The sequence below is a fragment of the Sinohyriopsis cumingii genome, chromosome 18 (assembly GCF_028554795.1).
Source record: "Sinohyriopsis cumingii isolate HCF-2022 chromosome 18, ASM2855479v2, whole genome shotgun sequence".
In the NCBI taxonomy this organism is placed as follows: Eukaryota; Metazoa; Mollusca; class Bivalvia; order Unionida; family Unionidae; genus Sinohyriopsis; species Sinohyriopsis cumingii.
In genome coordinates, this window is record NC_142978.1 from 37,836,686 (window position 1) to 38,413,401 (window position 576,716).

At 35.5% G+C, this 576,716-nt stretch overlaps 7 protein-coding genes, 3 long non-coding RNA genes and 1 other non-coding gene across 21 annotated transcripts; 9 read left to right on the plus strand and 2 right to left on the minus strand.

The window, feature by feature from the left end:
• Positions 1 to 68,690: 68,690 nt before the first annotated feature.
• Positions 68,691 to 416,859, plus strand: LOC149776422 (histone deacetylase 5-like). Of its 9 annotated transcripts, XM_089940835.1 has the most exons (28): positions 68,707 to 68,811; positions 100,027 to 100,197; positions 102,642 to 102,704; positions 157,714 to 157,773; positions 228,610 to 228,824; positions 238,459 to 238,512; positions 242,768 to 242,903; positions 251,447 to 251,552; positions 268,126 to 268,226; positions 275,533 to 275,664; positions 283,498 to 283,598; positions 328,978 to 329,091; positions 333,951 to 334,083; positions 355,287 to 355,461; positions 358,279 to 358,507; positions 360,872 to 361,139; positions 366,025 to 366,158; positions 369,727 to 369,844; positions 370,508 to 370,608; positions 379,392 to 379,445; positions 381,867 to 381,922; positions 383,753 to 383,840; positions 387,048 to 387,265; positions 390,344 to 390,462; positions 397,718 to 397,851; positions 400,729 to 400,813; positions 403,400 to 403,535; positions 405,849 to 416,859. In XM_089940835.1, the coding sequence occupies exons 2-28, from the start codon at positions 100,176 to 100,178 to the stop codon at positions 405,892 to 405,894; spliced, it is 3,198 nt and encodes a 1,065-aa protein (XP_089796961.1). In that variant the 5' UTR covers positions 68,707 to 68,811; positions 100,027 to 100,175; the 3' UTR covers positions 405,895 to 416,859. The 9 variants fall into 9 exon arrangements, with proteins under 9 accessions (XP_089796964.1, XP_089796961.1, XP_089796968.1 ...); XM_089940838.1 differs by lacking the exon at positions 100,027 to 100,197 and having other exon boundaries at positions 68,691 to 68,811; XM_089940842.1 differs by lacking the exon at positions 275,533 to 275,664.
• Trnav-cac (transfer RNA valine (anticodon CAC)) lies at positions 102,098 to 102,170 on the plus strand. The gene has a single exon. It is a non-coding gene; the product is annotated as a tRNA-Val (tRNA).
• Positions 139,082 to 146,545, minus strand: LOC149776424 (uncharacterized). Its single transcript, XR_016416042.1, has 2 exons — positions 146,390 to 146,545; positions 139,082 to 139,725 (listed from the first exon to the last, which is right to left on the minus strand). It is a non-coding gene; the product is annotated as an uncharacterized LOC149776424 (long non-coding RNA).
• LOC149776425 (uncharacterized) lies at positions 216,102 to 229,723 on the minus strand. The gene is made up of 3 exons (XR_016416043.1): positions 229,478 to 229,723; positions 217,996 to 218,097; positions 216,102 to 216,659 (listed from the first exon to the last, which is right to left on the minus strand). It is a non-coding gene; the product is annotated as an uncharacterized LOC149776425 (long non-coding RNA).
• LOC149776426 (uncharacterized) lies at positions 220,144 to 222,139 on the plus strand. Its single transcript, XR_016416213.1, has 2 exons — positions 220,144 to 220,297; positions 221,152 to 222,139. It is a non-coding gene; the product is annotated as an uncharacterized LOC149776426 (long non-coding RNA).
• A 39,753-nt stretch (positions 416,860 to 456,612) lies between the features above and the next one.
• Positions 456,613 to 469,233, plus strand: LOC149776427 (cobalamin binding intrinsic factor-like). Its single transcript, XM_089942384.1, has 4 exons — positions 456,613 to 456,747; positions 461,425 to 461,640; positions 461,924 to 462,048; positions 468,949 to 469,233. The coding sequence occupies exons 1-4, from the start codon at positions 456,674 to 456,676 to the stop codon at positions 469,071 to 469,073; spliced, it is 540 nt and encodes a 179-aa protein (XP_089798510.1). The 5' UTR covers positions 456,613 to 456,673; the 3' UTR covers positions 469,074 to 469,233.
• A 7,521-nt stretch (positions 469,234 to 476,754) lies between these two features.
• Positions 476,755 to 484,879, plus strand: LOC149776428 (cobalamin binding intrinsic factor-like). Of its 2 annotated transcripts, XM_089942382.1 has the most exons (4): positions 476,755 to 476,910; positions 481,063 to 481,278; positions 481,495 to 481,619; positions 484,594 to 484,879. In XM_089942382.1, exons 1-4 carry the CDS (start codon positions 476,837 to 476,839, stop codon positions 484,716 to 484,718), a joined length of 540 nt encoding a protein of 179 aa, XP_089798508.1. In that variant the 5' UTR covers positions 476,755 to 476,836; the 3' UTR covers positions 484,719 to 484,879. The 2 variants fall into 2 exon arrangements, with proteins under 2 accessions (XP_089798508.1, XP_089798509.1); XM_089942383.1 differs by lacking the exon at positions 481,063 to 481,278 and having other exon boundaries at positions 476,764 to 476,910.
• Positions 484,880 to 492,045: 7,166 nt separating this feature from the next.
• LOC149776429 (cobalamin binding intrinsic factor-like) lies at positions 492,046 to 500,386 on the plus strand. The gene is made up of 4 exons (XM_089942386.1): positions 492,046 to 492,201; positions 496,558 to 496,773; positions 496,990 to 497,114; positions 500,101 to 500,386. The coding sequence occupies exons 1-4, from the start codon at positions 492,128 to 492,130 to the stop codon at positions 500,223 to 500,225; spliced, it is 540 nt and encodes a 179-aa protein (XP_089798512.1). The 5' UTR covers positions 492,046 to 492,127; the 3' UTR covers positions 500,226 to 500,386.
• Positions 500,387 to 507,555: 7,169 nt separating this feature from the next.
• On the plus strand, positions 507,556 to 515,974 carry LOC149776430 (cobalamin binding intrinsic factor-like). Its single transcript, XM_089942387.1, has 4 exons — positions 507,556 to 507,704; positions 512,061 to 512,276; positions 512,494 to 512,618; positions 515,690 to 515,974. The coding sequence occupies exons 1-4, from the start codon at positions 507,631 to 507,633 to the stop codon at positions 515,812 to 515,814; spliced, it is 540 nt and encodes a 179-aa protein (XP_089798513.1). The 5' UTR covers positions 507,556 to 507,630; the 3' UTR covers positions 515,815 to 515,974.
• A 14,892-nt stretch (positions 515,975 to 530,866) lies between these two features.
• LOC149776431 (cobalamin binding intrinsic factor-like) lies at positions 530,867 to 539,704 on the plus strand. The gene is made up of 4 exons (XM_089942388.1): positions 530,867 to 531,003; positions 535,818 to 536,033; positions 536,245 to 536,369; positions 539,419 to 539,704. Exons 1-4 carry the CDS (start codon positions 530,930 to 530,932, stop codon positions 539,541 to 539,543), a joined length of 540 nt encoding a protein of 179 aa, XP_089798514.1. The 5' UTR covers positions 530,867 to 530,929; the 3' UTR covers positions 539,544 to 539,704.
• A 7,539-nt stretch (positions 539,705 to 547,243) lies between these two features.
• LOC149776432 (cobalamin binding intrinsic factor-like) lies at positions 547,244 to 555,704 on the plus strand. 2 transcript variants are annotated; one of them, XM_089942389.1, is made up of 4 exons: positions 547,248 to 547,396; positions 551,744 to 551,959; positions 552,171 to 552,295; positions 555,420 to 555,704. In XM_089942389.1, the coding sequence occupies exons 1-4, from the start codon at positions 547,323 to 547,325 to the stop codon at positions 555,542 to 555,544; spliced, it is 540 nt and encodes a 179-aa protein (XP_089798515.1). In that variant the 5' UTR covers positions 547,248 to 547,322; the 3' UTR covers positions 555,545 to 555,704. The 2 variants fall into 2 exon arrangements, with proteins under 2 accessions (XP_089798516.1, XP_089798515.1); XM_089942390.1 differs by lacking the exon at positions 551,744 to 551,959 and having other exon boundaries at positions 547,244 to 547,396.
• The last annotated feature ends 21,012 nt before the right edge of the window (positions 555,705 to 576,716 follow it).

Consider the following 576,716-nt stretch of genomic DNA (forward strand, 5'->3'; position numbering starts at 1 on the left):
TGGGAATAATTGGAGAGGTATCACTCATCATGAAATGAATGGCGCTGGTGTTTGGCTTTTACACCTTTGGGAATAATTGGAGAGGTATCACTCATGAAATGAATGGCACTGGTGTTTGGCTTTTGCTCCTTGGGAATAATTGGGCAAACCATTTACCATATTCATTCACCTGTAAGTTGAGTCCAACTGCAAACATAAGCATGATGTGCCTGGGTCTATGTTATTTATTCTGCTGATTACTCCTAAAAAACGGCACAGACCCAGATCTGCCAGGGCATAATGTCCCAGCAGATTTAGGTCAGTACAGTTTGCAGTTTGTCTTGTCTTATAAGCTAGTATAATATGATTATTATTAGACCAGTAAGGGGAATATTAAAGTTATATTTTGTACATCTTTGGTTCAGTATCCATTCAGTTGTTCTATTCACAGTGATAACATCTGTTTATATGCTACATACAATGGGTAATTGGTAATAGTGTGTCTTTTTAGGTACAGATGCTGGTTTGCTTTTTTCTCTCCAATTACACCTGCAGCATCCTTAATGGCAACAACATGTACGTTCAGTATGAATTGGGAAGTATGTCACTATTCTTCATAAGACCAGAATGTTATTCCAGTATGTAATTACTGTGGAAGCTCATATCTTTTTGTCTAAAATATGTATCACCTTTTGTTGATTCTTCATCATAAAAACTAAATAAAAAGTACAGAAATTGCCCTTTTAACATAGTTCTATAAAATGACAAAAATGTTTTAGTCCAGCCATGTCAAGTTTAAGGGAATGTTTGTATAATACAAAACTAACTGTATATAAAAAGTTACAAGAGTGAGTGCAGTCCAGATTTGTTAAACATTTCAATGTCATTTTATTCAATACACTCAATGATTTTCATCATTTGACGAACAAAATCTTACATTGGTGCCTGTTTAAGAAGTTTTTGATACTTTTTGAATAATTTAAATATTTTGCTCTCCAGGAAATTATTACCTTGCTTCACAAATTTAATTTGAAACCAGAACTTCTGTAGTAACCTTTGCTCCATATATCTGCCATAATAATAGAAATGGCAATATACATTAGTTTTCAAAAGATGTATGTAGGTAATAAATGCGGGCAGTAAAATACATGCTTCATCGGCACAGTTACCATCTTAAATTGATGCATAAGTTTGGTACTGACTTCCTTTGAAGAAAGGTTCTTTATTTTTTATTAAAAATTGTAGTCAGCTTTCTTTGATGAAGGGTGCATGCATTATTGAAGTCACCATTAAAGGACAGCTTTAGAGAACCACACAAATCCCCATTTCTTACTGTGGCGGCAACATCAAAAAACTGTATTGCATGATTGAGACTGATTTTTTTCCCATTTGCTTGGTACGTTTCTTTTATTTAAAAAAAACTACTTTTTCATGTACGAGAAAAATACATTTAAAAATTCAGGATCCATGCCATGATTGTCTTGTATTATTCGTATGTGATCTCTTCCCCAAAATGATAATAAAAGTTTAACTTTTTTTTTGTACCTTTAAGAAAGAACTTTTTTTTGTGTACGAGAAAAATATATGAATATGAAAGCTTGGGAACCAAACCAAAACCCTGTTATATCTGAATTTGTGTTCTAATGGAGTATGCTATAGCAGGGTCATGCTGTGTGTGTGTGTATATATATATATATATTATTTACATATGGAGGAATACACTGTATAGTTATTACAAAGATGTTTTCAAAAATATGTTTTTTTTGATAATAATGTTTTTTCCCGCCTATAAGTTTGGAATGGTTTATAAGCAAATTTTGCTTTTGATAATGTTGATTTTTTTTGTTCACAATTTTGTTTCCTTTATTGCACTATTTGTTATCTTTTAAAGTGGTTGCTTTTTGCTTCCATGTATTTTTTCACTGCTATTTTTTCATATAATAACTTATTTTTTCCATAAAATATTTTGAAGAGATGTGTATCAATGATTTGAGACTACAGGTGCTCATTAATAATATTGTATCCATCCATTATTCAATTCAAGTACTGTAACACAAATTTTCATGGGCTATCAATTTTTTTGGATTTTGTTATTGCACTGAACCACATATTTAAAGACCCAATGAACAGTTAGCCATATATGATAATTAAGCCATCGCCACTCCCTACTTCACACCCCTTCATGTTTTACTGTTTCATTGATATCAATCAACAAAGCAGTTTGTGAAATGAAGCTCACATCTGTAATCTGGTAAAATAAAAATAAACTTTCCTTTACACACATTTGTATTTTTTTCACCCTTTAATTATCAGGAAATTTGATTTTGCAAAATGCACACATGATGCTTGTATGTACAACTTTTAGCAGCTGTAAAGTTAGAGAGAAAAGACAAAAAGTATAAGATATTCAAACTCTGTCATTACTTAAAATGAAAGAGTAAGAAATGATACTATAAATAGATTTAATACTTATTTAACCAATTCTTTATTAAAGTTGTGCAAATATTATGTAAAAGCATGTCGTATTGTATCCTCGCATGCTTAATCCCAGTCAATAACATGACTGTAAAACCTGTTGCGTGAAGATTACTAATGAAACGCTATATGCACTTATAGTTCACACTTGACTGATTTTCAGACAAAACCATTGAATTGATATGGCATCCAGCTATTGGCTGGCACACACAAATGTTAGGTATTCTGAAATTGTTAAATAAAACAAGTCCAGCATTTTCAAAGCCATGGATAATTAGGTCCAATCTTTCACAACGTTTAGTGTGAGCCACAGTTTAGCATATATTAGCTAGATTCATGATGGTTTAAGTCAAGTCTAGTGGTTGAAGTTGGTTTGTACATGAGGCAGGCTGAACCAAATGGATTATTCCATTTTAAATTTATTTTGCATCTTCACACGTTGATGGGCTTTGAACACATTAAATGTTGACACTGCTTGCTAACTGCATTAAGCAAGGGGCAGCTAGCCATGTGTTTTGCTCCCATTTGGAATGAAGACATTATCCAAACTATCACATACCCAAGTTGAATTTTACCACTCTTGAGCCACTGTGTTAAATGCCATGTTGTTGGAAAGTAATTGGTGCAACTTTATAGACCGTTTTAAAGGTAGAGATCATACACACATACTTTAATAACCAATTAGCTTAGTGTTGTTGGTTGCATTGTCTCCCTTTAGTGCTGAGTGCAATTGATACAGCTTAACATATCATTAGTAATTTCCCATACTCGGGGTTAATATTTAGTCGGCAATGCCCCACAGCCATCTTCAGAATCTAATGTTGATCACATGACCTGTATTGCACATGATACAATCATAGGTCATGTGATACAAGGAGACTGGTGTAGATGGATGGTAATTTAAGCCCCTCATCCAAGTTTAGTGTTGACCACCGCTGTTGTATTTCAGTCACCTCCTTCATTCTTTGTTTTCCATATATTGTCCTATGATGTGATCACCTTGATTTGGTTAGGGAAAATGGAATGTCCCATATTGCTACATGTTCATGTAGAACTAATGACTCTCTAGTGGTGTGTTCCTTAATTTGATTTCTAATACCACTGGTCAACAGTGAAATCATTACTGACTTGAAAAGGCCCTAATCTGTAGTATTTTGGTGTGCCGAACACGAATATAACCGTGAAAAATTTGTATTGGCTCTCGTTTTGAAGATATTCATATACCTCATTTTCTATGTTTCACTGTGTAAATTTCTCCAGTAGGACTGCAGCAACATCCGGAATAATGATGTAACATTGCATAATACCATCATGCTCACATCATCCACAGTTGATTGCATCATTTTCTGATGCAATGCAATACTAATGCCATGCGGCTGCTGAAGTAAGTTGACGTCAGCAGTGTACTATACATGTGTAGGCCTATTATACTAATGCCAGGCGGCTGCTGAAGCTGACGTAAGCAGTGTACTATATAAAGCCCAATCAGATAGGTTCAGCATTTAAAATATTTTAGACGTTGTGCGAGACAGTTCAAGCTACTGTTACATAAAACTTATTATTTTATCCATTTACGTACAATAAAGAACAGTAATGCCTCGAAAGTGTGTTAATACCGCGGACAATTTTTGCTATATTTGTGGGGAAGTGACATTTGCCAACCAGAAGAAAAGTATCAATTCTCAAGTGAAGAAGGCATATCATCTTTACTTCGGATGCAAGGTTGGTGACCAAGACAAGCCTTGGGCTCCGCATATATGCTGTGCTACATGTACAACACAGCTTTCACAGTGGTTGAATTGCAAAAGGTCATCAATGCCGTTTGCAGTCCCAATGGTGTGGAGAGAGCCAAGCAACCACCTAAATGACTGTTACTTCTGCTTGGTTCCTCCTCTTTCCGGCGGAATAACGAAGCGAAAGAAGTCGAGAATAGTCTACCCAAACATTCCGTCTGCATTGAGACCAGTTCCACATGGTGAGGGACTTCCTATTCCAGAACCTCCAGCAGAATATTCTCTTGATTCATCTGACGAAGACAAAGGTGAGTCGACCTGTTCTTCTCCTGGTCCATCAGCATGCAGTGATCCAGATTTTCACTGTGGTGCATCATCAACCCCACACAGAATAACACAGGAAGAACTAAATGACCTGATTCGTGATTTGGACTTATCAAAGAACAAGGCAGAATTGCTAGGATCAAGACTCCAACAATGGAATCTTCTAGAAGAAGATGTCACAATTACTGCATATCGAAAGCGCCACCAGCAATTGGAGCCTTTCTTCAGAAAGGAAAGTAATCTGATATTCTGTTCCGATATTGAGGGCCTCATGAATGCTTTAAAAATCACTCATGACCCACAAGAATGGAGACTATTTGTGGACTCTTCGTGTTTGTATTTGTAATCATATCATTATATGTTTTTTTATCTTATAGGTGTTGTCTATTGTTGTAAAGCATTTAGAGCTTCTAAAGATTAGGTGGTATACAAAGTTCTCATTATTATTATTATTATTATTATTATTATGCAAATGTTGGTTCTGTTTTGGCTACTCCTGTTCTTTTGCGGGTTTTTTCCTGCTTTTCTGGAAGTTTGAAAAAGCACTCCGGATAGCCATTTACCCATACTGCTGATTTCACATTCTCTACTTCCTTCAGTCTATCTCTCTCATCAGTGACTAGTTAATGGCTGATCATACTGACATGGCGTTTCACTAAAAGATTTCTTATGGTGTCAAGTTGGTCCTGAACTAAAATAGTGCACCACAAAAATCCAATATGGCAACCATGGTGACCATTTTGAAATCTCTCCTTTCTCCTCCTGAGTGGATAGTCATGCCAGTTTTGGTTTTCAGTATGATCAAGTTTTTCAAGAATATCAAAATCGATTTCAGTACCCAGTAGTTTTTAAAAACACTAAGGACTGAACAAATGGACTTACCCATTGTCTTGGATTCCAGTCACACAATATTTACATTACTTACTTATTTTACTTCCAATAATGAACAGGTTGCTATAGAAAATATTTTTAGCCATAAATATATATGATAACAATTAAGAAAAGCAAATATGAAAAGACACATAACTAGTGTACTAATTTATACATACTTAAAAATATTTTCATTTATTTATTTGTTAAATTATTTATTTATTTGATAGAAAGATACATAATGTTGCATACATGAATGACTGTGATCAGATAATATAATCCTTATACAAAAAGTATTCCCAGGAACACTATTCTTGTAATTTATCATAAAACACATTTAAAAACAACCAGTTAATTCACTATAGTGACCTTAAAATCATCCAGTTAATTCAGTCATGTGACTTTAAAACCATCCAGTTAATTCAGTCTGGTGACCTTAAAACCATCCAGGTAATTCAGTCATGTGACTTTAAAACCATCCAGTTAATTCAGTCATGCGACTTTTAAACCATCCAGTTAATTCAGTCTGGTGACCTTAAAACCACCCAGTTAATTCAGTCAGGTGACCTTAAAATCATCCAGTTAATTCAATCATGTGACCTTAAAACCATCCAGTTAATTCAGTCTGGTGACCTTTAAACCATCCAGGTAATTCAGTCATGTGACTTTAAAACCATCCAGTTAATTCAGTCTGGTGACCTGAAAACCATCCATTTAATTCAGTCTGGTGACCTTAAAGCCATCCAGGTAATTCAATCAAATGACTTTAAAACAATCCAGTTAATTCAGTCTGGTGACCTTAAAACTATCCAGTTAATTCAGTCTGGTGATCTTAAAACCATCCAGTTAATTCAGTCTGGTGACCTTAAAACCATCCAGTTAATTCAGTCTGGTGACCTTAAAGCCATCCAGGTAATTCAGTCTGGTGACCTTAAAACCATCCACGTAATTCAGTCATGTGACTTTAAAGCCATCCAGTTAATTCAGTCTGGTGACCTTAAAGCCATCCAGGTAATTCAATCAAATGACCTTAAAACCATCCAGTTAATTCAGTCTGGTGACCTTAAAACCATCCAGGCAATTAAGTCTGGTGACCTTAAAACCATCCAGTTAATTCAGTCTGGTGACCTTAAAACCATCCACTTAATTCAGTCATGTGACTTTAAAACGATCCAGTTAATTCAGTCAAATGAGTTTAAAACCATCCAGGTAATTCAGTCATGTGACTTTAAAACCATCCAGTTAATTCAATCTGGTGACCTTAAAACCATCCAGTTAATTCAGTCAGGTGACCTTAAAACCATCCGGTTTATTCAATCATGTGACTTTAAAACCATCCAGTTAATTCAATCAGGTGACCTTAGAACCATCCAGTTTATTCAGTCTGGTGGCCTTAAAACCATCCAGTTAATTCAGTTACATGACTTTAAAACCATCCAGTTAATTCAGTCTGGTGACCTTAAAACCATCCAGTTTATTCAGTCTGGTGACTTTAAAACCATCCAGGTAATTCAGTCTGGTGACCTTAAAACCATCCAGTTATTTCAATCAAATGACTTTAAAGCCATCCAGTTAATTCAATCAGGTGACCTTAAAACCATCCAGTTAATTCAGTCAGGTGACCTTAAAACCATTCAGTTAATTTAGTTGTTGTTGTTGTTGGAGTGTTTAATGCCATTTTTCAGCACACGATAGGCTATACATGGCAGCCAGTATTAATGATGGAGGAAGAACCCTGAAAAACCCAGGGAAGAACCACGGACCCACAAGAAGCTACTGGCAGGCTTTCCCACGTACCCACGCTAGCCGAGCCTTGGACTCGAACCCACGCAGACAGAGAGTTAATTTAGTCATATGACTTTAAAACCATCCAGTTAATTCAGTCATATGACTTTAAAACCATCCAGTTAATTCAGTCTGGTGACCTTAAAACCATCCAGTTAATTCAGTCTGGTGACCTTAAAACCATCCAGTTAATTTAGACATATGACTTTAAAACCATCCAGTTAATTCAGTCTGGTGACTTTAAAACCATCCAGTTAATTCAGTCTGGTGACCTTAAAGCCATCCAGTTAATTCAGTCTGGTAACCTTAAAACCATCCAGTTAATTTAGTCATATGACTTTAAAACCATCCAGTTAATTCAGTCTGGTGACCTTAAAACCATCCAGTTAATTCAGTCTGGTGACCTTAAAACCATCCAGGTAATTCAGTCATGTGACTTTAAAACCATCCAGTTAATTGAGTCTGGTGACTTTAAAGCCATCCAGTTAATTCAGTCTGGTGACCTTAAAGCCGTCCAGGTAATTCAATCAAATGACCTTAAAACCATCCAGTTAATTCAGTCTGGTGACCTTAAAACCATCCAGGCAATTAAGTCTGGTGACCTTAAAACCATCCAGTTAATTCAGTCTGGTGACCTTAAAACCATCCACTTAATTCAGTCATGTGACTTTAAAACCATCCAGTTAATTCAGTCAAATGACTTTAAAACCATCCAGGTAATTCAGTCATGTGACTTTAAAACCATCCAGTTAATTCAATCTGGTGACCTTAAAACCATCCAGTTAATTCAGTCAGGTGACCTTAAAACCATCCGGTTAATTCAATCATGTGACTTTAAAACCATCCAGTTAATTCAATCAGGTGACCTTAGAACCATCCAGTTTATTCAGTCTGGTGGCCTTAAAACCATCCAGTTAATTTAGTTACATGACTTTAAAACCATCCAGTTAATTCAGTCTGGTGACCTTAAAACCATCCAGTTTATTCAGTCTGGTGACTTTAAAACCATCCAGGTAATTCAGTCTGGTGACCTTAAAACCATCCAGTTATTTCAATCAAATGACTTTAAAGCCATCCAGTTAATTCAATCAGGTGACCTTAAAACCATCCAGTTAATTCAGTCAGGTGACCTTAAAACCATTCAGTTAATTTAGTTGTTGTTGTTGTTGGAGTGTTTAATGCCATTTTTCAGCACACGATAGGCTATACATGGCGGCCAGTATTAATGGTGGAGGAAGAACCCTGAAAAACCCAGGGAAGAACCACGGACCCACAAGAAGCTACTGGCAGGCTTTCCCACGTACCCACGCTAGCCGAGCCTTGGACTCGAACCCACGCAGACAGAGAGTTAATTTAGTCATATGACTTTAAAACCATCCAGTTAATTCAGTCATATGACTTTAAAACCATCCAGTTAATTCAGTCTGGTGACCTTAAAACCATCCAGTTAATTCAGTCTGGTGACCTTAAAACCATCCAGTTAATTTAGACATATGACTTTAAAACCATCCAGTTAATTCAGTCTGGTGACTTTAAAACCATCCAGTTAATTCAGTCTGGTGACCTTAAAGCCATCCAGTTAATTCAGTCTGGTAACCTTAAAACCATCCAGTTAATTTAGTCATATGACTTTAAAACCATCCAGTTAATTCAGTCTGGTGACCTTAAAACCATCCAGTTAATTCAGTCTGGTGACCTTAAAACCATCCAGGTAATTCAGTCATGTGACTTTAAAACCATCCAGTTAATTGAATCTGGTGACCTTAAAACCATCCAGGTAATTCAGTCTGGTGACCTTATAAATTCAGTCTGGTGACCTTAAAACCATCCAGGTAAATTCAGTCATGTGACTTTAAAACCATCCAGGTAATTCAGTCTGGTGACCTTAAAACCATCCAGTTAATTCAATCAAATGACTTTAAAACCATCCAGTTAATTCAGTCTGGATTACCCTAAAACTGTCTAGTTAATTCAGTCAGGTTGGCACTAAAATCATCCAGGTATAGTAATCCAGTCAAGAGGACCCCCCCCCCCATTCCTCATTTCTGCCTCAAGTAATAAACAGCTAAAGTCACATTATAAAAATAAATGCAAATGGTTAATGTGTAAACATTACAGGTTGTCCTTGTGAAAGGGAACATCACAGCAGTATGACTTGTATGTGTAGTATTTCTGAGCAATGAATGAATGAATGAATGAATGAATGAATGAAATAGATGTTTACAAGTAGTGTGAGCTAGCACATTTATAACTTTAAATTAGTATGATCATTTTTGTCATGGGTGAAGTCCAACACTATAAATACAAAACCAAAATGACCCACTAATAAATTGAAATTTAATCTCTATTTGTTGTTGTTGTTGATGTAGGGTTTAACGCCATTTTTCAGCACATGATAGGCTATACATGGCGCCAGTAATAATAGTGGAGGAAATACCCGGGGAAACCCTGGAAAGAATCACCGACCCACGAGAAGCTACTGGCAAGCTTTCTCACATGGAATCAGGTCACAATTAATGCTTCCAGTTCAGTACCCATGAATGTAGTTCTAGTCTATTTTTAGAACAATTTTACTTCTCTCATTTTGGTGGTGATAGAAGAGTTTTATTTATGCATTTTTGGTAGGGATTTAAAGGTAACTGTTTATTCTTGATAATATGAGCTCAGGGTGTTGTTGTCTGTGTGTATTTTGGCGACAGTGCACAGTGAGTAATAAGGCCTTGGTGATGATCCGGAAGTTGTTGTTGTTGTTCTAGGGTTTAATGCCATTTTTCAGCACATGATAGACTACACATGGTGCCAGTAATAATGGTGGAGGAAATACACGGGGAAACCCTGGAAAGAATCACCAACCCACGAGAAGCTACTGGCAAGCTTTCTCACATGGAATCGGGTCACAATTAATACTTCCAGTTCAGTACACACGAATGTAGTTCTAGTCTATTTTTAGAACATTTTTTCCTCTCTCATTTTGGTGGTGATAGAAGAGTATTATTTATGCATTTTTGGTAGGGATTTAAAGGTAACTGTTTATTCTTGATAATATGAGCTCAGGGTGTCGTTGTCTGTGTGTATTTTGGCGACAGTGCACAGTGAGTAATAAGGCCTTGGTGATGATTTGGAAGTTGTTGTTGTTGTTCTAGGGTTGAATGCCATTTTTCAGCACAAGATAGGCTATGCATGGCAGCCAATCGACCGACGAGAAGCTACTGACAGGCTTTCCCACATACCCACGCTAGCTGATCCTTGGACTCGAACACACGCAGACAGAGGTGAGATGGCAGTGATCCGGAACAGTGAGCACATTAGACCACTTGGCCACTCGGGGCCCCGTGATCCAGAAGTGAAATCTTTGTTCTGTTTACATGCTGCTCTGTTGACAGTCCAGCATCTCAAAATAGAGCAGGTCGTCCTTTGACAAGAACTTCACCGTGAAGTCATCTTTGAAGGTATTTTAAATTAATATATGATTTGCATTGATTGTCACACAGTGGAAAGGTCAGTACTGAAAAACAAATGTAGAGAACATATAGTAAAATTAATTGTTCTACGTCCTGTCAGTGCAGTATTGGAGTAAAGTTTAAATTGGTATAAAATCTTTATTATTAACGATAGACACATGAAATTTTAATATGTTATGTATATTGTCTTTGAAAATATTAGAATGAAATTAAAAGTAAAAAATTAATTTTAATTTTAAAAAATTTAATGAAACTTTTAAAAAAATTAAAAAAATAAAAAATCCCCCCAAAATGCACATATATAATATTTTTGTTAATGATATTAAATGCTATCAGCATGTATATATTCCTACACCATATACAAGCTCCAATGTTGGATTTTTGTCACATTTTGTCAGAGAAAATATCTTTGTAAGTCAAAATGAGACCTTCATTTAAAATACACGAAGACAAAATTATAATTTGTATTGGCCATTCAGACTATTTATTAGGGGTCCAAGCAGTTAATTTATGTGTTTATGATGGGGTCACTTCCTGAGTAACACATATATGCTTGTATAGTCTTCAGTAATTGTTTATAAACATAGTTATAAGGCATTCAGTGAGAGGACAGCGATGAAAATTTATACTAGAACCTACTCAAGTTCTCTACTAAATCATTTTAAACTGTCTGAGAATGAAATACAGGTCAAAGGGATAAAATATGCTTTTCCCAGGTATATTTACCCTTGGATCTAAGAAAACAGCAAATGATGTAAGTTGAACACAAAATGCATTCCATTTTATTGTTCAGTTTGGTTAAGATATTGATTGGTGTAGTGCAGCATTGTGGCCTATATGATGTTATGGGAATTCTAATGATCCATCTTGCTTTATGCATTATTTATTACTAATAATATTCGTTTACTGACACTCTAAAGATTACATAAGAAATATTCAAACAGATTATTTGAATTTAACTTTGTACAACTGATCTTAACATGTTTACATATCCCACATGAACAAATATCCATATATTTTAGAATGTTTGGGATCAAAAGTTCACATACAGTACATCATATAGGCTGACATTGTACCTATAGTGAATCTGTAAGGCACATTTCTGGCTGTGTGCACTGAAAATATCCCAAAATGTTATTTTCATCATGAATATGCCTATGTATGGTAACATATTTCAATTTAGTACTTTGATAGAGTGCAGTATTGAAGCATCAGCTGATATCTGATTCCACTGAATCAATGAGCTTAATAATTGGTAACCAACACTCTTAAAAATACACTATAAATGTTCATACAGATCATTTGAATTATGTTTGCACATTTGATCTTAACAAGTACATTGTAAATGTCCCACACATGCAAATTTCCAGCCTTGTTTACAAGTTTTGGGGATCAGAATTTCACATTTAGTTGATGATATAGGATTTATTGGTACCTATAGTTGATCTGTGTGACCACATTTGGCTGTATTCACTTGCAATATCCAAAATTGTTATTTCCCTCATGAGTAAGATTGCTTGTAGTAATATATTCTAATTTAGTACATTGTCACTTGACTTTCCTGTATACTGGTATGTACTAATGTTTGCACCAATGATCAAACCTCACTGCCCCAACATTGCCTTAAACTTTATGATACATAGTCTACCTGATTAGTTATTTAACTTGTAAATGGTTAAGTATGCTTCTAGAAACCTCATCTATTTTTAGGATGAATTTATCACTTTAATACATAGCCATTACTTCACATTTCTGAGTGTCACTCTGTCAAGTTTAATATTTTCCCCCATGCTTGCAACCTTAATGTTATTTTGAAATCACCATATCTAACACATTATAACTTCATTTACCTAAATCTTACTGTTTTCTAAAATTAAGTGAAACATATTATATCTTTTCAGGTCTAGTCTGGTATCTGGAACAAAGTGTTAGAGTTGGATCAGCTTGGAAGCTCTCCAGTAGTCTGGTGGTGATAGCAAGGTTTCATAAGGGCAAATGTAGTGTACTGCCATAAGTGACCAAGATTAGTTCATATCACCACACTGATATATAGCACCTCAAAGACATGGCTTAGGTCTTCATGAGAGAGAATCAGCACCATTTTTCAGTAAGGTAGAGCCTCCCTAGAAACTATTTTACTATCCCATTGTCACCTTTTGTAGTTATCAACATTGAAATGGAATGCATTTTTGCTATAAAACATGGTAGTGGTTCCATCAGAACTTTAAATCTGAATGTGCTATTAGTTATGCAAACAACTGCCTAAGTACCCGACACAATAAATGTGAAACATAGCACGCACCTGTCATTGTTTCTTTAGTGTGTACACCTATATGTATCTGGACAAGCATATTGCGGTTTGCTGCCAAAATCACTATGAGCTATGTTGCTTCACTACCCCTGGGAAAAATGTTATCCGTTGTACAGACCCAAACTACCATTTGTTTTAAATGCCATTCATCAGTCAACTTTTCTGTCTAAAATTTGTCAAACTGTGTTTTAAAACTTGTATGAAAATTTAAGTTTTCAATAAAATTTAGTTTTTAAAATTTAAATGTTTATTTAAATTGCCATTAAAATTTAGTTGATCAATATTTATAAATTTCAAACATATTTTCAGACAGGGCTTATCTTTTATTACAATTAGGTTTTTACTGCATTGACAAATTCCTATAATTGAGGAAGATATAGCAAATTTAGTTTTGGTTTCTCAAGAACACTTTGACCAAAACTTGCATCCTGTAGAACACCAGCACTACATACTTTCTGACAGGTGTTATATGTTTTATTTGCAAGGAAATTCAAAAAGACTTCATGTATAAAGTTGAGATAGGTGTAGCATGCAAATATAAAAGTTTGACTAAAATTGGTGTAAACAATGGGGCCTGTCAGGAATCGGGTCACAATTAATACTTCAAGTTCAGTACCCACAAATGTAGTTCTAGTCTATTTTTAGAACATTTTTTCCTCTCTCATTTTGGTGGTGATAGAAGAGTTTAATTTATGCATTTTTGGTAGGGATTTAAAGGTAACTATTTATTCTTGACAATATGAGCTCAGGGTGTTGTTGTCTGTGTGTATTTCGTCGACGATGCACAGTGAGTAATAAGGCCTTGGTGATGATCCAGAAGTGAAATCTTTGTTCTGTTTACATGCTGCTATGTTGACAGTCCAGTATCTCAAAAAAGAGCAGGTCAACTTTTAACAAGAACTTCACCATGAAGTCATCTTTGAAGGTATTGTAAATTATTATATGATTTGCACTGATTGTCACACAGTGGAAATGTCCATACTGAGAAACAAATGTAGAGAACATATGGTAAAATTAATTGTGTTCTATGTCCACATACCCACATTTGCCGAATCCGAGACTCGAACTCACGCAGAGGTGAGATGGCAGTGATCCATAATGGAAAGCGCTTTAGACAACTCAGCCACTCGGGGACCCATCTCTATTTGTAACCTATTCTATTATAGTTGCTATGCCAGCACACTTGTAGATTTCTGCAGAAACAATAAATGATCTACTTGACGAATTCCAATTTCACCTCCATGTCTATCTACTATAGGTAGTACAAAGAGACTAAGATTTATGGTTAGGACAGTAAAAGCAAAGTTCAATAAATGATGCATCACTAGAACACTTGTGTGTTCAGGTCATGTGAGCATTGTAGTAAATTGGACACTTTCCTGTGCCTAGTCTATAACTAGGGTATAAATGTATAAAACCTAGATCCACAGTAACTTTTCTTTATGACTTTACAAATTATATTTAACCATAATGAAAAATGACCAATAAAATATTACAGAATTTCTCAATTTCAGCATGTCTTACACATAATCATGACCTTGCTATGGATTTGACAAAGTACAGCAATGCTGCAATGAAAATGTCACTCAATAATAAATGCTAGTATATTAGTTGGTAGGCAGGTTTTAAAGTGTTAATGAATGGTGTTGATGGTGGTTAGGTAGAAGCCAGAACTTTCTGATTGAACTCTAGTGTGCCTGGTGAAAATGTTTTCAATATAATTAACAACCAACTCACTATCAACAGATTGGCAAGTAAAAGGTCAGATCAAATATATATTCTGTGACTGAAATAAGTTAAGCCCAAATTTTGAAAGTGTTTTAAGTGAGACAAATTTGCATTGTGCACTTAACACACAAGAGCATGACAAAGTATATCATGTATGCAAAACATGTAAAAATGGAAAAAAGGCATGCAAACAATAACAAATATTCATTGAGTGGCTAACATACCATTCTCATATTGTATAAGGGGAACAAGTCTCTTGTGTATGCAGTATACAGAATACAAATACAATCCCTGAGCAAAAGTGGCTTCTTCCAGGCGGTGATAATAGATACTTTTTACATAAATAATAAAAACTGCTATGATCAGTTACCCTGTTCCAAAGCTACTAAAAAAATTAAGAATTAAGGATAATAGACAAAATTTTAAATAGAATTTTCTCTTAAAAATACTTTGAGATTCATTTTAAATAATAAAAACTGCTATGATCAGTTACCCTGTTCCAAAGCTACTAAAAAAATTAAGAATTAAGGATAATAAATAGACAAAATTTTAAATAGAATTTTCTCTTAAAAATACTTTGAGATTCATTTTAAATAATAAAAACTGCTATGATTAGTTACCCTGTTCCAGAGCTACTAAAAAAATTAAGAATTAAGGATAATAAATAGACAAAATTTTAAAAAGAATTTTCTCTTAAAAATACTTTGAGATTCATTTTAAAAAATTGTAAATGAGTATAGATTTTAGAATGGCAACAATTAAGGTGTGCGTCAGTTTTTCATTATGACCGATCTATATTTGAATATCATTATTCTAAAAATTCAGCAGTTTGGTTCCATAAAAGTAAAGCTTAACTTAATGATGAGACTAATGCCTATACAACAAGCAGAAAACAATTGAATGCATAAATTTGTACCACATAACAAGACCTATAAACATAGATGAAATGGACAATACCATTAAACATTTATTCAATATTTTACATATATAATAATACCATTAAACATTTATTCAATATTTTACATATATAATAATACCATTAAACATTTATTCAATATTTCACATATATAATAATACCATTAAACATTTATTCAATGTTTCACATCTATAATAATACCATTAAACATTTATTCAATGTTTCACATATATAATAATACCATTAAACATTTATTCAATGTTTTACATATATAATCTGCACATGAATAAGCAAAGATGGCTTTTTGATTATTTAATGCTGTTCATATGTATTGGCCACTCAGAGGAAACTTGGGTATCAGTTTGCCTGAATGGCTAAGTACAATAAGACTTGTATAAAGTTCCAAGTAAAAACTAGGATAATATTTTCTCTGTATCATGGAATAATTTTGGAACACTTCCCAAGAAATTGTATAGATAATAAAAATAAGATTTGAATAGATACGGTAATTGGTTTAATATGTGTAATGTCAAAATAGAGAACATAAAAAAAATAGGAAAAAATATGGCTATGTTTGTAAATGTGAATGAAATATTTGAAGTGGAGATGGTGGGAAAGAAAGTAAACTAACTCAAGCCAATTAAGGTAATTGAAATGGATCAATACACGTTGAAATGTTGATCTTATGCAGTTTCATTGTGGTGGTACTCATGCTGCACTCATCTTCATCGTCATTTTCAGAAGACAACTATTAAGACTGAAGATACCAATGTTATGTGGAAATAAAAGAATAATACCAAATACTTGGAGTCATCACATACAGAAATATATCGGTAAAAATGCATTAGATTTTTTAATGCATTTTAAATATAATCAGAGATATAAAGCCAGAAGATGGCTCATTGTAAAATTTTAAAACATCACCATCAGTTACGTTTTTTGTTGTTGTCTATTGTGCTTTTGACATTGTCATTATACCACAGACAAAGAACTCTAATAATGCAATGCATTAATCAGATATAACATGGGCAATGAAAACATTTAACATATTCAATCATTTACAAAAGTTATGATTGCATTCAGGTGTTTTACAACTTGTTATATATGATTACATCAATATTATACGATGACTAAATGGCTTTAGCACTGACAGAAATGTTTCACTCATCATTTAACCAGAAATGATGCAGAGCACACTGAATTCACACACCTGGAACTTGCACAAGAACTATCAGCAATTAGTTTAATGTTGCGCCTATTAAAATGTACTCTGCGCAGTATACACATTTTATTTAACCGTTCACACATAAAGTGCTTTTGCGACTTATGTCATGCCAGTAGAGGTGTTACAGGACACACGGTACTAATTATACGGAAGAACTGTGAACCAGTCTAGAAATGGGTGAAGAAATAATAGAGTATTTATGGGTTTGGTGGTCCGTAATTGGTTAATAATGAAAATTAAAATTTTAGGAAAAATATCTTTTGAGAGCTTATCCTATATGTAATGTAAAACAAATACAGACAAATTTCTACTGATGCAATTTTAGCATTTTTACAGGTTTGACTAAGGAGTACTCGATAATGAAAGTAGCACCTGATTCATTTGGTGCAGAATCAATAACACGTGTTTCATGCACATGTATGTAAACAAAATGCTGCGGGTCATATGGTGTTCTCCACACATAAGCTTGCACCAAGGTTAGATGTGCATGGAGAATTATATATCTCATCATCAGTACCCAGAAATGTTAAATTATTGAATTTTGAATATGATGGTGTTTCCATATGTTTACTATTGGAGTTAAATTAGTACCGTGTGTCCTACAGCGCTTTTTGCAATATGTCTTGTTTCAGTTTGGCAACTGTTTACATATCTGATTCTTCAGGGCTACACAAATGACTGTTAAAAATAAATTTGATTGGCGACAGGTTGCTGGAACAAGCGTTCGTAATTTGAACTTGTATTAAGGAGTTTTCAACTGCATGTTTAAAACACAGGCTGCATAGAAAACCCCAAAATGGCTGATTCACAGCGTGTTTCATCCTCAGATGACAATTTCATTTGACAAATACTAGCTAATCTAGTGATGTTTAAAGCTATGAAATATAGCAGATTAGTGTAGCTGAGAAGTGTTAATGGAGATACCAGTGATTTTTTTTTTTATCGCATCCTTGTATATTACTGGCCACCATACTTGAGGTCACTTTATACCAATGATTACAGAATGCCTCACATGTGTTAGAAGTATTATCTGGTTACTAAATTTACTTAAAAAGGTAGCACTCCAATACTTGTTCCAAGTACCGCACGTGTTCCAATCGCACACACTGGAACGTGTTCTTTAAATTGTATTTGGTGCCATTTTCCATTCAACAAACAGGCTATAATGTATTTGAACTCTGGACCTTATTCAAAACTCTTTTAATTTCCTTTGTTGCTTGAGCAACCATGTAGACTCTTGTGCGGCAAAATTCACATATTTATCAGACGCATCCTTTGTATACGACTGCTGGTCCAGAGTTTAATCCAACAGAGAATGCGTACATAACGCTTATTCTTGTTATATACTTCACCAGAAATTTGTGGCTTATGGAGCATCCGTCACTCAGTTTGTGCGCGTGCTTTTTACTTTGGTGAGTATATGGACTAGAGTGGTTTGTGATCAGTCATTAACTTGAATTCAGTTCCAATCAAGTATGTATAAAATCTTTCACATGCTCACATAATGGTTATTGCCTCAGTCTCTGTCAGAGAGTAATGTCTCCCTGTATTATTATGGCTACAATTGGAGTAACAAATTGTTCGCATTTCGTCACCTTGCTTGTGGACTAACGTGGCTCCTAATCCAACAATACTAGCATCAGAGATCACTCTTGCGGCATCGAATTAATCCAGTGTCTTGCACTCGCCAGTCTTTTCTTGAGCTCACTGAATGCTATACATTTTAATCCCCAAACAAAATAACTTGATCATTCTTTGTTAACTTCGATAGATGTTTTGACATTGTTGCAAGCTCTGTTATAAATCGTGCATTGTGGTTCACATGTCTCAAGAAGCTTCTTGCTTCAGCAGGGATTTTCTTTTTACTGAGTGGCTGCAACCATGGGAATTTACCTTACCACAACTTCTAGAACTTTATGTTACTATTACTATAAAAATTCTGGCGGCCATTCTTTTAATCGATTGCTCAAGGGGATTTGGAGAAAAGGTCATGTCTATCGAAATATGACCAGTTTACCGCCTCCCTTACACACACAGTGGCTCTTTACAAATAAAATTAATGGTATCATTCTATGGACTGAGGGGTCGGGGTGGATGGGCTGTAACGATGACCCAGCCTATGACAAGCATGATTTAAATTTTAACTTATAGAAGAAAACTAATTCGTCTCTGCTTAGAGAAGAATGTGGACATATGTCGGTCTTCCAAGTGACAGAAAGTGCTCCAACCACAGCATTTATTTCGCTTCAATGAGCTAATGTTTCTTCTTATGTGATGCGGTTATGACTCTCAGTACAATTTGTCAACGGCCATGTTCCAAATCATTGAATACTGCAATAACGGATCACAAATACAATAAATCTGGAATGTATGCATCCAGTGATTATCCCTTCACATGAATATCCAACAACTGCAATTATTAGTAGTGTAACTGACACATTTTAGGTGGAGACACTGTAAACATTCTAATCGATGTATACTGCACAGCTCGTCTAACTTAACACCAGTGAACGTTTTGACATGTTTCAGTACACCAGTTTCCATCAAAGATACAGTGTTGAAAATGGCGATATGTTTAAAATACTCCATTGAATAGGAAAGACAGATGTTCTTTGAACTATAATTTTTAAACAAAATTCTAAGGATAAATCATTTTTGTTTGTCAAGGCTCCAATATGATAACCCTGAGTTCACACATCAGAACCCAGGCTAGCGAAGACGAGGATAACTATTATAAGAGTAATTTGTGGTCCATACTCAGATCAAAATGAAATTTATATCGAGAAAATATGTCCTTATTTCTTCCTTAAATATATTTTTATTTTTTATCCAGGATCACTTATAATAAAGAAGAATAACTTTTAAATCACCAATGGTTTTCTTCTCCGTTGTGGAACATATATTTGTGGATTATAGAGATGTAGATTAAAAAGCATCAATCAAAGCATATTGGGCAAAATACACATTCTAAATTGTACATTTGAATGCAATCTATATAACAATCAGTGATAAGATTTATAAAATTTGGTTTTTGTTTTGAAATTTTGTATAAATTATGTATACATTTACATTAGGTCCGGTTGATTATTCCGACACCTATTCTCTAATTCATTTAAACGCTTCTGACATGTATATGTTTTGCACTGACCTGTCATATTCTTGCCAGAAAAGACAATTTATCTATCTATCTGTTGATAATTTTTTCACACACTAAATTTTGTGAATACCCTTTGTACATTGACAATAGACAAATGTTAATACTATGTATAGAGAAGAATGAAAAATGTTCAAAATGAATGCAATGAAAGCTGTTTTGATTATGAATCGTTCTTGAAAACAGCTTAGCTTATATTATTAATAATTCAAGCAAAAATATTCCTTTCCTTATGATGATGATTTATCCTAAATTTTAACATATTTCTATCAATTTTATGAGAGAGAGAGAGAGAGAGAACATTAGCTAAGCTAAGTATACAGCGCGTGAGGCACTCGTTCAACATATATGACACAGTTTTATTACTTCAACAAAACTGAGGATATCAGTTTTGTTACATCTATTGTAAAGACTATGAGTAAACTAGCATTGTTTTGTAACATATATAATTTCTAGAATTTTCCAGCAAGTAATGCATGAATTAGGCAACCAATAATTTAAGTGTTTTGCATATCCCCCTGAAAGTCAAGGGGCTTTGGAAAGTTTCCATCAGACTTTGGAGAATATGATTCGGCCATATTGTTTTGATACAGGAAAAGAGTAGGACGAAAGTGCTCTTGTACTGTTGTTTGCTGTAAGAAAATCAGTTCAAGAACCATTAGGATTTATTCCTTTTGAGGTAATTTTGGGACATGCTGTCCATGGATCATTGAAATTATTAAAAGAAAAACTTCATTCAACCGATGATTCAGAGATTAATCTTCTTCATTATGTCTCTGATTTCAAATATAAGAATTGTCAATGCTTGTGAAGTAGCAAGAACTAATCTTCACTATACTCAGTCTGAAATGAATTTAAGGTATGACACAAATACAAAAGAAAGGAGTTTTCAGCTTGGTGATAAAATTCTGACTCTCTTCCCCATACATTAAATTCTTCTATACTAAGTATTATGGTCCTTATAGAGTTAAAAAGAAAGTAAGTGACTTACATTACATCATTAACACTCCTGGGAGGCAAAAACAGAAACAACTTTGCCATATAATATGCCAAAGGAGTATGTTGACTGAGATAGCACTATTAATCACTCCTCGATTTAGTTGTACCTGTCCCATACAGTGAGGATTTTAATGATGGTGTGCAATCTAACTGTATTGACTTGATTTAACCAGTTTTTGGAATTCGGAAATATTAACGAATCTGGAATAATAAACTTTGTCATCAAATGCCTCAAGAGAAGAGTAAATTAAACAGCAGTTATGTGAATATGATCATCTGTTTCCAGATTTTCCAACACAATTTATCATGATGTTGAAATTGTAGATTCTACACCCGTGAAACAGCATTCATACAAGATGAATTCTCTCAAGCAGAAATATTTGAAAAAAGGAGATTTAATATTTGATGGAGAATGAATGCATTTAACCAAGTAAGATTAATTTGATTTTGCCGTGTATTCTTGTGATAAAAACCGAATAATTTCCATATGTGCACTGACTATAGAAAAATGAATGGTGTCACTAAAGCAGATTTATTTCCAATGCCAAGAATCGATGACTGCATTGAATAAATTGAAAATGCAAAATATGCCATCATGTTCGACGTTGTGAAATGATTTTGGCAAATTCCACTCACTAAAATAGCAAAATAACTTTCGGCATTTGCATTCCCAGATTGTCTTTATCTATATAATGTGATGCCATTTGGTATGAAAATTCTCCCTCAACATTTCAGATTCTAATGAAAATGGTAACATCTGGTATTAATAACTGATATGCGTACATCAATGACGTTATCATATAAAAAGATACCTGGGAAGATCATTTTGAAACCATTCTGAAATTCTTTAATCGACTCTGTCATGCGAATTTGACAATTTAAGTAAAAGCGGGTTTCGCTATGCTTGCGTTACATTTTTGTGGGACACGGCCAAGAAGTTAAGAGTAAGACTATATCTGATTTCCCTGTGCTTATCAGTAACAATCAACTGATGCTATTCTTTGTTACAGCTTGATATTATCGGAAAAGTTTGCGAAAATGTATAAATAATTGCTGGACCCTTGACCAGCATGTTGACTAAGAAAACCAAGTTTTGACACGATAATAAAACTCGCACATGTGCAGCTTCAATAAGTCCAGCAAGGATGAGGCAACATATATTAGCTCTATAAATTTCTCTCACTAACTCTACCACAGAGAAAATAATATCTTCCAAAATTTTGAAGAGTCCAGTGGCGATTGGTAATCTTTATCCCGCAGTGGTATAGTTAAAACCAATAATATAGACCTGACTTCGGCATCTACATTATAGTAACTTCACTTGCTAGCGCACACGGGGGAAAAGACTCACCAGGAGATAGTACACACTAGCTCGATTCATACATTCGCGTATGATTTGATAGTAAAATCATGACCTGAGGGTCTAGCCGATCTGAAGTACCTAATCCTGTGATACCCATTAAAACACTACTTCAGGGTAAGCACAAGGTAAGCACAAATTCCGATTTGGGGCTACATTTTTAACCGACATTTCGTAAACAAGGACTTCAACTGTTAACTAATTTGATATTTTATCATGGACAGCACAATTTCTATAACTCTAACATATTCCAAGATCCCTCTAATTTCACATTTAATGCGATGACAAAAGACGAAAAGGAAAGAACAAAATATGTTTTTGCTTCCCGTAATATTCTGTTCATGCATGAAAGGATAAACATTTATATATGGTCCGTTTGCAACCCCTTGATCCACAATAATATTCAGTTTTCTTCAAACTTTTAATGTCCAAAACGAGTAAGAGTCAGGAGAATTTTAAGTTACTCTTTGACTAACCATTATACAAATATCGCAAAACTATTTGTTGTGACATTTTGTTTCTCATTTTGTTCACTATTCTTTAATGGTTTGAAACCAATTGCTTAAGGGAACTTAATACACATGTGTTACTCGGAAAATGTAACATAAAAAGAGAAATATGTGACTGGGTGCAACTGAGGAAAACCGATACGACATACCTGGGATTCGGGGCCGATTTAACCAAATAGGCGAACTTGTGGGCCGCCATGGGCGCCAAGATTTGGGTGACCAAAAAACACTGTCAGATTATTCATTTATTATCATTAAATAATGAAATTCATAAATTATGAAAATGAATGTGTATTAATACTAATGAGCAGTTTATAATAAGCAATGCCTCGCAGGGGGAAGGGTGCGCAAGGCGGAAGGTTCGCCTAGGGTGCAAAATACCATTGACCCGGCCCTGTTGGGATTGTTATGATAGCTTTATCCTTTAGTACAATGGTTAAAGCTAGTACAAGATCACATGTTCGGTAAACACATGGTTAGAATTATGGATGGGATAATCCGTTATAGTAGATGTACCTTCCGCATGGGCAATTCTGTTAGATACAAACATGAATGATGAATTTTTTGGAGGTTTTGTGGGCTTAATGCTGTTTATCAGTACATGGTAGGCTATACGAGGCGGACAGTATATTTTGGAGGATTACCCGGGAACCACCGACCCACGAGAAGATACTGGCAAACATTCTCCCATACGCAGGTGGGTCGGGCCGAGACTCGAACTCACCGAGACAGAGGCGGCATGTGAGTGATTTGATAAGGCGAACGCCTTAGACCACTCGCTCACACGGTTATCCTACATCAATGATAGTTGCAATGAATAAGATTTTTGGAAAATAGCTCAAGTCTACTCAGTTACCAGGAATTACAGTACCGAGATATGTTCCCTGTATCGCGCAGAAGTTCAGCGTAGATCGATGTAATAAGAACATTTAGTTCGTTGTTACGAGGTAAATAATTTAAGCACTCTAACAAAGCTAGAAGACATTTTCTTTAAAATAAGACTTCGACGATAAGGTTTCAGGAAAACAGACGACTCTGAAAAAGTTATGTTTCTCAATACATTACAATACTGACTACGAAATGTATCTCTTACAAAATAAATACGGCACTGGTTCAAGTTGCACACTTTATTTGTTATTGTATCTTCGAAATACAAACATTTTCGTGAAATAGAATCACAATATCTAGTGAACGTCAAAGAGCGCATTTACTAAACAGAGCAGACGACACAAGCGAGTTCCCGCCCATTGACGTACGGTGGACAAGGCAGCGTGCCACAAATGACATACACTGAATGCAGCAAGTGCTGATTTGAATTGGCATTATCATAAAACATAAATTCCGCGTTGCCGTCCAAACATACGTATTCTGCCGGCGTACAATTAATGTAATAGCCTGAGACCAGGTAAACTGAATATTTCAGGGTCCATCTGGAATAACACGTTGTTCTCCCTGTAATGAAGAGCAACGAGTGGTTCGGCAAACATCACACAGAGCACAGTGGTCCAAAAGAGAATGCGAGAAAAGAATGTATTCATTGAAGACACCCATCTCACAGTCTGCACCATATACATGTGCTCTGTATTCAGGATCGTGAATTTCGTCTTGAAAGTTACCCCATGTTGGATCTTCTGGTAGGCAAAGGTGGTTTGTTCTGTCTCCCGTCTGATCTTATGCGGAGCCAGCCATGAATCCTGAAAATAAATTCCATACATTACACTGGTCTACAGCCAAAATGCTTCCTAAATAAATGTGGTCAAACGTTACTACTTCTGTGTCACTGAGAACGAAAATGATGCTTAAAATTGTTGATTGGCTCTAGTTTAAAAGCTATGAACTGATTCATTATATAAGACCCTTGACTTGGGAATGGCGAATGATAACTTAGTTATAAAGGGAAGGGATGTCAATTTAAACCAGAAATGACTCAAATACATCTTTGACTGGATCTTTGAATAAATCTATCACTGGGTTTGGACAGTACTTGACTTTTAGGCAAAACAATGAATGATGCGATCTGAAGCTGGTATTGCGTCATACATGATATGAATTGCATCATGTTATTCCTAGACGTCATGGATGATGCAATCATAACTAAGCTTACATCACACTGCTGAACAAATTGCCCTATAACAGCTCTAGAAATCACACAGTCTTGTCCCATCTTATTTGTCAGTGTTTGATTCTGCAGAGGGACACATTTGTGTTAGGCCAAAATGAGCAGAAATGCCTCGTACGTGTGTGAACAATGCAGATGACTTCTGCTATGAATGTGGTGAAGTGACATTTGCATCACAAAAGCGCAGTAAAACTTATATTGTGTTACCACCCTTGCATATCAATCTGGGTCTGAAGAAGAACTTTATCAAGGCCATGGACAAAACACAATCAACTTTCAAGTACCTCCGTGGAAAATTTCCATGTTAAGTGAAGCTAAGATAAAGGAAGGTATCCTTGTTGGTCCTCAGATTCGTGAACTTCTTCGAGATGTTGCATTTGACCGTGCACTGCGTGGCAAGGAAAAGACGGCATGAAAAGCCTTCCAAATAGTGGCAACAAAGTTTTTCGGAAACAACAATGCAGACAACTACAGAGAGTTGGTGGAAAACCTCCTCAAGGCAAACAAAAGCCTTTCTTGCAACATGTCACTAAAGTTAAAATTTTTTGCACTCTCATCTAGATTTTTTCTCCACCGAACTTTGGAGGAGTGAGTGACGAGCACGGGAAGAGATTTCACCAGGACATTGCAACAATGGAGAAACGCTATCTTGGCAAATGGAGTCCATCACTGCTTGCAGACTATTGCTGGACAGTGACAAGAGATGCTCCATTTAACGAATACTATAGACAAGCCAAGAAGCGCCGAGTAGACACTGAATAAGGACTAAACTATGTACCTATATATACACACTAGTATTTTGCCTTTTGTTTCATAATTTTATTTTATTTATATAACCCTTTTGCTGTTTTGTAAAGTGTTATATAAACAGGACGGGTGAAATATTATCATGTAAAGCAACCATAAAGACATGAAAAGATATAGGTCTACAATTTATGATTAACACTCTAATATCTACCCAATAAAAATAGAAGTAAAATGTAAAAACTAAAATATCTTGGAAACAGTAGCCAATCAGTTGTTTTAATTGTCATATTTGAATTCAGCACATCAAAATACATAATATATAGTACATTATTTCTCTGAAGCAGACGACTTCTAAAAAAATGTAGACTACATGACAATGGAACTCGAATATCAATATTGTTGTTGGATACAGTGTACAATGTACTTTGTAGAGTGGTTTTCAGTGTAAGAAGGCTTGTTCGTATGCATAATGTCTAAAAGAGGGTTCAAGTATGGTCAAGGGGGCGTTCACCAGCTAATATGTACTAACGTGAAGTTGTTTGCATTTAAAACATGCACAGTGAGGAGAATGTTACTTTGATCTACTGTGGCTGACATTTCTTTGGATATGGTTCTTTTGGAAATTGTATATCATCTAAGCACACTGCTAACTGAAATGACTGCTCTATTGTGCTAAACAAAAATCAGCCTGAATTAGTCTTAAGTACACTATCCTTAGCAGCTATTAAAAAAGGAAAAAGGAATTATGCCAGACTAGACAATACCAGGTTCTGAAAGTGCAATGGATGAATCGCTAAATATATAAAATGCATTTGAAAAAAAAAAAAAGTTATCGGCTCTTTTTTATATTTTCCCTCTGAAATTCAAGAAGTGAAAATGACCAATGGTGCTTGCACATTTTTGAAAGATGCACATCTGGAGTAAGGCCAGGCTGTATACTCTGCAACCCATATTACACCCGTCAGTCATACACCTAACTAAGGGAATTAAGGGTTCTTTGAACAATACCTAAAATATACAAGGTCTATTTTAAATAGCCAATATAACCAGTGAGGAAACCGGGGGAATTTCTTTTTCAAAAAAATTCTAACCCTAAAATACGAAACTGTAGAGCGCCACCCAATTGTCCACAGACGCCATCTGGATCTCAAGTATGTGATTAGGTTCTATTCATAGAACTCAGTAAACTACCTACTCAAATCTTTATATCAACAGAGTTCATCTGCCCTTTACCACTGGGTCCTGCCTCACAACGGGTACTGTTATATACTGTCGTGCCTTTTATGAGTAGTCACACATACACGCCGTCGTAATGCTAGAATTTCGGATCACTTAAGTCCTTAAATGAGCGAAACGTCTGGGACAATTGACGACAGAAACCTCAAAAACCTAAATTTTGAAGAAGAAAAAAAAAGGAGATAAATATCTAAATAGCTTATCCTACATTCTCTACTATATTATGTAATGACCTGGCAACCTGTCAAGTTTGTCACTTCTTATTTATGTTCTGTAAAACAGGTACATTCTATGTAAAAGTTAGGGTACACCGATGTAGCGAAAAATTAACAGTTTATATTTCTTGTATATAATCAATTATTATTTGCCATGCTGTATAAAACTGGCACCTGTTTTCTAATATTAGGAAATCATTATCAAAAATAATTATGCAATATTTGAAAATAATTTCCTAATATCAGGAAAATTAATTATAGTGTTACAACTCATTTTCCAATTCCAAACGAATCGATTGCTAAATTATTTCTTAATAGTAGAAATACTTTTTATTGTCTTAGATTATAACAAAGCTTCCAATGTTGAGAACTGAAATCATTTTTTTAATATTAACCAATACCAAGTTTAATACGAAAATAATTTGGTAATATTAGATTATATTTTCGTTCACAAAGGCCCACCATACATTTTACCTTTATATACCAAATCTATGCCATTTCCAGGACAAACAGTTCCACCCTATCTGATATAAGTCATTCCACCGCCGGAAACGAAAAAAGAAACAGAAAAATAAATTAAACTTTTCTTAAGTTATTTTTCAGCCTGCATGTCCTCGTTTTAAACTTATTTTATCTTTCTACAATATAAACCGACTCCTCTGCCATGCGATAATGTTTGTATTTATTTTTCTTCCTGCCGACAGCTAGAAGTAAATTAGATTCACAAAAGTAACCAAAACAATATTCAGTAGCCTTAAGACTTGATGGCGTAGTGGTAAATCCGGCTGAAAAGGTAGTCATCTTCGCTAGCCAAGGTTCCGATGTGATAACCCATCTACACATTGGCGAATCGAGCAGATATTTCTGTGTTTCGGATCTGTGAATTTCAAAACAACCGCATCCAATCAAAATTAAGCTGATCAAATTTGAACTCTGCTCCTACCTGATCGAGACAAGGGTAGCATAAAACTTTAATAGACTAATAAATAATTCATTATCCACAAATATATTTCACTCAAATAGCCCTGTAATGGCTTCCCTCTGGTACATAGTCAAAGTTGTAATGGTGGCGCTCACCAGATAATATGTACTTTTGAGAGAGTGACGTATGTAAGGTGAAGTAGTTTGCATTTAAAACATGCACAGTGGAGAGAATGTTTGCATGCCTCTATGCTACATTAATGTAATGTGGATGATATTTCTTTTGGATATTGTACTTTTGGAAATTTTACATGATTTAAGCACACTGCTAACTAAAATGACTGCTCCCTTGTGTTAAAAAATCAGTCTGAATTAGTCTAAAGTACACTATGCATAACAGCTATTAAAATAGGGAAAATGAATTTTGCCAGACTAGACAATACCAGCTTCTGAAAGTGCAATGAATGAATTACCAAATATATAAAATGTAAAAAAAGTTATCGGCTCTTTTTTATACAATTGACCTCTGAAGTTCAGGAAGTGAAAATGACCAAGTAGAGCTAGCACTTTTTTGAAAGGTGCACATTTAAAGTAAGGCCAAGCTGTATACTCTATAACCCAAAGTACACCCATCAATCATACACCAAAATAAAGGGAATTAAAGGTTCTTTGCATTATACCTAAGATATACAAGGTCTTTTTTAAATAGCCAGTATAACCAGTGAGGAAAGCCGGGGACATTCTTTTTCTTTAAATTCCTAACCCTATGCAAAATGCGAAACTGTATAGCGCCACCAATGTTACACTTGCAAAGTATCCTTTTTAAGGCAATTGCCTCCACCATTTTCGACCGATGTACAATGCACCATGCTATTGGTTAGTTGGCATTACATACTAAGGGAGACAACTCATGTAATCCAACAGATGTCGCTAGGACAAAACACCAATATATATGTTCGAGCCGCCAAGGTGCAGATAGGGTTGTCATATCGGAACCTTGGCTAGTGAAGATGAGGTGCAGCCATAGAGACAAATATTATCTCATGAAACCACACGTGATCGATTCCATTACCAATCCACAAGCTGCGTGGTAAGAAAGTATAAAGTTTTTTTTTAAAAAAACGTGGGCTTCCCACAATGAAGAAAACAATATCAGCAAGAGGAAACAATAATGAATATGGACTTCATAAGAAATGGCTTATTAAACAATTTGATCCACACACTACTTGACATACTCCACATAAATTAATTTTGATCCAGACACTAATACTCCACGCAATTATATTGGATACACAAACTTACTTAATACCCTATATAAATCAATTTTAATCTACAACCTCTTTTTCTATATATATTTAACACAAATATATTTGATTCCCACACTACTTGATATACTTCACATAAGACACACCTGGCATACTCTTCATAAATGAATTTCATCGACAAATTTCTTGAATTCTACTTATAGATTAATTTGTTCACACACTACATTACATATACCGTAATAATTAATCCCTTCCACACACATACACCACATAAATAAAGTTGATCGACACAGTGCTTACGTATTCGATATAAATAAATTTAATCTACAAACAATTTGACATTATATATTTTATCCAAATTTGATCCAAACACACTGCTTGCCAAACTCTACATCAATCAGTTTGATCCGTATAGAGCTTGACGTCATCTAAATGAATTCAATCGACAATTATTTACCGCTAGATCTTAGAAGTTTGATTTCAACTCTGCGTGAGGTTCTTTAAGGTCCTTGATTCTCTGCTCAAGCTGTTGGAATTCAGCGATCACGTCAACGTCAGTGTTCAGGACTAAACGTTTGTTTTATGCAGTCCCCATGAAGAAGAAAAGCGATACAAAAAAGTGCCAACACGTATCTGCAATAAAACGAAGAAACATAAAATACCATGAGGTTGTGGGAATTGTAGATAATACTGTAATAAATTTAGAGTATGCGCATTTGGTTATAGCGCCCCGTTTTAAGGAATTCTTAGATTTGTGTGATTATTGGAATTCGGCGCCATGGAAATATTCCTAGCCCGAAATAATCAGCCAATTATTAGGAGCAAACGTCACGGAGTGAAGTGCTAGTGAGTTTCCATGATGCCATGGTTCACTAGTAGTGAATTCCGGCCAAAACCGAATGAATGTCCCTGTCGTAAGATAGTCCATATTAAAATCTAGTGGTGTACATTGGTGGTGTGGCTGCAAGGGCAGCATTTACGGTAGGAAACCAGTAAATTACACAACGGAATAAATAAGAAGGGACTTGGCAGATACCGTTTATGTCACCATGTGGGCAAATATGGTGCAGTTATATTGGCGAAATGTGCCTGGAAAGCATACATTGACTGGCCTAAGGGGAAGTTATTAGGGAAAAGATTATGAAAGGAAACCATCGAATACGTTTCAACTTACTCAGACAAAAATAAGCTGTGATTAAGAGTTGAGAAACTTAAAGAAAAGAATGTGGGAATAATTAACTGAGAATGGGTTGACGTTTGACGAAAGCTACTGCGAGAGACAATAACACTCATCAAATATCAATAGATGCGACTCCAGCTGAAGCAAGCAAGGGAGAAAACAGACCAAGAGCATGAAAAAATCTATTTATTTATCAGGCAACTGATACATTTGGAACAACTACATTTAAAATAGGTAAAAACATTCAGAATTTCGAAATACACAGCACAAAAAAAAATGAAATGGGACGCCGTTCTAACTTTTCCAAGGAAATATTTTAAAATGAGGCAAGTAATTTTTGTTGCTTCAGTCATTTACAAACATGAAGACTTGAAGAAGAGACTACATATGATGCTTTGCGAACAAATGTTATAATTATACGATAATAAAGGTAATATGATTGTGATAAAGATTTTGAATGAAAATGTGTGTGTGTGTGTGTGTGTGTGTGATTTAGATTTTTAACGTAGCTTTAACAATTTTTAAGTCATATCGCCACGATGTCTGCAGTGTGACAGTTTATGCCACAGACGTATCATGATGTCCCACCCCGTCACATTATCCTGACACCAGGCCGACCAGTCCTAACACTAACCTCTTAATGCTGAGCGCCACGCGAGGCAACTGTTAGTACCATTTTGTAAGTCTTTGGCATGACTCGGCCGGGGTTCGAACCCGCGACGCCCTAACCACTAGGCCATCGGAGCGGTCTTTAATGAAAATGAAAACTTTGTATTTGTAAAATGCAACATATATGATGAATCGTTTAACATTTGTGAACCAGCTGAAAACATGAGATTAAAATAAATGAATTCTGAGGAACAAAAGACATAGGCTGAAGTATTATAAGACATTAAGATAATGGCTTATATGGTTTCTATAGAGGTAGAAATAACAGTGTATTTTTGAATGAAGAAGCTAAATTATGTATGATACGCACATTTCTGCCAATAACGAAACCGGATCTTAAAAAGAAAGGAAATTAACAAAAAACACCAGTAAATAGTAAAATGGTACAGTTTCAGAAAAAGACTAATTAATAAACGGGAGAATTAAGATGGGAGAAAAGATTGAAAATATGAAGTTGATTCCATATCTTAAAAAACAAATGAAAAGCAATTACAATGCTAAAGACGAAAATCTAGTTTTCGATATTTTATTGGAGATAGGAAGTAACGAGAATCACATCAATGCTGATACAATCATAAAGACATTCAAATTACTTTAGAATTTCATTCAAGAAAGATATAGAAATGACACTGTCGAATATAAATTTTTCACGCAGAGTAGTTTTGCTATGTACAATTTCAACGCATCCAGAAAACTTCATTCGCAATGAACAACATCTAAATTAACCAAGATCAATTGATATATGCGTCGTTTTTACACCAAAATTGTCAAGTTAACTACGGGACACTTTTAACAGTGTGTACCTATAGGGCATTTTAGATGCAGTTTCTCTGAATTTTCATTTAACATCTACTAATAATTGGAATCATTCTACACAAATAAACGGTACAATCATTATCTGAGATAAAAAGTTGTAAAATGTTCCAAAAAATGCTAGAAATTGAAATCAGCGAAATATTTAATGTAAAATTGGAAACAGCAAATAGAGACTACCGGTAAGTGTATTTGCACATAAAATTGAATTCCACGTTAATTTCAATATCTTTTCTTAAGTTTTAAAAAGTTAGCAAAACCTGACACCTTATCGTAGATGTATAAACTTTTTTCTTATCTCAATTTAGTGCTAATATTAATTCTGATATTTAAAAACTTCTATCCTGAAAAGCAATTTTTACATTCTAACCCTTCCACCTTTTCGATAACTACCATTTATACATTTTATACACTTGGACACTACATTGCTTGTCTCATTTGGTTTAATACTATCCTTTATTTAGTTCACAAGTATAAAAGCTACATTGGCTTACGCTTCCTTTATGGACGTTACTCTTAATCGAAATACAAGTGATTTAGTATATAGTATAGTATTGCTAATATTAAGATTTCAGTTATGATTTTCAGGTGAGGTTTTCTAATTTCTTGATTAAAAGAAAACGGAATTTGAGTTAACTAAATGTATTCTCTTCCATTAAAAGTATAGTCTCGTGTTGTATTCTTAGTGTTAATGATCTTGTTTGCTGTTTGTTTAAATTTTTTGAGCCCATTATTATACTTTCATTTTTTTTAGTAATCGTACAATGGCATTTGCCTGACTCTTGCTAAAGACTATATATATATATATATAATGAGCGTTAGCCATACCTTTATAGAATTTGTGGATACAGTAAAATAAGTGTCAGGTTGCTTTGATGCAATCATGATCATGAACGTGGATACTTTTATATTTTGTACGATTTTGTTCCTTGCATTATTTCAGGAAGGACTTTCTCTTTTTTTTTCCCAGCAGATTAAGAATATCATGTAGTCTGCTTCCATTAAGTCTTTATGTTGAAACTATTCATCAAATGTTATGGGTGTTATTGAAAAGTTGAAACTCAATGTACCCTGTAATCCAAGTAAGTTTCAATATCTTTACTTTTCCCGAATACCGTTATTAGCCGACAAATGTTGCCAGACCACGCTTTATTTTTTTATTTATTATTTAAAAGCCCCCACCATGAGCTAAAAAAAAAACTCACTTCAATTCGGACATCATTGTTATTAGTTTCACATTGGCGCTTTCCATCATGGTAAACACAAGGACGGAGATTTCGTGCTTTCATTGAGTTGGAGGATAATTATTATAGCGGTCTTACGAGAACCGGAAGTGTGACGTGGTTGTGGACGAAATTTTTTTCTTTGGCGTACAAATTGCGACGAATCATTTCCAAGGTTTCGTTCTTAACATGACGGAAAAGGCCAAACATATTTCGATTATGCTCGTCTTGGCAAGATTCACTCTCAGCCATAGTCGCTAAATACGTGACTCTTATCAGGCGATTTACTATTCAATATTGAATATTATCCCTGCCAATTCTGAGGTCACGTCTATATGTTAAGAGCAACAAACTAGTTCCAAATATGTGGCCCGATTATTTTGTTAATTTTCACGACTTACTGAAGTCAGTCTAATATATATCTTGAAGTTATTTTAAAGTAAGCACAATTCTTTTTAAGAAAACGTGTGTTAATATGTGTTTTTGTAAAGCGTAAAATTGGCGATGCTTTTTGGAGTACTTCTGTTGTCAAATCTTCTTTTTTTCGGATGTGCGTAGTGTACGATGTAAAGTGATCAGTTTGCAAAAGAAACCAGAATTTGTTAAGTTTGGACAAGGTTAAAGAAAGCAAGGTAAGGTGTCGGGCATTCAAGGTTGAAAGGTGACTCATTTGTATTGTTATATATGTTTATATATATATATATATATATATATATATATATATATATATATATATATATATATATATATATATATATATATATATATATATATATATATATATATATATATATATATATATATATTTGGTTGTAACCTATACTGGGAAACTTTTGTAACCTCAATAGACTTTAAATGTGCAACTTCTACCGTTTCTATATTTATTTATTAAAATATCCCTACGTGATCAGTGCGCAGTATTTAACAAGATAAAACAAAATTCTCGATCTAGGTGTCTTGGATGTTTATGAACGTTTATTATTAAAGTCTTGCAAGCATAACGGTAAGGAACCCCTGCTCAATATCAACATATCGGCACTGTAACAGATAAAAAAAATATACTTGCTCACAAATTAACACAAATCTTTTGAAGTGCCAAAAGAACAAAATTCCATATTTTTAGTATAAGAAAATATCCACACATGAGAAGAGACGAAAAAAAATCGCTAAAATTTTTGTGTGTGAATCTTTCATTATTATTTTTAATGATCTACTGAATAAGTTCCCTTATTGTTTTCTTTATATAAAAAAATTAATACTCTTTATACCGAACATAAAGGGAACCCGACGAGCAGCAGCATAAAATTTAAAAAACTATTACGGTTAGGTAAATAGCTAGCTTTACAGTCTAAAAGTAATTGCGGATGACATTGGCTTAAAAATTGTATTTGTCTGAGAAACTCTTAACCAGAATGGTCAAATTGTAAAGATTAATAAACAAAACTACTTTTTTTTCGATTCGTTGGAAAGAACGAGTTTGATATGCAATAGTAACTTGTCAGGCTGTTAAGCCAAGGCTACTAGTTCTTTCAACCAACTCAGAACAAAAAAAAAAAAAAAAAAAAAAAAAAAAAAACACGTGGTTTTGTAGTTATTGCATATCCTCTCTTTTACACTATTTAAATATATTTAGCATTACAGTATGAACTAAATTTAACACGAATTTGAATTTATGTAAGTTTGTTGTGTCGCATTTAAAAGTTGTGACGAGAAGATGTTAGAGACCACATCAAATTAGTTTCAGTCTGGTTGTGTGATAACATCTGTATCGAATGTTATATCAACTGTGCAATATTTATATGAGTATGTAATAAATTGGATTTATCGCTCATTCATGGAGTTGTATCTCACGTCGAATTGATCAGAATATGGGTCTTTTGTGTGTCGGCCCCCAATTTTGATGAAAGAGTGGAAATGGACGATTTGGGTGGGGTTAAGGTTTATGCTAATTTTAATTTAGTTTATGAAGTTAAATGTTATAAAGAAGTAATGAAATTTGTGATGCAATGACAATGTCCTGGTCAAAGGCGGGCGCTAAGTTTGTTAAATTGAAAAAGACATTATTTGAATTTAATGAAGATGATCGGAACATATTTGCTTTCAGTCTATGAATTAAATTTTGTAGTATTAAAATAATGTGTTTGCCAGTCAGGACCTTAAAGGTCACCGCTATGGTATTGATTAACTGTCTATTCATGGTCTATACATGGGGACGGTTATAGTAAATAAAGTATACTAAAATATCTTATGTATTCCAGATGTTACTGTAAACACCTTATTATTAACAAGAAACATTTATCTCACCATCTAGTAGTAATATATAAATTATTTTACATTGTAGGAAAGTCAATATTACATACGAAACCAATATTTTCATGTGTGTAAATAATATTTACACACACACACACACACACACACACACACACACTCGTGCACGCGACTTTTTCAGTTTGTACAGAATTTTCATTTTTAATGGTCTTCAAATAATGTCCCGAAAAGAAGTGATATAAGGGAGGTAAATTTCACACCTTAAGGCGACCAAATTATAGAGTAAACTCCCTCGCTAAACAGTCTAAACTGAAAAGTCATTTTGTTATTACCACATCATCAACAAATTACAAATGGAGGTCTTTCATTTATTTGAATTCGAAAACGAAAACATGCAAAACTATGTATTTCATAAATGAATGATAGTTTCATTTATTACAAAACGAGTCATCATCATTATTATCTTCATCATCAAAGAAATGGTGGACGAGATAGATGGATTTTGTCCCTCCTCCTCCACAACAAATATCAATATATTAGCAGTAATCATAAAGTATTAGTATTATTATTAGTTGTTGTAGTAGTAGCAGAAGTAGCGTAGTCATCATCGTTGTCATGATGTTCATCTTTCCGACATTAACCTTACAAATTTAACACAATCTTTCTTCCTAACAAATATTTTCATATCTTCCTGCGTTATCTCTGATTGGCAAGTTCCCCACTCGAAGCACAGTGACTATATAACAAAACTCGCTATCTCCGAACAATTTAGATGTCTTCGACAAGTAAATTCTACTCCCAATGACTTAAGGAGCGCAGTTTTTCCATCGACTTAATCTCATCGTGCAGATTTTGCCTAAAATTATCTTCACACCTCTGAATGAATGAGCTGAGAAATGTATTTTCATTATTCACGCCCTGAGTACACCAAACATTGCAAAATCCAAATTTAACTAAAAACATTTTAACATTATTAGCCTAGCACTCACGATTTTCTCCCCATCGTAACTGTAAATTGTATCTTTGTTTGGAATCTGTTGTCTTCTGGCATTGTTAAAATTCTAAGCCAATATTTCAAAATACGTTTATATCTTATTCTCAGCATACTGATTCTTCCTGATTCATTACATACGAATGCATTTTTAATAGACTTAGATGTACCAAGAATATATTTACAAAATGACAAATGAACTCTTTGATTATCATTGGTATCGTAAAAGCCCCAAACCTCAGCCCAATATTTAAGGATGGGAGCTATATTTGAGCCAAAGAGACTCAGCAATCCAGTTACGGGCAATTCGCCAAATTTTGAAAGTCTTTGTTTCAGTATATGCATAGTCTTCTGAACTTGTAAGGATAGGGTTTCTGGTGCATTTAGCAGGCGTTTATTGAAGAAAATATTCATCCTAGATACGCACAATGTAATCAAAATGTTCATCAATAATATTCCTGGACAGTAAAATTAATTTGAAATTATAGTGCATTCAGAAAAGAATATTTTTGGATTATATTATTGTGATATATCAAAAGACTATTAGCATATCATCACATTTCAGGTCATTGGCACATTACCACGATCGAGATTATAGACACATGAACACATTCAATATTGGAATTTACTTGGAATATCACTGGAATTCAGTTGGAACTTTATACACTTGGATTTGTGATAAAATCGTTTGGGCTATTTGGGATTTAATTCACAATACTGTAGGTGTAGGTTCTTTTAAATGTTCGCTTTGTATTCTAAGGAAATAAATTACTTTTTTGAATTTTACAAAGCTTGAACTAATAAGAAACTCATAAGATTGGTAATAACTCTCGGTAAAAATATTAAGTGTAAACGGGGAAGATAAGAAGAAATACAATGTAAATTGTATCAATATATCTCAACGGAGCAAGCAAGAGAAAAAACATTCTGGAAAAATAGAGTGATGGGAAAAGTCAGAAAGGCACCCTAGCTGTTGCTTTTATTTGCACATGATAGTTGACTTTGGTAAAGCCTTTCCATGCATCGGGAGCAGCTTCTATGCCTAACACTACTCTCCAGCGTTCTCCTTTGTATACAGGGTCGAAGGTGGCTTGCACACTTGCTGGGCCTTTCTCCTTTGGAATACCCAAAACATAAACTAGATTCCAGGCATTGTACGAGGTGGGTACTGGCTCTTCCTTGCAATGCAAACAGCAACCAATGTCGTATTCTACGAGATACGAAAAAGGGTCTACTACAATTGCGGACCTCTTCTACAAAACATTTCTTGCATTAATCTAGGATTGCCTCTTACTCCTTTGTTACTCACGTTGTTTCTATTTAGCATTACTCTACGGGTGTGGTGTCTAGAACAAAGGGTACCAAAATGCGGCTTCACGATTTCTTTTCTTTCTGTGGAGGGCGTCGAAAGGAAAGCACATGTACATCCCTTTCCCTCGAGGCCCGAAATAGTTATACCATCTTCTTTGTATCGCCTTCACCCACGGCATCCATACTTTTTTTTGGCTACCTCTACACCCCATTTGTATTTTCTTTTGTACAACAAGTATTTGTTAAAAGTGAACAAGCTCTACCTGCTTTTATTTTTGTATCGCTTGCACACCATGTAGTGTCTACCGTTGCCATGTCTCTTCAATCTGGATTTCCTTCAGCGCCAGCAACCGCATTTTCCTATCGTGGGCCGACACTATGTATAATCTGCTATCTGTACCTACTTACTCCAACGGCCACTTGGTAAGTTCTATGCCACTGGCTTGTTCCTTTTTTCCCTCTGTGTCCTGGTTGCATGATTGCGGTCAAGAAGCAGTATGAATGGCGGAGGTGCTGTGTGCATTTGCGTGAGGCGATTACTGGCAACAAGAAGTCTTTGCATCTGGGTATATTTTGTAACAACGTATTGGTGTTATGTCTTTGTCATCTTCGTCCGATCGAAGAATGTCAACTGGAATATATATGATACCCACGGAAGCCAAACTTCGATACTGCGCACTGCATGGCCCATTCCCATCTTTTCGCTATGTCAGTATTTGTTGAAACTATTTGTATAATAGCAATCCTCTTTGCTTTTGTGTGGGCATATCATCCAATTTATAATGTGTTATTTAAAGATGTTTGAATAGTCAGCTAGAACCAAACACGTGTCCAGCTCCTTGGTCATGTTATCCCATTGTCTGTATGGAGGTTGCACAAGAAACAGGCACTCTTCTTCTGGTGAAACGGTATCTAACACATCCTGCACAGCAGTATTTACTGCACTTGCGTCCAGCTTTACACACCCTCGACATACATAGAAAGAAACTTCTATTCTATTATAGCAACGTTCTTGCACATCTGGATACAATAATGGTTCTCGCAGGTGCTTGTTGGGGTAGTCGACATAGTCTGTCAGGTGCCCCCACCTCCCCCAAAGGGATCGCCACAACTTTGTTGTACAGTTTGCAACGCAGACCGTGGTCTTGTTCTGTTGAGTGAATGTATGTGTAGACATGGTCGTTCACGCTATATGTATTGTCTAGAGTGTTAAGCAGTCAGCTGCACAATGTGTTAGCTAGATCGCCCTGCTCTTATTTGCCATCGTTGTCAGCAAGTACTTCACAAGCTCCTTTCAATATAGCACATTAGAGAAGTCTCGATAGTAGTCGATATAGTATATTCCATAGTCAATGGCTAGTAGTCTTCATTCGAAGGCTGGAATAAATGATTGTAGATCTTCCATAGACATTTTGGACACATCTATCTAGGCTACAATGAGTATACATGCCGAACGCTTGCTATCTTGGTTGCGGAACTCGTTCCAGCCATACAGCGCATTTCAGCTGTGTGTCGAGCTCTATGCGGATCACCGTTGCACGATTGATACCGGACTTACATGTTTCCACTAAGTGCACAATAAGTGTCTGTAGAAAGTCGTTTTGTGTGACATTTGGTTATTTCACTCAGGTGTGCCGTAGAGATGTGGCTATGCGACTTACTACAGCTTTGGCATACCCTACATACCCTACAGTGCAAAGCACAGATCCGCCGTTAGAAACAACATCCTCGCGGACCAAATAGCTAAATTCAAATAGGTCTTCGACAATGGTTGGTCGTCTTCGTCTTTCTAGTGTGCTAAGATGTGTTCGACATTGATGTCCCTCTAGGTTGTCTACTTTTGATAAGTCCGGAACTAGGTTGCTCTTGTATGTGTATTCGCGAAGGATGTGTAGGTGTCAGGCCTTATTGGCTCTAATGACCATGTCTCCTGAAGTAACGAGTACTATCTTTCTATAATTAGATCTACTTCAGCTATCTTTGTAGCAGAATACCCTGTATTACCTTTCTCCAGTTGAATTTTACCTCCAGTAATCCTAGTAGCAGAGTACTCCTATGTTGCCTTTCTCCAGCTGGGAGTTTCTAAATATCATCCACGAGACTAAACCAAAACTCGTGGATGGAAATGAGGCTGATGATAGACCAGGGGAATAAGGCAAAACGGTCTCCTACTGGACACAAGAGCAATACGTTATAGCCAACTCAAAGCAAAGCGGCCTCAATCACTGAAAGCAAAACGGTCCCTGGTCCGATCCCAGAAAACCTGTCAGCAATTGGAATAGTTCGGTGATTGAAATAATGTCCCTTTGCACCTTGCAGACTATAATCTCAGCTTGAATGGTTGCACATGGGTTTTCGATCTACAAACCGCGGCTGAAGTAGTTGTATTTGCGCTTTTCGATCTAAATACGTGGAGTTTATATGCATCTTTCTGCAAAATAGCTGCAACTGTAGAACGGTATAGCGATGGTGATGTACTGCTATGGGGAGTCGTATAAAAAAATACGGACATGAAAAGAGTATGAAAAACCACTGGTGGCTGTATGAGAGCAAAAATTGAAGAGAATTGCTTTTGCTACGGCTCCAAATGCAGATAGCAGCTCCTGTGGTATTGTATGCGTTATCTTCCTATTGGAAAGAAAACTCTACAGGTACAAATCGTCTACAGGTATGTCGGCGACAGCTCGATATAAAGATTGTCGGTTCGGCCAGCTGGCATATAGTCGACGTGTGCGACATCCGACGCGAGGCTGCCGTGGTATATGTTTTGTAACAGTACGTGCATTTCGGTACACTCTTCCACAGACCAGATACACATTCCATTGGCGTTCGAGTCAGACAACATTAAAATGTCTCCGGTTGGGAATGGAGCCCAGTAGTTCCATCTAAATGTAGAGGTTTTGTTTGGCTGTGTCTTTGACTGTGTCATATACATGATAGAATCCATTTTTTACCATTGAATGATGGTGAAGGATTCAGTCTTTATTTTCAGATGCCTTTTGTTGTTGTTTTGAAAGCAGTGTGGGAATGTTGCTGTATCCAAGTATGTACTTATTACATCAACGGACGTGGGCAGTAGTCTTGTATGTACTTGTGTATTGTACTTGTACTGAGTAGTACGATAAAAAAGGTTTTGTCGATAACTGACTAGTCGAAGCCTTCTACCCTTCAAGACTTTGCTCTTGCATACGCGCCTGTTGTTAACTTTAACGCGTGGGCACGTGCGCATCATGTGAAAATAAAGTCATAAGGAGTAAAAGGCTCTTTCTCTCTCTCTCTCTCTCTCTCTCTCTCTCTCTTCGTCGGTTTTTATTTTATTTCAATTTATCCTACTCTGCATTCTTCCTTTCTTCTACTTAAGACCGTGGCAGGTTGCGTTGCATACGTTGTATACGTTGTATATGTTACGTTCTGTGAGATGAATTCCGTACAGATAAAGTACGAGGCAAAGTCCGTCTACCATTCGTGTTATATCGTACTTTACATTATCTCCTGCTCTAATAGGATAACCGTCGGATTTTTCCCCAGCAGAACTAGAACTGTACAAAGTAAGACAAGGTTAAACTGTAACTGTAATATCTTCGACGGGTCAAGTTAAAGACGATGTTACAATAATGTTCAGCTGGCTTCTTTTATTGTTCATTAGTTGCAATGTTGAGTTATACGATTTTGTTTACGTATCAGTAGTACTAACATATGCGATAAACTTAATCTAAGGCGTATTACTTTTGCAACTTTAATGTACCTAAATATGTTTATTTGTATATTATGGATATTTCTAATTCTTATACTATCTTGCGATATTGAGCTGAATCCGTGCCCAGTATTGATTGGTATTCGTCTGATTTCTACAGATACAATACTTCAATTACGTCATCAACGGATAATCTGTTATCTTTTGTACGGAATATCCGCAATTTCATTTTTCAATTAATTATGGCTAATTTTATTTTTAATCAAGAAAGACAATTTTTTTAAGTTTAGCTACTGAATCATTTTGAATGAATCGTATATCTTTGGAGATGAAATTTGTTTAATTCAGTGCCACTATATAATTTATGAATAAATAGAGACAAACAGTTATCTTAATATTTTTATGTATAATGCACGTTTAAACATAAATAAATAAATAAATAAATAAATAAATAAAATGGTTTTAAAAAATAGTAAAAAAAGATTATAATTATATTATTTTATGCTAAGCAGTGAATTACTTGATTTTCTAATTAAAATAATATTGATATTTCACTGTAGTGAACAAATAACAATATTTTTTCACTACAGGAACTACTATTTGGGGTCAGAACATACTTACCTCCCTTTGATTTTCTGTCGGTGAACTACTTTTTTTTATGTACGTGTCATTGTCTTATTAATAATCCCTGTCTACTATCCTTGAAACTTGAAGTTTGTTATTCTGGAAATATAAGTTAATTTTTTATCAATCTGATGTGGAACTCATTTTGTGCGCAGGTACACATAGCACAACAGAACATGTACGGTAAACAGCTGACATTACCGTAAGAAATCTGCTAAATCACTGTCACAAACTTTAGGTAGCCAACGTATAAGAGCATAAAATAAAACGAATATTTGCTTGAAACGAGTGAATAACGGATACATTTCATCTCGTGGGTGAAAAACTCTAGTATTTTCACTCGTGGTTTAGCCACTCGTGACAATACTGAGTTTTTCATCCACTCGATGAAATACATCCGTTATTCACTCGTTTCAAGCAAATATCCTCTATTTATATCTTGATATATTATTGAATAATATTCAGTATTTCATCAGAACTCAATTTATATAATAAAAAATTATAGTGTGCATACTACTTATAATCAAGTATTTTATAAATAATTAATCATAATATAGTGAAAATTAATTTTAAAATACCCTTTCATTTTTAAAGAATTAGTAAACTTATTTTTATGATATTAGTTTATACTTTCACTAGATAAGTTATTCTGTAAATTAGAGTAATATAAAAATATTCTTAATTAATTGTAAACAGGGGACACAATTTTGTTAAAAAAGATGTGATTACTGAATATCGTATAGTGTTTTGGAATTAAGACCTTTTGGATATAATATTATAAATATGTGCTGTATATGCATATTTCCATGTCAATTATTCGTTAAAGAATCAGACAATTAGTTAAAATTGGAAGCTATGACGTCATCTTGTTTGTCATATTGTTTGTAACATTGGTCACTTACAAACAGAATATATTCAGTGACGTAAGTAATGTTTGAATTCAGCCTGATGAAGCAATAAAGCGAAACCGGTCACACATTCTACGTGTTGGTGTCGTTTGTTATATAATGTGTGTGTGTGTGTGTGTGTGTGATTCAAATATGCGAAACTTATGTTAGATGTACACCAAAATGAAAGTCATTCTAACGACGTAAGCTAGTTATCAAACACAATTATGAGGCACGCATAACTCGTTGAGACATAATTTAGTTTGAAACAATACTAATTTGAAGTTTGCGCCTTCTAGTCTGTTGTTTGGCGCAGTAGCGGTTCCGGTGTGATTGCAAATTCAGACCGATGTAATTGACACTGTCTACAGACGTCTGCTAAGAAAATCAAGTGTAACAGTTTAATATAAGCAACGTGCTTATAAACTCAAATAAATACTGATTTACAAGCATAACCCGAGCGGAGACTGTTGCTGCGGTGTGTGTATATGTACATTTTATAAAAGCTTGCCCCAGGGCAAGATGACTGGAAAATTTAACTTGCCCTTGCAAAAGCTGAGCTTGCCCAAAACATAATATCCAACATGAGTAACATGATACACACATGTACATGTACATAAACAGATAAAGGGATAGGTAGAAACGATATTTGGGAATAGCTAAAATTGAGAGAGAGAGAGAGAGAGAGAGAGAGAGAGAGAGAGAGACTGTTTGCAATGTTTTATTTCTTCTCACAAATGAAGGATTTGTCAATACCTTTTATCCGACTATTTAACAGTTATCCTGTACTCACCTTCATATTGGCGACATACTTCAAATTATTTGAGAATCTGTGTTATGTATATCTATATTTTTTTTAATTCCCGGTACATGATTTTATCTAATGTATATAATTCTTATTCATGCTGTAAATTTTACAGAATATTTTTAGTTTTGCTACGTGACCTGAGTCAATTAAGAGCATAATATTAAAAAGGATATATATTGGGACCCCGAGTGGCCGAGTGGTCTAAAGCGCTCACCGTTCCGGATCACTGCCATCTCACCTCTGTCTGCGTGGGTTCGAGTCTAAGGCTCGGCTAGCGTAGGTACGTGGGAAAGCATGCCAGTAGCTTCTCGTGGGTCGGTGGTTCTTCCCTGGATTTTCCAGGGTTCTTCCTCCACCAGTTATACTGGCCGCCAAGTATAGCATATCTTTTGCTGAAAAATGGCGTTAAACCCTAGAACAACAAAAAGGCTCTATTAGAAAGGATGCTTATGTATGTGTTCACCGTTATTAATAATAATCTTAAAGAAGAATCTTAATGGCGCCTTTGGATTAATTTCTCACTGGGTGATGGGGTTTCCACGTTTCTAGAAGAATTCAGTAACTTCCCATTGTTCGGGCCAGGTCAGTTGGATAGGCGAGTTCGACGCGAAATGAGTAGTGTGGTCTGTCACGTGGGGTATTTTGTGAACTATGAGTTTTAATTTTAAGTGGAGAGAGAGAGAGAGAGAGAGAGAACTAAGCAGTCAGCTTCATTCCTACTTTGGAGTCATTCTCATTTCTTGTGTTCTGTTGTATAAATTTGCAGACGTATTGTCTACTTAGATATTATTCAAGAGGAAACACATTTGTTTTGGACTGTTCCATGGAAAAAGAAAGTGTTCCTTATTTGGACTTTAACATTATTTTGGAACTTTTGTAATTTATTATAAGGAGTTCTGGATTACTCCATCTTGACAACGTCACGATACTTGGCGGACAAGTACATTTTCGGTTTTTAATTTTATTATACAGAACTTTACATTCATTTAGGACTTACATAGAACTCTATCAGGATTATTGTCGATTCACATCGTAATACTGTAAGTTCCTCTCACATTTTCATTTATGACTAAATTAATATATCAAATTCTTTAAAGTTTTAGAAAACTTCGAGTTGCTTCTTTCTGTTACTTAGTTTTGACCATAGAGTCGTATCAATCCGACTTTTGAGAATAATTAGTCATTTTAATTGATTACCAAGCAGTTTTTATCCTGTCAATATTACGTAAACAATAAATCATAAACGCTACCTGTGGATGCTCCATTTTCATAACATCAATCATATTTTGAACAAAATCCTCCCAATAGTTAATCGTTACGGACGAGCGCCTTTTACTTCCAAACAAACACCTGTCCAGGAAATATCACGAGTTGCATTTTAAAAATTCACACCTAGTTGACATTGACTCGGCTACATGCATCAAAACGATCTTTGAAAAGCAGTTTCTTTAGATTCGGCATTGCCCGAGCTAACTTAGGACCGAAAAGTAGGCGAATTCCTGCTAGGTACAAATTACAATGTACACTAAGTTAAAACATAAATATTTATTCCTTATTTGTCAAAACTTTATTTCAATAGTAAATATTCGTATCATTTATGCACGAGAAAATGCGAGACAGAACGTGATGGAAATGACATAAAATGAAAGAAAATGTAGCCAGGTATGTAACGTGTAAATTAGTCGTAAAACTCGTTGAACGTCTTGCTGTATTTAACGTCTGATCTGTACCCAAAACATTATGTTACCTGTCCATTTAACCGTACAGATACTGATGGACCTGTACATGGATTTCATTGACGTATACATTTCACCGCCTAATACTCCACCCCACCCCTACCCCCAAAGCAACATATAACTGTCCACCAAATCAAAACTTTTTTTTTGTAAATTAATAAGTGTTGCAAACAGTCTGGTTCTTATATATAATCGATAGCAGTCTGTATGATTTATCTGGTCTAAAACCATTCTGTTCGTTTACTAGAATGAAATATAGGTTGTACTAGGTGTTTTATCATTGTAATATATTTGGATTTTTAAACACTTCATTGGGAATTGCGTCGATTCAAGATTTTGTGTTCTTTGATGTTCCCACATTTTTTTAAAATTATTATTATTATTATTATTATTATTATTATTATTATTATTGAATTGATGGGTGGGTGGATACATTTAGGAATTAATATTAAATATCTGCAGAATAACTCAAGATATTTTGAATTTTTCTTAAAATAGCAATAAGACGTATTGTTCTAGACTGTTTTCCATTTAAATTACTCGTTGGCGAATCATGGTTAAATTATCTATAACTTGACAAAAGTGATCCTTGCTTTATAAAGCGAAAAGATAAACTACAGTAAATGTCTCCCAAAGTGTATTACTTTTTGTGACCTTCTGTTCGAATTTGTAAATGTGCAATAAGACCCTTAAAGAGAATGAAAATAAAAGAAAAGAAGAACCCGTAAACGTAAGATACTAAAGAATGTGTGCTGAAAGTAGGACATTACTAGTGTGATGTGTGAATGAAATTTGATTACTGAAAAGAAAATATGTAGAGAGAATTTAAAATAGTTCTCTGAATATGATGTATAGCATACTAACACCTGTGTCAGATTGAAGTGTAAAACTATTTTAGGTATAAGCGCCCTGAGGTCAATAATATCAATTATAATTTAATATTCCTTTTCCTCATGCCGACAAGGATGATGTCGCTCAACAACAAAAAAATTCTCACTCTGGCCTACTGAAATTGGTCGTACATTTCTCTGCTGCCAATCGTTTTCAGCTATATAATTTTTTACTTAAAAAATACATAAAAAATAAATAACAAGGACGACAATTTCATCAGCGATAGAGAGACAGACAGACAGACTGAGACTGAGAGAGAAAGCGAGAGAAATAGAGAGATATCCAACAGCGTGACACACCATGAAGGAAGATCGTATCTGTTTTAAGAGGGAAACTTATATTTGACTGTAGAATAACTCACTTTACATATTTATCTCAAGAACTAACTCCAATTATCAGTTCCCGATATTCTCGTACTTTAACCATTTTCTGATCTTCACTGATTTAGCTTAGCTATTAATTAAATCAGTCTTTTATTACAATAAAATTTTATTTTAACTGTTAAGTTAAGAACGCCATTTAGACCCATGTTTACAAACACAAACGAGTCAGAGGTCATGAAGACAATGGACACGAATTTTGGCAAAGGTTAATCCCTCGCCCAATCCCCATACTATTTATTTCGTCAAAACACCATATTAGCAGTCAATAAGGTGCATTAAGCTTTATTGTGTTTGTTTGTTTTAAACTCCGTTTTTCATCGATTAGACCATACCATTCGGGGTGACAAACATGTCAAGTATATAGTCCCTGTAGTTATAATTAGGGCCAAATGGGGGGGGGGGAGGGTATATGGACACCCTCCCCCCTTTCAGGTAAAAAAAACCCCAACAACAGCGTACACACAAAAGTAAGTTTTATTTTTACACACGTGTTGTGTATTATGTACACTTTGAGTAAATAGACACAAAGGCTTTTGCTTCGGTGCCAGTTCGAGGAAAGTCAGGGCCCTTTCGAAACTTTGTCCCTGTCCCCAACACTTGACCTGATTATTCCCCGTAATTTCATGTAAAACTATGCTGATAACACCACTGCCCTTATCCTCACCGGATTTTGACACTCTGATTGATACACTTCATGTGTCCAACGTTCGGCTCGACTGGGTTCACTAGTTCCCTGCGAGCAAAATACAAGCCAAGCCTGAAAAGTTTCAAGCAATAGCTGTGGGTAAAAAGACATTCTGTACCAAGGCTACACTTAACATAAGCAGTGCTGACATACACCGTGTAGAAACTAAACCGCGAAGAAACTAAACCGTGAAGAAACTAAACCGCGAAGAAACTATCAGACTGCTTTGGATGTATATTGATTACCAACTGCAATTGGAGTCACTTGTATAATAAATTAAAAAAATTATAATAAAAACCCACAAAAAATCGAATCTTAGTTGGAAAGCTTTAAGACAACTGTTAAAAACTGACAAGACTCCACAACTGAAAATCTTACATATCTTTCTGTCCAAGGTCAACGCTTGTCCCGTAACCTGGCACCACTGCAGTGATAATATATATATATATATATATATATATATATATATATATATATATATATATATATATATATATATATATATATATCAAACAAATACAACAAACACAAAAACTATTTTTTTATAAAAAAACAAATACTAAGCTTGCAAACAAATCAAAGGGCGTGCTCTGAGATTAGTATATGATTGTTAAACCAACAGTTACCATAAACACGTAGTTATGGCAAAAATGCTGAAGGTGCGCAGGCTTAGGTCACAGGCACTTGGTTCTGGGGGTAAATTAATGTATACACTGATACATAGTGAGTGTACACTGTTACGTAGTGAGTGTACACTGATACATAGTGAGTGTACACATTAGTTTACCCCAGAATCAAGGTAAATGGTTCTAGAAACTTGTACAGTTCTGGTAAAGGGTGTCCTCATTGTTGAGATTATTTCCTGTTTTAAACGCAATCAATGCAATTATAGATTTTTAAATATTTTAGATGTCCCTATATTTAAAACCTCAACATATGACAAAAACGTCTTTTAGATATTCTGCTTGTATTCTATGTAAAGAGTAAAGTTTTAGTTTATTTAGATCATTAATTGCTACCTTGGGATGGTAAAGACAGTTGGAACTGTGTAAATTATGCGTGGTAAATTACATTTTCTGTTTGTTTATGTTTTAACTTAATATTTAATTAGATAAAATTTACATGATTTTGATATTGTAATAGTTGTTAAGTTGTTAAAGGTTGTGCCATTGATTTCGTTTGTAAACTCTGACGGTGGACTATGACGTGACATAGGCACTCAAGCTTCGCTCAGTCTAGGCCCAGTTGTTGTTGCTGTTGTTGTAGGGTTTAACGCCATTTTTCAGCACATGATAGGCTATACATGGCGGCCAGTATTAATGGTGGAGGAAGAACCCGGAGAAACCCGGAAAGAACCACCGACCCACGAGAAGCTACCGGCAAGCTTTCTCACATATCCACATTAGCCGAATCCGAGACTCGAACTCACGCAGACAGAGGTGTAGGCCCAGTCGTTTTGTGTTTGTGCTGTTGGTTGGTTTTGGGCATGTGTCCGATTGTTCAACGACAGCCGATACCAATGAGCAACAGAAAGATGGATATAGAAAATATATTTTGTTGCTATTATTATTCTTATTCTTCTTCTTCTTATTATTATTATTAGTAGTAGTAGTAGTAGTAATGTTGATATTATTATTATTGTTATTGTTATTCACTAATAGTAGTTGTGGTAGTCTAATTCAAAACTTTATGATTTTAGATGAACATATCGGAGTAGTAGTAACTGCAGTATAGCTGAAACAGAATACTTGTATGCAATCATATTTCATATTACATGGAAAACGATTGTTGTTGTTGGAGTGTTTAGCGCCATTATTCAGCACAAGATAGGCTCTACATGGCGGCCAGTATAAATGGTGGAGGAAGAAACCATGACAACCATGGAAAGAACCACCGACCCACGCCAGTGGCTAGCTTTCTCACACACCTACATTGGCCGAACCCGAAACTCCAGACAGATGAGATGGCAGTGATCCATAACGGTGAGTGCTTTAGACCAATCAGCCACTCGGGGCCCCACATGGAAAAAGGAATAACAATATATGTTGTATAATACTGTTACACGCACACGGGTATTTACTTTACCGAGCGGTTGTCAAACCCTGGCGCGAATCTCGCTAGAAGTCATAAGTTTACCCCGACTTTCCAAAGATTTCCATACAACCTCAGTTGTAAATTAGAAAGCCCGACGTGTCCATTCTATACCTAAATGTTCCTCTAATTAATGCAAGACCACAGATAAACCAAACTGCCAACTATCTATCAACCGTACATCTGCGTTTTTTGGCTTCATTATATTTCCGTACCACCAACCGTTCACGCCTTAGAACATATATGAGTACTCCCTAACAATAGGAAATATTTTAACTCCGCCACCTTAGGCCAGTCAATGTATGCTTTCCAGGCACATTTCGCCGATATAACTGCACCATATTCGCCCACATGGCGACATAAACGGTGTCTGCCAAGTCCCTTTTTATTTATTCCCTTGTGTCATTTACCGGTTTAATACCGTAAGTACTGTCCTTGCAGTCACGCTACCAATGTATACCACTAGATTTTAATATGTACTATTTTACGACAGGGACATTCATTCGGTTTTGGTCGGAATTCACTACTAGTGAACAGGACATCATGGAAACACACTAACACTTCACTCCGTGACGTTTGCTCCTATTAATTAGCTCATTAGTTCGGGCCAAGAATATTTCCATGGCGCCGAATTCCAATAATCAAACAAGTAATCACACAAATCTAAGAATTGCTTAAAACGGGGCGCTATAACCAAGTGCACATACTCTAAATTTACTACAATACATTCTTTGCGTTTTATTTATTACAGTGAAGTTAGTTTTATATTGTTTAGTTTTATATTTTAATGTCATGCCCAAATGGTCTCTTAGTTTCTGGGCGAAATTTCTTTTATCTAAAACAAAAATCATAAGATACCAAACGTGCAAAAGCTGTTGTGCCTAAGAAGTTACAAAGTACAGATTTTATTCAAACATGGTTCTGTAATGTCTCATCCCAGTCATTATGGCACACAACCGTTCTGCAATCAGTGAGACGACGGATAATACGTTCCAACACGTTGCTGATCATCAAATATATGTTTTCCATATATCCCTCTTTAAGCCTCTTAGTTTTTATACGCATTGCGGACCATGGAACACAACAACTCTTAGACGTAAGTCATTTAACTGTTATGAAAACAGTGGGTCTTGCTTGATACACTTATTTCGACGCAAGGGCGCCCGCATACATTTTTTTTCGGGGGGGGGGGGGGCGGGTTGCAAACATGTAGTGTTTAGTGGTCAGCTATAAAGTTTTACAAATGTAGACCAAAACATGCTTAGAGGTGAAATCGGGAGGTGTGTGTGTGTGTGTGTGTGTGCCCAACTCCCTTATGCTCCTATGTAACTTAGTTGATTAGTGATGAGACAATTGGAGGAATGTGCTTTGCCTGAAACACACAACACGGTATCTGGCTGACTCAGGCTGATGTGATGGTAAGATTCAAACACGCACCATTTTGCACGTGAGTCCCGCAGCACAGAACTATTATTATTATTATTATTATTATTATCTATGTTAAATATATACATGTTTATTATCTTTCTGAAAAAATTGTAATGTTCACATTTTTGGACCGGTATTTTATACGGTAAATTAACATTAGGTAACTATGGAGAAATGTCAACACGCTCTGGATTTGATGCAAGAAGCGGCAAACACAGATTGTTGAGAGGTTATGAAATTCTTACTCCGATTAAACATGACTTTAGATGGATTTGTATTTGAGAATACCTGGTTTTTGTATGGATCAGCAGGCAAATCTTACCTGCATATGCTCGATCCAATACACACTTAGGAACAGAGACTTCGTCAGTACTTAGAAGGTCAGAATGTCTCTTTGTTGAAGCAAAAGAACCACCATTTCGTCTAAGACGAACAAAATCGGTTCTGCAGCACCTTACTAAATTATTTTATAAGCCATCTAATACCGTAGATGATGTCGTCTTTAGGATCAAATACCAGACCTTTTATGATTGGATTGGAAACCATATTGTATTCCATCTTTTAGCATACGACACCTTTCTGATCTAAAAACAGTAAAACTCAATCTGTCGATACCGCAACGTTCTATATTTCCGTAATTCCATCTTGGTTAACAACCCCACCCCCACCCCACCCCATAACATTGGCTCTTTGCCATTGCAAAATGTCATCAACAAATCCTATCGTTTAAGAGTAAGTTCAGTTAAATAGGAGCCTTTTATCGTGGCCATGCGTTTCTGTTTACATAAAGTTTTGAACGATGGAGACAAGGTTGCAGCTGTCGTTGCAACAAACCACACCACCAAAAAATAAAACCCGTTTCCGGAAAAGACCGTTTTGTCTACATCAGAAATTACAGCCATGTTCAGACCTCTGAACTACACTGAAACCTCTCAAAAAACAATCTTTCATAATCGTCTCAGATTGCCGTATCACTCTGAAGGCCTTGCAAAACCTGAAATTTGACAACCGGTTAATATCCATTTTTTAAAAATAGAAATATGATTTGTTCATACAATCTGGATAAAGTATTCTGTACCGTTGGTTGCCTAGTTACATTGCAATTCGGGGTGATGGCAGGGATGAAAACGTATCCAAAGATACCTTGTATTCACCCGTTTCTGAAAGACAGATTTCATATAATAACTTCAAACATTATACAAGTCGATACATTCCATATTTTAGCCAAAATTATATGGCATGCCAATCACAAAAGCAACCACCGAAACATCAAAGTACATTATTCAAGAGTGCTATTCCTCACACAGGACAAATCGACAGCAGTATTCATATCACGTATAAAAAATTCGATTACATTAATACTGACTCAGACGGAGAGTGAATTTTTAAAACAAAATTAAATTTATTTTTATTTACAGTAGATTCAACTCGCCTTTCACTGTTTCATCAAGTTCCTCAAGTACTAAAGTTACCTCTCCTCTCCCCCATCCCGTATTCCAATATCGATGATATTTCTTCTGTGTTAAATATTTAGAATGTGTTCAAGAGGGTTGTCTACCATTTGATGATTAGTTGTGAACTTTATATCTGTCACTCCGTCTGATTGTTGCAAAAATTATTATCAATCTTCAGAGAACTTTTTATTGTATTGTGTGTTTTCTTTCATGCAAAGTGGCTTTCGGTCCGTATTTGTTTCCTCTTTATATAACAAAATAAATAAAATTATTTATCTTGTGTTGTGCCTCTTTTGTGTTCTCTTTGCTGGAGTTATTACTCCTGTTGCCTGCCCACCCTCTACCCCCTTATTTGTAACAGGAATTCTTGATTCATCCTTTTATTTTGCATGAATGTGCTCATAAGTCTGTCAAAGGATGTAGAACAACTCATACAAATAGTTGTTGGTCAACAACAAATGTTTCAGATGAGTTTACCTATGATTTTGAACGATTCAGTCTGCCTACGAATGCCAAGAAAACCATGTACAATCGTTGTTTGTTCGCATTCCAGCGAACTGGTCGAAAGTGTCATCCAGTTAATTTTCGAAACTTTAACACTATCGTTAGTAAAGGGCAACAAAACATTAAAGAAACAGGCAACACTATCTTTATATTTTCATCATCGAAACATTCAGCTATTGGGGTTTATTTTCAGAAACGTTATCTTAAGTATGGAATTCGAGAGAAATTCTTGCATACCTCAAACAACTTGTGTAGAATTGTAAAGACCACAATGAATTTTATCCAACTGATTTTTCCGGGATCAGATTTTAATTAGTATTCCGTGGGCTACAGTTTTAATTACAAAGTTTAAAGCTTAGTGGAGAAAAAAAAAAAACAACGACTGACCTTACTGTCTGACGGGCATTTAGCCATGTTTAATTTGAGCGTATACCGTGCATCGTGATAGTTATGTTATCCGCGAGGTCGACGGTTGTTCTCTGTGTGATCATAGAAGTAATATAACCATTTATCAATATACTAATCATATTCGCCTCTGACCAAACGCTACCCGTGGTGCATTTTTATGCATCTGGATGTTTGAGGCCATAACAATGTATATAATGCAACAAATAAATGTGTATTTCCTGCAGTTAATTTCAGCGATTGTCTTCAGACACTAATCAGAATATAAATTGCACGGGCCAGGAGAACGCGGGTCACAATAATTAGTGTTTAGTGTTTTCCCACCTTTCGTTGTTGTTGTTGTTGTTGATGATGATGAAATGTTTTCCTTGGCTTAGATTTAAGCAGTCATGGTAACGATTTAAGGGAAATTGCTGTTCTTTAGAATTTCAGTATTACATGATTGTCTCTGTGTACTTTTGGGCGGCAGTGCGTATTGAGTAATCTGGTATTCAAGCATGCCCGGAATTGAAATTATTTACTCAATGTACGCTGAATTATTTACTCAATGTACGCTGAATTATTTACAGATCAGCCCCCCCCCCCCCTTTGTGCTGGTTAACATATAACAAGAACTTCACCTTGAGTTTATGTTTGAAAATGCTTTAGATCAACATATGATTCATTAGCATTTTGACATACTGGAATGTTCAATACTGACAAACAAGTTTAGGTACTATATCAGGAAAATAATTGTGATTTGAGGCCGAAAAGCTGAAGGCGATACTTGATTTAGAGTTCTATCCCGAGGAATAGTTGTTCCCTTGAATGAGTGGCAAGTAAACATGCCATTTTGTTTTGGAAGTGTGTTCTCCTTTAAAATATAATTCTGTAGATATGTACCTTATTCGGACTCAGCATTTCAAATTACTGTACAAACTCCCTCATAGTTAGGGTGTGTGTGTGTGTTTGTGTGTGTGTGTGTGTGTGTGTGTGTGTGTGTGGTTCTTCTTCGTTTATGTTATCAACAAATACACATACATTAAATAAAGTTTACTCGAACTTGGAAGTTGGAGTTGTATGTAATACATAAATTCCTCGAATTTATTTATTGGAAACGTGTTTTTATTTTCATTCTCCACCATTGGTAACGTCAACCTTAGCGAACTTACCACTTCTTTGACGGAACTCAATAAAACATGTCCTATCTTGAATTTTTTTATGACTTGAGTTTAACATTACTTCGTGCTGAACACTGGGTGCGTTAAACCAAGTGCCTCCAATATAAACACACTGTGAAACAATACAGGATCCAGCACTGTGCAATCAAATGAAAAAATCAGAGGTGATAATTCTGTTGGTTCAACTACAATGTGTGGGAGAATGTTCAAGAGATAAATAAGTTTTAAGCTGTTTGCGTCGGGAAGGGGATAACGACTTGTGAAGTTACACACACACACACACACACACACACACACACAAGTCATTATAGTTTTAAGAATTGGCACTAATTGACTCTTAACTTTGATACTATTTTTTGGAGGTCAACACGTGTTTCCAGAAACAATATGTGATTCTCTAAAACTGATGCTTACACCACACCTATTGTTCTGACATTTTGACATAAAACATAAACTTTCTGTGTGTGTATGGGCCCAATTAAAGCTGCAAACCACGTCTGTTTGCCGTAAAAAAAAAACCAAAAAACAACGAACAGTTGTAGTACTACCAACATTATGTAAGATTTCTTTATAGTCGGCGTGATTTATAGCAACAATTCAACAACTATTACCGAACAAATACGAAACCTCTCCCTAAATTTCCCTTTTAGCCCCATCCCCGCTTTGCACGATGACGCACACATGCGATATTAAAGAAGTTTAAACTGTCAGAATTGTCATAAATCTTTTTCTGTTATATCTTATCTGCATTTTATATAAAATAATGTTAATTTGGCAGCAGTAGTCCAGAACATACTTTATCACAACAACAACAAAAAATCCATACCATAGAATAACATCCCAATCCACATCACCTAATAACATCGCAATCTACACCAATTAATAACATTATGCAAATTTTAAAAATGTCATTACGATGAACTGGCCATTCAGATATGGAAAGCATAGTCTAGTCCTGCTATAAAAGTGGAAAATGCCGAAATCTTTACGTTCGTTACCTTATGTAAACACGAATTAGGATTCTGTATCCGAACGAGATGACCAATGAACTCGAACGCGTGGCCACTCGAATGCTACACGGTTCGGTCTAATGCGAAAATTGTACACGGGGCTGTAAATAATATCTGTTATATATAAAACATAAGTCATTCAAAATTTCCTGCTGCGACGATTAAATTGTGCCAATATACGCTTTAGACTGTCTAGGTTGTAATTTTTGGTTTGTGATCGGACAGAAAAAGTCTGGGGTGAAAAAAAATACATTCTTGCTCTGAAAACATTAGATCCATTATATTATTTGAAAAAATTAACTACAGAGAAGTAAAAATAAATAAAACCTGGTTCAAAACAAAATCCCATACCATCCCCTACCCCAAGAAAAAAAAAATAAAATAAAAGAAAGTAAATAAATAAAAAGACGCAAAAAACCATGTCCGCCAACAATATGCAAACGTATTCAAACGTACATGTGCAAACCATCATTATAAATTTAACATGCATTCAAATTGTCTATCAATGATTATCAATCAGTTTAGTTTGAATTAAAACATAGCTGAGTGGTTCCTTCGCAAATCCTTTAAAGGAAAAGAAACATTGTAGCAAATGAGTGACTATTGACAAGAACACACCAGCAAATAAGTGAATATTGACAAGAATACATAGCAAATGAATGACTATTGACAGGACTGAAATTGATGAAAACATTAGTTTAAACATATTTTATGTCACTATAGGATACAATGGGAACCTTAAGAATATTATTGCAGATCGTTTGACCTTTAAATTCAAAGATACCCTGAGAGAGAGAGAGAGAGAGAGAGAGAGAGCAGTAAACGGACACGACAAAATCGTCTTTTAGACAGGTGTACTTATATATAGGGTCGGTACTCTCAGAGTGCTTTACAGCTTGTATAAATGTTGCATAAACTGCGATCAAAATCGAGGTTTTTATGGACAATAGGATTCCTTCTACAAGAAATAGATTTACAGCAATTTCACAATAATCCGAATGTAAAGTTTGGTTTTGTGGATTTAAAGTCGTTATTCAGCACATGATGGGTTATGGCGGTCAATATATTAGGTGGAGGAAGATCCTGGGAGAAGCACCAACCACAGGAAGCCACTGGCATGCTTTCTCACATACCCGAGCCAAGACTCGAATCCACGCTGACGGAGTGAGACGTGAGTGATCTTTAGAGGCGATAGTCCTTAATCACTCGTCCCAACCCCTAATTCCGAAAAGAATCAAAATCCCGTACTGAAAATGACAGTACCGTTTTAGGTCCCTTTGTCCATTATACGCAACTTCGTTGCTCAAAAACAACTAGCTGTCCGCATTAGACGGGTATTTGCTATGCAAAGGAGTCCTAAAGTAAGATATTTTTTTAAGATACTCAGAAATGTAGTTGTGAATAGGGGTCCATTATCTGGGAGGTGTATGCAAAGGTATGCAGTAAAACAACATCAGTCCACTTGACTGTTGAGGTCAATACGTGTGATGTGTTATGCCATTTTATCAACATTTTAAGAAAAGAAAAAAAAAACAACAAAAACAACAACAACAACAACAAAAACAACAACAACAACAAGCCAAAAAAGCAAAATATAAAATTGTGATGTTATGTGATTTGGATTTTTAACGTAACTAACAATTTTTCAGTCATATTGCTACGATGTCTGCAATGTGACAGTTTATAGTGATGTCTAGCACTGGGGCATCATGCCACAGACATGTAGCATGATGTCCCACCCAATCACATTATCCTGACACAAGGCCGACCAGTCCTAACACTAACCTCTTAATGCTGAGCGCCAAGCGAGGCAGTTGCAAAACATAAATTAAGGAATGATCTGCAGAATGGAACACTTTTCGAATCCTGCTGAGCCGGCAAGGGTAAATAAAACACGATACCATTCAAGCGTGATGCACTATATGGCTTAGAGAGCTTTGAATAAACGCAATGAACTCTTCTTTCATTTTTTTTATCAGGCATGACGTTATGAACATGCATGGGGGCGTAAGTAATATAAATATACATATTCCGGGATGACAGCAATTTCTAATGTTTAGAAACAGGTCAAGTAGTATTAACTCTGTGAGTTCCAGAGCAACGGGTTTTCCATCCCGTTTTTTTAATATACATAACACAAAACTCCTCAGCAATTTCAATCCAATGGGCGGATGGGATAACAACACTTTTTTCCTGCACTTGTTTTTAAAATATGTAACGTGGGAAACATAAAAAAGAAAACAAATCTCAAATTGGGAGATGAAAGGCCAGGAGAGTATACTAAAATAAATTCAACTAGGAACACGTAGTAACAAATTGAACTAGGAACACGTAGTAATAAATTGAACTAGGAACACGTAGTCATAAATTCAACTAGGAACAAGGAACACTTAGCAATAAATTCAAGTAGGAACACGTAGAACCAGTTACATTTTAAGCATCTTGAAATATTAATTCAGTGTAATAAAATAAAATAAAATTTGCACTGATATTTTAATATTATAAACAAATCTAGATCTATCTTTCATTTATGTTAACACATCAATTGAAATTTTAACTAAAAACTTGATATTCAAGATTATCAATAATACTCTTAGACATAATTTAACTTTTAAGCTGATTTTTAAAACTATTTAAATAACTGCTGTAACTTATTATGACGTTTCGTTTCATCCTAAAGATGTCGCCACCTATCCTTTCAACCTAACCGTATTCTCTGCCGCCACATATTTGGTGACATGGTACTTACTTGGCATATGTGGTGGTGGTATGAACTTGTAAATCCATGGCGTTAAAATTGAAATAATGCTTTTGAAAATGCGTGGAAGCGTCATTACATCTAACGCACAACATGATCTTCGTTACAGACAAACCATTGAATAAAGCCATCAAGGTCGAGGGTAGAAAATGTCACAAGTACAAACTTTCTAAAAATGAAAAACGAAATGTTATGTGAATAACGAGCAAACAATTAAATCGAAAATATCACATAAATACGATGAAATCAAAATTGTAAACTTACGAAAATGCTGTGAAAACGTTTAAGAAAAATGAACCACGAATGGAAAAATCAACCTAAAATAGTGTTCACGAACTGTTTATTACAGTACCCAATATCCATCCTTTCTCACACTAAACTGACAGTGAGGACTAGATATATGAAGGCGAATGAGGTTATTTTTCCCCAACCACAAACTAAATGTGGTACATTCACAACCTTAAAAGAGATAATCTGGGGTCAACGCGATTTAAAAAAAAAATTATTCATTGCTCCAAGCGTTTGCTATTTAAATCGTTGTGCCCAAAACAGAAGGTCTAGGAAAAGAACAATGCACAAAAAAAAACAAAAAAAAAAACAAAAAAAAAAACAAAAAAAAAACAGGAAGCACCGAATGAATACTAAATATGGTTAAATCCGTCAAAATCAAAACAGATACTTGAAACAGGATAATAAAGCTATGGTTTGATAAATGTCCAATGAAAAATTAAAGACTGGATGCAACGAAGATGAATAATGCATCTTCATTAACGTGCAATAACTTTTGGATGAGAAAACGAAAGGGTACACCAAAAGCCGCACAGAGGAACCAAGCTCAGGAAAGGCAAACACGTTGATATACAAATCATTTTAAATGCTAATTAGACCAGCCAAGGTATAGTTTTCATTGTCAATGTTAAACAAATATATTAGATCAAACTTTGTTTGCAAATAAATCTTAAATTGGTTTTGAACCACTGAAAATCATTAGAGTCGCGAAAGTTTATGCTATGGCTTAAATAACGCGATACATACAGAAAGCCTTATGTAAGTTTATTTGGTCAAATAAAAAATCATCACTATGGATTTAAAGTTCCCTTTGTTGTCTACGCAAATTGTGAATATCCGTTGGTTCGGCAAATCAAAGCTGGTCTCATTACTAAGGACAGTTCTTGAAGAATTCAAGGTTTTAGAACATAACCCATTTAGATTGCGTTATGTATCTGCAGTCTGCACAATAAAGCTATCAACCCGTAGTGTACAGGGAAACAAAATTTGATCGAAAGATTTTATGTGTGGTTGTCTAACATAACAAAATATTTTTTTTCCCTGAAATTAAAAATGAAAAGTCGTTGACAATTTTACAGATATTTAAATAAAATTATAACTATTACATCTTCAACGAGACCATTGCTGACTTATCTGAGAGACCATTGTCATCTAACAGTAAAGTGTAGAGGCCCAATGCACAACAACTGCAACTTGAAATTGCTGACTCTTATAATAATAATAATAATAATAACGAGGACTTTGTATAGTGCCTACTCTTTAGAAGCTCTAAGCGCTTTACAACATTAGACAACACCTATAACATAAAGAAACATATATAATGATATGATTACGAAAAACAAACACCATGAAATTAGAAAACATAAAAAACATGCTGAAATATTTAAGGTAGGAAACATTATTAGGTCTTTAAGATTGTTCTTGCAGTCTGAGAGACCAGTGTCATCTAACAGGAAAGTGTAGAGGCCCAATGCACAACAACTGCAACTTGCAATACCTATATGCAGAATTCAAGGAATGTCCGTAAGATGATATATGCAAATCATACCGAACAGTGATGACAGCTACACATCATTCAGTAAGGATTTCATTTTGACACCTTCAAAACAAAAAATGGTGAAGGATAAATGTCAAATGCACTTGATTTGTTGACAGTTGGTTCATCCCTGGCTGGAGCAACTGGGGAAAAAAAAGAATTAAGCGATGACAAGTTTACACAAACAAATACACATAAAAAATCACCCCCAAAAAATTCACCTCAAGGATAACTGCCCCTGTAGATTCCATCATTCATCTCCAGGATATGAAGAGGTACCAATTCCATCCAACGAATTATTTCAATTAACGCGCGCGCTCGTGTGTGTTGAATTTTTAACGTAGCTTAACAATTTTTCAGTCGCATCGCTAAGATGTTTGCAGTGTTGCAGTTCACAGCGATGTCTAGCACTGAGGCATCATGTCCCACTCAGTCACAGGGCCAATGAGAGGGGCGGCAACAAGTGACATATCCCTGGGGCCAGGGCGCGTAAAGGGGCCAGGGCCGAACAACACTTTTAATTTTATTAAAGAAACATTTCGTTTGAAAAAGAACTAGGAGAGGCTCGGGTGTTTCTTACCCCAGGACCCGTGATCGCTCTCTTCGGCCCTGCCCAGTCACATTATCCTGACGTCAGGCCGACCAATCCTAACACCTCTTAATGCTGAGCGCCAAACGAGGAAGCTGCTATTACGATTTAAAGAAAAAAAAGTCTTTGATATTCCTTTAACGTTGTTACAGATGAAAACTAAAAGTGATCAGATGAAGTGTTAGATTTTAAACCAGAACTCTTTGGTCAATTTCATGATCACAACGTTGGAAAGGACACTTTAACTTTATAGTACATTGTCGAGGAGGTCGACATGTTTGCCTGCCGTAGTATATCTTGACCCTTCTCACCACTATGGTTCTCATGGGCTGACACAGGGGTTGGCAACCTACGGCATGTGTGCCATAAGTTGGTACGTCAAGAGGTTTTGTGTGGCACGCAAAGGACAGCCAAAAATCTCCATTTTAACAGTATTACTCTCTTACTGGTGGCACGTGCTCGTTCATTTTAAAATTAATCCGGAAACAAAGTGGCACATTATGTCAAATAGGTTTCAAACCCTGGTCTGGCTCATGAATGATACAAGTTCAAAACTAGCCTGGGTCGAATTGCCCCTTCTCACAAATGATGACATATTTCTCAGTGTCAAAGGTTGAATAGGGGGAGGTAATAATATGGAATCGAAGAGATATTCGATCACCAGAAACGAGTACTAGAAACATGAGGACTGTGCCTTGAATATTAATGGAGAGTATGATCAAACAAGACCAAAGTCTTGCAACACATACCTAAACAGGTAAGCTAATTATATGACTGTGCTGTGAAAGTAAGATGTCATTTCATGGATCAGGGACATTTTTACGTCTATTGCAGATGACAAAAAGAACGTAGATTTGGATTTGCATAGCTTCAACGATCATCCTATTGACCCAGACAAAATAATTCCATGTCATCTATGCAAAAAACACTTAAATTAAAGTGGGTCCGTGACAAAGCCAACTGTTCCCAAGTTGTTCTGCTACTGCAGGGCAAGACAAGATGCCATAAGAATCGTAAAAATGTCATATTTGACATTGAACTGGGTCTGAAATTGAGAAACGTGCAAAGGCTGATCATATTCATTCATCACGTGTCGTTGAAGCGAATGCCACCCATGATTTCGATAAGGACTTTTTAAGGTGATGAAAATTGAAGTGATTAGCAAGCAATGAAAAACTTGAGAATACTTATCAATATCAAGATTTATAGCACAAGTGAAAATTATATGAAGTAACAACAAACCTATAATTTTCTAACAGGAATATAATTCGAGAAGGAATTTATGTCAGTAAAAGCTGGAAATGAAAAGATTAGGCTTTCAGTGAAGAGTTTACTGGTCTTTCATTTGGGAATTTTTTTGATTGATGTCAATGTTTATAGGCTTAAGGTACTGACTTAGGTGAAAACAAAACTTTCAACGGCATGAAAAGTATTTAGCAGAAACCTGAAAACGATCATGTACAAGCATTGTTTGTTTAATAATTATTAGGAGAATTATCAGAAAATGCCACAATAATTAGAAGAATTATCAACAAATACCATTCATACGTTCATTAAACCATTAGCTCTACAACAAAGGACGAGAAATGTTGACCTTTTTTGCGCTGACCACAAGCGATACTTTGTTGAGTGTAAGGACTCTGCCACAGGGGTCTGTTCTTGGAGCTGTTCTCTTCATTCTGTACATTTAGCCGCTCTCGAGTGTCATAGATCATCATCCAGTGTCTCACCAACTGTACGCTGATGAAACCCAAATATACAAATCTAGCCACCCAACTGAAGTTGATGCTACCATCCAAGGTGTAGAGAGGTGCATTTCTGATGTGAAATCATGGATGACATGTAACAAGCTGAAGATGAATGATGATAAAACTGAGGTCATTCTGATCAGAACATAAATACTTTCTCATTCATATCCTTTTCTCAAACAATGAATATCAGCAACACCATCATTAAATTCACACAGTCAGTACGGAACCTAGGTGTTACTCTGGACAGTACTCTCACATTGCACCAACATGTCACGAACATATGCAAGGCTGCATATCTTGAGCTGAGACGCATCAGCTCCATTCGCAAATATCTTTCAGTTAATGCCATTAAAACACTTGTGTGTTCATTAGTACTTTCAGGACTGGACTGGACTATTGTAACTCAATTCTGTCTGGTTCATCTCAATATTTACTCCAGAAACTTCAAAATGTTCAAAACACAGCTGCTCAGATCATATTTAGAGTACCACGATCAGAGCACACCTCCCCTGTATAACTGATGGAGGAAGAACCCTGGAAAATCCCATTAAAAACAACCGACCCACTGACAGCTTTCTCAAATACCTACATTGGCCTAGCGCGAGACTCGAACTCGAGCGGATAGAGGTGAGATGGCAGAAATCGGTAAAGGCAGAGCGATTTAGATCGCTCGGCAATCCGGGGCCCCTAATTGGTTTGGTAAGCAGATAACGGGTTAAAACACAATAAAGAAAACGTGATTTCAGGAGTACAATTTCTGCACAAGGAGTATCATTAATAAACAGGCAATGTATGCACAAACCAGAGTGTGTAAACAAAATGAAAGAACCCATGCATAACACTGTGCATAATTAATACGGCAAAAATAAAGGGACTCATATAATGTCATTTAATCAGTATTTAAAAAAAAATGTACAGTGAAGTAGCTCTCCTTCAGAGTGATGTGAAATGAACAAAATAAATTTTAAAATACATAATTTTACCTATGTGTATATAATAAATTGCCCAAAATTTAAAACAAAAAGTAACCTTATATGAGAGTTATATAAAATTAGTCTTACATTGCTTTAAAAAAAATGACGCTGTTCCACAAGAAAGAAGCAAGAAAATTCCTTACTGAGCACGCTAAAAATCAACATGAAATACAAGATTTTCTAAAAGACAAGATTGATATATGATTTTCCCTTTACTTCGTTTGGATCATGTCTTTCCACCTATTTCTGAAGATACTGCTGATTAATTGTCGCACTTCATTTAGAGGGTAGGTGTATTGTTGTTCCACAGGAAGTTTTATACACCGTTGAGTGCTGAAAAATTTACTACAACTGTAAATTTCTTTTATCATGCAGCTTCATATCCTTGCTGAAACTGTTTGAAGCGGATTAATACACATTGTACGTGTATTTTTCCAAGCCTGTATGAACTAGGTGATGATCTTGAAGCTTCAAGTTACGTAGCATTTGTCAGAATGTAACTACAGACACCGCGTATACGGCCTGTTGCAATTCCAAAGGGTCATTTCACTTGTATAAACCTTTACTGCAAACGACAGCACATGTGCTATTTGTATCCTGTTGTTGTAAGGTCTAACACCATTTTCAGTACATGATACATGGCGGACAGTATAACTGGTGGAGGAAGAACCCTGGAAAACCCCAAGAAGAACCACCGACCTACGAGAAACTACTGGCAAGCTTTCTCACGTACCCACGTTAGCCGAGCCTGAGACTCGAACCCACGCAGACAGAGGTTAGATGGCAGTGATCCGGAACGGTGAGCGCTTTAGACCACTCGGCCACTCGGGGCCGGACCCTCTCTTTGTATCCTGTACGTTCTTTCTGATTTCTTTCATTATTAAGATAGTCCAATATACCTATCCGACCTCACCCATGTGTACACACCAACAAGATACTTACGCTCATCTTCTGACAATCGTATACTCATTATTACCACTATGAAAACAAAGTCATATTGACAACGTTCTTTTGCATAGCAGGGCCCAGCAACGTGGAATGAATTGCCCACTGAACTTAAACACAAAGACACAGTGATCCAATTCAAGAGTGCACTTAAAACCCACTAATTTCGACTGCAAGAACAAACTTACGACCTAATAATGTTTCCTACCTTAAACATTTTCAGCATGTTGTTTATGTTGTCTAATTTCATGGTGTTTGTTTTTGGTAATCATATCATTATATATGTTTTGTATGCTATAGGCGTTGTCTAATGTTGTAAAGCGCTTAGAGCTTCTAAAGATTAGGCGCTATACAAAGTCCTCATTATTATTATTATTATTATTATTATTATTATTATAAGGATACAACAGGAAAAATAAGTACAGGTGAAATCAAATAATGCAAAATTTGTATGTACTTCGTTGATAGAACAAACAATGAATCTTTGTATAGATTACTTTATGAATTACATAACCAGTTGATAATGCAAAAGCTTAAACAAGAATGAAACTACTCCAATCACACGTCAGGCGATATATTACTAATATTAGTACTAATACTCCTACCTCTTGGATGGGGTACTAACATGAGCATATACGTGTCAAGGGAGCAAGCCGGGTGTAATTCACACCCGGTGCTGTTTTAGCTCAATGTCAACAATTTGAACATATTCATTGCATATAACGCAATAAACTGAGTAGTCCTCTTATTTAATACCGGAAGTATCGCAAATCATTGTAGAAATAGTTAAAATCTCGTTTATCTTTTTTATCCGATATTTTCGTTTAGATCGTTAGCCATATTAGTTCAAATAATTTTTACTTCCGTTCTCAGCCTCGTCTGTTTGTGTGCCATATAAGGATATTGAGGCCTTATTTGGAAACTTAAACAAATCCTAGTAAAAATATGGCTCGGTTTGAGTCAGAAATTCTGTGCATTAAAAGTAAATACGGTTTATCGGCAACTTTGAAATTCCACCAAGAAGCAATTATTCGCCGCTTGATTGATAATAACATAACGTAGAATATCAAAATATGGTCTTGCAAGCCTTAAATAGAAAAGGGGTTACAGCGAGAGTCCGCGTCATGGCGGATACGGTGAGGTTGGTGTAACCATGCCAATTTATTTTATCGTGTAAGGACTTAATGAATTCAAAATAATCCAAACTTCTTTCACAACATGATTATACTTATGTAGTAGATTATTACACTATTTGCTTTTCTGACTTTAGTGATAATTTTGTTTGGCTTCATTACATGATATGGGATCAGTTCGTAGCCTCAACCACAACACATCATCTCGAGGCTACGACATCTTAGCTACAGGCGATATTGCTGGGTTTTGCAAACATTCTGATGCTGGTTATCAACATGAATTCGGTTCAATGAGAAATTGTTTTGCAGCAAGTAAATAGAAAGGACCCAAAAGAGGCAACTTTACAACGCCGACCATCCTCCATCTAACAGATTAAATGACCATTTTTCTTCTCTACAGTGTAAAAAAATCGATTTAAAAATAGCCATCTCGCGCAGCGATTCGCGTATGAGGCGCCGTATGCGTAGCGGACAATAGCTGGTTCGATCAGAATGTTGCCGTTGTTATGTATATTTGATTTAATTATATCTGATCTAATATATACACACACACACAGTGTATCACCTAGGGGTGCAATACTGAGAGTCAAAAATCTCCTTGGTGTCAAAAATGGGGGTCAGACTGAGTAAAAAAACAAACTTTGGTATCAAAACTGGGGGTCAAATTAAAAATTTGGGGGTCTCTCAAGCGCAGCTGAGGGTAAAGGGAAACACTGATATATATATATATATATATATATATATATATATATATATATATATATATATATATATATATATATTTCAATTTCATTGTTTGTTTGTCACTTTTAATTTTTTTATTTTCATTAGCTCATATTGTAATGTAAATTTATTCACTAGAGATGATACCTATTTCAGAAAATAGTATGACCTTCACTGTTCGTTTTGTAAACACCAGGTGTTGGTCTAGATCCTGACCTTGATTCAAAATCAGTAGCAACCACGTACATAAGTTATATTTTTATTTTAAAATGATTGGTTGTTGTCGAGGTCATGATGGGACTACGTGTTTAAGATGTAAACAATTTTTACTTCATTTTTTTATTTTTTAGAGTAAACTGATTGGTTTTCGTCAGGGTCACACTGGGTTTACGTGATCTTTAATAAAGTACATAATTTCGACGAAGTTCGGGAACATGATCACGTGACCCTCTTTTGTGTTTTAGAATACGATATAACTTTTGTTTTGGAGATATATTCTCAGTGTTAGTTGGACTCTTACACTGGAAGTTGTATGTTGTGCTGTTTGGAGTTATTTTAAATTACTTGGATTCAAAAGGATTATTATTTTTTTCTCTAGAAAATATGTGTGCTCGTCTGAAATTGTTGAACAAGGACAGCTTTTATAAAATTTATTCAGATTTCCAGAACCGGAATGATATTTCTTGTTTCTACAAGGAACTGTAGACTTCAACACTACATATTGCAGCATACGTCATCGTCTTCCATCTTGGATTCTTCGTCGGGACTCGAACTTGAAATCATTAAAACATTTTATTATTAGGACTCCTATGATCTTATTCGTGGATTATTCTTGGATTATTTTTGGTTTTGATTTTTAAAACCGTAAGTTCATATTTTTTTATTTTTACAGAATTTTTCCAGGAGAATAAATTATTATATTTTTCAAAGCCTGTTGTTTTCACTGTCTTGTGTTACTGATTATTCGAGCCTAAACAAGTAACATAAGACCGTTGAGATTTTAATGTCACATGTCCAGCATTCCAATGTCACGTGTTTAATCAAAAAGGCTTGTCCTTAAAGTTCCATTTTCTAGGTCGAGATTTTAGATTGTATCTGTTGAATTAAACAGTAGTGGTTGAAAGTTATAATTTCTTTGTCGAGGTTTATTTAGATTGTTTCGTTTGAATTACAGGGCGGTGGTCATTCGTCCAGAATTCCTAATTTACGGACTGGTTCAAAGAGTTTATGTTGAAAGTATGTTGAATGACCCAGGATTTGTGTCGAGTGAGTGATTGATCGCGGTGCATGATTCCCGTGCTTCACGAGTATTAAAATCAATTCCCCGACATACTAACAAACGCTTCTGGCATTCACACTCTAGTTTTTGAGACGGACAACATATCGAGCAGTGTGCGTGTGTGATCTGGATTTGTAACGTAGCTTTAACAATTTTTCAAATCGTCTGCAATGTGACAGTTTATAGTGATGTCTAGCACTGGGGCATCATGCCACAGACATGATGTCCCACCCACTCACATTATCTTGACATCAGGTCGACCAGTCTGTTTTAATGCTGAACGTCAAGCGAGGCAGCTGTTAGTACCATGTTTGCAAGTCTTTGGTATGACTCGGCCGGGGATCGAACCCACGACCTTCCGCATCCGAAGCTGACGCTTTAACCACTAGGCTACCGGAGCGGTCGATCAAATAGTACGAATTGTGAAGATGAAGACCTGATGAGATCCGATTTTAACCAAACTGGTCCGTACAACTAACTACACGTGGGCGCATTGTTGCTTACTATTTACCTTTTTAACAAAAAGTATTAAGTGCATATATTATTTATACGTAGCTTGAAAGAAGTAGGTTATTGCATTTTGTCGGCAACTTGGTATTATTGAAGGTGTCTGACGTAAACAAATAATTGACGTAATTATTTTTCTGTGCACAAAGTCTAACGTCAGGCTATAATGTTTAAAATATTAAAGTTTCAACACTTAACATGCTCGTTAGGCGGCAAAATGATTTCATAAAACACTACGTTATTTTTGTTCCTTTGCGTCACTATCTGCATTAATTTAGGAGCAAAATAATGTATATTTAAGTTTATAGTGATGAATTTGCGCGTTCTTGTAAACACTATTTGGCCCTCATCCATGGTCATATTACCACACATTATATGCTTGGGACAGGTATAGATAGATATTGAGATGTACTCTTATCGTATATAGATATGATAGATAATTGTATGAGTTTAAATTAAGTGTGACTCGAAAGAAACGCAAAGCCACACAAGTTCTCACTCAAACGCAGTCCCTTGAGGATCGATTAACTTTACCGCTTAGTCACACATGTTTTCCATACTGTAAGGTAAGCAAGCCACGGCGTATGAGGTACTAAATATAAACTTGTTTGCGTCAATGAAATCTATTTTTGGACTGGAGCCTCACTATGTGATTGGTTTATCGGGTCACATGAGCAAAGAAATGGCGAAGGGTTTCCTGAAAGCCTCGCAGCAGAGTTGAAAAAATAACGTGTTTCACAAAGTTGCGTTCTTGTTACGGGAAATTTAAATAAAGAACAGGTAAGATAGCTTTTATTGATGAAACATTCGTTATTGCACTTCTTGTAAAGTCAGTAGCTTTTTTGATGTCTTAAGTACGCGTTTCAAATGGACGGGAGTATATGTGCCATATTTTGTAAACACAGACTAAAGGTGTTATATATTCGAAAAGTTTAAATAAAATCACGAGTATGAACATTTTATTATAGTCGAACATAACGCTTTTCTGCCACTATATGACCTTGATTGACAACAAATGTATTAAGTTTGCATCTGTGTCTTAAACGGTGTCGAGGCAAAGTGTTGTGCATGGAAATGGCTTGGCTGTTTACCATCACCACCCACGGGTCCACCTTACACGTCAGTTTCTGTATTGTTTTGGGTAGAGCTGTATTTGTAATTTCTACAGCTGTAATGGATCATAAATATTAAGTAAATACTGTCTAGTCATCATTAGTTTTTGTACACTTAAGCAAACAACTGTCAGTTTTATAGGATTTCCCATGGTTTTGAACATTTAAGGACTACACTCCAAAATGTATCTAGGATGACCATTATGTGGAGTCCCAGCCCCCATTGTGAGCATTAAATCTTTCAAGTTTTACATTATGTAATGCAATAATTCAGTAAGATTGTGTTTCAGTTTTTATTAAAAATCAGAACATGTTAATGTATTGCATGAGAGGGGAGAGGAATATTTTCTATATTGACACTAGAGAAGTTGAGAAAGAAGGAAAGAAGACCGATTGTATTTGTGGTGTACGTGAATAGAACCATCTTGTTGTGACATATCAGTCTTTTGATTAAATGTGCATGTATGCTGTGCAGAGAAAATAAATTGGAGAGGAGCAGACTGTTTTTTTTTAGTGGTGCAAGATTCAGAGTCAGACGTAATTTTTTGTTTCAGAACTGGGGTCAGATTGAGTTATAAAAATAAACCTTGGTGTCAGACCTGGGGTCATATAAAATTTTTGGGAGTTCTCTGAGGCACAAATCAAGGGAAAGGGAAACACTGCACAGATATAAACGGGCTAAGGACATGTTGGTATTGTAAATGTAATGGTTGTGATATACATGTATAAATGAAAATTCATTTGAAAGATATTTAGCGCAAAGATAAAAACAGACTGACATATGGCAAACAATGGTTAAAACTGAAAATATATTTTATGGAAGGCTACCAGCATTAGAATTTAAAGCAAAAGATCCTTATTTGTGTTGCAATATCATGGTCCTTTTCTGCTTCATTGACATTTTTCAAGCAGAATTGGTAATGTTGCGTTTTAACAAGATCAAGTCTCCCAATCTTGCTAAGTACATTATTTGGGTTCATCTTGAGGCCGGTAAATGCTAAAAAGTGCAAATTAGTACTTCCATTAATAAGAGTTCATCTCTTCTTTCTTTGAACACTCTGCATACCAAGAACAAACAGCATCTCAGATTTTGTTTTCTTTTAACTTAACCAAAGGAATTTCTCAACCCAATTTGACCACCATTGTCTTTTACCTCTGCCATTTACCTCATCAGCTTCATTCTTTATCATATCCATTACTTTTTCGCATCTCAGGCAAACTAGTACCAGACATTTTAAAAAAGAAAAATTTGCTGACAAATTGGTCATATCACCAGTCTGGATATTCTAAAGATAACTGAAAATAATCCTTGTACAGTATTTACTACTGTTTAACTGAACTAAATTAATGAAGCAGCTTGTTCGATTACCAGCACTAAATTTAATTAGGCCTAATGCCATCACATTTAATTTTTACAATCAAAACAAAGGTTATAGGATAATAACAGTGCAAATTTTCAGCTCACTCAACCAAAGACACAAGAAAGAGCTCAATAAAGTCAGTGGTTGTTGTTGTTGTTGTTGTTGTAGGGTTTAAGGCCATTTTTCAGCACAAGATAGGCTATACATGACAGCCAGTATAACTGGTGGAGGAAGAACCCTGGAAAACCCAGGCAAGAACCACCAACCCATGGGAAGCTACTGGCAGGCTTTCCCACATACCCACGCTAGCCGAGCCTTGGACTCGAGCCTACGCAGACAAAGATGAGATGGTAGTGATCTGGAACTATAATAGTATATTTTCTAAAGTGGGAAATTCTGCATCATTTTTGTTGAGTCCATGTAAGTGTGAAGTGAGACGGTGTGGTTACTTTTTGTCAGTTGTTTTTGTCATCAGTTTGTTAATGTTTTGACACACTAAGTTGTGACCAGAATGTTCACATTTGCAACTAAACATTCTGATTTTTTTAATATATAGTGGGTCCTAAATAAAAAAAACTGTTGCCACTCCGACGTTTGTAAGACTTCTTAAAATGAATAGTCGCCCCTACATGTAAGTAATGTTAATCAGGCCACCACTTTCATGGCCATAGTGGTCAATTTCAGTATCTTGTTTCTCCAGAAATAATAATTGTATTGACATGACATTCTCATGATGCGACTTCTTATGTGGTTGGTCCTAAATGCATCCAATATGACCACCACAGTCACCACCTTGAAAATCTTGTTATTTCTAATACACCTAAATGGATGGTCTTGTCAACACTGGGTTTTCACTAAAAAAAACTTGTGATGTTGAGCTAGTCATAAATGAAAAAGGTTCCCATATGACATATGCTATGGTCCTCAGGGAATCCATCTTGAAAAGCACTGCTTATACCGTCTAGTTGGATCATGGTTGTTGTTTCAGTAGTTGAGTGAAACGATGTACATCAATATGACACATATATTGTTTCACCCCATGCCATTGCATAAATGTTTGTACTAAATTGAGGTTATAACACTCTGACATAGTCAGATATGCATGTGGTTATAACACTCTGCCATAGATATGCATAAGGTTATAACACTCTGCCATTATCAGATATACATGTGGTTATAACACTGACATAGATATGCATGAGGTTATAATACTCTGACATAGTCAGATATGCATGTGAATTATGACCAGATTTTGTACTTATTCTGTGGTACACTGCCAGTGAATTACTTTTTAAAAAAAACAACAGAATTTCAATACATTTTATACAAATCAAATTTCTACTTCAGCATTCATTTGTTTTCTTTGAAGCTTAAAGGTAGATAGTATGGTATGAAAACTGCTTCTTTCATTGTGTTCTTCTACCTCAAAAATTCTGACTGATGTGTGCACTGAAAAAAACTGGTTTAAATGCATATTATATCCTGCCTGTTGCATAGAAATAAATAGCAGACATAACACTAATTAATCTGATTAAAATCAGATCTCCATTGTTCTACATGAAGATCTGACAATGACTGCTTAGGGGTCCTGTTCTGGTGACCTTTGAACTAGCTCATGGAAATGCAGCTTTTAGAAATATGATAGTGAATCATTTGGCTCTTCAGCTATACTGCTCTGTCTCTCACATGTGAAGATACAAGATTTCATCTGATTATCTGATAAAATTAGCAGTTATGGTAGTCAGTTTGACACCATAAGATTTAGCCTCAAAATTTAATTATGTAGGTCAGAAGCATACAAGTCAATGCCATGTTGTGGAATTCAAGAAGCACTGTAAGTTCAAGCTGTATGTCTGACCTTGCTAACTTTTGTGAAAATACAAAAAAAGTAGTGAAGCAAATGAGCTTTAACCAATGCATGATACTACTACAAGTACATAAACAAATAATAAAATCATAAATTTGCAATCCCATCAGTAGATTATTGTAACAAAGCTAGAAAGTGACTGGTTATATATGTATTAATAAAATCCATCTTTATAAAACTAGATGCACTTGCATGTTGGCTGTGTCTATTCAGTTGGAAAGAAGGGTTCATTGATATATTAGCTTTAATGCTTAGGTGTGTTGTTTATGAATAGTTACATCAATGTTTATCAGCAACAACAAAATAAAGGTAGATAGTTTGGTACGAAGACTGGATTTGCTGTCGTGTACATGTTACAAAGAGTTGTTTCAAACTGATTTAGACATCTTTTCAACTTTCATTTTATAGTAAACTTTAAGAAAAAATTATTTTTTTTATGATTGCAAAGCATTTGTACCAACTTTCAATTACATTTCTGAAATCAAAATGCATGACGATTATGCAGTGAGGTATTTTACCACAAGACTTCGAGTGATATCCACTTTGTTGTCATAAATGCAAATGGTGCCAAGCTGACGTCCAATATGTATACCACATTAGTTAATTTGAAAATTTTGTTATTGCTGAAGAATATCAAAGATGGTTTCAACACTTGACAGTTAATAGGAACATAATGCGCTTATCTTGAATTCTTGGAAATTCTTTTCACAGGGACTCTTGTCTGAAGTACTTGGACAAGTGGAATAATACCCATGGGAGATAACTAACCTTTATGCTAATCATTTGCCTAATATTGAGTTGCCTCCCTTATATATATATATATATATATATATATATATATATATATATATATATATTTGAATGGATGGCATGTGTTTACCTTAATATTAATAATTTTTTAGTAACACCATAAAGATTGTTGTTACACTATACTTTATGAGAGAAAGAACACTATACTCTAAGCATGGAGCAATTGAAATTGTTCCAAGATACAAATTGCAACCTCTCTATGTAACTAGTTATCAGCGCACTTATTTGTCTTTGCATATTATATCAATTTGATTTGAATCTGAATAAATAAAGCCCTTCCAATTTCAGTGAATTGAAGAGTAATTTTTATTGCATGTGCCATAAAGTCAAATCTGGACTATGCTGAGCTGAAGATTGTCCAGTTCCATAGGGTCTAAATATTGTCCTGCAGATCATAAACATTAAAGGAAACAGTCCATTTTCTAATTAACATTATAAAACGTAGTATTTGGTTTAAATCAATCAGAAGCCAGTGGAATTTTGTTATGCTTTTAGGAAGAAATGTTTATTTTTCATTTTTGTGGTCTGAATTTATAGTCAAGATTGGTGATTCTCTCTAGTATTTAAGGATAAGGTGAAGAGATATCGCTATTCGATGTACCAGTAATACCATCACTGCCTTTGTAAGTGCACTGCACACCATTTTCTTTGGTAAATACTTTCCCAAAAATATCTAATACAACATACATGTGTTTAAATCCATACTGGATGGAAAGAGTTGCTACATTCTGCCTAGAACATGATTTTCTGAGTTGCATACCATTTGTCTTGTTATGACTTAGCTTTGTGGCATTAGATCAGTCTGAAAACTCTGCTCACGTGTGTTATTGACCGCTTCTGTGGCCTAGTGGTTTGATCGTCTGCCTGAGATGGAGGTCATGGGTTTGAACCCTGTCAGAGTCATACAAAAGATTTTAAAAATGGTACTTGCTTGGCACTTAGCATTAAAATGTTAGTGCTAGGACTGGTTATAAATCCTAATCACACACACACAGGAATTATTAAGCATGGCTAAGTTGAGAGCTACCATCACGCATAAAGAGAGATAACTCTTGCACAATGAAACGCTAAAAACTGAACCCTCGGTATGCTATAATTCCTGTCAAGACTAAGGGTTTTGTTTTGATCCTGAATTTTGCCTTTGGTATCATCTTTCTTTCTCTTTAATCTGAAATCTCTCTACCCTAAAAACTAAAAGAAATTTTCAGTCCTAAATTTCAATTTCACACGTGAAGAAACCAAAATGCACCTCAAAATTGGAAATGTATATTTATTGCTGAATTCCATTACAGGTTGATAGTTATGGTCTCAAAATAAATAGCATGTGGCCATGCATTAATTAAGATACACACCTGACATACATACTGGGCCAGATTGTCTACTGGTGTCAGCTACTTTAGTAGGCTTAATGGTTGGTCAGGCGCCCTGAAATGTCCAAAGGGCTAATAGTTCATACAGACTTTGGGCAGGTAGTAGGTTAATTTGAAATCATTGCAACTTACACATAGGCCAGCTTTTTAGTTGTTAATAAATGCTTGTAGATAAATACTTTTGATGCCTTGTTGACAGAAATAGACAATACAGTATTTGGAAAGCAGGGCCTTCCATTAATTAGATTTAAATTTTGGAGGGTGAGTTGCCAAAGTGGGATGGGGTGGCTGGGGACCTCGCTTAATGGGGATACAGGTTTTTTTTTTTTTAAATAGCATGGTGTAAAGTAAAGGTAGCCAGGTAAATCACCTGGTTCTTGACTGATAAGTAAAGCCCTGAAAGGAATATATGTTGCTCAGGTAATTTTAAATTAAATATTAAAAAGCAACAGGCATTCCTCATGTTTTACACTTCTGGTTTTGCCCATAATTAGATCTTATCTTGAGTCAGGTAAGCAGTTCCCTATTTCATACATGCACACACAAACTTCTGTTTCTGTCTCTTTCAGTCAATTAAAAATGAATTTTTTGTGTTTTAAATAATCTTTTATTACAAAATCTTTTCTTAAAATTTAAGACTGATGCTGATGATGTGGTTGTACATCTAATATAACATTAAATGAACATGGGTAATTATTGATGTGTTAATTTTACCTCACAAAGTAAATGAAGTCCCTATAATTCCATTTTTCCTCCTTTCTGTTGTCACATCGGCAAATTCCATCAGCAGAATATTTTAGTATAGGTACATCGTAGCACATAGTTTATTTCATTTGCCTCTTCGCATATACAACAATATGTATCCCCATCTTTCCCAGAAAATTGTCATTGATTCGTATATTATAGATTGGGCATGGTGTCAGAGTGGGTCGTAGTAGTTGTCAAAGGAAATTGTCACTTAATCTTTGGTAATTTTACTGAGGCTGTTTTTTTACATTAATATTTTGTCTGGGACCTGTTGTGTTGGCTTTTGTCGTTTGTTGTTCTTGCTTTCTATGCATTTAATAAATTATTTTGGTGAGATTACCTGCATTGCTGTTGTAATTATTAAATGTTATCAGAGAGAGAGAGAGAGAGAGAGAGAGAATGTTATCAGAGAGAGAGAGAAGAGAGAGAGAAGTCTCCAGACTTTACTGATGTGTTTCTAGATCAGTATTATGTGACTCTTTATGGTCATTCACACTGTAGAAAACTAACAATTGGAATTATTTATATATAAAACATTTTTTCATCTGCTATACCCTCAATTAGTAGAAAATCTAAAAAAATAAAATAAATTAGGTCCCACGAATGTTACGGTTTGATGGAGTTTACTGTACTACGTATTTTGAGGAGCTTGAACCATAATTTGTAGTTGCACAGTGTAGTTATTACATCAGAGATTTTAGCATCATATTACAACCAGTTGTGAACCTAAAATAGACAACCATATCATTGTGCATTGTCACATACACTTGGTCGTTAATATTTTGTGAGGTCTCGGATTAGCCTAAATATTGAATATTTCCAGTTCCCATCGGAGAAAATGATATGAGCCTAAAAGTGGAATTTTTAAAATACTTGAACATTACATTCTTAGGGGTAAAAAAATTTTGTTGCCTGTTTCAAATTGATTATTTATTAGCCAGAATCATGTTTCGCTTTGATGAACCTTCTCACAACCGCAGGGACTAGTACAAGGTTGAAAACAATATAATATTCAGGCAATACATGGTCCCAAAGGAAGAGAAAAAAGCCTTGATAATCAGCTGAGCAAAAATACACTGTTGTACAATTTATTTACCTTATTAGCTCTTTTAAAATATGCACAGCTGAATATACTGGTGACTGCTGTATGTGGCAAACAGTTTGGAGCATAACGTGGAAATGCTTTATTTCGAGGCGTGATCATGTGAACTTGATAGACTCAGTCAAATTGATAGAGTCAGATTGATAGATTCAGATTGATAGACTCAGTCAGTTTGATAGACTCAGACAAATTGATAGTCAGATTGATAGACTCAGTCAGATTGATAGATTCAGATTGATAGCATATTTGATGCCTGAGTACGTGATGAAGAGGACTAATTGGAAAAGTTGCTTAATTGCATGATTTTGACTGTGTCAGTGCCCATTCTCAGTGTTGAGGCACTCAGTCTTGAGACAGTTCACCAGAAAGTGTTTTCGAATCACATTTTTCTCGCTAGTGTGTGTATTCGAGCCTTGCAAACATAAACCACTGTGTTCACGAGTGAAATTTTTTGATAGAAAATGTTTCTCTGATAGACCATCTTGAGATGGCTTATTCGAACTTTGAGATTTCATGTGATTCAAACAACTTTCCTATTGGTTCTTGTGAGATCATGTATTCAGGTTTCAGATATACACTTTCTGGTTCAAGTATACATGTTTAGGAATGCAAATTCTGTTCAGTGTATGTCTCAATGGCTACCCATGTAGCTTGATGAGATCAGGTAGGTGTTAAGTTTTGTGTAATACATGCATTAAGGAGAGTTCAGTTTAATGCATTATGGAGATCATGGGATTGAAAAGTATCCTCTGATTGACTCGTTTGTGCTCATGTAATTGATCCTTGAGAATGCACAATATTTCTATGTTGTGCCCCTAATGGCTTGTCTTAGATGTCCATTTCTGTGCCTGCCGATCAGGGTCTTCGCATTTCATTGTTATGATTTTATGTGAACAGTAACACTGAACAGATTGTTGTTTAAAGCAGTGGTTCCCAACATGTTGACTGTGGGGCCCCCCCATCCCCCATGTGTGCATGGGTCCACAGGGTTATTCCAAGGAGTATGTATTTTCTCATTTAACAGAGCCTAAAAGTACAACTGTTAGCTTGTGGGGGTCTGCAAAATATTTTGAAGTTAAGATAACAGCACAGGTCCTAATCTGGAGGTGGATGATTAGTGGCAAATCTGGGCCAATGCTATTTGCATTTGGACATGGTTATATATAGGTAAATACGGTTTTCTATGATTCAGTTTTTTGTATCATTGACTCCTGTACTGTTTGGCTCTTGTTGTTGTTGTTGTGGGGTTTAACGCCATTTTTCAGCACACGATAGGCTATACATGGCAGCCAGTATTAATGGTGGAGGAAGAACCCGGAAAACCCCGGAAAGAACCACCGATCCACGAGAAGCTACTGGCAAGCTTTCTCACATGCCCACATTGGCTGAATCTTAGACTTGAACCGCCGCAGACAGAGGTGAGATGGCAGTGATCCGTAACGAAGAGCGCTTTAGACCACTCGGCCACTCGGGGCCCCTTGTTTGGCTCAAGTTGGTTCCTTTCATCTGACTTAAGTTTAAGGAACTGTGTTGGCTTAGGTGTTAGTAAATGAGACTTGTGACTGAAAGGATGTGGAATTGAATCTGGTCCATCAGTGTCAGCTACTGTGGTATGTCTTTGGACATGGCACTTCAGGCTACATGCCTTGTCACTCAACAACATACTTGTATTGCTGTGTTGCCGAACACCAAACTGGACTGGACTTTATTTATCCTGTGGCTTTAAAGTTTGCATTTGAACTCGTATCTGAGTACATACGGAAACTTCAAAACACATAATCAATAATTATATGGTGTAACAAAACATTATCCATGAATTCATTACAATGAGCACTATACTGTTGATGTTTAAATCCCTGAAACAACAACCAGTAGCCTATATGCTTGCTTACTGAGGTGTGCGGTTTACCGTGGTATTTTTTCTGGTGGTACATACCATGGTACTTTTCCTCTGCAACAGTACTTTGATAGATTCCATTAGTAATATATATATATATATATATATATATATATATGGAAATTCTTAAGTATGATTTGTACAGATTTATTGTTATTTTGAATATCTTTTCATTTTTTATTTCCAGAGTAATCTTTTCAAAATAGTTGTATTTGTCATTATTTAATTTGGATAATAACAAATAGTTATACATGTATGTACCTTGAATCACAAGCCTTCTAATGTCAGTATGTTTTACAGGGCATCAGCTGAAGTATAAACTTAATCATCGCACTTTTGTTACAGTTTTTAAGAAGATAACTTGTACAGCAGTTATGATACACATGGCAAAATTGTCGAATATAGGGTACTTTCCATTTAATGTGTGTGTGGGGGTGGCTGCTATTTTCTTTCTAGCTGGAATATTTGATTTTCTTTTATCTCAAGATAATTCTTTTTCTTGTATTAAATAATAAAATGGTTATAACATGGTCTGTGTTGTTATAAATCATATATTTTTCAGCTATGTGAGAGCTGGAAACTAAACAAATGCATAGGCTCCTGCACCAGAAAATTAAATTGTTGGTTCCTAATATATTTGCAATATAACGTGGCATTATCATGGTGTATTCAGAAATATTACGGTATGTAGTTTTTCTTGGTATCCAGCTCTACTTGCTTATAAGCATATTCCAACTGCAAACAAAATAGATCCTGATCTGCTGCCACATAATCCACTGGCAGATTGGGGTCCTTGTGCTTTATTCTGCTGATCACTCCTAACAAAATGCATAGACCCATATCTGCTGGCACATAGTGTGATGGCAGATCTAGGTCTGTGCAGTTTGTAGTTGGGCTCAAGTTTAAAAGCAAGTCTATGTGCCAAACCAAGCCAGATGGCAGAAACCCTATAATGCATTAGTCCCTTTGATACGCTGTTGGTAACTTCACTTTATACTTTTTTCCACACACTCCATCTTCTCTTTCTGTGTCCCCATATGGGTTTGAGGCTGTAGATTTGGCCCGATACATCCATGCTGCAGAGGCTACTAAGGTGACACAACCCATTCGCTGTGTTTTTAGTGAACCATGTTGATGGAGGAGAGGTTCCTGGTAGTTGAGTAGAGGAGAGACCAAAGGTTGTCTCCGATGTAACACACTACGTTGGCCTTAACATCAACTAGACAGCTGGTCAGAAGGGCCTGGTCTAATCAATCAGATCGCCATGCCAAGCTTCAGGGGCTATGCAGATGATATTTATTTTAAGAAAGAATATAACAAAGTTTAAAAGTAACCTTTGTGATTTACCAACATATTGTTGACCAAAGCTTAGAAAGGATGCAATCTGTGAGCAAGGGTCAGTTGAATAAAGTGTATACTTTGCTTGAGTATATTACCTTCTGGTAGCCCTGACATTAAATAGACTGAAATCTTGTTTCCTCATTTGACATCTATGTGGGTGGGGACAAAATATTTATTATGATGCAAACCAAAACAACCACTAGTGTGCGACCTGGTATCAAAAATACCAAGAATAATTGAACCAGTGACTCAGGGGATGAAACAGATCCCAGTCAGTCATGGAAAATGGACACCATTTCTTGACTTGAATCCAGTGATGTAAATCTGAAACTAACAAAGGCCAATAATTGTAAACAAAATACCTTAGTTCGGGTGAAATAGTTGTAGAGTGTACCTGCAAAATTAATTCCAATAATCTATCTCAGATGGAGCAGGTCCTTTTGAGATTTTTCCACACAAATCTCTACATTTGTCGAGAGGTGTCATGAGATATCAAGATGCTCAAAAATCTCAGCTCCAGAATATCTCACAAGAAGTGAATCAAGATAAGTTGATTCCTATGAACACTTGCATACTGACATTAATTTATTGGCTTTGTCTACATCAATCCAACCTGGGTTGTTAAAGATTCCTGTCAACCCTTTTTTGGCCAATTCATTAGGGTGTTTCAACTGCCAGAAATATGGACACCACAAAGCTGGCTGCCATAGGAAAAAGTCTGTCCCAGCTATTTTCAAGGAGAGTCTCAATGGATTGTCCTGAGCTAGAGAAAATCTCTTTTGCAAACTGCTTGGCAGAACATTTCTCACATTCAGATGGAAAGAAGAGAAGGAGATCCTTTCTCATACTCAGATGGAAATGAGAAGATCCAATGAATCAAACAAGAGAAAGGCCTGAGCTTCAGGCCAGGAAATTGTGGAAGCCACAACTCCTCTCAACACAGCAGCTCGTATGCCACATATGATGTAGTGTTTAGGTCCAAATACCAGTTTCACTTGTACACTTGTAAATTTCATTCTACCTTTTGGCATATGAATTCATCCCAACTTCTATACATCAAAAATCAGTGTTGGAAATACTGCAAAATTCTGTATTCCCACATCACGACCAAAACCTCGTAAAATATTTTTGGACCTTGTGTATTCAACGAGGCTTCAATAAATCCTGCTGTTTTTCCAAGTACATTCAATAATATCAAAGCCTCCTATTTTAGCCATACCTCCGTGTATGCAGAAATTCCAAAAGAGAGAGACAAAGTTAGATATATCTAGCTGTCATGGAGACACAACATCATATCATTTCAAACTGACTACTGGGTAAAGTCTAAATGTTTAGTGCAGAAATTGCATACTTGAAGCTTCAAACTACATGTATATTGAAACCTCTCAAAAACAAATATCGTTTTGGATTCCCTTTCTACATTGAAAGCCTTGCAGAATCTTAAATTTGAGAACTCATTAGTACCCCTGATATTAGAAAAACATGACATTCTTGTGCATTCTGGGGAAAAGTTTTCTGTATGGTTGGCTGCCTTAGTCAAACTGAAAGGGTAATGAAAGGGTAGATTAGGCAACCAAAGCTCCCCAATTTCCGAACGGGTGATTACATATACTGACTTGAAATGTTGTATAGATCAGCATAATTGGCATATTTCAAATGAAAACTCCACAAATAAACTTCAAACCCACTTTAGGTGAGGGGTATCCATTTTATTGAACATATCAGAGATTAAATGGTGTTGCGCATACCTCCTAAGGGGTGAACCTCTATTGGAGTATGTACCCTGACAGTGGAACACATTCTTGTTGACTGTGTCAATTTCTGCCCAGTGAACAAGTATTTTGAACTGAATTGCTTGAAGAAACTGAGATGTACCACAGGAGAGAATTTTTACGGGAATGTTTTATACAATAAGTTTAATAGTGTTAGAACTTTATTACGTATTAACTTTATGTTATTCTGTATACATTTTACAGAATATTAACATCTTTACATTTTATTTATTTTTTTTGTACTTAATTATATATTTTTTATTTGAACTGCATCATCTTTCTAAAAAAAATTATGCAATTTAATTTTACATTTTTTGAACTTGACCTTTTGTAGGCGCTAAATAGCCACTTTTGTGCTGAGGTGACATACATATTGTGATGCTTGTTATGGTTGGGGTTGGGTGCTCCCAGTATTTTATTTAAACTATTATAGAAGTCCCACACAGGCTCTAGTTAATTGGAAGTTGTTGTTGTTGTGGTGTTTAACGCCATTTTTCAGCACGATAGGCAATACATGGCAGCCAGTATTATTGGTGGAGGAAGAACCCGGGAAAACCCCGGAAAGAACCACTGACCCACGAGAAGCTACTGGCAAGCTTTCTCACATACCCATATTGGCTGAATCCGAGACTCAAATCGCTGCAGACAGAGGTGAGATGGCAGTGATCCGTAACGGAGAGCACTTTAGACCACTCAGCCACTCTGGGCCCCTAGTTTGAAGTTAAATTTAGTGAAAGATAGATATAAAGCTTCGAGCCCCAGTCAGCAATGCTGACGGTTAGATGGTTAATATTTTTATTCAAAAAATGTTGAAATTCCATGAATAACAATTTAATAACAATTCAGTAATCAAATGACTCAAATTTCTAATTACACTCCTTCCACTCGACTCTTTAATAAGCCTATTGCGTCACTTGATTAGCAGTGTGAGATTGATTTCCACCTGTCCTTGTATTTCTGCTCATCTGTTGTCTTCTTTTTCTGTTCTATTCCTCCCAATTTCTTCTCTTTCTCCCAGAGTTTCTCCAAATTCCTTCTCGTCCTCCACTTTTTTCTCCACAACTGCACTTCTGTTGACTTTGACTGTTTTGGCTAGTCTCAATTCCATCTCCAGCTCTTGAAGACTCAGGACTCAATGGAACCGTGAGTTCTCTCTTCCCATAAAAGCTTCCTGTGAAAACACAAGGACAGTACAGTCTTTTTCCTTAGCCCTCTTATCTTACACTACACACAGCTTACACTAAACAGGCTATTAAATTTATTTGGTCACACATTCGTTCAATTCAAGATACTCATACATTCTTATATAGTGAAAAAATTGTCATAATACAGCGGGGTATCAATTCTTATACTATAACTTAATCGAGCTAACACCCTTTGAAACTGAATGTGATTTAAGAAACAACAAACATGTATGTGGGTGAAAATGAAAAATGTATTATCCTCTGGTACTAATGATTGTAAAATAGAGAAACAGGACACTGAAATAAATACAAAGGTACATAGTATGGATCCAGTGGAAAACTGTGATGAAGAACAAATAGATAATTATTTGGAATATTCAATAACTCTATGACATTGTCTTAGATAGTCAAACACTACCATGCCTCTTGTCTCTAGTCAAACACTATAATGACGTTTCTCATACATATGACCAATGTTTACTTGACATATATGATGCTCTTCACCCACTTTCCCTGCTTGGTCACTGTAACGTCACCCTCTTAGTAAGAAGGGTAGTTAATTGGATTTGGCTGGCATTATCTAGAGGATGACCTCCCTCGATGTCATAGCCTGGTGGGAGTGAAAAAAGAATAGAAATTCAACAGAGAACTGAGCGAGAATACTGGGAAGATATAAAGCAATACGAGCCCCCTTAGACAAGAAAAATAACAAATTTAATCAAAATAAATTAATCGTTGCAGTTCCAATTCAGTCAAAATTGTGTCAACAAAATTTAATAGCAGTGTCCAATTTGGATTTATTTCATCATCATAACGAGTGGTGAAAAGAACTCAATGTCCACAACCAATTTGATCACCTTCCTCCCTTGACTGTGTGTGTATCAACGTCTTCCTATTTCCTTGACTTCCTATTATCTATGCTTCATTGCTTCCTGGACTTCCTAGTCCTTTATTCTGATCTCATCCTTCTTTTCTTTGGACTTCTGTCTTAGGACTGTCCTGTCTCTCTCCCATGAAAGCTGTTCCTTAAAGGACAAAATTACCTCAAAATCTGTTAGAAACACTTTCTACACGGACTTACTTTGTTACTCAGAAGCATACTAGCTATCCACACACTGTGTGTATTCTGAGTACAGTAAGAAAAATACCCTTGCTTCACAGCGACAGGTCATAAATTACTACGCGAGCATCAATCAAACATTACCGTATTCTTTTACCTATGCTACTACATGTTCTATTACTATTGCATGAAATTCACAAATTCTAACTCACAGCAATCTCTAACCTACAGGATTATTTAAACATTACAAAATCAAATATAAATAGGTAATTATTGTTAACTCACGACAATCGGTATTGTCCTAACAAAGAAATTTATTTCATGTAACCCTATGAAATCATACATACATGAAATCAATTCTCCCTGAATGAACTAATAACTGTAAAGTTAAAAGGTAAATTGCATAACAATTCTAGCATCAACACATTTCCATGAAATTGAATTAAAAAAATTGCATAACAACTCTAGCATCAATATTTTTCCATGAAATTGAATAAAATAAATTGCATAACAACTCTAGCATCAACACTTTTCCATGAAATTGAATAAATGATACATAATATGGAACCTAGTCATAGCAAACACATTTGCATAAAACAATAATAAAAAAAATAGAAAATTACGTGGAAAATTGTGTACCTTAATGCTGCATCCTATCACTAAACCCTGTCTTTTCTCACAAAACAGCCACCTGATCCCTTTCTTGCTTTTTCTCTTTAGGCTTCCCCCGGAACCAAATCTACTTTCCTCTCAGGAAATTAAGACTAAAGAATTCCAACTAAGGTCGTCACTTTAAATTCTCATTGCTTTTAAAGTGTACACCTTAATTTATTCTGCCCAATTATAGGCAGCGGTTCCTAAATTTTCCCCAAGATAATAATTTCTTCCGTCAGATTTAGACAGCATAGAATTGGAACTATGGGGTATATCAATTTCCCTTTGAAAATGATAATTTGACATGCGTTCCTATCAAGCAGTTATGGTCAGTAACTCAAATGTTTACATTCTCAGGACAGCCTAGCAATTATGCTCTTGGTTAAATCTCACTCAGTCATAAATTCTAGCTTTTTCAAGTTTGAACACAGGGCAGGGGGTGGGGGGGGGGAGAAAAGAAGAAAGGTTGAAGTGACCCTTCACAAAGACTTAAATGCAATAACATGTTAATGCTGAATGCATTCAAACTTTAAGGTTCAATACAATTCAAAATTCAACACTTTAACCACTGAGGCCTTCCATGCACACACATGTTAGCACTTCTGGCAGTCTTTCATCACTACTACAGTGGCTTCTAGCTACATCTAGTCAGCCCACACCCAGTTATCCACACCTAGTAAGCTGAACATGAGAAAACAACTTTCCAAATAATTAGTTTTCTGATTATCATTCGAGTTACTAACATCTTAGCATTTCAAATGAATCAATATCAACACACCTGACATATTTCCTTATGTACGAGTTTCTGTACTGTACAAATGATGTACCATTGATTGGCTAAATAAAACATATGGTATACTAAAACTCTATATATACAAACATCTTAAGTATTAGTTATCATAGCAACAAAATAACCTACAAACAAGATCACTGCACATATGCTCATATCCCAGTCGATCTGAACCGTAACATCTCTAGCTACCAAATTACATAAGCCATACACCCTTGGTGAATTAAACAAATAATAATAATAATAATAATAATGCTTTGTTTATAGAGGGTTTAGTCAAGGACTATTCTCCCTTGAGGCCCTCTTAAGGAGAGTATAACAATGCACGATATATGAAGATAGCAATAATTAGTGTTTATTTTAACATGTTTAGTATTAAAATAATAAATTCCATTATCTTTTAGAAACACATACATGCTCATTATATCTTTTCTTAAAAAATACTCTAATATTTTCAGCAGATTTTACATGTAGTGGAAGCTTATTCCACAGAACTGTACCAGCATATTGAAAACTCTTTTTAAATTGCTCTGTTCTTGGTTTTGGTGCTAGAAGGTTTCCATGTGATATTGATCTCAACTGGTATTGTGTTGAAAAAGGCCTGAATAAGTCCTGAAGATACTCCGGTGCAGTTCCATGTAGACATTTATATAAAAGAACTGCCTTGTGAAAATCTATCCTGTCATATATTGTGAACCATTTGAGTTCTGTAAATAATGCTTTTGAGGGATGATCAACAGATGCATCTAAAATTACACGTGCTGCTCGTTTCTTAAGTTTATAAATCCTGTCAAGCTCAGATTTAGCACAGTTTCCCCATATATTAGAACAATAATCCATTGTTGGAAGAATATATGATTGCGAGTTTCTATAGGTAAATATTTCTTGATTCTGCCGAGAAGGGCAATTTTGGATGACAGTGTTTTACAAAGCTTATCAATATGGTCATTCCATAATAAATTATTATCTACAGACACACCTACAAGCCTTTCATGTTTGACATTTTCTAAAGGATGATTATTTATTGTAAGAGATAGTTTTGGGTTCCCTGACTTGTGTAGCTTTTGTGATGTCCCCAAAATCATAAAAAATTTTTTTTACCTTCATTAATTACCATCCTATTTTGTTGTGCCCAGTTTTGGACTCTAATTAGGTCTGAGTATAATCTTGTTTGGATAATTTCAGTATCAGAACTAGATGTATACAAAGTTGCATCATCTGCAAACAAATTTGTATTTGTGGATTTATTATTTAATGGTAGATATAGGTAAGGAAGAGGAGAGGGCCCAAAACTGAGCCTTGAGGGACTCCTGAATAAATAGTGCGAGTTTGAGAGCTAATATTGCCAATGCTTACCTGTTGAGACCTTTAGTTTAGGTATGATGTAAACCACTTTAAAGAAGGATTGTCAAACCTGTAACAGTTCAGCTTTTGCAGCAGAATTTCATGATCAACAAGATCAAAGGCTTTCTTGAAGTCAAGGAAAACAATCCCAGTCAAATGTCCATTATCCATTTCCTTCAGCCAAAGATCAATTAATTTGGTAAGTTCTGTTTGGCACAGTGGTACTTTCTAAATCCTGATTGTGCTTTATGAAATAGAGAGTAAGTTTAAACCAATTTACAGACCAGAAAGGCTACTTGCTTTTCATTGTAATTTTGACAATACAGGTAGAATTGGGTCCTCCTTTTCTCCTCTTTTAAAGATAGGTGTAACCTTTGTACATTTCAGCACTTCTGGAAAATTACCACACATTATACTTAAATTTATGATATGCATTAGTGACTTTGTTATTACTAGTGCAGCAATTTTAAGAATTTGTGGACCAATACCATCCAATCCAGAGGATTTATTATTAATATTCACCTTAATTAGCATGTCAAAAATATCAGCTTCACTAACATTAGCTACTGAAAAATAATTATCGTCAGGAATTTTAGCTCTTATAAATAATAGAAGAGCATCAAGTTCAACTAAACTAAGTTAAACTAAAATTAAGATAAAACAATGCAAGCATATAAATTATATACCATTGAATGTATTTTGCAAAATGAACATTAATTTGAACTAAAAAGAATGAAACTCACCCAACTTGTTGGCTCGAACTAGGCAAAATATAATGGTGATCTGACCCGACAGCAAAATGTACAAAGAGCTTTCCTCTAATGGATGTCCCAGTCAAGATCCCTAAGTAACATATATAGTTGCACACGGTAACATGTATTATGCATGTGCAATGTAGGCATCACGCGATGCAAGGAGAAAGTATATTTACAAAATACTAGGGTGCACCAAACACATCACCTTAATAATACTGGAATCTATTGTAGTCTAGCCAAGCCATATCAGGTATTTTGTAACATATGCATACATCAATATATTGTGCCACACCACTATGTCTTCCTTATCCCGTTATACTAAACAATATCACAATAATCAGATGCATTTCTTTACCTTACAACTGGCATAAAGTTTGCAAATATTCAAATATCCATGCTTTGATATATGCATACGTCCATAGTAACTAGTCTTACATGCTTCAACAATTTTCCACATTCACAATTCAAGCATGTGTAAATTCTAACATAATGCATTAATAAATGCACTTGTTTACCATGAAGGAACCCAACAGCGAATTACACAATTAATTCTGAATTAATTCTGACCACAAGCTAAAAATCTACATAATTCTGCCTTGCATTTAATAATTCTCTACATAAGGCTCAAGACCATTTCTCCAATATGCACGTCAATGAAACACTACAAAGGTAATTCTACAGACAAAACAATTGTAGTAATTAAGTACATATTACATATAATTACAATTATGTTGCCGTAATATTCTGCAAAATCGAGCAAATAGCTTAATGACTTTTTTGAAGCTTTGTCTTTCCTTAGAGTCTACCTTGTATGTTTTGCTGCCAAATTACGAGTTGCTTCTTCTTGAATAACCCTAATGATCAGCAATCCGTCTAGGCGAATACTAAATTTTGTTTTACGAGTTCAGAAGGTATCATTTGGGTCTGATTGGATATTGTTGTGGAATAATCCAGTCAAACTTAGTGGACAATGTCCCTCTCACTGTCTGTCAATGTGGGGATGAACAAGGACACACCTCGTTCACATATAGGTGTAATAAGGGCAAGCCTTTAAACGATGCAACTGTTCGCCTTCACCAACTCAAGTTTCAGGTCTCTGGCTGGTCATGGTAACCGTAATTAAGAGTTCAACACTAACCCTGCGGCAATGTTTAAACATCAAACACAACACCTCGGTAATTACCATGACACATACATACATACATGCATGCATGCATGCATGCATATATGCATGACATTGACTCCTCACTTGTATGCATGACATGTCAACAGTTGTACATAGTTCTTAATGTAAAAAAATTAAGTGGGTTTACTGAAGGTTTGAGAAAGAAAATTTGGAAAATTTGAATCTCTCTGGGATTTTTGGAAATGGAAGTACATGACAACATTTTGCCAAATGCGAAAGTCAGTCATCCACTACATAGAAAACCGTTCACTAGATTCTCAAAATTACAAATGCAGGATCTGAAAATGGAGAACTTTCTCGATAGAGTTCTGTGAGCTACATGTACTTACACTCACCAGGTTTGAATAACAGAGCATAAAATAAAATATTTAGTTTAAAAAGTGTTGTCATAAATACATTTGATGCCTGCTGTCTGTTATAGAAGCATTTATTGGATTGGAATGGATGAAGTTAGACAAGTTAATGGCAGTATAGATTACATTTGGTGTATGCCTTCATTTTGAGTAAATAATGGAATAATTCATCAGTCTTGTACCACATTTGACATAATGCCAACACTCTCCACTTTAAAATTATAACTTGGGACGTTGGGTAAATTTACAGTGGATCATATATGCAGACACAGTGAGGTCTCCTTGACTCTGTTGAGAACTCTTCTCTATTATGGTTAATTCCCTCTCCATTATGGCAATGTTATGAGAATTTTTTACTAAAAGAGCATCGTGTATGTGTGGGTCTTTTGTTCAATATTGTAATTATTTTGTAGAATACAAATGTTGTTGAATATACCTTTACTTTATCGCATCATTTGATTTACAATATATACAGTTTTCATCTTTTTTTCATCAGTAATGCCTGAAATTCACTTGCCTGGTTAGACTCTCACTTGTCCTGATCTTTTTTCACTTGCCTTAGGCAATTGGGAAACTATTAATGTCAAGCCTTGCCATGCCTTCTAACACTGTAGATGATGAATTATTTTTAACCTAGTCGTTTGAATACTCTTCCTGCCAGTGATGGCTGAAAGTTTATGCCTTATTGGAAAATGCATGTACTTGTCCTTTAGGAGGGGGCACAGTTAAAAATAAATGAGGGTCCAAGGTTATTGTAACAATAACATTAGAACAATTGTGACTCAAAGACTAGCATTCAAGGCTTCAAGATTTGTAGGTAGGGCATACAGGTCAATTGAAGTTCCCCCCATATCTACTTAGATTGTTTGATGGCACACAGTCTGGGCCTTTTCATATTTTAAGAGATTAAGCACTCATCTGGACTTTAAAGCTTTCTTAGTCTGTTTGTTGGATTTAACTGCACTTACAGCACATTATAGGCTACCGCTATATTGTCTCTTAGGAAGTGGTTGCTACACTGTAATTGCCTTCCCCCTAAACACCATTGCAGCTGGTCCATATTTGCCTGGATTAGGTATCAAACCTTGCACCTTTGGATAATAACTTCACTGCTCTACCAATTGAGCTAGTGTGGATTCCTCAGCTTGCTAAGTGGTAGCCCAGAAACGAAAATTATTAGTTGTTGTGCCAAAATTAGCAAGAATTTTGTTGAAAATTCAGCTCATGAAACACCATACGACTAAAAAGGAGATTGAGATGGATGCAGTTTTTTGTTGCATCTGTGTAAGCATTATGCAGTACAGGTAGCTCTTTTCTCTGCAGCGATTGAGGCAGTGTTAATTAATCTTTTGTGTTTAAAGATTTTGCTGGTTAAATGGAGGTGAGGGTTGGGGGGCCAATATATCAGTGCACAGATGCTTGTGAGATAATGAATTATGTGGAACACTTCTCTGCTTTGGGGAAAGTTGATAGTGTATTCATACAACAGTGTACTATGATTGCAAAGAAACAATGAATACCGTTTCCTGGCAACATAATGTGAGGTAGCAGTGAAGTGCACAGTATAGAACTTACATGGTTAAATATGGTAAAAAAAATTGCATTCTCTTTTATTCATACATTGTCTATTCAGCGACAGAAGCATTGTGAGCCACATAAAACACTGATCCATTATGCAGAAATGAATGTTTGATATTTTTTGGCTAAGTGAGTTGTTATATTTCCATTTCACATGAAAAGAAGCTGATTTATAATGTCATGCTGTCACTATTCATATACACTTGCACATTATCATGCATATCCTCCATGGGTAACACGTATTCAAGAGAGAGACTTTAAACCTGTGAATATAATTTATTTGTTAGATGTGCAGAATGGTTTTTGAATAGTTAATCGGCCTATTGGGAAGAAGAAACACTTTTGAGGTTGGTAAAACATTTTTGAAGCACTGCAATATATAGTTATATATTCAGAATCCTGGTTTATGTATTTTACGTTTAAATGGCATTTGGAACCATTGATGAAGTTGATAAATCTGAGGGCTGAATTTATGATTTGATTGATTAATAGAGTTACATGTATTTGTAAGCTTGCCTCGTATGCTCGCTTATGAGTCTAACTGCAGATCAGGATCATTGTTGTTTGCAGTGGGACTTGTGATTATAAATATTAATGTTATAGGCAGTTTATAATCAAATTGTATGTTGCTTCATTCCAACAAAGGCTTTGATGAGTTGTATAGTGAGTGATACACTTGCTTGGTATTTAAACTTTTATTAACTTTCATCAACTCAGACTGGACCTTAATTGTTACTAATTATATACAGGTATGTATGCCATATATACTTGCTTATATTTTAAGTCAAACTGCAGACTGCACAGCTCCAGATCTGCCATCTCATAATGTGCCAGCAGATCTGGGTCTGTGCACTTTGTTAGGAGCAGTTAGAACCAACAACATAGACTCCTTCTGCAGGCACATTTTGCAGTGGCAGATCTAGATCTTTGTTCTTTGCAGCTAGACATGACTTGTAAGCCAGTGTATATCTTAATAGGAAGATGCAGTATTGTTACTTTTCATTGAAAGTGTTATCCATTCTATATAGACTGCATGCATTCTCCACAAATAAGGCTAAAACTGTGATAAGGCTGCTCATGGTTTTGCATTTCTGTTGTCCTGTGTTATCCGCTTTTAACCACATGTTACACAGGCATGGTTCTTGCTTGACCAGCACCTGACCACTGTTGCATTTACACTTTTACCATTGTGAAGGAAAGCATGGGACATTGTATCTGCACTTCTGACCATCTGGATGTCTATCACACATATCCTTCTGCTTTATAACTTTTGAATCCATTTGAGATTATGGGATGAAAGTTGTTGTAGGTGTATTACATACCACATTGTGGGTTGAATCTTGAAGTCATGGTCATGGGTCAGTTTCCATCACACTTTCTGTTTCCCTCTATATCTTTAAAGCTGTCTGAGAATTAGGAATAAAATAATTGTTCGTTGTCACTAAAAGATATGTCCCACATTTGGGATCTTGTTTTTAATGGCAAAGTCGCAGCTTAATAATTTGTTTTGTATAATGCTTCATGTCCACTCTGTAATTTTACAGCTGTTTGAGAATGAAACTTGGCAAATGTGAAAATCTCAGATATCAATGAAATTCAGAGTTTAATCCATACAGCTTTCCCTTGTTATAAAGCCCTTCATTATAATTTAATCCCAGATACTACACGGTACTGCTATGAAGCCAGTGATCAAAATGAAACATTTGAATTGGTGTATCAAATGTGAAATAAATTTATTTGAATTTTCCAAAGTAAAATGTCATTACCAACTGTTTGACTGGCATTTTGTTTCACTACATGCAATCGACTGCTCCTGTGGCATATTGGTTAGAGCATCCACCTCAGATGCAGGAGGTCTTGGGTTTGATCCCCAGCCAAGTCATACCAAAGACTTACAAAAATGGTACTAACAGCTGCCTCATTTGGTGCTACCCATTAAGAGGTTAGTGTTAGGACTGGTCGGCCTGGTGTCAGGATAATGTGACTGGGTGGGACATCATGCTACATGTCTCAGCATGATGCCCCAGTGGTAGATATCACTGTAAACTGCCACACTGCAGACATCGTAGTGATATGACTGAAAAATTGTTAAAGCTACGTTAAAAATCCTAATCATATACACACACCACATGTAATCATCCCTCCACACACAAAATACTTTGGTTTTTGATTGGACAGGACAAATTTCAGTCTAACCTCAGTGCCCCTTCACTAGTTATGGGACTCGTAGCTGTACACTTGAGGTAGGTATACATGTATGTGGATTCTGCTTAGCACTTGACACCCGACTGCTTTACAACAGCATCAAACAGTCCAAGCTATTACATGACTTGCTGTTGGTCTGTAGTGACTTGCTTAGGACTTGTGATCAATCTAGAGAAAATCTGATCTCATTCTTTATCTGGATTTTGTGTACCTATGAATGAATTTCCTTACCTTTCTTGGTCAAATTCATGTTCCCTCAGAAAGAATACACAAATCTTAGAACTCTTGATGACTGTACAGACCAACAAAAAAAACAACCTCTCAGCTTGCTTTAATCTCTCCCCTCTGGAAACCTTAAATTCCTAAATTTCTTAAGGAAGACTCTGATTATATCCTCTTCATTTTCTCCTGTTGGTTGTCTGGAAACCACACAAGGGTTCCGTGTCATATAAAGTTTTTCTAGGGTTGACTTTTTAGTACCACCTCTTGAGGAAATGTTTTTGATTGGAGTGGTCTCCTTGGACAACACCTCAGATGTCAAGGAGGTATTCAAGTTCATCTCCATGGAAGTCAGCAACCGTATGTGCTGGACAGAGTCAGATGGGATTACATTCAAGTTAATGACATTCCAGGAAAGAAAAATATGCTTGTGGACATCCTCTACTGGACTTTGCATTAAAGCTCAGTAAAAAGCCTCCACTTCATGTTTCCCCAATCCCAGACTTATGAGCTTGGGCAGTGGATGCTTTCAGCATGGAGAAGAATTGTTTAATTGCTTGTTTGTGCTTTCCTGCTCTTCTGGTTGATGCCACAAATACTTTTCATGATCAGCTTAGATTACCTGATTGCACCTCTGTAGTCTCAAAAGTTTTGGATCATTGACCTCCTTGACATATTGATCAATCAACTCAGGGTATTGCTGCAGTGTAAGAATCATGACACAGAAGTAAGCTCTTTTACACCAATCCTCACATTCTCCACTTTGAGGCTTGGCTCTTCTCAAGCTATATATCCGTATACCAAGCAGAGTTATAGGGCTGACCTTTAAAACACTTAAATTCACAAAAGGTTAATCGATTTGTATTGATCCTCATTTGGTGGATCTTATTAACCCATTTTATCTTCTTTGCCTGATTCAGTCTCTGATTCCCCAGAAACAAAGCATCATCCTTCAGCAGCAGCAGCAGCAGTAATAATTACCAAAAATGTTGCAACATTGTTATTTCTTTATTGAATGGTATACAATCGAATTTTATTATTTGTTTAAACATCAGCTTTTATGCATTTACACATGATATGTTTTCCTTGGAATTCTGTATGTACATGGACATAGCATTCCCTGTAACCAAATTTTGTTACCCCTCTTCTCTCTTCGGTGTACACTCATGAGTCTTTTTATTCTTGCTTTCTTTCATTTGGATGTTGCATTGTTCTTCTAATAAACTCTGGAACAAGTGCTGAAACCTTTCCCTCTCTTGTATCACCACTTAAAGGTGGAACAAAGTCCTCAAGGAAGTTTTGAAATGCTGGTCACATATTTTTTTTTACTATGTCTGGATTTGTTCCCCTACAATTACATATGCATTGTATCCTGAAACTTTCATGTGATAGAAGAAAATTGTATGCCATCATTTTGAAAAAAGTTGGTGATTGAGAAGATAGTATCCAACCATCATGCATGGGTCCTATTGTGATTGTAATCATACTCAGCTGTAATTGATTACAGTGTGAACCGTAATTGTATCGTAATCATAATCAGTTGTAATTGATTACAGTGTGAACTGTAATTGTATCGTAATCATAATCAGTTGTAATTGATTACAGTGTGAACTGTAATTGTATCGTAATCATAATCAGTTGTAATTAATTACAGTGTGAACTGTAATTGTATAGTAATCATAATAATTGATTTCAGAAGCTCTATAATCTCAATCATAATCCTAATTTGCCTTCATTGGCAGTATAATTGAATAGCGTAATCATTATTACAATTAAGAAAACACTATTTATATTCTTGACCACTCCGGTGGCCTAGTGGTTAGAGTGTCTGCCCCAGATGCGAGAGGTTATGGGTACAATCCCCAACCAAGTCATACCAAAGATTTCTAAAAATGGTACTAACAGCTGCCTTGCTAGGTGCTTAGCATTAAGAGGTTAGTGTTAGGATGGGTTGGCTTGGTGTCAGTATAATGTGACTGGGTGGGATATCATATTACATGTCTGCGGCATGATGCCCCAGTGCCAGACGTCACTTTAAACTGCCACACTGCAGACATTGTAGCAGTATGACTAGAAAATTGTTAAAGCTACATTAAAAATCTAAATCACATACACACAATGATTATATTCTTAACAATCGTAAGAAAATGAAAGTTTCCATAGACAAAAGCCCATGAATGTTGACTATTTCAATAAGGAATGGGTAATTTTAGGTGGCTAATATACAAGCTAATTTTTCTGAAAATATACTGTTTTTTATAATTTTGTAATGACCTATTTGCTAATTCAAAATTTCATTTTCAGTTAGCAACTCTTTCTTCAGGTACAAATTAGTAGTGTCTGTGTGTGTGATTTAGATTTCGTGATCACTTGTAGAAAATTAAGGCTTTAGCTTCAGTAATTTTATGTACACAAATTCCAAACCCCTCAATACATTTACTTCATACTTTGGATGAATCACTTATGAAGCTAAGACCATTGACATGCTTGCTGAACATTTTTACCTTAGGGTCATAGTCAGATATTTCACAGGAAAATTCTTTTATTTTGGATTTAACGTGCATCATTAGTCCTTTCATTATTTTTGCTTTATGCGTGTTGAAAACATTAGCCAAGTTATTTAAAGTTATATCCCTTTTCATGTTAAAGAACTTTATTCACAAGAGTTATATCCCTTAGTATGCTGGACATAACAGCACAGCTTGCTTAGAGGAATCTCTATACAGGATTTGCTAGTCAGCAACATGCAGAAAATGATATTTATTGGTACTAAATTTTCATGCATCCCCCCAAAATTAATTTCAATAACACTAAAATTGAGGTAATCAACATTAATAGTTTTTATGATTTTCTGATCTGATAATATTTAACTACAAAGCAATATTATAATTAAAACTTTTAAAGTTAAGATCCAGACTAATGTTTACTCATTTAATATAAGAGTTACATATTGTATATCAGATCTGTAAAAAGAAGGTTAGCCATTTTCTTGTGGAGGGTACTGCATTTGTGACGTTTACATTTCCAAATACTGCTTTGTTCCATGTCTTTGTAACTCACTCAACCCGATTGTTATCTGTATGCAGGAGAAAGAGCATGTGTATTGGAAATTGTAAGTGAACTTGTTGCATTTTGGTTGAAAATTATCAGATATGCGGTTTGGAAAAATAAATAAAAATCAGATTTAGAGAGATACTGTTAGCCATTAATATCGTTTAATTCATGTTTCTTATGATCATTAAAAAATAAAATGTCACATGTTGTGAATGACACACGAGACATCTCAATAGTGTCTGGGGACTTATTCTATGTTTTTTTCAGTGGGTTAATTTGGTTTGTGAAATGTGATTCAATATCTTTCATCAAAGGTATCTTCACACTAATAAAACAAATTTAAAAAAACAACAGGCCATATTATTTTATTTGTATATTTTGTTATGTACTTAATTATGACATATTTTTCTGAAATTTTTTCTTTTCTTTTTTTTTGGGTGCTGACATTTGCAAGATTTCAGTTTAAAACTAATATTAATTTTAATACTTATAGTAAACACATTATTTAGTAAATACAGAATTACAAAAGAACTCTGGGGAGTGTAGACTCAGAAATAAAAGTTTACATCGCAGTTATCACAACCAGCAAGATGTGCTGTTATGAGCCAGAAGAGAAAGGGAGGTAAGTCAGTTCATCTCAGAGTGCCTGGATAGAGCCAGTCTTGTGATAATTAAATTTTGTTCTGATTATCTGTATGACCACATCTTTGAAAATTGGTTGAGGAGTTTAGAATTTAATGTTAATTAATTAATACAGTGAAAGTGAGGCCAGATTTCCAGTTTAACAGAAATAAACTTTGTTTTTTGTGTTAAAGATTAGAATTGCCTATTTAAACTAGATAATATGTTAGAGTATATATGTGCCACGTAAGCAAAAAAAATCTTTGAAGTGGGCATAGCCCAACCAGACTAGACTTTGTTTGTACATTTAGATGCACACCAGAAAGTTGCCTAGCCAAACCAAAACATTGATGCACATCATTAGATAGTTACACCTCACCATTGATACTTTTGTACTAACAGCTGCCTTGTTTGGCGCTCAGTACAATGAGGTTTGTGTTAGGACTGGTCAGCTTGGTGCCAGGATAATGTGACCGGGTGGGACATCATGCTACATGTCTGCGGCATGATGCCCCAGTGCTAGACATCACTATAAACTGTCACACTGCAGACATCGTAGCGATATGACTGAAACATTGTTAAAGCTACGTTAAAAATCCAAATCACACACACACACACACACCATTGGTGCTTTTAAACTGTATCTGGTACATAGTTTGTGAAATTGAATTATTCTTGCATTTTTTATCATTTATGGCTACTATTGATAAAAATGTGAAATTATGTTCTGAAAGCAACCTGATTAAAGTCATGTGGAATTGTACACATGCAGTACAGTGCCGTGCAACATATTTGTGCACAGAAGAGTTCTGTTGTTCTTTGCCAGAGTAATTGTGATTGCTGGAGAAATCTCGCTACAGTACATTTTTTAAGTCCCTCATGCACGCATGTATTGCCTGTAATTGCAGCTGCTACCATTCAGAAGAAATATATTCTCAAATTAGCTTTTGAGTGGACCTCACTTACATTCCTGTAAAACCTATAAGTGGCAGATGTATATGGGCATCTGCAGTAATTTCTTTGGAGGGGGAGGGGAAACTATATTCAAAGGATATATTTATATACGGCACATTGGATTCACCCACACTCCCTGCTGACACCATGCTGTTATATGTGCGCAGACAATCCAAAGGATTTCCATGAAGCTAACATTTAAAGAGGATTATTATCTTTTTCTGATGACACAGTTCAGTTGAAACTGCTTTTTTGCCTGATTTATTTGATAACCTCAACCCTGTTAACTCCAAATGCAGACAAAGCAGAATGGGGACATGATATCATCAATAATGAAAGACTCTTGTTGGGTACATGGTTTTCTTACATTATGCGTATATGATGGGTACACCATTCTTCTATTTTAATCAAGTTTTTTTTCTACAATTAGGCAAGCATAGAGAGTCTAATATTGTCCGGAACACTCATTTCTATTTACATAGTGCATGCTGGGTACACCACTCTAATGGAGCCATGGTGATGCAGTGGTTAGCTTGGCAGACTTTTGACAGAAGGTGTCCTGGTTCAAATTGAACCATGAGATCCTACCATTTTATGTCCATAGGCAGGGCACTTTATTCTTTTTGATTCTGCCAGAGATGGCCTGCTTGTGATTCTGTGCTGTAAATCACCAAAACAAACCAAACAACACTATATACCCATTATTCTCCTATTAGAGTCAGCCTTTCTTGTATGAAGACTAATAAGGAAGTACTTCATTTTCAAGAAATAAAAACAGCCCAAAATTACCCGTGTATGCTAAACCAAATCCCATGATGCTTTGGGATCTCTAGTAATTGCCATGAAAAAAAGAAGGTGGTATCATTAGATTAAGGGACTGAATATTTCATGTTTGGGTAGGATAGGGGAGGGTTTGAGATTTTCCTTTGAGCCAGGTTATTTTTTGGTGGGGTTGGCTCTATAATGAGAGCAAGATCATATTTATTTTTTATTGCATACACTTCATTGGCAAATGCACATGATCAAAAGGGGTATGGTTTGGAGAAATTGAGGCACATCACAGAAAACTTAGCATGCCCTGAAACTTTCATGCTTATTTGAGTCCTGGGAGCCCTGCATCATATTGTCATCTTTACTAACAATAGAAAATCCCTTTAATGACTTCTCATAAAAAACTAGACAGAATTTGATGTCTCATTTTGACAGAAAGCATTCTAACATAAATGGCTTTGTAGGTTATACAAATGATGCTGATCCACTGTCAGATATGGCTGCTGTTACTAATATTAGATTTCTTCTCAAAGATAACTTGACAGGATTCAACTAAATTTGGAAGAATGCATTCTTCTTCAAGGTCTTTACAGTTTATGTTGATTTAAAAAAAAAAAATGAAATTGATTTGTGCCTCTAATTGAGCTTAATAAATTATACCTACTAATCATTCTAATATATATAGTGTTTTAAAAAATCAATTTGAACAGAAATTCCCAAAATTGATTTGTGCACCTAATTCAGTTGGTTTAACCCATTAATTGAAGTGCCTAGCACATAATATATTCAGTACATACTAATCAATATAATGTATATAATATTTATTTTAAAAAAACACACAAAGACCTCCCCCAATCCCTACCTACCAGCCCTAATGTTTTAAAAAATGCAATAAGAAACACTCTTGAGAGACCGTAAGTTTTTGGCAAAACATGTTCTACTGTAACAGCTGCCTCACTTAGCACTAGGCATTAATGTGACTGGTGGGACATCATGCTGCTTGTCTGCAGCATGATGCCTTGGTGCTAAATATTGCTATAAACTGTCACACTGCAGACATTGTAGCAGTATGACTGAAATTTTTTAAAGCTATGCTAAAACTCCAAAACACACAAACACACTAACAGCAAAAAAGGGAAAAACTTTAAAGTACTTTAAAAAGATTTCTCAACCAAATTTGATAGCACACTGATATGTGGGTTGTACAAATGATACAGATCAACTGCACATTTTGTGCACTATTACTAAAATTTAAAAAATCTCATAATTTCATTGCCAAAATCCTTAACAGAATTTGACTAAATTTAACAGAAAGCAATCTGGTATGCAGTTGAATGTACAGCTTTATTTCTTTCCAGTAATTTTCATCATTTCTTTTCTTTTTTCTCCTGAACACCATAGTGATTGTTGGTGCAGCCGTAGTTTTTTTCTTCAAATTTCTTTAATTAATTTGCACTGGACCACTGTTCATTTTCTTTTCTGTCACAAATTCTATAAACTATTATCTCAGCCCTACCAAGGTATTGATTCTAGTGATGCATGTATACACATCATGGGTCGGTTGTAAATGATGTGATACATATTGTAATTTGTAATAATAATGAATATGGAATTTTTATTATGGAAGATTAAAATTAAGTCCAGCAGAAAAGTCAATATTTGATTTTTAATTGTATTTTTTCCTATTTGTATTTTTTTTTCTTCCCAGAACTAGATTTGCATTTTGGTATTCAATATAAACACAAAAAGAATAATAATAGTGATGAGGATTAGAGTAGAGGAAAAAACACTGCATCTATTTTTGTGTTTTACTTGTTTTTCTGCAGCAAACGCCTACAGTAATGTACTGTTCCTTCCAAATCTCATTTGATGTATTGATCCATTTCAGACTTGTCCGAGAAATTGGATCAAGTGACAAAGAGAGTTGGATGGCATAGACCAAAAATAGCTTTTTAACAGTACAAGATTTCAAATCCTAGCTACTCTCAGAATGCATCATGTGTTGTCTTAATACACTGTGATTCTAATGCAAGGAAGATGTCATCACATAATTACCATCGTAAGTTGACTTCTTTTTCTGTCTATTAGTGAGCCAAATTTGGATGCTTCACAAGCTGTAATTTTGCTTCAGTATGAGAACAAAATTACCTTACTGGTCTAATTTTATCTTGCTGTTGCTATATTTGTACTGTAATTGGGCATGTAATGATAATTTGTGCAGAAGATCATATGGCAGTATTGACATCAGGACTAGATATATTTTGTACATTTTGCCCCAAAAAATCAGCTTCTTTATATTTCTGTTTAGGTTTTCCTCAGTGACTAGTTTGGGAAAATAAATGCCATGAGGAGTTGTATTTTATTATTCTAAGAATCGATTTATAAAGGAGCATTTTCGAAGGTAACAAAGCAATATTATTGTACAGATGGTGACATTGCAGTGCACTCAGGTAGGTTGTTTTTTAATTATCGTAATCTACTAGATTGTGTGACCTTACCAAATATTGTTCTGCTGATAGAGCTATCATCCTGGCTGTAGTATACATGTAGAGATATTGCTGAAAGTGAATGGTACATAATACTATTATTATGTGTTTTGAAAGAAATTCTGAAAATATCTAGGTTTTTTATATATCCAGTATTATATAATATATTTTGTCTCTGTGTGCATTTGTACATGTTTATTGACCATGAACTTATACAGTGTTAACACATTAACCCCTTGCGACGACTTTACGGGGCAGGAGGTAGTAGCCTACTGCCAAGCTCTGTAGCGTCATGGTCATGCATGATACACTAAAGTGGGTGGTATTATAGAAAGGTAGACAGACGTAGCTCTACAATGATACCAAATAATCTGGAATATCAAGTTGCACTACGAAATACAGATAGAAAAACCTCATTTTTTTTTGGACCCGACTTTTTTTTTACACAAAATTTGCCCGTGGTCGGAATCTGATTTTTTATCTGGATTTTAGACTTTCTGGTCTCAGCTCTAACGCAAATCGGTATGAACTGCAAACAGACAGCTGAGCCTTTGCAAAAAGTAGGATAAGATGGGCATTTGGAATAAAGAGTGGATTCCATACAAAAATAATGGCTCTGTTTAGCAACAAAAAAAGAAAGAAAGAAAAAAAAGAAGTCCAACTTTTACCCTTCTGCTCATGTGCGAGTCAAATAGCCAACAAAAACGATGTTTCTAACACAACTAGGCAGTATGTTATTGAAAGATGACCGGGGATTTGGTGTTTTCAAGTCTATTCAGAAATAGCTTTCAAACTGTGTTTCCTACTCGATTTTCAGGCAAAAATGACAAAAAGCTCCAGGGGTTAATGTGTTAAAACTGGACAAAAGACTTGGGTCAGCGATATTCCTTTGGGTGTAGATTATGTGAATGCTTCGTAATTTTGATCTCTTCCCTTTGAAAGTAGTTGGTTAGGGCTGGATTTTCTTTACATAAATTTCAAATAATTTTGGAGTTGCATTTCACAGATGTATCAGAATGTGCATGTGTGATCATTGTCAACATACATGGCAGGCCTGGATTCGAGTTGTGCCTTTGGACCTCTCCAACCTCTGGAGACTTGTTTACTGGGTCATGACAGAAATTATTAAGATCAACATGCTGTAGCCATATATGCACTTAATGCATATGAAACAAGAAATTTATACAGGTTTTATCTCTACCCTCTCTCTCCAAGTCCCATAACCAGGCATACACTTATGCTGTACATGAAAAGCAAAATTTTTTATATGTAGTTATTATTTATCACAAGGTCCCATCTTACTCAGGTTGGCTCAGCTCCAGGGTTATAGCTTAGAAATAATTTTGATGCCTTCTCGCTTAGCATTTTTACACTCATTGAGTATGAAGATCTGAATTAAAAAATGATACCAAAATTGGTCTCTAGGTCTGTTCTTTGGAACAGAAACTTAAGGGAGCTACAGTAGCTCAGACTGCTCTGGTGGCCTAGTGGTTAGAGCATCTGCCTCACATGCAGAAGGTTGTGGGTTCGATCCCCAGCTGAGGCATACCAAAGACTTATAAAAATGGTACTAACAGCTGCCTCGCTTGGCACTCAGCATTAAGAGGTTAGTGTTAGGACTGGTCTGCTGCATGATGCCCCAGTGCTAGACATCACTATAAACTACCACATTGCAGACATCGTAGCGATATGACTGAGAAATTATTAAAGCTATGTTAAAAATCCAAATCACACACACACACATTACATAGCTCAGTTGATAGAGCATTGGACTCTTAATCCAGTGGTTGTGGGTTCACTACCTACCCGGACCAGTCTGGTTCAGAACACACTTTGCTCCCATATCCTTGGCATGATATAGCTAATACTGTGTTAAAAATGCAGTTGACCCCCCCCCCCCACAAACAGAAACCTGACTCTAGCAACATAGGTTTTGAGGGAGGGTGAGTGAAATAATATAGTAAGCCTGGGGATATTTTGTTTGTAGAAGTGCTGTAGTTTTTCTTCTTTGTTGTAGCTGGTGTTGGAAAGAAGCTAGATTTTAAAGGTAGTGTTGACTCTGGTTTCCAAGAACCTATTGGTAAGTGACAGATTTTAAAAATACTCTAACAAAATAAGTATAGAACTTATTTTTTAATTTTATGTGGTTAATGAGTTGACGGAAAGTCACATAGACATGGGGTTTTCATAAAAAGACTAATTGTGATAGCTAGTTGGTAATTATTGCCAGTTTGTCCTAAATGTAAATAAATGGTGCTGAGCTTACAGCCAATGTGACTCCCATTAAAGCTGTACTGATGTCACTTTTTGCCGATTATGCCGATATCGCGTATAGCCGATTATTAAAATTGCTGATACCAATTATGAGACCGATTATTTCATTATTATTTGGTTTATAACAATGACTAGTTTAGAAACATAAACCTATTAGTTTAAAGGTATTTTGTCGTGTGAGTTATAACAAGGTTGTTTATGCGGCAAGTGAATTTGAACTTCTATACAAAAACAGAAACCAGATAAGAAGTACATTGCAATCTATAGAAAACAATGATTACACAAACATAAAACTTGAAAAACTTTAAAACTAACACTGATAAAACTGATGGTTTGCCAATTCAAGATATAAATGAATGAAAATGTATTAAGCTAGTCTTTTATCTTACGTTCAGTGATGCAGGTCGCCATTACTAGATTTCAATAAATGACTAAAAAATGTTAATAATAATAGCCCAGTAATAATTAAAATTAATAATATGCATGCTTTAAGACTAAAGATAGATGTCACTGTACGCTGGCTGTAGCTAATAATGAAAGAATAGATGAGGTAGGTTGTATTTAAGCAACAGTAACATTTCTCCCTCCCCACGTAACGATCCCAAAAAATCTGGCCTGTGCCACTAAACAGCTGCTCACTCAGAACGATAGAAGCTGGTGCAGACAAATACCGTCTAGCTAATTTGGCCAAGTAGGGGAACTGAAACCTGTGAGTGATTCACCAGCTGTATATGCTCATGGCAACAGAGGGCTGGCCAGATACAATTCAAGCATCACGTCAATGGCGTCATCCAAGTGGGTTGTTTCATTGACAGTATGGATTGGTTCATCACAGGCCACAGAAAACAAACCCCAGAGATGCGACACTGATGGTCCATTGGCGTTTGTTTCAGTTTCAGTTTTTCTTTTTTTGGGTCTAGGGTTCCTCCTGCTTGTCAGCTAATGCAACTATGATGCATTCAGCTCTAAGCCATTTTCTGGATCTGGTCACAAGTAATTCTTCGCTGAATAGGCAATGTTTGAACCGTGGATCCAAGATGGTGGCCAAGACAAGCTTCTTGTTGCTGGCAACATCAGTAAAGTGTGTTTAGTGACGTCAACATATTATGGTGCATTGTCCGAGTACATTGACTTGCTTCATGCTCTCAGGCCTGCAACATTCGAAGCATTTTCAGCATAGGAAGAATGATGGATACTGATGTTTGGCTACCACTTACTTCCTTGGCAATGTTGGCGAATGGGCCTAACGTGTCCACAATTGTGTTAATCAAGACAAACTGTTGAGCTGTTAGGCTAAGCAGGTCATAGAGAGTAGCGCAAGCCCCCAGGACTTGTTTTTGTTCATGTAAAGAAACCAACATATTGCATGTAGAATTCCAGTGTGTCTGGACATCCAGGATGAGTTTCTTATGGGCAACGCCAAATTTTTCTTGCTGCTCTTTGAGCTTCTGTTGAGTCAGGATGGAGTGCTGAAACTTGCGGACCATGGGTCGCGAAATTGCCAAAACATCTTTGACAGCTCATTGCAACATAATGCTGTCACTGACAACAAGCTGCAGCATGTGTGCAAAACAGCTAATGCTGTCGATTTCAGCCAGATGCATTGCTTTAACCATGTTTGCACATCTGTCATGCAGAAGAACATGGATCAGAGTTTTGGAAAGTTGTATTCCTCGCATAATTTGTCCAGTTTGCTTGTCAAATATTCTCCTCTGTGTGATTCACTGAGATGCATTGCTGCTAAAAATTACATGTTTCCGCTGAAAGTTTTCGCCAGCCAGTGTGCCGTAAGAGTCAGCAAGGCTACGCCGATGGATGGGTCTGACCACGCATCAGAGGTCAAACTAAGGTCAGAATGGGCAGAAACTAAATCACGCACCTTGCTTTGTATCACCTTATGCATGTCAGGTATCAAAGATGTGGAAAAGTACTTCCATCTTTTAATTTTATAGCGTGGTTCTGCCTTGGCAATCAGACGTCAAAATCCAATGTCTTCAACAATGGAACATGGTTGCACATCTACTGCCATGAGCTCTGCAATAGCTTTGTGCCAGTTAATAGCTTTCGGGTCGCCAAATGCAAATGGCTGCTTCCGGTTCAGCATGGCATCAATAGTCAGAGTACGAGGAGTTGCTGCAGCTACTGAGGTTAACTGCTCAGCATCCTTTTCTTTTTTATCTGCCAGAAACGGCCATGTTTGATGATGTGCATGCAGCACAAGTGCTGGACAAGATTTGATTTAAAGATTTTAGAGTCCTTTCCAGCTCTGGAAATGCATGCTTTGCAAAGTGTAGAGTTTGCCTTGGACTCGTAAACTGCATTTACTTTCAATTAATTCCAGACTAAACTTTAGTGTTTCGATTTCGTAATTATGCATAATCTTGGTAGTAAATTTAATAGTGTACAATTGCTAGTTAATATTAATAATCCAATCGATTTGCTCTCTTGAATCAATGCTTTAAATCAAGTAAGATGCTACTTAGTTGTCCACGTGGCTGGATGGATGCATGCACCATGCTGCGAGTTGCGTGCTGAAGCAGCTCAGCAGCTGGGGTATCCAGGGGTAATGTTGCTCGCATAACAATATCAGTGCTGCATAATATTTGTATGTCAGTGTTCAGCTGCTTCAGCGTCTAACCCCTATTCATTGATTAGCAGCATTGCAGTACTGGCTAAAGAACAGATTAACTATAATGAGTCCTAGTTTCGTAGTAGTTGGTAATTTTGCTGGCTATCTAATCTGCTAAGCTATCTGCTAATGTTTATGCTGGAAGTTCAACAGCCACATGAGGCCTCATTGGCTGGTTGGTTGCTGTTGTTGTTGTTGTTGTGGGTTTCAACGCCATTTTTCAGCAAACAATAGGCTATATATGGCGACCAGTATATAATGGTGGAGGAAGAACCTATGAAAAGCCCGGAAAGAACCACCGACCCACAAGTACCCACATTGGCCGAATCCAAGACTTGAACCCAAGCAGACAGAGGTGAGATGGCAGTGATCGATAACAGAGAGCACTTTAGACCACTCGGGGGCTGGTTGGCTTCAGTGATTGGGATGAGTGCATGAATGGTATTGATAATTTGTTGTGTGCATACAAAAAGCGGTAGTTTACAGCAAGTGTATTAAAAAGTACTTACTTTTAAGAACATATTGTCTTTCAGTTAACCCCCAAAACAAATGTTTATTCCTTAATTTCCACTATTTAATTCTGATTTAAAATTCAAGCCATGTCAAGATGAATGTTATGATTGAATTTATATTTTGGAAATTTGTTTACATCGGCACCGATTATTTCTGCCGATACCGATTATACTGATCGTTCTAATAATCGGCCCGATTATAAGTATGGCCAACTAATTGGTACAGCTTTAACTCCCATAGTGACTAATTCTGTTGCTGAAGAATATTAGAGATTGTTTTAAGACTCAGCAGTTAAAAGGAAGACATGGCTTTTCTGGAGTTCCTGGAGATTCTTTTTCGACACTACAGCCTATGTCCCTTTGAAGGACTCTCATCACTATTGTAGTCGTAGCAGTAGTAGTAATAAAATAGCTGTTCATAATGTTGTTGTGATTGTTGTAATTGTTTTTCTGAACGTGTGATGACTAAGATTTAATTGATGAAAAGTGCATTTCATAAGTGCATAAAGTGAAGTCATTTCTCTTTATCTGTCAATCCAGATAAGAAAAGGAACAATGTTTAGCTCTACTGGTCATAGGCCAGGACAGGTTATGGTATGTCATGTTGTTGCTGATCTTTATGTCCAGTAACAAGATGATGTTGTGTTGTCGCTGATCTTTATGTCCAGTAACAAGATGATGTCATGTTGTCACTGATCTTTATGTCCAGTAACACAAGATTGTTGTTGCTAAAATTCCTGATCTGTTTTGGAAGATTGCCATGAAACAGTAAAGAAAGTTGGCCATCTTGAAATGGCACTTTCACTAAAAGACAATTTAATATGTCTAGCTGGTCCTAAATGAAAATGATGCCCAGCTGACATCCAATATGGTGGTTACAGTAGACATCATGCAACTCTTTCTATTCATCCAGATCAAATATACATTGGGTTTTAAGTTAAAGACTTAGGTTTGGTTTGCTTTTATGGGGTTTAATGCTATTTTTAGCAAATGATAGTCTTTACATGATGGCTACTATATTGGTGGGAGAAGAACTCAGGAAAATCCAATTATCCACTGGAAGGTACTGGCAAACTTCCTCACAAACCCATATTGGTTGCTCCGAGACTTGAACTCACATGGAAAGAGGTGAGATGCATGAGTGATCTGTAAAGGCAAGTGCTTCTTGGCCACCTGGAGCCCAAACTAAAAGATCTCTAAATATAAATCTAGTGAATATTGTCCTTGATACCAGGGTCACATCAGACTTTATTGCACTCAATTAAGGCATCCTTCAGCTGTACTCCAAAACCTGATTTGATAAAACATTCATTCTTGCATGATGTGGCTGGATTTAACTTCCTTGCTAAGTGCAATATCATGACATAAACTGCATTTAAACAGGAATTGCAGATGGTGCATAAATAATGAAAATTGTGTTTAAACGTTATTGTTGGAAGTATGTAATTTACACTAATGAGCAACTATAATATATTAACAGACCTTCCAGTATTCTGCTGGAGAATCCATTTACCCAGCTGCGTGTGAATATTTACCTTTAGTTGGGTATTATTTTAGTCGGGTGGTCCGACAGCAACCCTGTACGATGCCTTTATAGTTTGTACTATATAAAATGCAATTTCAACTCGTGATAACTTTAAATAGTCCTCTTCTACATGCTTGTCTTTAAAAGTCCTTTGTCCAACATCATAATTTTTATATGCCTAATGTAGGATGAATTGTTACATCAAATCATGTTTGGACATATCCATCAGTCTATATGCTTTGTCTTTGTTTGCATAGTAACTTTAGTTCAGTATCATAGACCATGACCAAACTTTGTGGACTCTGTGTATTTGGGTAAAGAAGATGCCATTTAATGTTGGGTTTCAGAAGGTAATGTATCATGGTCACTGCAACTGAAAGTAGTTTCCAGATAGAGAAAGAAATCTTTTGATTTAGGGGGTCTAACAAAATGGCGACTGTGGCCATCTTGAAAATCATGTTATTGTTCCTTATCCTGAATGAATGGTCATATCAGTAAAATGACTTCTTATAATATCTGGTTGGTCCTAAATGGAAAGGTACTGTTCGGACATCCAGTATGCCTGCCACAATGAGCATCTGGAAAATCTTGTTATCACTACTTCTTCTAGACAGCTGTTGACATTATGCTTTCACCAAAATACTTTTTTTTTTAATGATGTATGGTTGATCCTATATGGAAATGGTGCCAATCAAATAACCAATATGGCAGCCATTGTAAAAATCTTGTTACAGTTACTCCTTCAAAATGAAAACTCGTAACAGTATTGGGTTTGAACTGTTTCCACCAAAAGACTTATTATAATGTCATTTGTTGGTCCTAAATGAAAAATGTGCCAATCTGAAACCTAGTATGCCCAACAATGCAGCTAATTTGAAAATCTCGCTATTGCCGACAAATATTAGAGATGGTTTCAACACTCAGTAGTTATAAGGAAGAAATGGTATTATCTTGAAATTCCTGGAAATTCTTATCTGGCCATTAGAGCATTCAGTATCTTCATGGAACTACTGTTGTTGAGGTTGGTACCTTTTTCTGGTACAAGTTTCAAAAGATGAAATTACATGTACTGTGACCCATCCATAAAGTTCATTCTGTTGATCATACCTTACTTTGCTAGTGGCTTTATGGACAAGGTGGGCATACAGTGTACTATTCGTGGTGTTCTTATTTGTCAGAGAGCATAATGTCAGAGTTATCAGATTTTACAAGAATTCAACATGAACATTTTTTTAAGATTCAAAGTTTTGTATTTTATCATGTGATGATTACAGCTTCAAATCTTGTGTGCACAGACATCGATTATTTTGCTCCATTGGTTGAAGTTTTTGTAAGTGCCCAGGGCCAAAATTGGGTGCATGGTCAATGTGCACATTCACATAAGTCAAACCCTGTTTATCCACTTGCAAGTAAAAATAATTTTTTCACTTCCTGTGATGCAAGAGTACACTTGACACCATTAGTTCCTTAAATCATATGGACTTTGAAACAACTTTGAACTTAGTCCTAAAGAAAGTCAAGTGCTGTCAAGAAGGTTTTAGTAGGTATTCGCTCAAGAGTAAAAAGATTTTATTTTTTTTAAGTTGTCAGAGGAGTTTGACGTTTTGCATACAGTACCATCAGTACTCGTTTATAAGACAAGTCCAGCTGCAGACTGCATAGACCCAGTGCTTCCGTCGCATAATGCGCTGGCAGATCTGGGTTTGTCCAGTTTGTTGGGAGTAATCAGTTGAACAAACAACATAGACCCAGTGCTTCCGTCGCATAATGCGCTGGCAGATCTGGGTCTGTCCAGTTTGTTAGGAGTAATCAGTTGAACAAACAACATAGACCCAGTGCTTCCGTCGCATAATGAGCCAGCAGATCTGGGTCTGTCCAGTTGGGTCTGTCCAGTTTGTTGTGAATAATCAGTTGAACAAACAGCATAGATCCAGTGCTTCCATTGCATAATGAACCAGCAGATCTGGGTCTGTCCAGTTTGTTGGGAGTAATCAGTTGAACAAACAACATAGACCCAGTGCTTCCGTCGCATAATGAGCCAGCAGATCTGGGTCTGTCCAGTTGGGTCTGTCCAGTTTGTTGTGAATAATCAGTTGAACAAACAGCATAGATCCAGTGCTTCCATTGCATAATGAACCAGCAGATCTGGGTCTGTCCGGTTTGTTGGGAGTAATCAGGAGAACAAACAACATAGACCCATTGCTTCTGTCGCATAATGAGCCAGCAGATCTGGGTCTGTCCAGTTTGTTGGGAGTAATCAGTTGAACAAACACCATAGACCTGATCTGCTGGCACATTATGCTATGTCAGATCAGGATCTTTTATTGTTTGCAGTTTGACTTGACTTACAAGTGAATATATAAGGTACATGTATATGGAAATACACTTTGAAATTTTGTACATTATCTCTGACTTGTGAAGCTGTTTTAATGGCCCAGAGTGGAAGCAGTGTTTTCAGTACAAGGAGCACATGTCTGAATACAGTATTTACAACTGTGCTTTAGTACTGATAATGTGATACTCTCTGTCTGTTCATCTGTTACATTTCCTTCTGGTTAAAATTTAATTAACTTTGTGGTAATGTTGTGTTTGGGGTAACCATCTGGATAGGGTGGGGAGGTTTGGGTTGTGGGGGTCATCCTTGGCTCCTACACCAAGTATCCATAGGAAAAGGTTAAAAAAAAGTTGGGTGTTTAAAAATGTCATATTTAGTGACAGTTTCTAATGATTTCTGATGATTGCTGTTGCTCCAATCCAGGGGTCTCAAACTCAAACCAACTAGAGGGCTGCATGATGGCATTATTTGATGGCCCAAGTGTCACACCACCTTTGTTATCTCTCATGACACCTTGCGACAAATAATTTTGTGGACCACAGGATACGGCTTGTGTTTTGTTGAGGTTACAGATTATGCAAGTTTTTATGGGAAACTTTGTTATGAAATTTAGGACAGAGCTCAGATAAAAGCTGAACTTGTAATAAATCATAGTGCAATTTAAAAAGGCTACTTGAATACACAAAATAATCATATAAAGGCTACTTGAATACACAAAATAATCATATAAAGGCTACTTGAATACACAAAATAATCATATAAAGGCTACTTGAATACACAAAATAATCATATAAAGGCTACTTGAATACACAAAATAATCATATAAAGGCTACTTGAATGCACAAAAGAAACATATAAAGGCTACTTGAATACACAAAAAACATAAAAGCTACTTGAATACACCAAAAGCATATAGAGCAGGGGTCGTCAACCTACAGCCCACATGCCACAAGGTGGCACATCAAGAGGTTTTGTGTGGCACGTGAAGGGCAGCCAAAAATTTCGATTTTAAGTGTTACTGGTGGCACGTCCTCATTCATTTTGTAATGAATCCGGGAAAAAGTGGCATGCTATGTTAAATAGATTGCCAACCCCTGATGTAGAGGCAACTTTGATACTCAAAAACATTGCATACAAGTACCCTGATTTATGGAGGTATGAATAGAATCTTGTGTGTGGGGTTGCTACATAGAACAAGTTACTATACCAGGACAAGCAATTATGGGATTCATATGAATTTCTGAACATTTTGCTGAAAAATCAACCAAAAATGCACAAAATAAGTACACTGTATTTCCTGCCATACCGTTTTCCCTTAGTGAAATCTATCCTGTTCTGATTGAAGGGGTAATTTCCCTTAGAAATGTTTAGTTCCAGAATAGATAATGTAAAATGAATAGTAAAGTACTATAGACAACAACAAAAAACTTTGTGACATCTTTTAGATTCCAAGTGAGAAACAGTCAAGTATGGCATTTAGTATGGAATTTAGTGATACAAAAGCTGTGGACGGTATGCCTTATTTTCAAAGTTGGAAATGCAAAACTTCAGTATTTAACAGGGATTGAAATTAGTGTGTGATGTATGTGATTTGGATTTTTAACATAGGTTTAACAATTTTTCAGTTATATCGCTATGATTTCTGCAGTGTGACAGTTCATAACAACTGGATGTTTGTTCAACTGGATTGGCGATTTCCTCACAGGCCGGAAAATTACCACAAGAACAGGCAACACCCATTCAGAAGAATTTTCACTTGAAAATGGAACACCGCAAGGCAGTTTAATAAGTCCCCTACTATTTAACCTAATGGTAAATGACCTTGACCTCAATGCAGCCTCCGCAAAAAATAACCTTGTCACAATTTGCAGATGATAGTGGCATATGGAGGAATGGAAATCCTGCCAATAACACAGTAGTTAAAGAAATCCAGCAGAGCCTAGACAACATAGGGAGATGGGCGGACAAATGGGGTTTCAAAATATCTCATGAAAAAACTGTGGCAATCATATTCACCCCCAAAACGAAATAACAACCTAGTCTATCCAAACTTCTATATACAAAATCAATTAATCAAATACGTAACAGTACAGTGTAGTAAAATTCCTAGGAATGTTCTTTGACAACCACCTCACATGGAAACAGCACATTGAACAACTCACCCAGAATTGTAACAAAGATCTCAATTTACTCAGGAACATCACAGGGATTGACTGGGGATCCAACCAGGAAACCCTCCTCATGATATATAAAACCCTAATTAGATCAAAACTGGATTACGGTTGCCAAGCATATAACTCGGCTAAGCAACCTGTACTACAAAAACTTGACACTATCCAGAGAAAAGCCTTACTATTATGCACAGGAACACTTCCCTCAAGATCATTAGAAGAACTACAAACACTAACAGGAGAACTACCCTTAAAATTACGGAGGCAAGAACTGCTCCTCCGATACTCCATTCGATTAGATACCCACCCAGACAACCATCCCACCAAAATAGCTATAAATAAGTGTAAAGCTGTCTTCAAACACAAAATCATACCCACCACACCAAGTGGCAAAGTAATCCTAGAACTAAGAGAAAAGATACCTCTACTAAAAAAACAGGTAACAAACAATACAGACCAGAACAAATCACCATGGTTACAAAAAACACCAAGGATTAACATTGAAGCTACCAAATCAGGCAATAAAGAAGGACAAGAAAACTTACTAAAACCTGTACTGGTAAACGAAATCAACCAAAAATACCCGGACTATGTTAAAATATATACCGATGGATCAAAAACAAACAACCCACCAAGAACAGCAGCAGCAATAGTCATCCCTGAATTCAATATACAAACGGGATCCATATTACCTGACTATTGCTCCATTTACACTACAATGGATCAAAGGCAACCAAATACCTAAAGCAGTCATTATAAGCGATTCCCTAAGTGTTATCAAATCGATCCAAAATCACAATACACACTCTAGGGAACAATTCCTCAACAGAGCATGCCAATTAATCGATGATATCACCACAGCACATCATTTAGTCGAGCTCGTGTGGATACCGTCGCACATTGGAATCTCTGGCAACGAAACAGCAGACAAAGTTGCACAAACCAAACTAGGAGATCAAAACTGTACCAAGCTTAACTATAGCTCTACAGAAGCACTAAGCTTTGCACAAACATATATAGACCAACCATGGCAAGATTTTTTGAACTCCTCCACAAAAGGTAAAAAGCACCATGAAACCCCCAAAAACGTAGATAGGAACATACAGCTACCTTAAAGGGTACCTATTTAGAACAGAAAACCATAAACAGGATAATAACTGGAAAAACTAAACTAGCAAGCAGTTTTGGAAGGTTTATAGGACCCAAACCAGCAACCATTAACTGCTTTAACTGCCACACCACCGAAGATCTACACCACGTATTCAATATATGCCCAAAATAGCAACCCGCTCGGAAAATATTTATCAAAAACCAAAAAGAGATTGGATCACCACACACATACCCAGAGTTACTTATGGACTTTAATAAAAATAAACAATCAGCATATAAAAATATAAATAAATTCATAGACTCAGTGGGACTTAGGAACAAAATATAATTACTATCCCCACAAAACCAAAAGACCCAGTAACTAGCTAAATAAATTTAGAAGCCACCACATAAAAACCCATAACACATCATTCAGTTTTATAAAAGTAATAATAAATAATTCACTTACGAAGAACCTACAAAAAACTAAGGAAACCACAAAATCGGATGTCCTAGATGTCCTTAACGCTCCGAGTAATCAGCTAGGACTCAGGTCCTAGATGTCCTTAACGAACCGTGTAATCGGCTAGGACTCCGGTCTCTTACTAAATAAAGTATAAATAACATTCAATCTCTAAAAACATTAATAAATAAATAACTTAAAGAGGCAATATCTAAAAACTTATAAATAATATAACATAGGAAGCACACTAAACACCTCGACTAGTAATACCATAATAACCTTGAAAATCTCTCTTCATACATGATTTCTACTAACAACCTCTATAAACAGCATAGAACACACACACCCTTTTTAGAACATTTTGAAAGGAAAAAAAGAAAAAAAAATAGAAAAAAAAAATTTGAAAAAAAAAATCGCAAGAAACACCAGGCAAATGCAACAAGAAGCCAGCGATGTAAAGCAAGCAGGACCGTTCCTGAGCTCTCCTTCCCACTACTCACAGCCAACCATTCAGCTGTAAGGGACCTTTATGGACCCACAGATTGAGGCCAAACTATCAGGGTTCCTTGAATCCATAAAAGCCTGGGGGAGATGGCACCATTCCCTTCCCCAGGAACAACTATCAGGCTGCGGTGCAGTCAGAAAAAAGTGGCACATGCACAATTGTGCGCATGCCACTATAATTAAACTGAACAACAACAAAAATGTCTAGCACTGGGGCATCATGCAGCAGACATGTAGCATGATGTCCCACCCAGTCACATTATCCTGACACCAGGCCCACAAGTCCTAACACTAACCTCTTAATGCTGAGCACCAAGCGAGGCAGCTGTTAGGACCAGTTTTGTAAGTCTTTGGTATGACTCAACCGGGGATCGAACCCATGACCTCCTGCATCCGAGGCAGATGCTTTAACCACTAGGCCACCGAAGTGGTCAGGCCTGAAATTAGGAAAAATGTTTAGCTGGCAAACAGCACCAGTAGATGTCAAATTAACTGATCCTTCTGTTCATTCAATTGCTCAACAGAAATGATTGTTTCAGTTTTATTTTAAACAGCAAGGAAAACTACTGTGACAGTAGCAAGTCACATACTGATAGTACTGGTATATTGTTGAAATTTAAAATCAGTTGTTTGTTGTGTAGTCATTAATTTCAAGATGAATTGCATATATTTTGCACATTATACATTTTCCAGGACTGAACAATACCCATCAGTTTAAATCAGTACATCATTTTGGGTATAATTTCCTAGCCTTCTTTTTCTTTCATATTTCTGTGAACTTTCAAGTTTTTCTTCATTTGTTGTTCGTTTGTTGCTCCAGGGGAGCATAACCAAACAAAAAAGATTCCATTTTAATAGCATTAATACATAATATGCTACTATTGCTGCCTTTTACCAAGGATGTCAGGTCCCCAGTCAAAGCTAATTATTTACTCCTGAGTTAGTAATTGGAGGGCCAGAAAAAAAATTAAACATGATCCCAGTCTGATTCTTGTGTGGTATCCAAAATTAGGAGAACCTTCCTTACTTGACTTGGACTATTTAAAACTCGGCAAAATTTGCCTTAATTGTTTACATAAGACCTATTGTGTGCCAAATATTTTTTTTAGTGTTTGAGTTACTTTCTTCGCAGTTCTTGGTTTATTTGTTTGTTTCTTTGCCTCTTTTCATTAATTTTTAATGGTTCTCTACCTTGTTTTTGTGAAGTTTTGCTTCAATAATTGTGTACTAATTCTTAGGACAAGTGTTCGGGTAGTATCACCTTACCATTGTTAGTTCCAGTTAGTTTGTTTTGTGATTTTTTTCTGCTTCAGATTATTGTTATGTTGCAAGTTGTGTGTGTAAGCACAGTCATAACATGGCCCCATGAGAGACTCAGCCCCACTTGTTTTTTGTGTACTAAGTATACATAACTCAAATCTAAGTCATCTGAATATTTGCAGATGTTCATCTGTCTGTGTAAAGTTACATCTGGTCTGCTTTAGATCTCGGGCCTAAAAGTCTGGTTCTGAAACCATCATTTTTCAAAGTAAAAATAACTGGGTGTAAAAATTGTTTTTTTCTTCTATTGTATTGTTTAACATGAGTAGAGAGTCTACATTATTTAGTATCATTGCAGAATTACATCTTTCTCCTTTCTGTTGTACCACCTACTTTGGTGTATCATAAGTCATGATGCATAAATATCACATACAGTTTTAGTGAGTTAATTCAATCATTCTTATCTATTTACCAGCTTGACTGGGGACCCCTAGTGGCCGAGTGGTCTAAAGCACTCAACCATTATGTATAGATCACTGCCATCTCACCTCTGTCTGAATGGGTTCAAGTCTCAGGCTCAGCCAGCGTGGGTATGTGAGAAAGCAAGTAGTTTCTTGTGGGTCGGTGGCTCTTTCTGGAGTTTTCACCGGGTTCTTCCTCCACCATTTATACTGGCTGCCATGTATAGCCTATCACGTGCTGAAAAAAGGCATCACACCTAATAACAACAACAACAACTACCACCAGCTTGACAGAGGGCCAAGGGTGGTGTGATACGTGCTCACTTCCAGAGATCACTCAGGGTCTCATTTCTATCAATGTGGGTATGTGAGAAAGTTTGCCAGTAGCATCCCAAGGGTCTGGGTTCTTCCTCCACCAGTATATACTAACCACCAGATCATGTCCTGAAAAAATGGTGTTAAACCCACAAAAGCATAAACAAACATCAGCTTGAATATGTCAGGGAATAAGGGACATCTGTTAGACTACAAAAATTAGGAACCATGATACAACCATGTCGTATCTAATTTCTTTTTATTTAGCAAATTATAGCATTGTAGGTACTACTGAACATGTAGCATCTGATTGTTTTAAAATGCATTTACATCTTTCAGATACATGCAGGGCCGGAGCTACCATATAGGCAAACTAGGCAGCCACCTAGGGCGCTGATTTCAGGGGGCACATTTCTCCAAATCAACAACAGTTATTGTTTATAAATTTTGAAATTGATAGTTTGGGGGGGGGGGCGCCAGAATCTAACCTTGCCTAGGGTGCCAGATAGTCTGGCGCCAGCCCTGGGTACATGATACAGTTTCTTTTTGTCATCTAGGATTAATAAAAATAATTGAAGATTGGTTTGAAAAACCTTTCAGTGAATGACTATAAATACTCTTCTTGGGAAATATATTCTTTTTACATCTGTTATGCATTTTTAATGCATATTTTTTTGTTGGGTTTTCTCCATAATTATGTTTTGTATATATGTATTTTGTGGTTGATCTTTGTCCAGAATCAAGTAAATTAAATATGTATAACACATCTTTGATGATGAAATTTTCACCATGCAACCGAACATGTTTATCAGATCAGTGGATAGACAAGTTCAGACATGTATGATGTACTTGAAATGTCAGTCACTGAATACCACCAGTACCAGAGATCTGGAGTTCAGTTAGAGTGAATGTCCTTTGAATTTAGAGTAAAGTTTCCAAGTACACGAAAATAACATTTTCCATGAAAAATATAAATTATTTCAAGTGGATTAAAATCTTTAATTTATCAGTTCAGACAAACTGATCATCAATCTCTAAACTGAGCCCTAACACAGTTGCTTAGACATCCGGTTTTTTTTTATATATATTGTTGGAATATATCTGAATTTGAATATATGTGTACAAAACAGGCTTAGACCATAATTATACAAACAAAATACAAACTGAGCAACAGAGCATGGTTGTCGTTGCCTAGCAAATTTCTGTGTTGATGCTGAAGATGCAAAGGGAAATTAGTCTGCTTTATAAACTGATTTCATTAATTTTCAGCACAACATGATTGCATGAAGTTTAGAGTAATCTTGCACGGAATTTGCTGTAGCAGTAAGCAACAAATTTTAGGTCAAATTAAAAAGATCCCTGAATATGGACAATAATGGAATTCACAGTTCAGCACTCACTCACTATATTGCCCTTCATTATAATGTTTCAGGTTATAAGGAATGTTCATGGATCCTTTTCTTAAAATGTAATTGTACGTATGATGTGGTGCAGGCAGTGGCCAAGTGGTCTTCAGTGCTCACCTTTACATGTCACCCACATCTCACCTCTGTCTGTATGGGTACGAGTCTCAGCTCAGGTAACATATATGTGCAAGAAATTTTGTCTTCCTGGGTTTTTCCTATACTGGCCACTATGTATAGCCTGTCATATGCTGAGGAAGGCCATTAAACACACCAGACACAAACACGTTCAATGTGCTTAATTATACTATGGTCTTGGCTGTCTATAGACAATATACAGTGAACAACAGTGTGTCCACTATGGGTAAGTGTCTTCTATATAAAGGTAAAAATAATAATAAAATGTGTAGAGCGGCCCATAAACATTGTCTTTTATGAGCATGTTTAATTTATATAGAGCTGTCCATTAAGGCAAGTTATGCTGTTTATGATTCTTTCCACACCAACAAGGAATAGTTGGAACTGTAAAGCCCGGTTGATGATACAGATCCGGATTGTTGGCAGTTGTTGAGAAACTGTTTATGGGCTTGGGGTGTCACTTTCATGATAAAATGTTTTAAGTTTTGGAAAGATGAACTCAATGTATCTTCTTTTTTGTGTCAGGTTTATTTCAGTATATACCAAATCCCATAAGTTTTTGTTATCTGTAGATCATATTTCCCATTCTATAATGAAGAACAAAATATTGCAAATGATTTAATAATAAATACACATTTTAATAATGTTTATTTTAGTGTATAAACAGTTATGTTAAAAAATGAAATCAGTTTTTGAGACATGATTATATTAAAACATCTAAAAGATTGGTGTTTCATTAAATTTACTTAAAAAATACACAGCTGTTTAAATAATTAATGTTGTTGTTGTTGTTGTAGGGTTTAACGCCATTTTTCAGCACACAATAGGCCATACATGGCAGCCAGTATTAATGATGGAGGAAGAACCTGGAAAACCCCCGGAAAGAACCACCGACCCACGAGAAGCTACTGGCAAGCTTTCTCACAAATAATTAATATAGAACATATCACGAAAGACCACCCCCGCCACCAAAAAATTGTGGCCTCTCAAGACAAAAGGTCTGTAGTAACGGATGATTTATAGTCAGTAAATGTCAATAAATCTTTGCATTGAGAAATCCATTTCTCAAGACAGCTGATCTCTCATAGCTGTGGTCTTGCAAGGTAGATATTAATGTATTCATTATTTTTACATAGTGTGCACAAAATTAAATCTTGCATGAACCCAGAATGAAAGACTCCTAAGAACTTTTATTTTATTAAAAATATAATTGTCTTAGTTATCTGTTAAGGATTTCAAGATTTTCAGTTTTGAAGAATTAATGAGAAAGTATGTATTCTCAATGAAGGCAACAATATCTGATTGTAAGAATTATGTCTTGAAATCTCTGGAATTATGACATTTGTTTAAAGTCTCGTATTATAGATACATGCAACAAATTACTCTTTAGATGTTTTCAATAATTTAATTCTTAATGCTGGACACAGTCCATTCCTGTATATGTGTATTTATATTTGTACATAATATATATATATATATATATATATATATATATATATATATATATATATATATATATATATATATATATATATATATGATCTTTTATGTTTATAATACACTTTTATTTATATCTATATTTTAATTTAGATATATGGACTATCTGTAATAGAGAATTCTTATTTCGTCTTGTACAAACATTTTTGAATGTTCCCCATATTGACCCTCTCATAACAACTACTTCCTTTGGGAGCCTGTCAAATTAAGTCACAACACAGTTTCCTCAGCAGCCTATATTTAGAAGATAAATCCCTTGTAGCTTGTGGAAACACTAATGAACTGAACAGAAGAAGCTATATTTAGTAACAATATATCGACTATCTTCTCACGTCCATTTATACTGTCAGGTTAGAAAAGGCAGCTTAGGCAGGTTGTTCAGATCTCCAGTATTATTGATCACTTGATAGTTCACTCGGCTCTGTCTGATGAAATATTTCTAACGGATTTGAATTGGCTTGTTTGCGGTGGGATTAAATGCTTGAAATGAAACAGTATTCTGGCAAATTGAGGGTCTTATTTAGGAGTAAATGCATTTGTTGACATTCTTTTGGTAAGCAACAATTTTTTCAATTTATAGTTTTTTCTTTTCCATCACTGAGATTAATAATTTAATGCAGAATAATAATTATTTCATTTTAGTCATGCATTGATGTGTGTGTGTGTGTGTGTGTGTGTCTGTACTTTCTAATTTGCATTTGTGTTTTTTCTAAATGAAATCTGAATTTTGTAATCAATAGAATTTCATTGATTTGCTTGCAGAATGTGCGTAATACTGTACAGTTTTAGATATCTTCAAATTGAATGAAGGCTAGCAAATGCCAATACAAGATGCATTGCCATTTAACTTTTGTGATTGCCCACATAATAAGTCCAGCAATAATACTCTCAATTACTATTTAATCCTGCAGTCAGAATTGGTAATTTACTATTAGTTGTTGTCTTGAATAATTTCTTTTGTTTTGATAACTAATACAGAATAGATACAATTTATGTCAGCAGTATAAAAATAACCCGTTACGAGTTATTCTTTTTGGAACATAAGGGTCAGGATTGGATAGTGACTTGACTATTGAAAACTAACTATAGTTTAATGTGATACTTTTCGATAAAAACTCACTGTGAACATGAAAGAAATAAAGCTAAAATAGTAAGATTGTTGTTAATAGCCAAATAATGAATTATATATGTTCACTTTGAGGGTTCAGCGTAAAATTAAAAGTCACATTTATAAAATTTTACAGGAGAAAGATAAACACTTTCTAATTTTTCTGTTACACTTATTTATATATCATATGCACACAAATAACATGTAGAATAAGCCAGCAAAAGTCGATTTTGTAAAATAGTTTAATTTGCAAAAATATAAGCATTTAAGTGAATTACAGTAGTATTGCAGCAAAGTTGTCTTTTAATTGTTGTTTATGTAAAACTGTGGCAACTTGATTTTAAACAATATTGTTAATTTGCCTGACAGCAAAATTATGGTAACTTGACTTGTAATAGGACTGTGAAATAGTTTAGTCCATTCAAAGTCATTTTCATATGCTTAACTAATGTAACTCGGTTTCCAAACGGTATTGCTTGAAATATGAAGAACATATACATACTGTATACACCGACTTATAAAAACATATTCAAAATTTGAAAAATGCACAACGTTGTAAGTGCTAAACTGCTGATACTCAGTCTTTAACAATTCTAATGCATTTATAAACTGGCATTTTCTTAAAATTTAATCAAAATTTTTTAATTCAGATTTCCTTTCTGTACAATTTTAACTTAGCTCTGCAACTAATTCACAGTGTATGCCACAATAAGAAAATTTGTCAGGATTTTAAGGATTTAAAAACAAAAAAGTCTGATAATGAGTGAGTTCTGTGAGTTTTATTTTGTATGGGAAAAGACAATATCTGTTTATAATTAACCTACGGACATTGGAGCATTACATAAGAGGCAGTGCACTAGAACAGTGGTTCCCATCCTTTTCAAGTACAAGGACTACTTTGTAACTTCAAAACTGTTGCAGACTCTTACATGCTAATAGTTGTATGTTTAGGCTGTTTTGGATGACAAAATACAAAAAGCTTATCTGAAGTCAGTAACTATTATAAATGAATTAAAAATATTATATGTGTGTGATATATTATTTAGTCAGTCGCTGACCCTTTGGAATAACCCCACAGCCAGATTGGGGGTCATGGCCCACAGGTTGGGAAACACTGCATTGAAGGCTACACTGGAAATGCATGCGGTACTTACATTGATACAAATTTAGAGCTGAAGAAATTAATTTGTCTTTTAGTTGAATTTTTCATATTTCTTATCTAAATGGCACTTGTTCTTTTTACTTCTTTGAAATGTCACATGTAGTGATATCAGTTTTAAAAATAGCCATTCGGACAAGGCAAACCGACATAATGGCGTTCATGTTCTTTTCTGTGTTATTGGTCTTACTGAAAACCATGTACAGGTGTTAAATTTGTTTATCTGAATATATATGTGCATTCCAGTATTTAGTTATAGTGGTGCTTAAGCCTGTATAAATCATATAATAAAATTTGATGAATCTTTCTAGATCAGCATAATACACAAATTGCTTGCATTTCATCACTGATGGATATACCTTGAATATTTTGAGATGAAAATTCCAAGGGAACTGCCAGCCCCCCACCCACTTAAATTATGTTGATGAATTATTCTTATATGTGATTCATGTTTTAACATAGAAATAGAGAGAGATGTATGTAAGATAGTGACTATTTTTTATATTTTGTTTTTTGCATAAAATTACGCTCCACTTATTTGATGTGATATTATGCATATTGAATCTAGAAATGTTGCTTATATATTCCAATAATTTAAAAAACAATGTATCAATGTTTATTTAATTTTATTTTTGTTTCTTTGTGGGTTTTTTTTGTTGGTGTTTTATGCAGTAGTGATTTTATTAACCGCTTCTGATTCTGATGTGCATCACTGGTAACAAAATTCGGAAAAAAGGAGATAAAATTTACATTTATTTCAACGTCTGTTTTGCAAACAAATCATAATTTTGAATGACAGTTTAGAACATAAAAGAATGCTTTATGTTCATTAGAGTTATGGTGTTTAAATTGGTTGATTGTATTTCTACTAAGTGGATAATACATTTAATTAATTAAAAGATATAAACAATTACATTTTGTCGGGAAGTGTAATTGCATGCATGTATTGATGGAAACAGCAATACAGAAACAACTGTCCCTAATGACGACAGCCACCCTTAAAATAGTGTACATTTTACACACACAAACTAACTGAAAGGGAAATAAAATAGATAATAAATAAAAATTATTGGTTTCATCACATTCATTTGGGACACACACACATGCACATGCACACACACACACATATATATATATATATTCCTTTAAAGTGTACGTACAAGAGTTTTATGTTTTACTCAACTTAGATTTAAAACAATACAAAAAGATGACAAAGAAATAAAATGTACAAAATTATTACTGTACACACTCATAGTTGAATATATCAAAACATTACATAGTGAGGGAAGTGCAAATAAAAACTTTATATTTGCATATATGTCATGAATTACTACGTATTACTAAGCATCTCTTGATGCTTTGTCCGAAAACAATATGGCTGCAGTGGGGCACAGTGATGTCATGGTCCATTTTTAGCACAAGATAGATTTTATTACATGCGCTATTGTTCTTTTGTAAATGAACACATTAAACAGACAAGCAACTTGATTTATTTAAAGCAACCAAAAAAATATTGTGTGTTTATTCTGCAAGCTCTTATTCCATTTTATAATTATAATTATGAAGGATAAAACAGTCTTCTTGTTTTGACACTGGAAACAAGTAAGATTTCTTGCACACTTCACTCTCCATAAGAAATGAAGATGATGCATTCCGCAAGAGAACTGAAAGTTAGTCTGTCACTTGCCACTCCATCAATGTTTGACAAATTATCTAAACCTGTTAATTTGTTTTAAAAATGTATTAGATACCATTTAAAAATGTAATATGAAAAAAGAATACCAAAATGAAAATGAAAGCATCAATGCAGATATGGGAAATGCTTTGGGAAAGAAAATTATACTTGATTGTGAAAGAAAATGATATGAAGATGTGAAACCATGATTCATAACAGTTCTTATATTTAAATTCAGACTTAGCTGAAAACTTTAGCATTTAATTGGCCATTGTTGCATAATTAATGAATCGGATTTTGTAAATTATAGCTGAAATTGAAAATCTTGTGAAATAAGAGCCAAGATCTCCAAATACAAGAAACATTATCATTAGTGTGCTTTTAATTTTGATATAATTAAAAAGTGATTAATGCAGTGCTTTGTTGTTTTTGTAATTGATTTTATTTAAATAAACGTATAGTTCACTGCATTTTATTAACAATCTCAGAATTGCATTTTTGCCCTGTAAGATCATGTTGGCCAAAATAGGAATTTGCTGAGACTCTGGTGAACTCAGAGTTGAGTCAGTTTGCCAGAGTTATAAACATTTAATCAAGAAAATGACCTCTCAGACATTCGGCTGATAAATCAGCCCTTCACCATGATGATATTGATTTTTGGGTGATGGGCTGATATCACCTATTCATTAAAAGCTGCTATTATCTGCATCCAAATTTGGCTGCACACATCAATGTATATTTTATTACACTTACTGGTATTTCTTGTGGCTGTGCAGCTACCATTGGCTGAAGGGTTCTATTTGGTGACATGTACATTATATTTCCTAAGTAAATCATATGTTTGGTGACTTGTAAAGCCACATGGAATAGCATAACCATCTGTTCTGTGGCCATTTTGAATTTCGCACTTGAAATGGCTGTTACCAGTTACCTGTATTTTTCTATGTGGCTTTGCCTAGGACATTGAGCATGGTTTATTTCAAAGACATGGCCGTCATATTTATGTTGAAACTAAGGAATGATTGGATTTTATGCTGCAATTTTTTCATCCTTTAATTAATTTATTTACATCCAGATCAAGATTTTGCAATTGTTTTGACACTTCTTTGAAATTATAGAAACCAATGATGTCCAATTCCTTTGCAGTGTAGGGTGTTTGAGGTGTGTGATTTTCCTACTGGCCTTTTCTACTGTTCCTGTATGCTATCATTTTCATTTAAAGGTGTGACCCTTTTTACACACTCATGGTCAGCTGATGCAAGATTGAATTTTTGCAAGGCATAGCATTGAAATGAAAGAAATGCTTTTGATGTGGTCTCCACTATTGCCTGATTACCCATCCCCCTAGTTTTCTTCTTCAGACTTTAAAAAGGTTGTAAATGCATGATGCAATTTCACACAAACCTCCTCCACATATACTCTCTTTCAGTGTCAGGCTGTAAGCATCTAAATTTTTCCAAATTTTGTAAAGTGGGGTGTGTGTTCAAAGTGTTGGGGTTTCTCTGATAGTAGCGGTGTTGGATGGTTCAGAATGTTGGGGTTTCTCTGATAGTAGCGGTTTTGGTTGGTTCAAAGTGTTTGGGGTTCTCTGATAGTAGCAGGCTGACTGAAAACTTTTCAATGTCATAAGGACTACTTGTAAGTCAAAGCAAGCTGAGACAAATTCATTCTGAGATTGTTGCATGTCCTTTGTCTTTACTTTTGATTTCTCTGTTTTATTTAAGTGTTTACTGATGTGATTGTCATGTATTTCCATCATTTCTAATTTTTCTGTATCGCTAGATTTTTAAAAATAGATTATGTGCATATATTGCATTGTTCCTTAATTAACAGTGATGAACTGCCAAGCTGAACTGTAAAAATTTACTCTGTCAATTGAATCAGGCCTAACATCAGTCTCCTTCCTTATATATAATATTTATATATTTTTTTTCATTAGTGTCTGGAGATATATCACTTTTATTGGAATTTCCTATAGACCTTTCTTAATATGTCTTTTTGTCTCCCCATGGTAGGAACTCTTCAGTGCATCATTTGCATGTGCATTAACTGCGCCATCTACTTCTGCAGACCATCCACCCATTCATCAGCTGTTAAAGCATGCCTGTTGCAAAATCCAGCAAGTACTTTCAATGAATATGATAAGAAGACAGAGTAAATGTCTTATTGCAATTGTGTAGAATTAAAATTTAGCACAGTTTAAAAAAAATAAAGAATATTAATATATTTGAAATTGCATTTTGATGATAGCTTATAGGCTAAACTGAAATTTTTACATGAAATGATGTGCATTATTATTGTATACTGTAGTTTGCGATGGAATCTAATAGAGGTTGGTATAATTTTATGGCATAGCCATACATTGTTTAAATATTTTTCAAAGTTATTTTATATGTAAAACTGATGAAGTAGCCAAGCAGATGTTTGACTTTTTTCACAAAAATATCAAAGTTTCTATTTTTCTTAGTAAATTCAGTATTTATTTGTTTGCCAAAGGTGTCCGCTAATTCATAATAACATGAAGTAAAGTTCCTTTGTTCAAACAGCTGTTTTAAATATTTTATTGGGTATCTTAATTTCTTGGAATTTACATAGTTAAATTCTGCAGCACTGAAGTACAGGATATGCAGATTGATATTTTTTAAGCCATCTTGAAGAAATAGAAGAAATTATGGGGATTTTTCTGAAAATTCCAATTTCTTTGTGGTCTCCAGGCTCGATATTAACTTTTATTGAAGCAAATATCACAAGAATATATATATATATATATATATATATATATATATATATATATATATATATATATATATATATATATATATATATATATTAACATCTATGGTGATTTCTGTGTTCCATGAATATAGTTTCCTCAGAATGCTAGTTGAATTAATTGATAAATATTGTTGCTGACTCTCGATCAAATTTCTCCTCATTACTACTGAATGGTCGGATGGTCTAAAGCACTTTCTGTTATGGATCACTGCCATCCCACCTCTGTCTGCATGGATTTGAGTCTCTGGTTTGGCCAATCTGGGTATGTGAGAAAGCTTGCCAGTGACTTCTCATGGGTCAGTGGTTCTTTCCAGGGTTTTCCATGGTTTCCTCCTCCACCATTTATACTGGTTGCCAGGTATAGCCTATCTTGTGCTGAAAAATGGTGTTAAACCCTACAACAACAACAACAACAACAACTAAAATAACTGTCTTGCATTAACCAAGAATTTCTTCAGATAAGGTCAGAGCATTATAGTAAATGATAGTACTCTACAACTAGTACAACTAACAGTATAATGAAATGATAGTACAGTACAACTAGTACAACTGGCAGTATAAAGAAATGATAGTACAGTACAACTAGCAGTATAATGAAATGATAGTACAGTACAACTAGTACAACTGGCAGTATAATGAAATGATAGTACAGTACAACTAGTACAACTGGCAGTATAATGAAATAATAGTACAACTAGTACAACTGGCAGTATAATGAAATGATAGTACAGTACAACTAGTACAACTAGCAGTATAATGAAATGATAGTACAGTACAACTAGTACAACTGGCAGTATAATGAATGATAGTACAGTACAACTAGTACAACTGGCAGTATAATGAAATGATAGTACAGTACAACTAGTACAACTAGCAGTATAATGAAATGATAGTACAGTACAACTAGTACAACTAGCAGTATAATGAAATGATAGTATAGTACAACTAGTACAACTAGCAGTATAATGAAATGATAGTACAGTACAACTAGTACAACTGGCATTATAATGAAATGATAGTACAGTACAACTAGCAGTATAATGAAATGATAGTACAGTACAACTAGCAGTATAATGTAATGATAGTACAGTACAACTAGTACAACTAGCAGTATAATGAAATAATAGTACAACACAACTAGTACAGCTAGCAGTATAATGAAATGATAGTACAATTCAACTAGTACAACTAGCAGTATAATGAAATGATAGTACAGTACAACTAGTACAACTAGCAGTATAATGAAATAATAGTACAGTACAACTAGCAGTATAATGGAATGATAGTACAGTGCAACTAGTTTTAGTGATAGTACAGTACAACTAGTTTTAGTGCAAGATAGTTGAGTTGAAAGATTAAGTAATGCTTTTTATTATATATTTGGAGTAAAATAAGAAAATTCTTTGTCAAATAATTTCCATAGTTTTTCATTCCTATATTTGCACATGTGAAAAATATATCTTTATAATTCATGTGAAAATAGATTTCCCATCATGCCAGGCATTGCTTGATTGTGTGTACAACAGAAGTTGTAACTGCTTAGAAAATAATCACTTTGTAAGTTACAACAAATAAATGGAATATACATTACCTTTCAGAAATGGAAATTACCTTTTGCTTAAGAAATTTGACTTGGTGCCATTTGTATCTCTTTGAAGTTATTTCCACTTACTGACCTAACAAAATGGATAAACCTACTGATGCATTGCTGAATCTGACCAGTTTTGTTTTCAAATAGTTTGAAAAATGTCAGCTACTGACATATAGGGTAACCTCAATCCTACTGCTATCTAAAGTTGATGATAATTATATATTTAGCCCATGAAAGTGAGGTTTACTTACAAAATGGGTGGTGGGGGTGGTGTACGTACTGAAGAACGAGTTTAATCTTGTAAGCGTCAATTCAGGAGCTTTATATATATATATATATATATATATATATATATATATATATATATATATATATATATATATAAGCTAGATGCAAATCATTTTGTGGTACAAAACACTGCATAAGATATACTTGCAGCAAGAAAACAAGCACTTTGTGAGCTAGACCAAATAAATGCAAACCGCATTACCTTTCAGTTTTTGCTGAAGAAAATTGATGCGACATACATTGTACTACCTTGACAACAATGTTAAAAACCCAGAGTAATGCATTTGCTGAAATGGACTTGCTTTTTGTGTTAAGATGGGTAAAATAGTTTACAAAATGTTAAAAGTCATCCAAAAAATCTGTTAACATCAGTGATAGTTTTAAGATCAGTTGATGAATTTAGTGAAAGTGAGGTAAAGTTATAAAAATAGGGGTGAGGGTGATGTGTTTAAGGATGAGTTTTATTTTCTAAGTTGTGATTCAGAAGCAAGTTTGGTATAAAATAAAAAGGAATTTTCTTTTTCTGCATAAATACCAGATATTTTCTTTAATGTTGTACAAACAAATGACATATTTTAACTTGTAGCTCTGCTATTTGTTAATGTATGATCTTTTGTCCCATATGATGAAATGTCTAATATTTTTGTTCACAGAAGGATCAAGGCTGATAGTTTAAGAAACAACTAGTGCAAAATGTTGAAATTTTAATATTGAAGTTCTGTAGATAAGAGATTAATTTGCCTTTATATCTCCTCAATTTTGTTTTGGGGATGTAACATATTTTTTTATTATTTTTTTGTTCATTTATTCATTTACCCGTATTCAGTTATTCTTTACACAGTTCACATCATGGAAGCTACACTCATCCCTTTTGATATGCTCAACACCTTGATATAATCCTGCAATGAATTAAAATTAACCACTGTCACTAGCCTTCATTGACCTGTAAGCTGCCTATGACTTACTTGGTCTACCCAGCTGCCCTCTGGTTCTACTGAAGAGTATAGGACTCCCTGACAAGGTTTTCAACATAATGAAAGCCCATTTTATCATTAGCTCTGTTTGAGTTGATGTTAAATGCTTGCAGCAATTGTTTCAGATCAAGAGCAGTATTTGACAATAATGTCCCATTTGCTCTAGATGTTTTCCTGCAACTTGAATGAACTGGATGCTGAAACTAACAAATGTGGATGGGACAACTGGGTACAAGCATTGGTGGCAAAGTTTACACTGACCTTGACTATGCCAGCAGTCTGGCTATACTCTCCAAGATTCTATGGTTCTTACTGCTCAGTCTGGACATCTTGCAGAAGGTAGTAAAAACATTCAGTCTCAAGATCTTGAGATCTTTTGGAGCAAGACCAAAGTCCACATGAACCATCCAGAAGCCTTCACAACAGCAAAGATGCCCCATGGGCACAAGGTTGAGGTAATGGACACATTTACATCTCTCGGCTGTTTATTCCACAGCATATCAGAGATCAGGGGCTACATTAAAATCAATCCCAACTTCATGAAAACCATTACCAGAAAGTCTGATATTCAAATATCTGCCTTATTACAAATGTCTGACTCACAGTACAGCACACACATCCTACTATCAGTAAATTATGAATGGTGTGGACACTTGTATGATTACAGCAGTGATGGCTGGAAAGCTTTACACCATTGACCATTAGCGCCGCTAGTATCCCCTAAATCACGTGCACCCAAAATGTCATGAATGCAGAGATCGGTGACAGAATGAAGCAAATGCCAGTCAGGTGTAGGTCTGTGCATCCCTTCAGTCACATTGCCAGAGCATTTCTTGATATGGGTCACAATCATGCACTTAAAGCAGCAATTGGCAAACCAGTGCAGGGAAGGAAACAACAGGTGGGAAGACTGAGGAGCATCTGGGATGAAAGGTGGAGCAGGATCTAATGGAGTTCAACCTAATGGACTGGACACTGGAAGGCAAAACACAGGCCAGCTCATATGTAGAGCATTGTAAATTCCTCAGGTGACAATAATAATAATGATGATGATGATGAGATTATTGGGTATCACATTTAGATATGGGTTGGACTTTTGACCACAGTATGTCTGTGACAGTCTGATATAGATAAAAGTTTGTGTTTTGTTAGTTTTGGAATTCCACCCACTTTCATTATAGTGCCTACCAGATAAAATATTAAAGTTTAGGTTAGGGACAGTTACTGTTCATAAGGATTTATTTTGAATGACCTTTTTTCACTCTCATAAATATAACATCTGTAGTTTCAGTTTTGACTCAGAAATTTATTTTGACATATTACATGGACAATAAAATGGACGGAATTGATTTTCCATTGGAAAAAACATCAAAACTGAACAATGTATAGAATATACTGGAAACACAGGAGCATGTTCATGCTGTCAATATGGAAATCATGTCACATAATATGGATGACACAGAAAATAGGTGAATGGTAAATACGTAGTGGAATATAGGTGAATGGTGAATGGACATTGAGTGTAAACTTTTTTAAAGCATTCTTATGACTTTCTCTGAGCCGAAAAAAAGGATGGAACTATACTGTGAAACATTGGTGCCGTTTATGCATTTACCCTATTACAAATCGCAATGCTTCACGTAAAAGAATTGCAAATCATGTGACCTATCACATCCAGTCAGTTCAAGGGAGAGCCAAGACATCTTTCCCATCAGGGCATTTTTCTTTAGAGACAGTTATGACAAAGAACGTAGCTTAATAATTTTGAAAGAAACACATGTAGTAGGTGACAAAATGTAAGGACCTTCTTATGGTGTCAAATTGGTCCCAACATTCATTGTGGCCACCATGGTTGCTATCAATAAAATCTTGAATTCACTACTTCTATACATTAAGCACTGGAGCACCATGCCGCAGACGTACCACCCAGTCACATTATCCTGACACCAGGCCAACCTGTCATAACACTAACCTCTTAATGCAGAGGGCCTAGTGAGGAAGCTGTTAGTACCATTTGTATAAGTCTTTGGCATGACTAAGCCGGGGTTTGAACCTGTGACCTCCTGCATCCAAGGCAGATGCTTTAGCCAATAAAATCCAATATAGATACTAAAACAGTTGAACTGAACATCTTGTGATTGGTTAAAAGTATGAGATGGTTTCACTATTCAGCAGTAAAATGAAGTCTGAATTCCTGGAAATTCTTTTCAGTCAGTAGAACATCAGGCCGTTTGAGGGAGTTCTGCTGATCAGTTGAGTTTATTGTCATCACAGTTTATCACTTTGATTATGAGCAAGTGACTGTTCATATTAATTATGTCTTTATATTTAGAAGAAAAAAATTCTGGTTATAATAAAATGGTAACATCAAAATGATGAAAGTTTCCGATGGTGAATATGAGAATCCTGAATTATTCAGCGTGCATATGCTTGATATGATAGATTTCCTGTAAAGGTGATAATCGCTGTGTGCCAATTTGATCTATGCACTTTCATTTTAATGCCATTTGTAAGGAGGAACTAACATTCAATTTGCACCACTGTACTTGTTTTTATATCATTGCCAGCATTATGTGCTGTGACTCTCATGCAGCTCCCTTACTTAAATGTGCATGCATCATGTTGCTCACCAAGAAAATTATGCAAAAATATTTATTACTTAAAAACTCGTTTGTTTAATTTGCCAGAGAACTTTTATAATTTACAAGTATCATATGGGAAAAATTACTTTAAATTTTTGTCAGTTTTTTATTTATGCCATAATCTAAGGAAGACATCTGAAGTATAAATCAAGCGTTACCTGTATTAAAAGATACGTGTACATGTATTAATAGCTACAAAATATGGAGACACAGAGTCAAGTCAGTAATTAAAAATGCAAGTAAAACTTACTGCTAGTATTCTGCAGAAATAACAGATAGTATTTCTAAAAATCACCTTAGAAACTACGGTAAACCCTCAATGACTTAAAACACAAATTAGTTTTAAAAAATAGTAATGTAACAAGCCATTTTGTGATGTAAAATGGCAACTGTCAGCAAGAACTTTTTGAAACTGCAAATGTCCTGGATAACTACTTTGTGAACATAAATGAAAAACTTGTGGATCATAAAGGATTCGCAAGTGATAAAGTAAAGAGCTTACTTCCTCAAAACTTGGCAAAGAGAAATGAAATATTCATCAAAATCTTATAAGTGTACAATTCATTTTAAATGAATTAGATAAACATGATGTCAGAGTTGCTACATGCCTAGATCATATAAGTGCTGAATTCCTATAACTCTCAGCTCCAGTGACTAAACCTTCACTCATTATATTTTCAGTCTAAGTATTTGTACATGTATTTTTTGTACAAACAATATAAAACTATCACAAGTGTCTCCATTAAATAAAAAGGGAGCTCTTTCCTTCAATATGACTAATGACATACCATCCAATATACTTGCTTTTATGTGGAATCCAAACTTTGAAACAAGATAGACCCTTGTCTTCTGGTGCATTTTGGATTAACATATCTGGGTATATGCAGTTTACAATCTGACTTATAAGCAAGTACATATGGTACATCAGTTTTATCTTTGAAGATATTCAAAAGACATTTGTAATGAAATTAGGATCTGCTTGGAATCCTTGAAACATCAGCACTTAAGACCATCAGGTATTTGTAAAGAACATTCATGTCACACTGTACTTAATGGGAATGATGGCTGATTGGTTAACAGCAATATATACTATTTCTTGACTTAACAAAAACTTGAATATATCAGGTTAACCACAAAAGTTTATCTTGGTTTCAGTTATATCTTGAAGGCAAACAACAAGAAGTTTCTATTTTAAATAAGAAACTTAAAAAGTCAAGTGTTCTACAAGGATCCATTCTTGGACCAATACTTTTTCTGTTGTACAAAAGTGATTTACTGTATCTCATTGTGCTATCTACCACTAACGTGTTTGCAGATGGCACTTTGTATAACATTGGATCAACTGACCAAGAGTCTAGCACATAATTAACTTGGGACTTGGTTAAAGTTAAAAAACTGATGTAACTAAAATTATATATAAACAAATGCAACAAAGTAAAAACCCTTGATGATAAATAATAGATCACATCTAAAAGCTGAGCAATGAAACTTACAAGTAATGCTAAAGGAATAAAATGAAAATGACAAACAAATCTTCTCTGGAAAATGCAAGTTGATAAAACCACTAAAAAAGGAATGAAATTGTATGAATTTGGATCCATGTCAAAGATCAGGTTATATTTACCCAATCAAATTCCAAGTTTTATAACAGATTTTGCTTTATCTGAACCATATTGTGGGATTCATTTTCACTCTAAGCAGCATCATCTGACTTGTACAAGCATTTTTGGAAGCATCTTGGTCAGCATCTAAAAATGGTCATTTGCATGATTTTGTGTATGTGTAGATGATTACTAAATGTACTGTCAGCTCCAGTGGCCTAGTGGTTATAGCATTTGCCTCGGATGCGGGAGGTCATGGGTTCGGTGGTTTCCCTGGCCAAGTCATTCCAAGGACTTATAAAACTGGTACTAACAGCTGCCTTGGTAGGTGCTTAGCATTAAGAGGTTAGTGTTAGGACTGGCCAGCCTGGTGTCGGGATTAAAATGTGACTGGGTGGGACATCATGCTACATGTCTGCAGCATGATGCCCCAGTGCTAGACATCACTATAAACTGCCACACTGCAGACATCGTAGTGATATGACTGAATTATTTTTTAAACTACATTAAAAATCCAAATCACAGACACACACACACACACTAAATGTACTTATATTGAAAACATTGTAATTTCATATAGTATAATACTTAATTGTAACACCTTGAATAGGTTCAATGTTCTTTGTATGAAATGCTGTATGTAATCACCTGAGATTGTTAAAAAATTTAGTATTAATAGCATTGTAGTCTATACATAATACATGTAATCATTGAAGTCCTCATGGAAGATTGGTCAGTTGCCCAAAATTAAACTCTAATGTTGAAAACATGTCATGATTATTATTATTATTATTATTATTATTATTATTTTTTATGACCGCTCTGGTGACCTTGTGGTTAGAGCATCCACCTCAGATGTGTGAGGTCTTGGGTTCGATCCCCGGCTGAGTCATACCAAAGATTTATTAAAGAAATGGTACTAACAGCTGCCTCGCCTGGCGCTCAGCATTAAGAGGTTAGTGTTAGGACTGGTCGGCCTGGTGTAAGGATAATGTGACTGGGTGGGACATCTTTGCTACATGTCTGCGGCATGATGCCCCAGTGCTAGATATAACTATAAACTGCCACACTACAGACATCATAGTGATATGACTGGAAAATTGTTAGAGCTACATTAAAAATCCAAATCACACACACACACACATTATTATTATTCTACTAATGAGCATTTGGGCTGCATAGTTTCTTATATGAACACGAATTATACCTATTGGTACCTACTTGGATGAAGGTATAATGTTCCCACCGAGTCCTAAAAGATTTGTCTCCCTTGGCCTGTGAGTATGTAGATGAAACAGAGACCCACAAACTTTTTTCGTACTTCCTTTCATTTTCGTTGTTCAGCTACAGTTGCTGATAAGAAATGGAAGCAAGCTCCCGATGTTGTGTCGGAACCAAAGTCACAGTGACCCAAAATAAAGACAGTTGGTGTCTACATGGGAACTGTTCCACACTGTCTTATTGAAGAAAGTTCATAAATACCAGTAGTTAGCCTTTTGGACCAGGAAAATTGTATTTTGGGTTTAAAGGTCAATGCAACTGATAAATCATTCCATACTGAGAAGGAGCCATCCCTTGGTAATGCCCACATTTAGAGGTGCGCAGTATTATCAGTATATTCTGGTTTACTGGTTTTTTTTCCTGTGATACATACTGTGATACATACTGTGATACATACGGTGATATATACAGTGATACATACAGTGATACATGCTGTGATACATACTGTGATACATACGGTGATACATTTTCACTGTTTTGGTACAGTGTTGGCACAATGTCTTCTACATTTTCTCAACTGTAGTGTAGGCTTAATCATCTCACTTTAGTTACAGCTTCTTTTTTATAGGGTTGCAATGTTCTTTTGAGCTATTTTCTTTTCTTTTCTCTCTGGAGAGTTTCTTTTTGTGAAATGATAAATGTGATAATTTGGTGTCATTTTGTTATAAATCTGAGCAAGATATTTTTTCCAGCTCTTGACAGAAGAAAATTTGTAAAGAAAGTGCCAGACCCCTACCTCAGGATATCAAATTGTTGGTCCCTAGTATAATTGTCGTATACCATGCTATTGTTGCTTTGTGTTCGGAAATACTGCAGTACAGAATTTTTAGTGGTAACCAGCTCTACTTATATTACAAAAGTGTTAAACATGGAAACAACATATAACGTAATGTCTACAATTAAGTACTTTGATTATTTGTGTGGTAACCATTTTCTGGATTTTGTGTTTGACTGAACCTAAAATAAAATTGCATTAAATCATAAAGATTGTACTTTTTTGAGAAGACATATCACAAAATGAAATGCTAAAAAAAAATTGTGTTTTGCAGTACCATGAAAATGTTATTTGCAAAAATAATTGACTTTCAGAATTGGGGTGGGTGAGGAGTGGGGGACGGATAGGCCTTTGTTTTGATCCAGTAGTGATCAAACTTGGAATATAGATTTATATCAGTGATGTCTCAGACAAGCTCCAGTATGAGCAAAATCTATGCATATTAATGAAGTGATCATGCATCTGATTGATTGAGCTTGTTACCACCCTGAAGGTCAGATTTCTTATCTGATTTTGATTAAACTTGAAACATATGCAAACATCATTACAAGCTTGGTCATGTTCCATAATGAGTGAGATCCAAACATATTTTAGAGGTTATTTTGTAACTGATTAAAAGAAATTGTATTGTTGGAAGCAATCTGATTTTGAAAAAGCATGGTAAAATAGACTTCAAGATGCCCAATGGTTTTAGTGCTAGTAGGATTTGCATTTATAAATGAAATTCAGCACAGTTAGAACTAGTTACTTTCATGTACACTAGTTACTATCATATACAATGTTAGCAATTTTTGTGTACCTTTTAAACACTTCTTTTTCTTCCTGAAAGTTACAGCAAGGGATGTAACCCATCATATTGGCTTTTGAGAATCGAAGGTTTGGGACTTCTTATTGGACAAATATGAAATTATGTTTTTAAAAAAATTTCTTCAGTACAAGACACATAAATTAGATCAGTTTATGGAAGTTAGCAAAATACTGGATTAAATTATTAATTTGTGATTGATAAAGAAGGGAAAATTATAAAATAGAAATATTATGAGAAAATCCAATTGCCAGCAAGTATATACTATGTGCAAGGTGGTAATTACGAATTAGAATTTCACTATATACTTAGAGAATTTGATCTCAAATCATAGTTTTCATTCAATGATTTTGTTCAGATATGAACATGTTTCTTATTAAAAAATGTGCCTGAGTTTAAAAATTTATTTTTAAGAATTTATTTTGAATATTTTAAAACTTGAAATTCTTAAATATTTAGAAGAAACTTTGACATATTTGGCTAAATAATTTATAAAGTTGCATTTTTACCATTCTACAGTGCTTGAAACAAATAATATATTCTGGAACTTTGTTCTGGAATAGTATTCCAGTTTATAGTAGAAATGTGCACTTGATTGCCTTCTTTCAAACCCAGTTTATCCAGTGTCTTCAGAAAGGTAGTTCATATGAGAATAAAACAACTGTATTTATATTCATAAATGCCTCTGGGAATTTTAAATATACTACCCATTTATTTGTCACTAATTGCATACGGCATGTAGATTTATTGTGTAGTTTCAGTATGTATGGCTGAGTATCCATTTGGTTAGAGAAAGGAAAGAAATATTATTGTCTCTACATGTACATGCCACTAAGTATATGTATGCATGTCTGCGTTGAGCCTGAAGTTCTTCAACTGATTGTGTTACCCTCTTTAAATATTATTATTATTATTATTATTATATAGCATGTTTTGTGCGACATTTTATGGTGGAATTTTGTATATTCAGTATCGTTACTGTACATTACTCTTGATTATTTTGAATTTATATTTCTGACTTTTAGCATTTAATGTAAAAATTTACCCAAATGTTTTTTTTTTAAAAAAAAACCTGAAACCCATACAGATTCAAATATAAAAAATAATAAAACCCATGGCCAAGAAAAAGAAACGTGAATACAAATAATGTGAAAGGTATACATCTCTTAACGTCAAGCTTTATCTCTAAGGTAAACTTTGAAAGCCTTTGGATGACGTTTGAGGAAGAGACTAAGAATATTAGTTATCCCTTTAAATTTTCATCCTATAATATAATATAACAGGTAATATAGACATGCTATAAAGTATGGGAGATGCTTTGCATAAGTAAATTGCTATTACACACATGACGAGTTTAATTTTGTGTGACTATACTAATACATGTATGTATACAGAGCCGTCGCAAATTTGCACTGTACGGAAGTGCGCCCAGTGCGAGCCTTGGCGCCCCCATACCCGAAGCTCCGCAAAATGGCGCCCCATCTCCCTGCCCGTAACGCCCGCCCCTTACCACGACCCTGACCGTCGCAAGTTTGCGATGGACGGAACGGTGCCCCGGGCGAACGACACAACAGCCCCGCATATATATATATATATATATTTATGGATTTCAAGAAGTGTGGAAGTAAACTTGTAGTAAAATATTAAATGCATACCACCCGAGATGTCCTGAACGATGTTGTGCAAGGATCTGGGCATGGAAACCATCTTACAGTCTCTGGTGAGGAGGAAGTACAAGCCCAGAACCAAACAAGCAAGGGACAACTCATGCTATGACTGAATGGAACATAGATCAACCCAGATAAAATTGCTTAATTACGCCATATTTGTCATTATTCTTATACTCAGCAGTACCTTTTCGGGAGGGCATGGGAATACACAATGATAAGAAAACATTTCGGAAAACATGGTGTCATCGATCACATCAACCTTTTTGTGCAGGGGCGAGTGTACTAGGCTAGATGTCAACATAACCTGAAAGATGCTGCTAGTGCTGCGAAAAAGTGGGCCCGATGCCACTCGCTATTTCATATTACTTAAGAATTTACCATTTCATTTAGCGGTATGTGTAGTAATGTAAGAACACAACAGGTTAATTTTCGACAGTACAATTTTTTAATTGACATAGTCTCCAAAATCTTATGTAAGCCATTGGAAAGTTCCCTCCCACAAGAATTTTGCATTTCTTTTTGTGTGGAGAATTTTCACCCCAAGATGTTTTTATATAGTATATTTTCCACATCCAGGTTTTAAAAAATGTATACTGTTGCCATTCCGTTCTTGTTTGATCTATAATACAGAAGACTTATTTCTTTTGGAGACACTATTCACCCCGCAGGGTGCCTCTAATGGATTACCCACTGAAGCCCCAATGCAGGCTTTCACATATATTAGTGGCTGAAGTATTATTGAAAGTCAGAAGAGGAAGGAAAAAAACCAAAAAAAAAACAACTTGGTTGTATTGATTACAGAATTACTCTAGGCCGCTCACAAGTAGTGTATTGAAAATCCTAAAGGTCAGTGCTATTAATAGTAGTTGAAGCCAATAATAGTGTTAGGAGTGTTTTCAGTTGGGTCTATTTATCTCGAGGGATGTCTGGGACTCGAGCTCACAGCTTAGGACACATTTTTTTGATTATCTCTTATTACTTGCATTTAAATCCCCTGCATATATTGTTTATTTATGTCTACACAAATTAGCTTTTGTGGAATTAGTAAGACACAGAGTCCATGTAAGAGGTTGTTTCTTTTTTCAAAAGTACATTTTGGCTGAAACCAACCCTGGCTGGAGAAACTGTTTACAAGTCAAGGTATAAGTGTAATAATTAAAGTTGCGGTTGTGTAGGGAGATTATACTGATGTATAGAGATGGTGGGGATAGAGATAAAACATATTGACTATATATATCTGTGTGTGGTAGGATCATAATTCAGTTGAAATTGGGCTTTACTAAGGCTGTTATCCCTCCCCCCCGAATTTGACCTGGTATTCCCTTGGAGTTAACATGCACTATGTAGCTGGCTATGACAGACAGACAGTCGAGCAGCCTGCTGAATAACACAAAGTGGTCTGCTGTATTGTTTTTTGCCATTTAACTAGTCTCAAGTCTGGAGTACAGTGTGTTATTTGTATATGTTGCTGATCTGAATTCTGGAGTTGTGTATTCTAGGGCTTGGATTTTATTCATACATGCACACCAGACCTGTATTAAGTGAGTATAGTTTATTGATGTACTTCACCTTTTTATGTCAGTTTATCCAAGTACATTATACTTAATGCTTAGATTGCTTGACTTTTTAAAAGAAAAAGAATAGACATTTGGAATATGGAATTTATGCAAGTGTGTATATTCACATGTACAATTTATACCTATAGCTTTTACACTGGCAATCTCATTTCTCTTTAATGCATATGTGGGGCTCTATAATTACATTGAATGTACCTCCTTGTATGACATTAGCGCATTGACACACATCTGTACTAAAATCCATCCCGAAAGTGGCACAAAATAAATTAAAATGGCCAGAGTTTCTAATAAAACACTTGCAGTCTGAAGATGTTCGATGTACAGCACCTACATGTGTCATCCATCCCATCCTTAACAGACTCAAATATGCACATTTGAAATGGCCCAAGTGTGTACTTCCTTCCTTCATGTGTGGACTTGCATAAGCATCTTTGATGATGTAATAGTGATGGTCGAAGGGTGGTGGTGATTCACTGTAAAGCTCAATTGGTACAGTGTTTGGCTTGTAGTTAAGGTTGCAGGTTTGATACCTACACAGGCAAGCTGAGGTTGGCAACCTCATTGTATCCTTCCTTCACAAAGACAGGTAGCCTTCATTTCCTCACTGTAATATAGCCAGTTGAGATCTGAAATTACCCTTCTAGAAAAAACTAACCAACCAGCAAATGTGTCCACCAACTTTTTTTTCTCTATATTCTGAAATCCATGGCATCATAGATTTGCATGTAATTTAACAAAGATTCATTTCATATTATAGAATTAGGAGCCATATTTTGAAGTAATGATTAAGTTTAGCCACATGAAGCATGCGATGTTATCCAGGGTTTCATCTTCAGGGTAACATGACATAAACTGTGGGTTGACATTTTCTCATTTAACATCAAAATAATGTGAGCAATTATTTTATTTTATTGAAAAAAAGGTGAAATTAACAAAGTTAAAGCAAAAGAAGGCAGAATTTGAGTTATATTTTATAATCCAGTATGGTAGAACACCTTTTTAACTTCAGTAAGTGCTAATAGTCATATTTGATTGGGCTCTATGCATCTTTGCTAGCCAAGATTCCAGTATCATAATCCTATTAAAACCTTGGTGGATTGAACAGATATTTTAATTCTTTGTCCCAGCGATATATATTGGATTTCATGAGTTGCCTCCCTTAGTATGTAATGCCAGCTAACCAATAGCATCTAACAGCGATACACTATACATCAGTTGAAAATGGTGAAGGCAGTTGTCTTAAGAAGGATACTTTGTAAGTTTAACATGGACCAGAGGGAAGCCATTACAGGAGTATTTGAGTGAAAGGTATTTCTACAGACATGTACCAGAGGTAAGCAGGGCCCCATCTGTCTGAGTGGTCTAAAGCGCTCTCCGTTACTGATCACTGCCATCTCACCTCTGTCTGTGTGGGTTCGAGTCTAGGATTCGGCAAATGTGGGTATGTGAGAAAGCTTGCCAGTAGCTTCTTGTGGGTCGGTGGTTCTTCCCGGGTTCTTCCTCCACCATTAACACTGGCCGCCATGCATAGCCTATCGTGTACTGAAAAATGGCATTAAACCATACAACAACAACAGCAACCAGAGGTAAGCCATTACAGGTGTATTTGAGTGAAAGGTATTTCTACAAACATGGACCAGCAGTCGAAAATTGCATTTTTGTCAGTTCATTCAAGTTTTTTGCTCCCCTTGTCTTGATCATGTAGGAGCAGTGTTCAAATTTGAACTACTTAATTTTGATTAGATGTTTTGGCTTGCTGTCATTTCCAATGAAATTTATAGACTCAAAGCACTGAAATATCTGCTTGATATGCCAAAGTGTAGATAAGGTTAGCATATCGTAACTTTGGCTAGCGAAGATGGGAGATGTGCTCTGTGTTAATGCACACATATTCCCAGAATGCAAGTTAATCGTAAAACATGTGAGTTGAGATTTCAAGCTCTTGCATATCTTGGCTAATGTAGAATTTCCTTGTGATATGCTGTAGATCATTTGTAAAGCTACCTGTAAATAATTCCCCAAAACATAAAATGTAGCTTGCTTTAGCATTGATTCCATTGCTATTAAGGTAAACCATTCAGTATATAACCTAATACATTGTAATGTGGTCATCCACATACCTCCTGATAATGTAAACTGGGCACAGCCAGTACATTTTCAAGAAGAAATAGTCTATACTATTTGCACATACCATGTGAGTCATAAATATGACCACCATTTGATTCATAAATATGACCTTTTCTCTGATTCATCTTGCTAAAATATGGTATTATGTTTCTTCTGATGACTTGCTTTGCTAAGGTTGTATTTGTAGGACAACAGATTGAAGATATCTATGTCGCCTGACATTGCTTTAAAAATGTTGATGATACTGATATTGTTCATTCTGGTAAGGCTGCTATAAACCTCTTGAATGTCTCAGGATCCAATGATAATAAAATTGGGTGCATGGTTGATCCTGTATTAGTGGTGGCAACAATACAGCATGAGCTGGGCAATGACCTTGTTTTACATGTTAATTTATATTATAAAGGTGTGGCCTTAAAATTCTTTTTTCTGGCCCATGCCATGGAGAAAGTTGCCCATGCCTGTTATGTATCATAGCTGCATGAATGCACTGTGTAAAAAATATTGAGACAGAATCTGTTTCTTCAGTAGGTATATTCTTGCTGATATTTACTAGTTCTGTTTTATTTATTCAGATCATAGCAGGGAAATTTGCAGTGTTTTCTTAAAAACCTTTCTAACAGGAAATTGTTCTGTTTTCTAGTCTCTTTTGATTTAATGGATTCCAAGAGAACCTGTTCATTATTGAGGTCATACTTCCTGGTGTGAAGTTGTAATTTTATGTAAAAAATTTTGCTTGCATTTGGATTTGTACAAGTTCTTTCTATTATACTTGGGCATGGGTGTTGTGCAATCACATTTTAAAATGGATTTGAAAATATGATTGGTTAGGGCAGTATAGGCCTGAATTATAATTTATTTTTGTGTACATTTCTTAGACATGACAAGTATGATAATTATTACTATATATACTTGCCGTTATATCAAGGCAAACTAGCATGACGCACTTGTAGATCAGGGTCTGTTTTGTTCTAATGATTACTCCCAACAAACTGCACAGACCCAGATTTGCCAGCACATTACATGATGGCAGATCTGGGTCTGTTCAGTTTTCACTTTAACTCATCTTATAACCTAGTACAGATGGTAATTGTGACACCCAAATATGTTACTAGTTGGTTGAGATTTTCTTAGATATTCCATCGAAGGAATATGACATAATTTTGTGAGCTTTTGTTTTCTGTCAGTTGCAATATGTTACTTTTTCTGTTGGAATCCTATACTGCATTTTTCCTGTAGTTATAAATAACAGCAAAGAAAAAAGTCAGTTATCTGTACATGTAGTTTTATAAAATTCAAAATGATAATAAAAATAGTTATTTAAAATGATTGGAAAGTACTGTAGTTCATCTTACTCCAAAACCCATGGCAAACAGTGTAGGATGTTAATGAAAGTTGGTTTAAAAAAAAAGTTAAGAAACAGTGTAAATCGGATTGTTCAAGTTGATTTTATTCCACTTAGAAAATGCAAATTCAAAAAAACCATTTTAAAAATTTGATATGTGATTTAAGTGAAGAAACAAGAATAATATTTTTAGTCTAAATACTTGGGCAAATGCAGGGTATGTGTGATTTGGATTTTTAACGTAGCTTTAACAATTTTTCAGTCATATCGCTTCAATGTATGAAGTGTGACAGTTTTTCGTGATGTCTGGTACTGGGGCATCATGCTGTGAACATGTAACACTATGTCCCACCCAGTCACATTATCCTGACACCAGGCCGACCAGTCCTAACACTAACCTCTTAATGCTGAGTGCCAAGCGAGGCAAGTGTTAGTACCATTTTTGTAAGTCTTTGGTATGACTTGGCCAAGGATTGAACCCACGACCTCCTGTATCGGAGGAAGATGCTCTAACCACTAGGCCACTGGAGCGATCAGCAGATGCAGGATAATCTGAGAGTTGGGCAAGAGGCAGGATGCAGGGTCTGCTTTTTTGGCATGGGGAAAATTTCCTATCCTACACCATTAAAAGAGGTTCGACGTTATTAAATATAGGAGGGTTTTAATGAAAAGCTTGAAAATATGATGTAGAATTTTGTCATATCCTGTTGATTTTTCATCACCTTTTTCAACAATTAATTGTGGGTCTTAGACTGAAAATGATATAATTGGAACAGGATGGCTTTACCTTGAGGTAAGTGCACTGTGGCATCTATATAAACCAAATTTTGTCAAGAAATATAACATGATAAATGTCGCATGTATGAATTTTAAACTGTGACCAGTAGTATTCTAAAACAAATACTGTATTAACTCACTTGTAAGTGAGTCCAACAGACCCACATCGGTTGTCACAGTGCATGTGCAGATCTGGGTCTGTGCAATTTATTAGGAGTAATCAGTAGAACAAAACATATACCCAGGTCTGCAGGCTAATTATGCTACAGCAGATCAGGATCTTTGTTTGCTGTTTGAATCAGTGTATAAGTGAGTAAATATGGTATGAAAAGTTTAGATGTTGCACACATTACCATTAAGAACTCAAGAGGTAACTAGATTTAATGACTTGATATAGGGCTTGTGCATCATGTCCAATGCTGCTATATGTTATCTAAAGCCATTTCACAACACTAATTTGTTTTCATAGCTTGTTACCACTTGGGAATCCATATTTTTTATCAGATATTTTTATCAGATGGATTTATATCGTCAAAATATTGGATGAGTTTGATAACTAGCAAGATCCATGCATATAATCTTATTGGTTAAGCTTGTTAAGACTCTGATCCAACTTTTATCAGACTTGGCATATAAGCTTATACCATTAAGGTCTTGAATGGGTTCAATGATGACTGAGATTAATGGATATTAATTAGATGTTGATGCATCTGCTTTTTGCCACTCTTGCCGTCTCATTTCTGATCCATATTTGATCAAACTTGAAATTTTTGCTTAACTCAGTAAGATAATTTGTGCAATGAAGATTGGAGATAAAGAAAGGTGGGTGGCCATGGTAGCTCAGTTACTCAGGCTGGACTCGTAAATGCTTAGGATTGCAGGTTTGATACCTGCCAAGGCCAGCTGTCTCATTGTGTCCATGACACCTCCCATTTTCTCAGCATATTATATCCAGCATTGTATTAAAGATACTGTTAAAAGTAGCAAAACATGCAAAAGAAGATAAGGTATGGTCATTAAATAATATGGAGAACAAATCTGGTGTATGTGTGAGTGTGATTTGGATTTTTTAAGTAGCTTTAATAATTTGTCAGCCATATCGCTATGATGTCTGCAGTGTGACAGTTTATCACTGAAGTGTGTCTAGCAGTGGGGCATCATGCCGCAGACATGTAGCATAATGTCCCACCCAACCACATTATCCTGACACCAGCCCGACCAGTCCTAACACTAACTTCATAATGCTGAGCGCCAAGCGAGGCAGCTGATTGTACCATTTTTGTGAGTCTTTGGTATGACTTGGCCAGGTATCGAACCCGTGACCTCCCGCATCCGAGGCAGATGCTCTAACTACTAGGCCATGGTAGTGGTGGTCTGGTCTTGTTGATCCTTCATAAGTAATGCTATGAAAGTCACATTGTGTTTCCTCTATAGATGCATGGTTGAGAGCTACTAATTCCCTGGTGTCACAACTGGGTCTCATTGAAAAAATCCCCAAAACAAACCAAAAACAACATGGGTGTCAGAATGGGGTGGGCATGGGGTTATAATAAAACATTTTAGGGTCTCTGGTACACAAATGAGGATAAAGGGAAACATGTCACTGTATCGGCATGATTGAACAGAATGTTTCTTTAGCTTATTGGGAGGAGGGGCAGCTGTAGATTATATTCTGTATATACTTGTTCATAAGACGAGTCCAAACTAATGTGCAGTTTTTAGGAGTAATCAGTAAAACAAGCAACATTGACCCTGATCTGCAGGCACACTTTGCCATGACAGAACAGGACCTTTGTTGTTTGCAGTTTGATTTGCCTTATAAGCAAGTATATATGGTATCATAGTACATGTATGTACATCATGTATCATTGCAGGTGCAATGCAGCAAGTGATTACACATGTATTGCATGTACAGAAGCATGATATCTTATACTAAGGAGGCGAGGTATTTATTACCATCTACTCCATTATAAGCCAAGTCAAACTGCAAGCAACAAAGATGCTGACCTCCTGTCGCATAGTGTGCCTGCAAATCAGTCTACGTTTGTTCTACTGATTACTTCTGTCAAACTGCACAGACCCAGATCTGATGGCACATAATGCGATGTCTGTTCTGCCTCAGTGCAGTTTGCAGCTGTACTCTTTAAGTGAGCATACATGCCAATGATCTGACCTTCTGATCTTTGATCTTCTGACTTTGTTTGTCCTACTCATTTGCACATCAGTGTCTGTATATTATTATTATGACTCTATGGTCTTAAAGTAAGTACTAGAAAAGAGTGTGAACCAGCAATTTTTTAAAATTCAACAAATAATCCATTTTCCTTAAATACAAAATGAAAAATGTAAAAAGCACTTATGGTATTATAAATTAAATCCCAAATAATCCTAAAATTTCTAACACAGGTTCGAATATTTAGAGATCCAAAATAAATAATTCAGTGCTGGAAGTGTTGATGTGCCTGTAGTAGCCTGTGTCATAGTGATGTACCAACAGTCTTGTTGAATCATGATAATAGAATCCAAGAATATATCCTTATTTGAATTTTACCATGAATCCAAGTCTCATTTTCCAAGAATGTTACTTTTGAGCAGTTTGTGATTCCATAAAAGAATCACTTAAATTAAATAATTTGAATACATAAATTCCAGTCCAAAGGAAATACTGGACACAACTATGATACAACTGACTCTGCTCACATCTTAAAGCATGAATTAACAATTTCTAGACAAACAAGATTATATAGTCCTCTACTTCACTTTAGTTATAATTTTCTATATACCCCCCCCCAACCCAAAATTATTACCGAATGGAATATTTTGTTCTGATGCTTACAAGATAAAATCTTAGTTATAATTAGAAGGTCTGTTTCTAAAATTATAATATAAAATTCGGTAAACAACAGGTAGACCCTGCAATTCATGTGCAGTGTCCAATGTTCTGGACTCTAGATTGAGATAAACATGTTGTTTGCAAAACCAAAATCATTGATTCAGGTCAAGTAGAAAATGAACTTACCGGTTACGACGTTGTTAATTCAAGTCTTTTCTACATAAAATTGTTCAGCATGTCCCCACTCCCCACCTCACCTGATGTTGTCAAGTAGAATAACTGTCTTTCTTCTGAAATAATGTGTCTCCATTTACGTGATGACATGTTAATGTTTGGTAATGATTATTCAGATGTTGCTAACTGTATGAAATTTAATTATGCATACAAAACTTTTGTAGAGTGGATGAAATGCCTTCTTCATAAAAGAAGCAATAAATACATTGTCACATGATTTTTCAGTCTTTGTCTGGTACCATGTTTTGTTTAATTTCTGTGCGTGTGTGTTATTGCACAAAATTTACTTTTAAACTATGCTGACAATTACGTCCGGTTGTAATCATCAATGAGAAGAACTCGACAGATGTGTGAATCCCAAAACTCTTTCATAACATTGTTGAGCCCATTTTCTGTAAACATCGGCTTTTATAGACAATAATATAATATTAATCTAATTGTTACATGTATTTTAGTCAACACTTCTTTCAGCAACGGAAACTTGACATTGGGAGACATGTATCAACGACAGGGATATCTGATTACTTACCTTACATCATGAGATGAATTAATTATTGGTTCTGGATACATTTGAAATAAAAAATGGCCACTTGTAAGGGGACATTTTACATTTTGTACTACTATGCAGGCTGCTGGTTGTGTTAGAGGGGTGTCCATTCTTGAGGGGTACATTTGAACACAAACTCTACAGATTCTGGCCATAAGAGGCCGGTGGCCGTTGGTCAGGGGGCTGTTCAAGAGGGGGACTACTGTATAATGCATACAAATAATTTATAACCATCCAATTTGGAAAGCTTGAGAACAAAAGATGTCTTTCTTTTCTGTTCAGTTAAGAGACATAATTTTTGCAGCAGTCATCAAAGAATTTGTCACTGAATCTAAATTATTTGAGATGAAGAGAAAAAAGTAAATTTGTAACTTTCACACAGGAGCTAAAACGCCTACAATAACTATGTAGCCATTTAAATAGTTTCAGACAGATCATACAAGTTATCAATACACAAAGTGAATTAATTTTATAAAATTATTGTGGTGACTATTTCAGGATATAGCTAAATTTTATATTTATCCACTGATTTTCTAAAATTTGCAACTTGTTTTATTCTGTCAACTTTGAAATATATTTTTTAATTAAATTTAAAAGAAAATAAAATGTATTTGTAACTTACCTGGTCATAAAACCAAATAAGCTTGTGGTATTGTCATTGTGCATTCATCCATCCAACAAGTGTTGCTTGTTACCACACTCGAATCTATATTTCTGATCCAGTTTCACTCAAACTTGGAATATGTGTTGTGTTGTCAGAATCATGGACAAGTTCAGTAATGAACAAGATCTATGCATAATGACGAGGGGATTGTTCATCTCATTGGCTAACTTTGTTACCATTCGGAAGGCCCAGTTTTGGATCCGATTTTTATCAAACTTGGAATATATACTTAGTTCTTTATGATCTCGGATGAGTTTGATTGTGAACAAGATTCATGCATACTAATTAGGTGATCTTGTATCTGATTGGCCAAGCTTGTTTTTTACCCCTCTGAAAGCTGCTTTCAGATTAGAGTTTAACGAGACCTAAAGTTTGGGCTTGTATCATGAAGGTCTTGGATGGGTTCAATAATAGTGAGATGCATACATGTATAATAATGAGGTGATCTTGCATCAGATTGGAAAATCTTACTTTCACTGCAGAGGCCAAAATAGCAGTTTGCATGTTACAGCAGGGTAAGTAACCTATGATCAGGTCTCTTGAGAATCACGTTTGTTTTCTTCTCATACTAAAATTTCAGTTTTTTCAGTTCCGATATGAAATCGATGTTAACCCTGTCCCTAATAGTCCATCTTGCGGTTAAGTAAATGAATGTTTAATTTAAAAATCTCTACCTCTACCAATCAGACGTTAGAAATCATTGCAGTATAGTGATTGAACAAGCGCCTGTCCCCATAAATCTAATTAATTGTTCTCTGGCCCCAAACTAATGTGCTTTTCATAGCTCGACAGAAATTAGCGCCCTCACAAGCAGTTTGTTGAATTTTATATGTTCTTATTGGTAAATTTCAGGAATGCATGTACACCATAAAATATATTTGCCTTCCTTGCTTGAGACAGTTAAACCAATTATTGCATAGAACAACTCCTAGCTTTTTTAAAATCTCATGTCAGATTACATAGAACAACTCCTAACTTTTTTAAAATCTCATGTCAGATTACATAGAACAACTCCTAGCTTTTTTTAAATCTCATGTCAGATTACATAGAACAACTCCTAGCTTTTTTAAAATCTCATGTCAGATTACATAGAACAACTCCTAGCTTTTTTAAAATCTCATGTCAGATTACATAGAACAACTCCTAGCTTTTTAAAATCTCATGTCAGATTACATGGAACAACTCCTAGCTTTTTTAAATCTCATGTCAGATTACATAGAACAACTCCTAACTCTTTTAAAATCTCATGTCAGATTACATAGAACAACTACTAGCTTTTAAAAATCTCATGTCATATTACATAGAACAACTCCTTGCTTTTTTAAATCTCATGTCAGATTACATAGAACAACTCCTAGCTTTTTTTAAATCTCATGTCAGATTACAAAGAAGAACTCCTAGCTTTTAAAAATCTCATGTCAGATTACATAGAACAACTAGCTTTTTTAAAATCTCATGTCAGATTACATAGAACAACTAGCTTTTTTAAAATCTCATGTCAGATTACATAGAACAACTCCTAGCTTTTTTAAAATCTCATGCCAGATTACATATAACAACTCCTAACTTTTTTAAAATCTCATGTCAGATTACATAGAACAACTCCTAGCTTTTTAAAAATCTCATGTCAGATTACATAGAACAACTCCTAGCTTTTTTTTTTAAATCTCATGTCAGATTACATAGAACAACTCCTAACTCTTTTAAAATCTCATATCAGATTACATAGAACAACTCCTAGTTTTTTTTAAATCTCATGTCAGATTACATAGAACAGTTCCTAGCTTTTTTAAAATCTCATGTCAGATTATATAGAACAACTCCTAGCTTTTTTAAAATCTCATGTCAGATTACATAGAACAACTCCTAGCTTTTTTTAAATCTCATGTCAGATTACATAGAACAGCTCCTAGCTTTTTTAAAATCTCATGTCAGATTACATAGAACAACTCCTAGCTTTTTTAAAATCTCATGTCAGATTACATAGAACAACTAGCTTTTTTAAAATCTCATGTCAGATTACATAGAACAACTCCTAGCTTTTAAAAATCTCATGTCAGATTACATAGAACAATTCCTAGCTTTTTTAAAATCTCATGTCAAATTACATAGAACAACTCCTAGCTTTTTTAAAATCTCATGTCAGATTACATAGAACAACTAGCTTTTTTAAAATCTCATGTCAGATTACATAGAACAACTTCTAGCTTTTTTAAATCTCATGTCAGATTACATAGAACAACTCCTAGCTTTTTTAAAATCTCATGTCAGATTACATAGAACAACTTCTAGCTTTTCTAAAATCTCATGTCAGATTACATAGAACAACTCCTAGCTGTTTTAAAATCTCATGTTAGGTTACATAGAACAACTCAGCTTTTTTAAATCTCATGTCAGATTACATAGAACAACTAACTTTTTTAAAATCTCATGTCAGATTACATAGAACAACTCCTAGCTTTTTTAAAATCTCATGTCAGATTACATAGAACAACTCCTAGCTTTTTAAAATCTCATGTCAGATTACATGGAACAACTCATAGCTTTTTTAAATCTCATGTCAGATTACATAGAACAACACCTAACTCTTTTAAAATCTCATGTCAGATTACATAGAACAACTACTAGCTTTTAAAAATCTCATGTCATATTACATAGAACAACTCCTTGCTTTTTTAAATCTCATGTCAGATTACATAGAACAACTCCTAGCTTTTTAAAATCTCATGTCAGATTACATAGAACAACTAGCTTTTTTAAAATCTCATGTCAGATTACATAGAACAACTAGCTTTTTTAAAATCTCATGTCAGATTACATAGAACAACTCCTAGCTTTTTTAAAATCTCATGCCAGATTACATATAACAACTCCTAACTTTTTTAAAATCTCATGTCAGATTACATAGAACAGCTCCTAGCTTTTTTAAAATCTCATGTCAGATTATATAGAACAACTCCTAGCTTTTTTTAAATCTCATGTCAGATTACATAGAACAGCTCCTAGCTTTTTTAAAATCTCATGTCAGATTACATAGAACAACTCCTTTTTTAAAATCTCATGTCAGATTACATAGAACAACTCCTAGCTTTTAAAAATCTCATGTCAGATTACATAGAACAATTCCTAGCTTTTTTAAACTCTCATGTCAGATTACATAGAACAACTCCTAGCTTTTTTAAAATCTCATGTCAGATTACATAGAACAACTAGCTTTTTTAAAATCTCATGTCAGATTACATAGAACAACTTCTAGCTTTTTTAAAATCTCATGTCAGATTACATAGAACAACTCTTAGCTTTTTTTAAATCTCATGTCAGATTACATAGAACAACTCCTAGCTTTTTTAAAATCTCATGTCAGATTACATAGAACAACTCCTAGCTTTTTTAAAATCTCATGTCAGATTACATAGAACAGCTCCTAGCTTTTTTTAAAATCTCATGTCAGATTACATAGAACAACTTCTAGCTTTTCTAAAATCTCATGTCAGATTACATAGAACAACTCCTAGCTTTTTTAAAATCTCATGTCAGATTACATAGAACAGCTCCTATCTTTTTTAAAATCTCATGTCAGATTACATAGAACAACTTCTAGCTTTTCTAAAATCTCATGTCAGATTTCATAGAACAACTCCTAGCTTTTTTTAAATCTCATGTTAGGTTACATAGAACAACTCGTAGCTTTTTTAAATCTCATGTCAGATTACATAGAACAACTCCTAACTTTTTTAAAATCTCATGTCAGATTACATAGAACAACTCCTAGCTTTTTTAAAATCTCATGTCAGATTACATAGAACAACTCCTAGCTTTTTAAAATCTCATGTCAGATTACATGGAACAACTCCTAGCTTTTTTAAATCTCATGTCAGATTACATAGAACAACTCTAACTCTTTTAAAATCTCATGTCAGATTACATAGAACAACTACTAGCTTTTAAAAATCTCATGTCATATTACATAGAACAACTCCTTGCTTTTTTAAATCTCATGTCAGATTACATAGAACAACTCCCAGCTTTTTAAAATCTCATGTCAGATTACATAGAACAACTAGCTTTTTTAAAATCTCATGTCAGATTACATAGAACAACTCCTAGCTTTTTTTAAATCTCATGTCAGATTACATAGAACAACTCCTAGCTTTTAAAAATCTCATGTCAGATTACATAGAACAACTAGCTTTTTTAAAATCTCATGTCAGATTACATAGAACAACTAGCTTTTTTAAAATCTCATGTCAGATTACATAGAACAACTCCTAGCTTTTTTAAAATCTCATGCCAGATTACATATAACAACTCCTAACTTTTTTAAAATCTCATGTCAGATTACATAGAACAACTCCTAGCTTTTTTAAAATCTCATGTCAGATTACATAGAACAACTCCTAGCTTTTTTTTTTAAATCTCATGTCAGATTACATAGAACAACTCCTAACTCTTTTAAAATCTCATATCAGATTACATAGAACAACTCCTAGTTTTTTTTAAATCTCATGTCAGATTACATAGAACAGCTCCTAGCTTTTTTAAATCTCATGTCAGATTATATAGAACAACTCCTAGCTTTTTTAAAATCTCATATCAGATTACATAGAACAACTCCTAGCTTTTTTTAAATCTCATGTCAGATTACATAGAACAGCTCCTAGCTTTTTTAAAATCTCATGTCAGATTACATAGAACAACTTCTAGCTTTTCTAAAATCTCATGTCAGATTACATAGAACAACTCCTAGCTTTTTTAAAATCTCATGTCAGATTACATAGAACAGCTCCTAGCTTTTTTAAAATCATGTCAGATTACATAGAACAACACCTAGCTTTTTTAAAATCTCATGTTAGGTTACATAGAACAACTCATAGCTTTTTTAAATCTCATGTCAGATTACATAGAACAACTCCTAACTTTTTTAAAATCTCATGTCAGATTACATAGAACAACTCCTAGCTTTTTTAAAATCTCATGTCAGCAAGAAAGTCTTCTGATACATTTTAGAACTATTCTCAGTTTCAGTAGATAGAATTATGGTAAGATCTTATGGTCCGAGAGTTTGGTTCATCATCAGTGGTCATCACAGTTTATTCGTACTTGTCTTGATCAAAATAAAACGGGGCCGTAAGTGCATGCATACAGCTGATTATCCTGCGTCTCTGCTGTGTATAAATTTCTAATATTATGAGGTTTTCTTTCAGCTTGAATATTTATTCATAACAATAAGCTCTATATTTTGGGATATAAGTTGTACAGTCAGCTTCTGTGCTGTAACATTGTCGCAACATGTTTAATCTGTTGTCATAGTAACCAAGGTTGGTTTGAAGTTTCAACTGATTGAAAATTTAGACCAAAATACTTCTTCTTTTAAAAACGTGAGATCATTTGAGCGTAGTAAAGAAAAATATGACATTCTGCACTTCTGAATCCAGTGTTTGATCCTCAATATAGGCATTGAAGTCCAGGACCATTCCAATATTGGTTTTCCTGTGTCATTCAGTTTCGTTCACTGGAAAACGTATAGCTGTAAGTAAACCTCTGATTGCTTACTTTGTCATTACATGTACTGTTGACGGGCATATATATATTTTCAGGTGAGGAATTTGAAGTTCAGGTTTACTGCAAAATGCTGTCATAAAATTTCACTCAAAAAATCCATTCCCTAGGGCAAAATTAAATTTGTAAACCAGTATTTACATTTTATGAAAATTTTCCATGTACATACATTTTGTATTTAGTGCACATTATTTACATGGTAACTAGAGACAGTTAGACACAGCATATCTGGGGGAGAGTGAACTGGGGATTTCTGAAAAAGAAATGTCTGGCCACAATAGCTTTGAAACTTTGCTCTAATTTGTGGTCATGTTTGTTTATTCTTTCCAGTAATTTTTTGTTTTAATCTTGTGTGAAAAAATCTCATTGAATAGAGATCCATTGCTCCACCCCCACCCCACCACATAAATAAAATGGTCCCTATCTAAATTAAAGTATGCTTTCGAGTTCTAGATTTACCCTATTTATTCTTATATAATGCATGTTCTATGGCAAACAGAACAGACTCGTAAATATGGTATTTGACCTATTTTTGACTGAAACTCTGAGCTCAGTTTCCACTATCAGCCATTTGGAACATCACTGTCAGGCCAGCCCTGTAAATATTTAAATTATTTTGCAAAATGTTGATAAAGAACTTGTACAATCAAACCTGTATTTAATTGTGGTAGTATTAGTTACTTGGAAATATTATTTTGATCGAGAGTATTTATTTTGTTTTGCATGTTCTCATAGGCAGAAAGTGCCCTCAAATCCTACATAGAGTCCCAAGCCCAGTCTGAACTAATTGATAACCATGTAGAATTCCTGATTTTGAAATTGACTAAGAAAACTTTATTTCCAATTGGTATCATATTTTCCACAACTGAATTTGCCAAAATAAATGTCTATTTCCGGTAATGTTGTGACAAAATAGGGCAGGAAAGGTTTTTGTACAATTTTCTTTTACTGTATTTAATATGAAAGCATGAAAAGATATTTAGATAAACTTGAGGGTTGCACCTTGATGGAGCCCAGGGGATATTCTCTCACTCAAAACTGCCAGGTACACCCACCCACCCCTGCAAATTTAACAAATCCCCAGATCTTCATCATTATAGGGAGACAGAGGTACATAAAATATCCTCCTGACAGCTCAACCAAAGTGTGGCTGTGACCCACCTGTAACAGTTTATTTGTGATAATTGGCTGAAATTAAAGTGACATTATAGTTAATATCGAATTATTAGGTCACAATCATTTTGGGATAGTTGATCTTAATTGCAGGGCATTTTTTAAAATTATGATTCATCAACATTTTGGTTGTCTTTTTACAGGTAGTAGGTACACTATATACACTGTGGGGTTTGGTAGGGTTGGGGAGGTGTGCTTCCAATATATTATTTAAATTACAATAGAAGTCCCATCCCGGCTCGATTTTGAAGGGAGTGAAATTAGTGATAGAAAAAGGTAAGGTCCCCAGTCAGCAATGCTGACAGTTAAATTAATGAGAACACAAAAGGTGAAATTCCCAAGAATAACAATTAAATACAATTCAAAATTCAAATGATAATAATTTCCCAATCTTCTTCCTCCCCAGTCAGCAATGCTGACAGTTAAATTAATGAGAACACAAAAGGTGAAATTCCGAAGAATAACAATTAAATACAATTCAAAATTCAAATGATAATAATTTCCCAATCTTGTTCCTCTTGACCAAGTGATAGCCAAATGCATCCTCTCATTTATAGTGTAAGATCGCTTTTCCACCTGTCCTTGTTTTCTACTCATTTGTATCTCTCCTATCCCTCCAATTTCTTCTCTCCTTCTGACTTCCATCCTAACTCCTTCTCCTAGACTGCTCCATCTCCAATTCCTCCTCCTTGACTCCTTTTCCTCCTTCTCCTTGACTTTGCTCTCTGACTAGCCTTCGATTCACAATCGACTTCTCCACTAGTCTCTATTCCGACTCTCCTAGAGACTCGGGGACTAAACCACACCGGAAGTCTGTCCCCATAAAGCTTCCTTTACAAAGCTTTGTCTTTCCTTAGAATTTCCTAAGTTTTCCTGCCAATTTGGTGAGATGTACAACGCCAATAAGGGTCCTTTGTTCTGGAACAAAGTTTTCAGTGTCCGCATGTGATTTTTGACACCCAACAAAGCTGGCTCTCATAACAATTACAAACAGGACCACTATAGCCATTGGGTCTAACATATATACATGGCTTCTAACCAATTCCTTTGTTCTTGACTTATGTAAACTTGGGCAGGCAACGTGACATACACTCTATCAATTATGTACACTATATACACTCTATCAATTATGTACACTATAACTATATACACTCTGTCAATTATGTACACTATATGCACTGTCAGTTATGTACACTGTATACACTCTATACAGCTGTATATATTATGTTGGATCCATATGGTACAATACTACAGCATTTAGCATTTTGGACATAAATTTAAATTTGCTTGGACATTGAAAAATCAAGCCTTATGCTCTTGTGAAGAAGAAAAAACCTTGAAAAATTAACTGTATTGAAAAAAACTTGGCTTAGCTTATTTGCTTGCAGAATGTTCTGTTTTGTTGTGATTTATATAGTCAGGTTATTAACTGCTTGAAAACAGGTACTAGTAATCCATTGTATTTAAAGCAGTTTGGTTTTGTCAATTAAACTGGCTTATCATGTAACCCTAAACTCTAGTATTTTATTCACTCAAAAGAAAGACAAACAGTTAAGGCACTTTGAGAAAATCCTACAGCCTTATTTGCCATCATACTTTACTGTATATGCTCGCTTAAAAGTCAAGTCAAACTACAAACAACAAAGATCCTGGTCTTCCATGGCATAATGTGCCTGCAGATCAGGGTCTATGCTGTTGTACTTGTTACTCTAACACACTCAGCACAGTCCCAGATCTGCTGGTGTATTATACAGTACTGGGTCTGTGCAGTCTTGTAAATGATTATAAATGATAAATTAAATATTAGCTTAAAAAAACAAGAGTTTCTTGGGTTTTCTCAGCTGTGTAAATTGAACTTGGTTGAGAAGTAGATATAAATTACGGATCATTTTCTGCATAGGCTTTTGTTTGTTTCTCTGGTACTAGCCCCAACACAAGGCAGAATGTACTATATTGTTGTTGTAGTGTTTAACGCCATATTTCATCACAAGATAGGATATACATGGTGGCTAGTATCATTGAGAAGGAAGAACCCGGAAAAACCCAGGAACATCCACCGACCCATGATAAGCTACTGGCAAGCTTTCTCACGTACCCACACTGGCTGAGCCCAAGACTTGAACCCATGCTGACAGAGGTGAGATGGCAGTGATCCATAACAGTGAGCGCTTTAGACCACTTGGCCACTTGGGGTCCCGTACTATACTGTGTTGTCTATTTGCAACAAATTTTCACAAAAAGCTATACATGTCCATCATCCACAGTTGGTATATGGCTTTCTGTTGAGATCAGGAAGAACCCTATCAGTTTCCAGTTAAAAATGTCAAAGATGAAGATAGATGGATTGAGGCCTGTTGATTCTGGTGTCCAAAGTTGAGAGGTTAAGGTCACTGAGACTGTAAGAAGGAAAATGATAACTTTCACTTCCAGACTGTTTACTCTGATCAAGGTTTTGGAGGGCTTACACTTTGTTCATGGAAGAGGCCTTTAGATTTTGGGATCAAAAGGTCAAAGGTCAGGATCATTGTTCTCAAAGGGAAACAAGTTTTGCAGAAGATGTTCTTGTTTTAGAGAAATTTCTTTGACCAGTCTCTGTGAATGGCTTAGCTTGAATTTAGAATAATTCTCTCTAGACTGCTTTATTTATAACAATTCTGGAAAATATCATTTTATGGCACCTGTTTGAAATTAAATACAATTTGCTCCTGGTTTGTTCCTGATTGGGAACAAAACTACTGAGTCGTGACTATACATGGTGGCCAGTATCAATGGTGGAGGAAGTAATATTTGATGTGCATCTAATAAGTGATAACAGAATATAAAAGTGTGTGAGATATTAATAGGAAATTCATGTGGCATAGTATGTATATACTACAGTGTATCCCCTAGGGGTGAAAGACTGAGAGTCAAATATCTGTTGGTCTCAGAATTGGGGGACAGTCTGTAAAAAAACAAACTGGGGATCGAATTAAATTTTGGAGGCCACTGAAGCACAAATGAGGGTAAAGTGAAACACTGATACTAACTTATACGACAAGACCAACTGCAAACTGCACAGACGTCCAGATTTGCTGTCGCATAAGATCAGAGTCTGTGCAGGTTGTTAGCAATTGGCAGGAAAAAAACAGCATAGACCCTAATCTGCAGGTGCAATATGCTATGAAAGATCAGGATCTTTGTTTGTAGTTTGACTTGACTTATAAGTGAGTATAAAAGGTACTTAGAATACTCTTTCAAAAAAATGTTGTACTTTAAAGTGTTACATTAGAATGAGTGAAGTGTACAAGTAATGTTTTATGTGCATCTAATTAGTATAATATTTTTCTTTTGTAGATCCCCTTTGCCCCCATGACCCAAGCATGGAAATAAACAACCATTACCTGAATCGAAAGGGTGAGTTTTTATATATATTTACTGTAATAGTATTTCTGCATAATACAATTTTATTTTCATTAGTTTTCCTTCTGTAAAATTCACAGATGACCTGCAAGGAAAGAACCTGTTGATTATAAAGTTTGATCAGAGGTTGAAGTTTTTGATAGTCATTAGTCTCAACTATCCAGAATTCACCCAAGTGCCACTAGTGTGTACATACATACAGGACTATTAAACACGAGATAAGCGTATATTTACTATTTCTGGTACTCATGTTGCATGATTATATTTTGTAGAATTTTCAATATTTAGACCTAATTCTGATATTGAAATCATACTGCATAGTAATGGGGACATCACTCGAAATACTGACACACTTACATGATATGTACCATAGTTCATTTGTATGGGCACTTTTTAACAGCCATATGAAATTGGAATTGCAATAAAATTTTCGTACCTCAAAATCACTAAAATATTCTACACAATTCAAATGACAGACATGATTCCACTGCATATTATTCTTGTCTATTTTTTACCATGGAGAAACATAAATTAACTTGAACCAAATATTTGAGCCCATAGGCCTTTTTTCACTTTGCATTATTATACATTTACTGTAATTAAATAATCAGTATTGCACTTATGATTCCAAGGCAGGGGACACTGTCTTCCTTTCTCCAAATGCAGGAATAATGGTACTCTAGCGGGATAATAGAAAATGGTAGATTGTATTTGATTTAATACTGTAAGTTAAATGATCTTGTTTGCTTTATCAATTTTGCCAACATAACTTTGATGCGTGCACTGCACTGTCATCTGTACCTAGACACTGACATGTTGTTGTTGTTGATATTAACGCCATTTTTCAGCACACGATAGGCTTTTAATGGCGGCCAGTATTAATGGTGGAGGAAGAACCCGGGAAAACCCCGGAATGAACCACCGACCCACGAGAAGCTACTGGCTTGCTCTCTCATATACCCACATTAACCGAATCCGAGACTTGAACCCATGCAGACAGAGGTGAGATGGCAGTGATCCGTAACAGAGAGCGCTTTATACCACTTGGCCACTCCGGGCCCTTGGACACTGACACTGACATTATCATGATAAATGTTTTATTGGTACTAGAGTAACCCATACTAATGCTGAAATGTTTGAATATCATTTTCACTGAAATGACCTGCACAATGGAATATTTCATTCTGAATCTTTCATTTAGCTTTAGTGATTAGGCCAAATAAAATGTGCATTTCCTATTGAGCTCCAGGGGCCTAGTGGTTAGAGCGTCCGCCTTGGATGCTGGAGGTTTTGGAATCGGTCCCCGGCCAAGTCATACCAAAGACTTACGAAAATGGTACGAACAGCTGCCTCGCTTGTCGCTCAACATTAAGAGATTAGTGTTAGGACTGGTCAGCCTGGTGTCAGGATACTGTGACTGGGTGGGACATTATGCTAAATGTCTGTAGCATGATGCCCCCATGCTAGGCATCACTATAAACTGTCAGACTGTAGACATTGTAGAGATATGACTGAAAATTTTTTAAGGCTATGTTAAAAATCCAAATCACACACACACACACACACACACACTCACACACTTTCCTATTGCACTGGTTTTAAAATTAGGGTAGGTAGGTAGGGATTGTTTTTTGTGCCTTATGTACTATCATTTATTATAACAATCCCCATTTGTTTCAGACAGAATCTTTTTAAATTAATAATACATTGATTAAACGACAAACTGTGTAGGGGCCTACAGGTGGGCAAGTGGTCTTAAGCACATGCTTTTACTGACCACTGAAATATCATCTCAGTCCAGTTGGGTTCAAGTCTCAGTCTCATTATATAATAGCATTTGAGAAAGCTTTCCAGTTTTTTCTGTGGGTTTGTGGTTCTTCTTGGGTTTTCCCAGGTTCTTGCTGCCTTGTAGGGCCAATCATGTACTGAAAAATGGCATTAAGCCCACAACAACAACAACAACAACAACAACAAACTATCTGCATAAATTGGGTCCCATTTGTCATTAATTTGACTTTAAAATATAGAAAATCTTTATCGCCAAAAGTGTGCCTTCCACCTAGAAAATGCATTATGCTAGTGGATGTCAAATATATTACATAACAGCTGAGTGGACTAGAACATACCTTGAATGTTTTGATTGTCAAATATGTTGTTTTAAAATGTGTAATAGTTGCTATCACAGGCTTTATCACCTTTAGCAAATTTGGTGTGGACATTTCTGACTTTGGCCACTGCTAGCATAAACTTAGACAAAGATGGATCTGTACTAAGAAAGTAGTGCCTTTTTTTCTGATGACAGAATGTGCACAGGGAGCACCCAGGGATTAAGATTTGGGGAACCAAAATATTGTGTGTAACTTGTGATCCTGTATGCAATGTACAAAACTGGCTAATTACAGATTATCCATTTGTTTCAAAGACTTGCTGTATGTACTTGAATACAATTGCAGATCAAGGTCTATGATGTTTGCAGATGGACTGCATAGACCTTGATATGCCATTACACAATTGGTCAGCATATGTGCAGACTTATTTACATGTACATTCAGTAATTAGCAACTGTTCCATGACATATCATGGGGATCAGTAATTCTGACCTACTAATTCATAGAAGGATTGCTTTATCCATCTTGCTGAACTTTCCACAGTAAGGTATTGCTCTGTCAGCAAATCTTGAACTTGAGCTTCTTTCCAAAATAATGCATGACCTTGTTTAACACATTAAGTCCTGGAGGTTTTTGTCGTTTTTGCCTGAAATTCGAGGAGAAAACTCATTTTGAAAGCTGGTTCTGAATACATCCTAATACATCAACTTCCAGGTGATTTTCCAATAACCTAATGCCCAGTTGTGCTAGAAACATCGTTTTTCATTGGCTATTTGCCTCGTGCATGAGCAGAAGGGTGCAAGTTGGAGTTCTTTTTTTTTCCTTTCTTTTTTTGCTTAACGGACCCATTATTTTTGTATCGAGACCACTCTTTATTCCAAATGCCCATCTTATCCTACTTTTTGTGAAGGTTTGTCTGTCTGTTTGCAGTTCATACTGGTTTGCCTTAGTTCTGAGACCAAAAAGTCTAAAATCCGAACACAAAATCGGATTCTGACCACGGGCGAACTTTGAGTGAGGAAAAAATCAGGTCCAAAAAATGAGGTTTCTCCCTCTGTATTTTGTAGTGCAACTAGAACTTAAAGATTATTTGGTACCATTGTACAGCTACATCAGTCTACATTTCTATAATACCACCACTTTAGTGTATCATACATGACCTTGATGCTACAGAGCTCGGCAGTAGGCTACTACCTCCTGCCACGTAAACTCGTCACCAGGGTTTAATGTATTGAAAACTTTTCATGGAGGATCATTGAAGTGATCATATTTAGTCTTGAGACTGTAAAAGCCAGGTATATGTAAGCTTATTGTATTACATTTCATCTATCATGCAGCATATCATCTTCCATCTACATTTTGCTTGTTTGCACTCATGGAGTCAACATTTCTGATCCAATTTTAGTCTTGGCATGTGGTCTTGTATCATCAAAATATTGGTCAAGTGCATCTAATTGGCTACCTTGTTACCACACAGGAGGACATATTTCTAATCCAATTTTGATCAAACTTGGAATACTTGCTTTTCACATTAAGATGTCAGATAAGTTTGATAGTGAATAAGATTACTGTGTACTAATAAGGTGATATTTCTGACCCACACTTTGAATACAAGTGTAAACTTATATTTTCAAGATCTTGTTTTTGAGCAAGCTACATGCATATAAATTGAGGTGATCTTGTATCTGATTGGCTGAGCTTGTTTCCACTCTGGAGGCCGTATTTCTGATTCAGATTTGATAAAACCTGGCATATACTAGAATGCTGATATCATGGCATATATTAGTATGCTGATATGGCATATACTAGTATGATGGTTGTTGTTGTGTGGTTTAACGCCATTTTTCAGCACACGATAGGCTATGCATGGCGGCCAGTATTAATGGTGGAGGAAGAACCCGGGAAAATCTGGAAAGAACCACCGACCCACGAGAAGCTACTGGCAGGCTTTCTCACATACCCACACTGGCTGAATCCAAGACTTGAACCAGCGCAGACAGAGGTGAGATGGGAGTGAACCATAATGGCGAGCGCTTTAGACCACTCAGCCACTTGGGGCCCCTCTAGTATAATGATATCAAGGCATATACTAGTATGATGATATCATGGCATATACTAGTATGACGATATGGCATATACTAGTATGATGATATCATGGCATATACTAGTATGATGATATGGCATATACTAGTATGATGATATCCAAATCTTACACAAGTTTGATAGTGAGTTGCACAGATAATAGTGATATGATTTTGCATCTGTTTGGCTAAACTTGTCTGTGTGAAAGCCATTGATCAAACATGAAGACTGGGCTTGCATCATAAAGGTATTGAGTGGGTTCAGGAACAAGTGAGATCAGTGCATAATTAATGGGGTGATCCTGTATGTAGTTGGCTAGCCATGTTACGACTCTCTATGGCATATTTCTGATCTGATTTTGATCAGACATGGAATATATCAGTGTTTCCCTTTACCCTCATTTGTGCTTCAGAGACCACCAAACATTTTATTTGACCCACAGTTTTGAAACCAAAACTTGTGTTTTATTCATTTCGACACCCAATTTTGACACCAAGGAGAATTTTTTACTCTCAGTCTTGCACCCCTAGGGGATACACTGTATATACAAACTAGTATATCACTAAGACCTCGGGTGAGTGTGATAAACAGCAGGATCAGTGCAAATTATTGAGGTGATCATGTATCAAATTGTCTGAGCTTGTTATGACTCTTCAAGCCATATTTTGATCCAAATGTTTAACCCAACTTAGAATGTTTACTTATATCATCAAGATCTTAGACAATTTTTATAATGAGTGAGATGATAGTTCATGATGTACTGGGCTTCTTACCACTAGTGAAGCCATAATTTTGATCCTGATGTGATCAGAATTAGAATATGAGTTTATACTGTAATATCCTTTAGATCCACCCATTCATTGACTTTGCATGTGATTAACTGAGAGCTCGAGTTACCACTCTTTAAACTATGTACATATTTTTGATCAAAAACCTCAAGGATAGGCTTATATGATCAAGATCTCAGATGAGTTCAGTAATGCATGGGAATTGCGCACATAATAACGAGTGATCAGGCATGTGATTGGTCGAGTTGCTTTCACTATATTCCCCATCCAGTTTAGATCATACTTGGCCAGTAGGCTTAAATTATGAAGACCTTGAGTAAGTACAGTTATGAGCAGGATCCATGCATTATAATGAGGTGATTTTGCATCTGATTGGCTGAACTTTAATGAGTCTATATCCTGATAACAACTTTATCAAAGAGCTGATGTTGCATATGATTGGCTGAGCTTCTTTCCTCTTGAGAGATTGTATTCCTGACAGTTTTAATCTGACTTGGTAAATAGGCTGATATGTTCAGTTTGTTGAAAGATTTTTATTGGCGGTGAGACCTATGCCTGTTTAAGAGGTTATCTTGCATCAAATATGGAGATTTTTTATTACCCTAAGTGACTATTTTTGACACCATCTTGATCAAGCTTGATTAAGTGGCTCACATGATCAAGATCTTCATTGAATATAATTATGAGTGAACTTCATCCATATTAATGATGGAACCTTGCATCTGGTTGACTGAGCTTGTCAACAATCTGGCAACTATATTTCCAATCGTATTTGTTTCAACTTGTTATATTGTCTTATATTATTAACATGTTGGATGAGTTTCAGTGCATGTAAGATCTGTACATATTCATGAGGTTTTCTTTCATCTAACTCGCTAAACATGTGACCAATCTGGATACAGGATTCCAGTTGGAGTTTGCTTCATCTTGATAATTAAAGCTTCAAATTTGGATTTTCTTACACAGGATCACCATGTTACAGTTTTACTGATCCTGCCTAAATTTTCCTCTTTTTTGAGAAAAGTGAAGGCAGTTCAGTTTTGAATTCAGCTATTATTTATTAACATCAACTTGAAACAATAACAAGAGCATCGGACAAGACTTGTTGAAAGTTCATGTTCATTTGATTGATCTATTTCATACTCATATGGAGATCCATAAGGCCTTGTCTCTCACTTCTGTTTCTTGGTCAAGCAGCATGCCATAGCTTGATGACATCTCTTGGGTCTGGTGAGTTAATAAGTGCCATTATTACTGTGATTTAAGGGACAATTCATGAAAGTTTTTACACCCGTAAATGAAGTGCAGTGCATACTTTTGTATTTCTCTTAATACTCAGTACAAAAAGTGGACAACATCACATTGTTTCCTGTGCCACACTTCAACCATTTGTATCCATTTGTTCCATCATTTCTGGTGCTTTCTTCTCTTAATTATTTGTACGATCACACTTCATTTGCATGTAATTTTTTACCTTTCCATGGCAGCTGTGCAGCTTAAAATTTAAGCACCGTTTTTCAATCTTACCTTTAATTGGCACCATATGGCTACAGTGTACATACTCGCTTTCTGATTTTTGACACTCACTGAATTTAATATTTATCAACAATTATATAAATATTAAAACATATTATTCTGTATAATAATAAATTATTTGTTCAGGATGTCAACATGACCTTTTCCGAATGGCCATATGGGTACCCTACATCATTTTTTCTTATCAGTATTAAAATCAGTGTCAGGAACCGTATGCACAAAGACTGTTTTAACAATAATCACCCTAATTTACTTGATGCCTGGGATAACACGTGTTCATTTCCAAGTGCAGAGTGTAGGTAGGTAGTCAGTTAACACAGATCAATTAACCATGAAAGGGAATGGTGTCTCGTATTTTATTTTATGCATCCAACACAATATCTGCTATGACAGTGACTTGTAGTTTTTACTGCTCCAATGGGTTAGGTACAGCATGGTTTTTAGTGATTCATCAGCAAAATAACTGACATGGGGTTAGCAGACTAGCATTAGTTTCAAACCCTTCTTACATCTGATTGACTAAACTTTATAGATTTGGAGACTATATTTCTCAACTAGTTTCTTTCCGTCATGCTTTGTGAAAGGATTTATCAAGATCTTGGATGACTTCAGTTATGACCAAGATACTATGCATATTAGATATACTTTTATCTTTATCTTTTTTCTCAGAATGTGGTCAAATAAAGTCAAGTCATCAATATATGAAGTTTGGGAGATTGCGTAATCTTGCTTACCAAGATCATCAAATGTTATCTTAACAAGTTTGCATAATCAGGCCAACTTTAGCCTCTTGTTAAATTTAGCATGACACCTTGTTAGCAGGACCCTTCAGTAACATGACACCCTATTATCAGTTACTACTTTGTTAAAACTGCATTTTATGAGATCCTTTGCCGTAACTTTGTGTTGACACATATTAGGGCATATGAAGTTGGAGCATCTTGCGACACAGTTATGTTCATTTTTATCTCTACTGGTCATAGACCAGACATTATAAGCCTCCAGAATGGCCAGTTGCTGGATATATCAGGCTTTTTAAGATTAAACCACTGTCTATAATCTCAGTAGTAATCTGAAATACAGTTTCTAATGTGGAATGAGTGTGTAGGTGTGTAGGCGGAGACTAAGGAAAAAAAGAGGAAAAAAAACCCCAACAAATTAATCATAGTGAACAAACAGGACATTTTTCCAAAATGTGAACTAATTGTTGAGTGTAAATTTTCATTCATCAATAAATGCATTAAGCTTGTAGGTTCCTGTGACCTGATAGCATCTATCAGAGATTTGTGACAGGGTCGATTTCCTGTTTCAGTGCTGAGAATGATACATTGTGGGATAGGTAGCTCAGCAGGGGGTAGCAAAAAAATCTTGCAAGCAACAGCAATTAAATGTGATAGATAGGTTACCCACTAATTTATTGATTAGTTGAAGTGCTGTAAATTGGGAAAATGATGATCACAAACAAGCTGCTAAGCTAATTCCAGCCCTGTCATTGATTTAAAAAACCAGGTAGACCACCTGGATGTTGTTGATTTTTATTATGGGGGACTGGGTCAGCTAAAAATAACTTGATGAAAGGAAGATTGTGACTATTTCCGAGGTTTGTATGGTATCACGGTTTCCTTGATGAAAGGAAGATTGTGACTATTTCCTAGGTTTGTATGCTATCACGGTACCAAATGTTTTTCCATAGACCTCAATGCTAATGTTTTGTGAAATAAATATACTTTCTGTCCTACCTCAGCATGCATGTCACACACTGTCATAGAGAACAATGTTAGATTGTCAATTTTACAAAGACAAAACCAGATACTCCATTGCATTTAAAAGAGATAGCTCTGCTGGAACTAGACAGTGGTAGGAGTTATCTAGTAACAACAATCATATTTACAGCCATGTGTACCACATTTTAGAAAAATCATAAAAAATACAAAATATGATCTAGATATGAATTAACATAATCTCACATGTTGCCAAGAGGTTTAACTTTTTTTGAAAGCCTAACAGAAAGTACAGTTCTTACATAATGCACCAATCACAGCTAGTGTTGTTCTTTATTTCTGAATACAATGTTCCTACCCCTGAAGCTCCTCCCTCCTGGGTTGGTACATTTGGTACCATTATAATGTATCAATGTATGCATTGCTGTTATTGAATTGCCTGTCATGAAGAGCTTATTAGGCTGTTATCTCCCATAGTCTTCAGTATACAGATTACAAAATTTGCAAAAAATGTTTTGATTTAATTTAGAGATTCTTTACAAAATGGGCAATGGCATAATGACAAATCGACTTGATTCCTTCATAATTGTAAATCAAAAATTAATTATATATTATACCTGTGAATGAAACTTAACTTATATTACTTGAATGTGACTGAAATGTGAGAAATTCACCTGTCCATTTGAAAGAAGGAGAAATGTTCTCAGCATGGATGTGATAAAAAAATAAATATCACTGATGATTTTACACATTTAGTTGCTTTTTCTGCAAAATATTTTCAAAATAAATGTGACTCTCGCAATCACATGTCTAAAAGTTAACTGGAAAGGATGTCTCTCACTTGGTCTTGAAATTGGATCGTCCAGGACTTGGCTTAAAAGTCTATTATTTTTTTTTACCTTTCAAGTTAGAAATAGTATGAAATAAACATGACATCTTGTTCAAAGTCAAATGGTTTAACAAAACTTTTACAGTTGATATTTTCTTCCAAAATATCTTTACATATTTTCTACAAATATGGTTTCCCCCTACCTTCCAGGTCATGGCACTGCCACATAAGAAGCTGTTACCTGTTCCTAATAGGTTTCTTCTTGCAGAATAAATACATGTATATAGAACAACCTTATTTAGAATAAGATAATATATTCATTATTTGTCAAAGAAAACATTGAAGCATTATCATGAAAGTATTCCCAATTGGCAAGCTGTGATACAGTGCAACCTATTTTAGGCCAAGTGATCTAAAGCACTCATCATTACCAATCACCGCCATCCCGCTCGTGTCCATGTGAGTCCGTGTCTTGGTCAGTATAAATATGTGAGAAAGTTTGTCAGTAGCTTCCCGTGGGTTATGATTCTTCTCACGGTTTTCTCAGGTTCTTCCTCCACCAGTTATACTGGCCGCCATATATAGTCTATATTGTGCTGAGCGATGTCATTAAAACCCAAAACAACATTTTACCTACTGAGACCATTTCTGGTCCAGAGGCATCGATACACAATCCTGGCTGTAAAGATGTTGATTGTCTTGACAGAATTTGGGGAAAATTGATAATTTTCATTGGTACATGAATTATCAAGAGAGAAACAATTATTTGTTTATATCAGGATAGTAATTGGGTATGTTGTTTGAAATTGGATGTGATATATGTGTGAATACATATGGCAATCACATCAGTCTGGCACCAGTAAACAACGTTTCATAGCAAAGCCAGATTCAGCTGGTTTGTCATTTACAATTTATATATATATATGTGTGTGTGTGTGTGTGTGAGAGAGAGAGAGAGAGAAAAAAAAGGGGGGGGGGGCAAAAGCATTATCCAGTTTAACCCACAGAAAGATGCATGCCTCAATCTGATTAAAATCAGATCTCCACTGTCCTGTGTGGGCATTGTGAACAGGTGACCTTTTAGTTAAGGTGACCATTCTGACATGTTTCACTAGATACACAAAATAAAAGGTATGATGGAATATGTACTCTCAAAGGAATGATGCAACTGACACTGGCAGTAGTTGGTGTTCAAGCTGTAAATTTGTTTCAGTGGAACATATTTTAATAATTGTTGCTGGTGATAACGTCAGTTAATTTTGTGGGTTGTGTCAGTCGTGTGTGGATTCTTGCAGATATTATTTTCTTACTGGTGCCCATAAGTACAGCTTTCTTAGTAATTCAGCTATTTGTTGCTGAATATTGTAGAAATTTGCACAACTTTCTACATGCTGCATCACTTTCCTTTATAAAACTAGAATAGGTGTTAATTTGTCTTCAGACATTCACAGGTTGTGATTTTCAAATGAGAACTTTGAAAGAAAAACATAGTATATGAAAAGATACCAAATTTGTGGTATTTCTTTTCTTTTTCTCTCTTTTCCTGTGTTTCTCACTACATTATAATGTATGAATAAATTCCTTATAATCAATTATTGCATGGGTGATGTTAAGATTAGTGTTATTTATTTTTCATTAATGTGTTTATGATGTGTTTTCTATGTGAATTACCACTTTAGTGTAAATATGGACTCTTTCATTACTCCCTTTATGTAATTAATGTTGCTGATCTTGACAATGTGAAAGTACAGTACACGTGCACTGTATCTTCTAACTGGTGAAGTATGGTTTCTATGCTTCACTTCCTATGATATACAGTAATTAAGCATTTTAAAGTGTCTCGTAATGAATGGTAAATTTCAGTGGTCCGTAATAGATTATGATGTTAGCAATACTCAACATTGGGATTGCTCACGCTAAAATATGCCATTTAAAATGCCATCTCTTGCATGTGGGTGTGTGGAATGAAATTACTTCAAAATCCGATGATGAAGGTTACATCAATTCATGTTTAATTTAGAGCTTTGATTAGGCACTCTAAAAGTTTATTTTATTTAAATGCACTACAGCATGAAAAATGTTAACAATATAGAGGAAGATTATAAAATGGAATGGCAATGTTAATTTTTGTGTGCACATTTTCAACATTCTGTCATAGGACTGTTCCATACATAATTTTATTTAGCATTGTTTATTATTAACCATCATTCTTGTTTGAAATAAATTGATTTGAGGTTGTGTATTTATTTTCAAAGGTAATGGCAAGAACATGTAGACAGACAAGAAACTTTGGAATGAGCTTCATTATGTAAATTAAACATGTGGTAATGACTTATGTGTATTTAGTAACTGGAAAGAATGTGCCTCCATTCTTCAGTGGTCAAGTAGTTTCTGTAGCTGGAGCGACAAAATATAATTCATAATCCAGCACCGTAGATTGGCAAATTTATTTCTCTCGGAAAACCCGCAAATATGCACCAAGTAGCATACAGCTCTTTATAATAATGTCTTGGGATGTAACAGGAATGCTCTTGATTCAACCCATTTTCTGTGTTGCCATTTTTAATTCTGAAAGACATTTTGTATTATAATACAGAAGTTGCCGTAGGTAATTATTGAAACAGGAGGCCCAACAGGACCTGATATTGCTCACCTGTCTACATAATTGAATGGACACTACTACCTCCCATCATTTATGTCATGTTCACTTTTCTAATGACCTGTGATTTTCAAGTGTTTATAATTAACAAGAAACTTGTTGATCCAACTATTGACTTGATTTAATCTCAGGAGACCAGGATTCCATAACTGTAACTCTGTGCAGAACTTCAAAATAAGTGCACTCACTATCTTGCTGTTTCAGAAATATGATAAGGCATGCGATCAATGATGAATATTTGTTACTGTCTTTTAACGCATACTGTATGTATTTGCTTATACGTTGAGTCAGACTACAAACAACAAAGATCTTGATCTGCCATAGCATAGATCATGGTATATTCTGTTTGTTCTAATGATTACTCCTAATAAACTGTACAGACCTACCTGTGCATTATGCAACACATGAAAAATCCCAAAGGATCTCTGCCCATGGATGCATACATGTCTGGTGTATTGTTTTTGTTTCCATGGATTTTAACAGCACTTTACATACATTGGCTATATCATGGAGAGGAAATGGGCACTAAGTGCCTCTGGTAAGGATAGACTGATACAGGCATTACACAGGTGGGCCTGGGTGGGTTATACACATAGCCCTTATATTGTGAGTCAAAGGCCCATGCATTGTTTACAAGGCTGTGTAATTTACCTTAAAGTACAGTTTCCACAAAACTTAAACAGTACTGTAATTTTGTCAAAATTTAGAGTTTGAAAGGATACATATAAATATGTTGTTTTTCTATTTTTAAAAAATGCTTTCATAAAATCTTTTTGTTCTTTGAAGGACTACCATCATTTTTATTGATTAATACTAATATCTAACTCATTAAATATTTTTATTTTCTTTTGGTTTATTTTTGGAAAAATTTGTTGCAAAAGTTTTATTTTATGTGACAGTGATTGTATAAACTAAGTTGAGATGGGCATGTTTCAGTTTTTTTGTGCCAAATTCAGCTCCATTCAGACATTCTTTCTCACTGAATGGAATATTTTAAATGGCATCTTGTCTACTTACCTGCTAACGAATTTAATTTATTTGATGACTGCTCCAGTGGCCTATTGGTTAATGAGTCTGCCTCGGATGTGGGAGGCTGTGGGTTTGAATTCCGGCCTAGTCATACCAAAGACTTATAAAAATAGTACTAACAGCTGCTTTGCCAGCGGTCAGCATTAAGAGGTTAGTGTTTGGACTGGTCAGCCTGGTGTCAGGATACTGTAACTAGATGGGACATCATGCTACATGTCTGCGGCATGATGCCCCAGTGCAAGTCATCACTATAACTGTCACACTGCAGACATTGCAGCAATATGACAGAAAAATTGTTAATGCTATTAAAGCTACATTAAAAATCCAAATCAAACACACAAAAATTTATTTGACATTTTATTGTGTGCTGATACGAAGTGACCACTTATGGTCATTCGTGTATTAATCATTGCTACTTATTCAGTAGATTGTTCTTATGGATATATCACTTAATTTATATCTGTCTGAAGTGGAACCATTTTTTGTGTGTGCAGGTACATAAAATACAGTATAACAGAAACAGTAAACATAGGACATTTCCGCAAGACATCTTAAAACCGCTGTACTTAAAATGGCCAACATGTCTGCATAAAATACAGAGAAAAGTTGCTTGTTCTGAGTGAATAGCGTATTCTTCTTGTGAGTGAAAAACTCTGGAATGAAATACAAACATAAACTCAGAACAAATGAATATCCTCAATTGAATTAAAATTTAAGAACAAAATCTGGGGGCATGTATCGTATTGTAACTCTTTATATTGTGCAGCTAAATTTATGAACCCATAAAAACCACCATGGAACACCTGACTGCTGCTATTATTATGCAACTTGGAAAAGGGATATTTATGAGACTGTTGAAAGTATTGACTCTTGAAATTATTGTCCATTTCAGCAGTTGTATATAAGACTGGATATGTCATAAAACAGTATTTACAACAAAGTATGACAAACTGTTTAGTATGACAAACTGTTTAGTATGACAAACTGTTTAAACCTAGACCTGCAATCACAAAATGTACCAGTATATGTTTGGTATCTATGGTGTTCATTCCATTTTATTGATTTAAGGATGATCATTGAGCATAAGTTTCGGAACAATTAAAATTCACAAAAATGTTACAGGTTACTTGCAAGGTGTTTAAAAAAAAAATCCCAATCATTTGTCTTTAACCAGCTTTTTGTCCTAATTTTTTTAATGTTTAATTTTTACTTGTGTTCCAGTGTCTAATATCCGAAAAGCTAAGGGCAGTAAATGTAATTATGTGGGTGTGACTAATATTAGGCACTAGAATATATATTGTGGTGTAAATATAAATGTGTCTATTATGTGTGAGGTGGTATATACATGCAGTTTGTTTTCACTAACCTGTTCAGGAGAAGTGACCTAATTTTATGGCCTAATGAAAAGTCTTAAAATAATAATGGACAGTTTAATCAATTGATAGTTACACTGACAGACTGATGTCAATAGAATGAATATAAGCAATATAACAAATGCTTATTGATTAGCTGACTAATGTCTTTATAAAAGAAAAATTACTTTTTTTTGCAAAATCGAATCCTTCATTTGCATATATAGGGCTGTAATTTTCAATACTGTCAAGTGACCACTTGTTGCATTATGAAGCTCATTGTTAGGAATCACCAGGTAGTTGACCATGGAAAGCTGTTGACCATTCCAAAGGTGACTTTTACAGAGGAAATTCAGGTGATCATTAAATAAAGGTAACTGTTGGGACAGGTTTGTTAGCAAATTGTTACTAGGTTCCTCTGTCTAATCTAAGGATAAACAATAGACCAATGTAATGATGTTTCCTCTTGGTAAAGAGGGGTGGTTAATTAGATTGGGCTATCATTATCTAGAGGATGACCTCCCTTGATTTTATTGACCAGTATGATTGGATAGTTTGAACATCAGTGAACTGAGCCTAACTAATGAGAAGAAATAAGACAATACGAGCCCCCTTTAGACAAGAGAATTGCAGTTTAATTAATGACATAAACTTGTAATGTCAGATTCAGTTCACACAAATTTATGTTACAGAATTTTAATAGCAGTGTTCTATCATTGATTCATTTCATCATGATAACAAGTTTGGAGAAATGAGCGCAATGTCCATGCCTGATTTGCATCACCTACCATCCCTTTCTGTCTTCGTCTCCGTGTATCCCACATTTTCCCACCATCACGTCTATATATTTGATCTTTCTTGATCCTTCTATCCTAACCGCTAATGTCTTGGGCAGACATACATACAGAGAGCTGTTTTCCTGAATGAAAAGATTACCACTCATTCTTTATTTGTATCACCTTCTACATGTATATAAAATTCTCTCACTTTCGTTACTCAGAAAACATAAACTAGCTATCCAAACACCGCATAAATTCTGACATAAGGTAATCGTAACTGTTAATGGTCCTTACACTTTTAAACTGTATTTTGAGTAAGGTACAGTCGTTATCTCTAGTTACAAAACAACCCCTGTAATGTACATCTAAGTCTGACCTAATTCGATAGGCCATCACCCCCGCTTCACAGTAACTGACCATAAATTAACATGTGAGCGGTGCATATAAACAAACATTCCGTATCTCTCTGCATATGCTACCACATGACACCTTAGGCATTCAACCTAGTCAGATCCATTCAGTAAGATACATGCTATCGATTATTATTGCATAAGACTCACTAACTTCTAGCTCACAGCAATCCCTAACCTGCAAGATTCTTTAAGCATTAAAAGATCATAAACGATGCATATTATGGACTTTGGCATATCAAACACATTTGCATAAAACAAAACAAACAAAATAGAAAATTGCATAAAAAATTAAAATTGCATACCTTAATGCTGTTCTTTCCATGTAAGTGTGTGTGTGTGTGATTTGGATTTTTAACATAGCTTTAACAATGTTTCAGTCATATCGCTACGATGTCTGCAGTGTGACAGTTTATAGTGATGTCTAGCACTGGGTCATCATGCCGCAGACATGTTGCATGATGTTCCACCTAGTCATATTATCCTGACACCAGGTCAGTCATTCCTAACACCAACCTCTTAATGCTGAGAACCAAGTCAGGCAGCTGTTTGTACCATTTTTGTAAGTCTTTGGTATGACTCAGCCGGGGATCGAACCCACGACCTCCTGCATCCAAGGTGGACGTTCTAACCACTAGGCCACTGGAGCGGTCTTATTTCCAAGTAAATGTGCATCCTAGCATTAAAGGCCTGTCTCTGTCTACAAGACAGCCACCTGGTCCCATTACTTGTCTTAACAAGAGAGAACTGTTCTTTAATTTTCCCTGGAGTCAAACGAGTCTCCCTCCTCTTGTAGGAAAATCTTGGACTGAGGAAATTTGCCCAAAGTCGTTACTTTAAATTCGTCATTTCTTCCAGGGTATACACTGTAAGTTAAACTGACCAATCATAATCAGCCATTCATAATTGTTCCACATGATAATTAATACTTCCATCAGAATTTGACAGCCAATCTGAGAAATATGACACATACCAACTTCCTTTTATTAAATGACTATTCGACATGACATTCTTATTAAGTGGATATGGTCTGGTCGGCATCTTAATATTTACTTTCCCCGAATGGCTTTGCGATGCCCAGGTCAATTCCAAATTAGCCACGTATGCTGGCCTCTCCTTATCCCATGAAATTTAACAACTGACATGAGAAAAGGTTGCAGTGACCCTTCACATAAAACCTTGCTGGCTTGACTGTACTAAACATTTAATGCACAATGTATTCAGTTTTAAGGTTCGATACTTATTCAGAATTTGACACATTACAAACAACATTACAGTCACTACTTATTCTTTTGGTTTAAAATTGTCAGAGCATGTTATGCCAGAGTTTACAAGAACATAGAAGTGAGAACAAAAACTTGCACACATCTGATTGTAAATAGAGGATGAAACCAGTGTTTTCCTGTATAAAAAAACCAAATACAGAATTGACGATGATAATTTGTGTATGTTGAGTAGTAAATAATAGTTGGGGCCATTATTTCCTTGATGCACAACTTGAAATGCAGAACAAGTCTTTGAACAAGGGTTACAACCAGCCAGTAATTTGAGTTGACGTTTTATGCATTTGTCTGTTATTGCTGAGACATCCAACTCCATCTGCAGTATACAAGCAAATGAGCTAACTTAATTTTTACTGTATGCACAAGTAAATATTTATAACACAAAACATAGACAGGGACAAAGCTTGAAAAATAAAATCCAATTCCACCATAATTTATGTATGATAAATTTATACAGTTAATTCTTTGAATAGGACATTATACCAATTGCCTAAAGAAAATCCCAAAAAAGAAATTTAAAAGAGCGCTGAATATTTTAATTAAGTAGATTGAAAATTTAGACAGGCAAATTGATTAAATTAATAGTACCAGCAACAACATTGGCAGCACAACAACAGTAATTAGCAATTATAGTATTTGGTACATAATATTTATTAAGAAACCATGCATGACAGTTGACCTACTTTCAGAGGTCACCTGCACATTTGTTTATTCAAGTAACTTTTTATTTATTTTTCAAGACCAGTGAAAATAGTTCCCACTAAAAAGGAACCCACAGTGTGTCAGGGAACTACAGTGTACACTTGCTTGTAAGTCTGTTCCCTCTGCAGGCAATACTGACCTTGATTTGCTGTTGCATAATGTGCAGGCAGATCAGGGTCTGTGTTGTTGTTTTTTCACTGATTACTTCTAACAATCTGCATAGACCAAGGTCTCCTTGTACATTATGTGATGGTAGATCTGGGTTTCTACAGCTTTTAGTTGCACTCAGCTTGTAAGCAAGTAGAGACAGTGTTTTGAGAATTTTGTCAGGTGACAAGATTTTGGAAGAAATGCAGTGCAGTGTATAGGTAATTCATCCTTGAACAAACAGGAATGCTCGAAGTCTGCCATCTGATATAGGGAGCCATGGTAGTTCAGTTGGTAAAACATGTCAACAGAATTACTGGCTGCCATGTAGAGTCTGTCCTGGTCAAAACAAAACCTTGTTAAATAGTATGCATTGTTAATGAACTAATTGCACCAAGGGAATTACAAAGGCATATTGAAAGAAGTTAAATATAATACAGTAGTTTGGGATCATTGTAATACATGGCTTTTGTTCTGCTTACCTGAGTTTTGCTATCGGTCATTGACCAAAAATTTGCATAGGTACAGTATTTAGATTTTCAAGCGTCAAAAAATACATAATTCAAGTATAAATGAGATTAAAGAAATTATCAATGAGAAAGCTCCTAAACTTGACTCTCAATATAAATCATATCTATACAGACTAATATTTATAAAAATAATAATAATAATAATAATAATAGTAATAATAATATCATCCTGAGTGGTCTAATTAACTATTTAAAATGAATATTCATGTGAGCAGTAAATATCAATAAAGGTAACATCTACAGTACATATACAACATAAGCTAATACAAGACTACTGGAGTGGCCTAAGTGGTTAGAACGTCCGTCTCGGATGCGGGAGGTTATGGGTTCGAACCTCAGACCAAAGACTTCTTAAAAGGATACTAGCAGCTGCCTTGTTTGGTGCTCAGCATTAAGAGGCTATTAATAGGATTGGTCAGTCTGGTGTCAGGATAATGTGACTGGGTGGGACATCATGCTACATGTCTGTGGCATGATGCCCCAATGCTAGAGACTTCACTATAAACTGCAACACTGCAGACATCGTAGTAATAAGACTTAAACATTGTATTGTTAAAGCTACGTTAACAATCCAAATCACACATGTAGAAGTTATTCAAATTATACAAGATTAACATTATATTAGTACATAGATGTATCACATCTATCACATGCAAATGTTACGCAATCGTAAAATCAGGATCACTTATTAAAATATTTGCAGAGAATCCTAAAAAAGCAGAAATATAAGTGCTTGTTCTATAAAAATGTACTGGCATAAGTAAAATATTTTTTTTAAACACTCCAGTATTTCCCTTTACTCTCATTTGTGTGTCTTAGAGACCCACACTTCTGGCACCAGCGTTTGTTTTTTTATTCCCCCACCCCCCCTTTAACAAAATGGGTATTTAGACTCTTAATCTTGTACACCTAGGGGGAATGCTGATACTGTGTCCTAACTTTTGGTAAATATAAATCATTGTTTTCACTTGACAAGCTTGAACAGTACAATACTCTGGTGCTAAACTGATTTAGACTATGACAGTACAAACAACTTTTCTCAAAAGAACATGGTTGTAAATTGGTATCCATTTTAGTCTTGAAAAGATGTGATGTAGATGTTAAATTGTCTTATTTAAAATCACCCTGGCTGGTCATTTCTGAAAGCTGTTTAGTCTCAGGATGTAAGAAGAATTGCAGGGTTCTCTCCATACAGTAAAATAGTAGATAACAGAACATAAAGGATGTTGTTGGTTTGGGTTTAATACCATTTTTCAGCACATGATAGGCTATAAATGGTGGCCAGTTTACCTGGTCGATGAAGAGCAGTCAGAGGTGAAATGGCAGAGATCCATAAGGTGAGTGCATTAGACCACTCAGCCGCCCAGGGCCCCAGTTAAGGATGAACTAAGGCAATGATAATAATGTATGGGCTCAAATATTGTTTTGTTTCATTCCAGTACAGTATTTGTTTTGTTTTTTTAGCTGACGGAAAAGTTAAAGAAAACTAGAGCAACTGCAGTGTTTGAACAGTGCAAATCTCCATGCTTTCTGCTGCATATTCCAAACACTTTTCTCTATTCCCCTAAATACTCAGACCCTTCTTTATTCCCCCAAACACTCATTTTCACTCACACCCATGAAATTGACCCGAAGGTCATAACGCCAAATTTCAGACATGTGTGATGCATCATACTTCTGTGACTGCATGTATAATGTTTGGCTTGAAAATACTTATGTCTGTGGCTGTGTGTGTTTGTGTGTGTGTATGTATGGATGGATGGATGGATTAAATTAGACCACGTTAGACATATTCTTCATCCTCAAGGCTGCAACTTTTTAATGCTGGTCACGTACTTTATAGGGATACTTCTTGGTAAGAACATGCAGACCCTTGCGTTGTTGTTGCTAGTCATGGAAGTTACATTAGACCACAAGGCATTTTAGCCCAATGTTTTGAATTCATTTTATATCAGCAACTGTGTCTTTTAGCAGCATTTAAGATGCTAATGAGTGTAAAATGAACCAGACTGCTTTGTCACATTGTCAAGTTACTGTGAATTAATTCCCTTCCATCCCAGTAAAGTTTGAAACAAGTTTCCTTTTAAAAAGGAAGCGATCATGATATTTTAAGGAAAACATTTATAATTTGTAAGTAATGATTGGTAATGAGAGTTCAGTTTGATTTATGGGTTCCTAATTTTTGTGTTTGCAACAAGTGGTGTTTTTTATCTTGGTAATATTGATTCCTGAAAGTAATGTATGAAAAATGTTTTTGATTTTTGTCCAATTTTCTCATTATGCAAAAAAAAAAATGTTTCCAGTTGCACTGGTTTTATATAGGTATATTTTTTTTTACATTATGTATAATATAATGATTAGTATATATATTGTACTATGTGCATCAAGTACTAGGCAAACTGGCTCAGTTAGATGCACAAATCAATTTCAGGAATATTTTTTAAATTTCTTTTTTTTTAAATTTCTTTTTTCCCTTTGGGTAAGAATGTACTAGGGCTGGCAGTGAAAAACAGGGATGGTTCGTTGACTGAAACACATTTTTGTTTTGGCCTTAGGATCTAGTATCTAATTATTTGGATTTTAAGTTGTAACCTAAAGTGGAATGATTACTTTGAGACCCCCACATATTTTTCGTATTGCTTTTTCTTATTTTCTGCACCTGTCATGTGGTTGAATAGTTTATTGGCCTGTTGGTCTTTTTGATAATTTAAAAATAAGGTAGCATAATTTTCTTTGAGAATAGGGAGGGAGTGAAAAGGGGAGAAAAAGAAACAATTACTTTTGATGTAGAAGAGAATTAAATATTGACATAAACAGTAATACATGTACGCTGCTGCATCTCTTCAGGAATAATCATGTAAAATTTCTATTCCAGTTTCTCTTTTTTCAAGCTGTTTATTTCAATTCCATAGTCTAATAGTTCTTTTACTAGAGAAATTAATTCTGGAAGGGTTTTCATATTTGTGGTCATTGATACCTGTTCTTTTATGATGTTAGTACCAGTATTATAAAAGGGTGTATGCGTTATGTAGAGTGCAAGTAATTGTTCAGTATCGTTATAGAGAGATTACAGCAGCAAGTGTTTTTTTTAAAATACAAATCTATGGTCTTGATGTCTGGTCATTTTTGTTGGTATTAACAGTACTTTGAACACATTGTTGGCTATATCATGCTGACAAAATGGGGTCAAGTGCCTTTCACAAGGGCATAAAAAAATAGCAGGTGATCCAGGGTGGGCTCAGGGTAGGTATTGAACCAGTGACCCTGGGAATAGGAGTCAAATACTTTCCCAACTGAGCTGTTGTGGCTGCCGTTATTGTCTTGAACTGCTAACATTAATACATGATCAAGGCATATTAAGCAAAACAACAGGAACAATAGTAAGATGTTTTGACATGTTGTTTAGTAACAAAACTGTATATTGCTGAAAAAATGAATTCTGTACTCTGAATTAAATTGCACACTTGACAAAATGGTTAACCAAATAATGTGTTTGGACCATGTTAAGAACTTCATAAAGGGCAGAAATAATCTTTGCATAAACTGACACAGGATGTCTGATTGTTATTGTTTGGCTCACAAGGTAGGACAGGTAATTGGCTTGTACATGACAGCTGTGATACACCTTATGATGGATCTCTACATCTCAATGCAGATGCATCATGGTTGGATTGTCAGTTTATAACCCATCACCTAAGTTGTAGTTACTTTTCTTGCACTCTGCTATCTTTGTCAGCCATCTTGACAAATTGTATATACTTACTCATACATTTTGTCAAACTGCATAGACTCAGATCTGCTGTCACACAGTGTTTTGACAGATCTCAGTCTTTGCTGTGTTTTTTTTTATGAGTAGTCAATAGAACAAACAGTGTAGACCCTGATCTGACATCACACTATGTGGCGATAGATCAGAGTCTGTGCTGTTTGCAGCTGGACTTAACATGTAAGGGAGTATATCCAAAGAAATTATCATTTCAGTCCCTGTCTGCCTGATACAGTGTGGACCTTGTGAAAACATGTAAGGGAGTATATCCAAAGAAATTATCATTTCAGTCCCTGTCTGCCTGATACAGTGTGTGCTTTTTGAAAACATGTAGGGGAGTATATATGGTACATCCAAAGAAATTATCATTTCATTCCCTGTCTGCCTGATACAGTGTGGACCTTGTGAAAACATGGACCATGTGGGTATTTTCAACATATTCAAGTGCTCTAAAACAACACAGATTGTTGCAAGTTATTAGCTTAAATGAATAACTTTTTTGGAATGATTTCCGTCTATTGTTAAACTTGTGCATTTAATATTTAATCAGGAATTTGATGTAAATGCGATTCAGCAGGTGTTTACAGCAGCAGGGTTGCTTTCTTTTGGAGATGGGGGAATTTTAACACGTTAACCCCTGGAGGTTTTTGTCATTTTTGCCTGAAAATCAAGTAGGAAACGCATTTTGAAAGATATTTCTGAATAGATCTGAAAACACCAAATCCCAGGTGATCTTTCAATAACATCCTGCCTAGTTGTTTTAGAAACATCGTTTTTCATTGTTTATTTGGCTCACACATGAGCGAAAGGGTAAAAGTTGGATTTATTTATTTATTTTTTTATTATTTTTTTTGCTAAAAGGAGCCATTATTTTAGTATGGAGACCACTCTTTATTCCAAATGCTTATCTTATCCTATTTTTTTTCAAAGGTTCATAAGGTTCATACTGGTTTGCCTTAGATCTGAGACCAAAAAAGTCTAAAATCCTGACACAAACTCGGATTCCGACCACGGGCGAATTTTGGGTAGAAAAATGTGTATTTTGTAGTGCAACTAGATATTCCAGATTATTTGGTATCATTTTAGAGCTACATTTGTCCAACTTTCTATAATACCACCCACTTCAGTGTATCATGTATGACCGTGACACTACAGAGCTCGGCAGTAGGCTACTACCTCCTGCCACGTTAACTCTTCGCTAGGGGTTAATGTGTTAAACGGTCTATTCTGCATTGAATAAGTGGTTTTACATGCTGTCCAATTTAGCTCTTTTCTTGCATCATTGAATTAACCACATACATACCTCTTGTACCTGCTTACTGTCCTATGTTATCATTGAATTAACCATACATACATACCTCTTGTGCCTGCTTACTGTCATATGTTATCATTGAATTAACCATACATACATACATACCTCTTGTGCCTGTTTACTGTCCTATGTTATCATTGAATTTACATACATACCTCTTGTACCTTCTTACTGTCCTATGTTATCATTGAATTAACTATACATATATACCTCTTGTGCCTGCTTACTGTCTTATGTTATCATTGAATTAACCATACATACATACCTCTTGTGCCTGCTTACTGTCCCGTGTTATCATTGAATTAACTATACATACATACCTCTTGTGCCTGCTTACTGTCCTGTGTTATCACTGATTTAACTATACATACATACCTCTTGTGCCTGCTTACTGTCCTATGTTATCATTGAATTAACTATAGATATATACCTCTTGTGCCTGCTTACTGTCCTATGTTATCATTGAATTAACTATAGATATATACCTCTTGTGCCTGCTTACTGTCCTATGTTATCATTGAATTAACCATACATACATACCTCTTGTGCCTGCTTACTGTCCTGTGTTATCATTTAATTAACTATACATATATACATCTTGTGCCTGCTTACTGTCCTGTGTTATTATTGAATTAACCATACATACATACCTCTTGTGCCTGCTTACTGTCCTATGTTATCATTGAATTAACTATACATATATACCTCTTGTGCCTGCTTACTGTCCTATGTTATCATTGAATTAACTGTACATATATACCTCTTGTGCCTGCTTACTGTCCTATGTTATCACCTTCATTGTAGATGTTAAATATCATTCCAGATCTTACCAATTTCATTTAAAAAGTAATTCTCCACTTCCAACATTTGCGATATTTTCATACCAAGTACAGCATTATGTTCTAAGGACAACACTGTCATTAGCTGAACCTATTACTATGAGGAAAATACTCACTAGCCAAAACAGAAATGGTGAGATGATGAAAAAAATACGAAATATGAGTACTAGCAATAAAAAGAATGCTGCATACTGTCAGTTGAGAATTTAGGATTGCTTTCTACCCATAAAGCCTTACATAACAACAGGAGTGTTCTGTTACAGATATATAGTCCTGAAAACCAGAAGATCTTATGGGATGGTCTGTTTGTGTGTCATTCATCAGTCCATTAGCACAAGTTTGTTAATGCTGCTAGTTTGATGATTCAGATAAAACTGCACATGCACACACACACACACTTACACACAAATGGTATTGCATTTATAGACATCCATTATAGACACCAGATTTAAAAGCCATCTTAAAAATCTTACCACCTATCATCATAAAGTGATGACCACATAAACATGGGCTTTATGCTAAAAAGACTTGTCATGTCATGTTGGTCCTAAGTGAAAATGGTACCGATAAATGTCCAATATTACCACTATGGCAGCCATCTTGGAAATCACATAATTACTTGTCCTGAATGGAAAGTAATGTTGACATGTTATTTTATAACAGGAGTTTTTATTATTTCTAGCTGGTCTTAAATGAAAATGGTGCTTAGATCACTTCCACCTGAGCAGCCAATTAAAGAATCTTGTAATAGGTCAGTTAAAACAAAGAAGTTTTAGATGTGTCTTTGTTCTTATGTTTTCACTTTGGTACCTTTGTAATGCTTCCTTTTTTAATTTGTGAGCTTGAGTGGGTAACTTCATAGACTCAATGGTTTCACTGTTGGAACCGTTATTTTAGTTTTCATGGTCATTTCTTTCCACAGGTTGCCTGTCCCTTACTTATCAATAGGGTACACTACAAGCAGGGGTGCAGAAATTATGTCAAATCAAGTTGTCCATGGACAAGTAAATTAAGAAGTTTACTTGTCCATATAAAAGACCCACTTGTCTGTATTCAGTCTGAACAACATTTTTTCAGCTGATGCTGTGTTAACCAGCTTCTTGTAATGCTCCATTTGGCTGACATTGTATTTACTGATAACTCGGTCTAAATCATCCACTTTTTTCACAGATTTGGCCTTTTCATTATCAGTTTTAAACTGACATTATTGTGCTTTGCATTTTTATTAGTGTGTTAACAGTGTGCCTTCATTGTGGTAACCTATCCTGCAAATAATCCATTGGTTTTATCTGCAGTTGAGGTGTATCTCTTACCTATATTACAAGATGGAGTTGTTTGATCTTCATTGGCCCTGAGCCAAGGATGTACTTCTGCAGCCAGGAATCTCTGAACTGTTGTTTTCTTTTTTTTAAAATCATATTCCATGTCATAGTCGGGTTTAGTTTTTAGCCTATTGACTTTTAATTCAACTGTTCACCATTCAGCACCTGATCCATCCAGATGCATTCCTAGGAAAATTCTTCATAGTCTGTATAATGGTTTCAAGGAGTCCAGCGATTGGTTCAGAAGAATAGACTCCTTGTGGAAGCCTCCTCCAGCCTATTAAATTCGTTCTGATGTAACCAGTCACCTGACCAGTATTGCCTAATTCCATTGTTTTTTTATCCAATATGACTGCCACAATGAACATATTCAAAATCTTGTCACTAATTCTCCTGAATGTATTGTCATATTGACATGGGAATTCTCACATAAGTCTTTTAATGGTGTCTAGTTTGTCGTGAATGAAAATCGTGCCAATCTTAGTCAATCTATGACTGTCATGGAGGCTAATTTGAAAATCTTGTCACTAAAAAATGTCACAGATGGTTTAAATACTCGGCAGTTATACAGAAGAAATGGTCTTATCTTGAATTCCTGGAAAAAAAAGTTTGGATAGTAGAGTACCAGTCCTTTCAAAGGACATTTATTTTTGTGTGGGCCTGACAGCTTCCCTAATTCTAACTCACTTTTTAAATTTACCCAAAAAGTTAGTCATGCATATTTAGATAACTTCATATGGAGTCCAAATTTTGTATGTTCTAATGAAATTTTCATATAATAAAATAGGTTTGTTTTCAGTAAACCCAACAAGGCCTTGTGTATTGCATTTTATCTGGACTTGTTTTAAAAGTGTCTATATTGACTTCGATAACTGAACTCTTAGACATATCTTTTCTGACATTCAGAATGAATTAACCCACTTCAGGCTTGTTTTTTCTTAGCACACATGCTACTCAGCACACAGCACACACAACACATGGTACTCATCATATATCACACATTGTATTTAGCATGCAATCACATGGTACTCTGCATGCAGTCACATGGTACTCAGCACGCATTACACATAGTACTCATTATCACATGATACTCGGCATGCAGTCACATGGTACTCATCATACATCAAGTGGTAATAAGCATACAATCACATGATATTCATGAGCATGCAATCACATGGTACTCAGCATGCCATCACATGGTACTTGCCATTCATCACACATAGTACTCAGCATCATGCAGTTACATGGTATTCAGCATGCAATCACATGTTACTTGCCATACATCACACATGGTACTCAGCAGCATGCAGTCACATGGTACTCAGCATGCAATTATGTTACTTGCCATACACCATACATCACACATGATACTCAGCATGCAGTCACATGCTCCTTGCCATACATTACACATGATACTCAGCATGCAGTCACATGCACCTTGCCATACATTACACATGATACTCAGCATGCAGTCACATGCTACTTGCCATACATTACACATGATACTCAGCATGCAGTCACATGGTACTCAGAATGCAATTATGTTACTTGCCATACACCATACATCACACATGATACTCAGCATGCAGTCACATGCTACTTGCCATACATTACACATGATACTCAGCATGCAGTCACATGCTACTTGCCATACATTACACATGATACTCAGCATGCAGTCACATGGTACTCAGGAGCATGCAGTCACATGGTACTCAGGAGCATGCAGTCACATGATACTCAGCATGCAATCACGATACTCAGCATGCAATCACATGGTACTCATACATCACAATGGTACTCAACACTCATGGCGAAAGAGATGAAGGAGATTGTTGATTACATTTTGCCATATCAGTTATCTGACAGTGATAGTATTGTAACAGTGTCTTGGGTGAATATTAACCATACATATTGCAAACATGGCTTTGTGCATTATTAAAAATGTTTAGAAAAACAAAAACTGAAATGACCACAGAGAGTACATGTTATATATATGTGCACACAAAAGTTTCTTGTCAGACAGTCATTGATTTGCTTGGGTAAGTAACTATTTTTTAGAAAAAGCAATGAATAGATTTTTTTACATTTTTTTATGAAATACATATACATGCTTACATTAGAATCATGATTAAATATTGAAGTTTGATGATGGAAGGAATTTCTTTTAAGAACCAGGTTTTTAGCCAAAATGTTACAAAGATTTTCTTTGGTCTGTTTTTTAAGGCACCAAGTCTGGAAAATATCACATGTTCCACTGTTTCCATAAAATGTGATTACTCTTGACCCTGTCAGACTTACATAAACTGAGATGATAATTTGTAGAAGTGCTAGAGTTTTTGAAAATGATAAACTTATTTTGTTTGGACTGAAAGTTTTTGAAATGAAATTTTGTAAGAGCACAGAATTTTATAGTGTAGTGTGGATATCTTACTGTTCATTATCTAGAATTTCACTGTATCAATCATGGATTAACAAAATGTCATTTGAATGCATAATAATTAAGATCCATTGTACATGCTTTCTATTCCTGATCTTATATTATAAATTGCTATATATAAAATTGTATTTATCATATATATATAATTCAAAGTCATATCATGGCCTTTGATGTTACAAGGGACCTAGACCATATATGTTCTTATAATAGCAACTGGAGGCATGCATTCACCTTTGTAGCACACCAGTTGATTGGTTCTGTATGTTTGCTGTATATTTTGGTGAAGCCTTATACCTATTATTGGAAGATCTCTTGGAATTAATTATGTTTTGGACACTGTTATGTTTGTTTTGCCTCCCCCCCCCTTGATACTTTTTCCAACTATTGCTTCTGTTTCTGTGTCAGTGCTAGAAGAAAAAAGATTCATAAAGTTTGAAATTCTTTCAATATGGACAGATTTGACCTCAGATATATTGGATTTTCATTGATACTTTGTATTTATCTTACAACAGTGAAAAGTCCTTCTAGTTGGAATTTATTTCTTCTCAATCAAAAAATGATTTTTAAATGTTTTTACCCGAGATCAATTCCGTGAAATATGGATGTCACAGGAACAGTCAAGTAATCTAAACATTTAGAATCTGTTGTTGTTGTTGTTGTTGTTGTTGTGGGGTTTAACGCCATGATAGGCTATGTATGGCGGCCAGTATTAATGGTGGAGGAAGATTCCGGGAAAACCCCAGGAAGAACCACCAACCCACGAGAAGCTACTGGCAAGCTTTCTCACATACCCACATTGGTCGAATCCTAGACTGGAACCCACGCAGACAGAGGTGAGATGGCAGTGATCCGTAACGGAGAGCGCTTTAGACCACTCGGCCACTTGGGGCCCCCCATTTAGAATCTGGAAAATGAAAGTAATATCATATATTGTTGTGTATTTTCCCTTTTTGTTTTATTTTTTTGACAGCTTGGTTTAATGTTATGTGATATTGTAAATAACAAGGTGACAATTCACAAGTCTGTGACTGAGTATGGTTCTTATTTTTCTTCCATGCTTTTAAATTTGTCTGGATGACACCACCCCATCTCACCCTAATGTTTGAACTGACCTATTTACCCAACAAATTTTTTTTCATTGTAACCAGAACCACGCATATGTTTTTTTATCTGGCCATGGTTACAGTGAAGATGAACTTAATTATTGCGATGAATATACATGTATTATCACTGAAAAGCCCACAGGGCCATATGCATATCTCAATAATAGACTTGATTAAGGTCAAAGGAAACAGCTGGAATGCATGATTATTAGCTCAGTAGGCAAGCATAATGTAAGGGAAGCTATGTACATAAACATGCAGGCTTTCTATTTAGAATAGAGTGAATATTCTTCCATAATTAAATTATTTATGTGACTTATGAATTTAATAAATTACTAGTATTAGTACCTTGAAGTCTTTCTACTGCCTTTCATATGTGGTCTCCTTTCATCTCCTTTCTCTGAGGCCAGAATATTTGGCTGTTTCTTCTAACAGTGAATAGTGACTGAGCGTTTTACAAATAAACATCATACATGTATTATTATTATTATTATTATTATTATTATAAGTTTTATTTTCTTCCAAAAAGTGCTGTACTGGCTCAGAGCTGGGGACAGCACTGATGCACTGTATGAACTGTTAAAACAACTGAAGCAAACCACAGTGAAATGCAGCAATTATCAGTTATCTATGAACAGTTTGGATTAGTACGAAGTGCAAAGTTGATAATAAAAACGGTCAGGGTATGATACTATATTTATTAACTCATTCAGCCCCCATCCCACCTGTAGGCATGATGAGGCTGTACCCTACTTTCGAGCTCTCCAGCATCATGGTCATTTAAAATACACCAAAATGGGTGGTATTACAAAAAAGCAGACAGATTAGCTCTACAATGATACCAAATAATTTGGAAGTTGCACTACAAAATACAGAGGGAAAAACCAAATTTTTTTAAACCGTTTTTTCTCACCCAAAATCCGCTTGTGATCGGAATCAGATTTTGTATCCAGATTTTAGACCTTTTGGCCTCAGATCTAAGGCAGACCAGTCTGAACTGCACACAGACAGGTGAACCTTTGCAAAAACTAGGATAAGGTGGGCATTTGGAATAAGGAGTGGTGACCATACGAAAATTATGGGTCCATTAAGCAAAAAAAAAACCAACAACAAACTCCACTTTTACCCTTTGGCTCATGCGCAAGCAAAATAACCAATGGAAAACAATGTTTCTAATATAACTAGGCATTAGTCTCATGGAAAATCTGTTGAAAGTTGATGCATTATGATGTATTCAGAAATAGCACCCAAAATGTTTTTCTTACTCAGATTTCAGGCAAAAACGACAAAAACCTCCAAATGAGTTAATCAACCTCCCCAAGCTCAGAATGTAGTTCATTTGGCTTGATTGTAATGTTAAAATTAACTTCTTGCACTTACAAAGCTTGCATCATACAAGTAATTTAGTTTTAGACAATTATTATCACCACAAGCTTAGTTTTGTGGCATTTAATGTTGGGTTTTTTTTAGCACATGATATGCTTGCTATTCAAGGCAGCCATAATATTTTGGTGGGGAAAGAACCTGGTAAGACCCCAGGTAAAACCATGGACCCACATTTAGTTATTGGCAAGCTTTCTTGCATACCCAGGTCGGTCGAGCTGCAATTTGAACATGTGTGGACAGAGGTGATATGTGTGAGTGATCTGTAAAGGCGATCACCTTAGACCACTCATGACCTCTGGCCCTTTGTTCTCATAAGGGTCAGCTCAAGTAAAATATTTTTCACAGCAGTGATTTTAATGTGGCGTTGGTTAATTCTAGATGTTGGATTTCATTCATTAATTCTGGATGTGGGATTTCATTGGTTAATTCTGGATGTGGGATTTCATTGGTTAATTCTGGATGTTGGATTTCATTGGTTAATTCTGAATGTGGGATTTCATTGGTTAATTCTGGATGTGGGATTTCATTGGTTAATTCTGGATGTTGGATTTCATTGCTTAATTCTGGATGCTATAGAAGGTTGTTAGGTACTATATATGCTTGTTTAAGTCAAATTGCAAACAACAAATATCCCGATCTGCTGCATCATAATGTGACTGCAGATCAAGGTCTGTTTTGTTTGTTCTACTAAGTACTCCTAACAAACTACACAGAACCAGATATGTTGGCACATCATGCAATGGAAAATCTGGGTCTGTGTGTTTTGCAGTTGGACTCAATAAGCAAGTATGTACAATAGTGCTTGCATTTATTTGTTTAATAGTCTGCATACATGTATGTAAGAACCTGTGTCGAATTCGGTTGTACAGTTCCAATTACTGGTAACAGGCAAGTCTATTTAGATCTTTTGCACAAAACTGATCTATTATTAGATCATTTTCATTTTTGTTCAGATTTAATAGCTAGAGTGTCAGGTTTTTGTACTAACACTTAACCTACCCCCCCCCCACTCTTTCTCTTATGTTTTGATTGACACATACTTGATAACTTTTTATAATAATAATAATAATAATAATGACTTTATTTAAAGAGGGTAAAACAATTAGCTAAGAACTAATCTACCTTGAGGCCCTCATACAAAGGAATTTATTTATTTTAGCTGCTTCTCTGAAGCCACTAGATATATTGGGTTTGAAAGACTGAAATAGTGGGCACTTCTAATCTCAGCTGGAATACTATTCCAGAGCAAAGCTTCAGAGTATTGGAAACTTTTTTTAAATAATTCCTTATTTGGTTTGGGAATTTTATACTGTTTGCTAGACATCACAGTTGGGGAGTATTGAAAGGTAGCCTAAACTGAAATGGTGATTATAAATATTCAGGAGCACTATCATTGCATATCCTGTACACAGGGTTCCCACGCTACCAGGAAATTGGGAAAAAGTTGGTGAAAATGATTTTAAAAATTTCTGATCGTGAAAAGTTCTTGAATTTTGCAAATGTTGATGAAAGTAATTAAAAACCCTGGAATTTTTCTCCACAACATGATGCCCGAAACAATTATGTAATTGAGTCATAACTGAACTGATCATGAGTTTAATTTATCGATTTCTAACCAGAATATTAGGAGGTTGCAGCATGGATCATTTGGGTGCTTGCTTTAAATATATTTGTTGAGACAATCCAAATGTTCAGTGGATTAGATTCATCTAGTAGACTTTTGTTTCGCAGACAGCTAGATATCCATATTTTTTTATATATGGAAGGTATGAAAACCAGTCTAGCATCACAAGAGGCCAACATGGTGGTGTTATACCTGCATGAAATCAATATGAAAATTATTTATTTTCTCAGAAATTGCAAGAGTATTAAAATCATTATGTTTTTAATCTGCTGAAAGACGATGAAACCTAATGCGTTGATGAAATTTGAGTTGGTACTAGTGATTTCGATAGCATGTTGCACAAGTGCACAGAATCTCACAATGTCATTTTCAAATATTGCAGAAAAAAATATTAAATGAAAGTTGTATACTGGTTGTAATAAAAATACAAAAACGAAAGAGCACAAAACTCTATTTATTCTGAGACCAAATTTTTTTGTTGTATCACGTGATTACCACGTTGACATGTGCTCTCTTACGTAGGGAGCATACGAAGCAGGTAACCAGACTACTCTGCTTGTTGAATCAGACTGGCCAAGTTTCTTGTAGTTGTTCTCAAAATATGTTGAGAATTATATGTTCTTTCTGGTTTTTACAAAAGGTATCAGACTTTCATTTAGTATAATTGAAATTTTGTACAACAACATTTAAAAAGAGTTTGCTGTTGATATCACATGCCTATTGGACTTCCAATGTCGTTGTTTGAGATTTGTGAAGTCCTGTGACTATTAACGCAAATGGCAAGTACTGGGTCAGGTTTCATCTATGCTGAGTTTCATCTAGTCTGTCTACGGATTAAAGACATAACGATTATAATACTTGTCATTTTTGAGAAAGTACATAATTTTTCTATGGATTTCATGCAGGTATAAGTTGATATAATCTAGTTTAAATTTGCTAGACCCACTGGTAAGCTATCTTACAGTGACGGCAGATTCCAAATTTGATATGTAATTGCTCTGAACCCACACTCCATCCAGAATGTCCAAATGTGAAAAATGGGGTTGAAATATTCGTTGGAAACCCGGATTATAAAATTTTTGAATCTCTGAGCTGAACTTTGGTGCGGAACTATTACACAGTGACAGGTAGCTTGAAGCATTGGTTTCAGATCTTAAATGGAACACAGGAGAAATTGTCGTCCCTTTTATTATAAGAAACGATAAGAGCCCATGTATCAATACAGGTTTGGGGACTGGTTTATTGAACTACAAGAAGACAAGTTGATTTTACAGAAAATTCAGTTGCTTGTTAAACAATGTATAATATATAATTTTGAAGGTGATTTTGTCAAAATTTAAATCAACCCTTTTGTAAATGTCTTTAAATGATAGAATTTTTAACCAAATCGGCATAAGGTGTTTCGGTTGGTTGAAAAATCTTGTTTGAGATTTTATTGGCACACATAATTTCAGGGTTAAAGTTTTTTCGTAACAAGATAAGATTCTAAAACCTAGCATTTATTGGGATATTTTTCATACTGTGATAGGAAATGTTTACTTTGTATAACATGCACACATATTGCTCTAGAATTATTTGGAATTAAAGGTTTGAAAGGAAACAAAATAATGTATGCTCATTATGTTGTTTCCATGTTGCAACATAATGCACATCAGCAAAGTAACGATAACATCTGTATTCTGTACATTGAAATGGTTTTAAATGCCAATTTATGAAAATATAGTCAAATTTGTTTCATGTGACTCATTTTGTCGTTTTGAACATGATCATCTTTTCTGACATATATGTTTTGGAGAGTCTTGAAAGAGAAACATCTTCAGATTTGGAAAATACATGTTTTATAATCCAAAATGTTCTTTAATTCCATTCAGTAATGGTCATGTGTTAACCTTGAAAAAATTAATTTCCTCCTGGAAAAGACCTGGAAATCTGTATTTAGAAAAGTGTTGGAACCATGTGTACATTAATTTGGCTTTTCTTAAAAGGATTCGGTCTTTAATGGGCAATATGTTTAACCTACCAGCTAAATTTTCCTTGCTTTCTTTCTGGATTGATATTAGCCCAAATGTTCTTTTTGAAAATGTGCCAGCTTTCCTATGTTTTTATCATTTGAATTACCCCTATACTGTATTACAGTGGTCTAAATAGGGTTGTATGTAACTGTTATAAAATAGTTTTCTGTGCCTTTCAGGGAGAAAATGTCTTATCCTGCTGAGAAGCCATTAACTTAAATTGACTTTTTTACTGATATGTTTGATATGTTCAGTCCATGTGGTGGACCTATGTGATCAAGTCCTGTAGCTTTCTTGGCATCAAGTTCACTGAGACATTTTTTAACCAAGTTTTTTGATAGTGGTGGGATAGAGATTTTGCTGGTGCAGAACTTTTTCATGTCATTGAAGTTGTTTTCTGTCACTGGTTCTTTTAATTTTGTGGTAATGTTGGTGAAAAAATCCTTGAAAACATTTGTAATGTCAGTGTCATCAGTGACTATGGTTTCATTTACCAGAAGTGAGTGAATTTTATTTGTCTGATCTTTTTGTGTTTCTCCATTGAGTTCATTGAAGACTTTCCAAATGGAGTTTGTGTTGATCTTTTTGTTTTCAAGTAATGATTGATAATAAGTTTCTTTTAGCTTTTTTAATCATACTTGTTATTTTATTTCTCCATACTTTATATTTTGCATGGTTTCCCATACCCTTGAATTGGTCTGTGTTTTCTTAGTGTCTAGGACACTGCTCCAGTGGCCTAGTGGTTAGAGTGTCCGCCTTGGATGCGGGAGGTCGTGGTTCGATCCATGGCCGAGCCATACCAAAGACTTACAAAAATGGTACCTTACAGCTGCCTCGCTTGGCGCTCAGCATTATGAAGTTAGCGTTAGTACTGGTTGGCCTGGTGTCAGGATAATGTGACTGGGTGGGACATCATGCTACATGTCTGCAGCATGATGCCCCAGTGCTAGACATCACTATAACCTGTCACACTGCAGACATCATAGCGATATGACTGAAAAATCATTAAAGCTATGTTAAAAATCCAAATCACACACACGCATAGTGGCTAGAATTTCAGTAGTAACCCAGTTAGGTTGGATTTCATTCTTTACTTGCTCTATGTACTTTCATTGCTGCCTGCTTAGAGACTACATCCATAAAAAAAGTCAGTCCACACCCTCAGAGCTTCATCTATGTCATCCAAATTTTGGATCATATTCCATTGAACTTTATATAGGTCATTGACAAAGTGTTCTTCATTAACAAATTTGAACAATCTGTGAGTGATAGTTTTGTATTTTTCTTATTTCTCTTGCATTTAACCTTTCTTGTCAAAACGTAGGATAATGGTCACTAAGTCCAACATTTTGGTACATCAACACAAGCCACATTGTCTGGTAGGTTGGTATAAATAAGATCAGTAGGAGTGCTTGATTTTTTTTTTTACCCTTGTAGGCTCATTTACCAGCTGGACTAGGCCTAATGATTCAGTAAATTGCATCCAGTTGTTCCATATTTGAGTATTGAGAAGGTCCTTGTTTATATGGCTGGAGTATATATGTAGCTTGTGTAAATGAATCGTGATTTCCATTTAATTGAGGACCTGTGCAAAGAATGTCTATACAATGTACTTTTATGCAGTCTCTGATTTATATGGTGCAAACCAGTGTTCTCAGAAATGTTGGATTAAACATGATTGTTAGAAAAATGGATTCAGAGTTACCGGTAACTACTCTTTGTGCAGTAAAATCTGAAAAAATATATATATGAATATAAGCATATACAGAAAAAGTGCACATGAGCACTCCAGTATTTTTTAATGGCAAAATTAAGTGCAGGTCTTTGTTCAAAAAGAAAGAAAATCTTGAATATAATATTTGTTTTCTGATGAGTATACTTTGGTAATAACATGATTAGCATGACTGTATTTACAGCACCTACTGCTTCTCATTAATTGCTTTTTATCATTCTTTAATCAGTCATTTTATCAAATGTACTGTAATGCATGATTGAGAAGCTTAAATAGACCATCTGTATTTGCTTACAAGTCAATTCCAACTCCAAACTGCACAGATCCAGATCATGGTCTTTACAGTTCATTAGGTATAATGAGTAGATTCTGAGACATAGATCCTGATCTGCTTGTGCATTATGTAATGGCAGATCAGGTGTTTTGTTTGCAGTTGGATTGAAGTTATAAGCAAAATATATATGGTTGAATTTTACACATAGTTGTATTGTGCATTTCTCTGTTGACAAGTGTGTATGAAAATGAGGGCACATGACCTTGACTTTCTAAAGTAAGGTATTTACTTGTCATGGAGATTTCATCCTACATGTACTTTATACCTTATTCAGTCTAGCTGTAAACAACATAGTATCTGATGTATATAACACAGGCAGATTAAGGTTGCCTTGAAACTTTACACACACACACATTTCATCCCATGCTCAAGTTGATTCAAATAAAAAGTGGTTAAGCTTGGATATCCATGGCCCATTTCATGCAGACTTTGGTGAACTTCGTAATTTGCTCGGAATTTTGACCACGTGTTGGGTGGTCAGCTGACCATAATAGCCACTTGATAGGTGGTGGGCAAAATATGGCTAACGCTTCAGCATCAGCATCAACTTCTGTAACTACTTCAACATCTTTTATTGAGTTGAAAAATGCATATTAAACAGTGATGCTCCTGCAGATATTGACGAAATTTAATATTGGAACCATCCTGTCTTATTTTCTGGAAACCAGGGCGGATTTCTAACCCATATGAGAGAGCAGCTTTGAGCTGTTTACATCTGGACATGTACATGTGAGTAAGGAAATGGTGTCAAAGTAAACAAATTTAATCCTGACAATCAAAGAGCAAGTTGTTCAAACTATTTCTGTGCATCCAAAATGTCACTATAATAAAATGCGTTTCATATGAGTTTATCAGATTTGTTTTTGAAAGTCTGTGGATAATTTACATATAAATTTCAATCATTTAATTAATTTTATTTCTGAAATATTTCTAAACAACAATGGATGCCATTTTGTTATGTACATGTACCCACCAGTGTTTGATTAGCTGGAATAAAAAGTAACTCGGGAGGTTATTCAGATAATTATGGAGCAGATAATTTCGGTATGAAATGGGCTATTATGGCTTGAAAGTCTTACTCCTACTCATGATTGGATGATCATATCAAGACGAGGTTTTCAGTGAAAATCTGATGATGTCTATGCCAATGTGAAATCTAATATGGCTACCATTGGCAGCCATCTTGAAAATTTTGTTACTGCTAACTCCCTCTTCATGGATGGTCATATCACCATAGGGTTTTCAAAGTGGTTCACATGGCAGCTATCTTGAATCTCTGAATTTGGTTTAGGTAAATATATATTGTTGTTTGTTCATATATTTGTATATTTTCCAAAAATTTAAAATTACTGTTAAGATGCATATATAGAAAGAGGCAACACATGTAAATATTTGCAGTCTAATACATCATTGTGAAGTTGAGTTCTCTGTTAAAATGGAAGCCACTTAATGGTCTAAAAAAGATTTGTTGATAGTGTATATGAATGTGAATCAGCATCAAGACTAACCCTAGCAGCTCTTTTTTGAAATTTCAGTAGCCTCCCTTGATTTTCCGTATCATTATTTCCCTAGATGGAACAACAGTAGACGTAGCATGATACATTTATTGTGAAAGATATTTTTCAGTTCTTGAGGGAGATAAGATTTTATTCTGTCTAAGAGATAAAGCAGTCTGCCTACTGGTGTAACTGATAGTGAACTGTTGGTGTCACTTTTAATTGTCAGCAATGCTGATGACATCATGGTAAGGATTCTGTTACCAAGTGTGTTCAGCTTCCATTAGAAACTCGGTTATATCACATGTCTAACATTGTACATGATATACATTAGAAATAGTGTTTTATCCGCACTGACAGTTCATTTTAATGTGTGGGAATGGTTAGGGTTACTATATTTGACCTTTCAGATAGAGAGGACACTGGATATTGTATCAGTATCTGTATCTGTATCGAGATTTTAGGAACAAAAAGGAGAACATATGGGGGTTGGGGAGAGGACATGTAGGTTAAAAAAGAGGACATATGGAAACCCTAGCCATGGCCTAGCATTACAAAAAATTTAAACCTGTTTATAAAGGAGCCTTAGGAATCCAGACAGTTTTGTTCTATCATAACATATGCTCTGTGTGTGTGTGTGTGTGTGTGTGTGTGTGTGTGTGTGTGTGTGTGCGCGTGTGTGTGTGTTGGGTTTAATTAAATGTTGGCCTAGTCAATTTAGGCATCCATCCCAAAAAACATAGAAAGCTAAAGGCAAACAAATTTCAATCCCAAATGTACAACAGAAAGTTTCCACCAAGGCAAGGCTCCCTGAATGCAAATTTAGTGATTGTTATTTGTGCACAGACAATGCACCAGCCACAAGATCTGTGGGAATCAGCATATTTTAATTCCTAAAGTTAAAACTCATTTACAGAGAAAACATGCAACATGTGCCTGTCTAGAACATTGTGTAAAAATCTGGTTTTTTAAAGTATAGTTTTGTCTAAGAGAATGCGCTAAAGCTTAAAATAATGAGTTAGATTCTCAGAATTTCTGCTATCTTTACTTGACAGAGGCTTGTTTTTACAGTTGCGACATCATTCTGAAACAAAACTGACCAGTCACTAAGGTAGAAGTGTATTAATTGCATGGTCATTTCAGGTAAAAATGATGGATTTTGTGCAGGGTCAAGTCACGCATTTTGAAGAAAAATAGAATGAAGGCTATTTTGTTTTTAAAAGTTCAAATTTAAGAAAAGAGTAGAACATAGGGATCTTCCAAGCATACTCTCAAACCAGCAAGTATACTGTATCTATTACCCCTCCTTCCACTATTTTGAGTAGTCCAGTCCCAGATTTAAACTCTCATCTCCTAATTTACTAAGCTAATGCTCAGGTGACGAGTGCTCCATGCAGCACAACAACTGATATTTGAAACATGTTTTGTTTGAACTTAGATTGACATGTACAAACATCTTTGGCCTTTGCTAGGTCAGGTATCTGCCAACTAGGTAGTGACATCAGTCCATAGCATTCAAATAAACACCAATCCTACCACAGTATAGGTTAGAAATACCAAATACTGCTCTTTTTTTTAGAAAATAGAAAATAAAATCTGGTTTCAATATTTTGATTTTTTTCTCTCAGCTGTGATATTTTTTGTATAAACTCAGAAGTCATATTTATTTTTTTAAATTGCTTTCCTTTCCTTCTTTTTTCAAAAACTCTGTTGATTTTTAACTCTACTTTGTGTCAATATTTACACAGACTTTTATTCATAATCAAGACGAGGTATAGACTGTTTTAGAACCGGCTATTGCCAATATCTCATAAACTTCAGACTAATTTTTCTTTTTTTACTACACTGGATTGGTTTGGTGTTTTACGTCAGAACAATACAAGTAGATTACTTACTACAAAGGCAATTGGAGTGAAGTGTCTTGCCCAAGGGTCAACGATTTAAATGTGTTTTTATACCCTTTTGGTCACATGTCCTATTAGCTAATCACTGAGTCATAGTGGCGCCACGGATGTGATAAGGTCCAGAGTTTATATAGTAAATGATTTCAGAGATATATATATATATATATATATATATATATATATATATATATATATATAAATGAAAAATATTTTAAAAAATCGACTATTTTAAATAATTTGCTCATTGATGTTTTTCTGTCAGTTGTGAGATGTTGTACTCCAACAAATCAGTTTTAGCTTCACTATTCAAAGAATAAGGAGAAATTGTGCAATCACCCTGGCATCAGTGACATCATTCACATTCCACCCTGTTTAACGTTTTTGGACAAGTTGTTACGTTTGTATGTCTTCCATTTATCATTCTGGATGGATTGGTATTGGTTGGATTGTTTTTTGGGATTTTTTTTTCAAGAATGGACCATTTTTGCTAAGGTTGAGACTTAATTAGGTACTTGAAATGTATATGCAATACTTAGTGTCAGCTTAAACTTTTAGGGCAAGTGCCTAAATAATTCCCATAAGATTATTACCTTTATCAAATCACCAAGTTATGACTGGTATTCTTTTCAGAGCATTTCTTGATAATAATGGTTACAGGGAATATGTTACAATTTGACTATGACCACTGTATTTGTCTAAGTGGTTAGAGCATCCACCTTGGATGGCAGGGGGCATGAGTTCAAACCCCAGCCAAGTCGTACCAAGACTTGTACAAATGGAACTAGCAGCTACCTTGCTTGGCACTCAGCATTAAGAGGTTAGTGTTTGGACACACATTTTGACTGGGGTTAGGTAGAGGTTAGGTAAAGTTAAAAGAACTTCATTAGAGTTTTGACTTGGCTTATTTACCTACAGATTTCGTTTTAGCTACATCCTAAACAGACTTTTCATCCCTCATGGAATTTTACATGAAACAGTTTGGAGAAATATTACCATTTTACATCGTTTCCCTTGGCTGCTTTTCATGCTTGACTGACTTTCAATAATATCTGTGCTACACTTGTTCTGTGGTCGTAAAATTTATACGGAATATTTATTCTTTGTTGATGCATGTCCTGTAATTTTTCCGTTATGCTTACAGGAAATCTTTTAATAATTTCCCTTTGGATTGTTGTGTGTGCCAGTGTCCAAAACATGGTCAAACTTTTTTAGACAGGCTTCTGTTTACCACTGTATTAATGGGTCTTTATCCTATAGTTGGAAGGATATGGAATTATTTAGGCCAACACTGGGTTACAATGATGTACATATTTATTTTTAATGAATTTATTATATTTTGGTTATGTGAATATATCGTGGCAAGTAGTAATAGAATGATAAAATTATGTCTTCCATGAAATTTGTTATATTGACGTTAGTTTGTGACTGCTTCAGTGGCATAGTGGTTAGAGTGTCTACCTTGGATGTGGGAGGTCGTGTGTTTGAACCCCGGCTGAGTCATACTAAAGACTTTATAAATGGTACCAACGGCTGCCTCGCTAGTGCTCAGCATTAAGAGGTTAGTGTTAGGACTGGTCTGCCTGTTGCTAGGATAATGTGACTAGGTGGGACATGATGCTGCATGTCTGCGGCATGATACCCCAGTGCTAGACATCTATAAATGTAGCAAGAAAACTGAAAAGTTGTTAAAGCTATGTTGAAAATCCATATCTCACACACACACACTATTTTGCTGGGTTTTTTTTATACTGTCATTTTGGAAGTCATGGTATGCTACCCTCCAAAAGGTCTTGTTACCTTACATGTATTTTAAAATTAATTAATGATGTCATATATCTAACATAAGAAATGCTTGGTTCTAAAATTTATTTTATGATATCAAACATTAAGGATTTGTTGAAATAAAACATTTTTATTAATTGTTATTATTGTAAATAAAATCATTTTTCTACAAGTCTCTTTAAACTAGCTTAACTGTGAATGATTCTTTAGAAAACACTGAATAAAATATGCTTTGCACTAATTGATGAAACGTTTGGTTATTTGGTTGATTGTGGATTTTATGACACACCAGCACTTGCAGGCTATAGGCGAGATTTATGCATTCAAAAAGTTGATTACTACTGAACGATAAAAACACAATGGTGAGATGGTGCAGATAATATTTGAAGGTTTCAGATCAATAAAGTGTAAATGGTGTACATAAAGGGTAATTAGACAATAAAAGATAATTTAGGGCAAGGGTCTCAAACACATGGCCTGTATAGGATACATGTGGCCCATTGAGTTGTTTCCTGTGACCCACATCAACCCCTGAAATTTGTAAAATTATTAATAATGCTGTTTCTTTCCTCACAGCAAGCCAGTTCTGATAAAAAATTGTTTCAAACATTTCAGCTGGCTACCTTTTATGAGTTGCTTTCACTTTATTGAAAAGGTTTAATTGATGTGGTCCTTTGATCCTCGTGTGGCTCTTGCTCTTTTGGTGATTCGAGTTTGAACCCTGATTTAGTGTCATACACACATATTGGTTAATTAAACAAACTGTAAGGAAATAGGTTGCATACAAGTTGTATTTTAAAATCAAAAATGATTTCCATCAAGAAATTTAAAATACAGGACATGTAACATATCAAAAAGCAATAAGAATTCAAATTAGTAATTTTTGCATCGTCATTCGTAACAAAAGTGGCAACACACCAGCAAAATCATCATCATATGCTCAAATTTAATTCACAGCTATCGAAAGAACAATAAATATTGTCATATATATATATATATATATACACACACACACACACACACATGTAATTTTCATTCAGTTCATATTAAATATATTTTGTCCCTGGACATCGTGGCAAAATAATTCTCTTGGTAAAGTACACATAACTGAATCAAAGTCAGAGGGGTACTAAAACACAGGATGATTGAATTAATATTATCATTTATACTTGCTTATAAGTTGAGTCAAATTTAAACAACAAATATTCATATCTGTCTTGGCATAATGCACCTGCAGATCAGGGTCTATGTTGTTTGTTGTACTGATTAATTCTAACAAACTATACAGACCTAGATCTGTTGGCACATTATGCGACTTCAAATCTGGATATGTGCTGTTTGCAGTTCTTGTCTTATATGCTGAGTATAAATAATAAATTAAATTCATTCAATTCACTGACAGTACTGGCAGGGGGCAGAAGTAGGTCAGACAGTTTATCTGAAGCAGGAATGTTATTTTATGTTGAGCTAATGTGTGATGACCATAAGAAGGGATATTTTTTGTTTAGTCATTGTTGAGCAGAACTCAATTTCTATGGCTATTTAAATACCTGTATCAATGCATGAATTAGATTACCTGCAAAAAGAAAATTTCAGAAAGTACACCTGTCCTAAATGTAATCATATACATGCACTTTTGGAGTGTCACTGCTAATGCTGTTAGTCCTTTGCCATTTCGCTGAGTATGTTATACTATTATATCTGACTGATCACTGCGATCTCACCTCTGTCTGTGTGGGTTCGAATCTTTGATTCGGCCAATGTGGGTATGTGAGAAAGCTTACCAGTAGCTTCTCGAGGTTCGGTGGTTCTTCCCGAGGATTTCCCAGGTTCTTCCTCCACCATTAATACTGGCCGCCATGTATAGCCTATCATGTGCTGAAAAATGGCGTTAAACCCTACAACAACAACAACAACTACTATTATATCTGTCTGTGTTCATCCGTTTGTCTCTCCCTTGCCAATTTAGTTTCAGCACAATATCTGAAGTTGTCCACCATCAATAGTTACCCAACTTTGTGGATGGTTTGCACTTGGGACTAGGAAGAACCTTATCATTTTTGGGATCTGAAGCTATAATGTCATGGTGACTTTTACTGATAGAAGGAAAATGGCTGCAAACAATGAATCACATCCCCATCATTTACAGATTATAAACTTTGTGGATGATTTAGAGTAATAAATAACCTATCATTTTCAGGGTTGAAAGGTATAAGGTCAGGGTTACTACATGTATAACTAGAAAAGAAAAATGATTATAGCAAAATAATCCGAGTTCTCCACAATGTTCACCACCCACCACCAACAGACTTTGTGGATGAATTTCATTTTGGGGTAGGAAGAACATGGATGTCAACGACCCAGGTCACTGTGACTGATAAAATGATTTCTGTACAAAATTTCAGTTATCTATTGAACATCATGGGTGGGTATATACTCTGTTCACAATACTCTTTTAGTTCTATGATATGCAAATCTCTTGTGCAACCCATCTGTGCATTTTTGTCGAATGAAAAATAAAATAAGCTGCATCAAGTTCTTCTTTAGAGTACATCTGCCCATATCTATGTTGTCTATAGCAATGGCCAAAGTAGTTCAGTGCAATGAAAACTTTAAGTTGTCAGATAATTTCCATTTTGAAACAACTTTTGGTTTTCAAAACATTCAATGTTTGTAATAGTTGCAATGTAAAATTGCTACGACCATTCTTATAGCACTCTTTTGAAGTTAAATTATGGCTGTTCTAAGGACTCACTTAGGGAAGTGACAAACTTTCAGAATACAGTTTGCGTTTAATCATTTCGTCATTAGATTGAAAAGAAATATTTCTGAAAAAATGTGAAATTGTTATTTAAAAAATGAGTGGATAGTAAAAATAAATAAGAGCAAGATCTAGTATGAAAAATTGCCATGGGGAGCTCTTTTCAAGTGAACCATGTAATCAAAACATGTAAATGTTTTTATGGGATATTTGAAATGTTTTTATGGGATATTTGAGTACTTGTTAAAGTGTTCATGACAATAATACATGCATTCAAGGGAAAGTTGATAGTTTAGTGCAGATGACAAAGCTCAGGTGGCAGGTATGTAAAAGCAAATAAATCATCTCTTACTTTTTTAACCACTGCTAGTAAATTGAGTACTGTTGAGTATTTGTCTTTGTCCTTTAAAATTGTATGTTTTTTTTTTTAGTGTGCTACAAAACCTGAAATGATGCTAAGTGCTTTCAGATTTGTTCAGATATTTATATTAATTTATTGTGGCTCTGACAGTTTATTAATAGAATGGATGTTGAATTTATTTTAAAGGTACTTCTGCCATACCTACATGACTTCTGTATGCAGACTTTTTCAAGGGGCTATAACTTCTGTACAACATGTTGTTTTCCCTTTGCCTCATTCTGTCTGATTTTGATCAAACTTTGAATGTTGGTTTATATTTCTCTTTGCTAGGAAAAATCTGCAAACTGAGTTGCATGAAGAGTTTACAAAGATTTGTTTTAGGTCATCTGGTAATACGCCATGGCTATGTGTCTGCCCATAACATTTGCTTGTTACCAGTCCAAAAGCCATGTTTTCTATCTGACTTTGATCAAACTTGGAGTGTAGGTTTATATTGTCAATATCTCTGACAATTTCAGATATGAGTAAGATCTTTGTGTATTAATGAGGTCATCTTGTAGGGGCGAAATGGTATACCTCTGCTGCTTATCAATATGAATCATGATGCATAGCCTACAATATGATACATTATCGATACACATAATAGCTTGATAGTTTTATCATGCGTATAATATGTGTTGATATGTTGTTATATGTCCATTATGTGAATTGCAAGCAGACATAGACCTTGACAAGATATTGAAACAGTTGCTTCAAACAGATTACCTGTTAGTTGTTGGTTTTAATTCAGCTTTTTAGGCCGTTTCAGGTTGCTTCATTTCATCAGATGCAGGACTTGTCTTGACCACTATGCCATTTCTTTTGCACTGCAGGAATACTTTAAAAACATTCTGTTACAGTACTAACTTTACATCATCACTGAATATCTGGGAATGAAAACGCAGTTTGTGGTAGTCAACCAAGTTGTATTTAATAAAGTCTTTTGACAACCTCTAGTGTAATATATTTTTGAGGTTAAAGTTACAATTTCAGAGATGAAGATTTCATTTACTTTTGAGGGTGAATTATGGACAAATGCTAAATTTATGCAAATACACAATTTATCATTTGTGAATTATTTATTAGTTTGGTAGATAATGAGTGAATACAAGTTAAATAAAAGTATGATCTGTAACAGAAAATTCCATGATGCTGCTCATTTCAGGTTAACCAGATATTCAAATATATTAATTTTTTCATGAATTACTTGAGCACATGATAAATAGTTTATAACATTAATTCTCCAAGGAAAATGTAATAATACAGTGCAGACGTCAAAGTTAAGGTGGAAAAACTGTCAAAATTCAGGTGTATTATATACTACTCTTTTCATTTGTCCCATTAAAATGTTGTTTATACCCACATTTGGAAAGCATGGAACAGTGTCCCCTGCCCTTGGGATCCTAGATGCAACACTATCAAGATTCATAGATCCAAGGGCAGCAGGTGTTTATTTTGTTTTTAGCTCTGATAGGATGGCCTGATGTCTATTTACTAGCAGAAGTTTGTTATTGTTGGGGCCCCGAGTGGTCTAAAGCGCTCACTGTTCTGGATTGCTGCCATCTTACCTCTGTCTGTGTGGGTTCGAGTCCAAGGCTAGGCTAGCATGGGTACGTGGGAAAGCCTGCCAGTAGCTTCTCATGGGTCAGTGGTTCTTCCCTGGGTTTTCCAGGGTTCTTCCTCCACCTGTTATACTGGCCGCCATGTATAGCCTATCTTGTGCTGAAAAATGGCGTTAAACCCTACAACAACAACAATTGTTATTGTTACTCTTTCTGAGCTAGTTGGAGGATTGCTCTGATTTTGTCATTTATCCCAAGTTCAAGATGGTCCTAAATGAAAATGGTGTAGCCCAGACATCTAGATATCCAGACAAAGCTCTTATTTGCAAGCTCTCCAAAAGCCTGCTGTATAGCGATACAATTCACGATACACAGCCTATGATACATTATCGATACATACTTTAACTTGATGGTCTTTTAATCTAAGTTGGAAGGTCTCTCAGTAGTAGGATGGGGCAATTTTATGTATGTTGACAGACTGGTTGTATTTCTGTATGAAGATTACAGATAGAAATTATGATTTCTTCATTTTGCCATTCTCGTTCTTGACAAGAAAAAAGAAATAATTCCAAATAGACTACATGTTAGGTGTTGGTGATTTCTTTTCAGCCTTTTAGGCCATTTTAGGCTGTTCCATTTGATCTAAACTGGTCTTGGTCACTATGCCCTTTGTTTTGCACTGCATGAATGCTTTTAAAACATTTTCTTACCAACTTCATGTCTTAAATTTGAAAAGCATTTTGGTGTTATCTTCAAAATAGAAGAAATTGTGCTGCAGACAAAATCTTGTATAGAACAAGTCATAGTATGAGGGTGGAGATTAACAACCAAATCCTTCACATTGCAAAACAACTGCCCCAAAGACACTCATTTCTGTGAGTGAAAACAGGTAATATTGACAACATCCCCCCTCCCCAATTCTGCAACTTAACAGGATGGTTTGGAATCTGCCGCCTTGCCAGTTTTGTGCCAATTTAGTTTTTTTGTCGGTTGGTACATTCATATAGCTGATTACATATATCATTGCCGAAGGAGACATTCTTAACTTGTTACCAATGTACAATTTCACTTAGTGATATGATGAAAAAACTACAGTTAGTTCTGATTGGTGGTTATTGTTTTTCTTTGGGCAAACAATAACCACCAATCAGAATTAAATGTAATTTATTTTGCTTCATGACACTATGGAAGTATAGCCCTCATATTTGATACAAATAGACAAGTTATAAAGCAAAAACAAAATTTCACATAAAAACGGATATTAAATGATTACTAAAGTCCTTAAACATAGGAAATAAGTCTGGAATGTCTTCTTTATGTTAATATATATTAACTTTGACTGAGCATGCTGACAGGATAAAATAATCACCATTTAGGGGTGGGTGGGTGGCAGATTTAAAACTGAGTGAGTTTGACACTTGTGTTTGTTAAATTGCAAATGGCCAGTGAGTGTTGTTAATAGTTTATCATTTTTACTGAAAATATTAAGTGCATATGCCTGCTACAGCTATCTCAGATTAATTCTCAATTTTAAGAATGAAAAGGCAAATGACTTGTAATTATTTATGACTGCAGAAGATGTGAGTAACTTGTACATGTGTATGGTAAATATAACTTTGTATCGATTGATATGGATATCAATATGGAAAAATGATGATACAGACATATATTGATTAATCGTTCCCCCCCCATGTTAATGTTCCGAAATGGAAAATCCTGTCAGCATGAGGTTTTGACCAGAAGACTTGTGGTGTCTTGTTGGGTCTAAATGAAAATGATCCCAATCTCACATGGACAGACAAATGAATAGATGGGGGAATATCACAGTATTCCTGACACTTTCAAAGAATGTGCGCTTTTATCATTAAAATAAAGCCTGCTATCTTTTTTAGAAAGGCTCTGGAGTTCCAGAGGAAACCATTATTGATCAGTTCTATTTTTGGTGAACAAGATTGTCTCAGAACCTGAAATAAAGATAAAGAAATGCTTTTATTCCATTATCTTGGTTATTTTAGGCTTTTCGTACTAATCTGAAAAAACTAATTTCGTCTAGGAAAAGCTATCAAGTTCTGATTTAAATGGAAGCTGGAGGGAGAAAATGGCAGTTGCCATGTGTAATCATAATTCGAGTTCAAATGCAGACATGATAGACTATCTTTGCTGTTGCAGATCAGGGTTTATTTTGTTTGTTTTACTAATAACTCTTAATAAACTGCATTGATTCAGATCTTCTGGAACATTATACAATGGCAGATCTGGGTCTATGGAGTTTAGACTTTCAAATCAGTACAGACTGTAATTGAGTATATGCTTTCTGATTTTTATATGCCATTAATGTATTAGTAATACACTGGCAATGTGAATTCATTTTTTTTTGGGGGGGGACTGCATTGGCACAGTGGTTAGCATATCATACTCCCAGCTGAAAGGGTTTGGGTTTGAATCCTACCATTGGACTAAACCAGGTTGGCTACAGTTGTATGTCAGTGGATAAGGCACTTTACTCCAATTTGCTTGGCACTTAAAAAAAACTACTTGTGTTGCTGTGCTATAAAACACCAAGCAAAAAGAAAAAGTATTACAACTAATTTTCATGGAATATAAAATTTTCTTGGATTTTGTGGTTTTATTGATGGATTTTACTGAATTTGCCAGTAAAAACCTTGGACCATTCAACAGTTTAGGTAGGTGTCAAAAGGTCAAGCTTCCAAAACTGAAATGACTGGCAGCAACAGAATATCATGACAAAAAGTTCTAGTTCATAAATAGTCCATAGAATGCATTTATCAGTTGTGCTAAATTCACCGTTAAAATTTTTTACCATTGTAAATGACATGGTTTATATGAGCATAGAATTTTTTGCAAACTCTGTGAGATAACGAAATTTGCAAAAACTTTTTCACTTAAATAGTGATTTGTTTTTACAAATATAAAATGTTGTACCTTGAGTGTAGGATAATGGGCTTCCTTTAGTTTTGGTAATTTGTCCCCCAAATCCTTTTTAATTAAAAATTGTGGTTACTATATATACTTTACTGTTGTGCACTTCCATCAGTGTCTTTATTTGTGCTAGCAATTGCCAAGTCAGTAAAAACCAAGATGGAAACTAATATCGATGTTAAAGAATATATTTGTTAATCAAAAGATTAAATTTCTTTGGCAGCTTCTAGTGTAACATATTTTTGAGGTTGAAGACACTTTCGGTGAAGATTAAATTTATTTTGCAGTTGAAATAGTAATAAAAAAGAAAAAAATTTATGCATACAATTTATCTATTTATCAATGATTAATGTTTTGAAAAGAAAAATAGTGCAGAAAGAATGCAAATTATTATTATAAAAACTGTTAGATTATGAATGAATTCTCTAACATTAAATGAAGCATAATCTGGAATGGAAAATTCCGTAGTGCAGGTCATTTTCAGGTGAAACATATAGTTAGACATGTTTATGGGTTAGATAGAGGATGGGGTGCACAGTGTTTTGTGCCCTTGGGATCCTTGGTCTAGCGCTGAATATGTATGTATTCGGCATATACTAGATGGTTACCTTGAAAGTAGGTTACTGCTGCAAATATGTGACATATCAAAGTAATAGCCCACTCTTCATCATTTTACGAAACATTTGATTACCTTCAACAGAGTAATAATTTCCACATAATCAGGCAAAGAACACATCTTCAGGCTTTATGTGAATTTATGACTTGTACATTAAATTTAATTGAAGACATAAATAATAATTGATAAAAAACAACATAAATGATTAAATGATTTTGCATAGCACTTTGAACAGAAAAAGTAAAGAATTAACATTTTGTTCTGAATATGAAAGATTTCAGTAGCCAAAGGGGTGGGGGAGGAGGGGAAGTCTGCTCAAGAAAATTTGAACTCGGCTTTGATTTTTGCCATATTTGGTTATAATTATGGGCTCTGGGGCAACTATTTCACAAGAATTTCCCTTCGCTTAAACCATCGTTATGCATGTTACATATAATAAAATGTAGTATGGGTGTATTTACTGGAATTACACAGGAATCATATGATAAATTGGAGTTGTGTCTAGGACCTGCTATAAGTGAAAATGTACACAGAACCATTGAAGCTATTCAGGCAGGATTGTGCAAAACATAAGGACTGACTGCATATTTTCAATAATCATGCATGCTTTGTTTTCCAAAAGTGGTAGAAATTACCCATTTTGCATTGCTCCTGTGCAGTATTGATAGTGTGGATTGCCATTTCTTTTGGTTGGAGAGTTTGGTAGTCAGACAGTTCATTTGAACACTCAATTTAGTTTCTTAATTAATATTAATTAGTATAATCAGCTGGACATTTTCACAGACTACTTACACATAAATATTCCGGTGGTTCTTCCCGGGGTTTTCCTGGGTTCTTCCTCCACCATTAATACTGGCCGCCATGCATAGCCTATCATGTGCTGAAGAATGGTGTTAAACCCCACAACAACAACAACAACATAAATATTCTGTTCAGAATAAATAGTAATTAATTTTTTTTTTTGAACCCTTTCAAGTCTCATTAATTATGTGGTTATAGCAAACTGTTAGGTTTATCCCTATGTTTTGCTATGGATTTCTGCAGAATTTGTTTGTTGTTTTTTTTAAAAACAAAACTTGTTTACACAGTATTCCTGTCACTGATCATAACATTGCCACATTTGCCCTATGGTAGGTAAATCAACTCAGGTTCATCAGTTTGGCAAAAGCATTAGCTTAGTTTTGTTGATACAGATGGCTGTTTTGATTTCCTTTCACTTCTGACTGCAGCAGAGTGTCATCAGATCCTAGTCTTTTATATCATCACCAACATGATTTATCCTTGCAAGTTCTGTCAATAGTGTCAATGCTCAGCCTGCACTGCAGCTTTGAAAAGATAAATTCTGGTGGAAAAATTGGGTGCCTACACTTGACAACTTGACGCTGGAAGGACATGTTAAATGCTATAAATGAATGACATTCATTACTTTGTTGGCAATAATGACTTCATCACTGTTCTCCCATGGTTAACTATAATGAGAACTCACTGTGTCCACATAATCATTACCAAACTGTGGCATGTCACTAATGTGTGCAGCAAAAGTGTTGGACTCGACATAGTGCATTCAAATTTGCATGGTCCAGGAATATATCATGTACATTTGCCTGCATAGTGCTTATGCACTATACTGCAAAGGTTGGGAAGTAATGTGACAAACACTTCAGTTTTCAGTTCTATCCCATTGCAGTGACCACTTTTGCGCATGGCTGTAAGAAACTTACTGCGCAGGAGCCCAAAAAAGGGTTATCTCCAAAATATGCAGCTTCCATTGATGTTAAAAAATACATCAACATTAATCAAACCAAAGACTTGTACAAATGGAACCAGCAGCTGCCTTGCTAGGTGCTCAACATTAAGAGGTTAGTGTTAGGACCTTGTGTGAGGATAATGTGACAGGGTGGGACATCATGCTTCACTTCTCTTGCATCATATGCCCGTAGTGCTACATTACTATAAACTGCCACACTGCATACATTGTAGAACTATGACTGAAACTCCAAAACACACATACACACACCTTTGCAAAAGATGGGAAGATATTTGAGAGAATATAAATGAAATAATGGTAATGCTTAACACAAAGCCATTATCAAGAGTATTAAATAACATTAACAATAAGAAGCCATGATTATTCACATTATATTGGCATTAAGCTGTCATTGCCTGAATGTTATTTTGAGAATAGGAATTACAGAATGACCATTCACTCAGAATTATACAATAATGACACATTCAACAACTCCAGACAAGTTAATTTATGTAGTAATTATACAAATTTATTCATTGCATGAAAATATAAAGAAACCTGTGACAAATATATTATACATGTACTCCTGAAATCACTAGGGTCTGATTCTTATGTTAACATAAAAGAAAAATTGTGAAATTCATCAACAATCTGACTGACAACATCGCCGATATCCAATTATGAACCAGTTAGATTTACATTATACATTTAACACAGTTTTAGTATGATACGAATATATGCTTAAAAGGGAGAAAAAAAATGAGTTGTAACTAAAGGAAGGGTTGGATGGGATGGGATAGGTTTTCAGAATTGCTTCATGAACTGTCAGGCATGACAACTTTCTGAACTGTGCTGAGTGTACAAATATAATTTTGTTTATTGAACTAATATGTAAGTTTTAACTTGTCCACAACAATAAAAATGAAGGTACTAATCAGTGCCACTCATGTATGTGTGTGTGTGTGTGCCCATGGTAATGTATGGCAAATCTCTTGTCAGCAAACACTTGGTAATTTTGCAGTTTTCATCCTTAATATGCTTAAGCTTTGATATGATGGGTAGTATTTTCTAAAGCTTTAAAACGAGGACTTGTACATATTATTTTCTCATCTTGGCATAAAAGCCTACCAATTTTTTCCACAAAAACCGTTTAGAATAACATCATCTTTAGAAAAAATAAGCCGATTTTTGTTAAAAATCCAAATCACACACACTCATCATCTTTGGCTGTCAAACTTATATTTGTGGCTTTGACTTTGGGATAATGGAGAACCATGTTGATTTCAAGATCAAAAGGTCAAAGGTCAAGGTCACTATGACTGAAAGAAGAATAATGGTTTCTGCACAATGACTACATTTCTCCATCATGTGTGGTTGCCAACTTTGTGGATGGCTTACTGAGAGGAGAACTATATTGACTTCAGGGTCAAAGGTCCAGGTCACTGACTGAAAGAAGAAAAATGGTTTCTGCTCATTAACTTGAATTCTGCATCATCTATGGTTACAGAACTCTATTGATGAAATGCAATTTGGATAAGGAAGAACCCTACTGATTTCAGGGTAAAAAAATATGGGTCATAATCGTTTGAACAAACTTTGTGGATGGTTTGTACTTGTGGTAATGAAGAAGCCTGTTGTGTTTGGTACCAAAAGCTCAAAGGATATGGTCACTGTTACTGAAAGAATTAAAATGGTTTCTGCATATTTACTTTAATTCAACATCACAGACCTGGGCCCTACTTAGTTGATGGCATACACTTCGGTTCTCCATTAATACTGGCTGCCATGCATAGCCTATCATGTGCTGAAAAATGGCATTAAACCCCACAACAACAACAACAACAACACTTCAGTTAAAAAAGAACCCTTTTGGAGGTGGGGGGAGGGCAGAAGGTCAAAGGTCATGGTCACTGTGTCTGAAAGAAGAAAAATGGTTTCTGCACAAATGTTTCAGTTACAGACTGGTAATATATTTTATGAGACTTCACAGCAATGTTGTATCTATGACAAACAGTCAACTTGAAAGATCAAATTCCTTATAACAAACATTACAAAGTATTGGTGAAATATGATATTGTAGGTCTATTTCCAAATTGACTGGAAAAAGTACCACAATTCATGTCACATGTCATTGTCTAATTTTGTGCAGACCTTTTATTTAAAAAAATTGGGTTTAAAAAAAACATTAAAATATTGTCATGTTGAGCTTATTCTTGTATATAAAAAAAACTGAAACAAAAAATGTTTTCTGTACAAAAAACAACAAAGTTAAAACAAATAATTAATGATCTTTATTGTCTCACCTATATAAATATCACAGGATATTGGTAGCTAAAATATATCCACACAATTTTAGTCTTGAAATTATTCTTAGTTGTGGGTTTTAAGGTTACATTTAGCCAAATGTTTTGAAATTTCATGATAACATTTGAAACACATTTACCATGCAGAGATGAAATGGCAATGGAAAAAGCCTGCATGTATAAAACCTGTCAGATAATTCAAACAATATTGTATTTGAAGTTAGGTTTTCAGTCTTGAAAATTATACACAAGTATAGGACAAGTAGAATTTATGCAGGAGAAGTTAAAGTTCCGGTCATATACCCTGCAAGGGGGAGAGTACACTACTCTCCCATTACGTTTTTCTGTTCTGGAGAAATCCATTAAAAGAACAGTGAACTACTGCTAACATTACATATTTGGCCCTTTTTAACTGGCATTTGTAATACTGTACAATTAAGTAAGGACAGCGTCTCAGTAATAGTGTTTAAAGAATGTTATGAATTCCTAGTTTGCAGTATCTTTCAGTGAATATAAATTTGTGTATCTTGATTGTTTCTCTCTTTAACTTTTACACACAGGCTTGGCAGAGTTTAACTCTGTTCTCAGTAGATGAAAATACTGGTTTACTGGAGTCTTACTCTTTGTTTTGCCCCCAAATACTTCAATTGTATTATCATGGGATTTCACAAAATCATGATAAATCTTAGAAAAATATTTACAAGTTGCTTACATTAGGGGTTTAGTCATGAACAAAAATAACAGTCCTGGGTGATTTTGCTAACCAAAGGTTGAAAAGGATAAAAAGCCAATCAGTGGTTTCATTGAATGAGCCATTAATGGTGTTTTCTGATGGTTGAATACCATTGATATACTAGTACAAGTAGACCCACTTTGACTTAGGTGACCTTGCCAGTTGAAAAGAAAGATTGTGGACCAGATAATTTTGTAGATGGGTTGTTTTTATTCTGTGTCCAACAACCAGTTCAGATATTACCTTTATACAATCATACAGTGTATATATGCTTGTGTGTGTATTTAAGAGTTTAATGTAGGGATTTATGGGTTTATTATGGTATAAACTGTCAGTAGCTGAATCACACAGCAAATAGCACCCAAAGGGTCAAATTGTTATTATGTTTGTAATTGCACCCAACCCCTCCAATCTCACTACCCATTTACCAACAGTTATAATTTTATTTGTAACCAGCCACATTGAAAGTGATGTAGCCCTAGTGTTTTTGGTTGATTTTGAGTTTCACAGCTCAGAGATATTGGTTACATAAGAGTTCTTACTTTTTTTATTTTAGAGATTTAAATTGTTTTTGTTTATGGTCATCCTTCCTGTTTTTGAGATTTCATTGATATTAATTTGTGATCATCCTGCTGTTTAACTGGGAAATAGTTGGCTCATTGGTTCATTTAGAATGCTTCATAATTCAGCTTGTGAAATATTACCCACTTTCTAAGGCATATCAGATACTGTGTATGTATGAAATTTATGTGATATAGTAAGTTTAGCAAAAATATTAAAAATTCTGCCATTTCAAAGACATCAGTTGCTGGCAGAATAAAGGCAGCACAACAGACCAAGATCTAGCAAACATGCAACATTCCCCCCCCCCCACCAGATTTGGATCTAATCTAGTCTGATAAAGAATGATTTATTTTCAGAAAAAAATGCACGTTATTGGATTATGTCAAAATCAGTTTAGAATAAAATATAAATCCACTAACATTTTCATTTCATTTTTGAGGCAATCAGTGTTCATGCGTTCTGTTTCAGTGTCTACATTAGTTACTTTATTTGTAGAAGTTGGTATAACGTAGTTCTCCATACAGTTTATACAGAAATAAATTTAGCTCAACCTGATCACAATGTTACATGTTGACCAATAGAAATCTACATTTATAATTGTTTGGGCGACCTACCCAACTGAAAAGAAAGAATGTACCTAATCATTATATTTACATGTGATTGGTTTTCACCTGCATTGAACAAGTGCTGAAAGAGCAGGCTTCAATTTCATGATCTTTTTCTTCTTCCGTGTCCAAAACCAGGTTAGTGATTACTTTTATATACCCAGATGTATACATACAATGTTATATTCATTCAGTTAATCAACTTTTATATGGTTATTATTGATTGATGTTTAATGTCATTTACATATTTCAGTTAGTAAATGCAGGTTAGTGCACACCATATATACTTGCTTATAAGTTAGGTTAGTGTATACCATATATACATGCTTATAGGCCAGTTCCAACTGCATGAGCTGGGTCTGTCAAGTTTGTTAGGAGTAACGAGTGGAACAATTAATATAGACCCTGATCTACCAGTATGTTATGTGATGCAGGGTTCGCAATGCTATCCTGAAAAAGTCAGGAGAAATGACTTTTTTTAACTGACCATGAAAAGTTCTTGAAATTTGCAAATATTGACAAAAGTCGGGAAAACCCCCGGGAATTTTCCTTCACAGCGTGACGCCCAAAAGAATTACGTAATTGATTCATAACTAAAGTGATTGTTAGTTAAATTTATCGAGTTCTAACCAGAATATTAGGAGGTTGCAGTATGGATCATTTGGGTGCTTGCCATAAATATATTTGTTGAGATAATCCAAATGCTCAGTGGATCAGATTCATCTAGTAGACTTTTTGTTTCACAGACAGCTCGATATCCATATTTTTTTAATATGGAAGGTATGAAAACCAGTCTAGCATCACAAGAGACCAACATGGTGGTATTAAAGCATAGCCACTTAGTGGATGGGCTAGCAAAATTAAATGTTGTTAAATCAAGTTATACCTGCATGAAATTGATATGAAAAATATTTATTTTCTCAGAAACTGTGAGTATTAAAATTGTTATGTCTTTAATCTGCTGAAAGATGATTAAACTAATGCGTTGATGAAATTTGAGCTGGTACTAGCGATTTCAGTAGCATGTCGCACGAACACACAGAATCTCACATTTTTTTCAAATATTGTAGAAAAAAATATTAATTAAAAGTTGTATACAGTTTGTAATAAAAATACAAAAACGAAAGAGCACAAAATTCTCTATATTTATTCCGAGACCAACTTCAGAGTTTTGTTTTATCAAGTGACTACCATGTTGACATGTGCTCTCTCACTCTCTCACACAGGGAGCATACAAAGCAGGGAACCAGACTACTCTGCTTGATGAATCAGCCTGACTGGCAAAGTTTCTTGTAGTTGTTCTCAAAATTAATATGTTGAGAATTATATGTTCTATCTGATTTTTACAAAATGTATCAGACTTTCATTTAATATAATTTCATTTAATATAATTTAAATTTTGTACAACAACATTAAAAAGAAGTTTATTGTTGATATCACTTGACTATTGGACTTCTGATGTTGTTTGAGATTTGTGAAGTCCTGTGACTATTAACGCAAATGGCGAGTACCGGGTCAGGTTTCATCTATGCTGAGTTTCGTCTAGTCTGTCTACAGATTAAAGACATCACAATTACAATACTTCACATTTTTGAGAAAATAAATAATTTTCCTATGGATTTCATGTAGGTATAAGTCAATATAACATAGCTTAAATTTGCTAGACCCGCTGGTAAGCTACCTTACGGTGGCGGCAGATTCAATTTTTTTTATATGTAATTGCTCTGAATCCACACTCCATCCAAAAGATCTAAATGTGAAAAATGGGGTTGGAGTATTCGGTGGAAATCCGGATTAGAAAATTTTTGACTCTCTGAGCTGAACTTTGGTGCAAAACTATTACCCAGTGACGTAGCTTGAAGCATTGGTTTCAGATCTTAAGTGGAATGCAGGAGAAATGGGAAATTGTTGTCCCTTTTATTATATATTAAGAAACGATAAGAGCCCATGTATCAATACGGGTTTGGGGACTGGTTTATTGAACTACAAGAAAAGAAGTTGATTTTACAGAAAATTCAGTTATTGTTTATACAACAATATATAATTTTGAAGGTCTTGTGTCAAAATTTCAATCAACCCTTTTGTAAAAGTCTTTAAATGATGGAATTTTTAACCAAATCATCATAAGGAGTTTCGGTTGGTTGAAAAATCTTTTTGAGATTTTATTGGCACACATAATTTCAGGGTTAAACATTTTTTGTTACAAAATAAGATTCTAATACTTTGCATTTATTGGAGTTTTTTCATACAGTGATAGGAAATGTTTACTTTGTATAACATGCACATTTATTGCTCTAGATTTCTTTAGAATTAAAGGTTTGCAAGGAAACAAAATAATCTATGCTCATTATGTTATTTCCATGTGGCAACATAATGCAGGTCAGCAAAGTAAAGTTAGAACTTGTATTCTGTACATTGAAATGGCTTTTAAATGCCAATTTATGGGAATATAGTCAAATTTGTTTCATGTGACTCATTCTGTGGTTTTGTACATGATCATCTTTCTGACATATATGTTTTGCATAGTCTTGAAAGAGAAACATCTTCAGATTTGGAAAATGCATGTTTTATAATCCAAAATGTTCTTTAATTCCATTCAGTAATGGTCATATGTTAACCTTAAAAAAAATCATTTCCTCCTGGAAAAGACCTGGAAAATTATATTTAGAAAAGCATGGGAACCATGCCCGGCTGTAGAATGGCCATCATATTCCATGAAAAACAACGGAAAATGCTGGAAAATTCTAGCATGGAAAACGCTGGAGTATTTGGACTAATATTCCAGCCTATGTCCAGGGTAGGCTGGAAAACCCTGGACAATTCTAGCATGGAAAACGCTGGAAAGTTCTAGCATGGAAAACGCTGGAGTATTTGGACTATATTCCAGGCTATGTCCAGGGTAGGCTGGAAAAACCTGGACAATTCTAGCATGGAAAACGCTGGAAAACCCTGGACAATTCTAGCATGGAAAATGCTGGAGCATTTGGACTAATATTCCAGTCTTTATCCAGGGTAGGCTGGAAAACCCTGGACAACACTAAAATTTAGCAGAAAATTGTTGAAATATTTTATGAAAACGAGATTTTTAACAGTGATGCAACTTTTATTTGATGATAATTTCAAGAAGAACATGATCCAAATTACCCCAACCAACTCCTTGTATTGACTGTGATGTTTAGTAACTTTTAAACAAGGAAACAAAAATTAAAAATTATACTTGTCACTGGTAGCTTAATTAGGTTGTGCTCTAGTATTCAGTAGACAACATGGCTTAAGTTGTCATAAAAATGTCGCTACACTTCTACTGGTGTGTCATAAAATCCAGATTACTGGCTCCTTAACATCTTCCGAGTTTTTTAAAAATATGTTCTCTTACTCTAGTTATAGTTTGAATTTATTTTGAAGCAATCTTAACAACAAAATAACAGAAATTCACGTTCATTTCTATCTCAATTTTAATTTAAAAAATTTTAAATATTTTTTTTACACGTGTTGTTTCATAGTTCATTCACCACATTTCTTATTTTTCTGTTGTCACCACTGGAGTCTGTGGAAGTGATGGTACTCTTGATGGTTTAACCAAATCGCAAAGCTTCTGCCTCACCATCACCTCCCCAATGTTATACTTCACCTTGATGATTTCTGAAATACAAATCATTGTATATTAATGAATAGAATCAAGCAAGATTTCAAATTTATTTCAATCCCATGTGTGTGTATATGTATGTATACATATATATATATATATATATATATATATATATATATATATATATATATATATATATATATATATATATATATATATAGAGAGAGAGAGAGAGAGAGAGAGAGAGGGGGGGGGGGGGGAGTGAGAGAATGAGAGTTATGCCTGAAACATTTCATGCAATTACAGTACTTTTACAATCCCTGAGGTTGGTAATTGTAATGATTCACTTGGCTTGATGTCTAACTTAATAGGCTTAAAAACCTGTGGTTTCAATCACAAATTGAACTGGCTACCTAACTGCTCCTGTGGCCTAAGTCTAAGTAGTTAGAGCGCCTGCTATGGGTGTGAGAGGTCACAGGTTTGAACCCTTAACCGAGTCATACCAAAGACTTATTAAAAAAATGGTACTACATGTATTAGCTGCCTCGCCTGGTGCTCGGCATTAACCCTTTACCTCATGCAAACGTCTTTTGATGCCTCTACTCCATTCACGTGTATGAATTAAACATCTGAATCACGCACACACAAACTGGCTACCATATACATGCAGTTGTGATTATACCATTTAAACTGAAAGTAGATTTACATTGTCCATTTGAATATTGCCTGTCTACACTATAATGTTTCAAGTAGTAGTTGTGCATATGTTTAAATTTCACAATAATGTTCCAGCCTTAGTTTATAAAAAAAATTTGTTACAATTTGGCATATATTTTGTCATAGGTTAACAAAGTTTAAAATGCATGGTTAATAATTTAAAATATACCATAAATTATTTGAATTCTGGACTGGTCTTGGAGAGGTGGCCTTGTGTGTACTCATTATTGGCTCTTGCCCCAGCTAGCATCTCCAGCCTTAGTTCATAAAAAAAATTTGTTACAATTTGGCATATATTTTGTCATAGGTTAACAAAGTTTAAAATGCATGGTTAATAATTTAAAATATACCATAAATTATTTGAATTCTGGACTGGTCTTGGAGAGGTGGCCTTGTGTGTACTCATTATTGGCTCTTGCCCCAGTTAGCATCTTGCCAATATATTCACCAGAACTGTACAGCATTCTGAACATTTATTTAGCAGCTTTTGTTAAAATCCAAAATTTCACATATTTCTGCCTCATGCTGCGTGTGAAAAAAAAATTTTATCCAAATTTTCACCATGATGATTCATATGCACTAAGTTTCTGATATATTTTCTTATCTACATACACAACTGCAGGTTACAGCTAATGTTCTAGACATTTGAATTTGAAACAAATGTGGTATTACCTCTCACTTGCTTAATTCAAATTAAAAGATCAAAGAATTTCAATGAAGCTGTCAGCTGTCGCCATCAAGTTGTTTACATAACTGTGCCTTGCAACTTTTTTTCTGAAATTAAAGGACACAAACTAAACAAGCATTTTTGGTGAGGAAAATTGATAATCATTTCAAACAGTTTACAACTGTACATTCTTATTAATTATACAGTAAGTTACTATTAAATATTACTGAAATGGCTGAATATAAATTGGATAGACAGAAACAAGCCATAATCTGAATTGAAGATTAATTGGAAAAGAGATCTACCGGTATATTTCCGAGTCACAGTCTAAAATTAATTAAAACAAATATAACTTATTGCTACAAATAGCACATTGTCTGGAAAATAATAACGAAAATGTAAAAAATACAAATATAAATACCAGTCAGATCATTAATAATATCATGGGTGAATAAACTTTAAAGTGAAATTTACAATTTGGAAATGTATATTTGCAAGGCCGGCATGTACCAACTTTTTGAAAGACAGCCATGAGATGACTGGTCATTGTGCATTAGGATAAGTAAAAAATGTTGCCAATTATGAAGTTTAAAACATAACACATACCTTTCAATATCCTTACAAGTCTGACGTTTAATTTATCAGTCTTCAAACAGCATAAAAAAAAGAGAAATTGTTCCATAGAACATATTTCGTAATAGCTTTCCGTAAATTTATGTCACGCAAAGTCTTTCGCAGCTAAGGTACTTGGCGGCCGTGCAAATAATTTTGTTACATTTGGACTGAGTAATGACTGCAATTTCCGCAATAATACACTCATGGTATCCCTTGAATCCACGATAAACCGCCATCACTTTCTCTCCTGTGCGATATTCCTTCATTTCTTTTCGTGGCGAGTGTACATCAGCCATACAGATTATGCCTCCCTGAACGATGATTCACCCATATAACCAGGGATATTTCTGGTTCAGTGGTCATCTTAAAATCCTGGGATATTTTATATTGTGCAATTTCAATGACACTCCAATCGAAAATTGCGCCCAAATGCTAGACTGGTTATCCAAAGTGTTTTACGGTGGCATATTTGAACCAAAATTTACAGAAACTGTTTTTTTTCTTTTTTTTTTTTTTTTCCTTTTTACAGAAAATTTGGTTCTAACGCATGAAATCGAAATATGCCGGCTTTTTCAATGTAGTAATTGGTTAAAAAAAAATAAGTTCATAATTTTATATCCCATCATAGTCAGCTTCATCAGCCATCATCATACGGAACAACTTCGGCTATTTCTGCCTGACAAAAACGTGACTCCGATACATGAAGGCGAATACTTGACAGAAAAATCAGACATTTTGTTCTCTGTTGATATATGATTTATCTAAAGAGTTAATATGTATACATCGGATACCAATGCCGTGATTTGGATTTGTTGGGGAATGATCGGTTTACAGTAAATTAAAGTGGTTTTAGAAGACAAAGTTTACGACCAAGAGGCAATATCGTGTCGAGGTGTGGACACAAATGGAAAGACAACACAAATTGAACACCCAAATATTATAGGTGAGTATGAAATAAACAGAGTCTCGACTTTATCTCGTTTGCCCAAGAATAACTTACTATATGATTAACCGCCCAACTCTATATATGTATGACTGGTAATTAAATTGTAAGCAAGTATTTCAATAAATGTGAAAAGATATACAAGGTCAAAAACAAGTTTCCTCTTGCACCAGTTTTAAAATTAGGTATTTTTGTTTTTCAATATATATATATATATATATATATATATATATATATATATATATATATATATATATATATATATATATATATATAAAATTTTATTTTAGCAGCCATAACCTTGTAATTGTCAGTCATGGAAATGTTAACTCCAGTGATAACATGTAAGCCCAAACAGGGACTGCTCTGGTATTATGATAAAGTTGTGAATTTCTTGAGTATTTGTAGATCTAGCCAAAAAAGGTCTTTAGGTTACTGCTAAATTTTCAGACTGCTACATATATAACTAAAATCATAACTTAAGTAACTTAAGTCCTGGAAAAAGAAATTTTGAAAAATTTCACATTAATCTTAGCAAGGTCAAAATTTACACAAGTTTTACCATGAAGATGATTTTTGAACGATATGTTAATGTTTTAATCAGTCTGACTGTACAGTCTGTAAACGTTTTAATGCTGTTTGTGTATTACAGGTACTTGCGTTCAGGACAAAATATATAAGCAGTTTGAAGTTAATTCCACTAAGTCCATTCCTAAAAGCACCATGTACTGGAGGAAGAGAAAACAATGGTAATTCCAGGAGTAATAGAGTTTTTTTACATTTTAAATAATGTCTGCAGCTGTCTCCCACAACATTGTTTATTTGTGTTAAGATAAGCATTATTCTTTATACATTTGTTCTTACCTAGTACATTCACAGCTTAACATGGCTCATATCTTAAACACAGTTTCATTACCATATCAATAATTTAAGGAATAAACAAATTTCACTATACAACACTAAGTGGAATTTTCAGAGTTCAACATAATCTGAGTATATGGTGAAATCATTCAGTATTTACAGACAGAATATTCAATGTGTATGTTTGAACAGAACATTCACTCTGTATGGGTTATCCAACACACCATACACAATATATGCACAATGTACACCATATACAACCAAATCAGCCAATTACAGAAATTCCAGGAAATATCTGATCAGTATTGATTCTTGCAGAACAAGATCTAATAATTTATTGTTATGCATCGTCATACTTCAGTTTTTAATTATTTAAAATGTTAAATATAATTTTTACTTTCATTTTTCTTATAATGCCCTAAAACGTTATGAAACTTGAGTTGTTTTTCTGAAAACCACATAAATTTATGAAGTGTATGTTGTATCACATGTACTTTGTATGATTGAATATATTATTGTGTATCAATTACTTGTCATTTACATGCATTCATTGTGTATCATGTTTGCATTACCCATGTTTAAATGATGCATGCATTAACATTGGATTTGTCAAACTAAACTACTGTAACAGTGTAATATTAACTGTACATATTCAATTCCCACAACAAAACAATAATGTTTGAATGTTACGATTTTAATATGAATTATACATGTTCACTAAAATTTGTATTTCTCATTACAGTGTTGTTGATCTAGGTGAATCCAGTTCTGTTGGTCTTGGAGATTATGAAATTGGTGACTGTACATAATACTAACTCTTCAAATATAATGAGAATATCAACAGATGAACCAGCTATATATGGTGACAGTGACATGAGTTTTTCATCTGACTCAGAAGAAAGTATAGAGTTTTAATCAAGTTCAGACGATGAACAGTATCATCAGGTGAATGAAGCAACTCAGTCTTACCCATCCCATGTCACAGATCCCCCACTTCATGTCATAGCCCCATAACAAGATATATATTGTAGTGAAATCATAAAGTCTGAACATGTTATTGTCCTTGGGGCTTTGCCAACAAGACATAATTTGTCAGATGCAAAATATGTGACTTTTTGGACTTAATTCAGTTGCATCTTCCTTCAGCAAACACAGGATTGACAATTGTCAAAGATTTGAAGGAAAAATATGAATTCAGTAAGGAGTATCTCAAATACAATTTTTATTGTGAGATCTGCAAAAAATTGTACTCTGATAAAGAAGAACTGTGCGAAACTGGGGGCTGTACAGGTGTACATAACTAATAATTATGAGCAAACATCTCTTTGGAATGAAGTTGGCTCTGACAAGAAAGAAGACTTCCTTTCGTCATCAAAAATAGGATCAAGTGTCTTCGAGAACCTATTATTGTTGTTGAAATTGGAATGCCATTTATGGTACTGTTCTCCCCAATCATCATGAAAAGGACTAAAATGGCTCTCACCATTGCACAGCAGAATTTCATACTGATACACTGTAGTGTCAAGCTCATGTGGTGAACAGATTTGGACATATTTATGATTTTATATGCACCAGATATTTTCTGGTCAGGATTTAACTAATTTTTCAGGATATCTTTTCATACATGTATAGTTTGTGTTACACCAACATTTTTGTATAGTGATGTTCTTTTGATAATGAACATTTAAATTACATATGTGGTACATACAATAAATGATGTACTACTTCAACACTTGTGGTTTGTCTTTTTAAAGCAGGGGTCAAGTGTGTGTGTGTGTGTGTGTATGGTTTAGTTTGTTTATTGGACTTGTGTCCTCTATTTCTCAGTATATATTTATCATAGGTTTGAAATAATAGTTTAGTTTCAAGTTCAAAAATCTGTGTTACAGCGCAGTTTAGTCATGATTGCTCTTTCTTTAGGTAATTAAAAATAATTCTTAGTACCAATCTTGAAAATTGACTCAGTTTTTTACCAGGGTTTTCCATGCTGAAATTTATCCAAAAAATTCTAAGTCCAAACTGTCCATCCTTTTCCAGGGTTTTCCATGCTGAAATTTATCCAAAAAATTCTAAGTCTAAACTGTGCATGCTTTTCCAGGGTTTTCCATGCTGAAAAAAATTCAGAGTCCAAAATGTCCATCATTTTCCAGGGTTTTCCATGCTGAAAAATTTCAAAGTCCAAAATGTCCAGCATTTTCCATGCACAATTTCCAGGGTTTCCATGCTAAATTCTGCAGAATATTTCATTTTTCCATCGTTTTCCAGGGTTTTCCATGTTTTTCCATCGTATTCCATCCTTTTCCAGAGTATACGATGGAAAAAGTACAGCTGGGTGGTGATGGCAGATTAGGGTCGTTGATGTTTGCCTTTGGACTGGACTATATATATGCTGTATATGCTATAAGTTTGTTAGTATTTGATGTGCTTATCACACTGTGCACTTACAAATATAAATTTTTTGGTTAATTTCCCAAGGTTTATGCTTTATAAGTTGTTGCCTTAATAAATTCAGGAGTTTGCTTTTTTTTACTGAGTCAGTCTTGAAGAAATGGTTTTCGACTGATAGGATGCATCTTCTAATCCTACCATTAAATCAGCCAGGGTTGGCCACCATGATGGGCAAGGCAGTTTGCTTCAGTTGCCTTGGCACCATGTTCCAGTTAAGGTCTTAATTTCTTTAAAAAGTGGACTTGCATACAAAATTTTATATTGCATCAAGGATTTCACGTCTTTTTAGTTTTATCTTTGTTTTGTTCGACTCTTTAGAACACCTAAACTTAATCACTACTACATACAGTATGTGATTCTGCTGTTCTGCCTTTAAACTCCTGTACCTTTGTATGTTGCTGCTGTGTTGACCGCCAGAAGAAACCAAACATATTTAGAATTTTAACAGCTATGACAAAATAATAGATTGAAAATACATGCATAGAATGGAGTAAATTTGTGGTTTTTTTTAAAAAAATAAAGAAAATAAATACCTGTTTCCATTCTAGTATGTATGTAACTTGTGCCTAACATAATATACACACTTATAAGTTGAGTCAAACTGCAAATAACAGATTCTGATCTGCCATAGCATAATGTGTTAGCAGATCAGGGTCAGTGTTGTTTGTTCTACTGATTACTCAACAAAATGCACAGACCTAGGTCTGCTGGCACATTATGCAGCGATAGATCTGAGTCGTTGCAGTTTGCAGTTGGACTCATCTTACAGGTGAGTATATATGGCACCTACTTTAAAATTGGTAAATAAGATGTCTTTATCAGAGTGAAGAGCTTGGGTTTGATGTGATCAGGTATCATATCTATTTGTGTGCAATACATGCACAATTGCAAACAGAATAGACCAGATCTTCCAGAACACAGTGTACCAGCAGACCCTGGTCTACATTATTTGCTGGAAACCTGGAAACAAAATAAAAAAATGGAACAGTATAGACCCAGAATTTATAGAACATCACATGCCAGCAGATCCAGGTTTGTGTTGTTTACAGCTGATTGCATGTGTATAGCACAAATACATTAGCAGGAATTAATTTGAATATCACTCTGTCAAAGCCTGTGACATTATCAGTTACTGCATTTCACAAACCCAGCAAAGGAAATGAATATTATAAAATGTTCGTCTTTAATCTTGAAGTGGCAAGACAGATGACCCATAAAAAGAGTAATTTATTGCCTTCGTGCAAATCATTTATTTGCCGTCTTGTTATAAAACCTGTAAACTCCCTCAGAACACATCAAAATGGTTTTTGGAGAAGTACAGGAAAGAGATTGGAAATAATCCATCAGCCTTGCTTGTATAAATTTGTATCTTCACCCTAACACTTGCCTGAGACATGCTCTTTAAAGGTAAATAAAATCATGTGATACCCGCTATAAAAGAGTCGCTATCCACAGTTCATACCATATTTCACCTTAGCACCAATGAAAGGTGGTAGGTAAAACGTGTACAGACCAAAATTTTCAGCATTGTGGTCAGTATTTTGTGGAGTTTCATTTCAAAATAAATTGATGATAAACTTGCTGTGTATTACGTTGTTGATGCTGTTTATTATATAGCTCCTTTTCTGATGTATTACCGCACTCCACTTGGGGAATTTAGACAAGCAAGAGAGTTTTTCATCCTACGCATTTAATTCAGTATGTAGCCTTCTAGTTCTACATGCAGCTCTCTTCTTGTACTATGGTTGACCATCACTTATGAGAAATTATTCCCTGAGAACTTTCTGGACTGATGCTGAGCAAACTATATTAAATTCAAGCATTACCAAAGTGACATATTACAGTCAAGATTTAATTATGTCAGGTGATATTGTAGGTATCTATGTCTTAGATGAGAAGATACAGTTGTATATAATTCTCAAAGTTCTCTTGAGAAATTTATTTATTTATTGATTATGATAGATCACAGCTATAATTACATTTAAATTTAGATTCCTTTTAAAATAGGGAGTTAACTAGAGCTGTTAGATTTTTCCTAACAATTGGTTACCCAGGTCCTTGATCAAAGGAAAATAATATTAAATGTGTACAAACCTGAAGGTAAATCAGCATTCTCTTTTTAGCCACAGTATCCTATAAATATCACTACCCAGTGTCATCTGGTACAAAGTCCAAGAATTCATCCTCACTGTCTAATAGTTGTGAAGTCCCCCATCACTGTCTAATAAAGTTTTGAAGTCCTCCATCACTAATAAAGTTTTGAAGCCCTCCATCATTGTCTAATAAAGATTTGAAGTCCTCCATCACTGTCTAATAAATCTTTGAAGTCCTCCATCATTGTCTAATAAAGTTTTGAAGTCCTCCATCACTGTCTAATAAAGTTTAAAGTCCTCTATCATTGTCTATAAATAATCAGGTCTAGTCGTCATAAATATTGTCAGACTCCCTTTCCTTGGCCTTGCTGTTATATGCAGATGTTTATTTAGAGACTGAGCTTGAGCTTTCTAAGTAACACTTTGATCATACATTTTGTGAAATCTATTTAATACTTAGGGTACTAATTCAGTTCCCATAGTAAACGTATGCAAACCCCATGATATTAAAAATTCAATAACTTAAAATTTTTGAGTGCTCATGATCAAACCTATATTTAACAGTATAGATGAAACCTAGAAGTCAGCTTCTGTGCAGAGGAATGGATATGAGCCACAGCATTTTCTGGACCTGCATATGTTTGAAACATGTGCTTTCAATTCCGCACCAAAGAGTCAGGTGCTGATTTTAGTAATGAGTGTTCCAAACTCAAGACTGTTAAATTAAACAACTGAAATTTCATCAATAAAACAATGTCTCTAAATTGTTTTCTCACTTACAACTAGGATAAGCTCTTAAAAGGTTCTTTTTCCTACAACATAACTTACATTATTAACCAATACTGGTCAGCCAAACCCATATATACTCAATTTTAGGTTCACCCATTTCCAGGCTGGTTCCCATTTTTCCATACCATTAGTACTGTGTGTCCTTCAGGTTGCAGCTGAACATTTGTCAGTTGTTTGGCAAGATCATATAACCACCTTCTGTTAGTTCCCACTGTACCACACTGGTGGCTCAGTGAGAGAGTTTGTCATGTGGGAAAATTAACCATTGGATTAAGGTCAATTATTTACTGGAAGGGGCTGAACTCTGCTTGGATTGATAAAGTACATATATTTGCAGCTCAATCGAAAGGATTTCAGCTTGAAAACAAAGTGCATGCAGGTATTCAATGGCTTACCATATTTTATTACCCAGGCTATAAACAATGGGTGAACACCCTGATAACCTTTAGCATCTTTAGAGTTAACTGTAGCCACTCTTAGTCTTTATAGCTTAGTGGGGGAGAATATATTCAGGCTGAAAGGCCAGTGAAACAAAGAAACCCATTATTGATCATAAAGTTGTAGATCAGTAAGATTTAATGTGTACTATAATGTTCAAAAATGTTTTATTAAGTAGGAAGTTACTTTTAAAAATATTTCATTATCAGCTAATTGATTCCAAATTAGGATTTAACTTTGTTTTAAGCTCTTAACACCTGCTTATAGAGCTGCAAATTTTGCAAGAAATCTATATGTATGGCTATAAAGGGAAACTTGCTACCAGTGATTTAATGTAAATCTAAAAAATACACCTCTGCATATGATTCTTCCATTTTGTGAACTGCCTGTCAGATAAGCTTTAAACAACTAGGAAAATGTTGGAATGACTGTTTCTTATTGAATTGAATAAATTTAATGCTGGAAATATAACACCATTGCTTTAATGCATTATGTGGTCCCAAAAAATGATGACACATGTGATACTTTTCTAAATTCAGTACTATTGCATTGAGTAATACTTGTGTGGAAACTATATGACAGGACCCACAGTAAGGATTTTATGCAGAAAATTATTGTATTTGGATTTATGGACAGTTACAAGAGGGTGCACTTTATTGTGGCTCAGGCTTTTGACTTTTCAGATATCTCATTGATTACTGTATATACTAGTTTATAAGACTAGTCCATCTCCAAACTGCACAGACCTATATCTGCTGTCGCATAATGTGCCAACAGATCTGGTTCTGTGCAGTTTGTTGGAAGTAATCAGTAGAACAAACAATGTAGACCCTAATCTGCAGGCTCATGATATGGTTTGAGAAAATTAGAAAAAGAAAGAAGATATATATGATGTCTGATGGATAGAAAGTTATTCTTGTCTACCATACATCATCTTTTGTTGTTCTACTTGATTATACTGTACTTTGAACATGCTTTAGAGGGAAGAGATAAGAGTTCTTGTCTTAAATAGTTACAAATTTTATGTGCATATCAACCTGTCTGATAAAGTAAGGCAGAGCCAAAATGGGACCGCTCCGGTGGCCTAGTAGTTAGAGCGTTTGCCTCGGAATGTGGAAGGTCGTGGGTTCGATCCCAGCTGAGTCATACCAAAGACTTTTAAAAAATGGTACTAACAGCTACCTTGCTTGGCGCTATGCATTAAGAGGTTAGTGTTAGAACTGGTCTGCCAGGTGTGAGGATAATGTGACTGGGTGGGACATCATGCTACAGTGCTAGACATTGTTATAAACTGCCACACTGCAGACATGGTAGTGATATGACTGAAAAATTGTTAAAGCTACGTTAAAAATCCAAATCACACACACTCACTGTCTGGTTTGGTTTCTGTGGATACATGAGTGGCTGATAGTCCAATTTGTGCTCTGAACTGCCAAAAATGCAGTATGGGGCAACTGGATCATTTTGGTGTTCTGGTGTGGCAGGGGGAAAATCCTTATATGTCTGAAGAAACAGCTGTGACATATTTTCCTTATTATACTTGGTAACTAATTCAGTGTTGTAAAGTCCAAGTGGATGAAACTGGTGTTCAGAGTTGCTGTTGAGTTCTAGGCTCATGAGTTGGTGTACAGAATTGCTGTTGAGTTCTAGGCTCATGAGTTGGTGTTATTACGACTCTAATTCAAGCAAAGACGTGTCCTAATACTGGAATTAATCATTAGTACGTCCAGATAGTGCTGGATTATATTTTTGGTTCCTTGATATTTTCAAAAATGAGGCAAAAAGATATTTGTATAACTGTTTTGTTATCTGTTTGCAACTGTATTTTAAGTTATAATTCATGTGCAGAATTTAGTGAAATTTTATTTTCAACCTTTATTTTGACACCAAATTCAGTCAGATAACTTTAAAATTATCAAAGTGATGTTATTTTAAAATCTCACAGAAATTTTGTTTTGCAACTCAAAAGTTGTTCTAATATTGAGAACCTTATGCTTAAATTTTAAATAGTGTTGAAAGGGTTAATGCTACTAACCCTGGAGGGAAGATCACATTGATATTGGGGTTTTACCAGAAGACTTGTTTTGATATACGCCTGTAAATAATAAAATTCCACTCGCATGATTATGATTTATTTTTTCAGTTTAACTTACAATTAAGTTCTACATCAGTCCACTGTTGACTTCTGACTTTGAAATATAGAGCCTATCTTGTCAAACATCTTATGAAACAAATTTTGTGATTATTGATGTCAATAATTGATCATCAAAAATGGACATCAGTAACTGATTATCAAGTGGCTAAGAGAAAGTAATGATTAGTCATAAAATTGATTCCATTTCCCAACATCAGTAATGATCATGGCAAAACAGAGTTTTGTGTGAGACCGGTCATATTTTGTAAAGTTGACTTTGTTCTTATTACCTTTTCAGATATTCCACAAGCATCTCCTCTTGGGTCCCCAATTCTGGAGAGGCGTGATTTTACAAGCATGAATGCAGCAGAGCTGTTTGAACAGCACCAATTACAGTTGGCCTCCCTGAAACAGCAGCAAGACCTTCAACAACAGCTGCTTTTTCAGCAGTATCAGCAGCAACAACAGAGGATGATGCAAGACCATGAAAAACAAATACAAGAACACCTTAAGGTATTTTATATCAATCCATACAACTCCCACAGTGTGTATAGTGGACCAATGTCAGACATGACAGTTTACTTCGTATCTTTGGATGTTGCTTTGGCACATTTTAAGAATTTATCAATATGTTCTTAGGCAGATTGGTATGAACATTGACTTGAAAATGCCTTGTTTGGGTTTAGTCTTGTTTGGGATAGTTATAGGTCCTCTTGGCTTTGGTTTCTGCAAGATAACTTCACCAAAATTTTCTTAATTTCAATTAAATGTTGCACGTGACTTACAATCGATGAATTCTTAAGTGTTTGATTTCTGATGTTTCATGACATCATTTGCTGGAGTTGCCTATTCTCTTGACTTTGGTTTTCGCAGCATAAGATTGCTAAGATTTTGTTGTTGTTGTTGTTGTTCTAGGGTTTAACGCCATTTTTCAGCACAAGATAGGCTATACATGGCGGCCAGTATAACTGGTGGAGGAAGAACCCTAGAAAACTAAGGGAAGAACTACTGACCCACGAGAACTAAGCTTTTGTTGGATTTCAACCAAATTCAGTATGCAACTTTATATTATGTGCCCTTGAACAAGTTTAATTTCAAGTAACCCATATTATCATTGAAGAATTATGCCCTTGATTGTCTTGTGAACTTTACTTTTTGTAGCTTACCTTTACTTTAATCCTTTTTGCCAAAGGTATTATGCACCTTTTCTTGCTGAGACGTGAAACGACTTGCATTTCTGGCCTTTTGTATCATCAATTAGAACAGTGCAATCTCTCATAAGCCATCAGCTGTGGAATGGATCTTTATTAATTGTGTAAGGAAGGTATCTGGTTGGGGAAGGTATATATGACTGAATGAAGAAATGGGTGTATCAGAAGTAGGCTACCATGGATATGAGAATGTATTACTTAACGGAGGATGAACTGTATATGTAATCACAAAACTCATAACTTACCATATTTATTCATTGGATTCAACTACAGACTGCATGGACCCAGATCTGCAGTTGCATATCACGCTGGCAGATCTGAGTGTGTGCAATTTGTTTCGAGTAATTAGTACAACAAAACAACATGGCCCCTAATTTGGTTTGGTTTGGTGCTTTACGGCACAGCAAAATGTAGGTTATTTAGTGCCAAGGCAATTGGAGTAGAGTGCATTGCCCAAGGACACACCATGGTAGCTGACTCAAGATGGTTCAGTGGTAGGATTTGAACTATTGCCCTTTCACTTGTAAGTGCAGCATGTTTAACCACTCACCCATCATGGATCCCCTTAACCCAGATGTGCTCATGTATTATGTGACAGCAGCTGAGGGTCTTCACTGTTTGCACATAGACTCAAAACATATGGAAGTATATATAGTACAGTGCATTTGTTACAAGTAATCAGTTCATTTCAAAGTACTAATAAGCCGTCATTAGTATAAAGGTCTTTTTGAATGAAAATATCCACTTTTTGTATTTGATTATTGCAATGTACTGTACAAGAGGGTAAATGATGTATATATGATTTTGAAAGCCATTTTGTCTTTTAATTCCTTGCTTTCATTATTTTTTGTTTGTTACGCACATTTATTTAGAATTAAAATCATGACATAATGTAGATCATACATCAAATCAGATGTGATCCTGATTCTTACGATAGCTTTAATCTTTAAACATTTCAAATTATTGCATGTAAGAGTTTGGTTATTGTACACAACTTTGTTTATGGGCTGCAGACATCAGCTTTATGTCTTGACAATAGTACCGATTGGTTATTGCACACAACATTTTTTATGGGCTAAAGACATCAGCTTTATGTCTTGGCAATAGTACCTATTGGTTATTGCACACAACTTTGTTTATGGGCTAAAGACATCAGCTTTATTTCATGACAATAGTACCTATTGGTTATTGTACACATCTTTGTTTATGGGCTGCAGACATCAGCTTTATGTCTTGACAATAGTACCTATTTGGCTATTGCACACAACTTTGTTTATGGGCTGCAGACATCAGCTTTATGTGTTGACAATAGTACCTATTGGTTATTGCACACAACTTTGTTTATGGGCTTAAGACCTCAGCTTTATGTCTTGACAATAGTATCTATTGGTTACTGCACACAACTTTTTTTATGGGCTAAAGACATCAGCATTATGTCTTGACAATAGTACCTATTGGTTATTGCACACAACTTTTTTTATGGGCTAAAGACATCAGCATTATGTCTTGACAATAGTACCTATTGGTTATTGCACACAACTTTTTTTATGGGCTAAAGACATCAGCATTATGTCTTGACAATAGTACCTATTGGTTATTGCACACAACATTTTTTATGGGCTAAAGACATCAGCATTATGTCTTGACAATAGTACCTATTGGTTATTGCACACAACTTTGTTTATGGGCTAAAGACATCAGCTTTATTTCTTGACAATAGTACCTATTGGTTATTGCACACAACTTTGTTTATGTGCTAAAGACATCAGCTTTATGTCTTGACAATAGTACTGATTGGTTATTGCACACAACTTTTTTTATAGGGCTAAAGACATCAGCTTTTATGCCTTGACAATAGTACCTATTGGTTATTGCACACAACTTTGTTTATGGGCTAAAGACATCAGCTTTATGTCTTGACAATAGTACCTATTGGTTATTGCACACAACTTTGTGTATAGGCTGCAGACATCAGCTTTATGTCTTGACAATAGTACCTATTGGTTATTGCACACAACTTTGTGTATAGGCTGCAGACTCAGCTTTATGTCTTGACAATAGTACTTATTGGTTATTGCACACAACTTTGTTTATGGGCTAAAGACATCATCTTCATGTCTTGACAGTAGTACCTATTGGCTATTGCACACAACTTTGTTTATGGGCTAAAGACATCAGCTTTATGTGTTGACAATGGTACCTATTGGTTATTGCACACAACTTTGTTTATGGGCTAAAAACCTCAGCTTTATGTCTTGACAATAGTATCTGTTGGTTACTGCACACAACTTTGTTTATGGGCTGCAGACATCAGCTTTATGTTTTGACAATAGTACCTATTGGTTATTGCACACAACTTTTTTTATGGGCTAAAGACATCAGCTTTATGTGTTGACAGTAGTACCTATTGGTTATTGCACACAACTTTGTTTATGGGCTAAAGACATCAGCTTTATGTGTTGACAATAGTACCTATTGGTTATTGCACACAACTTTGTTTATGGGTTGCAGACATCATTTTCATGTCTTGACAATAGTACCTACTGGTTATTGTACACAACTTTGTTTATGGGCTAAAGACATTATGTGTTGACAATAGTGCCTGTTGGTTATTGTACACATCTTTGTTTATTGGCTAAAGACATCAGCTTTATGTCTTGACAATAGTACCTATTGGTTATTGTACACATCTTTGTTTATGGGCTGCAGACATCAGCTTTATGTCTTGACAATAGTACCTATTGGTTATTTGCACACAACTTTGTTTATGGGCTGCAGACATCAACTTTATGTTTTGATGGTAGTAGGTGTAGAGATTCATTTATTTTTCAAAGTAACAAATTTACCAGTTACAGAACTGAAGTTGGTGATTGAAATGTTCTGTGTTATTTTGCTTCATATTGCTGCAAGATTTTTTTCAGCCAGCCATTTCATGAGTAAATACAATTCAAGTCAGCTTGCTTCATGATTTTCCAAACTACTTATGTTTTGCTTACTTTTGTATTTAAGCTTTGTTTCTTAGGTTTTGCAGTCATGGATCAGAAGATGTTATGGGATGGCCAGCTGTATGTCATCTGCCATCCAATCTATATCTGTCTGTTAGCAAAAGTTTGTTAATGCTGCTCCAGCTAAACTGCTTGGACAATTACTATTTACACTCACTAATCCAAAGGCAGTTCAAACAAAGAAATGGTTTTATCTTGTATTCCAGGAAATTCTTTTTGATACTTGAGAGCTAGCCCCTTTGAAGGAAATCTTGTTACCTCACATGTCCCTTTTGTCTATCTGTGTTTGGTAGAAACCACAACAATATACGCATTACCTAATGTGTCATTAGATTTTACCAGGCACTTACTAGGTCGTCCGTACCTTGGTTTGTTTTTTTGTGCATTTTTAACTGTTTCAGTGGGTAGTGTCATAATTGGGTTATTACATGATAATATTTGTCCCTGTAATTGCTATATTTTTATGTTTTTTTCAACCTTTTTTTTATGCTGTGCCAACTTTTTGTTTGGTTCCATGTAACCCTGCAAATTTTGAAGGTATCCTACAACTTTACTTTATGCAAAAACTACTATTATAATTGTCAGATATTTAAGCAAGAAATTTGTTTGCCTTTTGTTAAGAACTACTTTTGTCATGTAAAGTTTTTTCCCCTTTATTTTATATAACATTTCATTTCGTTATTTTTTATGATCTAGCCATTGGAGGTATGTAAAACAAATGTAATTGTAGATCTGCATAACCAAAATATATCAAGTAATTGGTTAGAAATAGTATTTGCTGTAATGCCTAACTTGCCTTGATATGTGCACAGCTCTTTTAGGTCATAACTTTGTGACAATATCCATTACTAAATGCACATAAATCATCTTGCCCTCACATCATGATTTCAGCTTGCCCTGTACAAAGGAAAAACATAAATCATCTTGCCCTCACATCATGATTTCAGCTTGCCCTGTACAAAGGAAAAATCTGCTAAAATCCAGAAGATTTAAGATCTTTTGGGAATATGACACTGTGCTGTTGTCACATTACCATGTAACTTTATGTGTTTGATAGCACTAAATAGTTTTCAGTTATGGCTGTGGTCAGTGATGTACCCTCTCACCTTTGAAGCCATCTGCTGTTAAAATAGAATTCCATCACCATCAATGTGTATACATTCTTACTCTCCCTTAGACTAGAGAAACTGAATTATTAATATGATTAGAATGGCAAGGCTTGATTATTCAGCTGTTACCCCACCCCATCACTAATCTCTTCCCACTCCCTCACTGCATACAAATCCATAAAACTCAAACAACCCATACAGAACAAAATTAAAGACATTTGATATACAAGGCAGTAACATTTTCATCCCATATATTACTCTGATGAACAAGAGAGTGGGCTATAAATGGAACAGTGTTCCACAAAATCAGATGCTACATGTATTCAGTATTTGGTAAATGCCTTAAAATCAGAACCAAAATGGTATTCCATATCCAATTATACATACATACATACATACATACATACATACATACATACATACATGCATGCATGCATGCATGCATGCATACATACAGACAGACAGACATGCATGCATGCATGCATGCATGCATACATACATACAGACAGACATGCATGCATGCATGCATGCATGCATGCATGCATGCATACATACATACAGACATACATGCATGCATGCATGCATGCATACATACATACAGACAGACATACATACATACATACATACATACAGACATACATACATAAATACATACATACATACATACATACACTGTACATACATAGATACATACATACAGACAAACAGACATACATACATACATACATACATACATGCATGCATACATACAGACATACAGACAGACAGACAGACAGACATACATACAGACAGACATACATACATACATACATACATACATACATACACTGTACATACATAGATACATACATACAGACAAACAGACATACATACATACATACATACATACATGTGATGGGAACATTCTTTATTTATAACATCATTTATGTATGCTTGATAAAAGATTGTTGTGGGCTGTTTTTACCTCATGAAACTTAATCAGATAATGATCTTTGAGGTGCTAATGCAGGAACTATGTTGAATACGTTATATAAGGACACTGAGAGACATGTGACCACAGTATATTCAGAAATAAAAACAAAATTCAAATTCCAAGTTTTATAAACAAACACTAAGTTATGATGGGTCTTGAGATATTTATTATTTGCTCCTGGACGCTGTGGATCTTTTGGGACATGAACTTTGTTTATTCTTGTGCTTATCATTGATAAATGCCCTGCAAACACTGTGTAAAAAGTAATGGATGCTTCAAGTCTTCATCAAACTTGGGTTCATCAATAGAAAATTTACGATAATGATGTTTATATATTTGAGGAAACAGAAAATAATGCACTTTTCTTAATTGTGTCCATATTTCTCAAGATCCGGGCCAAATGCCATTTCTGCCAGTAATATGCATAAGATGTGATACTTTGAAATTATCTGTTGAAGTGCACATCTGGTTTTGCTTTGTATCAGCCAAAACATAACCTTGATAATGCAGAGATGCCGTTCAGTCTGGATTCTCCAGAAAATTTTATGAATTTTTGCTGAAAAATCTGCATTCTGTATGACAGATAAAATTTAATAAATGAAAATTTGGGGGGATACAAATTTGAATGGAAGTTTTCTATATGGACTGGTAATTGAGCACCATTATGATAGACAGTTATATAGGATATGGTTTTTCAGTGTAAAAACTTGAATACAGATAACTTCAAACACACCAAGTGAACTATTATTAGTTGAAAAATGGCAGGAGAGATGAAGATGAAAGGTAGATGCAGATAATTCATGAAGAACACTGCTTGGGAGAAGCCCTAATCATTACAATTTTTGCCCATTTGTCTTTTCCATATCCTGCATTTGCCTTAAATCATTGATAGTTACCATAATTCCACATTTTTGTTGTAATAGTTTAATTGTGCGAAACTCAAATGATGTCATTAAATCCTGATCTGGTCATTCAGTTTTGTTCTATACTTCATCAACAGCTTTCTTCAGCATTCATTCAATCTTTTTCAAATCCTTCCATAGCCTTTTGAGCCTTTCTCATATGTCCTCATTTTATTGTTGACACATTTGATCTCTTCCTTGGTCTAGGAGATAGATTCATGGAGCATTGCAATCTCAGCATCTGTGTCTATCATATTTTTGTGAAGAATGTCACACTTGCTGTTTCTGGATTATAATGGTCATATGATACTCGTCAATCTCACTCAAACAAGTCAACCCTGAACCCAGCATCATGATAATGACACCGACTGAAGATAAGTCACCCCTGAACCAATCATGATGTAAATGGCTGAGAATGAAGACAAGTCACCCCTGAACCCAGTATCATGTAAATGGCCCAGATTGAATTACTGCCCCGAGATCTATTGATCTATGTCTATCATGTTTTTGTTAAGAATCTCATCCTTGACTGGTTCTGGATCATGATGGTCTTTGGATACTCTTCATTCTCACTCATAAACCAGTCACCCCTGAATCCATCATTGTGTAAATGGGCCAGAATGAAGACTAGTCATCCCTGAACCCAGTATCATGTAAATGGCCCAGACTAAATAACTGCCCCAAGATCCAGCAAGGCTGCCATAGCAGCCATTTTGCCATCACTCGTGCAGAATTGAATGTTATATCAACATGGGGTTTGACCAAAATATTTTTTTAATGTCTACATGGTCCTTAATGAAGATGGTAATGACTTGAAATCCAGTCTGGCCACCATGGCAGCCATTTTGAAAATCTTGTTCTTGTTTTGGGTTTCGATGCCATTTCTCAGCCCAAGATAGGCTAATCATGAAGGACACCATAAAGAACCACAGATCCATGGGATACAGTTGCATGAGTACTGCTTGATTCAATTTGAACAAGGGACAGCTCATTGTGATTCATGCAGGACAAGCAACAGCTAATTATAGGTAACCAATGAAACAGAAAGCAGAAATAATGCTGTTGCTCATTCATTGGTCATGTGTTTTGCTTTGTACTCAAAGTTTATTTGCTTTATACACAAAGTTCATAGATTTTGGTTAAATCAAGCCAATGATCTTTATTGGAGAGACCATCTGATGGAACCTCAGCAGGGGGCTGAATAATTTACCAGAGTCTTTCAAGCACTTCAGAATGAAAGCAACACATTTCTTTCACATGTATGAGAAGTCCATTGAGTAACTAAGAGTATGGGAGGTGATGATCTAGAATAGTTGGGGTCCCAGGTATGAGGCTATCCGATTTTTGTTTTTAGATCAGGTTAGGTTTAAAGTTGATGCTTAATAATGCAATACATACAAACAATACTAATGACAATCCATGGGTCAAACATTTTCCTTTTACTTTTATCTACATAACAAATATTAAATTATGTGATGAACATAAAACAGCACAAATATAACACATTGAAAGTGAGCCTCATTACTAAAGTTCTTTTAAAACCATGTCTGTAATTTATTTGTAAACTTTTCAGCATATATACTGTATTAGGAGAATTGCATCATCATTTGCCAAGGGTTTACTTGCACCAAAATAAATCATTTTCTCCATGTATCATTCAGCAACTTGATTTTCTAATGGCTTTTTAAACACTTTTTTAAAACTAGACTTTATTTTTATCCAGTAAGTAATTAAGAGATATGTTCATTTCGTTCAAAGAACTATGAAAATATTGCATTGGTTCAGGTTTATTATCAATGAACATGAGGTTTGTGCTGACATTTTTTTCCTTCATTTCAGCAGTATAGAACCCATAAACTTGTCAGGAAAAAATCCCTTCCATAACAGGAATTATTGTTTTGATTATAAAATAAATTATCACAAATTGCACATTATTCAGCTAGGTTGACACACAGACACGAAGTCCCCAATCCCTCCAAACAGGGATGTTCCACTCTGATTGCCACAGGGAAGTTTGCTCTCCACTTCATCCCTCCTCCTCTTACTTTTCCAACTCATTGCTCATTTTTGTTCTTATTGAAACCACCTGATTGTAGGGAAGAAAATAAATCTAAATTTTATGATAAAAGTATATCTCTCCTTTTATTAAAAGACAAAATCTCTTTTTCAAAATCTTTATCATTAACCATTGTGGATATACTATATTAAAAACCTACATCCAGTCATGATTTGCAAGTTACATATTTTGGAATTAGGTTCTATGAACTTTACTATAAAAAAAAACCATAACCGGGAACAAAGTGGGTCCCAGTTTTTTTGTTTTTTACATGTGACTTTTACAAGTTTTTGAATGTAGATTTACAGTGAGTACTATCTAAGTTACAGTACCAGACTTCATATGCAGGGATTGGTTCATTCATTTCGTTAGTAATATTTAGAACTGGTCGTCTAATCTCCCACCTGCTACTGAAATTCACTATTGCTATAACTGTCTAGAAAAATTACAGTTATTCAATATATCTACGTTGTTGTTTTTAATCAATTACCAAATTGAAATAAATGGACATTATACTTGTGCAGATTTTCATAGATTGTTGATGGTAGTTGATTAGACATAACAGATTTAGCTTCATGAGTGAAGTTGTTTTCTAACATAATTGCATTTTCTTGTGGACTAAATAAATTGGATGAAAGCAGGCAAGTAATGTCTGTGTTCATTAATTATTGTGTGATTAGTTTGCGTTGTGACTTAACAAGTTGCCTGGTTGTATTGTGTGTGTGGATTTGGTTACATGGGCATGGAGTTTATTTTCTTTGTATAATTTTGGACACTTGATGAAATATTTTTTGTAGATTTTTGGACAGTAAAAAATTATTTTTTGCCATCCGAAAACAAACAGGAAATATGATAGTGTGTTGTTACATAAAATATTACATTTAATTACAGCAAATGCTCTTACATCAAAAGCAACAAGAATATTTGGAACAACAGAATACATACGTAAGTTTGATCTTGTCTTAATTTTCATCTCTATTAATGCCTTGGTATTAGATAATCTCCAACAATGTGCTGATTCAATCCTTACACTGTGTCAGTTCAGTCTTTACAGTGTGCTGATTTAATCTTTACAATATGCTGATTCAGTCCTTACAGTGTGCCGATTCAATGCTTACAATGTGCTGACTCAATCCTTACAATGTAGATTCAATCCTTACAATGTACCGATTCAATCTTTACAGTGTGCCAATTTAATCTTCACAATATGCCGATTCAGTCCTTACAGTGTGCTGACTCAATCCTTACAGTGTACCGATTCAATCTTTACATCTTTGCTAGCCATGGTTCTGATAACCCTATCTACACCTTGGTGGATTGAACAGCTATATTGGTGCTTTGTCCTAGCGGATATCTATTGGATTTCATGTGTTAACTCGCTTAGTATATAATGCCAACTAACCAATAGCATGATTCATTGTAGATCCGTTGAAAATGATGGATGCAATCGACCTAAAATGGATACTTTGTAAGTTTAACATCGAAAGTATGTCTGTGTACCAGAGTGACACCATTACATGTGTATTTGAGTGAAAGGTATTGGTGCAGATATGGACAGACAGTGGAAAATTGCTTATCTATCAGCCCATTCAAGTTGTGTGCTCCGCTTGTCTCGATCACATAGGAGCAGTGTTCAAATTTGAGCACGTTAATTTTGATTTGATGCGGTGGCTTGTGAAGATGTCTTTACAATGTCTGATTCAATCCCTACAATGTGCTGATTCAATCTTTACACTGTGCTGATATAATCTTTTCAATGTGGCGTTTCAATCCTTTCTGTGTGCAGATTCAATCCTTACAATGTTCTGATTCAATCTTTATGGTGTGCTGATTCAATCCTTACAATGTGCTGATTCAATCCTTATGGTGTGCTGATTCAATCCTTACAATATGCTGATTCAGTCTTTATGGTGTGCTGATTCAATCCTTACAATGTGCTGATTCAGTCTTTATGGTGTGCTGATTCAATCCTTACAATGTGCTGATTCAATCTTTATGGTGTACTGATTCAATCCTTACAATGTGCTGATTCAATCTTTATGGTGTGCTGATTCAATCCTTACAATTTGCAGATTCAGTCTTTATGGTGTGCTGATTCAATCGTTACAATTTGCAGATTTAATCCTGCATAGGCACTCAAAAGTGAGCACATACATCCCTTAGGATGGCCAAATTCATTTGACTGAGGATCAGTCTTTCCTCTCCTGCAATACATAGGGATCACATTTCTGATGGCATTGTTATTTGTCATCATACAAATTTTGTGGTTAATTCTGTTACTCTGACACAGATTGTATATTCAGTCATGAAACCTGATGGGTGTACTCACCACTGCCATAATTTGTTGTGTTGGCCTGCTTTTATACTCCAGCGATTACGTAAGTTTTTGCATTTAGCCCAGTTACTCGGACACTGTTATGTGCAGTCGTGAACCTGGATGGGTATATTCATCTTGGAGGATGCTACACACCACATACAAAAGGTCATTGTGACCTTCTATCCATGTCCATCAGTTCCATTAAGTTCTTCCATTTAGCTCAGTTTCTCAGACACTGTTGTATGTACATTCTGGCTGAGCATGTTAATCATGGAAGCTTGAGGTACCACCAGCAAAAGTATGTCATGGTTACCCATTTTTAAAGCTTCAGTCATTACACCAAGTTTTTGCAATTAGCATTGTTTTTCTGATACCATGTAGTCATGAAACCTGATTAATGTATTAATCTTGGAAAGATAGTCACAGTAATATTTGATATGGTCCATTGACTACATTCAGGTTTGCATGTAGCTCATTTATTCTGACAGTCTGATGTTACTCATTAAATTTCATGGGTGTTTATCTTGGAGTATACTGCTCATCATGGGTAAAAGTAGGTCACTGTTTAATGTTTGTATTTATGATAGGAATATTAATCAGCTCAGTAAATTACCATTAAGGTTAGATGGACCTACTTTTCTTGCTTAGTGACAATGTCAATGCAAGGTCTGCCTATTATGATACAGCTAAGCAGGTGTGATCTAGCATTCCATGGATTTCTTGTCTCAAAGGGTTCCTTTGAAAATATGGCTTTCTATGTTTCAGGTTCAAAATCTATTGGGTTGAAATTATTTATCATTATTCAGAATATTTCTTCTAATTAATAAATAACAAGATTATGATGCAGATTGTCTTTATGCTTGTTGTTGTTGTAGGGTTTAAAGCCATTTTTTTCAGCACAAGATAGGCTATACATGGCGGCCAGTCTAAATGATGGAGGAAGAACCCGGGAAAACCCGGAAAGAACCACCAACCCACGAGAAGCAACTGGCATGCTTTCTCACATACTCACTTTGGTCGATTCCGAGACTCGAACCTGCACAGACAGACAGAGGACAGAGGTGAGAGTGCAGTGATCAGTAACGATGAGCGCTTTAGACCACTTGACCACTAAGGGCCCAGACTCTTTATGCTTGTAATGATGACCAGCTGAAGGTCCTTTCTTCCTACTTGTTCAGTAACTGGCTTTCAGTCTTTTCAAAGCACCATTTTATTTATTGTATGCTACTTTTTGGCAATTTAGACCTTTTTAAGTGTATATTTTCAAATCTACGATTTTAGTGGCAAAAATGCTACACCTCCACTCCCCTGACATTAAGATGCGGTCATCTTCTCTTAAATTCCTTGTTTTGTGTCCTGTATACCTTGACAAATATCTTATTTATTTATTGTGCTGATAAATTCAGAGTTGCTGTCACATTTTTAATTATAATTTCTCCATAAATATAAACTTAAAGTTTGATGGGTTTGGAATCCAAGCATAATTTATGAGTGAGTCAGGGTAGTCTGTGGTGTACACCATTATAGTTTACGATGTAAATGACTGTGTTATACCAATAAGATCTTTGAATCATGGCACCCAGGAAGCAAACAGTGTTTATTGCAGTCATTATCATGTCGTTCAGGATGTTGGCAAAGATGTTGAATCAGTGTGGCGCATGGGGATTGTAGAATTAATTATCTAACTTCTCATCCATCATGAGTCTGTCCATTTACACTTCTGTAACCATATTAGCTCAGCAACCCTTACTGGTGTGTACAGTAATTGTCTCATTGCCATAGATCTCCTTTTGGTGAGTTTTATCTCGTTGACTCTTTTGGATGGAGTTATGGCCCTTGGTAATTTAACTTGGTATCTTAATGTGTGTTGTTGCTTGTAACCTGCATAGCTGTGCAACACTTAATGGTGTGTACATTGTGTCTTAGTTAGATATCATTTAATGGGTTTTGTCTTGTTGACTCCATTTGGACAACGTTATAGCCTTTGGTAATTAACTCGATATCTTCATATGTGTACATTGTCTCATAGTTCTAGATGTCCCTTTAATGAGTTTTGTCTCTTTCACTCCATTTTGGAGGGAGTTATGACCTTTGGTAATTAACTTGATATCTTTATGTGTGGTATTGCTTGTAACCTGCATAGCTCTGTATCCCTTAATGGTGTACATTGTCTTATAACCCTAGATGTCCCATTGATGGGTTTTTTCTCATTGACTTCATTTTGGACAAAGTTACAGCCTTTGGTATATAACTCAATATCTTCATTGGTGTGTACATTGTCTGGTAGTTCTATATGTCCCTTTGACGGGTTTTGTCTCATCCACTCCATTTTGGACAGAGTTATGGCCCATGGTAATTTAACTCCATATCATTATGTGAGGTATTGCTTGTAACCTGCATAGCTTTGCAACCCTTACAGATAATTTCATACCATTTGGTAGATAAATTACCTGTAGCATATTGATGTTTTGTAAAGGTTATATATTTTTAGGTCCAATTTTAATGGAGTTGTTTCTTTTTATTCCATCAGTATTTAATCTCAATCAACGCAGATCCGTATAAACAGCGTATCTTAGGAACCATTTAATATATTGTAATGCAGTTTGCCGTGTAAATGGTCTCACATGCCTTGTATAGATTTGTTGCCCATGACAATTTTTTTCATGTGATATATACCATAATAGTAAAAATCTTTATGTTGCCTTTAGATTTTGTCTTTGCAGTTCCTTATGCATTCTTATAATTGGTGATCTTTCTTTCCTTATTTATGAAATATGTTTTGCAATTTAACTAAATATTTTTGGAAGTTTGTCTAGACGTATCAGATGTGTGTGCTAAGTGTGCTTGCTTGACTTTAAACTTTTCTTAAAACTCTTTTTCCAGCAAATGGTATTGCTTCAGAAGCAGCAAGAGTATTTAGAGCAACAACAGAAGTTGGAAGAAAGGCAGCGGATGGAAAAGGAACTTCTTGAAAAGGAGAAACTAACCCAGCTCAAAAACAAAAAAAAAGATGAGGAGAGTAAGTGTGTGTAAAGTAGATAAACACTGAGATTATGTTTATTTTCTTACATTCAATCTCTGTTTTGATATAAATTTTTCTTTAGAAAGTCTATTTTAATCCTTGCAGGTTTTTTCACCTCATGGAAACCCAGTCATGATCTTTTATGAATTTTTATGACATTTGTCTAACTCTGTCCTCATTGCCTGCCCTTATCTTGGATTTTAGAAATTGTTGTAAACTTTATTTAGTAAGCAGCCATGTATTACCAGTAAAAGATCACTTGTGTAATTTTCTCTTGTATTTATTTTATTTCATAGTGGCCTCTCTCATGGGGTCTTCCACATAGCTACAGTCCCATTGTCACCTAGAGTACAATAATTAGAACATATCAGCACTGTTTAGACTATGGGGTCACTAAAGACATTGTATGCCAGCTCCCTTGGACCAGTACTGGATAACCCATCACTAGATGCAGATGCTTTTATAGGATATGGTGATCCTTTCCTTAGTCAAATAGCTTTTACTGGACAGTGTCATTGGATGAAAGTTGGTTGTGGACCATGGGTTCAGTGATATGTTTTCCTATTATACACAGTCCAGAACCTGCAGCATAAATATTGTCCAGCACCCGGTTACACCAATTTCAGCCTCTGGTCTGCCTCCAGAATTCTGTCTTCAGCTAGCTCTATCAATGGCCTCTTACAAAATTCCCAAATCTGTCAATCTCTTGACCAAGAAAACTAACCTTGTTTCAAATAACTCTCACAGTCTGATCAAGTCAGGATGAGACTGTCCAACCTTCTGTAGTGCACATGGACCAGAAATCCTTTCTCTACATGAAGCAACTGGTTCACATTTTGTATTCATTGACTCCATGCTTGTCATAGTCTTGTATTCATTGACTCCATGCTTGTCATAGTCTTGTATTCATTGACTCCATGCTTGTCATAGTCTTGTATTCATTGACTCCATGCTAAAGAACTGTTATGAGGCCAATATGCAGTCTTTTGCACTGCCAGCTAGAGGAGGTCAAAAAAAGTTTTCCAAAGTTGCAAACTACATGTAGCCCCAGTGACTCAGAACACCGCATCATTCCTAAGATAAAAGGACAGAAAAGGTGGAAAAATCTCTCCAAGACATGCCAGTCAGCTAAACCTAATTCTGATTAATCCATTCTCCTCAATGTGAACCTAGTTTCCTAGAGAAAGTGACATTAGGACTTGGGAAGAGAAGGATCGGTTTTGACCCAAAAGCTGCTCCCAACAGCTTTCACTTAGAAAGTGATATTTTGCCCATGCCACCCCTTTCCAGTATGGTATGTGGATTGTGCTGTAAAGCTTTCAACACTTCACTACAAATTGGGGGAGACTCTGCCCAGATGATGAACAGTGTCCTTTTGGATCTTGATGATTGAATTCATTCGAAACAAACCCAATGGAATGTAAGGTAAGACCACATTCTCAGCCAACACTTTCGGGCAGCCAGGTTAGGCATCTGATCTCCAGACTCAGTCCCCTGTAGCTGTTTTGGTAGAGGGCCTTACCAGTAAATGAGGTCTTCAAAAAATCATAGATTTTGCTGTACACTTCAGAATCACTTCCAAACCTGTGAAACTAGAGTGCCTGGATGACATCCTTCATAAGTATATGGTGTGAAGCCCTATGTAGCATGCAATGAAATTCTTTGATATGCTCTTGCTTCATGTTGGAGTACTTCTCAACAACGGCAAATTCTTTGCCTTTCTGTCCCAACATTTCACTCATTTTATCCAGGGATTCAAAACCTCTTAGTTCAGATTTCATCTTCCCATGAATGTTGAGGACCACCTTGGTGGTTTTCCCCAACCTGTTTGTGGTTTCTTACTGCACTTTTCTATGTTGTTCATGAGACCCTTGGGGATCACCTTTCTTTCCCCATGGTGGATGAAACTTTGCCTACTGGACCAGATGATCATAGTTTTTGAATATATAAGGTTCCATCTCAGTAAATAGGAGGACCTCCTTTTTCTTATGGCTGACACTTTGCTATGAGATAAACTGCTGAAAATCACAGGCTGTACATATATCAACATGACTGGCAGGGGCACCCAGTTTTCAGGAGACAGGGTTTTGGTCCTGCAGGAGTGCGCTATGTATGTCAGATTCCTGAAGATGAAGGCCATAACAGATGCCTTTCAATTGCAGAGACAGATGTGATGTGGAATTGGTCTTCTTATTCTTCCCTACAAGGTGTCAGTCAGTTATTTCAGAAGGCAAGGGGGGGGGGTATCAAGTCGTTGGAGCTCATTGTTCTCATTTCGGATTTTCTCAAAGATTCAACATCAACAAAATTTAATTCAGGTTCACTGCATCTCAGAATCTTGCTTGCTCCCTTCAGGCAAGAAAAAAGATCATTGACCTCCTTAATTTAGTTGTAGGGATAGCCAAGCAGGTTTGCAAGTGACTTAGATGTTCAACCTGCATGCCTCAGTCCTTATCAAACAATCCCAATCCAAGCATTTTTCCAAACAAGTGGCAGACAGAATTGTTCAGCCAAAAGCTTTGACTTTATTTAAAAATTGATTGTATCCTTGAAAAGTCCATCAATTTGTTGAATTTTGCCCAAAATGTCTTCTTGAATTTATCTGAAGGGATACACAAAATATCAACTGAATAATAAGTTATATCACTAATCAGAACACTGGTTATTTGTATATTTTCTAAATATAATAATTAAAATAAGTAAAATCATATAAAATTGGATATCAAGATATGACACTAGTAAAGGTAGTTGTCAGATGGATTAGTGTCTGTCTGCATTAGTTTTGCAGTTATGTGTTTTCTTTTACTTTTGTACCAATGTATGCAGTGAAAAACCTAGTAATATATGGAGAAAGTCCTTGAAAACTTCTAAATAGCTTGTCAGAAACCTTTTCTATGACTACATGAACCTTGAAGTAAACCCATCCCTTTAAAAGCCTATCAAAGGAAATGGAGATATTTCTCGCAGTAGTGTGAACAAAGATATACCTCTGGTCTCATAAGTAGCAAACTACTGTTCCATACTTTTGCATGTATTTTGCCATCATCGGACATGGGCCCAAGCAAAGACGTCAACCCTCTTGCTAATTTTGACATGTCTTGACCAAAGCCTTCAGCTCTTCCCCTAGCTGGCTGGTCATTTTGACCTTATGCTTTCATTGAAAGACTTCTTAAAATGTCTGGTTGGTCCAAAATGGAAATTGTGCAAGCATGATAAACAATATGGCAACCATGGGAGCCATCATGAAAGTCTTGTTATGGATACATTTCCACCAGAAGACTCCTTATGAAGTCTTCTTGGTCCTAAATGAAGTCTACTTGGTCCTAAATGAAGTCTTCTTGGCCCTAAATGATGTTTTCTTGGTCCTCAATGAAAATGGTGTCAGATAACAGCTGATTTGAATAGCTTGTTATTGCTGAAATATATTAGACATGGTTTCAGTGCTCAGCAGGAAGAAAGAAATGGTCTTGTCTTGAATTCCTGTTCTTTTCAGCCAGTAGAGCATCATTTCTTTCAGGGGACTCTTGTTTTGATAATACTTACCCAGTCATAATATGGGCGCACCCTATCAAACCCTCCACACAGTTACATTCTGGAAGAGCATGCACATCCATTCCAATAGTGATTATGATTTAATGCCAGCCTTTCTGTTGAAGTAGGGGTCCTGAGTGGCCGAGTGGTCTAAAGCGCTCACCGTTATGGATCACTGCCATCTCACCTCTGTCTGCGTGGGTTTGAGTCTCTGATTCTGCTAATGTGGTTATGTGAGAAAGCTTGCCAGTGGGTCGGTTCTTTCCGGGTTTTTTCCGGGTTCTTCCTCCACCATTAATACTGGCCGTCATGTATAGCCTATCTTGCGCTGAAAAATGGCGTTAAACCCTACAACAACAACAACAACTGTTGAAGTAGAGACCACTCTCATCTGACTTCATCTCAGCAGACCACTTTTTAACAATTTTGTTGCAAATTCATGCCAAAGATTTGAATGTAGCTTGGAGTGGCTGGAGTTGTGAATGTACTCTGAGTTAAGATCAAGCACGTGTTATATATAAAACAATTTTTACCCCCAAAGCAGGTTCAACTAAATAACTTTAGGATAATAACATAATGGGTTTGAAACTAGATTTGATGCCGTTATGGCTTCTTTTACTTTGAACGTTGCACTTCAATTCCATCATATTGTCAAGGGTATACATGGCATGTGGACACATTTCTAGTTTAGGTTATAGTGGTAGAGAATAAATGTTCCTTTTACACATTTCTAGTCAATGTTATCCTAATCAAAACAGTTGCTAAAGATGTATATATCTGTCATTTAATTTTGGTATGACAGTTTTACATTAGACTAAAGCTTCTGTGGTGTCAGTTAGTTTGTTTAGAATTCAGTACCGTATATACTCGCGTATAAGCTGAAAAATTTAGGAAAAAAATAAGGCCTGGAAGAAGGGGGGTTGGCTTATCTGTGGGCCAAGGTCCAAGTCTGAAATTTTTAATGCTTTTTTCCCTCGATTTCCAGTATTTATTGTTTCTGTTGATCGCCGAAGATGAGATCACATGCCTAATGATGCCACATGGCTCATGAGATTTGTGCTGTCGTGAAGTGAAACAAATTTATTTTTTCTAACTTAAGTGGTAGGATAATGAAGGAAAAACGTTTTAACATACTTGACATCTGTTTGACAGATGTCCATCCACCAGAAAATGCAGCCATACGTGTTATTTGAGCCATGGTGGTACATGTATTTTCCAAAAGAACTGCCATATTAGTAATCTCCAGTCAAGTATTTAACCCTCAGCTAATCAGTAATCATTAAACTCTGTGGTATCGTACAAATGCACGCTAGCTTATTTCAGTGTAAATATGAAAAGAATCTACATAAAAAAATAAAAGAATTACGATACTGAAGGTATATACGACAAACATTTTGATAGAGAGTAGAAATACATGTATGATAGTCTTAAAGGAACAATAGCGAGAGGTTCCATAGGGGTTTGTTGCGCGCACGCTTAGGAGGGGTAAATAACGGCAATATACGAGTCAGTGTGAATAATTGTAAAACAATATAATTTGTGGGATTTCTTTGACAGGTGTTTTAGAAGTAATCGGCAGCCACAGTTTATATACTACTGTTGTTTAGTTGTTTGTAAAGCAAAGTGGTTTGTTAGTGGTAGAGTTTTGTACAATAGCTACCATATGCTTAATCGGTGGTAAATGCCTCAGGGATAATAGGTTTGTTTTGTTGCACAATGCCAATGACTTTACTAATACATGCCGACTCTCAGATGTATTGTTTATTGAGATATGGTAGTGGACATGGTTTCTGCTCAAAGTTATAAACTGTCACAATACTTGAATAATGTCCACGCTGAAACCAATCATATTTTGATCAATTGAATCACACTACCGGTAGTTTAAAAAAACCACACAAATAAACAACAATGATAAGTAATTATCAAATACAAATTGATAACCAACCACACATGGACATAATTACAGGATAAGGTATATAAATAGTATACTACCACTATAAGAAATTATTTCAGTTTAATCTGTCTAGAAGTTTATATTCTATTCAATCAGATAAAATGAATAGTCTTGGAAGTAAAAGAAAGCGTTCTGCTTATGATGCAGCATTCAAACTTAAAGTTATTGAATATGCAGAAGCAAATAACATCTGTGCTGCAGCACGCAAATTTTTTGTGAACAAGAAGCAAGTACAGGAATGGCGGAAAAGCAAAGCAGATTAGAAGAAATGCCAAAATCCAAGAAGGCTCGTCAGACTGGGATTGCCTCTTTCCCTGAATTGGAGAAAGAACTCAGTGATTTTGTAAGTGAACGTCGACAAAATGGATACATTGTCACACGAACTGCAATTCGTCTACGTGCTATGCAGATGGCGAAAAATGATAAATGTAAGTTGGCAGATTCAAAATTTGTTGCATCAGCCGGCTGGTGTTCTCGTTTTATGAACTGGAATGGTTTCTGCCTCAGGCAGTGAACGAAGATAGCACAAAAGCTACCAAAAACCTGGAAGAAAAAATTGAATCATTTCAGCAGTTCATCATTAAATGCAGAAAGGAGTGCTCATTTGAACTATCACAAATTGGAAATATGGATGAGATGCCTATGACCTTTGACTTACCAAGCAATAAAACAGTCAATGCTGTTGGTGAGAAAACTATTCTGATAAAAACGACCGGCCATGAAAAAACGCATTTCACAGTTGTATTGGCCTGTTTAGCTGATGGATCAAAGCTGCCACCTGTCATCATTATTAAAAGGAAGACGCTGCCGAAAAGCATGAAATTTCCTGCTGGTGTCATCATTCGTGCACAGCAAAAGGGATGGATGGACGAAAGTGGAACAATTGAATGGTTGGAGAAAGTATGGAACAAGAGACCAGGTGCAATTCTTCGGAAACCTTCAATGCTTGTATGAGATATGTTTCGTGCACACAAGACCGATGAAGTAAAAAAGGCCGCAAAGAAAATGAAAACAACACTGGCTGTGATACCAGGAGGTTTAACGTCAGTGTTACAACCTCTTGATGTCTGCCTTAACAAACCTTTTAAGGACAAGTTACGAAAAATGTGGGCAGAATGGGTTTGTTCAGGGGCTGTGAAAATGACAAAAGGCGGGAATTTAATGAAGCCGGACATCGATTTGGTCACCAAGTGGGTAAAAGAAGCATGGGACTCAATTCCATCAGAAATGATTGCAAAATCATTCAGGAAGTGCTGTATCAGCAATGCCATGGATGGAACAGAGGATGATGCTACATTTCAATCCGACAGTGATGAGGAGAGCGAGAAGGAGAATGACACACTATCAGATGACCATGATGACGTATATGATGAAAGCACGCCCATAACAGAAGCCGAGTTTCATGAACTGTTTGGCGAGTCTGATACAAAGCCAGATTTTGAAGGATTCTAAAAGTGATAGAACTTTTATAATTCATGATTTTAGAATGAGGATTAATTAAATTTCCATTAAGACATAACACTTTAGAATTGTTTTTATTTCAACATATAAATTAGCTTTCTTACTTTCATTTTATATAATAATGTGATTTGCCTAAATAAACGTATTCAGAACTCACTTTGTGCATCTTGTGATGTACTTGTAGTCTAGAAATTATGGGTCGGCTTACACGCGGGTCATGCACTTTATAACAGTTTTACCAATTCAGTTTGGGGGGATCGGCTTATATGCAAACGGGCTTATACGCAAGTATATACAGTATATTTTTGTTTGAGTGATGGTTTCCAAAGGAGATGGTCTTGACACAAGAAAAGAACACTACCTATCTCAAAAACTACACAGCTGGGAAAGATGTGATGAAGATGGATTGTTGGAAACTTTAATCCCTAATGACATCCTGTTAAAGAAGAACTTGTACCAGATTGATGGTGTTTAGTTTCTTTGGCAAAATTGTATTGTTAACACATTAACCCCTAGCGACGACTTTACAAGGCAGGAGGTAGTAGCCTACTGCTGAGCTCTGTAGCATCATGGTCATGCATGATACACTAAAGTGGGTGGTATTATAGAAAGGTAGACAGATGTAGCTCTACAATGATACCAAATAATCTGGAATATCTAGTTGCACTACAAAATACAGATACAAAAACCTCATTTTTTGGACCCGACTTTTTTTAACGCACAATTTGCCCGTGGTCGGAATCCCATTTTGTGTCCAGATTTTAGACTTTTTGGTCTCAGATCTAAGGCAAACCAATATGAACTGCAAACAGACAGATGAGCCTTTGCAAAAAGTAGGATGAGATGGGCATTTGGAATAAAGAGTGGTCTCCATACAAAAATAATGGCTCCGTTTAGCAAAAAAAATAAAAATAATAAAAGTCTAACTTTTACCCTTCTGCTCATGCGCGAGTCAAATAGCCAATGAAAAATGATGTTTCTAACACAACTAGGCAGTATGTTATTGAAAGATGACCGCAGATTTGGTGTTTTCGAGTCTATTCAGAAATAGCTTTCAAAATGTGTTTCCAACTCGATTTTCAGACAAAAATGGCAAAAACCTCCAGGGGTTAATGTGTTGTTGTTGTATGGTTTAACGCCATTTTTTCAGCACACTATAGGCTATACATGGCGGCCAGTATTAATGGTGGAGGAAGAATGCAGGAAATACCCGGAAAGAACCACCAACCCTCGAGAAGCTACTGGCAAGCTTTCTCACATACCCACATTGGTCGAATCTGAGACTCGAACCTACGCAGACAGAGGTGAGATGGCAGTGATCCGTAACGGAGAGCGCTTTAGACCACTTGGCCAGGGGTTAATGTGTTAAAGATGTACTAGATGCATGTGTATTCTGGATACCAGTGTTTAAAGGACGAAATTTATGGACCTTTTTCTTAAGCTCTTATTATCCCAGAGATTTGGGTTCTATATAAAGGACAAAAATGTTTCTTCAGATCAGTGTCTCATATTTTTATATTAAAGGCAAACAAGACTTGTGAACATTTGAATTTATTGTAACTTTTAGTCATTCAATTTCCCCCATCCATTGCAGGTGCAGTTGCTTCTTCAGCTGTAAAACAGAAGTTACAAGAGTTCGTTTTAACAAAGAAACAGCGCGAGGCAATGGCAAGAAATTCTCCCACTCAGTTCAGAAATTGGTATGTATCACTTTTATCTTCTTTGCAACCTCACACTCATCAAAGATTGTTGTTGTTGCCATTCCTGACTTTCAGTGAGAATTAGAACAAGACATTTGATAAACGATGCAATCACGGTTTTGGGTTTGGTCTTAATCAGATTTTCTTCTCTCTTCAAGCACCAAACCCTCAAAGAATTTGCCCTTTTTCAGTCTTTCATGAGTTGTAAAAGATATATATCTTTGCTTCAGAAAATACCATTAATTCATCTTTTTTGTTGTGTAACTTTGTGGCTGTTATAACTTTGCTCTTTTGCCTTCCTTAATGCTTTTTCTTTCAGTTTTAAGTTTTTCATTTACAAAACAAATTTAGTTTTTGTTGAGTTACGTTGATATAGATATCTGTACCAAGAGCTCAGTCTGATTTATTGTGTAACTGAGGAAGCATATGGTGTCATCATGTCCATCCATCATTCAGTTTCTACATGGACTTCTGCTGTTATGCTTCCATCTTAGAATGTGGAAGGAACATATGGAATCACCCATTTCAATCCATTCCTCACTATGTGCATTGATCTAGTTCATGTGTTTAGTATACTTTTTGTTTCGAGTATTAATTGTGTTCTTCCTTATATAGACTTATGATTATTTGTGTACTTGGAGGTAGCAAACAGCTTTTAATTATTAAAAAAAAAAAAAAATTATGGTTGGTATCACTAAAATTAGCAAGTAATTAAAGGGGATATATCATGTTAATGGTCATATATTTTGATTGTGGTTTGATTATGGAAAGTATGGCAAAAACATAAAATTTGTGGATTTAATTATATGCTTTGTATTCAAAAAAGAGAAAACAGGATAGTATGGTGAACATTTTAATATAATATTCTTGCTTTCAGATATATCTTTATGTATTATTTTTCAGTTTATCTATATTTTAATTTTGCTGAGTTTAAGTTAGTGGTGGTTTCTGGCTAAGAATGCTCTAGATTTCAAATTAAAACCAACCTTTATTTTCATGTGCATGGCATATTATGTAAAGATGATGTCCTTCCAGCCTCCAGTTACTTCTGTCTATTATCAATTTCATTTCTGAGTTCACAGCCATCTGCAGTTACAAAACATTGTAGATGGCTTGCACTTATCACATGAGAGGCCTGTTGATTTTGGGGTCAGTAGGTTAAAAGCTATGGTACTGACACTTAAAAAGAAGAAAAAGGGGGCCTGTACAATAATGTGATGTAGTTCTACACCACAAACCTTTTCTAGACTTTATGAAATGTCTTAACTTGTTATAAGTAAAATGGCCATCAATACTAGTGCCAAAAGGTCAAAGGTCAAAGTTACTGAATGAAAGACAAAAGGTTTCTGCACAAAATTATCAGTTCTCAACATAGAGGACTGTTAAGCATGGGGCAGGTGTTTAATCACTGCACATGGTATTTTTGTTTTATCATAATCATGAGGGTTTTTTTTCTCCCTTGTTGCATTTTTTTTTCTTTAAAAGAGCTTTATGACTTTTAATTTGTATTTTTATAAATTAAATTTATTACTGGGTGACAAATAATTAAAACTGACATGGTTCAAATGTGAACACCATTAATTATTCTGTTGGGTTGATGACTCTCATAATTTGCTGACAATAAAAATGCTTGTGACAAAACAACAGTAACTATTGTGACATGTTGATGGCTGTCGTAGATGATGTGCTGATAATAGGATTGCTTGTGATAATAAAATAACAGTAAGGATCCGGGTGGGTTGATTGACTTCATATGTGATGGTGCCAGTGATAAGAATGGTTGTGATTAACCACCAGCATTTATTCTGATATTTTGGTTGACTTTCATGTGTGATGTACTAATGAAAACACAAGTAATTTTTCTTATGGCTTGATTGGCCTTTAGATGTGTGCTAATGATACATGGTTGTGATGTAACACAAGTATTTATTCTGATGGCTTGATTGGCCACAATTGATTCATTGCTGATGAAGATTGGTTGTGTTAAAATACCAGTATTTTTTCTGATGGCTTGATTGGACATAATTGGTTTGCTAATGACAAGAATGGTTGTGACAATATGCCAATATTTGTTTTTTTTGTGTTGATTGGCCATAATTGGCTATGTTCTAATGACAAGAATGGTTGTGATAACATAAGATTGTGTTTGGACTGATTTAATTTATGCCATACCAAGGGAAGCATAGACCACTAGGTACCTCGGTGTATTGTTGTACTGATAATAATTAACATGCCAACTAATTGATTATTGAAATGGTGTTCAAGCCTAGGTAATGCCTGATTTTTTTTATGTATTCTTTAAACACGTACACTAAAAATGGTGTGTTCCATGTCCCCGAGCTTGCATAAACAGACACTGACTATCAGTAATTGACACACAGTATGGTAATTTAGTCAGTTTTGACATGTGGCTAGTGAAGAATTGCATCTCACCATAGAACAAACATTACCATATATGCATGCTTATAGGTTGAGACCAACAGCAAAATATACAGGTTATGTTTTGTCGTTGCTTATGTGCTAGCACATCAGTGTCTGTGTTGTTTGTTCTACTGATTACTCCTAACAAACTTGCATTAACCCAAATCTGCTATTATTTGATGGCAGATCTGAGTCTGTGTTGTTTGCAACTGGACTCCACTTTTAAGGAAGTATATATGGTAGTTGCTCTATTGACTGTTATATGTTCAATATATGAAAACTAATCATTCATTGGTTGGAGATGTAATCATCATTATTTTTTCAATAAAGATTTGAAACACATTAGAGGACTTTTAATTACTAACTTGAAAGAATAAAGTTCACAAATTGTTTTCATCCTAGTTTTGAAGTTTTATTGGGCAAATTTTCTTAGTTTTGAGTAATGTTAATTTTCATATCCTTTTGTTAGATCTGTGACACAGATTATTTTCTTTCTCGTTTGGTCGTTGGAGTCACCCAGTTTCTTATAACATCATCTTTTCAATACAATTCGTGTAAACTGTATTATTTTTGTTTCTAAATTTAATTTTATTCTTACAGATAAGTCATTATCATTCGCTTGTTTTCTATTACTAGTATTAGAAGAAATTTGGTTAAACCCACTTAAAAGTTAAAAGTGCGTATGTACCGAATTTTTATACATGTACATGTATTAGGGAAAGTGCTAATGATCCAGCCAATAGAGAGACAAAAATAGGTAAAGTTATAGACTAGCCAGAAAGCTACTTATGATGACTAAACATGACAGCCATTGTTAAAAGTAGACATGCGTCCTTTTCCTCTGGCAAAATCTGTGTGCTTTGTTTAATGTCTTAAGCTGTTGACCATGCCGACTATTCTGACACCAAACTTATTTTAAAAATTTTGAAAGTTAGAAATTCTATTGGCATTTTCCATTGACTTGTATCATAAATTAGGTTAACAAATGGACTTCTCTCCCTGTACCAAATGTGGTCAGAAATTCTGTTTAGATTGGCTTAAAATGGATCTGATTTTGGGATGTAACACTTCTGACACAAATGTTATGTCCCAGACATGATGAAAAATATTTTGATAATTATTTATTTCAGTCTGAGGATCTCCACATGCTTTTAAATGTAAATAGCTAAGCTTTCTTGGTAACTTTATCATCAGTGACTGCTCTCCTTGTGAAAAACTGGGCATTATGATGGCAGTCAAGCATGAACCCTCACTGCAAAGATGATTAAACTTGCAAATGACCTTGACATTTTTTTTTTAATTTTCTTTTTTTTTTAAATTAAAAAAATCTTTTGGTCAAGGGAAAGGTTGGCAATATTATCTTCTTTCTTGTTAACTGTATCATATAATCTCACTTTTAAGTCAAGTCCAACTGGAAACAAAAAAGACCATTATCTACCATCACATAATGCACCCGCAGATCTGGGTCTGTGCAGTTTGCAGTTGGACTCGTCTTATAAGCGAGTATTACGGTAAGTGACATCAGTACCACTGCCAGTTTTGTTCATTATTTCTTGAAATAATAACATATTGTAAAGACAAAATGCATATTTCATGACATAAAATTCTGTTTCATGCAATGAAATTCATGAGCACATGTAGTACAGTGGACCATCTCAAGGTAATCGATCTCCAAGTAGACGTAGCTACAAATGTATTAGGAGCCAGACTTATATTGAGCCAAAATTGACATAAAAATCATTGACATAAACACTTGCAGAAGGAGCTTCAAATGATTGCGACTGCGTAAATACATTTGTACAAACAACAGAAAAAGGTTTTAAAATAACATTTATATGTTAATTGTTTGTGATGATATGTCATTTTTGTCTTAAAGAATTATGAATAGAGAATTGAGATGAACAAAAAACGTGACCAGATGGGACACAAATTGCTTTCTCATTACATTCCACTTCTGATTCTTTGCATCACACAAATGTAAGGCAGGACTTTTTTGCACCCAGATGAATTAATACATCCAGGATTCCAAATTTGCATTAATGTGAATTCTGTAGGAGATAATTTGCACTGATAAATTATGTATCGCAAAAGATTGCTGTAATATTTGCTTTCTGCAATTCACTTACATATCATTTATTAATTTTATAATATGTTTTGTTCACTATTTCTCTCATGAACAGGTCATGTTATTGGTAAGCGAAATATGAAGCTTCAGCACAAAGATAAATTGCCAATTTTCTATCTATACATAGCTGCTTTACCTGTAACATTTTCTCTCCATTTTACCTTCAAGTATTTTCTTCGCTGTAATGAGTTATTTTGGGGTTCTTGGGATATAGCTCAACACACTTAGCTTTCTTTCTTCCTGTTTAATTGCCTTCTTCCTTATTGACAAGCTGTTTCTTATAACACTTTATAACTTTAAGCAGTCTGTGTGAGCATTTCTTGGCTTCTTGGAATGAAAAATATACACTTCTTTTTAGAATCTTCATTTCTGAAGATACGATTTTACTTTCATATTTTGTAAATTTAAGTGACCATCTGAATTGATCATGTTAGACAGTTGACACACATGACTTCTGATCCTGGGTTACAATTTTGAGATTATAAGCTAATCAATATTTGATGTAAATATTTTAACAGTTAGGCCAACAACAACAAAATGTGTGTTTCCAATTTTGGTCAGTTGGTAAGAAAACAAATGTTATTTAAACATTTCTCCATACATACCCTCTCCAACTGCCCACCTGCATTTTCTGATAGTAAACCATGGCATAGACTAAATTTATTCCTTTGAGAAAAGACCTTGTCAGAGCTAATTAACAACATGATGATATATGATAGTCAGTATGTATCTGCTTAAATAATTCGTGTCCATCTAATATAACTTGTGAATTTGAAGCTGAAAATGAATAGTAAACAGCATGTAAAAGTAGCATTGTTGTATCATTCTTTAATAATAAATACATTATTTTATGCAGGTAACTCAGTTATTGTAAACTATTCTCCTCTGAGGCCCTCATTATGAACAAATTACTGTAAATTAAAAATAAGTAAAGCATGCTTAAATACATTAACTTATGATGAGGGCACAAAGTGCATATGAAATGCATTAGCAGAATATATGGGAGTGCATGTATTTCAGTGTTTACAATGAAAACTACAGTTAGAGATAATAGTCCTACAATTTTATATTGAAAACATAGATTTGTTTCTGATTTAATTCTTTGGGCAGTTCATTCCATAGAATAGCACCAAGGTAACCAAATGATTTGCTAAAAGTACATACATTTGTTATGGAAGTCTTTGTCCAGTAGGTGCTTATGGGAAAAATAATAAAATCTTAATGAGCTTGATCTCTATTTATGTTGGCTCTGAGCAAGATTAAATTCAGACTGGTTACATTCAGAAGACACTGATTTAAAAAAAAAAGAAAAATCTTTATTTCTATTGTTGTGAACATTCCTAGGATAAGCAGGGAAAACATAGTGTCAGTCAGGAAATGGACACAATGCTGTTTTTCATGTAGTCTTAACACTTCTGAAAGTTTCTTCAAATTACATTGGAACCTGCCCATATTCATACAAGACAATATTTCAGAACCCATCTTATTTCAGTTACACTATTGAATCTGTACACACAGTCTTTTTTCTAACTAAATTCAAATCCTGACAGAAGCAAAAAACTTATTTTCAAGAACCAAAAAACTTGTTTTCAAGTTTCATTGACCCTACAAATCATTTTGCTGGAATGAAAATGAAGGCAGCAATGCCAAAATTGGATTAAGTTAAAGTATGTTTCTTTATTGAATGAATAAAAATGTAATTATATTGAATTAAGTGCTTAGATAGTTTCTTTTTGTTGAAGATACTTATTTTCTTTTAACCAATTTCGGCATTACCTGCTTCCATCGCATTCCAGCCACTGTAAGCATAGGTCAATAGAACTTGAAAACATATTTGGGGCTTCTATCAGGATTTGAATTTATTACAAATAAGACATGAGTCAGTAAAATCTGATTAAAACAATATGACTTTAATTTGTAGAAAAGCGTCAATATGGGCTGCTAAGTGAGATATTACTGAAAATTTTACTTATCTTTCCAATGTTAGTTGATCTCAGAGCGAGCACGCTACACAACACTGTTATTTATGCAGCAAGACAGCGATCTATAAAGCACAACTATATCAGTCTTACATTGCAGGACTACACATTGTAGGATATGTTTCCACAAAGAACAAAATGCTATAGTCCTTTCAATATCATGTATAGAAAGGTTTCATTGTAATAAGTTGAATGCATCTGTTCTTCACTCTTAATGGTGTTTGTGTGTGTGTGTGTGTATATACACACACACACACACACACACACACACATATATATATATATATATATATATATATATATATATATATATATATATATGTGTGTGTGTGTGTGTTGTGTGTGCTGGACTTTTGTACAGTGACCCCTCACTATAAAGTGCTTCACAATCACAGTCCCTGATATAATGTAATCTCTGATGTAACACAGTTATGATAATAGATCCCAATATACTGATTGAATTCTATAATGGCAGTGATTTGTCAAAAGTTATTTTTATGTGAATTCCATGAAGAATATGTATAAAGATGTAACAGCCAAGAAAATCTTTACTTTTTTGTATGTAACAAATTTTAAACAGGTTTTAAAGAATTTTTCATGTTACTTTTTTATGTAACATTTACATAATTTTGATCATCTTTACCTTTTATATTTTATCTTCTTGTACTTCGTATTTACATTGCTTTGGAGGAGTTTATCTTCCAAGGGTTTCATACAGTTCCTTAAATTTTACATTCAGTTGACACCAACAACCATTATTGTGTTGATGTGCTAGAAAACACCTACATAGAAGCATACATTTATCTAGTGTTGCATACAGCATGGTTCACTTTGCAGCGTCTGTTAACAGCATTATAGTGGGGGATCTCAGTATATGTATATTGATTTATTGATGCATTCTTGGGCAAACATTGCTGCAGTTTCTGTTTTCATAATTTTTACTTCAGGAATTGCAGTCTTCATTTAAATTTGTGTATTCCTAACCACACATAAAAACATATTTGCCTGTTAACAAAATGTAGAGAATACTTTTGAAATCTAAACAGTCTTTTATAGCATTCCTGACATTGCTTGGGGGATAATGGTAATAATAACAATAATAACTGGGTGATGGTTTATTAGCATTTTTTCTGCTTTTTTCCTCTGCTCTTAACAAGCTGAAGGCTAATTTCTCACTGTTCATATAACATTCATAAAAGTATCACTTGGAGCACTTGCATTATACTTTCTTTCATAGTGTTATGTATTTTTGTTACAGTTTTCAACATGAAGTTTATTTCAGATACATGAGGAAATGTGAAAAAAATGAACAATTATTAGCTCACCTGGTCTTAAGGACAGGTAAGCTTGTAGTATGGCCCTGCATCTGTTTTGCATCATCCGTCATCTGTAATGCATCTGTCAATAATTGCTATTTCGAACTTCTTGTCGTAATCACTAACTTTTTTCAACGAACCATGGTAGATAGCATCCTGTCGTTAAGGTTTTACAGGTTTGTGCAAATGTTGCTGATCTAGTACAAAACAAGACAGTTATAATAAATGTCAGATGCTACTTAATGTTTAATTTTTTTTAAAATTACATCTTTTTAAAAGCAGCAAAGCAGAATTTGACTAAATTTGACAGAAAGCATTCAGGGGTCAGAAGTCTTCAAAACAATTGTTCAGATAATGCTAATCCACTATATATGCTAAAAATAGAAATACCGTGAAATCATTTCTTCTTAAAAACTACTATGCAGAATTTGATACAGTTACAGCATATTTACGGAAGCCCTCTAGTGGCCGAGTGGTCTAAAGCACTCTACATTACAGATCACTGCCATCTCACCTCTGTCTGCGTGGGTTTGAGTCTTGGATTCAGCTAATGTGGGTATGTGAGAAAGCTTGCCAGTAGCTTCTCGTGGGTCGGTGGTTCTTCCCAGGTTTTTCCCTGGTTCTTCCTCCACCATTAATACTGGCCACCATGTATAGCCTATCGTGTGCTGAAAAATGGTGTTAAACCCTACAACAACAACATATTTGCATATAATGATTTCAAATTTGTGCATGCAAAGGATGCCAATACATGATCAGATATGACCACTTTTAAAGCCTTTATACAACTAATTCTCAAAAAGCTAGTTAACCGATTCTGGCCAAATTTGAGAGAAACCATCCCACAGTAGCAGTGCCTGAAAGTTTTGTTTTAGACTCCTTGGTTCAGGATCTTACTCTACCCAGGTCTGCTTAAGCCATGCATTGGTCCAGGAACTAAGTCAAACTTGTGCATATAAGATTTTTTTTAAAAATATACAGGCAAAATTAACAAAATAATGCACACAAAATTTGAGTAATGTACATAATCATTGTTCACTGAATCATAAATTATTTATTAATTTTCTAAAAGTGTCAGAAAATCATATTTTACAATTGCAATGATTTTGTGGGCTTTTTTGTTGTTGGGAGAAATCTGTTTAGCATCAGATTTTCTTAAATTTTTGTTTTTAATTTTATAATGAAAATATTAACTTTTGCAGCAAAATGTTTTGCATAGTCATGCAGTGGATGTTTCCTAAGATTTATAATACCCAGTTATAGGGAAGGAAAGAGGCCCAGCACCCTTTTCACCTCTGTTAACCAGAAGAATCTAAGGCACAGTCCACAGTTTATTTTCATCATGGTTGGTGTACGTTTTGGACATAGAACGTTTGTAGCCCTGCAGTGCAACAGGTTCTGTACTAGTTTTTGCAGACAAATACATATGTGCTTTGTTCTGGCCTGCTGATAAAGGTAACTTCTAAAAAACCACTTAACAGAATTTGACCAAGTTTGACAACATCCTGGCATTTAGGCCTTTTATGTTTATCTGCCATCTAATATTGTTTCTGTTACTAAAAATAGAAAAACCTTAAACACCTTCTTCAAACCTGTGTAACAGGATTTTAGCTAATCTGACAGTAAGCATAAATTTGTGGAATAAAGGCTTCTTACTTTTTGCTGGCTGTGTTTAATCTTGAAGAAGAAAGAAGTTTTTTAAATGCATTCATGAGATACAGGAAATTGGGGGGGGGGATCTTTTAGTAGTTTTTAGAAGTGCTATGGCGATATTTTGTTGGCTGTCATTTTTCCTTTACCACAAATTTATTATCATCACTCCACCTTAGCTAATTGGAGGGGATTGCCCTAAGACTTTACGGACATTATTTCCATAGGCTTGATGGTCCTAAGTGAAAATTGTGCCTCTTGGACATCTAGTATGACCAATGCCTGGTGGCCAGCTTGAAAATGGCCAGATCAACTGACATTATCCACTAAAAGATTAGTTATACTGTCAGGTTGGTCCTAAATAAAAATGGTATCGATCTGACGCTCGTTGAAAATCTTGTCACAGCCTTTCATCCTGAATGATCATATTGACATGATGTTTTCAAGATTACTGATGATGTTTTGCTGGTCATAAATGAAGATAGTGTCTGTCACCCACCTTGGATATCTTGTTCTAGATACTCCTGAATAACATTTGCTACACCTTGAGAATAAATTGTAATATAGTGACTTTCTGAATAGATGGTAACATAGCTACTCCACCTGAATAGATGGCAATGTAGCTACTCCACCTGAATAGATGGCAATGTAGCTACTCCATCTGAATAGATGGTAATACAGCTACTCCACCTGAATGAATGGAAATGTAGCTACTCCACCCAAAGAGATGGTAATATAGCTACTCCACCTGAATAGATGGTAATATAGCTACTCCACCTGAATAGATGTCAATGTAACTACTGCACCTGAATAGATGGTAATATAGCTACTCCACCTGAATAGATGTCAATGTAACTACTCCACTTGAATAAATGGTAATATAGCTACCCCACTCGAAGAGATGGTAATATAGCTACTCCACCAGAGTTGATGGTAATATAGTTACTCCACCTGAATAGATGGTTATATAGCTACTCCACCTGAATGGATGGTTATATGGCTACTCCACCTGAATAGAACATAGTTTAGCTACTCCACCTGAATAGATGGTAATATAGCTACTCCACTTAAGTAGATGGTGATGCAGCTACTCCGCCTAAGTAGATGGTAATATAGCTACTCCACCTGAATAGATGGTAATGTAGCTACTCCACCTAAGTAGATGGTAATGCAGCTACTCTGCCTAAGTAGAAGGGTAATATAGCTACTCCACCTGAATAGATGGTAATGTAGCTACTCCACCTAAGTAAATGGTAATGCAGCTACTCTGCCTAAGTAGATGGTAATATAGCTACTCCACCTAAGTAGGTGGTAATGTAGCTACTCCACCTAAGTAGATGGTAATGTAGCTACTCCACCTGAATAGAACATAGTTGAGCTACTCCACCTGAGTAGATGGTAATATAGCTACTCCACCTGAATAGATGGTAATATAGCTACTCCACCTGAAGATATGGTAATATAGCTACTCTGCCTGAAGAGATGGTAATAAAGTTACTCCACCTGAATAGAACATAGTTTAGCTACTCCACCTGAATTGATGGGAATAAAGCTACTCCACCTGAAGAGATGGTAATATAGCTACTCCACTGAAAGAGATGGTTATATTGCTACTCCACCTGAGTAGATGATAATACTTCTACTCCACTTGAATAGATATTAATGTAGCTACTCCACCATAATAGATGGTAATGACTGTTCTCCACATGAATAGATGGTAATATACCTATTCCACCCAAAGAGATGGTAAAATAGCTACTCCACCTGAGTAGATGGTAATACTTCTACTCCACTTGAGTAGATATTAATGTAGCTACTCCACCAGAATAGATTGTAATGACTCTTCTCCACAGGAATAGATGGTAATATACCTATTTCACCCAAAGAGATGGTAAAATAGCTACTCCACCTGAGTAGATGGTAATACTTCTACTCGATCTGAATAGATGGTAATGTATCTACTCCACCAGAATATATAGTAATGTATCTACTCCACCAAAGTTGATGGTAATATAGTTACTCCACTTGAATAAGATGGTAATGACTCCCAAGGAACAGATGGTAATATACCTACTCCACCCAAAGAGATGTTAATTTAGCTACTTCACCTGAGTAGATGGTAATGTAGCTACTTCACTTGAGTATATGGTAATATAGCTACTCCACCTGAATAGATGGTAATGTACCTACTCCACCTGAAAAGATGGCAATATACTCCACCTAAAGAGATGGTAATATAGCTACTCCACCTGAATAGAAGGCCGTAGCAACATGGGATGTTTGACTAAAAGACATTTTATGAATTCTTGTTGTTCATAAGTGAAAATGGTGCTGATCTAACATCCAAATTTTTTGTCATGGCAGCATTTTAAAAAATCTTGTATTCACTATTCCTTCTGAAGAGATGATCAGATCAATATGCAGTTTTCACTTAAAGACTTAAGTTGTCTGGCTTGGGCCAAAATCATAATTGTGCTAATTAGATATCCAATATGGCTACCATAGTGGCTAGTTTGAACATTTGTTATTGCTACACCTTGAGATAGGGTTGTCATTATGCATCCATATGTAATGAAAGTTCATTATGTTCAACACATAATGGACATACAGCAAAGTCAATCTTGATGTACCTGGTCATTTTTGGACAAGGGGAAACCTGAAGGTGCTTATAAAGTACAAACTGGATTGGATATCACTCACTGATGTCACAATGAAAGTTGCATTGGTTTTAAAAAAAAAATCATACTACTATGTTCAGATTGTTTTTACTTAATTCTTGTTTTTTAATTTTTAAATCAGATTTTTGCAATGAAGTTTATTGAATACAAGAATAGATTTATATTCATTATATCAAAAGTTGTCCATGCCAGGACCTTGCTTAAACCACTTTGGTGATGTTGACTGAACCAGAAATCTCTCATGTTTTCTTGACAAGTAACAGAAATAATTGGTTTCTCAATTACAGGGGTGGCTTCCATGTCTGTGTCTGGCTGCAGACTTTATAGTGCTGTTTCATATGGTGAACTATTCCCAGCAATACTTGATTGCAAGTCTTACAGTACATAAAGAATTTTTCAGGAGTGACAATCTTGTCAAAGTAGTGCCAGACACAATCTTGTTTTTTTTTTCCATGCATTGCAAGACAATAATAGATTCACAGATTCCAATATCTGAGATCAGTGAGTGCTTTTCTTCTTAATGGTACCTTACCAAATGAACCTGCAACTGATACATGTTATGTACTCATTTTAGTTAATACTGGAGTGTTAACAAGCCACAAAATTATTTATTTTAAAAACTAACTTTGAAGAAAAATTATGTGAGACGTTCACACCCACAACTGTCATGTAATTGAAACTGATAGAAGTCACTCGTGCTATATTTAGCATTTAGAAGGCAATTTTAGAATTAAATGTTCAAAATTCAAACACATAATTGACAATTACAATTAGCAGAGCAGATCCTGTCATCATTCATGTGTTTATTTTGGAAGCAGACTTACATTTTGAATGTTTTGATAATTTAATATTTAATCATGATTTTCAGTTATTAATGATTAAAGGTTAGATTTGTATGTTGTCACTGCATCATAACTCAATGGCGTTTGTACTTTTTACCTCTGTGAAACATCACACACAGTGTTATCAGTTTCTAAAAATAGCCATTTGGACAAGGTGAACCGGCGTAACCAGCGTTCAGTGTTCTTTTCCGTGTTATTGTTCTTACTGAAAACCAGGCGTTAAATTTTGTTAATCTGAATATAGCTGTGCATTCCAATATTTAGTTACAGCGGTGCTTAAGCCTGCAGACTGCATAAATCATATAATCAAATTTGATGAACAGTATAGAACAATATAATACACAAATTGCTTGCCTTTCATCACCAATAGATATAACCTGAATATTTTGAGATGAAAATATCAAGTAAACTGCCACCACCACTCCTTAAATAAGGTCGATGAAGTATTCATATGTGTGATTCATATTTTAAATAGAAATGGGTATATGTTGGAAAGTGACTATTTCTTATATTTTGTTTAGTGCATAAAATTACACTCTTTTTAGTTGATGTGATATTATGCATGTATAATCTCAAAATATTGCATAAATATTCCATATATTGAAAAACAACGCATCAGCGTGTGTTTTTGAGTTTTATTTGTTTGTTTGTTTTGCTGGTTTTATGCATTATTGAATTTATTACCCTTTCCTGATTCTGATGTGTTAATCAGTAACAAAGTTATTAACACATTAACCCTGGAGCTTTTTGTCATTTTTGCCTGAAAATCGAGTAGGAAACAGATTTTGAAAGCTATTTCTGAATAGACTAGAAAACACCAAATCCCCGGTCATCTTTCAGTAACATAATAACATACTGCCTAGTTGTGTTAGAAACATCGTTTTTCGTTGGCTATTTGACTCGCACATGAGCAGAAGGGTAAAAGTTGGACTTCTATTTATTATTTTTTAATTTATTTTTTATATTTTGTTTTTGCTAAACGGAGCCATTATTTTTGTATGGAAACCACACTTTATTCCAAAAGCCCATCTTATCCTACTTTTTGCTAAGGCTCATCTGTCAGTTTGCAGTTCTTCATACTGGTTTGCCTTGGTTAAAAAAAAGTCGGGTAAAAAAACGAGGTTTTTCTATCAGTATTTTGTAGTGCAACTAGATATTCCAAATTATTTGGTATCATTGCAGAGTTAATCTGTCTACCTTTCTATAATACCACCCACTTTAGTGCATCATGCATGACCATGATGCTACAGAGCTCGGCAGTAGGCTACTACCTCCTGCCCTGTAAAGTCGTTGCATGGGGTTAATGTGTTAATAGAGGAGAGAAAATTTATGTGTTTATTTCAATGTGAAAAAAGTCGTAATTTTTTTATGACAGTTTACAACATATAAAATTGCATTATGTTCGTTACAGCTATGGTGTTGAAAAGAGTAGCACTGGTTGATTATATTTATACTACGTTAATAATACATTTCCTTAATTAAAAGATATATACAATTACATTTTGTTGAGAGGTATAATTTTATGCATGTATTGATGGAAACAGCCATTTAAAAACTGCTGTCCCTGATGACGACAGCCACCCTTAACATGATACACATTTTATACACAAAAACTGACTGAAAAAGAATCAAGGTAGATATAAATGAATATTATTGATTTCAACACTTCATTTGGAACACACACACGCATTCCTTTAATGTGCACATACAAGAGTTTTACTCAACATATATTTGAAAACATTACTGTACACACTCATATGTTATAGTTGAATATATGAAAACATTTTATAGTGAGGGAAGTGCAAATAAAAACAACTTTATTTTTGCCTATATGTCGTGAATTACTATGTGTTACTAAGCATCTCTCGGTGCTTTGCCCGAAAACAATATGGCAGCAGCCGGGCACAGTGATGTTATGGTCTATTTTTAGCACAAGGTAGATTTAAGTACAAGCATCATGTTTATTAGACCATTTCAGACATGTACTCTATGTCAATTACCAGCATCAACCAATCAAAGATTGTGTTAAGTAACATTGTAACAGTGACAATGACATGAATGCAGCATATATAAAAGGCAAAAGTTATATTTTCCATAAAGAAACTAGAAGTATCTGTAACCAATTGGAATTTATGGCTGATCGTTTCTTTCAGTCTTTTAAGTTTCAACTAAATTTCAACATTCTTCATACATGAATGAACATGCCAAGTGTTCACAGATGCTACAGCAGCCACAAGAAACCCCAAAACAAAAAAAATCATCATGAATTAAGTTGGTAATGCAGTTTCTTAAATGAGCATGCTTTTAGATCTATTCTTGAGAACCTATTTTGTACAGTTATAGCTACGTTAAAATTCCAAATCTCACACACACACACAGTTATAGACTGTTATAGTGCATGAAGCTAGCTATACAATAGTAAAGCTTTCCTAATAAGGCACTATGACCTAATGTGAATAAAAGTACATATCAACCTGGATTGATAATTTAATTCTGTTTTCAGATCTGCTGATTTATATTCATGTTCAAAATGTGTGGCAGCATTGTTGGATGAGGTGTATACATGTGACCATATCCATCTGTCAGCATTAAATTCCACATAGCATTGATGCCCTGGTATATTTTTATACTTTTTTGGGCCACTCCCAAAAACAAATGACTCAGCATTCTGCATTGTAAATATGTGACATTGTAGCAACTAATATATAGCAGCATGTCTGAGAACATATACAGTTATCTTTATTTTAAGAAACCATAAAAAATTGTGACAAAAATGCAAATTGTGCAATTGCAAGCTGCAATATGTGACAGAATTATTTTGTCACAGTTGAACTTTGGATAAATGTTGATTGCTTTGTCCATCTTGGGTGCATATGTATTTTTTGTTTATTCTTTTTAGGGTGAACTTTTGCTTGCATATTTCTAAGTTAAATCCCAACATTGCATAATATTTGGACCAATAACTTACAATATATTGAACTAAAGTTAATATATATTTTAATTAAACACCACAGAGATAATAGTCCCAATCTGTTCTAAGTAAGGGTATTTAGTCTTATTGGTCACTGATCATATTCTGATTCGGTTAATTCAGTATATAGGATTGACAGGAGTGTGTGTGGGGGTCAAAGGTTGGTTTTATCAAAAGCTGTACACTGAATCTTATTTCTTAGAAAATGAGCCAATCATAAAGCATATTACATTTGCAGATGTGTTAGAATTGCATATTATCAGTATATAGGTCTCATTGTCAGACTTAAACAGCAGTTACAATATTATTTAAACCTGATACAGAGTTTTAGTTATTTTGTTATTTTTATTGGTTCGTCCAGTTCTCAGATTGTGCATTAGTAATTTTCTTATAATTTTATACATCTGCAGTAAATGGTTAGTCAACTGCGCAGGCAAGTCTAATTGTATGAATAGGTTTTAAATGGATTCTTGAGTCTCATCCGCCACAAGAATGCTCAGTGTGGGTATCAGAGCCATGAATGAAAACATTTTGTACAATCAGTGTAAAAAAGACAATAAGTTTATATTTTGTAAATTCTTTCGTTTCCAGGCCTGTTAATCAGAATTCCCCTCCGCAACCAGGGTTATCTCCCCCTTACAGGCAGGCTCTTTTGGGAAAATATGATGAGGATTTCCCACTGAGGAAAACAGGTAGGTCTGATGAAATTTCATTTATTTGCATCATGGTCATTGCAACTTCATATGGCAGGAATATTTATTTTGATGTTGTCTTACTTCTGCCTTGAAGTTTTAGTTCTGCTTTAATTGTTTGAAGTTTGTTATCTAATACTAGAAAAGTTGACCTGTTTCTGTGACAGCCTTTAATTATATGTGTGACACTTGTTTGTCTTGCCTACATATCACTTATTTATTGGCAGAGCCATCGTTGCTTACATTTTGGACTAAGTTTTTTTGAAGTAGTGTACAGCATATCATATGATTTGCAGATGAGACATCTTTAACATAACCATTTGAGTGGGTCATTTTTTTTTTTTTAATGCACATTATTCTGATTGATATATGTAGCCGTTACACTTTGGTGAAGTTTAACATTTCAGTCATATTTTGTGTACTATCGTAGTGGCATCCATGCACCAAGAACACATTTAGTTTTAGTTAATTTGTGTTAATAATCCTTAAAAGTTCATGAGAATCTGCATTAGTTCAGTTAGAAATATTTAAAATTTATTACCTGAAAACTTCTTTCTTAGGATCGGAATACTGAATGTCTTCCATATTAATTGCATCAGCAGTGTAATTAAAAGAACCCAGTAAAAGGTTGTCATTCTACATATCATTCGTGTATACATGCAACATTAATAATAGTATTTACCGGATCTGCAACAACATATCTGGATCTCCTCATCACTAGCCATAGTTGGTGGTCCACTTTGTTCCACATCATTCCATGGCAAAAGTAGCGGGACAAACTGTCTTTAGCAAGTGACCTCTAATAGTTGCCAAGGAAATGGAAGTTGGAAGTGCCCAAAGACACACTGAGGCAGCCAACATGGTCCAGTCGTCTCAGGTATTGAGCCTGCAACCTGCAGTTGCCTAATTGACCATTGATGAACTTGTTACATAAGCTTGGTATACAGTGTCATGACTCCCTAACTGACCAGTGAGAAAGCTTGTTACATATGCTTGATATTCAGTACCATGACTTCCTAATTGACCAGTGAGAAAGCTTGTTACATATGCTTGGTATTCAGTGTTATGACTCCCTAATTGACCAGTGAGAAAGCTTGTTACTCATGCTTGATATTCAATGTCATGACTTTGATGAGGTCCACATGTCACAGCATTGATGTAAAGTTTGTATTGATGGTTTAAATGGGAGACACTGTCATGTAACGTGTCTCTGTGTAGACCATGATGATTATTTCCATGTATCTTCCTTGGTGCACCACTCCGTTGGCCTTGTGGTTAGAGCGTCCGCCTCGGATGCAGGTGGGGTCGTGGGTTTGATCCCCGGCTGAATCATGCCAAAGACTTACAAAAATTGTACTAACAGCTGCCTCGCTTGGCACTCAGCGTCGAGAGGTTAGTGTTAGAACTGGTTGGCCTGATGTCAGGATAATGTGACTGGGTGGGACATCATGCTACATGTTTGTAGCATGATGTCCAAGTAATAGACATCACTATAAACTGTTACATTGCAGATATCGTAGCGATATGACTGAAAAATTGTTAAAGCGACGTTAAAAATCCAAATCACACACACACACACACACACACACACTTCCTTGGCAGATAGAGTAAGCAATCTGATTGGATCAGTTTCTTTCAGCTATTCAGTAAGACAGTGGAATATTGTATACTGTTTTGGCTAGCTGCATATCCCAAGGGTCGATGCTAAAGGAAGTGGATTGACTACCCTTGACTTGGCAGTGCTCTCAGCTGACCTTGTATATTTCAGAGGCCAAATGTGCTAGCAGATCTGGGCTTATACTGTTATACTAAAGGCAAATATGGCACCTATTTTTTAAAGGTGCTGACATAAAGCAAGAGTTGTCTTCTCACACATTAACAGGTCTAACTTTTCTAGTGCTGCATGTTCTGTACCTTGTCACTAATTTGCATTGTAAAAAACATTTTTGTGGTGAATTTTGACATTTTATTTTCATACTTTTCACCTTTTATGTTGGTTGTTGCATCAGGTCTACAACTACCTAAGTTATTCCTGAAAAGAATTAAAATATAGTTCGAATTTTGTTTTAAAAACATTCATTCTCCCTTGTATCTATGCAAGATACTGCTTCAAAAGAAATGCTGTAAAACAAATTAAGGTATTATTTCCTATGATAAGTAAAAATTATTTCAAGATACATTAGAACTCTGTGATTTCCCCAAGTTTTGATTGGAGAATACTGTAAAGTCATTAAAAATAACTCCTGAAGCTGCTCATCGCAAAGTTTTGGTTTGAGTTTTCGAGGTTAAGACTTTATGCTTGGATTCATTTATAGCGATAAGAGGATTCTAGAATTTGATTTTCGTAGTTTCACTTATTTACAAAACAAAAATCTTTTAAGCAAATTTTTTGTCCTTCAGATGGTCAAATTTGGATGGATCAGTGGAAAAAGAAGAAAAGGCCATGTTCTTTAATATGTTGGGGGTCATAAAGTTTTGAAATTGTGACTGTAAAAATACTACTATTTATTTTCTTTAAGTTTGCATTTTTTTTTAAAAATCATTATTGAAAATTAAAATACGGTAGTGGAGATCTGCAGATAATTGTATGCAAACTCCATGGATAAAGTATGTTTAAAAGAGAAAATTTTCATTACTGTTACCTTTTGTTGCCTTTTTTATGAAAAATGTAAAATTGGCAATGTGATTTAATGTTTTCTTTTTCAGTCTTGTACTGTAACTCGTCTTTTAAGTTTAATTATTTTGTTTCCCTATTGTCATGTTTAGTTCTGTTAGTCATATAACAGGAGAGCTTATGTGATAGTTTGTAGTGTCATCTATCATCAACCTGTTGTCCATTGTCCATCATATGTTACAAGTTTGTTATTGCTACACATCTTTAGCTACCAGGATTACTGCCATAAAATGTGACACACACATTCATTCCAAGGTCTGGTTGCCCTAAATAAAGATAGTGCCCATGGGATATACAATTTGGCCAAGGGGCCATCTTGAAAATATTGTTACAGCTGCTTCTCCTGAACAAGTACTCATATTGATATGCATTCTTCACTATAGGACTTTATTTAGTGTCTTGTCAGGCCCTGGGTGGCTGAGTTGTCTAAGGTGTACTCATATTGATATGCAGTCTTAACTACAGGACTTTATACAGTGTCTTGTCAGGCCCTGGGTGGCTGAGTTGTCTAAGGTGTACTCATATTGATATGCAGTCTTAACTACAGGACTTTATACAGTGTCTTGTCAGGCCCTGGGTGGCTGTGTTGTCTAAGGTGTACTCATATTGATATGTAGTCTTCACTATAGGACTTTATACAATGTCTTGTCAGGTCCTGGGTGGCTGAGTTGTCTAAGGTGTACTCATATTGATATGCAGTCTTCACCATAGGACTTTATAGAGTATCTTGTCAGGCCCTGGGTGGCGAGTTGTCTAAGGTGCTCGCCTTAACAGATCACTCACACATATCACTAAGTCTGTGCAAGTACACATCTTGACTTGACCAATGTTGGTATTTGAGAAACCTTGCTAGCACCTTCCAATGGGTCAGTGATTCTTCCCATGTTCTTTCTACACCAAGTATACTGTCCACTATGGGTAGCTTGTCTTGGGCTACAAAAATGGTGTTAAACCCCACAAAATGTAAAAATGGTGTTAAACCCCAAAAAATGTAAAAATGGTGTTAAACCCCACAAAATGTAAAAATGGTGTTAAACGCCAAAAAGTGTAAAAATGGTGTTAAACCCCACAAAATGTAAAAATGGTGTTAAACCCCACAAAATGTGAAAGAAGTAACTTGTAGCTTCTTAATAAAATTCCTGCTGATTAATGGCAGCCATCTTGAAAATCTTTTTTTATCACTTCATACTTTACGTAGTTAACCCAAATGAAAGTGATGCTAACCTGACCTACCAAAATTGGTACAATTTGTATAACTGCTACTTCTCCTGGTTAGACGTCCTTACCAAGAATAAAAATTAACAAAAGAAAAATGCTACTTTATTGTAATTTCTGAAATCTTTTTTATGGCTATTTCTCCTGAATGGATAGTTGTATCAACATACGGTCTTCACTGGAGCAAATAGAAGTATACACTGCTCCCTCGATAACTTGCACCCAAATAACTTGAAAACATGCTTGCAAATCAGGGCAGACATGGTTGCCTTTTCTTTTCCCATAAAACGGTTACAGGATTGACCCATATTAATTTCATGTGAAGGAAAGAAAAAAAAAATTGATCAACAAAATTTAAAAAAGGCATGCAGATCATACCTGCATAAGAGCTAGCAGTCAGGGTCATTTGTCAGGTCAACTCATTTTAATTGACCACACAAGCATATAAATATTATTGTTTAAGTAACAATTAAACCACCTTAAACTATCATTGTCATTCACAGCAACCAAGCGCAAGGAATACCCAGTGAATTCAAGGCTCTTTTTGATGGATATTGTTTATTATGGTGAAGCAAGTTAAAAAGTTTTTATGAATTTTCACCAATGAAATCAATGCATCAATATTTCTGTAGTAATATTTGTTTAAAATCAAGTTTCACCATTGTCATTTTTTTAAAAAAAAGCAGATGCCATTCTGTTTTTAACATAAAAAATTTTATATTATTGTGCAAAAAAAGCAGTGATGTAATGCACAATATTTTGCTGAGCTTATAGTGCAGACTATGTTTTTGGACCCCATTGTGTGCAAATTATCAAGGGAGAGGTGTGTACCTTGTTCCAAATAAAACTGGTCTTTTTATGGCCCATTACTGCTCATAAATGATGGCTTTGATCGGAGTTTTGATTAAAACACTTCTTGCTATGTTTAAAGGATTCTGAATGAAAATGGTGCAGATTGGACCAACATAGCTGCACTTTTACTTTGGAAAATCAGACCTAATTGGTCTTGGAGTCAAATCAGAGGTCATCATTGTTTTCTTTTATGTACTTTATTGAGCTTATGAACACAATATACATATATAAGTGAATTTTGATTAAACTTTGTATTTAGTTACATTCGAGTGAACATAAGTGAATTTTGATTAAACTTTGTATTTAGTTATATTCGAGTGAACATAAGTGAATTTTGATTAAACTTTGTATTTAGTTACATTCGAGTGAACATAAGTGAATTTTGATTAAACTTTGTATTTAGTTACATTTGAGTGAACATAAGTGAATTTTGATTAAACTTTGTATTTAGTTACATTCGAGTGAACATAAGTTAATTTTGATTAAACTTTGTATTTAGTTACATTCGAGTGAACAAGTTGATTGCACTCGGACATTAATTTTGTGGTCAAAGGTCCAGTCTGATTCATACCACTCTGGTGGCCTAAATGGTTAGAGCATCTGCCTCGGATGTGCGAGGTCATTCCAAAGACTTATTAAAATGGTACTAGCAGCTGCTTCACTTGACACTCAGCATTAAGAGGTTAGTGTTAGGAATCATTGGCCTGGTGTCAGGATAATTTGACTGGGTGAGACATGCTACATGACTGCAGCATGATGCCCCAGTGCACAGCATCACTATAAACTGCCACACTGCAGACATCGTAGCAACTGGAACTATGTTAAAAATTCAAATATCACACACAAAAATTTGCAATATTTTATCTGATCGGATATTAAAAATCTGTGTCACTTTCAGAAATATGGTACCACAAAAACAGTTCATGTTTTGGTGACCATTGGAATTTCCGGACCACTTATTTTTAATATCCTTTCAGATAAAGTGTTGCAGATTTATCTCAGGGATAGTTACCATTAGTAAAATTATAGTCTGAGTGATGTGTGTCACTTTTAGAAAGTCGGAAGTTCTGATGTGATTGGTGAACCAAAAGGTCAGCAGAACATAATGTCTTATTCGTGTCCATCAGATCTCCTTGTAGGACTTTGGAGATCTGATTTTAATCAGATAGGTTGAAGGTCTTGACTCATTCACTTTCTTGGCTGAATTAGCTTAAAAGATTGATAACACATATGCTAATGTATTTTTTTAAATCAAAGCTAGTTTTTGGTTGCATTTAAAAATACCTTAAAAGATTCCACTTGAATCGTGTGGGTGGGTGGGTGGGTTTAAAAACATTTTAGATTTAATTACACTTGGAGATACATTTTAATATCGTATGGCAAGGAATTATGCAATGCACTCACATGTAGTTATCTTGTTAACATTGATTTCTTATTAAATTGGGTTGGTCGGATTTTATCAAGAATATCAGATATGGTTTTAGTACTAAGCAGTTAAAAGGATAAAAGACAAAAGAAAATACTTCTTGGATTTGTGGAAATTTTTTCCAGTCAGTAGAGCATCAGTCCATTCATGGGACTGCTGTCAGTTTAGTGACTTTTGTTGTTAATGGTATCTAAATTTATTCTCAGACTTTTTTTTTTGTTGCTGATATATATCCTTTAATTTTTCTACCCTCAGTTCCTCCCCCAAAATGTTCATTTAATGTCATTAATTAGAAAATTTGACTGACATATTTCTTTGCACGTTGGAAAGTAACTAACAATTTACCATCACATTTAAAGAACTAAAAGTTATTGGATACTTTTTAGATGGAGCTGGAGCTAGGAGTTCACCATTTCAGAGGAATCTGGATCTAGAAGTTGGTTACAAAATGAAAGTGGAAACCATTTAGAGTTACTTCGATTGTGACAAATTTTGAATAAAGTTAAAGAAATTATTTAAGTTTAGTTTTATCCCCACTGTAAAAATTCTGCTATTTACAAAGTTAAAACACTTCACATTATGACAGAAATGTATTACAGATCTGTTCAAAGGAATTTTTGTAGCTTTCTTTTTCTTTCTTTGGTAGAAATATCATGACCGTTTCAGTGGATCAGTATCTTTGCGCAAATATTTCCTTGTTTTTGTTCATTACAGTTCCAAAAATCAGCAAGCTTACAAGAAGGAAGTAATTATCGTCAAATGTTTAAGTTGATCCAGTCTAGAAATGAGTAATTGATTAAATTGAAAAGGTCTCATAAGATAGCAAATTAATGAAACCAGTCTAATGAGGTTATAATGCTGAAGCTGTTTGCAGTAATTTGTATTATGCAATAAGTTTCATAAAATGAATGCCTGATTAGTTAAGTTAGGGTTTCTGTTTACAAGTTATTTAAGTTCTGCATTACATTTCAAGGTGTTGTCCAATGTGGCATACAGGTGTTATGACGTGACATTATGAATAATGCTAATAAAAGTTCACATCATGCAATAAATATACATTGCTGTTTACCTCAGATGTGTTCCACTTCCACTTTGACCATCAAAGTTGTAACTTTTTACAAATGCATTCTCGTTTTCAGCTTCTGAACCAAACTTAAAAGTGCGCTCTGTACTGAAACAGAAAATCATGGGAAGTCGAAACACACACAGCCCTATTCTGCGACGGAGAGACAAGACTGCGTACCTTCTTAAACGCAAAACTCAACTCTCAAGTATGTATACATGTGTACATATTTACAGTCCGGATGTATATAGATACATAATTTATACAGTGTTTGTTTGGATTTTATTATTTTGGGGTTGGGTTTGGGGGGAGGTGTCCATTAAATCCTTTTGTATATTGTGTCTCATATTCCTTATCCTGCATACAGGGTAGATTCTGGTACATAATATATTATTTATCATAAAATAGCATATTGATTTTAATAAAGAAAAGATAGCCTGAAGTTTGGACATAACTAAGGGTAAAATGGTTATAGGTTTGAATACAACCTTCAACTGATGCTCTTGTGCAAGGTGTTTATCTTCATTTCCCCTATCTGACTCTGCTGTAAGTAGCTAGCAGCACAGGTCATGTAGTAACCCGCTTCGCCTGGCATCCAATTAAAAGAGAATCATGTGCTTCACTTCATACTATTAAAATCAGGACAATGTTGAGCTTTATTATTTTTAAGGTCACATGACAGTCATTCCTGTTACCATTTGTTCTTATATTCTGTCAAAATGAATCATTGAGCTGTTGTTTGGTCATTGGGCACCATCTAATGTCACCATACAAACCCAAAACTTCCAAATATTGAAATGTTATTGACTAATGGGTGAGCTGCCTTAAATTGTTTTGAACTTTGTAATTTGTTTTCTTCAAAACTATTGGGGAATAACTTCTATTTCTGTATGGTGTCATCTTGGCTGTCTTTGTTTTGCAAATAATATATCGCAAAAAAGGAATGAGGTATATAAACGTATGAAACTTTGAATAAAGTTAATTCATGAGTGTGTAGTATTTTACAGTGGAAAGGTATTTATTAGGAACGTTAGATACCCCTCCAAACCTATGACTCTGGATTTTGCATATCCAATTTCCCACTTATCTAATTAAATGGTTGTATCCATGGCAACTTATTCATTATAATGCTCTCCATGTAAATTATGGAGTATACTGTCTTACAGTGAGACTGCCTTTTACTGAAGTACATTATGCATGTAATTTCATAATTATATAATGAAATGGGATCCATGATTATACGGGTATTAAACAGGAATGGTGTTATGATGATAAGCGTTGTAAAGATAAGCCTTACAGTGTGGGAGTGCATTATTTCTATGTGGCAGTGTCATAAGTAGTAACAATACAGACTTTGTATCTGGTCAACAGTGTCAGTTTCAAATAATAGTTCTATATCTTTTTCTAAAAATAAAATAAACATGAATAGGTTCAAAGAACAGCGTTAACTATTTATTCACAGAGACTTGTACAATTTACTAACAAAGTCCCTGTTAATTTTTTTTTTATTGGTATAGTCACAAAGATCTTCATAAGATTCAGAAAACATTACATCATATCACATACTTGTCAATTCTAATCTTTTGTGGAATATATATTTTTGTAGATTTTTGTTGTCAGTACGAACCATGAATTTAAAGAACCAACAAACAAGGATCCTTCTGGGAAATAAACAGGACCCCGTCTCCAATCTTTCATGAATTTAAATACCTATGTAAAAGCTTCTTTTGCCAAATTACAATCTGTAAAAATAAATGAGTTTACAGTATTGTAAAATCTTAAAGAAATAATATTGCATCAGCAGCTTACATGCAGCAGTGTGTTAACTTGAGCCTAAAGTTGTATCATATCACTGCCATTTGTTTATGATGCCATCTTGAGCCTAAAGTTGTATCATATCACTGCCATTTGTTTATGATGCCATCTTGATACTATCTCAATGTTTATATTAGCAATAATATATTCTCTACAAACTGCAGTGAAGACAAATGCCAAACTCTGAAATGTCCATTTATTTATTTATACATGATATGGTAAACATGATACTCTGTATCAATGCTTAGCATTGTAGTGGCTTGGAAATAGATTGATGGCGGTGGTAGCGATTGTACCTCCAGTCTATACCATATTGCCAAAATGTATTTTGGATCATATTGTCGTGTCGTCAAACGACAATGCATCTCAATAGAATGTATGATAGCATTAATAACACAGTGCAGCTTTCTTCATGTCCTATTAAGGGAATCAGTAGACCAAACCATTTTTCAGTTCCTACATTTTTAAATGCCTGATGCTTAACAATAATTAATATACCATCATTTTCATATTTGCAGTGTTCACTTTTTAAAAGCTATAATGGGGATATTTGCTATTACTGTTAGCAACGCACACTGATCAATATTTTTGTTGACATTGAACTACATAAAAGATTGCTATGCAGTTTTAATTTGTATTGGTTGCTTAGATATGCATATAGTATGTTGCTTAGATCTATAGACTGGTTGATTGAATGCACTGTATTAATAACATTTTCATATGGAATGAAAGAATGTCAATTTTATACTAACCAAACCAGCATGCAACAGTACAGTATCTTGTGACCAATTAAAATTCACAAGCATTGGTTGCCTTCATGACTCCTGTTACCATTAAGAACTATGTTATAATTGGTAGTTGTATTTGACCGTTGTGTAAGCATATCATTTGACAGGTAATACAAAATATGGTGTATGAAAAAACAATAATTATTACTGTTAATTATGTTCCTTATTATTGCATCTCAAGGTTCTGATTTATTTCATTTCCAAAATTCTTTTGAGCCAAGGAAGCATGTGCCCCTCGTATTCAAATTTAGCTGTAACCACTTTGCATGCTTTTCATTTTTCCAGTGGAAAGGAGTGGCTGGGGAGTGTAATCTGTTTAGTTATTCCAGATCTCACTGGAGTTCTTTATCTTTTTTTAAATATTGTTTTTATTTGATTTTTACTTTATTCACAGCAGTTTCTAACAACTAATATTCTATCAGTTATTCTCAGAGCTACAGGTGGTAATGTCAGGTGATCACTGAGATGTAAAAAAACACAAAAACATAGGGTCATGTAAGAAGAAAAACAGCAAACAAAAAAGCAGTAAGTCACAGATGAAGATGGAGATCCATAAATTCTTGTAGATGAGAGGGATCGAGGTGGAAAGTTCATGGTTTAACTGCTGTGCTATCCATGCTCCTAATGTGATGCCAAAATTAGAGTCTGAATACTTCTCCCATTCATGCTGTTTTCTTTGTACTTTGTGATACAGTAAAAGCAAACATAATATTATATGGCTACATAAATCTATACCTTGCTGACTTTTACACACATTCTTGTTAAAACATGGCATGCATACCTGCCAGTGTAGCCATAGGGAATCATTTATTGTGAAATACTGTGGATTCCCCCCCTCCTCCATTGAATGCTCATATTGCAGCTTGATAGGAATCTATTTTGAAGACCTCAGACAGAGACCAATACTTTGAATTGCTCATAAATCATTCACCACATGAAAGCAGCAGTCATTCAGGAAGAGTTTTTGATAAACATGGTTTTCAAAACAACATCAGAAAATGATATGCACTGTATACATATCAGATTTTAGGAAAATACTGATGTCAAATTGACATTTGGCATGGGTTTTGGTGTTCATCTTCTAATTCAAGCTTTTGGGGCATATAAATAGAAGAGCTTCACAAAGTCTTAAACATTTAGTAATTGTTGTAGAGAAATTTCAACTAAACTACTATTATTTTATAGTATTTCCATTGACAAATAGTACTATTTTTATTTTAGTCAATATATCATTTGTTTAGCTCTTCTGGTCATAGACCAGTTACAGGATAGGCTGTTGTCTATCGCCTGCTCATCTGTTAACACCACTCCTCCAAGACTGTGAGGAAGATTGCGATGAAATTGTATGCACCCATTCATAGCATGATCAGGTTTGTCCTGAATAAAAATGGTGTCCCTCAAACATCCAATATGGCTGCCACATTGGCCATCTTGACGACTGTATTGTTTTTTGCTCCTGAATGGTTGCCACATCAATATGGGATTTTCACTAAAAGACTTGTGATGTTGGTTCTAAATGAAACTGAAGTAGAACTGGTGTCCAATAATTGCTGCAACAGCAGCTGTCTTGAAAACCTTGTTATTGCTACATCACCGGAGCAGAAAACCATGTCAGCGGTGGTCATCTTAAAAATGTTTTATTTGCTAAGGCTACTCCTGATTGGATGGTCAAATCATCATGGGCTTGTTCACCAAAGAACTATTATGATGTCTAGTCTATCCTGAATTGAAATGGTGCCAATCTGAAATCCAGTATGGCCACCATGGTTGCCATTTTGAAAATCTTTTCACTTGAAGATTTCTTATGTTGTATAGTGGGCATCAGTGAAAATGGTGCTGATTTAACCTCCAATAAAGCCACCATCTTGAAAGCTATGCTATAGCTTGCTCTCCATGCATATAGATGGTGATATTAACATGGGGTTTTCATGAGGATCTAGTAGGACCTACCTAAATGAAAATGGTGCCATTCTGACATCCAATCTGGTGACTATGGCTGCTGCATGTATCTTGAAAGTCTTATTATCATTACTATTCAAATAAATGTCATATTAACATTGGATTTTCACCAGACATCTTATAATACATACTTGGTTATAAATGAAAATGGTGTTTATCCAACAGCCAATATGGCAGCCATCTTGAAAATCGATTCTTCTCTTGATTTTGAGTCATGCACATGGGCTTTTCACCAAAATGAAAACTGTGCACGTAGTTAGGCTGCTATAATGACTGATTTAAAAATCATGTTTTTGCTGACAAATATCATAGATAGTTTCAACACTTTGCAATTAAATAAAAAAAATGGTCTTGTCTTACTTCCTAGGAATTCTTTTTGGCATTAAAGCAGTTGTCCCATCAAGAGACTCTTGTTAGCTCCACTGGTCACTGGTTTATGGGATGATCCAGCATTGATTGTCAATCATTTAGATCAAGATTGTTATGGCTTCTCATTCAACTATGTGGAGGATTATTGAGAAACTTTACACATTGGCACACACTCATCCCATGGTCTAGTTTGTCCTAAATGAAACCCATCATGAAAATCTTACCAGTTGTCTTTAAGAAATGATGGTCATATCAATATGGGGTTTTCACTAAAAGACTTCTTATGATGTGAGGTTGGTTGTAAATGAAAATGATGAGCTATGTATGAATTTTTTATTGCTATTTCTTAATGAAATATAATATTGCCATAGACATTTCATCAGAAGACTTCTTGTGATGTCTAGTTTGTTTGTTAATGAAATTCCTCCAGATGATGTGGTCATATCAACATGGGATTTTAAACAACTTTTTCTGATGTCTAGTTGGTTGAAGATGGCCACCACAGCATTAGTCTTGAAAATGTTGTTAATGAAATTCCTCCAGAATATATGGTCATATCAACATGGGATTTTAAACGACTTTTTCTGATGTCTAGTTGGTTGAAGATGGCCACCACAGCATTAGTCTTGAAAATGTTGTTAATGAAATTCCTCCAGAATATATGGTCATATCAACATGGGATTTTACTGAATGACTTCTTATGATATCTGGTTGGTCCAAGATGGCCACCACATCATTTTTCTTGAAATATTGTTGTTGCTACTCTTCCTGAATGGATGATTGTATCAACATGATGTTTCACTGAATGACTTGTGATGTCAAGTTGGTCCTGAATGAATATGGTGCCACTCAGACATCCAATATGTCTACCATGGTTGTCAGCTTAGAATTTGGTCACCACCATCTTTGATAAATGAATGATGATATCAGCATTGGGTTCTCATATAAAGACTTCTTATGACGTTTACATGGTTATGAATGAAAATGGTGCTGATCTGATTTCCAATATGGCTACCACAATGGCCATCTTGAAAATCATGTTAGCAGTGCATTTCCTTGATTGCTGGGGATATTGGCATTGTGCTTTAACTAAAATTTGTATGACATCTAGTTGATACTAATTTGCCACCATGGCAGTCATCATGAAAATCATCTTAGGAGTACTCTTTCAAAATGGTAAGTCATATCAACATGGGTTTCCACGAGAAGACTTTGTCTTCTTGGTCCTGAATGAAAAATGGTGCCAGTCTGAAATCAAATGTGCCCAGCATGGTAGTTAATTTGAAAATCTTGTCACCATGGAAGAATCCCAGGAATGGTTTCAATACTTAGTAGTTAAAAGGAAGAAATAATCTTATCTTGAATTCAGGAAATTGTATTTTAGTCATTCGAGCACCAGTCCATTTAGGGTACTCTTGTATTTGCTAGGGTTTTCTCATAATGTAATTTTGAAAATGGATCTTAATTGAAAATGTATGCAGAAGAATTCTTTGTTTTTAGAAATGCTAAATTAGTTCTCCACACATGATTTTTATAGAATCGATGCAAGATCCACCTTGTCCCAGTCTTGTAAATATTGTCAATTAATTTCACAAACTTGGTCAACAGATTGATGTCAGTTGATAGAACATGTCAGTTTGAATTTCTTATTTGATGGAATGTATAAGTAGAGTGGACAAGCTTAATTTGTTTCATATTATGTCTTTGGAATCGCCAGACACTTTACTCTTTAATGACCATAGGCATCATGAATTAGGTTAAATATGTGGATAATATCTCTTCATATTTTACCTCGTGTTATTTTATAAAGCACCTATCTGATAATATATGACTAAAAATGCAGCAAACTCACTTTCAGTTGTATACACAAGTAAGCTGTCTGTCTGTCTTTTGCTCTCTCTGTCTCTTTCTATCTCTCTCTCACACACACACACACACACACACAATCAGTTCAAGTTCAAAAGACTTTATGTTGCAAACAGCAGTAACCAGAAGTGCTGGTTACACATTGCAAATACAGCACTCTCCGTGAGAAAATGGTGAACCTTGTGTATTGTACAAATTTGAAAAATAAAAGGCTGGTTTGGGAGAACCTGTTGTGTCGTTTAAGCTCTTGATATACTTTATTCTGGATTTGGCTTTAACTTATCATGTGTGGACCTATTGCAATTCACCCTCATCCTTTTGTCAGTATTTATTGACCTGCTAATTTACACTGGAGTGAAAGAAATAAAGTTGAAGCGTCCATTTGTAAGAAGCTGTTGTTGGCCTGATCTTCTTTTGTCCTGGACCCTGTCTTTATTTCATTTTAATTGCTGCACTTGAGAATGTCTGACCTTGTTTGTTAGATTTTCAGACACAGTGTTCTGAAAGGTATTCTGTTATTGTTTTCTACTAATGTTAATATGATTGTGAAGGCAAGATTGATTTTACATTCTGTGACTTCATTCATTTTGATGGGTACATGTATTAAATTTTGTGGTCTGCATAAGTGGAGTTTTTGGTTGGTGTTGAAGTACAGAGAAAGGGGATCCTGTTCTTACTACAGGTGGGTCATTGTTTGGTGGGTGTTTTAGTTCATCATTTGTAGCATCCATGAAATGGAGGGAACATTTTTACCCAATGTACTATGGTAAATTCACAATACAGTACTCATTCATTATAAAGTGTCTCAGTATGAAGCAGTACCTTTTATTTTGTGAGTATTGTAATGGATAACATTTCATTCGTTAAGGATAATAATATGTATAGAATACCTCAATAATGTGACGTCCATCATGTTCACCTTGCTGGACATGCCATCATAAGCCATATAGGTTCTGGTGTTGCCCCAACCAGGTTGGGTCAGCTGCCAGTGCTTTAGTAAGACACTGTACTCAGTAATCTTTCATGTGTTGCATGCTGTTAGACACCAGGGAATCAGTCAGTCAATCAGCCAACCAGTCTATCCACTTTTTATAGTATTTATTTCCACCAGCTCCAACCACAAGTAGGCTCAGTTGTATTCTTCTTTGTGTCATAAGAGGTGACCAAGATGACTGACCCTTGACCCTGGCCCATTTAAACTTTAATTGTCAGATTTTCATGAATCTAATTTTATGTGATTTCAGTTGATGGTGGCAGTAACTCAGACTCAGGGCCCAATTCTCCACCCAGTGGTGTCCATAGTAACCTACCTAATGGCAGTCTCACAGCCTTGCATCCTAAAGAGGTAAATTCTTTATTTATATTTGCACACATCTCAGTTCTATCAGGATGCATTTATGTCTGTGGCACTAAATTATTGTAAAGGGTAGTCATTGTTCATGCTTGTTTTTACCATGATAATTCCCATGTGTAACATCAAATTCATTGATGTTGCCTGTCCTGATTAGTTACCAACAGCATATCAAGTAAACAATTCACCCTGGTTTCTTCAGTGTTTAAAAGCAGTGTGTTATATTCACCCATAAACGGTGTTCATCCACCTGCATTGATTCCCTTAATATAAAGCCCTTCGATATACTACTGCCCCTTTTACAGTGCAGATCAAACTAAATTGGTCAAATGTTGTTTTATTGCTAATCCTTTTTCCTGTCATTCAGGTTGTTTGCTGACAACAATCACATTAAATCCTCTGTTTTGTGTTTTAATGCACTGTCTGGATAAGTCCTTATTAAAACAACCCTCATTATGAGTCTCCCTCACTAATAAGTGGGTCTCTGTTATAATTCCTGTAAAAAGATTATTATAAAGAGGGAGCAGCTTACGATGTTGACCCAGATCTGTTGTAGTGTAATGCACCAGCTGATTAGAGTCTACACTATTCATAAGAAAGCTTAAGTAAATAACAGAGCCCTTGCCTCTTGGTGCTGTATGTAAGTGAAATTAGGTTTGTATTGCACATATAAATGTGATCCTTACGGATTTTTGTATGTACGGTAACAGGAATAGAGCATTTGCACTTGAATGTTCAGTTCATAGGAAATTAATAATTTAAATTAAAAGTGGGTTGAATGATTTCCTCTTCTTACAAGCCTTTGCAGTTCTCTGGTTATAGTTACTCACCACATTTTCTTAAGTTTTGTAAACAATTTATAACAAAACATGTCTGGTATGATTACTCCCTCACCAATGTAGTTGGGACTTAATAATATGTTTTGTTTGTTCATTTGTGTTCATTCATGCATTTGTTTATTCAGCTGTTCAAGTTTTTGGTCATTGTGATGCCTGTAACATCTTTTACTTTTTCACCTACAATCATTGAAAATTAGTACGTGGATACATCTCAGTTATAGCAACTCAGCTGCATAAAACTAGGTCATTGTGCCCTAATTTCTACTGGTCATATCATGAAAATAGCTTATTGGATGATCTGTTGTCATTTGTCATCCTTGGTCCAACATTAGTCTGTTAACACAAGTTTGTTATCGTTACTTGTCCAAAACTATTTGTAGTTTTTCCACGAGACTTTTTATACATTAATCACATGGTCTTCTTGGTCCCAGATGAACATGGTGCCTAAATGACATCCAATATGGCCACCATACTGAGTCCATCTTGAAAACATTATCACTACTCCTCCTGAATAAATGCTCATTTCAACATGAGGTTTTCACTAAAAGACTTCTTATGATGTCTGGTTGCTCCAAAATGAAAATGGTGCCAATCTGTTATACATTCATTGCATTCCTAGTATCTTTTAGGCCCCATTTTTGCTACAAATGAAAACTGTTTTCTGGATGCATCTTGAGTGACTCTTGTAATTGAACTAGACATTTGTTGCTCCCCATTATCTTTAATGCCATTTTACCTAAACATGAAGACTCACATACTGATGCTTAAAAAATTCATCTGCACCAGACAAATATATGATTGCAATGACCCAATTTTCATGCTTGTGTGCATTTTTCATTTTTACCTATTTATTATGCTCTGACAATCATGGACCCTATTTCACTGCTGCTGTATCCTGACAAGTGCAACTCCAGCAAACCAAATGACAGTCACCATCTAATTTTCATACTTGAGTAACTAAATTTTAAATTTTTTTTTTATTTTTTACTTTTTATTTTTTTATTTTTTGTGTGTGCACCCTCCACATTCTGGACCATATTTCATTCATGCTCATGAAAATTCATTAGTGGGTATATCTTAGAAAAAGTAAATAAAACTAGGCCACCGATCTCAGTCTCATGCTTGAGTGACTCATGTATTTTTAGTTGTCTGTTCATTATAAATTCATTTTGCCTTCATGCTTGAGTGACTCTTGTATTTTTAGTTGTCTGTTCATTATACATTCATTTTGCCTATTTTGGACCCCATTTTGACTGCACTTGAGAAGATTAGTATACAGCTGCATTTATCGGAGATTAACTCTACCCATACTTGGTCACTATGACCAAGCTGCCTAACCCCCATAAAAATTACTCAGCATTTCAAATAACAAAATGTTACTCAAAACTTGGAAATATTATTTGAAATGGACAAATACAACCTTTAGATTGGTTAGAATTTTTTTCAAGTAAGAGTTTGGGTTGAGTAGAGTCTAGACACAGAACAGTCCAGTCCAGTAATTACACTTTAGTGACTTTATTTGGGGGTTTATTTGTTGGGTGGGGTCGGTTTTACACTCGTTATGTTTGACCCCATTTCACCTGCCATCATGATAATTGATAAGTGGATGCATCTCAAGCATGGTAGCCTCGATTCCAATACTAGATCACCATAAAATACTTTCTACACATTAGACCCTATTCTACCTCCATGGATAAAAATAGGTACATGGATGTTTCTGATGGAGAATAACTCGGACAAACTTCAATGCTTGTATAACTTGGTTTAGTTTTACTGGGCATGAACAAGAAGAACTTATGGGATGGCCCATTTTCGGTTCTCTGTCACCAATTTTGGGATGACCTGTTTTTGGTTGACTCTCACCAATTTGGGATGACCTGTTTTCGGTTGTCTGTCACCCATTCATCCGTTTCTACACTTTCTTTTCAATCTCTTGAAAGGTGATGCATTACACACACATTCATCTCCAAGTTGGTCCTAACTGAAAATAGTGTTTCTCAGACGTTCAGTATGTCTGCCGTAGTGGCCATCTTTAAAATCTTATCACTGCTTCTCCTGAGTGGATGGACATGTCGGCATGGAATTTTCACTAAAAACCTTCTTGGTACTAAATGAAAATGGTGGCAATCTGAAATCAAACATGGCCACTTCCGGAAATGTATTGATCACTTTTTCTCATTGCAGAAAGTCATATTGAAGTAGATATCTTGTACACACACACACACACACACACACACGCTCCAGCAATTAGAGTGGTAGCTAGTGTCTCTGTTTGTAGTGGCATTATGATGTAATACACCACTTCCAGATATTAGAAGGGGGCCATTGTGGCTGATTGATCTATGGTACTCAGCCATTAGAGGTCACTCACACATCTCACCTCTGTCTGCGTGAGTTCAGTCTTGGCTTGACTAATGTAGGTGTGTGAGAAAGTTAGCCTTTAGCATCCCATGGGTTGGTGGTTCTTTCATGGGTCCTCCTAGATTCTTCCTCCACTAACGAGACTGACTGTACTATATAGCATATCTTGTGCTGAAATAAGGTGTAAAACCCCACAAAAGCAATCCCATTTTAGCACACTTCGATAACCTACAAATCTAATTACAAGGCTGAGACAGGTGATCTCATTTATTTTCTTGTAGAAAAGGCAAAATTAGGCTCATATTTGCTTTGCGTGATTATGATTGAAATTGATAAAGTCACACATTTTAATAAGAAATCATAGATTTTCTTTAACAGACTCACAATACTGCAATGAAAATATTGATCAATGAAAATGTTGGTTAAATGCCTTTTTGGTGGCAGCAGTTGGAAAGAAAAAAAAAGCAATTAAAGAAGTCTTGTGAAATAACCATAAATTCATGGTTATTTTTAGTTCCTTTTTTAAATTTGTTTTGAAGAGTAATAATAAATGATATATGCCATCATCTGTTAGATGTAAAACAAGTCTGTTGACTGCCAAGGTGATGCACGCAAGCACTTTCATGAAAGATTTATTTTTTGTTGGCATGATTAAAGCAAGAATTAGATGTTAGTTCTTATGAGATTTATTTACACAAGCCAATAAGGGCATTAAATCAGGCTGAGCATGCTTTGCAAGACATACAAACACAGTATAATATTACTTGATGGCTAAGATGGATTTATGTTGACACCCTTCAATACAATTACACAAGCTAATTAATTAATTTTTGTCTCCAGCCAATTACAATTTCTTGTTAAAATCACACACCATAGACAACTCGCAGGTTTTTGTCCTTTACTCTCTGGATCTGTCTTCAAAATTTGTTGCAATACAGTCAAAATTAATTTGCAAGTTCAGATAAAATGCACAGATATTTATCTGTTCTCTGTATTTTCTATTGACTTAATTTTCCATCTGGATGTCATGTTCCAGAACTATGTAATTGCCGTATGCCAACTGTTATTAGTACAGATAATATGAAGTTGAACTCAGTCATTGCCATGAGCTATCAGTATCGATGATGAAATGTGTGGTGACATTTAAAAACTGCAACTTTGAGGAAATAACTAGTGCAGACATATTGATGAGTTTGGCTCCAGTAGTTTACAAGTGTAGTTCCAGCAATGTAATTTTAGTTCATTAACATTTTCTTAGGAATCAGTGTGCTCTGATACTGTGAAAGTGGGAACTCCAACATTGCTGATGCAGTTGTGATAACTTCATGCATGTCAGCTTGGTTTATATTAAAATCCTGTCATGAATTTATCAACTTTAATTGACTTCCTTAGATGAAATACCCATTAATGTTAGTCCATAATACAAATATGTTTAGGACAAATTATGTTAACTGTTTTCATGTATCAACAAAAGTCACTTCCAGCACCTCCCTCCTACCAGTTGTTAGTGTGAACTAAAATGTAAATCCAACTATTTCACATGTGCTGCAATCGATGTTCATTGAACCCTTTAATGACATCTTGTTGCGGGAGAAGTGTATTTAATAACCTGACTTGTTAAATGAACTTCAGTGAGTGATAATTTTTTTTTTATGAATTAAAGAAAATGATTATATATTATATTCATTTGTTTGATATGTGTATGTAGTAGGGTTTAATGGCATATCAGCACAATAATGGCTATTTGGTGCCAGTAATTTCTGTGTATAATTTTGTGCGAGTACTCTTTTGCCAAGACAGTGCACAATACATTTTGAATTGCTACTCATCATGCATGGCATAATGTTATGCTCACATGATAAGACCAAAGACCAGCCTAGAAAATTTGAGAAAAAGATGGGGTGGGTGTGCTATCAAGTCATCATCACCATCATTGGCGACTCGGTCTCGAAAAGACCATGCGAATAGTGCCCTTGGGGTGTTGTCTGTCTCTGTTGGCATCGTCTGCTGTGGCTGTGCAGGCCTATCAAGTGCATCATGTCATTTTGTAGAGAAAAGCTGCTCATTAAAATGATCATTTGAGTGGATTTTATATATATACCAAATTTTTAATGCAAGTCAACATGGAGTCTTATGGATTTCTTCATTACTTGTTCCTTGCATTGTTGTCAAAATAATGCCACACATATATCACAATAGAAAATAGAAAGTAAATAAATGAAAGAATATGTAAATGAATCAAATTATTGAATTTATTTTATATTTAATAAGTCATGACATTTTACAAGATTGAAAATTTTACATATCATACCTGTACTAAATTATCCCCAAAATTGTATCAAAGCTAAAATGAGCTCAAGTTATTCAAGTTTCAGTCAGTCAATTCAACTTTGACTTGTACAAATTGTATTACCACAACTTTGACTTGTACAAATTTATATACCACAACTTCGACTTGTACAAATTTAATTACCTAACACAGTCATGGTCTCTTTCTAAGGCTGTTAAGTAAAATTTCTTCTCTGGTAAACAAAATGACAATTATAAACGTGGATCAAGCGAACTCTTCTTAAAAGTACTTGAAAATGAGGACACTTTGACCAAAATAGATTTTCTGCTCCTAAAATATATTCCACTTCTAGAGATTAATGATCAGATGGCAGACTTGGCAATTAAAGCTATGTTTTATTTCTTCACTGCTTGACATTTAAGGATTTTTTCAGCTGCTCACACACGACTTTTTTAGACATCAGTGGAACATGCAGCCATGTTCTAACTGAGATTCTTATAGATTATAATTTACTTGTATCAACGATTATTATGCCAAGTGATTGGCAAAGAAGCTGATCACCAGACTGAGAAGACAAGCCTAATTGAGGTGATTGCTGCGAATAAAAAGCAATAATGGGAAGATCAAACCATTTTGTAAACTTTTAATTTCAGCATTGTTGTAGACATTGTATGAGAATCATGTTGTGTTCAAGTTGTAATTATTTTAATTCAAATACTTGTACATAATTTTTTGTCTGGTCCATGAATTGTGTGAGAACTTTATTGTTTTTCGCATGAAGCCAGGTGATTGTTGTCTAAACATTGTTTTTTCTCTGCCTTAAGTAGTCACTGGTGTGTAGCTAGACTGCTCAGTCCATGCAGAACCCAGATTTTTGCTTCACGAGGAAGGCATTGTTAAGATTGGGGAATATCATGTGAATCAGTGTGCAAACATTTCTTGTTTCGCTTGTATTCATTAGACTATAGTTAGAATGGCTTCAGTGTATCAAATTTGAAAGCGAGGCAGTTCTTACCATCGGCTGAGATGATCCATGCCATTCACTTGCTGGATGTTGGGGAAAAGTAATCGTGTTATTAGTCCTTTGTTTTTTCAAGGACAGTGTGGAAACACATGCGTGCTCTGTAAGTCTGCACTATGGTAATAAGTCATATCACATGCATATGATAGAATGCAAATAATTACAGAATTGGCGAGTATTTTTCCTTGACTTGAAGTATAATATGTAAACATAGTTATCGTAGTTGTGAAGCACTTGAAAATTACTGACAGTTAATTGGTGGTGGCAGTGGACTTCAATTTCAGATCTAACTGGGTAGTCTTTCGGTTTTTAAGGTTAGTACTTTTTGGCTGACACCTTTGATAAATTTATGACAGGAACAGATGCCATATAAAATTTCATTAAAATTTTTCTGCTTTAGTCATGTTTGAAAACATGACTGTCCTGTGAGCGTTAATTTGTAGGCATATCGATATGAACACTTCTACTATTTGAAAGTAGTACTGAACTTAACATTTAGAAACAATTATAATGAAAATATTAAGGAACCTTGATGTTTTCCACAGGTGTTTAGCGCAATATTTTGATATTCAGTGAAGCTTAGTGTTATTGTCTGAGTGACAGTCTTTGACAGTCAAGGTGTTTTTCCAAACAGAAACTATATATAATTAATCTTTGGACACTGAACAAGAAGTGTAGTGTTGGAGTAAAACATTTGCTAAAAATGGTTTGTTTGCTTATCTACCACTATACTTTTTCATTCTTTTTTTGCTTGCATTGTGGTTCACCAGCAGTGTGCAGCAAGTTGTACTTGAATTAAATGTTGAAACGGTGACATCGCCAACTTTATCTTTTTTGGGCAGATGTGTCACTTTTAGTTGTAATATTCATAGACCAGGAGTGCTTGTGGGATGCTCTGTTGTCCATCATCTGTTGTGTGTCATCAGTCCATCCATTAGCACAGGTTTGTTATCCTCACTCCTGCAGAACTACTTGAATGATTGCCATCAAACTTCATTCCATGGGTGAGTTGGTCCTAAATGAAAATGGTGCCAGTTGGACATCCAGTATGGCCACTAGAATCACCATCTTGAAAGTCATGATATCACTACTCATGGTCATGTCAGCATGGAGTTTTCATTGTAAGACTTGTATGGTGACTAGTTTGTCCAAATGAAAATGGTGCAAAACTGATATCCAAAATGGCCACCACAGTAAAAAATCTTATGAATACTGTTGCAGAACAAAAAGTCATATCAACATGGGGTTTTCACCAGAAGACTTGTATCTACTTGGTCCTGAAGGAAAAGGGTGCTACTTGCTTATCCAGTAGTGCCACCACAGCATCCATTTTGAATATCTTGTTACCAATACTCCACCAGAATTATGGGTGCATCTACATGGTTTTTTATACTGAAAGAATGCTAATGATGCCTACTTCAAGCTAAAATATAATGGTGCTGCTCAGATATCTAATATGGCCACCACATTGGCCATCTTAAAAATCTTTTTATCACTTATCTTGAATGAATGGTCATATCAACATGTGTTTTCACTGAAAGACTAATGATGCTATCCAGTTGGCCACATATGAAAATGGTTTTGATCTGTCCTTTGATATGGCTGATATGATGGCAGGTCATGTTGATCTTTTGCTTTCAACAAAAGACTTCTTATGAGCTTTAGTTGGTCTTAAATGGAAATGCTACCCACTGTGGCCACCACAACTTAAAATCTTAATAATTTTTCCATAATGGTAAATTATATAATCTTGGGGTATTTACCACTCGACTTGTAAAGATGTCTTGCAAGTACTAAATTAGATGGTGCATGATCTGATGTTCAGTATGGCTATGATGGTTTCCATCTTAAAAGTGTTATTGTTACTCTTGGAAACTCATTTTCAATTAGTTTTCATCATTTGAAAATAATGCAAACTCAGATAGTCATCTTGAAAATATTGTTCTATATTCCTTCCAGATGGATATCTATATCAGCATGGGGTTTTCACTGGTAGAGTTTTTATAAAATCTAATTTTTCCTCAATGAAACTGGTGCCAATTTTACATCAATGGCTGCCATATGGGCCAACTTGAAAATCTTGTCACTAGGTTAATTTGCATCGATTAAGTACACAAAGTAGAACAACCTAATTTTGAAGTTAGGTAAGTCATAGATGTATCTTGTAGAAACAAAAGCTATTATTCTTCATTACCATGCAAAAGCCATCTTTTTAAAGTGTACTGGCATCATTATGATCAGTGGCAATGTTTCATTGAAGTCAGATTTTACTCAATGCATACATTGCAAAACATGATTATTCCAATAGTGTAATGGTGAAGTTTGAAGTGTGATTCCTTTTTTAAGGCAAAATGTTGAAATCCAGATAAAACTTGGGGAAAGAAAAGAATGAGCCATTTGTGGAGCAGTCAAAGCCCAGAAAAACTCAGTTTCAGAGCTCTTGATTTGGCAGAGTTTAACCTTTGTGAAAGATCATTTTCAGTGCTCAGAAAAATTCAACAAGATCATCAAAGAAGGTTTAACGACAGTACCATCGAGTCTCAAATGAGCGAAAAGATGAATACTAATGACATGCATCACCATCTAACTCTGTAAAGAACTACTGAGTGCAGCAAAGTTTATGACTACATATTAATACTATATTCCACCATCCAATGGATTTTAAAAACAAAACTTCTAATTTTCTATATGCCCATGGCAGAACATGTTATATTATTATGTTCATCAGTCCATCTTTCTGTTACCAGTTTCATTTCTGCACAAGTCAAGTTGTCCACCATTTGCACACACTTACCAAACTTTGTGGATTCCTTGCTTGTTGGACAAGAAGAACTCTATTGATTTCATGGTTAGAAGGTCAAAAGTCAGGGTCACCATGACTGAAAGAAGAAACCTGGTTTCCACACAGTAAAATTTAGTTGTACATTACATAAGCCAAATGTTGCGGATGGCTGTCATGAAGCCTATCAGTTTTTTTATGTCAAAAGGTAAAACATCAATGTCACTTTGCTGAAAGAAGAAAATCGTTTTGCACACAACATTAGATCTGAATCACATAACAGAACCAAACTTTTGAATTGGATTAAAGAAGCAACCTTTTGATTTTTGGGGTCAAAAAGTCTTAAGTCAAGGTTGACAATGACTGAAAGAGAAGTATTTATTTTCAGCACCCAGATTTCAGTTATCTACATAGAGGACTAGGAAACATAGGGCTGTCAGTCTTTTGTGTGTGTGTGCATGCATGCATGTGTGATATGACAGTGCTAAGAATACCAGCTATTTTTTTTAATTCTGAAGTGTATAAAATGAATTAGGAAAACAATTGTTGGAGCCTCATAAACCTGCAATCACGTTTTGGAAGGTTGGCAGGTGTGGTGGTGACACCTTGAATAAATGACAGCAGTTTCACCTGTAGTATTTTGTTGTTGTTGCTGTTTTTAACTCCAGCAACATTGAAACACAACCTAGTTTTATTGTAAATGCTTAAATGTAGCCAGCTCCAGAATATCAGTTTATCTTGCAAGACAGCAGTCGAAATGGAGCATCATGTCATGCCATATGTGTCAAATGTAGGGTTAAAAAAACAAAGGCTGCATTTGCCGTATTTAAGTTCTAATCTTTTTTTTTTTAAACAATTGTCAGTTTTTGGGTAAAAATCTCCCTTATGGTTTTTGCTTTGGGAGTAAGATGCACTGAACAAATTTAAGGTTGCACTTCTCTCAAGAAACAGATATGGACTATATAAGATGGCAAGAGGGTATGTTACGAAAGGCATCCCAATCTTTAAGGTCAAGAACATATGTTAATATTTCAAAATTTCACTCACATTTTTTCTCCTTCAACATTCTAAGTTAAAAACCATTTAAGATAAATGAATAGAACCTGGTAGACATATAGTGTCTCTGGAAGGCAAGTTGCATTCAATGTTTGGGGTCCTTTCATAAGATCAAGGTCATAGGTAAAAATTTTAAGATTTCTACTTGCTGGTCAAGGAACATAGATGAACTGTGGTACACCTGTGCTTAACAATCTGATGGCATCTCTCTATCATGTTCCCAATTTTAAGGTCACTGTCACTTTCCAATTTCCTTTTGCCTCTCTTCTGCACTTTCACTGTAATGCCCTTTGAGATAGTGATGGGAAACTTGGTTACTTTCCATGGTTGACAGGTGATTGTACAGCTTTGTATTAAAGGTCACAAGTCAGATTCCATTGTTATGAACTTCTTTGATCTCACCACAGTAGATGTGCTACAGAAATTCTTCGAAGTTTGCCTGCTACTTAAATTGATTTCAATTTTTGAAGTGTTCCAAAGTTATTGAGTGGAAATGAAATCAATAATGGTACATGACAGGATAGGATGGAACAAGTAGACATGAATAATGCTGTATACCACTTCATACATATGGAGGGTACATTAAAAACATGAAAAGTGAATTTGTTTTACATTTTTTATAACTGTGCCAGGGCATGAAATTCTTATTTTGTAATGATACTGGTTTACTAAGAAAAGAAGTTAACAAAAATATGTGCAATCTTAGATTTACAGAAAAACAAAATTTGACCTGACTTAAATAGGTACACTTCAAGGGGCAGTGTCAAAATAGTGTATGTTAAGCAGTGCTAATAATGGTGTAAAACACTGCCAATAATGGTGTAGTTTATGCAGTAGGTTTGTTTGTGGTTTTGTGGGTTTAACACCACTTTTCAGCACATGATAGGTACATTGCAGTTAATATGCTTGGTGGAGGATGAACCCCAGAAAACACCGGGAACAACCACAAACCCACAGGAAGCTGCTAGCAGGTTTTCTCTCATACCTACATTGTCTGAGCTGAAAATCGAACCCACACAAAGTTGAGATGTTAGTGAACTGCAAAGGCAAGTGCCTTAGACCCTGGGGCCCCCTTGTTAAACAGTAGCAGTAATAATGAATGTTAAGCAGTGCCAGTAGTGGTGTATGTTACGCAGAGCCAGTAATGGATTATGTTTAGCAATGCCAGGATTGGTTTATGTTTAGCAATGCCAGGAGTGGTATATGTTAAACAATGCCAGGATTGGTATTTGTTTAGCAATGCCAGGAGTGGTATATGTTTAGCAATGCCAGGAGTGGTATATGTTTAGCAATGCCAGGAGTGGTATATGTTTAGCATTGCCAGTAGTGGTATATGTTTAGCAATGCCAGGAGTGGTATATGTTTAGCAGTACCAGCAGTGGTATATGTTAAGCAGTACCAGTAGTGGTATATGTTAAGCAGTGCCAGTAGTGGTATATGTTAAGCAGTGCCAGTAGTGGTATATGTTAAGCAGTACCAGTAGTGGTATATGTTTAGCAGTGCCATTAGTGGTATATGTTAAGCAGTACCAGTAGTGGTATATGTTAAGCAATGCCAGGAGTGGTATATGTTTAGCAGTACCAGTAGTGGTATATGTTAAGCAGTACCAGTAGTGGTATATGTTAAGCAGTGCCAGTAGTGGTATATGTTAAGCAGTGCCAGTAGTGGTATATGTTTAGCAGTGCCAGTAGTGGTATATGTTAAGCAGTACCAGTAGTGGTATATGTTAAGCAATGCCAGGAGTGGTATATGTTTAGCAGTACCAGTAGTGGTATATGTTAAGCAGTACCAGTAGTGGTATATGTTAAGCAGTGCCAGTAGTGGTATATGTTAAGCAGTGCCAGTAGTGGTATATGTTTAGCAGTGCCAGTAGTGGTATATGTTAAGCAGTACCAGTAGTGGTATATGTTAAGCAATGCCAGGAGTGGTATATGTTTAGCAGTACCAGTAGTGGTATATGTTAAGCAGTGCCAGTAGTGGTATATGTTTAGCATTGCCAGTAGTGGTATATGTTAAGCATTGCCAGTAGTGGTATATGTTAAGCATTGCCAGTAGTGGTATATGTTAAGCAGTACCAGTAGTGGTATATGTTTAGCATTGCCAGTAGTGGTATATGTTTAGCATTGCCAGTAGTGGTATATGTTTAGCATTGCCAGTAGTGGTATATGTTAAGCAGTACCAGTAGTGGTATATGTTTAGCATTGCCAGTAGTGGTATATGTTTAGCATTGCCAGTAGTGGTATATGTTTAGCATTGCCAGTAGTGGTATATGTTAAGCAGTACCAGTAGTGGTATATGTTTAGCATTGCCAGTAGTGGTATATGTTAAGCATTGCCAGTAGTGGTATATGTTAAGCAGTGCCAGTAGTGGTATATGTTAAGCAGTGCCAGTAGTGGTATATGTTAAGCAGTGCCAGTAGTGGTATATGTTAAGCAGTGCCAGTAGTGGTATATGTTAAGCAGTACCAGTAGTGGTATATGTTAAGCAGTGCCAGTAGTGGTATATGTTAAGCAATGCCAGGAGTGGTATATGTTTAGCAGTACCAGTAGTGGTATATGTTAAGCAGTACCAGTAGTGGTATATGTTTAGCATTGCCAGTAGTGGTATATGTTAAGCATTGCCAGTAGTGGTATATGTTAAGCATTGCCAGTAGTGGTATATGTTAAGCAGTACCAGTAGTGGTATATGTTTAGCATTGCCAGTAGTGGTATATGTTTAGCATTGCCAGTAGTGGTATATGTTTAGCATTGCCAGTAGTGGTATATGTTAAGCAGTACCAGTAGTGGTATATGTTTAGCAGTGCCAGTAGCGGTATATGTTAAGCAGTGCCAGTAGTGGTATATGTTAAGCAGTGCCAGTAGTGGTATATGTTAAGCATTGCCAGTAGTGGTATATGTTAAGCAGTGCCAGTAGTGGTATATGTTTAGCAGTGCCAGTAGTGGTATATGTTTAGCATTGCCAGTAGTGGTATATGTTTAGCATTGCCAGTAGTGGTATATGTTAAGCATTGCCAGTAGTGGTATATGTTTAGCAGTGCCAGTAGTGGTATATGTTAAGCAGTGCCAGTAGCGGTATATGTTTAGCAGTGCCAGTAGCGGTATATGTTTAGCAGTGCCAGTAGTGGTATATGTTAAGCAGTGCCAGTAGTGGTATATGTTTAGCAATGCCAGGAGTGGTATATGTTTAGCAGTACCAGCAGTGGTATATGTTAAGCAGTACCAGTAGTGGTATATGTTTAGGTGGCGCTCACCAGATAATATGTACTTTTGAGAGAGTGACGTATGTAAGGTGAAGTAGTTTGCATTTAAAACATGCACAGTGGAGAGAACGTTTGCATACCTCTATGCTACATTAATGTAATGTGGATGATATTTCTTTTGGATATTGTACTTTTGGAAATTTTACATGATTTAAGCACACTGCTAACTAAAATGACTGCTCCCTTGTGTTAAAAAATCAGTCTGAATTAGTCTAAAGTACACTATACATAGCAGCTATTAAAATAGGGAAAATGAATTTTGCCAGACTAGACAATACCAGCTTCTGAAAGTGCAATGAATGAATTACCAAATATATAAAATGTAAAAAAAGTTATCGGCTCTTTTTTATACAATTGACCTCTGAAGTTCAGGAAGTGAAAATGACCAAGTAGAGCTAGCACTTTTTTGAAAGGTGCACATTTGAAGTAAGGCCAAGCTGTATACTCTATAACCCATAGTACACCCATCAATCATACACCAAAATAAAGGGAATTAAAGGTTCTTTGCATTATACCTAAGATATACAAGGTCTTTTTTAAATAGCCAGTATAACCAGTGAGGAAAGCCGGGGACATTCTTTTTCTTTAAATTCCTAACCCTATGCAAAATGCGAAACTGTATAGCGCCACCTTAGCAGTGCCAGTAGTGGTATATGTTAAGCAGTGCCAGTAGTGGTATATGTTTAGCAGTGCCAGTAGTGGTATATGTTAAGCATTGCCAGTAGTGGTATATGTTAAGCAGTGCCAGTAGTGGTATATGTTAAGCAGTGCCAGTAGTGGTATATGTTAAGCAGTGCCAGTAGTGGTATATGTTAAGCAGTACCAGTAGTGGTATATGTTAAGCAGTACCAGTAGTGGTATATGTTTAGCAGTGCCAGTAGTGGTATATGTTAAGCAGTGCCAGTAGCGGTATATGTTAAGCAGTACCAGTAGTGGTATATGTTAAGCAGTACCAGTAGTGGTATATGTTTAGCAGTGCCAGTAGTGGTATATGTTAAGCAGTGCCAGTAGTGGTATATGTTTAGCAGTGCCAGTAGTGGTATATGTTAAGCAGTGCCAGTAGTGGTATATGTTAAGCATTGCCAGTAGTGGTATATGCTAAGCATTGCCAGTAGTGGTATATGTTAAGCATTGCCACTAGTGGTATATGTTAAGCAGTGCCAGTAGTGGTATATGTTTAGCAGTGCCAGTAGTGGTATATGTTAAGCAGTGCCAGTAGTGGTATATGTTAAGCATTGCCAGTAGTGGTATATGCTAAGCATTGCCAGTAGTGGTATATGTTAAGCATTGCCAGTAGTGGTATATGTTAAGCAGTGCCAGTAGTGGTATATGTTTAGCAGTGCCAGTAGTGGTATATGTTAAGCAGTGCCAGTAGTGGTATATGTTAAGCATTGCCAGTAGTGGTATATGCTAAGCATTGCCAGTAGTGGTATATGTTAAGCATTGCCAGTAGTGGTATATGTTAAGCAGTGCCAGTAGTGGTATATGTTTAGCAGTGCCAGTAGTGGTATATGTTAAGCAGTGCCAGTAGTGGTATATGTTAAGCATTGCCAGTAGTGGTATATGTTTAGCATTGCCAGTAGTGGTATATGTTAAGCAGTGCCAGTAGTGGTATATGTTAAGCAGTACCAGTAGTGGTATATGTTAAGCATTGCCAGTAGTGGTATATGTTTAGCAGTGCCAGTAGTGGTATATGTTAAGCATTGCCAGTAGTGGTATATGTTAAGCATTGCCAGTAGTGGTATATGTTTAGCAGTGCCAGTAGTTGTGCATGTTAAGCAGTGTCAGTAGTTGTGCATGTTAAGCAGTGCTAGTATTACATGTTAAGCAGTGATAGTAATGGTGTTTGTTAAGCATTGCCAGTAGTCGTATATGTTAAGTGGTGCCAGTAATGGTACACGTTAAGCAGTGCCATTAGTGTATGATGTATGTTAAAGAGGTGCCAATAATTGTGCTTGTTAAGCAGAGCCAGTCATTGTGTATTAAGAATTGCCAATAATGGTGTATTTTAACCTTGCACGCATGGGGGAATACTGAGATTTATCGTACATTTTGAGTCAATATGACTCGTAACGATCAAGGTAAAACCTATACATTGCATTGATTCCCAACTGCAAGTAGTACATAGATTACATTGTGGTAAATTACAAATAGGTAAAAATATTTAACAATCTTCTCCTAGAATAAATCATCTGTTTTATGTTAATTTTTAATACTTATCCCAAAAATGTGAAAAGTCAAAAATATTTCAAAAATAACTTAGAAACAACTCCCCATGTCCATGTAAGAGACAGAAGATACAGTAGCTCTTGACTTCATGGAAAACCCACCCACTAGTGGCATGAAAAAGAAATGGATATTGGAAAATTTTATGTACAATTTTAAAAAGTTACAATTTTCCAGAATATAGTGTGTTACAAGCCAAGATTATAGGTTGTTTTTTTTTTAAAGCTTATTCAATAGATTTTAAGTTCTGCCATTTTCATGAACAAAAGTTTCCATTGTTTCTTTCCAGCTAGACCCAGCTTAATTATAATTATCACTTACAGACAGAGCTAGCATTGGGATTTCTAACCAGTTTATTATCTCTAAAACTATTCATTTTGTAGGAAACTGGGATGGTGGTCTCAGCATGCATGTATCTCATGGTAGGTTTTTCATGAGCTGAAAGTAGGTGCATTGCCTTGAAATATGTTTATGTGATGGCATTCATAGTACTAATTAATGTGCTGTAGACTGGTTGTCAGATGTGACAGCCAAGCTTGATACTTCTTACTGTATTTGTTGCATGCGTGAAAATGTTGTTTATACTTGTATGACACTGATTTAATTTGGAAGCAGGAATACTAGCAACACTTTCATGCAGCAAAGTCAACAGTTCAGGCACTATTATAGAATAAATGTCATTGAGGGAAGAGTGAAACTGCTAGCATTTTATAAAATGGTCCTTTAAGATAAAGACAGCGAAGTGAATGCGTTTGCATTATGTATAGACTGGTTGTTAATTTAATGCCACATTCTGTACAGCCCAGAGGCAGAGGTAATCAGGTATCCTTGTGTCTGTCCATCAGTTCTTCTGTCTGTCACACAATCTTGTGAACACAACTAGTCCTCCAATGTTTAGCTCCACTGGTCAAGGACTTGAAAAACTTGTATGATGGTCTGTTTTCCATCATCTGACATATCCATCTATTAGCATTGTTATACTCCACTTGAACTACTTGGAGGATTGCTTTGAACCTTTATGCAAACATTCATCACAAGGTCTAGTTCATGGGTCTCAAACTCAAACCACTCTGAGGGCCACATGAGGGAATTTTCAGTGGCCCAAGGGCAGCACCACATTTGTTCTCTCTTGACACCTTGCAACACCAGTCATTTTGCGGGCCACAGGATATGGCTTGGCGATCTGCATGCATCCCACAGGCCACCTGTTTGAGACCCCTGGTCTGGTTTATCCTAAACAAAAATGGTACTGCTCTGACATCTAGTATGGCAGCCACAGTGGCCTCTTAAAAATCATGTTATTGCTACTCCTCCAGAATGGATGGTCATATCAAGATGGGGTTTCACTGAAAGTCTTGATATTACGTTTAGATGACCCTAAATTAAAAAGGTGTGATGCTCAGTATGGGTACCATGGCAGCCATCTTGAAAATTTTGTTATTGTTACTTCTCCTAAATGAATGATTGTATCAGCTTGCAATTTTCACTGAAATACATCTTGTGATGTCTAGCTGGTCCTAAACAAAAATGATACCAATCTGAAATCCAATATGGCCACCAGCAGCCAACTTAAATATCTTGTTACCACAACTCTACTTAAACAGAAAGTCATATTTACATGTAGTTTTCACCAGAAGATTCCTTAGGATGTACAGTTGGTCTTGAATGAAAATGATGCAGCTCTGATGCCCAATATGGCCACTACAGCTGCCATCTTGAAAATATTTGTATCTCTGCTCTCCTAATGGACGGCTATATCAGCCTGGGGTATTCAGCAATAGACCTTGTTGGTCCAAAATGAAAATGGTGCCTGTCATTGTCCAATAAGGCTGCCATGATGACAATCTTAAAAACTCTTTTTGTCACTACTCCCCCTCAGCGCATGATCTGTAGGACATGGTTTTTACTACTTGTAATTAGTCCACATTGTCCTAAATGATAATGGTGGCAGTCTGACATCTTGTTATCAAGTAAGAATATTAGAGATATTTTCAGCACTCAGCTTGATTGGCTGAACCTGTTGCCATTCTTCAAGCCATGGTCACAAAAAACAACAACATGAATTGTAATTTTAGTTGTGAAAGACGGGCCTTGGGTGACCAAGTGGTCAAAAGTGCTCACCTTTACCGATCACTGCCATCTCACCACTGTCCACATGGGTTCAAGTATTGGTTTCAGGCAACATGGGTATGTAAGAAAACTTTTCAGTAGCTTCCCATGGGTTGGTGGTTTTTACCAGTTTCTTCCTCCACCAATTATACTTGCTGCTATGAACAGCCTATCTTTTGCTGAGAAACAGCATTAACCCTTTCATCACTATGGACCGGTTTTCCGGTCCAGGGGAAGTAAGTCCGTAAACACTTTGGACTGCTTTACCGGTCTGGGGCAGTGTTCTTCTCTAACGTTATAGTAGCCGACTATATAAATTTTGGGATACCTCTAATAACTTCCTACCTGTGATATAGATATTATATTTGGATTATCCCGTGAGCTTAGCTTGTATACAACTAGAAATATCAAATAAAGTAGGTACTTTTAACGAGTTTTCCAAATGGTGAAATTTGTATCCAACGTGGCGGGGTTCAAAGAAAGTGAGTGAAGTGTTAGATTTTGAATTATCAGAGGATTTTACCAATTTCAACCTAGTAAAGTTGGATGAAAATGAGAAAAGGCGTCTGGAGAGGCAATGGAATGCACTTGTGGGTGATAGTGATGACGCTGAAGAGGACTTTGAAGGTTTTGAACTGGAGGAAGTGTATGCTCCATGTAATTTTGTTTGGACGAGGTTGGAAAACCAGAGAGATTTGTTTCAGTTTTCTGAGAGAGTTGGACCCACCCGAATGTTAGATGGCTCCAGGAAAGCTTTGGGATATTTTCAAATATTCTATTCAGATGAAGTTTGTGGAAACATTGTCCGTCTAACGAATTTGAATGCGATGATCAAACGTGCCAGAGGTGATACAGGTGTGTGGACTGATCTCACCTTGAATGAAATCAAGGCATTTTATGGAATTTTAATTTCTACCTGTCATATACCTAAAAGAAAGACTTGTTGCTACTGGAATTATTCATGAGTACATCTAGGGTCAGTTGAACAAGTTTTTGGAACTTTCTAAGTTTTCTAAGAAGTAAATAGATAATTACTTGTATTTTACCTGTTGTGTTACCTGTTTGCACCTGTATTTTAACAGTTGTAATAGATATGCACATTTTAGTCAATTAGTCATAAAATTAGATTTTTAACCTTGATTTTGACACCTAATACAGCCAGATGTCTTAACAATTGGCAAAGTTATGTTATTTCAAAATCTACAAGTCATTTTGCTTTACAACTCCAAAGTTACTTAGTGTTGAGGGCTCTATGCCCCCAGAGTTACTTAATAATGAAAAGGTTAAACCCCAAAGAAATAAACACAAAAATGTGAAAGGCATGCAACTTTGAAAACTACCAAATTAATGCTTTATCTGTAAATTTAGGTGTTAAAGCTCTTTGATGACTTTGATTATGGGCTACAGACTTTGCATATTAATTATATCATCTGATATTAATTATGTAAATGCAGCTTGTTTTGCAGATTTTGCATGATTGCTATGAAAAAGGGTGTATATTTATTACCTCATCTAAAGATATGCATTCTATCAAATCTTTGTGCCACTGTGAATATTTTGCTGTTAGAGTTATTGCCCTTTTGGACTTAAAGCTGGATGCAACAACATTTTGGCTATAGTCTCTTGATCATAAGTGTAGAATGGGGGATAGGCAGGGTTGTATGTACACTAGCAAATTGCTCGCTGTTGCTCTCGTTTCTTTTCAGTCTATGTTAAATGTACCTGTGTACTAGTCAACATTACAGGCTTGCAAAACTCTTTTTTAAAGCAGGTGGAATATGTATTTGCTCTTCTGTCGTTTTTGATCTGCTTCTCTGATTAGGTGACCTTGACCTTTGTGCAGTAAATAAAAGCTGGCATGTTCCTATTTTTGCCAAGTTACAGCAGTGGTTAGAGAGAAAAATGGGAAAGCAATAACTGCAGCTTCCTAAGATTGGAGAAGATAAAAACTTGTTTCAGGTGCAGGCTTTGGCACAGGAAGAGAATCTCTATGGCAACCACTTTTGTAATTTATAGGATTTTGATTGTTTGTTAGATTTGTGGCAGCAAGCTGCTCCCAAACAGATGGGTTTTAATGAGGTAAATCCCCCTTAAAATGTCTTTCCAAATATGTTTTGTACATTGAACAGAATTTTCATTCACTGTTTGACATCTTTTAATTGCTCTGTGATTTTGCCAAACTTTGTGTGGATTTCAGTAAATAGATTTGGATTTTGTAGTAAATTATGTAAAGAATTGATCCATTTGGTGATTTTCTCCAGAATGATTGAGTGGGTAGTTTCATTAACAACCAATGTTCATTCATACACTGTGATGTGTAATTAGTCAACTTGCATTAACCACAAGGCCAATTTCAGCTACTGTTTATAATCGTGTATAGCATGCATTTAGCTGCAGACAGCATAAACCCAAATCTGCTTTCACACAGTGTGCTGGCAGGAAATGGTTAGGTATTTTCCTGATAATGTGAATCCAACCTGCACCCATCTAGTCAGGAGACCTTTGACTTGACACAGAACAACCATGGCTTCCTAAACCACCAAGCCACCATGGCCTTCTTGCTGAACCACCATAGCTCACTAAAAGCTATGACCCACCATGGTTCCTCTTCATCTGTTGTATATACTTGCTTACAGGTCAAGTCCAACTGCAGACTGCACAAACCCAGATCTGCCCATCGCATAATGCTCCAGTGATCTGGGTCTGTGCAGTTTGTTAGGAGTAATTAGTAGAACAAGTACAGTAACATAAATCTTGATCTGCAGGCACAGTATGCTATGGCAGATCCTAATATTTATTTGCAGTTTGACTCAGTTTATAAGTGAGTATATATGGTACCTTCTAGGTAAGGATGTGCTGATTATTCTTATGGTTATTTTTTTTCTGATGTACAGGCACGTTATGCAAAACATATCTGAGTCTACATTCTTTGATACTGGCTGTTAATCATGCCTGGTTTAAACACTGGAAAACATGGCACATCTTGAATATACCTCACTTAGGTTCTAAGGAAACAGGGTTTTTAGTTCAGAGTTGTATCTAATTGAATTTGAAGGTACTTTTGATAGCTTTCTGATGAGTTTAAAATGAGCTTTCATTGATCTATCACTATCACAGAGATAAATACACCTGCTTCTGTTCACCATTTTAGTACATCTTGTATAATCAGAATAGTTCAGTCTGAAACATACTACCATGCAAATTAGTATTACTTTGGATCATACAAAGAAAATTTCACAGAATGAGTTGAGAAATGTTTTATGAATAGTGACAGTAACCCATTTGAAAGATATTGGACTTGATTGTCAGACAGGTTTTCAGTGTACCTGTATTTGTTTAATGCCTTGCACCTATGCCTTTAATAATATTGGTCACCTGTCCTTATGTATTGGCACATGTTAGATTTGACTAACAGATGGCAGTAGGTTAATTAAGGTTTGCAATAGAAGTTGTATCTTACATGCGATATATACTTGCTTATAAAATCAGTAAAATATCTGATCCGCCTTAGCATAATGTGCCTGAAGACCAGTGTATACGTTGTTCTACTAATTACTCCTTTACTCCTAAGACACTGAAGAAACTCGGGTCTGTGTAGTTTGCAACTGGACCCATGATCTGTAAATGACATATATAGGTCTGATGCCTCATAGTCCTCTGTTATGTGTAGTATATAGTAAAACTTCTGTTAACCACCTATCAGAATTAAACCACTCTCAAATAACAACAAAATTTACTTCAACTGGTCACTGGGTAAAGTGGACATATAGTAAACACTCGAATGAGGTCAATAATGTGTGCATTGTGTGCAAACTGATAAGATGATCTTGGATCTGTTTGACTCAACTTGTCAACACTTCAGTCACTACTGTTTTGGATCAGATCTTTATCCATCTTTGCTAGCCAAGGTTCCGATATGATAACCCTATTTGCACCTTGGCAGATTGAATAGATATATTGTCCTAGTGACATCTATTGAATTTCATGAGTTGCCTCCCTTAGTATGTAATGCCAACTAACCAATAGTCTGGTGCATTGTACATAAGCCGAAAATGGTGAAGGCAATTGACCCAAAAAGGATACTTTGTAAGTTTAAAATCAAAATTATGACTAAACCAGAGGGAAGCCATTACAGGTGTATTTGAGTGAAAAGTATTTGTGCAAACAGAGACCGGCAGTGGAAAATTGCTTATTTATCAGTCCATTCAAGTTGTGTGCTTCCCTTGTCTCAATCATGTAGGAACAGTGTTAAAAAGTTTGCCACTGCATCCAATGAAATTCACAGACATGAAGCACAGAAACATGTGCTCAATATTCCAAGGTGTAGATAGGGTTATCAAATTGGAACCTTGGCTAGTGAAGATGATCTTTTTTAGACTTGGTAAATACTGATAACAACATCATGATGTACACTGAATTCATTATGATCCAAGATCTGTACATATTAATAAGGTGATCTTGTGTCTGATTAACTGACCTATTTGCAAGTCGAGAGACAGAATTTCTGACCTAATTTAAACCCAACTAGCTACATAGGCAACTATGATAAAGGTGTTGGAGGAGTTGAGACCTATGCATAATTATGATGTAAATTTTCATCTTATTGGTAAAGGTTGTTTTGACAGATCTAGAAAATTGATTCTTGATAGAATTTTGAAGAAAATTTATTTTCAGAGAGTAAACCAGTTAATTAACAAAATAATCTCACATGAAGCTCTCATTTTTGTTAAAATATTTAAATGTAATTTCAACCAAAAAATTATTGTTGGAGATGGAAAAAAAAGATAATAAAAAACTTTTGAGAATAGTAGCGAAAAGTAAGAAAATGGTGGAATAAAAGAGTACTTAGTAATCGTACAAATGTATCGTGTTGCAATTTTCATATTCTTTGATGAAAAACATATAATAAGGATGCTTATTTCACTTTTAAAGTAAACTTTTCCAAATCATTGGGCAAATGTTTTTGCTGATTCTTTTTTGTGGTATTCAAATTTGTAATTATTGTTTGACAATGGCTGTTAAAAGTTGAATTTTGGATTGCTGTTGTTTGATGATGGAGAGGAGATACATTTTATGGACAAATTAGACTTTCTGATAAGAAGTCTTTCTTTGACTGAAAAGATTCTTGGTTAGTCAGTTGAACAGTATCCATGCAATATTTGCCCAGTATAATTTTGATTGTTTTTTTCTGGAGTCTGAAGAACTAAGTCAGCTAAGTAAGACAACAGTTTCCCCATACCATATTTCAATAATTAAAAGTAGACCTAACTCTGGTAAGACAACAGTTTCCCCATATTATATTTCAATTTATTAAAAGTAGACCTAACTCTGGTAAGACAACAGTTTCAGTTTCCCTATACCTTATTTCAATAATTAAAAGCAGAAGTAACCAAGTCAGCTAAGTAAGACAACAGTTTCCCCATACCATATTTCAATAATTAAAAGTAGACCTAACTCTGGTAAGACAACAGTTTCCCCATATTATATTTCAATTTATTAAAAGTAGACCTAACTCTGGTAAGACAACAGTTTCAGTTTCCCTATACCTTATTTCAATAATTAAAAGCAGAAGTAACCAAGTCAGCTAAGTAAGACAACAGTTTCCCCATACCATATTTCAATAATTAAAAGTAGACCTAACTCTGGTAAGACAACAGTTTCCCCATATTATATTTCAATTTATTAAAAGTAGACCTAACTCTGGTAAGACAACAGTTTCAGTTTCCCCATACCATATTTCAATAATTAAAAGTAGAAGTAACTAAGTCAGCTAAGTAAGACAACAGTTTCCCCATACCATATTTCAATAATTAAAAGTAGACCTAACTCTGAGAAATAGGGAGGAAGTATTTTATCCAGGATATCAACCAGAGTGTAAAGAAGACCTTTATCATTACATTTCTAATGTGTTTGTTCCATATTAGGCTGTTGTCGGCATCCACACTAGGAATCTTATCATGTATGACAACTTGCAATGAAGTACTCTTGCAAGAAAAATCCATGGTACCTTCAGACAATCATGATTCTTTGGACTGTTATAACCACCCACCCACCCCCAGCAGGTTCAGGAATCATATAGATCCATTGTGCCTTCTGCATGTTTCAAGACAAGAATAATGGAGGCAGGAACTGCAGTGAATCAGAGATTAGCCTTTCTGGCTTTCGACCAAAAGGGTTGGGTGTGCATCTGGCCATAGATCAGCCTGAGTGCATCCTTTTGCAAGGCACTTTACTCCAATGGTCACAGTAGTAAAAAACCAACTTATTTTGCTGTGCCAATAAAAAGCAATTGAAAAAATTGGTCATCAGAATTGGCTTTGATATATGTAAAGTCATTCCATTTACATTAAATTATTTCATTCAGGTCACCATGCAAATTATTTTGTTCTACAGCTAGAGAGAATGGCATCAAAGAGTGTACTGTCTTCAAAACAGAGATCTGCAATTGTAATATTATTTTCTTAAAAGCCTAATCATAAATAAAGATTAAAAACAGGGGTGGACCTGGTATTAAATCCTGGAGAACATTATATCTTTCCAATTGGTCACTTTTGGGTACCCAATTTACTTTGATCTATGCATATTCATGAGGTAATCTTCTGGGCATGGCACTCTACTGTACTTGACTCTGCACATTAAAAAATAGCCTTTGGAGTGCAGCTGAGCTGTAGATGCAAATCACCAACCCAACCTTTAGTTCATTCGAGTTTAGTAAATAAACTTGTATCATTATTTTATTAGATTCTGTAATACGTGAGATAGGCACGTATTAATGAGATACCTTGTTTCAGAGTGGCTGTGCTTGCTAGATCTAGAGATTTATTCCGTACACTTGGTAAATAGTTTTATATCGTAAAGATTTCACATGACTTTGATTATGTCAAGAGACTAAGCATACTGTGCTTTTTATCTTTGGAAAGAGTTTTGTCAACTATAGTGACAGAGTGAAAATTAACAAGAGGTAAATTTTGGGAGATAGCTGATATAGATTGTGTTCTTACAATAGTACATAAGGCTACTTCATGAAATGGTCAGCTGTTAAATTATGCATAGAAGGTGAGCAATAACAATCTGCTTGGACCTCTTGTTGTTCTTCAGCTTCCTATGAATATTTCCGTATGTCTCCATTCCATGTGTCAAATTTAATTATTAATCTTTGAATAGCCTTTATTTATATATGTCTCTATTATCAGATTTCTCTTTGCTTATATTACATTGTTAAGAATTAGCACCATCAAAACTGGCTTAAAGTAAAGGAATATAACGAATTCCTTTATCTCTAAATTGGTTTCCTTGTATCATCTACAAAATTTATCAATCACAGTAGTTCATATTGAAAACAAAACAGCTACACATCATCATAATCATAAAAACCAGAACCAAAGTGGTATTAAAATTATTGCATCATAGTGTCAATGGCTGACATGGTCTTGATAATTCTTGTTCTTTTGTTTATCACCAAATTGCATTTTGTCAGTTTGTTTTATATTGCAGTATCATCAGATTCATCTTCACTTAGCAGATGATCAAAACTAGCTTCCAGTGGAAGAATGTCCATAATTTCTTTTATAAATCTGTCTTCTCATCTCTTCATTCCATATCCTATCTACCATATTTATAAATAATGACAGCTAAGACAACAACAACAAAAAACCCTCAACTTTCAAGTTGTCACCAGTTATTTACCCAATTTGTCATCATCAGAAGCAGTAGCATTTACTCTACTGGTCATGACCAGAAGATCTTAAGGGTTTTTGTCTGTCTGTGATCTGCTGCCCATCCAACCCTTAGCATATGTTTATTATCACTACTACCATAAACTGCCTTAAAACTTTACAAACACATACACAAACAGACACACACACAAACCATGGTCTAGTTGGTCACAGATGAAAATGGTGCTGATTGACATCCAGTATGGCTGCCAGTGTCCATCTTATAAACCTTGCTATGACAATTCTATGTGAAAAGAAAGTCATATTGACTTTAGCTTTTCACCAGAAGTCTTCTTATGATATTCAGTTGGTCTTAACTGAAAATTAGTGCCAATCCAGAGTTCAGTATGGCCACCATAGCAGCAATCTTGAAAATCTTGTTATTCCTGGATGGGATGTCAGATCTTGAAAATATTGTTTTCTCTACTCCCCTTCCAGTGGATGGCTATATCAACATAATCTGGTTTTCACCAGTACACACGAGGTTTTCACCAGTAGACTTTTTATTATACCTTTTTGGTTTCAGTTGAACATTCAATATGGTGAACACGATGACTCTCTTAAAAATCATCTTGTCACTACTTTTCTTGAATGGATGATCATTATGACATGGTGTTTTCCCTAAAAGACTTCTGCTGATGTCTACTCTGTATTAAATGAAAATAGTGCCAAACTGACATCCCATATATGTACCACAGCAGCTAATTCAAAAGTCTTGTTATCAATCAAAAATATCCAAGAGGCTTTCAACACCTGGCAGTTAATAGGAAGAAATGGTCATATCTTGAACTCCTGGGTATTCTTTTCAGCCGTTAGAAGGGACTCTTGTTATTATTATAGTGATGGTTGCTGTTGTGACTGTGATAATTCTTTTCAGTGGTATATATTAATATATCATCTGTTTATAATCACCTTCATCCATTGTTTGTCTGTCTTTATTATCATAGGCTTTAATCATCAAAGCTGGCTTCCATTGGAGGAATGTCAAGAATTTCTTCATCTCTAAATCTGTCTCTGGGTTTCCTATCATCTACAACATTTATAGATTGTTGCTGCTTAAAATAACCTCTCCAACAAGTTGTTATCACCTGCTTTTGCCCTCCAACTCATTATAGCTAAAATAACAACTTACTACTTGACTGACACTAGTTGGAGAGACTAATACCCTGTAAAAAGTTTGTTACAGCCACCTTGACATTGCACCAGTCTACCAGAGAAAGGGAATTACCATAGGCAATAGGATACAGGTAGACTTTGCATCAGTAGCTTTGTTACCATCTTTAAAGTATGGCCCAGGCCTCTTATTCTGGGGAAGATCTTTGACGAAATAATGCTCTTTGAAAGTACAATTTCCCATTTGAACTGGTGATAACTGTATTAGGAACAGCAGGAGATAACTGTAGTAGGGAATTTTTATATGATTTGTTAACTGATTTCCAATTTTCTAGTCTTGTACATAGCCGTGTTGAATAGAATCCACATCATCCAAAACAATACAAGTATAATCTTTACAGCACACTCATCCCATGGCCTTATGGACATTAATCATTTGGTTTCACAGGTCTAGCTCTATGATCTATGTTGTAAGAACAACAGGCATTTGTGTTTATGCAAATTAATTAAATGATTATCTATAGGACTTATAACCGTTGTTGTTGTTGTAGGGCTTAACGCCAGCACACGATAGGCTATACATGGCGGCTAGTATTAATGGTGGAGGAAGAACCTGGGAAAACCCCGGAAAGAACCACCGACCCACGAGAAGCTACTGGCAAGCTTTCTCACGTACCCACATTGGCTGAATCCAAGACTCGAACCCACGCAGACAGAGGTGAGATGGCAGTGATCTGTAACGGAGAGCGCTTTAGACTACTCGGGGCCCCGACTTATAATTAGTTTTAGATTGGAAAATGCTGATGATATTAGAGATGAGATAGTAGATTAAGTTTCTCTAATTAGCAAGAGTATCTTGTATATAGATTTTAAAGAAATAGATATTTTATACTTGAACTCGGACAATCCTTGCCAACCCTTACACTTAAACTACATTTATTTAACATTTATATTTTGAGGAAGAGGTTGAAAGTGAGTGCGATTCTAATCAGATATATTATAATCATTTATGTTTTCAAATCAGCTTCTAGACAACTCATTAGTGAGATATCAGATGTATAGTTTAATGTAGGAAATACAGATCTGTGTACCAGAAACAATCAAGCCATTTGAAGAAATATGATATAAGGATGTCTCCTGTGATGTGGGCTAGGCTGATATATATACAGAGGCAGAAATGGTTAGAGGGAGCTTTTGAATTTGAATTAAATATGTAACCTAGATGTTTGTTTGTTTGCTCTACCAGCAAATTCCCAATGTAGCTGTCACCCACCCCACACAGCTACAACATAACTATAATAGAGGAGATAATGAGACTAGCTTTTGAGGCTGCAGTGTTTATTAGATGTCTAAATATGTGCCCATTATACACAACTGGAACAATGCCATTTAATGAAGTCCTTTAGAATCTTTATCTTCTTGTCTGCATGATAGGCTTTTAGCTGATGGCCATATATATGAAAGCTTTTAACTATGTGTATACGGTAGCTTGTACAGCATGCAGTTGTTTCATTTGCAGAGTCTTTGACCTTGTATTATAAAATGATTCGGTCTGTCTTCGTTAAACAAATCTAACACTTTAGGTAAAACAGCCTTAGGGTTGTCCTGGTATTGTTTCATCCTGCTAAATACACATACATGTATATCATGAAGAAAGAAAAAACTGTACATTAGGTGGCAAAATTTATTTTTTAAAAATGAAATAAAAAATCGTCCATTGTCACTCATCCATTGTGCATTGTACATTCAGTTTCTCTTTACAGTTTCTTTTAAAAGACTACTCAACAGAAATTGACCAATTTTGAATCCTGACAAGAAGCTGTTTCACAGTCTTTAAAATGATACTGATCCACCATGAATAATGGCCACCATTAATAATAATATACAAACTTTTAAATGACTTCTTTTTAAAATTCACTTGAGAATTTAACCAAATTAGATACAGATCATCCTGGCATGAAGCTGTTTGGAATTTGTTCAACAATCTGCCATCAGATATGTCCACCATTACAAGCAAAAGAAAGAAAAACCTTTAAACAACTTAAAAACTGCTGTGGATTTGACCATATTTGTTAAAATGATGTTAATCTGATATCAGATATTACCACTGTTACCCATAATGGAAGAATCTTTAAATAAGTTTTTCTTAAACACTGTTGAATTTTGTACACATCAAAAATGTTACTATCTTTGCAAGAAACACAAAACTAAGATGATTTCTTTCTCAAATGCTGCTCAACAGAATTTGACAGCATCCTAATAGAAAAGGTTTTCAGAAGAAGTCATGTTAAGGTTTTTGTCTTTATAAAAATGGTCATTTTAATATTTAATTACGAAGAATAAAGAAACCCATGACCTTCAGAAAAGAACCTGAGAAATTCAGTAATTGATCCAGTTGTACAAGATGGTGGGACTCAAAACTGTAACCTTCATGTCAGGTGTCCAGTGCTTTAACCATTAGCCTATGAAGCTTTCATGGTTGCTGATCTGAGTGGTATTAAAGTTCTGAGTTCAGAACCAGGGCCCCAGGGGTAAGGGCAGACCCAGGAATCCATGCTGAAGTGTGTACACTTTAAGGTTGGGGGTTCCAGGTATATTAATTATGGCAAAGTCTGCAAGGGCTGGAAGAGATCCAGTGAACATGTATTAATGGTTCATCCATTTTTATGTCCAACAATGTGGTCCAGTATCTAGCTGAATGTTTCCTACATTATTAGACAATATAGCAGCTGTGTGCTCCAAGCATTTTGTTACCATCTGCAATTTCAATACACAAACATGAGTTCAGAAACTGATGTGAGCAATATCAAGCCCACTAACACTTGGATGAGGGAAATATTTTCTTCTTTCCCATGGTTCATTTTCATGTATTATATATAGAGTTTGATATAATGAGGGAAAGAGAGGCAAAGAATGTTTTGGGGGGAGGGGTGGCTTAAGATTTGTAAATATATTATTGATTACCTCAGTAATCTGTCTGAAACTGAGTCTTTTATCAGTTCCAACACTGAGCAACATTACCTTGAGAAAAAAAATGCTTGTAATTGGTTTTTATCCGTTAGGTTCAGTTGTCACCTTGTTGCAAGCAGAGACATTTTCCAAGCAGATGGTGGTAACTGTTGGTAGAACATCTGACTTGTAAGGGTTGTGAATTCAGCACTCACCCAGGCCAGACTGAATGAGCTGCCCTTGTGTGGTCTTGGAGAAGCATCTTAGCTTCCCTTTCCCTGGCACGAAACTTTAAATGTGTTGAAAAGTACCATTAGAACCAGTTAGCCAACCAAATATAGGATAAATGAAGCATGAGCAAAAGTTAGCAATGATATAGTGATAAAGGAGATGGTGAATTATTGCCCTTGTAAACAATTGGGAGAAATTTAGATATACAAAATAATTATGTATGCTTTAAGGTTGTCATGTATTTAGCAATTGAATAATAAATATATTGGATGATAAAGATTTATGCATTAGTAGTTATTGATGCTAATAATTTATTTTTATGAAATAAAAAAAATGAATTATGCAGTGGATAAAATTGATCAAAATCTTTTCAGATTTTTGTTAATGACATTGATATAACATTTGTCTCCAAAAACGGCTTTTATTTTGGTGTAGAATCTTGAGGTTAGAATTTGTATCACAGTTAACTTTGCACCCACCAAGGGAAGAAACTAGAATATGCTGTGGATTTGGATGTGTTAGATAAAATAAATATCATCTATATTTCACACTGAAACTACTTTGAGCAATTTATTTTGCCTAATAATAGGCCTTGACACTGTAAATAGATTCTCTTGGGAAATCTATATATTTATTTTGATGGTTTGGTTGGGGGAAGAACAGTGTGAGACATGGTATGGCAAAATCAGCATTAACACTGTCATAGTTTTTGTTATCCCTTAGCTCCAGCTGTTGTAGGAATTTGACAAAAGTTTTAGAAATTGGATTGCTTTCTTTCTTCACCATAGTGAATCCCAACCCACTGAGGGAAAATTTTAGAAGAGGTCAAAGGTCACAAACTTATTTCTGTTAATGTTTGATAGAATTTAATACAAATTTACAGTGATGCATGCTTTTATCTTAAGATTTATCTTTGGAATATTGCAAAGTTTTTCTCGACTTTCTTTTTTCAAGCAACATTACCCCATGTCATGCCTCTACCTCTGTCCTTGGTTTAATTTGATGTTTTACAACACAGCATTGAAGGTTCAATCATGCCGAGATTAGTAGTCTATGTTGTGTTTCTCAAAGACATACCATGTGTTCTACCAATTACTCCTAATAAACTGCATAGACCCAGATCTGCCAACACATTAAGCAATATCTGAAAATCTTGGTGTTGTTGTTCCTCCAAAACAGGAAGTGATATTGACATAGGGTTTTCATGAGAAGACTTCTTATTATGTCTGATTGGCCTTAAGTGAGCTTGGTTCCAATCTGATGTCCAATAAGTCCACCATGGGAGCCATCTTGAAAAATTGTTAATGTTACTTTCCTAAACAGAAAGTCTTATTGACGTGCAGTTTTCACCAGAAGACCTCTGATAGTGTCTAGTTGGTCAAAATTAAAATGATAATGGTCTGATGGCCACAATGTTGACCACCTTGAAAACTTGTTACTGCCACTTCTGAATGCATGGCAGTTCCAGATGACCAAGTGGTCTAAGGTGAATGTTGCTTTTAAGAAATACTATGATTTACACTTACAGGCAGCAATTAATGTTATGTACAGTATGGTAATCCCCTTGTATTGGAATAAATAAATCACATTTTAATTTGTTTTTTTACACAGCAGTAAAGCTATTACCACCCAAAATTTTCATGTTGTGGTAATTTGCCATAAATGTATGTAGCAAATACATGACTCATTAATCCATCTGCCGCAGCTATTTCATATAGAATAACATTACTGATCAATTTAAGTATTGCAACCTCATCTGTCCCTAAAATATGGAAAACTGCAAAAGTAATGCCTATTTACAAATAATGTTCTAAAGACAATGCTGATAACTTCTGGCCAATCTTGATACTACCCTAGCCAATCTTGATACCACCAAACTGTTCAAAGTTGATTGAAAAACACGTCCTTGACTCATTAATTTCATTTAACCAAAAACTTGCTGTTACACCCTAACCAATCAGGCTTTAGACAGAAACATTCATAAGAGACTACCTTGACCTCCCTAACTGATAAGTGGCTTCAAACACTTGATCAAGGTAGAATAATAGATCTGCATTTGTTGATTTCAGGAAAGCATTTGACATGGTGAATCATGAAATCCTTTTGAAGAAACTGAAAATTTACCAGTGTGATGAAAGCACAATTTAATGGTTTTCTTCATACCAAAGTGAGAGACACAACATGTTTATATAACCTGGAACAATTAGATATCGAGTACCACAAGGCTCAATTCTAGGTCAATTGCTATTTATATGAATTATTAATGACCTTCCACTTTTACCGTGGGACTCAGTTTCATCTACAGATCTCTACACAGATGACACAGCCTAGTGCACATGTAGTGCATGTTAGTAAATACTGATAAAACTAAAATATTACTTATCTCAACACGGCAAAAAAGAACAAATCTTGATAAAGATGAACTATGTCTGGAATGATACAAAATTTACAAATAGTCTGTCACGACAGACTACTTGAAGTTTTGGTAGATAATAACCTATCATGGTCTGCACTTACGAAACGCATCAGTAAAAAAAAGTGATTTCAGGTTTATGGCTTCTCAGTAGGATAAGACATTTTCCTCCAGAAAGGCACAGAAAACTAATATAAGTTATATACAACCCTGTTTAGATTACTATAATACAGTATGGGCTAATTCAAATGATAAAAACATATCAAAGCTAGCACATCTTCAAAAAAAGAGCGTTTGGGCTAACATCAATCCAAGCAGAAAACGGGAAATTTTAGCTGGCAAGTTAGAATATTACCCGTTAAAGACTGAATCCAGTTGAGAAATGCCAATTTAATATACAGGATATCCAATAATAGTGCTTCTGACTATTTACAGTCACTATTCCAGTATAGGCTACCTGGTAATACTCCCCATCTATGATCCATGTCTACCAAACGGTATAATATTTCCAAACCAAATAAAGAATTATTCAAAAAAAGTTTCCAGTACTCTGTTGTGCCATTAAACCCTATACAAACATGCATGCATGCATACATACATACATACATCCGTCTGTCCGTCGGTGTGTGCGTGCATGCATGCATACATCCATCCATCCATACACACACACACACAGAGAGACACACACACACAGACACACACATACATACATACATACATACATACATACATACTCACTAAATCGCTTGTTCAACAGCTTTAGTTAGTTTATTCCAAAATAATGGAAAATGCCAACACTGCCTTATATTCTGTGAGAATTTCCATCACTTGAAATGTACAGGTACTGTGAAACAAATTGTACATAGTCCTTTTTAGATGTATATGGATTTGTGTTATAATTTGTGTCATTCAGTAATACTTTGTCTTTTTGAATTGAGTAATTATGGCAATATAGACTTTGTCTTTTGAATTGAGTAATGTATGGTAATATAGACTTTGTCTTTTTGAATTGAGTAATGTATGGTAATATAGACTTTGTCTTTTTGAATTGAGTAATGTATGGTAATACAGACTTTGTCTTTTTGAATTGAGTAATGTATGGTAATATAGACTTTGTTTTTTTGAACTGAGTAATGTATGGTAATATAGACTTTGTCTTTTTGAATTGAGTAATGTATGGTAATATAGACTTTGTCTTTTTGAATTGAGTAATGTATGGTAATACAGACTTTGTCTTTTTGAATTGAGTAATGTATGGTAATACAGACTTTGTCTTTTTGAACTGAGTAATGTATGGTAATATAGACTTTGTCTTTTTGAATTGAGTGATTTATGGTAATATAGACGTTGTCTTTTTGAATTGAGTAATTTATGGTTTCTTAAATCACTAGTGCATATCCATTATGGCATTCTCCCAAATCAGGTAGTTCTCTGAAATTTACACCAGCTGTATATTCCTCACTGTACATGCATACAATAGTCTCTTGAGGCCTTCTCAATGAAATTTCAATATCATTGGTAACCAAGTGATATTATTACAAAGTTTTTGAAAATTCTTATTTACTTGTCACAATGAGGTTGCAAAATGTAAATCTATCTGTGCATGGTTAATTGGTTCATGGCGCCGTGATACATATAGGTAAGCCAAGACTCTGGTTCTCAGTGTATACAAATTGAGCTTCCATTAGTAATTAGGCACATGTTACATAAGCAGTTGAGGAAATATACAAGTGCTTAGCTCACATTTGAGGAAACACTATATTAAAATGATTTACTTGTTATAATAACCAAAATTATTAAATGATTCCTCAGCTAGATGTTTTTTGTATTGGATGACAAAAATTATTGACGTCACAGAATATGCATTAATTCATCGTATTGCAATGTTCTCATGTCTTTGTCTTTAAATGTGACAGCAACATTTTTTATGGAGTTAGGTGGGTGAAATTCCATTTTCACTTTTCAGAAACAAATTTAATTTAAAGGTTAAGGTCACATCAATATTTCCATCCTTTTTTCATTTTGCTTTAAACTTTTATAGCTGTTTGTGGTGAAAGAGTTTAATGTACTTGTACAGTATCTTTTGATAGTGTCTTGTATACCACATTAGGAGTAATACTTTCAAGGTCAAGGTCATCTGTCAGTATTACATGTATAATTTTTTCATCACACTTTCCTTTCCTATCCACAACTTAAGAGCCATGTTGAGACTGATGGCAGAAACTTACTTTACTTACACATCATCATCACTCAGGATAATGCTAGACATCACTATAAACTGCTGCATTGCAGACATCATAGCGATATGACTGAAAAATTGTTAAAGCTACGTTAAAAATCAAAATCACATCACATCACATCACATCACATCACATCATCATGACTGTGTGTTGTGTGCCACATTGAGGGTCCTCTTTTCCAGGTCAGTGTCCTTAGTCTGTAAATTTTAATATATCTTTGTCATACTACTCTGTGGGTCCCATCTTTCAAAGTCAAGGTCACAATCCAGTATTATAGATTTCATGGACATTTTCCAAATTGCTCTGTAACTTATAAACTGTTCAAGATAAACTAATGAAATTTGCTTTACTTGTCTATTGCCACTAGAAGATTTGCTGCATTCCATGTATGGAGTCTTATCTTCAAGGTCAAGGTCTATGGGATATGGTTCATGGTTGCTCTTGTTTCTGCTTTATATCTAAAAGGCTGCTTGATCACAAATGAACCAATTTACATTTACATTCTCTCTTTGATGGTATCTTGTATATCACAGTGATGGTTTTATTGTCAAGGTTACTGATACATTTCTTCTCTATTTCAACACTTTTACTCCATGTCCTTTAAGATAGAGCCATAAAACTTAGTTACTTATCATGTCTATATAGTAACTCCATCTTGAATGTCAGAGTCAGCTTTCGTGTGACAGAATCAGAGTTTATCCAGCCAGGAGATTTACAAATTTTGATCAGTAGATTAACTGCAGTAGACTTTTTATTGACATAATTTTATATCTTTTCGAGGGATTGAAAAGAAAACAATTGGATTTTTTTTACATAATATGTAATCTTGGTATGATTAAATGATCATGGTTGGATATTTATTGATGTGTAAATTTTACCTAATCATTCACAAAGTAAATAAAGTCTGATGGGCTTTGTGAGTGCTTTACACTTTGATAAATATCCAGCAATGATCATTTAATCATTCTGATTCTAATTTTCTTCCATTCTATAATCACATTAGCAGATTTCATTAACAAAGCAATCACATTTAGGTAGCTCAGTTTTCTTTAATTAGCCAGAATATATAGCCCCATCTTTGCTAGCCAAAAGCCAGACTCTTTTATGGCCAGAATCCCTTGGCACTGACGAGTTTGTATTCAGAAGTACCCCTCGAAAATAGCCACCCATCTAACTTGACCAGCAGCCACATTTTATTTTAAATATGTCCAGTACCAATAATTCAGAGTGAGTAGTCAGATTATTCCAACTGTCCCGATGTCAGGTTTCCATTACTAAAAAAAAAGTGTTGGCGAAAGTACATATAACACTAAGATTAATATTATATCATTATCTGTAAAAGCTGACATGTACAGGAAATGGACTCAACAGTATTGTGATAGAGTTTTGGGCTTAACACTGGTGTTGAGTTCTTCTCTTGGATGATTACAACTGGATGTGATTGTCAAGATTAAAACATGGTCATCATAGGCGAAATATAGATTTTGTGGATTAACACATTAACCCCTAGCGACGACTTTATGGGGCAGGAGGTAGTAGCTTACTGCCGAGCTCTGTAGCATCATGGTCATGCATGAACACTCAAGTGGGTGGTATTATAGAAGGGTAGACAGATGTAGCTCTACAGTGATACCAAATAATCTGGAATATCTAGTTGCACTACAAAATACAGATAGAAAAACCTCATTTTTTGGATCCAACTTTTTTTAACCCAAAATTCGCCCGTGGTCAGAATCCGATTTTGTGTCCGGATTTTAGACTTTTTGGTCTCACATCTAAGGCAAATGGTATGAACTGCAAACAGACAGATGAGCCTTTGCAAAAAGTAGGATAAGATGGGCATTTGGAATAAAGAGTGGTCTCCATACAACTTTTACCCTTCTGCTCATGAGCAAGTCAAATAGGCAATGAAAATCTATGTTTCTAACACCACTAGGCAGTATGTTATTGAAAGAAAGATGACCGGGGATTTGGTGTTTTCTAGTCTATTCAGAAATAGCTTTCAAAATGTGTTTCCTACTCGATTTTCAGGCAAAAATGACAAAAAGCTCCAGGGGTTAATGTGTTAACATACACAGAGAAAGAAACCTTGTACAAAACAGGGAACCAGACAAAGACCAAAAAAGTAAAGTGACAATATATGTATCACTTCATTTATAAAGAAGGCATTTCATCCACTCTACAAAAGTTTTATCTGCATAATTAAGTCGCAGTACTTAGCAACACGAGAATAAATCTTTACAAAATGTTAACATGCCCTCACGTGAACAAAGTATTATTTTCAATGAAAGTCAGAGTTATTCAGCTTGACAACATGGCTTTGACTTGCAAACAATTTTATGTTGAAAGTACTCGAATAAGCATCGTAACAGATAAGGGGAATATTAATGAACAGTCGGAAAATGGAGCAGATGGAAAGAGAATTATGCATATTAAGATTTAAATGAAGTGTTTGAATGGTTTTGCAGTGTACATGAAAACAATAGCCAACTTGCATTTCATGCTTATGTCATGAATAAAAACTATTAATGTATATTCAGTTGAAATAAGTCTATTCTTAAGACAAGAAGAACCTTTTAATAATAAATGTTACTTTTAAATGAAGATATTAAATGTTTGAATGTAGCTTCCTTACTACGTATATGTACTTCTCACAAAAAGATTTAGTCCCCCTCTGGAAAAGCCACCCATCTTATAAGGCCACTTTCCTTGTCCTTGTAAAGAAGTGGTGGCTGTTTAAGATGGGTCCACTGTAGTATTATGGGGAAAAGTGTCAGAGTGGGTCATGCCATTGATCCCCAAAACTTAGTCGGATCATTTGTTAAAACATTTTTTTGTTGTTGGATTGTAGTTATTTTAAACCAGGCTAATTCTGTTGTGTTTTTTTTTTCAACATTATGCTTGCATATGGGATGTGGTGTTTTAGCATTCTTACTTTCTACACATTTCAATCTTTCAAAATGCAACAAGTTTTGATGATTGGCTTATAGAGCCTGCCATATGCTTTCTTTTGCAAAAGGTGAGCATTTGTATGCAGGAAGGCCTGTGTGATCTATTATTTTGACTTCTAATTGGTGATTTTTAACTGGGAATTGTAAATTTTGACTGGAAATCACAGGGATTTGTGTTTTGGAGGGCTTTTTGTTGTTTATATTATTGTGTAAGGTATAAAAGATGAAGTTTCATATAAAATGACCTGGAAACAGGAAACCAAAAGTAGTCCCCAGATGTAACTGATGTGTAAAAGAAAATTCCAGATCAATAATGTGACCATTTATATCCAATCAGATTTTTTTAAAACTAAGCCAGTTCATTAAAATTGGAATTATTTTTTTATAACAAGATAGCAGATTTTGTCAGATTCTGATGGAAAATGCTACAGTAATATAATGATGACTTTATTAATCTGGGGATTAAATCACCTTTCAGGGAGAAAATGTATTATCCTACTGAGAAGCCATAAACTTGAGTTGACTTTTTTACTGACATGTTTGATATGTTCAGTCCATGATAAGTTATTACCTACCAAAACACCAAGTAGTCTATCATGATGGACCATTTGCAAATTTTTATCCTTTCATGTCCAACATAGTTCATCGCTATCAAGATTTGTTCTTTTCTGCCATGTTGAGATAAGTAATATTTTAGTTTTACCAGTATTTACCACCATGCCATTGCATGTACACCAGTTATTTAGTTTGTTTAGGGCATTCTGTAAAGAAATTTTGAGTTCATGCTTTGTGTTTTGGATGTCTGCAATGTTGTGTCATCTGCATAGAGATCTGTAGATGATATTGAGTCCCTTAGCAAAAGTGGTAGGTCATTAATAAATAAAATAAATAGTAATGGACCTAGAATTGAGACTTGTGGTACTCCATATCTAAAATTGTTCCAGGTTCAGACAGAACATTATTGATATAAACATGTGTTCTCTCACTTAAGTAAGAAGTAATTCATCTAATTGTGTTTTCATCACATTGGTAGATTTTCAGTTTCTTCAAAAGGATTTCATGATCCACCATGTCAAAAGCTTTACTGAAATCTACAAATACAGATCCTATTATTCTACCTTGGTCAAGTGCTTGAAGCCATTTATCAGTTAAGGAGATCAAGGCAGTCTTACATGAATGTTTCTGTCTAAAGCCTGATTGATTAGGGTGTAACAGCAAGTGTTTGGTTAAATATGACATGAATGAGTCATGGACATATTTTTCAATCAATTTTGATAAGTTTGGTAGTATTGAGATTGGTTGGTAGTTATCAGCATCATCCTTATAGAGCCAGATTTGTGAATAGGAGTTACTTTTGCAGTTTTCCATATTTTGGGGACAGATGAGGTTACATACTTATTTTGATTATGAATGCTATGCTATCTAAAACAGCAGAGGCAGAAGATTTAACGAGTCATGAACCAATCTGATCAAGTCCTGTAGCTTTCTTGGTATCAACTTCACTGAGATGTTTTTTTAACAAAGTTTTTTGCTTGTGGTGGGATAGAGAAACATACCTCCATAGAGATTTTGCTGGTGCAGAACTTTTTCATGTCATTAAAGTAGTTTTCTGTCACTGGTTCTTTTAATTTTGTGATAATGTTGGTGAAAAAAATCATTGAAAACATTTGCAATGTCAGTGTCATCAGTGACTATGGTGTCATTTACCAGAAGTGAGTGAATTTTATTTGTCTGATCTTTGTGTGTTCTTCCAGTGAGTTCATTGAAGACTTTCCAAATGGAGTTTTTTTTTGTTTTCAAGCAATGATTGATAATAATAAGTTGTTTTTAGCTTTTTTAATCATACTTGTTATTTTATTTCTCCATACTTTATATTGTGCATGGTTTCCCATATTCTTGAATTGGTCTTGTGTTTTCATAGTGTCTAGGATTTCAGTAGTAAGCTAATTAGGTTGGATTTCATTCTTTACTCGATGTACTTTCAGTGGTGCATTCTTAGAGACATCCATAAATAAGTTAGTCCACACCCTCAGAGCTTCATCTGTGTCATCCAAATTTTGGATCATATTCCATGGAACTTTATTTAGGTCATTGAGAAATTGTTCTTCATTAAAAAAAAAAATTGAACAATCTGTAAGTGATCATTTTGTGTGTATTTATCTTATTTCTCTTGCATTTAACCTTTCTTGTCAAAAAGGTAGGATAGTGGTCACTAAGACCAACATTTGGTACATCGACACAAGCCACATTGTCTGGTAGGTTGGTATAAGCGAGATCAATAGGAGTGCTTGATTTTTCTGTTACCCTTGTGGGCTCATTTACCAGTTGGATTAGGCCTAATGATTCATTAAATTCCATCCAGTTGTTCCTTATTTGAGTATTGAGTAGGTCCTTATTTATATCGACGAGTATGTATGTTTCTTTCTACTGTGCAAGAACATTTTCCATTTGTTTCAAAAAGTTATCATTCCAAATTGCTTTGGAAGAAGGTGGTCTATAAATAAAATCAACTAGGAATGATTCTGCATTATTTTGAGAAATTTCCACCCAGATACTCTCAATTTCATGTGACTGCATTTACATCTTCCCTAATGTATACAACAAGACCTCCCCCTGCTGTCTCTCTGACCCTGCATAATAGTTTATTGTAACCTTGACAGTGAAATAGCATTGTAGTTAGCATTTAATTTGGTTTCAGTGAGTCCTAAAACATGTATATTATTTTTCTTGGAAGATAACATTAACTTAATCTGGTCTATTTTTCCCACTGTACCTTGTATATTTAAATGATCTATGTTAAAACCTTTTGTATTTAGTTTCATATCAATTATATATATGTCATCATGCAATGGGGTACTCACTGAGATCGTCTCCATACTACTTTTATCATTCTTACATCCTATTTCTATATTCAAATGTTCATATATATTAGCATCTTCAAAGTCATATACATACCCTGAAAATCCGTTAACTTTTGCATTTACATTAGTGTCCATTGAATAGTTAGAGTCAAGAGTCTCAATAGGTACATTTAGATTTTTTATAAATGAAGCACAGGCATCTCCTCTTTGCCAGCTTCCTGGTATATGTAATGCACTGAGTGACAGAGTCTTTGTTTGTGTCCAGATTTATGGCATCTGAAATACTCCGTCTGTTTGCCATGATGGCATACCTGTGTCATGTGCCCAGTTTCTCCACAGCAGAGACAGTACTCTTCATTATAGTGTCTGAAAATGGGGGCATACATGTAAATATTTCTTATTAGTTAGATTCTCAAGTTAGATTCCATTATTATTTATAATACCTCATAAAAGGCATAAGGCAATCAGTTGACAGCTTGTTGTGTAAACATGTTAGCCTTCTTAAGTCTAGTACTCAGCCCTACATCATTGCACTGGTATAACATGTTTCGTCTATAGTAGACTGGTTCCTGACAGTTTCTGTGATGTTTGGATAGAATGCATTGAAATTTGTAATGGGGAAGGGTAAATATTTTTTACAAAAAAGTAAAATGTTTTCTTTTTCAAAAGTTGCACATTTTACCTATAAATGGTATTTGCATAAGATGGCCTTTAAAAATTGTATTTTTGTTCTTCTGCCAGTATAAAAATGTCATCAGTGTATACCTGTGGTGACCTCACCTCAGTAAGTGGGGACAGATTTCACAGAAAATGTTTGTTATTAATGTCATACATTACATCATAAAAACTTGGAAATTACCAAAACTATTTTTTCATTAGGCCTTAACACATTAACCCCTAGAGACGAGTTAATGTGGCAGGAGGTAGTAGCCTACTGCTGAGGTCGGTAGCGTCATGGTCATGCATGATACACTAAAAGCAGGTGGCATTATAGAAAGGTAGACAGATGTAGCTCTACAATGATACCAGATCTGGAATATCTAGTTGCACTACAAAATACAGATTAAAAAACTCATTTTTTGGACAAGACTTTTTTCTAGCCAAAATTCGCCTGTGGTCAGAATCCGATTTTGTACATTTTGGTCTTAGATCTAAAGCAAACTGGTATGAACTGCAGACAGATGAACCTTTGCAAAAAGTAGGATAAGATGGGCATTTGGAATAAAGAGTGGTCTCGATACAAAAATAATGGTTCCGTTTAGCAACAAAATAAATAAATCAATATAAAAAAATAAAAAAGAACTTTTACCCTTCTGCTCATGCGCAAGCCAAATAGCTAATGAAAAACGATGTTTCTAACACAACTAGGCAGTATGTTATTGAAAGATCACCTGGAATTCGGTGTTTTTGGATCTATTCAGAAATAGCTTTCAAAATGTGTTTTGTACTCGATTTTCAGGTGAAAATGACAAAAACCTCCAGGGGTTAATGTGTTAAAGAAAAATATGTTTCCTGTTTACTGACTGACCATATATTTTGCCAGCTGAGTGAAATGGTGAACTGTTAAGTTAGTTAAGCAGGTGATTGATCTCAGGCCCACTTTGGCCCCTTGTTATATTTCTGAAGCCCATGTCTGATGCAGTGATAAAGCTAGGAATATATACTTATATCATCAAAATTGTGAACAAGTACACTTATGAGCAAGTTATAAAATTTAAAGAGGCTATTTTGCATCTGATGCTTGTTGCCATTATGGAAGCCATATTTCTGATTCAATTTAGGTCAGAATTTGAAAATGGATCAAGTCAACAAGGAGCAAGATCCATTCATATTAATGTGACATTCTTGGATGAACTTGTTACAGTTCTGTATTTTCAGCCAGATTCCGATTAAACAAGCATAAAATCATCATTATGTCCAAGGAATTTCATTATGAGCAAGATCTACACATATTAACTAAATTCAGTCCAGTTAGAAATAGTTCTCATTCCTCATTAATTTTTTTAAAAATTGTTTTCAAAATATGTGTTATGTCTCTCTCACTCACTCAAGTAAAGCCAGGGATATCTCTCCCTCCCTCTCTCAGTCTCTGTCTCTCTCTGTCTCTGTCTCTCTCTCTCTCTCTCTCTCTCTCGTGTGCGTGAGTGCACTCTCTGGCTCTCTTACTCACTCATGTAAAGCCAGGGATATCTCTCTCCCTCCCTCTCTGTCTCTCTCTCTGTCTCTGTCTCTCTCTCTCTCTCTCTCTCTCTCTCTCTCTCTCTGAGTTTAAGCAAGAAGTAGGTCATGACATAGACTATTGAGACTCAAAGGCTTGGGATTGAGTTCTTTCCTTTTTAAAAATTTTGAAAACTATAAATAACATACTTTTAGAATACAAGAGTTGTATTTCAAGAGAACAATTTCTAAAAAATTTAACATATTACCCTTTAGGGATGCAAAAGAATAATTTCTCATTTGCACCTGTTGAAAAAATACAAGAACTTAAATGTTGTATAAGAAAATGCTTGGTTCTTTGTTAGTTAAATAATGTAGTAATCAAGAATTAGAATTTGTTACACAGATATTTGCAAGATTTTTTTCTTCTTGCCTCTACTGGTCATTGGCCAAAAGAGCTTAAAGGGATGGCCTGTTGTCGATCACCATACATCTGTCCTTCCATTTTTAGCTCAAGTTGGTTATCGCTATTTCTTTGAAACTAATTGGAGGATTGCCATGAAACTTTACACATGCATGCATTGATTCCAAGGTCTAGTAGATACTAATTGAAAATGGTGCTGCAAAAACAGCCCACAACAGCATTCCCATCTGGAAAATCTTCTTATTGCTATACCTCCTGATTGGATGATCATATCAATATGTGATTATCACCAAAAGATTTCTTATGATGTCTGGTTGGTCATAAAATGAAGATAGTGCCAATTGGATAACCAGTATGGCTACCATAACAGCCAGCTTGAAAATTTTGTTTTGCTACTCCTTTTAAACAGAAAGTTATATTAGCATGAGGTTTTTACCAGAAGTCTTTTGATTCCACATTGACAATCTTTTACCAGAAGTCTTTTGGTTCCACATTGACAGTCTTTTACCAGAAGTCTTTTGATTCCACATTGACAATCTTTTATCAGAAGTCGTTTGATTCCACATTGACAGTCTTTTACCAGAAGTCTTTTGATTCCACATTGACAATCTTTTACCAGAAGTCTTTTGGTTCCACATTGACAATCTTTTACCAAAAGTCTTTTGGTTCCACATTGATAATCTTTTACCAAAAGTCTTTTGGTTCCACATTGATAATCTTTTACCAGAAGTCTTTGGGTTCCACATTGATAATCTTTTACCAGAAGACTTTGGGTTCCACATTGATAATCTTAGCAATATTCCACATAGATGGAAAATCCTATGAACACCAAAAAACTTTTTATGATGTCATTGTTGGTACCAAATGGAAATGGTACCACTCTGACAACCAGTATGGCCACTATGGCAGCCATCTTAAAATACTTATTATTGCTAAAATCCCAAGAAGATTAAATATGATATGTAGCTGTTGATTTGGAAAAGTGGGAACCATTATTCCACCAGTAGCTAAGAATGAATAATTATAATTCAAATACATGTTTTATAGCATCATGTTAAAGTATACAATGTGTCATTGTGTTTGTATTATAAACTAATAGGTACCCAAAATATTATGTTTTAATGGCAAACAGGACTATAATATGACAGTCTATTTCACCTCCTAGATCCTGTATATTTGTATGTGTCTATCTAAAAAGAGATAGTGTACTTTATGAACATGTGCATGTATTATTATTTCCTGCACTATATTGTCCCAAGATTATGTGAGATTGTAAGATGACTGGGTCCCTGACTCAATGGTGAACATATTATTGGGACCAAAAAGAAAAGTATACCTATATCTAGCTGGTTCTAAATGAAATTGGTGATGATCAGGACTCAAATATGGCTGCCACAATGAACATATTGAAAATTTTCCCACTAATTTTCCTGAATTAGATGGTTTTATCAATATAGGGTTTTCACAAAAGTCTTCATTATGAACCTCAGTGTCATAAAAGCCATGTACAAGTTTATAAATTTATTTGCAGAAAATCATTTTCAAAGCCTTTGACACTTTTGAAACTCTTTAATATTTGAATGTAAGCTTTACATATTTTGACAGTTGCCAATATTGCCATGTTACATTGCCCAAAGTATTTTGTCACATGTATTGTCCATTATTTTATGTTATTTCATATATTTAATGACTTACTTGCAATTTTTGAGAATTGTTCATTTTGTATGTCTAACTTTTAATTAAAGGAAAGAGCCGATATGCTTTTTTCTTCAAATAATTACAAATTTGATTACCAGGAGTAAATAAACACATTGCTTAAAAAAACAAAAACAATTTGTAATTACAGCCAGTGTGAAAAACAGGTGACTGTTGACTTACAAATTAACTCTTCATATGGTAACATGACTTTTAAAGATCTTGTGTGACTTAGATTATGTAATGGACTACACATTAATTTTGCATTTATCTTTGGAAAGAATTTTTATCAGACTATAATTAAAAAAATGTGTAAAATTGACATAAAGTTGTGGAAATAGTTTACTTATGTTGTGGTCAATATATTGCAATATGTTACATCAACCTGCTTAGTGCAGTGGTCAGCTATGAAATTACATCTGTCAGTTGACCAATATCAGGTTTACTTGGCATCGTGTATTACTATGTTTATCTGCATATTGTGCTGGCAGCTCTGGCTCAAAGTTAAATGTGGTTAAATGTGAAGATCTTACGGCACGACAATAAAATAGCTCTAGTTGTTCATTTGATGGGAACTTATTCTGTTGTAAACATAACGTTCATTTTGTTGGAACTTGTTGACACTATCAACACAAATAAAAGTGAATAAAGTGTAAGCATGTAGTTTTCATTCTTCTTTTTCAGGATTCTGGCATCCACCCATACAATGCTTTATATCGATCCATGGGGTATCCAAGCCCTGATCTGTACACATCACCATCCATGCCAAATATTTCACTTGGGAGGCCTCCCACATCAGTGAGTATAATGCCAAACTCTCATAAAATGTATAACATTATCATTTTTAACTGATCTGGCCACAAGGCAAATTGAAATTTCAGGAAGTTGTAATAAAGCATCCTACTGACCTAGATTTTATGGCCAATTGCCTTTGCACTTGGGACTCTTGTTCACCTGTTCATAACACCAACCCATTTGTGAATATCTTGAACCCAGATGTGCCATTGTGTAATCAGTGTTACATCTTTAGGGCAGTTATGCTTAATTTAATATATGTATTTATCAAAGTTTGGTATCGAAGCTTTAGTCATATGGACCTTCTATGGCCTTCTATGGCCTTCTTTTATGGCACATGATGTCCATGGTTGGAATAAAAAATTAATTTGTATGTATCAGTCATTTTTATAATTGATTATAAATAGTATGGTGAGGACTTGACATTTTGGAAATTCCTGGGCTGTAAAATACGGAGAAGGCTTGACCTTTTTGGAAATTTCCAAGCTATAAATAGCTTTGATTAGTTGTTATTCTCAGTTTTTATTTTTGTTACAAGTCTAGGCTCTTACAAAAACTAAAAAAAAAGAGTCAAAACAACAAGCTTTGTAAAATCTGACAAATAATTTATTTCCCCAGAATACCAAGTGAAAAATGAGAAAAAAGAACTTATGGTTTTACGAATCAAATCCCAAAATAATCCTAGAATTAAAAAATAGAAGTCCTAGCAATAAAAAGTCCTGAATGAAACTGAGTTCTAATCCCGATGAAATCCAAAATGGTAGACGATGTCTGTTGTAACCTGCAAAGTGCTGTTTTGTCAACAGTTACTTGTTGAATCACAGAAAATATTATTTTAGTTTTGATTTCCGTATAAATTTTAGTGAATGTCTTTGTCCAAGAATTTTGTAGGAGCACTTATGTATTTCCAGGGAAAAGAATCACTTGAAGTTCTAATAATTTGAAGAAAATAAAATAATTAGCCCAAACTGGACACAACATAAAACAACTTGACTTTTCAAATGTTAAGGCATGACTGACTGTTGTTGTTGTTGTAGGGTTTAACATCATTTTTCAGCACAGGATAGGCTATACATGGCATCCAGTATTAATGGTGGAGGAAGAACCCGGGAAAACCCCGGAAAGAACCACCGACCCATGAGAAGCTACTGGCAAGCTTTCTCACATACCCACATTGGCTGAATCCGAGACTCGAACCCACGCAGACAGAGGTGAGATGGCAGTGATATGACTGACTGAATTCTTATCATAAAATCAGTTAAAAGACTAACTAAAACGCAAAACAGATTCCCAGATGGGGGTCAAGAGTTCATCCTGCCAGAAGAATAGAAGTTTGTTACATGATAATTATCACATCGTCCAGGTATGGCCTTGACTTAACTTAATAATTCTTACTCTGAGAAAGAATTTTTTAAAAATTTAAAAAGTTGTTTACCAAAACTGTCACTGGTTCTGAATCAAGGTCAGAAACTAGGTGCAGTGTTTCTATTATTAGGTGTTTATCAATGAAATAAATTTTTAAAAAATTAAACAATCGAACAGAACTGAACTGAATTTCTGGACCATGTCAAATCCAGTAAACAATATTACATTACAGCAGCATGTAATAGGAAAAAAAAATTAAAACTAACAAACTGATAATTAAATTAATATACATAACATTTTGGACACATGATCTTGTTCACATGCTGCACCTCAGGATTAACTGACTACAGTGGAAAGTGTAAACTTCATTACTTCATAGAAAACTTACTTGAAAGTGAGCAACAGTTTGAAATCATACTTTGTCCAGGTATTCAATAACATTGTAGGGTGTTTTTAAGGAATGGTATGGTGAAAAAGGTTATCGTTAACACTAATGTTCCTCATCCATACCTTTCTCAGCGACAGCTATTGATCTTGATCAGTTATTATTTGCAGTAGAAGGAAATCGAGTTTCTGTTCCATTGTCATAAAGTCACAAGATATCACAGACTTTTCACATTGTTTGCCTTCATCAGAGAGGTATAAGCACTCAGTTGCCTTTAAAAATATGACTGTTTTTATACACCTGCAGTAACATGGAGTGCACCATCAAAACTGCTTCAGTACAATAAGTTCCTTTTATACCAGGTAAAGCAATGACAAATCGACTCCAAGAAAAAAATGGTTTCTGCACTGTATTACATGATAAGCCACTTTGACTAAACATTGTGGATGGTTTGCATTTCAGACAAGAAAGACATTTATTTTGGTATGAAAAGGTCAAAGATCAAGGTCACATGGACTGAAATATGAAAAAACAGTTTCCACAAAAGTTTTTAAATTCTGTACTACGTGCCATGGCTAAACTTTATAGATGACTTGTATTTGAGACAAGGAAGACAATCATTAATTTTGGGGTTGGAAAATCAAGGTCAAGGCCAGGTCTCCAAAGAAGGGAAGCAAATTCCACAAAATAGTTCAAATCCTCTACAAATCAGGACCAAGCATTATGGATAGCTTTCAGTTGAGACAAAGGCACCTGCCAATTTGGGGGCAATAAGTCAAAGGTTAATGTCACGGAGATTAAAAGAAGAAAAATAATTTCTGCAAAATAACTTTCATTCTTCACATGGATGGCTTGCGTTTGATACAAGTTGTGATTCTATTTCAAAGGGTAAAATATTGAGCTAATGAAATAGGATTTTATATAAATGAAAGTATGGTAATATCATTCAATGCAAGACAGACAGTTAAAATACTGTTTATGTTACTCGAATTTATTATTTTTGTGTTTAGTTTCACACAGGTACTTTTGATTCATGTATCATCAAAACTGATATATTTACATGATTTCCAACCAGTAGATCCATTTTACCTACTCAGAAACAAACCTTGATACAAAATTGCTGACAGATCCGAGTCCATGCTATTCATAGTCCATGCTGTTCATATGAAAGAAACGGCACAGTACTTTTTTTTTTATGATGATGGTTTGTGTGATGGCTTACTGAAAAGGTGTACACTGTTCACCGGTGGGTTGGACCTGTGTTATACATGAACATGCAAGCTTTTTGGGTGTACCCTGTTCACTAGAGCTGTGTACCATGAACAATTTTGTACTGCAGTATTGCTAAAAATACAGCAATACAGACCATCTTATATCATAATTATTTAAAGGACTAATAATTTTATTTTCTTGGTCAGAACCCTGTGATTCTTTTTAATTTTCAGCTCTCACATAGCTGAAAAATATCTTATTTATTGCAAGATAACACCTTATATCAGTGACATTATTTTAAAAAATGAATTATCTTGAGATAAATTTTAAAAAATGTCTCGGCTCAAAAGAAAATTGCAGCTCTCCCCCCAAAAGAAATAAAAAACTTTTTTACATGGTCAGTACCAAATAGTAGACGAATTTGCCATGTATATTGTAATTGCTGTATAAATTGTCTTCTAAACAATGGCAACTAAAGTGAAGTAATTACGTTTACATTATATCTAACACTCTGTAAAACATGTTGATATTTGAGGGCTTGGTGATAAAAATAGGACACTGAGGCCTATAATTTACTAATGTAATAGAAAGGGAAACTTTGACCTGTATTTTAATACACAGTTTTTGACATTTATCAGAGGGGCCAGTAACACACAGACTCAATGAGAAACTATGGTGTAGGCTGCAGAAATTATGTAAAATTCAAACAAAAAACAGCTTTTCTTCGGAAATTCTTGGTATGATTCTCTGTCTTACTAAGGAAAACATGTACTTAACCAGTTATCATAGACTGACAAATAACTTTTACTGAATAACTTTTTTCTCCTTTTTTTCAATACAAATTTTTTCCATAAGTTGGATTTGTCCATAATATCTTTCACAACATCCCTTTCAGCTGCCATTATGGCACAAGTGACATGTCAAACATGTGATTCATTGTTTTTAAATATTATTGTATTTGCTATTGTCCAGATTAATTTCTGACAAATACAACTATTCTTTAACTTTTCGAATTATTTTTCATGAAAAAAAGATACTAAAATGTCATTAAATTTATAACAAGCTTACTCAGGAATTTCTGTATATACCTTACTGACGGAAACTACCAAGTACCAGTACAGTTCAAAAGTACCATGGTACTTACCACCGGAAAAAATAAATGGTGAACTGGTATAATAATAAAACCCTGCAGCTGTAATGGCCGGTATTATGCATGAACCTGCTTGTATGCTCCTACTTTGAGGATTAATTGTGATATCTTTGAAAATTAACTTACAACTTGTAACTCAAACATGTAAGATAATATTTCTGCTCCCAAATTTTAGTATGCTGTTTTTCTTGGGAGTATCAGATATTGATTTTGGTCATCGGCATTTAAAAGAATTAAAAGAAAGAATGTAATGGTGTTTTTGTGGATTCCTGGATATTCTTTTTGGCAAGAAGAGCATCAGTCCTTCTAGGGATAAATATATTCCTACCTTGAAATCAGTTTGATCATAGCTGTACATATTTTATATTGAATTTTTGTTCTTTTTTTTTCAAAACAAGCAAATGTTTGTCTCTTTGTGATTTATAGACCGCTCCATTGGCCTAGTGGTCAGAGCATCTGCCTCGGATGTGGGAGGTTGCAGGTTCAAACCCCAGCCAAGTCATACCAAAGACTTACAAAAATGATATTAACAGCATTAAGAGATAAGTGTTGGGACTGGTCGACGTGGTGTCAGGATAATGTGACTAGGTGGGATATCATGTTACATGTGTGCTAGACATCACTATAAACTGCCACACTGCAGACATAGCGATATGAATGAAGAATTGTTAAAGCTACATTAAAAATCCAATTCACATACACACTTTTTGTGATTTGTGAATTATTATTCAGTTAATTATGTTCTTTCAGGGGCCTTCTACATCATCTTCATCTTACTCAGAAGCTGAGTTGCGGGCCTTGGGCTCAGCTCGTCTAGGCAACTTGCCTCTCTCTCCACATCTGATGGGTGGATCTTTACCGATGTACCAGCCCTCCTTACCAGGTGAGGAAGTGAACTCACACATAGAAAGTCATACATGCATACATTACACGTAGAAAGTCATACATGCATACATTCACACAATAATATATAAATTATCCATGCACCAATAATTCAGACTTTTCCATCTTCAAGATCAGCGGAGTTCATCCTTAGGGATGAAAAGTTCCAATGTCCAACATACTCAAAAACTAAATTCGCTGTTGGGCTGGTAAACTTATTGTAGATGGCCCAGTTTTGGTATAGAAATGTGAACAATGTTCTAATTGTAAAACCACTTTCCATGCATAATCCATGCCAAGCTAGTAATTTGGTATTGGAATTGTTATTCCTTTCATCCTCTGGACCTACAATTTGTTCTTTATATTATTATTTTTATTACTACCATTATTATTTTATCCAACTCATCATACACGTGAACAGAATCCCAAGAAAATTAATTAAATGAACTTAAATCAACAAATAAAATTGCAGATTTATAAGATGGTCTGAAAGTTGCATGTGGGGAAACATGACCATGTGGTGGGGAGTAAAAAATCTTGATTAACATGATATGTTGTTTCATGGCTAAAGTCGGTCTACTTTGGTTCATTTCTCAAGCCCATTAAAAAAGACATTTTGATTAACTGTCTGCTTTCGGCAGAATAGTGTTTCCCTTAAAACACATATAAAGAAATTTCAGTTACAGTACATAAAAGTAAAATAGAGGCATGCCAGAATTGTCTCCACTGCTTGTTGCAAATGTAATCAATTTCACTTTGTAAAAATCTGTCCCTTTTTCCAAATTCCTTAATAGCTGTAGAATGGAACCATACCAGTACTGGACACTGGCATAATTTGCAGTAATATGCAGAACACCAGTCAAACATTGATCTTTGTCCATCAGATGTTTGTCATTCTACAACTGCAGCTTTATACTTACAGAGCTTATCAAATGTTCTAGATGAGTTTGCTTAAGTATTGATTTATTTGTAGTCCAAAATCAAGTACAAGAAATTAATTTGCAACTACCATTGACCTACCTTGTTCTATGCACTATTCCTCCAGGCCAATGCTTGGCTTCTGTTAGTTTTACATGTATTTTGTTTATGTTCTATGCATTATTCCTCCAGGCCAATGCTTGACTTGTGTGCATTCGACAGTGTAGGATTCTATTGGTCCAGGAATGAAAGCCCCCAGTAGCCATCGTTTCAGCAATCATTTCTTGATAATAAAAAAAACACTTAAATATCACTGCTCACCTAAGAAAAAGAAATCAAAACTTCTCTGCCACAAAATTGATTTGCTTTAGGTTGTAGCAGTGACAGGGTTCTGAATACAGGAAATCTAGCAGATATCTATAGAATTATCAAGTTCTAGAAAATGACCTTTTAATTATATTGTAAGTCAGGTATCTCATGATATGCAAGAATATCAGTTGAGAGTATTATTCATAGAATTTCGTTAATTAGTATGACTTTCAAATCTAAAATTATTCCCACTTTTTAGATCACCTTGATGGAGGACAGACATGCCTGTGGGTTGTTTGGTTTTGTTTTTGATGGTTTTAACAGCACTTTTAATATTATTAACTTTTCCAAAGACACATCGAAGCAGCTGATCTTGGTGAATATTGAACTAGCAATCCTTAGATATGAGTATAATGCTGTATCATCATCTGAGCTATTTCGTATGTTATGGCCCAGCATTTATTTTGTATTGTACACCTGTCATCAATTTGCCATTTTGAATGTCTCCTCAAAATCTGGACTGATTTTGATCAAATTTGGCACAGAGTATGTTGACATAAAATGCTCTCAAGTTTTTATGAATGATGCATATCTGCCATCAGATATGGCTACCATTACTAAAAATAGTATTTAAAAAACTTCAAACAACTCCAATATTAAAGAAGTATCCTGTCAGGAAGACATTTCAACTTTGCACCAGATGAACTTTCAATATGGCAGCTATTAGTAAAAAAAAAAAAAAGAGACTGTTACTAAAATGAGAAAAAAACTTTATATGACTTCTACACTATTGAATAGAATTTTACCAAGCTTTACAGAAAGTATCCTGGTGTGAAGACCTTTCCAATTTGTACAAGTGATGCCGATTTGTCTTCAAATACAGCCATCTTTACTAAAACTACACCAATGTGGGTATGTGAGAAAGCTTGCCAGTAGCTTCTCGAGGGTCGGTGGTTCTTTCTGGGGATTTCCTGGGTTCTTCCTCCACCATTAATACTGGCTGCCATGTATAGCCTATCTTGTGCTGAAAAATGGCGTTAAACCCTACAACAACAACAACAACAACTAAAACTACAAAAAGAGAACTACATGTAGTATGACTTGTCTTCTAAACTGTTGAACAGAATTTGATCCTATTTAAAAGAAGACATCCTGGCATAAAGCTTGTTTAAACTTACACAGATGATGCTGACCTGCCATCAGCTATGGCTGCCATTAGTTCTATTAAAAAACATACTGAGCACAGGCTGACCAAGTTTGAAAGAAAGGATCACAACGTGACTATTTTTTATAGTCACTATTGCTAGCACTAGAGAAGACTTAAACTCGTGTCTTTTAATTAAAAAACACTCAATATAATTTGACTAAATTTTATAGAAGAGCATACAGGCATTAATTCCTTTCAAATTTATGCAGCTGATGCTGTTCCACCTTAAAATACGGCAGGTGTTACTAATGATACAAAACATAGAATGGCTTCTTCTCCAAAATTGCTGAACAGAATTTATACAAAATTGATATCATATTGAAATGAAACCTTTCAAATTTATGCCAGTGATATTGAACTGTTATCAAATATGGCCACTGTTACTAAATGTAGATAAAATATTTAAACAACTTCCTCTTAGAACTGCTCAACAAAAATTGATGCAAATTGAAAGCATCCTATCAATGAGGGCTTTTCAGTTTGTACCCAGCTACCATCAATTGCAACCACTGTTACTAAAAACAGAAGAAATCAACCTTCAAAGACTGCTTTTCCAGAACTGCTGAACAGAATTTGACCTTTCAGATTTATACAAATGATTTAAACCCATTGTCAGGTATGGGCACTGATGTTAAAGTTAGACAAAACATTTAAACAACTTCTCAAAAACTTTTCAATATAATTTGACCAAATATGGCAGAAAGCATGTTGACATAATTGGGTTTCAGATTTCTACAACTGATGCTGAACACTGTCAGATTAAACTGCCATTATTATAATAAGAAAACCTTGAAATGACCTCTTCATAAAACCATTTTGTAGATTCTAACAAACTTGACAAAAGCTTCCAAGAATGAAGACCTTTGATCATATCTGATACTAAAATGATCATGTATAAGTGAAGGATTAGGACTTTTAAATGATGTTATACTTAACTTAACAGAGAAATTTAACCTATTCACTTTCTTAACTTATATGTCACGTATAAGTGGCATGTAGGTGAATTAGGCATTTCACTTACAAGTGAAGTGTAAGTCATTTACATACAGCACTTTAAAGTCACATAAACCAGAATTCTCACTAAATTCAATGAATTTTCAATTTAAAAAGTCACTCCATCCACCTTTCCCGCCTGACAGGAAATTGTTTCGTTGTATATAGTCAGAAGGTATGCATGTACATTTGTACCCATAAGTGCTGGCCTTATAAAACTTCAGGGTTATTATGGTATTTGAAGGTCTTTGACAGTTTGGGAAAAATGAGGTAACATTTTCAAGGCCTTGAAGGTTTGGGAAAATTGAGCAGATTAACCTGAGGTCTTTAAAAGTCTTTGAAATTTGAAATAAACCCAAACATTTTAATTTCATTCCATAATCACAGCAGTGTCTTCTCTTTCCAAAATGATTAAAGAGAAAAAACAGCAACTATAATAATGCATTTAAAGTAGTGCTGATGTCTGTTAAGAGAACAATTTACTTTGTATTAAATCTGATGCATAAGTTACATATTTCTGAAATAACAATGAATGTTAACCTATCTTCCAGATCATTATAAAGCAATTTTAGGAAATTAATTATACTTTGAATTTCATCGTCAAACAGTATCGTGTATTTTGCATTCATTGTTTTCTCATATAAAACAACTTTTGTACAAAATGTTAGCAAAAATAGGTCTTGGAAATCTGTGTTTGTGGTCTTTGAAAGTTTGTGAAAAGTCTTTGAATTTATCATGCAGAATTTTGCATGAACCCTGAAATTTCATAAATTTCCATGTAAATGGCTGAAATGATTTCCAACACATTAGCCTGACATTTGAAAGAGCATGCTTAGGAGCAGATATTTAGCTATAAAAAAAAAAACAAATGATAACCATTAGTATAATTTATTCTCCCAGTAATGAATAAAATTCAGACAGAATCTGTCATCATCAGTTCAGCCCCTACAACTGAATTCAAAAGCACATTTCGACTCTTGGCCAGCGTTTAAATTTTATTTCAGAATCCATTTTCCTTTCGGCTTCAGCTGGTAAATGAAGGCTGTTCCAAATTCAGTCGTCTGCATGTGAACCCGAGAATATCTGTAGATACTGTATGATGCTGGAAAGCACAAAGAGCAAACAAAACAAAATCCCAATTGAGAAAAAGCCAGCATGACATAATTCCTTCGATGCACACTGCCATTGGTTTAAATTCCAGAAACAAGCATGGCTACATCTAAATTTTGATGGTGTTCGCTACAGAAATTTGTTGGGCTCTGGATTGTTGCCAGTTATAAACATCTTTCAGTGTCAATACTTTTTCAGTGTCCACTGATAAATTATTTTCAAATGATTTTAACTCGAGTATACACAGTTGAATGTTTGGTGCCAAATAATAATATTTGAAATGAAGTTAAAGAAAATAATTTGTTGTTGAATGCAGAAAAAGCCCTTGTTTACAAGTCATGTCTGAAATGTTTGGCTTTGGATGCTCATTCATGTCACCATTTTGCTATTTACACACATTTCTTTCTTCTGTCTTTGATACTTAAGATCAATGAAGTTTTATTTCCATGTTTTTCTTTTTTCTAAATCTGAATTTTAAATAATCCGTGTGTGTCTGTGATTTACTGAAATTAAAAAATCTGGTGGAAAGTTATGAATTTTGGAAAACAAATAGTAGTAGCACCTTTGTTGAACTTGGATTTTATTTTGCAGTAAACCTCGGACTTGAAACTCTTTGTACTTTTACAGTCAGCTTTGGAGTTGAGACTGTATTTTGAAGTAAACTGTTTGTCAGACTTACAGTTCACCTAAACTCAAGTAATAAAGGCTTATACCACCTTGGCAGGGCAAGGATTGATACTGTTTTTACTTATACTGTACATGTACTTACACAGACTAACATTTCAATTCATTATATATGCCAAGTTTAAATAAGTTAATAGTGACTTATAAGTCACATACAAGTCAAGCAGATACCAAATGTAGGTCCAAATAAGTTATTCCCATGCAGCATCTTGATGTAGGTGGCTTTCATATTTTGTATGATGATTGTCATCAAATATGACTGCATTTACTAAAATTAAAAAAACCTTGAGATGACGTCTTCAAAACCATTGTTTAGAATTTTAACAAACTTAACAGAAAGCATCCTGGCATGAAGACCTTTTAAGCCTGTATTTTCAAAAACCACTCAACTTACTGTGACCATATTTGAAAGAATTTGACCTGGCATTGAGTGCTTTCAGACTGTACACATGATGTCAATCTACTACTAAAAGTAGAAAATCATTTGCACAACTTTATGTGGAAAAAAACCCATTCAGAATTTGACCAAAGTTAATACAGAGAATAATGCATGGAGGCCAATTGACTGTGATCTGCCATCAGAATTAAAATAGAGAGCACTTTAAAGCAATTGTCATTATAATGCAATCATCAAGATTGAAAGAAATTTCAATAGAAAGCATCCTACCATCAGTATCTCTTGGCCAACTCCTTTTGTTTTGGTTATTAAGCGGATGTCATCCAGGTGAGTGATCGCAGTCCCACTTAAGCCTTTTGCTTGTAATGTTAATTCATTTATATTTCAAAGCTTGCAGGCCTGCCAACTGTCCTAATTTATCTGGGACCATCCTGGATTTGCATGGCAAACATGACAAAAAAATATTTATACAACACACTTATTTTTGCATATTCCATGTTTGCTGAGTAATTTTCTATAATTTTTAGTCAAACTTCTGTTTTATGGTTCAGATCTGGTAGTTAATAGCTGCCATTGTGAAATTGATTTTGAATGTGTTTGGTTTGCTCTGTGTTCATTTTATTATAATGGATACATCTTTTTAAAAAACAAAACTAATTTAACAATGAACATTCATCTTAGAAAAAATTTAAATGTAAAGACCACTACAGAAAGGAATATACTGAGGAATTTCCATTCATTCAGTCCACTTCAAAAATTGATACTTGTGATGTAATTCTCCGCCTCAAAACTGCCTCGTTAAACTCCGTCCCTGATTCAGGTTTTATTTAGTTGGCAGGTCAGAGGTTTTCAGTATTTATTTTCCAGTGAAAAATTGCATTTCCATCACTGCAAAAAATTTTTGATTGGGAAAGGACTCTTTATTGGTTTTTGTTTGGGTCTTTAAATTTACGCTTTGTACTAACCATGAAAACCACAGAAATTTGTTCATAAAGAAAAATGATGAATTCACAGTATTCGATGAACATTGCCAAAATAAGAAAAAGTGACTGATATTTGGAAATGATCATTTACCACGTAAACTGCTTGCAACATTCTGAAATGCTTGGTTTAATACAGAGCTAGCTGTATGTTTGTGTGTATGTTAGTATTTTGTTCCGGCTTCTGCCTATCTTGACTCATGCTATGACCCTATTACCATAAAATTAAATTTCCAGATTTGTCATGTATTATATTACAGCTTCAAATCTTGTTATGGACTTCCTAATATTTATATAGAGTTGTTTCTCTTGCATTAAGGAAGAGGACCAATCAAACTTGTGCTAATAACCAGATGGCTGGCTATATATTGTGAGTTTGTTGGATGTTGATTTAACACATTCATTCATTCGACATTTGATACTCTTCCAAGCACACAACTGAATCATTGATCAAACAGAAAAACAACCACAACAAAAAATTTGTCTCAAAAAAAAGTAAGGGTAGTTTCCCAAGTAAGTAAAGATAAATGACAAATGTTACCCTGCTAAGGGTGGCTATGAAACAAGTGCGCTGTCACAATGCGTCTTGAGTACATCACTCCATTATGCCCTGTTTAAAGATAATTTTAGTCATGGATTCCATTTAAGGAAGTGGTAGTCTAATTATATGTATTATAATTATATATACCATGTATCATGTACCATATATAGATCTGTTTACCCCATATGGATTTGCCATATTTTATATGGATGAAGCCCGAAAAATACTCCACATGGATCATTTAGATAAGACTATAGAAAATGGCTGAATCAGCAAAAGTGTTTTGTTCCACTTCTAAAAAATTTCTTCATTAAAAAAATATTTCATCAGTGTCAAATAAGTGCTTATTCAGTTGTTCCCATGCAAACGTAAACTGTCAACAGGCATCAAAAAAGTTTTCAATATACTGGTCCACTGGTATGGAACAACATTCCCAGTGACATATGGCAGGCTCCTAGCATTTCATCTTTTCATAATCAATGTCTTAAATGGATGAAATCTTTAGAAAATTGAACAGTTCTAGTACAAAAAATACCACCTGCTTTTCTGTAATTTTGCATCATTTTTGTAGCTGAATTTTTCAGTGCAGGATTATATTTTGTTTTATATATGTTTATTGTTTTCACTGATACATGTGAATGTGTTCCAGGCTTGATACTTTGAATTTTAAAATTACTTAATTATTTAGTGTCAAGCCAGACTCTTCACATCATGTTGTATATAGTGTATATATTGTACATAACAGATAGAAGACCTCAAGGTAGATTAGTTCTATAACTGAGTTACCTTCTGTAAATAAAGTCTTTATTATTATTATTATTATTATTATTATTATTATTATCAAGGGAGCAATTTGCAGTTATTTTTAAGATGGTGGAGCAGCGTGGTTTAAAAAAGAAGCTTGGAAGAAGTTGAATAGTTGAGTGACTGCCAGAAGTTTCTAAAGATTTATACATCTGTTTGGCCATTTATAGCACAGTCTAACAAAAGAGTTAATTATGTTTTCTGTGGTAGGTGTGAATAAGATTTTTTGGTTGCTCATGGTTTAGGAAGTGATGTTAAAAGACATTCTGAGTACTGGTCATACAACACAAGATATTGACCCTGATATTTATGTTTTGGGGGTCGAGGTCTTGCAGCCTAAATGACGCTATATAACGTGTTCTGATGTCAGCTAACATCAGAACGAGAAGTCTAAGTTTTAGGAAAATCTCAAACATTTGGCAACCGTATCAACATTCTTCTAAATATTAAAGTTGTTTTAGTCAGACTTTACTTTGATGTCTTTTTTATGATAAATTCAAATCATTGAGCAAATTTTCATGCTCCATTGGCCTACAGTTCATTTGGCTGGAATGCAGTAGAAGCTGGGAATGCCAAATTCAGATTATGTTGAAGTATGTTTCTTTAAGAAAATGAATACAAATATATTAATATTGAAGAAAGTGTTTAGATAGCTTCATTTCATTCAAAATTCATTCATGATTTTGGCATTCCCAGCTTCTATCACATTCCAGACAACTGAAATGTAGGCCATTTGCTTGTGTGAGACTTTGAATGTATTAGAAATAAGACATCACAGTAAGCCTGACTAAAACATTATGACTTGTAGAAAAGCATCATGTGTGTGAGATAGAAAGAAAATTGGACTTCTCTTTCCAATGTTAGTCAGTGTCGGAACATGCTACAAAGCACCAATATATTTAAGTGGTAAGATCTCGACCCCCAAAACATAAATATCAGGGTTGATGTCTTATATTGTAGGACTAGTTGAGTGCAAATCCCACAGGGAATGGGACAAATTCTGTAAAGCATAGTGTCTAACAGTGAGGAAATGCACATTATCCATGCTAACGAGATGCTGTATAAGCTCTTTGCTGATTTAAACTTAAAAACAGCTGATTCATTAAACCAGGATTTAAATAAAATGTTTCCAGAGAGCAAAATCGCAGCAGGGACGGTAAACTATTTAAGAATATAGTTAGAAAAGGTAGAGTGAAACTGGCTTTGGAAAAGGTGTAACACCTCTTTTCTTGGTAAAAGAAACAGATAATTATGTATTATGTCATTGAAATTAAAGACAATAAATGTATTTCTGGATGGAAGTTTTTATAATTATTATTATTATTAAACTGTCAGCTTTATAGCTATACTACTGACAGTGGTTGAAAACTACGGTGAGACTGCATTTAGACTACTGATGGAGCCAGGAAAGGTTAAACAGTAGGGGTGAAACGATACACCTGTGCCATGTATCGATACGATTCATGATTTGCAGCCTGCGATACGATACATATCGATATACATGTACATATGACCTTAATGGTCCTTCCATCTTTGGAAGGTAGGTGGTGCCCTTTCATGTATGCTGACATTCTAGGTTGTATTTCCAGTATGCAAACTAGAGATAGACATATAGTTATCATATATGTGTGTCAAATTTTGATTGATAAAAAGATATCAGCAATACTTTCAAACAGTCTACCTGTTGATTGCAGTGAGTTTTATCCAACATTTTAGGCCATTTAACTCCCTTTGTTTTGTACAACATGAATGATTTGAAAACACATTATCAATTTTCTGTCTCAGTTACTCTTGGAAGACATTACGATGTTATCTACAAAACAGAAAAACTAATGCAATTTCCTCATGCAAAGAAAATCTCATTTAGAACAAATCTGGGCATTGGGAATAAGGTTGAATACCGGCAAATTCTCACATTTTATTTCCTGCAGATGCAAAATACTACAGCCACAGGTACTTGTATTTGTTAATGAAAAAGGAAAACTTTTAATTGACTACACCCAGTCCTATTCTACAATTTTCTTTTAACTTACACAAGGTGATAAACTTGAGCAGTTTGAAATCTGCCCCATTGTTCATTATATGCTAATTTCATTTATTCCATCAGCACCTTCATTCACTGGTTAAATATCTCTGCATAAAAAAGAGAAATTCCAAATTTGTTTCCCATGTACAGTTTTAGGAGAGATCATGACACGATTATATTTAAAGGGAGACCTCCCCTTTTATCAAAAAAAAAGGAGTGGAGGAAGAAATGGTCATAGGTCAATATTTATCTAAACTTCAATATCTGTCTCTCTTTATTGCTGCTTCACTTTCTTACAGCTCTTATGAAATCAACATCTTTGATAGATGTCACCTCTAGTTGTATAAGCATTAATCTGTTAATTAATTCTGAACATACACTGCTTCTTTGTATCAATATTGTCCTGTGCTTCTTAATCTGAAGGGGCATATGCATAGCTAGCTTTGTCAGCTTGAATTTGTTGGGGACTTATCTTTTTGACTGTTATATACAATTTTCCAGAGATCACAGATATTATCTTTTGGATACATCTGCTCCAAAATAGGAATTTTTCACTAACATAAATCTCCTTTGTTAAATCAATAGTTTACTGACTACTATGCCAAATTTCTTATCTGTTCCAAAATGCTGTATTTGGGTATTTAGTCCATTATTGTTTGTGCAGACAGGTATTAAAATAAATATATGTACTTCTTAATTGCATTTTTTAACCCATATTTTATTCAATTTATCTTAACTCTGATATGGATACATGTATATGGTTTTGTAGTATATGATCTGCAGGGCAAATTTGATTAATTAAAAAATAAAAATTGCATTATAATTTTAAATTGTGTGTATTTTAATTAGGCTACTAAGTATTCTGCCCTTTGTACATTTAATTTCAAAATATCACTGAAAGGGTCATGCTGTATATTTTTTATCTATCCAGCATGTACATCTGACTCATATTTAACACCATTTCAGGCTCAAAATCACTCACTGGTGTCCCCATTAACTCTTGTCCAGCTCCAATAATCTGATATACTTCATAACTTTAAAATATACTGTCATCATCACTATCATCAGCAAGTATTTGCCGAATGAAATCATTATGAACCTCACCGGGAATCAGACATTTTGGGTTTTCTAGGTAGCTCGTATTTTAAACACGCATTTGTAAACTTTCTTCATGAATGGTTCAAACTACGCCATAATTTTTATTCCTGGATACATTGTTCTAATCAAATTTAGTTTCACAACCATTCATATTGAGCTTGAAAAACCCAGTTGTGGAACAGTTGCCACCTGAAAAACATGTCTCAACAAGAATGGTTAAATAAAAAGTGTATACTTCACTGTGCACATTTTCATATGTGGGACTTTCAACAAATTTGCGGTAGGTTTCGCGTTTCACTTTTCTCCAAGAACACGAATTTGTACAAATTTTGCACGATTCACGCAGTGGTACACACTGACAGCATCTCTGCTTAAGTACTTGACATATCTAATAATGTTCCCACGAAGTCTGTCTGCAAATACTTCTTGTTTGTCTCGCAGAGAATAAGCTACATTGATTTCTGATTGGTGGTTATTGTTTTACCTGGAGCAGACCAACCAGTAACAACTAATGAGAATTAAGTAATATATTTCAACTTGCAACACACCAGTAGCTTAGTTTTCAAATCAACCAAAGGAGTCATTACAATTCAAAATAGAAACTTCGTGTAAAAGTGGTTATTAAGTGATGAGTAAAGTACTTCATTATACATGTGGAGCATGTTTGGAATGATTCTACAGTATATGCTGAACATACTTCTGGGTTAAGATAGTTAGCATGGGGAGGGGGGCAGATTGCTAACCATGTCACCGAGTGTTAACTTGTAGACGGCAAGTGGGTATTCTCAGATTGTCTTTTTCACTAAGAGACATGAGTGATGTGACTGCAAATGCTGTTTCAGATGGATTATACTTTTACAGAATAACAAGGAAACTAATAATTATTCATGACTCTTGAAGATTAAAATACCATGCATACGGTAAGTATCATTTTGTATCGATTCTCCATCTCTTGTATCGATATGTGTATCGTTTCAGCAGAAGTATCAATGCATCGATATATGGATGAATCGTTTCACCCCTGGTAAACAGGTCTGCGTATATACTCGCTTACAAGTCGAGTCAAACTTCAAACAAAGATCCTGATCTGCCATAGCAAAATGCACCTGCACATCAGGGTCTTTGTTGTTTGTTCTATTGATTACTCCTAACAAACTGCACAGACCCAGATCTGCCGATGCATTATGCGATGGCAGATCTGCATACAAGACAACCCTCACGATTTTGGCGTGAATTTCACAACTTTCTACAGGATTCACAAATTCATGACACATGCCAAAAAATGACGAATTCCCCAATTCTCAGTTATTTTAAATTTTCCCATTAAGTGCTAGTTGTGATATCAGCCATTGCCAAAACTGTTCGGCACTGCTAGTCGCGATATTAGTAGAACTATTGCCGATTGGTACCGTTGGCCCGGTAGCAAGCATTTTAGCATATTTTAATCTGTATGTGTAAGAGTAGTTTTACAAATGCTTGTAAAAGAAACCGGTGCCTAACCAGATTTTTTTCTCCGCGCATGTGCTGCCAACACTGTTTTGAATTACTGTTTGGCATCGCATCTTTAAAATGTTTTCACCACCAAGGAAGAAGAAATGTATTGCACAAAAAGTGACATTTAGTTTGGAATATACCAAACATTTGCCATGCAACCAGCCATCAAATACTATATACATCATGCTTTTTGCACACAGTGTGCCACACATTTTAGCATTGGGCATGGTGGCAGAGACGATGTGAAGAAGCACATTGGTAGCAAAAAGCACATAAAGGTTGGGAAACTACAAGAGGACAGCTTTTTCGAGTGTTGGAATTTTTTAGATTGAAAGATTAGCATATATCTTAATCACAGGTGCTCGACGCGAGCTTCATGTTGAGAAAAAAACCCCAATAATCTGAAGGGAAAAAAATCATACAGAGTGACAAAAATACCTTAGATTACCCCAATGACCCATTCTAACTTAGGACCCTCTCTATCATAATATATAAGAAAGGTTATGTAACTTCCAAATATTTTGTTCCACCCATGACCCTCGATTTCCTTCTGCTATTGACGTCTTTTAAAGCACATGACCATACTCTATGGCTTGTTTTACTCCTGAGATATTTTTCTATTCATCACACCATCATTGACTTTTCTGTGTTGTACCAAACTGAAGTTAATGGCTCCAAAACATGAGATTTTCGTGAATTTTGACTGCTGAGACAAGTCTGAGCTCATGTGACAGTAAGTATAACTTTTTGAGCCAATCATATTTTGGCATTGACATGTGTGGCGCATAGTTTACCTATTTTGAAAATAGAGTCGCATGTATGCAATATATGTGCAGTGAAGAAGACCTTGTCTAATTCTTGGGTTCCGAAAGTTGAATCGAGTTAATGGTAAGTAAAAACTTACTTTTGCATCTACCACTGTTCTGTAATTCAAGAGGGGATGTATCATAGAGTCGCAAACATGGTACATGTAGCTCTTTTCACAGGTTGTCACATGTGCACGCACTTGTCCCAAGAGACAAAATTCGCAAAAATCACACGTTTTAGAAACCGTAACTTCAGTTTGATACAATGCAGAAAAGTCAATGATGGCTTGATGAACAGAAAATATCTCAGGAGTAAAATAAGCCATATAGTATTGTCGTGTGCCTTTAACACATTAATCCCTGGTGACGAGTTTACGTGGCAGGAGGTAGTAGCCTACTGCCGAGCTCTGTAGCGTCAAGGTCATGTATGATACACTAAAGTGGGTGGTATTACAGAAAGGTAGACAGACGTAGCTCTACAATGATATCAAATAATCTGGAATTTCTAGTTGCACTACAAAATACAGAGGGACAAAACTCATTTTTTGGACCCAGTTTTTTATCAACCCAAAATTCGCCTGTGGTCGGAATCCGATTTTGTGTCCATATTTTAGACTTTTTGGTCTCAGATCCAATGTAGACTGGTATGAACTGCAGACAGACAGATGAACATTTGCAAAAAGTAGGATAAGATGGGCATTTGGAATAAAGAGTGGTCTCAATATGAAAATAATGGGTCCGTTAAGCAAAATAAAATAATTAAAAAAAATAAAGAACTCCAACTTTTACCCTTCTGCTCATGTGCGAGCCAAATAATGAAAAACGATGTTTCTAGCACAACTAGGCATTATGTTATTGGAAGATCACCTGGAAGTTGATTTATTAGGATGTATTCAGAAATAGCTTTCAAAATGTGTTTCCTACTTGAATTTCAGGCGAAAACGACAAAAACCTCCAGGGGTTAATGTGTTAAAGATGGAAATAGCAGAAGGAAATCAAGGGAGGGTCATGGGTGGAATGAAGTATTTGGAAGTTACGTAACTTCTCTCTTATTTAACCCTTTACCTCATAGAGTGTATGGCTTTTTAGGCCTCTGATACACATGAAGCAAGTTACCCAGTGCAGTGTGCTATAAATAGAACACCTGTTACCTGTTTGGCTCCATACACATAGGCCTGCCTGTTAACTGTTAAGCAGTGTAGTGTATGTTACGTTTAACAGCAATTTTAACCATTTTACATTTTTGGTACACATCTATTATGTATGGAAAAATGTAAGAGTTAAGTCCGATCGTTATATCTGTGTAATTAATTTTCATGTAAGAATTTTTTATGTGCTTTAAAATCTTGAGAGAATGTGTTCACCATCAAGTCCATGAAGCTGCATGACCAACCGTAGCTGCCATTTCTCATACTCGAAATTTACAGGTTCTTCATCTGCATCTACATCACTAAGTCATCTGAATTTTATAATTTATAAAAACTAATTGCTGCCTACATCAATATCAGAGCCTTTACCTAAGTTATTGAAGCTTTCATAGTTGTGATCCTAATCGTGAAAAGTACTGAACGAAATCCGCAACCTCCATTTTAGAGAGTGGAGAATACCACCCAGTTACTTTAAATAGCAGATTTCGACCAGAGCATAAATAGCGACCACGTGATCTGACGTAATGGTCATTTACAGCAATGAATGAGGTATCTAATAGGGGCTTTTCCCTGAAGGTGGCGCTACAAAAACCTGCTAAAAATACCCGATGTTTACAGCAGGCGTCAAAATGCGCTTCCATGCGAATGGAGTAAAGGCGTCAAAAAAGACGCTTCCATGCGAATGGAGTAGAGGCGTCTAAAGGCGCTTCCATGGGAATGGAGTAGAGGCATCCAAAGGCACTTGCATGAGGTAAAGGGATTGTATGATAGAGAGGGTCCTATGTCAGAACGGGTCATGGGGGTAATCTAAGGTATTTTTGTCACTCTGTATGATTTTTTTTCCTTCAGATTATTATTTTTTTTCTTTTCAATATCAAGCTTGCATCGAGCAACTGTGATCATAATTTGCTTGAGTTCACAGTATTCCATGCATACGTCGACACCACTGTTCATTCTGAGTTCGACGTTTTGTCTTCTGGATTAATACCATTTCGTAATTAAGCTACAATGCAGTTAAAATGTTTTCACCTCCAAGGAAAAAGAGTTGTATTCCACAAAAAGTGAAGTATAGATTGGAGTACACCAAAATTTGGCCTAGCATTCAGCCATTAAACATCGATGTACATTGTGCTTTTCACACAGTAGTATGCCGAGAATTTTATTACATTTGGGAATGTGCACAAGGGCTGGTATTGTCCCTTACAATTTACCTGTCATACATGTACCATGTATTAATATTATTATAAGTACATGTACATGTATAAAAGATAAATTGTAAGCAACAAAACGAGCCATTAGAGGCATGTGGCAGAACGATGTGAAACAGCACACTGCTATAGCACCCCCAGCAGATTTCAGTTTTGGAGTACATTAAGCCACCTACTCAAGTCCTGCAAGTTACCAATGCTGAAGTATTGTGAGTTTACTTGTTGAACATAACCTGGCTTTCTCAGTTGGAGATCAACAACAGTGACAGTGAAAGACTGTTTCCTATTGTGATGAAAAATAAGACAAACTTTAAGTGCCTCCTTAGGTGCTGAAAATTTGTAGCAATTTTAATCACCAAGATAAACTAGCAGGCAAGAAGCCTGAACTGTGTTGAAAATAATTTTTCCATGGCTTGATTGAGGAAGTTCAAGACAGCCACAGCATCATTATCATGACAAATAGGGTGAAGTTTGTGTATATCAGTAAATTTGGCTGCAAATATAGTAGTACATGTAATCAGTGTAAATAATATGTTTTAGTTCTGTTTTGGGATTTTCTTATAATGCAGTATTGACCATCGAAGTGGATGTAGTTTGTGTCATTATATAATTTTTCACTAACTGTGTTCAAAATTCACTAATTTTTATCCTACTTTTCACTAATTGCGAGTCTGGAGAGTTGGCAGCTCTGGATCTGGGTCTGTGCAGTTTACAGGTGGAGTCTTTTAAGCAAGTATATATGGTACTTAATTATAAGACAGTCTAGATACAAGGTTGCATGGCTCCAATGGACAGTTTTATAATGATAATGAGGGAGTACTGTTCTTGAAAATGTTCAGCTGCCCATTTCGAAATTTTGCCATGCCTATTTTGAGATTTACAAGATATTCAAATTCAAAGTGGATATTATCACCTCCTCCTCAAGGTAGATCTAATCTGCCACCCACCCACCTTCCAGATGGTTATTGCTGCCAGAAAGTTTAATTTCACTTATTAATTGATGATGTTGTTTCTCGTACCATAGTCCAACTACAAGCAGCACTGACCCTGATCTGCTGAACTTTACATAATGTGCTGGCAGATCAGGGTCTGTGTTGTTTGTTCTCCTGATTACTTCTTACAATCTGCATAGATCCAGATCTGCTGGCTCATTATGCAATAGCAGATCTTGGTTTATGCAGTTTGCAGCTTGACTTGTAAGAGAGTATATATAGTAACCATAGTGAAATCTTAGAAATATAAGTGGAATTCAAGTCATTGAAAGCAAGAAAGAGATTCATATATGCCCAAATGACACCAAGAAACTGGTCTTACATAGGAATCAAATGCTCTCAAATGAGAAACAAATCTTTGTTATACAGTTTTAAAAAATGTGGCTTGAAGGAACTGGATGCACTTTACTCGAAACATGCTTTAATCATTTATTCCCCAGCTAATTTCAGAAACCGATATTGATACATTTATATCTGTCAATAAAGAAGTTGACCACTGATGGACATACTGTATTAATCTGTTGTCTTTTTATCCTTCACTCCATTTCCAATTCATGTTTCTTGCATTTCTTTTCCTTAGAATAACAGATGCCAAACCTTTTTAAAATTTATATCAGTTTGTATTGCAAGTGCCCTTTTTACTTAGTGGAACATGCTTAATGAGCCCATTAGCCTAGTAAATGATGTTTTATTATGCCCTTTTCAGTGTCTTTAGGAACCACAATTAATGTCTATTTAAATTTAATTGGGTTTAAAAATGAGACATACAGAAATATACATGCAATATGTGCCATCTTTAGAACACAGTAATATAAAAGATATATTACTATGATAGTTATTCGGTCTTGTTTCAACATTGTACAAAGTTTGGGAGACAGTTGACACAGGCCATATTTTTACACTACTACATGGTACAAAGTTTGGAAGACAGTTGACAGGCCATGTTTTTACACTACAACATGGTACAAAGTTTGGAAGACAGTTGACACAGGCCATGTTTTTACACTACTACATGGTACAAAGTTTGGGAGATAGTTGATGCAGGCCATGTTTTTACACTACTACATGGTACAAAGTTTGGGAGATAGTTGACGCAGGCCATGTTTTTACACTACTACATGGTACAAAGTTTGGGAGACAGTTGACACAGGCCATGTTTTTACACTACAACATGGTACAAAGTTTGGAAGACAGTTGACACAGGCCATGTTTTTACACTACTACATGGTACAAAGTTTGGGAGATAGTTGACGCAGGTCATGTTTTTACACTACTACATGGGTACAAAGTTTGGGAGACAGTTGACATAGGCCATGTTTTTACACTACTACATGGTACAGAGTTTGGAAGACAGTTGACACAGGCCATGTTTTTACACTACTGCGTGGTACAAAGTTTGGAAGACAGTTGACACAGGCCATGTTTTTACACTACTGCATGGTACAAAGTTTGGGAGATAGTTGGCGCAGGTCATGTTTTTACACTACTACATGGTACAAAGTTTGGGAGACAGTTGACACAGGCCATGTTTTTACACTACTACATAGTACAAAGTTTGGGAGACAGTTGACACAGGCCATGTTTTTACACTACTACATGGTACAAAGTTTGGGAGACAGTTGACACAGGCCATGTTTTTACACTACTACATGGTACAAAGTTTGGGAGACAGTTACACAGGCCATGTTTTTACACTACTACATGGTACAAAGTTTGGGAGACAGTTACACAGGCCATGTTTTTACACTACTACATGGTACAAAGTTTGGGAGACAGTTGACACAGGCCATGTTTTTACACTACTACATGGTACAAAGTTTGGGAGACAGTTGATACAGGCCATGTTTTTACACTACTACATGGTACAAAGTTTGGGAGACAGTTACACAGGCCATGTTTTTACACTACTACATGGTACAAAGTTTGGGAGACAGTTGACACAGGCCATGTTTTTACACTACTACATGGGTACAAAGTTTGGGAGACAGTTACACAGGCCATGTTTTTACACTACTACATGGTACAAAGTTTGGAAGACAGTTGACACAGGCCATGTTTTTACACTACTGCGTGGTACAAAGTTTGGAAGACAGTTGACACAGGCCATGTTTTTACACTACTGCATGGTACAAAGTTTGGGAGATAGTTGGCGCAGGTCATGTTTTTACACTACTACATGGTACAAAGTTTGGGAGACAGTTGACACAGGCCATGTTTTTACACTACTACATGGTACAAAGTTTGGGAGATAGTTGATACAGGCCATGTTTTTACACTACTACATGGTACAAAGTTTGGGAGACAGTTACACAGGCCATGTTTTTACACTACTACATGGTACAAAGTTTGGGAGACAGTTGACACAGGCCATGTTTTTACACTACTACATGGTACAAAGTTTGGGAGACAGTTGACACAGGCCATGTTTTTACACTACTACATGGTACAAAGTTTGGAAGACAGTTCCACAGGCCATGTTTTTACACTACAACATGGTACAAAGTTTGGGAGATAGTTGACACAGGCCATGTTTTTACACTACTACATGGTACAAAGTTTGGGGGACAGTTACACAGGCCATATTTTTACACTACTACATGGTACAAAGTTTGGGAGACAGTTGACACAGGCCATGTTTTTACACTACAACATGGTACAAAGTTTGGGAGACAGTTGACACAGGCCATGTTTTTACACTGCTACATGTACATAAGCCTTCTTAGTGAATTGTCAACTATCATGAAATTTAAGTCAGATGAGTGATATATTAGGTGTGTTTGGGCCTCCTGTTTCAGATTAAACCTATTTCTCATGAATATAAAATCCAAAACGTTCATGAGGAATTTTTGTTAGGAGGTACACAAGGGTAAATAATGGTGTCCCATCCCAATGAGAAAGATTTCAAAATCATCATTATTTTCCAAATTGTGTTGATTTATTCCTGAAAATTATCTTCCTAATTGTTCTGATTATTATGGTCCCACTTAATCGAGGAAAATCCCAGTTGATTGCAACATTAATTTCCATTATTATATTGGTATGAAAGATGCTTGTTCACGGGATGATATGAAGTCATGTGATTTGCAGTCATTCATCATATTGCTCTGTCGTGACATCATTGACTTGTTCATGACTTTGTGCTTTCCATGGCATCATGCACCAAAAATGGAGCTTTCACTCTTCGGGAAAAAAGTCAGTTTAAAAATTCAACATGAAACCATATAATAAATAAAATTAATTTTTAAACAAACATAAAATTGTTTATATTGTTTTAAAATAATTAATTTCAACACTGGTTAGTTTTACATGCATAGAAACATGCTTGGAAAAAAGGACAACATTCACTGACCTTTGAGGGAAACATTAAGTGTTATTAATCAATAAACCAATTATACTGATGCTGAAAAGTCTGTAATTGTGTTCCAAAGAACTAGACACAATTATAATATTTTCCACGACTTGAACAGTGATTTATCTCTTGACCCTTGAATATACCATTCTCAATATTTTACGTTTAATTTATTGTACTTCCATGTGACAGGCATCTCTTAAAAGAAATATGCAGGTATTCATGGTTGAAGATGAAGCGCACTTAAATTCATTGCACTGACTTTTGCTTGGCTTTCCATTCACCTATTTCATCCAGAAACTGTTATAGGTATCTGTTGGTTTTATTGGATGGTAATTCATATGGTTCATGTATCTAATGCAAATAATGTTTTGTGTCCATGCAGATGTATGACACATATTTTGTTAAATTTAACCATTGTGATTGGTAATTTTTCAAAGTTGTAACCAGAGTCATAATCCATGTTAATAGCCAGAGAATCATTTTATACTGTTAAAAAGTGTAATACTTTTCATAAAAAATGAAGCTTTAAATTACATATTGTAACATATGATATCAAATGTAAATCAGGTTTTCCAACAAATATTTGTTTCATGCTAAATTCACACATGTTATGCTTGTGGTGTATTAATATTTTAGGAATTATGTAAACACTGAATTGTTTTCCACATAATGTTGGACAGATGTGCTGGAAGGCTATTTGCGAACACTATGCATATAACAGCTATCCCTTATTATAATGTGCTTCATTATAGTGAGATTCTGGATGTAACTTCTTACCAGTATGGGCCCCACGAAAATGAAAATGTACAATCATACAATGTATTACAACATGGGTTGAAAGAAAACAATGTGAAGCATAGTCTTGTATCTTCATTTCCTTTTCAAAACAGCATTATTTAAATACTTTTTATACTGTCCGCTATACCACATTGTGGTATATTATGGTATTCTCCATATATTGCAGTTCTGTGCATATCTTTGTCTTCAATATAATGAGTTGCTTTACATGATGCACATAGCGGTTATGGATCACAACTACTACGTTATAATGACAGAGAGCTTTCCTGATAATTTTATTAGAAATTAATTACAACTTCTGTTCTCCACTTAAAGGTTACCTCTAATCTTCTTTACTAGTAATAGATGGTGACTTTCCCATGTCATCAGGCACTGCCCACTTGCCTGCCCATATTTCTGCATTAGAAGAAGCTCGGGGCAAGCTGGGTACATCCCCACTTGTTGGTCCTGCCTACCCAGGGGTACCAACCAGTTCTCAACCACCAACAGAGGGTCAGCAAGCCAGAATTCATAGGTATTTGTATTTCCTGTTTACAGCTGTTACCAAAAAAATGTATATTCAGTTTTATCTTCATCAATAAGTCTGTCCATTTTTGTGTCTGTCTCTTTATGTCCTCCTTATTGTCAGGTGGCTGTTTTTTTAACATCTTCTCGTGTTTTGTATTTAATTTTGTTTGCACTTAATGTTTACATTTATTTGTAAGGGTCTATCTTTCTTAATTTTTATGCAGTTAATTTTTTTAATTTTATGAACTTTACCATTAGTTGGCTCTAGATGGTCACTTTTGTGCTGAAGTACCATAAAACACTAATACAATTTTTTGCTTGTCAGCATTCTAATTTCTAATTTGTCTATCTTGAAGTCTATCTTTTTGAAGTCTATCTTTCTGTCTTCTAGTCATGTGTGTGTGTGTGTGTGTGTGATTTGGATTTTTAGCATAGCTGTAACAATTTTTCAGTCATATCGCTACGATGTCTGCAGTGTGGCAGTTTATGATGTTAAGCACTGGGGCATCATGCCACAGACATGTAGCATGATGTCCCACCTAGTCACATTATGCTGATACCAGGTCGACCAGTCCTTACACTAACTTCTTAATGCTGAGTGCCAAGCGAAGCAGCTGTTAGTACCATTTTTATAAGTCTTTGGTATGACCATGATGACTGCTATCTTGGAAATCTTGTTCTTGCTACTTCTCCAGAATAAAAAGTTATATCGATAAGAAGTTTATGAAGACATTCTTATAATGTCACGTCGGTCCTACATGAAAAGATGCTGATCTAACACCCAGAAAGACTTTTAATGATGCCTGGTTGGTTCTAAATGAAAATCAGGTGTCAGTCTTCTATCCAGTTGCTATATAATGTCAGATATGGTTTCAGCTCTTAGCAGTTACAAAAAATAAATAGTCTTGTCTTGAATTCCTAGAAATTCTTTTAAGTTTGTTTAGCATCAGTCCCTTCAAGGGCTTTCTATTTACAAATGATTAAATAGGGCTGCCACTGATAAAAATAGAAGAACCGTTAAATGACTGTTACAAATTTGGCTCAACAGACTAAATTTGCAAGAGAGCATCCAGGCCTTAAAGGATTTTGACGTTTGTAACAAATGATGCTGTATGGCATCATATATGGGCACTATTACTGAAAATGGAAGGAAAAAAAATGAAACAATATAGTTATAAAAAAAATTTTAAATTATAACTTCAGAAAATTTGACATAAATTCTCTATGCTTTAAGGTCTTTCAAATTTATACAGTTGATGCTGATTCACCATTAAATATGGCCACAATTACGACTGGTAGAAAACGGTAGAAAACATTAAATATGGCCACCATTACAACTGGTAGAAAACATTAAATATGGCCACCATTACAACTGGTAGAAAACATTAAATATGGCCACCATTACAACTGGTAGAAAACATTAAATATGGCCACCATTACAGCTGGTAGAAAACATTAAATATGGCCGTCATTACAACTGGTAGAAAACATTAAATATGGCCGCCATTACAACTGGTAGAAAACATTAAATATGGCCACCATTACAACTGGTAGGAAACATTAAATATGGCCACCATTACAACTGGTAGAAAACATTAAATATTGCCACCATTACAATTGGTAGAAAACATTAAATATGGCCACAATTACAACTTTTAGAAAACATTAAATATGGCCACCATTACAACTGGTAGAAAACATTTACACAACTTTATCTTGAAAAACTGCACAACAGAATTTTACCAACTTTAACAGAAAAGTGTCGTGGCATAGAGACTATTCAGAATTGGACTAACGATGCTAAGATACAAAGACAAGAGAAACCTTGAAATGGCTTGTTTTATATAATACATTCAATCAACATCATTGAAAGAAATGTCTACATTAAAAACCCTTCTGACCCCGATTTCTTGGTTGACTGCTTTTACATTGGCTTTTTGGCAAATGTCTGTCTGGTGAGCAGTCTCAAGCATTTTGTGAAATTTTGGAATTTTAAATTATATTAATCAGATTGTCAGAAATCACAAAGGGGAGTGGGCTTTATCGTTTTGAACAGGAGTTATCAATGTGGACACAGATAGAATGAAACTTCAGCTCTATCTTAATGTTAAGAAAACAAACTGAAAAAAGGACTATATAACAAGAAATCAGCCATTTAGATGGTGAAAAATCTCAGCTGAGATGAAGAGAAGAGAATATAATTGACAAGGAAAACCAATGATTATGGCTATTGTGTTTTGGCCAAAAATTTGGAAGGAATTCAAGATTCTGGAATAGGAAGAATGCATTCACTGAGACTATCCTTGGTCACAAAAACAGATAAAAAAATTTTGTCCCTCCTGGCAAACCAGAAGTGAACTTCCAAGGAGACTTGACACATTTTTAAGAAAGAGTAGCAGTAATAGAAGTTGTTTAACATTTGTTATTACCTTTTTATGATCATGATAATAATGTCGAAGTTCATCATTTAAAAATGGCAGTAGTATCAGATACTTTGTGCTCAACCTATTCCATACTGGATGGACTGCTTTATGTGCAAGAAATCGAGATCAGAAATTTTGATACACGTGCTCAGGGGTCATCATTTCTGTTGGATGTTAGATCACTTGTCACATATAATTTTTTTGTGGACAGCCTTAACTGACAAATTGACCATCATTTCTTTATTTTACACTTTGACTTGGCACATATGAAACTGATAGTGCTTGGATCATTTGACAATTTTCAAATTAAGAAAGGGTTACATATTGAGGATTTACTATTAAAATATGAGTGTTATATTATCATTATGCAATAGTACATATTTTGTTTTATCCCATTTCAGACATCGACCTCTTGGTCGCACACAGTCAGCTCCATTACCTATTGGTCATCCTTATCTTCAACAGCAAGGTATTTTCCTACAGCAGCAGCAGCAACAACAGCAGCAGGAGCAGATTCTGAAAGATAAGCTCCTTGTAAAACAGCACATTCGACAGGCAGTCTTGCAGCGAACAAGTAGTAAAACACACATGGAGAATGTGGATGAAGAAACAGAGGCCAAATTAGCACAGGTACTCATTGGACATTTGCTGTTTTGGTGATTATTATTATTTTTATATAAAAAAAGAAAACCTTGGTTTGGCTTAATTTGTTGTTATACAGCTCAGCAACACAAGGTAGTTTACTTGGCATCAAGGCAGTTAAATTTTTGTTTTTAAACTGAGAATGTCTAATGACATTTTGCACTTTTGTAACAGTTTGTTCCACATTGTTCCACATTGTTGTTAACGCAAAGATGTTCATTGTTTACAAAAGGAATTGAGATTGTCATGTGATTACTTCTTTTTTTGGGGTGGTTATTTAGTCTGGTATTCTTTCTATACTTTGTAATCTATGAGACAAGCCACAGTGGCAAACATACCATTTTACCATCAAGCAACCAGACTTGAACTGAACAAGACTGTGCTTCTCACTGTTTTCCTGTGTCATCTTGATGATTAGTGGTGATAATGATATCCAATTATTATCCCAAAAGAAATTCTGGCATCTAAGGAACACACAGCAGAAAGCATAATCCTTAACTCTTTTTATGGATTAAAGTTACTTCAGCAGCATGTTGGAACCTGTAGTAGTTTGTCGAGTTTAGAAATCACAAATATTAGTAACCATTATGTGACTTATTGCAAGAGTAAATTTGACAATTTTTGCACCAATCTGCATGCCATTGGATGTGTTAGATGGGTGGCCATTTTGAGGAGTACTGTTGAACACAAATTCATCAGTGCCCCATGGCCATATTTTGGTCATATAAGGTAGATGGCCACTGGTTGTGGCCCATTAAAGATAGAACCTCTGTAATTCAATAAAAAAAAAGTGTTCTGCAAAGTAAAAAAATAAAATCCATGTTTGGGGTTAAAACAGAGAATTAATGGCAGTTGAGGAAGTTACATGATCTTTGCATGGTTTTCCCAAGCAGTAGAGAAAAGATGTAACTCTGAAACCAAGATTTTCCTGTTTTAGTACTAGCCAACCACATCAATTTCTTTTCTGAAATATTTGTTCTTCAGAGAAAAAGAAATACATATATTATTTACATTGCATCACATAATTGATTTGACACAAATGCAACCATGAATGAAGATGTTATTGGACATCAGATGTCTGTACGACGTATCTTACCACATTATGACATCATCAAATTTTCTGAATCAAGACAACCAACTGTAAATAAGAAAAATTTAATAGATTTCTCTTTCACTTGAATGAAAATGAAACAGTACTCCTTGATAAAACCTCTATATTACAAACACAAAACACATTACTCCTCTTGATAAAGCCTCTGTATTACAAACACAAAACAGTACTCTTGATAAAACCTATTTATTACAAACAAAACTTATTATTCCTCTTGATAAAACTTCTACAAACACAAAAACATACTCCTTGATAAAACCTCTACAAACACAAAACAAAGTACTCATTGATAATAAAAAAACTTAGTGCAAAACAAAATACAGTACTCCTCTTGATAAAACTTCTTAATTACAAACTTCTTGCCATGAGAATTGGAGAAGACTGACTTGGATGGCCAAAGACATGTATTGCATTCCCGGTATCAATGCAGGCATGATGAATATAACAAGTGGATCAGTAATTGATTGTAGGGGCGACATAGTAATGATTGCTTTGGCCATCGGTGTGTCACAGACACTTTGCACTATTTTTGAGCTAAGGCCCAAACATACATTTCCTATTGGACTGTCATAGACTTGATTCTAAACAGAACCAACAAAAAACAAACTACATGGATATTGTGGATATGCTGTATATATATATGTACACATGGACTGTTGTGCAGTCACAAATATGATATCATAACAAACTGTATTTGTTTACATTTAATAAGAAAAGAGACACTATATGATAATGGGCAGAAGATCTCCATTTACAAATATATGGATCATGAGTTGTTTATTACAGAATGGGTCTCTGTTAATCTGAATAATTCATTTACTTAGACGTAAAACCTCTAAGTGAGTCCAAGTAATTGATACATACTTTCGCAAAGCATACTTAAAACCAGCATCATTAAAGATTGCATGTTTCAGGCACATATCAATGAAGCATTTTATAGAATGTCAGGACCTATAGTTGAGAGACCATCTGTCTTGAGGAACCACTTTTTGTTCGTACAATAGGTGGCCTCTCTGTACTTGTTCAGCTGTATAAAATTACTTTAAGTGATGTAAAGCACAGAACTGTCAGGAGTATTACATTTCTGTGAGTTTAATGAGGACACTAACAACGAGATAATTGACATCTGATGAATGAAATGTGGACTCAAATTTTGGGTCTCAATTATACCAGATTTATGGAATTTCTAAATATTTAATTATATCACTGAAGTTTTGTATTTGATTAATTTGATCTTCCAGGAAATGAGGGAATCTCAGGATGTTGGGGAAGTTGATGGAATCGAGGTCAAGGAAACCAAGATGGATGATGCTCAGTCTGCATCGGAAAAACTATCTGAGGACCCAGAGAGTTTCAAATCAGCCAAGCTTCGTGATGGGGTTAAACCTCGACACAAGGGGCCATCGAATCACCGACCCCTAGCCAGGACCCACTCCAGCCCTCTGGTCACATTTAAATTGGCTGCCCAGGCCCAAGAAACAGGACCTGTCAAATATCCCTTTACTACAGGTAAGGGCTGTTTAAGATTGAAGGATTCAAGGCAGGTGACTTGAGGTTCAACAGAGCTTAGATTTTGATTTGCAGTTTTGATCCACTTGTTTTATACCTTGCTGGTCCCATATTGGACCCTCTATGACCTGGATTAGATCCAGGATTGCATCATATACAAGTGCAATTCTTACCTATCATAGGTTGTTGGTTTCTACGTGTTTAATCAGTGTCCATGACTTCAGAAGACCTTGTCATGCCAGCATCTGTGCCACCACATCAAGAGTAGTTTCACTAATTATCAGAGTTAGTTGTATAACATAAAAATGAATGAACTTTTTAACAGATTTTCACTTATATGCCCAAGTTTGCAAGTACTAACAGCCATCCATATTTAGTACTTACCAGACTTACATGTTAGTTGTTATGCCCTACCACTGACATTGGTAATTGTCCATCTGTTTATCCATCTGATGGGTGGGGGAGGGGGGACAGATGTCTTTCATGAACTCAGTTTTAGTTCTCTTTATAAAAAATTGTTTTTTCCTCCAATTGTTTGACGGTTTTTAAAGCAAACCAAAGCATTTTCCTAATAATGCAGTTACATTTTTAGAAAAAGTCTTGATAGTGAATCTTTCAGATCTGGCTACCCCTAGTTTTACACCTACCTTTAGTAATGTTTTATTAGTCTCAAAGCAAGTCGATGGCAATGGGGTCTTGGTTTATTAGTCTCAAAGCAAATCAATGGCAGTGGGGTCATGGTTTATTAGTCTCAAAGCAAATTGCTATCAATGGGGTCTTGGTTTATTGATCTCCAAGCAAATCGCTAGCAATGGGGTCTTGGTTTATTAGTCTCAAAGCAAATCGATAGCAGTAGGATCATAGATTATTAGTCTCAAAGCAAGTCGCTAGCAATGGGGTCCTGGTTGATTACTCTCAAAACAAATTGATGGAAGTGAAATTGTGGTTTTTTAGTCTCAAAACAAATCTATGGCATTGGGGTTGTGGTTTATTAGTCTCAAAGCAAATCGCTATCAATGGGGTCCTGGTTTATTGGTCTCCAAGCAAATCGCTAGCAATGGGGTCTTGGTTTATTTGTCTCAAAGCAAATCGATGGCAGTGGGGTCATGGATAATTAGTCTCAAAGCAAATCACTAGCAATGGGGTCGTGGTTGATTAGTCTCAAAACAAATTGATGGAAGTGAAATTGTGGTTTTTAAGTCTCAAAACAAATCAATGGCAGTGGGGTTGTGGTTTGTTTGTCTCAAAACAAATCAGTGGCAGTGGAGTCATGGTTTATTAGTCTCAAAACAAATCAATGGCAATGGGGCCCTGGTTTATTAGTCTCAGAACAAATCAGTGGCAGTGGGGCCCTGGTTTATTAGTCTCAAAACAAATCAATGGCAATGGGGTCGTGGTTTATTAGTCTCAAAACAAATCGATGGCAGTGGAGTCTTGGTTTATTAGTCCCAAAACAAATCAGTGGCAATGGGGCCCTGGTTTATTAGTCTCAAAATAAATCAAATGCAGTGGGGCCCTGGTTTATTAGTCTCAAAACAAATCGATGGCAATGGGGCACTGGTTTATTAGTCTCAAAACAAGCCAGTGGCAGTGGGGTCATAGTTTATTACTCTCAAAACAAATCACTGGCAGTGGAGTCTGGGTTTATTAGTCTCAAAACAAATCGATGGCAGTGTGGTCATAGTTTATTAGTCTCAAAACAAATTGATGGCAGTGGGGTCATGGTTTATTAGTCTTAAAACAAATCGATGCAGTGAGGTCATGGTTTATTAGTCTCAAAACAAATCAGTGGCAGTGGGGTCGTGCTTTATTAGTTTCAAAACAAATCAATGGCAGCGGGGACGTGATTTGTTAGTCTCAAAACAAATCAGTGGCAATGGGGTCATGGTATATTAGTCTGAAAACAAATCTGGCAGTGGGTTCGTGGTTTATTAGCCTCAAAACAAATTGATGGCAATGGGGTCATGATTTTTTATTCTTAAAGCAAGTACTGACAGTGGATTAGTCTTAAAGCAAGTACGGACAGTGGATTAGTCTTAAAGCAAGTACGGACATTGGATTAGTCTTAAAGCAAGTACTGACAGTGGATTAGTCTTAAAGCAAGTACGGACAGTGGATTAGTCTTAAAGCAAGTACGGACAGTGGATTAGTCTTAAAGCAAGTACTGATGGTGGATTAGGCTTAAAGCAAGTACTGACGGTGGATTAGTCTTAAAGCAAGTACTGACAGTTGGTTAGTCTTAAAGCAAGTACTGACAGTGAATTAGTCTTAAAGCAAGTACTGACAGTGGATTAGTCTTAAAGCAAGTACTGACAGTGGATTAGTCTTAAAGCAAGTACTGACGGTGGATTAGTCTTAAAGCAAGTACTGATGGTGGATTAGTCTTAAAGCAAGTACTGACGGTGGATTAGGCTTAAAGCAAGTACTGACGGTTGATTAGTCTTAAAGCAAGTACTGACAGTGGATTAGTCTTAAAGCAAGTACTGACAGTGGATTAGTCTTAAAGCAAGTACTGACAGTGGATTAGTCTTGAAGTACTGACAGTGGATTAGTCTTAAAGCAAGTTCTGACAGTGGATCTTTATATTTTTAGATGCTTGGTCAAGTCTTCTAGGTCAAGTAATGTTGGCACATATTTGTCTTTTGTGATATATAGAGAGAGGGTATATAATTTTATACATAACTGTCCTTCATGAATTTTGTTTCTGCTTATGAACTATTAAAGAAACTTCAGAATTTAAATCAGATTTTGGACTTGTGTTAAAAAGATGCTAGGTCTAGGTTGATTTTGGACTTGTGTTAAAAAGATGCTAGGTCTAGGTTGATTTTGGACTTGTGTTAAAAAGATGCTAGGTCAGGGTTGATTTTGGACTTGTGTTAAAAAGATGCTAGGTCAGGGTTGATTTTGGACTTGTGTTAAAAAGATGCTAGGTCAGGGTTGATTTTGGACTTGTGTTAAAAAGATGCTAGGTCAAGGTTGATTTTGGACTTGTGTTAAAAAGATGCTAGGTCAAGGTTGATTTTCACCATTTTCTGGAATAATATAATGGAATTAGCCCTGTTTGACTTGGAACTTTGCCCTTTATTGACATTATATTGATAGGGTAATCCATGTTATGTCACATTTCTAATTTTACCTCAAGACTGCTTTAGATTGATTCTCTCAAAGCAACAAAAGATATTAACTAAGCATAACCTTAATCGGCATTGAGAGCATAAAATACTGTTAGATATTAAATATTTACCTTTGACGGAATTTTACTGAACATTTTTAAACATTTTCTCATCAAAGAAATTGTGTCTACAGAGAACAGCAATTAATTAAAATATTTGCAAACTTATTATTTAAACAAAATTCAAGTGTACATCAGATGGTTGGACATTGTATGTATTACTGTGAATTCACTATATTTTATGGATACCATTTTTTATGTTGACCGCTCCGGTGGACTTGTGGTTAGAGCATCCGCCTCGGAAGCGGGAGGTCATGGGTACAAGCCCCGGCCAAGTCATACCAAAGACTAAACAGCTGCCTCGCTTGGCGCTCAGCATTAAGAGGTTATTATTAGGACTGGTTGGCCTGGTGTCAGGATAATGTGACTAGGTGGGACATCATGCTACATGTCTGCGGCATGATGCCCCAGTGCTGGACATCACTATAAACTGCCGCACTGCAGACATCATAGCGATATGACTGAAAAATCTTTAAAGCAGTATTAAAAATCCTAATCACACATCACACACACCATTTTTTATGGTTTTCATTATTATTATGAACCAAGAAATTTTTTTCTTCTACAGAAATAAAAGGATCCCATCCCCAATTAGCAAATTATAGGGACTGTTTAAATATGTGTAAAGAGTTTATATATAGAAAGTTCAAGTGAAGATATTATGTATTTTCTGTTAATTATACAGTTAAGTGCATCATGGTAAGGTATCGAGAAAATGAAGATTTGATTTAGTTAAACCCCCAAAAAGTAACCCACATTATCCTGACTTTAGAACATAAATGTTGATGGATACATATGGGGCACATGGAAAGAAATTAACAGGGCCAGTATGCAGCAGGTGCTGCCTTGTTAACAGTTGGGTTGAGGATATACATGTATAGTGAACACAATCTGTATGTTGTCTTTTGCTACTAGTTATGGAAATTTACCTGACAATTATGTTTTGTACACCTCTCATTCAATATGCATTGAAGTTACTGTAGGTGAATGCTAATTTTGTTGGTTTTTAAACATGGTGCTGGTTTATTTCTCTCCCACTGTTCCCGAGGAAACTACATACACACTATTTATATTAAGCCTAAATTGGGACAAAAATAGGTTACACTTTCACGTCATCCAAGCACCAGAACTGTGCTTCTGTGCACCTGAGGAGAGTATAATTAACACAAAGTATGTTGTTTTCTATATAGTTTTCTATATTAAAATTCAGTCGTATAAGCAAACAGTCGCTTTAAAGTAGTCAGTTTTTTTATGTGTTGAATGACTTGTTTTCCTCACTTCAGACACAGTTAATTATGCATCAGACTTTGTGACAAGTGTCATTATTACTCGTTAGCTGCAAAAACAAAAAAAGATTTAACAAAGTTAAAATGTCAAGATTCACATTACAATTATCATCTGTACATGCCTGTAAGCTAGGTCCCACTGCAAACAACATATGCTCACATCTGCTGATGCATCCCACTTATTGCAGGGTCTGTATGGTTATTATTATTTTACAACAAACTCATAAAATAGAGGATACATTTACAGTGTTATAAATCATGGCAATATTTATGTCATTTGCAGAGAATTCGATACAATGCCAAGTTGAACGATCTGAATAAAATATTCCTAATTTACTGTCTTCATTTTTTAAATTTTGTTTCACAGGTGTGGCTTATGAAAGTGTAATGTTAAAACACCAGTGCAGCTGTTTAAACAATTCTGTTCACCCAGAACACGCAGGTAGACTTCAGAACATATGGTCACATTTACAGGAGCAAGATCTTATTTCCAAGTGTGCAGTAAGTTTTCTTTCAAGTGCACCACATAATTTTAAATCATTTGTATGCATTTAGTTCTTCCATAAAGATATTCATGTATGCGTCACATTCACATGTATGCAACACATTCACATGTGCTGTCATACATTTGTATTTGATCTTTTTGCCTGTTAATGTATACATGTAATAATAAAAAAAATGAAATCATGCACATTTGCTTTGCCCAGAGAAGTTTTTATTTCTACTGATATAGACAGGAGACCTTGTTGGATGGTGAGTTGTCCATCATCCAATGTCCATTGATCAAGTATGACAAGTTGATTATCCCTACTCCTAAACTACTTGGAGGATTGCCATGAAACTTGACACACGTTCATCCCAAGGTCTAGTTGGACCTAAAATGCTGCTTATTTATCCAATATGCCCACTGTGAATATGAATGTGCCCACTCTTAAAAATGTTATTCCTACTACGCTAAATGGATGGTCTTCTCAATTCTGGGTTTTTACTTCAAGACTTCTTAAGTTGGTCTTCTCAATTCTGGGTTTTTACTTCAAGACTTCTTAAGTTGGTCTTCTCAATTCTGGGTTTTTACTTCAAGACTTCTTAAGTTGGTCTTCTCAATTTTGGGTTTTTACTTCAAGACTTCTTAAGTTGGTCTTCTCAATTCTGGGTTTTTACTTCAAGACTTCTTATGTTGGTCTTCTCAATTTTGGGTTTTTACTTCAAGACTTCTTAAGTTGGTCTTCTCAATTCTGGGTTTTTACATCAAGACTTCTTATGTTGGTCTTCTCAATTTTGGGTTTTTACTTCAAGACTTCTTAAGTTGGTCTTCTCAATTTTGGGTTTTTACTTCAAGACTTCTTATGTTGGTCCTAAATGAAAATGGTGCCAGTATGTAGTAGAACATGGTCACCACAGAAGACGTAGTGAAAATCTTGTTATCACTTCTCCTGAGTGTAAATTAGTTTTGCCATGAGTGTTTTGACCAGTAGACTTTTTATGATGTCTTTTTGTTCCTAAATGAAAATGGTTATGCTTGGAGATATGGTGGCCATCTTGAAAATCTTGTATATGGCCTCTCCGTGGATGGTCATACCAACATAGGGTTTTCATTAAAAGTTTTTTTAATGATGTTTTGTTGGTCCAACATAATAATTATGACAATTGTGTCCAATACGATCACCATGAAGATCATCATGTCATCACTACTTTGTCTGAACGTAGTGTAATATCAGCATGGTTTCACCAGAAGATTTCTTACGATGTGGTGCTGAATGTAAATGGTGCCACACCAACATCCACCTTGAAAATGTTTTTATTGCTACTCCATCTGAGTCATATCGGTATGGGGATTTCATTAAAGATTTCTGACAATGTCTTACTAGTCTTGAATGAAAATGGTGGTGTTCTGACATCCAGCATGGCCTCCGCTGCATCCATATTGATGATCTTGTTATTGCTACTTCTCCTAAATGGAAGGTCATATTAGCATGGGATTTCATCTCAGGACAACTTGTGACATCTAGTTGTTCGTAAATGAAAATTGTGTATATCTAATATCCAATATGGCCTCCACAGTGGCCATCTTTAAAATAGTATTGCCCTTGTCCGGTACCAGTGTTAACACTTTATCAACGTAAATCAGCTGTGCAGGTATGATCATGTGCTTATTATTATCTTTCAGTCAGTCTGTTTCATGGGTAAAATCATCTTGACAAGCATGGGTCAATTAATAGTTAGTATTTTAACAAGATTAAGATAACGAATAATAACAGAGAACTGATCTGAATGTTTCGTTCAGCATGATGAATATGTTAAAGGTGGTCCTCCTATTTTGGCGACAGGTTGTTCCACATTGTAAACTTTACCTAATATGCAAATTAGCACAATGGACTCCCCACAGCAGTCTTCAAAGGACTCTACACCTCACCCTTGGTAAATTAAGTAATACATGAAATAGTGGTTGATTACCGTATTTTCCCGCATATATCCCGCGGGTTATACCAGATTTTACAAACCCCGCAGGTGGGGGTGCGGGTTATATAAGGGTGCGGGCTATATCACAAATTTTTTACACGTAATAATATTTCAATATATTTCCCTGGTGACGAATTCACAAAAATCATCCATCTTCTTCTCCCAATTCTCGGGTAGACGTTCGCCGACGGTCGTTCGTGTTCTGACTGACAATTGGTTCCTCTTCATAAATTTATATACCCAGTGCACTCCTCCTTTAAAATCATCAATGTGCTTCTCTGCCGCCATGAGTTTGGCCTTCAGTTTGATGGCAACTGTCGAGACCGGTCGGTTGTTTTCCCGCTGGGCCACGATCCACTGCTTCAGGTCAGCTTCAAGGTGAGGCCATTTTGCTTTAGGTCAGCGACGAGCACGTTTTCGTGGATTCATCTTCTCCAACGTTCCTTTTTCTTTTCTCCAACCTCGGATTACACTCTCATCAATATCAAATTTTCTGCCTGTCGCTCTATTGCCATGCACTCAAGCATACGCAGTGGCAGTTAGCTTGAAGTCGGCTGTGTAAGACTTTTGTTTTGGCATTTTTTAAATTAAACAGAAAGAAATTATTTAAACTCGAATCTACAATTAAAAAGAATACAAGATTATTTAGAAATGTCCGCGTTTATGTAGCCTGTAGTTGAGGCACAGCTCCTATAGACAGCCTGCACGCACAAGCACTGTGTACTGAGCCTGAATACCGGTAGTTAATTGACGTCATGCGAGCTACATTCAAAATTGACAATTGTGGCATTCAGCCTCAGGACCTCACAACATTGCATATCTGGCTCACAAGTACCTGGCTTCAAAATTCAAATCTGCCGGCTGCCAGCCGGAATATAGTGGAGGCAGGGTGACTAACTTGAACTGATGAAGAGGGATGAATATGGACCAGGGCCGACTGACTTGATAGCGTAAATACAAATTTGCATGTTGGGCGGGTGAGTGAAAATGTAGTAGTTGTAGTATCGTTCGTCATCCACGTGTGAGCATTGACGAATTCGGTCCTTCTAAAAACGGTAATGGTAGACAATGTGAACATACACAAAAAAGTTCATCAATCTATGGTTGTGGGTTATACAAAGGTGCGGGTTATGCCAACGATTTTTTACACAAAACCCCAAAACCCGCGGGCTATATGAGGGTGCGGATTATCTGCGTCTGCGGGATATATGCAGGAAAATACGGTATATCGTACCTTTTTGCCTTTTAATTGCCTCTGTGACAGTTTGCTTTATAAATAGCCCCAAGGACACGAGCTCAGAGAAGGGCTATTTACTGTTTACACATGCTAGATGTTACAAGCATTTATTGAAGTGGTATTTTTTATTTTTGTTATGAAGACTACTGAAAATTTTTTGAAACATGGCTGTGTCAGGGGGTTTGGAAATACAAAGGCATGTTTTTAGCGTCACACATCATGTTATGGCAGCTGTGCCATGTTAGACATTTGGAGAGTTGTAGTTGGGTCAGAATGCATTCCGCGTGATGAGTTAGAATTCACCGACAGCATGCAGTCAGAGATCAAGTTATATTGAACATCATAATAGGTTTTCATTCATTTTCTTTGCAGCACTTGACGTGTAGAAAAGCATCAATTGAAGAAATTAAAAGTTGCCATTCAGAAGCATACTCATTGTTGTATGGAACTGACCAATTTTATAGGCAAAAATTGGATCCAAAATTATTTGGTAAGTTTGGAGCAGCCAAGAGGCTTTACTAGTGCTGAAATACACAAACTTAAGTTCATGTTAGTTTTTCTTCTGGAATGCGAAATAATCAGTTACGCCTCATGCATCAGGAGAAGATTTGGTGACTTGGAGAAAATTAGTGTGCTGTTAACTGTTGATTTGATATTGCACTGGGGCTCCCCACTTATACAGAGTGGCAAAAGTAACTTTTATGGCAAATTATGTTATTTGTTTACAGCTTTTATTTCACTCTAATTTTCACAGAAAATTTCACAAAAATACTGTGTTTTAAGTTATAATTTTTCTGGGCAGTTTTTTTTTTCTGCAAAGTTGCAACATGCCCGAGTTTTATCCATTTATTAGGCATTTTAACTCCATTACTGAAACACTTTAGAATGCCATATTGCAATAAATATAAAAATCTGTAAGATTATGAGTGAGGTCATGTGTTGATGTGTTGAAATGGAAAATAAAGCAGTTGGATTTATGATTCCTTTGAATAACAGGTAAAATGATCTGATTAGAAATAAAGATATGTACCATGAATTGTTTCCTTGCAGTTGTTTTTACAAAAGGGTAAAAGAAAGACCTTTGTATGTGACTTGCAATAAATAGTATAAGATGGGAAAACTTTTGTGGTCAAGGTGTTTATTTCCATTCCAGAAAATTTACCAACAAGGTTTTGTATTTTACCATGTGGTGGAGTAGGAGTGGACTCGGATACAGTTTGGGATGACTTTCACACATCAACAGCAGCTAGAACAGTGAGTTGTCAAGGCAGTATATATGTAGGCAAATGAACTATCCATAGAGGGAGCACTGATATAGCCAGAAAACACATATAGAACATGCTTTCATTCTCCAGGAAAATTGAAACTTTATTTTCAGATTTTTCAGATTTCAAGACCTGTATTGAATGAACTAAATTTGTAAAACCTCAGAGATGCTGCCAGGTTGTGCAATTGCACAAATCACAAAAGAGTTTTATAAATCTGCACATTTGGAGAGAAGTGATGTGCAAGAGCTATTGCAAATTAGTTGAAGTCATGCATATGAAAATACACTCTGTTCAGTATATAATTTTAACCCTTAAAATTCATATCTCAACAGAAAGTCATGCCAGTTCAGGTATTGTGGAGCTTGTCATGATTTCTATCTTTTTTCCAGTTGGCAACTGTTTACAAATATGGGTTCTTTAATTTGACTTGAATGGTTGTTAAACTATATTTGATTGGCACATTGGGTCCTGGACCAAGCATTGTGTCATAGTTTGAACCTTGCATCAAGGAAGTTGTACAAATGCATGTTTAAAATTTGGGTTACCTTAAGAATCCAAAATCATTCGGCAAATACTGCCTTAATACACCTCTCCCTCGATAACACATGCACAGTGGGGTCCACAAACATAGACCGCACTATAAGCGAGGCGCGAGTTACCGAGGTACCTTCAAAAATTGAGAGAGAAAAACTCACTCTGACATCGAGAAAACGGGGGGGGGGAAGCGGCAATAAGGAACTGGGCTGTTTGTTGACTGAATCCTAATTTTACAATGATGTCGATAATAATTTCATTAACGCGCTTTTTCTAATGAAGTTGTTAGTTATTCTGTTTAAATAACATTTATTTTCAAAATGTCCATATGAAAGATCGTTCCAACTGGTTTCAACAACCATCAGTATATGTGAAAAAATCCATGTATTACATCACTGCTTTTTGTTTTCTTGATGAGTCTGGTTCCTGTAGTGGTGTTTAATATTACCCTGCCAAATCGGAAGTCCCCACAGTAGGAAACTAGACTAACTGTTAATACACCACCAATCAAGATTCCTTCTTTCAAAAAATGCGCGATATTTATTTCATGAGACAATCTTCTACGTTGAAACTCAATTTTTATATTGCTCAGTTAGTACAATATTTATGTAATTTCTTTGGAATTAAATATCAAACTTCTTATCGTCCTTGAGGATATCTCAAAGTGCCAGTTCTAGAATTCTCTGATACTCACTTGCCCACATTGGTCCAAATCTGTGAAATGAAGCTCTTTATTTTACAGAGTATTCATTTCGCTTGGCTGCCTTGTTATCTTTGATCACAGTTATGAGAGAGTCAGTTAATCTAAGGTAGTTTATGTTAAATACACAATAACATTTATAAGTGTTCGATTGATCAGATGAAGTGAGCTCACCCGACATACAACCGGGGTCACTAGATTTTAAGTTTGTAGGATTTTCGTGCCTTTTAACTTTTCTTTTATTCTACCTCCTTTATTTGATTCAAAAGACATAATTAACATGGTAATTCAAAGGAGGCCAGCTTTTTATTCAGTGCAACAGTACAACAAATACTTCCGGAAGTCAATTATCAAAACACTGTTGGCACTTAATTAGGTTCTCGGAGAAACACTTGCGGACATAGCTGTTACGGTAGATTGACACAATTTACAACAGCTAGATTGATGCAATTTACGTTTAATTACAAGAGGACACATTGCATTTACAACAATTACACTTAAAAGGAACTAAAAGATAGAACTAGAACACAAATCGCAACTGATAAAAGTTTTATTTAATTTGTATTTATTTATTAAAGACCTGCCTCCACTCGGCGTGAGTGGCATTTTCATTGATCAAAATTTCCTTACATATCATTAACTGCGGTGAACTAGGATAGCCCTTTGGAAAGAAAATGTAAAATATTGTATGACCTATATTTTAATTTGATATTTCCTAGTGTTGATCAAAATTCCCAGGTCCTATCTACCATTTTCAACGATAAAACGAGCGAAACATCAAAGTTTCCGTTACCAATTTTTATAGCAATTTTCTTCAAGTTCAACAAATAGGGATCAATTTTTAGGGTATTTTCTGGTTTTGAAAAATGGGATTCATGCCTGACCCCACATTATAAGCAGATTCACGAGTTATCAAGGGAGTGGTGTATAGTGATGATGACAATGATTTTTAAAGGTTTTGAAGTATATCAGATTATAGATGCTGGGAAAGTGTTGATAAACCTGAAAATGGTGTTGAATACAAGTCCGATCAGAGGTGTGAGACATTTTATCAATAAAATATGATGAAAATTTGTGAGAACATGAAATAACATTATCTGTGCTATTAAATATAGTATTGATAGGTTATTTCATGCAGTCACAAATTTTATAATAAGGTTTGATTTAATGCAAATTTTTGTCATATTTTATTGATAAAATGTCAAACTTCTGTAATCTGATGTACATGATATAAAAAAAAAGGCGCTTGCTGGTCAGCCCAACTCCACCCTCAGCAGTATTTCAAAATTAAATATAGACATTAATAATACCAACCCTAATTAAAATACAGACAGTTTAAATGCAGTTTTCATTTCTTTTCTCAAACAGTTTGGCCCAGTGGGATCTTGTGATACTAAACAAAATAGCCCTTAAAGGTTAAGATAAATTGAATAAAATTTAAAATAAGAATTCAGAAATGAAATTAATAACTAAAGCTATTTTTTAAAATCAAAATGCATCTTTCTGAACTATGGCATTGATGGACTTGAAACCCTTTTCCAGCATGATGGAACAGATAAGAAATCTGGTATAATAGTAGACAGTAAAGCACTGATTGGAGAAAGTGAAACTTTGGAAGAACATATGTTAATGAAAAATCCTAGCTTGGAGCAGAAGTATTCAAAAGACAATGCCTGTGAGCTGTGGAAACTTGCACATAATAGCCATAAAGAACAGTTTCCCACACATAATAGTCATAAAGAACAGTTTCCCAACTTGTTCAGTCTGGCATAGCTTGTTATGTGTATGCCCCTTCGAACAGTCTTATGTGAAAGGGGGTTATCAGAACAGAAAAATATTCATGTTAATAAGGAACAAATTAACTTCTGAAACAATCAACAGATTAATGCTTATATAACTAGAGGCGACATCTTGTAATGGTTTTGATTTCAGTAGAGCTCAAACAGAGTGGAGGAGGAAGAGAGAGAGATGGATATTGAAATGTTAATTGAATATTTTACTATGGTTGCTGGGTGCTACATCCTCCCCCTCCTTTTTTCTTCTCCCCCATTAATTTAATGACTATGGGAACCTGGCCCCTTTTGATAAATTCCTGGCAGCATTTCTGTGTCCTTTGGAGTTCATTATAGACAAACTTTACTGTACTTTTTTGTCATTTTGGTAAAAAGCAGTTCTTTACGATCAAAAATGGATTGCTTTTGAGAGGTTTGGTGTGTTAGTGTCTTTTTTCAGCACATGATGGGTTATACATGGCAGCCAAAATATTTGGAGGTAGAAAAATCGGGGGAAGAACCACTGACCCACAGGAAGCTACTAGGAAACTTTCACACATACCCATATTGGCTGAGCCATGACTCTAACTGACACAGTGATGAGATTAGTGATCTAATTCCTTATACTACTTGGCCACCCAGGTCCCCTATTCTTGCAAGGACTACTGCACTAATAAATACTAAAGTTTGTGTTTTCAGTAATGTTAGGAAATTTTCATATATGCAAAATTTAATATCACGTAGAAACTAAATTGCTTAACAATTAGCCAACTAAGACCAGTTTAGATGTACAATCAGTACTCTCTTACAAGTCCGGTTGAACTGCAAACTGCATAGACCTGTATCACCCAGTTGCTTGATGTGCAGGCAGATCTGGGTGTAAGCAGTTTGTTAGAAGTAATCATGAGAGCAAACAACATTGACCCTGATCTACCAGCTCATTATATGGTGGCAGATCTGGATCTTTGTTATTTGCAGTTGACCTGACCTAAAAGTAAGTATATACACTATTCATGAAGTCAATCGGCTATCCTTTTTCTTCAGAATTTAAGATTTATACTGACTGTCACAGTGATTTCTTTTTACCAATAATATTATTATAAAGCTTTAGTATTTCGTATTTTAAATGTTTATATGTGTAAAGAATTGTAATGTCTTTACCTTTTGTTTTTTATCTTGTTATTCTATATATTCTCATGGGTTTATCTATTTAAAATGTTCGGGTTTTTTTGGCTTCATTTCTTTATGGAGCCCTAAGTGGCCAGGTGGTATAAAGTACTTCCCTTTACAGATCACTAGCATCTCATCCTTGTTTACCTGGGTTCAAGCCTTGTCAGAAAGCTTACCAGTAGCTTCCTGTGCATTAGTTGTTCTTCTTGGGGTCTTTCAGGGCTCTTCCTCCACCAGATACACTGGCCACCTTGTAACAGGTGGATTGAACCCTAAAAATCATAAACTCTTTCAATTCTTTATCTTTACATTATTAAAACTTAATTGGCATTGTATAGCTAGTATTGTGCTGATTTGCTTTTAAACCTAATACATATTTATAAACAGACAGTTGGGTTAAATAATGATATAGATGCAGATGTGACTTCAGGTTCTGCAAAATACTTTTTTTTTTAGGATTTTAATATTTAGAACTGACTTATTTTCATGCCTGCCCAAGCATAGTAAGACTTAATTATCACTTTTCTGTCATTAACATGATCATCATCCTCAGCATCAGAATTTTGTGTTGAAATGTTTGCAAGTCAGATTGGTGGGGTGGGTGGGGACTTCATCATTTAATGGACATGCATTTGACACAGTGTTCCACAGAACACTTCTAGACAGGCGTGATTCAGTAACTCTGTCTTTGGCAACAATTCACAAATTGGGAATGATATTGCTTAATATTTTTTGAAGAATATTTTGAGGTAACATGGTCAGAATAATAAAAGGACTGGTAACTCTGCATGCATCTGTACTTAAAATCAAGAATCTGTTTGATAACTAGTCTGGAGGGCTGAAACTTCTTGAAGACCTGTGGTTCTACTTTAATTACATTAATAGCTTTGAAATGAGAAATTTTATTTTGTAATCTAAAGCATTTCTGATAGCAAGTCCATAACACCACTTCAAAACATGTCTGTTAAATTGCATTTCAATTCCTCACTCATTAGGGGGAGATTATGTGTAAAGGTACTTTGTATGTATTGATAGATAAGCCAAAGGTGTTGCAGTGGTGGCATCAAGTACAACTGCTTTAGCCCAGCAGGGTCTCCCCAGGGTGGCTATTTTATCAGCAGGCAATTATTGTAATGGCACCATGATGTTTACCAATATATCTGTTGAAGCTTTCAACCAGTCCTCTAATCTTGTTGGCATTTGGAAAGCATTGGGTTTTAAGTGCAATGGGCAGAGATCATTCTATAAATATGTATTCAATCCTGATAATGGTCAATGTTATTGTGTCAAAACTCTCATGTCATCTGTTCTATCCAATCAGCAGATTTGTATAATTTGCAAATTTGCAGCTTGTGTAGTAAGTCAGACAAAATAGTTTTACTATCACACTTGTTTTGAGTGAAACCTCATGTGGTTGCTGGGCAAAACAGATTTTTTTAAACTTCCTAGGAGACCTGAAAATTGCAGAAAATGTATTTGACTTAATGTGAGTGCAAAGAAAGATCTTTAATACTTGCTATTAAATACCCAGCCTTTTCTGCCTATGAACTAATGGACAAGTTATGATCTCCAGTCCAGGTTACTGAACATGAATAATCAAATATCAGGTGCATTTTTCATTCATGTATTACAGGCACAGATCACGATCTTCCCTATTTCAGGCAGTGTAAACTTAAATTTGATCAGCATAGGCCTTGATGTGATCAGTGTAGATTTTAATTTACTTGATTTGAATTAGTGTAAACCAAGATTGGATTAGTGTAGATTTTGATTTACCTGATTTCAAGTAGTGTAAATGCAGATCTGATCAGAATTTGAACCAATTATTATGTACCAAAATGTGGTCAGTATTGGACCTAGATTTTTCAGTTTTCAAGCACTGTAAACCCTGACCTACGTCTAATCAGTATATACCTAACTTTGATCAGTGTATAACTAGATTTTCCAGATCTCAGGTTGTGTAAACACAGACCTGATCAGCCAGATTGTAATCAGTATAAATCCATTTCTGATCAGCATAATCCTTGATTTGCCATATGGTAATCAGTATAAATCCATTTCTGATCAGCATAATCCTTGATTTGCCAGATTGTAATCAGTATAAATCCATTTCTGATCAGCATAAATCTAGCTGTGTTAGATTACAAGTGAACAGTAATCAGGTTTAAAGGAAGCAGTAACCCAGATCTGATAGCATAGACCAGATTTCTAGCAGTATAAATCCAGATCTGATTAGCATTGACCTAGATCTTTCTGATTTTGAGCAGTGTAAACCCAGGTCTGATCACTATAGACCTAGATCTTCCTGATTTTGAGCAGTGTAAACCCAGGTCTGATTACTATAGACCTAGATCTTCCTGATTTTGAGCAGTGTAAACCCAGGTCTGATCACTATAGATCTAGATCTTCCTGATTTTGAGCAGTGTAAACCCAGGTCTGATCACTATAGACCTAGATCTTCCTGATTTTGAGCAGTGTAAACCCAGGTCTGATCACTATAGATGTAGATCTACTCGATGTCTAACAATATCAACCAAGATCTGATCAGTATAGATCTAGATCTTCCTGATTTTGGGGGCCCCAAGTGGTCTAAAGCGCTCTCCGTTATGGATCACTGCCATCTCACCTCTGTCTGTGTAGGTTCGAGTCTCGGATTCGGCCAGTGTGGGTATGTGAGAAAGCTTGCCAGTAGCTTCTCGAGGGTCGGTGGTTCTTACTGGGGATTTCCCGGGTTCTTCCTCCACCATTAATACTGGCCGCTATGTATAGCCTATCGTGTGCTGAAAAATGGCGTTAAACCACACAACAACAACAACAACAACAACAACAAAATCCTGATTTTGAGCAGTGTAAACCCAGGTCTAATCACTATAGACCTAGATCTTCCTGATATTGAGCAGTGTAAAACCAGATCTAATCACAATAGAATCAGATCTGCTTGATGTCTAACAATATCAACCAAGATCTGATCAGTATATACCTAGATCTTCCTGATTTTGAACAGTGTAAACCCAGGTCTAATCACAATAGACCTAGATCTGCTCCATGCCTAACAATATCAACCAAGATCTAATCAGAATAGACCTTGCTCTGCCAGATTTCTCGCAATGTAAAACCACACCTCATCAGCAGAGACCTAGATTTTCCACATTTCTAGCAATTTAACCCAGATCTGATCAGCACATACATTTATCTGCCAGATTTAAAACAAGTATGAACTGAAATATGATCATCATTGACCCAGATTAACCAGTTCATTATGCAGTCTGTTAAATCTGAATGTCTTGTATGTGCTGTCCCAATCTAGTGTATGTTATACATGGATAAGTATCGTAATATGCATGCATTAATTTATAATCTGCATGCAGCTACAAACTTCAGAGACCCAGATCTGCATTTGAATAATGTACCAGCAGATTTTTCTCTATGCATGTGGTTAGGATCAGTTAGTAGGACTAAAAGCATAGACCCTGATCTGGTACATTATACAATGACAAATCTGGGTTGTTGTTGTTTGCAATTGGACATAACATTTATGGGAATGTAGGTAGTACTTTGTATTTTATTACTGATTGCGGTGGTGACAGTGCATCTTGATATATTGCTCCTCTCCATCCATCATAAAAAATTTGTTGGCAAGACCATACAAAAAGTACTTAATGTAGCCAAATGAAATTTTATTAGCATATTTTGATCCATCTGTAAATGGCATGATTAGATTTTCAGGCCAGTAGACTACAGCAGTTATTCAGTAGTTTTACACATTTTTTAACTTTTTGGACAGACTTCTTTTGGTAAAAACAATGTTAGCACGTTTAAAACAAAGTTCCTTGAGCTAGACAAATGAAATTTGTAAGTCATCTTTTTTTGTTAGTATGTAATTGACTTGATGAAGTTTTTATAAGTACTGTAAGTACTTGCTTATAAGTCAAGTCATACTGCAATAAACAAAGATCCTAATCTGCCATAGCTTAATGTGCCTGCAGATCGGGGTCTGTGTTTGTTCTACTGATTACTCCTAACAAACTGCATAGACCCAGATCTGTCATTGCATAAAGCATCGGCAGATCTAGATCTGTGTAGTTAGCAGATGGACTCAAATTATAAGCAATTGCATATGGTATATAAATTTTTCATACTTATGAACCTTTTCAGTAATTGGACTTTGTTGGGCAAAACTTTTTCTAGCCTAATTAGTCTAAAGTCACATGAAGTAGACTATTGATATTTTATGTTACATAACAGTTTGGTAATAATTTGCACTTGTGTTTATATTTTGAACTTGTGTTTATATTTGGAACTTGTTAGCACACTTGTCAGCATCTTGGCATCTCACCACGTGGCATGAGAACAATGTTACTCAGAAAAAGTTGGTCTGGCATCATTTCTGTGTTTGTATGCACATGAACCTTGGCATGATTGGATTTTTTTGCCATTATAGCAGTTTTTCTAATTTTATTCAGAATTGTGGACTTTTTTAATTTGGACTTTTTTAGACATACAAATGTAATGTGGGGGGGGGGGGAGGAAGTCCATTCAAATACAAGTTTGGAGAAATTTGAAGATTATTGCTGATTTATTTTCTCTCCTCAGGCTACTGGTTGTGTCATAGAATTATCAATGAGAGTTGCAAAAGGAGAATTAAAGGTAATATATACCAGGATAAATTCTGCTGTATGCAAAGCTACAGTGTCTAATTATTCATTCATCATGTAGGAAAGGATATTTAGAATGTCTGTAGTAAAGTAAAATTGATTAATATATGTACAGAGTTTAATTCATTTTCATGGTCACTGATTTTCTTAAATTATAGGAGCCAGTTTTCAGTTATTATTTGACTATAGAATATAATATGCAAAATAGATGAACAACTAAATATAAACAGTTGCAACAAGAATTAGAAATTCTCCCATGATGCTTTTACCCTTCTTTCATTTTTACTTTTCACTACATTCTGCATAGACCACACTTAAACCTTGAACTTGTTTCTAAAAACCATGATTGAATTATTTAAAAATTGAATTTTATATTTTAATGTGTTCATGAAATAATGAAACTTGAAAATCAAAATACATGATGCTTGAATTACCATATGGAAGTGAATTCAGCTAAGTGAACGTCATTGTGTATGTCCAGTGGATTTTCAAGCTTGACAAATTCACAAGTCCTGTAAAATATGAAGTTAAATCCTTAAAATTACAGATATTTATGAAAATAACAATGATACTAAAGAAATAATTAATATAACTATAGTTCATCTGTTGTTTACAAATATTGTCAAAGCACACAAGAAGGGCACATGAATACACAAGTCGTACATCAACTTTACCACAGATTTAACTGACTGGGGTGTGACTCATTAGTCTTATTTTTTTTGTGTGTGCAAATTTTCTGAATATCAATTCCCTTTTTTAAAAATAATTAAGTTTTGTATTATATTTGATCCTTGATGTTTTCTTTACAAAAGAGGTACATGCACCATCATGTGACAATGTGGCTAAATATAGAAACATCGAGACCCCTTTGTGAAAGTAGCTAATAATAGCTTCTGGTTTTGTGCATCACATGATGTGATTTTAACCAATCCAAATGCTTGTTTCAAAGCTTGGTAAGAATATGTAATTATTATTCTTCAAAACCAGCAGTATTGGTGGGAACAACATTTATTTTATGTGCTCATCTTTACAGGCTGTATTATATGGCAGCATTCTGTCCATATAGTCTTCCCTTAATATTTGCTGAGCTGGGTCAAAAACTTTGCAGGCATCTTGGAGACATTTTATGAAACTTAACTGAGACACGAAACTGAACTGTTCAGGTCATTTTGGGGAAACTATGGTTCCATGACCTGGGTCACTGGCTGGGTGTTGTTACTTTTAAACTACTGAAAAGAAACTTATTTTGATAAAATTTGACTTGGATATACATCATGGCAGGACACTGTCACATATAATAGTCATGTCCATGACTTGAAGGTCAAGTTCATAGTAAAGAAGTATAACTGACTGAGGGCTGTTCCATTTAATATGCAGGGTACCCAGTGAAATTACTTCTTTTGAATGTACTGGTATTGACCAAGAGAGTTTGTTGAATGGTCTGTTGTTCATAATCTGTTGTCGTCCATTGTTTGCACACGTTTTTTTGCTACTCCTCCTAATGAAACTTTACATGTTCATTCATCCTATGGTCTAGTTGGTTTTAAATGAAAAATGAACTGCTTGACATCCAATGTGGCTACCACCATCTTGAAAATCCCATCACAGCTGCTCCTCCAGCGCAGAAAGTCATATTGAGATGGGTTTTCTCTAGAAGACTTCTTACGATGTCTAGTTGATCCTAAATAAAAATGAAGCCAATCCAATATGGCCATCACTGTGGCCATCATGAAAATTTGGTTATCATTACTTCTGAATGAAAAGTAAAAAATCAAGACTGAGACCAATAATTCATCAGCTCTTGATACTCTGTTCCAAGCAAAATTAAGAGTTTTGCTCTCTGGAATTATCAAATCTAGCATTTAAATTTGAAGTGCAAGTCTGAATCAAGCTTTTGTGATGTTAAATCTGTTTCTATTATCTATGAATTTTAAACTACTATATATACTTGCTTATAAGTCGAGTCAGACTGCAAACAACATCCTGATCTGCCATAGCATAATGTGCCTGCAGATCAGGGTTTATGCTGTATGTTCTGCTAATTACTCCTAACAAAATGCACAGACCCAGGTCTGCTGGCACATTATAGGATGGAAGATCTGAGTCTTTGCAGTTTGCATTTAGAATCGTAAGCAAAGTATATACAGTACTATAAATATTTTTTGCGCTGCTTTACCTATATGTAAATCACGACTGTTTGGTATTGCAAAGTTACATAACATTGTTTACAGGTCAAGGTCAGAAGAAAGGAAAATTTATTGAGATATTTGGTTGAAACTATACCCATATACACGAGACAAATGCTGCGTCACATAAGATAATCAAGTCCATAGGGAGATTGTCGATATCATCTGAAGGGTGGAATGGATAATTTTAGATATTAATGTGATTTTGAAACATCTTTTATTTCCAGAATGGTTTTGCACTAGTTCGACCACCAGGCCACCATGCAGAATACCAGCAAGCAATGTAAGCTCCATTATACAGAAAAAAGGAATTCACCTTTACCAGAAACTTTAATACAGAGATGAAACACTTTTCACAAATCCCAAGATGCCACCATTCAAATTTTGTGGAGTATTTCCTTTTTTTGAAAAAATCAGATGGTGCCATTTTGATCATTATGTCAGATTTTAGTTTTCTTGTTGAATTAACGTTTATGTAGGTGAACTGCAGCTTGAATATAGGTATAACTAGGTCACTGAACTGCTTGTTTTTTTCTTGAAAGAGTGCCTAAATACTGAATATTGACCAGTCAGAAGTCATGTTAGCTTAGTGCCCTGATTTTTCTGAAAGAGAGTTAAAGATCTCGGAACCAAAGCAACCAATGAGAATTATATTTTGAGGGAAAAAAATTGATTTGCAGTTTGCAACCACAATTTCAAACAGAACATGCAAAGTATCAACATTGGATGAATACCACAGCTTGTATTATCTCCAAGGACTAAAGCATATCACTGGTGGGAAAATTGACGCCAGGAAACGTGTTTGAACCAAAAGCACTTTGAAGCAGTAAAAATAATTTTTTTTGATGAAAATTTGAGGTATTGCTGTTTTATGTTGAGGTTCCTACATTCTGAAGCTAGCATCCCTAATTCACATTAGTCGGGGTAGACATCGTCTGCAAATGTATTCTGGAGATCATCACCATTAGAGTTTGAGACTTTGTGTCACCCTGTCATAAAGACCGTAATAATTTAAAAGCCACTTTTGATTGGCTGTGAGTGGGAACTTAGTCTAAAACGCCAGCTTAGGGTTGACATCTTCTGCAAACTTAGTCTGGAGATTATCAAGATTAGAGTTTGAGACTTTGCATCACCCATTAATAAAGACCATAATAGTTAAAAGTCACTGGCTGTGAATCATTACTCAAGCTTCGAGTTTTATGATTTCCAGGCCTTGCTGTTGTATATATGTACTGTACACTTTGATTAAATCTCAAGCAGTCTGTAGGGTTTGCAATAAATTTATGTGAATTGAATGATCAAAGAATTACTCTGGCATATACAGGCATACTTGCTTTTACAAGTCAGCATAAGCCAAATGAGCATCTGACCCAACTACAGGCTCTTGTTTTAGTTTTCTTTAAGTCTGACTTGAGACTACCCCACTCAGGCATGGGGTGTAAAAAAAGGCCCAATGTACTCTACTGCATGTCATAAGAGGCAACTGATGGAGACAGGAGCAACAGTCGCTTAGTGGTTAGCATACCTGACTTGCAACCATAAGGGTGCCAGTTTGAATCCTACCATTAAATCAGCCCAGGTTGGTTTGTTCTTGGGCAGGGTACTTCACTCCAATTGCCTTGGCACTAAATAACCTACTTGTGTTACTGTGCCGCAAAACAACTTGATCTACTTTGGATCCATTATAACAAGGCCACCCTTTATGCACTGAAAATCTGGCCCTTTTAAAGGGGTGATATGACTTGAGTGGGACAAAATGGTCAAATAAATACCATTTTGGTGACCTGGCAGAGCAGGGTCATGCAAGAGTGTGACCACCATACTTCCAGATGAGCAGAGTTATATTTCTGGTCAAAGCATTTTCAGTTTTGTAGTATAATTGTTATCGTTTATAAACTTTTAATATTTAAAATGCATGATCTATTCAAAATTGATTAAATTCAGACAATGTAAAAAAAATTAAGTTCCATTGCATTGGAATTCAAGAGTTTGAGTGCATTATAAATGAAGGTTATGCAGTTTGTTGCATTTGGAATTAAGCACAGTTGAACTAGAACCATTGCAATCGTAGATGGTTTAGATGTTTAATCATTCTAATTTCCTTCCATTTCAGGGGATTTTGCTATTTCAATTCAATAGCTATAGCTGCCAAACAAGTTCGAGAGAAATTGAAGTTGAACAAAATATTAATAGTGGATTGGGTAAGTAATGGTAATTTTTTGTGTACTTACCATATCATTTGAACAACTATTGTAGACCAGTCAATCTTTATGGTTTGAGCACAAGTTTGACTGAAAGGACCCACTAATTATGGACACATGGAATAATAAAAAATATAATCATTGCAGGTCAGATCTGCAAACTGACTTGTTCATGTTTGATCCAGATCCTGTTTTCGTATTACATGTAATTCTGCGTAGTGGAGTTGGTCCGTGAACTAGTCAGACCTTTACAGTATTATCTTGATTGCTTGAAACTACCCGTATTTTCATGCAAACTACCTGTATGATCATGATAGTGCTTATATCATTGTCTAGAAAATGTGCTGAACCAGCAAGAACACTTTGAAGACCTCATAAAATGATTCAGTGTTCTGCATAAAAGTATAAAAAGGTGTATTCAGATTCTTGTTGTGGAAAAAGCAGGAAAAGGAACAATTTCATCTATTGGACATCATATGTTGATTGAATATGTCTTGTGGCAGAAGAAGCGATTGCCATCACCACTTGAAATTGAAAAAAAGAAAACAACCAAATAAACCTTCCTAAAGATTATGTCAAATTCAGAGATCTTGCATGAAGCCTTGGACTACATGGGGTTTGGAACTGCAGTTTCTAAACTGTCCTTGAGGGAATTAAGAACTGACCTTTTTAGTTGAATGGCTCAATGTAATGTTTGCCTTTGCTGCATTAGTCAAAGCACACTTCTGAACTTTTTGAATGCATGTTTCCATGTTGATGGTAGCAGTACATGACATTCTGTTACATTGCATTGCACTTTAGTGAAAAGTGGCCTGACTTGCAGAAGAATTATGACTGCTTGAGAAGGTCATGCTAGAGATGGCAGGTCTGCTATTGATCCCTTGAAATCTAGCCATAAGGGAAAAGAAAAAAGAATGTGATTGGATTGGATCATTAGAAAGGAATACTCACTGTCATCCTATATAAGAATAAGTTAAGATCAACATAACTGTACACTCAGAATGGCGAGATCTGCAGTGCTTAGGGTCTAGATGAGACAGTTTAATTTTTTGTGTGCTCTTTTAAGGTTGTTCTTGAAAATTTGTGAATGTCAGCTTTAGGTCTTTTGCTGTATCTAAATTAGATGGAACATTTTCCAAGGTACTTAAAATTTACAAGATTTTAACAAGATAACAGTCTGTCATTACAGAACTTGGAGGGTAACAAATTAAAAAAATTATTGATGGGAAGTGTAGACAAACATTGAAAAGTTTTTAGATGTATCAAAATATATAATTAAGTGCCAATGTACAAGTATGCATATATGTATATAGGTACATGCATCATTATTGACCTGAGTAAATATCACTTAAGTTTCAATCTTCAGTCATGTTTCATGCTATATGAGTGACTAGCATGGAAAATATATCAGCAGTAAATATAACCTTGCGTTTTGATTAGTCAAAACTCTAATATTTTAGGTCATTATTTAAGATCATACATGCACTCAGCACATTTGGAAAAGTTTAATCGAGCCTGAGATTTCATTGAGCAACTTTGAAAATCGTTCCCCATCTCATCCCTTTTCTTTAGCTACAACTCATTTCTTTTTCCCTTCTAATCATGTATTCATATAAAATCTTTGTTGAATTCATAATATAAATCCTGTGGGTTCATAATTAATTGGATATTAGTGATGTTGTCCGTCTGATTGCTGATGAATTTCACCATTTTTTTCCTTTATGTTAAAATAAGAATCATGCTGATTTCAATTATATTTATAATATATTTATGAAATGTGTCTCAATATTTTCATGCTTTCAATGAATTTATATAATTACTGCCTGTAACTAACTTTTTCTTAGTTTTTAAATTTTGTCATTTTCTATATATTTGAGTGAATACAGTATATTCAAACAAGAGTATTTGGATTGAGAAATGCAAGACATTGCACACAAAGGAGAAATTAAAAACTCACCCAAAAAGTATCCTATGTCGGAACCCTGTGTGTCCATACAAGGACATATCTTGACAGCAGAAGAGCAGGTATTTCATATACTTACCTAATTACAAGTCCAGTTCATGTACAGACTGGGGGCCCTGGGTAGGTATTTCATATACTTGCCTAATTACAAGTCCAGTTCATGTACAGACTGAGGGCCCTGTGTAGGTATTTCATATACTTGCCTAATTACAAGTCCAGTTCATGTACAAACTGGGGGCCCTGGGTAGGTATTTCATATACTTGCCTAATTACAAGTCCAGTTCATGTACAGACTGAGGGCCCTGTGTAGGTATTTCATATACTTGCCTAATTACAAGTCCAGTTCATGTACAAACTGGGGGTCCTGGGTAGGTATTTCATATACTTGCCTAATTACAAGTCCAGTTCATGTACAGACTGAGGGCCCTGTGTAGGTATTTCATATACTTGCCTAATTACAAGTCCAGTTCATGTACAAACTGGGGGCCCTGGGTAGGTATTTCATATACTTGCCTAATTACAAGTCTTGTTCATGTACAAACTGGGGGCCCTAGGTAGGTATTTCATATACTTGCCTAATTACAAGTCCAGTTTATGTACAGACTGGGGGCCCTGGGTAGGTATTTCATATACTTGCCTAATTACAAGTCCAGTTCATGTACAAATTGGGGGGCCCTGTGTAGCCAAGTTGTCTAAGGTGCTCTACTTTATAGACAACTGATATCTCACCTCTGTCATCGTGGGTTCAGGTTTCAGCTTGGAAAATGTGGGTACGTGAGAAAGCTTGCCAACAGCTTCTCATGGGTTGGTTATGTTTCCCAGGTTCTTCCTCCACCAAACATACTGACTGCTAAGTATAGCCCATCATGAAAATGGCGCTAAACCCACAAAACTAAAAATCCATCTGCACACTGCACAAATGCAGATCTGCCATCACCTTAGATCTGGGTATGTGCAGTTTCTTAGGAGTAATCAGTTGAACAAACCACATGGAACCCGATCTGCCTGTACATTATGTTATGGCAAATGAGGGTCTTTGTTGTTTGTAGTTTGACTTGAGCTATAAGCAAGTATATATGGTATAAGGTATACAGGTAAGAATGTGATGATAATTTAATCTTAATATGCATTGAATTTGGCAAAGCATTCTTAAAATAATGCCGAAAAATCTCTCCAATTAATAAAATGGTATTTGTATTAATATACCATCCTTATATGTTTATGTTTTTTTCCATTTTTTGCAGGATGTTCATCATGGTAATGGTACACAGCAGATGTTCTATGAGGATAATCATGTACTTTACATATCAATACATCGTCATGACAATGGCAACTTTTTCCCTGGGACTGGGGACCCTGAAGAATGTGGAGAAGGAGATGGTCTTGGCTTCAATGTCAATATTGCCTTTAGTGGAGGTCTGTCTCCCGCTAAAGGGGATGCTGAATATTTGGCAGCATTTAGGTAAGTATCATTGGGGTGGGTTGGATAAAGACTGTGGATCAAAACATTTTAGCAAATGTAATGAGCAGACATTTTTTTGCTGGATTCTCTTGCTCATTGATGCAGAAAATCTGTTTATGCATGATCAACTTTTTGCTTAGAAATAAAATTCTGAAACTCTAAACAGGTGTAGATATTAGAGACCACTATTTCAAAAACTAAGATTCATTTTTAGCTCACCTAGCAGTAATAGAGAGTGAATATAATGCAAGCCATGCATCCATCATTTGTCCATCAGTAATTTCTGGATACCACTCTGGAGACCATATTTCTCATACAGTTTCTATCAAACTTGGAATGTGGGCTTGTGTCATAAAATCTCCAGTGATTTTTATAAAGTGCAAGACCCATGCATACTCAGGAGGTGATCATACATCTGACTGGCTGACCTTGTAACTACTTTGGAGGCCATATTTCTGAATCCAGTTTTGATAGATGTTGAAATATGGTCTTGTATCTTCAAGATCTTTGATTGGTTTGGGGAGAGAGATCAATGCATATGAAGCGGGCTTGCATCTGATTGGCTGAGCCTGTTACCTGTCAGGAGGCCATATTTCGGATCCAGATTTTATCAATTAGGAATATATTCTTACATCATCAAGATCTTGCATAATTTCAGTAGTGAATTTATGGATGATCACTAGGTTGCTCCAGTGGCCTAGTGGTTAAAGCATCCACCTCAGATTTGGGAGGACACGGGTTCGAACACTGGCCAAGTTTTACCAAGGACTTGTAAAAATGATACCTACAGCTGCCTTGCTAGGCACTTAACATTAACAGGTTAGTGCTAGGACTGGCCTACCAGGTGTCAGGATAATGTGACTGGGTGGAACATGATGCTTCATGTCTGTGGCATGATGCCCCAGTGCTAGACATCACTATAAACTGCCACACTGCAGATATAGTAGCAATTTAACTGAACAATTGTTATAGCTACGTTAAAAATCCAAGTCACACCACACATACAAATGGATGTTCACTTGTAAAATGTTGGAGAACTTAGCTACAAAGATCCAGGCAATCCAAATCACTTGTGAAAATTATAACTTTGTGTGTTTATCCTTGCACTACTTTTCATTAAATATTTATCCCAAAGTAAAGGTCATTAAATAGATAAGTGTGGGGAAAAAGTATCCTGTCAATAATTGTCCATAAAATTATAGCTCAATTAGTATTTCAAATTCATCAGATTTGTATATGTTCAGGAGCATGGACTCCTCAGATAGAACAAGATGAGATATTAAAAACATCCAGTCTCACAGCTATTGAGATCACATTGGTTTTCTACAAAAGAAAGCATGTATATTCAACTTATGTTTGTAAATTACTAAAGATTTTCAAGTCTTGAATACTTTCAATTGACTGTATTATTTTGTTTAAATCTTTATCATTGTATAATTATAACAGACAGAAGTCACGTCTACAGTATTTTCTCATTAGAAAATTGTCCATGTGAACAGTAGAGTATATTACCTAATAGTGAGTCTGCCTTGTGTGAAATGCTTGATACAGTATCCCTCATTACAATGTGCTTAATGGAAGCCATGAGTATATCACCTTATAGTGGGACTGCCTTATAATGAAGTATATGATGCAATACTCAACATGATAATGCTGTCCATTGGAGTCATTGACTATACCACCTTATAGTGGAACTGCCTTATAATGAAGTACATGATATAGAATCCCTCATGATACCATTAATGGGAGCCACACAGTATACCACCTTATATTGGGACTGCCTTATAATGAAGTACATGATATAGAATCCCTCATGATACCATCAGTGGGAGCCACACAGTATACCACCTTATAGTGGGACTGCTTTATAATGATGTACATGATATAGAATCCCTCATGTTTCCATCAATGGGAGCCACACAGTATACCACCTTATAGTGAGACTGCTTTATAATGAAGTACATGGTATAGAATCCCTCATGATACCATCAATGGGAGCCACACAGTATACCACCTTATATTGGGACTGCCTTATAATGAAGTACATGATATAGAATCCCTCATTATGATACCGCCAATGGGAGCCACACAGTATTCCACCTTATAGTGGGACTGCCTTGTAATGAAGTACATGATATAGAATCCCTCATGATACCATCATTGGGAGCCACACAGTATACCACCTTATATTGGGACTGCCTTATAATGATGTACATGATATAGAATCCCTCATTATGATACCGCCAATGGGAGCCACACAGTATACCACCTTATAGTGGGAAAGTCTTATAATGAAGTACATGATACAGTACTGCCTTATTATAATTTCCATGAGAGCCATAGAGTATACTGCCTTACAGTGAGACTGCTTTATAGTGAAATACAGTACTCATTAGGATGGTATTCATTGGAGACTAAGAGTATACCACCTTATAGTGAGACCATGTTATAATGAAGTACATGATAAATGTAATGTTACAACCACATGAAAATGGGATCCCTGACCATACCCACATTTTAACAGGAACTATGTTATAATGAAGGGCATTATAGTGAGTGAGTGATGTATGTCATTTTATGTCCAGTCTGTTCCAGAGTTCATAGTGCTTTGATGCAAGTAGGTTGAATCACTTGCATCTTCATATAATGGTTACATCATATTCGGTTATCTTGGATTACAAAAGCTTACTTCCTAAAATTTTGCATTTAATAAAATTTTGTATTTGCAAACTTTGATGGTCCTGTGCAGGATGTTAAATAAAAGGTTCCAAAGTATTCACAACATGTACTTAAAGTTGAAGATTTTTATCACAACTATTTATGAAGTTGATGTTCTTTGTCTGAATAAAAATACCAGCCAACCCTCTTTGTATGTTTTTTTTTGACATTTGAATTGAGAAAGCACGCTCTTTCAACAGAGCCTATTCTCTAGCATTTTCATTGGTGTAATATGTTATTTTCACAATATACTGAGAGCTAAATTTGGCTTCCAGTTGTTTTGATTTTTGCATACTGAAATTGTTTGTGGCTTTTGAACTTCAAATTTTAGCAGGTTTTTTTATATATATTCTTCTCCAGGACCGTTGTCATGCCTATTGCCCGAGAGTTTGCCCCAGAACTAGTTTTAGTGTCAGCAGGGTTTGATGCAGCACTAGGGCACCCAGCACCATTAGGTGGCTACGAAGTGACACCAGCATGTAAGTTATATAATAATAATAACAATAATAATAATAATCTTTTTTTTAAAAATAATAGTCTGTTTAGTTCAGCAACTATTTTCTTTGTAGTCCTGTGTTTTAACAAAAATAATTACTCCTAATAGCAAACAATATACATACACAATACACAGACATAAATGAACACACATACACATGTGCATGCATGCACATGCACACATGCACTGTGAAATTTATTATACAGAGTGTTCAGCCCTGTAGAGGTACTGGAATTCCCAGAAGGAGCAGATTTTGCATATAATGAAAGGGCATTCCAGATCATTGCATAAGATTAGTGAAACCTTGGAATGTGTTCTCATTAGAGATTTTCAGTGGGATGTTCTAAGAATCGGGGAGCTGATACCATACCATATGATGACTGGTTATAAAATGAAGAAGAAATAAATAGACTGACTTTCACTCATTTTTTTATGTTAGATAGCTTACCATGTTTCAGTGTCTGTCTTTACCACACAATGAAAACATTTTTCAGGATAAAATAGGCATTCTTATTTAGGTTGTTCTAGAATAATAGAAATAGTTTGCATGGATGAAAATTTACGTTTGTGTGTTGGCATTTCCTTCCTTATTATGTATCAGATCTTTTATAAAATGTAGTTGGCTCCATAGTCATGAAACTTTTAATTTGGCATAGTCATGAAACTTTTTAGTTGGACTCCATAGTCATGAAACTTTTTAGTTGGACCCAATAGTCACGAAACCTTTTAGTTGGACCCCATAGTCATGAAACATTTTAGTTTGGCATAGTCATGAAACATTATAGTTGGACCCCATAGTCATGAAACTTTTAGTTTAGCATAGTCATGAAACTTTTTAGTTTGGCATAGTCATGAAACTACTTAGTTTGGCATAGTCATGAAACTTTTTAGCTGGACCCCATAGTCATGAAACTTCTTAGTTTGACCCCATAGTCATGAAACTTTTAGTTTGACATAGTCATGAAACTTTTTAGTTTGGCATAGTCATGAAACTTTTTTGCTGGATCCCATAGTCATGAAACTTCTTAGTTGGACCCCATAGTCATGAAATTTCTTAGTTGGACCCCATAGTCATGAAAGTTTTTAGTTTGGCTTAGTCATGAAACTTTTTAGCTGGACCCTATAGTCATGAAACTTTTTAGTTGGACCCCATAGTCATGAAACTTTTTAGTTTGATCCCATAGTCATGAAACTTTTTAGTTGGACCCCATGTTCATGAAACTTTTTAGTTGGACCTCATAGTCATGAAACCTTTTAGTTGGACCCCATAGTCATGAAACTTTCTAGTTGGACCCCATAGTCATGAAACTTTTTAGTTGGACCCCATAGTCATGAAACTTTTTAGTTGGACCCCATAGTCATGAAACTTTTTAGTTTGGCATAGTCATGAAACGTTTTAGTTGGATCCCATAGTCATGAAACTGTTTAGTTGGACCCCATAGTCATGAAACTTCTTAGGTGGACCCCATATTCATGAAACTTCTTAGTTGGACCCCATATTCATGAAACGGCTTAGTTGGACCCCATAGTCGTGAAACGGCTTAGTTGGACCCCATAGTCATGAAACTTTTAACTAGTCCCCATATTCATGAAACTTTTTACTTGGACCCCATAGTCGTGAAAAATTTTAGTTGGACCCCATGTTCATGAAACTTTTTAGTTGGATCCGATTTTCATGAAACTTTGGAGGTGGACTCCGTAGTCATGTAGTCATGAAACTTTTTGGTTGGACCCCATAGTAATGAAACTTTTTAGTTGGACCCCATAGTCATGAAACTTTTTAGTTGAACCTTTTAGTCATGAAACTTTTTACTTAGGTGGCGCTCTACAGTTTCATATTTTGCATTGGGTTAGAATTTTAAAGAAAAAATTTCCCTGGGTGTCCTCACTGGTTATACTGGCTATTTAAAAAAGGACCTTGTATATCTTAGATATAATTCAAAGAACCTTTAATTTCCTTTATTTTGGTGTATGATTGATGGGTGTTAATATGGGTTATAGAGTATACAGTTTGGTCTTACTTCAAATGTGCACCTCTCAAAAAAAAACTGCAAGCTTCACTTGGTCATTTTCACTTCCTGGACTTCAGATGTAAATTGTAAAAAAAAGAGCTGATAACCATTTTTTACATTTTATATGTTAGGTAATTCTTTCATTGCACTCTCAGAAGCTGTTATTGTCTAGTCTAACAAAATTAATTTTCCCTATTTTAATAATGGCTAAAGATAATGTACTTTAGACTAATTCATGCTGATTTGTTTTAGTACATGGGAGCAGTCATTTTAGTTAGCTGTGTGCTTAGATCATTTACAATTTCCACAAGTACAATATCGAATGAAATTTCAGCCACAGTACATGAAAGTAACATAGAGGTATGCCAACATTCTCTCCATTGTGCATGGTGCAAATTTGAACAACTTTACCTTACACCCACCACTTCCTCAGAAGTTCTTAATATCTGTAGAGCACCCCATTAACCCCATAGTCATGAAACATTTTAGTTGGACCCCATGGTCACAAAACTTTTTACTTAGCCCATTATTCATGAAACTTTTTACTTGGCCTGATATTCATTAAATATTTTGGTTGGCCTGATATTCATTCAACAAAGAGCTGATAACCATTTTTTACATTTTATATGTTAGGTAATTCTTTCATTGCACTCTCAGAAGCTGTTATTGTCTAGTCTAACAAAATTAATTTTCCCTATTTTAATAATGGCTAAAGATAATGTACTTTAGACTAATTCATGCTGATTTGTTTTAGTACATGGGAGCAGTCATTTTAGTTAGCTGTGTGCTTAGATCATTTACAATTTCCACAAGTACAATATCGAATGAAATTTCAGCCACAGTACATGAAAGTAACATAGAGGTATGCCAACATTCTCTCCATTGTGCATGGTGCAAATTTAAACAACTTTACCTTACACCCACCACTTCCTCAGAAGTTCTTAATATCTGTAGAGCACCCCATTAACCCCATAGTCATGAAACATTTTAGTTGGACCCCATGGTCACAAAACTTTTTACTTAGCCCATTATTCATGAAACTTTTTACTTGGCCTGATATTCATTAAATATTTTGGTTGGCCTGATATTCATTAAACATTTTGTTTGGCCATGTATTCATTAAACATTTTGGTTGGTCATGTATTTATTAAACATTTTGGTTGGACATGTATTCATTAAACATTTTGGCTGGCATGTATTCATTAAACATTTTGGTTGGCCATGTATTCCTGAAATGTTTTGGTTGGCCATGTGTTCATGAAATGATTTGGTTGGCCATGTATTCAGGAAACATTTTGGCTGGCCATGTATTCATGAAACATTGTGGTTGACCATGTATTCATGAAATATTTTGGTTGACCATGTATTCTTGAAACATTTTGGTTGACCATGTATTCATGAAATGTTTTGGTTGGCCTTGCATTCATGAAATGTTTTGTTTGGCCATGTATTCATGAAATATTTTGGTTGGCCATGTATTCTTGAAACTTTTTGGTTGGCCAAATACTCATAAAACAGTTTGGTTGGCATTGCATTCATGAAACATTTTGATTGGACATGCATTCATGAACCGGGGGCCCCGAGTGGCCAAGTGGTCTAAAGCACTCTCTGTTATGGATCACTGCCATCTCACCTCTGTTTGCGTGGGTTCGAGTCTAGGATTCAGCCATTGTGGGTATGTGAGAAAGCTTGCCAGTAGCTTCTTGTGGGTAGGTGGTTCTTCCCGGGGTTTTCCCGGGTTCTTCCTCCACCATTAATACTGGCCGCCATGCATAGCCTATCGTGTGCTGAAAAATGGCGTTAAATCCCACAACAACAATATTCATGAACCATTTTGGTTGACCATGCATTCATGAACCACTTTTGTTAGCCATGTATTCATGAACCATTTTGGTTGGCCATGCATTCATAAAACTTCACAGTTGGTCTTCATATTCATGAAACATTTTAGTTAGCCCCAGATCACACAACTTATTGAGTACAAAAAGATCCAGTTGATGTGTAAAATGTGTGTTCCCTTTACTCAGACAGATGGACCTAAGGTTGGAAAGTCCTGAAAGGTTTATGTTTCATATTTTATTAAAATTACTAACAGTTTAAAATTTTTAGCTTGAATATCATGCACAAAGTCTTTCAGGAACACAGAGTCAGATATTTCCATTTTTACGGATAGAGCATGCATGTTTAAGTTAATTAAATATACAATGTTACATGGATTTTGCATTTGTTCGTAACATTTTGTACAGTACTGTACTAAAAATCATTTCTGAATAAAAATGTTGATTCTGTATATATATATAAAAAAACAAATTGACAAAATTTCTGAATTTTCATTTCTTTGTTTAGAAAACAAAAAATGAAGGATGATTTTTCATTGGATGAATCATGCAGGTCAGGATTTATATCTCTGCCTCAAATTTTATTCTACCTAAATTCTTAGCTGATGAAGCTGCAAGGTCATATGAGCTGATACCATATTTTCTGGCCTATAGTTTGATGTGGAATACAAGTCAAATTTGCCGATTTTGTATATTTTTCAGCATTGATTTTGGAGTAGTAAACAAAGCCAGATCAACATCTTGGCTTTGTCTTTTTCATCAGTAGCATTGAATATTAATGGTATCACTATGCTTTTCCAGACTAATGGAGAAACTGCAATCACAAGCACAAACATGCTTTTCCGCTCATTTTGCTTTGGAGGTGGGGGGAGAGATTTTAAGGCAATCTCTATTGTTCAGTTGCCCCAACAATTGTTATCTTCCTTGTGTTGTTGATGTTGTTGTTGTAGGGTTTAACACCATTTTTCAGCACACGATAGGCTATACATGGTGGCTAGTATTAATGGTGGAGGAAGAACCCGTGAAAATCCCAGAAAGAACCACCAACCCACAAGAAGCTACTGGCAAGCTTGTGTATAAAGACACTACTATATTCCATTATCAATTGACACCTTTGAATAAACAGTTCATTCTTGTTTTAGTTACAGTATCCATTGTCACAAGAACCACATGGCAATTCAGTGTTGTTTGCATGTGAATTAAATATGCCTCAAGCTATGACCAGGTTATCCCAGTTGACAATTGTTTGAGGGCAAGATTCAATTGAATTAGTGAGGCTACTGATTGGGAAATGAGAGGTGTACAAGAAATATCAATAAAGACAGAAAAACAGAAAAGTCCCATGAAAAGAAAATATAACTATAAAATGCTATAGTAAATTTACACAAATGAGAAGAGAGAGGGCTTCATTTCTCAGATTTCTCAAACCACTCAAGATCATAAAACCAGTAATGTGGATTAATGGTAGAGAACAAAAAGGGTACTGCTATTGTCTATTACCAAAAGTCAATATCAGGGTTTAGATTGTTAACTGGATTGTTATTGAAAACCAAAGACCAATCCATCAATTACAATCAGAGAGAGCCATCGACACATCAGCTTGTTAAGAATTAACGTCAGTAATGTGTTAACATTATCCATTAAGACTGAAATTAAATATTAAAAATAGATCACTGAAGATAAATGAATAGTATATATCTATTCAGAATTTTGACGTATATAATGGGTATTCTTTACTGAATATATGTATTCTGATAAGTATGTCCTTAATCCATGGTCTTTTATAAGTATTCATTGAAAATTCAAGTTGTTGATATTGATTACATATCTTTATTTAATTAATAATATCGATGAAAAAGGTGTGCAGGTAATTGCTTCAGCAGTTGAGTGCATCACATATAATACTAGTAAATTAAATACCAATGGACTATCTATACTGTGATCAGAAAGAACCTGATATGATAAAATGAATGAAGAATAAAGCAAATCTGTTTTTTTATTTATTTCAGGAACATACAATGCTTTGCATAAATACAATACACTATAGGGTATTGACTCTAAGTGTTTTCATGTCCTGTCAAATGTGATCTCTCAAATTGTCTTTTATTTTGTTTTGGAGAAATCAGAAAATGCAAGCACATACAAATACATAGCAAATAATGAAAAAAGTTGTAAAAGCAGTCATATTAGTTTATAACAATTTATTGACATGGTAACTGAACAAGAGTCGGGACAGCTATGTGACATGTCTTTTTATTTTATCTCATAATCACGGTTTTACCTGTACTATATTTTAATGACATAATCCATTTAGATGTTGATTTGAAGTATAAGACAAAGTCCAGACTTCCAGATCAAAAAGTATTGGCATATAGGTTGCAAAATAGGCTTATTTATAGTTCTTATTCACTGGCACACATATTCATGAAACTTTTTATGAACCATTTTAGTTGATTGCCATATTCATGATACTCTTTAGTTGGCCCTGTATAATAATAATAATAATCATTTTTGTTACCCCATTTGGCTCTCACTGTCATTAAAATTGTTTAGTTGGCCTTGTATTCACGACAGTAATCATTTTAGTTACCCCTTATGAAACATTTAACTGGCCGTCATATTCATGAAACTTTTTAGTTACCCTCATATTCATGAAACTATTTAGTTAGCCCCATATTCATGAAACTATTTAGTTAGCCCCATATTCATGAAACTATTTAATTAGCGCCATATTCATGAAACTATTTAGTTAGCCCCATATTCATGAAACTCTATAGTTAGCCCCATAATTCATGAAACTATTTAGTTAGCCCCATATTCATGAAACTATTTTATTTAGCCCCATAATTCATGAAACCTCTGGAGTACAAAAGCTACACCATCGTGTGCTGAAAAATGGTCTAAAACCGAAGACAGCAGCTATATAGACTGATATAATGATGTAAAACCCAAGACAACAACTATATAGACTGGTATAATGGTGTAAAACCCAAGACAACAACTATATAGACTGGTAAAATGGTGTAAAACCCAAGACAACAACTATATAGATTGGTATAATGGTGTAAAACCCAAGACAACAACTATATAGACTGGTAAAATGCTGTCCTGTACTTAAAATCATTTCTGAAGAAGAAAAAAAGTCTTTGAATTTTCATCACATTGTGTTGTAAAATGCTCTTGGATATAAAAAAAAATTCAAATTTTAATCGACTCTTAGATTCAATTTTTAGCTCATGTAACAGCAGGTCAAGTGAGCTTACAGTATGGTCCTTCATTTTTCTTGTTCTTTGTGTATACAGCTTCTCAAAAACTAATTTTCTAATGATTTTACTAGGAGCATATTATCAAAGCCTTCATGCTCATCTTTGGCCTCTTTGTTCTTCAGGTTTTGGTCACATGACTCGAGAGCTTATGTCACTGGCTGGTGGTAAAATAGTATTGGTGTTGGAAGGAGGATACGAGTTGACTTCAATATGTGATGCTACGGAGATGTGTGTCAGAGCACTGCTAGGGGAAGAGGTAACACTGTCTGACTGTTTTGTCTCCCCTGCATGTTGAAATAGTGAGAAATGGGTATTTGGGTCAGACTACAATATTTTAGTTATCTATATAAAGCCTTTTGAGTCATGGATTTTTATATTCATGCAGACCTGCCAACTGTCCTGATTTATCTGTTAACCCTTTACCTCATAGAGCATAGTGACAAAGTGCAGCTCGCTATACATAGAACACAGGTTACCTAGTCGACCGCATACGCATAGCTTGCCTGTGAACTATTAAGCAATGTAGTGTATGTTACGTTTAACAGCAATTTTAACCATTTTACATTTTTGGTACACATCTATTACATGTGGAACAATTTAAGAGTAAAGTCCGATTGTTATAGCTGTGTAATTATTTATCACGGAAGAATTTGTTATGTGCTTTAAAATCTGGAGAGAATTCGTTCACCGTCATGTCAGTGAGGCCGTGTGACCAACCGTAGAGCTGCCATTTCTCATACTCGAAATAAACAAGTTTTTCATCTGTGTCTACATCACTAAGTCATCTAAATTTGATAATTTATAAACACTAATTGCAGCCTATATCAATATCAGAGCCTTTACCTAGGTTATTGAATCTTTCATAGTTGTGATTCTAATCATGAAAACTTCGTAAGTACTGAATGAAATCCGCGACCGCCATTTTGGAGAGTGGAGATTACGACCCAGTTACTTTAAATAGCAGATATCGACCAGTACATAAACAGTGACCACGTGATCTGACGTAATTGTCATTCACAGAAATGAATGTAGTATCTAATAAGGGGTTTTCCCGAAGGTGGCGCTATGAAAACCGGCTTAAAATGGCTGATGTTTACAGCAGACGTCAAAAGGCGCTTCTATGGGACTTTTGTAGAAGCGTCAAAAGTTGCTTCGATGCGACTTTTGTAGAGGCGTCCAAAGACGGTTGTATGAGGTAAAGGTTTAATGTCTCAGATTCACATGGCAAAAAAATATAAAAGTTAAATTCTGTGTTTTGGTCAAATCTGGTAGTTAGATATTCTACATTTCCAATATCAACAGCTGCCATTGTGAGGTTAATTTTAAACATGTTTGGGTTTAGCTGTGTTCAGTTTTATTTTAATGGATAAATGTTTTAAGAATCAAAAACATAATTTGGACAAAAAACATTCATCTTTAATAAAGTTTAAACATAAAGTCCACTAAAATAAGGAATAAATAAATGTGAAATTTCGGTTTATTCTGTCCAGTTCAAAAGATGATACTTACGATGTCATTCCCCACTTTATAATCACTTCATGAAACCCTGTCCTTGATTCAGTTTTCATTAATTGATATGATTTTTGGCTGGCCAAGTATATGATGATAATCGTGTGTGTGTATGTATGTGTGTGTGTGTGTGTGTGTGTGTATATATATCTTTCAGTGGGTCCCATGTCCAGTTTATTTTGGATGGTTCCTTAGTCCAAATGATACAGCCAGGCTTTGGACCTAAGATTTGGTTGCTGCTGTCATCAGACAGTCAGAGTTGTCACATGTTCTCTTTCATCAGTAGATGTTAAAAGAGGCAACCACATAAGACCCTGTCTGTGCCCTCAAGCATTATTTGAAGTGCACAGAGAGAAGTTGTAGAACAAGATAACATCTTTTTTTTCTGGTGAAGGCAGGAAAGAGAATATAGCCATTCAAACCCTATCATTGTGGCTGAAATGGGTGATAAACTTGACATACTCTGAAATAGCAAAAGATAAATGTTGCCTCGTGAAGATTTCAGATCCATGGGATTAGATTGATCCACTGACCTCATGTCTGAGCATAAGATTTAATTTTTATTGTTAGTTGTGTATAGTTGTCACAGATCACATGACTGTCTTTCCTGCTGCTGTCAGATTAAGAGAGCAGTTTATTTTTAAAATAAGAAATCCAGCCATTCTTTCCTTAAAGGTTGCCTGGGTTAGAGATATGATGTTCTTTCTAGTGATTAAGTTAGTGCCATTCAGAATTTCCTCCTCCTACAAGAATTGTGATAAAAAGACTGAGGAACCAGTGGCTGGAGTTTATCACCCATTTCAGCCACAAATGCTTGGCCTTGTGTCGTCCCTTGAATGCAATCGTACCTGTAAATCTATTCAATGCATGTTTTTTTTGGTAATTATGTTTTTTAAAGAACACTTGCCCAATCACATTACTGTAAAACTCTCCCAACCTTCCCACATATGCTAGAATCTTAGTTTATGTATCACTCAGCTTAAAACTGCCACAACTGAGTGGTGGTAATGGGAAGGTAGTGGGTAAAATTCCTTGCCTTAAGATACAGACAGAATAGACGAATTTTCATGTTTTCAAAAGAGCTGGATTCAGGAGCAAGCATTTTATTTTCATAACATTTATTTTGGGGTATTCTTGAGCACAAATCATAATCAGTCTGAATATAGTAATATGGGTAGCTAAATGTGAAGAAAAAATATGCATGAAAGAATGCGACCCACAAAATCAGCAACAAGCAGCCAGTATTATTCTTTTACCGATGAGGTAAGAAAGAAAAGGAATGATGACAAGAGATAAAAATTTCTGTTATATTTTCCTTACCGTAATAATTTTAAATTGCATTTATTATTTTAATTGGTTTTGAGGACTTCATTCTACTATTTCATTTTGTAGCTTTCAGTTATTTGATTAACGTTGTCCAATTATCTAACTCGTGTCTTATTTATCATATATGATTAATGTTATCCTTGTGTCATTATCTAACTCATCGATTCTTTTTTTTTTATAACCACCATTTGTGTTTGTGTGTGGAAGAGAGAGGAATTGGCTATCATTACAAAAATAACAAAATATTTTCAAAGGACATCATAGATCTCTGTTGATTTTACATTTCTTCTGGTTCCAGATTCCACCAATTTCGGATGAGGAGCTGTCCAGGGTTCCTTGTGGGTCTGCTCTAGAAACACTAGAATCAGCCATCAATATACAGAGTAAGTTTGAGCACACACACACACACACACAAGCATGCACACTAATAGGAAACTTTGGATGGAACTAACTGAAAAGTCTTAAGAGATGATGTTAACAAAAGTAATGATTTGCATTTTGAATATTGACCTTGCCATAAAAAGTATAGCTAGGAAAATTGAGGGAGATAGGCAGTTAGGTAAACAGAAACTCAGTAAGAGTTGTTGGGTGGATCTGATGTTTTTTTGTTTAAGGGTAGTTAAGTTTGCTTTGTTTTTCTGTTTTCAGTGCAAAATGTACTATATTTATGATACCCTATTTTTAGCAGCCTCAAGATAAAAATGGATGAAATTTAGCAGGTATATGTTGATGACATGATTATTTTTTTGTCCATTACAGAAACTTTACCATTTTTTGTTAACAGATTTATAAAACTTTTTGGTCTGGGACACATATCTTATTTTTTGCATGATTAAGTAAAAACAACTTAAGGTCAACAAAAGAAATACAGGGTGCTTCACTATAACATGATTTTGGGGTCCATAGAACCTGAACATGTTACATACCGAACTGTGTTATAACCAACCAAGTCACTTACCTGAAGAAAATGATGCATGTACCAAAAGAAAAAATTCCCCCCAGGGTTGGGGAATAAAAACAGGCACAGAAATATGTGTTTTTGAATAAATTAAGACAAAACTAACCTGAAATACACCTGTATATCAACAACTTACATTGTGTAGAACACTCCATGATGTACAGTATCAGTTACTTTGTAAAATTCTCACACCATTAGAAAATGCAACTAACACATATTTAAAAAATGGTAGTCCTCATTTGATCTATATCCCATTGTCACCAAACAATTCACTATGATATTGTCACCAGTTGCATATGGCTATAGTTTACATGCTACTTGTACATGTTCTTAAATTGGTCTAGATTTTGGTCATCTGGAGACAGCTATCATCTTGCCAAGGTGACCCAGGGGATGGGGCTATTCATAGGGAAATAAAAACATGAACAACTTAATAAGTTAAACATCTGTGTGAGATACCCATCTTAATTAACTTGTTGGCCAGATATCATTGGTTTCAAAAGATGGTAAAAAATTTTTGCATTATATGCCACTGTTGGTAGCAATCATAGCTTAACTTATTTCCTGCAAAAAGGAAACTTTCACAGCACAATAAATGTGTTCCAGTAACTTTGAAAAATGCAACAATCCATCAGATTCCATTGCTTGTATTTTAAGTTTTGTGCTGACTTCCTTTAATGAAAGGTGCTTTGTTTTGTGAAGATTGTAGTCAGCTTGTTTTGCTGAAGGGTGTATGTGTTAATGAATTAACCGCTAAAGGACAGCTTCGGAGGATCAAACGAATGTTGTTATTATGGCAGAAACATCAAATAACTGTAGACCATTGATTGAGACAATTATTTTTTCATTTGCTTAGTATTTATACAGAACAGTCTGTGATTCAGAGGTAATCAATTTTCTCTGAATTTTCTACAAGACTATTTTTTCTTGGTGTATTTTAAAAAAATAAGAATTAACTGTTATTTGATCGATTATAGTGGTTACTCTTCCTACCTTCAAATGTTGGTTCATTGTAGTTAGTCTGGTAGCATGACTATTTGAGTTTATCACAGCATATGTTACTCGTGCCAGATTTAGGCATAAGTGAATTAGGATATAACAGTGCACTGTTAAGATGGTTTGTTAATATTGACAAGGATCAATAGAGATTACAGACCTTTTTTTCTGTTTGTAGCTTCCTTTCATAGGCCTTTAATTTATCCACTCAAAACCCAAGATTGTATATACAAGCTTAAACAGCCATAATTGTTGTTGCCAAAAAGTCTCTGGATGGTATATTTTGTTCCTAATAAGGAAAAGAAACTGCAGTCTATAACATTGGTGAAGCCCCTGAATTAATTTTTTGCCCATTGTTTTTCATTCTTTTAGGAAGAAAAAATATTTTTTTCATGTATGAGAAAGATATATTTTTATGAAATTTCAGGAGCCACGCCACAATCAACCTATATTAGAATTCATGCACATTTTATTCCTCAAAATGATAATAAACTTTTTCGCATTAGTTTTTGTACTTTTAAGGGGCAAAAACTTTTTTTCATGTATGAGAAAAATACATAAATATGAAATTTCAGGAGCAACACCATGATCGTGTTATATCCAAATTCATGTTATAACAGTGTGCTGTAGTGGGGTCATACTGTATGGTAAGCATGTTTGTATATGAAAAGAGACAACCTCATTAGATGTTCTTGAATTATAACAATATTTCAGTTTGGACTTGAACATTTGGGTATCAAGTGGGGGTCATATATGTCTTAGACACAAATCTAGCAGCCAGAAGAAAAGGTTGAATTGAACTACCCTCAGAATCTGCCAGTGAGCTACAACTTGTATGTAGTTGTTCAGTATTATTTTTAAACCTGCTGTTAGTGATAGGATGACATATTGTGGACAGGTTACTGTCTGTAGACTAACTAGATCTAGGGATAGAGCTTTGTTGCTGACTGGTTTGATAATGTTGTGTTTAATTGTGATTTGGTCAGATATCACATGTATTGTTTATTCATTTTAGCTAAATACTGGCCATGTGTTGAACGTTACTTGAGAACAGTTCGCCTACCACTAATGGAAGCACAGAAGAGGGAAGTGGAAGAGGCAGATACAGTAACTGCTCTTGCCTCTCTTTCCATGGTGACTGCCAAAAGGAGGTACATGTTTTAAAATTCTGAGTCTATTTATTTTACATTTTTAATTCACCTGATTCTAAAAATGTGCACAACATACTCTTGACTGCTCCAATGATGCTGAGAGTTTAAGAGTCAAGAGAAACTGGAGATCTGTGAGCAAAACATGACTTCAGATGGACATTTCCTTTCTACCATTGTGTGTGCTAGACTCGGGGGTTGGAACCCAGGGACTGCAATCTGTGGATCTAGTGCATTGTCATGGTGTTAGTCATGTAGTAAGAAGAAAACAAAGTACAGTATAAGTGAATGAAATAAGAAATGAAAAAATGAGATAGTTTATAATTTCCTCTTGGAATCTGCGGGAATTTGACAACTTGGTCTACATTATAAAATAATCTCTTCCCCCCGCCCCATAAGTGAGATTTGCTTGGGACATTAAATAGCCATTGTCTCCACTGTTTCGTCAAAACCATTGTGGATAATTGCAGACCCATTAATAATAGCTTCTACTACAGTCTTGCAAACAGAAGTATCCTGTTCTGCAAGACAATTCTTGAACTGAAATTTTTAGCTTTGATATATTTTAAGACACTTCGAATGCATTATTTACTATATCATACTTAGAAATCGTGAGCTAATTGCCTTTCTCAAGCTTAGGCAAGCTGTCCTGATGGGTATGAAACTTGCAACGCTTGGAGTACGAGTCAGCCTTCTACCACCTGAGCTACTGCAGGTCCTATGTACATCAGAGACTTGTTTTGAAAATGACAAATTATTTTTGTGACACATGTCAATTGTTTTGTGAAATATTTTGTTGATTGTAATACAGTAAAACCTGTTATGAGAGACTGCCCCTTCTGCCAACAAAAGGCCGTCTCTCAAGACAGGTGGTCTGTCATAGCAGGTTTGTACAAAAAGACCAGTTTCCAAGGTCCAGTTTCAGAACAATTTCAAGCAAAATTACCACAATCACTATACATATATTATATTCTTTATTAATAGTTCTTGCTAAAATATTGAATGTATTCATCTAAAAACAAAATTATTTAGTAATATATACTTCTATCATTACCGCTCTGGTGGCCTAGTGGTTAGAGCATCCGTCTTGGATGCAGGAGGTCGTGGGTTCGATCCCTGGCTGAGTCATACCAAAGAATTATAAAAAGGGTACTCAGCATTAAGAGGTTAGTGTTAGGACTGGTCGGCCTGGTGTCAGGATAATGTGACTGGTTGGGACATCATGCTACATGTCTGCGGCATGATGCCCCAGTGCTAGGTGTCACTATAAACTGCCACACTGCAGATATTATAGCAAAATGTGAAAGCTTCGCTAAAAATCCAAATCACACATGCACACATACTTCTGTCATGAAACATGAAATCACATTTACATTTGACGTTTAAATCGTTTTTTGTAAGTGGTCTGCTCTTTTTCACTTCTTTTAGTTACAGTAATTACTTTCTCTTCTATACATGTGCATTGCATATCTAACAATTGATGAAAAGAGAAAGAAACAATCATCTCATCCAGAAACAGAACCATTTACTCAGAGATAAAAGTCAATGGCTTCATTCAGAGATGACATACAGGGATTAACTCTAAAGGCAAAGTGTGTAACCTGGTCACACCAACTTGAATAGATGACAGCTTTGTGATTGGGATGTAATCACATAACATTAGGGGAGATACTACAGACATCACAAGTCATGAACACTATCAATCGAATCGATTCTCTCTTGCTGGTTTAATAGACAATGACCTTATTTCCCACCACCACCCCGGCAATACAGCTTAACTCTAAGGACAACAATATGCGTGACCACTTTGGCACTATAACAGCAATTTGTGACATGTACATTAGCCTGGTATACAGACCTTAGCATCTATCACTAGTAGCAACAATCCTTTTTTTTTTTTTAAATATTCCTTTTATGTTTGTTTTTGAACAGAACAATCATTACTAATCAAGCGGTCATTGTCACAATTGATTACATAGAGGTCAGTGGTGTCTGTCTTTCCTCGTGATACAGTCGTTGATAGGGATGCGAGGTCCTACGACAAAGCCAGGAGGCAGGCTAAGTGGGGGGAATAATTAGTCTGGTTTCCTTCTTTTTATGCTCCCTGCGTTGCACAATCGTATACAAATATGCATTACGATTGTGGTCGAAAATGACAGGTGGTCACTCATAGCAATTTTGGCTGTACTCTGCTTCTTATCCAAGGGCCATACCTGCAGTAATCTGATTAAAAAACTTTCATTAACTTGCTTGCCATGTTTCATTAGTCATTGTAAAATCAATCCGTTTGATCTGCATTAATTTATTTTATTTCAGCAACTCAACTGCACAAGAGTCGGAGCCAATGGAAGAAGAATCCTAGGCATGGTCTAGGACGAGTTTTGGAAGTAGCTTATTAGGCAGAGCTGTAGACCTAGTTGAAATATAATTCTTCAGTCTTGTGCTAGTGGATTCTAGAGGAAGAAAAACCCATAACCATGCAGTCTCCATGTGTACATATATTATTAATGTTCGCGATCTCCAAGTATTCATCTTGATGTTGTACTTGATGGAGCTGTCTGTGCAGATGTCTGTCTGGGAATCCACTGCCTAGCGTAGTTAGCATATTTAAAGGGTCTGGAACCAACATACGGTAGGCTATGAAGGCCTTGAATTAGATTTTAATAAGCTGAATTGAAAATAAAATTCCAGCCAGGTCTTATACAATAGTTTTATAAAATTTCTAGAAGTGGGCCAAAAAAGATGCAGCTGAAAAGAATGATTCCCTTGTCTTAATTCAAGAGAAAACTATTTAATACGTGGAATATAATTAGCAGTGTGGATCTTGCTCTTGTTGGATAAAATACTTCTTGTAATATGACTTTTGTGACACCTAGATTTTATTGCTTGGACTTGATATTATTGTCTTTTCACATGCTTAGATTGCCATTAAAGTTCATGAGAATGGCCAGTCTCAATGTGAAACAAGTGGTAAATTTGTAAAACATCAAGTAAACTTGTAGAGTACTAAATAATGTTAGCATTTACTGCGAGTGGAGGACCTTAAAGTGGTGCAAGAATAGTTTTGACATGTCTCAGTGGGAGACGAGACTGGATTATTATAGTATGTGTATGTGCTGTACAGGCATGGAGGCATCATTTCATATTTTTAGACATTTTAAACTGTCATGTGTTTGAATAAATTCATCTTTGTGGAAAGAATTGGACTTTTGCAAGAAAATGCAAACATGGATTTCCCGGTATTATGTGATGGACTTGGTTACACTGCCATCATTTGTTTTCATATCTTGAATCTGGTACATTGAAGACCATTTAGGACATCAAGTTTTAATTTTATATCTCGATTCATACCATTTTCATACTTGTGACTTTTTTATAATTATGTCTATATGGATCATGAATTAGAAATATTTCTATCATTGTTTGAAATTTATCATGTATTGTCATTACTTATATTTTTGTTTGTTATTCCATTATCATAGATCTGAACATTTGAAGGCATTTGTTTTCTTGTCGTTCTTTATGATATAAGATGTATATCTGTATGATAGTCACATATTGCTATTATTATTATTGTGCATTCACTTTAATGTGATTATTTGTATTGTCAAGGATAAATTTAAACAATGGAAATTACTTGATTGTTTTCAGATGTTAATGTTTTTTTATTATGATTATGTTGTCTTTGTCTTGTTTGTTTTGATCATCAAGATTAGTATAGATTTTCATTTTATCCACTAATCCAAATTTCGCAGATTGTATAGATTTCATAAATATAACATCTCAGTTATAGCTATAACAACTTAAGCAGATTTGTAAGCAAAAGATACGTTTTAAGAGCACTTAGAAGTTAAATTTATAGCAATTAATGTTCAAAACATAGCACTATTCCATGTTGCAACATTGAATTATTGTCTAAATTGAGATACTGCATACATTTAGTACATGTATGTTTTATTCATGTCAGAACAGAATTGTAGAAAGCATAAACAAGAAGGTTATAGTGCTCAGCACTCTTCAGGCTATTTTAACGTTTAATTCAGACTTGCTTCATGTAAGTGACAGAAAGGCGTGGATTACTGTTCATCAGTGAAGTAACTTGAACAATATTGTCTTAGTATTCTTTAAATAAAATGATAGACTTGTTACACTATGTTCCATACAGTGAAACCTGCACACAGAATCAACTTTCACTTTATACGTATTTGTTTACACACGTTGTAAAAAGAATATTTTTACCTGTATTGTGCCTATTCATCACTGGTTTTTGGAATATATTGTGCTTGTTTCGAAGTCTTGTTGAGTCATCATCTGTTGTTGGTGGTGGTGTCCATTTTATTGGATCAGTATCCAAGTTGTAATTCATTCTGTGGAATTGATCACCAGTTTCATGATTGATGACCAGTGCTAAAAGTTTTAAACAAATATGGATTATTTTTCTACGTATTTGGGGATGATATATATTTAAAGTTGGCGGAGACAGGGGCATAAGCCCTGGTGAGATTTTTTTTGTCAGTGTGTTTGATGTATTCTGTTAAAAGCTATAACCCCCATTGGTAATGATCCCCTTTGTTATTGATAGAAATTGGGCTTAGTGTTGCTCATTGTATTGTAAAAGTAAAATTTCAGTACTGCTTTATGGAAAACAATGTACAAAGTTGTTTAATAATTATGGCAGTGTAAAATGTGAAGACCATGGCTGTTATTTTCTCACAGCTATTGACTGATATTTACATTTTGATGCTATCCAGTCATTACATGTAGCTACCAGGTCAAGATAAAGTTTTTATGTAGTCAGCTCACGAGTTCGTGCAAATATTGTTCAGTGCTCACATGTGTCAACACACTATTGAGATGGAAAAGGTGAAGAACCTTCATAAATAATATATCTATGGCATTTTGTTTCAAACTTCACAGAAAGTAAATTGTTAGCTGATCTTTTTCATAACAGTAAATACTTAGAACTGACACCTTTTGTCTTAATTATCCCAGTTCTTTGTTCAGACATCTCTGGTTTATTGTGGTGCCCTCTTGTCTGTTACCACATCTAAAGTCTTGTGTGAAAATTTACAAAACTTAGCAGTTGTATTGCCCATGCGGTAACCATCTGCAAGACAGGTGTTATGGCTCCCATCCTTGTAGTTCCTGGCAGTGGACAACTGTATTCAAAATAATTTAAGACGTGCATGCCATTTCAAATATTTTCTGAACCAACTTAATACCATATATACTCGCGTATAAGACTGTTCGCATATAAGCTGACCCCCAAACTGAACCGGTATAAACACTAAAAAGTGCATGACCTGCATATAAGCAGACTTACAACTCCGAGGCATCTCAAGATGCACGAGGTAAGTTCTCAATGCATTTATTTAGGCCAACTTGTATTTTAAAAAATTAGGGGGGAAAAAATCAACTTTTTTGGGTTGCTCCATGCCTACCTCCCAATTTCATAATATCTTCCGATTTTTGCAGAGAACTGATTATAACATTATGTCTTTGATTTTCATTTCTTCTAAACAAGACCTACATGTTCTGTTGTATCACCTGTGAATTATTGTTGTGACGAGATAATTATTTTAGTATAAAGAATTCGCTTCTTCACTAAATAGAATGTTAATTTGAAACAGTCATGTAAATTAATGATTTTGTTTACCTCTACAATAATACAAAAAGAAAAAAATAAACCAGAATAAAAAAAATAAACCACAACAATAAAATCGTCCACAATTAATTTCATTCCCAAGAATAATCACTATGTAATAACTACGAATGCTGTAACTCCATATGCTATAGCTCCACTCCCATGAAAGAAACACACGAGTGAACACCTGGCATTTTTTAACCATGTATAGTCTCCCTGGTAAACTCAACCAGACTGCAACACTGAATTTTTTTTTTTTTTTTACATGCCTATGTCTTAGGACACGGAAAAAATTATTGTTTCGCATGTCCCTAGATTTACAGCCATTACAGTAGTCAACAAAAAGACCTAAAAACTTAAGTTTACACATCGGCCCATGGATAAGATGACGCCCCCCATTCTTCCAGGCTTTTTTGACCCCTAAATTATTCAGCTTATGCGCAAGTATACACGGTATATTTAGTTAAAGAAAGATGCATCATACATATAATGGATTTTGCATTATCCCAGTGGAGGGGGGGAGAGGTATCTTTAATATGTGATAAAGTGTAGGGGTCTGCAATAGTGAGCCATTGGAGCTGCTTTTGTTTCCTTTTTCACAAACTTTCAGCATTTTTCATCAATGCCTTTTCACATGACTTTAGCAGTAATTATTTTTCATTAAAACCATGTTAAAATTAAAACATTATCCCTCTTAAAAATTGTCATTTCTAAGTGTAATCTGATAGAGTTAGTTGCATGATGAAGGTGAAATTATATCAGTCATGGCTAGATTGATTTGTTTGTTTGCCCAGAATTATCATTTTTCAAAAACTGCCATTTTCAGATTTTTGTCTCTTTTGATTAATATACTTGTATTAAGACCCCAAAAATATTTTGTTGCAAGCAGTTTATTCTATATATACTGGCTTAGAAGTTGTCCAGCTGCACAGACCCAGATATGCTGTTGCATCATACACAAGTAGGTCTTGATTTATGTACAAATCAGGATAACAAAAACATAGACACTGATCTGCTGGCACATTATGCGATGGTAGATTAGGGTCTAGTCTTACAAGCGAGTGTATATGGTACTATTATTTGATTGTTTTTGGCCATTCTGGAAAGAAAAATTGATCTTGATTGGAGAAAACAAAATAACATCCATGATCTGGCAAGTTGCCTTAATGTCAGCACTACAATACACACCCTTTTCATTGTCAGTATTTTCCATTAGTACCTAATCCACAGAGAACTTGGACATGTAATTTACAGATTTTATTGTTATAATTTGATTAAAATTTTGATGCAGAAAAGAAACACCAGTATTTGACTATTTTTTTTCACCATTCTGGAAAGAAAAATGAAATTGTATCGTCTTTATGGGGATAATTGAATAACATATCTTCATGTGCCTATATTTGCACATCTTGTGTATGTAATATATTATAAGGTAATTGTGCCAAACACTGGGGAAGGATCTCTCGCTTGTTTTGGAACAAAGCAGCAAAGTAAGAGGCCATTTATTCATAGAGGTCCTCAACTTGGATGCATTTTTCAGCTTACTAACATTTATGGGTCCACCAAAATATTGTTCTTTATACCTGGGTGTCCTTTATATATAGAAGTACTATTTGATGCTTGAGTTTTTGGTTATTTCTTACATTGCCATGACAAATTGGATATTGGCACAAGTAGTGTATAACTTGAAACTACTGGACCATTGGATACTAGCATAAATACTATACCTATCATAAGCAGTATCTGACATCACTGGACAATACAATACCAGCATAGAGTGTATATAACTTGACAGTAATGGACCATTGGTTACTAGCATAAATGCTATATAACTTGACAGTACTGGACCATTGGTTACTAGCATAAATGCTGTACAACTTGACAGTAATGGACCATTGGTTACTAGCATGAATACTATACAACTTGACAGTAAATGACCATTGGTTACTAGCATAAATGCTATATAACTTGACAGTACTGGACCATTGGTTACTAGCATAAATGCTGTACAACTTGACAGTAATAGACCTTTGGTTGCTAGCATAAATACTGTACAACTTGACAGTAAATGACCATTGGATACTAGCATAAAAAGTATACAGCTTGACAGTAATGTTCCATTGGATCTTAGCATAAATAGTATACAGCTTGACAGTAATGGACCATTGGTTACTAGCATAAATACTATACAGCTTAACAGTAAAAGACTATTGGATACTAGCATACACAGAATTACAAATATAGTGTGTTGGAACATTGAGTACATTCAGTTGGAATCGTTATGCTATATATACTTGCATAAAAGTTGGATCTAGTTGCTAACATGGATCTGGATCTGTCATCGCAGATCAGGGTCTATGCTGTTCTACTGATTGTTCCCAATACAGTTAAATACAACTTGTACATAAGTATATATGGTAAGTGAGAACTGGTGGGATATGTCATCCTTAGATTGCCCATGTTTATTCAAAGATTCATGACATTTTCAGTATGTGCTTAAAGACGGGACTGCAGATGTAAGAGGATTTTTTTAATGGCTGTGCTAGTGAACAGACCTCATGGCACTTGATTGGTCAATTGCTTGTCTGATTAGATTAATAGCCATGTGTAGTCTTGCACCTGTATAGATGCAAGTGACTGGTTTGAAAATTTTGTATTTTTTTGTAAAGTTACACGCTTGTTGATTTTGTTTTTCACTGACAGATAAGAATACTAAAGCTATCTGTATGTCTGATATTTATGCCAGTGAAAGGTCGGTGTAACATTGTTTAGGAAGCATTTCGAGTAACAAATCTTTTCCATCCCTTTCATGGTGGAAATTACATCTTTAATAATAGTTTAAATTTGAACCATTAGTTTCATTTGCAATGTATTGTGATTAATCTGTGTAAATGTTTGTCTTGTAAAGATTAGTGTTCTTTCTAATTAGGATACTAGCAAGAGCTGTGTATTATTTCCTATCTAGTCTAAAAAATGTATAGATAATCTAAATATCAATGAATGCAAAGATGTTGAAAAATATCCTTAATTATTTCCTTTTTTAACTTGAAGTAGATTTCTTCAAAGTTATTTTTAATTACTTCATACATCATGGTTACATCTAGTGCATTCGGTTTGTAGGACTTTGCCATGTTGTAGCAAAGATCCTCCACTTGCTCTTGAGAGCACCAGGTTCACTGGGTACATGGAGGCCAGTTTACAAACTTTCACACACACACACACACACACACACACACACACACACACACATATGAAAAATTATTGAATCTGCAATGCACAACCAAAACCTGGCTACTTTTTGCAACACCTATACACAGCTATGAAAGGATGCCTATATTAAATGGGTGCTTTAAAGTTATTAGACCCCCACCATTATGTATGTAGTTTTGGTTTCTTGTCACCACCCATTGAAGAAGTACATTAAGATTTGGTAGTATCCTGTGTCAGAATATGTTTAAAATGGATCTCAAGACAGATCTTTAACAGTTTATCTACACAGAGCAGTTTCCTTTGAAGGATACTCTGGGATGCTGTCAACAATCCCCATTCATTTTCAGTGCAGTTCAGTAACTTAAGTTGGGTGGTCAAGTGGTCACCTTTATAGATCACTCACGTCGGATCTCTGTCCACATATATTCAAGTTTTTTACATTTGAACATCATTTCTGACATGAAGTGATGTTCACAATGCAACCTTTCACATGGTGATAACTTTGACATTTGAAAATTATTTCTGACATGAAGTGATGTTCACAATGCAACCATTCACATGATGATGACTTTGACATTTGAACATCATTTCTGACATGAAGTGATGTTCACAATGCAACCGTTCACATGGTGATAACTTTGACATTTGAAAATTATTTCTGACATGAAATGATGTTCACAATGCAACCATTCACATGGTGATAACTTTGAAAATCATTATGTACTAAACAGCATCATTCAGTTCAAAATAGTTGCCATCCAGACCACTTTTGAGTTAGTCTGCTTGCCTTGAACCCACATTTCTATTGTTATAACAATACTATTTTATAATTATAGATGACTAGCACAGCTTCCTAGCCAGCTATTGGTATTTCACTCTTAAAACACTGTCCAATATCAATGGGAGGTGTACCAGCCTCACATTAATTTCAAGAACATGAGCCTTAAACACTAATTCACAAATTTATTTTTATCTTTAATCAGTAAACAATAATAGCCAAAAAAGTCAAGCCATTGCCCCAAGTTAAGTAAGCTGAAAGCGGCCAGTTTGTGTAACCATTCCCTGCCAATTAAGTCTGCTATTAAAATGGGAGACAACATCTGTGGTTTATGAAGACTGGTAGTAGTTTTTGTTGTGGATACATAACCTTTTAGAAGAAAATAAAAGAAACCAGTAACAAAATAAAAAACGTAAAGATTCTATTGAGGACCTTGTAGAAAAAAGAACAGTAACAAAATAAATGTTAGAACATAACTTTATGTCGGGAAAAGTTCTATAATTATTTAATTAAAGTCACAGCAAGTTGATTTAAGTCTTATTACGATTTCTGTGAGTATTGCTCTTAGTATAGTTATTCATCAATCTTGTATTTGTTATAAGGAAACGGAATAATGTGAATGTATATCTCTTTTTGTTTTATTATAATTAGCAATTTAAATTCTTAAATTGTGATACCTAATGAGTATTTGTGATGTATGTTGAATTTCTTTTACAATTATATACCAATACTATGAAATCACAGGGTGGATGATATGCTCACATCTTTTTACTTTTAGTTTCACAGTTTAATTTGCAGCTTCATTTATCTTGGATGCAACCATCTGTACAAATCATCTTTACTTTGTTTTTCATATTCTGTATACATATTTTGTCAGTACTGTCACTCATTCTCCTGTCAAACACAAGCAATACAGAGCTTTCTGAAGATCTCATATAGTTCCAGATGTTTTGTAATTTTCAATATCAGACTTTTATTTCTTTTTGTTTTCTTAAATTTTTCAATTACATCATCACATGCACTTAATGATGGGGTAGTCAACATTGGAATTGTGTCCCCTGTTTTTTTCTATGTACATGCACCCAGTTGGAATAATATAAGAAGGCAAGTGGATTAAAGTAGTAATTTTAAACAGGCTTCTTTTAGGTGTTTCATTATGCAGAAGCCTTCAGTTGCCTTTCTGTGTGATTTTCAGGCTAATAACCCTCTGTCCTTAGGGTTTTTATAATTTCTACCTTTATTTTTAATTTTGCTTTATGTTTTACATCCTCATTTTTTTATAAATATTTTGGTTTTTACCCTTATCTTTAATTTTACGTACTTTTGCAGAATTGTTTACCTCTTTACCATTGATCTTTGTATTACATGTTTATGTTCATTTGGAACACATTACTTATCTTTACTTTTTAGAACTTATAATCTGCACTGTATAACCAGTATTCTGCTGATGTGCTGTCAAACCCAGTACATAATACATTGTGTCAGCATGGGAATTTACAATGACATCCTTAATCTTCATACACGAGATGCATTTACTCTTGTGCTAGACTGAACAGGGGAGGCAACTCCTAATTTGACTACCTTGTCTGTAATGCCAATATTTCAAGTTACAGACATACCATATTCTCTTCTGTCAGCAGCAAATGTTTAAAAAAAAAAAAAAAAAAACACCAATTTCTAATACATAATGATTAAATTCTGGACAGAAATTCCCACCCAAATTTTTTTTATATAATACAAAAGTATTTTGGCATGTAAGGTTACAAACCCATTTGTAAAAAAAAAACAAAAAAAAAAAACATCAATTTAAATGATGGAAACCTTGAATGTGACAAAAAGTGCAAGGAACTTAGTCAATTCGTTCATTGAATTGTAGTTTCTAACCTGACTGTGAGTAGCAAGGCCTTAACACTGTCATCTTGTGCACGTTTAATGCTTAACGAAGTTTTCAGTGTAATAGACGGACATGCTCAGATCCATTTCCAGTTTCTGGACAAGTCCATTTTCAGCAAAGGGGTGTATTGGGACTACAGATATACATACATAAGTCGTCCGCTTCGATATTTACAATGTTGAATCAAGCAAAGGAAAATAATGACAACTACCAATTTGCTTTTCATCTGGATTTAACAAGCGTTTTAATTTCTATGTTCATATATTCAAAGGGATGTAATTCCAAACTCTCAATGTTATGTAATTGACGGAATCATCCGGCAGTCCACAAACAGGATGAACTACATCATTATGTTGTCTTTGGAAATAGCCTATAGTGCCGTGTTAGTTTGGAAAGTCCGTTAAGCATGAAGTGGTGCAGGGGATGCCGGCATTAGTGCCATTCTGGTCACAGTCAGGTTAGAAGTTATAAATCAATGATTCAATTGACTTAGTTCTGTCATTTTTTATCACATTCAACCTTCTCGTTTTTTAAATCGGTAGAGGGTACAAACGGGGATGTAGAGTCAGACTATTTTTTATATAGGTTTCATTTATCCTTTTTGAAGATTGTATCTATCATTCTTGAGAGTTGTGCTCTTAAATGTGTCAAGCCATTAGGTTGCAAGGATTATATGGTACTGTATTCTTCAATAATATACCATACATAATGCTCTTTCTGATAAGGGTCTAAGTTGAACTTTTAAAATCACATGCAAAAATTACAGCATAGACCCAGATCTGCCCCTGTATTATGTGACAAAAGAGTTAGATCTATGATGTTCACTGCTGGCTCCTTTGTCATGAAACAGTGAACACAGTATTTAAACTTGAACCAAATTGAAAAATCCTCAGTATCATTAAACCAAATTGAATAGGTAGGTATTCAAACTTTATGATGCTGCCAAAATGTTCTCAGCTTGGACAGATATTGCAAAACTAATGTATTTGAAATCTGAGGAGGAGTTCGGTTTGTCTGCTCTGACAGTTTTGTGACTGGTGCACTGGTACATTTTGTACTTGAACATATAGTGTATGAGAGTACCGTAGTTGCAAACAAATATAGTGAGACACTTGGAAGAAAGTGGGGCTGGTCGCTTTGCTTAGTTGTAGCATAAAGCTGAACCCATTTAAAATATTGCAAATATTGACAGTATAAATATGTAAATAAAGACATAATTGAAAGTATTTTTAACACGTAACTTTCATTTGTAAAAAAAATATATAAAAAATTACATGAATTTCCTTTACTACTGTGCGTATATTTTAAATTGCGTTCACTGTGTAAAATATTAATTTATTTGTACAAAATATGTGCACTTTATTCTGATTTATTCATTTTACAGAATCCTACTGAAATGTGATAGATATCAGTTCAGCCATATTTCATTCACCATCTAGGCCCAGCATTTTTTCGTTTCCATTTTCCCCATATCAGACCCATCAGAATGGTACTCACATTTTTCTGTGCCATTTATGTGAAATATAGTGAGCATAGCAACTCTGGTACTTGCTGCAGAAATGTAAAAATACTTGGATCATTTCCCGGTTATTGTTAGAAGCATGAACAGAAAATTTATCCTGTGTAATGAAATTTTTCCTTGTAATAGAACTTTTAGTTATTATTAATTTTTATGCTATGCTGTCATTGAAATTCTTTGTCTTCACACTGGAAATGGCTTCTCGTAAATTTTATACGATTGTGTTTTATGCGATGGTGTTTTGTTTTAAATCCGTGATCAACAAAATGATTTTCAAAGCAATTAAGTGGAAAGGTTGTCTTCTTTGTTGTATTCTCTTTTGTATGCTTTTCTTCGCCAATTCAAGCTCTGTTTGTCGTAGACCAGAAGAACTTATGGGATGGTCTGATTTCTTTTGTCCATCCATTAGCACATGTTGCAACTCCTCCTAAACAAATTGGAAGATTGCCCTAACTTTTTACACACAGACTTCCAGTATTGCTACCACAGCCCAGACATCATTAAAATCTTGTTAATACTTGACCTGAACAGATGGTCTTGTGAACATTGGCTTTTCAGTAAAACACTTGTGATGTCTAGTTGGCCCTGAAAGAAAATGGTCCTAATCTGACATTCAGTACGGTTACCATGGCTACCATCATGAAAATTTTGTTAATACTCCACCGGAACTGATGGTCTTGTGAACATGAGGTTTTCAGTAAAACATTTGTGATGACTAGTTGGCCCTAAATGAAAATGTAAGGTTACCATGGCTACCATCGTGTAAATCTTGTCACAGCTCCTTAACACACATTGACATGGGGTTTCAACCAGAAGATTTATTATATCTATTTAGCAGAAAATTAAAATAGAGCTAGTTTGACATTAAATATAGTGGCCATCTTGCATATTTTGTTGTTGTTACTTCACCTGAATGGATGATTATCTCAACAATGGGTTTTTCACAACAAAAAAACTTTTTATGATGTCTAGTTGGCGATAGATGAAATTGGTGCCAATATTACATCCAATATAGCAATAACAGCATAAATTTTGAAAGTTTTGTAATTACCACTAATAAATGGAATATCATTTATAGATTGGGTTTTCACCAGAAGACTTGTGATGTTTGGCTGGTAACAATGTGAATGATGCTGATTTGGTATAAAGTATGGCCTCAGTGATTGTTAATCCTATTATTGTTATTCTTGAGAGGCGCATTGACATGGGATTTCCTCCAGAATTCTTTTGTCAAGTTGGTCCAAAATTAAAAAGGTGCCTATCTGATCATAAATATTGTGACCATCTTGGGAAAAAAATTATTGCTAATCCTGGATGGATGGTTACATCAGGATGGTTCTCACCGAGAGATTTCTGCTGCTATCTAGTCGTTCCTAAATGAAAATATTTCCAGTCTGACATCCAATATGGTTGCCACAGCAGTCATTTGAAAATCTTACCCATCTCCTAATAAACAAAAATTCATATGGACATAACGTTTTGCCAGAAGACCCCTTAGGGATGAAAATGATGCTGATCTGATATACAGTATCTGCACCATCTTTAAAATCTAGTTGTTGTTATTCCTCCAGAAATCAGGATTAAATTGATTAAGAGATTTCACCGAAAGACTTCTTACATTATCAAGTTGGTCCTAAATGAAAATGATGCAGCTCTTTCATCTAGTACAGCCACCATAAAAACGTCCAGTTTACAAATCTTGTTACTGTCGCTCCTGAATGGATGGTTATATAATATATGGTTTTCAGGAAATGACTTCTTGTTATATCTGGCTATTCGTCATAAATTAAACTGATACCAGTACCATATCCTTTATGGCTGTCACAGTGGTAATTTTGATTGTTTTTTTATCGCTCTAGAATATCGGAGATGGTTTCAATACTCAGTAGTTAAAAAGAACAAGCCCTCTTGGATTCTTTGTAATTCTTTTCAGCCAATAGAGTATCAGTTCGTTCGAAGGAGACTTAAATTTTAAAGTAAGGATTTGGTATTAAAAGACACCAAAATTATATTATGTACAATTTAAGATTTAATCTTTCCATTCTTATCTAGCCCCTACTTTTAGCGGTACTAATGATAGGCCGGATAGCTTACACACTGGCCTGTTATCTGTCGGCTCATGTCTCTTAGCATAAATTTGTTATCGCTGCTACTTCTACACTTCTTGGAGGATTGCATTGAAACTTAGCACACACATGCATGCCAATGTCTAGTTTGTGCTAAATGAAAATGCCAGTTTGGACATGTGATATGGCCACCACAGTGTCCCTCTAGAGAACTAGTTTGCTATTCTTCCTGTATGGATTATCACATCAACGTTAGGCTTGTACCAAAATGCATACGTGATATCTAGTTGGTCCTAAATGAAAAACTGTGCTATCTTGTTTCAAATTAGCTGCAGTAGTGACCATCTTGAAAATCTTATTATAGCGCAAGACTATCAGAGATTGTTTCAAGAGTCTGCAGTTAAAACGAAGAAATGGTATTTTCCTGGATTCTTGGAAATTCTTTTCAGCTTGTAGAGTGTCTGTCCCTTAGATATCCTCTTGTCCAGAGGTGGGCAAACTTTCCAGTGCAAGTTCCGCATACACCAATTTACACCTTGTTGCGGGCCGCATAGTTCATTAAGTAAAATAATTAATATTTGAAATAGCAAAAACAAAAGGTTTTTCTAAATAACGTCTAATTATTTTTTCAGTTGTTAATATGTTGTTAATATTTGAAAACTTAAACTTCAAAAGAAGCACATTTATTTGATAAACAGTAACATAAACAGAGTCAGTGCGAATGATGACTTGTTCCTAGGCTGCATGAAAATCCTTGGCGGGCCGCATGAAAGCCCTTGGCGGGCCGCATGTGGCCCGCGGGCCGTGGTTTGCCCACCCCTGCTTTTGTCTTTCTTAACTAGGGGATTTTGTGGCCAGTGAATCAGTGTATGCGGTCAAAAACCTTTCGAAATTTTCTTCCGATATTAATGGGGTCTTGGGGGGAGGGGGGCAGAAGCAAGAAGTGTTCAAATGTCTTCTTTTTTTGTGTTGCTGCCACTCTTTACGGCTGGCTGCTTGTCATTGTCAGTGCAACAGTTCTCACTGTCACAGCAAAGATAGTGAACCAGTCTAACACGCCAAATAAATGTTAAATGGCATTTAAGCAGAGACAATATACTTGTATGTTCGTCTCCAATTTTAATGAGCTTAATTTATAACTTAAATTTTAACTGCTAAAGAAATGTTTTGGAGTAATATTAAGTATTGGCATATAGTTCATCATTTATCTGTGACTCGACTTTGTAGCTGACTTTCTTCAAGTTTGTTCAGTCTGTCACTCTTTGACATTTGTCGTCATACTGAAGCAGTTTTTTGTCTGTTAAATAGATAAACATTTGACAATTCACAGCTCATACTACATTGTGAAGTAAAGGTCTTGTTGTTCAAATCGTTTTTACTTTTTTTTTGGAGGGGAGAGGTAGTTTATTTGACCAAATTTATAGAATGGGTGCTTAATCTAGTGATGAACATAACCACCAATTCAGTATAGGATTAATCTAGTGATGAACATGACCACCAATTCAGTGTACGATTAATCTAGTGATGAACATGACCACCAATTCAGTGTACGATTAATCTTGTGATGAACATGACCATCAATTCAGTGTAAGATTAATCTAGTGATGAGCATGACCACCAGTTCAGTGTACGATTAATCTAGTGATGAACATGACCGCCAATTTAGTGTAGGATTAATCTGGTGATTAACATGGCCGCCAATTCAGTGTAGGATTAATCTAGTGATGAGCATAACCACCAATTCAGTGTAGGATTAATCTGGCGATGAACCAATTCAGTGTAGGATTAATCTAGCGATGAACCAATTCAGTGTAGGATTAATCTAGTGGTGAGCATGACCACCAATTCAGTGTAGGATTAATCTAATGATGAACATGACCACCAATTCAGTGTAGGATTAATCTGGCGATGAACCAATTCAGTGTAGGATTAATCTAGCGATGAACCAATTCAGTGTAGGATTAATCTAGTGGTGAGCATGACCACCAGTTCAGTGTAGGATTAATCTAGTGATGAACATGACCACCAATTTGGTGTAGGATTAATCTAGTGATGAACATGACCACCAATTCAGTGTAGGATTAATCTAATGATGAACATGACCACCAATTCAGTGTAGGTTTAATCTAGTGATGAACATGACCACCAGTTCAGTGTAAGATTACTCTAGTGATGAACGTGACCACCAATTCAGTGTAGGATTAATCTAGTGATGAACATGACCACCAATTTAGTGTAGGATTTAGCAGCATATCATCACAGTACTGACTGTACAGTCCCGAGAAAAAGCAACTTTAGTATTGGTGCAGATACCTTGCCAAGATCCCAAGATTGAAAACCTCATCTAACAAAAGTAAATAATCACTACGAGACAAATAATAAAAGGGGATGATGCTGCAAAAGAATTCCTCTAAAAGACATATACAGCAAATATAAAGCGAAAGAAAGGCGTTAGTTACTAAAATATGTATCGAATTATTAATTGTATAAACGACAATCTTTTAAAATGAAGTCCTTGACTTTCTTATTTGGAACACAATCACAGGATGCATATCATTTCAGGGCGATGCATACGGCCTATTCTGAACTCGGCAACCAATTCGGTCAGTGAATGATCAACCGATTCTCGTACACGGGGATCGGGTTCCTACTCATGGTCCGGAGAAGATACAAATTGATGCACATAAGTAATTTTAAGATCATATATTATTCATGTTGTAATGGGTCGCCAAAAACATTTTTATGATATCTACGTAGTCCTAAATGAAAATGGCGCCGATCTGATATCCGTTAGAGCCATCACAGCACCAACTTGAAAATGTTGCTAAGAAAAGTCGTATAAGCATTGGGTTTTCATCAAAAGACTTGTTGTCTAGTAGGCCTTGAATGAAACTTGTGCAGGTCTAATGTACATCATGAAAATTGTATCGCTGCTCTTAGATGGAAAGCCTATCGACATTTGGTTTTCACCAGAATTCTTGTTTAGTTGGTGCTAAATGAAAAAGATGCCGTTTTGACTTCCAATACGGCAGCCATCTTGAAAATCTTGTTGTTTCTGCTCCTAAATGGAAACTAGTATTGACGTGGAATTTTCACCAGAAAACTTATTATGGGGTCTAGTTTGTGAACATTGTGCCGATCACTATGACAAACACTATGACAAAATCTTGAAATTCATTTGTCACCAAATGACCCCTTATAATATGTAGGTGGATTTTAAATGAACTGTATGACACGCGGATATCCAATCTAGCCACCACAGTGAACGTCTTGAAAATCTTGTTATTGCTACTACACCTGAATGGATGGTTATATCAGCATAATAACTTCACTAAAAGAATTATTTTGATGTCTAGTTGGTTCTAAATGAAAATGATGCCAATCTGACTGATATCCAATATGGCCACCGCAACATCCATCTGGAAAATCTGACTGATATCCAATATGGCCACCGCAACTTCCATCTGGAAAATCTGACTGATATCCAATATGACCACCGCAACATCCAACTGGAAAATTTTGTTATTGCTACTTTGAACAGAAAGTTTTTAACAGCATGAGCTTTTCACTGCAAGTCTTATATAAAAAGGGATATAGTAAATGTTTGTATCATATAAATATAAACTTGTTAATACAATGTATACAATTATTGTGTGTTGTTTTTTCGTGCAAGCAAAAGCACACACTGACGCTTGTAAAAATTGATAAGGGAGTGAAAATCATCTGCTAACTCATGCAAACAAACTTTTACGAACCAACATTCGTACTTTCAAACAAATTCATAAGAGAATGAGGAGACATAAGAGTGCTTTTTCATACAAACACACAATATCACAGAGACAAACACAAACGGAGAAGATGGCAAAAATGAGTATTCCTTTTTATAGCACATGGGGGTGTCCTAAAAAGGGAATCTTTGTTCGGTAGAGTGTGCTAGTTAAGATGACGAAAGTAGTGAATGGGGATACCGTAGGGACAATGGGACTTACCATTAAAAACATGAGAGTTGTACCCTGGGGACTATGTAAAATTTAACATTAGAGAAAAAAATTTGTACTCTAGGGACAATGGGAATTTAACATGGGACTATAGTTTGGGTCTGTCTAGGGACAAGGGGAATTGAACAGGGGAATAGAGTTTGGGTCTGTCTAGGGACAAGGGAAATTGAAACAGGGAGGGTCTCTATTTTTTTTTATTTTAAAAAAAATAAAAAAATAAAACAGAATAAAAACGGGCTAGGCAATTGAAAGTCAAGATCTTTTCGAGACCTATGAGTGGCCCTGAAAAGGGCCTTTGGTTTTCCTCTTCTTCTATTTCCTCCACTTCTTCATCCATCCCCTTATCTTTCCTAATAATCCTTTCTTCTTCTTCTTTATTTCTGACTCTGGTAACCAGTCAGGATGGCCCAACTCTCTAAACTTGGTCTGTATCTTTATCCAATTCTGATTTAGCCTCTCAAACTCTGTCTGTTTCTTTTTGTTTTCCTGATCTTTTCTTTCTTTACTCCATGTCTCTTTAATCTTCTCTACTTCTTCCTCCATTACTTTTCTCATCAGATCTTCCCCTTTCTTCATCTTTTCCAACCCCCATTTTACATTCCTCCACTCTGTCCAGTACAATGTCTTTTCTAGGAAGCACCGGACTTGGATGACATGATCCAGTGCTTCCTTCAAACTTCCCACTCTGACATAAGGTGGGTCAATGAAGCCTCTTGACTTATTGACTTCTTCTTCTATCATCCCTGCTATGATATCTCTGGCTGCCTTTAGACCTTGAACTTGACTGGTTACCAAGTCTTTCATATCTCCATGTCTCCATTCCTTTTCTATTCTTTCCACCACATATTCTACATCCATTATCCAAAAATAGATGTCTCTCAATATATTAAATAAAGCTGATACTTGAGTCATTTTGTCTCAGTTATTCCGTGGAATGGTCTAAACGACGAATACTGTGGGTTATTTTAGTTAAAGCGCGGACGTGAAGGAAAACATCCCCCAAAGACTCAAATCTTATATTACCTAGATCATCACTTAAAACGCGCGGACGTGAAGGAAAATATCCCCTACATTTCTCATTTCATATTATCTACTATCCACATACGTGAAGCAGCAATAAACAAACCCGAATTTACTATCCACACAAACCAACTTAAGCTCTTACAAAACCCAGTAATCTACTATCCACACTAACCTATGCTAGCGCTTATAAACACACAATCATATACATAAACTCATACACTCACACTAGGAAAAAAGAGTCAGTGTTTATATTCACACTACATACACACAATGGCAAATGGATTACTATTTCTTTTCTAAAGGTTTGGGTAGCCCTGAAAAGGGCTGTTTGTTTTGAACTCCAGGGCACCTGGTTAATGATGGCACCTCCCAGGCCTGGCACCACACACACATCTTCTACTCCAGTCTCCTTTTAATTTTTTTGTTGGGAGCGCAGAGGCGGAATGAGTGGCTTCAGAATCCCAATCTTCTGTCTCTGGAATTCTGAAATTTCCTTCTTGTGTCTGTGGTACAGCCATTCTTCTCTCCTTTTCCTCCTCTTCTTTTTTTCTTCTCTCCTCCTCTTCTTTTTTTCTTCTCTCCTCCTCTTTCATCCTTCCCTCTTCGACGACGGCCTCCGCGACCAGTTCATTTAGTATGAGCCTGGCATATTCCAGGTGCACATGAAGTTCCAACAGTTTCGCTAACCTTCTGCTCATTCTCTAGTGTTGATCAATCAACAAGGGTAGCTAGACTGCCGAGCGATTTTCAATTTATAGTTAAAGCGCGGACGTGAAGGAAAACATCCCCCTAAAACATCAAAACTTATATTACCTAGATCATGACCAAACAACGCGCGGACCTAAAAGAAACACTCACTTTTTTATACTACCCATCACTATTCTAAAAAAAATTTATTAAACAAATAATATACTATCCACATACGTAAAGCAGGCAAATCAAACCCAAATTTACTATTCCCACACTTCAAACAACAAAAAACATTATCATCATTTACTATCCACACAAACGTACGTGAGCGCTTACAATGGCACAAACACACACTTTCTAAGCAAGATAAATAATTCAAGTGCTTATACACGCACTTCTACTTTTTTGAACTTATTATAGGCAATCGATTGTTATTTCTTTTCTAGAGATTGGGGTAGCCCTGAAAAGGGCTGGGTTTTTTTTGTGTGCGAAGTTGAAGCTAGGGCGATCTTTTGTATTCTAAGAATGCAACGTCCTCTAAAGATAGACTTTCTGACGATAGCTCTGCCTCTTCGGAAAGAGAAGAAGAACTCTTTGGTGTCGATACGACAGTCGACAAAGCCTGTCAGGTTCAGGTTGCTGCTGCTGCTGCTGTTGCTGTTGCTGCTGTCTCTGCTGTTTCTGAAGTCTGTACTTCTCTGTCCATTCTTATTTTTCCCTGTTCATTTCTTCTCTGAAGAGCTCTTCTATCAGGTCTTCAGTGACTTTTAACATTCTCACATTCTCTATCTCTTCTGGCTTCGGTATCAGACTCTGTCTGACCCTATGCAAATTCACGTAGGCTTCGTTTAGCTTAGCTAGTCTGGAGCACATCTTCGTAGGAGGATGAGTCGACAACGGATTGTTAGACTGGAAACTACCCCGGTTTTTAAAGTCAAAGCGCGGACGTGAAGGAAAACATCCCCACACGGTTTTCGAGTCGGAACGTTTAATGAGTGTCATGGGAGGGATAGTAAGAAGTCAAAGACCATGAATCAAAATTCTTATAGCCAAACAAAAGACAAAGGCATTTTTTCTTGAAAACAACATTTTTTATTCAAAATTACTTAACACTAACAAACAACTCTAACATTTTTAACAATAATCAAACAATATAACATCAAACATTGTTTTCAAATCACAAACATTTTTTTTTAACTAACACTCTACTTTAAACAGGGCTGACAACGTTGTGAATGAAATTGTGATTTCCACTGTTGGAAGTCATTAGGCCATTGATGGACGCTACGTTTCCTAGCTTGAGACAAAAGATAAGCATAATGGTCACAAAACCATCGATCTACTTTCACATCGTTTCTGGAAGAAGAACGAGGATCAAAATGAGTTACTAAATGTTCTAAAGAATATCCCAGCCTGCGATGATGCAGAAAATACACACAATATTGTCCACACACCAAGGAATCTGTGCCTTGTAATTTCACATTATTGAATCGGGTGGTCTGAGCATTTCTTCTCATAAAGTCAATGGTATCGTCTTCCAGAGGAGGCAATCCATAGGAATCGAAATATTCCACACATCCTTCTTGAGGAAAGTAGACGGCTACCCAGTGGGTTCCTGGGAGATGACTGTCGTCCGTGTTGATCACATAAGCTTGATGGTCTTGAGGTTTGCGATGAGGGAGTTCATCTTTAGCACAGACGACAGGATTCCAAGAAGCAGTGTACGAACTGTGGTTCAAAAGATAATAAAGTTCCCAGGTATCCATTTATTTGTGTGGTTTTTTTTCTTCACAGGTAATGATAAGTGATCAATTCGATCCTGACCTTTTGCTTGAAAATGTCTGACAAGTAAAAGGCGTTTAGCTCCGACTTCTTACTCTGGTCAAAGAGAGATTCGATGCGACGGCACTCCAGAGACGTTAATGGAGGAGAAGAATCTTTATCCAAGCCTTTATACCACTCATTCAACACGAATTCTATCTCGATGTGACCCCAAGCTTTGTCCAGATATTCGTCCAATTTTTCTTCTTGACTCAACATCAGACATTTGTCGTGTTGAATTTGACTGGGATGATCGTTGTGACATCCATAGCACTCTTCCTTGATCAATTCTTTCATTTTTTTCTGCCAGGTCTGTAGCAAAACAGGAGACTAAATGGGCTTCTTGTTCTGGCCATCTGGACTTCATCATGATGGCTTCTTCGTCTTGGGATTCTTCTTCTTCTTCCACAGTCTCCTCACATTCCATCTCCAAAGTTTCTCCACTAGGTAAAGAGGAATAAGTCTTCCATAGCTTCTAATCCTCTAGAATGACTTCTCTTAAACTGTTGATTTCTATGGTATTATCAAATTCTGCATACAGGATGACGTTCACTGTGTTCTCTGGGGGCAGTGCACTCGCTAATTGAATTTCCACACGAATCTGGCCGGATTTTATAGGGTGGAAATGTCCTTCGTCGCTGCCTTGGTCTGGAGTGAAATCAAAAGCCCACAAAATGTAGCCTCCTGCATAATCGTTGCATGTAATACCGTGACTGGTGTTGGTTCCTAACTGTCCGGTAGCTTCGTACAGGGACAAGTACGATCTCAAGTAATTCTTCGCGGCACCAATGTTAGTCTCAAAGGGCCGGGTACACAAGGTCTTGCCATCGCGGCTAACTTCGATTTTGGACACATTGTAATGTTGAAACTCAAAAGGATTTTCATGGTAGGCTCCGTTGAAGGCTGAATTCTTGACGATACCAAGGATTAAACGTTTGGGTAACTGTCCTTGGAACAGATGATCTTCGATCATGGATCGCTGTCCAGCAGGAATGGTGAACGTTTTCACTTCCACTCTTCGTATCGGATACTTGGCGGTCGTTCTGCTCAACGTGTGACTGACGTCGTTTCCCACTTTAGGTAACACTTCCACACGACGCACGTAGAGTCTGGCTTCTTCGATTTTGGTTTTGTAAGTGGAATTTTCTGCAGCCATCAAATGGAAAGCGGCACTGTTACGATTCAGTCTCAGACGGATATCCACACCGTTGAGCAAATACTTTTCTTGTAACCACATGTCTAGATGCAAGCGATCCATCAGTTCTAAACTACGACTTAGACGAATTTTCGTTCGTCGTTCTACAAATCCCGTTGGATTTGAAGCATCCCCAGCAAGTGTAAGGCCGTTGAACTTAGTCGCTTTGTCAGGTTTCCATACCACGCAAGCATCCAGATGAGTGTTCTTGGCTTCTTTTCCGTACGTCAAGAGATTTTCCAGGTACGCTCGGTAAGGGTAAGTATCCATGCTGCTGCTGACCAGTTTGTTATTCAAGTACAAGTCCACTTCGCTGAACAAGGAATGCATGAAATTATTGACAGGAGCTACTAGATCATCATTGTCTAGGTTAGTGTTGGGTGGTTCGATCACTTTCACTTTCAAGTACAAGTAACTGTTATTCAGATCGATGTAATCTTCGGGTTGTCCTTTGATTTCAAACTCGATGTGAGCGGAATCCGCCAAAGAGGAAACGGGGTGAAATTCCACCCATTGGGATTCTTGCATCGTCATCATGGTGGGGGGCATGGCAAACAGATCCAGTTCCAACTTGGAACAAGCGCAAGACTCTCTGTGCATCATTTTTCTCTGTGCCTCAATACTCGAAAACGTCTAAGTCTCGAACGGTTCTTCTTTTCTTTGTCTTTCTAGCTTTAGAAGTGTGAAATCTGGTGAAAGGGTGTTTTCTTCGTCGTCTCTTTCTGCCTTGTCCTTGCTGAATGCCTGACTCAGTAGCGTGCAGGGCATTTATAGGTGTTTCTCGTCGGCCTAAAATATTTTACCCGTTTGCATCAAGACATTTTTGCCTGCCCTCAAGAAAGCTTCTTTGGGATTTTGTTTGTCGATGATGACATTTTGGAGAAATTCTTTGCCTTGCGTCAGTGCGGCACCTTTCAAGGCGTGCAATCCGCGTGTCGTCATCGGTTTCAACACCGGGGCCACCGAACGAAAAGCAGATTTTAGCATATCTCCTAAACCGTGTCCTCGCTGTCGAGCAACCCCTCGGTACACTGGATACATGACTTACGAGTCGTGAGAGAACCGTTTCGAAAATGGAGTTTCACCGTCACTTTTCCTTTGGTGAATGGAATATTTTGTCCCAAATCTCCTTTTATAGCAATGTTGACCGTGTCCAAATACGACTTGCTGACAGGCAAATAGTGAGGATGTACAAATTCGCGGTGAACGTGGTAAGTGTTTCCACCTTCCTCGTCAGCGGCCGTCGCAGAATCCACTTTGAAAGGAATGCCACGCAGTAACGGTACAGAGGTGTGTCCCACCACGTTGTACTCCACCACATCGGAGTACACAAAGATCAAATTCAGTCCTTGCTTCCATTCTACCTTGGCACGAAAATACTTGACAAAAGAATCGTTGTCGGAAATGACTATTAATTCGCCTTTTTCTTGTTCTACTATCTTTCTCATCTCCACGTCCCCGCCCAACACGGGAAACAATTCAGGATAAAATAAAAAAGACATGATTTTACCCTCAGAAAATTTCATCAGGAAGCGACGAGCTGTTTTGTGGTATTCCAGGGTGACACTTTTTCTGACACTTTCCAAAGCTGGAGGCTATGGTGCTGACCAAATGTTGACCGCTAAAATAATAGCCTGAGGGAATGAACAAGTGATAGTCGGTCCACTTTTGATTTTTTGTGTTAGGGGCTTTTTGTCATATTTGACGAGGGTATCCAAGTACTTTTGCAATGAATCGTCATGAACTTCCACCGTAAAAATATTTTGACTAGGAAGGACATTAAGGAATTGGGTCGGGTGAATGATTTCTACTAAAGCCACTTCCCAATGGGCTTCGTGATCTAATGGGATGGCCTGAGGTAATTTGGCTGTGTAACAGCACAACGTGTTGTGGTGAAACACCTCCATGGAACTGTCACTGGGTAAGGTTAAGTAAAATTGGTTAGTGTGACTCATAATTCCAGAGTTCTGTGGCGGTCCGAGGGGTTACTGGACGTCAGAGGCGTGTCTCCGCCCAAAATGGGATTGTTGTTGTTGTTGGAGTGGTGACTGAGACTGGCATTGGACACAAGGTTCCCGTTGTTCCCGTTCGAGAATTTCAGGGAGGGATTGGGAAGCAGGTAACCGATGCAACTGCTTAATAAAATGGTCCACAATTGTTTGTCTCCTTGTTGCAAACTCAAATTGGCGATGGCTGCCCCGATGACACAATACACCACGAAGATTTGGCAGAAAAAGACGATTTGTGTTTTAGGCACACGTTCTCCACACCACACCCACAAGGATTGTTTCTGTAAATCTTGCAGAGAAGAACTGGGTGAAGGAGTGGTAGCCGTAGTAGCTGCGTCTGTGTGAAAGGGCATGATGGTCACTTCTTTTTATAGTCGATAACTTGCGAAGCGTCGATCCAAGAATCAAAACTGGGTGGATATCCTTTCCAACGTACTTTGACTTCTTTGATACGTCGTTTGCCCACTTTACGGGTTCTGCGTTCGAGAATGCTTTCAAAGTCGTACACGTCGTCTTCTTTTTTGGTGACACGTTGTAAAACGTTCCTTTGAGTACTTCTCCGTTCATGTCTTCCAATTTATAGACGGCAGGATGACGGCCATGCACTCGTTCAGTGACACGAAACAATTCGGTAGTCCAGTTAGGTAAGTAACCTTTGTCGAAAGTGCGTTTGGTTTTGCCAATGCGTACCCAATCTCCTACGGCCAACACTCCACTTTTCTTGGGGACAGCCCTCGTCGGGGACGTACCAAACAGGCGCTCAAACACCAGCACTTCGTTCTCGGGAGTCACCTCTTGCGGGGCACGTCCAATGCTTCGATGGTAAGGTTGGTTGTACGTTTGCACCAGGTGCGGTAAGATGTCGATGTACTTCAGAGTGTGGTGATGCGTAAAATATTTCCACATGCGTTCTTTCAAAGTGCGTTGAAAACGCTCCACGATGCTGGCTTTGGTTTCGGGATTCTCGGTGGCAAAAAAATGAATGTCATGTTTCTTTAATTCTTTTTGGAAAGCTTGGTTCAGAAATTCGGTGCCTTTGTCCGTTTGCCATCGAAGAGGGTGACGACCGCTTTGTTTCAACACTCGTTGCAGGGCTCGCACTAACTCACTGCTCGATTTGGAAGTCAAGGGTACGACCCAGGCAAATTTGGAAAAGACGTCGATGACACAAAACAAATATTTGTAGCCACGATTGTAGCTGGCCAAATGAGAGACATCAGCTAAATCGGCTTGCCATTGATAATCGATGCCTTCCACACGGGTGCGACTTCTGGAAAACTTGCGTCGAATGGGTTTGTGTAAAGTGTAGGTAGCTTGTTCTTGTAACCATCGTTGCACTTGAGGTAAACGAAGACTTTTCAGTCGAATTTTGGCAGCACGATACAATGTTTGAACTCCTGCGTAACCTGCAGGATGGGAGGGATCGTAGTAAATGCTGGCTAACACTTTTTCCATTTTTTTGTTTGTTTGTTTGTTTGTTAATAAGACACCCACTCTTGGAGGATGCTACTCTTTTTCTCTTGGGGTATTTTCTTGGATTACAATGCTTTGCGTGTGCGACCGGCAATATGTGTCGAGGAGGAGGATGTCTGAACAGGGGATATCGGTTCTTGTTTCACTTCTGTCTTCACCTTCTTTTTCTCTTCTGATGAAGAAGGAGTGGTCATCATCTTTTTAATCCATCCAATTCTGGAGGTAGGTGGTGTTGATAACTTGAGTACTTTTTCTGGAGGAGTTTCAAACCCTTCCTCTTCTTCTTCTTCTCCTTTTTCTGTCTTGGTCTCTGACAGTGTTGCTGGTACTGGTGATGGTGCTGGACTTTTCATCAAGGTCTTAAAATCTTTCAGAGTGGGAAGAGTTGTTTCGTCTAAAGCTTTCTGGTGAAAGAGTTGCAGTCGTTGCAAGAGTTGACCGTACTTTTGCGATTTTTCTCTTTCGGACAAATCTTGGCGATCCATCAAGGACTGCAATTCGTGTTGTAACTGGGACATCTCGCTCAAATGGGGATTGGGAGGTAAATGTGGGGTGCGTTGTTCTTGCCAACGATGGCATTCCATCCATCATTTGTAAGGTACTAAAGCTAGTTTTCGTCCTTCCATGGGGTTGTCAACGGTCGAATCTGAGATCTTGGGACTTCAGAGGGCCTATTTATCTTGCTCCCACCAGTCCTCCCAACATGGTTCCCAAGACTCCTTTCAGCAATGGGCCTAGCAAGAGGGGTAAAATTCCTCCACGTTGGACCAACATCTTCTTCTTTTGACGAATGGGAATTTTCTTTTGAATCATTTGGCGAAGAACGTGACGATGTTTGCCTAAGCATTGTTTCTGGTATTTGGACAAAGGGATCGTGCCTTTCAACACGTTCAAACAACATTCGCACACGGTATCGATGACCTCTTTGGAAGCTGATTGAATGAGTTTTTTTTTCGTAGGGGTGGAGAAGCTTTGGACAGGACAGATAACATGTCCCCATGTTTGACTAAACGAGGAGGCAGTCCTTTCCTTTTCTTCCCTTGGGGTTGTTTAGAAAAAGGATGTTTTCTGGAGGGTGACATCTTTGAGTCTTCAGCATCAAAAACACTGATACCCCTACTTGGTCACAGGCCTTTTTTATACTGGAACGCGTCGCCACTGATTGTCTTTACGTCGTATCAACTTCAGGACAGGCATGACACGTCGTGCAGGGGTACGCACGGACTAAATCGAGCCAGTTCTTGCTTGGGCAAATCCAGTAAACTTTGTAACATGCCCGATCTCTCTTGAACTTTGATTTTGGGAGAAGGTACTTTGTGAGCAGCGGCCACTGCCGCTAAATTGGAGGGACCTACCACTGGAGAAGTTCCTGGGGTCATTAACGGAAAATTCTTGGTGTAATCAACCTCTCCAAGTACTTTTCAGTTCTTGGTGTCATCAACGGAGAAGTGAATGAACCTGAGGCTACCGGAGACGCGGTTACCGCCGTTGCTGGTCGTGGTTTGCGAGTGTAAGGTTGCGTCCTGGCCGAAGTGCCTCTCTTGCGACTAGTTTTCTTCTGTGGACTTTTCTTTTTCTGGGGACTTTTCTCTGTTTCTTTTTCTGGGGACTTCTTTTCTTTTTCTGGGTGGTGACTGGTAAGAGCATGGGTCCCGCCACTGGAGAAGTTCTTGGAGACACGGGTGTCCTTGCGGACTTGGCCTTGACACCGTGGCTCTTTTTCTTCTTCTTGGAGCTTCGTTTGACTTTTTTCTTGTGGAGAAGTTTGGGAGCATTAGGATCCCATCTTAAGAGAGAGCGAATGATGACCCTCCTAGAGTACCGCTCCCTCCAGGTTTCAAAATGATTTGTTTTTTGGTTTGAGTGTCGATGCGGAGATCGGCCAGTTGGGTCAAAGCGACTTTGTTTCGATCAAAAAAGCGTTTGGTTTGATGAGGAATCTGAATGATCCCTTGCAGTAATTGACGTGCTGTCACCGTGAACCATCGTAAGACTTCTTTGAGACTAGCTTCTAAGACACGAGCCCGTATTTGTGGATTTTTTTCTCGACTGATGCCATACAAGACACGAATCAATTTGACGGGAAGATGCGACTGAAGGGACGTCATGTTCACACTGTGTGAGACAGACGAAAAAAGGGTCTGAGGTTTTTATAGATTTTTTTATGGGGAGTGAAATGAAGTCGAGGACGGAGACGTGTACAGGACAGGCCCTCCGTCTTGGCACCAGTGGTGAAACAATTGGGTACGAAATCGCAAATCATCGGGGCTCGTAGGTTTCAAATCAGCGAGTAAATAGGCGTGTGGAGTTTGAGTGGCATCGTCGTACACCTGAGTCAGCCAAGGCGTTCCTAACTGTTTATCTAAGACTTGCACTTGCGATTTATCTCGAGGGCTTTTAAACAAGACCACGTAATGCGCATTGAGACTGATGGTGCGATGGGCTTTACTTTGTTGAAACAAATTTTGGGTGATGTAAACGACACTGGCATTACGGTGATGCCCTTTGCGCGTAAAACACAGTTTAATTTCTTCTTCGTCTTCACCTAACATGTCGTCGAAAATGACCAAATGGGTTTGACGGGAGTCAGAGACGATGCCGTCGTCTTCTTTAGGAATGCCTTCCACAAACACGATGGAATCGCCTTGACTTTCTCGCAAGAGGCTGTACGCCGATTGCCACTCTTTGTAACACCACACGATGCGTTGAGGTGGTCGATCGAGCAAATGATGTTTATGTTCGATCAAACGTTTGACGAATTCGGTTTTGCCTGAACCGCTAGGTCCAGCAATGAGCATGTTAAAGGGATGGCGAAGATACAAAGCCTCCCAACTGGCACGATCTAAGTGTTCGTCGATGACTTTGACAGTAGAGGAAGAGGGAGCAGAGACAGCAGAGGTAGCCATAGTGTTAGGAATGTCACTTGTGACACGAAAACAAACAAGACAAGAGTTTATATACTTTTTTCAGCACACTTTTATTGAATGTTTTAAACATGAACACGAAAGACAAAAATACATAAAAGCCAAATAGTTATGAACAGCAATAAAAAAACACATCAAAACGATCAAAGTGGAATATAAACAAGTCTCTGTACAACATGTTTTGGGTAACCAAGATGTCCTAGGGACAGTGTGTAATGTTCTTACCACTGAAACAATTTCTGACGAATCAGTCCTCTTATACCATTCAGGTACCAGTGGTTAAACATCTGGTGACGTAACGGATGCGATTGTTCTTTACGTTTGACTTGTATTTTGACCGGCTCTCGGTAAATGCGTTCTCTCAACTCTACAGGCAAAGCACGAATGTTCTCTTGTAAAGTATCCATGAATAGGTCGTGCTAAATCCTCTTTCTGACACAAGAAATGTACCGTTTGCACAGACATGGTTTTAATTCATTGTCGAATCTAAATCGTTTAATCACTAATTTACACATTACAATTCGTTCAGAAGTTTCCTCTTTCACTAAGTTGACATTGTGTAAAAGATGTTGGTAATTCGTTAACTCTTCCTCTGGAATTCGATGCAGTAAGTTTACAATGTAGTAGATAGAATCATCAATAGCAAACCAATCCTTTTTAAAACCAGGGGGTCATTGATCAATGTCTGTCCAATGGAACACTTTCAACTGAATCAGTCCTTGTATAGCATTCAGGTACCAGTGGTTCAAACACCAGTGACGTAACGGATGCAACTGTTCTTTACGTTTCACTTGTATTTTGACCAGTTCTCGGTAAATGCGTTCTCTCAACTCCACAGGCAAAGCACGAATGTTCTCTTGTAAAGTATCCATGAATAGGTCAGTCCGTACAATTCACAATCTTCTCCTAGAGCAAAAGTAATCCACATAGTGAGTAATTTCTGACCACTGCCACTCAGGGTAACGTTCAAGAATCTCATTGAACTCTTTTGATGTAAACGGTTTAGAGTAATATAATAGGATGAATGCACCCTTGACCCAGAGAAATCTAACACACTGGTTGACTTTTTTCACTTTCCTCTTGTGAATTTCTCGGCATAAAACCCACTGCCAAACTCCTTTGTAAATCTTCTCTTGCAGATCTTTAGGTAATGATTCAATATCGCTTTTGAAATGAAGTTTAAATACTGGTCTTGGTGATGTCCAACATTTGACTCCTAACCAGTTTGGTTTCTTCTTCAACGACATGGTAAGTTACTTCAATGTCTCGGTCCCACTAAGGGTAAGTAATGACAATTCGGTGACCAACGAGCATGTTCTAGGTAGGCCGAATCTTGTGGTTCCCAGTGGTGAAGTGACACACCGCAACTGAAGCACTTGACTTTATCCCCTTCGCCCAAGTAGAAAAATCCGGCTCTGGCTAATTCTTCGGGGGTCGGTCCTCCCAGATACTTAGGCCATTTTCCTTTGAACGATTGAAGACGATTTTCAAAGTTGCAGTATTCCGACAAACGCACAGGAAACGAATATTCGTCTTTCACAGGTTTGTTTCGATGAGGGTTGGGTGACATGGACAGGACTTTGCTCAGGACTGGATGACATCCGTAGGGAGGTAGACGTGAAGGTGGACATTCACCTTTAAAACGAAACCCACTAAAGTGTCCAAGAGGACGAGCGGCATCGCTTTCGCATCCCTCAGGTTTGACACGCACAGCATCACTTTCCATGATAGGGGTAGTGAGAACAAAGTTCCCATGATGCTTTACGGAATCGCTAAGGTCACAACGTACAGCATCGTTCCCATCGCAAGGCTCACAATCGCATTCCACTTCAGAGGCCCCAAACTTGAATTGTGCCTGTCTGAACTTCTTTTGTGTTTCTCTGAAAGTATTCATCTTGTTCGCTTGGTCTTGGTAGTCACAATGAACTATCGATCTTGACCATATCCACTTTTTATACTAGTCGCAATGCAGTCTCAAGCTTGTACATCGTTCCTTTTTTATGTCTACTTTTGGAAGGTACCGTCTCTAAGGTACCGTCATCATTGTACCGTAGTGTCATGGGTGGAAAGGCCATAGAAAGGTAAGGGCAGTGCGGAGACCATCGAGTATGTTCCAAAATAGCTGAATCTTTATAGATACATAGATCCATTCGTAACTTCAGTCCGCAAGCGAAACACTACTTCGTATCCCAATCCAGACTCAGGTCCCAAGTAGACAAATCCTGTTCTAGCTAAAACATTCGAAGAAGGTAATCCTTCCCCATCCGTAGGCCATGCTTGAAACGTTTCCAATCGACGGTAACAATCACAATAGTCAGGTAAGAAGACCGGAAAATGGTAGGGTTTGAACTTGGAGTTCTCACTGGATTTCTCACTCAATTCTTGCTGTAGCGAAGTCATACTTCTGGTGGGTGGCTATACTCTTACAGCCAATGTTTTATACCGACAGGTCCATACGGCAAAGTAAAGTGGCTGGGAAGCCGCACTCGCTTCTGGTACACGATTTGATAGACTTTTTCCAAGGGTCGACTGACGATGTGGTGAGTGGGTAAACGTACAATCTTGTTAGGCTGATAGGTGGTCACTTTAAAGTGTTCATCCTCTCTAGACTGCAAGGCTTCTTTCAATACCCCAAAGTTGACCACTCGACTGGTGCGATAATTCAGAGTCAATCCTTTCACTTTACACTTTGTGTGCACTTCTCCTTGTTTGTCCCGATATTCGTAGCAGTCATTTTTAGGACCACCACATACGAAACTTAAAATCTTGTCGTCGGGGTGCTCGTCTGTCCAGGCTCCTAAACGGTCTCCTTCGATGTCAGGGTGATGTTGACTCGGGTGATGGATGTAAATGCAACTGTCCGTGTCAAAGTACAGGAGAGTTCCCCTAACAGTTCTAAAGCTTCGTACAATTTTAAGCGAGCATGAGCTGTCACGTAAGCCGCAATGATGACATTTCCAAAGGGGTCGTCTTGTACAAAGTCCAGATCTTCTTCGTAATTGACCAAGATCAAATTCTCGCGAACGACGTCCACGTGTTTCATGAATTTGGTTTTGTTGTGAATCATCTGGAAATAGCGGGAAGGTTCGGTCAAATATTCCGTCTTGGGTAAACACGGTCGTTGTGCCATTTTGCCCCACATTTTGCCCTGCCTTCGTTTTTCTCGATGTGATCTAAAGTAATGCCTTCTTGTGCCCAGTATTTCTTTTTGAATGTCTTTTGGTCTTCGGGAGTGTGACACCAGGACGGATAGCCACTGGCTTCTTGCTTCAGTTTCAAAAAGGCATCCACGTAGTCTGCGAAAATGCCTTTCTGCGTGGGGTCACCCTTGTGGTATTGTTGTGTCTTGGGAAAGTGGCAAATTTCGTACACTTCTAACAGTTGGTATCCCATGTCCATAGCTTTGAACAATTCTACGCTGACCCACGTCCCCGTCAAGGCCCGTTCTTCCTGGCTGTGCTGACAAGGTTGATCTTGGTTGCACGTTTCGGCACAAGTACGGCGCAAAGGAAACATCAGTTTGCCTTGGCAATGGTGAGGTAAGACGGGATGGTATAGGTTCGTGGGAGGCAAAACTTTGCACTTGATCAAGCCTTCGTATTGTCGAATGTTTTTCAGGTCGATGTGTTCCGTCAACAATTGTGGGTGCCCTGCAGGAAAGCGACAATATTTGCACACGTAGGGATACAGCGAACACACGTCCAAGTATTTGATTTCTTCTCCTTTCTCTTCGTCAGCTTGGTACAGCAAACAAGTGGCATTGGTCCTTCCTCCGTACAAACTATCCCTCGGGTTCAGGGGGTCCATGAACTGGTAACTTTCCACGAGGCGTTTAAACTCAGGATCGGTTTTCAAACGGTGATCGTATTCGTGTTCCCACATTTCCACCACTTGGTATCCTTGCTGTTCTAACTTTAGGCGTCGCTGACAAGTGGCCTGGTACAAGTCTTCCATGGTTCGTTGTAAAAACTGATTTTTAGTGTCACGGTCAGGGTAACAGACGGGACATCCGTGAAATAAACAACCGTTAAACTCGTACACGATCTTGGGGTTTTCTAAGTCCCAGCCATTGACCGAATACGTTCCGATGGTCTTTTCGCCCCCTCCGTTGCGGGCATGCTGAATCCATTTGTCTTCCTTGTCGCACAAGTAATGTAACCAGCGTAGGGCTTTGACCGAGTATTGACGTTTGACATAGTTGGTCGTTTGAGGACTGATGACAGCCACGGTGTTTTCAGGCATGAATCGTTGCCGGTACACTAAGGAACACGCTTTGGCAATGGTGCAAGCTTCTTTCAAAGGATCGACCCCTCCGTGTTCCATGAACAGTTCTCGAAATTTTCCACAGCATCGACGTAAAATGTCCACGTCGGAACAACAATACTTTAGCATTTCTTCCTGAAAGTCGAAAGGGTCCGAGGCGTGAGCCTGGTACCAAGCGTAGAAAGCTTCTTGTTGTTCGGTTCGCATCTTGTCAGGGTCGTAATAGTGAGCCTCGGGCAAATGGGGTAGAACGGTGTGTTGATTGGCTTCCGTACTGAAAAAGTGTTGAAAGTATCCTTTAGCGATTTCTGTCATTCCAAACGTTTTAGGCATTCGATTCAAAGGCATGGCTAAGTAGCTCATCGAATCTTTAAACTGCACTTGTCCCACTTGCATGAAAATGATTTTGGCTCCGTTCAAAGTGACTTTAGCACGCTCGGTGCCATGTTCCGTATAGTATCTCAAAAGAAACTGTCCATCGTATCCGGAGAAATGATGAGCCATCACCGTGGCATGACGATGACAATCTACGTAACGTTCGATGTCCTCTTGGCTCCACGTCTTGTCGATGGGGTCTAAGACCCATTGTGCGAAATCGGCTAGCGTGTTCGGTCCCCGAAAGATTTTTTCACGTCCTCCAGGAATCTTGCTGCAGTGAGGGCAATGACTCACGATAGGTTCTTGAATGCACTTCTCGCACGCTCGATGAGCCACGCAGAAATTAGGAATGTGAATGCCGGTCTCTTGCATGCATTCAGAATCGAAAAAGATGAAATTGTCTTTCTTCTTGTGACCGTCTTCTTTCTCTGGTTGGGATTGGTATTTTTGCAAGTAGCATTGGTGTTCCAAGTTCACGATGTGGTGACAAATGTGACATTTTTTCTTTCCTGAATATACGTGTGCCTTGGTACTATTGGTACGTATGCCTTGTCCACACGTAGGGCACAATCTCAGCAGTTGACACGCACATTTCTTCTGTGAACCTTGCATCTTCAAATGTTGTTGGTAACAAGTAGGGTTGACAAACGTGCGCAGACAAGTTGAACAATGCACTGGTTCTTGTCCTTCGCTCAGACAGGGTGGAGAGGCCAAACATCCTGAGCATTTCGATCCACAATGCTTGTGTTGTTCTCGATTGTTATAGCCATAGTCACATTTCTCACAGTAATAACCGTATCCCAGAAATGCGGTGATACTGGTAATGGTATCAAAATGTTCATCGTGATGATAGAGGTGAATGTATTTTCCGTCTTTAAAGTCTTGGCCTCGAAACAACAGAGGTCCGCGCACTTCTTGAGGGTACACTTTCAAGGAGCTAGGACATCTTGCAAATTTTGCATTTCAGGAATGCCACAGGGTGTGTCTTTGGGCAAGCCGGCTTGTTGCAACAGGAGTTCTGCTTCGTTTCGTTGTTTGGCTCGGTCCGATTTTCGAATGTTCTCCCAGGCTCTTTTCCATTCTACCGTGTCGTTCTTGTTGGCATAGATTCGTCCCACCACGATAGCCCTGGCTAAACACATCTGGTCTTGAGGGTTGTTAATTCGGACGAGACTTGTTTTGGTGCTGCGAAGCTCGTCCACCAATAAGATCTTTTTGCGTCCAGTCCCTTGAGGAGGAGAGACGTGGGTCATGTCCAGTGTGGCTTTTCCATCGGTGATATCAAACTGGTCATTGGATCGTTGTACGTGTTGAATTTTGTCCATGACTTTGGAAGCGGTCAATTTTACGCAGGGCTGCTAAACTCGATCCAAACACGGGATTTCAAACCGTCGTGTTGTATGGAAAGTCTCAAGCGATCGTCTTCTTTGGGTTGACATTGTCGCTTGAGTGTGGTGAGCAAAGAATCCCACATCTCGGTGATGAACCCTTCTGCTTTCTCTAACGGTACTTCGGACTTGAAATCTTTAAACTTCACCGTGTATTTGTAAGCCGTGGTTCTAAATTTTCTAGAGGGACGCTTTTCCGTCTCTCGAATGTCATAGTACTTTTTAGGGTTGACTAAGGGTGGTGAACTTTGTTTAGAGGGTTTGGATTCTGGTTCACTCATGTCGTCTTCAAAATCACTGGCATGAATTTGTGCCAAGACTTCAGCCCTGGTACAAGGCGATAGATCACGTTTCTGCCTCTTACTTTCTTCTTCTTTCTTCTCAAATGAATTGGATCGTTTCATCTTGATAGCAAAAAGTCAAATGACTAAAGTTTAAACACCATGGACTAATTTATAGTCATAGCAGACCAGCGTATATAAAAGGGTGTGTGTCTTGTCCTTTCACTATTCATTTCACTCTCAAACTGAGCACAACGATGGAAGAGACTAGACAGATCGAACGTTTCATCAGAGTTTTGCGAGGGGTCATCCGAGAATTCTCTTCAGACCAGCCGAGGGACTACTCACCCTCCTATCGAGATAAAAGTCAAGATACTTGCTATATCTGTCAGAAGAAAGGGCATTGGTCTTCAGAGTGTCCAGACCGTCAAAAAAGAAAAAAGGGGATAGAAGAGACAAAAGTCAAGATACCTGTTATTATTGTCAAGAAAAAGGACATTGGTCTCCAGATTGCCCAAAAAAGAAACAAGAGGAGTCAGAAGAAGAGAGGGATTCTTCAGAGGAAGAAGAGGAAGAAAACAGAGAGGTGAAGAAAAAGAAACAGGAGAAGAAAAGAAGAAGGGAAGAAAGTGAGGAGAAAGAGGAGGAAAAGACTGTAACGGTGAAGAAATTGAAAAAACAGAGAGAGTGAAAAAATGAGACAAAAGAAGTTTATGAACTTTTTAAAGTGCTCTGTTGTGAAGTGTGAATTGGATTGTAAATATTGATAAAAGAATAAATTAGGTATAAAATGGTAAGTGTCTTTGTGTTTTGATTTTAAAATAAGAACGTACACTCACACACTCATACACACGTACTATGGGGTAAAATGGTTATTTTCTTTTGAGTTTGAATGGATGTTGGCAATTGAAAGTCTATCTCTTTTCGATAGACGTGGGTGGCCCTGAAAAGGGCCTTTTTTGTGCAGGGGTGAGCTTAAGCAATCAACTTTAACTGTCTTAAGCCTTTGCCACGGCCAAGGCCTACTTCTGGACTGCGTACTGTTGATGATGATTTGGTTGAAATCACTAAGGGTGGTACGGTAGGCTTAGTCACAGGGTTGGAGTGTTTAGCTCGGGAAGGTCGTATTCTCTTCTGTCGTAATAAAGAAGTCTGATACATTTGTTTCAGACTTCTTAACTCCGCTAAAATGTCTAACAGTACCGTGACCGTTTGATTTTCACACCCTTGTTTCTTTGCTGCTGCTTCTTCTTGTTGCTGTTTTTTTCTTACCTCTTCTTCTTGCTGCTGTTGCTGTAGGAGAAAAGCTTGTTCCGCTTCCTTTTGCTGTTGTATAAATTTCTCCAATTCTTCTTTCTGTCTCTGTCTAAAATTCTTCACGTGCGGTAATGTAGGTGACGAAGGTTCCGGAACAAATTCTTGCGAGGTAAGATTATCAATAAAATCCCAATTCACCTCTTCTGAAAGTAAGTCCGGGTTCCCTTGGGTGGTCTCCACGGCTGGTGCACCCCAATTTATCGTTTTCTGAGTTTCCGTCATGTTGAAAAACTGTTGCATGAATTGACTGCGCACAGGCGCTAGCGAATCTATATAGACCACGTGACGTCACAGACTGCTCTCTTCGGATTGGATGTGGGCTGACTGAATTTTGTAACGCGTGTTTGGATTGGTCAACGAACTCAATCCGTTTCAATCCTTTCTCTCCCTATAAATAAGTGCAGTTCACTGCATTCCTTCACCTGTTCTCGGCGCCTCAACATGTGGACCGACGTTCAATCTTCCACGCTTCTGTCTTCGATGATGTTCAGGACGGACATACCAATGTATGTCCGATCCAAGTGGACAGTTGTCCATAGGACAGACACCAGCCTATGGATACGAAGAGTCTATGTGGAGAGGCAAGGATGCCTCAAAAGAGTACTAACCTATGGCCCTACAGTTAGGCGAAGCTTAAGAAGAAGATGTCACAGATGCCCTTTATGTTAAGAGCATATTAACATACAACCAAAGGCCCTTTTCAGGGCCACTCATAGGTCTCGAAAAGATCTTGACTTTCAATTGCCTAGCCCATTTTATTTTTTTTAAGTTTTTTTTTTTTTTTAAATAAAAAAATAGAGACCCTCCCTGTTTCAATTTCCCATGTTAATTTCCTTTGTCCCTAGACAGACCCAAACTCTATTCCCCTGTTCAATTCCCCTTGTCCCTAGACAGACCCAAACTATAGTCCCATGTTAAATTCCCATTGTCCCTAGGGTACAAATTTTTTTCTCTAATGTTAAATTTTACATAGTCCCCAGGGTAAAACTCTCATGTTTTTAATGGTAAGTCCCATTGTCCCTACGGTATCCCCATTCACTACTGACGCATCTTCACTCTGCACTGATGTAGACTTCTGACCAGTGGTTCATATTCCAAAATGCCCGTCGCACAATGAATGGGCCAGTTGGTTAAAAGTCTAACAAAACGTTTTTCCTCATTTTCTGTTTTTGTTTTTTTTGTTTTTTTTTTTGTTTTTTTTTTTTCTTTCTAATAAGGTCATGATATAAGTTGCTGGCACCATCAAAATCAAGATAAGTTTGGGCCTGATTTCATTTGTTTCCTGTAGTCATCATGGTTGTAAGAGTATGGAATTGGCGTTACAATGTATCACAGTTTGCCTGAAGACGTCTTGGTTGTCATTTTTTGGGGAGAGATATTAACAGTTTATCAATACAGTATTTGCTAATTTGTGAAGCCCTCTTTCCACGTTTACTTGCAAAATTCTCCCGATTATTTGATCACGATATTTCTGACAACAGACAAGCAGCTGTTTCTCGGAGTTTATAGGTCGATCAGGGGTTTTTTTTTGGTGGTTTTGCATTGAAACAATTATTACAGGCATACGTTTATCTTCTTCTCAAATCGTATATTGTATCTGATAGATACAAATGTGTGTGTGTGTGTGTGTGTGTGTGATTTTGGATTTGTAACGTAGCTTTAAAAAAGAAATCAGTCATATCGCTACGATGTCTGCAGTGTAGCAGTTTATAGTTATCTCCAGCACTGGTACATCATGCCGCCGACATGTAGCATCATCTTCCGCCCAGTCACATTGTCCTATTAGTACCATTTTTATAAGTCTTTGGTATGATTCGGCTGGGGTTCGAACCCGCGACCTCCCACATCCAAGTCGGACGCTCTAACCAATAGGCCACCAGAGCGGGCGGCAAATATTAAGAAAACAAACATTAAAATGAACAATGTACCACGAGTGGCCAATAATAAAGACGTTGATGTGAAAGTGAGAAAAAAATGTTAATTTACAACACACGAGTTGGGGGACGTATGTTATATTTGATTTGTACATGTTTTGAGGAGATTCCATTGGATAACATGATGGGTTTGATGATAAAAGTTAATGATATGTTCTTCCTGATGGTTAAGAACCAACATTATTTACTGAATTCAACAAATATCAGCATTAAGGCAATTTTAATAATTCACAAAATTGTAAAAGCTAACAATAGCTCATTTTAATTTTTAACTAAATTTGAATGAACTGTAGCGGAATACTCCCTGGCTACACTACCCCGAGTCTCGCCATCTCGGGTTCTTTAGGATATGTCTTGTATTTGGAGTGATACCCCGCTGAATCTGTCTGGGGACTTGCACTCCAGAGTGCGACAGATTTCTACCCGAGGGGGATACCGTCTTCTTCCTGGCTTCTTGTCACCGACTGAGTCGCTGGGTCGTCGACCAGATGTCCTGTGGTCGCCGGCTGTGTCGAGTCGCCGACTCGGTCGCAGGGACGCCGACTGGGTGTTCCTCTGGTCACAGAGTCGCGTCGTTATCCGATGAGATCGAGATCGAGAGAGAGAGAGAGAGAGAACAGTACGAAATGATGAAAGAAGAGTTATTCTCATTCAAAACTTGTATTGTCGCAAGACCTCTGCGTTCTTTGGACGAGCCTTGCAGCGCCGGTCGTTTGGTTGACGAAAGACTTTGTCCCAACACTTTTCCGATTCCCTGCCTTGACCCTCTCCTGTCCGATAAAATGTGCTTGCCCTGGCGGGGTAGTTATGCGGCTACACTTGCAAGGGGGCGTCTTCACACCATACCATATAAGGTATAATAAACCACCACAGCAGCCAGAGTTGGTCCATATATATTTACCCAGGTGGAATCACGTGACCCCAAAACTAAGCCGCTAGATGACACTACAAAACCCGATAAGCATTTCAAATCAGAACTTAAACTTTAATGGAACGAAAATTACATTAACGAAACGAAAATTAAAGTCCATGGGTATTCCACGTTGCAGAGCAGTTATGTTTGGAACTAGTAACAACAACATCAGGGTTCAACATGCATATTGTATTTGAGCGTTCCTGTTATGATTCATCAGACAAATTCCGATACTGGTTGTTTTGGCCCTCTTTTTTCTAATTCACAGATTTTACCAAAATAATTATGGGAATATTTCTGATAAATTTTAGTATTTATAGGAAAATGTAAATTAATGGAAATACGTAATTTAGCTAAAAAGTGAAGTCTTTGATATAATTTCATTTTTTTTTTTCTCTCTCTTTCAATTCTCTTCTTTCGCTTTCATTCGCCTGTGCATCTATTGTTACACATTTTGGTGTAATTATTGTTGTAAATGCTTTTAATACAAGCCAGTTAATTTTCATTTTACAGACATGTCACTTCACAGCTTGATCAGGTATGTGCGTTCCACCCAACCATATTTTAATATTGGCAACATTTTTAAAAGAATTGTTTCCTGGGTTATTTTCATACTAGTATCGGAGTTAGTTGGGAAGTTATAATTCGTTTAAATTTGGTTTATTACATTGAATACATTGCTGTTGGCAGGATGTTGTTGTAACATTCAGAGAACTCCAAGGCACATAGTACACCTCAAGTTTCCAAGCTATGTATATTACTGTTACCCTAATTTTATTGCAGCGTGTATTCTATGTACATAGGTCATCAAAGTTTTATGACATGTTTTCGTAACATCATAATCATAGAAAGTTCAAATTTTAAAAAAGGCCATCCTAATGATCTGGGAAAAGAGTGAATGGGTTATTTCCTAATTTATATGATTCAGAACGTCGATGATAAAGTATAATTTAAAAGTTTCTTTAACGCCCGTTACATTTCTGTAACATCCGTCCACTTGTTAAATAAATCTAGAGGGACGACATTATAATAAACAATCCAGGTATTTGTTCATAATGAATGCCTACCTGTATGATAAACTTTTTTTATTTAGTAATTCCTGACTTTCATGAAATATTTTTTTCTTATCTAATATTTCTTGTTAAAAGTAAAAAACTGTATATACCTTTCTATGTTAGTTTTTTTATTTATGGCTGTACTCTGATATTATTTGTGATATAATAATATCCACTTAATTTTAAAAAGAGTAAAATAATGATACAAAGACAGACAAATGTTATGGGGACGGATATTGCATATAACTTTAACATTTCAAATCAAAAAATTACTTTAATATTTTAAAATAAATTTTTGATTCTGTATTTTTTAATAATAGGTACAGAAGTATAATAGGAAGCGGTTAATATCATTTCTTTACATTGTTGAACAAAATATACAATGGCCACAAACTTAATTTCTGTTATTCTTTTATACAAAAATATTATTGAGTAATTTCAGGCACTTTTGTACTAAAACGCTCGACCACAACAACAAAAAAATCTATTGCAAAATATTAGAGGTAAAATACACATTTTTGTTACATTTCCGACATTTGTAATGCAAAGATAAACTAATGGTCAACAAAGTGGTATTTTTTACCACTACAAAGGACTATTTTGTTCGAACAGTCATAGAAGTATAATGCAAGTTCGAATCTTGAAAAATCTGTCAACGTCTGAAAAACAAAAATAAAATTGCATCTGATAACAAAACGCAGCGTATAATATGAATTGCTTGTGAATTAATGATACAATTTAGATGTTAACCCATTACATGCAACATTGGTCGTTTGGGGGTTTATCGAAGTGCTCTAAATCAAATGTGATTGGCATGTACAAAAATTACATTTGCAAGATGATGCATTGTTGTAAAAAAAAAAAGATTACATAGAAAGTATCATCTGTTTCTTAGAAAAAGCCTGTACATATTTTTGTAGTAATGTGCCTATTTACCGTGACAAAGGAAAAAACTTTTTGAACAGTCTTGTCCTTTGATGTAAAACGAGTGTTTAAAACTAAAGTTTTATTTGTTTTGATAATCCTGATTGCCTTCACGTAGAAGAATCCGCAATCGTGCAGCATACTTGCGATATTGTTTTTAATCCCTTTAGATGTCGTCCCACTGCAAACTGCGAGGACCCAGTTCTTCCTTCGCAAAATGCCCCGTCATATCCTGATTTATGCAGTTAGTTAGAAATAAGCAGTAGATCAAACAGCATGAAACCTGATCTGTTGGCGCTTTATACGATGTCAGATCAGGGTCTTTGTTGTTTGCAGGTGGACTCAACTTATGAGTGAGTGTGAACGATATTAGTGAAACCTGATGCATAAAGCCACATGTCGTTTCGTCAAAAATACTTCTTCGATTTACACTGTGTAACATGTTTCTCATTTAAAAATATCATATCTGTATATACAATAATTCGCATTGTGTGCTTCATTGTTTCCATGAGTGAGGGTTCTGGGTCGAGGTTTTGTATACCTGACTTTTGGCATGATTGTGATTGAGGGTTGTGAAGTAGTTTTGCCTACCTGACATTTGTCATAATTTTAAGTAGTAAACATAATGCTTACTAGAATTCTAGTTCAAGGGTTAGCGTAATTTCCCATTTAAATTATTAGTTTCACACACCATTCTATTGTGACGTAGGTAAAAGTGAAAATGTATATAAAGTGGTCTTTTTAAACAATTATTCATTCCTGTTTTTAGATGTGCTTGGATATAATTTGAGGAGAATTTTTTATTTCAATTATTAATTGGATTTACAAAGTGCCCATTGATTTTTTCCGACTGAAACACTACTTTGGGATTATTCAGAACTCATTCAGGAACATTCTGTATTGTATCATTGTGGTACATTAGGACACAGAAGACTATTGAAATTCGTTCGGAACGTTTTTTTTCCTTTTGGAAATGTGATGGTGTATGTTTCGATTATGTGTGATTTAGTTCACAATAGTGTAAGTGTCTCTTAAATTCTCACTTTGAAATTTAGTGAAACAAATTGTTTTTGCTAAACTTGTTGGTTTTGGTTCTTTCTGTTACTTAGTTTAAGACCTAGATATGTAATATTCGGGATATAAATTTCTTTAAACGTTTCAGAGGTATTAAAAATTGTCCTTAAAATTTCAATTGACTTTATTTCGGAATTTTCATTGTCCAGCATCTTCGCTAGCCAGTGTTATGATATGTTAACCCTTCTTACAGTTGAGCAGATGGATCAGATATTTCAGTGCTTTGTCCTAGCGACAGGTATTGAATTTCATGAGTTGCCTAGCTTAGTACATAATGCCAACTAATAGCATGTAACGGTGGTGCATTGTACATCGGCCGAAAATGGGTGGAGGCAATTGACTTCAAAAGGATACTTTGTAGGTTTAACATCAAAATTATGATTAGGTACCAGAGACAAGCCGTTACAGGTCTATTTGAGTGAAATTATGAATTTGTACAAACACGGACCGGCAGTGGAAAATTCATTATTTATGAGCCAATTCCAGCTATGTGCTCGCCTTGTCTCGATGAAATTCACAGACCCTAAGCACAGAAATATCCGATCGATCCGATAAGTTATACAATAGGCTAACAAAGTCGGAACCTTGGCTGGTGAAGATGGTTATCCCAGTAAAGAATTTAATTTCACTCGTTTGAGAAATCTTAAGTAAAACCAGCAAACATTCACAATTTCATCTAATGTCGAAGACTTTGTTTCAAATCCTGCTCTGAAGGGGCTAGACTCTATGAATAAAGACTAATTCCATGAGATTGCCAGACATTATGATTTTCTGAAACAAAAGCATCTTTAACAAGACAAGAAATCAAGGATAATTTGGTTCATTAATTGGTGGGAAAAGAATTTATGGATTACAGTACCAATGGTATGAATAATAAGTCTGTCGCTGGTTGTGATAGCAAATTAAAGCAATTACAGGTTAAATATAGACGGAATTGGAATCAACAAACCTTCAGCTTCAGAAAGAAATGATGGAAATACAAATTCACTAGGAGGAAAAGGAGAAGCAAATGCAGAGAACTGTGAGAGGAAACTTCAAATGCACGTGAAGAGAGAAGAAATGCAGAATTGAAAATGGAGAGAGAGAGAGAGAGAGAGAGAGAGAGAGAGATGCAATATAGATCAAAAGAATTAGAACTGGCAAGCGGAGAACTCTCCCCCTGTAGACACAAGTTCTGGTTTTGATTTTACCACAAATAATAGCTTAATACCCTTTTCAGTAAAAAGCAGTAGATAAATGCTTACTTCACTTGGAGACAATTGCTGCAAACTTGAAATGGCCAGCAGAGCATGTGGCTTTATTATAAAAAGTTCATTCTTCGGCAAAGCTCGTTAAGTCTAAATTTCATTGTTGGTACAACAGTATTGCTTATGATGTGATTAATGAATGAATCTTGAAGGGATATGGGTTGTTACCAGAGGCATATCGATAAAGGCTTAGGAATCGTTGGGAAGAATTTGGACAAACCCATGTCAAACTTGCAAGGGAAAATGAACTGTTTGATAAGTGGTGCTCGGCCACGAAAGTTGATCAAGAACGATAACCTCAGCTCATATTAATTGACGAGTTCAAAAATTGCATCGATGGTGATGTAAAGCCCTATCTTGATAAGCAAACGGTGGAAAGATTGATTCCCAAAGTTTTATTTGTCAATAAGTCTACCTTTGAGCAGTTTTGTCGGTACAAAAAATCATCATATGAGTACTTCCAAATCTCCATCTGGCATAACTTTTAATAATCAAACATCTAATAAAACCGATCAGAAATCCGTTTATTTTCCTACGTGCAGTTACTGTGAAAAGAGGGCGTGTCATTTCTCATTACTACAGGTTGAAAAATAAGGAACAGGATAAAGCAGCGGTATTATAACTCTTATTTCAAAGAGGTCAAAGTCACGGTCTTGTATTGAAAGCAATATAAATGTTGCGTCAAGCTCCAGTTTGATTCTAGTGGAAAATTAAGAACCATTCATGCCGAAAGGTTCTGTATCACTTATTGGATTCCGCCAAGCCTATGCCTTTTTAAATATAACAGAGCAAAGGAGCTTCTCAGAGTATTTGTTGTTGTTGTTATCAGGTACTTTACCATTGTCTGAGAAGTCTATTTAAAGTGTTCCTATTCAGAGAGTTGAGTGTGGCTTTGTTGATGTTCCTCTCCATTGTGTCATTTGTGCCATAAGCCTTAGTCTGAGGGCCCGTGAAAGTCGAAGCAGTGTTCTTTACCTATCGAAGGTATTCTCCTATCACTAGGTAATGAAATAGGTCGAGATAAAAGGGCGTGATTAATCCATGTTTAGCTGTCAAGCCATGTTTGGATCTAAAATCTGATCCTATCTGGAGTAAAAGCCATGACTGATATCCTGTTTGTGCAGTTACCATAGCTATGGTAAAAAGAGCTCTTGAGAATGATATTGATCAGGACATTATTCCTTTAGCTGTCATTTATTGGTCAGTATTTTGATAGCGATACTTTTGCTCCTGTCATTGATCAATCAATAGATATTGATCACAGAGATTATCTTTTTATTACTCATTTTTTTATCTTCTAATCAGATTGACAAAAAAAATCACTCATCGAAAAGGAACATCAATCTGAGACCCCCTTGTTTGTTTCATAGGGATATTAGCGAAACATAAACCACACAAGTATCAGTTTATTGTTTTATGAAACTGGGGACTTTATGGGAAAATGGAGACCAAATGAGGTACCTGCTGGTAACATGTGGTCAGTGAGCTGTCAAGGTTTTGTTCTGTGGTCATATTAAATGGATATTCTTAGTCTAACTCAAGAAACTCCATTGGCTGGTCAGGCAACCAATGCTTGTTGACCAGAATGTGAGTGTCCACAAAATTTCTAGAGGCTATTCCTTTGAGAAATATTAAACCTTAACCATGGTAAAAGCTTTAATATAAAACAATTCTTCCACTTGTTGGACTTTTCAAATCTTTCCAGTTGGATCAAGGATCAACTTTTATGTTTGGAATTTTCCAGCAAGTTATGCATGTTTAAAACCTTCTGCCTCTCACCCTGAATATCAAGGGGCTTTGGAAAGAAATCATTAAACTTTGAAGAACATGGTTCGGTCATATTGCTTTAATACCGAAAATTATTGGGATGTGGGTATTTATTCGCTGTTATTTGCTGCTACAGAATCAGTTCACGAATATTGGAGCTTAATCCTTTTGAACTAGTTTTTGGACATACTGTCCATGGACCACTGCAGTTGTTAAACGAGAAAATTCTTCAAAATGAAAATGCCAAGAATAATCTTCTTGATCATTTCTCTGGTTTTAAAAATACGATGTCAAAGGTCTGTGAAGCAGCAAGAACTAATCTTCACTCCACTCAGTCAGAAAGTTAAGGTATGTCAGAAACAAAGAGGAATGGAGTTTTCAGCCGGGTGATTAAGTTTTGACTCTCGTGCCTATATCTAAAAATCCTCTTCAGACTAAATTGTATGGTCCTTATACAACTGAAAAGAAAGTAAACCATTTAAATTGTATCATGTAACACTCTTCGGAGGAGGAAACAGAAACAAAACAGTGATATAAATACGTTAAAGGAATATTTTGATTGGGGTAGCCCAATTAGTTATTCAAATAATTTAGTTGTACCTGTCCCACACAGTGATGATTTAAACGATGGAACGCAGTGTATCTTGTTTAACCAGTCTTCGGAATTGAGAAATATTAAACAATCTGAACCAAGACTTTCACATCTACAACCATAAGAAGAGGGTGAACTAAACTAAATCAGCTATTATGTGAATATGAGCACTTGCTTCCTGGTGTTTCTACACGGGAAAAAAAAAATATATCATGACGTCGAGATTGTATATTCTATACCTGTGCAACAGCATTCTTACAGGATGGATCCTCTCAAGCATGACTGTTTGAGAGAAGAAAAAAAAAAGAAAGTCAATGTTTATTGGAGAATGATTTTATAGCCCCAAGCAGCCGAATCAACGTGTATTCTTTTGCTTAACCAGATTATACGTTCTGTTTATGTACTTTCAATAGTAAAACTAGTAGTGTCACCAAAACTGATTCATTTTTCAATACCAAATTCCACTCACGGAAATATCAAAAGAAATTTCGGCATTCACAACTTAAAAACGGACTTGATCAATATAAAGCGATAACATTTTTAATGAAAATTTATCCGTCAAGATTCCAGCGTTGACAGTTAATTTAGGTAAAAGAGAGTTTTGCCGTGTTTGTGTCACATTTGTAGGACGTATTGTGGGACATGGTCAAGTTAAACTTATAGACGTTAAAGGCTGGCTATCTCTAAATTCCCGGTGCATATTAGTGAAAAATCTTTAATACGACTTTGGAGTATGGATAATTAAGGAGCTTCTGATTTGCTGAGTACGAAATCATTGGTCAGCAACATGTCAGGAATCTTTTGACAAATTAATGGCGATACTTAAAGAAGCACCAGTTCTTTCATATCCAAATATAAATTATTTAAAATGTATTTTGATGCAAGTTATATAAGGGTGGAAGGAGTATTGATTCAAGATCATAAAAACTGTGTGCATCATCCAGTGTGTTGTTTTTCTATAAAACAAAGTAAATAAACGCCAGAGACATTATTCCACAGTCGAGAATTAATGATTGACTTTGATACTGGCTTTGCAACATTTTGAGATGTATCTTAGTTCAGCTCCTTCTCGGATTATTGTTTTCAGTGATCACAACCCCATTACTTTCATTAATAATAAAAAAATATCAGATATTGTTGCGATTAAGGAATATAACAATGATATTAGACACATCAAGATAAAAGATAATGTGATTGCAGATGGCCTCTCTCGTCTAGAGAACTACTATATCACTTTATTTTGTGTACATTTTGTGTCTTTCGTAAAACATTTTCCAATGTAATTTTAATTATTAGAATATCATATGTAGATTTGACTAAACTGTACAAGTACGCTTCATTTTATAGATCTCGTTTTGAGGGGAGGTGTTAAGTATATTTAATTTATAGTATGTGCCTGATTTTTGTCTATGCTTGTGGATAGAGTTTCTGTAAAACCTGACTTTTGTCATGATTTTTCAGTAGTAAACATGACGTGTACTGGAATTCTAATTCAAGGGCTAGTGGCATTTTCCATGTAAATGATTTGTTTTGCACAATATATATATATATATATATATATATATATATATATATATATATAAACACAGAGAAACTCTACTTAAGACGGTTATATCGGCCATTGCACCATACATTTTTTCAACAAAAACATGAAATAAAACCTTTCGTGAGAGATTTGTTGAAATTGATGTATAACTTTACAACATAATTATCAGTACGGTGTGATGTAATGGGTAAATGTATACATTGCTATATAGTCCACAATAATCTATATTTGTAAAGAATTCTTATCTTGTCGTATCTGCTTTACAAAGCAAGGCTGGTGGACAACAATGAGACAAAATGATGGCTAGACCAATTTCAATAACGCGAGATTACAAGATCAGATTCATTTGTGTGTTGACAGTATTGTATTTATTTTCTACATATCGTTGCAGTCTTGTATTCACCTTAGCCTATATTATTACACGTAGTATTTCCCCGTGAATCGATCAACAATAGAACGGTACCTTCGCAAATCATTGTGGATATAGTTTTCTTTCGATTGTCAGAGAAAATTAAGTCAGTGAAAAGATGAAGCTGTCATGAAAGATTGGAACACACATATCATTAACCAATGTTGTCAATACGTGTAAATGTGTTCACTGTTATATGCTTTGTATTGTACCGAACAGTTACATTGTTTTCTCCATTAATTTTTCACAGTAAACTTTGGAGTTGCACATGAAGAAGAGAGACTGACCTAGACCTAACTCATTATTAAATGTGAGTAAATGAACAAGTAGATCAGGTTTATTAAAGTGTTGATTTAAAAAAAAAATGACATGGTCTGTGTGATTATTCTCCCCCTTCCTCAAATTAACAACATGAATCATATAAATATAGCGAAAGAGACCGAGTGTGTACTATAGTTTTAACAAAATTGTTACAATCACGCAGATGAATTACCTGAATAAGGTCGGACTTGCTGCCTGTAGAAATACAATTGAAATTCCCACAATACTTTTTATTTTCAGGAAATGCACTCAAAATATATATATTTCTGTTTTTACACAGATGTTTCCAGTTCTAAAAAGTTTATGTTTGTCTATCATTAGGTGAATTGATCTATCTCTCGATTATGTTAAATGTGCCACAAAGGACCATACAGTGATAAACGAAAGGTTAAACTAAAGTAGACCTCCATAGTAACATCCGTAAATGTTAATTCATATACGCCATATCGCCCCCTTACAGTACTTGATTATCGAAAATATACTTGATGAACCTGGTTGATTTTAACTGTCAAAACAAATGCGCAGTTTTCTAATCTTGAAACCCAGGACAGATTAAATCACGAATTAGAGATGATAATACTGCTAAGATCAATTGAGAAAATGACCTAATTTTGTACATGGAACTGAAGGAAATGTCGTGTGTGTCAACAAGCTTAAAAATATGCACCCAAGCCTTGGAACATCCCAAGACACTATCACGCCCCGACTCACTGTGTCGGTTAGAAATGTACTGAACCCTTCATGTCTCGGCATGATATAGCCAATAAAAGTTCTAAATGGGCCTTGAAATAACAATCAACAAACTCCCTGGTTGTCTTAGGTACGTGTTCTCGTATCGTCAACATGTGGTTTCTTGAAGTCACAATAAAGTATCACGCCAATACTTTTCTTTAGCAAAAAAGCAAAATAAATGATTTTGATGATTTAAACATTTATTTTTTTTACTTATTTCGAAAACAACCGAGATAAAGTAATATCTGTAAAGGTTGGCACCAAGACAAGGGGGTCTCAGCCTCTGAGGATACATTAGTTGCCATCTATAAGCTAGGCAGAGTCTCGCAAAGACTAATCATGTACCCTCTCGTCTAAAAGTAATTGGAACCGGTCAAAGACCATAACTGTTCCGAGTTTGAGATTTTGTACCAACCTGTCACGAATGACTTTTTTCAACGTCGCTTCTGGTTGGTTGTGACTTTTGTAATGCAGTCCCAAGCTTATACCCTATCTTGATGTTTTTAACCTTATCCATCTTATACAGGCTTAAAATCTAACATCAAGTGAGTTACATCTTTACAAAATGACGATGACCTGCAGAGAAATATGCAAACGCATCTTTAAATCAGCTACAGTTTCACGATAAATATCAAAATTCTTCTAATTAAAATCAGATCTCCACTGTCCTACGTGAAGATCTGGCGACGTCCGCTTATGTGTCATGTTCTGGTGACCTATGATTTTTTATTACGATGCTCGTTAATTGTATCAGCCAAACAAATGGCTTTGCGTTTGGGCGACTGATCAGTGTGACTGAAGAACATCAATGTGGGCCGAACGATTTGATTTACGTTCAAATTTTGAAAGCTGCGTTTCCAGAACTTGACCACTAAGCGGTCGTTGTCAGATCTTCACGTAGGACATTGGAGATCTGATTTTAATCAAATTGCCTAGATAAGATACGACAAGATAAGAATTCTTTATTTCAGACTACATAGTCCATACATCTAAATTAAAATAGAGATGTAAGGTAAAAACACTGTAAACATAAAAGAACATATGTATCATACGTGCAAGTATACAGATACATCTACACAATTCACTGCGCCCTGCATTGTTACAAATGAAATTAAGTGGTATATTTAAAGAATAATTTCTTACATCTGCTAATAATATGAGAATTTATATGAATGTCATAGTTCCAAAGAGATTTCAATATACAGTTCTCAGTATTACATAGTCTTGTCATCATTGAGAACACATATTTTCTCATTACCTCATCAAAACTGAATACATTATAATTTACAAACATGTTGGAGGCATTGTTCCATCTAGGAAGACCTAATAGAAAACGAAGACTATTATTATAACCAATAACTAGTTTTCTTTTCATACATTCACTAAAGTTTGTCCACAGAGGAGTACAATGCATAGTCTAGCAATACGATTTGAATAAACTAATTTTGATATTCAATTAACAATTCTTAAATTTACGTAGAAGCACACTGATTTGTTTTGGTATTATATATGATATCATTCTCAAATGCGCATTGTGCACATATCTTTATTAATTTCCTTAAACCTGTGATTGAAGGACTTATCAATGACATATTATCAGCAAAACTAAAATTATAAAAAACAACACATTTGGTTGCAGACGTAAGCCCACGTAACACTGACCCAACTTACGATTTAACTCGTCTATATATATTAAATAACAAAGGGGAAAGAATATTCCTGCCTCACCCCACTGGCTACATGGAAAGCGTTGGATATTACACTTACTAATCGCACATAATACAACTGTTTGCCATACCATTTAACTAAAATATGAACTATGTAGACAGGTATTTTAATATCAATCAACTTTTTAAAAAGTGTCCAATGATTGACCCTATCAAATGACTTACTAGCGTCTGAAAAGCATGAAAACACTGGGCTGCCATGTTCTACGTAATAGCTGAGAGTTTCCTTAAAGGCATATAGACATAAATATGTTGAATACTACTTTTTAAAACCAAACTGATTATCGGGGATTGTTGTTGTTGCTGTTGTTGTTGTGGGGTAACGCCATTTTTCAGCACACGATAGGCTATGTATGGCGGCCAGTATTAATGGTGGAGGAATCGGGGATTGTGACTTCACATCTTTGCAGTAAGATGCATTCAAATATTTTTGAAATAATAGTCGTAAGAGCTATAGGACTGTAGTTATTATTGTCTGCCAGGTTTCCAATTTTACTTTTTAGTGGCGGTATAATTGTAACTTTTGTGAAATTATCTGGTACAAATTTATGCACAAACATGCAATCAAATAAAAAAATATGAACCTATACATTTATCACTTTTTTGTCTTGTTATTGCACTTTGGATCTCAGATAATGTGATTACTTTAATACAAGTAGAAGGGGTGTTCAATGCTGAAAGCACAATCTTCTTACTTGATTCACTTTTAACACTATGGAGTAAGACTTCAAAATGATTTTTCCACATGTTGTATATATTATTCTGACCATGGTTCCCATAATACAGATTTCTAGTTTATTGGAAGATGTCGTAGTATTTTGTTTAACTTGCTTCTAGAATTCAAATTTTTGTGTTAATGAGTCTGCTCTTTGTTTTACTTCATCCTTTTTACATAATGTAAGAGCGTACTTAAATGTAGAATGTAGCTTCTAACATCTCTTGGACTCACTCTTATCACAAATGGAAATCATGTGACCAATCACAGAGGGTAGATTGTATAGCAGAGGACAACGCACGGCAAAAGGAGATATGGCAATTCAAGAATCAGTATGGTTTATCTTTTTGGCTTGTTTCTATCTATCCAGTTGTGTGGACAACGACAGGTGTGTCTTTTATTTTTTTATTGTTTAGAAAAAGGATAGTCGAAACATCTGATCATTTGAAATTCAAAATTACTACTTTATGTTCTTCTTGTAAGCCATTTATAATATTAACCAGTTATGAAATGCTTTCACTTTTCGTATGAAATGGTTTCAGTTTAATGGATAGCTTTACTGGAGCATAAACATAGACAAACACGCATGCGCACTTTAGCAAATGCAATAAAGTCTCGTTCCTATATTATTTTAAAAATCTAACATATCTTGATTTGTTTCAAAAGACATCTCTGCAAAAAAACTGAATTTCTGATGAAACAAACCATGAAAATGATGCTACTAAAGTACTAAATCAATAGATGGGTTAAACTAGTTGAAACCACAGACCATGTGAGGCCAGACAAAAATATGTTTTCGGCTGCGGTTTGGGTTTAAATTAGAGTAGGCATGTCGTTTTATTATCACATTATATATATATATATATATATATATATATATATATATATATATATATATATATATATACACTGGTCGAGAAAATGTGTACATATCCTTCGTTATACTTTAGACTTGCAACAATCTGAACTTTAAACGTTATCACGCAATTAGACTGGCCAAATAACTGGATGGCGTGCGTAGGGAGCACGACAATCATATCTCTCTCTCTCTCTCCTGCTAAATTCTTTAATTTAAAAAAAAAGGTTATTGTTTACTCTGTCCATAATTATATCTGAACTGATGTGTAATAAAAAATTGTGGAAAATCAGATATTTTCATAGGTAATTTTTGACGTCGGATATGATCCCTATTCCCAGTTTTAAAAAAAAGTTTGTTCCAAAATTTGACTGAAAAGTTCCAATTCAAACAAAGACAGCGCAATACTTAAATTACATTCCTCCACTGAAGTTGAAATGTACAGAGATAAGCAAGACTGAGAAATCGAAACAATCAAACATTTTAGTAGTGAGGCATAGTACTATCTTCCAAAAGAAACAGTCAGTGAATTGAATGATGCTTTGTAGAAAATGTCATTGTCTAGATAATGTCTTTAATATGATGTGGAATGTTAGGACAAGTGTACTTTAGAGATTCATACAAGCAACATGGTGGCCAGTATAACTGGTGGAGGAACAACCTGGAAAAAGCCCAGTAAAAAGCACTGATTCACGTAAGATACTGGCAAGCTTTCCCGCATACCCGATGAGCCAAGCCCGAGACTCGAACCCACGAGGACAGAGGTGGTGATCGGTAAGGGCCAACTGGTGCCCCCAATATAATTATTAATTATTACATTAAACGTAATATGCATATTTGAGTAATATGTTAACACTAACACACGAATTTCATAATTTCCTAGTTGGTAATAAGTACTCAAGTGTTTGGTTCAAGAAGTGTCTTTTCCATGAAATAGTTGTCTCTCAGTAGCCTCACTGCACACCTGTCAAATGGCATTGGTGTGAATTGTGTTATATTCAAATGGCATTGGTGTGAATTGTGTTATAGTCAAATGGCATTGGTGTGAATTGTGTTATATTCAAATGGCGTTGGTGTGAATTGTGTTATAGTCAGATGGCATTGGCGTGAATTGTGTTATAGTCAGATGGCATTGGTGTGAATTGTGTTATAGTCGTCATCATAAAGTGCTGCTTATGGACAATACAGATCTTGGTACAATTTTTTAGAGCTACTGTAAAGGCTGTTCAAGGCTGGCTAGAATCTATTTTATCTGCAACACCGTGTGCAGAAAGACAACTCATGTTAAATTTTATTGAAAGTCCTCTTGTCCTTCCCACAAAATGGATTATTCATAAATATCAGTGGCATTACATTTTCACTACACACATATTCCAAATTGCTGTACACTGCATCAAAGTCTGTGGACAAAATGTATTAAATAGTTTTTATTACAACTTGCTCTTTCACACACTCACTGCCAATTGTTGCAGGATTCTTGTGTCTGCCACATAACGAACCAGGTAGTACGTTTTAATCTGAGAACAAAGGAAGAGACAAAGCACGAAGATATCGACGCCAGAAATTATATCCCGGTAGAGTTATGCAAGGAGGTTTTGAAGGAAAGCTCTCAAAATAATTGTCTCGGGATAATTCACAAGAACTATAATAATAATAATAATAATAATAATAAAAAAAAAGACAATGCAGTTTTAAAAATATAATTACTTGGATAAATATAAGCACAAACTTTACGTTAGGTGCAAAATTAATAGACTGAATGTAATTTTGACACGGAAAGTTAGATTTTTTCAGTTATCTATATTCTTAATTTTTTTTTCATTGTCATACAAATATTTTTACAAATCATAACTTGTCTAAAGGAAGGACTGCTAATCATCCGTCCGACATTGTAACATAACTTTTAGAACGGTATTTGAAAAATAATCCACAACAAATAATTGCGAATCCAGTATAAGAAAAAAATCAGTGTGGCGCCGTTTCCAAAGTCAGTCTCATGTTTTGTTCTGCGAAATAGTCTCCCTTTGCCAAGTTCGCAACAATAAATCCAGACATTAAAAAAGTTTCTTTTTATTTTCACTAATGAATTTATTGATTTGCAAATAAGGAAAAATTGCACTGTTTTAATTTTCCTTTTATAGAGCATTCTCAATTTAAATGATAAGGGACTAACCCCCAACGTATGAATCGCGACCATGACCTTGTAAATAGTGTCGAGCTGATTTTTCTTATCTTCTGATTATAGTGAAAGATTTTCAAAGGCATGTGCATAGACAGACTATATGCGTTGAAACACTTACACTGGTGTGCCCAGTTTAGCTTATGTTATCTGTAACCCTTTAGTTTGAGGGAAAACAAAAATATGCAAACTTTCCGAACAGTCACTGCGCAGAACATGTTGTCAATGAATACGAACGCATTTACAATTTATATTATGGGAATTTATAGTCGAGATGAAACTGACATGATGACAGGTTGAAAATAAAATGTAGCTACCAGAAATGTGTGTTACTCTTCTATTCCAATGATTGTTTGGGCATCTGTACAGGACTTGAATGAAACTGCGCGCTACTACTTTGTCACGCGACTTTAACTTGATTTACCCTGCCTTGTTACTGGTTAGACCCGATATCCAAATATGACGTAGGAATGTATGGAATAGTAAATGTTGCTATATTAATGACCATACCTTGTATATTGTTATATGTTACACGAGTGCGCACCCCTATGTATTTCCAACCAGGCTAGTTTGCCCTATTTTCGTCTCCTAATGTACAGATTATGCCAGCTGTCATCAAGAATCATTCAAGTTTCTAAACAGCTCAACACATTTCGTGCAACTTATGACATTATAAGAAGCAAGATGCCATTAGCATTCTGATTGTCTTGGATTTCACATTTGACGGAAAGGTATGTTTAGAATAAAAATTTCCAAATATATTTAACATTTGGACAATTATCTTTATTTATTCTATCATACTTATTGGAACATAGCACGTTATAATTATCCATTTCTTCGTATTATATCGTATGCTTGTATTTAACGATGACTTCTATACTATAACAGGTTGTTCTGATCTTACCTTATGGTCAAGTGTGAAATCCAAGGCTATCCGAATTCTAACGGCAAATGCAGTCTGGTTCCCTGTTTCATATGCCTCCTGCGATGCCCTCCGTTATACGAAGACAGGTGAATGCCGACGCTTTTGTGTCACGTCATCAGAACAAAAGGCCTCATATGGAGAGATTTAGTTAATCTAACCGCGGCACATTTATTCCTTTAATATTCTTTTTGTTAGTGACACAATATGAATTTTACTAATACTTTCATTTTAACTATAGTAGTCGTTGTCTTGTGTTCAAGCTTAACTAATGATTCGGTCATATAATTATTTTTACAAATATTTTTACTAATGAACGAAGATGAAGGAAAAGGGTGCACACAACGATATTTTGTTAATATTGCACATTTTACACAGGTCATCTAAAAAAATTCCTTCTCCAATCGATTCCTTGATAAATTCGTCGTAATTGATATGAAGTGATGTACGACAGCCTAAATATAGGAAAAGGTTAGGACGAAAAAAACACACTTCACTTTTCGTCTTAATAATTCATGACCGATTTGGTGATTAAGCTTGAACACTGTGTCACTAACAAAAAGTTGGCTAGGAAGAAGAGCTAGCCTCCCATAGCAATAAAAACACATGGGTTTGGGGCAAGTGGAATATCTAAAAAAAACGGCTTCGATTACAACCATTTTCAATTACAACAGCCTATTTAATACACACTGTTTTGTAGAATTTTCATCTAGAAAAAGGGCTTGTCTTTGCACTGTGAGCATCAAATGGTGTCAAAAATGAGCTTCGGACATGAAAAATGCAGGTATAAATTTGTGGTTGGGGTGCATAAACTTTTGTATGAACTGCCATTGACTTCTCTGGTCAAGTGGATAATATTTTTATGCTTTGTATCAATATAGGTAACCAAAAAAGGAAATTATTGACCTCACTTGTGTATTTCATTCATTATGATTTTTAAAATACTTTCTCGCTGATTGCGGCATCAAATTTGTACATAAAAACTGGCCCCTGCCCCGATAGCGGAGGACAACGCAGGGAGCATACGAAGCAGGGAACCAGACTACGGCAATTGTCTCTACCTCTCTACTCCCGATAAATACTGATCCCTCCCTAATCTCGTATCAAGGTTTCCAAGTACAACGCCAACAACAGTTTTGCCATTGGAAGTTTGTCATAGAAGAGGAAATGACTGCTACTGGCCAAAAAATATGTCTCTTACGTACACCCTTAGGAATCTGATTCAACCACCAGTGTTCGAGCACGAAATAAACATGGAATTCGGCAGAGGGGAGCCATTCATTCGTATTATGGAGAGAGCAGCAGATAAAAACCGAAACTTTGAGTAAGCCAAAGTATATATGCAAAATCAATTAGTACTCACACTCATACGCACACATGCACAAGGAATAATAATAAATAAATAAATAAATAAATAAATAAATAAATTAATAATAATAGTAACAACAACAACAACTGTAGTTTGAATGTCTGCTCATTTTAAAAGTTTAAGTCTATGCTTATATTTGACTATACAATCTATCATGAAAAGCCCGCTTAAATGTTGAAGAAGAAATCATAGTCTCAGTTATATTAAAAGCATGATTTTTTGTATATATTTTTGGAAGGTTTGTATTCAAGTACACGGCGTATGGCCACTTTATCCACGATATTATGGGCCTGGCTGGAGAATATGATAATGTTACCTCCACTTTCTGGTCATTACTTGTTAATAATGAAATGGCTAGCACAGGTAACCATCTCTCTCTCTCTCTCTCTCTCTCTCTCTCGTTTGAATTGCTTACACTTTTTGTATGATATGGTTTCAGTTTAAAGGATAACTTTACTGGATAACACACACACACACACACACACACACACACACACACACTTTAAAACACACAAGCAAAAATATATTTCCTCCGCTTTTACTTTGTTTATCAAGCCTTTCTTGATATGTTTAAAAAAAATACGTCTTGGAAAAACTGATTTTCTATAATGAAAAAAGTATGAAAACGATGCTCCTAAAGTACTAGGTCAATGGAAGGATTAGAATAGTTACAATGCAACTAACCATGTATTTTATTTCACAAACATTCTTTCTCTTGATAGCCATAACTTCCATTAACATCAATCATTATCTGTGAGAAAATATCTTCGTGTGTGTGTGTGTGTGTGTGTGTGTAACGGGGAGGGAAACGGTAAATTAGCCACAGTAAGAATGACATCACTGTTCTGTAACTGACCTCACTGAATAACCATTAGGGATATAGACACTTTACTCGTTACATGCCAATGATTTTGAAGTTCCAGTTTAGGACAGGTTTAAGCGATTTCGGACATAAAATTAACATTATGTGAATTTTCCAAATCTTTTCTGTTCATAATGCAGTTTATTTTGCTCATTTATCATGAACATTAAAAGAGATGTATAGACAAAACAACATTTGTGATTTGTTTCAAGTGGGCGGAAAGAACGAGTTTGATTGGGCGTAGGAATATATCCAGGCTGTCAAGCCGATACGTTTGCTCCTACGCGGTATCAAACGAGTTCTTTTCCCCGACTCGGAACAAAGCACATATGTGGTTTTATATTTATTACATATCACCTTTTCATTCATATATCCTTTTAATTTTTTATGTATACTTAAAAAATGAATTGATTATTTGGTGTTATATGAAAGATATCATATAACTCTCAGAAAAATCCGATTGTACGTAACAGGGCCTATGAATAGATAGATATATATCGTGCAGTTGCGTCATCGGTCTCTGCATTGCAGATGTGACAATTTACTCTTTAGCTTTTAAATTTAAAAAAAAAAGTGTATGGGATGAATGGATTTAAAATTCTGTCATAAACAGGTGGATTTTTTCCCCATACTTCTCAAATGGAACATATGTTTTGGATCAGAAAGTGATGCTTTTTCTGACACATACTGAATACACACACTGTATTTTTTAAGCAAATTTTATTGCAAATGTCACAGTCTAACAGTAATTAAATACAATCAATTTTATATAGAAAGCTCATTATTTACAGAACTTTTCAAATTCTCTATTTTTATGTTTTCATTTAATACAAGAAATTATTTATGCATTAAACCAAAAGGTGATAATTTAAGCATATATTTTTAGGAAAACGAAGATTTTGTTCTCTTTCTGGACTAGATTTTTAACATTTGTTTGGATATTTTTGGCAAAAAATTCTCAACAATATTGCGCTGTTTTATTCTCTTTATTTTCTACTTGAACAGTCGCAAGAATTTAAAATATAAACAAACACACACTTTTTAGCAATATTGTAATAATAATAGATAAATTGAAAGCTCCACCCCTTAAAATTGTTCTTTAAAAGTAACTTAAAAAAACTCTGCAGCTGAAATGGATTTTGAGTAAGTTTGGAATTTTAGACGATTGATATCGTGGAATGTCTCTTCTGTGTGTCATCATTGTTGTATCTTGACCCAGATCAACGGGTGGACGTTTCAGCAATGTTTCTGCTTCGATTTCTTAGATCTTTTTGTTTAAAGAGGTTGCCCCCAGAATCCAGCACTTTCTGGCAATTGGCAAACTCATTTGAAATTCAAATGCTGTAGCCGTAGTTACTGTTCCTTAAGTATATGTTTATCTTGATATAGCATCGCGAGTCTTTCTTATTTTGTGTGGATTTTTTTTTATGTTGCAAAGTACGCTCTCTCTTTCTCTCTCTTTCTCTCTCTCTCTCTCTCATTTGTTTGGTGTCAGTTTGCACACCAGCTTCATCTGAGAACTCTTTGTTAAACATTCTGTCCAAAAGTGAAGTAACTCTCATTTCTCGGCGGTAGATATCGTGTAATGCCCATAAAATCTTATTTGCTACTTACGGTACTCTCTTATTATCCCCAGCGACATTTTCACCCAATATGACCACATTTATTACAATTACAACAGCATGTTGACATTTTTGAATAATTTCAAAATGTACAGTAATAAATTGCGATATTTTATAAGTGGACTATTTACTGAATAGTTCAAGTTGTAAAAGTAGTTCAAGGTTGAGTGTGCAATACGGAAATATTAGGTGTGCAATGCGAAAATCGCATATCGAACGCTAGATCCGCCATGTAAGATTTAAAGGTTACTGCATTGGTATGGGAACATAAGAACTAGGTTTTGTTTACAATACTGCACGACGTCAGGAATACAGTGTTCATATTTTCCCATACAAATGTAGTAACCTTTTTATTATATACTCATTTTGCTTTTCTAACTCAGCATATCTAATACCAAGAACACACTACAATAAGCAAAAGAAATTAATTCATGCTGGATAACAAATTAAATACACAACTGTTGGTTCAACAATACACAGTAACTATATTCATGCGCATATAACACCGCCCAGCGACCTTTGAACTTCGCAGTCTATCACCCGTTCAGTCATTTCGTTTCAAAAATAAATCTCGTTTTGGTCATCAAAAAATTGAAATTTAGAGTCATATTGCACACGAATGCTTTTCTAGTTGTGATGGACCGGATTTATTAGCTGGGCCAATTCCGTACAATGTACATGTGACTGGAAGGACTGGCCTTCCTGCACATGTGTTTCTGTTCTGTCATTGATTGTCTAGAATCATAAGGTAGGAAAAATATTAATTATTTAAATTGAAATTATCAAAAAGATGCAGGAGTAAATATTGTTTGGTATGGAATATCACATTCATTTTCTTTTAATGCAGTAAGGGGATTTTGATTTCTGTTAGATATGAAGTCGATTTCGCAGTGTGGATCATTTTTTGTTAACCCATGTAGTTCTGAATAGCAGACATATCTAAAAAAATTATATTTTGAGGAAATTCAAGATGCAGAAAGTTAAGCATATTTATTGGCATTGTCATTACCAACTAAAGACGACACATGCCCTGCATGCTCTGTTTTGGAGGGACTCCAGCTATTTACATGACCTATATCCTTGTATCTCTGCTATAAATCAAACATTCTCTCATAGAAGAAAAACTCGAAAATTGCAAAGCAGTTACGGTGTGACAGCCCATTTCGCCAAAGGGAATAAGGCTTTTCCGTCGTTTTTGCTTATTGGCTCTGAGGCTTTTGGTTTCCAGCAAACCCAGCCTTCTTCAGTTTCATATTTGTTTTCGAAATTAGCGTTTTGGACGGACTTGTAAAATGAGACGTCTCTAATGGAGACGAGATGGCACTTTGCCTTATTATGCCTTTCTGTGCTATTTTTATAGACCCTTGAGAGCATGGTTCATAGTCTGTTTTGAACCATTCGATCTGCGAATAGTTATGACCGTTTCTCCTTAACAACCGTTTAAATTATCAGAATGGTATTTTCAATACTGCGTGTCTCACGTTTTTGTCGACATTGCGGTTATTATATTCAGTCGTTTCCTTTGTTGGGAGTTGTTTATGTGACTCAGTGAACTGATTCACATCGTTAAGTTTATTATCGCTACTTTCAAATGAACCAAACAGCTTGTTTAGTTCGTACATAGACAAATTTATTAAATGTAAAGCTCGGGCATCTGTGACATGAGAGTGCATTGCTTGCTGACAGTCAAAACTAGTTCATAACAGACAAGGGTTCCCGCATAAACTTTTCCTGGGCGGAGGGAGCAAACATGTAGTGGTCAGCCATAACATTTTACGGCCCACCCATTTATAAAGGTGAAATCGGGGGGGGGGGGGGGCAAGTACCACACCTCCCTTGCCCCTATTTGTGGGTGCCCATGATAACACTGGACAACAAATTTTTACAAAAGTCATGTTACTGAAATAAAATTAGTCAATTCTTATCAATTTTTATGTGCTGAACACGAATATGACAGTCAAATTGCAAAATTGGCTCTAGTTTTTTTGTAATCTGCAAGAAATTAATGTTTACATAACGAAATGCATTCCAATAGTAAAAGGTCAACTGTAATAGCCTACCTATAAAAAATCAAGTCATTGACTACATCTTAGATTTCTTCGCCTGTCTCTTGTACAGCTGTTCGGGAGCATCTCTGAGGAGTGTCCAGCAGTAGTCAGCCAGCATTGTAGTGGACCATTTTCCCTGGTATCTTTGTTCCATTGTTGCGATATCTTGATGAAAACGTTCGCCGTGTTCATCACTAACAATACCACAGTTGCTAGGAAAGAAATCCAAATGGGAATGAAGGAAGTGAATCTTTAGAGACATATTGCAGCCAAGTTTCTTATACTTCATCAACATGTCTTCTACTAGTTCCTTATAGTTTTCTGCCCTAACATTTCCGAGGAAATTTGTAGAAACTGGGCGAAAAGCATTCCATGCTTGTTTCGCGTCACCTTCCAGCAAGTTGTTGAACCGGTCATCTTTGAAAAGCTCTCGAATCTGAGGACCCACAAAAACTCCCTCTTTAATCTTTGCTTCGCTGAGTCGAGGGAATTTTTCATGCAGGTATCGGAATGCTGGCAAAGTCCGGTCAATGGCTTTCACGAAGTTCTTCATCAAACCTAGTTTGATGTGAAGGGGTGGTAGCAAGATTTTCTGAGCCTCAACCAGAGCTGGGTGTTGGATATTCTTCTCTCCAATGGCTACATTCTGCCTGTGAGTCCATTCCTTCCTCATGTAGTGCATTTCCCTTGCTCGGCTATCCCACTCGCATAAGAAACACATGTATTTTGTATATCCTTGCTGCAGTCCCATTAAAAGGGCAACTACCTTCAAATCACCACAGAGGTGCCAGCTGTACTTGTTATACTCAATGGAATTCAGTAGCTGCCTTAAGTTATCGTATGTCTCTTTCATGTGGACAGCATACGCTACTGGAATAGATGGAAGAATGTTTCCATTGTGCAAAAGCACAGCCTTGAGACTCAGTTTCGAAGAGTCCACAAATAGTCTCCATTCTTGTGGGTCATGAGTGATTTTTAAAGCATTCATGAGGCCCTCAATATCGGAACAGAATATCAGATTACTTTCCTTTCTGAAGAAAGGCTCCAATTGCTGGTGGCGCTTTCGATATGCAGTAATTGTGACATCTTCCTCTAGAAGATTCCATTGTTGGAGTCTTGATCCTAGCAATTCTGCCTTGCTCTTTGATAAGTCCAAATCACGAATCAGGTCATTTAGTTCTTCCTGTGTTATTTTGTGTGGGGTTGATGATGCACCACAGTGAAAATCTGGATCACTGCATGCTGATGGACCAGGAGAAGAACAGGTCGACTCACCTTTGTCTTCGTCAGATGAATCAAGAGAATATTCTGCTGCAGGTTCTGGAATAGGAAGTCCCTCACCATGTGGAACTGGTCTCAATGCAGACGGAATGTTTGGGTAGACTATTCTCGACTTCTTTCGCTTCGTTATTCCGCTGGAAAGAGGAGGAACCAAGCAGAAGTAACAGTCATTTAGGTGCTTGCTTGGCTCTCTCCACACCATTGGGACTGCAAACGGCATTGATGACCTTTTGCAATTCAACCACTGTGAAAGCTGTGTTGTACATGTAGCACAGCATATATGCGGAGCCCAAGGCTTGTCTTGGTCACCAACCTTGCATCCGAAGTAAAGATGATATGCCTTCTTCACTTGAGAATTGATACTTTTCTTCTGGTTGGCAAATGTCACTTCCCCACAAATATAGCAAAAATTGTCCGCGGTATTAACACACTTTCGAGGCATTACTGTTCTTTATTGTACGTAAATGGATAAAATAATAAGTTTTATGTAACAGTAGCTTGAACTGTCTCGCACAACGTCTAAAATATTTTAAATGCTGAACCTATCTGATTGGGCTTTATATAGTACACTGCTTACGTCAGCTTCAGCAGCCGCCTGGCATTAGTATAATAGGCCTACACATGTATAGTACACTGCTGACGTCAACTTACTTCAGCAGCCGCATGGCATTAGTATTGCATTGCCTCAGAAAATGATGCAATCAACTGTGGATGATGTGAGCATGATGGTATTATGCAATGTTACATCATTATTCCGGATGTTGCTGCAGTCCTACTGGAGAAATTTACACAGTGAAACATAGAAAATGAGGTATATGAATATCTTCAAAACGAGAGCCAATACAAATTTTTCACGGTTATATTCGTGTTCGGCACACCAAAATACTACAGATTAGGGCCTTTTCAAGTCAGTAATGATTTCACTGTTGACCAGTGTAATAGACTAGACTAGCTTTATACGCTTTAGACACGTGGAGTGCAATATGAAGCAGTGCAGTACGGGAAAATACTTCACGATTCTAGCAAAGAAAAGTTAATTAAGAAAAAATAAGCAGATAACAATAAACGAGTATGTAATAAAATGTTTTGAATGCAGCATACAACAACGGTATGACGTAAAATCTTTTGTATGCTATTACGTTACTACCATGATATCATATTGCTAATAGGATGGTTTACTGTTGATCTATTTATCTATCAATCTATCCGTCCATCCGTCCATCATTTGTATCTTAGATGCAAGTTTAACTAAGATAGAAATGAATACTTGTACTGTTTTTATTTGTACGTTCCAACCGATTTGTCTGAGACATTTTCTCGTGGCAAAAACACTCATGAAAACAACGTACATTAAGGCGGTACGTGTTTTCTTTTTATTCCTTATCTCAAAGAGGATGACTGTCATAAAGAAACATTGCATTGCTGAGATTATTTTTATTTTATATTTTAGGTGTGACTTCTCTCTATCCTAAGGATGAGGACGCCATCATATTAAATTTTACACAAGTTTTCAACAAGGATCTTGCATTTGGGCCCATCCCATCTTCGACACACCAATCACCTCTCATTGGGTGATCTGCAGTCTATCACTGATTTCAATGTCTGATTCAAAATGTTTACCAACTGTCCATTCTTTTTCAAAACTAGTTTAATTGCAGCATCATAGCTTGCCTGCTGCTGTCTTTGTTCCTTCAATGCTGGATTTATATGAATATTAAAATACATTTTGGAAATAGATATTCTTCACTTTGTATTTGATTTTTCCATGAACATTAAACATTATTGTCTAATTAAATAATGACAATTACGAATACTTCTCGAGACAGACAATACAACCCCAACAATGTGCAAATGACACCATTTTCAGCCATAGTTAAGGTACTTTATTGTGTCAGACGTTTGTATTTCGCACGGTTTTGACTGAACAGAAGAGGGGCATGATTCGATATTGGGATTCTAGTGATAGACAGCTTTCAGGTTAAACAAATCTATATTAAGCTGGTTCATCCATTTTTCCAATCCTCATTTCGATTATTTTTTAAAACCACACTTTTATGCAGTCTCCGCAACCGAGTTGAATCGAATAAAATTCGAAAATAAGGGGAGTAGTACAGAAAAGGTAATTTTAAAGCCAAATACATTAGACATTATTTTATTCCTATAACTCAGTTGAACGCTCCAGTTATCATAAAAATAGAGCAATTACATAAAAGATTTTTTTTTCAAAAAACAAAACTGTTAAAAATAAAACAACTTTTACAGTACAACCTGTTCAAAATTGTGAACAAAATATGTTAAGGTTGACGACGACGATGAGTGAATTAACAGATACAGCGCAGAGAATGGTTTGTAATATTTGCAAAATCATCTTAATTGATCATTAAGGACGGCAACAGCTGGATGTGGAATATTTTATTGGCCTTTAACAGAAAGAAATGTGCAGGAGATAGAAAAATCGACTTTAGGATTGACTTTTTTTTCCGACACAACAAATGGTATATAAGAGTTTAAATCAAAGTATCAGATGTTGTGTAATATACATTTTAGTTCAAAACATGACAACTAGACAATCTGTTTCTACTGTGGACGACACTGTTAAAATGTAGGAAAATTAGCTTGGTATGACTGATGAAAACATCATCACCATAAGATTTCATCAAATTATTTCAGACTCAAAGTTAGACTGAACTCTATTGATGGTGGTGATGGTATAACTGTGTTACCTTGTAAAGTGATGATGAAAACCGATAGCATTGTTTGTTATAGCTGCAATATGATTAAAGTCACGGATACCACATAAACTAAGAAAAAATACTGCCACAAATACTGACGAGGTAAAAAATTTGATACCTGCAGTTACCTCGTCAGAAGGTAGACCACTAAGTAAAAGGAGGGAACGTGGGTAATAACTGTGTACACAAGAAGACCACACATTGTGTCATTCATGTAATCTCAACATCACATGATTTGAAATGCATATAAAGAAATGATTGGTAATCAAGGCTGTGGCTTCAAGACCTGGTACAATGTAGTTTTTGAAATACTAAAAGCTTTTAGAAACCTTTCTCTATTTCTGATTCTTTTCGTTTCCGGATTTGCATATTTGATTACAACTTTAAAGACAAGCCGGTTAATGCTAGACTAATCAAAATGACATGGTCAGACATTGTCAGAAACACAAAGGAATGGAGTTTTCAGCCGGGTGATTAAGTTTTGACTCTCGTGCCTGTATCTCAAAATCCTCTTCAGACAAAATTGTAGGGTCCTTATACAACTGAAAGGAAAGTAAACGACTTAAATTGTATCATGTAACACTCTTCGGAAACAGAAATAAAATAGTGATATAAATATGTTAAAGGAATATTTTGATTGGGGTAGCCCAATTAGTTATTCAAATAATTTAGTTGTACCTGTCCCACACAGTGATGATTTAAACGATGGAACGCAGTGTATCTTGTTTAACCAGTCTTCGGAATTGAGAAATATTAAACAATCTGAACCAAGACTTTCACATCTACAACCATAAGAAGAGAGTGAACTAAACTAAATCAGCTATTATGTGAATATGAGCACGTGCTTCCTGGTGTTCCTACACGGGAAAAAAATCTATCATGACATCGAGATTATATTTTATATACCTGTGCAACAGCATTCTTACAAGATGGATCCTCTCAAGCATGAATGTTTGAGAGAAGAAGAAAAAGAAAGTCAATGTTTATTGGAGAATGATTTTATAGCACCAAGTAGCCGAATCAACGTATATTCTTTGCTTAACCAGATAATACATTCAATGTCAACAAAACTGATTCATTTTTCAATACCAAATTCCACTCACGGAAAGATCAAAAGAAATTCCGGCATTCTCAACTTAAAAACAGACTTAATCAATATAAAGCGATAACATTTTTAATGAAAATTTATCCGTCAAGATTCCAGCGTTGACAGTTAATTTAGGTAAAAGTGAGTTTTGCCGTGTTTGTGTCACATTTGTAGGTCGTATTGTGGGACATGGTCAAGTTAAACTTGTAGAAGTTAAAGGCTGGCTGTCTCTAAATTCCCGGTGCATATTAGTGAAAAATCTCTAATACGACTTTGGAGTATGGATAATTAAGGAGTTTCTGATTTGTTGAGTACGAAATCGGACTTTCATTGGTCAGCAACATGTCAGGAATCTTTTGACAAATTAATGGCGATACTTAAAGAAGCACCAGTTCTTTCATATCCAAATATAAATTATTTAAAATGTATTTTGATGCAAGTTATGTAAGGATTGGTGGAATATTGATTCAAGATCATAAACACGGTGTGCATCATCCAGTGTGTTGTTTTTCCATAAAAATGAATAAATAAACAAACTCCAGATTCCACAATTGAGAATTAATGATTGGTTTTGATACTGGCTTTGCAACATTTTGAGATGTATCTAAGTTCAGCTCCTTCTCGGATTATTGTTTTCAGTGATCACAACCCCATTACTTTCATTAATAAAAAAACCCAAATATCAGATATTGTTGCGATTAAGGAATATAACAATGACACTAGACACATCAAGAGAAATGATAATGTGATTGCAGTAATTTGCAGATGGCCTCTCTCGTCTAGAGAACTATTATATCACTTTATTTTTTGTACATTTTGTGTCTTTCGTAAAACATTTTCCTATGTAATTTTAATTATTATAATATCATATGTATATTTGACTAAAATGTACAAGAACACTTCATTTTATAGATCTCGTTTTCATTTTGAGGGGAGGTGTTAAATATATTTATTTTATATTATGTGCCTGACTTTTGTCTATGCTTGTGGATAGAGTTTCTGTATAACCTGACTTTTGTCATGATTTTTAAGTAGTAAACATGACGTGTACTGGAATTCGAATTCAAGGGCTAGTGGCATTTACCATGTAAATGGTTTGTTTTGCAATATATATATATATATATATATATATATATATATATATATATATATATATATATATATATATATATATATATATATATATATATATATATATAGAGAGAGAGAGAGAGAGAGAGAGAGAGAGAGAGAGAGAAACTCTACTTAAGACGGTTATATCGGCTATTGCAACATATATTTTTTCAATAAAACATGAAATAAAACTTTTGGTGAGAGATTTGTTGAAATTGACGTATAACTTTACAACACAGTTATCAGTACGGTGTGATGTAATGTATAATTGCGTACATTGCTAAATAGTCCACAACAATCTGTATTTGTCGCTTTACAAAGCAGAGATGGTGGACAACAATGAAACAAAATGATGGCTGGACCAGTTTAACGCGAGATTACAAGATCAGATTCAATTGTGTGTTGACAGTATTGTATTTATTTTCTATATATCGTTGGAGTCTTGTATTCACCTTAGCCTATATTATTCCACGTAGTATTTTCCCCATGAATCGATGAACAATAGAACGGTAACTTCGTAAACATTGTGGATATAGTTTTCTTTAGCTTGTCAGAGAAATTTAAGTCAGTGAAAAGATGAAGCTGTCATGAAAGATTGGAACACACGTGTCATTAACCAATGTTGTCAATACGTGTAAATGTGTTCACTGTTATATGCTTTGTATTGTACCCAACAGTTACATTGTTTTCTCCGTTCATTTTTTCACAGTAAACTTTGGAGTTGCACATGAAGAAGAGAGACTGACCTAGACCTCACTCATTATTAAATGTGAGTAAATGAATAAGTAGATCAGGTTTATTAAAGTGTTGATTTAAAAAAAAATGACATGGTCTTGTGTGATTATTCTCCCCCTCCCTCAAATTAACAATAGGAATCATATAAATATAGCGAAAAAGACCGAGTGCGTTCTATAGTTTTGACAAAATTTTTACAATCGCGCAGCTGAATAAGGTCGGCCTTGCTGCTTGTAGAAATACAATCGAAATTCCCACAATACTTTTTATTTTCAGGAAATGCACTTAAAATATACATATTTCTTCATTTACACAGATGTTTTCAGTTCTAAAAGGTTTATGTTTGTCTGTCATTAGATGAATTTATCTGTCTCTCGATTATGTTAAATGTGCCACACATGACTATACAGTCATAAATGAAAGATTAAACTAATGTAGATATCCACAGTAACATCCGTAAATGCTAATTCATACACGCCATATCGCCCCCTTATAGTACTTGATTATCGAAAATATACTTGATGAACCTGGTTGACTTTAACTATCAAAACAAATGCGCAGTTTTCTAATCTTGAAACCCGGGACCGATTAAATCACGAATTAGAGATGATAATACTGCTAAGATCAATTGAGAAAAGGACCTAATTTTGTATTTGGAACTGAAGGGAATGATAGGCGCTACACTGTTGTGTGTGTCAACAAGCTTAAAAATATGCACCCAAACTTTGGGACATCCCCAGACACTATCATATCGCACGCGCACAACAACAAATCTCTCTCTCTCTCTCTCTCTCTCGGTTGATCGTCAAAATCGTAATCATGTGGTAACGTGTTCGATACACGGCCTGACTCAGTGTGTCCGTTAGAAATGTACTGAACCCTTCATGTCTCGCTATGAGATAGGCAATAAAAGTTCTAAATAACAATCAATCAACAGACTCCCTGGTTGTCTTAGGTACGTTTTCTCGTATCGTCAACATGTGGTTTCTTGAAGTCATAATAAAGTGTCACACCAATACTTTTCTTTAGCAAAAAAGCAAATAAATGTTTTTGATGATTAAAACATTTATTTTTCTACTAATTTCGAAAACAACGGAGATAAAGTAATATCTGTAAAGGTTGGCACCAAGACAAGGGGGTCTCAGCCTCTGAGGATACATTAGTTGCCATCTATAAGCTAGGCAGAGTCTCGCAAAGGCTAATCATGTACCCTCTCGTCTAAAAGTAATCGGAACCGGTCAAAAACCATAATTGTTCCGAGTTTGAGATTTTGTACCAACCTGTCACGAATTACTTTTTTCAACGTCACTTCTGGTTATTTGTGACTTTTGTAATACAGTCCCAAGCTGATGCCCCAGCTTGATGTTATTAGCCTTATCCATCTTTACAAAATGACGATGACCTGCAGAGAAATATGCAAACGCATTTTTAAATCAGCTACAGTTTCACGATAAACATCAAAATTCTTCTAATTAAAATCAGATCTCCACTGTCCTACGTGAAGATCTGACGACGTCCGCTTAGGTGTCATGTTCTGGTGACCCATGTTTTATTTATTACCATAATCGTTAATTGTATCAGCCAATCAAATGTTTTTGCGTTTGGGCGACTGATCAGTGTGACTGAAGAACATCAATGTGGGCCGAACGATTTGATTTACTTTCAAATTTTGAAAGCTGCATTTCCTGAACTTGACCAATAAGTGGTCGTTGTCATATCTTCACGTAGGACATTGGAGATCTGATTTTGATCAAATTGCCTAGATAAGATAAGACAAGATAAGAATTTTTTATTTCAGACTACATAGTCCGTACATCTAAATTAAAATATCGATGTAAAGTAAAACCATTGTAAACATAAAAAACATATATAATATACGTGCAAGTATACAGATACATCTACGCAATTAACTGCGCCCTGCATTGTTACAAATGAAATTAAGTGGCATATTTAAAGAGTAATTTGTTCCATCTGCTAATAATATAAGAATTTATATGAATGTCTTAGTTCCAAAGAGATTTCAATATACAGTTCTTACTATTAGATAATCTTGCCATCATTGAGAATACATATTTTCTCATTACCTCATCAAAACTGAATACATTATAATTTACAAACATGTTGGAGGCACTGTTCCATCTAGGAAGACCTAATAGAAAACGAAGACTATTGTTATAATCAATAACTAGTTTTCTTTTCATACATTCACTAAAGTTTGTCCACAGAGGAGCACAATACATAGTGTAGCAATACGATTTGAATAAACTAATTTTGATATTCAATTAACAATTCTTAAATTTACGTAGAAGCAAGTTTGTTCGAGTACACAGACGCCGGTAATGTCTCATCATATCTTCATTATCCAACCGATTGGATTTCAAAATATGACCCAAATACGTATACCTGTTGACGTACGTAAGAGCACTGCCGTTAACATGTACATGAGGAGGAGATGGTAATTTGAAAGAATTTGGCTGAAAGACCATGCACACTGATTTTTTTGTATTATAGATATCATTCTCAAATGCGCATTATGCGCATATTTTTAATAATTTCCTTAAACCTGTGATAGACTTATCAATGACATATCATCAGCAAAACTAAAATTGTTAAAAACAATACATTTGGTTGCAGACGTAAGCCCACGTAACACTGACCCAACTTACGATTTAACTCGTCTATATATATTAAATAACAAAGGGGAAAGAATATTCCTGCCTCACCCCACTGGTTACATGGAAAGCGTTGGATATTACACTTACTAATCGCACATAATACAACTGTTTTCCATACCAGTTAACTAAAATATGAACTATGTAGACAGGTATTTTAATATCAATCAACTTTTTAAAGAGTGTCCAATGACTGACCCTATCAAATGCCTTACTAGCGTCTAAAAGGCATGCAAACACTGGGCTGCCATGTTCTACGTAATAGCTGAGAGTTTCCTAAAAGGCATATAGACATAAATATGTTGAATACTACTTTTTAAAACCAAACTGATTATCAGGGATTGTGACTTCACATCTTTGCAGTATGATGCATTCAAATATTTTTGAAATAATAGTCGTAAGAGCTATAGGACTGTAGTTATTATTGTCCTCCAGGTTTCCAATTTTACTTTTTAGTGGCGGTATAATTGTAACTTTTGTGAAATTATCTGATACAAAGTTATGCACAAACATACAATCAAATAAAAAATATGACCCTAGACATTTACCACTTTTTTGTATTGTTATTGCACTTTGGATATCAGATAATGTGATTACCTTAATACAAGTAGAAGGGGTATTCAATGCTGAGAGCACAAGCTTCTTACTCGATTCATTTTTAACACTATGGAGTAAGTCTTTAGAATGATTTTTCCACATGTTGTATATATTATTCTGACCATGGTTCCCATAATACAGATTTCTAGTTTATTGGAAGATATCGTAGTATTTTGTTTAACATGCTTCCAGAATTCACGTTGGTTGACATTTTCAAATTTTTGTGCTAACGAGTCTGCTCTGTGTTTTACTTCCTCCTCCTTACACGATTTAAGAGCGTACTTAAACGTAGAATGTAGCTTCTAACATCTCTTGGACTCACTCTTATCACAAATGGAAATCATGTGACCGATCACAGAAGGTAGAGTGCATAGCAGAGGACAACGCACGGCAAAAGGAGATATGGCAATTCAAGAATCAGTATGGTTTATCTTTTTGGCTTGTTTCTATCTATCCAGTTGTGTGGACAACGACAGGTATGTCTTTTATTTTTTTATTGTTTAGCAAAAGGATAGTCGAAACATCTGATCATTATTAAATTCAAAATTACTACTTTATGTTCTTCTTGTAAGCCATTTCTAATATTAGCCAGTTATGAAATGCTTTCACTTTTCGTATGAAATGGTTTCAGTTTAACAGATAGCTTTACTGGAGCACAAACATAGACAAACACGCATGCGCACTTTAGCAAATGCAATAAAGTCTCTTTCCTATATTTTTAAAAAAATCTAACATATCTTGATTTGTTTCAAAAGACATCTCTGCAAAAAACTGAATTTCTGATGAAACAAACCATGAAAATGATGCTACTAAAGTACTAAATCAATGGAGGGGTTAAACTAGTTGAAACCACAGACCATGTGAGGCCAGACAAAAATATGTTTTCGGCTGCGGTATTGGTTTAAATTAGAGTAGGCATGTCGTTTTATTATAACATTATATATATATATATATATATATATATATATATATATATATATATATATATATATATATATATATATATATATATATATATATATATATATATATATATATATATATTCCAAATTTTGACTAAAAAGTTCGATTTCAAACAAAGACAGCGCAATACTTAAATACATTCCTCCACTGAAGTTGAAATGTACAGAGATAAGCAAGACTGAGAAATCGAAACAATCAAACATTTTAGTAGTGAGGCATACTATTATCTTCCAAAAAGAAACAGTGAGTATGAATTGAATAATGCTTCGCAGAAAATGTCATTGAGTCCAGAAAATGTCTTTAATATGATGTGGAATGCTAGTACAAGTGTACATTTAGAGATTCATACTAGCAACATGGCGGCCAGTGTAACTGGTGGAGGAACAACCTGGGAAAAGCCCAGTAAAAACCACTGACTCACGGAAGATACTGGAAAGCTTTTCCGCATACTCGATGAGCCAAGCCCGAGACTCGAACCCACGAGGAGAGAGGTCGAACGGAAGTGATCGGTAAGGGCCAACTGGTGCCCCAATATAATTATTAATTATTATATTAAATGCAATATGCATATTTGAGTAATATGTTTAACCGCCTAACACTAACACACGAATTTCATAATTTCCTAGTTGGTAATAAGTACTCAAGTGTTTGGTTCAAGAAGTGTCATTTCCATGAAATAGTTGTCTCTCGGTAGCCCCACTGTACACCTGTCTAATGGCATTGGTGTGAATTGTGTTATATTCAAATGTCATTGGTGTGAATTGTGTTATATTCAAATGGCATTGGTGTGAATTGTGTTAAAGTCAAATGGCATTGGTGTGAATTGTGTTAAAGTCAAATGGCATTGGTGTGAATTGTGTTATAGTCAAATGGCATTGGTGTGAATTGTGTTATAGTCGTCATCATAAAGTGCTGGTTATGGCCAATGCAGATCTTGGTACATTTTTTTGGGAGCTACTGTAAAGGATTTTCAAGTCTGGCTAGAATCTATTTTATCTGCAACACCGTGTGCAGAAAAACAACTCATGTTAGGAATGCTAATCATCCGTCCGATATTGTAACATAACTTTAAGAACGGTATTTGAAAAATAATCCACAACAAATAATTGCGAATCCAGTATAAGAAAAAATCAGTGACGCCGTTTCCAAAGTCGGTCTCGTATTTTGTTGCCTTTGCCATGTTCGCAACAATAAATCCAGACATTAAAAAAAGTTTTCTTTTTATTTTCAGTAATGAATTTATTGATTTGCAAATAAGGAAAAATTGCACTGTTTTACTTTTCCTTTTATAGAGCATTCTCAATTTAAATGATAAGGGTGGTGGTGGTGGTGGTGGTGTGGGGTTTAACGCCATTTTTCAGCACACGATAAGCTATGTATGGCGGCCAGTATTAATGGTGGAGAAAGAACCCGGGAAAACCCCAGGAAGAAACACCGACCCACGAGAAGCTACTGGCAAGCTTTCTCACATACCCACATTGGTCGAATCCGAGACTCGAACCCACGTAGACAGAGGTGAGATGGCAGTGATCCGTAACGGAGAGCGCTTTAGACCACTCGGCCACTCGGGGCCCCAAATAATAAGGGACTAACCCGCAAGGTATGAATCGCGACCTTGACCTTATAAATAGTGTCAAGCTGATTTTTCTTATCTTCTAATTATAGTGAAAGATTTTCAAAGGCATGTGCATAGACAGACTATATGCGTTCAAACACTTACCACACTGGTGTGCCCAGTTTAGCTTATGCTATCTGTAACCCTTTAGTTTGAGGGTAAACAAAAATATGCAAACTTTCCGAACAGTCCACTGCGCAGAACATGTTGTCAATGAATACGAACGAATTTACAATTTATATTATGGGAATTTATAGTCAAGATGAAACTGACATGATGACAGGTTGAAAATAAAATGTAACTACCAGAAATGTAATTTGCTCTTCTATTCCAATGATTGTTTGAGCATCTATACAGGACGTGAATGAAACTACGCGCTACCACTTTGTCACGCGACATTAACTTGATTTACCCTGCCTTGTTACTGGTTAGACCCGATATCCAAATATGACGTAGGAATGTATGGAATAGTAAATGTTGCTATATTAATGACCATACCTTGTATACTGTTATATGTTACACGAGTGCGCACCCCTATGTATTTCCAACCAGGCTAGTTTGCCCTATTTTCGTCTCCTAACGTACAGCTTATGCCAGCTGTCATCAAGAATCATTCAAGTTTCTAAACAGCTCAACGCACTTCGTACAATTTATGCAATTTATGACATATTGGAGGAAGCAAGATGCCGTTAACATTCGGATTTTCTTGGATTTCACATTTGACAGAAAGGTATGTTTAGAATAAAAATTCCCAAATATATACAACATTTGGACCATTATCTTTATTTGTTCTATCGTACTTACTGAACATAGCCCATTATAATTATCTATATCTTCGTATTGTATCGTATGCTTGTATTTAGCGATGACTTCTATACCATAACAGTGGTTGTTCTGATCTTATCTTGTGGTCAATGGTGAAATCCAAGGCTATCCGAATTCTAACGGCAATGGTAACTGCTTAGTATGCTCCCTGCGTTGCCCTCCGTTATACGAAGTCATGTGAATACCGACGTCATTGTGTCACGTCATCAAAACGAATGGCCTCATATGGAGAGATTTAGTCAACCTAACCGCGGCACAGTTATTCCTTTAATAATCTTTTTATTAGTGACACAATGTAAACTTTACTAATACTTTCATTTTAGCTGTAGTAGTCGTTGTTTTGTGTTCAAGCTTAACCACTGATTCGGTCATATAATTATTTTTACAAATATTTTTACTAGTGGACGAAGATGAATGAAAAGGGTGCACGCAATGATATTTTGTTAATATTGCACATTTTATACTGCGTCATCTCAAAAATGCATTCTCCAATCGATTCCTTGATAAATTTTACGTCGAAATTGATATGAGGTGATGTACGACAACCTAATATATAGGAAAAGGTTAGGACGAAAATAACACACTTCACTTTTCGTCTTAATAATTCATGACCGATTTGGTGGTTAAGCTTGAACACTGTGTCACTAACAAAAATTTGGCTAGGAAGAAGAGCTAGCCTCCCATAGCAATAAAAACACGTGGGTTTGGGGCAAGTAGAATATCTCAAAAACGGCTCGGATGACAACCATTTTCAATTACATCAGCTTGTTTAGTACACACTGTTTTGCAGAACTGTCATCTAGGAAATGGGCTTGTGTTTGCACTGTGAGCATCACATTGTGTCAAAAATGACCTTCGGATATGAAAAATGCAGGTATAAATTTGAGGTTGGGATGCATAAATTTCTTCTCCTATAAACTGACATTGACTTCTCTGGTCAAGTGGATAATATTCTTATGCTATATTTTAATATAGGTATCAAAAAAAGGAAATTATTTACCTCACTTGTGTATTTGAATTTTTATGAATTTTTATACTAGGTCGCTGATTACGGCATCACATTTGTACATACAATCTGGCCCCTGCCCCCCCCCCCCCCCCATAGCGGAGGACAACGCAGGGAGCATACGAAGCAGGGAACCAGACTACAGCAATTGTATCTACCTTAAAAAAATCCCTCTCTCTCTCCCGATAAATACTGATCTATCCCTAATCTCGTATCAAGGTTTCCAAGTACAACGCCAACAACAGTTTTGCCATTGGAAGCTTGTCATAGAAGAGGCAATGACTGCTACTGGCCAAAAACTATGTCTCTTACGTACACCCTTAGGAATCGGATTCAGCCACCAGTGTTCGAGCACGAAATAAACATGGAATTCGGCAGAGGGGAGCCATTCATTCGTATTATGGAGAGAGCAGCAGATAGAAACCGAAACTTTGAGTAAGCCAAAGTATATATTCAAAATCAATTAGTACTCACACTCATGCGCACACATGCACAAGGAATAATAATAATAATAATAATAACTGTAGTTTGAATGTCTACTCATTTTAAAAGTTTAAGTATATGCTTATATTTGACTAAAATATATCATGCTGAAGGAGTAATCATTGTCTCAGTTATATTAAAAGCATGATTGTTTAATATTTTTTGAAGGTTTGTATGCAAGTACACGGTGTATGGCCACTTTATCCACGACATGATGGGCCTGGCTGGAGAATATGATAATGTTACCTCCACTTACTGGTCATTACTTGTTAATAATCAATCGGCGAGCACAGGTAACCATCTCTATCTCTCTCTCTCTCTCTCGTTTGAATTGCTTACACTTTTTTGTATGATATGTCTTCAGTTTAACGAATAACTTTACTGGATCACACACACACACACACACACACACACACACACTTTAAAGCATGCAACCAAAAATTTATTTCCTCCACTTTTAATTTGTTTATCTAGTCTTCCTTGATCTGTTTAAAAAGACTTCTTGGAAAAACTGATTTTCTATACTGAAAAAAGTATGAAAACGCTGCTCCTGAAGTACTAAGTCAATGGAGGGGTTAGAATAGTTACAATGCAACTAACCATGTATTTTATTTCACAAATATTCCTTCTCTTGATAGCCGTAACTTCTATTAGCATCAATCATTGTCTATGAGAACATATCTTCGGGACTGTTGATGACAACCGTGTCACAGTTCCGGTAATCGTGATACCTCAGAAAACTATCAACTTCCATCTTTGAACAACTATAAAATGTTCTTCATTTTACCCATTAAGTACCCAACCCATCACTCATGTGCGTACGTGCGCGCGCGCGCGTGTGTGTGTGTGAGTGGTATGTGTGTAACGTGGAGGGAAACGGTAAATTAGCCACAGTAAGAATGACATCACTGTTCTGTAAATGAGTTCACTGAATAACCATTATGGAGATAGATACTTTACTTGTTACAGGCCAATGATTTTGAAGTTCCAGTTTAGGACAGGTTTAAGCGATTTCGGACATAAAATTGACATTATGTGAATTTGTCTAATCTTTTCTGTACATAATACAGCTTATGTTATTCATTTATCATGAACATTAAAAGAGATGTATAGACAAAACAAAATTTGTGATTTGTTTCAAGTGGGCGGAAAGAACGATTTTGATTGGGCGTAGGAATATGTCCAGGCTGTCAAGCCGAGACGTTTGTTCCTACGCGGTATCAAACGAGTTCTTTTCCCCGACTCGGAACAAAGCACATATGTGATTTTATATTTATTACATATCACCTATTTATTCATACATTCTTTTAATTTTTATGTATACTTAAAAATGAATTGATTATTTGGTGTTATATGAAATATATTATTTAACTCTCAGAAATATCCGCTTGTACATAACCGGGCCTATGAATAGATATATATATATTGTGCAGTTGCGTCATCGGTCTGTCTGCATTGCAGATATGCCAATTTACTCTTTAGCTTTTAATTTTTTTAAATAGTGTATGGGACATATGAATGGATTTAAAATGCTGTAATAGGCAGGTAGATTTTTTTCCCCCATACTTCTCAAATGGAACATATGTTTTGGATCAGTAAGTGATGCTTTTTCTGACACATGCTTACTAAATACACACACTGTACTTGTTAAACCAAAAGGTGATAATTTAAGCATATATTTTTAAGAAAACGAAAATATGGGTCTTTTTCTGGGCTAGAATTTTAATATTTGTTTGGATATTTTTGACAAGAAAATTCTCAACAATATGGCGCTGTTTTATTCTCTTTATTTTCTGCTTGAGCAGTCGCCAGAATTTAAAAAATAAACAACATACACTCCCCTGCATGCAGCCTAGTGATGAGTTTTAGCAATATTGTAACAAGATGTAATTCTTATAAATTTGCATCACGGTCAACAGAGCAGCTGTTGAATTGAAAGTTCCATCCTTTAAAATTGCTCCTTAAAAATAATTTTAAAAACCTCTGAAGCTGAGATGGATTTTGGGTAAGTTTGGAATTTTAGACGATTTATATCGTGGAATTTCTCTTCTCTGTGCCATCATTGTTGTATCTTGACCCAGATCAACGGGTGGACGTTTCAGCAATGTTTGTGCTTCGACTTCTTAAACCTTTTTGTTTAAAGAGGTTGCCCCCAGAATCCAGCACTTTCTGACAATTGGCAAACTCATTTAAAATTCAAATGCTGTAGCCGTAGTTACTGTTCCTTAAGTATATGATTATCTTGATATAGCTATCTGAGTCTTTCTTATTTTGTGTGGATTTTTCTAATGTTGCAAAGTACGCTCTCTCTCTCTCTCTCTCTCTCTCTCTCTCTCTCTCTTTTGTTTGGTGTCAGTTTCCACACCAGCTTCATATGATAACTCTTTGTGAAACATTCTGTCCAAAACTGAAGTAACTCTAATTTCACTGCGGTAGATACCGTGTAATGCCCATAAAATCTTATTTGCTACTTACGGTACTCTCGTAAGTTTATTATGACTACTTTCAAATGAACCAAACAGCTTGTTTAGTTCATACATAGACAAATTTATTAAATGTAAAGCTCGGGCATCTGCGACATGAGAGTGCATTGCTTGCTGACAGTCAAAACTAGTTCATAACAGACAAAGGTTCCCGCATAAACTTTTCCTGGGCGGAGGGAGCAAACATGTAGTGGTCAACCATTACATTTTACGGCCCACCCATTTATAAAGGTGAAATTTGAGGAGGGGTGGGGGTGGGGGTGCTCATGATAATAGACTTGAATAGCTTTAGACGCTTTAGACACGTGTAGTGCAATATGAAGCAGTGCAGTACGGGAAAATACTTCACGATTCTAGCAAAGAAAAGTTAATTAAGAAAAAATAAGCAGATAACAATAAACGGGTATGTAATAAAATGTTTTGAATGCAGCATACAACAACGGTATGACGTAAAATCTTTTGTATGCGATTACGTTACTACCATGATATCATATTGCTAATAGGATGGTTTACTGTTGATCTATTTATCTATCAATCTATCCATCCATCCGTCCATCATTTATATCTTAGATGCAAGTTTAACTAAGATAGAAATGAATACTTGTACTGTTTTTATTTGTACGTTCCAACCGATTTGTCTGAGACATTTTCTCGTGGCAAAAACACTCATGAAAACAACGTACATTAAGGCGGTACGTGTTTTCTTTTTATTCCTTATCTCAAAGAGGATGACTGTCATAAAGAAACATTGCATTGCTGAGATTATTTTTATTTTATATTTTAGGTGTGACTTCTCTCTATCCTAAGGATGGGGACGCCATCATATTAAATTTTACACAAGTTTTCAACAAGGATCTTGCATTTGGGCCCATCCCATCTTCGACACACCAATCACCTCTCATTGGGTGATCTGCAGTCTATCACTGATTTCAATGTCTGATTCAAAATGTTTACCAACTGTCATTCTTTTTCAAAACTAGTTTAATTGCAGCATCATAGCTTGCATGCTGCTGTCTTTGTTCCTTCAATGCTGGATTTATATGAATATCAAAATACATTTTGGAAATAGATATTCTTCACTTTGTATTTGATTTTTCCATGAACATTAAACATTATTGTCTAATTAAATAATGACAATTACGAATACTTCTCGAGACAGACAATACAATCCCAACAATGTGCAAATGACACCATTTTCAGCCATAGTTAAGGTACTTTATTGTGTCAGACGTTTGTATTTCGCACGGTTTTGACTGAACAGAAGAGGGGCATGATTTGATGTTGGGATTCTAGTGATAGACAGCTTTCAGGTTAAACAAATCTATATTAAGCTGGTTCATCCAATTCGTCCAATCCTCATTTCGATTTTTCTTTTAAAACCACACTTTTATGCAGTCGCCGCAACCGAGTTGAATCGAATAAAGTTCGAAAATAAGGGGAGTAGTACAGAAAAGGTAATTTTGAAGCCAAATACAATAGACATTGTTTTATTCCTATAACTCAGTTGAACGCTCCAGTTATCATAAAAATAGAGCAATTACATAAAAGATTTTTTCAAAAAACAAAACTGTTAAAAATAAAACAACTTTTACACGTACAACCTGTTCAAAATTGTGAACAAAACATGTTAAGGTTCACGACGACGATGAGTGAATGAACAGATACAGCGCAGAGAATGGTTTGTAATATTTGCAAAATCATCTTAATTGATCATTAAGGACGGCAACAGCTGGATGTGGAATATTTTATTGGCCTTTAACAGAAAGAAATGTGCAGGAGATAGAAAAATCGACTTTAGGATTGACTTTTTTTCCGACACAACAAATGGTATATAAGAGTTTAAATCAAAGTATCAGATGTTGTGTAATACACATGTTAGTTCAAAACATGACAACTATTAGACAATCTGTTTCTACTGTGGACGACACTGTTAAAATGTAGGAAAATTAGCTTGGTATGACTGATGAAAACATCATCACCATAAGATTTCATCAAATTATTTCAGACTCAAAGTTAGACTGAACTCTGTTGATGGTGGTGATGGTATAACTGTGTTACCTTGTAAAGTGATGATGAAAACCGATAGCATTGTTTGTTACAGCAGCAATATGATTAAAGTCACGGATACCACATAAACTAAGAAGAAATACTGCCATGAATTCTGCGGAGGTAAAATTTTTTATAGCTACAGTCACCTCGTCAGAAGATAGACCACTTAGTAAAAGGAGGGAACATGGGTAATAACTGTGTACACAAGAAGACCACACATTGTGTCATTCATGTAATCTCAACATCACATGATTTGAAATGCATATAAAGAAATGTTTGGTAATCAAGGTTGTGGCTTCAAGACCTGGTACAATGTACTTTTTGAAATATTGAAAGCTTTTTAAAACCTTTCTCCATTTCTGATTCTTTTCGTTTCCGGATTTGCATATTTGATTACAACTTTAAAGACAAGCCGGTTAATGCTAGACTAATCAAAATGACATGGTCAGACATTGTCAGAAACACAAAGGAATGGAGTTTTCAGCCGGGTGATTAAGTTTTGACTCTCGTGCCTGTATCTCAAAATCCTCTTCAGACAAAATTGTAGGGTCCTTATACAACTGAAAGGAAAGTAAACGACTTAAATTGTATCATGTAACACTCTTCGGAAACAGAAATAAAATAGTGATATAAATATGTTAAAGGAATATTTTGATTGGGGTAGCCCAATTAGTTATTCAAATAATTTAGTTGTACCTGTCCCACACAGTGATGATTTAAACGATGGAACGCAGTGTATCTTGTTTAACCAGTCTTCGGAATTGAGAAATATTAAACAATCTGAACCAAGACTTTCACATCTACAACCATAAGAAGAGAGTGAACTAAACTAAATCAGCTATTATGTGAATATGAGCACGTGCTTCCTGGTGTTCCTACACGGGAAAAAAATCTATCATGACATCGAGATTATATTTTATATACCTGTGCAACAGCATTCTTACAAGATGGATCCTCTCAAGCATGAATGTTTGAGAGAAGAAGAAAAAGAAAGTCAATGTTTATTGGAGAATGATTTTATAGCACCAAGTAGCCGAATCAACGTATATTCTTTGCTTAACCAGATAATACATTCAATGTCAACAAAACTGATTCATTTTTCAATACCAAATTCCACTCACGGAAAGATCAAAAGAAATTCTGGCATTCTCAACTTAAAAACAGACTTAATCAATATAAAGCGATAACATTTTTAATGAAAATTTATCCGTCAAGATTCCAGCGTTGACAGTTAATTTAGGTAAAAGTGAGTTTTGCCGTGTTTGTGTCACATTTGTAGGTCGTATTGTGGGACATGGTCAAGTTAAACTTGTAGAAGTTAAAGGCTGGCTGTCTCTAAATTCCCGGTGCATATTAGTGAAAAATCTCTAATACGACTTTGGAGTATGGATAATTAAGGAGTTTCTGATTTGTTGAGTACGAAATCGGACTTTCATTGGTCAGCAACATGTCAGGAATCTTTTGACAAATTAATGGCGATACTTAAAGAAGCACCAGTTCTTTCATATCCAAATATAAATTATTTAAAATGTATTTTGATGCAAGTTATGTAAGGATTGGTGGAATATTGATTCAAGATCATAAACACGGTGTGCATCATCCAGTGTGTTGTTTTTCCATAAAAATGAATAAATAAACAAACTCCAGATTCCACAATTGAGAATTAATGATTGGTTTTGATACTGGCTTTGCAACATTTTGAGATGTATCTAAGTTCAGCTCCTTCTCGGATTATTGTTTTCAGTGATCACAACCCCATTACTTTCATTAATAAAAAAACCCAAATATCAGATATTGTTGCGATTAAGGAATATAACAATGACACTAGACACATCAAGAGAAATGATAATGTGATTGCAGTAATTTGCAGATGGCCTCTCTCGTCTAGAGAACTATTATATCACTTTATTTTTTGTACATTTTGTGTCTTTCGTAAAACATTTTCCTATGTAATTTTAATTATTATAATATTATATGTATATTTGACTAAAATGTACAAGAACACTTCATTTTATAGATCTCGTTTTCATTTTGAGGGGAGGTGTTAAATATATTTATTTTATATTATGTGCCTGACTTTTGTCTATGCTTGTGGATAGAGTTTCTGTATAACCTGACTTTTGTCATGATTTTTAAGTAGTAAACATGACGTGTACTGGAATTCGAATTCAAGGGCTAGTGGCATTTAAATGATGGCTGGACCAATTTGAGTAACGCGAGATTACAAGATCAGATTCAATTGTGTGTTGACAGTATTGTATTTATTTTCTATATATCGTTGGAGTCTTGTATTCACCTTAGCCTATATTATTCCACGTAGTATTTTCCCCATGAATCGATGAACAATAGAACGGTAACGTCGTAAACATTGTGGATATAGTTTTCTTTCGATTGTCAGAGAAAATTAAGTCAGTGAAAAGATGAAGCTGTCATGAAAGATTGGAACACACATGTCATTAACCAATGTTGTCAATACGTGTAAATGTGTTCACTGTTATATGTTTTGTATTGTACCCAACAGTTACATTGTTTTCTCCGTTCATTTTTCACAGTAAACTTTGGATTTGCACATGAAGAAGAGAGACTGACCTAGACCTCACTCATTATTAAATGTGAGTAAATGAATAAGTAGATCAGGTTTACTAAAGTGTTGATTTTTTAAAAAAAAATGACATGGTCTTGTGTGATTATTCTCCCCCCTCCCTCAAATTAACAACATGAATCATATAAATATAGCGAAAGAGACCGAGTGCGTTCTATAGTTTTGACAAAATTTTTACAATCGCACAGCTGCATTACCTGAATAAGGTCGGCCTTGCTGCCTGTAAAAATACAATTGAAATTCCCACAATACTTTTTATTTTCAGGAAATGCACTTAAAATATACATATTTCTTCATTTACACAGATGTTTTCAGTTCTAAAAGGTTTATGTTTGTCTGTCATTAGATGAATTTATCTGTCTCTCGATTATGTTAAATGTGCCACACATGACTATACAGTCATAAATGAAAGATTAAACTAATGTAGATATCCACAGTAACATCCGTAAATGTTAATTCATACACGCCATATCGCCCCCTTATAGTACTTGATTATCGAAAATATACTTGATGAACCTGGTTGACTTTAACTATCAAAACAAATGCGCAGTTTTCTAATCTTGAAACCCGGGACCGATTAAATCACGAATTAGAGATGATAATACTGCTAAGATCAATTGAGAAAAGGACCTAATTTTGTATTTGGAACTGAAGGGAATGATAGGCGCTACACTGTTGTGTGTGTCAACAAGCTTAAAAATATGCACCCAAACTTTGGGACATCCCCAGACACTATCATATCGCACGCGCACAACAACAAATCTCTCTCTCTCTCTCTCTCTCTCTCTCTCTCTCGGTTGATCGTCAAAATCGTAATCATGTGGTAACGTGTTCGATACACGGCCTGACTCAGTGTGTCCGTTAGAAATGTACTGAACCCTTCATGTCTCGGCATGATATAGCCAAAAAAAGTTCTAAATAACAATTAATCAACAGACTCCCTGGTTGTCTTAGGTACGTTTTCTCGTATCGTCAACATGTGGTTTCTTGAAGTCATAATAAAGTGTCACGCCAATACTTTTCTTTAGCAGAAAAGCAAATAAATGTTTTTGATGATTAAAACATTTATTTTTTTTACTTATTTCGAAAACAACCGAGATAAAGTAATATCTGTAAAGGTTGGCACCAAGACAAGGGGGGTCTCAGCCTCTGAGGATACATTAGTTGCCATCTATAAGCTAGGCAGAGTCTCGCAAAGACTAATCATGTACCCTCTCGTCTAAAAGTAATCGGAACCGGTGAAAGACCATAACTGTTCCGAGTTTGTACCAACCTGTCACGAACGACTTTTTTCAATTTCGCTTCTGGTTGGTTGTGACTTTTGTAATACAGTCCCAAGCTGATGCCCCAGCTTGATGTTATTAGCCTTATCCATCTTTACAAAATGACGATGACCTGCAGAGAAATATGCAAACGCATTTTTAAATCAGCTACAGTTTCACGATAAACATCAAAATTCTTCTAATTAAAATCAGATCTTCACTGTCCTACGTGAAGATCTGACGACGTCCGCTTAGGTGTCATGTTCTGGTGACCCATGTTTTATTTATTACCATAATCGTTAATTGTATCAGCCAATCAAATGTCTTTGCGTTTGGGCGACTGATCAGTATGGCTGAAGAACATCAATGTGGGCCGAACGATTTGATTTACTTTCAGATTTTGAAAGCTGCCTTTCCTGAACTTGACCAATAAGCGGTCGTTGTAAAATCTTCACGTAGGACATTGGAGATCTGATTTTAATCAAATTGCCTAGATAAGATAAGACAAGATAAGAATTTTTTATTTCAGACTACATAGTCCATACATTTAAATTAAAATATCGATGTAAAGTAAAACCATTGTAAACATAAAAAATATATATAATATTTGTGCAAGTATACAGATACATCTACGCAATTAACTGCGCCCTGCATTGTTACAAATGAAATTAAGTGGCATATTTAAAGAATAATTTGTTACATCTGCTAATAATATAAGAATTTATATGAATGTCTTAGTTCCAAAGAGATTTCAATATACAGTTCTTACTATTAGATAATCTTGTCATCATTGAGAACACATATTTTCTCATTACCTCATCAAAACTGAATACATTATAATTTACAAACATGTTGGAGGCACTGTTCCATCTAGGTAGACCTAATAGAAAACGAAGACTATTATTATAACCAATAACTAGTTTTCTTTTCATACATTCACTAAAGTTTGCCCACAGAGGAGCACAATACATAGTGTAGCAATACGATTTGAATAAACTAATTTTGATATTCAATTAACAATTCTTAAATTTACGTAGAAGCAAGTTTGTTCGAGTACACAAACGCCGGTAATGTCTCATCATATCTTCATTATCCAACCGATTGGATTTCAAAATATGACCCAAATACGTATACCTGTTGACGTACGTAAGAGCACTGCCGTTAACATGTACATGAGGAGGAGATGGTAATTTGAAAGAATTTGGCTGAAAGATCATGCACACTGACTTTTTTGTATTATATATGATATCATTCTCAAATGCGCATTGTGCGCATATTTTTAATAATTTCCTTAAACCGGTGATAGACTTATCAATGACATATCATCAGCAAAACTAAAATTGTTAAAAACAATACATTTGGTTGCAGACGTAAGCCCACGTAACACTGACCCAACTTACGATTTAACTCGTCTATATATATTAAATAACAAAGGGGAAAGAATATTCCTGCCTCACCCCACTGGTTACATGGAAAGCGTTGGATATTACACTTACTAATCGCACATAATACAACTGTTTTCTATACCAGTTAACTAAAATATGAACTATGTAGACAGGTATTTTAATATCAATCAACTTTTTAAAGAGTGTCCAATGACTGACCCTATCAAATGCCTTACTAGCGTCTAAAAGGCATGCAAACACTGGGCTGCCATGTTCTACGTAATAGCTGAGAGTTTCCTAAAAGGCATATAGACATAAATATGTTGAATACTACTTTTTGAAACCAAACTGATTATCAGGGATTGTGACTTCACATCTTTGCAGTATGATGCATTCAAATATTTTTGAAATAATAGTCGTAAGAGCTATAGGACTGTAGTTATTATTGTCCTCCAGGTTTCCAATTTTACTTTTTAGTGGCGGTATAATTGTAACTTTTGTGAAATTATCTGATACAAAGTTATGCACAAACATACAATCAAATAAAAAATATGACCCTAGACATTTACCACTTTTTTGTATTGTTATTGCACTTTGGATATCAGATAATGTGATTACCTTAATACAAGTAGAAGGGGTATTCAATGCTGAGAGCACAAGCTTCTTACTCGATTCATTTTTAACACTATGGAGTAAGTCTTCAAAATGATTTTTCCACATGTTGTATATATTATTCTGACCATGGTTCCCATAATACAGATTTCTAGTTTATTGGAAGATATCGTAGTATTTTGTTTAACTTGCTTCCAGAATTCACGTTGGTTGACATTTTCAAATTTTTGTGCTAACGAGTCTGCTCTGTGTTTTACTTCCTCCTCCTTACACGATTTAAGAGCGTACTTAAACGTAGAATGTAGCTTCTAACATCTCTTGGACTCACTCTTATCACAAATGGAAATCATGTGACCGATCACAGAAGGTAGAGTGCATAGCAGAGGACAACGCACGGCAAAAGGAGATATGGCAATTCAAGAATCAGTATGGTTTATCTTTTTGGCTTGTTTCTATCTATCCAGTTGTGTGGACAACGACAGGTGTGTCTTTTATTTTTTTATTGTTTAGAAAAAGGATAATCGAAACATCTGATCATTATTAAATTCAAAATTACTACTTTATGTTCTTCTTGTAAGCCATTTCTAATATTAGCCAGTTATGAAATGCTTTCACTTTTCGTATGAAATGGTTTCAGTTTAACGGATAGCTTTACTGGAGCACAAACATAGACAAACACGCATGCGCACTTTGGCAAATGCAATAAAGTCTCTTTCCTATATTTTTAAAAAAATCTAACATATCTTGATTTGTTTCAAAAGACATCTCTGCAAAAAACTGAATTTCTGATGAAACAAACCATGAAAATGATGCTACTAAAGTATTAAATCAATAGAGGGGTTAAACTAGTTGAACCATAGGCCATGTGAGGCCAGACAAAAATATGTTTTCGGCTGCGGTTTTGGTTCAAATTAGAGTAGGCATGTCGTTTTATGAGAAGATGTGTGTACATATCCTTCGTCATACTTTAGACTTGCAACAATCTGAACTTTAAACGTTATCACGCAATTAGACTGGCCAAATAACTGGATGGTGTGCGTAGAGAGTGTGACAATCATATATCTCTCTCTCTCTCGCCTGCTAAATTCTTTAATTTTAAAAAAAGGTTATTGTTTACTCTCTGTCCATAGTTATATCTGAACTAATGTGTAATAAAAAAATTGTGGTAGATCAGATATTTTCATAGGTAATTTTGGAGGTCGGATATGACCCCTATTCCCAGTTCCAAAAAAGAATTATTCCAAATTTTGACTGAAAAGTTCCAGTTCAAACAAAGACAGCGCATTACTTAAGTTACATTCCTCCAATGAAGTTGAAATGTACAGAGAGATAAACAAGATTGAGAAATCGAAACAACCAAACGACATTTTAGTAGTGGGGCATACTATTATCTTCCAAAAAGAAACAGTGAGCATGAATCGAATAATGCTTCGTAGCAAATGTCATTGAGTCCAGAAAATGTCTTTAATATGATGTAGAATGTTAGTACAAGTGTACATTTAGAGATTCATACAAGCAACATGGCGGCCAGTATAACTGGTGGAGGAACAACCTGCGAAAAGCCCAGTAAAAACCACTGATTCAAGGAAGATACTGGCAAGCTTTCCCACATACCCGATGAGCCGAGCCCGAGACTCGAACCCACGAGGACAGAGGTGGGACGGAAGTGATCGGTAAGGGCCAACTGGTGCCCCCAATATAATTATTAATTATTATATTAAATGCAATATGCATATTTGAGTAATATGTTTTACCGCCTAACACTAACACACGAATTTCATAATTTCCTAGTTGGTAATAAGTACTCAAGTGTTTGGTTCAAGAAGTGTCATTTCCATGAAATAGTTGTCTCTCAGTAACCCCACTGTACACCTGTCTAATGGCATTGGTGTGAATTGTTATATTCAAATGGCATTGGTATGAATTGTGTTATATTCATATGGCATTGGTGTGAATTGTGTTATAGTCAAATGTCATTGGTGTGAATTGTGTTATATTCAAATGGCATTGGTGTGAATTGTGTTAAATTCAAATGGCATTGGTGTGAATTGTGTTAAAGTAAAATGGCATTGGTGTGAATTGTGTTATAGTCAAATGGCATTGGTGTGAATTGTGTTATATTCAAATGGCATTGGTGTGAATTGTGTTATAGTCAAATGGCATTGGTGTGAATTGTGTTAAAGTCAAATGGCATTGGTGTGAATTGTGTTAAGGTCAAATGACATTGGTTTGAATTGTGTTACAGTCAAATGGCATTGGTGTGAATTGTGTTATAGTAAAATGGCATTGGTGTGAATTGTGTTAAAGTGAAATGGCATTGGTGTGAATTGTGTTATAGTCGTAATCATAAAGTGCTGGTTATGGCCAATACAGATCTTGGTACATTTTTTTGGAGCTACTGTAAAGGCTGTTCAAGTCTGGCTAGAATCTATTTTATCTGCAACACCGTGTGCAGAAAAACAACTCATGTTAGGAATGCTAATCATCCGTCCGATATTGTAACATAACTTTAAGAACGGTATTTGAAAAATAATCCACAACAAATAATTGCGAATCCATTATAAGAAAAAATCAGTGACGCCGTTTCCAAAGTCAGTCTCGTGTTTTGTTCTGCTGAATAGTCACCCTTTGCCAAGTTCGCAACAATAAATCCAGACATTAAAGTTTTCTCTTTTTCTTCAGTAATGAATTTATTGATTTGCAAATAAGGAAAAGTACACTGTTTTACTTTTCCTTTTATAGAGCATTCTCAATTTAAATGATAAGGGACTAACCCGCAACGTATGAATCGCAACCTTGACCTTGTAAACAGTGTCAAGCTGATTTTTCTTATCTTCTGATTATAGTGAAAGATTTTCAAAGGCATGTGCATAGACAGACTATATGCGTTCAAACACTTACCACACTGGTGTACCCAGTTTAGCTTATGTTATCTGTAACCCTTAAGTTTGAGGGAAAACAAAAATATGCAAACTTTCTGAACAGTAATGAGCAGAACATGTTGTCAGTGAATACGAACGAATTTACAATTTATATTGTGGGAATTTATAGCCGAGATGAAACTGACATGATGACAAGCTGAAAATAAAATGTAGCTACCAGAAATGTATGTTGCTCTTCTATTCCAATGATTGTTTGAGCATCTATACAGGACGTGAATGAAACTGCGCGCTACTACTTTGTCACGCGACTTTAACTTGATTTACCCTGCCTTGTTACTGGTTAGACCCGATATCCAAATATGACGTAGGAATGTATGGAATAGTAAATGTTGCAATATTAATGACCATACCTTGTATACTGTTATATGTTACACGAGTGCGCACCCCTATGCATTTCCTACCCAGCTAGTTCGCCCTATTTTTGTCTCCTAATGTACAGCTTATGCCAGCTGTCATCAAGAATTCTTCAAGTTTCTAAACAGCTCAACGCACTTCGTGCAATTTATGCAATTTATGACATATTGGAGGAAGCAAGATGCCGTTAACATTCGGATTTTCTTGGATTTCACATTTGACAGAAAGGTATGTTTAGAACAAAAATTCCCAAATATATTCAACATTTGGACCATTATCTTTATTTGTTCTATCGTACTTACTGAACATAGCCCATTATAATTATCTATATCTTCGTATTGTATCGTATGCTTGTATTTAGCGATGACTTCTATACCATAGCAGTGGTTGTTCTGATCTTATCTTGTGGTCAATGGTGAAATCCAAGGCTATCCGAATTCTAACGGCAATGGTAACTGCTTAGTATGCTCCCTGCGTTGCCCTCCGTTATACGAAGTCATGTGAATGCCGACGTCATTGTGTCACGTCATCAAAACGAATGGCCTCATATGGAGAGATTTAGTCAACCTAACCGCGGCACAGTTATTCCTTTAATATTCTTTTTATTAGTGACACAATGTAAACTTTACTAATACTTTCATTTTAGCTGTAGTAGTCGTTGTTTTGTGTTCAAGCTTAACCACTGATTCGGTCATATAATTATTTTTACAAATATTTTTACTAGTGGACGAAGATGAATGAAAAGGGTGCACGCAATGATATTTTGTTAATATTGCACATTTTATACTGCGTCATCTCAAAAATGCATTCTCCAATCGATTCCTTGATAAATTTTACGTCGAAATTGATATGAGGTGATGTACGACAACCTAATATATAGGAAAAGGTTAGGACGAAAATAACACACTTCACTTTTCGTCTTAATAATTCATGACCGATTTGGTGGTTAAGCTTGAACACTGTGTCACTAACAAAAATTTGGCTAGGAAGAAGAGCTAGCCTCCCATAGCAATAAAAACACGTGGGTTTGGGGCAAGTAGAATATCTCAAAAACGGCTCGGATGACAACCATTTTCAATTACATCAGCTTGTTTAGTACACACTGTTTTGCAGAACTGTCATCTAGGAAATGGGCTTGTGTTTGCACTGTGAGCATCACATTGTGTCAAAAATGACCTTCGGATATGAAAAATGCAGGCATAAATTTGAGGTTGGGATGCATAAATTTCTTCTCCTATAAACTGACATTGACTTCTCTGGTCAAGTGGATAATATTCTTATGCTATATTTTAATATAGGTATCAAAAAAAGGAAATTATTTACCTCACTTGTGTATTTGAATTTTTATGAATTTTTATACTAGGTCGCTGATTACGGCATCACATTTGTACATACAATCTGGCCCCTGCCCCCCCCCCATAGCGGAGGACAACGCAGGGAGCATACGAAGCAGGGAACCAGACTACAGCAATTGTATCTACCTTAAAAAAATCCCTCTCTCTCTCCCGATAAATACTGATCTATCCCTAATCTCGTATCAAGGTTTCCAAGTACAACGCCAACAACAGTTTTGCCATTGGAAGCTTGTCATAGAAGAGGCAATGACTGCTACTGGCCAAAAACTATGTCTCTTACGTACACCCTTAGGAATCGGATTCAGCCACCAGTGTTCGAGCACGAAATAAACATGGAATTCGGCAGAGGGGAGCCATTCATTCGTATTATGGAGAGAGCAGCAGATAGAAACCGAAACTTTGAGTAAGCCAAAGTATATATTCAAAATCAATTAGTACTCACACTCATGCGCACACATGCACAAGGAATAATAATAATAATAATAATAACTGTAGTTTGAATGTCTACTCATTTTAAAAGTTTAAGTATATGCTTATATTTGACTAAAATATATCATGCTGAAGGAGTAATCATTGTCTCAGTTATATTAAAAGCATGATTGTTTAATATTTTTTGAAGGTTTGTATGCAAGTACACGGTGTATGGCCACTTTATCCACGACATGATGGGCCTGGCTGGAGAATATGATAATGTTACCTCCACTTACTGGTCATTACTTGTTAATAATCAATCGGCGAGCACAGGTAACCATCTCTATCTCTCTCTCTCTCTCTCGTTTGAATTGCTTACACTTTTTTGTATGATATGTCTTCAGTTTAACGAATAACTTTACTGGATCACACACACACACACACACACACACACACACACACACACACTTTAAAGCATGCAACCAAAAATTTATTTCCTCCACTTTTAATTTGTTTATCTAGTCTTCCTTGATCTGTTTAAAAAGACTTCTTGGAAAAACTGATTTTCTATACTGAAAAAAGTATGAAAACGCTGCTCCTGAAGTACTAAGTCAATGGAGGGGTTAGAATAGTTACAATGCAACTAACCATGTATTTTATTTCACAAATATTCCTTCTCTTGATAGCCGTAACTTCTATTAGCATCAATCATTGTCTATGAGAACATATCTTCGGGACTGTTGATGACAACCGTGTCACAGTTCCGGTAATCGTGATACCTCAGAAAACTATCAACTTCCATCTTTGAACAACTATAAAATGTTCTTCATTTTACCCATTAAGTACCCAACCCATCACTCATGTGCGTACGTGCGCGCGCGCGCGTGTGTGTGTGTGAGTGGTATGTGTGTAACGTGGAGGGAAACGGTAAATTAGCCACAGTAAGAATGACATCACTGTTCTGTAAATGAGTTCACTGAATAACCATTATGGAGATAGATACTTTACTTGTTACAGGCCAATGATTTTGAAGTTCCAGTTTAGGACAGGTTTAAGCGATTTCGGACATAAAATTGACATTATGTGAATTTGTCTAATCTTTTCTGTACATAATACAGCTTATGTTATTCATTTATCATGAACATTAAAAGAGATGTATAGACAAAACAAAATTTGTGATTTGTTTCAAGTGGGCGGAAAGAACGATTTTGATTGGGCGTAGGAATATGTCCAGGCTGTCAAGCCGAGACGTTTGTTCCTACGCGGTATCAAACGAGTTCTTTTCCCCGACTCGGAACAAAGCACATATGTGATTTTATATTTATTACATATCACCTATTTATTCATACATTCTTTTAATTTTTATGTATACTTAAAAATGAATTGATTATTTGGTGTTATATGAAATATATTATTTAACTCTCAGAAATATCCGCTTGTACATAACCGGGCCTATGAATAGATATATATATATTGTGCAGTTGCGTCATCGGTCTGTCTGCATTGCAGATATGCCAATTTACTCTTTAGCTTTTAATTTTTTTAAATAGTGTATGGGACATATGAATGGATTTAAAATGCTGTAATAGGCAGGTAGATTTTTTTCCCCCATACTTCTCAAATGGAACATATGTTTTGGATCAGTAAGTGATGCTTTTTCTGACACATGCTTACTAAATACACACACTGTACTTGTTAAACCAAAAGGTGATAATTTAAGCATATATTTTTAAGAAAACGAAAATATGGGTCTTTTTCTGGGCTAGAATTTTAATATTTGTTTGGATATTTTTGACAAGAAAATTCTCAACAATATGGCGCTGTTTTATTCTCTTTATTTTCTGCTTGAGCAGTCGCCAGAATTTAAAAAATAAACAACATACACTCCCCTGCATGCAGCCTAGTGATGAGTTTTAGCAATATTGTAACAAGATGTAATTCTTATAAATTTGCATCACGGTCAACAGAGCAGCTGTTGAATTGAAAGTTCCATCCTTTAAAATTGCTCCTTAAAAATAATTTTAAAAACCTCTGAAGCTGAGATGGATTTTGGGTAAGTTTGGAATTTTAGACGATTTATATCGTGGAATTTCTCTTCTCTGTGCCATCATTGTTGTATCTTGACCCAGATCAACGGGTGGACGTTTCAGCAATGTTTGTGCTTCGACTTCTTAAACCTTTTTGTTTAAAGAGGTTGCCCCCAGAATCCAGCACTTTCTGACAATTGGCAAACTCATTTAAAATTCAAATGCTGTAGCCGTAGTTACTGTTCCTTAAGTATATGATTATCTTGATATAGCTATCTGAGTCTTTCTTATTTTGTGTGGATTTTTCTAATGTTGCAAAGTACGCTCTCTCTCTCTCTCTCTCTCTCTCTCTCTCTCTCTCTCTCTTTTGTTTGGTGTCAGTTTCCACACCAGCTTCATATGATAACTCTTTGTGAAACATTCTGTCCAAAACTGAAGTAACTCTAATTTCACTGCGGTAGATACCGTGTAATGCCCATAAAATCTTATTTGCTACTTACGGTACTCTCGTAAGTTTATTATGACTACTTTCAAATGAACCAAACAGCTTGTTTAGTTCATACATAGACAAATTTATTAAATGTAAAGCTCGGGCATCTGCGACATGAGAGTGCATTGCTTGCTGACAGTCAAAACTAGTTCATAACAGACAAAGGTTCCCGCATAAACTTTTCCTGGGCGGAGGGAGCAAACATGTAGTGGTCAACCATTACATTTTACGGCCCACCCATTTATAAAGGTGAAATTTGAGGAGGGGTGGGGGTGGGGGTGCTCATGATAATAGACTTGAATAGCTTTAGACGCTTTAGACACGTGTAGTGCAATATGAAGCAGTGCAGTACGGGAAAATACTTCACGATTCTAGCAAAGAAAAGTTAATTAAGAAAAAATAAGCAGATAACAATAAACGGGTATGTAATAAAATGTTTTGAATGCAGCATACAACAACGGTATGACGTAAAATCTTTTGTATGCGATTACGTTACTACCATGATATCATATTGCTAATAGGATGGTTTACTGTTGATCTATTTATCTATCAATCTATCCATCCATCCGTCCATCATTTATATCTTAGATGCAAGTTTAACTAAGATAGAAATGAATACTTGTACTGTTTTTATTTGTACGTTCCAACCGATTTGTCTGAGACATTTTCTCGTGGCAAAAACACTCATGAAAACAACGTACATTAAGGCGGTACGTGTTTTCTTTTTATTCCTTATCTCAAAGAGGATGACTGTCATAAAGAAACATTGCATTGCTGAGATTATTTTTATTTTATATTTTAGGTGTGACTTCTCTCTATCCTAAGGATGGGGACGCCATCATATTAAATTTTACACAAGTTTTCAACAAGGATCTTGCATTTGGGCCCATCCCATCTTCGACACACCAATCACCTCTCATTGGGTGATCTGCAGTCTATCACTGATTTCAATGTCTGATTCAAAATGTTTACCAACTGTCATTCTTTTTCAAAACTAGTTTAATTGCAGCATCATAGCTTGCATGCTGCTGTCTTTGTTCCTTCAATGCTGGATTTATATGAATATCAAAATACATTTTGGAAATAGATATTCTTCACTTTGTATTTGATTTTTCCATGAACATTAAACATTATTGTCTAATTAAATAATGACAATTACGAATACTTCTCGAGACAGACAATACAATCCCAACAATGTGCAAATGACACCATTTTCAGCCATAGTTAAGGTACTTTATTGTGTCAGACGTTTGTATTTCGCACGGTTTTGACTGAACAGAAGAGGGGCATGATTTGATGTTGGGATTCTAGTGATAGACAGCTTTCAGGTTAAACAAATCTATATTAAGCTGGTTCATCCAATTCGTCCAATCCTCATTTCGATTTTTCTTTTAAAACCACACTTTTATGCAGTCGCCGCAACCGAGTTGAATCGAATAAAGTTCGAAAATAAGGGGAGTAGTACAGAAAAGGTAATTTTGAAGCCAAATACAATAGACATTGTTTTATTCCTATAACTCAGTTGAACGCTCCAGTTATCATAAAAATAGAGCAATTACATAAAAGATTTTTTCAAAAAACAAAACTGTTAAAAATAAAACAACTTTTACACGTACAACCTGTTCAAAATTGTGAACAAAACATGTTAAGGTTCACGACGACGATGAGTGAATGAACAGATACAGCGCAGAGAATGGTTTGTAATATTTGCAAAATCATCTTAATTGATCATTAAGGACGGCAACAGCTGGATGTGGAATATTTTATTGGCCTTTAACAGAAAGAAATGTGCAGGAGATAGAAAAATCGACTTTAGGATTGACTTTTTTTCCGACACAACAAATGGTATATAAGAGTTTAAATCAAAGTATCAGATGTTGTGTAATACACATGTTAGTTCAAAACATGACAACTATTAGACAATCTGTTTCTACTGTGGACGACACTGTTAAAATGTAGGAAAATTAGCTTGGTATGACTGATGAAAACATCATCACCATAAGATTTCATCAAATTATTTCAGACTCAAAGTTAGACTGAACTCTGTTGATGGTGGTGATGGTATAACTGTGTTACCTTGTAAAGTGATGATGAAAACCGATAGCATTGTTTGTTACAGCAGCAATATGATTAAAGTCACGGATACCACATAAACTAAGAAGAAATACTGCCATGAATTCTGCGGAGGTAAAATTTTTTATAGCTACAGTCACCTCGTCAGAAGATAGACCACTTAGTAAAAGGAGGGAACATGGGTAATAACTGTGTACACAAGAAGACCACACATTGTGTCATTCATGTAATCTCAACATCACATGATTTGAAATGCATATAAAGAAATGTTTGGTAATCAAGGTTGTGGCTTCAAGACCTGGTACAATGTACTTTTTGAAATATTGAAAGCTTTTTAAAACCTTTCTCCATTTCTGATTCTTTTCGTTTCCGGATTTGCATATTTGATTACAACTTTAAAGACAAGCCGGTTAATGCTAGACTAATCAAAATGACATGGTCAGACATTGTCAGAAACACAAAGGAATGGAGTTTTCAGCCGGGTGATTAAGTTTTGACTCTCGTGCCTGTATCTCAAAATCCTCTTCAGACAAAATTGTAGGGTCCTTATACAACTGAAAGGAAAGTAAACGACTTAAATTGTATCATGTAACACTCTTCGGAAACAGAAATAAAATAGTGATATAAATATGTTAAAGGAATATTTTGATTGGGGTAGCCCAATTAGTTATTCAAATAATTTAGTTGTACCTGTCCCACACAGTGATGATTTAAACGATGGAACGCAGTGTATCTTGTTTAACCAGTCTTCGGAATTGAGAAATATTAAACAATCTGAACCAAGACTTTCACATCTACAACCATAAGAAGAGAGTGAACTAAACTAAATCAGCTATTATGTGAATATGAGCACGTGCTTCCTGGTGTTCCTACACGGGAAAAAAATCTATCATGACATCGAGATTATATTTTATATACCTGTGCAACAGCATTCTTACAAGATGGATCCTCTCAAGCATGAATGTTTGAGAGAAGAAGAAAAAGAAAGTCAATGTTTATTGGAGAATGATTTTATAGCACCAAGTAGCCGAATCAACGTATATTCTTTGCTTAACCAGATAATACATTCAATGTCAACAAAACTGATTCATTTTTCAATACCAAATTCCACTCACGGAAAGATCAAAAGAAATTCTGGCATTCTCAACTTAAAAACAGACTTAATCAATATAAAGCGATAACATTTTTAATGAAAATTTATCCGTCAAGATTCCAGCGTTGACAGTTAATTTAGGTAAAAGTGAGTTTTGCCGTGTTTGTGTCACATTTGTAGGTCGTATTGTGGGACATGGTCAAGTTAAACTTGTAGAAGTTAAAGGCTGGCTGTCTCTAAATTCCCGGTGCATATTAGTGAAAAATCTCTAATACGACTTTGGAGTATGGATAATTAAGGAGTTTCTGATTTGTTGAGTACGAAATCGGACTTTCATTGGTCAGCAACATGTCAGGAATCTTTTGACAAATTAATGGCGATACTTAAAGAAGCACCAGTTCTTTCATATCCAAATATAAATTATTTAAAATGTATTTTGATGCAAGTTATGTAAGGATTGGTGGAATATTGATTCAAGATCATAAACACGGTGTGCATCATCCAGTGTGTTGTTTTTCCATAAAAATGAATAAATAAACAAACTCCAGATTCCACAATTGAGAATTAATGATTGGTTTTGATACTGGCTTTGCAACATTTTGAGATGTATCTAAGTTCAGCTCCTTCTCGGATTATTGTTTTCAGTGATCACAACCCCATTACTTTCATTAATAAAAAAACCCAAATATCAGATATTGTTGCGATTAAGGAATATAACAATGACACTAGACACATCAAGAGAAATGATAATGTGATTGCAGTAATTTGCAGATGGCCTCTCTCGTCTAGAGAACTATTATATCACTTTATTTTTTGTACATTTTGTGTCTTTCGTAAAACATTTTCCTATGTAATTTTAATTATTATAATATTATATGTATATTTGACTAAAATGTACAAGAACACTTCATTTTATAGATCTCGTTTTCATTTTGAGGGGAGGTGTTAAATATATTTATTTTATATTATGTGCCTGACTTTTGTCTATGCTTGTGGATAGAGTTTCTGTATAACCTGACTTTTGTCATGATTTTTAAGTAGTAAACATGACGTGTACTGGAATTCGAATTCAAGGGCTAGTGGCATTTAAATGATGGCTGGACCAATTTGAGTAACGCGAGATTACAAGATCAGATTCAATTGTGTGTTGACAGTATTGTATTTATTTTCTATATATCGTTGGAGTCTTGTATTCACCTTAGCCTATATTATTCCACGTAGTATTTTCCCCATGAATCGATGAACAATAGAACGGTAACGTCGTAAACATTGTGGATATAGTTTTCTTTCGATTGTCAGAGAAAATTAAGTCAGTGAAAAGATGAAGCTGTCATGAAAGATTGGAACACACATGTCATTAACCAATGTTGTCAATACGTGTAAATGTGTTCACTGTTATATGTTTTGTATTGTACCCAACAGTTACATTGTTTTCTCCGTTCATTTTTCACAGTAAACTTTGGATTTGCACATGAAGAAGAGAGACTGACCTAGACCTCACTCATTATTAAATGTGAGTAAATGAATAAGTAGATCAGGTTTACTAAAGTGTTGATTTTTAAAAAAAAAATGACATGGTCTTGTGTGATTATTCTCCCCCCTCCCTCAAATTAACAACATGAATCATATAAATATAGCGAAAGAGACCGAGTGCGTTCTATAGTTTTGACAAAATTTTTACAATCGCACAGCTGCATTACCTGAATAAGGTCGGCCTTGCTGCCTGTAAAAATACAATTGAAATTCCCACAATACTTTTTATTTTCAGGAAATGCACTTAAAATATACATATTTCTTCATTTACACAGATGTTTTCAGTTCTAAAAGGTTTATGTTTGTCTGTCATTAGATGAATTTATCTGTCTCTCGATTATGTTAAATGTGCCACACATGACTATACAGTCATAAATGAAAGATTAAACTAATGTAGATATCCACAGTAACATCCGTAAATGCTAATTCATACACGCCATATCGCCCCCTTATAGTACTTGATTATCGAAAATATACTTGATGAACCTGGTTGACTTTAACTATCAAAACAAATGCGCAGTTTTCTAATCTTGAAACCCGGGACCGATTAAATCACGAATTAGAGATGATAATACTGCTAAGATCAATTGAGAAAAGGACCTAATTTTGTATTTGGAACTGAAGGGAATGATAGGCGCTACACTGTTGTGTGTGTCAACAAGCTTAAAAATATGCACCCAAACTTTGGGACATCCCCAGACACTATCATATCGCACGCGCACAACAACAAATCTCTCTCTCTCTCTCTCTCTCTCTCTCTCGGTTGATCGTCAAAATCGTAATCATGTGGTAACGTGTTCGATACACGGCCTGACTCAGTGTGTCCGTTAGAAATGTACTGAACCCTTCATGTCTCGGCATGATATAGCCAAAAAAAGTTCTAAATAACAATTAATCAACAGACTCCCTGGTTGTCTTAGGTACGTTTTCTCGTATCGTCAACATGTGGTTTCTTGAAGTCATAATAAAGTGTCACGCCAATACTTTTCTTTAGCAGAAAAGCAAATAAATGTTTTTGATGATTAAAACATTTATTTTTTTTACTTATTTCGAAAACAACCGAGATAAAGTAATATCTGTAAAGGTTGGCACCAAGACAAGGGGGGTCTCAGCCTCTGAGGATACATTAGTTGCCATCTATAAGCTAGGCAGAGTCTCGCAAAGACTAATCATGTACCCTCTCGTCTAAAAGTAATCGGAACCGGTGAAAGACCATAACTGTTCCGAGTTTGTACCAACCTGTCACGAACGACTTTTTTCAATTTCGCTTCTGGTTGGTTGTGACTTTTGTAATACAGTCCCAAGCTGATGCCCCAGCTTGATGTTATTAGCCTTATCCATCTTTACAAAATGACGATGACCTGCAGAGAAATATGCAAACGCATTTTTAAATCAGCTACAGTTTCACGATAAACATCAAAATTCTTCTAATTAAAATCAGATCTTCACTGTCCTACGTGAAGATCTGACGACGTCCGCTTAGGTGTCATGTTCTGGTGACCCATGTTTTATTTATTACCATAATCGTTAATTGTATCAGCCAATCAAATGTCTTTGCGTTTGGGCGACTGATCAGTATGGCTGAAGAACATCAATGTGGGCCGAACGATTTGATTTACTTTCAGATTTTGAAAGCTGCCTTTCCTGAACTTGACCAATAAGCGGTCGTTGTAAAATCTTCACGTAGGACATTGGAGATCTGATTTTAATCAAATTGCCTAGATAAGATAAGACAAGATAAGAATTTTTTATTTCAGACTACATAGTCCATACATTTAAATTAAAATATCTATGTAAAGTAAAACCATTGTAAACATAAAAAATATATATAATATTTGTGCAAGTATACAGATACATCTACGCAATTAACTGCGCCCTGCATTGTTACAAATGAAATTAAGTGGCATATTTAAAGAATAATTTGTTACATCTGCTAATAATATAAGAATTTATATGAATGTCTTAGTTCCAAAGAGATTTCAATATACAGTTCTTACTATTAGATAATCTTGTCATCATTGAGAACACATATTTTCTCATTACCTCATCAAAACTGAATACATTATAATTTACAAACATGTTGGAGGCACTGTTCCATCTAGGTAGACCTAATAGAAAACGAAGACTATTATTATAACCAATAACTAGTTTTCTTTTCATACATTCACTAAAGTTTGCCCACAGAGGAGCACAATACATAGTGTAGCAATACGATTTGAATAAACTAATTTTGATATTCAATTAACAATTCTTAAATTTACGTAGAAGCAAGTTTGTTCGAGTACACAAACGCCGGTAATGTCTCATCATATCTTCATTATCCAACCGATTGGATTTCAAAATATGACCCAAATACGTATACCTGTTGACGTACGTAAGAGCACTGCCGTTAACATGTACATGAGGAGGAGATGGTAATTTGAAAGAATTTGGCTGAAAGATCATGCACACTGATTTTTTTGTATTATATATGATATCATTCTCAAATGCGCATTGTGCGCATATTTTTAATAATTTCCTTAAACCGGTGATAGACTTATCAATGACATATCATCAGCAAAACTAAAATTGTTAAAAACAATACATTTGGTTGCAGACGTAAGCCCACGTAACACTGACCCAACTTACGATTTAACTCGTCTATATATATTAAATAACAAAGGGGAAAGAATATTCCTGCCTCACCCCACTGGTTACATGGAAAGCGTTGGATATTACACTTACTAATCGCACATAATACAACTGTTTTCTATACCAGTTAACTAAAATATGAACTATGTAGACAGGTATTTTAATATCAATCAACTTTTTAAAGAGTGTCCAATGACTGACCCTATCAAATGCCTTACTAGCGTCTAAAAGGCATGCAAACACTGGGCTGCCATGTTCTACGTAATAGCTGAGAGTTTCCTAAAAGGCATATAGACATAAATATGTTGAATACTACTTTTTGAAACCAAACTGATTATCAGGGATTGTGACTTCACATCTTTGCAGTATGATGCATTCAAATATTTTTGAAATAATAGTCGTAAGAGCTATAGGACTGTAGTTATTATTGTCCTCCAGGTTTCCAATTTTACTTTTTAGTGGCGGTATAATTGTAACTTTTGTGAAATTATCTGATACAAAGTTATGCACAAACATACAATCAAATAAAAAATATGACCCTAGACATTTACCACTTTTTTGTATTGTTATTGCACTTTGGATATCAGATAATGTGATTACCTTAATACAAGTAGAAGGGGTATTCAATGCTGAGAGCACAAGCTTCTTACTCGATTCATTTTTAACACTATGGAGTAAGTCTTCAAAATGATTTTTCCACATGTTGTATATATTATTCTGACCATGGTTCCCATAATACAGATTTCTAGTTTATTGGAAGATATCGTAGTATTTTGTTTAACTTGCTTCCAGAATTCACGTTGGTTGACATTTTCAAATTTTTGTGCTAACGAGTCTGCTCTGTGTTTTACTTCCTCCTCCTTACACGATTTAAGAGCGTACTTAAACGTAGAATGTAGCTTCTAACATCTCTTGGACTCACTCTTATCACAAATGGAAATCATGTGACCGATCACAGAAGGTAGAGTGCATAGCAGAGGACAACGCACGGCAAAAGGAGATATGGCAATTCAAGAATCAGTATGGTTTATCTTTTTGGCTTGTTTCTATCTATCCAGTTGTGTGGACAACGACAGGTGTGTCTTTTATTTTTTTATTGTTTAGAAAAAGGATAATCGAAACATCTGATCATTATTAAATTCAAAATTACTACTTTATGTTCTTCTTGTAAGCCATTTCTAATATTAGCCAGTTATGAAATGCTTTCACTTTTCGTATGAAATGGTTTCAGTTTAACGGATAGCTTTACTGGAGCACAAACATAGACAAACACGCATGCGCACTTTGGCAAATGCAATAAAGTCTCTTTCCTATATTTTTAAAAAAATCTAACATATCTTGATTTGTTTCAAAAGACATCTCTGCAAAAAACTGAATTTCTGATGAAACAAACCATGAAAATGATGCTACTAAAGTATTAAATCAATAGAGGGGTTAAACTAGTTGAACCATAGGCCATGTGAGGCCAGACAAAAATATGTTTTCGGCTGCGGTTTTGGTTCAAATTAGAGTAGGCATGTCGTTTTATGAGAAGATGTGTGTACATATCCTTCGTCATACTTTAGACTTGCAACAATCTGAACTTTAAACGTTATCACGCAATTAGACTGGCCAAATAACTGGATGGTGTGCGTAGAGAGTGTGACAATCATATATCTCTCTCTCTCTCGCCTGCTAAATTCTTTAATTTTAAAAAAAGGTTATTGTTTACTCTCTGTCCATAGTTATATCTGAACTAATGTGTAATAAAAAAATTGTGGTAGATCAGATATTTTCATAGGTAATTTTGGAGGTCGGATATGACCCCTATTCCCAGTTCCAAAAAAGAATTATTCCAAATTTTGACTGAAAAGTTCCAGTTCAAACAAAGACAGCGCATTACTTAAGTTACATTCCTCCAATGAAGTTGAAATGTACAGAGAGATAAACAAGATTGAGAAATCGAAACAACCAAACGACATTTTAGTAGTGGGGCATACTATTATCTTCCAAAAAGAAACAGTGAGCATGAATCGAATAATGCTTCGTAGCAAATGTCATTGAGTCCAGAAAATGTCTTTAATATGATGTAGAATGTTAGTACAAGTGTACATTTAGAGATTCATACAAGCAACATGGCGGCCAGTATAACTGGTGGAGGAACAACCTGCGAAAAGCCCAGTAAAAACCACTGATTCAAGGAAGATACTGGCAAGCTTTCCCACATACCCGATGAGCCGAGCCCGAGACTCGAACCCACGAGGACAGAGGTGGGACGGAAGTGATCGGTAAGGGCCAACTGGTGCCCCCAATATAATTATTAATTATTATATTAAATGCAATATGCATATTTGAGTAATATGTTTTACCGCCTAACACTAACACACGAATTTCATAATTTCCTAGTTGGTAATAAGTACTCAAGTGTTTGGTTCAAGAAGTGTCATTTCCATGAAATAGTTGTCTCTCAGTAACCCCACTGTACACCTGTCTAATGGCATTGGTGTGAATTGTTATATTCAAATGGCATTGGTGTGAATTGTGTTATATTCATATGGCATTGGTGTGAATTGTGTTATAGTCAAATGTCATTGGTGTGAATTGTGTTATATTCAAATGGCATTGGTGTGAATTGTGTTAAATTCAAATGGCATTGGTGTGAATTGTGTTAAAGTAAAATGGCATTGGTGTGAATTGTGTTATAGTCAAATGGCATTGGTGTGAATTGTGTTATATTCAAATGGCATTGGTGTGAATTGTGTTATAGTCAAATGGCATTGGTGTGAATTGTGTTAAAGTCAAATGGCATTGGTGTGAATTGTGTTAAGGTCAAATGACATTGGTTTGAATTGTGTTACAGTCAAATGGCATTGGTGTGAATTGTGTTATAGTAAAATGGCATTGGTGTGAATTGTGTTAAAGTGAAATGGCATTGGTGTGAATTGTGTTATAGTCGTAATCATAAAGTGCTGGTTATGGCCAATACAGATCTTGGTACATTTTTTTGGAGCTACTGTAAAGGCTGTTCAAGTCTGGCTAGAATCTATTTTATCTGCAACACCGTGTGCAGAAAAACAACTCATGTTAGGAATGCTAATCATCCGTCCGATATTGTAACATAACTTTAAGAACGGTATTTGAAAAATAATCCACAACAAATAATTGCGAATCCATTATAAGAAAAAATCAGTGACGCCGTTTCCAAAGTCAGTCTCGTGTTTTGTTCTGCTGAATAGTCACCCTTTGCCAAGTTCGCAACAATAAATCCAGACATTAAAGTTTTCTCTTTTTCTTCAGTAATGAATTTATTGATTTGCAAATAAGGAAAAGTACACTGTTTTACTTTTCCTTTTATAGAGCATTCTCAATTTAAATGATAAGGGACTAACCCGCAACGTATGAATCGCAACCTTGACCTTGTAAACAGTGTCAAGCTGATTTTTCTTATCTTCTGATTATAGTGAAAGATTTTCAAAGGCATGTGCATAGACAGACTATATGCGTTCAAACACTTACCACACTGGTGTACCCAGTTTAGCTTATGTTATCTGTAACCCTTAAGTTTGAGGGAAAACAAAAATATGCAAACTTTCTGAACAGTAATGAGCAGAACATGTTGTCAGTGAATACGAACGAATTTACAATTTATATTGTGGGAATTTATAGCCGAGATGAAACTGACATGATGACAAGCTGAAAATAAAATGTAGCTACCAGAAATGTATGTTGCTCTTCTATTCCAATGATTGTTTGAGCATCTATACAGGACGTGAATGAAACTGCGCGCTACTACTTTGTCACGCGACTTTAACTTGATTTACCCTGCCTTGTTACTGGTTAGACCCGATATCCAAATATGACGTAGGAATGTATGGAATAGTAAATGTTGCAATATTAATGACCATACCTTGTATACTGTTATATGTTACACGAGTGCGCACCCCTATGCATTTCCTACCCAGCTAGTTCGCCCTATTTTTGTCTCCTAATGTACAGCTTATGCCAGCTGTCATCAAGAATTCTTCAAGTTTCTAAACAGCTCAACGCACTTCGTGCAATTTATGCAATTTATGACATATTGGAGGAAGCAAGATGCCGTTAACATTCGGATTTTCTTGGATTTCACATTTGACAGAAAGGTATGTTTAGAACAAAAATTCCCAAATATATTCAACATTTGGACCATTATCTTTATTTGTTCTATCGTACTTACTGAACATAGCCCATTATAATTATCTATATCTTCGTATTGTATCGTATGCTTGTATTTAGCGATGACTTCTATACCATAGCAGTGGTTGTTCTGATCTTATCTTGTGGTCAATGGTGAAATCCAAGGCTATCCGAATTCTAACGGCAATGGTAACTGCTTAGTATGCTCCCTGCGTTGCCCTCCGTTATACGAAGTCATGTGAATGCCGACGTCATTGTGTCACGTCATCAAAACGAATGGCCTCATATGGAGAGATTTAGTCAACCTAACCGCGGCACAGTTATTCCTTTAATATTCTTTTTATTAGTGACACAATGTAAACTTTACTAATACTTTCATTTTAGCTGTAGTAGTCGTTGTTTTGTGTTCAAGCTTAACCACTGATTCGGTCATATAATTATTTTTACAAATATTTTTACTAGTGGACGAAGATGAATGAAAAGGGTGCACGCAATTATATTTTGTTAATATTGCATATTTTACACAGCGTCATATCAGAGATTCCTTCTCCAATCGATTCCTTGATAAATTCGTTGTAATTGATATGAAGTGATGTACGACAACCTAATATATAGGAAAAGGTTAAGACGAAAGTAACACACTTCACTTTTCGTCTTAATAATTCATGACCGATTTGGTGGTTAAGCTTGAACACTGTGTCACTAACAAAAAGTTGGCTAGGAAGAAGAGCTAGCCTCCCATAGCAATAAAAACACGTGGGTTTGGGGCAAGTAGAATATCTCAAAAACGGCTCGGATGACAACCATTTTCAATTACATCAGCTTGTTTAGTACACACTGTTTTGCAGAACTGTCATCTAGGAAATGGGCTTGTGTTTGCACTGTGAGCATCACATTGTGTCAAAAATGACCTTCGATTATGAAAAATGCAGGTATAAATTTGAGGTTGGGATGCATAAATTTCTTCTCCTATGAACTGACATTGACTTCTCTGGTCAAGTGGATAATATTCTTATGCTATGTTTTAATATAGGTATCAAAAAAAGGAAATTATTTACCTCACTTGTGTATTTGAATTTTTATGAATTTTTATACTAGGTCGCTGATTACGGCATCACATTTGTACATACAATCTGGCCCCTGCCCCCCCCCCCTCCATAGTGGAGGACAACGCAGGGAGCATACGAAGCAGGGAACCAGACTACAGCAATTGTATCTACCTTAAAAAATCCCTCTCTCTCTCCCGATAAATACTGATCTATCCCTAATCTCGTATCAAGGTTTGCAAGTACAACGCCAACAACAGTTTTGCCATTGGAAGCTTGTCATAGAAGAGGCAATGACTGCTACTGGCCAAAAAATATGTCTCTTACGTACACCCTTAGGAATCGGATTCAGCCACCAGTGTTCGAGCACGAAATAAAGATGGAATTCGGCAGAGGGGAGCCATTCATTCGTATTATGGAGAGAGCAGCAGATAGAAACCGAAACTTTGAGTAAGCCAAAGTATATATTCAAAATCAATTAGTACTCACACTCATACGCACACATGCACAAGGAATAATAATAATAATAATAATAACTGTAGTTTGAATGTCTACTCATTTTAAAAGTTTAAGTATATGCTTATATTTGACTAAAATCTATCATGCTGAAGGAGTAATCATTGTCTCAGTTATATTAAAAGCATGATTGTTTAATATTTTTTTGAAGGTTTGTATGCAAGTACACGGTGTATGGCCACTTTATCCACGACATGATGGGCCTGGCTGGAGAATATGATAATGTTACCTCCACTTACTGGTCATTACTTGTTAATAATCAATCGGCGAGCACAGGTAACCATCTCTATCTCTCTCTCTCTCTCTCTCTCTCTCTCTCTCGTTTGAATTGCTTACACTTTTGTATGATATGTCTTCAGTTTAACGAATAACTTTACTGGATCACACACACACACACACACACACACACACACTTTAAAGCATGCAACCAAAAATTTATTTCCTCCACTTTTAATTTGTTTATCTAGACTTCCTTGATCTGTTTAAAAAGACTTCTTGGAAAAACTGATTTTCTATACTGAAAAAAAGTATGAAAACGATGCTCCTGAAGTACTAAGTCAATGGAGGGGTTAGAATAGTTACAATGCAACTAACCATGTATTTTATTTCACAAATATTCCTTCTCTTGATAGCCGTAACTTCTATTAGCATCAATCATTGTCTATGAGAACATATCTTCGGGACTGTTGATGACAACCGTGTTACAGTTCCGGTAATCGTGATACCTCAGAAAACTATCAACTTCCATCTTTGAGCAACTATAAAATGTTCTTCATTTTACCCATTAAGTACCCAACCCATCACTCATGTGCGTACGTGCGCGCGCGCGCGTGTGTGTGTGTGAGTGGTATGTGTGTAACGTGGAGGGAAACAGTAAATTAGCCACAGTAAGAATGACATCACTGTTCTGTAAATGAGTTCACTGAATAACCATTATGGAGATAGATACTTTACTTGTTACAGGCCAATGATTTTGAAGTTCCAGTTTAGGACAGGTTTAAGCGATTTCGGACATAAAATTGACATTATGTGAATTTGTCAAATCTTTTCTGTACATAATACAGCTTATGTTATTCATTTATCATGAACATTAAAAGAGATGTATAGACAAAACAAAATGTGTGATTTGTTTCAAGTGGGCGGAAAGAACGATTTTGATTGGGCGTAGGAATATGTCCAGGCTGTCAAGCCGAGACGTTTGTTCCTACGCGGTATCAAACGAGTTCTTTTCCCCGACTCGGAACAAAGCACATATGTGATTTTATATTTATTACATATCACCTATTTATTCATACATTCTTTTAATTTTTATGTATGCTTAAAAATGAATTGATTATTTGGTGTTATATGAAATATATTATTTAACTCTCAGAAATATCCGCTTGTACATAACCGGGCCTATGAATAGATATATATATATATATTGCGCAGTTGCGTCATCGGTCTGTCTGCAATCCAGATATGCCAATTTACTCTTTAGCTTTTAATTTTTTTAAATAGTGTATGGGACATATGAATGGATTTAAAATGCTGTCATAGGCAGGTAGATTTTTTTCCCCCATACTTCTCAAATGGAACATATGTTTTGGATCAGTAAGTGATGCTTTTTCTGACACATGCTCACTAAATACACACACTGTACTTGTTAAACCAAAAGGTGATAATTTAAGCATATATTTTTAAGAAAACGAAAATATGGGTCTTTTTCTGGGCTAGAATTTTAATATTTATTTGGATATTTTTGACAAGAAAATTCTCAACAATATGGCGCTGTTTTATTCTCTTTATTTTCTGCTTGAGCAGTCGCCAGAATTTAAAAAATAAACAACATACACTCCCCTGCATGCAGCCTAGTGATGAGTTTTAGCAATATTGTAACAAGATGTAATTCTTATAAATTTGCATCACAGTCAACAGAGCAGCTGCTTTCCGCGATACAGCTACCTTTATGTTGCAAATGTTTGTCATTTTTATCACCAGATTTACTAAACAAATTCGATTCCTCAGTAATAATCATAGAAAAATTGAAAGTTCCATCCTTTAAAATTGCTCCTTAAAAATAATTTTAAAAACCTCTGAAGCTGAGATGGATTTTGGGTAAGTTTGGAATTTTAGACGATTTATATCGTGGAATTTCTCTTCTCTGTGCCATCATTGTTGTATCTTGACCCAGATCAACGGGTGGACGTTTCAGCAATGTTTGTGCTTCGACTTCTTAAACCTTTTTGTTTAAAGAGGTTGCCCCCAGAATCCAGCACTTTCTGACAATTGGCAAACTCATTTAAAATTCAAATGCTGTAACCGTAGTTACTGTTCCTTAAGTATATGATTATCTTGATATAGCTACCTGAGTCTTTCTTATTTTGTGTGGATTTTTCTAATGTTGCAAAGTACGCTCTCTCTCTCTCTCTCTCTCTCTCTCTCTCTTTTGTTTGGTGTCAGTTTCCACACCAGCTTCATATGATAACTCTTTGTGAAACATTCTGTCCAAAACTGAAGTAACTCTAATTACTCAGCGGTAGATACCGTGTAATGCCCATAAAATCTTATTTGCTACTTACGGTACTCTCGTAAGTTTATTATGACTACTTTCAAATGAACCAAACAGCTTGTTTAGTTCATACATAGACAAATTTATTAAATGTAAAGCTCGGGCATCTGCGACATGAGAGTGCATTGCTTGCTGACAGTCAAAACTAGTTCATAACAGACAAGGGCGCCCGCATAATTTTTTCCTGGGCGGAGGGAGCAAACATGTAGTGGTCAACCATTACATTTTACGGCCCACCCATTTATAAAGGTGAAATTTGAGGAGGGGTGGGGTTGCTCATGATAATAGACTTGAATAGCTTTAGACGCTTTAGACACGCGTAGTGCAATATGAAGCAGTGCAGTACGGGAAAATACTTCACGATTCTAGCAAAGAAAAGTTAATTAAGAAAAAATAAGCAGATAACAATAAACGGGTATGTAATAAAATGTTTTGAATGCAGCATACAACAACGGTATGACGTAAAATCTTTTGTATGCGATTACGTTACTACCATGATATCATATTGCTAATAGGATGGTTTACTGTTGATCTATTTATCTATCAATCTATCCATCCATCCGTCCATCATTTATATCTCAGATGCAAGTTTAACTAAGATAGAAATGAATACTTGTACTGTTTTTATTTGTACGTTCCAACCGATTTGTCTGAGACATTTTCTCGTGGCAAAAACACTCATGAAAACAACGTACATTAAGGCGGTACGTGTTTTCTTTTTATTCCTTATCTCAAAGAGGATGACTGTCATAAAGAAACATTGCATTGCTGAGATTATTTTTATTTTATATTTTAGGTGTGACTTCTCTCTATCCTAAGGATGGGGACGCCATCATATTAAATTTTACACAAGTTTTCAACAAGGATCTTGCATTTGGGCCCATCCCATCTTCGACACACCAATCACCTCTCATTGGGTGATCTGCAGTCTATCACTGATTTCAATGTCTGATTCAAAATGTTTACCAACTGTCCATTCTTTTTCAAAACTAGTTTAATTGCAGCATCATAGCTTGCATGCTGCTGTCTTTGTTCCTTCAATGCTGGATTTATATGAATATCAAAATACATTTTGGAAATAGATATTCTTCACTTTGTATTTGATTTTTCCATGAACATTAAACATTATTGTCTAATTAAATAATGACAATTACGAATACTTCTCGAGACAGACAATACAACCCCAACAATGTGCAAATGACACTATTTTCAGCCATAGTTAAGGTACTTTATTGTGTCAGACGTTTGTATTTCGCACGGTTTTGACTGAACAGATGAGGGACATGATTTGATGTTGGGATTCTAGTGATAGACAGCTTTCAGGTTAAACAAATCTATATTAAGCTGGTTCATCCAATTCTTCCAATCCTCATTTCGATTTTTTTTTTTAAACCACACTTTTATGCGGTCGCCGCAACCGAGTTGAATCGAATAAAATTCGAAAATAAGGGGAGTAGTACAGAAAAGGTAATTTTGAAACCAAATACAATAGACATTGTTTTATTCCTATAACTCAGTTGAACGCTCCAGTTATCATAAAAATAGAGCAATTACATAAAAGATTTTTTCAAAAAACAAAACTGTTAAAAATAAAACAACTTTTACACGTACAACCTGTTCAAAATTGTGAACAAAACATGTTAAGGTTGACGACGACGATGAGTGAATGAACAGATACAGCGCAGAGAATGGTTTGTAATATTTGCAAAATCATCTTAATTGATCATTAAGGACGGCAACAGCTGGATGTGAAATATTTTATTGGCCTTTAACAGAAAGAAATGTGCAGGAGATAGAAAAATCGACTTTAGTATTGACTTTTTTTCCGACACAACAAATGGTATATAAGAGTTTAAATCAAAGTATCAGATGTTGTGTAATATACATTTTAGTTCAAAACATGACAACTATTAGACAATCTGTTTCTACTGTGGACGACACTGTTAAAATGTAGGAAAATTAGCTTGGTATGACTGATGAAAACATCATCACCATAAGATTTCATCAAATTATTTCAGACTTAAAGTTAGACTGAACTCTGTTGATTGTGGTTATAGTGTAATTGTGTTACCTTGTAAAGTGGTGATGCAAACTGATAGCATTGTTTGTTACAGCAGCAATATGATTAAAGTCACGGATACCACATAAACTAAGAAGAAATACTGCCATGAATTCTGACGAGGTAAAAAATTTGATACCTGCAGTTACCTCGTCAGAAGATAGACCACTAAGTAAAAGGAGGGAACGTGGGTAATAACTGTGTACACAAGAAGACCACACATTGTGTCATTCATGTAATCTCAACATCACATGATTTGAAATGCATATAAAGAAATGTTTGAGTAGTGAAGGGGAATGAATTAGCCTCAATGGGAATTAGCATTACAGACCCACCCCCCACCCCCCGGGACGGATTAGCCTCAATGGAAATTTAACATGGAGAAAAATCGTGAGACTGTTTAGCCTCAAGGGAATTTAACATGGGAAATAGATTTTGGGACTGTTGAGCGACAAGGGGAATTGAACATGGGAATATGGGACTGTATAGCGTCAAAGGAATTTAAACAGGGTGGGACTGTATAGCGTCAAGGGAATTTAAACAGGGTGGGACTGTATAGCGTCAAGGGAATTTAAACAGGGTGGGACTGTATAGCGTCAAGGGAAATTGAACATGGGAAAAATTGCTGGGTCACTCTAGGGACAAGGGGAATTGAACATGGGAATAGAGTGTGGGTCTGTCTAGGGACCAGGGGAATTTAACATATGGAAATTGAACATGGTGGGTCTGTATAGCGTCAAGGGGAATTGAACATGGTGGGATTGTCTAGGGACAATGATGGTAGAGGGTCAAACACAACAGAGACAGAAACATACATACACTAGTACAAGCGTGAGATTTATATATAAAGCATTACCAAGACCTGAAATCTTGCTGGGGTGTCCAAAAATTTGCATAATTGTAATGATGCTATAAATAGCTATAATCAAGGAAATGTTCAGCGACAAAATGGATGTGACTAAAAGTAACGCTAAAATGACGAAATTGTCCCAGAATTTAAAGGAAAATAAACATATCCCCGAAAATTAAGTTACAATGGTTTAGACTAAAATGGATAAAATTAGTAACTACTTACAATATCAACTTGTGTGACGATCGAAAGAGAAGAAGGCGAAGAACTCTTTGGTATCGATACGACAGTCGACAAAGCCTCTGTCAGGTTCATGCTGCTGCTGCTGTTGCTGCTCTCTCTCTGCTGTTTCCGAAGTCTGTACTTCTCTGTCCATTCTTCTTTCTCCTTCTTGATTTCCTTCTTGAAGAGCTCTTCTTTCAGGTCTTCAGTGACTTTTAACATTCTCACATTCTCTATCTCCTCTGGCTTCGGTATCAGACTGTGTCTGACCCTATGCAAATTGACATAGGCTTTGTTCAACTTGGCTAATCTTGAGCACATCTTCGTAGGACGATGAGTCGACAATGGATGGGCAGACTGGAGACTACCCCCGGTTCTATGGTCAAAGAGTTCTTCTTCTCTTTCCGAAGAAGCAGACCTTATCCTGCGAGAAAGCCTGTCATCAGAAGAGGCCGCCATCTTATAACCTAAACGATCGACATAGCTTCAAGTTCAAAAAAAAAATAATAATAATAATAAAAAAACATTTCAGGGCTGCCCCATACTCTCGAAAAGAAATAACATTCCATTGCCTATGATATGTTAGTCAGTTAGAAAAAAAAAACAGAAGTGAGTCTATAAGCACATGATTTCTTTATCTTGGTTAGAAAGTGTGACTCTAAGCCCTTCGTTTCCGTCGGTTATCAAAATTTTTAAAATAGTGATGGCCAGTAAAAAGTGAGTGAGTGAGTGTTTCTTTTAGGTCTGTGCGTTTTTTTTTTTGTGGTGATAATATGGATAATGTAAGTTCGGGTACAACGAAATTAAAGAATTAGGCCCAGAACTCGGTGTGGAGGGAAGAAATATACGCAACAGCAGCGGGAGCAAGAAATGCAGACCCAGCCAGTTAGCACTCCACCCACCTAGAGACCACAAATAACATCTAGTCAACAGTCGACTATACCTAACAAACAACCCACCCCGGAAAGAGTGGTGGCAGAACAAAGGGCCAATTATGTTAGACAAACGGTATAACAAACTCAAACTCAATTATCGGAGACACTACGTTCTTCTCTCACTCCGATACTACAGGCAATCTCAGCTGAAAGAACAACCACAACAACAATAACAGCGACAGACACCATAGAAGCGGATTTGAAACTATCTACCTCAACTGAAGAATTAGTATCAGAACCAGAAGAGGAAATAGAGGCGGTTGAGGAGGAGGAGGGGGACGCTGACCCTCGTTGAGAAGTACACCGAAATGGGGCTAGATCAAGCATTGTATGACGTCAACAAAGCAGAGCAGTTTATACGAGCCATACAATACGTTGCCTACAAATCTCTAGACACCTTTAAACCAAGACCTTCTCAATGGAAATTTGGAGTGAGAGTTCTCCCCCAATTCTACAGACAAGCCTACACTGGATACCCCCTCATTCAACTGGTAGAAGCCGCTGCTTACATTTCCGCCCATCATGGCTACGCATTTCCTGATATCAAGAATCATGAGACTAGGAGTGCGGGAAAGATCGTGAGGGCGAAAGAGAGACCTGGTACCTTCTAGCAGAAAAACAGCCTTTTTTAGGGCTCCAAAAGATTGCCTTTTATTAAATAGGGAATCATATTTGGCTTGGTATCCCTCCTTGACTAAACTATTCTCGAAACAAACTTGACCCATTGGAACACCGCGACAAACTTAACTTGTTTAACCTAACAGTGACCAAATTGGTATATGTCGCTTAGACATATTAATTTAAATAAGATCAGTATGGCTATTTTTATGTACACTAAGTACCAATATTAGATAGATATGTTAGGAAGTAGGAAATTTAACAGACTCGTTAGATTTTAACTAATTGCACAGGTGGCTAACACATTATTGGTACTTTTGATTGTCCATTAGCAAAAACTGGACTTGATTTGAAATAAGTACGGGCTGGCGTTTTGGGGAGTACTTAACATCCATGGCTGTCTTGCTGAGCACCTTTTTTCCTCCTTTACCACGCTCGGACAGACAAATGAGTGTGTGGTGAGACTATTCCCACTCATGTTTAAAGCCTTTCCGTCAGGTTGTTAAGGACTAGTTAGTCCTACACCTGAGTGGCTAAATTTAAAAGTAGTCTGTGAGTACATAAAAGTCTGGGGGATGAGGCTCTCTTTCCTTCCCCCAGGAGTAATTAAAAATCACGCGGTGCGTGATTAAACCAGTGATAATGCTCCATTGGAGCGAAAATCACTTTAATTCAAGTAAGCAAGCAAGCAAGTTCGGCTACCGTCTCTAGCACTCTTGATGACACCAACTGTCTGGGTTATTTTCTTTCTTGCAAGCCCAATGTTCCACTTCTGTTTGTGATAATAACTTGTGATACTTCACATTTTCTAAAGTGGAAATCTTTACAAGCCGTACAAAATACAAAACTTATATGACTTTGGCTTTTGACACTTGCACAGACTCTTCACTTTATAAGTGTCACGAGAAAATTGTATATCCAATTTTTATCCTTTTCCAAAACACGCACACACTTGCAGCTTGACCAGAAATATGTACATCTTGTTTTGTGGATAAGTCACAGACATGTCCAAGCATATATAGGTGATTATGAACGTTAGGAATATCCCCTCATTTTTTCAGAAATATCAAAGCCTTTATGCGCGTTTTCCCTTTTCAACTCTATATTAGTGCTTAGATTTGTTCCAAAAAGGAAAAAAGAAACCAAACAATTTTTTAAAAAAATGAATTTTGAATTCAGATTTCTCTCTGTTTATAATTTTTTCAAGTTGATGGTGCATGACAGATTACATTCGCCTACCTTTCCAAAGTGAGAGACATTTCTTCACATGTCATTGCCTTTGTTAAATTCGGTTTCATTGGTTAGTTATCGTTAATCTTCAATTTTTTGATGCATTTCTTTTTGATAGAAGATTTAAGGCTTTCTGGTGTTGTAACGGTATTTATGTTGTTTAGTCCGTTGATGAAATTATCTATAGCAAAGTGCTAAGGATTTTTCAGTTTTTTATTTTTTTATTTCAAGCCCTACAAAAGGAGACCAAGTTTGTCTTGAAAGAGGATTGAAACTCTAAATTACACGGGCGTGAAGGAAAACATCGTTGTGTTCATTCTAATCATGCTTGCCGTATCTCTTTGTGTTTTAGAGGTCATATTTCTTCTTAAGTAAATACACGCATCAATAGACGGACAGATTGGGTCATCATCCTTGAGGTTCACTGTTCTTTCGGTTCTTTACTTCATACAAACCCCAAATTTATTAGTTTGAAGAAAGAAAAAAAAGATAACATGCCCCTCAATACTGTAACACGTCTGGTCTGACTCTACCGATGTGAGTGTGAGTGTTTATCTTAAAATGTTTAAGTAAGATATAAAAAAATGGTCAGCTTGAAAACGCGAACCAATACTGTGACGCTCAGTATTTTGATGTGGTAAGAAGAAATGGTACAATACACAAAGAGGGCTTGTAAGTTCACATTCCAGTCTGTCTGCACTGTAATGGTAACAACGCAAGAGCGTAGGGATTATTATGCCACACAGTCCTAGAACAAAACAATGCATCACCCGTTGTAAGCCATTTCATTGGCTATACCTATTTTCTTACCGCGTTCACTTCGAATTGACTTGATTAGCTATTCACACAGTGACGAGAATGGCCATGCTTTACTGGGTCTATCCTATAGGCGATTTATATAAAATAATATTTAAAAAAATTAAACTAATGCACGAACAATGGTACCATGGGCGATCCCATGGAAATTGTGTCCGTCTTATTGAAAAATACATCAACATTTAATTTAACCGTGCAGATCGCTAGAACAAACCTCTAATAATACACATTTTGAAAAGTGTTGTGTGACACGGATCGCCATTGTCGCTTGGTGTCTGCTTTCTTCTTCGAAAAGAGATCGTTTCGTCTTGACTATAAAAAATTTAATTTGACTAAGTTTTGCGCACTACTTGAACTCATGCATTTCACGTTGTAGGTGTAAGCCGTCGTTCTCAGTTTTCTGGAAGTTCGTTTTTGCGTTTCTCAGATGTGATACTATTTTTTATGGACCGAACGAAATTTCTTTTGGCGTGAATCAGGACTCGTGGTTTTGTGGCATAATGGAGAGCATTGATTAAAGCTCAGTTACGTCGTCTTCGAAATCGCTGACACGGATTTGAGCTAACACTTCAGGTCTTGTGTGAGGCGACGCGGCACGTGATTGCCTTTTACTTTCTCAATGAAATCGTTTCATCTTATTGCAAAATTACATTTGACTAGGTTTCATACGCAGCAGGTCCCTGTATATAGGGAGAGTGTCTTAGCGTCAGAGTATTCATTCCAGTCTCAAACGATCAAGAGGATGGAAGAGTCAGCACAGATCGACCTGCTGGTCGAATATATGCTAAAAGCCATACGAAAGCATAATTCACAGGCGAAAGTGACAACAAAACTTACTCTTTTGGTCGTTGATTTGATGAGAGTCATACGAAAGTGTGTAAGTGCTGATGAAGTTTGCTATATCTGCAAAGGTAAATGGGTATTTGTCTCCAGAATACCTGATTCGTCTAAGAAAGAGAGACAAAAGTCAAGATACCTAATATCGTTGTCAGGAGAAAGGACACTGGGATTCAGAGTGCCCTAAGAGAAAAGAGAAGAAACAGAAACAAGACGAAAAAGAGAAGAGGGATTCAGAAGAAGAAGAAATTGAAGATGAGGAAGAACTTGAAGACATGGAAATGGAAAAATTGACAATGTGAGCCGATGCGTTGGCCCTGATGTGAAATTTCATACTACCTTCTAAAAGAGAATAGACCAGAAAGAAAACGTAAGTGTCTCTTGGTCTTAACACTGTATAATAAGGATGGCGTGTTTTGTTTTTACTCACACTTTATGGAATTGTGCTCTTTCACCTCTCTCTATCCCTCTGGATCATGTTTTAGTTAGAATTGAAATGGAAGGATGTTTTCCTTCACGCACGCTCTTTAGGCATGCAAGTCGGTAAACAATAGTCAGTCTATTCATCCATCATTTTGTGTCTTGATGTCTCCTAAATCACATACTGATGCCATAAAATAACGGGTTAAATGGGTTTTGTAGTGTTGGGAGTGGGGGGTGGGGTGTAGGTGTTTGGCAGAGTTGGTCATTGCAGGTGAGGGCTTAGGTGCTTTCAAAAAACTTTTTCTTCTTCACTCTGTGTTGATAGTATATTTGGGGTTTGTATGCGTTCGCGTACGTTTGTGTGGATAGTTTATTTGGGGTTTGTATGCGTTCGCGTACGTTTGTGTGGATAGTTTATTTGGGGTTTGTATTATCTCCCTTCTGTGTTGATAGTATATTTCGGGTTTGTTTTTTCCTCTTCCCTCTGTGTGTGTGTGTGTGTGTGTGCGTATGTCTGCGCGCGTACGTTGTGTGTGTGTGTGGGTGTGGGTGTATTGGTCTCTGTTTGTCCCTATAAAACTCACTTTATCCCTATCAGATACACTCTACCTACCTACCTGCAGTAGCGTGTATTCAGGTCAGCCACTTGCAACACTGTTGACATTTATCCCCTAGTGTTCAGTACAGTGACGTCACTGACGCTGGAAATTTCGAGACTATAAATATGGACCTGTGGATTTCCATAGGTTGTAGCTATACATATGTACTAGAGTTCATAAACAGGAACGTCACTCAAGCTAAGGCTATAAAAAGATAGTGGGATTTTCCAAAGGAATAACCCACAAGTTGAAGTATAAATTGATAGTGGGATTTCATAGGAATTTTAGCTGATTATAGCTATAAATAGATACATGGGTGTTTATCCACGATCGTCACACAAGTTGATATTGTAAGTAGTTACTAATTTTATCCATTTTAGTCTAAACCAGTGTAACTTAATTTTCGGGGATATGTTTATTTTCCTTTAAATTCTGGGACAATTTCGTCATTTTAGCGTTACTTTTAGTCACATCCATTTTGTCGTTGAGCATTTCCTTGATTATAGCTATTTATAGCATCATTACAATTATGCAAATTTTTGAACACCCCAGCAAGATTTCAGGTCTTGGTAATGCTTTATATATAAATCTCACGCTTGTACTAGTGTATGTATGTTTCTGTCTCTGTTGTGTTTGACCCTCTACCATCATTGTCCCTAGACAATCCCACCATGTTCAATTCCCCTTGACGTTATACAGACCCACCATGTTCAATTTCCATATGTTAAATACTCCTAGTCCCTAGACAGACCCACACTCTATTCCCATGTTCAATTCCCCTTGTCCCTAGAGTGACCCAGCAATTTTTCCCATGTTCAATTTCCCTTGACGATATACAGTCCCACCCTGTTTAAATTCCCTTAACGCTATACAGTCCCACCCTGTTTAAATTCCCTTAACGCTATACAGTCCCACCCTGTTTAAATTCCTTTGACGCTATACAGTCCCATATTCCCATGTTAAATTCCCCTTGTCGCTCAACAGTCCCAAAATCTATTTCCCATGTTAAATTTCCATTGAGGCTAATCCGTCCCAGGGGGGGTCTGTAATGCTAATTCCCATTAAGGCTAATTCGTCCCCCTTCACTACTTGTTTGGTAATCAAGGTTGTGGCGTCAAGACCTGGTACAATGTAGTTTTTGAAATACTAAAAGCTTTTAGAAACCTTTCTCTATTTCTGATTCTTTTCGTTTCCGGATTTGCATATTTGATTACAACTTTAAAGACAAGCCGGTTAATGCTAGACTAATCAAAATGACATGGTCAGACATTGTCAGAAACACAAAGGAATGGAGTTTTCAGCCGGGTGATTAAGTTTTGACTCTCGTGCCTGTATCTCAAAATCCTCTTCAGACAAAATTGTAGGGTCCTTATACAACTGAAAGGAAAGTAAACGACTTAAATTGTATCATGTAACACTCTTCGGAAACAGAAATAAAATAGTGATATAAATATGTTAAAGGAATATTTTGATTGGGGTAGCCCAATTAGTTATTCAAATAATTTAGTTGTACCTGTCCCACACAGTGATGATTTAAACGATGGAACGCAGTGTATCTTATTTAACCAGTCTTCGGAATTGAGAAATATTAAACAATCTGAACCAAGACTTTCACATCTACAACCATAAGAAGAGAGTGAACTAAACTAAATCAGCTATTATGTGAATATGAGCACGTGCTTCCTGGTGTTCCTACACGGGAAAAAAATCTATCATGACGTCGAGATTGTATATTCTATACCTGTGCAACAGCATTCTTACAGGATGGATCCTCTCAAGCATGAATGTTTGAGGGAAGAAAAAAAAAAGAAAGTCAATGTTTATTGGAGAATGATTTTATAGCACCAAGTAGCCGAATCAACGTGTATTCTTTGCTTAACCAGATTATACATTCAGTGTCAACAAAACTGATTCATTTTTCAATACTAAATTCCACTCACGGAAAGATCAAAAGAAATTCCGGCATTCTCAACTTAAAAACAGACTTAATCAATATAAAGCGATAACATTTTTAATGAAAATTTATCCGTCAAGATTCCAGCGTTGACAGTTAATTTAGGTAAAAGTGAGTTTTGCCGTGTTTGTGTCACATTTGTAGGACGTATTGGGGGACATGGTCAAGTTAAACTTGTAGAAGTTAAAGGCTGGCTGTCTCTAAATTCCCGGTGCATATTAGTGAAAAATCTCTAATACGACTTTGGAGTATGGATAATTAAGGAGTTTCTGATTTGTTGAGTACGAAATCGGACTTTCATTGGTCAGCAACATGTCAGGAATCTTTTGACAAATTAATGGCGATACTTAAAGAAGCACCAGTTCTTTCATATCCAAATATAAATTATTTAAAATGTATTTTGATGCAAGTTATGTAAGGATTGGTGGAATATTGATTCAAGATCATAAACACGGTGTGCATCATCCAGTGTGTTGTTTTTCCATAAAAATAAATAAATTAACAAACCCCAGAGACATTATTCCACAATTGAGAATTAATGATTGGTTTTGATACTGGCTTTGCAACATTTTGAGATGTATTTTAGTTCAGCTCCTTCTCGGATCATTGTTTTCAGTGATCACAACCCCATTACTTTCATTAATAAAAAAACCCAAATATCAGATATTGTTGCGATTAAGGAATATAACAATGACACTAGACACATCAAGAGAAATGATAATGTGATTGCAGTAATTTGCAGATGGCCTCTCTCGTCTAGAGAACTATTATATCACTTTATTTTTTGTACATTTTGTGTCTTTCGTAAAACATTTTCCTATGTAATTTTAATTATTATAATATCATATATATATTTGACTAAAATGTACAAGAACACTTCATTTTATAGATCTCGTTTTCATTTTGAGGGGAGGTGTTAAATATATTTATTTTATATTATGTGCCTGACTTTTGTCTATGCTTGTGGATAGAGTTTCTGTATAACCTGACTTTTGTCATGATTTTTAAGTAGTAAACATGACGTGTACTGGAATTCGAATTCAAGGGCTAGTGGCATTTACCATGTAAATGGTTTGTTTTGCACTATATATATATATATATATATATATATATATATATATATATATATATATATATATATATACAGAGGAGCTCTACTTAAGACGGTTATATCGGCTATTGCAACATATATTTTTTTCAATAAAAACATGAAATAAAATTTCGGTGAGAGATTTGTTGAAATTGACGTATAACTTTACAACACAATTATCAGTACGGTGTGATGTAATGTATAATTGCGTACATTGCTAAATAGTCCACAACAATCTGTATTTGTCGCTTTACAAAGCAGAGATGGTGGACAACAATGAAACAAAATGATGGCTGGACCAGTTTGAGTAACGCGAGATTACAAGATCAGATTCAATTGTGTGTTGACAGTATTGTATTTATTTTCTACATATCGTTGCAGTCTTGTATTCACCTTAGCCTATATTATTACACGTAGTATTTTCCCCATGAATCGATGAACAATAGAACGGTAGCTTCGTAAACATTGTGGATATAGTTTTCTTTCGATTGTCAGAGAAAATTAAGTCAGTGAAAAGATGAAGCTGTCATGAAAGATTGGAACACACGTGTCATTAACCAATGTTGTCAATACGTGTAAATGTGTTCACTGTTATATGCTTTGTATTGTACCCAACAGTTACATTGTTTTCTCCGTTCATTTTTTCACAGTAAACTTTGGAGTTGCACAGGAAGAAGAGAGACTGACCTAGACCCCACTCATTTTTAAATGTGAGTAAATGAACAAGTAGATCAGGTTTATTAAAGTGTTGATTTTTTAAATAAAAAAAAATGACATAGTCTTGTGTGATTATTCTCCCCCCCTCCCTCAAATTAACAATAGGAATCATATAAATATAGCGAAAAAGACCGAGTGCGTTCTATAGTTTTGACAAAATTTTTACAATCGCACAGCTGCATTACCTGAATAAGGTCGGCCTTGCTGCCTGTAAAAATACAATTGAAATTCCCACAATACTTTTTATTTTCAGGAAATGCACTTAAAATATACATATTTCTTCATTTACACAGATGTTTTCAGTTCTTAAAGGTTTATGTTTGTCTGTCATTAGATGAATTTATCTGTCTCTCGATCATGTTAAATGTGCCACGAAGGACTATACAGTCATAAATGAAAGGATAAACTAATGTAGATATCCACAGTAACATCCGTAAATGTTAATTCATACACGCCATATCGCCCCCTTATAGTACTTGATTATCGAAAATATACTTGATGAACCTGGTTGACTTTAACTATCAAAACAAATGCGCAGTTTTCTAATCTTGAAACCCGGGACCGATTAAATCACGAATTAGAGATGATAATACTGCTAAGATCAATTGAGAAAATGACCTAATTTTGTATTTGGAACTGAAGGGAATGATAGGCGCTACACTGTTGTGTGTGTCAACAAGCTTAAAAATATGCACCCAAACCTTGGGACATCCCCAGACACTATCATATCGCACGCGCACAACAACAACTCTCTCTCTCTCTCTCTCTCTCTCTCTCTCTCTCTCTCTCTCTCTCTCTCTCTCTCGGTTGAGCGTCAAAATCGTAATTATGTGGTAACGGGTTCGATACACGGCCTGACTCAGTGTGTCCGTTAGAAATGTACTGAACCCTTCATGTCTCGGCATGATATAGCCAATACAAGTTCTAAATAACAATCAATCAACAGACTCCCTGGTTGTCTTAGGTACGTTTTCTCGTATCGTCAACATGTGGTTTCTTGAAGTCATAATAAAGTGTCACACCAATACTTTTCTTTAGCAAAAAAGCAAATAAATGTTTTTGATGATTAAAACATTTATTTTTCTATTAATTTCGAAAACAACCGAGATAAAGTAATATCTGTAAAGGTTGGCACCAAGACAAGGGGGTCTCAGCCTCTGAGGATACATTAGTTGCCATCTATAAGCTAGGCAGAGTCTCGCAAAGACTAATCATGTACCCTCTCGTCTAACAGTAATCAGAACCGGTCAAAGACCATAACTGTTCCGAGTTTGAGATTTTGTACCAACCTGTCACGAATGACTTTTTTCAACGTCGCTTCTGGTTGGTTGTGACTTTTGTAATGCAGTCCCAAGCTGATGCCCCAGCTTGATGTTATTAGGCTTATCCATCGTTACAAAATGACGATGACCTGCAGAGAAATATGCAAACGCATCTTTAAATCAGCTACAGATTCACGATAAACATCAAAATTCTTCTCATCAAAATCAGATCTCCACTGTCCTACGTGAAGATTTGACGACGTCCGCTTATGTGTCATGTTCTGGTGACCCATGTTTATTTATTATCATAATCGTTAATTGTATCAGCCAATCAAATGTCTTTGCGTTTCGGCGACTGATTAGTATGGCTGAAGAACATCAATGTGGGCCGAACGATTTGATTTACTTTCAAATTTTGAAAGCTGCATTTCCTGAACTTGACCAATAAGCGGTCGTTGTCAGATCTTCACGTAGGACATTGGAGATCTGATTTTAATCAAATTGCCTAGATAAGATAAGACAAGATAAGAATTTTTTTATTTCAGACTACATAGTCCATACATCTAAATTAAAATATCGATGTAAAGTAAAAACATTGTAAACATAACAAATATATATAATATACGTGCAAGTATACAGATACATCTACGCAGTTTACTGCGCCTTGCATTATTACAAATGAAATTAAGTGGCATATTTAAAGAGTAATTTGTTCCATCTGCTAATAATATAAGAATTTATATGAATGTCTTACTTCCAAAGAGATTTCAATATACAGTTCTTACTATTAGATAATCTTGTCATCATTGAGAACACATATTTTCTCATTACCTCATCAAAACTGAATACATTATAATTTACAAACATGTTGGAGGCACTGTTCCATCTAGGTAGACCTAATATAAAACGAAGACTATTATTATAATCAATAACTAGTTTTCTTTTCATACATTCACTAAAGTTTGTCCACAGAGGAGCACAATACATAGTGTAGCAATACGATTTGAATAAACTAATTTTGATATTCAATTAACAATTCTTAAATTTACGTAGAAGCAAGTTTGTTCGAGTACACAAACGCCGGTAATGTCTCCTCATATCTTCATTATCCAACCGATTGGATTTCAAAATATGACCCAAATACGTATACCTGTTGACGTACGTAAGAGTATTGCCGTTAACATGTACAGGAGGAGGAGATGGTAATTTGAAAGAATTTGGCTGAAAGACCATGCATACTGATTTTTTTGTATTATAGATGATATCGTTCTCAAATGCGCATTGTGCGCATATTTTTAATAATTTCCTTAAACCTGTGATAGAAGGACTTATCAATGACATATCATCAGCAAAACTAAAATTGTTAAAAACAATACATTTGGTTGCAGGTAAGCCCACGTAACACTGACCCAACTTACGATTTAACTCGTCTATATATATTAAATAACAAAGGGGAAAGAATATTCCTGCCTCACCCCACTGGTTACATGGAACGCGTTGGATATTACACTTACTAATCGCACATAATACAACTGTTTTCCATACCAGTTAACTAAAATATGAACTATGTAGACAGGTATTTTAATATCAATCAACTTTTTAAAAAGTGTCCAATGACTGACCCTATTAAATGCCTTACTAGCGTCTAAAAAGCATGCAAACACTGGGCTGCCATGTTCTACGTAATAGCTGAGAGTTTCCTTAAAGGCATATGGACATAAATATGTTGAATACTACTTTTTAAAACCAAAATGATTATCGGGGATTGTGACTTCACATCTTTGCAGTATGATGCATTCAAATATTTTTGAAATAATAGCCGTAAGAGCTACAGGACTGTAGTTATTATTGTCTGCCAGGTTTCCAATTTTACTTTTTAGTAGCGGTATAATTGTAACTTTTGTGAAATTATCTGGTACAAAGTTATGCACAAACATACAATCAAATAAAAAAATATGAACCTAGACATTTATCACTTTTTTGTCTTGTTATTGCACTTTGGATCTCAGATAATGTGATTAACTTAATACAAGTAGAAGGGGTATTCAATGATGAGAGCACAAGCTTCTTACTCGATTCATTTTTAACACTATGGAGTAAGTCTTTAGAATGATTTTTCCACATGTTGTATATATTATTCTGACCATGGTTCCCATAATACAGATTTCTAGTTTATTGGAAGATGTCGTAGTATTTTGTTTAACTTGCTTCCAGAATTCACGCTGGTTGACATTTTCAAATTGTTGTGCTAACGAGTCTGCTCTATGTTTTACTTCATCCTTCTTACGTAATGTAAGAGCGTACTTAACTGTAGAATGTAGCTTCTAACATCTCTTGGACTCACTCTTATCACAAATGGAAATCATGTGACCGATCACGGAAGGTAGAGTGCATAGCAGAGGACAACGCACGGCAAAAGGAGATATGGCAATTCAAGGATCAGTATGGTTTATCTTTTTGGCTTGTTTCTATCTATCCAGTTGTGTGGACAACGACAGGTGTGTCTTTTATTTTTTTATTGTTTAGAAAAAGGATAGTCGAAACATCTGATCATTTGAAATTCAAAATTACTACTTTATGTTCTTCTTGTAAGCCATTTCTAATATTAGCCAATTATGAAATGCTTTCGCTTTTCGTATGAAATGGTTTCAGTTTAACGGATAGCTTTACTGGAGCACAAACATAGACAAACACGCAAGAGCACTTTAGCAAATGCAATAAAGTCTCTTTCCTTTTTAAAAAAATCTAACATATCTTGATTTGTTTCAAAAGACATCTCTGCAAAAAACTGAATTTCTGATGAAACAAACCATGAAAATGATGCTACTAAAGTATTAAATCAATAGAGGGGTTAAACTAGTTGAAACCATAGGCCATGTGAGGCCAGACAAAAATATGTTTTCGGCTGCGGTTTTGGTTCAAATTAGAGTAGGCATGTCGTTTTATTATCATATATATATATATATATATATATATATATATATATATATATATATATATATATATATATATATATATATATATATATATATATATATATATATATACTGGTCGAGAAGATGTGTGTACATATCCTTCGTCATACTTTAGACTTGCAACAATCTGAACTTTAAACGTTATCACGCAATTAGACTGGCCAAATAACTGGATGGTGTGCGTAGAGAGTGTGACAATCATATATATCTCTCTCTCTCTCTCTCTCGCCTGCTAAATTCTTTAATTTAAAAAAAAAAGGTTATTGTTTACTCTCTGTCCATAGTTATATCTGAACTAATGTGTAATAAAAAAATTGTGGTAGATCAGATATTTTCATAGGTAATTTTGGAGGTCGGATATGACCCCTATTCCCAGTTCCAAAAAAGAATTATTCCAAATTTTGACTGAAAAGTTCCAATTCAAACAAAGACAGCGCATTACTTAAGTTACATTCCTCCAATGAAGTTGAAATGTACAGAGAGATAAACAAGATTGAGAAATCGAAACAACCAAACGATATTTTAGAAGTGGGGCATACTATTATCTTCCAAAAAGAAACAGTGAGCATGAATTGAATAATGCTTCGTAGCAGATGTCATTGAGTCTAGAAAATGTATTTAATATGATGTGGAATGTTAGTACAAGTGTACATTTAGAGATTCATACAAGCAACATGGCGGCCAGTATAACTGGTGGAGGAACAACCTGCGAAAAGCCCAGTAAAAACCACTGATTCAAGGAAGATACTGGAAAGCTTTCCCACATACCCGATGAGACGAGCCCGAGACTCGAACCCACGAGGACAGAGGTGGGACGGAAGTGATCGGTAAGGGCCAACTGGTGCCCCCAATATAATTATTAATTATTATATTAAATGCAATATGCATATTTGAGTAATATGTTTTACCGCCTAACACTAACACACGAATTTCATAATTTCCTAGTTGGTAATAAGTACTCAAGTGTTTGGTTCAAGAAGTGTCATTTCCATGAAATAGTTGTCTCTCAGTAGCCCTACTGTACACCTGTCTAATGGCATTGGTGTGAATTGTTATATTCAAATGGCATTGGTGTGAATTGTGTTATATTCAAATGGCATTGGTGTGAATTGTGTTATAGTCAAATATCATTGGTGTGAATTGTGTTATATTCAAATGGCATTGGTGTGAATTGTGTTAAAGTCAAATGGCATTGGTGTGAATTGTGTTAAAGTCAAATGGCATTGGTGTGAATTGTGTTAAAGTCAAATGGCATTGGTGTGAATTGTGTTATAGTCAAATGGCATTGGTGTGAAATGTGTTATAGTCAAATGGCATTGGTGTGAATTGTGTTAAAGTCAAATGGCATTGGTGTGAATTGTGTTACAGTCAAATGGCATTGGTGTGAATTGTGTTATAGTCAAATGACATTGGTGTGAATTGTGTTATATTCAAATGGCATTGGTGTGAATTGTGTTAAAGTGAAATGGCATTGGTGTGAATTGTGTTATAGTCAAATGGCATTGGTGTGAATTGTGTTATAGTCAAATGGCATTGGTGTGAATTGTGTTAAAGTCAAATGGCATTGGTGTGAATTGTTAAAGTCAAATGGCATTGGTGTGAATTGTGTTATATTCAAATGGCATTGGTGTGAATTGTGTTATAGTCAAATGGCATTGGTGTGAATTGTGTTATAGTCAAATGGCATTGGTGTGAATTGTGTTAAAGTCAAATGGCATTGGTGTGAATTGTGTTACAGTCAAATGGCATTGGTGTGAATTGTGTTATAGTCAAATGGCATTGATGTGAATTGTGTTAAAGTCAAATGGCATTGGTGTGAATTGTGTTATAGTCGTAATCATAAAGTGCTGGTTATGGCCAATACAGATCTTGGTACATTTTTTTGGGAGCTACTGTAAAGGCTGTTCAAGTCTGGCTAGAATCTATTTTATCTGCAACACCGTGTGCAGAAAAACAACTCATGTTAGGAATGCTAATCATCCGTCCGATATTGTAACATAACTTTAAGAACGGTATTTGAAAAATAATCCACAACAAATAATTGCGAATCCATTATAAGAAAAAATCAGTGACGCCGTTTCCAAAGTCAGTCTCGTGTTTTGTTCTGCTGAATAGTCACCCTTTGCCAAGTTCGCAACAATAAATCCAGACATTAAACAAAGTTTTCTCTTTTTCTTCAGTAATGAATTTATTGATTTGCAAATAAGGAAAAGTGCACTGTTTTACTTTTCCTTTTATAGAGCATTCTCAATTTAAATGATAAGGGACTAACCCGCAACGTATGAATCGCAACCTTGACCTTGTAAACAGTGTCAAGCTGATTTTTCTTATCTTCTGATTATAGTGAAAGATTTTCAAAGGCATGTGCATAGACAGACTATATGCGTTCAAACACTTACCACACTGGTGTACCCAGTTTAGCTTATGTTATCTGTAACCCTTAAGTCTGAGGGAAAACAAAAATATGCAAACTTTCTGAACAGTAATGAGCAGAACATGTTGTCAGTGAATACGAACGAATTTACAATTTATATTGTGGGAATTTATAGCCGAGATGAAACTGACATGATGACAAGCTGAAAATAAAATGTAGCTACCAGAAATGTATGTTGCTCTTCTATTCCAATGATTGTTTGAGCATCTATACAGGACGTGAATGAAACTGCGCGCTACTACTTTGTCACGCGACTTTAACTTGATTTCCCCTGGTTTGTTACTGGTTAGCCTCGATATCCAAATATGACGTAGGAATGTATGGATAGTAAATTTTGCTATATTAATGACCATACCTTGTATACTGTTATATGTTACACGAGTGCGCACCCCTATGCATTTCCTACCCAGCTAGTTCGCCCTACTTTTGTCTCCTAATGTACAGCTTATGCCAGCTGTCATCAAGAATTCTTCAAGTTTCTAAACAGCTCAACGCACTTCGTGCAATTTATGCAATTTATGACATATTGGAGGAAGCAAGATGCCGTTAACATTCGGATTTTCTTGGATTTCACATTTGACAGAAAGGTATGTTTAGAACAAAAATTCCCAAATATATTCAACATTTGGACCATTACCTTTATTTGCTCTATCATACTTACTGAACATAGCACATTATAATTATCTATTTCTTCGTATTGTATCGTATGCTTGTATTTAGCGATGACTTCTATACTATAACAGTGGTTGTTCTGATCTTACCTTATGGTCAATGGTGAAATCCAAGGCTACTCGAATTCTAACGGCAATGGTAACTGCTTAGTATGCTCCCTGCGTTGCCCTCCGTTATACGAAGTCATGTGAATGCCGACTTCATTGTGTCACGTCATCAAAACGAATGGCCTCATATGGAGAGATTTAGGCAACCTAACCGCGGCACAGTTATTCCTTTAATATTCTTTTTATTAGTGACACAATGTAAACTTTACTAATACTTTCATTTTAGCTGTAGTAGTCGTTGTTTTGTGTTCAAGCTTAACCACTGATTCGGTCATATAATTATTTTTACAAATATTTTTACTAGTGGACGAAGATGAATGAAAAGGGTGCACGCAATTATATTTTGTTAATATTGCATATTTTACACAGCGTCATATCAGAGATTCCTTCTCCAATCGATTCCTTGATAAATTCGTTGTAATTGATATGAAGTGATGTACGACAACCTAATATATAGGAAAAGGTTAAGACGAAAGTAACACACTTCACTTTTCGTCTTAATAATTCATGACCGATTTGGTGGTTAAGCTTGAACACTGTGTCACTAACAAAAAGTTGGCTAGGAAGAAGAGCTAGCCTCCCATAGCAATAAAAACACGTGGGTTTGGGGCAAGTAGAATATCTCAAAAACGGCTCGGATGACAACCATTTTCAATTACATCAGCTTGTTTAGTACACACTGTTTTGCAGAACTGTCATCTAGGAAATGGGCTTGTGTTTGCACTGTGAGCATCACATTGTGTCAAAAATGACCTTCGATTATGAAAAATGCAGGTATAAATTTGAGGTTGGGATGCATAAATTTCTTCTCCTATGAACTGACATTGACTTCTCTGGTCAAGTGGATAATATTCTTATGCTATGTTTTAATATAGGTATCAAAAAAAGGAAATTATTTACCTCACTTGTGTATTTGAATTTTTATGAATTTTTATACTAGGTCGCTGATTACGGCATCACATTTGTACATACAATCTGGCCCCTGCCCCCCCCCCCCCCCATAGCGGAGGACAACGCAGGGAGCATACGAAGCAGGGAACCAGACTACAGCAATTGTATCTACCTTAAAAAAATCCCTCTCTCTCTCCCGATAAATACTGATCTACCCCTAATCTCGTATCAAGGTTTCCAAGTACAACGCCAACAACAGTTTTGCCATTGGAAGCTTGTCATAGAAGAGGCAATGACTGCTACTGGCCAAAAAATATGTCTCTTACGTACACCCTTAGGAATCGGATTCAGCCACCAGTGTTCGAGCACGAAATAAAGATGGAATTCGGCAGAGGGGAGCCATTCATTCGTATTATGGAGAGAGCAGCAGATAGAAACCGAAACTTTGAGTAAGCCAAAGTATATATTGAAAATCAATTAGTACTCACACTCATATGCACACATGCACAAGGAATAATAATAATAATAACTGTAGTTTGAATGTCTACTCATTTTAAAAGTTTAAGTATATGCTTATATTTGACTAAAATCTATCATGCTGAAGGAGTAATCATTGCCTCAGTTATATTAAAAGCATGATTGTTTAATATTTTTTTGAAGGTTTGTATGCAAGTACACGGTGTATGGCCACTTTATCCACGACATGATGGGCCTGGCTGGAGAATATGATAATGTTACCTCCACTTACTGGTCATTACTTGTTAATAATCAATCGGCGAGCACAGGTAACCATCTCTATCTCTCTCTCTCGTTTGAATTGCTTACACTTTTGTATGATATGTCTTCAGTTTAACGAATAACTTTACTGGATCACACACACACACACACACACACACACACACACACACACTTTAAAGCATGCAACCAAAAATTTATTTCCTCCACTTTTAATTTGTTTATCTAGACTTCCTTGATCTGTTTAAAAAGACTTCTTGGAAAAACTGATTTTCTATACTGAAAAAAAGTATGAAAACGATGCTCCTGAAGTACTAAGTCAATGGAGGGGTTAGAATAGTTACAATGCAACTAACCATGTATTTTATTTCACAAATATTCCTTCTCTTGATAGCCATAACTTCTATTAGCATCAATCATTGTCTATGAGAACATATCTTCGGGACTGTTGATGACAACCGTGTTACACTTCCGGTAATCGTGATACCTCAGAAAACTATCAACTTCCATCTTTGAACAACTATAAAATGTTCTTCATTGTACCCATTAAGTACCCAACCCATCACTCATGTGCGTACGAGCGCGCGCGCGCGTGTGTGTGTGTGAGTGGTATGTGTGTAACGGGGAGGAAACGGTAAATTAGCCACAGTAAGAATGACATCACTGTTCTGTAAATGAGCTCACTGAATAACCATTATGGAGATAGATACTTTACTTGTTACAGGCCAATGATTTTGAAGTTCCAGTTTAGGACAGGTTTAAGCGATTTCGGACATAAAATTGACATTATGTGAATTTGTCAAATCTTTTCTGTACATAATACAGTTTATGTTATTCATTTATCATGAACATTAAAAGAGATGTATAGACAAAACAAAATTTGTGATTTGTTTCAAGTGGGCGGAAAGAACGATTTTGATTGGGCGTAGGGATATGTCCAGGCTGTCAAGCCGAGACGTTTGTTCCTACGCGGTATCAAACGAGTTCTTTTCCCCGACTCGGAACAAAGCACATATGTGATTTTATATTTATTACATATCACCTATTTATTCATACATTCTTTTAATTTTTATGTATACTTAAAAATGAATTGATTATTTGGTGTTATATGAAATATATTATTTAACTCTCAGAAATATCCGCTTGTACATAACCGGGCCTATGAATAGATATATATATTGTGCAGTTGCGTCATCGGTCTGTCTGCATTGCAGATATGCCAATTTACTCTTTAGCTTTTAATTTTTTTAAATAGTGTATGGGACATATGAATGGATTTAAAATGCTGTCATAGGCAGGTAGATTTTTTTTCCCCCATACTTCTCAAATGGAACATATGTTTTGGATCAGTAAGTGATGCTTTTTCTGACACATGCTCACTAAATACACACACTGTACTTGTTAAACCAAAAGGTGATAATTTAAGCATATATTTTTAAGAAAACGAAGATATGGGTCTTTTTCTGGGCTAGAATTTTAATATTTGTTTGGATATTTTTGACAAGAAAATTCTCAACAATATGGCGCTGTTTTATTCTCTTTATTTTCTGCTTGAGCAGTCGCCAGAATTTAAAAAATAAACAACATACACTCCCCTGCATGCAGCCTAGTGATGAGTTTTAGCAATATTGTAACAAGATGTAATTCTTATAAATTTGCATCACAGTCAACAGAGCAGCTGCTTTCCGCGATACAGCTACCTTTATGTTGCAAATGTTTGTCATTTTTATCACCAGATTTACTAAACAAATTCGATTCCTCAGTAATAATCATAGAAAAATTGAAAGTTCCATCCTTTAAAATTGCTCCTTAAAAATAATTTTAAAAACCTCTGAAGCTGAGATGGATTTTGGGTAAGTTTGGAATTTTAGACGATTTATATCGTGGAATTTCTCTTCTCTGTGCCATCATTGTTGTATCTTGACCCAGATCAACGGGTGGACGTTTCAGCAATGTTTGTGCTTCGACTTCTTAAACCTTTTTGTTTAAAGAGGTTGCCCCCAGAATCCAGCACTTTCTGACAATTGGCAAACTCATTTAAAATTCAAATGCTGTAGCCGTAGTTACTGTTCCTTAAGTATATGATTATCTTGATATAGCTACCTGAGTCTTTCTTATTTTGTGTGGATTTTTCTAATGTTGCAAAGTACGCTCTCTCTCTCTCTCTCTCTCTCTTGTTTGGTGTCAGTTTCCACACCAGCTTCATATGATAACTCTTTGTGAAACATTCTGTCCAAAACTGAAGTAACTCTAATTTCACTGCGGTAGATACCGTGTAATGCCCATAAAATCTTATTTGCTACTTACGGTACTCTCGTAAGTTTATTATGACTACTTTCAAATGAACCAAACAGCTTGTTTAGTTCATACATAGACAAATTTATTAAATGTAAAGCTCGGACATCTGCGACATGAGAGTGCATTGCTTGCTGACAGTCAAAACTAGTTCATAACAGACAAGGTCGCCCGCATAATTTTTTCCTGGGCGGAGGGAGCAAACATGTAGTGGTCAACCATTACATTTTACGGCCCACCCATTTATAAAGGTGAAATTTGAGGAGGGGTGGGGGTGGGGGTGCTCATGATAATAGACTTGAATAGCTTTAGACGCTTTAGACACGTGTAGTGCAATATGAAGCAGTGCAGTACGGGAAAATACTTCACGATTCTAGCAAAGAAAAGTTAATTAAGAAAAAATAAGCAGATAACAATAAACGGGTATGTAATAAAATGTTTTGAATGCAGCATACAACAACGGTATGACGTAAAATCTTTTGTATGCGATTACGTTACTACCATGATATCATATTGCTAATAGGATGGTTTACTGTTGATCTATTTATCTATCAATCTATCCATCCATCCGTCCATCATTTATATCTTAGATGCAAGTTTAACTAAGATAGAAATGAATACTTGTACTGTTTTTATTTGTACGTTTCAACCGATTTGTCTGAGACATTTTCTCGTGGCAAAAACACTCATGAAAACAACGTACATTAAGGCGGTACGTGTTTTCTTTTTATTCCTTATCTCAAAGAGGATGACTGTCATAAAGAAACATTGCATTGCTGAGATTATTTTTATTTTATATTTTAGGTGTGACTTCTCTCTATCCTAAGGATGAGGACGCCATCATATTAAATTTTACACAAGTTTTCAACAAGGATCTTGCATTTGGGCCCATCCCATCTTCGACACACCAATCACCTCTCATTGGGTGATCTGCAGTCTATCACTGATTTCAATGTCTGATTCAAAATGTTTACCAACTGTCATTCTTTCTCAAAACTAGTTTAATTGCAGCATCATAGCTTGCATGCTGCTGTCTTTGTTCCTTCAATGCTGGATTTATATGAATATCAAAATACATTTTGGAAATAGATATTCTTCACTTTGTATTTGATTTTTCCATGAACATTAAACATTATTGTCTAATTAAATAATGACAATTACGAATACTTCTCGAGACAGACAATACAATCCCAACAATGTGCAAATGACACCATTTTCAGCCATAGTTAAGGTACTTTATTGTGTCAGACGTTTGTATTTCGCACGGTTTTGACTGAACAGAAGAGGGGCATGATTTGATGTTGGGATTCTAGTGATAGACAGCTTTCAGGTTAAACAAATCTATATTAAGCTGGTTCATCCAATTCTTCCAATCCTCATTTCAATTTTTTTTTTAAACCACACTTTTATGCAGTCGCCGCAACCGAGTTGAATCGAATAAAATTCGAAAATAAGGGGAGTAGTACAGAAAAGGTAATTTTGAAGCCAAATACAATAGACATTGTTTTATTCCTATAACTCAGTTGAACGCTCCAGTTATCATAAAAATAGAGCAATTACATAAAAGATTTTTTCAAAAAACAAAACTGTTAAAAATAAAACAACTTTTACATGTACAACCTGTTCAAAATTGTGAACAAAACATGTTAAGGTTGACGACGACGATGAGTGAATGAACAGATACAGCGCTGAGAATGGTTTGTAATATTTGCAAAATCATCTTAATTGATCATTAAGGACGGCAACAGCTGGATGTGGAATATTTTATTGGCCTTTAACAGAAAGAAATGTGCAGGAGATAGAAAAATCGACTTTAGGATTGACTTTTTTTCCGACACAACAAATGGTATATAAGAGTTTAAATCAAAGTATCAGATGTTGTGTAATACACATGTTAGTTCAAAACATGACAACTATTAGACAATCTGTTTCTACTGTGGACGACACTGTTAAAATGTAGGAAAATTAGCTTGGTATGACTGATGAAAACATCATCACCATAAGATTTCATCAAATTATTTCAGACTCAAAGTTAGACTGAACTCTGTTGATGGTGGTGAAGGTATAACTGTGTTACCTTGTAAAGTGATGATGAAAACCGATAGCATTGTTTGTTACAGCAGCAATATGATTAAAGCCACGGATACCACATAAACTAAGAAGAAATACTGCCATGAATTCTGCGGAGGTAAAAAATTTTATACCTACAGTTACCTCGTGAGAAGATAGACCACTTAGTAAAAGGAGGGAATATGGGTAATAACTGTGTACACAAGAAGACCACACATTGTGTCATTCATGTAATCTCAACATCACATGATTTGAAATGCATATAAAGAAATGTTTGGTAATCAAGGTTGTGGCTTCAAGACCTGGTACAATGTACTTTTTGAAATATTAAAAGCTTTTTAAAACCTTTCTCCATTTCTGATTCTTTTCGTTTCCGGATTTGCATATTTGATTACAACTTTAAAGACAAGCCGGTTAATGCTAGACTAATCAAAATGACATGGTCAGACATTGTCAGAAACACAAAGGAATGGAGTTTTCAGCCGGGTGATTAAGTTTTGACTCTCGTGCCTGTATCTCAAAATCCTCTTCAGACAAAATTGTAGGGTCCTTATACAACTGAAAGGAAAGTAAACGACTTAAATTGTATCATGTAACACTCTTCGGAAACAGAAATAAAATAGTGATATAAATATGTTAAAGGAATATTTTGATTGGGGTAGCCCAATTAGTTATTCAAATAATTTAGTTGTACCTGTCCCACACAGTGATGATTTAAACGATGGAACGCAGTGTATCTTATTTAACCAGTCTTCGGAATTGAGAAATATTAAACAATCTGAACCAAGACTTTCACATCTACAACCATAAGAAGAGAGTGAACTAAACTAAATCAGCTATTATGTGAATATGAGCACGTGCTTCCTGGTGTTCCTACACGGGAAAAAAATCTATCATGACATCGAGATTATATTTTATATACCTGTGCAACAGCATTCTTACAAGATGGATCCTCTCAAGCATGAATGTTTGAGAGAAGAAGAAAAAGAAAGTCAATGTTTATTGGAGAATGATTTTATAGCACCAAGTAGCCGAATCAACGTGTATTCTTTGCTTAACCAGATAATACATTCAATGTCAACAAAACTGATTCATTTTTCAATACTAAATTCCACTCACGGAAAGATCAAAAGAAATTCCGGCATTCTCAACTTAAAAACAGACTTAATCAATATAAAGCGATAACATTTTTAATGAAAATTTATCCGTCAAGATTCCAGCGTTGACAGTTAATTTAGGTAAAAGTGAGTTTTGCCGTGTTTGTGTCACATTTGTAGGACGTATTGTGGGACATGGTCAAGTTAAACTTGTAGAAGTTAAAGGCTGGCTGTCTCTAAATTCCCGGTGCATATTAGTGAAAAATCTCTAATACGACTTTGGAGTATGGATAATTAAGGAGTTTCTGATTTGTTGAGTACGAAATCGGACTTTCATTGGTCAGCAACATGTCAGGAATCTTTTGACAAATTAATGGCGATACTTAAAGAAGCACCAGTTCTTTCATATCCAAATATAAATTATTTAAAATGTATTTTGATGCAAGTTATGTAAGGATTGGTGGAATATTGATTCAAGATCATAAACACGGTGTGCATCATCCAGTGTGTTGTTTTTCCATAAAAATGAATAAATAAACAAACTCCAGATTCCACAATTGAGAATTAATGATTGGTTTTGATACTGGCTTTGCAACATTTTGAGATGTATCTAAGTTCAGCTCCTTCTCGGATTATTGTTTTCAGTGATCACAACCCCATTACTTTCATTAATAAAAAAAACCCAAATATCAGATATTGTTGCGATTAAGGAATATAACAATGACACTAGACACATCAAGAGAAATGATAATGTGATTGCAGTAATTTGCAGATGGCCTCTCTCGTCTAGAGAACTATTATATCACTTTATTTTTTGTACATTTTGTGTCTTTCGTAAAACATTTTCCTATGTAATTTTAATTATTATAATATCATATGTATATTTGACTAAAATGTACAAGAACACTTCATTTTATAGATCTCGTTTTCATTTTGAGGGGAGGTGTTAAATATATTTATTTTATATTATGTGCCTGACTTTTGTCTATGCTTGTGGATAGAGTTTCTGTATAACCTGACTTTTGTCATGATTTTTAAGTAGTAAACATGACGTGTACTGGAATTCGAATTCAAGGGCTAGTGGCATTTACCATGTAAATGGTTTGTTTTGCACTATATATATATATATATATATATATATATATATATATATATATATATATATATATATATATATATATATATATATAGAGAGAGAGAGAGAGAGAGAGAGAGAGAGAGAGAGAGAGAGAGAGAAACTCTACTTAAGACGGTTATATCGGCTATTGCAACATATATTTTTTCAATAAAAACATGAAATAAAACTTTTGGTGAGAGATTTGTTGAAATTGACGTATAACTTTACAACACAATTATCAGTACTGTGTGATGTAATGTATAATTGCGTACATTGATAAATAGTCCACAACAATCTGTATTTTGTCGCTTTACAAAGCAGAGATGGTGGACAACAATGAAACAAAATGATGGCTGGACCAGTTTGAGTAACGCGAGATTACAAGATCAGATTCAATTGTGTGTTGACAGTATTGTATTTATTTTCTATATATCGTTGGAGTCTTGTATTCACCTTAGCCTATATTATTACACGTAGTATTTTCCCCATGAATCGATGAACAATAGAACGGTAACGTCGTAAACATTGTGGATATAGTTTTCTTTCGATTGTCAGAGAAAATTAAGTCAGTGAAAAGATGAAGCTGTCATGAAAGATTGGAACACACATGTCATTAACCAATGTTGTCAATACGTGTAAATGTGTTCACTGTTATATGTTTTGTATTGTACCCAACAGTTACATTGTTTTCTCCGTTCATTTTTCACAGTAAACTTTGGATTTGCACATGAAGAAGAGAGACTGACCTAGACCTCACTCATTATTAAATGTGAGTAAATGAACAAGTAGATCAGGTTTACTAAAGTGTTGATTTTTAAAAAAAAAATGACATGGTCTTGTGTGATTATTCTCCCCCCTCCCTCAAATTAACAACATGAATCATATAAATATAGCGAAAGAGACCGAGTGCGTTCTATAGTTTTGACAAAATTTTTACAATCGCGCAGCTGCATTACCTGAATAAGGTCGGCCTTGCTGCCTGTAAAAATACAATTGAAATTCCCACAATACTTTTCATTTTCAGGAAATGCACTTAAAATATACATATTTCTTCATTTACACAGATGTTTTCAGTTCTAAAAGGTTTATGTTTGTCTGTCATTAGATGAATTTATCTGTCTCTCGATTATGTTAAATGTGCCACACATGACTATACAGTCATAAATGAAAGATTAAACTAATGTAGATATCCACAGTAACATCCGTAAATGTTAATTCATACACGCCATATCGCCCCCTTATAGTACTTGATTATCGAAAATATACTTGATGAACCTGGTTGACTTTAACTATCAAAACAAATGCGCAGTTTTCTAATCTTGAAACCCGGGACCGATTAAATCACGAATTAGAGATGATAATACTGCTAAGATCAATTGAGAAAAGGACCTAATTTTGTATTTGGAACTGAAGGGAATGATAGGCGCTACACTGTTGTGTGTGTCAACAAGCTTAAAAATATGCACCCAAACTTTGGGACATCCCCAGACACTATCATATCGCACGCGCACAACAACAAATCTCTCTCTCTCTCTCTCTCTCTCTCTCTCTCTCTGTTGATCGTCAAAATCGTAATCATGTGGTAACGTGTTCGATACACGGCCTGACTCAGTGTGTCCGTTAGAAATGTACTGAACCCTTCATGTCTCGGCATGATATAGCCAATAAAAGTTCTAAATAACAATTAATCAACAGACTCCCTGGTTGTCTTAGGTACGTTTTCTCGTATCGTCAACATGTGGTTTCTTGAAGTCATAATAAAGTGTCACGCCAATACTTTTCTTTAGCAGAAAAGCAAATAAATGTTTTTGATGATTAAAACATTTATTTTTTTACTTATTTCGAAAACAACCGAGATAAAGTAATATCTGTAAAGGTTGGCACCAAGACAAGGGGGTCTCAGCCTCTGGGGATACATTAGTTGCCATCTATAAGCTAGGCAGAGTCTCGCAAAGACTAATCATGTACCCTCTCGTCTAAAAGTAATCGGAACCGGTGAAAGACCATAACTGTTCCGAGTTTGTACCAACCTGTCACGAACGACTTTTTTCAATTTCGCTTCTGGTTGGTTGTGACTTTTGTAATACAGTCCCAAGCTGATGCCCCAGCTTGATGTTATTAGCCTTATCCATCTTTACAAAATGACGATGACCTGCAGAGAAATATGCAAACGCATTTTTAAATCAGCTACAGTTTCACGATAAACATCAAAATTCTTCTAATTAAAATCAGATCTTCACTGTCCTACGTGAAGATCTGACGACGTCCGCTTAGGTGTCATGTTCTGGTGACCCATGTTTTATTTATTACCATAATCGTTAATTGTATCAGCCAATCAAATGTCTTTGCGTTTCGGCGACTGATCAGTATGGCTGAAGAACATCAATGTGGGCCGAACGATTTGATTTACTTTCAAATTTTGAAAGCTGCCTTTCCTGAACTTGACCAATAAGTGGTCGTTGTAAAATCTTCACGTAGGACATTGGAGATCTGATTTTAATCAAATTGCCTAGATAAGATAAGACAAGATAAGAATTTTTTATTTCAGACTACATAGTCCATACATTTAAATTAAAATATCGATGTAAAGTAAAACCATTGTAAACATAAAAAATATATATAATATTTGTGCAAGTATACAGATACATCTACGCAATTAACTGCGCCCTGCATTGTTACAAATGAAATTAAGTGGCATATTTAAAGAATAATTTGTTACATCTGCTAATAATATAAGAATTTATATGAATGTCTTAGTTCCAAAGAGATTTCAATATACAGTTCTTACTATTAGATAATCTTGTCATCATTGAGAACACATATTTTCTCATTACCTCATCAAAACTGAATACATTATAATTTACAAACATGTTGGAGGCACTGTTCCATCTAGGTAGACCTAATAGAAAACGAAGACTATTATTATAACCAATAACTAGTTTTCTTTTCATACATTCACTAAAGTTTGCCCACAGAGGAGCACAATACATAGTGTAGCAATACGATTTGAATAAACTAATTTTGATATTCAATTAACAATTCTTAAATTTACGTAGAAGCAAGTTTGTTCGAGTACACAAACGCCGGTAATGTCTCATCATATCTTCATTATCCAACCGATTGGATTTCAAAATATGACCCAAATACGTATACCTGTTGACGTACGTAAGAGCACTGCCGTTAACATGTACATGAGGAGGAGATGGTAATTTGAAAGAATTTGGCTGAAAGATCATGCACACTGATTTTTTTGTATTATATATGATATCATTCTCAAATGCGCATTGTGCGCATATTTTTAATAATTTCCTTAAACCGGTGATAGACTTATCAATGACATATCATCAGCAAAACTAAAATTGTTAAAAACAATACATTTGGTTGCAGACGTAAGCCCACGTAACACTGACCCAACTTACGATTTAACTCGTCTATATATATTAAATAACAAAGGGGAAAGAATATTCCTGCCTCACCCCACTGGTTACATGGAAAGCGTTGGATATTACACTTACTAATCGCACATAATACAACTGTTTTCTATACCAGTTAACTAAAATATGAACTATGTAGACAGGTATTTTAATATCAATCAACTTTTTAAAGAGTGTCCAATGACTGACCCTATCAAATGCCTTACTAGCGTCTAAAAGGCATGCAAACACTGGGCTGCCATGTTCTACGTAATAGCTGAGAGTTTCCTAAAAGGCATATAGACATAAATATGTTGAATACTACTTTTTGAAACCAAACTGATTATCAGGGATTGTGACTTCACATCTTTGCAGTATGATGCATTCAAATATTTTTGAAATAATAGTCGTAAGAGCTATAGGACTGTAGTTATTATTGTCCTCCAGGTTTCCAATTTTACTTTTTAGTGGCGGTATAATTGTAACTTTTGTGAAATTATCTGATACAAAGTTATGCACAAACATACAATCAAATAAAAAATATGACCCTAGACATTTACCACTTTTTTGTCTTGTTATTGCACTTTGGATATCAGATAATGTGATTACCTTAATACAAGTAGAAGGGGTATTCAATGCTGAGAGCACAAGCTTCTTACTCGATTCATTTTTAACACTATGGAGTAAGTCTTCAAAATGATTTTTCCACATGTTGTATATATTATTCTGACCATGGTTCCCATAATACAGATTTCTAGTTTATTGGAAGATATCGTAGTATTTTGTTTAACTTGCTTCCAGAATTCACGTTGGTTGACATTTTCAAATTTTTGTGCTAACGAGTCTGCTCTGTGTTTTACTTCCTCCTCCTTACATGATTTAAGAGCGTACTTAAACGTAGAATGTAGCTTCTAACATCTCTTGGACTCACTCTTATCACAAATGGAAATCATGTGACCGATCACAGAAGGTAGAGTGCATAGCAGAGGACAACGCACGGCAAAAGGAGATATGGCAATTCAAGAATCAGTATGGTTTATCTTTTTGGCTTGTTTCTATCTATCCAGTTGTGTGGACAACGACAGGTGTGTCTTTTATTTTTTTATTGTTTAGAAAAAGGATAGTCGAAACATCTGATCATTATTAAATTCAAAATTACTACTTTATGTTCTTCTTGTAAGCCATTTCTAATATTAGCCAGTTATGAAATGCTTTCACTTTTCGTATGAAATGGTTTCAGTTTAACGGATAGCTTTACTGGAGCACAAACATAGACAAACACGCATGCGCACTTTGGCAAATGCAATAAAGTCTCTTTCCTATATTTTTAAAAAAATCTAACATATCTTGATTTGTTTCAAAAGACATCTCTGCAAAAAACTGAATTTCTGATGAAACAAACCATGAAAATGATGCTACTAAAGTATTAAATCAACAGAGGGGTTAAACTAGTTGAACCATAGGCCATGTGAGGCCAGACAAAAATATGTTTTCGGCTGCGGTTTTGGTTCAAATTAGAGTAGGCATGTCGTTTTATGAGAAGATGTGTGTACATATCCTTCGTCATACTTTAGACTTGCAACAATCTGAACTTTAAACGTTATCACGCAATTAGACTGGCCAAATAACTGGATGGTGTGCGTAGAGAGTGTGACAATCATATATCTCTCTCTCTCTCGCCTGCTAAATTCTTTAATTTTAAAAAAAGGTTATTGTTTACTCTCTGTCCATAGTTATATCTGAACTAATGTGTAATAAAAAAATTGTGGTAGATCAGATATTTTCATAGGTAATTTTGGAGGTCGGATATGACCCCTATTCCCAGTTCCAAAAAAGAATTATTCCAAATTTTGACTGAAAAGTTCCAGTTCAAACAAAGACAGCGCATTACTTAAGTTACATTCCTCCAATGAAGTTGAAATGTACAGAGAGATAAACAAGATTGAGAAATCGAAACAACCAAACGACATTTTAGTAGTGGGGCATACTATTATCTTCCAAAAAGAAACAGTGAGCATGAATCGAATAATGCTTCGTAGCAAATGTCATTGAGTCCAGAAAATGTCTTTAATATGATGTAGAATGTTAGTACAAGTGTACATTTAGAGATTCATACAAGCAACATGGCGGCCAGTATAACTGGTGGAGGAACAACCTGCGAAAAGCCCAGTAAAAACCACTGATTCAAGGAAGATACTGGCAAGCTTTCCCACATACCCGATGAGCCGAGCCCGAGACTCGAACCCACGAGGACAGAGGTGGGACGGAAGTGATCGGTAAGGGCCAACTGGTGCCCCCAATATAATTATTAATTATTATATTAAATGCAATATGCATATTTGAGTAATATGTTTTACCGCCTAACACTAACACACGAATTTCATAATTTCCTAGTTGGTAATAAGTACTCAAGTGTTTGGTTCAAGAAGTGTCATTTCCATGAAATAGTTGTCTCTCAGTAACCCCACTGTACACCTGTCTAATGGCATTGGTGTGAATTGTTATATTCAAATGGCATTGGTGTGAATTGTGTTATATTCATATGGCATTGGTGTGAATTGTGTTATAGTCAAATGTCATTGGTGTGAATTGTGTTATATTCAAATGGCATTGGTGTGAATTGTGTTAAATTCAAATGGCATTGGTGTGAATTGTGTTAAAGTAAAATGGCATTGGTGTGAATTGTGTTATAGTCAAATGGCATTGGTGTGAATTGTGTTATATTCAAATGGCATTGGTGTGAATTGTGTTATAGTCAAATGGCATTGGTGTGAATTGTGTTAAAGTCAAATGGCATTGGTGTGAATTGTGTTAAGGTCAAATGACATTGGTTTGAATTGTGTTACAGTCAAATGGCATTGGTGTGAATTGTGTTATAGTAAAATGGCATTGGTGTGAATTGTGTTAAAGTGAAATGGCATTGGTGTGAATTGTGTTATAGTCGTAATCATAAAGTGCTGGTTATGGCCAATACAGATCTTGGTACATTTTTTTGGAGCTACTGTAAAGGCTGTTCAAGTCTGGCTAGAATCTATTTTATCTGCAACACCGTGTGCAGAAAAACAACTCATGTTAGGAATGCTAATCATCCGTCCGATATTGTAACATAACTTTAAGAACGGTATTTGAAAAATAATCCACAACAAATAATTGCGAATCCATTATAAGAAAAAATCAGTGACGCCGTTTCCAAAGTCAGTCTCGTGTTTTGTTCTGCTGAATAGTCACCCTTTGCCAAGTTCGCAACAATAAATCCAGACATTAAAGTTTTCTCTTTTTCTTCAGTAATGAATTTATTGATTTGCAAATAAGGAAAAGTACACTGTTTTACTTTTCCTTTTATAGAGCATTCTCAATTTAAATGATAAGGGACTAACCCGCAACGTATGAATCGCAACCTTGACCTTGTAAACAGTGTCAAGCTGATTTTTCTTATCTTCTGATTATAGTGAAAGATTTTCAAAGGCATGTGCATAGACAGACTATATGCGTTCAAACACTTACCACACTGGTGTACCCAGTTTAGCTTATGTTATCTGTAACCCTTAAGTTTGAGGGAAAACAAAAATATGCAAACTTTCTGAACAGTAATGAGCAGAACATGTTGTCAGTGAATACGAACGAATTTACAATTTATATTGTGGGAATTTATAGCCGAGATGAAACTGACATGATGACAAGCTGAAAATAAAATGTAGCTACCAGAAATGTATGTTGCTCTTCTATTCCAATGATTGTTTGAGCATCTATACAGGACGTGAATGAAACTGCGCGCTACTACTTTGTCACGCGACTTTAACTTGATTTACCCTGCCTTGTTACTGGTTAGACCCGATATCCAAATATGACGTAGGAATGTATGGAATAGTAAATGTTGCAATATTAATGACCATACCTTGTATACTGTTATATGTTACACGAGTGCGCACCCCTATGCATTTCCTACCCAGCTAGTTCGCCCTATTTTTGTCTCCTAATGTACAGCTTATGCCAGCTGTCATCAAGAATTCTTCAAGTTTCTAAACAGCTCAACGCACTTCGTGCAATTTATGCAATTTATGACATATTGGAGGAAGCAAGATGCCGTTAACATTCGGATTTTCTTGGATTTCACATTTGACAGAAAGGTATGTTTAGAACAAAAATTCCCAAATATATTCAACATTTGGACCATTATCTTTATTTGTTCTATCGTACTTACTGAACATAGCCCATTATAATTATCTATATCTTCGTATTGTATCGTATGCTTGTATTTAGCGATGACTTCTATACCATAGCAGTGGTTGTTCTGATCTTATCTTGTGGTCAATGGTGAAATCCAAGGCTATCCGAATTCTAACGGCAATGGTAACTGCTTAGTATGCTCCCTGCGTTGCCCTCCGTTATACGAAGTCATGTGAATGCCGACGTCATTGTGTCACGTCATCAAAACGAATGGCCTCATATGGAGAGATTTAGTCAACCTAACCGCGGCACAGTTATTCCTTTAATATTCTTTTTATTAGTGACACAATGTAAACTTTACTAATACTTTCATTTTAGCTGTAGTAGTCGTTGTTTTGTGTTCAAGCTTAACCACTGATTCGGTCATATAATTATTTTTACAAATATTTTTACTAGTGGACGAAGATGAATGAAAAGGGTGCACGCAATTATATTTTGTTAATATTGCATATTTTACACAGCGTCATATCAGAGATTCCTTCTCCAATCGATTCCTTGATAAATTCGTTGTAATTGATATGAAGTGATGTACGACAACCTAATATATAGGAAAAGGTTAAGACGAAAGTAACACACTTCACTTTTCGTCTTAATAATTCATGACCGATTTGGTGGTTAAGCTTGAACACTGTGTCACTAACAAAAAGTTGGCTAGGAAGAAGAGCTAGCCTCCCATAGCAATAAAAACACGTGGGTTTGGGGCAAGTAGAATATCTCAAAAACGGCTCGGATGACAACCATTTTTAATTACATCAGCTTGTTTAGTACACACTGTTTTGCAGAACTGTCATCTAGGAAATGGGCTTGTGTTTGCACTGTGAGCATCACATTGTGTCAAAAATGACCTTCGGATATGAAAAATGCAGGTATAAATTTGAGGTTGGGATGCATAAATTTCTTCTCCTATGAACTGACATTGACTTCTCTGGTCAAGTGGATAATATTCTTATGCTATGTTTTAATATAGGTATCAAAAAAAGGAAATTATTTATCTCACTTGTGTATTTGAATTTTTATGAATTTTTATACTAGGTCGCTGATTACGGCATCACATTTGTACATACAATCTGGCCCCTGCCCCCCCCCCCCCATAGTGGAGGACAACGCAGGGAGCATACGAAGCAGGGAACCAGACTACAGCAATTGTATCTACCTTAAAAAATCCCTCTCTCTCTCCCGATAAATACTGATCTATCCCTATCAAGGTTTGCAAGTACAACGCCAACAACAGTTTTGCCATTGGAAGCTTGTCATAGAAGAGGCAATGACTGCTACTGGCCAAAAAATATGTCTCTTACGTACACCCTTAGGAATCGGATTCAGCCACCAGTGTTCGAGCACGAAATAAAGATGGAATTCGGCAGAGGGGAGCCATTCATTCGTATTATGGAGAGAGCAGCAGATAGAAACCGAAACTTTGAGTAAGCCAAAGTATATATTCAAAATCAATTAGTACTCACACTCATACGCACACATGCACAAGGAATAATAATAATAATAACTGTAGTTTGAATGTCTACTCATTTTAAAAGTTTAAGTATATGCTTATATTTGACTAAAATCTATCATGCAGAAGGAGTAATCATTGTCTCAGTTATATTAAAAGCATGATTGTTTAATATTTTTTTGAAGGTTTGTATGCAAGTACACGGTGTATGGCCACTTTATCCACGACATGATGGGCCTGGCTGGAGAATATGATAATGTTACCTCCACTTACTGGTCATTACTTGTTAATAATCAATCGGCGAGCACAGGTAACCATCTCTATCTCTCTCTCTCTCTCGTTTGAATTGCTTACACTTTTGTATGATATGTCTTCAGTTTAACGAATAACTTTACTGGATCACACACACACACACACACACACACTTTAAAGCATGCAACCAAAAATTTATTTCCTCCACTTTTAATTTGTTTATCTAGTCTTCCTTGATCTGTTTAAAAAGACTTCTTGGAAAAACTGATTTTCTATACTGAAAAAAGTATGAAAACGATGCTCCTGAAGTACTAAGTCAATGGAGGGGTTAGAATAGTTACAATGCAACTAACCATGTATTTTATTTCACAAATATTCCTTCTCTTGATAGCCATAACTTCTATTAGCATCAATCATTGTCTATGAGAACATATCTTCGGGACTGTTGATGACAACCGTGTTACACTTCCGGTAATCGTGATACCTCAGAAAACTATCAACTTCCATCTTTGAACAACTATAAAATGTTCTTCATTTTACCCATTAAGTACCCAACCCATCACTCATGTGCGTACGTGCGCGCGCGCGCGTGTGTGTGTGAGTGGTATGTGTGTAACGGGGAGGAAACGGTAAATTAGCCACAGTAAGAATGACATCACTGTTCTGTAAATGAGCTCACTGAATAACCATTATGGAGATAGATACTTTACTTGTTACAGGCCAATGATTTTGAAGTTCCAGTTTAGGACAGGTTTAAGCGATTTCGGACATAAAATTGACATTATGTGAATTTGTCAAATCTTTTCTGTACATAATACAGTTTATGTTATTCATTTATCATGAACATTAAAAGAGATGTATAGACAAAACAAAATTTGTGATTTGTTTCAAGTGGGCGGAAAGAACGATTTTGATTGGGCGTAGGAATATGTCCAGGCTGTCAAGCCGAGACGTTTGTTCCTACGCGGTATCAAACGAGTTCTTTTCCCCGACTCGGAACAAAGCACATATGTGATTTTATATTTATTACATATCACCTATTTATTCATACATTCTTTTAATTTTTATGTATACTTAAAAATGAATTGATTATTTGGTGTTATATGAAATATATTATTTAACTCTCAGAAATATCCGCTTGTACATAACCGGGCCTATGAATAGATATATATATTGTGCAGTTGCGTCATCGGTCTGTCTGCATTGCAGATATGCCAATTTACTCTTTAGCTTTTAATTTTTTTAAATAGTGTATGGGACATATGAATGGATTTAAAATGCTGTCATAGGCAGGTAGATTTTTTTCCCCCATACTTCTCAAATGGAACATATGTTTTGGATCAGTAAGTGATGCTTTTTCTGACACATGCTTACTAAATGCACACACTGTACTTGTTAAACCAAAAGGTGATAATTTAAACATATATTTTTAAGAAAACGAAGATATGGGTCTTTTTCTGGGCTAGAATTTTAATATTTGTTTGGATATTTTTGACAAGAAAATTCTCAACAATATGGCGCTGTTTTATTCTCTTTATTTTCTGCTTGAGCAGTCGCCAGAATTTAAAAATTAAACAACATGCACTCCCCTGCATGCAGCCTAGTGATGAGTTTTAGCAATATTGTAACAAGATGTAATTCTTATAAATTTGCATCACAGTCAACAGAGCAGCTGCTTTCCGCGATACAGCTACCTTTATGTTGCAAATGTTTGTCATTTTTATCACCAGATTTACTAAACAAATTCGATTCCTCAGTAATAATCATAGAAAAATTGAAAGTTCCATCCTTTAAAATTGCTCCTTAAAAATAATTTTAAAAACCTCTGAAGCTGAGATGGATTTTGGGTAAGTTTGGAATTTTAGACGATTTATATCGTGGAATTTCTCTTCTCTGTGCCATCATTGTTGTATCTTCACCAATATCAACGGGTGTACGTTTCAGCAATGTTTGTGCTTCGACTTCTTAAACCTTTTTGTTTAAAGAGGTTGCCCCCAGAATCCAGCACTTTCTGGCAATTGGCAAACTCATTTGAAATTCAAATGCTGTAGCCGCAGTTACTGTTCCTTAAGTATATGATTATCTTGATACAGCTACCTGAGTCTTTCTTATTTTGTGTGGATTTTTCTAATGTTGCAAAGTACGTTCTCTCTCTCTCTCTCTCTCTCTTGTTTGGTGTCAGTTTCCACACCAGCTTCATATGATAACTCTTTGTTAAACATTCTGTCCAAAACTGAAGTAACTCTAATTTCTCAGCGGTAGATACCGTGTAATGCCCATAAAATCTTATTTGCTACTTACGGTACTCTCGTAAGTTTATTATGACTACTTTCAAATGAACCAAACAGCTTGTTTAGTTCGTACATAGACAAATTTATTAAATGTAAAGCTCGGGCATCTGCGACATGAGAGTGCATTGCTTGCTGACAGTCAAAACTAGTTCATAACAGACAAGGGCGCCCGCATAATTTTTTCCTGGGCGGAGGGAGCAAACATGTAGTGGTCAACCATTACATTTTACGGCCCACCCATTTATAAAGGTGAAATCCGAGGAGGGGTGGGGGTGGGGGTGCTCATGATAATAGACTTGAATAGCTTTAGACGCTTTAGACACGTGTAGTGCAATATGAAGCAGTGCAGTACGGGAAAATATTTCACGATTCTAGCAAAGAAAAGTTAATTAAGAAAAAATAAGCAGATAACAATAAACGGGTATGTAATAAAATGTTTTGAATGCAGCATACAACAACGGTATGACGTAAAACTTTTGTATGCGATTACGTTACTACCATGATATCATATTGCTAATAGGATGGTTTACTGTTGATCTATTTATCCATCTATATATGTATATATCTATCTATCTGTCTGTCTGTGTCTGTCTGTCTGTCAATCTATCTATCTATATGTCTGTCTGTCTATCAATCTATCTGATCATTTATATCTTAGATGCAAATTTAACTAAGATAGAAATGAATACTTGTACTGTTTTTATTTGTACGTTCCAACCGATTTGTCTGAGACATTTTCTCGTGGCAAAAACACTCATGAAAACAACGTACATTAAGGCGGTGCATGTTTTTTTGTTTTGTTTTTTTTTGTTTTGTATTCCTTGTCTCAAATAGGATGACGGTCATAAAGAAACATTACATTGCTGAGATTATTTTTATTTTATATTTTAGGTGTGACTTCTCTCTATCCTAAGGATGGGGACGCCATCATATTAAATTTTACACAAGTTTTCAACAAGGATCTTGCACCTGGGCCCATCCCATCTTCGACACACCAATCACCTCTCATTGGGTGATCTGCAGTCTATGGCCTATTTCAATGTCTGATTCAAAATGTGTACCAAATGTCCATTCTTTTTCAAAACTCGTTAAATTGCAGCATCATAGCTTGCCTGCTGCTGTCTTTGTTCCTTCAATGCTGGATTTATATGAATATTAAAATACATTTTGGAAATAGATATTCTTCACTTTGTATTTGATTTTTCCATGAACATTAAACATTAGTGTCTAATTAAATAATGGCAATTACGAATACTTTTCGAGACAGACAATACAACCCAACAATATGCAAATGACCCCATTTTCAGCCATAGTCAAGGTACTTTCATTGTGCCATACGTTTGTATTTCGCACGGTTTTGACTGAACAGATGAGGGACATGATTTGATGTTGGGATTCTAGTGATAGACAGCTTTCAGGTTAAACAAATCTATATTAAGCTGGTTCATCCATTCTTCCGATCCTCGTTTCGATTTTTATTTATTTAAAAAAACCACACTTTTGTGCAGTCTCCGCAACCGAGTTGAATCGAATAAAATTCGAAAATAAGGGGAGTAGTACAGAAAAGGTAATTTTGCAGCCAAATACGTTAGACCTTATTTTATTCCTATAACTCAATTGAACGCTCAAATTATCATAAAAATAGAGGAATTACATAAAGAGATTTTTTTTATTTAAAACAAAACTGTTAAAAATGAAACAACTTTTACACGTACAACCTGTTAAACATATTTTAACAAAACATGTTAAGGTTGACCACGACGACGAGTGAATTAACATATACAGCTCAGAGAATGGTTTGTAATTATTGCAAAATCATCTTAATTGATCATTAAGGACGGCAACAGCTGGATGTGGAATATTTTATTTGCATTTAACAGATAGAAATGTGCAGGAGATAGAAAAATCGACTTTAGGATTGACTTTTTTTTCCAACACAACAAATGGTATATAAGAGTTTAAATCAAAGTATCAGATGTTGTGTCCTATACATTTTAGTTCAAAACATGACAAATATTAGACAATCTGTTTCTACTGGGGACGACACTGTTAAAATGTAGGAAAATTAGCTTGGTAACCAAAAGTATGACTGATGGAAACATCGTCACCATAAGATTTCATCAAATTATTTCAGACTCAAAGTTAGACTGAACTCTGTTGATGGTGGTGATGGTATAACTGTGTTACCTTGTAAAGTGATGATGAAAACCGATAGCATTGTTTGTTATAGCTGCAATATGATTAAAGTCACGGATGCCACATAAACTAAGAAAAAATACTGCCACAAATACTGACGAGGTAAAAAATTTGATACTTGCAGTTACCTCGTCAGAAGATAGACCACTAAGTAAAAGAAGGGAACGTGGGTAAGAACTGTGTACACAAGAAGACCACACATTGTGTCATTCATGTAATCTCAACATCACATGATTTGAAAGGCACAGAAAGAAATGTTTGACAATCACTGTTGTGGCTTCAAGACTTTTTGAAATATTAAAAGCTTTTAAAAACCTTTCTCCATTTCTGATTATTTTTGTTTCCGGATTTGCATATTTGATTAAATCTTGAAAGACAATCCGGTTAATGCTAGAATAGTCAAAATGGCATGGTCAGACATTTTGTTAGTGCACTGCCATTGATACCGGAAGATGATAATAATGCCTTTTCCGACAGTCCGAAAAAATGGTTGGCAATATTTTCATGCTTTCTTTCACTTTGTCTACGACGACCACCACAACTGTCACTAATACCTGCACTTATCCATCCGTCACAACCTGTTAAACATTTTTTTTACTAAATTTGCTATGGATAGAGAAAGTGTTGCTGATATTATACGAATGGCGTATACACCTGTGGCATTTACAACACCATTCTCTTCAAACAGCTATGTCCACCTTTCACGTAATGGTAAATTTTCTTCAACTTTTGAATGTATGTTTCAATATTGTCTCTAGAATCATTTTCTTTCAGTCTTTTGTCGCTGTTCTGGCAATTTGGACTGTTTAATTTCATCTATTTCTGTACTTATGTATTACCTTATGACAAATATCTGTTTGTCACACATTTCAACGTCTAATTTCACGTGAGCCTATTTAAACTGACAATTCTAAAGCATTTATATAACCTCTTAATTCGCTCTCTGCGCATGGATTCAATAATCTGTGGCCGAGTTGTGTAAGGCGCCCACATTTACCGATCACTGCCATCTCATCTCATCTCTGTCCACGTGCGTTAGAGTCTCTAACTCGACCAATGTGGGTATGTGAGACAGCTTGCCTGCACAGAGGCTCTTATCGTTGCTTACAATTGACCTGTCATACATTTACTATATAATTACTATTTAGTAGTTATTATATAGTACATGTATGACAGGTCAGTTGTAAGCAACGATACTAGCCCCTGTGCTTGCCAGTAGCATTTAATACTCTTTTTGCACTTACTTTTTAATCTGTAGTTTTATAACGGAAATAGGTCTGCTTGAAATCATCATCGTTCCGAATTGATTCCTAAAATCAATATTTCCTTTTATAACCTCACTCTCTAATTCATTTGTTCTGTCAAAATGTTGTCCTTTTCTATTTCCGATGAAATATATATTGCTCGTGTAAACGTAACTGTGGGGTCTAGAGGCAGTGTGCGTCGTTTCTTCTAAGGGCTGAAATATATTATCTTCAAAGACAGGATTCGAGTTCGTTATTCTTGTGGTGCTTTTTTAATTTCGGTATGATAGTAATCGTATATTTCCTTCTCACGTCAACATAAGGATCTGAGAAAGTCATTTCCGTTTTTATTTGAAGCTACATAATTAAGTGTTGACATTCTATTCAGTGTGTGATGATTGATGCCTACTTAATGATAAATCAATCTTATTTTTAATCAGGTTTAGTTAAATATTGATATTTGCAACCGTTTTAAATTATATTGAAAATGCGGTTGTATTGTCAGCCGAAACTGCAAACATGGGAGTTCATAAACGTTCTGCTAATAGGTTGGAATGTTTTTGGAAAAAGAAAATATATTTATTGTAACTATTTTCTACATGTATACATATATACATACATACAAATATACACACATACACATACATACACAAATATACATACATGTACACATATACATACATATTCATATTTATCACATGGTAGGTATAATTTTCCTAAAGTAAGTGCAGTTTCTTAATTTTGATATCACCACACGCTAAAATATCACTTTATGTGATTCTGATTGGTCCAAATAAGCCCACGAACTTATTGTGCAGTATTCTCTTTACTGATCGCAGCGATTGTGGGAAAACTTTTTTCCCCCGCCTTCTAGAATTTTTTGTTTTCAGTGAACGTTTTTGGCCGCCATGTTTCAACTCAATTCGCGAATGGGAATTGGATAAAAATGGTCTCGTCTGTTTCAATATGGCTAATTTACCTACACAGGGGTCTGTTATGTCATGTATAGCATATCATAACATGAAAAATGGCTAAAACCACAAGACAAAAACAATAACAAGTAAAACTATGGAATCCACCCTATATACAAGCGTAGTTTAAATGTTAACTTACAGAAACAAATAAACTCACCCTTGTTAACAGTAGAACGTGGACATAAACCGGTCTCCAAACTGACAGAAGTTTATCCAGCCACTGTATATTTACGAAGTAAATATGTAATGCAATTCCGCCTCAAAATAAAATTTGTTTACATATTCTGTAGTCTGCTGCTCCATGTAAAATACTGTAAATATCCGGTCACAAATACATACAGGTAAATATGGGAATCTCTGCATCCAGGAAACCTTCTTTGTAATGAATATCACAACAATGTAATGTTTAGTTGCGAAAGTGACGTGCTAGGTTACGTAAACATGGACCCTCTACCTGATTCTAACCGGTACGTCATCAAACAATGCGATACCACGAGCATTGGAAATTCTGTGTTGAAAAATGATGTTGTCTGTGTAAAATGTTCCTTTTGTTCGGAAAGACGCTTGTTCTTTGACTTAAAGATTGTAAGATCAGTATAATCTACTTTTAAACTCTAATATTAGTTCAACTTGGTTTGGAACTATTTTTTAAGGACAACAAATGAAACGTGCAACGTCTGTCAGAATGAACGAAATTATTTGTTCTTCTTTCCATCAAAAAATATATTCCACTGAAATAAAAGCTGTGATAAAAATAATCTCAGATGGGTAATGATTTAATAACAAATTTATTCAACTCGTTTTATAAATTCAATATTAAATCATTACCCATTTGATATCCTCTTTATATGCTCATGCACATTCGCATGTTACCTCTAGATTCAACATTCTCTTCTTATTTCCTGTATAAGTTACATGTACAAGTTTTATAACGTAACCAGTTTCTTTACTCAATCGACACTAGTTGCATCATCTTATCGTTTTAAATGAGTATTTTCTCTTATTATCAATTTCCTAAACAAATAAATAAATTAGGAGCCAAATAATAATTTACTGTACCTTTGAAATTACTCTACGTTATAGATGTGCATACACAACTACTACATGTTTTCCTTTATATTTTACCCCCAAAAAGCATTAAGCATTAAATAAATGAAACCCTACAGCCATCATTGCACGCACGCTTAATTTCATATATGGACATATCTGAGATTATTTAAAATTATAGTTATGATTTGACATCAAACTTTTTCCATGTAACATTCATATATGCATGATATTGTTCTGACATGTAATAAAACTTAATTTCTTTTCTAAATATGTCATGTTCGGGGTTTCACACACACACACACACACACACACACACACACACACACACACACACACACATATATATATATATATATATATATATATATATATATATATATATATATATATATATATATATATATATATATATATATATATATATATACACACACACACGTGTGTGTGTGTGATTTTGCCAGCGTTATATTAAATGTGTTTTTTCTTGGAGGATGTGTGTGTGTTTGTGTGTGTTTATGTTGTGTTTTCTAAAGGGATGTGACTGATAAATGAATTTTATAACATATGATCTACACTAGAATTCATTAATTTTTCATATACATGTACAGTAATTAAAAGATAATGAATTATACTACACAAATGTAAGTTGTCAATCTACAAGTGTATTTTAGTCTTGTTCGTCTTCATTTAATCAAAAGCACCTATTTTTGTCGTCCCCTTTTATCCCCCTCCCGGCCTTTTGTTTTGGTACATGCATGACTGTCTTCAGCTAACTTTTTCAGTTATAACACGGTTCGATCTATAACACGATTGGGTTATATGGACCCCAACCACTATGTTATTGCAGGGTCACACGTATAAAAATGTTCATCATAACTTATAACAGGTGCACAGTTTTACATTTTGACCATAGAAAATTTCTTCTTCCCTTGTTTCTATTAAATTAAAAAGTGTTACAACAATTTATGCAACAGACGCATTTGTCACATGGACATATATCGCAACTTCCTTTGGAAATTTTTTTTATGTCATCTGGAAGTTTATCTATCTTGGGATCTGCAATTCATCCAGAATTTTTCTTCTTTTGGAAGTTGATTCATTTTGGAATCTGTAAACATATCTGCCAATCTTTGCCAACTTTGATCATGGTTGCATCTGATGTTTTCATTATGTAATGTCAAAAAGAAAAAAAAAAGCATAGTACTACTTATTGATCTAGCACAGAGTGCACTTTTATTCTGAACTGTAGGAAATTCTCGCATATTACTGCCAATTCCTACGATTTTTGTAGGACCAGCACACCTGAGACACTTGAGTGCCCTACTCTGTCGTTCTCCAGTTTATATGCATACTTGTGTTGATAATGATTTTCAGCCCTAATTACATTTTTTGACAAAGAAGATGCGTGGTCTGTTCTTCAATAAATTTCATTCTGAAAAATTTATTTCAGGCACGTCTCAATGTTGGCTTATATTTTGTTCCTGTTACGTATACTTTTTTTATATACTTGGTAAGCTTATTACAAAGTTTATTTATTGGTAAGCACGAAAGCTGTGACAATTGCTAAACAATTTCCTATATATGTCACATTTCTGTGGTTCATCGTATGTATGTATCAACATGTGCGTTGTCAACTGTTAGTCCAAGGAAAATTATTTCTAATAATTCAATTGTTTATCATCATCACATATCCTCGTGTGGTTTGTCAGCCGAGATGTTTGGCTAAATGATTTTCCACATATCTCACATTTGTATTGGTTTTCCACCTTTATGTCTTCTCAAATGGGCTGTAAAACTATACATATGTGTAAACAATTTATCACACTTTTCACATTTAAATTAGTTGTCCCTTTTGCCTGTGTTCGCATGCATTGTCAAGTCAGAGTCTACAGAAAACAATTTCCCGCACACTTCACATTTGTATGGTTTCTCACCAGTATGTCTCCTCGTATGTTGGGTCAAACAAATGATCCAGTTAAACGATTTCCCACACGTTTCACATAGGAATCCTTTGTCAGCAGTTTGTATGCGTGAATGTACTGCCAAAGATGATTTTTGGCTAATAATATTTCTACAAATTTAAATTTTTTATAATTTGTCACCAGTGTGCATTCTCATATGCATTGTCAAATTAGAGTCCACGGTAAACACTTTCCTACACATTTCACATTTGTACGGTTTATCACCAGTGTGTGTACTAGAGTCTACTGTCAAATAAAAGCTACGACTAAACATTTTCTCACACATTTCACATTTAAATGGTTTGTCACCAGTATGTGCCCGCATGTTCTTTCATAGTATAGTTTACTGTGGACGACTTTCCACATATTTTACATACGCATTGTTTCTCACACGTATGCACCCCATGTGTCTTTTCAGATTAGAGTTACGGTTAATGGATTTTACACACACTTCGCATTGATACGACTCAAAACTGGCGTAAAATTCCATATCATAATTCATCAGTTTTAAACTATGTTTCACTGACGCGCTGCTTTGTATATCCTTTTTATCTCGACACTCCTTATCGTTTATTATTATTATTATTATTATTATTATTAAATATATTTTGTCTGTGATAGTACACTAGATTTGCCGAATATTGCCCGAAACAGCACAGGAGTCTGACGTTTTATCAATAAAGTACGGCGAAATCTCTGACAACATGAAATCACCTTATTGGTAATAAAAACGAACAACAGGAGTCTGACGTTTTATTGTTCATTTATATTACCGATAAAGTGATTTCATCTTGTCAGAGATTTCGCCGTACTTTATTAATAAAACGTCAGACTCCTGTGGAAACAAGTAACCGTACTCGCTCTTGCATTCACTCACATCCTCAAAGCGTCCATCAACTAAGGCAGGCTACTAAAAGATTGGAAATTGGCACAGGGTTGCCCGGGTATGTAGGAAATATTAGATGGCTGGGAAATGCACCCATCCAGCTACAGCCCATCTTCACTTGCCAAGGTTCCGATAACCCTATTTACACCTTGGCGCATCGAACAGACATTTCTGTGCTTCGGGTATGTGAATTTCATTGGATGCGGCGGCAAGCTACCGCATCCAATCAAAATTAAGTTCTTCAAATTTGAACCCTGTTCCTACGTGATCGAGTCAAGGGGAGTACACAACTTAAATGTACTGATAATAAACAATTTTAAACTGCTGGTCCTTGTTTGCACACACATATTTCACTAAAATACACCTGTAATGGCTTCACTCTAGTACATAGTCATACCTTCCATGTTAAATTTACAAACTCTCCTATTTAGGTCCATTGCCTCCACCGTTTTCGGCCGATATACAATGCACAAAGCTATTGGTTAGTTGTCATAACATACCCATGGGCAGTGGCAGATGCTTTATCTGCTCTGGAAATGGACGCACCCGCCCATCCACGAGTCTCCTGCTGCCTTGCAGGTCGGCTTTGGTTAGCCAAAGGCTAAGGGAGTAAACCCTACAAGAAAATCCGGACTGGAGACCCTAAGGCAGCTGGACGATGTACTACATCCCCTTCTGGCAACTCCTTGGTCTGGAGAGGGATGGGCTGCGCCAGACGACTTTTGCCCAAGACACACTGATAATGCTGGACAAATCTGAGTTTACAATACCGGATCGGTCGTCGCCCGGGTCAACAAGGACCGCGCCTGCCGTTGTCCACCAGGACGGATGTGACAAGTGTGCTACTGGTACTATGCATAAAATCAGAGCGAGAGACAGCATTGACATCGCCACCTGGAACATTAGAACTCTGGCGCAAATTGGAAGACTCCAAGAGTTGACATATGAGCTGGAACACTACACATGGCTGATTCTGGGACTCTGTGAAGTTAGATGGAAAGCCCTAGAAGAACACCAAAACCGAAGATGGGCATATATTATACTATAGTGGAGAGTGTGACAAGTCCATAAATGGAGTAGGTTTCCTTGTAAACAAAGCCATCAAGGGATCTGTGCTTGAATGCTGTCCCTTATCTAGCAGAATCATTTCCATTCGTCCGAAAGCATCTCCCTTTAACATCACAATTATCCAAGTCTATGCTCCAACTACCGATCATGATGATGAAGAAATAGAGTTTTACAACAAACTACAGGGTATTCTAAACATGGTCAGTAAAAAAGACATCCTCATTGTCCAAGGAGACTGGAATGCCAAAGTTGGCAAAGATGATCTAAAAGACTGGGAAGAACATTGTGGACCTTCTTGCAATGAGCTTACCAATGAAAGAGGGAGACGGCTGCTCTAGTTCGCAAGCTACAACAACTTGGTACTAGCCAACACCCTGGGACAACATAAAGCTTCACGATGCTGGACATGGCACTCACCAAATGGAACCCATCACAACCAGATCGACTACATACTGGTTCAAAACTGTTACCGATCTGGCATCAATAGAGCAAAAACAAGGACATTCCCAGGTGCTGATGTTGGGAGTGATCACGACCTCGTGATTATGAACTTCCGAGTGAGGCTGAAGAAAATTAACAAGCCAAAGAACATCAGGCTCAAATTCAACCTTGAACAACTGAAGGACCCTAACGTCTGCAAGTGATTTCAAGCCACAATTGGAGGAAAATTTGCTCCACTCCTTGTGATGGATGGTGATGTCAATTGGATGACAGACACCTTCAACACAGTCATGACAGCAGCTGCCAAGGACATCATTGGCCTCCATCGCCCGAAGAAAATCCCTGGGTTACAGAAGAGATTCTGAAGTTGTGTGATGCCCGAAGAGAACTCAAAAACACCAGACACACAACAGGGGCAATGGAATACCGAGAAATAAACAAAATTATCAGAAAAAAACTTGAGCAAAGCAAAAGAAAATTGGATTGGACAAAAGTGTACAGAAATGGAGAACAGTCTGATCAAGAATAACAGCAAAAAGGCATTCCAAATTGTGAAAGACCTCACCAGACAGAAATAACCAAGAGTCAGTACCATTCAAGACCAAAATGGAAAATGCCTCACAGAAGCGAGTGACATTGCAGAAAGACGGACTGAGTATTGCAAAGAACTCTACAACCATCAGTCCACAGGAGACCCCGAGGTGCTTGAAGTTCCAAACTCCTCAAATGATGATGACTTCCCCATTCTCAAAGAAGAGGTGGAGTCAGCAATAAGAGCACTGAAGAATGGGAAGGCAGCTGGAGTAGACAACATCCCAGCTGAACTTATCAAGAATGGGGGGGGGGATCAGTGAAAGAGCTACTAACAAAAGTCTGCAACAAGATCTGGCAGACAGGTGAATGGCCAACACAGTGGACCCAGTCACTGATTATAACACTCCCCAAAAAAGGCAATCTCCAGCTGTGCCAAAATTACAGAACTATCAGTTTGATCAGCCATGCTAGTAAGGTAATGCTGAAGATCATCTTGAACAGACTGAAACCACAAGCAGAAGAAATAATCGCTGAAGAACAGGCCGGGTTCCGGAGTGGAAGAAGCACAACGGAACAAATATTCAATCTCAGGGTTCTGTGTGAAAAGTACTCGCAACACCAACAAGACATCTATCATGTGTTCATAGATTTCAAAAAGGCCTCTGACAGAGTGTGGCATGAAGCATTGTGGGCCACACTGAAGAAGTATAACATGGGTCAAAAGTTAACCAATACCATCAAGCAGCTGTACGCCAAGGCTACCAGTGCAGTAATTGCCCAAGGTTCTGTGGGGGACTGGTTCCAAACAACAGTGGGAGTGCGTCAAGGCTGTCTCCTGTCACCCATGCTTTTCAACATCTACTTAGAGCGCATCATGAGCGAAGGCCTGGAAAACCACTGTGGGACAGTCAGCATTGGAGGGCGTAACATCACCAACCTCCGCTTTGCAGACGACATTGATGGGCTGGCAGGCAGTGAAGACGAACTTGCCACCTTAGTGGAGAACCTGGATGAAACATCTTCCAGATTTGACATGGAGATAAGCGCTGAGAAGACAAAGCTGATGAAAAATAGTGGCAAACAAATCTCAGCCAAGATTAAAGTCAGAGGACATGAATTGGAAACAGTGAGCCAGTTCAAATATCTTGGTTACATAATCACCGAAGAGGGATCAAGAGCAGTAATTTTGTCAAGAGCAGCACAAACAATGTCAAAGCTAAGACCCATCTAGAGAGACAAGAATATATGTCTAAAAACTAAAATCAGACTATTGCGAGCTCTAGTCATCTCAGTCTTTATGTACTCATGTGAGGCCTGGACGCTGACAGCAGAATTACAACGAAGAATCCAGTCACTAGAAATGAGCTGCTACAGAACCATCCTTGGCATCTCTTACATTGACCATATCACAAATGAAGAAGTGCGTAACACCATCAGGCGCGAAGTAGGCCAAGATGAAGACCTCCTCACCACCGTCAAAAAGAGAAAGCTGAAATGGTATGGCCATGTCACTAGAGCCAACAGTCTATCCACAACAGTCCTGCAGGGCAGCGTCCAGGGTGGCAGAAGGAGAGGTAGACAGAGAAAAAAGTGGACTGACAACATCACAGAATGGACCGGGAAAAGTTTTGCGGAGACACAGGCATTGGCACATGATCGAGACAAGTGGAGGGAACTGGTCAGATGTTCAGCAGCACAGTGCCTCGACGACCACACTAGGCCATGAGACTGATCATGATAATGATGACTAAGGGAGGCAACACATGAAATCCAACAGATGTCGCTAGGACAAAGCACCAATACTGCGGTTGTATCCGCCAAGGTGTGGATAGGGTTATCGGAACCTTGGCTAGCAAAGATGGCTATCGCACCCGTTTCAATGACCTCAATCTGCTGAAAAGTTAGTGAACATATTCATACATAGCTAGATTAACACACATCTGGAACACAGGTGCTCGACGCGAGCTTGATGTTAAAAAAAAAACATTAATCGGAAGCGAAAAAAAATCATTACCCCCATGACCCCTTTTGACATGGGGCCGTGTCTATCATACTATAAAAGAGACCATTTAAGCAACTTCCAAAAACTTCGTTCCACGCTTGACCGTCGATTTTTCTTGCTATATCCGTCTTTGAAGGCACGCGACCATAATCTATGGCTTGTTTTACTCACGATATATATTTCTATTCATCATGCCATATTGATTTTTCTGAGTTGCACCAAACTGAAGTTACGGGCCACGAAACGTACGAAATTCACGAATGTTGTCTGCCGGGACAAAGTTACGCTTATGCGGGAGGTCGTGGGTTCGATCCCCGGCCGAGTCATACCAAAGACTTATAAAAAAGGGTACTAAAAGCTGCCTCTCTTGGAGATCAGCATTGAGAGGTTAGTGTTATGACTAGTCGGCCTGGGCTCTGGATAATGTGACTTTGTGGGACATCATGCTACATGTCTACGGCATGATGACCCAGTGCTAGACATTACTATAAACTGCCACACTGCAGACATCATAGCGATGTGACTGAAAAATTGTTAAAGCTTCGTTAAAAGTCCAAATCACAGACACATACACAAAGTTACGTTTATACGCAACAAAATATGATTGGCTCAAAAGGTAACACCATGAACCACATGCATCGGTGTTATATTAACATTTCTAAAAACCGTTTCCGCCATGTGTCAAGAAAGTACTGCATTTTTCTGATTGCCGCTTGCTTCGTTGCATATTTGTATTTCTCAGACACCTAACAGAAAAGTGAAGTCAGTTAAAGATCTAAGAAGAAAATAGAGAACAGAAAACACGGCGCACTCCAACAGATTTTTAAAAGCGAATTTGAAATAGAAAGAATTCATTGAAATTAAGAAATACAAACATTGACAGACTTATAAATAGCAGCCGTTAGCTTTACATACGCTGCTGGAAATTAAATACTGAGAACTTAGACGTATTATAAGTGAAACACAACACGTGGCACTACTTGTGCACTGTGAACTATCTGGCTCATCAGACAAGTGGTCAGAAATAGACAACCGATCCATAAATTCCTACAGAAAACTTGATCTTTGAAGCAACAGACAAGACTGAAGGCAAGATACCCCAGTAAATGTGAAGAAAAAAAATAATATAATTTTAATATAATAGAACCAATTGGTAAAAGTGGAGAAACGGATGTAGAATCCGCTAGTGGCGAGTAAAACGTTTTCGAGGGCTACATATATTTGCTGCGAAAATGTCAAATAATCATACCGCATGATACAAATATGCGTTTAGAAGAGGAATGCTAATCGATGAGTTTGCGACAAGAGCTAGGTTTAGCACCAGGCAGAAGAGAATCAACCTAATTAAACAATACCTAAACATTCAAGTTTATTGAATTGAACTTGTGTAACAAATGAATCAAATACCCGTGTAGTTAAAGAGCATATAAATAAACATTTGATCTGGATAGCTGAGGTGGATATTGTTCTCTTTGCACCTATGCAGGCTCAGTGTGACATTCCGGCACATGCAGTAACAAATGTTTCACGATATCCTTCCCATGTACTCGGGTTTATTCTGCCTGACAGATCACATTACGCCAGCTACATAGACGAAGATAGCACGTCATTCAAGCTATATTAGAACAGTTCTGTGTCGCAATGTAATTATCAGCATCAAAAAAGACAACGTAGAGAAAACAACATACTGTGTTCAGGTTGGCTCTAAGTTTCTGCTCTCTTTCTAGAGCTTCCATAAACTGACTGGCAACGTCCTTGACCTTGACCCGAAGAGCAAGTTGTGTCACTATCTCCTTTGATCCTGTTAGTGACTTAAGGCACATAAGAGATTCCTTGTAAATCTGCAATAATGATGATGATAATGATGATGTTGTTGGTGGTAATGATGATGATTGTGAAGTGTCAGATTTTGAATTGCAGCGAACTTTAAAGTTGAATGCTTTGAGCATTAAAATTTTATCGCATTTAAGCCAGAAAAGTCTTTGTGAAAGGTCACTTCGACCTTTCTTCGTTCATCTCAACCTCCACCACTCCCCATGTCGGTGTAAACTTCAAAGGGGCAGGATTCCAACTCAGTGAAATTGACCGGGGTATCTTAACACGGTCATGAGAAAGTAAATATTTGAGCTACCAGTCCTAACCACTTATCATTTTTTTAAAGGGAAATTGTTACGCACGATTGTTCACAGATTCTGAGCTGTCTAAACCAGATGAAAGTAATTATTTCTTTGGGGAAAATTAGGGACCGCTGAGTACGATTGGACAGAATAAATTAAGGCGTACACTTTAGAACAATCAGACTTTAAATTGACCACCTTACTCGAAATTCTTTAGTCTGACAATCTTCTTAAAGAGGAAAGAGTCTCGACTCCGTGGAAAGCCTAAAGAGAATAATGCTTTCCTCGTTAAACAAGAAAAGGACCAGCTGGCTGTTTTGTAAAAAGAATGACAGAGTTTACTGCTAGGACGCACAAGTTCTGAAAGAAAACAACAATAAGGAACAGCTTTCAAGGAAACAGACGGGACAGTCTGACTAAGTCCGAGAAAAGAAGGACGAGGTCAGAATAAAAGGACCAGGAAGTCCATGAAGGGACAAAGCATAGAGCTTAGGAAGGATGAACTACGAGACGTTGATATACGATCAAAAGGGAGGAAGGTGATGCACATCAATCGTGGACATTGCGCTCTTTTCACCTCTAGTTACGATGATGAAATAATCTAAATTAGGCACACCTGATAAATTATATTGATATAATCTAACTTGAATTGGAATTGCCATTATTAATTTGTTCTGATTAAATTTGTTATTTTCTTGTCAAAGGAGACTACTACTGCTTTATTTCTTCCCAGTATTCTCGCTCAATTCTCTGTAAAAAGAAATATATTCTTCTTTCACTCCCAACGCCAGCGAAATCCAATTAACCACCCCTCTTTCTAAGAGGGCGACGTTACAATGATGATGAAAATAACGATGACATCAAAGTTAATTCCGTGGTTCAACTCGGGTAATCCCGGCGCCATAAATTAGTTGTTTCCTGTACCTCAAAATTCACGATATCAGTGGTATATGCCATCCTGTTACGAATGAACATAAACTGTTTGGTGCCAAATATATTAAACCGCACCAATGTAGTCGCATTTGTGTTGACCTTTGACCCCTCCCAAGGACTCTAGTAGAGTGAACAGATGATATCCCTCTCACAAACGATTGGCACATGGACAACGTTAGTGCAAACGTTGTTTTTTGTTTTTTGTTGAATTTATACGCAGTTATTTCTGAGGATGCTTCGTTGTCTTTGTTTTGTTTTGCGTATTTTTTTTTATATATAAGTTTCCTATATTCAGCACCATTTATCCCAGCATTTTTCGGATTTGGGATAAAGTTTCTGTCTCCACTTCTCTGTATGTAGCTAAAAATTCATTAATTTTCAAAGCACGAGGGTGGGTTCGACATGCAGGTTATGACAAGTGTCTTGTTTTAATACATAAGAGATTGTATAAAACTAAAACAATACAGCGTTTTATCGGTATGGACTTATCTTTAGAAATAAAAAATAGTTTTTACAATTCTAGCATCATTAGTTAGAGACTATAAATGTTTACGACGAATTCTTTGTCGTAAAGAAAGATCACTGTTTACAGAAGGCAAACGTTATGTTTTCAGAGCTAAAAACGCAAGAAACATTGCAGACGTACATGAGGTAATACTTATACTGATGCCATCAGCAGTGTCAATCGCTGCATTTATATGGGATATGTGTAAATCACATACCTTTCTCAGTGTATTCAATTGTTTCACACGCATATGGGAATGATAAATTAATCAATTTTCTCCAGGAAAAACCACATAGAATATTATTTACTTCTTTTTACGTTACAACAAATTTAAAATGTGAAACTATAAACTCGAGATTATATTAAGTCAACCAATATGAAGACTGTGCGTGAATTTTTGTATACTTTACACGATGTGAAAACATCAAACTTAAAACGACACAATTTCGTTTAGTTTACGTAAATAACATTTCTGCGTTTGGCACACATTTAACATAAGTAAATATAAAATAGAAAGGATAAATACCAGTAGCGCATGTTTAGTACATATAAACTCTCAACTGAGTGCCCAAATATCTTCATTTTTATCATTACCTGCCGCTTAATCTCCATTTGTCTGTATGCCTGTATAGAGGCCTTTCGAGTCTTTTTGAGGGTGTCTCTCAAAATGCCAATTATCTCTTTCTCCTCCGAACATTCTAAGAATCTAAATAGAACGTTTTTCAAAAGCGTTTCAGTTGACGATTGTGTGTGATACTGTCGATATTCGTTTTTATATCATTTGAAATAAAAATCAAAGAACTAAATTGATCTTTATACAAAATTTGTCTAAGGATCGATGACTGGCCTTCTTAACATCCAGTTTTGGGGTAACTTTTATCATTGAGAGGGAGGAATTGTTCAGTCTGATAAAAATGGGTTATAACAATACCGCAGTAGAAAGTACTTCGCATTTTTATGAATTAATTCAGAATGATTTTCATTTTTTAAGTAAAACTCTCGCCTTTGTAAGTTTGTAATACAAAAATGTGATTTATATCGCACAAAAATCAAAGACAAATTAAATTTTCTGCAGTATTATATTTTTAAAAAATTCGCTTATTTTGACATCCCAATTACACCAACCTGAGAAATTAAAATCAAATTTCAGTATGACACTATATCTCTATTTTCTTCATCAATCGGAGATTTTGCATATCATTCTTATATTTTGCCTTGCAACAATGAATTTCAACACTAAGCATTGAGCAGACTTTAAGAATTCGAATACTGTAAAAATATCTTTAATTCAATTAGAACGGTCTTGTTTTCTATCTGTATAAATCTGAGGGTTATCTACGAGTTCCTCAATTCTTTCATGTAGAATACAAATATTCTCATGTGGGCAATTTCAGATTTTCAATTATTTACATCCCTTCTTAAATACATTCTTCTGAAAAATCATAATATTATCAGGAGTATTAATAACATTATAAAAATTTAGAATGAGAAGTTTTAAGAAATACTATGAAACTACGGCCAGGTTCCCCATCATATGATTTTATGATACATTGAAGGAGTTGATCTAAATGGACGATGGTACTGAGAGAAAGAGTGAACCCTTTAACCTCCTAAAACAATACACAAATATAGAAATTCAAAAATGTATATGGGATTAGAGGTGATATAAAGTTGTTTTTTTTTTTTTTTTTACTAACTTCCTAAATATGGTAGCTGCATCTAGGAAAAGAAAAACATCCGTTTCGGCATCTGAAGTTTGCTTGGCAACTCCTTTAAAGAATGAAGAGAATGCTAATGCAATGCCAGGTGAGTCTGAAATATACAGAATGATCACATCAAAGTGTGCGAGGATATTCTCCGCTAAAATTTGTTTAGGTGTAATCCAACGAAACCCACCAAATGTCATTGGTTCTGACATTGCATAACCATAAAGGTTATCAGCGTAAGATAAATAATATACTTCGATGGAAGCTCAGGATTGTACTCTTTCAGGAATTTCTTGTTTGCTTCCGAATATTTCTTTGTTATAACACTAATACCGCCACGGATACCTTTTTCAATAAAGTTAAACATGTCAATATCCGTTAACAGTTCTAACTCCACCTTGCTAAACTTTAGCAGAGCATCCCACGATAACCCAGGAGCAGAGTATTGCCAACAAGGATCTAGTCCGTAATGGTTATAGTTCACTTTTCGAAAACTCTCAAATACATCTGTTTTCAAATACAAATCATGACGATCGCCGAATGTCTTGTAATCAAATTCTTTTCAAATGTCTTGCGCATATTTATACTCGTCATCAGTTATATTTTCGTTTTCTAGCTGCGAATAAAATTTATCTTTGTCGGGCAAAGAAGTTTCATCAAATGTACTCAATCGTCGAGATACTCGTATGGAAATACACATTTTTTGTTAAAAAGATTGCTTTCGAGACTTCGTCTCTGCCGAAACAACCTTGTAGGTTATAAAACTCGCTACAGCCTTTCACCAGCTCATCTAACGATGCTGTCATAAACTGTAGGCTGTCGATAAAAACGCAACTCACCTAAAGTAACTGACATATACTTTTCAAAATTATTCGAGATACACTTGATTACGTTATCGAATTTGAAACGAGACTTTATTTCAGGTTCATCAAAAGCTTCTACGATAATATGACTGTCATATCCTCAAAAATTGTGAAGAACAACTGGAATACAATCTGGAGCTTGAAACTTGAGATTATACTTGTCATTAGCCGCTCCACGATATTGTCCGGTCAAATGACAATGATCACGCACTTTTTTTATATCAGGCGCGGGCGATGCGTGTGTTGTGTCAAAGGCTTTTTGACAAATATAAAAAAATTTTGCTTGGTCGTGATCAGAGTCTTGTTGAGCTGTCAGTTTTATCAGTAGAACGATTCTTCTTAAATGTTTAAATATATCATCAACTTCGCTAATCAACCGCTTGAGAAGCCAAACAGATAGATTAGACGCGTTGACTCCGTCACTGATATATATTCTAATCGGTTTGGATAAACTCGGATCAACACAACAAATTATCTTGTACGCGATTCCTCATTGAACATGGGTTTGAGATTTTCTTGTTCTTGATTGGTTAGGATTATTTTCTGCACCAAGTACAGACTGCAGTAAGCACTCGAAGTCGGCGCAAAGAACGAAAGGACGTTTTAATTTATGTTTGTCGTTGACAAACTGAAGAATTATTTCTAATTTTTATTCGTTGTACTTCCGAAAAATACTGCAAATGCTTTCGTAATATTTCATTGTCAGAGCAGCGATAACAAAAATATATTTTGTTTTTATATTTACTATACTGTCTACCAACAAGTCCATTGAAGTTTAAGATCCATACGTATGAGTTATCTAAAACAGCAGGTGTATTGTTATTTGTGAGGCTGTTACGGAAATATATCTCGCATAGACATTTTCACGCTGGTCAAGATCAAATACATTAACAGAAATATTATTTTGCTTTTCAAACTTTAGTATTTGAATTTCTGCAACGGGAAAATCAATACCAGTATACTTTAATTTTGTAACGTAACTGAAATGATTGTCAACATGATCGGCGTTTTTCTTTTCCTTCTCCTGTTGGAAACATCGCAGAAAGAATAACCACTGGAAGCATCTGTTATCAAAGTTTTCGACGCTAATACAGCATTTTTTGTTTTTTATTTTCTGCGGCAGGTCACTATATGAGCTACCACGTAATACATTATATTTCATCATGTGAAATAAAATTTCGGAAATCATCTCAAACTTCCAACCCGAACCTGATACGGTGAATTCTTCTGTCTTTCCAAATTTCCAGGTGTATTTTATCAGTTAGCGATGAAAGATTAGTTCCAGGCAAAACACGCTTGGATTTTGCGTTGATAAAAGGATCTGCGAGTTCCTCGTCAGCAACTTTGTTGCCGTCGTTAGCATCATCTCCAGAAACATAAACTTGAGAATAAAACGTGGTACTGCACTAGGATTTTCAAACATTTATGATTTTCAAGTTAATGTTTTATAGTCGGTTCTAGCAGATGAGAAAGTTTTATAGAGATAAAATTTGCCAGAACGATTTGTTTATCAAATCGATAGCTGTTATCAAATTCAGGAAATGCGGTAGCTATTTTTATTGGTTCTCCGATAAGGCTCTTTTTGCTATATCAAGTATTTTCGGCATTGTTATATACTATATTTGATAAAATGTCTAATTGAGTGTTCAAAATACGTACAATTAGAGATTAGAATTGCTTATTGTATAATCACAAGCGCAAACGAGCAAGAGTATTATTACATACTTCCCAACTATAACGTGTACGCGGGAAATATGTTAGGGTTAGTGATACACATCAAATATGGGAAACAGTTTGGTAAAGCGACACCAGCTGGTTATAGGATCAGCTTGAAATCGGAGGGATATAACAATCGAACGGAAATGCTAAGAAAAGATCATCTACTCGTTGTTTTGCGGAGACATTCCAGAAAGGCAGCGAGTGTATTATATTAATGGTACAGTTACCGATGATAATATTGCAAACTTGTCTTTGCAAGATGAATATTAACCACATCTGGTATTTAATCTTTACGAAGCGTCTGATAGTGGAATTATTCGAAACAGAAAAACAAAAAAGTATTGGGTAGATTACAAAACACTGGATATTTGAATGTGGTTGATCGTGGAAGTAAAACAGATTTTGTCGGTTATTATAGCCACGTTTGAATTTTAAGTTTGTGATTAATCGCATCAACAGCATCAAGTCCGACAACAATCTGGAAAATCTTGAACTTGTTACCCAATAGGAAAATGTGAGGAAATGAGAAGGTGGTTTTGTTAATTTTAAATGTGCTAAACCTATCCTTGCAATAAACACTAAAACGAACGAAGAAAAGAAGTTTTATTCAAATAAATACTTTAAAATAAATACAATGCTAGTAAAGTCTGTTGCAGATGGTATTATATATTTGGCAACATCACAACCAACATTTGACAGAATAGCCTTCCCATACCATGATAACTAAACTTTTGGCAAGATTCTTGCAAGTTCTCGACTAATACAGCTATGACACCATAAAATGATAGCTTCTCTACCATACGTTATATAACAAATATTTTTTGAAATTGTTCTTTTTCTGATTCGGTTAGTAGAACGTTATCAGGTCCGTTGCTTACCAGAAGAAGATTAACACAAAGAATTGATCTTTTTCTGATTCGGTTAGAAGCAGGTTATCAGGTCCGTTGCTCACCAGAAGAAGATTAACACAAATAATTTCATCGCCGATAAATATTTTTCGTACAGCCTTCTCAAGCTCGTATTTTTATATGTTTTTGTTTTTTTCTTCACAATATCGTATTTTGTCCATTAATATTTTATTAAAATTAGAAAACAGTTAATTACAATATCAATCTACACGAAAGACTCACGTATTTATACAAAACACCATAGAAGATCCAAATACTAGTTACGTAGTCGACACCTTCGGTGTTGCCGACGAAGTTCTTGATATTAACTCTGATGAGTTCGGTGAAGAAACCGCGAACACCTTCGATGGCAACGAAAAAATTGCGACTGTTCCCATGACAATGTCGTGGGATAAGAAAAATTATGGAAGACCGACAACCGGCCGATGTTTGTGTGTGTGTGTGTGTGTGTGTGTGGTTTGGATTTTTACCGTAGTTTTAACAATTGTTCAGTCATATCACTACGATGTCTGCAGTGTGACAGTTTATAGTGATGTCTGGCACTGGGGTATCATGCCGCAGACATGTAGCATGATGTCCCACAAAGTCACATTATCCAGAGCCCAGGCCGACCAGTCGTAACACTAACCTCTCAATGCTGATCTCCAAGAGAGGCAGCTTTTAGTATCCTTTTTTTTATAAGTCTTTGGTATGACTCGGCCGGGGATCGAACCCACGACCTCCCGCATCCGAGGCGGACGCTCTAACCACTAGGCCACCGGAGCGGTCCTGGCCGATGTTAAGTATCATATCACCAAACAAAAATTAAATTAATTTTACAGTGGACGAGAATCGGTTGTTTTGGCAGCTGATAAAACCATTTTTAAATACCAAGATTCCCGACCGACAGAAAAATATAAAATACGATTTTATATTTGTCAAGATATTTAATTTGATGACGATTGCTGACGATCGCCGACGATATTTGATATCGTTATGTAAGCCATTAAAATGTAACTCTGTCTTACGTGGGTACGAAGAAATCTACAAAAACATTATTTCACAATGTTGAGCTCGTCGAGCTCCGTAGTTGGTATCCAAC

Bases quoted from the DNA above. Each gene is read 5' to 3' on its own strand.
- LOC149776422 (XM_089940835.1), top strand. From the start codon at position 100,176: ATGTCATCACATAATTACCATC. The intron at 283,599-328,977 runs GTAAATTCTTTA...CTTCTTTTTCAG, and splicing joins CAGCCTTGCATCCTAAAGAG to GATTCTGGCATCCACCCATA. The intron at 390,463-397,717 runs GTAAGTTATATA...TTTGTTCTTCAG, and splicing joins CTACGAAGTGACACCAGCAT to GTTTTGGTCACATGACTCGA.
- LOC149776431 (XM_089942388.1), top strand. From the start codon at position 530,930: ATGGCAATTCAAGGATCAGTATGGTTTATCTTTTTGGCTTGTTTCTAT. The intron at 531,004-535,817 runs GTGTGTCTTTTA...TCTCGTATCAAG, and splicing joins AGTTGTGTGGACAACGACAG to GTTTCCAAGTACAACGCCAA. The intron at 536,370-539,418 runs GTAACCATCTCT...TTTATATTTTAG, and splicing joins TAATCAATCGGCGAGCACAG to GTGTGACTTCTCTCTATCCT.
- LOC149776427 (XM_089942384.1), top strand. From the start codon at position 456,674: ATGGCAATTCAAGAATCAGTATGGTTTATCTTTTTGGCTTGTTTCTAT. The intron at 461,641-461,923 runs GTAAGCCAAAGT...TATTTTTGGAAG, and splicing joins GATAAAAACCGAAACTTTGA to GTTTGTATTCAAGTACACGG. The intron at 462,049-468,948 runs GTAACCATCTCT...TTTATATTTTAG, and splicing joins TAATGAAATGGCTAGCACAG to GTGTGACTTCTCTCTATCCT.
- LOC149776432 (XM_089942389.1), top strand. From the start codon at position 547,323: ATGGCAATTCAAGAATCAGTATGGTTTATCTTTTTGGCTTGTTTCTAT. The intron at 547,397-551,743 runs GTGTGTCTTTTA...ATCCCTATCAAG, and splicing joins AGTTGTGTGGACAACGACAG to GTTTGCAAGTACAACGCCAA. The intron at 551,960-552,170 runs GTAAGCCAAAGT...ATTTTTTTGAAG, and splicing joins GATAGAAACCGAAACTTTGA to GTTTGTATGCAAGTACACGG.
- LOC149776429 (XM_089942386.1), top strand. From the start codon at position 492,128: ATGGCAATTCAAGAATCAGTATGGTTTATCTTTTTGGCTTGTTTCTAT. The intron at 492,202-496,557 runs GTGTGTCTTTTA...TCTCGTATCAAG, and splicing joins AGTTGTGTGGACAACGACAG to GTTTCCAAGTACAACGCCAA. The intron at 496,774-496,989 runs GTAAGCCAAAGT...TATTTTTTGAAG, and splicing joins GATAGAAACCGAAACTTTGA to GTTTGTATGCAAGTACACGG.
- LOC149776428 (XM_089942382.1), top strand. From the start codon at position 476,837: ATGGCAATTCAAGAATCAGTATGGTTTATCTTTTTGGCTTGTTTCTAT. The intron at 481,279-481,494 runs GTAAGCCAAAGT...TATTTTTTGAAG, and splicing joins GATAGAAACCGAAACTTTGA to GTTTGTATGCAAGTACACGG. The intron at 481,620-484,593 runs GTAACCATCTCT...TTTATATTTTAG, and splicing joins TAATCAATCGGCGAGCACAG to GTGTGACTTCTCTCTATCCT.
- LOC149776430 (XM_089942387.1), top strand. From the start codon at position 507,631: ATGGCAATTCAAGAATCAGTATGGTTTATCTTTTTGGCTTGTTTCTAT. The intron at 507,705-512,060 runs GTGTGTCTTTTA...TCTCGTATCAAG, and splicing joins AGTTGTGTGGACAACGACAG to GTTTGCAAGTACAACGCCAA. The intron at 512,619-515,689 runs GTAACCATCTCT...TTTATATTTTAG, and splicing joins TAATCAATCGGCGAGCACAG to GTGTGACTTCTCTCTATCCT.